Source organism: Ambystoma mexicanum, chromosome 1p (assembly GCF_040938575.1).
Source record: "Ambystoma mexicanum isolate Mex_15411 chromosome 1p, UKY_AmexF1_1, whole genome shotgun sequence".
Taxonomy (NCBI): Eukaryota; Metazoa; Chordata; class Amphibia; order Caudata; family Ambystomatidae; genus Ambystoma; species Ambystoma mexicanum.
In genome coordinates this window covers 524462645-525039360 of record NC_090921.1, presented here as the reverse complement: position 1 = coordinate 525039360, position 576716 = coordinate 524462645, and the positions used below count along the sequence as shown (strand labels likewise).

Here is a 576716-nt window from a genome sequence, read left to right as displayed (position 1 = left end):
TCCACAGTCCAGGACCAATTTGCCACGTTGAGGAATGAGATGAAGCAGGTGGTACAAGAGCTGAAAGTAGATGTGGCCAAGCTGGAGGAAAGGACTGACACCGTGGAGAGAATCGTACAAAATATAGAGGATGAAGCAAAACAGAACAGAGAAACACAGGAACACCTGCTCGGACTCACCCATAATCTCGAAATACAAAGCGAGGATCTGGAGAACCGCTCCCACAGATCCAACATCCGCATCAAGTTTGTGCCCCAAATCGGTGACGGACAAAGATCTCAAGAGCGCGATACAAGAGGTGTTTAGGGATATAATTGAGGCGAAAGAAACAGACAACATTGGGATTGACAGAGTCCATAGGGTGGGCACGAAAAGAACAGGCACCCCAGGGGAGAGACCGAGGGACGTACTAGTGGCACTCACATCCTACCCACAAAAGGAACTGATACTAAGAAAAGTGAAACAGTTGGACCACATTAGGATGAACGGAGTGGAAATACAATTGTACCAGGATCTGGCCTCAGCGACACTCCTAAAAAGGAGGGAGATGGCCCCACTGGTAAGGGAGTTGGTGGCGAAAGAAATCAGATACAAATGGACGTTCCCATTTGGTCTACTATTCGAGTGGGATGGCAAGCAGAGGAGAGTGACCACCTGTGAGGAAGGCCTCCATATAATGGACATGCAAATGGAAGAGACGGATGCGAGAAATGCCAGGTCGAAAGGGGACCCGCACAAGAGGCCAAGAGGATGGGAAGTAGTACGACAAAAGAAGAAACCAAATGGATGGGGGAAAGCTGCGAAGCTATTAGGGGACCAATAGAGAAATGCAACCAGGTCTGAGGGCCCATCCACCTGAGGGAAAGGGCGGAAGAAGAATAAACAAAACCTCGGAATACCATGTAATAAGAGGCCGGCGAGGGACCGGGAGGAACACCGCTTAGGTCTGAGGATGACGCAAGGTTTAGGGAACACAACTTGCGGGAATGAAGGCTGAAGCAATAGATTAGACGGGATGGGAATGCTTAGAATCTACTCACAAAATGTAAGGGGGCTGAATTCGCCGGTGAAAAGGAAAAAAATGGAGGCTCTGGTAAGAAGGGAAAAGGCGGACATTCTGCTCCTCCAGGAGACGCATATTAAGGCCCAGGACAAAAAAAAAGTACACCTCAGAGGGTACACGATATGGGCGCAGGCGAATGCAGGGGAAAAAAGAGCAGGGGTGATGATAGCAGCAAAAGGGGGTATGGTGGCAAACCTCATAGACACTCGAGTTGACAGGGAAGGGAGGTTCGCATTTGCCAATATATCAATAGAAGGGTACAGGCTCACCCTAGCAGCAATTTACTCGCCGAACTCGGGGCAGGACGGATTCCTCAGAGACACCCTGGGGAAACTAGAGGAATTTGCAAAGGGTGAGATAATATTGGGTAGAGGCTTGAACTTGGCCTGGCAACCCAGTCTGGATAGGAGTGCGGGGGGAACGCAGGCGTACGGGTCCCCATCCAAACAACTCAGACAAAGGATGGAGCAGATGGCACTACGTGATGCCTGGAAAGAACTGAAGGGGCAAGATAGCGGATTCACATACTACTCGCACATGCATAACACGATGTCAAGGATTGACTATTTCTGGGTGTCGGGGGGATAAGTGGGGAGGATCCTGGATATCAAAAAGGGATCGATAGCTCTATCGGATCATGCCCCGCTATGGCTCGATATACAGACCCCTGGAAGGGGGGGGAGGCCTCTGGAGATGGAGATTACCGTCCGACATTCTAACGGATCAGGTGCTGGGAGAGGAACTAAGGGACAAAATCAAAGACTTCTTTGATCTAAATGACAATGGTGAAGTCCCACTGGGGTCAGTATGGGAAGCCTTCAAGGCAGTAACTGGGGGGCATATAATAGCGCTAAAAGCCGCCAAAGACAAACAACATCAGGAATGGGAAAGATCGCTCGAGAAGAAATTAACAGAAATACAAGGGGAGCTAACGATCCACCCCACAAAAAGCCTCAAGAAAGCAATGAAACATGTGCAGGGACAACTAGAGATGCTTCGCAACAAAAGAGCAGAGAAATCCCTCCTCTACCTAAAACAACGGTACTACATTAGGGCCAACAAGGCGGACAAATATCTAGCAAGACAACTCAGGGAAAAACAGAAATCGATGACGATACTGAACATCAAAGACGCACTGGGACAGCCGCACACGAACACTTGGGAAATAGGGGATGCCTTTAAAGCTTTCTACCAAGAGCTATATGCAACAGAGCATCCGGATGAAGAGAAACAAAACAAGTTCCTACAATCTATTCCCATTCCGACTATAGCAGAAGAGGACAAACAGGCCTTGGAATCTAGGATCACAGAAGAAGAGGTACTCAAGGCAATAAAGAGCCTTCCAATCTCAAAGGCACCTGGCCCGGATGGATTTACGGCCCCGTTTTATAAAAAATATGCAGATATGTTAGTTCCGGTCCTGACAAGGCTAGTCAATACAGTCAGGACAGTGGGAACATAACCCCATCCATGAACGAAGCGAAAGTCCTCGTGGTCCATAAAACGGATAAAGACCCCACACTCCCAGGCTCATACCGCCCAATAGCCCTAATAAATTTGGACGCAAAAATATATACTAGGGTACTGGCAGCCAGGCTATCACCCCTCCTCCCATCCCTGGTAAACACAGATCAATCAGGCTTCATCCCAGGCAGGCAAACACATGACAACTTAAGAAGAGTAACCCATCTGATAGAAAAAATAGGCATAACCCACACACCTGCTATACTACTTTCATTAGACGCCGAAAAGGCATTTGACCGTGTAGAATGGTCCATCCTTTTCAAAACAATGAAGCGCATGGGATTCGGGGAACATTTTATAAACATTGTCAAAGCCAATTACAACTCCCCATCGATTAGAATAGCAATGAATGGAGAAGTCACGGACAGGGTGGAGATATCAAGGGGTACGAAACAGGAATGCCCCCTCTCACCCCTGCTATACGCTATATTTTTGGAGCCCCTTCTAATTAAGATAAGGGAATCGGAGGGGGTAAGAGGGATAGAGATGGCGGGCAGGCAACATAAGGTTATAGCATATGCCGACGACATGCTCCTAGCCCTTGAAGAACCTGGGAATTCTCTACCGAGAATCATAGAAACACTGGAGGAATTCGGGGGGATCTCGGGCCTGAAGATAAATAGGGAAAAATCAGAGATGATGCTCCTAGTGGGAAACAAGGAGTCATTAGAAACAGTGGCAGACCTGCTAAGTCTAAAAACAGTAGAGGAGGGCATCAAATACCTAGGGGTGACACTCACGCACAGGGTGGACAAGATCTATAAATGCAATTACACATATCTCTTGAATAGAGTTAAAAAGGATCTAGAAAGATGGTGCCCGCTTAGGATCTCATGGTGGGGAAGAATCCAATCAGTAAAAATGAACAGTCTCCCCAGGGTGCTCTACTATTTCCATGCCCTCCCAGTATCAGTCCCCGACTCCTTCTTCAAAGCTCTCTCCAAAGCCATATCACAATTCGTGTGGAACAGGAAACCCCTGAGGGTCACCAGAGCCATTCTTACGGCACCAATAAAGGCAGGCGGAATGTCCCTACCACACTTCAGAAAATATTATCAGGCAGCCCAACTCTGGGTCCTGAAGGAATGGTTGGGGGAGGACCAACAGACGATCTGGGTAACACAAGACAGGGCGGTCGCCAGGACCCCCATGGAGGACCTATTGTGGAAACATAAACAACACAGACACCAGAATCTCCGAGTAAGTGAGGTCATGAGAACCACCCTCAATGCCTGGGATGACCAAACCAGAAAGGGAATCATGACTACCCCAATGGCCCCCTTCACGCCTATTTGCAGGAACCCCCAGTTCCCACCAGATCTGGAAACCGGTGGCTTTGAGAAATGGGAATCAGCAGGATGCAGGAAAATCAGGGAAATGGTCCAAGACAAAGAAATTCGAACTTTTGCGGAATGTAAAAATATGTGGAAACTAACGGAAGCGGATAGATACAAATATGAGCAGATAAAACATTGGCTGAATACACCAGAGGTCTTCCAGGTGGCCACAAGAGACCTCACACCATTTTAGACGTATATAATAACCAACACAGGGTGACAAAAAATTGGTGTCGACATTATATCATTTCATGAACACACAAGAAGAAGAAATCAAATGGACATACATGAGGAGATGGGAGGCCTTACTGGCAGAAGACATTTCCAGGCAGCAATGGGAGGAACTGTGGGCAGGCATTCCCAAACTCACTAGGGTCGTTCAAACCAGAGAAATGTGGCTGAAAATAATCACACAATGGCACTACACCCCAGAAAGGCTCAAATCGATGTATCTGGATATGTCAGATCGCTGTTGGAGGGGGTGTCCGGACGCAGGAACGTGGAGGCATATCTGGTGGGACTGTCAAGGAGTGAAGGGCTTCTGGAAAGAAGTGCAAAGGGAAATGTCAAGAATATTCCCAGAGGTGGTCCAAATGGGTGTGAGGGTGTGGTTGTGCGGATTTAAAGACCCACATGCCAAAAGACTCCACATAGCACAATGGAGGAGCTTTATGGTCCTAGTCATCGCGGCATGGGCAACGATAGCTCAAAGCTGGAAGAAACGAGACCCGCCACTGGTATTTACCTGTCTGCAAAAGGTGTGGTCCCAGATGACCATGGAAAAAATCACGAATCAACTTCAGGGCCAAAACAACTCTTTCATGAAGGAATGGGGATCAGTGCTGGAATACTTGAAATCAGACTATATGGAACAATGGTGCCCACACAACGTCAAAATATCGGACATTTACAGCACATAAAGGTTCCCGAAGAGAAAACCAACGAGGACCCGAACTCTTCCGGGGAGGTGGGTAGGGAGCGGGGTAAGTTGGGGAGAGTAAGGGTGTTGATGTTAATCACGTGTAAAACAATAAAAACATGTTTAAAAAAAAAAGTACCGCTTTTCCACTTCGCCGCGACACCGCGGCAAGCGGCCCCCCTCTTCGTGGTTTGTTTAAATACTCCTGTGACGCTCACTAGCTATTTTGGAGGTAATTGCTTGTTTTTTATCATTTGCACATGGTGTTTGTAGCCTACTCACTTAAAACGAATATGCCGGATAATATTGAGTCAGCATGACTACCATGTGTCACGCCGAAAATGTTTCCGTCCCAACTTCCCCCATTTACTCTTACACCAATTAATACATGTGCTCTTCACAGAAATACGACATCCTCTGTAACATCTGTCATAACTCGGATTGACACAGGCTCACGAACGCTGTCAACAGCAGGGGCGGTGAGGGTCCAGTTTGAGTCAGTTATCACTCCCTTAAACTCTGAACATGCTAAGCAAAGTCAATCCGTGTCTATTGCACATAACAAATACACGGTTTCTGATCAAACCATATTAGATTCTTTAAAATCTAAAGGTGTAAAAAGCACATTTACTATCTTTACATTACCAGCAGTGTCACCCATTTCATGTTTAAACTCTAGTGGAGATAGCACTGGCTTATTAATTTATGCAAGCCAGTGCGAATCTCCGATTTCGTTGCGTGATGAAAGGGAAACAAGCTCCATAGAGGATGTGGCACCTGTTTCAATCTCGTCCCAGTCGCCCTCATCATTGCTGTCTTTTGTTCAGCCAACTCCTCGGGAACAGAGGCAAACACCTCATGAAAGCCCGGTCGCGAATTCTAACATGGTTGAAATGGCACTCACTGCCATCAATACATTGATTTTAAGTTTATATAAACTTTTTGAAGTTGTGAATGACAAAATTAGTAAACAAGCAGTGCAGCTCGAGGAGGTAGTGCAATGGACCCATATATATGGACAATCCCTTTTAGATCATAATCCCACTCATTCTGGATAAAGACACTCACTGGAGGATTCAGTCATCATTTGTGGAAATAACAGTGCCCAAGCTTCCATTCGTGATGTAATACCTCCAATAACCGTCACACCAGAAATAATTCCACAATTACCACTGTTTGTGGACATCATCCGCCCAGTTGAAGAGACAATGGGCAATGATGTTCCGCATGCAGTCGGGGCGAGCGTGGACACTGCTGGGCCGACTACCCTACAGTCGAACGACAATGTTCACGCCATCACAGGGCGCTCTGAATTGGGAACAGGGGGAAAAGGACCTTGTGACAACATCCAAAAAGGTATCTGTCCTCCTTGAAAAAATCCAAGAATATGATGGGTCGAAGAGGTGTAAAAAAACACTCTTAATGCCTTTTTTAAAGCAATTGGAGGCTCTGCCCCACTGGAACAGTTACAAAAAACACAAACTCCAGTTCAGGTAACTGTGGCAGATGTAGCGACAAACAAACATACAGAGACACACCCTATCATTGATCTTGATAACACCCTGCTTCATCACAAGCAGCACAGCATTAGATACTTGAATATTTGCCCCTAAATCACCTTGCAGAGTCAATTGAACAAGCAGAGTCTTTGCAGATTGAACCTCAGAGCAGTGTCACTCGCGAGGAAGGCGTTGCCTTTAAACTTACTGAACCACTTCCGTGCTCTCTGCCTAGAGAGCAGAGTCAAGTGGCGCTATCACAATTAAAACAAGCGGTAGATGCCTATCTATTGGAACGCCTTCCTCGTTTGAATGAACAGACAACAAAACCCTCGCAACAGGTAAATGTTAAAGGTGTGGATGACATGCATTTCAATTCTGACTCTTGTTTGTTCCACTACAAAAAAAACTGGAAGCCCATACGAATGAAGGCCTGTGCAGTAAACTCAGCAGATACCTATGGGCAAGCCACGCCTTAATAGTTTCAGTAGTGAACACACATCTAACATTATGCAGAAACATCCGCAGATGATAAACTCTTCTTTCTTCTCCCTCATTTTAACATTTAGGGAAGGGAACTTTCCAGCTTACCATCTCAATAGAAGCCCATACGAATGAAGGGCCTGGGCAGTATACTCAGCAGATGCCTATAGGTAGTAGTGTATTAAACATCTTTAGTGAGGTGGCTGAACTACAAGATGTGACATCGAGAGATATAGATCAGATAGAGTCTGTCTCGGATGTGTCTCGCTCAATTGTTAGACTCTGGATTCCGTCAGGGGTTGTTGCGAATCTCATTTGGCAGGTGAAAATGTCTCTGTTTGAGATGGGTTTTTTCTTGGCCAAGGACCCGAAATGCAGTTCAAACCAACCCAACTCCCAAACCAAATATATACCAAAGCTCACAGTCAAGAACTGTGGGAAGCACTGGAGCCCAATATGCTACGAGAAATGAACCATTAATGGCAGAATGCCAGCAGGTTTTAAATATAGCAAGTTGGACCACGAGAGGGCACTCACATCTTCAAACATCCATCAAGAATCTACCATTCCCATATCACATCCTGGCTCTGCAGGAAACATGGTTGACGATTCCACCGATATGGGACGGCTACAACACCATTTTATTACCAGCGCTGTTAACTAGAGGCAGACCCTCATAAGCGCTTCTGGTTGCTGTCAATCTAAAAATGGGGCTTGCCATCACCCATTGGGCATCAGAAAATGTTCATCTCCAATTGGTTAAAGTCATGATTGCAGATCAGACACTTGCTTTGGTGAATCTTTATAGAAATCCAATTGCTTTGGTGGATGAAGCATTCTACACGGGGTTAATCAGATTGTTAGATTTGATCAATACATCTGAGAACATTTCCCATACTATTATCATGGGAGATATGAATTTAGACTGTTGCAGTATGAAGCATGAAACACAAGAAGTACTCACATGGAAGAGCTTTATGTCAGAAAGACACTTTCAGATGGGGCAGTAACAGGAGATGTACCAGCACAAACAACGTGGTATTGTAATAATAGTGGCAGTATCATTGACTATATATATATGTTGATTCAAATCTTTTTCGGCAGGTACAGAAATTGGACATCACTGCACAGACTCAGAGTTATCATAACCTGCTCTCACTCTCAATTGTATGGGATCTGCCCAAGCCTGGGCAACAAAGTGCTAATAGTGACTTTGTGGTTAATGCCTCAAGAACAAGATTAAGGGGGTAATTCACAGAATTCAGCGCACAAGTGGTGCACACGGCTGGCGCTCAGAGTGCGCGTGCGGCAGTCTGCGCCAGCAAAACCCATTTTGGCGCACAGCGTATTCATGGATTTATACATCCATAAGCAGCAGTGGCGCAGAGTGGCGCAGCGACCCTGCATCAGCGCCAGTTAAGCCCCCAAACCCGCCCCGTGCGCCAAAAACATTGCACAAATCCAGTACGCAAAGGCCAGTGGACCAGCATACAGCCCCCCAACCACGAAAACGCATGTAAAACTCCTGCGCACCCCTCTGAATACATGTCCCTGCTCGCAACCAGCGAAATCGTGTGTAAAACTCCCCGTGCACACCCCTCAGAATACACGTACCCCGCTCGTGCCAGTGAAATCATGTGTAAAACTTCCCGCGCACCCCTCTGAATACACGTACCCCGCTCGTGCTAGGCCAATCGCGTGTGAAACTCCACACGCACCCCCAGAATATACGTACCCCGCTCGGGCCAGGCCAATCGCGTGTAAAACTCCCCTCACGCCCCTCTGAATACATGTACCCCGCTCGCGACAGGTAAAATGCGTGGAAAAAGTCCCCCCTGTAGTGTGGGCTGCCTGTGGGGCATGGGGAGGGTGGATGGGCTGCCTGCGGGGCATGAGGAAGGTGGATGGGCTGCCTGCGGGTCATGGCCATGGTGGATCGGCGGCCTGCGGGGCATGGGGAGGGTGGATGGGCTGCCTGTGGGTCATGGACTGGAGTGATGGGCTGCCTGCGGGTCATGTACTGGGGTGATGGGCTGCCTGCGGGTCATGGTCATGGTGAATGGGCTGCCTGCGGGGCATGGCTAGGGGTGTGGGGTGGTCCCCTGTGGTGTGGGCTGCGGGGTATGGGGGGCACACCCAGGAGGCACACACTGCCAAAACGCGTGTGAAATTCCCCCGTGCCCCTAGAATACACGTAGCCCGCTCGCGCCAGGTCAATCACATGTGAAACTCCACGTGCTGCCAGAATACGCGCAGGAAGCCCATCCACCATGACCATGACCCGCAGGCAGCCCATCACCCCAGTCCATGACCCGCAGGCAGCCCATCACCCCATACCATGCCCTGCAGGCAGGCCACATGGTACCATGCACTTGGGAGTCCCGACTCATGTCCCCCACCCCACCCAACCACCATTAAAGGGCACCTGCCAGCAGGCCCCGACTCATGTCCCCCACCCCACCCATTGAAGGGCACCTGCCAGCAGGCCCTGAGACATGAAAAAAAATATTAATAAAAGGATGTCTGAAAGAAAGTAAAAAATAATAATGGTGAAATCACTTAAATCCAAAGAAAAATGCCTCCAAAGTGCCTGTCCATAAAACAAAAATCCAAGTTAAAAAAAAGACTAAACCAAAAAAATGGTAAAATCTGGTCCATAACTATATACAAAGTAAAATTCAAGGGTCCATGAGCCCAACAATTCAAAGGAAAACTACGAAAAAACCTACCTAATAAATAACTATGTACAAAAAGGCGGGGCATAGTCCATGTGCCCCAAAGGAAATAAATAATTAAATGAAACCTACAACTAAATAACGATTTACAAAGGCGGCGGGGAAGTCCTACGGCTCACTTTTTGATGTTCTGGGCCAAGGCATCATCGAACTCCAATTCGATGTTCCAGAGGAGGGCCAGTTCCCTGGCCTTGAGATCTCGCAGGGATGCAGCCATTGAATCCCTCAACTCCCTGCGAGTTTCCTCAAGGCACTCAGCCCGCCTCAATGCCTGGTGCATGGAGTTTCCCACCCTGATCATCAAGCAGCAGATGGCTCCTGGGAGTTGGCTCGGGGTTTCTGGGGGGCAGGAAAATGGCCTTCGGGGCAGGAGTGTGGTCTTCCGTGTGTTGTCGCGTGGCCAGCTTGATACAGAGTGATTTGGCACGTGAAAAACTGCACGTCAGCGTGTAATTCAAGGAAAGGCCCTTAGCACGTAAGTGCATCTGTGACGTAACACACGCGGGCGTTTCCCTCGGCCTGTGAACCGTGCCTCCTTCGCCCGCCGCCGCTCCGCATCTATCTGCTGGCCCAACCGCTGCCACATGGAAGACACTTCAAATCCAGGGTCCTCCTGCCCTCCGGCCGATGCCTGCCCCTGTGATGTTGATTGCCCCGAGCCATCATCGCTCCCACCCTGAGCCTGCTGCTGCCGTGCATGTGCCCTGCCTGTCGATGCCTGCACGTCCTCCTCTTGCTGGGGTCCAGTTGGTGTGGTGGTCACCCCTGCTGGACCTCCGACTCCCGACTGTGGCAGGGATGTGTCCTCCACCAGCCTGGCCGCTGGCTCAGGGGCAGCTACATAGGGTGCCCAGGTGAGACTTGGGCAGGAAGATGGCACGGAGGATGACTGGCACATAGGGGGTTCAGTTGAGGAGGGGGTCGGTAGAAGATCCAACATACGGAGGAACACAGACCTGGTGACCTGTTTTAGTAGGCTGACGTGGTCAAAGAGGTATTCAAAATGACGTGCACTGTCCAGACGAGAACCCTGCACATCATCCTGAATACCACGTTGACGCAACGCCATCCCAACTAGGACAGACTCAACACGGTTCTGGATTGCCATGTCCGCAGGGAGAGGAAGGCCAGTTGTTGTATGTGCATCCGCTCCCTGAAAACGGGTCTGGAGGAAGGCATCCCTGCTGGTGCAGGATGACGCAGTCACAGGATCGGGGACAGGATTACACAAAGGCACCTCCACAGCGGCCTGTGCTGCCTCCTGTCCCTGCCCCTGGACTGCACCACTAGCACCAGTGGAATCGCCCCCTCCAGGCCCCATGCATGGGCCTTCCACGACCTCCTCCTCAACCAAACCCCCCACCAACCTAGATGAATCCGTGCCATCTTCCTCCATAGGCCCCTGTGTGGGCTTAGCTGCCCCTACTACTGCTGGACACGGCACCAGACTCCTCACTCCCGGAAGAGATGACCACGTGGGAGGAGATCTGGGCCTTGCGTCTCCGGCTGGCGGTGTGATCCCTGCCGCTGTGCTCCACAGCACCGTCTCCGCCCTTTTCATCAGTCGGCGCTGCAGACAGGGAGAGACAGAACACAGGCATCAGGGCACTGTACAATGGTCGGATACACACATGACAGTTGCACATGAGTGTCAGTCTCAAACTTCACAGATGGCATCACACTCCCCAACACTCATATCATTTGAACCCACACACATGCACAAATCAACAGGAATCGTGCAGCAAGCAGCATCATCCATACACACAACAGCAGGAACATCTGAAGATTGGCATGACGTTACAAGCAACGTGGGGAGTGCTTAACACATGCACACACGGCAACAGAAAGACTACATATCCACCACCTGTCACAGTGCAATCATCAGCAACTATGTCACATCTGCCAATTGGGTTCCTACATGTCTGTGTCACATGCATCCATGGCGTTTCACAGTCGCTCACATGTCAAACACACACACGCACATGTATGCTGTGCACGTACATGAAGGAGGAACCAGCATCCATGTGTCACACCCCAACCATGCCATAGTACATAAACAGAAATGCCAACATGTGTCCATCTCCACATGCAGTTGTGCATCATGCTTCCAAACACATACACCATTGATGTGCATCACACATGACAGGACTCACAGGCAGCCCGGTCATGTCCCTGCACATACACATCCATACATGGGCTGCACACTCCTGGCACACCTCAACATGCACTGCGTCCAATAGGTATGCATGGACACTTACCACTCGACTCCGGACTGCTCTGCCTCTCTAGGATCTGGCGGTGAAGCGCTGGCTTAATGCATTCCAGGACCCTCATCTGCTGCGTGGTAAACTGGGCCCGGCGCCCCCCCACTGCATCCGCTGCCTCCAAGAGGCACCAGGCCTTCTTGAGGGTCCTGGACCTGAAGTCCTTCCAGCGCTTCCGGACGTGTTGTATGTCGCAGACTGCCACCTCCTCCACATTGTTGGCAGCCACGATGTCCTTCCAGATCCTCTCACATCCACCCTTGTCGGCGCGTCTTCTTCTGTAGAGGGCATCATAATGCACCAGGACTTGCTCCACCAGGATACCAACTTCCTTATCATTGAAGCTGGTAGCCCTCTGCCTCTCTGGCTGGGGATCGCCAATGGTCTCGGATGGTGTTTGCCCCGACATGGCAACCCCCGAGGCAGGTGTGGGTGGGCAACTGGGTCCTGGTGCTGGGCTGTGGAGTGATGGAACTTCAGTCGGGAGTCTTCTGTTCCAGCAGGGTTGTCAAAGCAACTGGACCCCTGCAGATGGCTGATGTGCAGGCACCAAATAGCAGGGCACCTGGCCAGCAGGCAGGCAGGCAGCAGCAGATGGCTCGTGGGAGTTGGCTTGGGGTTCTGGGGGGCAGGAAAATGGCCTTCTGGGCAGGAGCGTGGTCTTCCGGGTGTTGTCCCGGGGCCAGCTTGATACAGAGTGATTTGGCACATGAAAAAACTGCACGTCAGCGTTTAATTCGAGGAAAGGCCCTTAGCGCGTAAGCGTGTCTGTGACGTGACACGCACAGGCGTTCCCCTCATCACGGGTGCATAGTGATTCAGCACGTGAAAATACAGCACGTCCGCATGTTAATGCATGTAATTCGAGGAAAGGGCCTAAGCGCATAAGTGACGTGACGCGCGCAATCGTTTCCCTTAGCACGGGTTAAAGGTGAGCGGGGCCAGCAGTTCGCTGTACGTGCCTTTCGTGGAGACCGACGTGTGTTGCTACTTCTGTTTGTTTCACGCGCCATCACAACTTCACAGTGGATCAAGGACGTATCTCTTCTTTTGGCGGGGGTATTGGCTACGCGTGTTTTTCATTATCACGCTAGATAGACGATGAGTCACGCATGCTATTTTTCCCACTGCGGGTGCTCCTGTGTATCGCGTACCCGTTTTTGAGGTCATACTAGCCTGCATGTCCCACGTGTACATGTTTTTCGTGTTTTACTGCAGTTTTGGGGTGTCTGAGCGTTGTGTGACCTGTCACTTTATCACCTGGGTCACATACAGCCTTGCAGGTGCACAGGGGTGCTGGTAACATCATGTATCCCACCCCCTTCACCCCAATTGCCCAGGACAATTGTCGTGTACACCTCCCATTGGCGCTACTCCATCTGTGCTGGCACTACTCCATCTGTGCCATGGTTGGGAGGCCACGAAAGGTGAGGGGTGCCTCAGCTGGGCGTACTCCACGTGGCGGGCGTGGTGAGGGACGTGGCTGGGATGACCAGGGGGTAGGGGGACTCCAGGGTGGCCAGGATGGCTGCAGAGGGGGAAGAGGCAGGGTTGCGCCAGTTGGGCACGATGTTGTGCCACATGTTGGTGCAGTCATGCCACCACCCCCTGTGGTTACGGGAGATTCAGCTCTTGCATCTGGCACTGGCGCCCATGTGACCTGGCAGTCCGTTTCATCGACTGCCACGGGCCCAAATGTAGTGGTAGTTGCAGGTGCAGCTGTGGACACCACCACCCAGGCTCAGGGTCGGCCAGTGCATGCTGCGTTGGCACCTGAAGAGTCCCTGGATGATTTCCAGGAGTTCAGGAGGCACAGGGTAAGTGCACGCAGACCCCGGCTGTGATTCTACCATCCATGACAGTCCCGGTCAATGACCTTGGCACAGCAGATGTTGCTGCGCAGGGTCAAGTCAAGGGCACCCAGCAGCCACTGTCGCAAGTCAGGGCTCCCATCCTTGTTCCACCTGCCGCTCCCTCGGTTCAATCCACCAGTGCCACTGCCCCTACTGATCGGGACGGCATTTGCCAGTCAGGGTCCGGACCACTGACCAAGAGCAGGAAGGTTGCACCTGCAGTAGAGGCTGGGACCCCAGACACAGCTCCGGCCTCTGGCACATTGAGGAAGAAGCCGTTCTGTGTGCAGGAACTGGACTTCCTTGTGGACTACGTGCGGGAACACAACCGTGATATGCTAGCGGGGCCGAGTTGTCACATTACGGCTGCCCAGCGTATGTCCCACTGGAAGCATGTTGCGGATTGTGTGAGTACATTCGGACATGAGGTGCGCACAGCTCAAGAGTGCAAAAAGCGTTGGGATGACCTCCGACGCTGTGCTAAGGCGAAGCGTGCCTCCAGAGCAAGACCTCACTTCGCACGAGTCAGTCGCTGCAGAGTTCATACCGGCAGAATTGTACAAAGGAGTGGGAGAGATGCTGGACTTTGATGCCCGGTCCAGTGAGTGTTGTCGTGTGTTTGTCCAGACCATGTGTGGTTTTCTTGTGTGATGTGTTGTGCTTGACTGCCACTACATGTTATGTGTACATGGTTCTCATGTGCGAGTCATGCAATGCTTCACTGATGCGTGCCTGCTGTGCAGCATGCTGGACATGTAGAGCAGACGGGGACTGTCCTCATCACCACACTTGCACCCTACTCACATGCTAGTCACCCGGCTGCCCCTCCGGTCCATGTTCCAACTCACTGTAGCCTGGGGTGTCTTTCCACTCAGCACTGGGACTATGTCATCGCATGACTGACGTGCATGTGTGTTCCGCCTGCATGTGGGTACTCCACGTAGGCATGCTCCCTTGCCCCTCCACATCCCTGCACCCCAATTTCACCATGGCACTGGTGGGTATCATGTTGGAGTACTGCAATGACCTGTTCAAAGCTCATGTGTCCATGCACACTTCCCCCTGCCAACCTGCCAGACACATACAGTGGGGTACATCCTTTGTCCTTGATGCAGGGTGTCTCACTCGGACTGTGGAGATGTCAGATGCTCCGCAGGGACATGAGTGCCCATTCATGCTCCATGTGCATTCCATACATGCCCCTATGTGTCCTTGCCCGGATGATCATTGTAGTACGTGTCCAGGATGACATACATTTAATGGCATTTGATCATCCATACAGCCGGTCAAGTGGCACAGCCAGTAGAGCGCTCGCTTTGACATCCGTGCAGAGCCTGCTAACACAGGTTCGAATCGTGGTGGGGCCAAACTCAGCCTTTCATCGTTCCGAGGTCGATAAATGAGCACCACACACCGTGGGTAATAATAAGCAGCGCTCAGATACCCGAGGGTTTGTAGTGCTATATAAATGCCAAATTATTATTATTATTATTTTATTATTCCATGCCCACTCTGGCTCAGTCCTGCATGCATCACGCACATGTTTAGGGTGTCACAGTCTGTGTGAGGCACAGGCCTTCCCCTGTTTCAGACCCCATGACTCTGTTCAACTGGTGTAGTGGCTTCTGCACACATGGGTGTATTACTGAGGGTTCATCATGTGTCCTGCTTACTATCCCATTCTCATCTGCTGTGTTGTCAGTTGACTCAGATGATGCAATTGACGCTAGTCAAAACTGTCTGCCAATACACAGGTCTCTGGTCACCCTTTCGCTGCCTGAACTTACCCTTACACTGCCTTCATGTTTATTGATAGACATCATAATGTACTTGTTCATGTAGATAGTGGGTAACATACACATGTTCTGCACTGCATCAACCCACTTCTGAGCCGCGTTAAACCGTTCTACATGCCTACTCACTGCTGCAACGTCAAAGTGACCTGGCATGTATGGTCAGATTTTCATCATTTCTCTGTCATGAATGCCACGGGCACAGGTGCATCCTGTGACACATGTACTCAGTATTGGAACTCCCTAGTGGTTGTTTAGCAAAGTTGATTGGTCAATCTGCGGCCTATACCAACCAACTGGCATAGGGCGCAGATTGAATGTAGCCTGCCAATCGGGTTGTAATGACTGGGGAGCTGCCTTCACGTGTGTATGTGTGCAGTTTCACATACGTCAAAGCAAACAGCGTTGTAGCTGCTTGCTTTGCTGTATTGGATGCTGTTCATGTTCACAATAAAGGTGTATGGGGAAAGGGGTGTTTTTGAACGCTTTCACATGTACATATGCAAGCAGCTTCAACATTGGGTAGTACAACATTGCGGCTACTCACTTATGTGTGTGTGTGTGTGTTCTTTTACACATGTGTCTTCCGCAGATTTTTAGTTGACTGACTAATATGTAGTTGATTGACGTTAATGCTGGGGAGATTTCAGCATTGCGCACGTTATGTTCAACTGGCATAATCCTGAAGGTGCACTGTTGTGCAGTATGTGTACGCCCAGGGCCACTTAGCTAATATGGTGGGGCCTGGCCGTGAAGATTTTACACAAGGAATGATGGAATAGGGCACATTCATAGCACAATGTGCTCAATCAGGCCCTGAGGGTTTCAGGTAATATTTTCGCCACCAAAAATATCGCCGTACATATGGTCGTCAGGAACGGCCATAGGCGATATTTTTGGTGTCGAAAATATTAGGTGCGGGGGATTCGGGGGTGTCCCCGCACATAAAAAAATGATGCGGGGGTTGCGGGGGTGTCCCCCGCAGGGTCCATGTGTTATTTTCGCCGCAAAAATATGGCAATATTTTTGCATCGCATTATTTTTGCGGAGAAAATATCACATGGAACAGCCCTGAGGGGTGTTGTGGAGGCTTCATGTCCTGCAGCTTGGACCGTACTGGGCGTTATGGTCCCTCATGCCTGGTTGCAGGCCCTTGCTTTGCTTGGGACATATTCACTATATCTACATGGCCCATGACACCCGGTACGGGCCGAGCTGCAGATGGATGAAGCTATATTGATGATGATGGTTTAGTGATGCATGTGTACATGCATATTACGTGTGTCATTGTGTGTTTGGATTCATTTGCAGCAGTGGTCAATTTGCAGTTCATACATGCTTATGGTATGTGCCATCTCTGTGTTGCCATCTGTCTTTTCCGCCTGTGACATGTGCCTGACCGAGGTGGTGTCTGATGGAGGTGATACACTACATTTTGTGCTTGTGTAGGCTTTGCTATTTAGACACATCCATTTCTGCTTTTGGGATGTGTTTGCATATCAATGCCACTGGATGCATGCCAGGTTCTCATTTGTGTGTGACATGTCTGCTTCATGTGTTGGCTGTCGATGTGATGTCTATGTGTGTGTGGGTTATGTGCTTCTGACATGTGTACTCCTGTTAGTTTTTTTCCCCTTTTCAGATGATGACGCAATGGAGCCAGAGGATGGTGTTGTCATGCCAGGCACAGGGTTGCTATCACACCAGCAACCGGCACAAGTGGGGGTCGTGGGGTGGTAGACCACGAGAACCCACTTGTGTTCCAGACCATTGTGTCTAGGGCTGGCAATGAGTCTAGCCCGGATGATCACTCGGATGACAATGTTGAGTTGGATGCGCGTCATGTCCATTTGTCAATGGTAAATGATTCTGATGTGGACGTTCCTCTGTCGGCGACACCTGCACTGAGGAGTCAGGTGGTGGTGGGACCTCCGCCTGTGGTGGATCGGGACGCACAGTCACACTCCACACCAGTTGCTGATGTGCCTGGGGCATCATGTCAATGGAGGAATGTAGTCCTGCAGCTGCGGGCGGTGCCAACCCAACAAGGACTGCGGCTCCTTGGGCCACCGCGGGTTTCAAGCCCAGCAACGCGGTGGCCGTGCGCCGCCGGGGTATACTGAGTGGGAGCAAGCCATGGTTGCCAATACCGAACAACAGGGGGCAGCAATTGATAATATCGCTCGGAGCATGGAACGTGTGGCCCAATCCGTGCTCCCCATGCTAGGCAGGTGGATCTCCAGCAGAGCGTGGCACAGTCCATGGCCCGCTCACTCCGGCTGGGCATGGCGGCCTCAGACAGGGCACGCCGGGCTGAAATGGTGTCTATGCATCAAGCAATTGCTGCTCATGCAGAGGCGCACATGGAGGCCCTGAGGGATGGCCATCAATCCCTCCGATCTACTCTGGGTGTGCTCTTGATGACCCAGAGGAAGCAGACAGAGGAGAGGTTGGAGCAGCTTGAGAATACCATCTTGGCTAAGCTACGTGCTTGCCGGGAGGTGTTCCAGATGTCCTGCCAGGCCATGCAGGAAGAACTCCTTGTTACACGTGCTACCTTGCAAGAGGAAGCACGCGTATCACGCGAGGTTCTTCATGCTGACCTACGTGTCATTGCCACACAGAACCAGGCTCACCGGTCCTGCAGACTTGCTGCCGACGAGGCGCAAGCTGCCCATAGGCGTGGTCAGGGTACTGTGCCACATCAACCTTTTGAGTCAGAGGGTGAGGAGGACAACAACTTATCTCCTACACAGGTCGGGCTGTGCAGGCGTTGAGCCCATGAAGGTTTTTTTTTATCTCAAAATCATCGCACGTGGGTGTTGAGATGCACCCTGTACCTCCCCCCTCCTGGATGCCTCACCTCCCCCCCGGGTCGTATGTGGCCATTTTTGATTTTTATAGTTAGTTTAATTAGTTAATATAGTTTAAAATTGCTTGTCTATTGTGCATTCATGTGACGATATGGTGCTTTGTGGCTTTTGAAAGCATCCACTGTATGTTCCAGCTGGGCCCTTCAAGCTTGTCTTGTGTATGTGTTTGCAGCTTGGGGTCCTGACTCACATATGCCACTCTTGCTTCCCCTATCCATGGGCTCGCAAGGATGGTTCGGTGTTACAACCATTTATACAAGGGCATAGGACTTTTGTCATATCTGTGGCCTGTCTGCTGCTGTACTACTTGTGTTAACACCACTAGTGGGGATAATGTATGTTTTCTCCACGGCATGTCTGCAATCAATTTTGGTGAGTACATCATTGATATGTCCATTTATTGATGTTGATTGTGATGTATGTTCTTTTCTTGCCTATATATGTGCTTGATGCACTTCATTCTGTAGACAGTAGCCTGCACCCTTTGGCTGTCAAAGTCACACTGATGGTGGCAGGAGGTCGGATGTAGGTCTCAGACATTGCCCAGTGACAACCAGCATGAAGACACACACACAGGAAACTTGCCAGCCTTATTAAAAGCTTTTATGCCCTTTCTGCAGGAAAATTAACCCACAGACTACCTTTCCCAGCAGACACAGGCCCAAGAACTACAGAAACCTGGCCACTTTGGGTGGTGCCCACGTGCGCATGTGTGCGCAAGCAGAAGCACAGGGCTTGTGCTCAGAAGTCTGGCAGAAGCAGACATGTTTCCAGGAGCTTCAAGCAAGGTGAGCAGCACGAGGAGCCACACCCCAGCTGACCTTCCTCCAGGCCCCTTGCACATGCATGCTAAGTAGCGCCAGTGCTGGGGAGCTTGGCCAGGCATTGGGGAAGAAGCGCACAGTACAGCTCAGCCACGTTGAGGAACAAATGGCAAGTAGCTTTACAAGTTGTCAGGGGCACACGCAGGGGGCGTCGCCCATATCCTGAAGTCCCCCCTGCTCCATAGAGGCTGAGTTATTACTGCAGTAGCGTTCCTAGCCAGAAACTAATAAAGTGCACGGGGGCACCCAGCGACTCGAGTGCAGTGCATATAATTTGCATATGCAAATTGCCACGTGTGCTACCTATTGAAATCTGCGGCTGGCAGAACACGACTTGTACTGAAGTCGCACCTCACCACATGCATCTAGCAGCTCACCCAAGGACCATTCTATCATGTGTGATTCTTAACACATTGTCTTTCATTTACCACGGTGCCACGTGCGGCTGCCTTACCGCATTGACAGTGTATGAACCATCACGGGGGCAAGCAAAAGTATACGAACAAAGCAGCAGACAAGAGTGTTTGTTTGGTGAGAAGTCACTTAGTTTGAGGCATGAATGGTGTTGTGTGTGTGGTGAAAACACACACAGAATAGTAACTCACGCTCTCTTTGCAGCATTGAACTGCTCCTGTTACTGGACCTGAGAGTGCGCAGGCAGGAGGCCAGCACTCACCCCAGAGATAAGTCTCTCTTTGGCTTGCATTTGTCCCATTTTGTACAATGTGCATGAAGAACGTGGTTTCTCTGATTGAGTATGTGTTATTGTCAATAGTTGTATTTTGTATTTTGCCTACTTTCCCTTGCCCATCCACCTCCCCTCTCCTGCCCCTCTTTCCGGTTATCCTGAATATCGATGCCTATCCAAACAATGGATCCCTAACCCTCTTTCCCCACCGGGGTCTCTGAGGCCTGTGTAAGCTTTACCTTTCAGGCGCCCAGACCGCGGAGGGGGTGGTGGTTCGTGCCACTCCTGCACCTGCAGACCGGAGTTGTGATACTACCCATCAGTTGTTGCATTCCTCATTGATTATTGTGTACTGAAAATGCTACCCATCCTGTTGAACCATTGTTGAACTGTGCTACCTTGGTTGTTCTATGGTTCTGCTTGGACATGTTCTTGGCCATTTTCAGCAACTTCAAGTCATCTACTGGAGACTCTTCCAGGGTTTTTTGGTGGCTACAGGCTTTTCCCCTGGTTTGGGGGTTTGGCTCCTTGGGGTTCTCTGCGATTTGGTATTTTTACCAGTCAAGGTGGCCTCTGAGGGGGCTGGACCCTATTTACATGCAAGGTAGAACATGGAAACCAAGGGGTGGAGGGATCCTGAAGCCAGGTAGACTAGAAGGAAGAAGGCTACAGACCCCAGACACAGTTCTTCAGAAGGTCATGGTGATGTGTAAATGAGGGAGGGCCTTTTGTTGTCGGACAGTACGCTTGGGCTACAGTGTTTGGGCACTCTCTGACATTGTCATTGTGGGCTACAATGTACATGATGTGTTCTGCTGGTCAATGGCTGTTCCTGTGTTGTTTACTTTTCAGGTGTCAGGGGACTGTTGTGGTTTGACATGCTGGGGTGTACACATGGGCAATGTTCACATGTAATGTGTACAGGACACTGAGGGTCACTTGATTTCACATGCATGTATTGAGTGCATGTCCTTACTGACACACACACTTACACAATGCTCCACCACACATACAGCCACCCTTCCATGCCCACACGTGCACACAGATTGCCTTCTCTGGCATGCTGTGTCCCTTCAGCGCTTGATCACTTACCATTTCGGGATTGTGTACATGCGTCAATAGGTTATTTTTGTTGTTTGTCCTTTTTATGTGATGCTCAAGGTGTATCCCCAACACAATATGTGCTGAGCAGTGTGTTGCAGGAGACACACACAGCACACGGGTTAGGGATTCGCGGATTTGGCTTGGCCAATGTGCATGAGAACAGGCATGAGAACAGGCATTCAGTCTTTTGTTGATGGTAACACTGGTGGCATGCATTTGTGTATGACTTTGAATGTGTGGGAGGTTATTGGTCAGTCATTTCATCTGATTCCATATCAGGTGTGATTGTCTCGAGCCTCTTTCCATTTATCACATGACACTTCGTATCTAATTGTTCATGTGTTGGGCTTTTGCTGTTGCATGCCATGTCATGGTGTGGCAGACAAGGGTGATGGGGGTTGGGAGGGTTTAGGTGACATACCAGTGATTGTCATGGCCTGTTTTGCAGGGGGGTGGTGTGATACACACCTTGCATGTGTTCCTTTTGCTCACACAAGATTGGTTTTGTTTAAGTAGCTAGGGATGCACACAATGTAGCACTTTCGTGGCAACATTCTCAGGGTGGTAAGGTTGTGACAGTTGACTGTCTCTTTGTCATCATCTATTGTCACCTGATATGTGCCAGGCCTGTGTGCACTCCGCAGGGGTGGGAGTTTAGGTGAAAAATGTGGCCACAAGCTGGGTCCGGGCTGCCTCGCCATGTGCCCTTTCCCCTCCCATGGGCAGCACCTGTGCCTGTGGTTGGGGATGTGGGGGCACCACCATGTTCACCGGTACGTCCCGCCGTGTTGCACCATTGTGCAGGACACATGCTGCCACAATGACCCTGCACACTACTGGGGGTGCATATAGTAGTTGGCCACCAGAGCGATCAAGGGAGCGGAAGCGTGACTTGCGCACTCCGAATGTGCACTCCACTATGCCCCTGGTTGCAATATGGGCAGCGTTGTATCTTACCTCGGGTGGTGTGGTGGGGTTCTGTATTGGCGTCATCATGTGGTTGCTCAGAGGGTAGGCACTGTCCCCTGGGGAGGTTAGGATGATTGTCATTAGTTGGGTTTGTGTATGTGTCTGTGTGTGGGCTATGTAAGTGGGTACTTGCTATTTTTTGTTGACGGGGGTTCAGATCTGTTAGAAGGGAGAGTCTACGAAGAGAAAAAAAGTACATAACAGACGGACTACCCCTCTCTAGAGGTCCTGTGTGGACACAGGTTTAGGTACTGAGAGACTGCTTACGTATTTAGCAAACTAAACACCTCCTGGGAAAATTTATTTCAACTAAATGCAATTTAGCAAAAACATAAATCTCTTTAAAGATGATTCATAAAAACATCTTAAAACACATTATTGACTTCTACTCAAACCAGTCATACCTTTCATTCCACTCATACTTTTTACAAAAACGGGGTTCTAAAACTTGTATTTTCTTTCAGCATAGTACTTATTCTTGTTATGCATGACATAGGAAAAAAAAATTTAGTTTTCCTTTTAGGTCGACATATGTTTCGGCCCTTGATGGTGTACCACCGTTGTCTGCGGTGGTCAATAAAACAAGTGTTGGGCCATCTTCAGGACATTCATTTTTTCTTAGAAGGTTAATTTCGTTCCCCATTCACATAAAGTGCCAGATCTAAAACATAAATGATACATGTATTACAATGTGAAAAAGTGTTTCCCAATTTGGTTGTTTAAAAGTGACGGCTAGTTTGTTCTAGACCAATGCACTGTACCCACCTGTGATTCGCACCTTGTTATTAGGACCACTGAGCTGGGACTGCTGGGTGTATGATTTATCATCCAGTGTCCAGAACCCTTCGTGAAAGGGAACAGAAACCGATAAGGACCTAGTGAGTTGCCTGTTCATTATTTTTATAGAAAAGTTTCCTAATAGCTAAGGAATTTACAGAGGACACCCGTGCATAGGTGTGTCTTTGATGCCACGTTTGATTTAGTAAAGGTGGATGGTGGACAGCTTCCCTAATCAAAGCAACAATCCACTGCTGGTATCTGTGATGATGCCTATTGAAAAGCGGCAAGAATATCACTATTACCTTGGGCATTTCGATGAACTTTTATGTAACACTCAATGCTTGTTTTGGCATGATATACCCCAATCGCCCTGTGGGGTATCTAACAGCCTGTTACCGTGCAGTGTTTCTGTGAAACTGTTCTAGCTAGTAACTTTGCCCCAGCATATTTGAGGGCTATGTGTTATTATATGCAATTGTAATTTTCAAACAAAACCATAGGCTTTTTTAACCTTATGGCGGACAGCTAGACATGCATCGCATAGCTTAGTTGTCAAACAGTGCGAGTTCTAGTAACTACACAGTTTTTTTTACGCATATAGCCATGTTATTTTGCAGCATTCACTTTAAGTCCAACGCGTGTGTGAGGTCTTACCTGTTTCAGAGATCTGAACTCGCTTGCATCTTGCAAAACGGCTGTGGTGTCTTCCGTATACGCAACAGATTATTTATGGCAAAGGGATCCTTTTAAAGGTCACCTGATTACAGGTGTAGTAACGTGAAAAATCACGTGACAATATGTGCAGCACCTCAAAGCGTGATTCAGTGTATTCACTAATGCTCATCTGCTTGTATGCGTGTCTAACAGACGACGGCTTATGCTCTGTATTACCCTTTATGCAATTAAGTGTGGCAAAAAGTAATTGACACGTGCTTTATCCACATAGGTACCATGTTTGTAGTGGTGATCCTTTCAATGAGTGAAAATACAAGGAAAAGGAACAAAATCCTTATACATATTCACAAATTGTGTGTCTAAGGGTAAAGATGAACGCCCACCTGGTAATATGTGTGTCACTGGTCACTTTAGACTCATCAATGGCTAGTGGAAAACCATTGCATATTGAGGCATAGGTAATGGTAAGAACGCTTAGATAGCAGAGCTTTACCCGAACGAGTTGGAACACCTGTTGGATACAGGGGTGTTCAAAAGTCCAAATATCATGGTGCAACAGAGGGTAACCTTACCAGATATAATCAAAGGAATGCACTCCACTCCACGGCGATATTTAACCCGTGTTTCACTGTATTTATAAATCCATTTTGCTCGCTTCTGGTGAGACTCAAATCTCTATTCCCCCTTCTTGGGGATGGTTTGATAACCTGGATAACGCACCATATCAAATCAGTGCATTCGTGTTGTCTCATGGTGAAGTGAGCAACCAGAGGTTTGTTCTCGATTTTATTGCGAATGCATGACTTATGCTCACAAATTATTTGGCGTATTTGCCGTTTGGTTTTTCCAATGTACACCAAATCGCATTGGGCATTTGATGGCGTACACAACCCATTGAGTTAGGCAATTAGTGAAGTCTTTTAGTTGAACTACCGTATTACATAGTTTGATGTTCTTCATCGTGGCGGTTTGTGCACAAACTGAGCTTTTGCCACAGCGATGGTGACCTTCCACAGGGGGTAATCCCCAAATAGATGTTTGTAATGTACTCCCTGTCCGGGTGTTTGGGTATGTATGTACTAAGGTGTCTTTAATGTTTCGCTGTCTTTTAAATACAAAACGGGGGACTGAAGGATTAAAATCCTCCGTTTGGATCATTTTCCAATGTTTACAAATGATCTTTCTCAGATTACTACTGATGGGACTGTATGTGCTAACACACGTTATTTTTTCCTCAGTATGCCGGTCAACCGGTTCCAGGCTGGTTACTCTGTTGGTATGTAATGCTCTTTTATACGCCCTTTGTACTGTGGTTTTGGGGTATCCTCTGTCTTTTAGTCTGAATTTGAGGTTTTTGCCATATTGTTTGTACATTTCCACTTGTGTGCAATTTCATGCGAATTCACAGAAATTGGCCATATGGTAGGCCTTCTTTGAGACTTTGCAGATGAAAACTGTGGTAGTTAAGGAGAGTGTTTTTATCTGTAGGTTTTCTGTATAACACAGTTTCTATATTACCTCTAGCTGTTTTTTGTATCTCAAGGTCTAGGAAAGGTATCTTATTCAAGTCCATGTGTATTGTAAATTGAATGTGAGGGTTCTGAAGATTTATCCACTTGTGGAACAGTGATAGTTGGTCAGATGTACCGCTCCAAATCAAACAAATATCATTGATGTATCGTAACCTGTTTTTGATGAAGATGGAAAATGGATTAATAGGGCTAAAGATAAATTGTTGCTCAAGATCGTCCATGTACAGGTTTGCAAGGTCGGGAGCGAATGTCGCTCCCATACTTGTCCCTTGTAGTTGGTTGTAGAAATGTTCATTAAACAAAAAGACATTTTCTGTTAATGCTAATCTTATACATTCCAAAATGAATGCAGTTGGGTCTTGGTTGAGAGTCGTGGTGCGTTTGTTCAGATATTTAGCCATCATCTTTAAACAGTCGTCTTGAGGAATGCTGGTATAGAGACTAACCACATCCAGGGTTTACAAGATGTCAGATGGATTTAATTGAATAGTCTCTAATATTTTTAACATGCTAGTAGTATCTTTCACGTGTTGGCATCATCATGTAGGTGCTCAGAGGGTAGGCATTGTCCACTGGGGAGGCGATAATGGTTGTCATTAGTTGGGTTTGTTTATTTGTCTGTGTGTGACATGCATGTATGTGCGCAGATATTGTACTCACCAATGAGCCATGTGTTGCCATGCTTCCCAGCTTCCAGGTCCCGGCTCAGGGCAGACATTCTGTAAATGAAACTGTCATGGGTAGATCCAGGATAGTTTGCATAGACAGAGGTGATGATTCCATGGGCATTACATACAACCTGCACGTTGATGGTATGCCAGTGCTTGCGGTTTCGATAGATGTGCTCAGTGGCCCTAGGTGGACGTAGGGCCACATGGGAGCAATCTATGGCACCGAGCACTTTGGGGACGTGTGCCACCATGTAAAAGACCCGGACCACGGCCTGCCTTTCTGCAGGTGTTCTGGGTGTGTATATGTGGCTGCGGACTGAGGGGCGGACAGTCATAATTGCCAACACCTTGTGTAGGCAGCGTGACTGGGTGGCCTGTGAGACACCCCCGACTATGGCAGTTGTCTGCTGAAATGACCCAGTGGCCAAAAAATGCAGGACATTGAGCACCTTCTCCAAGGGGCTCAATGCTTGGGAGCACAGGGTGGGTGATGTAAGGTCATCTTCCCACTCCCTGACCAGGTCTAGGATGATACGAGGTGGAAACCTATACCTGCCATAGACCTGGTCATCAGGCATCCCAAAAAGGCTGGTCCGGGGCAAAAAAATGCAGGGCCTGGCTATTCTCCTCCTCCTGCGGTGTCCCACGATCAGTGCTGCGACAAATGGGGCATTCATCGTAGCTGTATATACATGTTTGTTGTTTGCGCGCACTTTTATACTGCGCGCAGGGACGCGTCCGCCTTCCTTCGTGTGGCAGACATGTTGACGCCTGTGCGTGTCTTTTGGCATGCGCGGGTTTCCCGTATTCAATTCCATGAATACGTGTTGTTCGCGTGCGTGTGGGTGTTCCGTGTATTTACCTGCAGTACTTCCCCAGTTACGCCTTCTTTTTCACACGCTGTTCCCCATTCCGCGTATTCCGCCCCCTTTTTGGTGTGTGCGCTAATGTTGTGTGCTTTCGCTGTGCGTGTCGTGCACGGCGTTCAGGATGTTGCAGTGACATGTGTGCCTGTGTGCGCCACCTGCGGATTTGGCGTACATCCCGGAGAAAACACGTGCAGGCCCTTCCATGAATCGCATGCGTGCACTTGCTTTTTCACGCTTGCGCCAGCTTGCGCCACAATGTTCCATGAATCGGCCCTTAAGGTGGAACGATAGCAAAGTCTTGGCGTTTGAGTGCTCTGTGCAAGCGCATACTGCAGACATTGGGGTACAATATACAGAGCCATTAAAGCCTATTGCCAACACGATCATGATCCCTGCCAAGACTCACATAAAACACAGACACGTTTTTGATCATGAAATACAAGGCAAACGTACATAATTTAGGCAGAAAAAGAGAGCGATTCTAGTTGCTCGCATTATTGCCTGTTGGCAGGAATTAAAATAAGCTAAAACTCAGCATAAAAATTGGCTACAGAGTAAAAAATCTATTCTGTTCCAAAGAGATAGTGAACACATGGCAATCACATTGATCTGTCGGGGTGATCTCCAAGGGCAGGGCCTTCCATGGACCTCCAGGGTTTGGGAGGCCCCAACTCCTCCTGCAATCCCAAATGAGTATGAGACACACGCAAGAGCAAGGCGTTACTGCTGTTTTATTAGAAAACAGCAGGGACAGGTTCTGGGATCCTAGGTCATCCGGGAACACGTCTCACAAGAGTGGGCTTCGCAGGCCCTTTTTCATCATTTGTGACGCCTCATCGTGCGTCACCTGGGAAACGTCCCCCAAAACCTAACGCCACCTCGGGTTGGCTCCCCGAGTAATAGGGTTTGTATAGGAACATATAGGTGAGTAAGTGGTTGGCAGAGAAGAGGTCAGGTGGTACACTTGGGTCATCCCTAGAAATGGTTACACCAAAAATGATACATGAGAAAGGTTAGTGATTGGCTAGGTTATGATGCTGTCAGTAGTTAGCCCCCGGTGTCCTGATTGGTTCATCCGCGAGCCCCCAAGCCTGGGACCATCATTGTTCCCAGCTCGCAGTGTACCTGATGTTAGAAACAATGTGTGACTACATGTCAGTGGAGGACAATGGACAGGTCTGCCATTTGCTGTAGGAGTGCCTCTTTGTCACTGCTGCCGGAGTCTAGTTTGTCACTTGATTGTTGCAGTCTGTGTCCCAAGCGTGAGACCCCAGAGCTTCCCTGGTCCGTGGTACTTGACACTGCATCAGCTCGGCTTGGTCACATGTGGTGAGACGATGGCTGGAGCAAAATTATGAGCATTTGATTTGTATTTCGGCTCTGTGGGGAGGTTAGTCGCAGCAGGTGTAACCTTGGTTCCAAGCGTGCGGTCTGTAAGTTGCAACGTCGTGGCCTTGGCTGTGCGGCTCTCATCAGGGTTTTTTCTGCATGATCAGCACCTTGCATCTCTGTCCGAGCTGCTCAGGACCTGCGGCTTCTGAGTTTACGGCCTACTGTGGTGCTGAGGCCTACGTGGCCTGATCCATGACAGGCGGCATATGGTTCGCATCACAGGGGTCGCGGTGAGCGGCAGGGTCCTTGTACATAAGTGCCTTATTTTCTCATGGTAATTATAGTAGCGATGAAGCATTTGCAAGCATGTACATGAGCTCTTCTTGCGTCTTGAGTTTCTACAGTGCTGTAGTTTAGCCTATATGAAAAATAACAACGATGCATCTGTGTGTGCAACGGTCCATTACGTTGTGGCAGTAGGTATGTTCTTCGTGTGGAATTTGTGTGGGTCTGACCAGCCGTGCATGGTGGCACGTGTGTTACTGTCCGCCGGCTATGTCGTCATGGCATCTCTAACGATGGTGGCTTTGATTGTTGCTGTGTTAGTCGAGTTGATCCATATGGTCTATGTCAGTTTTGCCAGAGGTCCCAGCATGTGGCTTGACTGACGGGCAGTTTCCCTGGCTGTGTGGGGCGTGGCCACAGTAGATGTTGACGTCTAGGGCATCTGTGAGCGGGTCGAATTCCTCTTGTGGTGGGTGCTTAGGCCGTGATGATCTAGGCCATGGTCTGGCTGAGAATCGGGGCAAGGGAGCGTCCCATTTTCCCTCTTCAGTCCCCCCTCTGGTCGACTTGTCGACCACCAAATTATCCACTCTCTTGTCTCCTCTTACTCGCCATACCTTCGTTATCCCTGCCAGGTGTCCGTGTCGGTCCACATGATCTTCAAAAGACCAGTAGATATAGACACATCCACCACCGGGCTTGCAGTAAACCCACTTCTCAACGTAGCTCTTCGGGTTTCTTGGATTTTCAACCTTGATTGACGGTGGGTACAAGTCTGCTTCTACTATTTGTTGGCGCAGTCACTCACGTTCCTTGATGATAATGTCTGCATTCTTGTCGTCCTTAGCTGGCATTAAGACGTGCATACCTATCATTTCTTCAGCAGTGTGTTTAGATCTTGTCTTTCATATCTTCATCCACATTATAGCAGCCATTCCTAAAATCACACATCCTGCTATTACTTTGAGGCCGTCTGATAACCAAGATGGCATCCACGACCAGAGGTATGAAAACCAGCTACCATCCTTCTTCACTCCTTTTGCCTCATCTTCCATTTTCGCGTGCATCTTGGCAAGCTGTGATACTGCCTCTGATATTGTACCATTGTCTTCATCATTAGCAGGGTTAAATGTGCAACATGAACTTCCAGTTTTTGATCAAACCCCTCCTTCCATTGCTGTCAGGACGTCCAATACATATCTATTTTGCAGGGCTACCATTCGTATTGCTCTTAATTCTTCTTTTATTGCGTTGAATCCGTTCACAGTGGAGTTTATTGTCAGCATGAGCTCCCACCTGGTTATCTGCAACCACTTAGCATTGGCGTATGCTTGTCCTCCGGGATGCATGATGGAGGAGAAGTACATGGCTGCTCTGCTGAATAATATGTGTGCTGGTGGGATGTCACTCAGGGCTGTCTCCGATTTTCCCCATAGGTAGTTTCCTGTCAGTGGTTCTCCTTGCCTCTTCATTCTGAAAAGGCATACTGTGTCGTTCGCTTGTTTCCCTCCTACCATCCTCAGTGATATTTTCCTTCTTTTATTTCCTTCATCCATTTTCGGGAACTTTTCCAAGTTAACATGCTTCTGTGGTTCCACTAGTGATGGTACGTTGATATGTACCATAGTACATACTCCATCCCACATTGGTGGCAGGCTGTTGTATACCCTTGCACCACATGCCCAGTTGTGATCCAGTAGTACAGCTGTTCCTGCACCCCCCTAAGGAAGCTTCACTATTCTCTTACAACCTTCATTTGCTCCAATGTCTATTTTTCCGTTATGCTGGTAACACAGTGTCAGTGTGTCTTGATATGGGCAAAATCTTCCTCGGGGCCAGCCCTTTGAGAGCAAAAATACCCAATTCAGCCCAAAATACAGGTTCTATTGTGCTGAGCAGTGATCTCATGCTAGTGACAAATGACACCCTCAAAGTTTTAGCATATTTATTCTAAGCAGTGAATTTCATATACATTTGGTGTTCAAGTTAGAGAATATTACAAAGCATAAAACAAAGAGCAATGCAAAATATAGTGAAACATGGAACTTAGATAAACATAGAGAAACATAGAGGAATATAGAGAAACATAGAGAAACACAGTCTTACGTCCCTTTAATCAGCACTGGGAGACCTGGCTTTTCATAAGCTAGCTGTAAAACAAGCCCCGCTCATAGAAAAACAATGCTGGAGGACACCGTGAGAGCCAATTCCGGGCACCTGTTTCTGCACGAATCAAGTCCACAGGACGATCTCCCCCCGAGTCATGTGTGCATGGATATTTTATAATCTCTTGCTGTCAGTCACCATGACGCACAGTTCCAGAACTTTCCCTGTGCAACTGGCTCATGGAAAAAACCCAACTCTCTCTGAGAGGCACCCTGCTCGCTCCTACCCCTCCCTGGTTCCCATCTGCGCTGGCTGAGGAATGTCTTATCAGTACCTTCCCAGAGAAAAGCAAGATTAGCTTGGAGCCAGGGCTACCGTTAGTGAGGCTGAATATTCTAAGGGAAGCAGGGATGTATTAACCCCATCTGCAAGCTCTAAAAGGCATGCACTCATAGCTTAGTGTTTATAGCGCTTAAGACTGGCTATCTAAGCGCTATATAGGTGCCATAATGTTCCAAACACTCCAAAAATACCTATTAGGTACAGAGCTAGGGGCCCTCCCTGCCTGTCTATCAACAATGCTTAATGTGACCTATTTCATACTAGGCCTGCATATTCCTTGTAGCTCACTACTGCATAATGGAAGTGCTACAACAGACTACTGTCAGCATTTTTAGCACATACTTTGAATACACTATTGGCTTTCAGCGGCTAATGCTGTCATCTAAAGCCCTGATTGGCAAGGTTGCAATTTCGTGTATCACTACATTCCACCCCTATTCAACGTGTGTGCGACAAAATGCTGACTAATACCTATCAATATAGTATTTAGTGCAGTGATAAAGACCTTGGGGCTTTGCAAGAGGTTTAAGCAAACTATCTTCTAGCGGTTAGTTAGCGTGGCATGCAAGGTAAAACACTACCTAAACAAAAATGTACACAAAGTGAACAGTGACATATACCCTTGCCAAAACCTGGCCTACACCAAGTGAACATGGACATTTACTCTAGCCAAAACATGGCCTACACAAAAATACCTAAATCAATTTTGTATAACTGATTGTCAGTTAAAAAGCAGCATGCAGTTAAAATGTCAAGGCAATCCAGTGTAGTCTAATCTACAATGCACTATTGCATTTATGTATGGTTACCAATTCTAAAACCTGGCAGCCTTTCACTCTAAGGGCCTACCCTCCCCCTGATCCCAGGGCATTCAAGCGTGACTATGGGCTGTGTGACTAGACACTTCCCCCATGTATGTGGAACCCAACCAGAAACCATCTAATTTCGTGAACAAGGTGAACCCATGGGCACCAGGTTATCTAAATAAAAACAATTCTACTAATTTACATCAAAGCATGGCATGTGTTATTCATGCAATCAAAAAACAAGCAATTCAATCCATATGTATGCTGGTAACTGTAGCTCTGCGTGCCAGTGTGTGGAGGATGGTTGCCCCCACCCAGTAAAAAGCCAACACCTGCTGATTTAACAATGTTTGCCATACAATGCATTGTGTGTATTTAGCAGTCTTGTTGACCTGCCCTATGGCAGACAAAAATGTCTTCATGTCTAAAATTCTGTCATCTTCAGTTGGCTGTCAATACTTGTAGCAGTGTTGGGCGTATCAATGGGCCCCACCAGGCCAGAAGTTCTATAGCAGAGCTGGCATCAGAACCCATAGTGGCTAGCTTATTGTGCACAGTTTCTATGTCACAAGCATATAAAGCACCTGCAATTAATGAATCTAGCTCCCTAGCTACGCGCACTCTAGTGATGGGCCATAGAAATGGACTCCATTTGTAGCAGCTTGGTAGTACTAAGGAAACATTGCCTCATGGTAAATCTATGTCTAAGTGTATCACTGTAATTATGGATGTGTGCATTACCAGCCTGCAATTGTGACTTGGAAAATCTAACAGGTTCACAGTGTCTACCTTCTGTGACTTGGAGAATACCCTTCTTCAAGTGGGATATCTACCATATACAATAATAACTTTAGCCACAAACACCATACTACTATCCGGCAGTGGCTGTTTCATCACACCATGGTAAAATGCATTTAGTCAAGTTATAATCCATAAAATCTTGGCGAGAACACTCGCTGCAGTTCTTGATCAGAAAAACATCACATTAGACAAATTAAACAAATGGTATCCATTCAGTGACAAAAGATGCCCGACAATGTGCCAGGCCAGTACACTAGCAATTCCATGTGGATACTCATTTGTAGTGCTTTTCCAAAGAATTATTCCAAATGTCTACAATCAAAAGGTGACTCTTTGCATTAGTGTGCTGGAGACAGCTGTCCCCACAAAAACATGAAACTGGTTGGTTTAACAAAAACTGTGTCACACTCTGTGTCATAAAATCAAACATCAAGTCAGTCATGGTTTCATTTACCTGCCTTAAGCTGGCTGTAAAAGTATCCAGTGTTTCAAAGATTACCATTTCAAATTATAGCTCACACACTTGGCAGCATTACTTCAATTAAGAATCTTAACCTACGCACAGGTGACTTTGATGTGCGCACTCATCTTATCTCAAAATAAATTACGCTCCTGCTTGCATAATTCTGCTGCCCCAACAATTCATAAATCATTCTCCTGCCTACGTGTAACGTAGAAGTTTTTTTTTCAAAGCAAAAAGCAAAACATCTCTGGTTAAAGCAATTCAGTTGGAAGAGTAAAACCATTTCGTTTTTTCAGATTCATCTCAACAGTGCATTTAAAAACCATTTTTCAATGTGTTAGCATTCAATTGCTGTGTCACACAGCTGTTTGTGGTGCCTGATGTTACAGTCCACAATTCATTGTCCATAGTCCTTTAAACAAGAAAGGGCAAACCATGTCATTTAAGTTATTTCCAGCAACTGAGTCATTTGAATGTGTAGCATCAAATACTTGATAATTAGCCAAGTCTGCACCGTGCCAGTTCAGCAAGAGTTATTACTCTGTTGGACACTTCTCACAGGTTACAGCATTGAGTGCGGTGCAGGGCACGTTAAAGTTGAAATAGCATGTCGCAGTGGCTCGCTTTCTCTGAGAATGCGTCTGACCCTTCTTTGATCAGTGTCACCCACAAACTGCACACATCTATTTCTGATATTGTGAAATGCCTTGTCTTTTTTGCCTAGGCAAAATACAAACAGAAATGTTAGGATTTCATCAAAAGTTCAATATCATTATTCTTCATGTTAGGATGTCATCAAAACTTCAATATCAGCGTTATCCACCCCTTCCCATAATACCACCCCCATCTTCAAAAAGGTCTCATCAGGTAACTACACACTTTATCATTGCTACTGCAATTATTTATCACCCTTCTGCATGTTTCTGGGGGCTTATTTACACTCAACCATACGGGGTGTAACTGCCTAATCACAAACTCATTTGTGCAATGCGATCATAGTTGGTCAATGGTACCTCAGACTGATCTGTGCTTTTACAAAGCCATATAGTAAGTACCCAGGTCGCACAATGCTTTTCTTTTTCACCAAAGCGATCACAAATGCCAGGCGCCAACTTGCTTCCAGTGTCTCATGATCTTGATTTAGTTTGCCCTGCTGGCATCACTCCATTTTTCAAAGGTAAAGTCTTTCAGTCCAATACCGCTTACAGTTGTACAAGCAGCAGCTTTGTTTATTCTTCATACAGGCAGTGTTTTTCAGGCCTCTGGTTTTTTCACTTGTCATTTTTTCCAAAGGGTGTTTGCTGTTTCCTGAACCACCCCTTTGAGTGCGATAGTCTAAGTCAGTTTCTTTTGTTGCTTCAACAAATCATTCATTCTTGCACTAAGCCGTATGGCTTCTGGATCATGGCTAATGTGCAGTGTTCATGTTATACTTCAAAGCCCCGCTCTGCATGTTGTCTCTTGCAAAACGGCTAAGCACTTTTGTCAGTTTTGCTTCCATCTGGAATGCCATAATGTCTCTGTCAGTTACTCCATCCCTGGCAATGTAGCTTGCAGTTTGCCAGATGTGTATTTTCTCTTCTCAAAGCGCCTAGTGGTTTCTTCTCCAGTGCACAGCGCTTTACTTCAGTTCACATCACATGGAGCATTGGAATGCAGCTTGCACAGCAATAGCGTTTCACTTCACTTCACATCACATCACATGGGAATGCGGTTTGCACAGTAATGTCTGTTGGAATGGGCAGCTGTCTTTTCTTGGCCCATTCACAGATGCATAGGTAAATGTTCAGATGTGATGTGCCCGTCTGCCATCCTGCATGAAGCCTTTGCTCCGTACCACAGTTTACTGGGCAAATTCTTTACTTCTGAACAGCTCTCTCTTTTTGCTCCCCCTTCCTCAGGAATGCAGGCATTGTTTATCTTTCGTGTGCACCTGGCAGCGCCATGAGCACGCAGCTTATCTCTTTTGCCTATAACTCTTATACTGTGGCGGCTTCAATGGGAAGCACTCGTTCAAGACAGTTCATCCAGATTAACTCTTTCTTGTACTGTTTCTGCTTTTGTTTGCCTTCACGCACCTCGCCCAAGACAGCTTCAAGGCACAAGCTCTGCACACACAGCAAGACTCTTGTTTTCAAAAGCGGCACTTTTCTTGTCATCAGATTCTACTCCATGTAATTTTGCAAAATGTCAAAGCGTCTTTTTTTTCTTGTAATGTGCGATCTTTCAAGAGAACTCACAACCCATTAAATCTTTGTGCTATCTTATCACACACAGATGTTTCATTCTGTTGTACCATTGCCAAACTATAACCACTCAGTTCAGTGCATTTAAAAAATAAAAATGCCATATTTAGTGCAGCTCCCTGCACGTTTTCCTGCAAGAGCAAGAACAACCCACACTCTATTGCTTGTGGGCTGTTTAATGTGTCAACAACATTTTTCCCCATGTATCACAGTCAACAGGACACTATTTCCAAATCATGCATCACTTGTAAGGCAACAGCACAAATCCATGGCATAGCATGGGAACAAAAATACTCCAGGGGCAATTTAGAAAAATATAAATTGTTTTTCCCCCAAACCATTGCAAACTGATTCTGCAAATTCAAATCAATACACAAAATCGAAAATCCAAATAACATTCACTCACTTTCTTTTTTAAGTGAGTCTCTCACCCAATATAAGCATGGCACAGCCTAAAATGCAATATAGTCATTTTAGTGTGTTTCCTTTAAACAGAATTTGCCACCATTAGCACATGGAATTTTACAGTTGCCAAAAGAAAGAAAAAACTCTTTAGGCTCTCAGCACAGATGTTACTCATTCTCCTAAGCATGGCTCATTCCCCTCATTATTCAGGAATGCCAACATTCAAAAGCATACATCAAAAAAGCGAACCTTCGCCTCCGAACATTACAGCCCCCACTCGCTAGCACACTGGGGCTGAGTCAATGGTTAAATCACTATTCATAATTTGCATGTCAAATTCTTGCAATTATTTTTTTTTTTCCTGCCCTCATGACAGAATAGAGATGAGAACTCCGTCTCACTATGCATTCCAAATTACAACTTTAAACTGGGGAAACCGCATGATAAAATTCTTTTCTAATTGAGCATACATCTTTCTTAACCATTCATCGGAGTGCTTTAAACAAAGCCATTTCCCGCTCGTTTATCGCCTTGTACTCCCTGGCACCAGTCCCATGCAATAAGTCAGTCACGACTGATTTACTGAAGGGAGTCTTAACCACACAAGCTATCGGCCACGGTAAACCGACACAACATTGCTGCCTTTTGAAGTCTCAGAGCTGCAGTGAGACCATCAAGGAAATGCGACAGCCTGCTCCCCACTCTACACTGTGTTCTCTCACACCATTTGTCATGTCAGCATGGCACTGCTCTTCACAAATCCCACAAAGCTGCCACCAAATGTCTTGATATGGGCAAAATCTTCCTCGGGGCCAGCCCTTTGAGAGCAAAAATACCCAATTCAGCCCAAAATACAGGTTCTATTGTGCTGAGCAGTGATCTCATGCTAGTGACAAATGACACCCTCAAAGTTTTAGCATATTTATTCTAAGCAGTGAATTTCATATACATTTGGTGTTCAAGTTAGAGAATATTACAAAGCATAAAACAAAGAGCAATGCAAAATATAGTGAAACATGGAACTTAGATAAACATAGAGAAACATAGAGGAATATAGAGAAACATAGAGAAACACAGTCTTACGTCCCTTTAATCAGCACTGGGAGACCTGGCTTTTCATAAGCTAGCTGTAAAACAAGCCCCGCTCATAGAAAAACAATGCTGGAGGACACCGTGAGAGCCAATTCCGGGCACCTGTTTCTGCACGAATCAAGTCCAAAGGACGATCTCCCCCCGAGTCATGTGTGCATGGATATTTTATAATCTCTTGCTGTCAGTCACCATGACGCACAGTTCCAGAACTTTCCCTGTGCAACTGGCTCATGGAAAAAACCCAACTCTCTCTGAGAGGCACCCTGCTCGCTCCTACCCCTCCCTGGTTCCCATCTGCGCTGGCTGAGGAATGTCTTATCAGTACCTTCCCAGAGAAAAGCAAGATTAGCTTGGAGCCAGGGCTACCGTTAGTGAGGCTGAATATTCTAAGGGAAGCAGGGATGTATTAACCCCATCTGCAAGCTCTAAAAGGCATGCACTCATAGCTTAGTGTTTATAGCGCTTAAGACTGGCTATCTAAGCGCTATATAGGTGCCATAATGTTCCAAACACTCCAAAAATACCTATTAGGTACAGAGCTAGGGGCCCTCCCTGCCTGTCTATCAACAATGCTTAATGTGACCTATTTCATACTAGGCCTGCATATTCCTTGTAGCTCACTACTGCATAATGGAAGTGCTACAACAGACTACTGTCAGCATTTTTAGCACATACTTTGAATACACTATTGGCTTTCAGCGGCTAATGCTGTCATCTAAAGCCCTGATTGGCAAGGTTGCAATTTCGTGTATCACTACACAGTGTTGTCAGTGGAAATATTGTTATTGGCTCCTCTTCTTTATCTAGCCACGTTACCAGTGCAGCACTCTTCGTCCATTCCTTATAGCACTTGTCATTTTCTTCTTGTACCTTCATCACAGGTGACTTGGCCAATGTCAGCATCTTGCTTCCTACAACTCCGTCCACCCATCCATCCTTTGTGAACACTTTTCCACATATCAGTATCAGTGGTCTTTCCCAGCATCCTGGTTCACCGGCAACCTCTTTTGCATCCCACTCGCATGGCAGGTAATCCAGCGCCACCTCTTGTGTTTCCCCTTTTTCTGGTCCCTCTGCTATGTACTTGAGTCCTTTAGTCTGTTGCCAGGAATCATCATACATAGGGAGTGTTTTGATGAAGTTGTTTTCGTATGGGTATGTTGATCTTGATTTCCACCGGAGTGTCGCCCTTTTCCCTTGGAACCTTCCTCTTGTTTGAAATAATGCTAAATATAGCAAGCATTCAGCAGTGCTTGCAAGCATTTCTGTGGCAACAAATGTTCTCGAAGCGCTCATAGCGTAGGGAATCAATGAGCACACATAGCAGTTGTCCTCTGTCGTATCCTTACCAATTTTCAACATGTGTTTATACCACATGTTGTTAGAGACGAGTGCAGATTCTGTGAGATATGTGTCAACCCCATTTACATCACTTGATATGCTACGTTTGTTCCTTTTAATGTTTTGTCCCGTGCTAGTTGTACCACTTGACACAGTGCTCCTTGCGTGCGTTTGGGGGGAAATGTTAGTAGTGGAAACTGCAGCCACATAAAAACCATAGTATGCCTGTCAGACAATGGCAGTAATCAGGCAAGTGGTTAGAATTATTGTCATTATTTTAATTACAGTTGCTAATACCACTGGCATTTCCACTCTTACCTTTGCTGCGGTCCAGCAGCTACTTTAGATGATATCGGTGCCCGCTGTAAAATATTCTGAAAATATGCGTGGTTAGTATTGTTTAGTCAAGCCCTGCGTATTAGATAATCGCTCAATGCCCAGGTGAAAAGCTCTTTCCACGCTTTCCTTACCGTCCTATCTCGTAGGTCTGGTAATGCTTTGTGGAGGTGTGTAAATGATTGAGTAATTATCATAAGAAATGTATTATAGTATACACAAATCCTTCTTCTTTTTAAGTATTTTGGTCTTTTTATAACATTTACAAATTGATATGTGATAGTGCCTCTGGAGTATTGTCATCCGCGGGCAGCATTTACCCCTGGGTAATGACTCTGTTTCTATTTTATATATATACTTTTGCTTTTATTGCAACCACAATAACAATATGCGGTTCCTGCATGTGCAAGACAAAAAAGAAGAGAGCAGGCGTGTTTACACAGTGTGGTGGATATTACGGATACTTTTGTCAGTGTCCTTTAATGATGGTGGCTAGTGAGTGTTTACTTAATGCTAAGTCGATTTGTTTTGTTGGGACCTTGTAATCATGGGGTGGCCTACAGGGCGTTGGTCGTTAGTGTCTTTTGTGGCGTTTGGGTCTTGGGCTGCTGCTGTTTCCGGTGTTGTTGCTGAAGCGTTGGCCCTTCTGCTGAGGAGAGGGGGGTCTGTGCTTTGTAGGGCTTGATGTTGTGTAAATTAGTCCACACTTCTCTGCCCCTGAGCTTCACCACCCTGGGGGCTACTTTTTCGACTATATAGGGGCCTATGAAATGTAGACTGCTCCACGTCCGCCAAAAGTTCTTGAGTAACACTATATCTCCTTCTTTCACTGTCCACTGTGTTGTCTGTTCTTGTTCCTCATCGGTTGCTTCTCCTTGTTGATCGTTCTTCCACTCGCCCTGTGTCCGTTTAAGCTGTTGAGAGATAAAAGCGGCACCAGTACCCAGAGAAGAGACATATCCGTGCATTTCATCACCAAAAACAGTACTGGTTGCATGGCAGTCAATTATGGCCCTTGATGGTGGTGTGAGTGGGAGATGCATTTGGTGACCAGTTACCACCTCGTGGGGAGTGAGGTGGTGGTCTGACCCTGGTCTATTCCTCAATTCAAGCAAGGCCAAAGGTAGGCAGTACAGCCAACTCTTCTTGGTTGTTTGCTTAATTCTTGCTATTTCTTCTTTTAGGAGGCCATTGAGGCGTTCGCATACGCCATTAGCTTGAGGGTGGTACACACATGCAAACTTATGCCTAATCCCTAGGAGAGTGGTTATATGTTGGAACAGTTCGTTAGCGAAATGGGGGCCATTGTCTGACCTTAGCATTTCGCATACCCCCCACCTTGGGAAAACCTCCCTCACCAGGAACTTTGCTGCTCCGAACGCATCAGCATGAGAGCATGGACCGACCTCAATCCATCGTGAAAATGGGCACACCACTACAATCAGGTATCTGTAGCCTTGACATACATTGATCATGTCAACGTAGTCAATGTGGAGGTGCAGGAAGGGTCCTTCAGGACGGGGTATTGTATCTTTGATCACTTGCAGCGTGTGACCAACCGTGAATTGCTGGCAGGTATGGCAGTTACTGGTGAAATTAGTGACATGTGAGTTTAACTCAGGACAGAACCAGTCTTCCTTTATTCGTGCTACAATTACCTCTTTCCCTGTGTGTGTGGGATGGTGCAATTGTGTCAGAGCTATTTTTAACAGTGCTAGTGGCATCACTACTTTCCCTGTGTTATTCTGGTGCCATAGAGCATCTGTGGGAGACAAGGTACACCCTATTTTCACCCACAGTTCTTTTTGTACAATTAGTGCTGCTGCCTGTAGCTCCATGACCTGTGTCTCTGGGATGTGTCTATACCCATCCTTCATCAGCAATGTCTTACCCCCCTATTCTTTTTGTTTTTCTGCGAGTGTCCATATTTCACCAAAATATGCAGCATGCTTAGCATGTGCATCAGCTGCCTCGTTACCTCTTGATATGGGGTCGTCACCATTTGTGTGGGCCTGACACTTCACCAGTGCTACCTCTTCCAGGTAGTTAATTACTTCAATTAGCTTGGCCAGTAGTAGAGCATGTTGTATTGGAGTACCATCAGCCCTCCTAAATCCTCTCCTTTCCCATTTTATTAATCCTGAGTGTACTGTTGATGTTACATATGCACTATCTGAGTATATTGTTATTCTTTTGTCATATCCTCCTCTAGGGCCAGGATAAGCGCTACCAACTCTGCTGCTTGTGCTGAGTAGTGTTGGGTTTTACACATTTAACTGGAACGAAGGCCCAGTCTTCTCTGAGCCGTACTACCGCTGCTCCTGTTCGTCTTACTCCATCACTTTGGTCAATAGTTGATGACCCATCTATGTACATAATCTCACCTCCCTCTAGTACATTTTCCTCCACTTTCCTAGCTCCTGAATAATTCTCAATAGCTTCCGGGCAATCATGTGAGTATTTTCCATTTACTGCTTCCTCTGCTATAAATCATGCTGGGTTTACATCTCACTATTGTCAGTTCTGGTCTGGATAAAATAATCTCATACCCTGATGCTCTTTGTGTTGTCAATGTTGATTTTGGTCTTGTCAATATTGCAAAGAGGGCATGTTCCACATACAAAATAGTTTGGCATCCCATGGTAATGGAAGATGATTTCTCTATTGCGAATGCTGCGGCCGCTAGGCTTTGTTTGCAGGGGAAATGTCCCATCATTACAGGGTCTAAATGGCCACTGTAAAAGGCCACTGGCTTGTGTCCCATACTAATCTTTTGGGTCAGTACTACTTTCATTACTGCTTAGTCACAATGTGAAAATATGTAGAATTAGTTTTGATAGTTGGGGGTAGCTAGTACTGGTGCAGTTGAAATAGCATTTTTCAATTCATTGAACGCATCTGACATTTCTCGTGTCTATTCCAATTTCCTTTGCCCCCTCTGCACCTCTCTGAGTGCCTCAAGGAGTGGTCCTATGTATGAGCTGTAATCAAAGACCCATGCCCTGCAGTAGTTGCATAGGCCAAGGAACTGCTGCAGTTCTCTCACTGTTTGCGGCTGTGGTGTGTTCTGTATTGCTAATGCCCTTTGTGGCACAATATTCCTTCCTTTTTGTGAAATAATCTGTCCAATGTAAAGTACTTGCTCTTGGCAGTACTGCAGCTTCTCCTTGTCTACCTTGTATCCTTTCTCAGCTAGTACTGTGAGCATTTTAACTGAGTCTCTCCTACACTTTTCCTCAGTAGTGCTGCATATTATAATATCATCTACATATTGCAGTACCGTGCTTTCCATCTCTATGTTGCCCAAATCCATTTGTATTACTCTGTTAAAGATCGATGGTGACTCACAGTACCCCTGTGGCAACCTAGTGTGTTTCCACTTTGTGTTGCGGTATGTGAAACTTGTTAGATCTTGCGAGTCAGGGTGCGATGGGATGGAGAAGAAGGCGTTCTTGAGGTCGATCATGGTGAACCGTGACGCCTCTGCTGGAATTCCACACAGTGGGCCTCATTACACGGATGGCGGTAAGGATTTACCAGTACCGGCAAAATACTGGTACCGGTAAATCCTTACCGCCTTACTACGAGGTCCCTTTGCGGGTTGGGGGATTTAACGCCTGCTTTTTGCAATTTGCGGTACCGTAATTAGCGCCTTCCCCATTCCCATTGAGCCCGATGGGGCAAAAATGGGAATGGGAAGGGCAATGGTGGAAGGGGAAATTACCGCCCCGCCAACCTTGGAATGGGGCAGTAATTCCCCTTTCCGCCAAGGCGGTGCCGGTATTGTACCAGCATGAACCATGGCGCTAATAGCCATGGTTCATGCTGGTTCATCTCCGCCATCCGTGTAATGAGGCCCAGTATCATTGCTGGGTTAGCTGCAACAGGGTATTCTTCTTCCACAATGTGGTTAAGAGACCTTATATCTTGGATAAAATGCATGATCCCCCTTTTGCCTTACGCACTGGGTACACTGCTTTGTTACATGGTGACTCTGAGGATGATACTAGTATTCCTCTCTCTATTAGGGCGGATATTGTCTCATATATCCCCTCATCAGATTCTTTCAATAGTGGGTACTGTTTCACCCTGGGCAGCATTGCCCCTTTCTTCAGCTTTATTTTCACTCCTCCAATGCTCTTGATGCAACCCACGTCATAGGGATTAGTTGTCCATAAGTATGCAGGTGCCGCCATTGTTTGAGCTACGTCCTTGATTGTTACCTTCAGCCAAATGTAAACACTCATGTCAAACACCATTTCCCCATCTCCTTTGTCATCAGAGAGCAGTTACTCATCTGATACCTGTGTAAGCCTGCATCCTTCAGCTAGTGCTATCACTGCTCTCCAATCCTTTCCTTCCCCATCCTGGGCATGCACTGCAATGTAGTCTGGTTTTGTAACAATACTCTCCACATCCACTGATATTACTGCCCCTTCCTTTTCGTCAGTGGCTGTCTCTGGCCTGAAGAGGTATGTTGCAGGTCTCCTCCATATCCTGCCCTCTATACCCGGTAGCCACGCTATTGCCATGTCTGTCCCGTATTGGAAGAGGTCCCCGTCCACTGGCTCTGCCCTTATCACCTTCTTCTCACAATAAGCCTGTAGTATGTGTCGGGCCATGAGCATGTTTATGCCTGGTGTGGAGCACACTATTCCCGTGTCAGTAAAAGAGATAGTCATGTTCAATCTGCTCATGATGTCTCTTCCAAGAATGTTTACCGGTGACTGTTTTGAATACAACAATGGTAGAGATAAGTTATGCTCCCCAACAGGTAAGGAGATGTTATCAGTAAATGGAACCGGCCCTTTAGCCCTAGAGAATCCTTGAGTGTGCATGGCATCACCTGACAAGTTAAACTTCCCTTCCATTATGCAAGACCTAGTTGCACCTGTGTCTACTAGAAAGGAAAATGTTTTGTCACCTATCGCCACCTTTATGTGTGGTTCCTCCGCAGGGTTATGTGTTACTGACAGGATGGGACACAGCAAGGACGTTGTGGCCCAATATTGTCACCTTCCCCAAATGTGTTTGCTGCATTTGTTCCTCTGCGTGTTGTATGTTACTGTCCTGTATCTGTGTTAGTTGTTGCACCGTCTGGACGTGTTGTTGTTGTGCCGTTGTCATTTGTTGTTGTGCTTGTTGCTGTGCCGGTTGGATTTGTGGCGGCATTGGGTGTTGTTGTATTTGACCTTGTACCATCTGTTGTTGTGGTATCTGTTGGTAGTATGGTTGTTCCCTATTATATCCTTGTTGTCCTTGCTCTCCCCATCCAGCCTGTGCCGTTCTTGCCCTGCATGTACGTGACATGTGCCCTACCACACCGCACGTCCAGCATGTCGGAGGCTCTCACGCTTTCTATGTGTATCCACCAGTGCTGTCTGAGTACCCTTGATGTCCATATGTGTTGTACCCTTGGAACCCTCCCCTTGTTGTTGTTGTGCAGGTGGCCCAAATCCCTGCCCTCTTGCTGTCCCACCTCTTCTTCTATAGCTGGTTATCTGACCGTCTCCCATTTGATTGTGTCCACCCCCCACCTGAAGACCATAGGAGTGTGGTGCAGTATATGGTGGTGGCAGTGGCATTTGTTGTGTAGTTACCTGTGCTTGTTTTAATTGTTGTGCTACTATGTTGTGTTGTGTCGCGTCTGGTGCTTGAACTGCTTGTGTGGCCCTGTTATTAGTGCACCCTCCATTGCATATTTTGACAATTTCTTTTGTACAAATTTCGCCTCTTCTGCTTTCCTATCCTCTTCCTTCTGCTTCATGTTCTCCTGCCACAACCTACAATGGTGCACTATTGTTAGCTGAATTGCTGGCCATGCCTTTGCTTCCATTCCCACTAATTTCTTTAATAGTCTTTGTACTGGCTCAGGGAGGCTTTGTATCAGTATGTGGTAAAAAATTGCTAGTGTTTTGTCCCATGGTTCCCACGTTTCCAAGCACCACTTTTCTTGGATGTAATTGACAGGATCCGCATTCTCACGCATCTTACGTGACGTTATTGCTCCTATGTCTGACGTGTCTGGGTATTGTACTCTTAGTGCTTGCCATAATGCGTGTCTGCAGTTTGCGAATGGTGCCCCGTCATGTGATGTGTCATTAATGGTTACCCCTGGGAATCCTGCCCTTTTCCAGATGTCATCTGCTGTGTCACCCAGTATAGAATTTAATAGCCCCTTTACATCACCCACTGCTAACTTTAGCCCTGCAGTTTGCTTCTCCATTTCGTATATCCATTTCCCAGCCCCTCCACTCAATAATGGCAACCTACATTTAATGTTCTCTTTATCTGCGTGCTTCCATGGGACATACTACAGTCTTGCTCCCCCCTCTCTCTAGCAATGGCATTTGTGTGTATTCTCTCACTTCCCCTGGCGTGTGTCTGCGGGGAGATATATGTGCGTATTCACTATCCTCTTCCATGTCAGAAAGCTCTTCTATGAAGCCAGTAATGTGTTGTGTAAGCCTACTTTCTCCTCCTGCCCCAAGCCCCTTCCTCTTACCTACCTTGTCCTTGTTATGCGGTGTTGTCACTTCCTCCATCCTTCGTCCTGGGAGGTCCCTAAGCCTATTAACATATGGCGTGTGTTGTGCTGGTGGTGTGAGTGGTTGCTGTGCCCTTCCTCCTTGTTGTCTTTTGCTCACTCTTTCTCCTTCTCCCCCTTCCTGTGTCTTGCATTCCCATGATGACCCACAATCGTGTTATGTATAGTTTACTCAGCCCTTCTCCGCTCCCCTCGCAAGACCCTTCTCTTTCCTCACTACAAAACCCATCTGAGAAAGCTAACCGTGTAGTTGTGTTTTCCCCTCCCAGTGCTACTGTGTCTAAATCTATATCAGTGTACTTATCTTCCTTCCCCGTGTCGCCCTGTGTTTGTGCCATTGGCACTACCTCTGTGTTACTCGCATGCATCTTATTCCTGTGAGTCTTGTTTGACCCTCCCAATCCCTTGTTCCCTTGCCTGCTCCCCTCACCCTTTACCTCTGCTCTTGCCCTCTTAAGTTTGTTCATTATTGCGTCACTTACCTGCTTGAGTGCCTGGAAGTCCCTGTCCTTTTCATACCATACCATGTCCTTCTTTCCCAATAGGCTCTCTAATATCCTCCCTTCCCCATACTTACGTGCGCTCTCTGCTATGATCTTACTTTTCCATAGCGTCATCTCCCTGTCGTTCTCTTCTCGTTCCTCTTCTTTCCTTCTAAGTTCCCGCTGCTTCATGCGTGCTACCCTTTCTGCAATTCCTCTTAAGTGGTCCGCCTCCTTCTTCTTCTTTTCTGCCTCCTACTGGTTTAACTCCGCTCTACCACTGTTACCTCATGTCCTTTTCCCCTGTTTCTCTTGTTCCTCCTGCTCCAGTTGTCTGATCAGTACACTCTGCGCCTCCCTCGGTTCTGCCAGCTTTCCTTCCAGGATCACCTCCTCTGCCTTTGTCAACCTCCCCTCTTATATTTTACCTACCTCGCATCTTCTGTGTGCTCCTTCGCCCTCCTCCTTTTCTACCCTTATAATTACCTCTTCCTCCTCTTCTGTTGGTTTTCCCCACAGTTTCAGCAACACTTGGGCAGCTATCCATTCGTCTGGTCCTACATTAGCAAAGTCTATATGCGTCTTTGGGGTGCTTCCCAAGTTCACTTGTGCGTGCACAGCTATGGCGCTCCCCACACCCCTCCCCTTTTGGTAACTGTCTGTTGGTGTGTATGGCGGCGGGCTGAATGTGGGGTTTGAATACCCTTCTGCAGCTGACAACTGTGACTGCGCCGTCTCTCTAAGTTCTGTTACTGGGTACAGCCCTTCCAGGTTCCTTCTTTACCTGCTTAGTTATGGGCGTCTCACCTTTCTCTTCCTGTTTAACCTCTGCTACTGGGTATGACCCCTCCAATTCTTCCACACTTTCCTCCGCACCATGAGCTTCCGGAGGCGTGCTACACCCTCCCTCTTCTTTCACCTTCTCCTCCTTCACCCCCCGCATTGTCAACATCCCCGTTACCCCAGGTATGCACCCCTGGAACAGCTTCCACAGATCGAGAACTTCTAGATGGTTTGCTAGCTTCTTTCTTTTATATGTGTTGTGTAGCTATGCTAGAAGAGAGTGTTGAGTGTACATATCAAAGCTGCCGTTAGGCGGCCATGGTATCTGTATCTTGTTATATGTTCCTTGTGTCCACTCAATACTATACTTTACTATTTTATCTCTGTCTGGAGGTAGCGTAGCACATATGTGTTGGAATGGTGTTGTTAGCGGGTTCCTGTACCCTGTCCCTATTCTATTGTAAACAGACATTCTTAAAACCGCTTATTTTCCAGTACCACCGTTACCTGGCCCCGTAAACTGGGGTCTTCCGATTCGCCACTGCTAGGAAAACAATGGTGTTACAATACTTTTGCACTGGGCGTCACCACCCCCTTTTCTTGCGCTACAATTTTGCTTTTCTGATATTCCTTTCCCTAGTGTTAGGGTCCCCTTCGACCCATGGTACACGAAGCCCCCTGCGACTTCGCGTCCCGCGGTTCGTGCGTTTGAAGCCACCCCGCCTTCCTCGCACCACCGCTAACCAGCGTGCCTTCAGTCTCTACCTCTGCTCCTCCCACTTTTTCCCTTCTCGTTTCGTTCCCCCACCAGCAGTTCCTCTGTTTTCCTGTTTTCCCTCCCATCGTTTCTGTTCCACTACCTCCCGTATCCGCCCCTGAATCGAGGCAGCCCGGCCTTCTCCATGCGCAGCTGCCTCTCCCCTTTCACCCCACCTTTCACCGCAACTCAGAACGCTCCGCGTAATCCTATGCAACTCCATGGGTGACGTCACCAGGCCTAGGACAGTTGGATGCAGGTACGTACAAATACACACGAAAATAATATGTGCGCTTTTTTTACGTTATTCCCCTCAATCCCCACAGCTGTCTTCCCACCATGACGGGAGTGGAGTATACATCAATCACTTCGCTATTATAGTAAGCTGCACCTGCTGCATCGTCTCGCGTGTAATACGCTCCCGCCCTGGGGAACTTAACCAGCCCACTATCTTCTGCGCCAAGAAACAATCAAGCTACCTCAGCCAGGAATACATCATCTATTCATCGAGCTAAAACACTCAACCAATAGGAATCCTCATCTACTCATCGATCAAAAATGTCAACTCGTAGGAATGCCACACCCCCTTGTTTATAGGTGCCCAGGATCAAACCCAATCAGCCCGATTCACCGCTTGCATGTGGGTGCCTGAAGCCCCACCCTTCGCACTCTATAATACTATACGAGACGGCCCTCGTGCCTGCCTGGCAACACTTTTCACGTCAGTCGGCGCTCATTTGTCAAATCTTTCTGAACACCATTTAGATCCACCCACCACCCTTGTTACAATTCCTCCCGCCATTCACACAACTATGTGTTGCTGGTTGCGTGTGTCATAATCACATCGGCTTTCACCTGCTGGTGTCGCTCGGCTGTGGTGTACTCCTCCCAATCTGCTCGTCACCTCCCCTTGTCTGGACCATGTCTGGACACTTGCCAACCGCGGGCAGGATACTTCTCAAGTCGGCTCCCGACGGCCACTCTCCGGATTGCGCTGTCCGGTCCTCTCGAAGTTCCGCGATGGTCCTGTAGTCCTCCAAAGGGGGCAATGGCGGAGGGGGCCGCTGTGCCGGGCCACCTTGGCACAGGCTGCGTCTCCCTCTTGCCTCACCGTCAGCGCTAGGTCTCAACAGATCTCAGCAGTGCCTCCAACTTGTCTGGGTGATCTCCCGGGGGTCGGCAGGGCCGTTCGCGGACCTCCGGGGTTTGGGAGGCCCCAACGCCTCCCGCAATCCCCAATGAGTATGAGACACACGCAAGAGCAAGGCGTTACTGCTGTTTTATTAGAAAACGGCAGGGACAGGTTCTGGGATCCTAGGTCATCCAGGAACACATCTCACAAGAGTGGGCTCGCAGGCCCTTTTTCATCATGTGTGACGCCTCATTGTGCGTCACCTGGGAAACTTCCCCCAAAACCTAGCGCCACCTCAGGTTGGCTCCCAGAGTAATAGGGTTAGTATAGGAGCATATAGGTGAGTTAGTGGTTGGCGGAGAAGAGGTCAGGTGGTACGCTTGGGTCGACCCTAGAAATGGTTACACCAAAAATGATACATGAGAAAGGTTCGTGATTGGCTAGGTTATGATGCCGTCAGTAGTTAGCCCCCGTGTACTCATTGGTTCATCCGCAAGCCCCTAAGCCTGGGACCATCGTCGTTCCCAGCTCGCAGTGTACCTGGTGTTAGAAATAATGTGTGACTATGTGTCAATGGAGGACAATGGACAGGTCTGCCATTTGCTGTAGGAGCGCCTCTTTCTCACCGCTGCCGGAGTCTAGTGTGTCCCAAGTGTGAGACCCCAGAGCTTCCCTGGTCCGTGGTACTTTCAACCGCCTCAGGTCGGCTTGGTCACATGTGGTGAGACCATGGCTGGAGCAGAATTATGAGCATTTGATTTGTATTTCGGCTCTGAGGGGCGGTTAGCCGCAGCAGGTGTAACCTTGGTTCCAAACATGCGGCGTGTAAGTTGCAACGTTGTGGCCTTGGCTGTGGGGCTCTCGTCAGGGTTTGCTCTGCATGATCAGCACCTTGCATCTCTGTCTGAGTTGCTCGGAGCCTGCGGCTTCTGAGTTTACGGCCTACTGTGGTTCTGAGGCCTATGTGGCCTGATCCATGACAGGCGGCATATGGTTCACATCGCAGGGGTAACAGGGGTCGCGGTGAGCGGCAGGGGTCCTTGCATATAAGTGCCTTATTTTCTCGTGGTAATTATAGTAGCGATGAAGCATTTGCAAGCATTTACATGAGCTCTGCTTGCGTCTTGCGTTTCTGCAGTGCTGTAGTTTAACCTATATGAAAAATAACAACGATGCATCAGTGTGTGTAACGATCCATTACGTCATGGCAGTGAGTATGTTCTTCGTGTGGAATTTGTGTGGGTCTGACCAGCCGTGCTTGGTGGCACGTGTGTTACTGTCCGTCGGCTATGTCATCATGGCATCTCTAACGATGGTGGCTTTGATTGCTGCTGTGTTAGTTGAGTTGATCCATATGCTCTATGTCAGTTTCGCCAGAGGTCCCAGCATGTGGCTTGACTGACGGGGAGTTTCCCTGGCCTAGTGGGGCGTGGCCACGGTAGATTTTGACGTCTGGGGCATCTGTAAGCGGGTTGAATTCCTCTTGTGGTGGGTGCCTAGGCCGTGATGGTCTAGGCCATGGTCTGGCTGAGAATCAGGGGAAGGGAGCGTCCCATTTTCCCTCTTCAGGTCTCTAAAAACTCAGCTGGGATGTGGCATTTACTTGGCAATCAGTTAATCAATAGGCAGGTGGATGCTCAGTTAAATGCAGTAAATGAACAACATTGGGTTGCATACTATACTGATTTATATGTTGACCGTAAATTTGTTAGGATGAAAAATGGGCAAATTGACAAGTGGTTTCTCGATTTTACACCAGCAAGCATCGAAGAGATCATCAAAAAGGCGAGTTCGTCTAGGGCTGCTGGCCCTGATGGTGTCACAAATATAATGCTTAAAACTAATGCAGTTGAGTGGTCACGAATTTTAGATCTCATTTTTCAGACGGTGGTGAGCTCACGCATGGTCCATCCATCATGGCAGTGCTCAGTAATAATCCCAATCTTTAAAAAGGGGGATAGAAGTCTTGTGCAAAATTATCGACCCATTGCGTTGCTAGATTCGCCAGGCAAGATCTTTTCGAAACTAGTATTGCGTGTTTTCAATGAGTGGACATTGGCAAATGACTTACGAGATCCCCAGCACACAGGGTTTGTTTCAGGGATGGGCACACACATTAATTTGATATGCTTAAATACAATCAAAGACCAATGTCAGGCCACCAAGCAGGCATTATATCTCGCCTTCGTCTATTTGCACTCCCTGTTTGACTCTGTCTCATGGGTGCTTCTCTTCAACAAATTGATTAGAGATCACTGTCCAAGGACCCTTTTTGAGATCATCCTTGCCTTGCATTCAGACACCTCAAGCCGTGTTCGCCTGCCTCTGGATGGGGTGTTATCATCATCCATTCCGACAGCTTGTGGGCTGAAGCAAGGATGCCTATTAGAATCCTCGATGTTCAACTATTTTATTCATGACATTAGATACATCTTTCACAAAGTGATTTCGGATTCTCATAAACTCAATAATCATCAAATTAAAACACTGATGTATGCAGACAATCTGGTACTTATCTCAAAAACTCAGCGGGGTCTATAAAACCTTTTGTCGGCCATTGATGATTACATTGTCTGTAATTAATTAAAGGTCAATAGTCAATACAAATAAAACACAAATTGTCCTTTACTCACCAAAAAGAACTGGCCATAGTAAGTTCTTACGATCCATTAGCCAGACACAGTTGAAGATAGTACCACAATTTGGGTATGATTTTGAGGGTACAATGCAGCCAAAAGCACAGCTTGAGCAAATGGAGAGGAAATTAGGCACAGCAATTTCACAGAACAGGTTAATTATGCATAGATATGGGAAATGTTCCATCAGACACGCATGGAACTACTGGAATCAGAAAGCAATTCTGTGCCTATTGTATGGCCTGGAAACATTACCAATAAATTTGAAATTTACATTTGATAAATAGGAGACCAGATTTTGGAAAAAAGTTTTATTCCTACCGTTTTCCCTTCCTTGCTCCTGGCTTCGTTATGAGCTAGGTCTAATTTCCCTCCAAGCTCTATGTAACTGGCGCTTAGGTTCCTTGTTTAGGAAATGCTTAATATCAACAGATAAAAATGTCATTCTAAAAATATTATCTGCATATATCTTCACAACTCAACATAAGTTCACGCTGTTATGGACTACAACAGTTTATAAGATTTTGGCTAATGGAGATGTTACTATTGAGATTGTGATTAATAATCCAGATAAGGCAAAAGGCCAAATTTACAACAAGGAGTGGATAAAGATGTGTGAAATGTGCTTACTTTATGTAGATGGGGATTTACATCGTTTTCAGCCAAAGAAAATGCGTCTACTTCCAGCTTATCTTATTAGAACTCCCTCAATAAAATACCGATCTGCAATTTTACGTTTACGCTTTAATATTTGGCCAACCAAAGTCCTACAAACGAAGCGTAAGCTACTTGCAGTACAACATAATATCTGTCGCTTTTGTCAAAACCCGACAATGGAAGAAACTCTAGACCATCTCATTACTCAATGTCCTGAGTTGGGGGTTTCTAGAAGAACACATTTCACAAGACATTGAAAACATTTGGGCAGTTTGGAATTGGATCAATGTTGGTCAGTGATATTGAATAGCTCTTTTCTTCCAATTCAAATAGCAACAATACATTTTTTGGAAAGTCTTCATTTAGGAAACAAGAACGATGTGTCTGTATTAGATAAGTAATGATGTCTAAACTATAGCATTGTGATCACAGATAATTTCGCTACAAGTGATATAAAATGATGTTTATTTTCTTTTGTCCTTTTATGTTACTTTGTAAGTTTTTATTTGGTGAATATTGTAAGTTATTTCTTAAACTGTAATTGTTGAAAGGTTGATTCAATTCAACCAAAACAATAAAAAAAGCCTTTATGTTCACACTGTGGGCAGGAGGCAGGTGGAGCGGGGTCCTTTGTGTCTGTGATGGGGTTCGGGAGGAGGCATGCGTATTAGACATCATGAGAATACTTGTGTTTGCGCTTAGCCTTCAGTAGGAGGAAAGACGCAAAACAAACTCCAAAATCACTAAGGCTGGTTTGACGGCTCCAGGTTCTGAAGTGATAAAGAGCATTCAGTCCAAGGAGCTGGAAAGGGCTGGGGGTCTCATCTGCAGGATTGGACACTAATAAGGCACCATCAGAGACATCCCTGCTTCTCCTGGTCTTGGGACTTAACAACTAGCAGTCTTCTGAACTCTCATTTAAAAAGAAAAATCCTGTATATCACCAACAGAACAGGCCACCCCACAAAACGTTTCACTGCCACATGCAATCCACGTGCAATATCCATCGTGCAATGTAGAACTGGCCTAAAACACCACAGATGTGCATTTTAGCACAATTTTTATCTGCACATTGCAGGATAGTTGGACAGTTAGGCCCTTGGCTCTTGATCTCAGTCTATGGCTCCTCTCTCTAGTTTTACTTAAAAAATTATTATGGGCCTCATTACACGGTAGGCGGTGGACCAAGGTGCTATTAGCACCTTGGTACATTCTGGTAAAGTACCGGCACCGCCTTGGAGGAAAGGGGAATTACCGCCCTATTCCAAGGTTGGCGGGGCGGTAATTCCCCCTTCCCCCATTGCCCTTCCCCATTCCCATTTTTGCCCCATAGGGCATAATGGGAATGGGGAAGGTGCTAATTACGGTACCGCAAATTAGCACCCTGGTCCCTTTGCGGGTTGGTTTTTAACGCCTGCTAAAAAGAAGGCGTTAAAGTACCAACCCGCAAAAGGACCTCGTAATCAGGCGGTAAGGGTTAACGGTCACCGGTACCATTACCGGTGACCGTTAACCCTTACCACCTTCCTTGTAATGAGGCCCTATGTCTTCAAATAGTTGCATGGAAATTCCCTCCCTATATTATATGTGACCCCACAGGCGGGTATTGATATCAGACAATATTCAAAAAAGCAAACAAAATTATGAAGAGCAATGTGTCTTTTGGCTTCGTTTTGCAGCAACGGGTTTTCGGGAGAAAATGTTGATATATTCTCTTCTGGAACCGTTCTCCTTTCTCCTTTCCTGCACCCCATCCTTCCCTTTCTCCTGTAACATTACTGAAATCTTAAAGTCACTCTCCTTTTCTTCTAAATGTCCGTTGCCGAGCGGACTTCTCACCACCACCCCCACACCCCCCCGCCGCCCTCTTCGGTGCTCATCCTTTCTCCCTCTTTATTTCTGTTCATCCTCCTTCTCCACTCAAGCCCTCTCTCTGCCCCTCTTTCCACTGTCAGCTTCAGCCTTGAGCGCCACCAACCCTTATTTCTCCTTCTCTCCGTTTCTCTGTTCTTGTTGCCTCTCTCGGCTCCACCCCCGCAACTTTCGGCTGCCCACCCTCCATTTTGAGCTACCTCGTTCTTCCTCTCGCGCAGGGGCTACTTGCTACATTCCTCCTCTCATTCAGCGCACTCCCTTTTCTATTTCTCCTAATTGTTTTCCCCCTTTCTATGACAAATGTTTTCCCTTCTGCGCAGGATTGTGGTGCACTATGAGCTAAGCACAAAAACATGACTTTAGGGCTATGTATTATAGATGTAAAAATGGGTTGTAAAATGCACCGTTTTGCCGTATTTTTCTTTTCAAACTATTGGAGAGAGAGAGAACCCCTTTGTCTCCATAGGCAGTGGGGCTTGCTCTGCTCGGTGTAATATGGGGTTGGTTTCATAACAGGCTTGGACTGGCCTATAAGGCAATAGGGGAAAAAGTTGTTTATCTTCATAGTGGCCAGTTTGTCACTAAAGGAACGTATTGCCACTTGTGACTCTGGGCAATTTTATCATTGGAGCCAATTTCGTGCCCCAGCCCAGCACTGTTTGACAGCATTTTTTAGGGCTGCCTTTGGCCCTCTTTGGGGTCCCCATCCGTGTGCTGTTCATAAAATGATGCTGGTATTTGCCCTCCAGGCACTAGACCAGTGGTCTTCAAACTTTTTATGCCAAGGCCCCCCTGAGCAAACAATAAATAGTTTGGGTCTCCCATGCCCCGCCCCTCTGTGTTGGTGTTAATTTTTTTTATAGAGATAGCTGGGAAATGTGTGATGTCCATACACGTGCACACTGGATATTTTTCTATATGAAACTCTGATGAGCATGCCAATCGAAGAAGTTGCCTCACATTGTAAATCCACTAGGCCAGTGGTCTTCGAAAATGTTTGGCCTGGGCCCCCCTGAGCAAAATTTGGACAGGCCGGGACCCCAAAGAAATTCCAATTGGACAGTATGTATTGCACACCGTCACTGCACCCTACTCCCAGTATAGTCCCTGGGCTCACCCACCTGCTCTCATCACAGTGGCTGGGCTCCCTTAACCCAACACTGTCAGGACTACAGGCAGGCAGAAACATGGACAGGCTGGGCGCAGGAGAGTTGTGGGCGCTGTTGTGGGCACTCTTGTGGGGAAACCAGCTTTTCATGAAAGGTTGCAACCATATAGAAGGCTGCTTTGCCCCATGTGCATGAAACAGAAGCTAAAGACTGCATTACCCAGCAGCCGGCGCCAAAGGACTACAATCCCCAGCATGCCAAGGGCCAATTCGGGCCAATCAGGGACCAGGAGGGGCGCGGCGGCCCCATCGCACATGCGCAGAGCCCCAAGCACGGGGCTTGCGCTTGAGACTCCATTCCGGAAGGACGTGCGGACCGGAGCTCCAGGAGAATCATACGCGAGGGGCCCAGCCCCACCCGAGCAGCAGCCCGGCCCCTCGCCTACACGAGATAAGTACCTCTTCATGCTAAGCGCCCAAGGGGATCGAGGGGGAAGTGCAGGGGGCGACCACTTGCCCATCCAGAGCCCCTGCACCGATGCAAAAAGCTAAGTGGGCATAACTTTGGCACCCTACGCGCCGGCGGCACATTCTTTGGGGAATATTAACCCGTACGGGGGTGCATTGTCATTGGGGTGTTTCTGCGTCCTGGAGACCACTTGAGGCCCGCGAGGCGAAAACACTGCACCGAAGAAATCTCGCTACGTTTAAACTTTTAAAAGCACGATCGAGCACGAGGGTCTGCAGGAAGACCGCTCGTGAATAGTTGGCTACGGCAAAAACCACGTTCGCAGGGGTCTGCAGGAAGACCGCTTCTGTAGCATTTTGCATAGAACAATCCAGGCCCTAAGGGGGGCACTTTAACATGTGTGTGCGGATGTCACATGAGGGGAATGCTGACAAATTCAGAGGGCACGTTTTAATGCTTGTCATTTTCTTTTAGCTTGAATCTTGAAGACTCCACTTCAGACGTGCTCAAGGACACGACCGCCCTTCACAGACAGGACTCAGAAGACCAGAGCTAAGTTTGCATGCCAATTCATTGTACTGGTCTGTTGACTTAGCGATAGTAAGGGCGTTCTTATGTGCAAATTGGTGCTTATCTAAGACTAGCAAGTAAGGTCTGAGGACACCTGAACAAAAGTGCGCAGCAATCAATCTACCCTAAGTGTTCCCCCATTCCTACCCATAACCTCTACCTTACCCTCAATCCGGTTTACCTAACTTCCCCCCACCTATCCAACCATCGAGACCCTAACCCTCTTTCCCTGCTCTGGTCCAGGAAACCTGTGTAAACTCTGACTTGCGGGCTCCGCGACCAAAGTGGGGGTGGTTGGTACTGCGTCAGTCCTGCGCCTTGGAGTTTGGCCTTCGTGACAGAAGCGCAAGCCCACATATTATTCAGGCGCCCGAGCGGTGTAACCAGCCCCCATCGAAGCTATGGAAGAAATAGCCAAAGCTCTGCAGGACTTACAAGGTGAATTGGCAGCGTCTACACAGGATTATGCCACCCTGTCCGCACAGGTACGCAGTTTAGCAGCTCAAACAGCTCCCTTACCTGGTCAACCATCTACCCCGGTGCAGGTACATGTAAGTCCGGAGCCCATAGTTCCGTTGGTGCCCCAGAGCGATATGCTGGAGACCCACAAACGTTTTCCACCTTTATTACTCAGTGTCGTCTCCATTTCCTGACCAAGACTGCAGCCTTTAGGTCCGTTCAGTCCCGAACAGCGTTTGTAATATCGTACCTCACGGGGGACACCGCAGCATGGGCAAACCCGTTAGTCCAAAAGGATCATGCCATTCTCTATGACTGGGATGACTTCCTGGCTGAGTTCGGGAATTGTTAAGCCTCAAGCAGGGGTCCAAGGAACTGGTGACTTACGTCACACATTTCAACCGTCTGGTAGCCGAAGCCGACTGGCCCCATGATAAGAGGATGTTCCTCTTTTATCAAGGATTGAGGGATGACATCAAAGATCTTATAGCCCAGGTTGACCCACAACCAAGGGAGTGCTCGGAAATGATTGATCTGGCCTTACGGCTCGATCATCGTATGACGGAAAGGCAGGGCGATAGGCGAAAGGGAGATTCACGACCTGTACCTCGACTAGATCTGTATAAGGGATCCCGGGGGGTGGTGGCCAAATCTGGGGGGGACGAACCAATGCAGATAGGTTCTGTCCGAGGTCCCCTAACTAAAGAGGAGAAGGAACAAAGGAGGAAGGACGGCCTCTGCATGTATTGCGGCAAGCCCGGTCATTTTGTCCGTGAATGGCCAACCAAGCCCAAAACCCAGGGAAACGTTTCGGCTCGTCAGTAGTGGGGGTCACCCGATCGAGCCTGTGGAATAGCAGGGCCCCAATGGCTGGCATTTCAAACTATGCCACGCATGTCACCTTGACAGGTTGTTTGGAGTTCCAAACACATAGAAAACAGGTTACAATGTTTGAAGACTCGGGAGCGACGGGGAATTTCATTGATGCCCAGTACGTGGTTACCTTAGGTATCCCAGTACAACAGAAATCAAGGCCGGAACCTGTATGTGCCGTGGACGGCACTCCCCTCTGCTCTGGGCCTATAACACATAACACCTGTTTGGTGGCCTTACAGTGCGGAGCTTGGCATAGAGAAAGTATTGCCTTTGATATCATTGCTGGCCCGCAATTCGGGCTGATTTTGGGATTACCATGGCTAAAGAAGCATAACCCCCAAATACATTGGTCCACAGGATTAATCAGCTTGGACTCACCGCAATGTCAAGAAAAATGCCGGCAAGGAATTTCACCTTCTGTGAGCGCTATCAGCGTCTCGAATAAGCAAATGGAAGTGTGCCCCGAAAATCTACCCCAAGAATACGCAGATTTCGTGGACGTGTTTAATAAACAAGCTGCAGAATCTTTACCCCCACATCGGCCCTTTGACTGCCAAATAGATCTGGAGCCAGGGGCTACTCTACCTTGTAGCCGTATATATGCCCTGACGGAGGCTGAAAATAATCACCTCCAAGAGTACATAGCCGCGAATTTAAAGAATGGTTTTATCCGACACTCAAATTCACCAATGTCGTCACCTTTGTTTTTCGTACCGAAGAAGTCTGGAGAGCCCCGGACTTGCATTGATTACCGCGGAGTGAACCGGATAACCATTAAGAACCGTTATCCGCTTCCTCTTATCCCAGTTCTTCTCGATCAAGTCAGGGATGCGGCTATCTATACCAAGTTGGACCTTCGAGGCGCATACCATCTTGTGAGGGTGCGCGAGGGAGATAAATGGAAAACCGCCTTCCGAACCAAGTTCTGATTGTACGAATATCAGGTTATGCCATTCGGTCTCTGTAACGCCCCCGCAGCCTTCCAACACTTCCTGGATGAGGTCCTTAGAGAATATTTAGATGTGTGTGCCGTAGTGTACATAGATGACATCCTCATATATTCTCACAACCTCCAGGAACATGTCCAACATGTACACGCGGTTTTGCAAAAGCTGCGAGAACACCACCTTTATGCAAAGCTGGAGAAGTGCAAATTCCATTGTTCCACCGTGGAATTTTTAGGCAACTTCCTGACCCCGACTGGCGTACAAATGGACAAAAAAAAGGTGCAGGCAATCTTGGATTGGGCTCCCCCTACCATGTGAAAGAGATACAGTCTTTCCTGGGGTTTGCGAATTTCTACAGACGCTTCGTAAAGAACTTTTCAGAATTGGTTACTCCAATCACAAAGCTTCTTCGTAAGGGCTGCCCATTCGTGTGGGACACATCGGCCAACCAGGGGTTTCAACAGCTCAAAAAGGCCTTCACCGATGCGCCGGTACTGAAACATCCAGATTTGTCCAGACCGTTCGTGGTAGAGACGGACGTGTCTAGTTACGCTCTGGGTGCCATCCTGTCCCAGCGGGACCCTCACACAGGCCTACTACATCCCGTGGCTTACTTCTCAAGGAAATTACTCCCTGCTGAACAGAACTATATCATTGCCGATCGGGAATTGTTGGCGATAAAGGCAGCTCTTGGTGAGTGGCGACACTACCTGATGGGGGCACGTCATACCATCACGGTAATAACGGAACATCGTAACCTCCAGTTCATAAGAACCACCAAGACGCTAAGCCCGTGCCAGTTGCGATGGGCTCAATACTTTGCTGAGTTTGATTTTATCATAACATATAGACCCGGTGCCAACAACCGAAAGGCAGATATATTGTCACGATATCCTGAGTCAGCAGAGCGAGAGGCTGGTATCACACCTCAGCCTATTATTCCTTCAACCCGTATCGTTGGGGCCACTTCGGATTTCTTTGAGGCCGTATTAAAGGATCTCACTATGCAAGAAATTCATCAGTGGTGCAAGCAAGATCCTCAAAATACACTTATTGAGGGACTCCCCTACCATGGGTCAGCCTTATACTTGCCCACCAAGCAACTACAGGAAAAGGCCATATCATGGTGCCACGATTCGTCATTAGCGGGACACCCGGGAAAGTCAAAAACCCAGGAGTTGGTAGCCAGACATTTTTGGTGGCCCAAGAGGCGATAAGACATCCTTCAATATGTCTCGAAATGCGAGGTGTGTGCTCGAAACAAAGCTAGTCACCAAAAACCTGCTGGGCTCCTCCGTCCCTTACCAACTCCTACGATACCATGGCATACGATCACCATGGACCTTATTGTGGATCTTCCCGAGGTTCAGGAGTACATTTCAGTACTAGTGATAGTAGATACCTTTTCGAAAATGGCCCACTTCATCCCTTGTAAGGGAGTTCCGACTGCTGGTGCAATCGCCAAACTAGTTCTGCAAAATGTAGTTCGCCTCCATGGCCTCCCCTATTGTGTGGTTACAGATAGAGGCCCGCAGTTCACCTCTCGCTTTTGGCGTGAGTTTTGTAGGATTCTAGGAATGGAAGTCCGCTTGTCGTCTGGGTACCATCCCGAAACAGACGGCCAGACAGAACGTGTAAATCAATGCTTGGATTAGTACTTACGTTGTTTTGCCACGAGTAGGGAGACAACCTGGGTTCAGCATACTTGGTTAGCAGAGTTGGCATATAACAACGCCACACATGTCTCTACCAAAAGGACTCCGTTCTACTGTCTGTTTGGACGACACCCACGGATACTCTCAATGGCTATTCCGGCTTCAGAATTAGAATTGCCTACGTTGGCTGGACAACGGATTGGCATAGAGCAGGTCTGGAAGGAGGTGCAAGGAAATCTCACAAAAGCCAAGGACACATATAAACGCTATGCGGACAAGCGTCGTCGACCTAACCCACCGTATTGTGTGGGAGACAAAGTGTGGCTATCCACCCTCAACCTTCGCATGGATGGGCCCAGAAAATTACAACCCCGATATTTGGGTCCATTCCCAATAGCGAAAATTGTTAACCCAGTTGCAATGCAATTGACCTTACCTCCCCAAATGAAAATCCATCCCACTTTCCACACTTCCCTCCTGAAACCTGCCCCACATGGGACGATTACTAAAAGACCACCTCCCATCCTAGTGCAAGGAGAACCCGAGTACGAGGTTCAAGCAATATTGAATTCTAAGCGGGATAAAAAGGGGCAAGTGTTTTATCTCATTGACTGGGTGGGGTACGGCGCTGAAGAACGCACTTGGGAACCCTCACAGCATATACACGCCCCCAGATTGCTGCGCGCTTTTCATAGGAATTACCCTAGCAAACCTGGGACAGCTACCTTCTGTGGGAGGGGGAGTTCTGTCAGGACTACAAGCAGGCAGAAACATGGACAGGCTGGGCACAGGAGAGTTGTGGGCGCAGTTGTGGGCACTCTTGTGGGGAAACCAGCTTTTCATGAAAGGTTGCAAACATATAGAAGGCTGCTTTGCCCCATGTGCAGGAAACAGAAGCTAAAGACTGATTTACCCAGCAGCCGGCGCCAAAGGACTACAATCCCCAGCATGCCAAGGGCCAATTCGGGCCAATCAGGGACCAGGAGGGGCGCGGCGGCCCCATCGCACATGCGCAGAGCCCCAAGCACGGGGCTTGCGCTTGAGACTCCATGCCGGAAGGACGTGCGGACCGGAGCTCCAGGAGAATCATACGCGTGGGGCCCAGCCCCACCCGAGCAGCAGCCCGGCCCCTCGCCTACACGAGATAAGTACCTCTTCATGCTAAGCGCCCAAGGGGATCGAGGGGGAAGTGCAGGGGGGGACCACTTGCCCATCCAGAGCCCCTGCACCGATGCAAAAAGCTAAGTGGGCATAACTTTGGCGCCCTACGCGCCGGTGGCACATTCTTTGGGGAATATTATCCCGTACGGGGGTGCATTGTCATTGGGGTGTTTCCGCCTCCTGGAGACCACTGGAGGCCCGCAAGGCGAAAACACTGCACCGAAGAAATCTCACTACGTTTAAACTTTTAAAAGCACGATCGAGCACGAGGGTCTGCAGGAAGACCGCTAGTGAATAGTTGGCTACGGCAAAAACCACGTTCGCAGGGGTCTGCAGGAAGACCGCTTCTGTAGCATTTTGCATAGAACAATCCAGGCCCTAAGGGGGGCACTTTAACATGTGTGTGTGTGTGCGGATGTCGCATGAGGTGAATGCTGACAAATTCAGAGGGCACATTTTAATGCTTGTCATTTTCTTTTAGCTTGAATCTTGAAGACTACACTTCAGACGTGCTCAAGGACACGACCGCCCTTCACGGACAGGACTCAGAAGACCAGAGCTAAGTTTGCATGCCAATTCTTTGTACTGGTCTGTTGACTTAGGGATAGTAAGGGAGTTCTTATGTGCAAATTGGTGCTTATGTAAGACTGGCAAGTAAGGGCTGAGGACACCTGAACAAAAGTGCGCAGCAATCAATCTACCCTAAGTGTTCCCCCATTCCTACCCATAACCTCTACCTTACCCTCAATCCAGTTTACCTAACTTCCCCCCACCTATCCAACCATCGAGACCCTAACCCTCCTTCCCTGCTCTGGTCCAGGAAACCTGTGTAAACTCTGACTTGCGGGCTCCGCGACCAAAGTGGGGGTGGTTGGTACTGCGTCACCCCTGCGTCTTGGAGTTTGGCCTTCGTGACAAACAAGTCCGAGAGCCAGTGACGGTTTGTGATTTTTTTAAGTGGAGTGGCATAACTATTTCCGTGCAAAAATGCCATAGCGACCGAGTGCAGTGAAGGAGTCCGAACCAATGAAGGGGGGTCACAGGGTTTCCCCCCTTGAATTTTTAAATAAAATAATGGGTTAACATGTTGCACTGTAGAGCATTCTTTAAAAAATAAAAAGGTTAAATATCCAAACTGTTTGCAAATGCTGCTGGGGGGGTCAGGCGGCAGGCAGGACATGTTTTACTGGACATCTATGATAGATGTCCAGCAAAAATATACCATCCCTGTCCCCTGGGCCCCACTAGGCCTAACACAATCAACATGGTTATGTGTGTATGCAAGGCGCTGGGGTGCCAAGGGGGAAAGCATGGTATTTTTGACTGGACTTCTATGATAGAAATCCAGTAAAAAAAATACCATCCATGTCCCCTGGGCTCCACTGCACCTCAGAAGGAGAGCTGATTTTGGCAGGTGGGTAGGGGGATTGTGCAACAAAGGCATTTGTTTGACTGACTTGGACCATTTTTTTTTGTGGTTTAAATTTTTATTTTCACAGTAACAAACAAGAACAGTAGTATTCCATTAAATCCGTACATATTCAACCAAGTCAAAGCAAAGTAATCAATTTGTCACAACCAATTCAAAATATCATATATACATTAAAAATAGAACAAGATGGAAGAAAGGAAAAAAGAAAAAGAAAAAGAAAAGGAAGAAAGGAAAAAAGAGAGCAAATGTAGGAGACGGACCAAGAATTTCAATTGCAGGATACTATACATCAGATAGAAAAGTATTACAAAACCATCACACAAATTATAGGTACCATACATAACATTAGCGTTCAAAGGTATGTTTATATTATCCTAGATCAAAGTCCAGACTTATCCATAGGCATCAAGAAAGCAGCTCCAAATGTCCCAAAACTTGGACCATTTTGTTTTACTATGATGGTCAAGACCACTCCCATTATAGAATTCGGGCCAGATAGGAAGTCTCCAACCCCAGTCAAACTTAATAAAGGTGTTGAAACGTTTACCTTTTGTGTCTGTGTCCTTACTTCTGATACCATGCCTGCCTCACAACACTCGGCTAGTTCTTTAACTTTCTGGAGATTACGAACTTGATACGACAAATATGGAGCATATCTACACCCAGATTGAGGCCTGGATGAATCTTAATTGAATGTGCCTGAACGGGAAGACTGAACTGCTGATCTTTGGCTCATCTCAGGCTAGGACTAAACTTGAACCTAGATACCAGTCTTTTTCTACCCCTGACTGTAGTATCCTGGCTTATAAGAAGGTCAAAACTAGGCTTCCATCTTGAGCCTTCACTTGGCTCTGAAGCCTATGTTAATCAGACTGTTAAAAACTGCTCGTATTATCTCTGTTTGCTGATGAACTTCAATCCTTTCCTGTCGTAGTCCAACTGTATCTAACACCAAGCCAAAGGGGCATGATGGCGTGCCAACCACCCTAAGTCCACTGCTCCTCTGAACCCCACCACTGATCAGCCTACTTTGATCATACTCGCTCCCCTCACTAGCATACCGGGCACACCCTGCCCATCAATCATGCACCCCCCGCTTTTCCCATTAACCCCCACCATCATCCCCCCACGACCACACCCCTTCCCCTCCCTAAAAACTGCACGCCTAGCCCTAGCAAGAACTGAAGCCTCATCCCTCTCCCCCTCTGACCCCCCTACCCTATCACACACACCAATCACAACAAAGACACTAAAGAGGAAACGTACCTGGTCCCCCTCAATCTCTCAGCACTCATCGCCTTCCCTGTCTCGAACCACCACCTCATCCCCCAATCACCTTCCTCCACCCACGCCTCACCCTGCCTGAAACCCCTCGCCCTCAATTTCTCACCAACCGCACCTGAACCCTCTAGCCCCCCACACCCCACCTTCAAATCCCCTGTGCCAAACCCAATCACCCTAACACACGTGTCCATCCATTCCCACCCGAAACCTGCCAATTTTTCTGCTCGCTCACTTTTTCCATCGATCATCAACTACCCCACCCCTCTCCAGTTTCCACCCTCTCCTCCCTCCCCCCATCGCTGCAGCTCCGACACCAACCTCACCTACCGAAGTGAATCGCATCCTATTTAATGCCCGATCCGTAGCAAAAAACAGACACAGCATCTTTGACCTCTTTGCCTCTGACAAACCAGACCTGGTCTTCATCACTGAAACCTGGTTCTCTGACAACTTCGCCCCTATCGCCAACGAAGCCTCCCCCCCGACTACTCCCTCATCCCACTGAACTGTACCGCTAGAGGAGGAGGAATAGCATTGGTCTTCAAGTCTCACTTCCACGCCTCAATCATCGACAACCAACCTTCCATTGCTTCCTGCGAATCACTCCTCGTTAAACTATCCCTTTCCCCTTAGTTCTAACACAGCTTTCTAATAATCTACAGACCTCCTGGCTACGATAGACTATCCTCAAGCAACCTCTGCAACTCTGTTGCCACCCTTCAACTAAACCATCCCGACCTCACCCTTCTAGGAGATTTCAACATATGGCTGGATATTCCCACCAACCCTATGACATACTCTCTGGTTGACGGCCTAGACGCAATTAACTTCCAACCCCACATAAACGGCCCGACTCACTATAAAGGACACACTCTTGATGCCATCTTCAGCTCCCACAACCTGATATATCTAACCCCCCCCCACCTCTATCATCTGGTTCGATCACTTCATTGTTTCTTTGCCATTCACTCACCCAACCCGCTTCCTGTAACCGAACCTGAACCTCCGAATCTACGCAAATGCTGGAAAAAACTAATAATCCTTCCTGACCTAGCCGATGCACTCCTGCAGTCTCCTCCACCTACCTGCCAACCCAATAATCAACAAACCCCCGAAGCCTTTGACTCATGGCTCAACACCCCACTAATGCGGCTCACACCCTCGTGCAAACCATCAGCCCGCCGTGGCCTGTTCCCTAGATGGTTCACACCTAAATTGAAGACCACTAAACAACTGTATAAATACCTAGAACGCAAATGGCGGAAAGACAAAACCCCCCTGAGCAGATCCTCCTTAGCCCAGCACCTTTGTCAGTACAAGGCTGAAATCCGGAAAGCAAAAAAAGCCCATTACAACTCCCGAATCCTAAACTGTAAAAACCCCAGCAAAGAACTTCACAAAATCATAACTGAATTCCCCAAACCATCATGCACTACCACTGTCTCGACCCCCTCATAATCACTGTGCGACTCACTCTCTCTCCACTTTTACACCACAGCACTCGAAAGAACAAACGCTCTAACCAACAAACTAGCTCTTTTACACCCACCAGGCCATCCACCCCCCATACCGGCAAACCCACCACCTCCAACCAATACCCAACCAACGTTCGACTCCTTTAGTCCAATATCCCCTGACCTACTTCTCAAACTTCTCTCTCCCCGCAAACTATCCGGCTCTCCGCTAGACCCTTGCCTGCCCACAACCCTCAAAGAAATTTTTGCTTCTACCTGTGCAGGACAACACGCAAGATCCATCATAAATGACACCCTTTCCTCAGGAATTTTTCCTGACGCAATCCAAACTGTTCATGTCAAACCTCTAATTAAAAAACCTTCCCTCGACCCTCTCGAGCCCAAAAACTACCGCCCCATCTCAAACACCAGGTTCCTTGCCAAACTCATCGACCGAACCGCCTACTCCCAACTAAATGCCTTCGTAGAAGCAAACAATCTCCTAGACCCCGCACAATCAGGTTTCAGAGCCCAACACAGAACTGAAACCACCCTAACCTCAATCTGGGATGTCCTTAAAAACACAGCAGACTCCGCGGGATGCACTGCATTAACCCTTCTTGACCTATCCGCCACCTTCGACACAATCAATCACTCAATCCTCCTTGACCGCCTCCACTCCCTAGGAATTCGTGGAACGGCTCTCAAATGGATAGCTTCGTTCCTCAAAGATAGGTAACAAATAACGCTACTCTCCACCTATTCCTCCCAAGCCCGACCAGTCGACACGTCAGCCCCACAAGAAGCATGCCTATCAGCCCTCCTGTTCAATCTCTACATGGCCACCCTGCCACGAATAACTCGTTCACACATCATCCTGTGCTACAACTACGCTGACGACACTCAGCTAATTCTAAAAATCCTGAACTCATAACCCAACTGCCAACCTGACCTCGCTGCCTGCCTCCTTGACAGAGAGCTCTGGATGACCACAAACCACCTCTTGCTAAACCCCTCCAAAACCGGCATCATGGTACGTGGCAACTCCGAACTTCTTCCACACCCACTACCCTGGCCACCTGCCATGGGCAACTCACCGACTCCCTCTAATTCAGTAAAAAACCTTGGATGCACTCTAGACTCTGACCTAACACTCTCGTGCCAAGTCAACAACGTCTCAAAGTCCTGCCACTACCACCTTAAAACTCTTAGGCGCATCTTTCCATACCTCTAATTTCCCAACAGACTCTCTGCGGTCCAATCAATTGTTATATCAAGACTGGACTAAGCTAACCCCCTCTACCTTGCAGTCCACGCATACCAACTGAATAAACTACAAAGAGCACTAAACGCTGCAGCCAAACTGCTGACCACATCTCCCCAGCCCTCAAAACTCTGTACTGGCTTCCGGTTGCCCGAAGGGTGACCTTCAAAACCTTATGCATTTCTCACCAAGCACTGCATAAAACTGGACCTCAATATATTCAAGACAAACTAAAACCCTATCACCCTCCACATACTCTAAGATCAAGCTCAGCCGGCCTCCTAGTCAAACCTAAAACAAACTCAGTCAGGTTAGGCGGATCATCATTCCCAGCCTTGGCCCCATGGTGTGGAACACACTCCAACCCCACATCCGCCTCACTGAAGACCTCATGTCTTTCCGAAAATTACTGAAAACTAGGCTCTTCCCCTAAAACCGACCCTGTACTCAAACCAACTCAATCTGAATAACAGCATCTCAATGGAAGCATATAAAAAAAAACATTTTTTAAAAAAACTGCTAGATCTTAATAATAAAACAAATAACAATACAACATCAAAATCCAAGTAAGAAATCGACAAGATAACCGCTAACGTAAACTAAAAGGACAAACAGAATAGAATGAGTAAAGTAGATCAAAGCAGTGAAGTGGATAAAAAGAATAAATCATACGAAATCAGTAATGTGGTTGAAATTAATGAAATGGATGTAATGATTGCAATGGACGAAAGGAACAAAATGGACGAAATGAATAAAGAGAACCGGATAAAAGATGAATACAGGAGACTGATGAGTACACAGATGGCTGGAATGTATGAGTGCATGGCATAAATGGAAAGTACAGAATAAACGATTTGAGTACATAAGACGGGTGTAGTGAATGAGACAGATGGAGAGCACGGAACAGATGTAGTGCGTACGACAAGTGATATGGGCTGAACCGATAATGCAGGATAAATGAACGAAGTGAGTGGAGCGGATAAAGTCGGTAGACTGGATGAAGCGCATAGAGCGGATGAGTGCGCTGAGCGGATGAGTGTGTAGAGCTGATCAGTGTGTAGAGCGGATAAGTGTGTAGAGCGGATGAGTGTGTAGACCGGATGAGTGTATAGGACGGATGTGTGAGTAGAGTGGATGCGTGAGTAGAACGGATGCGTGTTTGGAGCAGACGAGTGCGTGGAGCGGACGAGCAGGTGGAGCGGATGAGTGAGTGGAGAGGACGAGTGAGTGGAGCGGACGAGAGAGTGGAGCGGACGAGTGCATAGAGAGGATGAGTGCGTAGAGCGGATGAGAACGCAAAATGAATGAGGTCAGGGAGTGGACGAGAGCGTGCAACAGATAAGAGCATGGTGCAGATGTAGGTTGTGGTGAGAAGGTACGTTGTGTAAGTGGTTAATAGAGTGAAGCGGATGTATGCTGTCGAACAGATTTAGAGTGTTGAAAGGATGTAGGACGTGATGGTCTCGAACAGACGTAGGGCGTTCAGCGGATGTAGTGTGCGGTGGTGCTCAGCCATTGTAGAGTGGTGAGCGGACGTAGAGTATGGTGTGGGTGCGTGAGCGGGTGTAGAGTGCGTGAGCGGGTGTAGAGTGCGTGAGCGGGTGTAGAGTGCGGAGCGGGGAGCGGATGCTGAGTGCGGAGCGGGTGGCGAGTGTGGAGAGGGTGTCGAGCATGGAGCAAACGGGTGATGTATGTGGATGAACGGGTGAAGTGGTTGGAAGGAGTGATATAATAAAGGTAGGAAACGGGCAGCGGGTGGCAGGAACGGAGGATGGATCTGGAAGAATGGACGATGTATATAGATGAGACGGGTAAAGTATGAGGAAGGAACGGGTGAAGTGTGTAGACAAATTGCGTCAAATATATTGAATAGAACGATTGAAGTATGTCGAGGCAACGGGTGAAGTTGATAAATTAAACGAAAAATATAATTAGAACAAAGGAAGTATGGAAGTATGGGGTTGGAACAAGTGTAGTATGTGAGTGGAACGAATAAACTGGGTGGAACCGATGAACCGAGTGAAATGGGTGACCCAGGAGAAACGAGAACGAATGGAATACATGGAACTATCGGAGTGTGCCCGATCTCAAACATTTAATGTAAACCACCATATCACATCTCCACGCCTACTCTCTTCTTTACACCACCACTCAACTAGAACACAGCGATACTATGACACTATTCGGTATAGCTGTTCTCAGACCATCTTCTGCCTCATACTCCCCATCACTCTAACTAAACACTGCTGGTTACAAACCCTCCATCTTAGGCGTTCTCTTCAGGCCTAACGCAGCCAGAATCGGTCTGGATAAAAACCTGCCAGAACAAACACATACTCCTGATCTCTCAACCACCACACCTACCGCTAAGAAGCAGCTATCACACGAATACCACACCAGCGGCACACATATCCGGTGCTCACATGCACCTTTGACTCTCTCTACTCTCTCTACTCTCTCTACTGACTTGAACTTCGGTTCCCGGGGGCGTTCAACCTACCAGCGCCTTGAGACCATACCAATGGTACATAAATGCAAAGTAACATAACATAACATAACATTTAGGCATTTTTAAAATGCCTTTGTTGTACAACCCTTCTTTCCACCTCTATCCACCACTTGCCAAATCAGCTCAACGGACCAAAACAAACTAACACACACACACACACATTCATAGAGCAATCACTATCATTCACACAAGCATCCATCACCATACACTCACACATAACACAAGCATTCATGCATCCATACACATCCATACACAGGATTCAATAAAATAAATGAACATAAACATACCTTCTGCATTGGCCTGCATGTGGGTTCTGAAATGTCCTGTTCCAGGCTGCTCTGTCCGTATGTGCGAGGAGGTGCAGGAGTTCCCCCTCACACATACAGACATGCAGTGCCCCAGCCAGCATTTCCAATGAGCTATGCAATGCTGGCAAAGCAAAACGCCCCAGCCTTGCATGCCTCAGTGAGCATGTGCGGCTGGGGAATTAACTGAACTTTCAAAGGGAAATAGGGTTTCCCTTTGACAGTTCAGCCAGCCCAGGAGCACTCCCTCAGCTGGAAAAAGCAGCTGAGGGAGTGCATATTGTTTTACTGGGCTGGCTCCTTAAATCCTCCATAATGGGTGAGGGGCCCACTGGGTGGGCGCCCCTTCGCCATTATGGATGAGCCGCCAGGCTCGGAATGGCCTATAGGGTAATGCCTGTACCAAAAATACGAAATGCTAATGTGGGCCAGTCAAAATGAGCCACCTTTTTGGCCTATGTGGGCCATTTTGATGAGTTACTTCACTATGCAGTTAGTAATTTTGACCATTGTTGCTGAATAAATATTCTGTAAATATCACAATGTACTTACATTTTAACACAAAGCACTGAAGGTACTATTCAAACAGTCTGTTAATGAATATCCATTTACAACTGCAGGCCACTTTTTCATTGGTGCCTGAGACAGTGCCATGCTTCAACCCGACCATGTGAGCCGCCCCTGCCCATTTATTCCAATCTAAAAAAAAATTTCTTTTTTTTACACATTTCATGCTGGGCTCTCGCGGCCCCACAGGGATGAGGCTGATGTCCCCCACGGGGCCGCGCCCCACAGTTTGAATACCGCTGCACTAGACTAAGGCGAACGAGGTTCTGCCCAGTCACTGCAAATACCTGCTCTTAATGTTGTCTGGCTTTTACTATTTTTGATGGTGCACTAAACCTCCATGTGTGTCCTAAGGAACTATAGACTCAAAAAGCTGACTTCATCACACCAAGTCATCTTATTTAAAGTTCACCAATGTTCCCAGAGTAGAACAAAACTAAAGGTCAAACATTGCTGTTATCCAGTATTCCAGCATTGCCAACAGTTAATACATGACAAAATGCGGCATCATTACATTATGAGTGCCTGAGAGGCTTGCATAACCCACACTAGAACACAAAGGGACTACACAAGCACCCACCCACCCATCCGTTCACCCACTAACCCAATCATCTACACACAAACGCAACATACACTTTCGCACAAACTCGCCCTCTTTCCATCCATCTATCCATGTATCCATCCACTAACCCACCCAGCCAGTTATTCACATCCACTCAACCACACATAAATACATAAACCCACTAAATAACCCATCCACACAACTACACAAACTCACCCACCTGTTCACCCAAAACCCAGCACAGTAAGAACACATACCCCTACATGTCCTCGTGCATTCACAGCCCAAATACATGCAACACTTTTACCTATACAAAAGCCAGACCTATTGCCTTTCACAGTGTTTGGCAAGTATTTCTTAAAGTGAGCAACAGTGTGAGTGGCGGGTTCAGAAGTAGATCACTGACCTCTGTGGGATGGATGGGTTACAGGTCTGTACTGGTACCTGTTCCCAGATGTAGGGCTCTCCCATCAGGTATAAGTTGCAGGGTCTGGTGTGAAGGGATACCAGAGAGGAGCCATCTCCATCCTTCGTCACTTGGTTACGGCCAGTTTGGTCTTCAGTCAAACAAATGAGCCAAGAGTAAAAGAGGGTGGATGACGGAAGACATCATTGCTTTCAAATGTTCTCTGCAATGCATACTACAGGAACTTTGCTCACACCCTTAACTTCCAACAGTTTTTGGCAAAGACTTGAATCCTACATGGTAGCCATCAAAATTAAGTTAGTTGAAGCACAGGCGCCTTTCGTCAGCCCTTGTGGCAGCCTCTACGCATATGTTTTCAAGCTTTGAGAAAGCAAAAAGTAGAGCAGCACATGAGTTGTAGATGGAGTAGGTAAGGCTTAGGCGTATGTGGCAGTAGAAAGGAGGCCGTTTGAGGAGGTAGATAAGGAGTGTGTGTGACGTCATAAGGGAAGGTGGTCACAGATATGGTGCCACATTGGCCACCTAACAGACCCAGAAGACCTTGGTCAAGCGGCAGAGGAGGTCCGCGGAGTGACAGAAGACTACAGGAGTCTTCTCGCTGGAGCCAGGAATATGAGGCCAAGTCGGGTTCTAAGCGACGTACTGTGGCTGTTTTCTGGATTTCTCCCTAGGCTCAATGGCAGAGGCTCAATACTGTTCCCAACCGAGCCAAACGGTGCTCTTTCCACTGTCCTCTGCTCAATACTGTTCCCAACCGAGCCAAACGGGGCTCTTTCTGCTGTCCTCCGCTCAATACTGTTCCCAACCGAGCCAAACAGGGCTCGTTCCGCTGTCTTCCGCTCGATACTGTTCCCAACCAAGCCAAACAGGGCTCATTCCGCTGTCCTCTGCTCGATACTGTTCCCAACCGAGCCAAACAGGGCTCTTTCTGCTGTCCTCTGCTCGATACTGTTCCCAACCGAACCAAACAGGGCTCTTTCCACTGTCCTCTGCTCGATACTGTTCCCAACCGAGCCAAACAGGGCTCTCCCACTGTCCTCTGCTCAATACCGAGCCAAACAGGGCTCTTTCCACTGTCCTCTGCTCGATACTGTTCACAACTGAATCAAACAGGGCTCTTTCCACTGTCCTCTGCTCACCTATTGATAGTCACGCTCTAGCAGTCGTGCCTATCTTTCAGGAGTAGAGTCGAGTGGTCCAAGATCCAGAGTAACATGTTATCAAAGTACATCAAATGATGTCCAGACCGGAGTAGGTTTAGAATAATTTGGGGAAGTTACGTGCACCGAGCAGGAGAGACTGTAGGTGTTGGGTAGTCGGCGGAGACCCACTGTGGCAGCTTGGCTGTATGACCTAATGAACCTGGCAACCCTGGCATGGAGGCAGACTGTAAGAGAAGGGAAGCTTGCAAGATATGGGAAGATGTGGTCCGACTTCTTGAAGGTATATGCAGCTAACCCAGTCGGACTCCATGAGACTAGCACATTGCTATTTTGTCTTTCGATTTTCCTGTATCCTAGTTTGTTTTCCACCTCTCTGTGTTACCCTGTTCCCATTGGTCGAGTGTTTATGGTGCTTGTACCCTCCAACCCCCATCTCTTTGGGGGGTTTATTGTGCGATCTATACTATACATATTTTGGGATTCTGATCGTGGTACAGTTGATTGCCCATCATCAGCTTTGGGTAAAAGAACTTAGAGCGGTTGAGTGCAGGGAAAGGTAACCCTCCATGCCTCTGGCAATCAGGAGTTACTAACCTCGCGTTGCATGGTTTACAGTCCAGCGACAGTGCTGGTCTAGCTCAGGAACCAAGTGGACAGACATGCTAAGACTGATAGGTCTAGCAGGAGGAGGTCTTCAGGCTGAACATGGTGATGAAAGGCATCCATAGCTAAGTATTTGTTGGCGGGTTTTGGCACTAGAGGGCTTCTAAGGAGTCTATTTTATTTATTTATTTTATTTTTCACATTTCTATAGCGCGCAAACAGCCCTTGGGCATCGAGGCGCTGTTACATGCGGGGCACTTAGTTACAGGGGCAGGTACAGGTTGATTATACATATTACAATAATGTTACATTTATACAGTTACTGTCGGGTTACAGGATTTTGCATTCATACAGTTAGGTACTGAATAAATATACATGTCATCGGGAGGATGAGCTGGTGAGAGGCCAAAGACACAATCCAAGATGCTAGTGGATGGTTTGAGTACTGCTGATGCATGATGGTAGTACCAGGTAAGGAGATTCTTTGGGTTCAGTGGAGGAAATGCACCACACCCTGGTTTCATCGTAAGTGCGGCCACGAGTAGGCTTTAAATAGGAAGACCTCTGCCTCTCTCAGCTGCGTGCTATCTGGGTTTCCACAGGTTCGCTCTAGTCAGCTGTTGTCTTCAACTGGGGCTGGATAACAGCGAATGTTGAGGCTATTGAGACTTCGTCCGGTCTGGTCCTGTTGAGACAAGGAAGATGAGCATGAGTCCTGGGAAGAGCCTGGACTGTAGGAAGTCCAGTTTCCACAGGATACGGAGCAAAGCTTTGCTGTCAGGAGGTCTCAGCAAGTCTTAAAAGTGCATTGGCAGGGATTCTTCACTCCATCATTGGGTGCCTGTTTTCTTCCATGCATCAGCATAACAATGGAGCAGGCCTGTTACCTTCTTGGGGTGTGACTGGGATGGTGTTAGGATACCAAGCCCTGATCGCAGAGTTGCAGCCATTTAGACTGGTAGGGGGGTCAGCCAATCAGTGGTGGTTGCTACATGCAATTTAAGCGAGCTCCACCACAAAGCTCACAATGTGGATTCAATGCAGACATCCGTGTCACAGTGGCCCTAACTAGTCCTGGCTCACCATGCATTCTAGAAATTCTAGGAAGGCAAGTCCTGGCCATGAATAGTCATATCCATAACACACACCCTTGTGGGAAGAATGTCCCACTGCTCGGGATTTTCAAAATGCAGGAGGTGTGTATGTGCTCCCACGCATGTTCCCCCAACACCTAGGCCATCACATCACCCCTAGCGCCACCTGACTCGCTAGACGCCGCCCACCCCTCTCCTCACCACCAACAGGTACAGCCGTACCCCTCCTCTGTGCCCCTCTGTATCCAGTGGCGTAACACAAAACGTGGGGGCCCTCCTGCGAGCCATGCTGAGGGGACCCCAACTCGGCAACAAATCACGGGTCACGCCACATTCTGGGCCGGCCTAGATTGTCGTGCTTGCGCAATATGCATGAACGTGCTGCTGAAGGGGTATGCCGCACACTGCATTAGGAGAAAGATATAAATATGTGTTTTAATGCAATATACAGCACACTTTCTGAAATAAATTGAATATAAAGCCAGAGTGTTTGCAATTGTTTGTAGGGTAACACAATCCAATACATGCAAGTCACCAACAGTGCACAGGAACATTAATGCTTTGCTATTAAAAATGCCATGCCACAATGAAAACATGTCCAACTGGCTGCACAATGTAGACCAGTGTAAACATGTAATAACATTATAGTAAAGCATGCCAGGCCACATTTATACATACCTAGACTGGTTGCACCAAAATGCCAGTCGAAGCAATAACACTCATCAAGAAGAAAGCACACATTAAAGCGTGTGTCTCCGCGGCCTCTAACAACACGGCCAAACTCTTTAAAATATGCAAGGAAATGGTCAATCCTGTTGTGGTCTATACCTCTCCTGTTCCCCCCAGGCCCTCTGTACAGCTCTGGCCTCTCACTTCTCTGCTAAATCTCAGGACATTCTGTCCTCTATCTCCTCTTCCTTTCTCGGCCCCCTCTGGCCATCTCTACCTCTCCTCCTCCTTTTTCCTCTTTCTCTCTGACAACACCTGACAAGGTTTCTAGACAAGTCCGATCTATGAAAGTGTTGTCCAAACAGGTGCTCCTCTGCTCCTCCAGAATCATCAAACACCATATTGACACCCTCGCTCCAGCCTTGGCTGATTTCTGTAATCACTCTTTTGCCACTGCAACGTTCCCCTCTCCCTTTAAGCACTGCCTTGTGCACCCACTCCGCAAGAAGCTGTCTGCTGATCCTACCTTCCCGGAAAACTATCGCTGAATCTCCATCACCCCTTTCTTGAGCAAACTCTTTGAAAAGCTTGCCATCGCCCAGCTTACTCTCCACACTGAATTTGTTGGTTGTTTCCATGACCATCAGTCTGGCTCCAGAGCTGCCAGAGGCACGGAAACTGCTCTCCTTAACACCCGTGAAGATCTGCTCTCTAACCTTAATTCCAGCATTCCTTCTGTTCTCATCCTTCATCTTTCCTCTGCTTTCAACAGGGTCAACGTCACCATCCTGATCAATCGACTCTTGGCAACACGGATCAGACCCTAGAGTGACTGACCTCCTTCCACTTGGACCGCCCCTCCGCTCCCAGGTCCATCTTGGTCCCATTCTCTCCGCCACCTCTCTCTACCTGTGGCCTTCCCTTTCGCTCTATCCTCTCACCCTGGTTTTTCATCCTCTACTTGGCCACTTTGGCCTCCCTGATCTCTACCTTCTCCTCTAACTTTTAGTGTTATGCAGATAACTCAGCTTTTCTTCAGGCTCCCCTCAGCCTCCTCTCCTCTCTTGCTCATTCCTGACTGTTTATCCACGATTCAGGATTGTTGCGCTTCCAACGATCTCTGCCTTAATGCCAGTTAGATCCTTCTCATTGTGACCCTTGCCTCTGCGCTTCCTCTCTCACTACAGCAGACCGCTTTGGGCCCTCTTCCTTTGCCTTCCTGCGAGGCAAAAACTATGTTGTCATCTTCAACACCACACTCTCTTTCTCTCCTCATATCTCGGACATTGCCAAGACGCCCCACTACCAGCTGCTCCTCCTCAAAGGGACTGTTCCCTTTCTCACTTTCCACCAGAAGCTCACTGTCTCCAGAGCCCTGGCTCTCTCTAGGCTGGACTACTGCAACAGCCACTTTCTCAATCTGCCTTCCTCTAGTCTCCGTCATCTGCAACTAATCCAGAACAGGACTGCAAGACTTACCCTTGGCCTCAAGCCCTGGGATCGTATTTCTCCAGCCCTGAAATGTCTCCACTGGCTCTTGGTGGCTGCAAGGATCAAGTTCAAGAACCTTTGCATTGTCCACATGGCTTTCTGGGGCCGGGGCCCACTCTAAATCCAATGCTCTCTTCCAAAATACCTTCTTCTATAGCCCTTCACTCAGCCACCTCCAACTATCTAAGGCTTAGACGTGTCTCCAGGCAGAGAGTGGGGGTAGACCTCTCTCCTCTGCTGGTGCCTCCCTCTGGAATGGCCTCCCTGCCCCTCTCAAACTTGAGCCGGACAACATGAAGTTTCAGAAGCAGCTCAAAACGTTCCTCTTCTCCACTGCTTTCTCTCTCTCTCCCTCCCCTGCTGACCTCCCTGTCTTCTGTACCGACTGGCTGATTGGCTACCCTCAGAGTCTCTCTGAGTCCAGGCTCTTTCTTGATTGGTCACCCTTGCACTGCCTCCAAGCCTACCATGCACTTAGGGGCTGTAACTGTAACCCTGCAGTCCCTTGTTCTCCTTGCACAACCAATAGCTGCTCTGCACTGGCTGCACTTACTCAGAGCATTGCTGGCCTGTTTTCTCCCCCCCTCTCACTTGCACTTCCCCCCCACCCTTTCCCCTTGTACTTCTCATTCTCGCAATGACACACGGCCTAGTTCAATCGTTTGTCTTGTCCTCCCTCTATCTTCCCTCCCTTGTGTACACTTGTGCACAGGCGCGTTATAAATGACTTGTATCATACCATATCATATCATTTTATCACAGATGCCCAGAAAAATATACAATGCCGCAGTAAGAAATTGCCAGACTGGCAGCACCCAAATGCCAATCTAGCCAGGTAATTAAAGTTAGCAGGACTGCTTTATCAGAAATGTCCAGTTAAAAGAAAGTCATACCAAACTGAGGAATGACTAGACTGGCTGCACCAAAATGCCTCTCTAGCCACTAATACCACATATCATGCCTGCTTAGCCTGGACATGGAAAACCATTATGATTTATCACACAATCCTGTCCCCCCCACTCATCCCCTCTCCCTCCCACCCACTACCTCAACCTCCACAATCAGCTCCTTCGTCCAGAATTACCTCCACGTCCCTCTTCCTTGTCCCAGAGCTTACGTATGAGGCTCTTTGTCTCATAGGTAAGTACTGGGATGAGGAACAGTGGCACTAGGAATGATGAAGATTACAGGTAGCTAAATCAGGCATTACCTCCATGTACCTCTACCTCTTCCCAGTACTTGTGTATGAGGCATAGTGCTTCACACACAAGTACTGCCTCATACACAAGTACTGGGACGAGGAAGAATAGGGCTAGGAGTAAGCAAGGCATTAAACACAAGTAGTGGCGCAACACCATTGAGTTGACTGGGCTTCAGCACTACCCCCCTGAAATTTTGGGCTATATTGACTCAACCTGGCTAACCTTTAGAGCAGTTGCCGGACCGAACAGGACACAGATGTTCAACGGCACCTGGTTTTTGCTGTTAACAAGAACTCAGCAATTACCAACGTAAAGCATTTCACTGTTAGTACCTGCGTTCAAATGCCACATTGTATAGGCAATTGAAATTGTGATGTGGGTTTAGTACTTGCATGCCAGGGGAGTGACTGGAAGGGTAGAAAGGGAACAGGTGACTTAAAGGAGAGAGTTAACTGCTTGTAACATTGAATTTGCACTAGAATAGTCTAATGCGTAAATAAGTTGGATGCCCCCACACAAATAAGTTTCCCCCTCCCCACCGCCTGTGAAGTTACTGCCTCTCCCAACATTTGAAGGGTTAGCCCCCCCGCAATGAAGGTTTTGTTGTACCCCTGTACACAAGCACACACACCATTCACCATATACACACCCAGCCATCCATACATTTAAGTGTGCACCCTTTCACCATACAGGCACACTCAGGCAGCCACCCGTACATTTAAGTGTGCACCCTTTCACCATACACTCACACAGGCAGCCACCTATACATGTAAGTGTGCACCCTTTCACCATACACACATAGGCAGCCACCTATACATTTGAGTGTGCACCCTTTCAGCATACACACACAGGCAGCCACCTATACATTTGAGTGTGCACCCTTTCACCATAGACTCACACACACACACATCATGGAGTTGAGGGGAGACCTATTACTTCAAAAAGAAATTGGGGCTCATTACGGGTCCAGCGGTAACCGTGCCAGTGCTACCGGTGGGTTGCCGCCGGACCCGTAAAAAATTACTAGCGCCTGACTTCCCGGTGCCACCATGCTATTTCAAGTCCGGCGGCCGGGAAATCAGGCGCTGGTAATGTCGTTAATCCCCAGACTCCACGGGAATGGCGACACGGAAGCACCGGCACCGCTGTTAATAGTGCCGGGGCTTCCGTGATGGGTATGCCTACCGTGGCTGCTGTGCCTGGCAGGGTCAGACCTGTCGGGCACGGCAGCCCCAGCAGGCAGACCTGTAATATGCCGGTCCGGAAACAACAGGGCCTGTAAGCTTACCAGCACCGTTTTTTCCAGACCGGCATGGTCAGAATGAGCCCCATTGTTTCTTTTTTAAGTCAATATAACTTAATTGAGAAATTATTTCAGTTAAGGACCGAACCATAACCAAAATAATTTCTTTATGAAGGCTGAGTGACTTCAAAAACAAACTATTTCTTTTTGAAGTCATAGGGCGCCTCCCCGCCCCATGACATGGAGGCCTCCAGCCTAGGGTCTTCCATGTCATGGGGTGTGGGACCCTCGGACTTCAAAAAGAAAGGTTCTTTTTGTAGTCACTCTGCCTTCATAAAGAAATTATTTCTGTTACTGAAATGCTCTTTATGAATGCAGAGTGAATTTCAAAAGAAACCTTTTTTTAAAGAAAAAAATCTTTTCATTCTTTTTTTTTTAAGTGAGGCTCCCTCCCAGGACATGTGCTTTGGGGGCCCCTGTTACTCCAGTGTCTGTATCCCACCGCTGCTGTATATCTGTTCTGTTGTTACCTCTGAAAAGCGCCTCATTATGCATCTGTACTGTTGTATACCTCTGTAAAGCGCTCCATTGTGTATCTGTACTGTTATATACCTCTGTAAAGCGCTCCATTGTGTATCTGTATTGTTGTAACCTCTGTAAAGTGCTCTGTTGCTATACTCAAAGATAGGTCTGCACTCAATAAATACAATAATAATAATAATGAGACCGCCAGGGGGCGCGGAGCATGCTGGACGTGTGAGAACAGCGCTCCTCCACCACCACAGGGCCTAGCACTCTGAGCCAATCCCCGGCCGGGAGTTTGGAGTAACCCCAACGGGAACGTGCGTCCCCGTGGCAGCGGCCCAACGAATCGAGCGCTCCTCCGAAAGTGGACACAGCCTGGCCCCGATTTGAGGCCCCACTCGCTGAGCAACAGAGAGGACACCTTTTCCGACGCCGTGCAGCGGAGCCACCGGGGGCGTCACATCTCGCAGTGCCCCAGGCCTCGGCCGGACCTGCCGCGGAGCCGCAGGTCATCGCCCCCGCGGCTGCGGCCTGCCCATAACATCGAGAGGAGGACGCCGGAGCACGCCCCCCACCGTGCGCAGACGCCGAGCGGGCCCTGGAACTCTGCCCGGGTGGTGTGTGGACATCGTGCGGGGCCCGGGGGTGAGTGGAGCGTCCTGGTGGGATCCCCCCACCACCAAGAACCGCTCCTGTGCGGGGCCTCCCCGGAAATCACCACCAGCAGCAAATCAGGACTCCGGGAGCTTCCCGACCCATCCCCCGCGCACGCAGGCCTACCCGAAAAGGGGCCTCCAGTGAAGGGGTCCGAGCCCACAATGGACATGTGGTGGCCCCTGACGGCCCGAGGAGGGTGAGGAGCGCAGGGGGGAGAACTGATACCTGAGACTCGGAGGACTGTGTTTGGCCCCCCCTGCGGCGCCCTCCGGGCACGGACCAGCGCAACTCATCCCGTAAAAGCTGGCACGGCCTTCCCCCCTGGAGTACAGGGATCCCCCTGGAACATTTTAGCCGTGACGCATCTGGGGAAACAGGCCCCAATTACAATCTCAGCCAACCTTGTGAGGACCTGAGCCATCGCCGGGGTCCCCCCCTACATGCGAGCTTGCCACCGCGGAAGTGGGGAGGGCCCAATACGACCAGAGAAAACGTCAAGGCATTAAGGCAGGGTGAGAGGCGCCCCCGCCCTCACCCATACTCAAAAAGTGCACCCAGAGACCGGAGCCCTGGAACCGACCCAGCCACGCGCGCAATCCGCTCCCTCCAACGCTTCCGCCGGTCCAACGCACCCCTCGGCAAACCACACAGAATCACCATGCCTTCAAGTGCCGACACCCCCCCCCTGCAGTGCTAACGAAGGACGGCCTCAAGGACATCCTCCAGGAGATAAAAGCGATTCGAACGGACATACAAGCCTCTATAGTTGATCTCAGGGGGAGAGTGGAGACGCTCGAGGAAAAAATGGAGGGAATGAAAAACAACCACCTCCAAATGGACCTGTTAGACATGAAATATGAAGCGTGGCTAACGGACCTAGAAATCAGAGAGGAGGACATAGCCCTGAAAATTGACGACCTAGAGAACAGAGAACGCCGAAACAACCTGTGCATTATGGGTGTGACTCAACAGAGAGGCGAGACTGCCACAGACATGGGGAGAAAGGTTCAGGGCCTCATCAACCAACTCTTCACACTCGAGGGGGGCAAGGAAGTCCAACTGGAAAGAGCCCACCGAGGAGGAGGTGGAACGAGGGGCGGTGTCATGATGCCTGCCCCCGGAAGACCAGACCAGGCCCAGCAGCCCCTGAAGCAGGCATCATGCTACTTGGAGCATGCCCAAAAGCCCCAGTTAGGGGTTGTTTGGGTGCAGTCCTGGCGCCTATGGCGCCAGGCTCATAAAGATAAAGTCAGTCCTGGCGCCATGGGCGCCAGGCTCATTATTGATAACTTACCTGAAGCAGACCATGCTGCATACTCACCTGAGGCAGACCATGCTGCATGAAGACTCTAGCCAAATGAGGCTTAGGAGGGACTATTTTACTGCAGGCACTATTTCGTTACTTGGGTGGGGCTGTGGAAGAATACTTACCTGGATCTTCTTCCAAGGCTATTTAAACCACGCCCGGACAGCCACACATGCTTCGCGTTATTCTGCTTGCTGCAGCGTAACGCTCACCGTGTTTTCAGCAGCTCCAGTCTTGTATTGATTGGCGAGAGAAGAGACTAACCTTCCCAGAATGTGCTCACACCTGCTACCGAAGGAAAACTGAAAACTCAGTCCTGGCCCCAGTAATTCCAGTAGCCATGCAATTACCTGTTGAATACCAAGACTTTCAGGATGTCTTCCAAAAGGAACAGGCAAACACCTTACCACCTCACAGATCGTATGATTGTCAAATAGATCTTGTACCTGGAGCACAACCACCTTGCAGCAGAATCTATGCCCTTACAGAACCCGAAAATCTTCATTTGCGCCAGTACCTAGACCAGTACCTTGCTAATGGCTTCATTCGCCCGTGCAAATCCCCTGCATCTTCAGCTTTGTTCTTCGTACCGAAAAAGGAAGGCGACCTTAGAACATGTATAGACTACCGCGCACTGAATCAGATAACCATCAAGAATCGATACCCGCTGCCTTTGATCCCAGAACTACTAGACCAGGTGAAGGACGCTTGCATTTACACGAAACTAGACCTTCGGGGGGCATATCATCTGGTACATGTCAAAGAGGGTGACGAATGGAAGACTGCTTTTCGCACCAAGTACGGACTATTTGAGTACCAGGTGATGCCCTTCGGACTATGCAATGCACCAGCAGCCTTCCAGTTCTTCATGAACGATGTCCTCCGAGAGCTTATCGACGTTTGTGTGGTCGTTTACATCGACGACATCTTAGTATACTCTTTATCAGAATCTGAGCATGTAAAACACGTCCGAGCAGTCCTAGAGAAGTTACGCCAGCATAAATTATATGCTAAACTGGAAAAATGCATCTTCCACACTACGGAAGTGGAATTCCTTGGATTTATTCTGACCCCGAGAGGAATCCGGATGGATACACGAAAAGTGGATGCCATTCTTAATTGGCCTTCGCCAAGTTCAATCAAAGGAGTTCAAAACATGCTTGGCTTTGCCAATTTCTACCGCAGGTTTATCCCGGACTTCTCGCACATTGTACATCCCATCACAACGCTATTGCGAAAAACAAACGCTTTGTGTGGACAGAGGAAGCCGAGAACGCCTTCCAGGAGTTAAAAGCTAAATTCACATCTGCTCCCATATTAAGACACCCGCGCCCCGAGCTTCCCTACATAGTGGAAACAGATGCATCCAGTTCAGCCATGGGAGCAGTCCTTTCCCAAAAGGATCCCGAAACTAACCAGCTTCACCCAGTGGCGTTTTGGTCAAGAAAATGTTCAGCCCCCAAATTAAACTATGCCATAACCGACAAGGAGCTGCTGGCCATCAAGTCCGCCTTCAAGGCTTGGCGGCACTATCTACTGGGTGCCAGACATACCATCACGGTCATCACCGATCACCGCAACTTACAATACCTAAAGACAGCCAAAGCCCAATCTTCGCGCCAACTCCGTTGGGCATTGTTCTCCGCTGAGTTTGATTTTGTAATAACCTATCGACCAGGTTGTAAGAATGGTAAAGCAGACGCCTTGTCCCGGATTGGAATGGGAGAAGCAGAAATAACTTTAGAACCCGTACCCATAATTCCGGAACAGAGAATCCTTGGCCTGACATCCAAACAGACACTGGAGGACATTCAAAACAAGATCCACCAACTCTTTGATTCCGTTGCCCTACAGGACTGGGCAAAGAAAGGTCCTGAGTACTCTGTCATCGATGATTTACCTTATTACCAAGGCCGGCTATTTTTACCGCAAAAGGAACTACAGGAACTTGTCATTTCCCTTTGCCATGACACCTTAATAGAAGGGCATCCGGGTATTGCAAAAACCGAAGCTAAAATTAGGAAGCAATTTTGGTGGCCCACCTGGCGAAAGGATGTCAAGTCATTTGTCATGTCTTTTGGCATTTGCGCACAAAATAAAGGGCAAAAGAAAAAACCTGCTGGATTATTGCAACCATTAGACATACCACCTACCCCTTGGCATACCTTGTCATTAGACTTCATCACGGATTTACCCCCGTACCAAGGTTACAATACCATTCTAGTTATTGTAGATCTTTTTTCTAAAATGGCCCACTTCATTCCTTTAAAAGGGATACCTTCAGCTTCAACCCTGGCCAAGGAATTCCTTGAAAATGTTGTCCGCCTGCATGGCTTTCCTACAGTGTTAATTTCAGATCGGGGCAGTCAATTCATTTCACATTTTTGGAGGAAATGCTGCCAACTGGCACAAATTGATGTTAGGCTTTCGACCAGTCACCACCCTCAGACCGACGGTCAAATGGAGAGGACCAACCAGACTCTTGAACAGTACCTCCGTTGTATGCTACATCAGTCTGAGGGGAATTGGAAAGACATTCTGTGGATCGCAGAGTATGCGTACAATAATTCCGTACACTCAGGAACTGGAAAAAGTCCTTTTTTTTTACCATTTATGGGCACCATCCTCGAACCTCGGATTTGGACTCACCCCAGCATTTAGAGATGCCCGCAGTGGACCATCTCCACGCTGTTATTACACAAGCCTTTAAAGAAGCAACCATCCATTTGCAAAAGGCTAAGGAAAAGTACAAAAAGGATGCGGATCAGCACAGAAGTGAAGCTCCTCAATAACAAATAGGGGACCAAGTATGGTTATCCACTAAGCACTTACCACTCAAGGGGACTCAGACCTTTAACCCCAGGTATTTGGGACCTTTTTCTGTCAAGGCAATTATTAACCCAGTGGCCGTCAAGTTGGACCTACCTGCTCATATGCAAATCCATCCCGTCTTCCACGTGTCTCTTTTGAAGCCAGTGCAACCAGGAACTAGGCTAACCACCCCACCTGAACCTATCCTCATAGACGGGGAGCCCGAGTTCGAAGTCAAGAATATTTTGGACTCAAAAAGAGTGAGATTAAAACTCTTTTACCTAATTGACTGGAAAGGTTATGGTCCGCAGGAAAGGTCTTGGGAACCTAGTGACCACGTGCATGCACCTCGTTTAGTGAAGAGGTTCCATCGGGAATTTCCAGACAAACCATGGCCAAGGGGGAGAACGACTTTAGGAGGGGCCTTGAGGGGGAGTGCTGTCATGATGCCTGCCCCCGGAAGACCAGACCAGGCCCAGCAGCCCCGGAAGCAGGCATCATGCCACTTGGAGCATGCCCAAAAGCCCCAGTTAGGGGCTGTTTGGGTGCAGTCCTGGCGCCTATGGCGCCAGGCTCATAAAGATAAAGTCAGTCCTGGCGCCATGGGCGCCAGGCTCATTATTGATAACTTACCTGAAGCAGACCATGCTGCATACTCACCTGAGGCAGACCGTGCTGCATGAAGACTCTAGCCAAATAATGGCTTAGGAGGGACTATTTTACTGAAGGGACTATTTTGTTACTTGGGTGGGGCTGTGGAAGAATACTTACCTAGATCTTCTTCCAAGGCTATTTAAACCACGCCCGGACAGCCACACGTGCTTCGTGTTATTCTGCTTGCTGCAGCGTAACGCTCACCGTGTTTTCAGCAGCTCCAGTCTTCAGCCACGCCCGCTTCAGTCCTGGGACTCCTGAAACAAGAAGACAAAAAGGATAAAGGTTAGAACAGGAGTTTTAACTTAAATCCTTACCTGAATCCTGATCCATTTCACCAAGGAACTGAAAGACAGAAGTCTTTGAAGCATCGCTTCGCATTTCTACGGCGCCGCGCTGAACTCACCTGCTTGGCGGTACTTCAGCATTCCATCACGCTCTCTCCATCTCGCGGCCGCCCTCCGACACCTAAGAAGACAAAGACAGCAAGGTGTGCAAGGGGACTCTCTAAGACCATACAAGCTACCCCCAAGGACTTACCTGATTTACCACGGGAGGTTCTCACCTCATCTCGGGTCGGCACAGTCAACTCTGCTTCATCGCCGTACCCCGGCACCTAAGGGGAAAAACACAATAGACTTACCTGAATCTTACCGAGTGCCATTTGGAAATCTTCGAGTGGATTAATCGCAACCTGCAAGGAATCGGACAGAGTGAAGAGCAGACATTTGAACTCTTATGAACAATTGGACTTTAGTGTCAATACTGGAACTCACCAATTCCTCTACGCCAGTGAAGTAACTGGTCATCAACGCGCCCCTGCGGTCGACGCAGGATGGAGAGCTCATCCTTCCAAACCATCAGGTGAGACTAAGGAGGGGACATCAAGAGTGATCAGTGGGAAGACAACGGGAGTGGGGAAGGTGGGTTGTCACTCAATTCCACGGGTGGTTAATTCCTCTTCTCCTTTGCAGAAGAATATTCTTGCGAGCCAGACAAACTAGGCTGAGCGGGCCAGTCCAGTCAGTCATCTCGGCGCTACACGTCACGCTGGTGGAAATAACAGCGGCCCAGTTCCGGTCGACGCCCCCGTGGGAACCAGGTGAGCGTAACAGGCGGCCCAAGGTCCATAGTTGTGCGCTTCCTCCGCTACAGAGGAAAAATGGAGGTCCTCGAGAAAGCGAGAAAGCTGGAGAGTTTCTTGTTCGAAGGAGACACAGTGAAGATTTTCCAGGACCTTTCGGCTTTCACTCTTACCCGCAGAAGAGAGTGCCGGCCACTCACCCAGTGGCTCACCAGTCAGGACATAAGATACAGGTGGTCCTTCCCATTCGCCTTGTCTTTTGAGCGCTCAGGAGTGGACTATAGAGTGACCAGCGGCAGGGAGGCATCCTAAGTGCTGCAGGTACTCAAAGGGGATACCCCAGAGGAAGGAAACGAGATGGAGGTGCAGGAGCCTCGGAGCGCCAGGAGGGAGCCAGAAGGCCCCTGTTCCACAAAGAAGAAGATAACGGGCTGAAGGAAATTCAAGAAACTAAACACCCCCACAACGGAAGCCGAAGGGGACTAAGTGGTCAGAGGCTCGCTATTAGAGAAACCTCCGATTGAATCAAACAGCCCCGGCCGGGGACAGTGAGCTTAACAAGGGGACTGCGGTGGATGGACTTGCATTCACCCTGGTGACTTGCCCGTTGGCAGGCATCGTGATAAAGAAGGGAAGGGGGGAGGAGGGAAGGGAGGGAGTTGGGGTTGGGGTTTTGGGGGACCCACACAGTCTCAAAACCACATTGGAAGGCGGCAGCAAGCACAGATCCGGGAAGACAATACACACAAGACAAGGACCCAATGGCAGACAATGAGAATAGGGGCCGGGCTGAGTCACTGAGAATTGGTTCACTCAATGTAAAGGGTCTGAACTCCCCAGCAAAGCGCTCCCTCTTGGGGAGGGAAATGAAGAATGCTAAAATAGATGTCCTCTTCATCCAGGAAACTAGAACGGTCACGGGAGAGGAGAGGGCCATCCCGGGAGCGCATGTGGGTCAGACCTTCTGGGCATCCGCTCCCACGAAACGGAGTGGAGTCGGGATCATCCTGCAGAGAAACCAACGACTCACAGAGGTAACCAGGTGGGGGAGGGAGGACGGTAGAGCCATGATTATATCAGGTGACTTGCACAAATCCAGGGTCTCCCTAGCAGCTATCTATTGTCCTAATGTGGGCCAGGTTGAATTTCTCAAAGAGGCAATGGGAGAGATAATGGCCAGGGCAGAGGGGCTCCTTATACTGGGGGGGAGACTTTAACATGTGGGCAAATCGGGAATTAAATCATAGGGGAGGGGCCCTCCCGCTAGGCAGCCGAGGGGGTAGACCCCAGGGGAAATTCCGGGAGCTGATGTGGGGCTATGGGCTCATGGACACATGAGGGAATTGCATCCGGAGGGAAAGGGATACACCTTTTACTCAGCGGTCCATGGCACCAGAGCGAGAATAGATTACCTTTTCATGGGGCACCAGAACATGAGACGAGTGGAGTCCTGCATCATCCGCCCGGTTCGCTGGTCGGACCACGATATGGTCTGGGCAGATATTAGTGTATCGGGTCTGAAGCCCAGAGAATCCCTGTGGAAATACAATGACCTCCTACTAAGGGATGTGGTTTTCAAGGAGGAGATGGAGAAGGCGATCAATGAATATCTCGAACTGAACAACACGGGCGAAGTCAACATAGAGACAGTTTGGGAGGCAGCAAAGGCGACCTGGAGGGGTGTTCTGATTAGAGAGGGGGCTTCCAAAAAAAGGACCAGGACCCTCCTGGCTCTTAGGCTACGGGCAGAGATAATAGCATTGGAGGGATCTGAAGGGAAGAGTGATGAGGAGAGGGCCAGGGACTTGGGGGATGCAAGAGAGAAAAGGCAAGAGCTGAGAGCATTGAAATGGGGAAAATTGTAGCGGGCCTCCAACACCTGCGTCAAAGGTATTATGAAAAAGGAGATAAGGCCGACGCCATGCTGGCGGCCAAACTCCGGGGCCAATGGAGAGATAGATGGGTGTCAAGAATCTCAAGCAGGGATGAGGGGGCAAAAACGGATCCCGAGGGAATGGTGGAGGAATTTGCGGGGTTTTCTGAGACTCTCTACAGGAGGGAAGTAGAAGTGGAGGCGGAGGCACTGGGAGCATACCTCGGAGGAGTAACACTACCTGTGATGGACCCCCCAGAGGAATTAGTTTTAGACACCCCAATAACGAGCGAGGAGGTACTCAAGGCAATATCGGGTGTTAAACTGGGCAGGGACCCCGGGGAGGACGGATTCACCGCAGGCTTCTATAAGGCCTTTGGAGGCCTACTAGCGGCATTCTTGGTGGGCCTATTCACGAATATCATGAGGACCGGGATTGCACCCCTGTCTTTTGGCAAAGCACTGATAACAGTGATGCCGAAGGAGGGCAAAGATCCAGCAAACTGCCGGTCATATAGACCAATTTCCCCCCTGAATGTGGACGCTAAACTGTTCACCAGGATCATAGCCACGAGACTAGACAGCCGTATGCCGGTACTCATCCATTCCGACCAGGTGGGCTTCATGCAGGGGATACAGGGGGCGGACACCCTCCGAAAAACCCTGCACCTCATGAGGGAAGCGGCCCCCGAAGGGAGACAACCCTGTCCTGGTGGCCATCGACGCTGAAAAGGCTTTCAACAGGGTGGATTGGGAGTTTCTACACAGAGTCCTTGTCAAACTGGGCTTTGGCGAGGGAATCTGGCGAGCCATTAAGGCCCTATACACAGACCCCTCTGCTAGAGTCACGGTAAATGGTCGCCTGTCACGAACATTTAGCCTTCAAAGGGGGACGAGGCAGGGCTGCCCCCTCTCCCCAATCCTGTTCGCCATGACCATGGAAATACTCACGGAGTACATCAGATGTGCCCCGATGGTCTGCGGTATTGACGTTGGAGGTCGGACCTTCAAGCTCGGCCTCTATGCAGATGACATACTGCTCCACCTGAGGGAACCTACTAGTTCTGTCCCGGCTGCCGTCCGGGTTATTGAACGGTTTGGCCAATTCTCAGGCTTCAGGATAAACATAGGGAAGTCTATGATCTTCCTCTTTGCCCCAGATGCAGACAGGGACCTGACGGAACTGTCCCCCCTGGGTTTTCAAATTTGTACCGAAGGGATCAAATACCTGGGGATCAACATCGCACGGCCCCACGAAGACCCAAGCCAGGCCAATTACCCCCCGCTGTTCGACAACTTATTCAAAGATATGGAGACATGGGGTAGGGGGCAAATCTTGTGGATGGGAAGGATAAACGCTGTAAAGATGAACCTCCTCCCCAGGGTCCTGTACGTTTTTCAGATGCTCCCTTTAGAAGCCCCAGAAGCACTCCTTAAAGACGCCAAAAAACGCATAACCAAATTCGTATGGCAAGGCCAGAAACCCAGAATAGGTTATGAAACACTCACCCTCCCCAAGGATAGAGTGGGGGTCAGCCTCCCAGACTTACGAACTTACCACAGAGCAGCCCAGCTCAGAACCCTGACCCCCCACCTCAGAGTGGACCCCAAAAAACAATGGGTCTTTCATGAAAACTCCCTCCTGAGCCCCGTCACAGTGGGTGAGTGGTTATGGGTCCTGATGAAAAAGCTCCCAAGGAGAATTAGGGAACACCCAATATTAGTAACAATGTGGAAGGCGCTGGAGGGTAAGGGACACGGTGAGAAGGTGACCACTTGGCCCTCCCCCATGAGTCACATCTGGTCCACACCAGTTCTAGAGGAAATCCCAGGTCATGAACACTATCAGCCCTGGTTTGACGCGGACCTATGCAGAGTTGGTCAGTTGGTCAGGGAGGAGTCCTTTATAAGTATGCAAGAGCTTGAAGAATCCTTGGGAATAGGCAGGCTCTCCCCACTCCTCTACCTGAGACTTAAGGGAATCCTAATGAAACCAAAACTAAAGCCCAAATTACAAAGAAAACTCACCCCGGTTGAAAAAATCTTAGACACCCATGTAGTAATGAAAGGCCTCATCTCACTCCTTTACTCTGCCCTTTTAACCCCCCGGGAGGGAACCACCAAAAGCCTCAGAGGGAAATGGGAAAGAGACTTGGGTCGTAGGATCGCAGACGGTCTCTGGGGGCGACTCTGTAGTAGATCATTCAAGACCTCGATTTCCTGCCAATACAAAACCCATGCTGTTAAACTCTTGCACAGATGGCGGTATGACCCGATCACACTTTCTAGGATGTTCCCAGATGTAATCCCCCTTTGCTGGCACGGGTGTGTGGAAAGGGCAAACTACTGGCACATGTGGTGGACATGCGGGAAGGTCCAAACCTATTGGGCCGAAGTCCTCAGCTGGCTGAAATAGGCGGGAGAAGGTGTGCTCCCACTGGACCCGATGTTGATACTGTTTGGCCTGCAGCATAGGGATGACCACTGGGAAAAATTACCGGACCTCTCACACTCCCTACTGTTGGCAGCCAGAGTGGCTCGCGCTAGAACATGGAAGAGGGCCGCCCTCCCCACGAAGAAAGAATGGGTGATGATAGCCAAAGACATATTCCTTATGGAAAGACTTATAGCGGCCTTACATGGTTCAAGCACCCAAATAGAGACAGACTGGCTGCAATTTCAAGAGGTGTTTGGCAATACAGAGGCCACGTCCTGAGACCCTCAAGGGTCCTTGGCCCAGCCCAAAAACAAGCCCTGATATGGAACGAATGGCCCTAGAACTTGGAAAGCCGGTTGACCACTGGCGGAGAAAACCCGGATCGACGCTGCCCTATGCCGCATCACTTCTATAAGCAGACTGCACCTCTTGAGATACTGTATTGGGTGGGTGGGAGGGGTTGCGGGGGGGTGATAAACGCAGGGAATAATGGCCTATAGTTTGATTTTTTGAGGGCGATTGCCCAAATCTTGTGATTTGTGTATCTATGCTGTTGTTTTCTAAAAATTAATAAAAATTGAATTTAAAAAAAAATAATAATAATAACAGTCGGCCCGACAAGGGTACTCACCAAAGGAGCATAGGGGTACACAGTGTGACCCCTGCCTGCCATTTTGTAGGGACCCCAAGAGGCACATCAGGATAGGTGTTCCTGTCGAAGTCTAGGGCCAGTTCTTTTGGGCAGCATCTGTGGAGAGGGCTATGGGGTTGCAGATAAATAAAGCTTATAAATAATCGCCTGTGTCTTGGGCTGTCATATCGGTCATATAAAGGGTTTACCTGTGCTTTCTGCAGCAGGTGGGTGCAGAGCGATACGAGTTTCCGTTTCCATCTGAGCTGCTGTTAACCCCAATAGTCTGCATTTCTGATGAAATGATGGAAAGAAGGATGTTCGAAATCTTCTCTGTAATCTGGGATAAACCCTTGTATTACAAGAGGCTCTCGGCGACTCGAGCACCCCCCAGGGCAGCAAGCTTGTCGGCGAAGGGCCTGCCAAGCTTTGCTGGCAGAAGCCATTGCGGGGAGGTGGGCATGGGCAGGAATACAGGCAGAAACACAGCGTTGAGGGCAGACGGAATGACTTACCGACCCAGAAAAGAGAGCATACAGGGTAATGGGGACATGGCAAAGATACAGGGGTGGCCAAATTCTCCCAATTTTTTTTCGCACAAGTGAGCAGATGGGGTCGCTAAAAAAACAAGAGGCAGCCCAATTCTAAGATGCGCTCGTTCAGATGACCTTCTTTCCCCTTTGCGCGTTTGCGCAAATAAGGGGGTGTTTCTGGGCATTTTAAAGTGCATGCCGAATTCTCAAATGGTATTTTCTGTGAAATGCCTGGAAACGAGGATCTTCCCCCTGCGCCTGTTCAGAACACGCTCTATGACCCTGCCATGATATGTTTTTAAAGAGTGACAGCCGCAGGATGGACCGTGGCTTTCACACTAGCATTTCCATCCCCCAATGCGCCATATCGCAGACTTAGGTCCTTTAACAGCCTGTCTCTCTGTGATATGTGATCCCAGCAACCACGTGGCTGCTGCAAGCCTGTCATACATTACACTAATATAGGCAAAGGGCCGGACAGCGCATCTTTATGCCACTGTCCAGCCCCTCCTGAAATGCACAGGTCACTTTGACAGTAAGGCGTTCAGCTGTTTTTTGAGATATCAGCCCCAAAGTTTGCCTCACTCCATTCCCATAATTTCAATAAGATCATTATTATTTTTGGAAGAGAATTAGTGCTTTAAATGGGCCGGTCCTACCCGACCCTCAGTACCTGCACTTCTTATTTTTGAGAATATGAGTAACTTCACAAAAAGAGAGTAACTCAGCTATGTTGTGACATGACTTGATGAATGAAAGCATGAAAGCATTACTTTTAACTGTATCACAATGAAGGCTTACCCTCCTGCAGCCTTTTCTGTGGAAAGCAGCGCTCTCTCCCTTCTCCTCTCTCCCCCACTCGCAGCGCCACAATGCCTCTTTAGGGCCCACCCTGCAGAACAAAAGTAGAGCCAAGCATGCCGCCTCAGAGCTGGCCCCCTGAGAGTTTGCATATGGCGCACGCATTGATTTAGAAACGCCTGAGCCATTCCTTTTTAACACGTTTGTTTGTTATTAGCAGTACCTTTTCTTTTTTTTTTTAAACTTTTATTTTTGCTGGCAGAGGCAAACAGCATACACACACATCTGAGGCATAAGGACACATTTGTAGCATATACATGCGCATACAGAGCATATTGGCAGAGATACGACGACAGCAGTCAAGGAACAACATATTGCAGAGAACCAAAATACCAAGCTGTTGACTGAGGGGCTAGAAGGACTCATCCATCGAAGAAGTGTCATTTAAGTTAATCAAGTAGCTGTTGAAAGCCGACCATATGTTTTGAGGTCGAGACTGCACTGGGAGCATACCCAGGAACTCCTCCTCGCAGTTTCGGGACCACATAAGTAGATTTAACCATTTCTGGAATGTAGGGGGAGTAGGGCTCTTCCAGCTTTGTAAAACACATTTCTTGGCTACGACACAGCTCACATTCAAGAACCTAACAACGTCCCTAGCCCCCCCATTCTGCCACACCCCAAACAGAACCCCCATCGGATCGGGATCAACAACAGTATCAGTGATTGCGGACAATGTCTCTATGATTTTACTCCAGAATGTGGCCAGTTCCGGGCAGTCCCAAAACACAGCGGGGGCACAGTCGAGGATCAGAGCGAGCAAACTTCGAGATTCTACATGGAGTGTAATACAGCCTGTTGAGTAATTTGTATTGTATGGTGCGGTAGCGGAAGTTTAGGGACACCCTGCTAGTATGGGAACACATCTTCTCCCACTGTTGATCAGTGAGATCCAGTTCCAGCTCAGAGGCCCAGCCATCACGAGCCCTGGATGGAGGGGGAGAGGCAGCGGTCAGGAGGAGCTTGTACAATGAAGAAACTACCCCATGGGCGCCACCCGAGTTAGCAATGTAAGCAATCCCAGGAGAGTCCTGGGGCTCAATGGGGAAGACAGGCCAGGCATTTCGGAAGGCAGCGCGGAGTCTGTAGAACTGCAGAAGCTCCAGAACCGAACCCGAGTGCCCCGGCCTCCACGTTTACGGTGTTATAAACTGTCCCTCCGGATAGAAATCAGTAAGGGCACGGTAACCCAGTGCCTCCCAGTGTCGCGCCAGGGCGGTATCGTGTGTGGGTTGCAACCAGGATAGCGCCAGGCGGGGAGCCATTTGTAGTACGGATATTGTTCGTCGCAAGTTTTGAATATCTGGCCCCAAGCCTGCACCGTAGTCCGGACCGGGTCAATGGGCGAGTCTGGCACATACTGCCGGCTTAGAATCAAGGACATTACATCAGTGCCTGCTGCTGCCAGAACCTCGAGTTTGACGTGGGGACGGGGCCCAGGGTACCAGTAAGATGCGAACTGCGCCTGTGAGGCAGTCCAATATCGCAGCAGGTCCGGGGCTGTGAAGCCCCCTCTGTCGTAGGGTAATGACATATCCGACCACTTTTTTGGGGAGCAATATCATTTTTACCAGCGAGAGTCTTCCGGCCAATGATAGTGGAAGGGCACGCCAGCGTGTGATTTTGGCCTCGGCCTGCTCTGCAACAGCCCGGTAATTGTCTGCTAGTAGCAAGTCTTTGGAGAGGGACACCTGAACTCCCAAGTACTTGATCCCATCCGGGGACCAGCGGAGCGGGTACTCGGTGGTGGGCTGTATCGTGGAGCTAGTGAGGGGGAAAATCTCAGATTTAGTATAATTTATAGTGAACCCAGAGAATGTACCTATGTGGGTGATGTCATGTAAAATTGGGTCCAGATGAACAGCTGGGTCTCTTATGAAGAGCAATACATCGTCCGCATAAAGCGAAATAATCTCAGGGGAGTCTTTCAGCCGCACCCCTTTGCGCGCATGCCGCTCCCTGATATAATCGGCCATCGGCTCTATAGCCAAGGCAAATAGGATTGGGGAGAACGGGCAACCTTTTCGAGTGCCTCTGAAAAGAGGGAATAGACCGGACGTCTGGGAGTTAACTCGCACCCTGGCCACCGGGGAAGTGTACAGTAACCGAATATATGCTATCATGTTAGGCCCTATACCCATGTTTTCCAAAACCAACCAAATATATTTCCAAGACACCATGTCGAACGCCTTCTGGGCATCCAGTGTGACCGCAACCGCACTCACCCCCTGGTCAATGCGTGACATGACATTAAGCAGCCTTCTAATGTTGTGTGATGTTGATCTCCCGGGTACAAAGCCTGACTGATCATCGTGGACCATGTACGACATGACCGGGAGGAAGCGGCTAGCAATCACCTTGGCGAAGATTCTGGTGCCCAAGTTCATTAGCGAGAGGGGCCTGTATGATCCGCACTCATTAGTGGGTTTACCGGGTTTGAGCAGGACAGTGATGACGGCCTCACGCAACGATGGGGGAAGGGCACCCAGCCGGAGTGACTCGTTCCAAACTTCAAGTAGTTTGGGGGCCAAAATGGCCACGTGCTCCTGATAAAACTCAGCTGTCAGCCCGTCCGGACCAGGTGCTTTTCCTTTAGGGAATTTAGATATAGCCTCAACTATTTCATCCAGCAGGATGGGGGAATCCAATTGGTCTCTGGTTTCGGGCGAGACAATAGTCGTGGGGATCTGCTCAAGGAGGTTGCGCATTTGGACCTCACTGTGCTCGGGGGGTTGAGTGTACAGCTCTGAATAGAAGTCCGTGAAGACCTCCAAAATATGTTGGTCAGACCACCGTTCCGACCCCAGGCGGTCCTTGACACAAGAGATCTGTGCTTGGCCCCACTCACCCCTAGCCAATGCCGCCAGCATCCTGACAGGCCTGTCTCCCTCTCCATATTTACGGGCAGCCTGCAGACGACTAAAGTAGTGGACTTCCCTAGTGGCCTGTTTGTTAAAGAAGTGGAGTTCCTCACTGATCCGGGACAGGATAGCAGGGTCAACGGATGTAGGATGGGCACTCTCGAGCTCACGTAATTTGGCTTCAGAGTGGGCAAGGGCAGCCCTAATGGACTTGAGGACTCCCGCCTCCCTAGATATGGACATTCCCCTGATGAAGACTTTGAAAGCCTCCCACCGGACCCCCATAGAGGTAGACTGGGGCGTATTCAGTTCAAAATAAGACTGGATGTCGGACAAAATGTCAGCCCTAAAGACTATGTCCTGTAAAGCCAAGGACTCGAAGCGCCATGTGTTAATTGTGGGGGCGGGCCCAGTCCCAGAGATAATCGGATTGGTGAATGGTCCGATAGGGTACGCGCCATTATTTGAGTTTCCACCACCCTCCCCAGCAAGGTACCGGACAGGAAGAACATGTCAATTCTGGAGGAGCTGTCATGCACAGAGGAATAATGAGTATATTCACGCGTCTGCGGGTGCATTACCCGCCATGGGTCTCGAATGTCAAGGGTAGTGCTATGTGCAAGGAGCTTGCGCGCCGCATTGGAAAGGAGTCTGGGGGCTGTGCCTGTTCTATCCAGTGTGGTGTCTAATATGAAATTCATGCCCCCCCCTAAATGATTTGTATCTCAGCAATATGGAGGCCACCTGGTCAATAAAGTCGGGAGAGTCCACATTTGAGCCATACGTGTTAACTAGCAAATATTCCCTGTTAGCTATTGCGCAGTGTAGGATGAGATACCTCCCCTCCGGGTCGATGTAGCTCTTATGGGGCACAAACTTGAGTGACCTATGGATCATTGTCAATACCCCTCTGGCGCGGGTCGAGTAAGCAGTACTATATCTATGGGGACCCCACAATGGTGCCATGCACCTAGCCAACCGGCCTTTACAGTGTGTTTCCTGCAAAAGCAGTATCTTACAGCCATGCCTGTTGGCATAGGCCATGATTTTGCGCGTCTTGGTGTAGTTACTTAAACCCCGGACATTCCAGGACATCACTGTTGTGGACATTTAAGACGCCTAAGGTACATCCCACAGTCGCTGTCGGAACCTACACAATGAATGAAGAGAGCCCCCACAAGGGTGCCCCTCCCACCACTGTCGTCGCAGTTCAGATGTGAAACTAAGCCATCTCGGATGCAGATGACCCGATGTGACGCGGTCTGTCAGTCCGCCTCTGCCTTTTCCTATAACATTTCTCCAAACCCCAACAGTGCCAACCCCCTCCCTCACTGCCCACCCCCAACTTGCAGTGTAAGTCCCCCACCCCCCGGTGTAGGCATCACCAATAAACCCGACTCTCCCCAAGAGGTAGAAGTCGGAGGGCGAAATCCAACCAGAATACGCCCCATTCAGAGCCCAACAGGGGCAAGTAAACAGTGACAACCAACAAAACATGAACATTGCAGTCGCAATTAGGTGTGCTGTTGCCGTGTGGGCAGCTCTGAGAATAACATGTAGGACAGCAAGTGCTGTCGAAGGTAAGTTCTGCTACGGGAGGATCTCAAGATAGGTCTCCATAACTAGCTGATCGTTGCGGGCGAGACAAGACCAAAGAAGTATCTAGGGCACATGGCCGGTACAGCGCCTCATGGGGCAAGGAGAGCACTGTCAATCACAGTCGGGTCTAGTCTCAGCCCGATCAGACGCCAGAGGAGCTTGGTTCGTTGAGTGTACAGTACGTCGTTGCCATATACACGTTCCGAGTCTCGGATTCACTGGATTGATAAGTGGCTTCCGGGTAGTGGCACGCTGGATCACCCGTCATTGGCAAGGGCCCCTGCTGGATTGGGAAGTGGCAGGTGTGCCTCAATGAATTTCACCGCCTCTTCCGGAACAGTGAAGAAATATAGTTTGCCATTATGGGTAATCTTGAGGCGTGCCGGGAAAAGGATGGCATAAGGAACATTTCGCTCTCTAAGAAGCTTCTTGACTCCGATGAACTGGCGCCGCTCCTGCTGTACTGCTATTGAGAAATCTGGAAAGATCCTTATAGTGTGTGAGTCAAGGCGCAGGTCTCCCTTCTCCCGCGACAGGCGGAGGATAAGGTCTCTGTCCCGATAGTTGAGAATTCTGGCTATAATGGGCCTAGGGATGTCGCCCGGTTTGGGCCTTGGTGATAGAGCACGATGAGCAAGCTCAACAGTGAAGTACGGTGACAGGGCCGGGTTACCCAGCAGATCCTTGAGTAGGGTTTCCACAGCATCTTCCATGCGCCCCTTGAGGGCATTTTCAGGAACTCCGATGATTCGTAGATTATTTCTGCGAGAGCGCGATTCAAGGTCATCGCACTTCGCTCTCACACTACGCATGTCACGCGACAGGGAGGCAACAGTGTTCTGTAGAACATGTATTTCATCCTCATTTGCAGATATCCGATTCTCAGCGTCAGTAATTCTGGTCCCCGCCTGATCCACCCGCGTTTTTAAAGAGGCGACATTGGGGTTGATGTCGTCCAATTTCTCGTGGAAAGAGGCAAAGTTTTTGGCCATCGAATCCATGAGTGTAGTCAGATCAGGGGGTGAGACAGTGGGATGGCGGTCCACTTCCTGTTCCTCCTGTACGAGCTAGTCATGATCCTCGCCTCCCCTCGGGACAACCCTGGCGAATCTATCCATGGCTCCCCCCTTGGAAGTCCCCTTGGTCTTGTTAGGCATTGTTGGTTCAGTTTCAGGAGTGACGCAGAACGAAGATGTGGTCACCGAGGGAGAAAGCGTGGTCCCTAGGCCAATGGGGCAGGGTAGAGATGTCGGTATATCCCCAGCAGTGAGGGAGGCAAGTTCCAGTAGGGATGAGGGCTGCCGCAGGGGTTGCGCTATAGGGGGGGCACCCAGTACAGGTGAAAGGGCAAAGCTGGACCCAACAGCAGCCGCCCCACAAGTAGCCCAGTCACTGTGCAATGATCTCAAAGCGGGGGCCAGGCGCCCAGCATACAGTATGTTATGTAGCAGAGAAAGAAGAAATGTGCGCCACCGACTGTGCACACGCCATAGGGGACACAGGCTTGGTATGTTTCCTCATGATGCGTACTCCAGGAGGCGCGGGGCAGGTCCCACGGGGTAAATCTGGGGAGTGTAATAGCCCCCGGGGTCTCTGGAGAGCAGCAGGCCAGCAGCGTGGGAAAAAGCATGTGGGTGCCACAGCCGCCCAGAGCGGGGCTCCCCCCCTCACCTCACCTCGATGTAGCAGCAATCAGCCCAGCCGCGGCACGACCATTCCACACGGCCAGCGGCGGGGGCCCACAGCCGGATGGAGAATGTGGGCTGGGGCGCGCTCCGGCGACGGCCCCAGCAGAAAGTTGCAGATGAGGTGATTCACCCAGGGGGGGCAGCCGCAGCAAGCCGCACAGCCACACGGCCCCGATCAGGCCAAAGACAGTCCAGCAGGGCACCCGGAAGGGTGAGTGGGGCACTCAGGAGTTGTCTCCCCCCGCCTCGGCGGCAATCAGCACCCGCCCAGGGCCCGCCGCACCAGCTCGGCCACGGCACATCCACTCCACACGGGCCGGCGGTGGGGGCCCACAGCTGGATGGAGAATGGGGGCCAGGGCGTGCTCCGGCGACAGCCCCAGCAGCAGGTCGCCGACGGAATGTTTCGCCCAGGGGGGCAGCCACAGCCCGCCTCACAGCCTCACGGCCCCGATCGGGCAGCAGTCAGCCCAGCGGGGCACACAGAGAAACGAGCGGGGCACACAGGGTTTGCGCCTCGTCCCGCGCCGCCACACAGCACGGCGGGCCGCCAAGGGGAGGGGACAGGAGTCAGGCTGACGCCGACGCCGCGGCTTCCGTGAGGCGGCGGGCCGCAGTAGCAGGGAGCCCGTCCGGAGGCTTCCCGACTCGGAAACAAGCCGGAATTTCTCAGGCTGCAGCACGGCAATGATGGGGAGCAGCCCAGCCGAGATTCAGACAAGTCATACACCGTTGGCCGCAGATGAAAGCAGATGTCCGCCAATCCCACACGGAGCTCAAAGGCTAAGCAGCCATCTTGGGCTGCTCCACAGCGCCACCTAGGAGTACATTTTCTAATGTGTATATGTTTAAGTAATAGGAAGTGCGATGGAAAGTTTCAGACTGAAAACCCACACACAGCTTCAGTTATCTACCGAATTCCTTATTATCAGACAATGGGCCTCATTAGGAGTTTGGCGATATGGAATTAACGTGCCGGTAATTCTCTTTACGGACACATTTCCGGACTGGCAAACGTCAAGTTTGCTGGTAGGGTGGCCGAAATTACCTCCAGGCAAGAGCTGGAGGTAATTCTGCCAAGCCAACAGCAAAAAATGCTGGTAGTACCAGCGACTCCCCCTGGAATGGGGAGTAACCGCCCTTACTGGCACGCGGAATCTACCAGTAATTTCGGCTGACCGAGTGCTGGTAATGGTAAATCCATTTGATGGTATCCTGCTGGATTTACCAGCGGGATACCACCAGGGACGTCATTTCACTATAACGCCAAGGATAGCGGAAGTGACATCACAGGGGTTGTGTTATTTGATCCCACCCCAAAGTGACATCACGGGAAGCAATGGAACACAACCTTTCACCCCTTGACAAAACAATAAGTGACATCACATAGAATTGTTCCTAAGTCATCTACAATAAATGTGGTTAAGATATCACTTTAATGTGATATACATTTTCATACAAGAATGGATCACCATATTCGCTAATATCAGTGTTTATAGGCCCATATTACCAAATTACTTTGAATGCAAGCAGATGTCCAAGGCCAAATGAGTATGATGTGTTATTATATAGCACTTGTGTGTAGTGATACACGAAATTGCAACCTTGCCAATCAGGGCTTTAGATGACAGCATTAGCCGCTGAAAGCCAATAGTGTATTCAAAGTATGTGCTAAAAATGCTGACAGTAGTCTGTTGTAGCACTTCCATTATGCAGTAGTGAGCTACAAGGAATATGCAGGCCTAGTATGAAATAGGTCAAATTAAGCATTGTTGATAGACAGGCAGGGAGGGCCCCCAGCTATGTAGCTAATAGGTTTTTGGAGTGTTTGGAACATCATGGCACCTATATAGCGCTTAGATAGCCAGTCTTAAGCGCTATAAACACTAAGCTATGAGTGCATGCCTTTTAGAGCTTGCAGATGGGGTTAATACATCCCTGCTTCCCTTAGAATATTCAGCCTCACTAACGGTAGCCCTGGCTCCAAGCTAATCTTCCTTTTCTCTGGGAAGGTACTGATAAGACATTCCTCAGCCAGCGCAGATGGGAACAAGGGAGGGGGTAGGAGCGAGCAGGGAGCATCTCAGAGAGAGCTGGGTTTTTTCCATGAGCCAGTTGCACAGGGAAAGTTCTGGAACTGTGCGTCATGGTGACTGACAGCAAGAGATTATAAAATATCCATGCACACATGGATCAGGGGGAGATCGCCTGTGGACTTGATTCGTGTACAGTCAGGTGCCCGGAATTGGCTCTCACGGTGTCCTCCAGCCTTGTTTTTCTATGAGAAACCCAGGTCTCCCAGGGCTGAGATTAAGGGACGTAAGACTGTGTTTCTCTATGTTTCTCTATATTTCTCTATGTTTCTCTATGTTTATCTAAGTTCCATGTTTCACTATATTTTGCATTGCTCTTTGTTTTATGCTTTGTAATATTCTCTAACTTGAATCCCAAATGTATATGAAATTCACTGCTTAGAATAAATATGCTAACACTTTGAGGGTGTCATTTGTCACTAGCATGAGATCACTGCTCAGCACAATAGAACCTGTATTTTGGGCTGAATTGGGTATTTTTGCTCTCAAAGGGCTGGCCCCGAGGAAGATTTTGCCCAATATCAAGACATTTGGTGGCAGCTTTGTGGGATTTGTGAAGAGCAGTGCCATGCTGACATGACAAATGGTGTGAGAGAACACAGTGTAGAGTGGGGAGCAGGCTGTCGCATTTCCTTGATGGTCTCACTGCAGCTCTGAGACTTCAAAAGGCAGCAATGTTGTGTCGGTTTGCCGTGGCCGATAGCTTGTGTGGTTAAGACTCCCTTCAGTAAATCAGTCGTGACTGACTTATTGCATGGGATTGGTGCCAGGGAGTACAAGGCAATAAACGAGCGGGAAATGGCTTTGTTTAAAGCACTCCGATGAATGGTTAAGAAAGATGTATGCTCAATTAGAAAAAGAATTTTATCATGTGGTTTCCCAAGTTTAAAGTTGTAATTTGGAATGCATAATGAGACGGAGTTCTCATCTCTATTCTGTCATGAGGGCAGGAAAAAAAAAATAATTGCAGGGATTTGACATGCAAATTGTGAATAGTGATTTAACCATTGACTCAGCCCCAGTGTGCTAGCGAGTGGGGGCTGTAATGTTCGGAGGCGAAGGTTCGTCTTTTTTGATATATGCTTTTGAAGGGTTGGCATTCCTGAATAATGAGGAAGGGGAATGAGCCATGCTTAGGAGAATGAGTAACATCTGTGCTGAGAGCCTAAAGAGTTTTTTCTTTCTTTTGGCAACTGTAAAATTCCATGTGCTAATGGTGGCAAATTCTGTTTAAAGGAAACACACTAAAATGGTTATATTGCATTTTAGGCTGTGCCATGCTTATATTGGGTGAGAGACTCACTTAAAAGGAAAGTGAGTGAATGTTATTTGGATTTTCGATTTTTGTGTACTGATTTGAAATTGCAGAATCAGTTTGCAATGGTTGGGGGGAAAAACAATTTATATTTTTCTAAATTGCCCCTGGAGTATTTTTGACTGTCCCCATGCTATGCCATGGATTTGTGCTGTTGCCTTATAAGTGATGTATGCTTTGGAAATAGTGACCTGTTGACTGTGATACATGGGGAAAAATGTTGTTGACACATTAAACAGCCCACAAGCAATAGAGTGTGGGTTGTTCTTGCAGAAAAAAAAACGTGCAGGGAGCTGCACTAAACATTGGCATTTTTATTTTTAAATGCACTGAACTGAGTGGTTATAGTTTGGCAATGGTACAACAGAATGAAACATCTGTGTGTGATAAGATAGCACAAAGATTTAATGGGTTGTGAGTTCTCTTGAAAGATCGCACATTACAAGAAAAAAAAGACGCTTTGACATTTTGCAAAATTACATGGAGTAGAAAAATGACAAGAAAAGTGCCGCTTTTGAAAAACAAGAGTCTTGCTGTGTGTGCAGAGCTTGTGCCTTGAAGCTGTCTTGGGCGAGGTGCGTGAAGGCAAACAAAAGCAGAAACAGTACAAGAAAGAGTTAATCTGGATGAATTGTCTGAAACGAGTGAAGCCGCCACAGTATAAGAGTTATAGGCAAAAGAGATAAGCTGCGTGCTCATGGCGCTGCCAGGTGCACACGAAAGATAAACATGCCTGCATTCCTGAGGAAGGGGGAGCAAAAACAGAGAGGTGTTCAAAAAGTAAAGAATTTGCCCAGTAAACTGTGGTACGGAGCAAAGGCTTCATGCAGGATGGCAGACGGGCACATCACATCTGAACATTTACCTATGCATCTGTGAATGGGCCAAGAAAAGACAGCTGCCCATTCCAACAGACATTACTGTGCAAACCGCATTCCCATGTGATGTGATGTGAAGTGAAGTAAAGCGCTATTGCTGTGCAAGCTGCATTCCAATGCTCCATGTGATGTGAACTGAAGTAAAGCGCTGTGCACTGGAGAAGAAACCTCTAGGCGCTTTGAGAAGAGAAAATACACATCTGGCAAACTGCAAGCTACATTGCCAGGGGATGGAGTAACTGACAAAGACATTATGGCATTCCAGATGGAAGCAAAACTGACAAAAGTGCTTAGCCGGTTTGCAAGAGACAACATGCAGAGCGGGGCTTTGAAGTACAACATGAACACTGCACATTAGCCATGATCCAGAAGCCACACGGCTTAGTGCAAGAATGAATGATTTGTTGAAGCAACAAAAGAAACTGGCTTAGACTATCGCACTCAAAGGGGTGGTTCAAAAACAGCAAACGCCCTTTGAAAAAATGACAAGTGAAAAAACCAGAGGCTTGAAAAGACACTGCTAAGAAAAGAAAGATAAATAAACAAAGCTGCTCGTACAACTGCAAGCGGTATTGGACTGAAAGACTTTACCTTTGAAAAATGGAGTGATGCCAGCAGGGCAACCTAAACCAAGATCATGGGACACTGGAAGCAAGTTGGCGCCTGGCATTTGTGATCGCTTTGGTGAAAAAGAAAAGCATTGTGCGACCTGGGTACTTACTATATGGCTTTGTAAAAGCACAGATCAGTCTGAGGTACCATTGACCAGCTATGATTGCATTGCACAAATGAGTTTGTGATTAGGCAGTTACACCCCGTATGGTTGAGTGTAAATAAGCCCCCAGAAACATGCAGAAGGGTGATAAATAATTGCAGTAGCAATGACAAAGTGTGTAGTTACCTGATGAGACTTTTTGAAGATGGGGGTGGTATTATGGGAAGGGGTGGATAACGCTGATATTGAACTTTTGATGAAATCCTAACATTTCTGTTTGTATTTTGCCTAGGCAAAGCACGACAAGACATTTCATAATATCAGAAATTCATATGCAGTTTGTGGGTGACACTGATCAAAGAAGGGTCAGACGCATTCTCAGAGAAAGCGAGCCACTGCGACATGCTATTTCAACTTTAACGTGCCCTGCACCGCACTCAATGCTGTAACCTGCGAATAGTGTCCAACAGAGTAATAACTTTTGCTGAACTGGCACGATGCAGACTTGGCTAATTATCAAGTATTTGATGCTACACATTTAAATGACATGTTTTGCCCTTTCTTGTTTAAAGGACTATGGACAATGAATTGTGGACTGTAACATCAGGCACCACATACAGCTGTGTGACACAGCAATTGAATGCTAACACATTGAAAAATGGTTTTTAAATGCACTGTTGAGATGAATCTGAAAAAACCAAATGGTTTTACTCTTCCAACTGAATGGCTTTAACCAGAGATGTTTTGTTTTTTTTTTGAAGAAAAAAAAATATTCTACATTGCACGTAGGCAGGAGAATGATTTATGAACTGTTGGGGCAGCAGAATTATGCAAGCAGGAGCGTAATTTATTTTGAGATAAGATGAGTGCGCACATCAAAGTCACCTGTGCGTAGGTTAAGATTCTTAATTGAAGTAATGCTGCCAAGTGTATGAGCTATAATTTGAAATGGTAATCTTTGAAACACTGGATACTTTTACAGCCAGCTTAAGGCAGGTAAATGAAACCATGACTGACTTGATGTTTGATTTTATGACACAGAGTGTGACACGGTTTTTGTTAAACCAACCAGTTTCATGTTTTTGTGGGGACAGCTGTCTCCAGCACACTAATGCAAAGAGTCACCTTTTGATTGTAGACATTTGGAATAATTCTTTGGAAAAGCGCTACAAATGAGTATCCACATGGAATTGCTAGTGTACTGGCCTGGCACATTGTCGGGCATCTTTTGTCACTGAATGGATACCATTTGTTTAATTTGTCTAATGTGATGTTTTTTTCTGACCAAAAACTGCAGCGAGTGCTCTCGCCAAGATTTTGTGGACTATAACTTGACTAAATGAATTTGTTTAATGTAATGAAACAGCCACTGCCGGATAGTAGTATGGTGTTTGTGGCTAAAGTTATTATTGTATATGGTAGATATCCCACTTGAAGAAGGGTATTCTCCAAGTCACAGAAGGTAGACACTGTGAACCTGTTAGATTTTCCAGTAGTAAGACAACATGTAAATTGTAGGCTGGTAATGCACACCTTCATTATTACAGTGATACACTTAGACATAGATTTACCATGAGGCAATGTTTCCTTAGTACTACCAAGCTGCTACAAATGGAGTCCATTTCTATGGCCCATCACTAGAGTGCGCGTAGCTAGGGAGCTAGATTCATTCATTGCAGGAGCTTTATATGCTTGTGACATAGAAACTGTGCACAATAAGCTAGCCACTATGGGTTCTGATGCCAGCTCTGCTATAGAACTTCTGGCCTAGTGGGGCCCATTGATATGCCCAGCACTGCTACAAGTATTGACAGCCAATTGAAGATGACAGAATTTTAGACATGAAGACATTTTTGTCTGCCATAGGGCAGGTCAACAAGACTGCTAAATACACACAATGCATTGTATGGCAAACATTGTTAAATCAGCAGGTGTTGGCTTTTTACTGGGTGGGGGCAACCATCCTCCACACACTGGCACGCAGAGCTACAGTTACCAGCATACATATGGATTGAATTGCTTGCTTTTTGATTGCATGAATAACACATGCCATGCTTTGATGTAAATTAGTAGAATTGTTTTTTATTTAGACAACCTGGTGCCCATGGGTTCACCTTGTTCACGAAATTAGATGGTTTCTGGTTGGGTTCCACCTACCTGGGGGAAGTGTCTAGTCACACAGCCCATAGTCACGCTTGAATGCCCTGGGATCAGGGGGAGGGTAGGCCCTTAGGGTGAAAGGCTGCCAGGTTTTAGAATTGGTAACCATACATAAATGCAATAGTGCATTATAGATTAGACTACACTGGATTGCCTTGACATTTTAACTGCATGCTGCTTTTTAACTGACAATCAGTTATACAAAATTGATTTAGGTATTTTTGTGTAGGCCAGGTTTTGGCTAGAGTAAATGTCCATGTTCACTTTGTGTAGGTATTTTTGTGTAGGCCAGGTTTTGGCAAGGGTATATGTCACTGTTCACTTTGTGTACATTTTTGTTTAGGTAGTGTTTTACCTTGCATGCCACGCTAACTAACCGCTATAAGATAGTTTGCTTAAACCTCTTGCAAAGCCCCAAGGTCTTTATCACTGCACTAAATACTATGTTGATAGGTATTAGTCAGCATTTGTCGCACAAACGTTGAATAGGGGTGGAATGTAGTGATACACGAAATTGCAACCTTGCCAATCAGGGCTTTAGATGACAGCATTAGCCGCTGAAAGCCAATAGTGTATTCAAAGTATGTGCTAAAAATGCTGACAGTAGTCTGTTGTAGCACTTCCATTATGCAGTAGTGAGCTACAAGGAATATGCAGGCCTAGTATGAAATAGGTCAAATTAAGCATTGTTGATAGACAGGCAGGGAGGGCCCCCAGCTATGTAGCTAATAGGTTTTTGGAGTGTTTGGAACATCATGGCACCTATATAGCGCTTAGATAGCCAGTCTTAAGCGCTATAAACACTAAGCTATGAGTGCATGCCTTTTAGAGCTTGCAGATGGGGTTAATACATCCCTGCTTCCCTTAGAATATTCAGCCTCACTAACGGTAGCCCTGGCTCCAAGCTAATCTTCCTTTTCTCTGGGAAGGTACTGATAAGACATTCCTCAGCCAGCGCAGATGGGAACAAGGGAGGGGGTAGGAGCGAGCAGGGAGCATCTCAGAGAGAGCTGGGTTTTTTCCATGAGCCAGTTGCACAGGGAAAGTTCTGGAACTGTGCGTCATGGTGACTGACAGCAAGAGATTATAAAATATCCATGCACACATGGATCAGGGGGAGATCGCCTGTGGACTTGATTCGTGTACAGTCAGGTGCCCGGAATTGGCTCTCACGGTGTCCTCCAGCCTTGTTTTTCTATGAGAAACCCAGGTCTCCCAGGGCTGAGATTAAGGGACGTAAGACTGTGTTTCTCTATGTTTCTCTATATTTCTCTATGTTTCTCTATGTTTATCTAAGTTCCATGTTTCACTATATTTTGCATTGCTCTTTGTTTTATGCTTTGTAATATTCTCTAACTTGAATCCCAAATGTATATGAAATTCACTGCTTAGAATAAATATGCTAACACTTTGAGGGTGTCATTTGTCACTAGCATGAGATCACTGCTCAGCACAATAGAACCTGTATTTTGGGCTGAATTGGGTATTTTTGCTCTCAAAGGGCTGGCCCCGAGGAAGATTTTGCCCAATATCAAGACATTGTGCTTATGTGCTTTATAAAGAACAAATATACATACAATATCACCCAACCTGTGTTGGTACTCATTTATCAACCTCACAAGGGTGAAAGGCTGAGTTGGGACTTGAGTGGATGAAGAGTGGATCCACTCCAGCTTCTCCTGTCCATCTCCAGTTGAGCAGAGGGTGTAGGGAGAGACGGGATATGAAAAGTGGATCCACTCCAGCTCCTCCTGTCCATCTCCAGATAAGAACAAAGGTCATAGGGAGGGACGGGTTATGAAGAGTGAACCCACTCCAGCTCCTCCTGTCCGTCTCAAGGTAAGAGACGAGGGCGTAGGGAGGGACGAGGTATGAAGAGCGTATCCACTCCAGCTCCTCCAGTCCGTCTCTTTAAGATAAGAGGGCGTAGGGAGAGACGGAGTATGAAGAGTGGATTCTCTCCAGCTCCTCCTGTCTGTCTCAAGTTAAGAGACAAGGGTATAGGAGGGAAGACGATTGTGACGTTGAAGATACAGACTGAGAGTAATGAAGATTACCATCAGTGCAAATAAAGTTCATTTAATCACAAACATGGTTACTTATACAGTAGCTGCCATCAGAATTATTATTATTATTATTATTATTATTATTATTAGAACCTCAGAACAGAGTGCCCGAAAGGAGGACTCTGTCTCCACATAGAGCTTGGAGTGCAGTATAAAACTAAACAGGATGCCCAAGTGGCAGCCCTTCAAATGGCAGGAATAGGCACGCCTTTCCTTTCCAGCGAGGAGGCCGCAACCCCTCTATTCGATCTTTCCTTCACACCAGATGGAGCACGGGCGTTTTCCAATTCATATCCCACCATGATCACCTATTTCATCCCTCTAGGTAGCGCTGCAGTGGATGGTTTTAGGCTTGATGGCCTAGACCCAAAGTTATAAATAGCATGGCCCCTTTGATGAAGGTAGCTTGGTGAGACAGGTATGTTTTAAAAGTGTTACCCACTTCTAAGTGGTGGATGTCTTCCTGTTTGGTAACAGTGGAGGTTGGAGGAGAAGCACCAGCATGATCCCTCCCTGGGGAAGAGAAGATAAGGAAAAGATCATAGTAGGGTTCTTATTGACGTCCGGGGGAAGTTATAGGTACTCCAACAGCGCCTTAATGGTCAGCCTTTTCAGGGTACTATCTTTCTTTTGTACAAAGGGAACCTTTTGTAGTACATTTGAGGCTCATGGAAGATACGAAGATACCAGGGATGGCGTGACACCATTTGAGTAAGTGAGGATAGACACCCATATGCATACGACTGTAATGTTGCTTGTGGATTCTCTAAAAGCTCTTACCACAGCTAGTTGCACTCAAAGCGTCAAGCCGTTCAACCCCAGAAAGAATCCACATTAAATACTTCAAGTACCTTAAACAGGTCCCCTCAAAGAGGGGGGAGACCGGTCCAAGGCACCAAGTTGAGAATAACCCACTATGTCTATCATGTCAAGCATCCAATGTCCATCATGATTGCTCAGGGTGGAAGGCGACCCCGATTGTTGGAGTGCAAGGGCTACTTCAGAAGATAATCCCATTAGCATTACTATGTTCCTTTCAGCAGCCAGGCAGAGAGTTTGGGTCTCTGAAGGGTCACCACATTCAGTAGTGGCCACCTCACTGGGCAAGGACATGTCGGAAGGATCATGGCTCCTGCACCACCAGCTGCAGCAGCACTAGACACCAATCCTTCTGTTTCCAGTATGGTGCCATCAGAATAAGGTCTGGCCAGTCCCGGCACATATTTAACAGGGCTCTGGGTATGACTGTAACTGGAGGAAAGGTATACAGAAAACCTTCCAGCATTCCAATACTCCACAGTAAATACCTCCACCACATAAACCTGTTTTCTTTTATTTACCAATGATGAAAGTCTGTGATGTGTCTAAATTGCTGACATGAAAACAGTGTGTTAACCAAGCAGGAGTTCTTGCACATTTTATTCACAAGATGCTTGTCAGAAACAATGACGTATGTGTTGTGAAGACATAAAGGCAGTAGTCAGAGATGTATGCTGGTCTTGAAGAATATTTCAAGCATAAGGATGTGTAGTTGTTTTACTGGCTCCTTAATTTAGGAAATAAGGGGTTGTTTAAGAAAATGCAGATGAACATGCCACTGTAAAAACATATTCATGCTGGCTGTGTCAAAATTAAGGCAAAACAGAAAGGTGATGGCTGGAAGGTTTTGAATTAATCCTAACCACGGGCAACACTCAGGGCAACCCTCCAGACCATAGTTTTTCAGCCTACCAAGTCATTACAGAAGGGGAAAAACCATATGCAAATCAGGCTTGGTCCTACCCCAAAAGGGGAAGGCCAGCCCAAACTGCTAGATCACATCCCTTCTGCACAAGACCACAAGTATCCCCAGACATGTTTCAGCCTTGTTGGGTGTCATCAGTGAGGAGTAGCTTGGATCTCTAGGCCCGGCAGACTCGAGACCCAGGTCTGGGAATACCCATCCCACTTGGGGTGACTTTAGCAAAACAGAAAGGTGATGGCTGGAAAGTTTTGAATTAATCATAACCACGGGCAACACTCAGGGCAACCCTCCAGACCATTGTTTTTCAGCCTGCCAAGCCATTACAGAAGGGGAAAAACCATATGCAAATCAGACTTGGTCCTACCCCAAAAGGGGCAGTCCAGCCCGAACTGCTAGGTCACATCCCTTCTGCACAAGACCACAAGCATCCACAGACATGTTTCAGCCTTGTTGGGCTTCATCAGTGAGGAGTAGCTTGGGTCTCTAGGCCCAGCAGACTCAGGACCCACATCTGGGCATACCCATCCCGCTCGGGGTGACTTTAGCAAAACAGAAAGGTGATGGCTGGAAGGTTTTGAATTAATCATAACCACGGGCGCAGCTCTGGGCAACCCTCCAGACCATCGTTTTTCAGCCTGCCAAGCCATTACAGAAGGGGAAAAACCATATGAAAATCAGGCTTGGTCCTACCCCAAAAGGGGCATTCCAGCCCGAACTGCTAGGTCACATCCCTTCTGCACAAGACCACAAGCACCCCGAGACATGTTTCAGCCTTGTCGGGCATCATCAGTGAGGAGTAGCTTGGGTCTCTAAGCCCGGCAGACTTGGGACCCACGTCTGGGCTTACCCGTCCCACTAGGGGTGACTTTAGCAAAACAGAAAGGTGATGGCTGGAAGGTTCTGAAATAACCATAACCACGGGCGCAGCTCTGGCCAACCCTCCAGACCATCGTTTTTCAGCCTGCCAAGCCATTACAGAAGGGGAAAAACCATATGCAAATCAGGCTTCGTCCTACCCTAAAACCTACCCTAAAAGGGGCAGTCCAGCCCGAACTGCTAGGTCCCATCCCTTCTGCACAAGACCGCAAGCATCCCCAGACATGTTTCAGCCTTGTTAGGCGTCATCAGTGAGGAGTAGCTTGGGTCTCTAGGCCCGACAGACTCGGGACCCATGTCTGGGCATACCCGTCCCATTTGGGGTGACTTTAGCACAACTGGAGAGGGAGGGCAATTGTCAGAAATCAATGTACAAGTTAGCAGGGGAGGAAATGGTGTGTATCAGATCACCCAGTCTAAGGTATGGTGGGGAGTGGATAGAATAGAATAGGTTATTAGACTGTGTTCATTCTCAATCGTATTGAAAGTGCTTTCCCTGAAGGAGTTCAAGCTCTGCAGACACTAGGATAACTTTGTGTTGCCATCTCAGAAGGGAATTCTGTCTAAGGGAAAGTTCTGTCTGGACATTTTCTGGCCTGCTACGTCCTAGAACTCTACAGTCATTTCATGTATTCCTCATTCCTCCATGAATACATCATGCTTGCATTCACCCACATCTACTGCTCTTGCATTTGGGCTCTAGAAAACCCTTGTTCCTCACTGATCACTTTGACTCTCACAACCTCCCACTTGTGTCTATGTAGGTTACGGAGAGGTGGATCAGCCCTCAAAACTGTGCTACCCTGCAGCCTTGCCCAATGACTCTGCTACCTTCTCTGCATCCGCTGCTCCTTCCAAAGAGAACGTGGGTTGGACCTAATGATAAACAAGACTCAACCGTCTAGACTCATTCTGCCTTCTGACTTTCCACCACTCTGCTTTGAGTTCACGGCTACCCAATGTCTCTGCACCACCTCTCTCACTATCCTCCTGATTTATAAGCTCAGAGGCATTCTGAACTCTCTCTCTGATCTGGACAACCTGCATGTCTCAATTCCCAAAGATGCCACAGTAGAACTCATGGGGGAAATGTTCCCATCCACCAATTTGAACTTGATTCCATCCTCTCTGACCACTCCTTTACCTCACGTCAACTCTTGACCTGATATTCCTTTCCTCCTCTCTTTCCTCATCTGATCTTGCCATTTAACCCCTTCCCTTCTGGCCGCTGTATCCTACACTTCAGAGTTATTGCCCCCAATTACTTCCCCTTCTCACATCCTTCCTCTCGAAATGATCATTCATACAGCACTCCGTTAGCAACTTATCTCACTACAAAAAATGTGTGACACCCTCACAACCTTTATCTCCCTCTGCCACCTGACTTCTTTATCTGCCCACCCATCTCCACCACGTCACACCTATGCTCCTTTGTCTCAACCTCGCCCCTTGAATCGGCACCCATTCTGAGAATTGAAGTACCTCCCGTTCCCCCGCTGAAGAGAGTGTCACTCAGACAGTCAAGGAACTTGCATCTCTAAGGTGCTTATACCTCTCCTCCCACTGCTCCCTCTTCAACTTCTCTCTTTCCTTTTAGATCTTTCCTGCCTGCTTCAAACTAGCAACTGTCCTAACACACCTTAAGAGAACTTTGACTGACCCCAATATATCTGACAACTATCGACCAGAATCTCTCCTCCCTCATTAGTCTTTGTTTAAACAAACAATATTTGCCAACATCTCCAACTACCTACTCACTAAACACCTCAGCAAACCTCTCAAATATGGATTCTGCAGCCATCATGCTATGGAAGCAACTTTCAGACCCCTTTTCTCCAACTATCGGACCTCTGCTCACCATCATAAACTATTCTCTACCCGAACCCCCCCCTTAAACTCTCAACTACCTTTGTCACAATGGACTGCTCCTCTCTTCTTCGGACCCTTGTGACTTTGGAATCAAGGACAGCACTCTTAACTGGGTTGCCTCCTACCTCTCTCATGGGTCCTACTCCATCTCATGAAACAGGTCCAGCTCTGATCCTACCTCCAGGTTCCCCAATGCTTCATCTTTGGCCCCTTACCTTTAACCCTCTCTACACCTCCTCCCTCAGGCCACTGATCTCCTCCTGTGGATTCTTTACAGAGGATGCAAAAATCTTCTTCTCCTTCCCTACTCTTACTTGTGATCTCATTGCAGGCATTTCTGTTTGCCACTCAGCAATGAATCACTGGATGACACTGGACAAAACCTAACCCCTAAAACGTAACTTCTCCGAGACTGAAGTAATCTACTTGCCCGCCTCCACTGCCCATCCCCTCCTTCTATAACACGTCTCATTTCCATGAGACTTGCTCTTCCCCTCTCTTAACGTGCAACCGTGGAGTCTTTTTTGAGAGCGATACTGTACCTGGAACTTAGTGGTCTTGACTACTGTGTCAGCCTCTATATTGCCTCCCCTTCTACTTGTTCTCCATGCTTTGCAAAGTATTATCTTTGCCATCCATACCTCTACTATCCTCCTCACTCAGCATCCACCTTCAAACACTACCTTCATGCTGGTTGACTTTCCATGACAAAGAGGTCCATCTTCATAGTCCAACTGCTTGTTTTCAAATGTATGCATGTGCTTTCACCTAACCCCCTTCGATAGCACTATCTGCAACCTCCACTATAGAACCCTGCCCAATCTCTCCATTCCGCCGACTAACCTGTGCTTCATCTGGCTTTTGCTCCTTCTCACCCTGCTCTACTGCAGCTCGCTTCCTCCGCATTTTAAAAACACCTCTACCATCTAGTCCTTTACATTTGCACTAAAGCTCTGCCTTTTCAACCTAGAAAGAGCACCCTTGACTTACTTTCACATTACACATCTGTCCTGACAACCTGGTACCTAACTCAATTGTATATATCACTGTACCATTATATATATATCACATACTAAGCTACAATGTTTATCCAGCCTTAGTTTCTGTACCGTGTGCTCCCCACCAACTACTACTGGTCACTTGCTCACTACCTTTCCCTCTTCTGAATGGCATCTGATTCGGGATTTCCCCAGTCACTACTGGTTTGCTTCCATAGGTGTGCCAGGGTGAACCACTGTGCTCTCAACAACAAGTACAAATACAAAAACAAATAGAAAAGATGAGGAACCCTTTAGTTGGTACCAACAGATGGACCCAAGCACCCTTTGTTTTTGATGGTTCAAACTCGCTGCGTGTCGCATGTATATGAAACGTGAAACGGCGAAAGTAGGTTCCTCTACTGCGTTTATGTAAAATAGTACTGTGTTGTTTCATATGTTCATGCGCCCAAAAAAAAAAAATTATTACAAGTGTCACACCGTATTGAACATGAAGTACACTCCAAATTTTATTGGATGGTCTATAAATAAATAAAAATTGGAGTGTGCTTTATGTTCAATACGGTGCGACACTTGTAATCATTTTTTTGGCGCATGAACACATGAAACAACACAATAAATACACATACAAAATTGTTATTGCATAAGGACTTTGTTGAAATAATATCTACTTCAATCGAGCACTATATGCAGGAGCACAAGGATTCTGCATCGGCCATCACAGCTTAAGATGTTCTAGAGGCCTACCTGTGGGGACAAACCATGCCATTCAACTTTTTGTCACGTTAAAATGAACAGATCTAAAATAGAGTTAGCATGAGGTGAAATCAGCAGCTGTGACTGCATAAACTGGCTTACTCACATCTAAAGTTATAGAAAATATACAAAATGCAAATATTTGACGGGAGTGAAAGAGGATGCAGGCCCATAGCATCACGATTTGGTAACTGAACAAAAAAAAGACGCCCATTCACATTGTTAGGTTACAGAAAGGTGTGATGGCCTTTGTGACACCATGTCACAGGAGCATAGACTTGTAAAGGCTGATAGGGGCTGACGGCTGACATGTCATCATTGTTGTATAACCCTTTGCCAAACGGGCCCGAAGTTCCTGGCCTGGCATGATGCACAGGAGTCTGTGACACCATGTTAAACAGCTTTCATGGCTTTGGTAAAGATCTGAGACAGACATCTGCCTTTTGTACCATTTAGTTTGCTAAATGCTGATTTTTCGCGTTCCTACAATTCCAGAACAATCCGACCAACCATCCAATCACATTCACGCATTTTGAAAACATGGAAACAGAAAAAAGTATGATTCACCAAGCCTTGGACACGCTTAACACACTAACACACCACAAACACCTAAACCCTCCCTCTTTCTTTAGCACACCACAAACAGAAAAGATCACAGACTCTCCCGAAGATGCGGTCACATATCAGAAAATATGGGCTCCAAATAAAGACTCCCACTGATATAGACATTGGTAAGTCCATTAAAATATAAAACCAAAAATATAAATTTGAATCTAAAATTAACACATTGGGCCTCCGTCCGGTCTGGAAAGAAAAAGCGCAAAGTTTCATTTTTCACCCGTGCTTCCTAAAGGAAACTACGGGACAGCCGACTTGTCATGGCCCCACAACACTGAGCTATAAGGCAAGATTTTTCCTCTCTTCTTTCTGCTCTTTAAGCTTGGTTAGGCTCCACTACTAAAAGCTGAATCTCTTTTCATCTTTTCCAATATTGGAGCCCATATGTTTACACAAATACTTTTTTGTATTTTTTCCACACTAAACTATCTGGGGCACAAGCTTGTATCCAGACAGCTTATTAACATACCCATCAGGGACCCTCTGTAACTGACTCAAGTAACTAGACATATTAATCCGGGTGAGTCACCTTTTATTATGTACCTCTTGAAAAGAAAGTGATGTATAACTATTCTTGCATTGACAAACTATGATACAACATTCTTTCAAGTGTATGATATCTCAATAATCAATCAAGGATTTTGCAATATTATATCAAGCAAGTATTTACATCAATCAACTTAGATTTATTTCAGTCTTTATTTTTTCTTTTTAGAAAACCTTTCTCTCCTGATGAACCATTTTAAATGTACATGGGGAAACACATGTTAAAAGACTTTAACCAATGAAAATCACTAGATAAACAACATTGCTTGCTGTATGAACTACCTTTTGAAAATAGGTGTGAAGTAACACCTTAAAAATAAAACCTTGAGACATTCAAACGGAAACAAAACCTTGTGTCATCATTTCTATTGAACTTTGACCCACCACAGTTAACTCTGTATTAAATGGTTGGCGCATTAGGGGAACACCCTCACTTTGACCTAATAAAAATATTAGTCTGTATCTTGTTTGATGAGTAAAAACATTGAAAAGCAATAGAAGTTGTGAAGTAATTGAAACACTTGAGGAGCAATAGTGATTAGACATAGCAAAGTGATTGGTGCCAATCAAAAGATTGAGATAGCTAATCAAGAAATTAGAGGTTTGAGCAGCTATTGATGGTGCATGCTCATATTTGTTGTTTTCTAGGTGTTGTAAAAGTGGTGATTTAAGCAAAAGTACAAAGGCTATTTCAGAAGTCTGGTAAGTATTGACAGTCAATTGAGACTTGTCATTATGGGAGATACTCCTCTGATGCACTTATGTAAAACATTACCAATGCATATGCCCAAGCTCAAACAGTATAGTGTGGAATGGGTGAAAGGCACGGCAGATAAAATATTCATGCCATGGCCAGAAGGGGGATCATTGTCAAAAGCGGTATTGCAACACATGACCACATACTTGCACGCTGTGTACAAGGGGAAGAAATTAGAGAAAATATTAGCAATTTTAGAGCTCTGGAATATGTACCAGGAAGAAAGGGAAGACCCTCCACCTGAGGAGTGGATGCTTAGTCAGCGAAAGGAGGAAGGTGTTGAGCCTTCAGCTCCCCTTACCTCACCTGAAGTGAAAGGTGCTAGCACAGAATAAATATGGTTGAACCCTTTAAAGGAGTGGAAAGCGGCGACAGGGTATAGTAATATGACATACGAACCCCCAGTTTACAATAATGACAATAGTCTAGAGGAGAATAAGAGAAAAGAAGCGATCTATAAGATCATACAAGACAAAGACGAAAGGAGTGAGCAGTCAAAATTGTAGACATAAATAGACAGGGAAATTAAGAGATGGAAAGGAAAGAAGGATAAAGCTGACGAGATAGCGCTTGTGCAGAATGAATAGATGGGAGGACAGATATTACTTAAAATAGATGAGAAGAGTATCAAGGAAGTTAGGCAAAAGAGAAGACAAGTGCAAACAAGAAAGAAAGGATAAAGAACGGGAGAAGAGACTGCAAGAAGATGAGCAAAAAAGGAAGAGCAGAGAGCGACGAGAACAGATATACCAGCAGGAGCAAGAGAGATAAGAAGAACGGGCAGAAGAACAAAGAAAGTATGACAATAGACAGAGAGTGCTAGAAGAAAGAGATAGACAGGAAAGGAAGAAAGAAGAGGAGGAAGTGCAAAGATTAAGGGACAAAAGATTACAGAGATGAAGGGAAGAGAAGGAAAGAAGGAAAGGAATAAGGAGAGGAGAACAACGAAGGCAAGAGGATGAAAGAATTAGAAGGGATGCGATAAAGCGAACAGAGATAGACGAAGAAGTGGAACAAAAGAGGAGGCAACAAGGTCTTGATACCAGTCTCACCAGTAAAGAACCAGCAGGGCCAAACCCAGAAATACGATGGGATAGAATAGAAGAGTTCCTTCCGATAAAGGAAGCAATGTCAGGGGCATCTAGAAAAAGGTTTGATGCAGAAAACATCGGAGAAAGGATCGATAAGGTCTATCAACAGTTGAGACAAAAAGGTGAGTATGAAATTCAAGGGAATGATGATCAATCCCTAATTCCTCAATCACAAAGAGAGGTGGGAAGATAGTTCAGTGATGAACGCCGAGCACTGTCTTTAAGTAGATTTAATCTGGATAAGGGTGAAGGGGATGATAGTCACACAAGTTGGGGACATGACATGTCAGATGAGGAAAGATAGTCTATCCTCGAGGTTGGAGGAGGGAGCGCGTGTGCCCCTAAAGAAAGCTTGTGAATGGACAAAGAAGTGAGATGGTCTGATCTGAAACAACCTAAGGATAGGACACCAGATCCCATAGCATATCCTGAGCATCCCTGAGGTCGATTGTACAGTGAGAAGGGAGTGTCGCCACCATATGTGAGCATGTTAAGGTCGTGACCTACAAGGAGGCAGACAGGGATAATCGTCCTTGCCAGGGATAGACTAATAGTAGGATCCGACCGTGGGGCAGGGTTTACGCTGTTTCCCTTATTGGAAAAAGTGGGAGTAAGGCCTCTGTATGGCTGCAGATGAACAAGGGTAATTTAAGGTATAAGCTCCCAAGTTTGATTTGCTGGAAAATGGATATACGAATTCGAAAAAATGACAGGAGGAAATATGTTGGCCATAGGGGACGTAAAAGTGGGGAGAAAGCTGACGACATATGGAGAAGAGCGGGGTATTCAATGTGACTGCACAGAATACAGCGCATGATGGGCGCCATTTAATAATTGTAGAGCAGATGTTTAGAGAGTATTGTGACACATCAGATATGGGTGCAATTATGACACGCAAGATGAAGGAAGATGAAGTCCCTATTGCTTACATTTAGAATATTCAGGAGAAATGGCAACTTGAAACTCACGAGCAGTGGGAAAAGACAGTGGCCTTAGGTTACCAAATTTGATGTCCGGGGTTGCTTGATCCAGTACAGAGACAGATGAAGAAACAAGTGGGGATGGATGCGAAGCCTTGGGCTGAGATACAGTTGACAATAATAAACCATTGTCAGTTATTACAAGAGAAAAATAATAAAAAAGATGAGAATAGGAAAATTGAGGAAGTCAAGTTAGTTCCAAAAAAATAGTCAAAATTTGCCATAGAATAGGCGGTTTTGACAAGCGGTGAAGGATTGGGAATGCAGGAAGCAGTGGGTACATCACAGGTGAGTAACTTGTGCCCGATGGACCAAGGTGGATATGGGTTTGTGCCACGAGGCAGAGGTATAGGCTATGGAGGAAGAGGAGGTTTTCAAAATAATCAAGGTTGTTTTCAGGGTACACAGAATGGGAACCAGAGTACTCAAGGAGGGCTTGTCAGAAGGGCACCCCCAGTATGTTGGACTTGTGGGATGACAGGGCGCATTGCACGCATATGTGGGAGCCAAGGGAATGTACAGAATGGCCAATTTTCAAGAGGGGGACAGCTTATCCGCGACCATATAGTACACAGACTAGAGAAGAGTACGATCAAGATCAGACATTGTATCAGACACAAGTGCCGTGAGTGCAGCAGGTGCAACAGCAAGAACAAGTGAAAATGAATCCACCACAAGGGCAGTCGCAACAAGCCCCCATGCAGACACAGCAGTATAGCAAACACAGTGCTAACACCCATAATAGGAGATACCATCTGTGACACCAGACCCCAATAGGAACCAATGGTCGATGTGACGATAGGAGGAAAATCTTTTTCTTTTCTAGTAGACACTGGAGCTAATTGTTCATGTATACGAGAGGGAAAATATCCAATGTTGGGAATTGCCATGAATCCTCAAGGGTTCTCTGGAGCTATGAGTTGAGTTCCTTTTACTAGTGAATTATCAGTCTCTATAGGAGAGTGTGACATGTCTATTCCTTTGTTATATTCACAACAAACACAGGTTAACATTTTGGGAAGAGATTTAATGACATGGAATACACCATTTAAACATGGGAGAATGTATACTGGCGTTTATGATGATATACCCTTCGTGAAGGAGAATGCTTTAGCAGGAGTGGAGATTCTCTTTATTGATGGTTCTTCAAAAATTGATCAGACAATTGGGGAAAGCATTCAGGGGCAGCAGTAGTGAGACATAGATTCAATGGAGAATTTGAAGTTGTAGCAAGTGCAAGGCTACCCTCTCACTTTTCAGCATAAGCAGCAGAATTGGTCGCGCTCATTGTTGCACTCGAGAAACAATAAGGACAGGAAGTGACAGTGTACAGAGACTCTGCCTATGTGACATCAACCATATACGCAGGGTTAGCATGTTGGAAAAGGAGGGGTTACCTCCACGCAGACGGCACTTCAGTGCAGCATGCATCTTTATTGGATAGGCTTATCAAGGCGCTGCAGCTCCCAGTAGCCATAGCGGTCAATAAATGTGCAGCACACACTAAGCAAACAGATTTTATCTCTTGTGGGAACAAAGCCGCAGATGAAGAAGCCAAGTGGGTTGCATATTCACCAGATATTTTGAGTTTTGATACTGAGAATGTTAAACAAAAAGTAGTTACAACCATGTTAGTGCAAGAGGGGTTTAAAAAATTATCAATAACCCAACTAATAGAGATTCAAGGAAGTGCACCGCAGGAAGAGCAGGAATACTGGAAGTGAAGGGGTTGTTCTTTATCCCCCACAGAAGCATTATGGAGACAAGATAGCACTGGAAAGCTGGTAATGCCAGTAGCGTTATCGAAGGTCACACTTGAACAGCTGCATTTCCCTGAGCATGTAACTAGGGAAAGTCTTGCTGCTACGATTGCGGAACACTGGTTCATTCTGAATTTGTTGGAACACGTTGCATTATTTATGGTAAACTGCATCAAGTGTCAACAGGTTACTGCTGGGCATACACTGAGGATGATTAGAGGGGTGATACCTCGAACGAATGGGCTGTTTCAGCATTTACATATTGATTATGTCGATATGCTGCAGTTGTGTAATGGATATAGGTATCCATTAATGGTGTACCTTTTCCAGGTGGATCGAGGCAGGTCCATGTACACACCATGATGCCACTTGTGCAGCGAAGATTTTAGTGCACAAAGTCTTCCCGAGATGTTGTGTGTGTGAAGTGCTAAGATCTGACAATAGGCCACATTTTGTTAATGAGCTAGTTGAACAGATAGGGCGTCTATTGAACATTAAACATACGTTTTTGTCTAAAATACACAAAAGGTAGCAGGCGCCCCTCTCTCGAAAGAACAAGGCATGATAACCTGTTCAGTGGTTATTAACCACATTGAGAGTTCGCAGCCATTGCTTTTTGCTCACTGTACCTTCACAGATGGGAAATATCCATTTGCATATCAGTCTTTGTCCCGCCCACAAGGGCAGTCCAGCACCGAAATGCTATGGCAATTCCTCTCTGAACAAGAGTACCATCAGCAACCCCATACACGTGTTTCAGCCTTGTTGGGCATCATCAGTGAGGTGAAGCTGAGCCTCTCTAAGCACAGTGAGCAGGGAGTCCACGTCTGGTTGCCCCCAGGTAACCTAGGGTGACCAACCCCAAGTTCCTTTCAAAAATACACAAAAGGTAGCAGGCGCCCCTCTCTCGAAAGAACAAGGCATGATAACCTGTTCAGTGGTTATTAACCACATTGAGAGTTCGCAGCCATTGCTTTTTGCTCACTGTACCTTCACAGATGGGAAATATCCATTTGCATATCAGTCTTTGTCCCGCCCACAAGGGCAGTCCAGCACCGAAATGCTATGGCAATTCCTCTCTGAACAAGAGTACCATCAGCAACCCCATACACGTGTTTCAGCCTTGTTGGGCATCATCAGTGAGGTGAAGCTGAGCCTCTCTAAGCACAGTGAGCAGGGAGTCCACGTCTGGTTGCCCCCAGGTAACCTAGGGTGACCAACCCCAAGTTCCTTTCAAAAATACACAAAAGGTAGCAGGCGCCCCTCTCTCGAAAGAACAAGGCATGATAACCTGTTCAGTGGTTATTAACCACATTGAGAGTTCGCAGCCATTGCTTTTTGCTCACTGTACCTTCACAGATGGGAAATATCCATTTGCATATCAGTCTTTGTCCCGCCCACAAGGGCAGTCCAGCACCGAAATGCTATGGCAATTCCTCTCTGAACAAGAGTACCATCAGCAACCCCATACACGTGTTTCAGCCTTGTTGGGCATCATCAGTGAGGTGAAGCTGAGCCTCTCTAAGCACAGTGAGCAGGGAGTCCACGTCTGGTTGCCCCCAGGTAACCTAGGGTGACCAACCCCAAGTTCCTTTCAAAAATACACAAAAGGTAGCAGGCGCCCCTCTCTCGAAAGAACAAGGCATGATAACCTGTTCAGTGGTTATTAACCACATTGAGAGTTCGCAGCCATTGCTTTTTGCTCACTGTACCTTCACAGATGGGAAATATCCATTTGCATATCAGTCTTTGTCCCGCCCACAAGGGCAGTCCAGCACCGAAATGCTATGGCAATTCCTCTCGCAGTGGCTGCGAACTCTCAAGTGGTTAATAACCACTGAACAGGTTATCATGTCTGTTCTTGCGAGAGAGGGGCGCCCGCTACCTTTGTAAAACTATACGTTTTTGTCTGCTTATCACCCGCAAGCAAATGGAATGTGTGAGAGACTCAACGGCCCCCTTAAAGAAAGAATTGCCAAGATTAAAATTACTTTGAAGAAGGGATGGCTATATTGCCTACCTTTACCCTTGTATGCCCTTAAGAATCAGCCATGATCAGACCATCACCTCACCCCTTATGAACTAGTGACAGGGCGGCATATAAAGTGATGCCCAGAGTGAAGCTAAAACTTTGGTTGATGAAATGCATGATTATTTGACATATATGACCTCTAGTATCTCTCTCATTTCAGATCAAGTCAAGCGCAAAGGGGGTTGGTCTCAGAACACAGAAGAAGACAATTTAGTAACCAACCCAAGTCAATTATTATCGGCACCTAAGTTATATGTTGGAGACCTAGTCCTAATCAAGAATTTTACTTGAAGGTGGCATAAGCCATGTTTTAATGGTCCCATTTGCATTGAGAATATAACTCCTTCAGCTGTGAAAGTCCAAGGGAGACGAGCTTGGCTTCACTTAGGGGATGTAAAGGCCTACAAAGGTGAGACCCGCCATCCCACCATTGCTGATTCAGAAGCAAGACAAGAAGAAGAATTTCAGCATATGCAGACCCGATCAAGGATGAAGAAGAAGGACGATAAAGCAACTACCAGCGGATAATACAGATTTGTCTTGGACTGAAATTCAAATGGACACTCCTTATATATATTTTAGTAGTGAGTGAAAAGACTTGCAGCAAATTTCACTAGGGCGAAAAGGAACTTTAGAAATACACATTGAAATGTCAGTGTCATGCCCAAACGTCAGTTTTTGATTAGAAATTGGAAGCAAGATCAGTATCCAGATTTATTTCCTGGAGAATATCTGTTCTAAACAGTTAATCATATGGTGCTTACCGACAGTGATGCTCATCGACTTCTGCTTGCTGTCTTTATGTTTATACTCCAAGCTTACCCTGCTCTTGTGAGAAGAAACATTGATGTTCGCACTTTCTTACAGAATCCTAAAAATGGCCCATTGATAAGTAGGCACCTTGTTGCCATTATCGAGCAGATTTTGCAGTTACAAGTATAAAACCATTTTGATGAAATTGTGTTAAAAATGATTAAAGAGGAAAGTGGCACGGTTCAAGACGAAAAACAAGTGCAGTGAGTAGCAGGAGGGTGCGAAAGATAGATGCCAATGTTCTTATGAATAATATATGCTTGCATGATTGTTCTCTGTGTCTTTCTCTTCCTCATCTTCCACACTCTTTATCATGTTGGTACGTCTGTTGAGCGAGAGGTCCCTATGGCTCTCCCCACTATGATATCTACTTTTGATTTACTTCATGAGTGTTACACAACCTTTGGGAGACACAGGAGAAATGCAGAGGAAGATAGTGAGGGGATAAATACATATTTAGATAATGCAGCACATTTGGGGAATAACATGTGTTATCAGCACATTTGAGAGGTGGGAGAGAGAACATCTAAGGAGAGTTGGTACGTCTGCTCTCTCATAATCTATGCCATGAATACAGGGCAAACCTTCATTGCCAGAGAAATTCCAGAACACAATGCTAGGTGCTTCAGCCATCCTGCAGCATGTATGACCATAGGACAATTTCAAGGCAGTTGGGCCACCTTGCGATGGAGATCGAAAGGGTTGTTCCCATACCAGGATGACTACATCAAGACCACACAGATGGAAAAGGAACCTGGATGGAAGAGCAAGATGCTTGTGTATCCTGCAACAGGACACAATGAGGTGGTCATTGAAGAGATGAAGAGAATGAATTGCCCTGATGTGACAGAAATAGCTGGATCACCTGGATGTTGGGAGCGAACTCAAGTCTCAGTCTGGACGAGTGAAATCCAAGAAGTGATGGGAAGAAGGGCTGACGTCCTGTGCAGCTCATCTACTGAAGCCAGAGTATGTACAGGAGGTACAGAGAGTAAATGATGGGTGTTTGAAATCATGGGCTAAGCATGCAAAATTACTGACATGGGTAGAAGATGAATCGGGTACCATGACTGTGATCCAGTTGGCTAATGCGACATTGTGCTTTTGAAGATATGGAAAGAAGCATGTGGGAGACAAGAAGGACTGCAAAACTACAGTTGACATTTCTAGGATGGGAGCAGGGACAGCCATCCTGATGGATCGATATTGGGCCTGTGGGTTTAGGGCCTACATGAAGCTGTGCAAGGATTGGGGAGGAACGTGCTCCTTGGTGCTTATTCATGTTCCAGCATTAGTGATTCCTCAGAGCAACCTGCACATTGGAGAATTTCCAAAAGCAGGTGCCCATTTGAGAAAGAGAAGATCGTTTGAGTTTCTCAATCAGACCAAGAGAGAGAATTACTTCTCAGCCAAATCAATAGAAGCATTTGATGCCATTCCTTATGAACACAGGTTGTTCAGCAAGACTGCTTCAATCTTCACGACTATCTTCATGCCTGGGATCCAAACGATGACCAACACCATGTGGTTGCAGATCACAAGATGGGCACTTCTGTAGACGATCAATACCACCATAAAGGGATTCAATGCTATCAAGGAAGAGCTAAGGACCATACGACTAATGACCCTGCAGAACAGATATGTCCTTGACATGATCACAGCGATGGAAGGAGGAGTTTGCGCCAAAATCAGGCCTTCATATTGCACATTCATACCTTCTCATGATGACGAGAATGGGACCTTGTCAGAGGCCATAACGTTGTTAACAAATCTGCATAACAAGATGGAAGACAAGACTAAGGACAATTGCGGATGACAGTTGGTTTGCCTCCATATTCTCATGGATTCCGCTTTGGTTATCAAACATATTTAAGATCCTTGTAGCGATATTAGTCATGGTGAGGTTTGGATTCTGTGTGATCAGGATGATAATTGCACAATGTAAGAAGACAGCAAAGAAGGCAGTAGGAATGAAGATCATGATCGATGTCGAATCAGGGTTTGGACCCAAAGAATTGACAGATAAAGATATCAGAAAATACTAAGAGGCTAACATTGTAGCACTTGAGGGAACAAAGTTCCTGTATCCCAAGAGTCACAAGAATTAAGTGGGACGATGGGTCTATTAAAATCCAAATGGACAGTGCAACTACATGACCTAGGGTGTGGATGAACATGTTAAATCAGCTGGCACCCTGAGGGGGGTGATGAAGATCTGGACTCTGAAGAAGCACTTCTTCAAAAGAAAATATCAAGATGTAGAAACCATCGAAGGTGTGGGTGATGACTTGACTAGAAGGTGGAATGTAGAGGAGCAGCTGCATGTCTCTGCAGCAAATCCTGCCCCCCTGCCTCCTATATGTTGGAAGTCGGAGACTGCACCATGTTTGACACCAGCAGTTGTGCCAATTCCGCAGTGAGTGTTTGAGAAAAGGTATCCACTGAGAAAACCCTATCGAATGTATCTCCGAAGAGACGACAATCTGAGGGAGGAACTCCCTGAAGGAATATGAAAAAGAGTGTAAGAGAAGCCAGTGACATCACAAGACATGAGCCTGACACACTGAGAATACTGGCTGAAGAGAATGTATGGGTCTTGCGGAAACCGATGACGAAGTTTAGAATTGAGTAAACTTTAATATGCAGAAAAGAAGATTGTACGCATGTAAAGTGCTATAGAAATGCGCCCGTTCAATGACTGTACAGACGCTGAAAGGCAAATAGACTACGTGATCATAGAAGCTGGTTATACATAGTGAATAGACTGCAGGCGAACCCACCATTGTATAGAAGATGGACATCAGTGTCATGAATTTTAGTAAGCAGAAACCTTAACAAAGAAAGGCTGAGAATTGTGTCACAGCACGAATAAGCTGAAATCCTGGAAGAGCCTGGCACAGCTGTCTGGCCAGGCATCAGAACAAAAGTAGCCAAGGTCGGTTATCTATTCTCAAAAGCAATAAACGTTAGAAGGATGAATCATCCCATATCAAGGGGCAGAGAAAGAACACCAAGAGTGCCAAGTTTTATTAATTTAAGATATTTAAATACTGCAGAATAGACCAGAATCATGGTCTCTTGTCATGTGAGCTGAGGATGGAAATAGAGTTCAAAGACAATATGCATGGCAGAAGGCATGGGTGATTAGAGATGTTGGGCTAATTGGGTGGGAAGGTAAAGTCAAGTTCACCTCCTGGCACCTGAATATGAGCTTACGTGCTGCTAAGTGAATCGAATGTTCCAGATATGGCACGAGCATACCAACCAATTGTAGAAGTGTGTATAACGAAGGGCCTTATAGTTTGAGAGCCAATGATATACCGTGTACTTAACAGTGTTGAAGATCACATGTTTTAGAGGTAGGCATAAGTTGTCCATCTGACAGTAGATAGCCAATCACAATCCCAGCCCTTATAGAAAGTATACTTAGATGTTCCTCTTGAACGTATCACAATCCCTCATAGGTTTTTCTTATTTGCCACGTAGTATGACGTATAAGGATGTTTCTATGTGAAATTTGTCGAGAAATGAACGAACATCTGTTGATGTCTGTTGCAACCTCCCTGTTTTAGATAATTGTTAATAAAACAGCAACCTTTGCCATCTTCCTGAGTTGGTTTGATTATTTGGACTCAGAGTTATTCTGCGAACCACATCCATTGCATGCACGATACTAACGAACCATAAGTTCAGCCCGGTGGCACAGGTAAGACAGGCGGCGGACGCGTAATGAGGCCCATTGGCTTTTAACTCACTTTCACTGCTGTACACATAGCACAAAGAAAATGTGAAATTGTATCAGTGGTAAAATAGAACTAAGTTTACATAAATTATTGTAACATACATAAGTGCAACTAGAAAACACTGAATTCTTGTTCTTGTAATGGTGGAATAAAAACAATGTGCATTGAAAGATGATACTCACTCATTGTAGCAGTATAAATAGGACAATACAGAACATTGTTACTCGGCCAGGGGGGTTTAGAGGCCTGCCAGCTATTGGGAGGCGTTCATCTTCCCTGACCGGGAATCAGCTAAGTGTGATCTCCCCGACATTCCCTTCCCTTCGCCCTTCGCCCCACCCACACCCACTTCTCCACATATCCAATCCCCCCGACCTCTGCCCCACTTCCCTTGCGCTTCCTTGTGCCTCGCCGGCCACAGGAAAAGTACTGCTCCCGGTGAGTCTCTGTCTCGAGAAGGTGAGTCTCTGTCTCGCGAACGGCCGCCATTGAAAGGGAGACAGGCCTACGTGTAGTTCCCTTCTCCCCGATCCATGCAGCCATCTTTTTTTGTAGTTTCTTTCTCGAGTTGAGAAACGGTCAGAGGCATTGCTGGGTTGGGGTTCAGGGGGCTATAGCCTTGGGTATTTTGGTTGTAGCCATATATAGGGGCTACAACCAAAAGGCTGGCTAGCACTGAGTCCCGACAGTCCCGACATTAGCATGGCCCCTTATATTTTCCAGACCAAGCAACACCCCTGGTAATGGTTAATACACTGTTTCTGAACTTGAGAAAAATACAATATTAATACCCTAGTACAAGGTGTCGGGGGACTTATAGCAATGTAACCCTTGCAGGGGAACATTACTAGTCAGGTAATGCCCCGGGGCTCACGTTAATACCCTGGCTTCGCTCAGGCTTGTAACTGTTAAAGCCCTGGCTTCGCGCAGGCTTGTCACTGATGCCCCTGACCATTACCAGAGCCCCCTGCTCGAGTTATGTTGCTTAAATATGAACTGGTGACTTACTCAAATTAACGATTTGCACTACTACACAGAGCAGAAGCCATACAGCATCATATAAAATCAACAGCAAATCAACTTGGATGTAGAAAGGAAAGCATGTAAAAAATAAATACATCTTTCTCTTAAAACAAAAAGAAAGCTAGTGAATGTCATTTTTTTAAAGTTAAGGTTACTATCTAAAAGAGTATAAGATCTGCAAAAGTTGGGAATGTAAGCGTTAAATGACTCGCATTTGTTGTGCTCCAGTGATGTTAATTGCACAGGGCATTAATGCACATGGTGGTGATAAATTGCACCCATTGACTTGTTCGACTGTTTATGTGTGATTTTTCTGTTGTTCATTTTAAAAATGTGTGGTTAATGTGAGCACACACTGAAAACGCGAAAACGAGCAAACAGTCAAACACATAGGATAAGAGGAGCACGTCACCTGGTGAAATTTACCACCCCCATGTGTAATGTTAACGTGTGTAATTCAGCACCATCAGAGTCAAACACAGCAAAAGTGCAGTTTACCACAGCAATCTTAATTTTTGCCGGCTAGTACAGTTTATACAAGTCCATCCCCATGTCTATAGAGAGTGCGGCAATACATGTGCGTACCCTTCTCAAATTCCCTCCCCCATTAGACTTTGCAGACGCCTGGAAGTGTGCAGAAAATGCAGTTAAAAAAAATAAATGTGTGCCTTTTCCTCAATATGCACAAAAGTGTTTACTCGTGCAACACTACTACTGAATCCCTTTTATTTTGGCTGTTTGATGGCGCCACTACTATTGACCAACTGTTAGTGCATCTAGAGGATTGGGTGAGTAACTGGACTAAGTACTGAATTCCTACATTCCACAATATTGCCTGCTTTATTTTTCTTTTCATATGGCATCACACAAAGTAGTATGTTACGTCTGCTGCCTACAACTATGTAGAGGATCCACACAGAACGCACCACTGTGGTATGCAGTTTGAGTCCTGGGTCCCCATGCTAGTTTCCTACTGAAAAAAGTGGGAGAGAGACACTCGGCCTCATTACGAGTTTGGATTTAGCCATGCCACCATCAAACTCGTGTCTGAATTACCGGGCCATTTCCGACTTTTGAGGGCCCAATAATTCCCATTTTCGGGACCCGGACCCGGTACATCCCCATTCCTATTTCAGCCCCCATAGGGCTCCATGGGAATGGGGAGGATGCTAACAACGGACCCATTAATGAAGGGTCCGTTGTTAGCATCCTGGTCTGCTCGCGGGTGCCGGTATGCATGTCTGGCCAGACCAGACGTGCATACCGCCACCCACGAGCAAACTCCTAATGTGGTGGCCCAGTAGGAACGGTGGCGGTACCTTATTGGCACTGTTCATACCGCGCCCGCCAGGGTCGTAATGAGGCCCACTGTCCTAGTGTTAGTGCCAAATGGGCTTAAAATAATCGGGTGTCTCTGATGCCTCCCTTAAACTAACTAAGCAGGTCAACACAATAGCCTCATCCTCAGACTACACCACAAAATGAATTAATGTCAGAAGACGATTCCTGTCCACTGAGAGCCTCACATTAGCCAGAGCCCTTATCCTGTCAAGCGGGTTTGGTGCACTATACAAATACACAAATAAATAAAAAGAAACAAAGAAATAGCGCTAACTGGGCACCATGAAATAAGCACGTGCATTGTTGTGATAATATAATTAGAGTTTGATGTAAAAATGAGGACTAATGGAATGTGGCCTTGCTAGCCTCCATAGGCATAGCTGAAAGTGAGCTTGCTGTGCTTCTTGGGCAAAATGACAACATGCCTTGCTGTGCACACTGGACATAATGGAATAAGGCCTTGCACTGCTGTCATAAGGTAATCAGAGTTTGATGTGCAAATTATGACTAATGGAAACTGGCCTTGCTAGGTTAATTGGGCATTGCAGAATCTGACCATTCTGATCTAAGTGGGGGCTTGCTTTGCTAATTGGGCTTAATAGAATGTGTTCTTGCTGGGCTCACTGGGCCTAATTGAATAAGGCTGTGGTGTGCTAGCTTGCCTCCCTGAGCATAGCTCAATGTGGGCTTGCTGTGCTACTTGGGTAAAAGAAGCACTGCAAAAAGGCCTTGCGGTGCATAAAGGGCATGATGGAAAGAGATCCTGGTGTGTCAAAATGGTGTAGTTAATTGTGGAGAACCTAACATTCTCTATTATTGGGCCCTTCGGTATATCGGCATGCTAGCTAACTAGCTCTAATGCAATCTAACAGTTTTCTTCTTCTTGGCTATGCCCGCCCTCTATAAAAACTCAATTCAAATGCAAAATCTCTGCTAACTGGTCATAATGGAATTTGGTTCTGCAATGATGTGCTTATGGAGCATAATGTAATGAGGAGTTGCTATGCTAGCTTGGCACAGAAGAGTCTGGCCATTCTGTGCTGTCTGCCTGCATGGTCACAGCAGGAACATGGTCATTTCTAGACAGAAAGGGAATGAAACAAATTGGTTGGGCACTCTAAATGAAGCTCACTTTCATTAAAGTGGGGCTTAAACTGGCAGGGTCTACGTTTGTTTTTAAAGTTGGTAATAAGGTTATTGACAGGTTCTACATGCATACTTTAGGGTGCTGGGTGTTCACGCAATGTATGTATCACTCTCAGCCTATCACAGAAGTAATGACGGTCCTTAAACATTCAATGCTGAAGTTAAATCAACTATAACTTTACGTTTAAAGTCATTGGGCTATAGGATTATTTTGGAGAGCTAGAGTGGGAAACGGTCATTTGCAGATGGCAAATGAGTGTGAAACGATGGTCAGGATCTCTTGGAAGCAGTACATATGTATGTGTTTAGGTTTGTTAAATCCAGGCTTCCCCACCTCTCCCATCATACACTGTGCTGACCTATACTCCAGTTACGAGTGCCATACTCAGTAATTCTCTCCTTTGGGTGCCCTCCTTTTCTAAAGCTGGCGACCCATCTGGAGTCTAGGCCTACCGGCCTTGGATTAGGAGGGTGTCAAAGCATGTGCCTTAGAAGCATGGGTTGGGTGACCGGCCATGACTGCTTATGTGCTTGTCTGTCCAGAAGCCCTAAGGAGCGTGAAATTGTTGGTGCCTCAGCTCCCCGTCCCTCTCACTCACTGTAGCTCTGGACTCTTCGCAGAAATGTGTCCATCAGGGAGAGAGCCAGGGAATGGGAAGACTGAAGTGGGGTGATAGAGCGAACTGCATGCATGTGGCCTCCAAGCAAGCTCTTGTGAGATTCTGCTTGTTCACCAATATATAGACTACCGGTTAGGGCCAAAAAGAACAACATCCAAAATAGAGGTTTTGTACCTGATTTACAGAAAAACTTGCAAAGTGCCTGCAAACGTTCCAGCGTGTGCACTAGGATTGTGTGGCGCACATGCATCACGCGAGGAGGCGATTTATAGAAATAAGTGCAAGCAGGGACCTACAGTACAAAGAAAATAGGTTTGCACCTGACATGTCCCCCAGTGCAAACCAAGGACCCACTGAAATCGACCGTTTTGCGCACAATGTGAACTGTGTCACCAGATGCAGAGAAAAAATTACAAATTGCATGCTGATTACTCACAAGTAATCACCATTACTTAGACCCGTACAAACCATTAACATTCCCAGGAGTGCCACACATCTGCGCCCCCCAGATGCAGAGTGCACCTACACCCACTATTCCTAAACCCGTTACACCCACCAATCTGAGCCCCCAAATGAAAAGTGCACCTACACCCACTAATTCTACTCTCTGTACACCCACCAACCTGAGCCCCCCACATTCAAAGTGCACATACACCCATTGAGCCTACTCCCTGTATACCCACCAAGCTGAGCCCCCCACGTGCAAAGATCACCTACACCCACTAATCCTACTCTCTGTACAACCACCAAACACCACACCACACACATAACCCCACACCCATGCATCCCCCTCAAAGGACTAGCACACACAAGGAGCACCCCAAATCCTCACAACCCTGAACCGATGTATCCGGCTGGAATAAAAAAATTGGGCATATGGTTGACTCATAGATTTGTCTCTGGCTTGCCTCCATCAGCACCCACTCTGTGGGGGCACAATGGTGGATGAGAACTGTCCACCACAGGTAGAGGTTATGTGGTCCAGCTGGTGGATAACCCCCTGTGCCTGTGCGTTTGCAACAGGAAGGCAGCAAGCCAACCACCACAAGGCTGGCCTGGGTGCCCCCAGTGCAAGAGTCGCCCAATTGCCCTCAGGCCAGAGTGATGCTGAAGTGAGACTGGAAGCTGTGGGCCATGTGGGACCCTGCCCCTGGCAGGGGCCCCAAGGGAAGAGCTGGCTGGGCACTGTGAGGTGAACCATGACACACTGGGTGATCAGTCCTGACCACTGGGCACCCACCAAAGCTGAACCAAATGGCCAGAGTGGAATGTGAGTCCCAACAAAGCCCTGCAGCTGGATGTACAGGCGTGGAGAAGGCAGTGAGGGTGGGACCTGTTGCCTGGACAGGGCTACATGAGGCAGGCAGGGGACTCCTGGGTCTGCACCTCACAAGAACGCATTCCTGTTCCCAAATTACCAAACCTCTGCATGTAAGTACTAAGCCCAATAACCCATCAAAATCCACTAGAAGTGTCAACGCCTCCAGTGGGTAGCCACAACACTCTACTGTATCTTATGGAGAGGCATTGTGTACACATCATTCAAACTACAACCTGTGGGTGGCATGTACAAAATCAGTGACAACAATTGTTGATGAAACCTGGATTGGGCACTTCCTTCATTACCAACAGTGAGACCATACTGTGTAGCTACTGGTTCACCATTACATCCCTCCTGAGGAAAATGTACTTCACATGGCCTACCACACCAAATATGGCAGAGGAATACCACCTGAGTGCACCTGTTTACCCACATGAATGTGTTGTCTCACCATCTCTAAACGTGTGAGGTTTGAGTGGCCCATCACATCCCCACTCACCCTTGTACACCGGTCGTTTACACTCTAATCCTACACAGATGTGTCTCGCATGATGTACGCCATGGAGTAATCAATGACTACATTCATTGGAGGCACCTTTGGTGCTGGTGCCATGCATCCACCTGATGCACACGCACAACTACAAACACCCTTAGGCACACATTCATAGGCCCTACAGATGTCGGAGTGATGTTTGGTGTGTAACACATGCACTTGCAGTCACGGTGTGTGAAATGAACGCAGCACAGACATTCACATTACTTATACTGAGCATGACAGTGACCATCACTGGGATTACCAAAATCACAGAGCAACAAACACTATCACTGGCAACATCACCACACCCAACACACCTTTGACACACACAAGACATCGAAAAGGCCTTTTGCGATAGAAATCTCACACATAAAAGCACACCTACATCCACGACACAATCACAACCTTGCACGAGTAGTGGGGTCATCTACACCAACCAGATCATAAGTAGGTACAGTGCAATGTCCATGCGTACTGCAAGGTACAGTCATCATTGTCCTCCATAGGTAATCATAGATCTGTACAGCCAACATACATGGCTACATGACCATCTGTGCAAGGAATGCAATGTAGGACAACTTGACTACCACAATGACGAACCATAATAATACACACCACCTTTACATGCATACATCCAGAGATGCACAAGACAGTCTTCACACAACCCAAATAGAGCGGCCAATCCCATGCACATGCATCAGCTACATGTATGGACAGAAAAGGACACAAAAATGACATTTACGCATGCTGATCCATAAGTGCATTGCTGTGAGCCTGACACCTGCATACAGCAAACATTGTGCTTGTTGGCAATGTGCACATGTAACATAGAATCACCCCTGCACTGTGAGCAGATGCATGGACAAATGCTACAAAGAATCTTGTCAGCTCAAAACAATGAGATGCTGAGTGAGGACTAAAATCCCAACAAGCATGCCACAAATCCGAGTGATTTGCCCACGGCTGAAATTACCGCAGGCATATCGTTCGCATGAGAAAGGTACAAACTACCAAAAGTTTGCACCTTTCTCATGCGAACACACTTACATACTACGGGGGCTGCAGGGGTTTCCACCGCAAACCCCGCTCACTATACAGTAACGTATAGTGAGCGGGGTGTTGCGGGGGACACCCCTGCAGCCCCTGTTTTTCTTTTTTTTGCGGTTGTGTTGCGGGGATGCCCCCCGCAACACCCTGCTCACTATACCACACAGTGTAGTGAGCGGGGTGTTGCGGAGGGACACCCCCACAGTCCCTGCAGTCTTTTTTTTATTTATACTTACCTATAATGCTACCACCAAAGGTTCAAACTTTTGGTGTTCGAACCTTTGGTGGTAGCATTTTTAGGACCTTTTGACCATGCAAACTTTTGCATGCTGTCAAAACGTCCTAAACCCATACCACATGAGTATGCTGCATGCAACCATCAAAATAGCCCAGTGTGACATGCATACCAAAAGATGAATGCACACAGACATGAGCGTCGGAGAAAGTGAATTACACAGGGAAAAAAAATAACCACATGAATTCAATAGATCCAAAGACACAACTGTATTACAATGCAAACAGACACAACATGAACCATGAAAACAATAGCACAAAACAAAATCACAGGCATCCTCCTTCAAAAAATGTAATGATGTAAATCAATAAAAGAAAAACTATGTACAGTCACTGCTGCAGTCAAATGTCTCACAATGCCTGACCCAATGCAGTGATAACCCAGAGGGTCTGCAGGGTCTCTCTAGTGGTCAGTTCTATCTTCTGTGCAGCCCTCATACTCCCCTGCAGAATAGTAGCACTTAACTCCTCCATACTCCATACTCCATACTGCAGCCCTGGCCCTGGCAGCAGCCTCTTCCATTGCCTGCAGCCTATGTTCCTGCTGCTGCCTCATGGGTCATAGCTGGCATGTGGTTGCTACACGTATTCTGTGCCTTGCCACCTGCATCTGCTGCCAGACATTGAATGCCTGCTGCACACTAAGTCTCTGGTGTGCCTGACTCTGCTGCCTTGAATGCCTGGCAGCACACCCATGGCACTGAGACTCCCTCCGGCGAGGTGAACGACTCCTGGAGGGGAGTACTGCACCACCACCCGCCTCCAGTGTCATGTCAACCTGGAATGCTTGTTTCCCTGTAAAGGCCATTCCAGACCGTGTGACCACCTGTACGGCCTCCATGGCCACTAGCACCCCCGCTGAGTGTGAAGCAGGCAGCAGACTTTCTGACAGGGGCAGAGGAGCCTGAGGTGGTGGTCAGCATGGAGGCCACACCTGTGGGTGCCTGGGGCACAGTTGCTGAGGAGGAGGTGGGTGGCATTTGTGTTGCCTGTACCAATTGTACCATGCACAGCAGTGCACTTGCCATTTGCGACATAATGGGTCACACCTGCCCCTGATGTCTCACACGCTGGCCATGGATTATGTCCAGGGCCTCAAGATCAGCCACCTACTGACCATGGCCTGACAAGAGCAGGGGCAACACTGCATCACGTATGGCCTCATCGGCCCTAACTGCAGGGCTTGACTGTGTGGTGGCATCAACGAAGGTGTGTTGCCCTGCAACCGATGGCTCTGGGACAGTAAGAAGAGCTGACTCCACCAGTGTCCTGCACAACCTCCTGTCCCAGGTCCTGGTCTGCAGCCTGCACATCAACATTGTACCCCCACCAGATACCATGAACAGGCCCGCAATGGCACACTCCCCCTCCACCACACCTGTCCCTGACACCCCAGATGGAACCTCTGTGCCAACCGGCTTGTCTGTGTAGATGGCAGAATGTCCCTGCCTCTGAGGACTCACCCTTCATGACCATGGAAACGTCCTGCACCTCATCACCAATGCCCTCTGATGATGTCCCCTCGCCACCCACATGTGTCTCAGATGAGATTTACGATGACAGTCATGGGCATGGCTCAGGGTTGGACTGGGACAAGAAATAGGCCCGGACAACAAAAAAAAAGTGGCCCACCCCTCGCCTCAAAAAAGTGGCCCACCCCTCGCCTCAAAAAAAGTGGCCCTCAAACCATCATCCGTGAATCGCGTCAATTCATGACTTTTACAGAAAATGCTACATATTGAGGTCCACAGCTCCGAGGCGCAGGAGTGGCATGAACCAACCACCCCCACTGCGGTTTTGGGACCTGCTGCAAGTCAATGCTTATACAGGGCTCCGCAACCCCAGTAGGGAAAGAGGGTGGGGGTGACGATGGTTGGATAGGAGGGGAGAGGGGTAGGGAAACCGGAATGAGGTTTAGGGAGAGGTCAGAAAATGCTACGTATGGAGGGTTCATGTGTCTGTTACATTACAACACAACACATAAAATAACATTACTTTGCATACAGTTCTGTGGGTTTGTATGAATTTGTTGCCCTGGTGTAATGATTGTGCCACTGGTTTTTGCCCTTGGCACCCTATTTTAATTGTGTGCCCCAACACTTCACGTCCAATTACACTCTTCGAAGAACAACTACTGCACCTCACAGAGTAACATCAGACCCCTCCCTCCAGACAGTGCCTCTACAGCCAATTTACACATCACCGCCTGTCCCTGGCCCCTTTCGGGATACCAATGCCCCTATGCCCTCGACAAAGACACTGTGGGGTGCTTCCGAACTGCACACAGTCAGCAACAAAGGCTAGCTATCATCCAGGGTCAGACTGGGCCATGCAATCGTCTCAGGCACCAAAGAAAAAGTGGCCCGGCACTTGCAAATGGCTTTTCATTCCTTTTGTGATACTGTTTGAATAATACCCAGGGGGAGCTTTTTGATAAAGTGACATGCAAATTGTATATTTTAGAGAATATTTATTCAGCAACACTGGTCAAAACTACTAGTCGCAGTGTGAATTAACTCATCAAACGAGCCAATAAGGGTCCCACTTTGGCCAAAAAAAACGGTCCCACACCAGCATTTTGTGTTTTGGGTTGGCCCTGGGCCTATTGTCCTACAGGCCAGTCCGAAGCTGCTCCCAGCTCAACTGACTTTTCAGTACTGACACTTTTCCCTCATCTTTTCCCCCAGTTGCAACCCCTCCCCACAGAAAAAAAGTAATGTTTTACCATGGGCAGGGCCACAATCCATCTCTATCAAGGAGAGCAATGTAGCAGCATGCAATACTCTTTACCTAACTATTCATGCCAATGAACAGGTACAGCCAGCTTCCAAAACGGATACGGTTACATTTCGCTCATGCCCACATTGCCCAGTAACAAATACAACCAGCTCTGATGCCCAAGAGGCCGTAAAGCATAACTGGTACAGCCTGCTCCCAGCTATGGTAAAGCCAGCTCAAACACAATCGGCTCCTGATCATTCTCTGTGAACGTTGCTGCACCCATTTAGTAACAGGTAGAGGAGCGAATTCCCACATATGTCAGGCAATAGATAGCGCAAGGTAACACCATTTCCAGTAACAGGGACAGCGAGCTACTGCTCACGTCCAGTAGCTTTTACAACCCAAACTCCTCGCACTCATCACCGAAACTGGTACAGCTATAGCCTTCAACATGCCCAGCCCCACCCAACCCCCCTTAGCTCACAATGTCCATACTATAGGCTCCGTTTCGAAAGGCATGTAACACTGGAAACTGAATGCGGAAAGGTAGGGAGACTAAGCATGAAAGCATGGCAGTAGGGCAATACATTGGCCCATGGCTGTGCCACCTAATTCTGACTGCTGCCCTCACCAAGAACAGCTGAGCTCAGTCTTGCAATAGACCAGTGAAAAAATTATGACATACTTGTCGGATGGTGGAAAAATAAAGCTCGTAACTGGATCAGCCCCAGACAGGTCCTCAGAGGCATAGGCCCCTCTGGAGTGTTCCCAAGTTCCTTATGGGCCAGTCTGCCACTGTCGGCCTCACTATAAGTATGGTGGTAACAGGTGGCATTCCAGAGTAGCGCCTATCTTGCCGAAACACATGATAATGGCCTTTGCAGCCCATGCATATGCTGCCTGCTTGTTGCCTCATCTTCAATGGAGGTCTTGCCCCATGCAGTATTACCACATGTCCCCAATGCAGTTTAATTGGCCTCAAAAGCGGGCAATAACTTATACTTGGCACCAACCCTAAATCAGTTGTAGTATTATCGTAGCCGCATGCAGTAAGAGGAATTCAGTTGAGCGGTATTACCATAGTTGATACCGCCAAACTTACAATGTGGTGCAGAATTACATAAACAGCTTGTCACATGATGGAAACAGAGTGTAAACATAGCGGAGTCCATGCTGGACACACACAAACATACACAGCATTTGAGGTGCACAGAGATGGAGCCTGGGGCACGAGAGAGACCAACAAGGGCAGGAACACAGAGGGAGCCTGGGGAGGTGGGCTGGAGCAAGAGAGGCCAACAAGGGCAGGGACAGAGATGGAGCCTGTGGAGGTGGGCTGGGGCACGAGAGACCAACAAGGGCAGGAGGAGAGATGGAGCCTGGGAGGTGGGCTGGAGCAAGAGAGGCCAACAAGGGCAGCAAGAGAGATGGAGCCTGGGGAGGTGGGCTGGGGCACGAGGGACCAACCAGGGCAGGAGGAGAGATGGAGCCTGGGGAGGTGGGCTGGGGCACGAGAGACCAACCAGGGAAGCAAGAGAGATGGAGCCTGGGGAGGTGGGCTGGGGCAAGGCAGGCCAATAAGGGCAGAACCTGAGATGCAGCCTGGGGAGGAAGGCAAGTTCTAGAGGGGCAAACAAGTGCAGAAAGAGCGATTGATGGGCCTGGTGGGGGCTGGGGAGGAACACAGGTATGCTTTTGGTACTCAGGCAGGAGGCAAAAAGAGAGTGGGTGCATGCAGGCAGAGGAAGTGTACGGTAAGGGTGGGGTCTAAAGAAAAATAAGTTTGGACTATGGAGTCGGGATATACACAATGAAAGGAAAATGAAATCAGAAACAAACACTTGGTGACTTAGCAGGGTAGGAAAATAGTTTGAAATTGATAAATATTAACACAAAAGAGAAGGTAAAAGTAGAAAAATAAACGGAAACAGAAGTTTGCAAGATAGGTTAAGGACAAAAAAAGGTAAGTCTGAAGAGAGAGAAATTAAAAGACGATGGAAACTATAAACGGCAGGTGTGCAGAGGAAACTGAGTAACATTTGATGAGAGAAAAGGAAGAATATTGAACATTTTAAAACAAATGGACAGAAAGCCTTCGGTCAAAGAATAAGGAAAGATGGAAAGACTTGAGCTGGAATTGGGACCAGGACTGGGGAATTACCAGACTCGGGAAGATTCGACTCGTTTTTTCGGTGAGAGGGTAATAGAGAGAGAGGGGGAAGGGAACAAGGAGGAAAGGGGGGCTCCGGTGTCGAGGAGAGGTACCACCCCGTGTCAGGCTGCAGGGATCTACTGTCTACAGAAGGTATACACACGTGAAGCGAGGGAAGGAAAGGGTTTGAGAAAGGGGGGGCTCAGAGTATGGGGCGAGACCAAGCGTCTGGGGGAGCCCCATCCGGCACTTCAAGGTAACGTCGTGCGCCATTGAAAGGAATGTGCTGCTTACGCCTACACATATAATGGAATGGTGACTAAAGGTTTGTGAATCCCATGCTAAATATTAAGCTATAGATCTGGGCGTTATGCGTTGCAATGTGTTTGAAAAATAAGTTGGAGCTGGCGCCCAGCAAGCAGATGCAGCCGCAGAACACACCACACTGGGGCAGTACGAGCTGCTCAAGCGGGGGTGCATCACATCATTCCTGCATTTGGGATTCATAATTCAATCAGAAACCCGTGTTATGTCTTGTTCTACAGAGTTAATGGGATCCATGTGATCGCATGATAACGTTTGCCTTTGGTGCCACAGAGAGGTTAGCTGCCTTTCTGCAGAGGGCTTCACTGCCTGTCATAACGCACATCAGTATCTAATAATTATTAAACGGCGTAGATGCACATCTTTTAGGGAGTGCTAGCGGCCTATAGCAGCTGTGGTAGAGTGCCATTTTGCCAGGGATTGGCAACTGACCATTGACCAACATGTTGGAAGTCATGAATTGGTTCTCCAATTGCTTTGATTCTCTGTCCAAACCGGAGGCCGCTATTATGCATTAATCCCCGTGGCACGAGGGTAATGAGGGATGGGCTGAATGGGATGTGCGAGTGCGTGTGCGCATCACTGGCACAGCAGACCTGTATGGTAAGCCAAGGATCAGAGGATCAGAGGCAGCAGAAGTGGGCAGCAGCAGTGCCTCTGCACCCCCACCCCAGGCACACTCACATGGCATGGGGCACATTTACAGTGCCCATTGAACACCCCTTTGGCGTGCGGCAACACAGCGCCCAGAGGCTCAGAAAATGAGAAAGGAGCCAATGAGTTCCGTGGGACCGTGGCACGGGCCGGTATCATGAAGATCATTGTGTTGGAGCTCGCGTACATCCAAAGGGGGGGTTCGGGAGGCGAGGGGGGTCTCAGCATCAACCCCCCAAATAAGCAGCCGATTCTTCCCCCTCCACTTTCCTATGCCTTGACTAGCAATCCGCAAGAACCAAACCTGGAGGCCCCCCCGCCCCGACCCTCCCTCCCACTTGCCCCCTCATCCCCTAAAAAAATCTGCAATCTTTGACAGCAGAAAGGGGGGTGCAGGATGCCCGGGTCTCCCTTCCCGATCGCTACCTCTCTCTGCTCTGGGAACGACGGTCTCCCCTCCTTCGCAAGCTACCTCGCTCTCGCTCCCTCAATTCCTCGCTACCCCTCCCTCCAGAAAGAACGAGGGAAAAAAAGAGAAGCAGGCAGGTACTCCCTCCAGCCCCCTCCTTTATTTCCCCGGCAGAAGGTGCGAAAATACAAAAGCTCCCCTCTTCCCCCCTTTTCTGCAGCAGCCTGGAACTACCCTCGCCGCTTGCAAAGTGCATTAATAATTCAACCCCCACCCCCTTTCTGCTCAGAAACTCGAACCCTGCTTCTTCGCTGCAGCCTCGCGCCAATGGAGCCCCCTACTCATTTTCTCTGTCCCGGGTTTGGCCCCCACCCTCTAATTACATAAAAAATAACATTGGGTGAAAATACCACCGCAGGAAATCGGAAAAAAAAATCAATGCATCATTTTCAAAGAAAAAGGCACCAACCCATGGGTAGGTGCCAATCGACCCCCGCCCCCTGCCCACCCCCAGGAAAAATAAACAGCGAAATGAATGCAGATGTGCCAGGAAGAGCTCGGGTGGGGCTGGGGGTGGGGGTAGTATTCATCCCCTGCTCCGTTTGTATTGCTCCAAGTGAGGGCTGTGCGGCGGGTGGGGGGTGAGGGGGCATTTCACGCTCTTCCTTTTTGGTGACAGTGCAATTTCAGTTTGGCATGTGCGCCACACATCACTGCAAGGACACGGTATGCTATAGCTGGCAACTCGGACTCACGAGGGTAATAAGGGATGGGTCTGAGCGGGATGTGCCGTGCGAGTGCGTGTGCGCATCACTGGCACAGCAGACCTGCACGGTAAACCCAGGATCAGAGGTCAGAGGCAGCAAGAGGGCAGCAGCAGTGCCTCTCACCATAACAGTTACTCAGTGCAGCCAGCAGCGTGTGCGCTGCGCACTGTGCATCACTGGCACTGTGGCACACAGCTGCAGACCTGCACCCCCACCCCAGGCACACACACATTGCATGGGGCACATTTACAGAGCCCAGTGAACACCCCTTTGGCGTGCGGCAACATAGCGCCCAGAGGCTCAGAAAATGAGAAAGGAGCAAATGAGTTCCGTGGCACGAGGGTAATGAGGGATGGGTCTGAGCGGGATGTGCGAGTGCGTGCGCGCATCACTGGCACTGTGGGCACAGCAGACCTGCATGCACCCCCTCCCCAGGCACACTCACATGGCATGGCAGGGAAAGCCCCTGAAAAGGGACGGTGTGGCTGAGACACAGGCACTTGTTATGCATGTTTTTCCTCAGGCTCTGCCCTAATGTTTACGTTGCTCACAGTAGTCCCACTCCACTCCTTACCTCAGTGACTGGCTGGCTGTTGGCTGGGCTGCTGTCTGTGGGCTGTGTGGCCGGCACTGGCACTGGGCACTCCACTGTCTGCTGGCCGCCTCAGTGCTGTCTTGTGGTCCTCCTGTCCTGTGTGGGCTGTGGGCACTGGCACTGTCGGTCTCGAGGTCCACTGCAGACGGTGTGTGCTTGGGTGGGGGTCATATAGCAGCAGCAAGCAGGATAATGTATGCATTGGCAATTTGGCGGCAAATTGGGTGGGCAGGCACTGCCTGCCCAGCTGAATTTTCATTGGGTCCGGTTATTCAACTTATGCGTCCACGGCGCCAGCGGCCCCGGGGCCCTGCCCAGCCCACAGGCACAAGTTGAAGACAGTTGCTTTCAACTTTGCAAAGAAGTGTTACTTACTTCCTGCAGCAAAGTTGAAAGCAAGTGTGAAATGTGTCACTGTGTTCTTACAGTGCCGGCCCAAGCTCAGCGGAGCCCTCAGTCAGCCCTGCAGGCAGGCTGCAGCCTCCACCACCCAGGGTCAGGAGGACTCGGAGGGCAGGGAGGCAGGTGTTACAATTGCTTTGGTGTGTGTTTGCAATTGCTTCAGCCTGCCTCCCTCCCACAGATTAAACAAGTCGTTCTCTCTGGCCGCCGCAGCCGCAGGCCAGAGGCTCGTGAGCTGGCGAGCACACACACGGCAGGCGAACCGGCCCCCTGCAGTGGTACTGGCAGGCGGCGGCACGGCCGCCGGCCTGGTGGTGGCCCAGGCCCACCGACGCGCCGACGTGAATGAATTATGCACATGCATCTGCATCTGCATGCATCATAAATTACGATGCATACATGATGCAGATGTATTCATCAAAGCAAGGTAACATCTAGTGACTAGTGTTACCTTGCTATAATGATTGTACAGACTCTTACTCAGATAGTGTGCCGCCGGCATGCGGCGCCTCCCCCTCCTGGCTCCTGCCTCCATGCCCTACCTCACTGACTGGCTGGCTCGCCCAGCCCAGGTGGCTCACTCACCCCCCCATCCCCATCTGACTTGGCCGCGGCCCGCGAATACTCACAACGCGGCTCGGCACACTGCAGCGCACACACACACACTAGGCCGGGCCCGGAGCTGCTGGCCCGGCCTGCCAATAAAAAAAAAAGACATTTCTTTTTTTTTTTTAAAACCGCCCCAGAGGTGGCTGCCGGAAAACCGGCCCCAGGGGACCCCAAAGTCGTTCGGCCACGGACCGAAAGACCGAAAGGGCCAGTCTGACCCTGGCGCGGCTGGCTGAGCCTCCTGAAAGAACTTGACCTGGAAACCTGCTCCTCCTCAGTGCAAGTCTCTCCATCTGCATCCGACACTGAATGAAAAGGGAGAGAGGAGAGGAAGTTCAGCATATGTCTGTACACATGTGCATGTCTGAAGATTGGCAAAGTAGCATGCCGCCATCTCACATACAAATGCCACGGTCTCATCACATCACGACTTCAATGAATCATCCTGAACACACAGAGATGTAAGCTCCTAATACATGATGACATCCCCATCAATTGCATGCATGGATTTGCATAGAATGAGCAGACACCACTCCATGGGCACAACAGTTACCAGGGCCAACTGGGCAAATTGATGGGGCATAAATGAAGACTGTAGCATGTTGGATGTCCGGTAGACAGGCACATGAGCACAACATCATAGTGCAGTGGTAGTGCATGGCCATGAAGGGCATAGGGGTCCACAGAACCTGATGTGATGAAATGGCATGGGCACACCCCTTTTAGTGCAACCAATGTTGTATGTGTCAAACAAATGTATACACGATCCTGCAACTATGTCCCCCAGTTACAAACAATCCCACACATGTTTGCATGTAAACAGTGGATCATTTGCCTCATCCACCCACTCAATGGCACAGCACAGTAATGTCACAGCTTGCATCTGGAACATCTGACAATGGCTACATACCCACTTACAACAAAACAGTGTAACGAGTACACTCCACTAATTGACAGTCACACATCGTTTGTCTCTCTGACATCAGCACACCCTCCATTAACAACATAATCTCACATACACTCACAATCTGTACTAGAGAATGCCTTACTCTGGAAATTCAACCCTCCCATTACCCACACATTTTGCAAGCATTGGCCGCAGCCGTCACAAGACATCAATGACGTGCATCCATTGGACAAGGTAAGAAGCATATGCTGTGAGGATGTGGGACATTCCAGTGACTGTACCAGAGTGGTTCATATGTGTGAGGACCAAATCTTGAATGGGACGTCTGTGAGACCTTTGTAGGCTACAGCAAAAAGATTGCAGACGCAATTCCAAGGGTGTGTGTTGTGGACTGTGTTTGTGAGGAGTGATCCCCAGGAGATGAGACAGATCAGGTACTATGACCCTGATTGGCTGCTGGCCAGGAAGTCAGAATCATGATGAACGTGGACACACTCCACCTGAAGCACCCAGTATCAGACCCACACATACCACAAGCCACGCCCCATATACAATCTACATTTCCCCTGAACTGATCTTCACACTCCCTCCTCGGCCACTAATATTGGCAGGACATGCAGCCATCACTATTGCACTATCAACAGCACTATTCCTCACCCCTCACTGACCAAGGACCCTCCTCCCACTTTCCACCATGAAACATAGTCAGAGGAACACTGGACCTGGCAGACTCCCTGCTCTCCTCCATAGACACCCACAGCCTCCAGGCAAGTAATCTATCTATCACCCATCTCAATCAATGCCTATCCAGGCCTCCCAAGCCCCTCACACATATCACATCAGCCACCAATGACAAGACCCCTGCACCAGATGTGTCACCCCAGCACTCGAACCCCCCAAAAGTAAACACGCATTCTTTGACACAGATGGTGACATGGGCCGTCACCACTGAATTGGACTACATATGTCCCTCAGTCAAAAGACAACTGTGTAGTGATCCAGAAGAATAAATATCCCTTGACCTGTAACTGATGACCCAACACCATTAACACCTTCATGTAACTCCTCAAGGCCATGGTGGAATACGTGGACCCTCTTTGCACATCCTCCTCAGGCACTCCCACCCCTAGGACCAACACAGTGTCGAGCCTTGCATGCCCCATGGACACAGCATTTAGAAGCCGTGTCAATTGCGCCAGTAGAAACTACATTGCTGTATACATCAGCCAGCGTCCTCACAACATGCATCCTCTTCACATGGCATTCCCATTCAGCCCCATCGCACTGACTGTGTTAAATTACCTGTAGCTTGGATCTGGGCCTGCAGTTCGAGGACCTGGGCGAGGAACGCTGTGTTCACCCTCTGCAGGATCCGGACACAAAGAGCTGAAATTCGATGGCGCTCACCAGAGTGCACCTCTACAGTGGGTCCTGCCTCAATGGCTGCCCTCGCCTTCGTCTGGCTCTGTGCTACCCCCAGTAGTTGCCCCCTCCATATGTGCTGCCACCAGCTCCCACCTTCTTGGATGCAGCCAGAGAACCACTAGTTTCCCTTTTGCAATTCCCCCACATATCTGTACTGAGGAGCAGAGATGAAGTATTGGTGTCCCGATGAGGTAGTGGCAGTGTTTAGCAAAGAGTCCCAGGATTGCACACTGGAGGAATAGCAGGAGTGTGAGGGCAAGCAGAGCTGGATCAGGAACAGGATGCAGGAAGCAGGAAGAGGAATGTGGCAGCTAGAAGCAGCATCACCATGTGGCAGCATCACCTAGTAAAGCAAGTAAGGCCTGTATCACGTGAGTTATGTGCGTTGTGCCAAGCAAACTGTGCGGCTTACTACGAATAGGGGGCGCATGCGCAGAATGCCTCTGCGCTGCATAATCCTAACGGACGAAGGACGAAGGATGCCGAGCACATTGGAATTCGGCTTGACAAGCCGGTACATTACACGGCGCAAGTGCAAACTAGCAAGATTTGCTGTGAATCCTCTGCATCACCCCTATCAGGGATGGGGGGGGGACTGGCAGGGCCCAGAGACCAGTGAAGACGATGGGACCACCACCAAGACATCTCAGGGAGACAACAGCACCACCACATTCTGGGAATGCACCACTGGCACAGACAGGCAGCAGCGCTGTAGATGAACTAGCCACTAAAGAAGGGGGAGAGCCAGAAGAAGAAATTCACTGAGTAGGGGTTGCAAATCCTCACAGACTATGTGGATGAGCACCAATCGGAGCAATACCCATGGGCTGGCAGCACCCTATCAGTAGTCCAGCAGCAGCAAAAGTGGCAGGAGGTCACTGATTTAATTCATGCCTGTTGGGTGGAGAAGCGCACAGCAGGTAAAGTGCATAAGAGGATGGACGAGCTCATCAGGCATACCAAAGAGAAGCTTAGGGCAAATCTGTCCTCTGCAAGGCTACTGGTAGTGGGTCACTACCTGTTGGGGAGCTCACTCATTTTGAAGAAGTATCCTCTGGACTCAACACAAGTAAAATGAATGTTGGCATGGGAGGCTACGATACATATGGACATGCAGCAGGTGAGTGACGTGTGTGACTGATACATGTGATCATGACACCACTGTGCATGATAATGTATGAGTGTATTGATGTTGCCCAGGGGGATTCACATCAGGGCATTTCCATTTGAGATGTAAAACTCCATACACATGATATGCAGTGGGGCCGTTGGATACGTAATGGTCATTTCACTGCACCTTATAGGTACATTTGTGAACGGCATTGGCTATGTGCCAATATTTCCCCTTTCAGCATGACACATGCCACTACACTCAGTATCAGTGTCATGCCTGTGTAGAGTGTATTCCGAAGGTTGGGTGCACTCACATGGCTCCCCTACTAGCAATGGGTCATGCATGTGTGAATCATTCACTGCCCCAGTCAGACAGTGACCTAGGAAGGGGTGAAATGCCAGTGAAATGTACGGGGGTGACATCCACTGCAGCTCCCATGCTGCCAACAGACAGCATAGTCAGTTCTTCTCATTTTGCAGGTGCATTTTGAGTGTCCATACTCTTTTGTCCATGAAAGTGCATACAGGTGACATACATGTCAGGATTTGGCCAGATATGCCTGTGATGCATGTGTGCATTTGGCCTTGATACACCCTTGACTGTTACCTTTTCAGGGAATCTGCCTGTGACCTAGGCATTGCCAATAGGGGTAATATGGGTATTTTACTGGCCATTGACTGACTGGACATACCCACATCCACACACATAGGCTTGCCTTTGGGTTGGACGGTTTACACGGATTGTAATCAACATGGCCAGTCTCTTGCCACCTTTGCCCACAGATCTTGCATTTGCAACAATGCCCCTATGACTCCATTCCCTACTCCTACCTGCATCATTTACCTACTTGCATGTTCCATTGTCTATGACATTTCACATTGTCAAAAAAGACCTCACCTACTATATGATGCCCTGCCTTTTGCCTCTACAGCCGCAAAATCCATGTGTTACTTCCTCTGGCAGTGTACATGATGCTGCTCACATGTGTGAATACTGATGCCAACACATACATGCACATTCTGCCAACGGCATCCAGTCTTGCTGGCAATGACATGACTGCTAAGACATTTTAGACAAACTGATGTCTGCTTGAATGGGACATTGCACTTGCTTCACCAGAATATGTAACACTGGTATCTGCAGGCCACTGTCAGTGTGCTCCATGTACGTCCTGATGACTTTAGTGACATGTCCAAGTTGCATGGATACCTCTTTCCTTACTCATCAGGTTTACACTGCCATCATTTATGTCCGATTCGGGGTGTCTGCTTGGGTTAGCATGGATTAGAGCAAGACTAAATGGCCAGTTTGTGAGTCTGATGCATGTATAGATAGTCGATATGTTCTGCATGCATTTCATGTGAGGCCTACATGTATATCCAGAAGACCCCCTGACTTCTGTTGTCTGCCTTTTTGTAGGTGATGACACAGCAAAGGGGGGAGCGGGTGGCAGAAGAGTTGCCAGGGGATGCGCAACCAGGCACCAGCAGTGTCTGGGCTGCTGTGTGTGGTGAGCACCTGCTGCTGTTGCAGACCATCCTCTGCATGCCTTCACAGGCATTATCGGATGAGGATGACGAAGCAGATGTTGAAGCCATATTGAGGCAGACGGTAGAACAACCACCACTCAGCAGCTTCGATCCCATGTTTCTACTTGGGATTTTGGGGGATACAGAGCCTGAGGGGGACAGGAGGCTGTGCCTCTGCCAGTGGTGACCCATGCTTCTTCTGACAGCACTGTGCCTGCAACGTCACCCACAGCCATCCTGGAGGCAGCAGAGGTGTGTACTGGAAGTGGGATGCATGTAGACACGCAGCCCATGCCAGTGCGCTCACTCAGACAGGGACGCACTGCCTCATCAGGGTTCTGTTGGCCATGCAAAAGTAGGGGACGTATGCCTGCTTCCCACTTTGACTGGGACGCAGAGGTGATTCACGAAATTGTGCAACAGGGCAAGATCATGCAGGAGATCAGCAGGGACATTCATCGTCCTGAAGACAATATCATCACATCTAATGCCACAATGTGTATGGAATGCCAACTATTGCATGCCAAGATCTCTGCCTTGATGCAATGGCTCCATGAGGAGATGGACCAGCGCAGGCAGGAGATGACAGACTTGGTGTACTCCTGAATGAGCAGATAGAGACCTCAAGGGCGCGTCACCGTCTGGCGTTGACCTCCCTGAGGGACACTCTCAACATCCAGATGGAAGCAACAGGGGTTGCCGGGCAGGCGTACATGAATGAGACGCGCAAGGTCAGTCATCAGGACCTGGTTGCTATTGGCGGACTGTTGCATGCTTTGGTGTCAGGTGTGGCAGCCGCACAAGAGGACCAGGCAATGGCCTTGCGTTGCCAGGGTCCCCATCCCAGGATGATCAACAGGGCAGTTCTTAACAAGGATTTTCACAAGTGATGCCATTTTGAACTTTCTTGCACACCATTCTTATGTTGCTTCTCACCTTGCCACGCCCCTACTTCATGCCCCACCGGTGACTATGAGTACAGTGACAGATTTCTTGTTGATATGTTGTTTTTGCTGTCCAAGGTGGATGCCTTTTCTTTGTTCTACAGGCATTGCCATGATGCACCATGTGCAGTTGGTTCACTATTTTTATTTGCTAAAATCACTGGATACCCATACTGACATGTTCAGTGAGGATAACTGACATGCTGATTTACCGAGAGACTTGATCGGAAATTCAGGTAAACATTATGTAGACCCATGATGGGCATTATAAGTGGAGTATGTGAGACAGGGTCCTTGCACTCTACTGAACATGTATCTGTTGTAATTTCAGGTCACTTTGCACAGTCAGCTCACACCCGCCCTGTGAATGCACCCACATCCCTCTCCTTCTATCCAATTCCCCATACCCTCTGCTGGACACTGGCCCTCCTGACACAAATGAGGAGGCACAATGTTAGGTGTAGGTGGTGAGGTGTACACATCACAACAGTAGTGACACAAGGTATGGGAGTAGACAGTCACGCATTTGCATGTTTGTTGACCTATGCATTCCAGTACTGTCTTGATGTGGCACAAGTAGGGTTGTACATGAAGGTGTCAATCTGGTGATATGTGGGTGATTGCCACAGTCTACGTATATGGGAGTGGTAAAATGTCCATTATTGTGGACGTTGTTTTGACCTCTGAAGCATGCTGGCCGCAGTCTGTCCACTGAAAGTGCTTATGTGCATGTGTTCCTGGTGATGGGCCATACACTGACTTCTTTGTTGCTAGGTTATTAGCTGTCATGTCCTGTGAGCCTTGCATGCCATGTCCTGCCATGATTGTTGTCAAGTAGCCACTGCAGCATCGGTGAGTCTCACCTTCCATGTTAGGGGAGGTTTTAGGTTAGCAGCAGTATTTTGACTTTTCACATGTTTGTATGTTCGGGATGTGTGAGTTATGTTGTATTTTGATGGATGAGTGCTGATGTAGTGGACAATGGCCTCATTACGACCCATGCGGCCACGGAATGAACGGTGCCGGTAGTTCATTCCGGGCCGCCCTATTACGAGGTCTGCAGCTAGCAGACCAGGATGCTGGGCCCGTCATTAACGGGCCCGTTGTAAGCATCCTCTCCATTTCCATTGAGCCCTATGGGGGCTCAAATGGGAATGAGGATGTACCGGGTCCGGGTTCCAGGAAAGGGAATTACCGGGCCCTCCAAGGTCGGAATGGTCCGATAAGTCCCGTTTTGTGGAGACCTGGACCTGGTACCCGGTATGGGGGTAAACATGACGCTTTTAGCGGCATGGCTACTTACATACTCGTAATGAGGCCCAATGTGTGTCTTTTGCAATGTGCACTGTGACAGCAGTGTCGTTTTTTGTGGCAACTTAATTTCTCAAGGTGTGTTCTTGTGTCAGATTGATATATTTTGATGTTCAATGTGTGTCTACATTGCTTACTGGGAGCTATGGAGTACATCATGATCAGAGGGAGTTGTACATGTTTAGGGTACGAAACACACACATGAGGGGAGATGTTACAGGGGAGGGGTGGGTGGTGTATTCTCATCAAGGTATGCACTGGCAACCAGGGGATGTGTCTGAGGGAAGCAGCTCAAACTGTTCAGGTAGGGTTATGAGTGGAAGGTGTATGGAGTCTGGGGTCATGTGTAATATCTAGCCCGCAGGTGTGGCTCAATTGCTGTACAGATTGTGACCATGACTGTAGAGTGTCTTGTTGGGTGAACGACAGAAACAGACAATGAGACATGGCCAGGCAAGGTATGTCTGCTTCCTTCCACATAGATGTTCCAGCATAGTTGTATTCTGCTGATATTGTGTAATTCTGGCCTGTAATGTGCTTACTGACATGCAGTGTATCTAGTGGATCCGCCAGTGTGACTGCAGACGGACTTCTGTGTGGGAAATGCTGCTGGATTGCAAATAGTGTACAAGCTTTCAATGGCTGAGGGTGCAGGGCCATGGTGGTGATCTTCAGGAACCCTATTTTGGTGAATCCAGTAATGGATGGTGCATCGGCGTGTGTCACACATTTCACTTTATTTTACCTTGACTCCCCCTTCACATCCTTATCCTACTCTGATACTATTTAATTCAGCAGGCGGAATGTGTCCACAAATGTACCTTTCAATATATTTTCCTTCTGCTTTGCCAATATGTGCCATGTGTGCCATGTGAGTATACATGATGGATTGGTGATGGGGGCCGGGTGAGCCCACGCATCCCCTACCAAGGTACTTCCAGGAGTAAGCACCCCACATCCTTGCACCCTTACTGAGCCTACTCCCAGTGCTGCTGCTGCTACGCGAGGCTGACTCAGACCTGCTACACCTGCTCCCGCTGGGTATTATTGTGCCCTGCACCTAGGGGTCCCCAGATCCCTTATGCTGTCCTGTCCCAATTGGGACTGGTTCACTGTGTATTGCCAGGCCAGGTCCACCCTTTGTGCTAATTCCCTGTCCCATGCCATGCGGACCACCTACTGTGGCAATGAGCTCTGGCCATGCAGCCCACTGCCTTGATAGGGTATAGCCCACCGACACCCTGGCCCTAGGCCACGGATGCCCTATGAGCAGCCCCTGAGAGGGTGCTGTGGAGGCATCTATAGTCACGTGACCCTGCCGATGAACCCCCGGGCTACCCAGTATGATGCGGAGCTGAGCCACCCCCACCAAGTCCTGTGCTGCGCATGCATTGTTGTGCTGGAGCGGCCTCCATGCTGCCCCCAGCCAGTCTTGGGCAGCTGTCTGCAGCTGCCAGTTCTCCCACTGTCCTGGCACCTCCCGCCCTGTCCAACCCTGTGGCCCTTATTCAAGGGGATGGGGTCCGCTTTCAGTGTCATTTAAATGGTACATGCTTATTATCAGGGAGACAATCAGTCAATTACAATGTACGTATTGAGGGTTCATGCGTCGGTAACGGGTAATGGATGTGGCTCAATATAGGATGGTGTGCCATGCTCTTTGTTTAACATTGGTCAATGGGTCATTTCCATGTTACTTTATTGGTTGATCTGTGTAGCCAAGTGACCCTGTTATATGTATTTGTATGCTTGGGCGAGTGACATGGGGAATGCAATGCGCAATACTAAGGAGTCTTCCCATGTTTTCAGGTTTTTATGTGAAGGATATAGATGGAGGATATGTGTGATTTCTTGAGAATGAGGAACACACCACATGCCATTCTCAGGTTATTGTTTATGGCGCAACTGTACTTGCCATGTTTCATCATCGAGGGCCATCCGGGATGTTGCTATGGTGTGACTTTCACACTGGATGTTATTCATGTGATGTATGTCTGGATGAGCTGATTGCATATGTGCTGGCCCCTCACTATTTGGCCTGCTAATAGTTTGGGCAGATAACAAGGGGGGTCCTGAGAGACTCTCTGCCAGACATGAGTCCTGGTTACAAGAGCCTTACACAGAGTCTTTAGCTCACTATCTTTCACAGAGAAGAAATATCCCAAACATATCAGTCTTTGTCCTGCCCTGGGGCAGTCCAGCACCGAAATGCTAGGCAATTCTCCTTTGAACAAGAGTATCAACAGCAACCCCAGACACGTGTTTCGGTCTGGTTGAACCTCATCAGTAGGGTGTAGCTGTGCCTCTCTAAGAGTAGTGAGCAAGGAGTCCACGTCTGGAATCCCCTAGTAACTTAGGGTGTGACCCAAAGTTACTTTAAATATGCAGATAAGAAGGGGGTCCTGGGAGACTCTCTGCCAGACATGAGTCCTGGTTACAAGAGCCTTACCCAGAGTCTTTAGCTCACTATCTTTCACAGAGAAGAAATATCCCAAACATATCAGTCTTTGTCCTGCCCTGGGGCAGTCCAGCACCGAAATGCTAGGCAATTCTCCTCTGAACAAGAGTACCAACAGCAACCCCAGACACGTGTTTCGGTCTGGTTGAACCTCATCAGTAGGGTGTAGCTGTGCCTCTCTAAGAGTAGTGAGCAAGGGGTCCACGTCTGGATTCCCCTAGTAACTTAGGGTGTGACCCAAAGTTACTTTAAATATGCAGATAACAAGGGGGGTCCTGGGAGACTCTCTGCCAGACATGAGTCCTGGTTACAAGAGCCTTACCCAGAGTCTTTAGCTCACTATCTTTCACAGAGAAGAAATATCCCTAACATATCAGTCTTTGTCCTGCCCTGGGGCAGTCCAGCACTGAAATGATAGGCAATTCTCCTCTGAACAAGAGTACCAACAGCAACCCAGACACGTGTTTCGGTCTGGTTGAACCTCATCAGTAGGGTGTAGCTGTGCCTCTCTAAGAGTAGTGAGCAAGGGGTCCACGTCTGGATTCCCCTAGTAATTTAGGGTGTGACCCAAAGTTACTTTAAATATGCAGATAACAAGGGGGGTCCTGGGAGACTCTCTGCCAGACATGAGTCCTGGTTACAAGAGCCTTACCCAGAGTCTTTAGCTCACTATCTTTCACAGAGAAGAAATATCCCAAACATATCAGTCTTTGTCCTGCCCTGGGGCAGTCCAGCACCGAAATGCTGGGCAATTCTCCTCTGAGCAAGAGTACCAACAGCAACCCCAGACACGTGTTTCGGTCTGGTTGAACCTCATCAGTAGGGTGTAGCTCTGCCTCTCTAAGAGTAGTGAGCAAGGGGTCCACGTCTGGATTCCCCTAGTAATTTAGGGTGTGACCCAAAGTTACTTTAAATATGCAGATAACAAGGGGGTCCTGGGAGACTCTCTGCCAGACATGAGTCCTGTTTACAAGAGCCTTACCCAGAGTCTGGGCTAATGGTTTGGGTACTGACTGTGGCTGCAGCCACATCCCCTCATGCACCTCTATTATGCAAAATGCAACATACTGATATGATTTTACATGTAACAGCTGCTGCATACAACAATACTCCACCTGAATGGTCCAGGCAGTGGAACTGTGATTTCAGCACACCAATGTGTGCTCGACTATGCCTCTGGTGGAAATGTGGGCAGCATTGTAGTGGGCCTTCGCTAGTGTGGTGGGATTCTGGATAGGTGTCATAAGGAATGGTGTTAGTGGGTAACCACTGTCCCCTTTAAATGACCAAATTCACATTTTGTTATGCTATGTGTGGTCTGTATTGGATGTGACCCCCAATCAGTGTGCTTTGTTGTATGCGCTGGCTTATACTCACCAATGAGCCACTTGATGCCAAACATTCCTGATGCCAGTGTCTGGTGGATGGGGGAATGGCGTTATATGTAGCTGTCATGGGTGCATTCAGGGTAGTTTGTATTCACATGCATGATGTGACCCTTTGCATCACAGATGACCTGCATGTTCAGCGAATGCCAATTTTTGCGATTCCGATATATATATTCTGTGGCTCGTGGGGGTTGTAGTGTAACATGTGTGCAATCAATGGCCCCAAGTACCCATGGGAACTGGGCAACTGCATAGAATTCCTGAGCCACTCTTTGCCTTGCCTGCACATTACATGGCATGGCTATGTGGCTGTGCACACATGCTATGGTGCAGCTTAGGACCTGTTTGAGGCAGTGTGATTGTGAAGGCTGTTAAATACCACCGACAATGGCTGTGGCATTTAGGACTTTCACCAGAGGTGGTATTGGCTGTGAGCACATGGTTGGGGACACCAGGTCAATCTCCCACTCCCAGATCAATTCAATGATATGTGGGGGGAAGCGGTATGTGCCATACACTTTTTCATCAGGTATGCCGAATATCGTTGTGCATGTATGGTAAATTCTGGCCCTTCTCCTCCTTCCACAAAGCAGTAGGTATGCAGATACGGTCATGGTCAAAATGTTTCTCTACGATTGCACGGCGATTGTTAAACCTGGGATTACATAGCGCAATCTCACTTTGCGGCTAGTCACAAACGGTGGTAAAATGTGAATCCTTTTTGGTTTGCGTAGATGCACGAGTGAATCTGTAAATACAAGTTTGTTTGCACTTCATGGGTTGTATTTGTACGTTTGAACGGTACCTCCCTCCCCACGCCCATGTTATCCCTCATTTCTGTACTTTAATGAGGTTTTTTTGCATATTCCCCACCCCTTCTTGATCTTTGCACTGGCCACTGGTCTTTGCATTCCCTCAGGCGGCGCGCAGGGCACACGGACATGGCGCATGTTGCTGGGTACCTGCGCAGAAGCCGATCTGTAAATCAGTGGATATAATTTTACGCACTGCATTATGGGCTTTTTGGTACAAAGTGATTTTGCGCCACGCAACATTTTCTGTAAACCAGGCCCAAAGTACTCTTCTGAGACTTTGCACTTTCCCAATTCGCCCGGACGCAGGCCAGACGAGAATGTTCGGTCCGAGCCACTGTCAGGGTCAGTCTCATCAAAAGCCACGAATGCAGGAATACAAGTAGAGTAAAAGAGTAGTAGAGTAAAAGAGTAGTACAGTTCGAGGTAAATGAAAAGAAAAAGACGGAGTGGGGGAGGGCGGAGAAGGCGACTAAAAGCAAGGCACGGAAACAAGAGCATGAGGGGCTGCAGACTGAGAGGGTTAGGGGCCATGTGCAGGGAGCAAGATGGCTGAAGGAACATTCTGGGGGTTTCCCCAGAGAAAAGAGGAAGCAGGGTCGGGTATGGGGAAGACACACAAGGGGCTAGCAACAGGTAAACTGGTTCTGAATAGCATACATGAGCCCTTACACACACAGGGATGACGGCAGAGCGCAAGATCAGCATTTAGCAGAGCAGGATTCCAGCTCATGAACAAGGGACACTTTCCCTTCACAGTCCCCTTCTCATTGCACCTCATAACTTCACTAAATAACTCACTGTCAGATCCTCTTTCATTTCACTGTAATCAACCTGAATTCTCCAAGGCATATATGTCGGCATTCCACATTCGGGAGTTGCTAGCCCTGTCCTGGTTTTAACTTTGCACTCTGGGACTTGTAGTACCGGATTTCCTCATTTCAAAATTGCGACTACAAATCCCAGAATGCAAAGTTAAAGCCAGGACTGGACTAGAATCTGCTAAAAGGTATGGGGCATGTTGGCGTGTATGCTAATGGGATGCTGCTATTTATCTGCTAATTGACCTTAGTAAAATATGGTCAAGCTAACAAAATGTCCCTACAAGAATCGGGTCATTCTTTGCTAACTAACCATAATGGAACCTGGCCTTGCTGTGCTAAAAAGTTGCAATGGAATCCGATTTTGCTGTGCTAAATGGGCATAATGGAATGTGCCCCTTCTGTAATGATGGGTACAGTGGGATCTGGATATTCTGTGCTAACTGGGCCTCATGGAACCCAGCCTTACTTCAGAAATCAGACATAGGGCCTCATTACACGGATGGCGGTAATGGTTAACGGTGACCGTTAATGGTAACGGTGACCGTTAACCATTACCGCCTTACTACGAGGTCCCTTAGCGGGTTGGTGCTTTAACGCCTGCTTTTTGCAGGCGTTAAAAACCAACCCGCTAAGGGACCTTGGTGCTAATTACGGCACCGCAAAATTGCGGTGCCGTAATTAGCGCCTTCCCCATTCCCATAGAGCCCTATGGGGCGGAAATGGGAATGGGGAAGGGCAATGGTGGAAGGGGGATTTACCGCCCCTCCAACCTTGGAATGGGGCGGTAAATCCCCTTTCCACCAAGGCAGTGCCGGTATTTTACCGGCATGAGCCATGGCGCTAATAGCGCCATTGCTCACCACCTACCGTGTAATGAGGCCCATAGACATGTTAAGTGGGCATAATTGAATCAGCTTTTTCTGTGATTCCTCTGCCCAATGGAATCAATCTTTGTTTGGCAAGTCGCTTGCCTTATTGTGCTCATTCGGCCTAGTGTAAACCACTCCTGCTGTTCTGAATGGAATCTGGTGTTGATGTGCCCAACTGGTCACGACATGAAAAGAAAGCCAAACGCCGGTTATTATACGGAGTTAGTTAGCTAAGTCCGCCTTCATGTTTGCTTGATCAACTTTTAATCACTTCTCGCTATTACTGTTATTGATATGTTTTAATTGGCTTGCAACAATTTGTTTAATGTGGTAATGTGTGTTGAAAGTTTGTAAATGTTATCTGTTCAGTGTCTACAACCGGTTTTGACAAAATTTTTTGTCCTTCTCAAATAATAAAACAAACATTCATGACAGAATCCGTCAGTGCTGCTTAACTAAGCCCATTCATTGCAAAACAGCTATGATGTGCTCGCTGGCTATTGTACACCAACAACATTGCGCTAACTCTGCCTAATTGGACCTTCACACATTGGATATATAGGGTCTCATCATGAGTTGAGCTGGATCCGGGCGCTAACTGCGCCGGGATATCTCCCAACGCTATTAGCGTTACTGCTAATCGGTCTGGCACAATTTGTGCTGGATCTCGAGTTGCAGTGGGGAGGTAAATCCCCATTCCTATTGGGTCCATTAATAGCTAACAGCACCAAAAACAGGCGGAAAGGGGCAGAGCAGTAAATGCAGGGGTAATAACGTTACCACTGCATTTTCTTGCTCCACCCAACTCGTGATATAGTCTGGCCATGCAATACTCACTTGGCATAATGGAATCTGGCAATGATGTACGAACCGGTAATGGAATCTGAAAATGATGTGATGACTGGGCCTTGTAGATTCTGCCATGGTGCACTAACTTACAATCCTAACTGACATGAGGCCACAATGTACTGGCAGTGTTTACGATCAAATTACCATGCTGTTCCTGATAATTATACCTGCGTGTGAGTACCTTACATATGATGACAATAATGGCATATGGAAATGGTTTGAGTAACTGGAGATTTGATGGCATGACCTGACAATGGTGTGAGTACTGTTTTTGCCCTTGGGAGCGGGGCCATGGAGTGTGGAAGGACAGAGCACTGCTCTGTGAGCAATGGGGCAGAGGGCCCAAAAAGGACCCAAAAAGGAGACAGATTCTGACTTCCTGGGCTCTAGTAGCCCCTCTTCTTCCTCCTCGCATCCCTCATGTTCCCGGTCCATGCCTACCACTTAAGATCGTTCTCGTTCTATCTCTTAAGGGGGATCAGTACCATTTCACTCTACAACAAGTACCTCGTTTTTAACAGTAACACCTGGAATGATGGGAAAACCGCAGGCTTTGATGACAACACCTGCCAATGGTGTAGGTATGGAGAGAAGGAGACAAGTACCCCACCCTCAACCACTTTGCCTATATTGCCTATATGTTAGGAACCAGTGTTTGAGACATGTGCGGTACAAGTGAAAATGCGGATGTAGAAGCCAGGTTCCCATTGAAAAAAGTGATACCTGCATAGAAGACAGTATGATGGCTATTTGAATGAAATCCCGGAAGAAGCAGGACCAATGAATGAAAGGGAAGCATGGTGACGTCACATGAAGCTAAGCTGATGTACATGGAAGAGATGCAGAGACAAGAGAATGCAGATATCCTATAAGGCACCAAGAAAGTATCAAAGATAAGTGACATCTTGGGATCAAGATGAAGAAACTTATGCCGCAGAAACGATGAAGATATCAAGTTATTTTACACGATACAGATGCAAAGAAACGCAGATGAAGTCTTCTTGAGGCTAGCTTTATAGTGAATAGATTGCGGCATGCGCCAACATATACATATACCTATTTATTTTGAAGTGAGTAAAGAATGGATGTTTCCACTACATATTATAGTAGAGCTAGATCAGAGAAGGACGGCCACGTTTTCAGTGTGTTATCGTTAAAAAAGCAATTGAATTACAGAAGCAGATCTCAGAATTGCAATGCTGGAGAAGTACCAAGAAGCCAAGGTCTTTTCAGGTTGGGGTGAGCAGACATTGGATACAAATCGTGTGAAAGAACGAAACTCTTGTTCAGAAGGCATGGACAAAAACAAGGAGACGTCAGAGGTCTATTAGAAAATAGTATTTTTAATGCTCTGAGGCTCGATTTTGTGGTCTTCAGTCACGTGGAAGGATGTAGTTGGACGAACAAGATGGTCACACCTACGCATGAGGGCAGAGTGTACCTTCACTCCCCTGAATTCTCCAGAGCAAAAGAACACTCCCAAGGACAAGTTTAAAGCTCTAATTGACAGCAGACCTCTGAGGTGATGAAAGATGAATATGCTAATTGGTGGGAAGCTATGGTTAAGACTAGCTCACCAACACCTGGAAGACCAGCCTGCGTGCTGGTAAACGTAGTTGGAAAAGTACTGACAGAGCTTAGATGCCAGCCAAGTGTAAGGGGCCGCGTGATTAAAGATCCTATAGTTTGTGTAAACAATGGGACGTTGTGTATTTAGTGACGTTCATAATGACCTGTTTGAAGGGAGGGATTAGTTGCCCCACCTGATGTTAAGAAACCTATCACTTTTCTTCACTCTCTTAGACTAGTATGGATCATATATTTGGAGGTTCCTTAAGAACCTATTACAATTGCAACTAGGTTTTTGTAGTTTGTCACGTGGGATGATGTTAGAAATACGTAGCTTAACGTCATCAATGATGATTTTTTACTATAGAAGAATGCTTATTTTTAAGATGCATTGGGAGATCTTACGCTGAGACATCCGCTGATGTCCGTTGGACTCACTGTTTTAGATAATTGATATTAAAACAGTTACCTTTTTGCCAACTAACTGAGTCGTTTTGATTATTGATGTTTGAGTAACTTCTGCATTCCCATCCATCTCAAGGGTATTGCTACCTCGTCTTAAAGGGCTGGAGTCCACCAGTTCACGTGGTAGCGGAGAGGATGGTTTAAAATCCATCGACCTAGTAGGCTTTGGGATACCAAAAATATCACACAACCTCTGCCATTTGGCTGAAAGGATGTGAAGCTCCCTGTAGATAGCGGATATCAGTGTAAAGAAAGTCTTGCAAGCCAGTTCAGATGGGTCCCTTGTTTTCAGTCAGAAACCCTTCCCGGCGTCTACAGGAAGCTGAACAAACAAAAAGTTAAAACAGGTGTTAAAGAGGTGCACGATCCAGAGAGTCGGAAGTTGAAAAGCAAATGGTGAGTAAAACTGAGTGAGGTGCACAATTGTGAATGGGCAGTGGGAGAAGAAAATGATAAGGGAAAAACGAGTAACGGAGGGAGATTGGGGTAAGTAACTTGAGAAATGTTGAGCATTGAAATATTAAGGTCCATGACTCGAGGAGAGGCCAAGCAATAAAAAAGTATTGTGTGTGCAAGGTGCCACGGTAAAGAATACGCCAAGTTTCCTGCATTTTAAAGAACGCAGCAGAAGGAATCGCTCATAGAGCCCTATATACGGGTGACATAGACTACAAACTCGGTTAAAGACGAGTTTAAAGAGGACGATTTACATCCCAATCGTGGTATTCTTTTAGGGGTAGGTAAAGGTTGGTCTTTAGGAGAGGTCTGAAATATATGTTGCCGAGTATGTCCGTTTTTCTGTTTGTTTTATTTGACTGAATATGGTAAAAAAACAATAGAGGAATTGATAGATGTGAAAAGAAAACCTGAGGTTTGAGAATTACTTATTTATTTAGTGGTAATTGAATTGATGGTGTTTAGTGAAAAAGTAGATTAAAGTACAAAATGTGAGGTAAAGGGTTTGGAACCTACGATGATTGGTGCTCATATTGTGTTGTTTTTCTGAAACGTATTTTTGAAATGTGCAAAGTGTAAAGGTGAGTATTGACAGTCAAGTGTGATGACTCAGAATGGAGGATATTACTCCACTTATGTACCTTTGCAAACAGTTGCCGAAACACGCATCGAAGCTTAGACAGTATAGTGCGGAGTGGGTTAAAGGGTCGGCACACAAAATGTTCGTGCCATGGCCACAAGGAGGACCTTTATCAACGGCAGTTTTGCAGCATATGATGACATATTTGCATGTAGTATATACGGGAAAAAGTTAGATAAACGATTAGCGAACTTAGAGCTCTGGAAAATGTACCAGGAGGAGAGAGAAGAGACACCTCCTGAATACTGGATATTGAATATATGCCAAGAGGGGGTGAGGAGCCCTCTGTTCCCCCATCCGTGCCTGAAGCAGACAGCGATAGTAAGAAAGATGATGGGTTATGCCCATCAAGAAAGCTAAAGGCAGCAATGGGGTACAGTAACCAAGCATATGAGTCGCCTGCACAAAGCAGCGATGAGGTACCAGAGAAAATACCCGAGAGAGATGTAATCTCTAAGTTCCTGAGGGACAAGGAGAGACGCAACAAGGAAAGAAGTGATCGACCAAGTACATCTTTAGATATAGGACGAGAAATAAAGAGATGGAACGGAGAGAAAGATAAGGCTGATGAGTTAGCACTCATACAGAACCAATGGATGGGTGGTCAGATTTTGCTCAAACTCGATGGTAAGAGCATCGAGGACGTAAGGCAAAGGGAAGATCGAGACGAACAGGACAAAAGGATAGAGAAAGAGAGAGGAGATTGAAACAAGACAGCAAAAAGGAAGGATAGACAAAGACAGGAACAGTTGTATCAAGAGGAGCAACTGAGAAAGCAGGAAAGAGCAGAAGAACAGAGAAAGTATGACAATAGACAGAGGGCAATCGAAGAATGAGAAAGACAAGAAAGAAAGAGAGGAAGAGGAGGAACAGAAATTAAGGGATAAAAGAATACAAAGACGAAAAGACGAGTATATACGAAGGGCAAATGAGAGGAGAGATATGAAAAGAAAAGAGGAAACAAGAGTAAGAGAAGAAGCAAGGAAGCGAAGAGAGTTTGATGATGAACTAGAAAGAAAGAGGAGGCAGAGAGCATGTGATGTTGAACACGTGGAAGAGGAATTAATAGATCCTAATCCAGTAGTGGCATGGGAAAACATAGAAGCGTTCTTCCCAGCACACAAGCAAATAGCAGGTCCGTCTAGAGCAAATCTAGAGGATGAGTTTGACTCTAGAAGCATTGGGAACGCAATTGATAAAGTCTATCATGATATGAGGACTAAGAAAGTACTGGAGGGAAAGGGTAAAAATGATCAACTCGAGAGTACACGATTGTACAACAAAGAAGGAGCCTCATGCAGTTTTGAGCCAAAGGAGCTGTCTTTAGATAGACTGACTCTGAATATAGATGAATAGGAGAGTCACATAAATTGGGGGCAGGATATGTCAGAAGAGGATAGGGAAACCTTCCATGGGGAGGAGGAAGGCATGCATGTGGCCCTGAAGGATGCTTTTCAATGGATAAAGAAGTGAAATGGTTGGATCTAGACCTATCCAAATCTCAGGCGTCAGAATCATTGACGTGGCTAGATGGCGATCCCATGGTGAGAGGGGGGACTTGTGACCTTATGTGAGCATGTTAAGGTCGCTGGTAGGTAGAAGGCAGAGCAGAACCATTGTCCCGGTTATGGATAGACAGACGATGGGAGATGAAGGTGAGTTTGGGATCTCGCAGTTTCCTTTGTTAGAAAAGAGAGGAGCCAGGCCACAGTATATACCTTGGCCACAAATGGATAAAGATAATATAAGGTGTAAACTCCTGAGTTTAACTTCTGGTGCTGGGAAATGGATACATGAGTTAGAGAAAATGACAGGAGGAAACACGTTAGCTATAGGGGACATTAAAGCTCTCCTGATTGCCATCTTTGGGGAAAGGGCTGATGACATATGGTCAAGAGCAGGGTATTCTAGTGTTACCACGGTAAACACTGCTCATGATGGAGCACCGTTCAATAATTGTAAGGTGGTGGTCTGGTAAGCGCTTAGAGTACTGTATCTGGACACGTCCGACATGGGAGCTATAACAGCAAAAAAGATGCAAGAATGGGAGGATCCTTAGAATTTAGAAAAGCAGTGGGCTTTGGAGACACGTGAGGCTTAGGGGATTTCATACCTGTATTTGATCATATATTGTGTCAAGGGCTGCCCGAAACAATACAAAAGCAGCTCAAGAAATTAGTGGGCATGGAAGCAAAGCCACGGGCAGAGATTCAGCTGACCATTGCGCATTATTGCAAGAAAAGAATCGAAAGAAAGCCGATGCTAGGAAAGGTGAAGAGGCGAAGTTAGTGCAGAAAACATTATCAAAGTATGCCATTGAAGGGGCGATGTTGACTAGTGGAGATGGATCGGGTTTGCAGCAAGCAGCAAGCATGCTGCAGGTGAATAACCAAAGACAGTCGATCAAGGTAATGATGGATTTGCACCACGGGACAGGGGATGCTTTCGAGGTAGAGGCTTCCAGAATAATCAGGGAAACTTCCAGAGAAATCAAAGTGGGTTTCAAAACATGCAGAACGATAGTCAAGGCATGCAGGATGCGCAAGTGAGGAGACCTCCTCCTCCTGTATGTTGGACATGTAGTATGGCAGGCCATTATGCTCGCACATGTAGAAGTCAAGGATTCATGCAGAATGGGCAATTCTCAAGAGGGGGGACAGTTAACCCGCCTGCATATTTGCAGCAGAATGGGGATGGGTTTGCTCAGAATCAGACAGTGCAGCAAACACAAGTGCTGAGAATGCAACAAGATTTTCAAACACAGCAGGCAATAATGAATCCGCCACAAGGGCAGTCACAACAGTCACCTATGCAGATACAGCAGAGCATGAGCATGGGTCAGTTAATGACTCCTAGAATAGGGGGTGTCACTGTCGAAGGAGGAAATCCTTTCACAGGTACGGGGATGAAACTGTATCCACAATAGGGCAGCTCACTGGGAGACTTGATGTGTTCAATACTATCAGTGACGCCAAATCCTCCAGAGGAACCTAGGGTTGACGTCAATATAGGAGGCTAATCTTTTTCTTTTTTAGTAGACACAGGTGCAACACCCTCATGTATACGAGAGGGAACATTTTCGATGTCTGGAAATGCCATGAATACTCAAGAGTTCACAGTACCTACAAGTAAAGTTCCTTTTACTGAAGAATTGCCAGTCTCTATAGGAGGGTGTGACATGTCTGTGCCGTTGTTATATTCAAGGCAGACACCTGTCAATATATTAGGTCGTGATTTAATGACCAAGTTGAACATGACGATTTTGTTCACTGATAAAGGCATAGCGTTTTCACCACCAGGTATGCATTATTTAAACGTGAGTGAATTTATTATGGCATTTGCAGGACAGATGGCTATGCGAGGAGTACCGTTAGAACCAGACGTTTTTCACTATGGGGTACGCAATCTGTTGGCTGCCAGGTTTAGTGGGCAGAACAATGAGAATACCTGATGAATTCTTATTCAGGCCAAAGATATATATGGATGAAGAGGAAGGGCGAATCTTTCCCTTAGAATTACAAGCAGCTATAGTGCGAGGAGAAATGGCTTTGCTTGATGGGAATGATTAGGAAGGCAGACCACGGTGCACAGTGATTTCCATTGGGGAAGGTTTCAGATTGAATGACGTCACTGATGAGGATATGTTTGGAGACCATCCATCAGATGACAAAGTAGTATTTGAGATGAGCATTACTTATTGGGTAAGAGCAATTAAACATGAGGTTCCTCAGAAAATGATGTTAGCACAGAAACGCCCCAAGTATTTTGATGAAGACATGGCTAAAGTGCCAGTTTCATTATGGACAACAGGCCCCTATGATGTAGGCCTATTGAAGGGAGTTGGAGAAGTGAAGATTACATTGAAACCAGGAGCAATTTTACCTCGAGCATGACAGTATCCTATGTCTCGAGAGGCAGATGAAGGTATTTTTAAGACAATGGGCCTCATTACGACCCTGGCGCTAAGGGGTCGGCGCCAGCGTTAGCTGCGCCGACCCCTTACCGCCAACTACGAGTTCCCGGAGCGCCATGGTCATTTTTCCGCCCGCTTTTTGCGGGCGGAAAAATCCATGGCGCTCTGGGACCTTGGTGTTAATTACGCCACCGTAATTTACGGTGGCGTAATTAACTCCTTCCCCACTCCCATTATACCCTATGGGGCCGAAATGGGAATGAGGAAGGGTAAATGGGTCAATGGGGACTTACCGCCCCGCCGACCTCGGAATGGGGCGGTAAGTCCGCCATCCGCCATGGCGTAAAGGGACTTTGCGCCATGGCGGAAAAGTCCGCCGATGGCGGAAAAAATCCGCCAGGGTCGTAATGAGGGCCAATATCTGCTATGATGGAACCGGGCATCCTAGTGATGTCAGAGTCACTGTGTAATACAGCAATTTATCCTGTGAAGAAAGGGAAAGGGGGGTTGTGGCGTTTAATTCAGGATTTACACCCGATTAATCAGATTGTAGTTCCCTCTAGTTCCTAATCCTCCAACGATCTTATGTAATATCCCTGTTGAAGCACAACATTTTACTGTGATTGACTTGTGTTCTCAATCCAATTGCATGAAGACTCGCAAGATCTGGCGTCATTTACATTCAGACAAACTCGTCTGAAAAGTACTCGCCTACTTCAGGGATACTGTGAGTCTCCGTTGATTTTTAATAGAGTCCTGCAGATGGATTTAAGAAATATTGATTTGAAAATTGTTGTGTTGGACATGTTACGTGGATGACATATTGGTCTGTAGCACCTCAGAGGAAGTGTGCAGACGCGATTCAGTTTCAATGACGATTATTCTTGCAGATAAAGGATATAAAGTAGACAAGGAGAAATTGAAGTATTGTCAAATGCAAGTACTATACATAGGTCAGTTAATTTTGCATGAGGGAAAGTTACTCCTGAGAGGGCTGAGGCTATTTTGAAAACAGTAAAGCCACTCATGATAAAGCACATGCAGAGATTTTTTGGACTGTGTAACTATGTAAGAGCATGTGTCTTTGATGACATAAGGCACTTGTTGCAAGTTCTGAAGAAAGCACAGGCAACTCAGGAGAAAATAGTTTGGACTGAGGAAATGGAGGAAGGGTTTGATGAGTTGAAAAAGGCAATTTACACATCTCCAGTTTTAGGGATTCCCAATTATGCTGAGGAATTCTTTTTGTTCTCACACACAAATGTTATGACAGCTGTACTTACGCAGAGAACCACATTGGGGTGCAAGCCCCTTGCATATTGCAGTGGGATTCTAGACCCAGTAATGAGGGGTTACTTTCCATGCAAACAGTCTTTGGCTGCCGCCATTTTTTGCCATTTTGGAAAAACCTAAAGGTACATTGACTTCTCAAAGGGCTTCTGCCTACGAGGTAGTCATATCAAATCCGGCGATTAAAATAGTCTGATGTAAAATTGTGAATCCTGCCATGTCTGTAGCAGAACCACTGGCTGATGACGAGCATGCACATGATTGCTCGAATTATGAGGAAATCTATGATGAACTCCCGAGGGTGAAGGCAAATGCGTTGGCAGCTGGGGAGATTCTTTTTATTGACGGTTCTCCTAGAATTAATCAAAATGATGGACAAAGATATACAGGTGCCGCTGTGGTAAAGCACATGGCCAACGGCGAGTTTGAAGTACTGATAAGTGCACGACTACCGTCTCACTTTTCGGCACAGGCTGCAGAATTAGTGGTGCTGATTATTGCGCTTGAGAGACAAGCAGACCAGAAAGTAACCATGTACAGTGACTCCACCTATGTGATATCGGCAGTACAAGCAGGATTAGCACATTGGAAAAGTAGTGGCTACCTCCGAGCGGACAGCACTCCAGTGCAGCAGGCAGCCTTATTGGACAGGCTTATTAGAGCACTACAACTCCCAGTAGCCATCGCAGTAGTTTAATGCGCAGTGCACACTAAGAGAGCAGACTTTATCTCACGCGGAAATCAAAAAGCAGATGATGAAGCAAATCGAGTTGCATGTACAGATATAATTATGTTGTTTGATACGCCAGATGTGAATGAAAGCATGGTGGTGATGATGAGTGTGTCTGAATGTGATTAAAACTTGTCTAGGACTCAATTGGCAGCTATTCAAGGAGAAGCACCTCAAGATGAAAAAGACTTGTGGACGCGATGAGGGTGTTCTTTAAACCCCTCTGAAGCATTGTGGCAACAAGACAGCACTGGTAAACTGGTGATGCCTGTAGCCTTGTTAAGGGTGGCATTAGAGAAGCTGTACTTTCCTGCGTACGTTACTAGAGAGAGGCTCGCCGCAGCTATTGCAGAGGATTATATTTTTCCAAATATAGTAGCACATGTTGCATTTTATGTAGTAAATTGTATCGTATGTCAAAGGTTTACTGCTGGGCACACACTGCGCACAATTAGAGGAGTTATGTCAAGACATAATGGACCCTTTCAGCATTTGCATATCGACTATGTCGACATGCTGTAAGTATGTAATAGATGCAGATATATGATTGTAGTGGTATGTCCCTTTTCGAGGTGGATTGAAGCTGGACCATGTACACACCCAGACTTCACATGTGCAACAAAATGTTTATTATGAGAAGTATTTCTTAGATGGGGAATATGTGATCAGATAATGGCCGTCATTTTGTTAATGAAGTATTTGAACAAATAAGCTTGTTGCTCATCATAAAGCACAAGTTTTCATCGGTCTATCACCCACAAGCGAACAGAATCTTTGAGAGGCTCAACCACTTGCTAAATAGCTAAATTGTAGCTTACCCTGAAGAAAGGATGGTTGCATTGTCTACCACTGGCATTGTATGCATTGAGAAATCAGCCAGGTTCTTACGCCCCATGAAATAGTGACAGGGAGGCGAATGAGGACACCTCTCACACCTCCGTCTAGAACTAGAAGTGATGCTCAGACAACAGCAGAATTGTTAGGAAAGGAGTTACGTGATTACTTAACATGCATGACCTCAAGTATCTCTGTCATTTCAGATCAGCTCAAGCGGAAGGGGTGTGGGGCAGCTCAGAACACAGAAGGATATCCTACAACAACTGGAGTTGAAAAGTTATGTCTTCCCAAACTTTTTCCTGGTAATTTGGTCTTGATCAGCAATTTCACCAGGAGGTGGCACGAGCCCTGTTTCAATGGTCCCTTCATAATGGAAGACGTGACACCATCTGCAGTCAAAGTGCAGGCAGATGCGCCTGGATATTTCTTGGAGATGTGAAAATCTATGCTGGAGAAATCCCTTAACCCCCACCCTGTCGGAAGCAAGCATTGGGGAAGAACCACAGCACGTGCAGACTAGGTCTATAATGAGGAAGAAGGACACAGAAGCTGTTCAATAAAGATAAAGGGTACATTGGACTGTGGCTTATTTTGGGACACTCTTTTCAGTCACTAAAAAAGGAATTAAGGGAAGCTATTTGTTCTTGAGCCACCGGAATTTGTTGACATTGGATTGACACATGTTTTAGTCTTGATAATGAAGGAGGGCATGCCAGATTTGGAGTTCCTTTTCGATGACTGGAAGAGGGAACAGTTCCCTGATTCCTTTCTCAATGAATTTCTTTTTGGAGGTGCCCATGGGGGTGCCCAATGACAACGTTTCACGGATCATTCTTGCAGTTTTTCTGTTCATTTTGCATGCATACCCTGCGCTTGTGGGGAGAACTACTAGCGTTCATCTGTTCCTGCAAGATCCTAAGAATGGTCCAATCATGAAGAGATTGCTTGCAGCTATCATTGAGCAAATCCTTCAGCTTCCTGCGTACAGTGGGGAAAACGTAAATGCCCCTATCAGCAGATAATACACCCGTCAGTTTGGTATTTTATTATTTGATTGAGGAATGCCCCCATCTCGTTGGGAGACAAACTGATGTCCGAATGTTCCTGACGGATCCGAGGAATAATACTGCACTTAATGAGATACTAAGAGACATCATCGCGCAGGTGAACCTTTACTCTGAAAGAACACTGAGAACTGAATGAGACTTTCGAGGGAAGAGATCCAAGAGTCTACTGGTCAAAGTACTTTGTTTCATGCTGAAGGAGAATCATCATGTCTTCTGGTAACAGGCCAATTCGTGGCAATCACTGGGAACTTTTGTTCATCATCGCATACTCAGCCAGCCCAAGCTGATCGAAGGAATTTATGGAGCAGACTCAGCAGCTCCAGTATATTGCATAATGTTGCCCGATTAAAGTTTATTTTTTCCTTCCACAAATTTTTTAAAAAATTGGCAGCATTAATAGTAATATTATTATGGCAGACCCTGAGAGACGTCCACGATATGCAAGAAGTATTGTTGTAAATGGGCTTATCTGTACGTAATTTACTCCTGCATTCTATTCATAGCGATACTGCTCTCACTTACAGTATGTACAGCTTATTATATAGACGTAAGTGGAGCAAAGACTCCTGTACATCTTCCTGTACAGAAGGAGAGTACTGATGTGGCAACTACAAGGCAGCCGAGACCTTATGTGATAGTTCCTACTCTAGAGATACACACGAGGGCACCTGGTCCTGTGATGCATAAGCCTGGGTTACCTTTTGGAGGCAGGTCACATGCAGAGTTTATAGCAGACTCCTTATGGCTGGCCTTATCTGCTGCTAAACTGAGGTTTCAGGATAGGAAAAAAGGTGTAGATCTTTCTCCCACACAGATAGTACATGTAAAAACACCCAGTCCACTGACAAATGTTTCTATGGTTGGACCAGTAAAGAGAAACTATGCTGACATATTAAATGAGATGGTTAGAGAAGCTTGTGAGAAAAGAATGAGACCTAAAAGAAATGCTAGGGAGGATGATCATGAGCTGAATAATTACCTGCACAGTACAGCACACTTGGGGAATAACATATTGTAAGAATTTCAATCACTAACCTGATGGTGCAGCAATCAACGAGGCACTTGGGGAGCCACCTGGGGCCACTGACACCTCCCCTCTCCTAGAAAGGGAAAAAGGGGTTGTGTGAGGGATCCCAGGGAAACCCTCCTGGGGGAGAAAACCCTGCCGGGACGAAGATGTAGAAGGATAGATCCAGTCGTCCTCGGTATGCCGCTCTTCAATGCAGGATGGATTCTATTCACGGGACTCTGACTGCTTCTGTACTCTAATTAAACAAACAGGGTATGAGCTGTATGATAGTCATTCGGAAAAATCAGACAGAAGTGAAAAGGAGCAGTACCGAGCGTGTAGGAAGGGAGTGACTAACGAAGAGTCTTGAGGAGTCTCGGATGTCGGAAGTCAGAGGCTGGATAAGGACACAAGTCTGGAGGTAGGTAGAGAGAGAAGGTAAGTAAGTAAGTAAGTTTAAAGGCGAGGATGTAGGTAACATGCACCCTAGCTGCGAACTTACGGAGCGTCTGGGGAGAGAAGCGACGCGCTATGCTTTGGTACCGCTGCACCATATCCGGGATCCCTGGAGCAGCGTGGTGATGTCAGAGGACGTCTGACTGAAGACGGAAACACTGCACCGCTACCCATAGAAACAGGAGCCATGCTGGGAGAGGGCAACAAAGACATAGTCCGCAATCTCCAGCGCCGCCAAAGGGAGCCACTGCACCATGGAGACATGACACATATGGTATCAGCATATGAAAGAGTTAGGAAGGTGGGCCTCAAAGGAGGAATGCTTTGTATGTGCGCTCCTGCCCTATAGCATGGGGAAGCCCAAGATCTTCATAGCTATTGAAATAGATGTCCAGACAGCACATTGTCTATTACACATCGCACTCTGTCATACAAGAGGCCATTTCATGGGCTTAGATGCCTATCTCAAATGGTCAACTGAATGGACAGATCCAAATGAAGATGATTATATCCAAGACACAAAGACAAGTAATGGAAAGTATACAAAGAATGTTGTGATCAGATACAAAAAACCTGGAGTAAAGGGTGCTGAAATCAGACTGGAAGTAAACAGAAGACTTGAGAGTCCAGGAAAATCTGCAGAAGAAGTTTGTAGATGGAAGAACAGAGGCCAAATGCACATCTGGGGATCAGTGCTTTCATCAGATGAATGGGAAGAAGGAGTGGTGATCTGCAGAGCCTGGGTGGTCATTGCTTGTTATCAACCAACCATTGACATAGTGCAGAATGGCTGCAAGCCACTATGGCCAAGACTTGCTAAGCTACTGACCTTGGTCAAAGATAGAGAAGGACCCTTGCAGATAGTGCCTGTGGAGAGTGCAAATCTGTGCTTCAGAAATAATGACACAAGAAAAGTTGGAGAGAACCAGAACTGTGGTTGAATCTTTGATGTACCAGGAATGAAACTTGGAACAGCAGTGATCATGGATCACTATTGGGCTTGTGGATCCATAGCATACATGAGGCTATCCAAGGATTGGGGAGAATGATGCTCACTAGTGAATGTTCATGTTCCAGCGTTGGTGATTCCTAAAAGTGACTGAAGTCTTGACAGTTTCCCAAAAGCAGATGCTCACCTGAGCAAGAGGAGATCTTTGGAGCTGATTAATCGAATAAAGAGGGAGAACTATTTTTCTTCCAAATCAATAGAAGCTTTTGACTCCATCCCGTATGAGCACAGACTGTTCAGCCAGACTTTGTCAGTATTCAAACTGATCTTAATGCCGAGAATCCAGGTTGGAGAAAATACCAAATGACTGCAGATTACCAGATGGGAATTGCTACAGACAATCAACACTACCATACAGGGATTCAATGCTATCAGAGAAGAGATGAGAGCCATATGACTGATGACTATTCAGAATAGATACGTCCTGGACATAATTTACAGCTATGGATGGAGGTGTTTGTGCATAAATTGTAGAATCATGCTCCACATTCATACCTTCTCATGACGACGAGAATGGCACCTTGACAGAGGCCATAGAGATGCTAATGAAGCTACACGTCCAGATGATAGACAAAGTAGAAAACATTGCTGATGACAGCTGGTTTGGATCACTCTTTTCTTGGGTTCCACAATGGAAGGCAGACATGATCAAGTTCCTTGGAGCCCTGATTGTGTTGGTATTGGTTGGATTTTGTGTGATCAAGATAATAATCACACAAAAACCATAGGGATAAAAATCATGATTGATGCTGAATCAGGATGGAAGGTCAGATACTTGACAGACGGACAAATCAGAGACTTTGTGATGGCCAGTATCCATGCACCTAAGGGAATAAAGTTGCTGTAGCCAAAGAATCCTAAGAAGTATGCGGGAAAGTGGATCTATTTCAGTCCAAGTGGCCAGTGCATGCCTATGACTTGGAACAAGGATGAGCATGTGAAATCAGCTGGATGCCTGAAGGGAGTGATAAAAATATGGATCCCAAAGAAGCATTTCTTCAGACCAGGGTGTCCATATATAAAGGATGGTGGGAGAGTGGTCGATGAATCACCCAGAGGGGGTAGTGTAGAGAAGGAGCCAAGTACCCCCATCTCAACCACGTCACCTACATTGTATATATGTTGGGAACCAGAATGTGAGAGACGTGCGGTACCAGTGAAAATACCGATATCGAAAGTATCCTGGAAGCAAGGTTCCCATTGAGAAAGCCATACCTGCAAACGAAACAGTATAATGGCCATTTGAATGAAATCCCAGAAGAAGTAGGACCAATGAATGAACGGGAAGAATGGTGACGTCACATGAAGCTAAGCTGACGTACATGGAAGAGATGCAGAGACAAAAGAATGCAGATATTCTATAATGCACCAAGAAAGTATCAAAGATAAGTGACATCTTGGGATCAAGATGAAGAAACTTATGCTGCAGAAACGATGAAGATATCAAGTTATTTTACACGTGTACAGATGCAAAGAAACGCAAGCAGACAAATTATTCCTGAGGCTTGCTTTATAGTGAATAGAGTGCGGCATGCGCCAATATATATATATATATATATATATATATATATATATATATATATATATTGAAGTGAGTAAAGAATGGATGTTTCCACTACGTATTATAGCAGCGCTGGATCAGAGAAGGAAGGCTTCGTTTCCAGTGTGTCGCAGTTAAAAAAATCAATTGAATTACAGAAGCAGATCTCAGAATTGTAAGGCTGGACGAGCCCCAAGAAGCCGTGGTCTTATCAGGTTGAGGTGAGCAGACATTGGATACAAATCATGATCATCAATGATGATTTTTTGCTATAAAAGAATGATTGCTTTTAACATGCATTGAGAGATCTTACGCTGAGACGTCGCTGATGTCCGTTGTACTCACTGTTTTAGATAATTGATATTAAAACAGTTACCTTTTTGCCAACTACCTGAGTCATTTTGATTATTGATGTTTGAGTAACTTCTGCATGCCCATCCATCTCAAGGGTATTGCTACCTCGTCTTAAAGGGCTGGAGTCCACCAGTTCAGGTATTTGGGCCTTTGATGGAAATGCCTGTCATAGGAAACCCATACTTGCTATTTCATTCGAACTCCAGAGCATCTCATATTAGTACAGCTGACCCAAGGATTCAGTGATTTAAATGCCTCTAACCCACGCTGGATGTTACGTATCTTGGTGATAAAATACTCATTAGTTGTCGGTGAGTAACACAAAATATTACCAAGTGCTACACTCAAAATATCACAGGAGACTTGCCCTCCATAGTTCAGCTTTCAACAGACACTTAGCATGTTTAATGGACATACTCATTCATAAAATCCATTTATCCACAAGTGTCCACCCTTTTCTTGTGTGTGTTATTCTATGGTTGCTGACTGTTACACAACAGTGTTCCAGTGTTGTAAAGTAGCACTTTTACTGTGACACAGTACTTCAAACGACAGCAGGACATCTATATATATACCCACAAATCTCAAAATGTTCCTGTGTATTGTACAATCCAACCAACTCTACAGAGTTAACAAACATTTTAAATTACCCAAAATGCATAACCTAAAGTGCACCTACAAAGTTAATATTGTGCTGGAACACCCTATCAATTGCTCAATTTCACTCTTGGAGTGTTGGGTATTTTGAACAATTTCACAAACAGCAAAGATGTAAATGCTATGTGCAACTTCATTTGATATCAAAGGTGCCTGCATTGTGCAGCTGGGAGGTATACTGGATCTTCCCACACATGAATGTTCAGGGTCGCCCTTATCCTTTACTCCACCGTGAGAATGCACAGCCAAAGATTCCAGGAACCTTCTCTAACTTTCATTACTCGACTGGTGTTTATGCCCAGGCAGCGTTCACAAACTTCACTTGTGATTTTGCCATATTTTAATGGTGTTCAAGCCCAGGGGATTGGGGGTACATCAGCTGCAGCAGGTAACATGCCTTATTTCCATTTTGCCCCCTGCTAGCACTAGAGCTGTAACCATGAGAAGGGGGTTCAGTTCTTTTTATTCAACATTTTAGTAAAATGTGCCTATACCACTTGCATATATTTCATATGTAAACTTTACCATTTGACAAGACCGGAAGTAGACATTTTGTTATGTTGCATTAATATTACCAACCAGTCTAGGTGCTTTTCATAGAGAGACAGGGACAATTTGTGAGAGAAACCAGATATTGGCATTGAAACCAAAATTCCTTGTTCCAACTTTCTCTCAATTGTGTCCAGTTGGCAGACAGCTTATGTTCTTATCGCTTCCTCTAAGTGATTGTTTTGGGTCTAACCGAAAGTAGACAATTAGCTGTAACAATGACTTCTAGTGCACTCAACTGTAGAGCACACTGCCTTCTCCGAATCTCGGGCAGCAGAATTCAGCTAACATAACATAGAAGATGGCAGGCTTGAATTAATGGAGAGGAAGCAATAACTTTCTAATCCCTGCAACCTAAAAAAGTACATTTTATGTTATGGAGCCAAAATGGAGGATGAAATGGGGGTAAAGGAGTGTAGTTTGGTCAATGGGGCAGAGTTTATGGAAGGAGCAGAATTTGGTGATGCTACAGAGTCTGGCAGAGTTAGAGTAAAGTTGGTGGGGGGGGAGCGCATGCAATTATTTGGGCCTGGGCAGCAGAAAACCTAGCCAGGAGAGGCACCGACCGAGTGGATGGTATTCACTGTAGCGGCATTTCATTGGAAGTCAGATCAGAGTGGCGAAAAGTCAAAAGAATTCATTAACAGCGGAGCGCTCAGTTGTAGAGTGTCTAGATAATCGCATTAAGTGGGATTTAAGGCACACAAACAGACCCGCCATCCACTGTGGCCCCTTAAGTGACAGAGAAATTAAGATATTGAGAACTAATGGGCTACGGTCAGTTTGATTACCAACAACAACTAGCGGGCAGCTGTATAGATCATGTGACCTGGATGAACAGGTGAAGGGACATTACTATGTAAATCCACTGAACTGATATACAGATACAAGAAAATAAAGGCCTCTGAACGGCTAAAGATCTTGTACGTTTAGTCTAAGATACCTACTCAGTGTTTCTGCCTAGATGAAAGAAGAAAGGGTTTGGATCAGTTGATCATCCCTCAACGAATTCGCAAAGACAAGAATACTGTGTACATTACAAATTGGTGTGGTACTGACCCCTGATGAATTTCCTATCTAACTGTTTAAAAATATAAGGAAAGAAACATGTTGGGTGTATTGTGAATGTTGAATGAGAAGAGTGAATGAGTGACGGATGCATGAAGTATGAGAAGGTTTAGGGATTTGTGTAAGATACCACCATTATAGATGGTGTTACACAATAGATCTAAAATCAAAACTCATTCTATGCATTAAATATGAATCAATGAATTGAAGTACCAGATAATTGTGTTGATGTACTGCAGGACTTTGTAGAAATTATAGTTTTTTTAGAATTTTGTTGAACTAAAGGATATAAGAAATTTGATATCTATTTTTTGTATTGTGTTTTATAAAATAAGAAATACATTTTTGATAAAAATGTGTAAATGTATGTTATAATATAATAGAAATACATATATACAAGTTTGGCAGACACGAATGGGTTTGGGGAAGCAAGTGGCCCTTTAAATAATCTATATTGTATTATTGCTATGTTGAGAGGGCTGTTTTAAGGTGGTGCATATAAAAATTACCTCTAGTCTCTCTGAGCTGTTTGGGCAGCAGAAAACCTAGAAATGCCACTGCCCATCCCCGACACAAGGCAAGACAATCACAAACTGTGCCGGACGCTCCAAAGTAGGGAAACATAAATCTTCTTTATTTACATTTTTAAAAGAGAGAAATAACCAAAGGGTTTTCGTGAGGCAGCAGCCGCACATCTTCGCGGTAACAATCGAAGTGAACAGACCTGTTCCATTAAAAGGAGGGCATACGCACCTGTCTCTTTAGAGGTATCACAGACAATACTAAAATGGCACACTAATAGGTAGAAATATTATATGTCAAATGGTTGTATGAAGACAAATGAATGCCAATGGAGTCAAAATGAAGTGAAATGGTACCACTTTTGGGAAATGTTGGGGGTGTTAGGAAAGCATTGAGAACACCTGGCAGGATATTCCGTAGGGTTGTCATAATGTCACAATGCAGAACACGAATGGGTTTGGGGAAGCAAGTGGCCCTTTAAATAATCTATATTGTATTATTGCTATGTTGAGAGGGCTGTTTTAAGGTGGTGCATATAAAAATTACCTCTAGTCTCTCTGAGCTGTTTGGGCAGCAGAAAACCTAGAAATGCCACTGCCCATCCCCGACACAAGGCAAGACAATCACAAACTGTGCCGGACGCTCCAAAGTAGGGAAACATAAATCTTCTTTATTTACATTTTTAAAAGAGAGAAATAACCAAAGGGTTTTCGTGAGGCAGCAGCCGCACATCTTTGCGGTAACAATCGAAGTGAACAGACCTGTTCCATTAAAAGGAGCGCATACGCACCTGTCTCTTTAGAGGTATCACAGACAATACTAAAATGGCACACTAATAGGTAGAAATATTATATGTCAAATGGTTGTATGAAGACAAATGAATGCCAATGGAGTCAAAATGAAGTGAAATGGTACCACTTTTGGGAAATGTTGGGGGTGTTAGGAAAGCATTGAGAACACCTGGCAGGATATTCCGTAGGGTTGTCATAATGTCACAATGCAGAACATCATTAGAGTATTTCTGTAAACCAGAGAGAAATGACACGACAGTAAATCCTGCACTTTAGAGATCAGTATTCCCCCAGGGGTAACTCACTCCTTCATTCTTTGAATGTCAAACCACTAAGTGTACAATATATAATGCAGCTTTTTATATTCAAAATTATGTTTTAATTCATATTTGAATTGGGGTCACATACAAACGTTTCAGAAATCAGCAAGCCTTTTAATCACATCACCATTGCAGACCCAGAGACACCCTAAACTGAAGCCGCAGCAGTAAACACGTTTCCATATCTTTTTGTGTGGGAGAGCAGCATTGAAGCTTTGGAAAATACAATCAAGCTGCCAGAGCGGATATTGAACATAAGCACTCGGCACGCGCGGCGCAACGGGAATACTGCATGGTGATTGGCTCATTTGCGAGCCATACCATACGGTATTCCCTATTACACCGTGCGTGCCGGCTACTCTGTTCCCAGCAAGGGGCGTGGCAGCCCCTCAGCCAATGAGGAGGCTCGAAATGGGGCAATCCCCGCTCCGAGCTTCCTCATGGCTGGAGGCTCCCTTCATCCCCGGAGGGACTCAGGTAAGAATGTTTTTTTTTTCCCTGCCTCCTCCCACCCGACCCGACTTACCTTCTATCCTGCGATCTCCGGCGGGGGACGATGGAAACCTCCAGCCGTGTGGAGACTCGGAGCGGGGCCATCCCCGCTCCAACCCGCCATACGGCTGGAGGCTTCCATCGTCCCCCGCCGGAGACCGCAGTAATTTATTTATTTATTTCCTTCCCCGTCCCCCTCCCTTCCGCCCTCCCAACCCCACTTACCTTCTTTTTTCTTCAAGTCTTGGGAGCAAACCTGCTGGGAACACTTGTGTTCCCAGCGCGTCTGCTCCCGATGGCCGTCATGGAAAGGGAAAACGGACTATGTTTTCCCTTTCCTGGCGGCCATTTTTTTTCCTTATTTTTTTTTTTTGTTTCGAAACAAGCGAAACAGAAAAAAAATGCCATTAGCACCCCGGTCTAACGGGCCGGGGTGCTAATGGCAATAAGACCCTCGGTGGTGGGCCCATACCGCCCACGGTAATGCCCCAGGGGCATTACCTGGTGCGGTATTAGCCCGCCGCCTCGGATCTTATTGCCACAGTGCAACCATATTGAGGAGCAGAGTACACTGCATTTAAACTAAGGATCCTTTTAATATGAATATACTCTAAAGGTATCACACACAAAGTAGTGATTTGGTAGATTTGTTGACAAATGTAATATTTTAACAAGCTCCTGAAGGGACACTATAATTTGGTATTTTCCAAAGGGAACCTACAGCCTGAGAGAAGCAATAAAAGGTAGCGTTATTACTTATCCGAGCTGTTGGATTACACAGCAAAGTGAACCTTTACAAAAAGTTTTTTCCCACGTCTGTAGCCCATTAGATTTCAACAAATCAATGTACTGTGATTTATTTATTTGAATTTGTAAAGCGCCCACTGCCCTTGGGCATCGTGGCGCTGTTAAGAAGGCTTCCTTGGCTACATAAGTGCATTTGAAGCAGACAAAAATGTTGCTTCATACAAGATTATAAAGTGCATGACACATATTACATGGTTGAGTGAGCAAACTGGTGCAAGCACATATTGCAAGGCATACATAGAGTTTACGTGGTCAAATACAGTGAGCACAGCATGGTGCCTGCCCTTTCTTAATAAGGTGGCAGCTAAAAGCAGTTAGGTGGACATAGGTAGAGAACATATACGAGGTGTCAGCCACTTGTTGCATGGCGGCAGCGACTCATGTATGTAAGGTCTTAGTAAATGGGTAGGTATGTGGTGCCAGGCATAATAGTACAAAGGAGGCATACAGAGCATGGATGAGGGTAGAGATCAACGTAGAATAGCATGGGGCCGTCCGGGTGATGCGGGGGGCAAGTGCATACTATTAAGATCTACTGGCAGTAGTGTGCTAGATGTCTCAAGTATTACATGCAGCTACACACACTTACAGGGTGGGGCAAGGTGGAGATAGGGGGATAGGCTATATGCAGGGTGTAACGGGGGTGGGGGATTGGATTACATACTGGGTGCAGCGGGGGTGGGGAGTGCTGGCATACATGGGTGCTGCGGGGGGCTGGCATACATACTGGGCACAGCAGGGAGTGGGGAGGGCTGGCATACATACTGGGTGAAGCGGTGGGCTGGCATACATACTGGGTACAGCGGGGGGCTGGCATACATACTGGGTACAGCGGGGGGTGGGGAGGGCTGACATACATGGGTGCAGTGGGGGGCTGGCATACATACTGGGTCCAGCAATGAGTGGGGAGGGCTGGCATACATACTGGGTGAAGCGGGGGCTGGCATACATACTGGGTACAGCGGGGGGTGGGGAGGGCTGGCATACATACTGGGTGCAGCGGGGGGCTGGCATACATACTGGGTACAGCGGGGGGTGGGGAGGGCTGGCATACATACTGGGTGCAGCGGAGGGGGTAAGACTTGCATACATACTGGGTGCAGCGGGGGATTGGGAGGGCTGGCATACATACTGGGTGCAGCGGGGGGTGGGGAGTGCTGGCATACATACTGGGTGCAGCGGGGGGAGGGCTGGCATACATACTGGGTGCAGCGGGGGTGGGGAGGGCAGGCATTCATACTGGGTGCATCGGGGATGGGGAAGACTTGCATACATACTGGGTGCAGCGGGGGGTGGCGATGGCTGGCATACATACTGGGTGCAGGGGGGGTGGGGAGGGCTGGCATACATACTGGGTGCAGCAGAGGGTGGGGAGGGCTGGAATACATACTGGGTGCATCGGAGGGGATGGGGAAGACTTGCATACATACTGGGTGTAGCAGGGGGGGTGAGGGCTGGCATACATACTGGGTGCAGCGGGGGTGGGGACGGCTGGCATACATACTGGGTGCATTGGGGGTGGGGAGTGCTGGCATACATACTGGGTGCAGCGGGGTGGGCGAGGAGGGCTGGCATACATACTGGGTGCAGCGGAGGGGGTATGGGCGAGGGCACTCACTGGTAAACGAACAGGGAAACAAACAGGACCTTCGAAGGCGGGCCTTGGGGAGGAGGGCCGGCCTCCACCTGCCGGCGTCGGATTGGACCTTAAGTTTAACACAAAGGCCAATCACACTGAAGCAGGAGCTGTGGTCGGTAGGGACAGCAGAAAGTAGCCACCATCTTGGAAGGTGGATTCTAACACATGGCTCCAATGAAGCTGAGCACTGCAAACACTCAGACAAAGCAAATAATGTGTAGCACACTCACCAGGCTGGGTGTAATGAGCCAGAAGGAGCGATAAGTGCGCACATTGATATTTAGAATTTTCATGAGTCTCGTGTGCATAAGACTCCTTGTGTAAGGGAGAGAGAGATATAGGATAACCCCTGCCACACACCTGCCTTTCTCATCTACTGATTACGTCAACCCAGCCGTTGAAGCGATAAGCAAAACAAACAATCTGCTGTAGAGGCTAAGATGTCTCTTTCTACTAGAGAAATAGCATAGGCAGCCAAGGCAGCTGATCACCAAGACCATCAGCAGTTGCAGATGCCTCCTTTATCCTCGCCTCAGGCTGGCACATTGACACAGTGCCCAATAATCAAGGTAAGCCCCGATGAGCTATGGCCACATGATGCGGAGCACCAGCTCCATAAAAGTTTGCAGCCCCTGTACCCTGCTGAGCTGCATTAAATGCGAGACACGGTGCCGGAGCTCCATTTAATAATGGCTGCCTCCATTTCAGATTCTTCCCGACCTCGAAACGGCTTGCACCCTGTATCTAAGGAGCAGGCTGCAGATTGGCCGCACTCGACCTTACATGCACCCATCCAGTGGAGCCAGCAGGCGAAGTGGGTCCCCTCTAAAGGCCCAACCTCAAGGCTGATACCTGTCTGGCCATGCGAGGCATGAAAGTAACATTATCATGGTATGTTGTAATCATCGCTCTGTATAACGCTTTCAATGTGCAATCCATCCTGGTTCACGCAGTGATTCCACCTCCCCCATCCTCCCACACTGTATGTTCCCTCTGAGCATTATTGCAACCCAGATTGCAGACAAGGCCTCCTCTGATCTAGTTTCTTCCCCTTTGGTAAAATGTGCATTACAGTACCCCTCAATGCCGTGCCTGAGAAGCCTAAGGCTGGCACGTCTTTCCATGCATCCATTCCAACCCCTGGCTGCCCAGACCTGCCGCTACAAACCTCACTCTCCACTGAAACGCAGGTGCTTACTCCGCTTGCTCTGGGTTTACCCATGATCCTCGCGCTCTGAGGGCCATGAGCTCCAAGCCCTCACCGGCACCACACATCATTCCAACTGCCACCAAAAGAAACAGAACCATCACTGCTCCAGCGGCATTGAGCAAGATTGATCATTCACTCATACGATGTAACGCTCACCTGGTATCCACAGGGACGCCACCCAATCTGGCTGGACTGCTTCCGGCCTGGACCCACTCCCTCCGGTTCTTGTTCTGCCAAGGACCTAGTCTTGGTTTTTGATATGGTGCGCTCTCCGTCCTGCTGTTCTGTGCAGGGGTGCATCGTGGATGGGCGCATCGCAACCGAGTTGCTTCACTGGTGCAGGCCGTGTGAGTCCAGACCTGCTGTGACTCAGTTCTTCAGGTAAATCTGTTGTTTTGACAGCTTTCTTAGGTGCGGAAGGAGTTCTGAAGATGCTGTGCTGGCTGGGACTGTGCTCGAGATGGTAAGTGAAAACGCAGAGCGCGACGGCGCTATGTGCTTTTCTTGCGGTGTGCTAACCTGTGTTGTCCCTCTCTTGCAGGCCGCCGCGATGTTCCAGGTGATAAGCTGCCGAGAGGATGCGGAGCGGTGAGTAGATGTTGTTTGAATCACCGTCGAGTAATTATGCGTGTTAATCAGCCTTGCCTTTTCTCTTGCAGGTTGTCGGAAGGCCGGAATCGGCATGAACCAACAGCAAGTTCAACTCAGGTAAGCGTGAGCCTTCCGAATGTTGTTTAAATGTGAAGAATAAACGCTTACTAATACTGCTTTTCTATTTTCCCAGGTTGCGGCTTCCAGGAGAGAGAGCGAGCGTTCGCCAAGATGCTGGATGTTCGGGACACTGGAGAGGATGACAGGAGCTTGGCTTGTTAACGGGTAAAGAGTAACTAATGGTGTTCTTCTTCTTCTTGCAGGTGTCAGCCCGGAATACTGAGGAAGATCCGACAAACCGTGGTGAATGTCACACTGCGAGAGCAGAACAATGCGAAGCGTGTTCTCCAGCTTGGGCGTGGCTTATATAGCCTGCAGGTATCCCAGGAGCCTTCAGGCCCGACCACACCCTAAATGCTAGACCGCATGGTTCAGTTCTGGAACTGAACCATGTGGGGGCATCCATGTTGTGACACTGCCATTAGGAGCTCCAGCTCTCCCTTCTGCCATATGAGCCTGGTGCCAAAGGCGCCAGGACTGACTCCAAAAGAGTCTTGGGGTACATGATTGGGCCCTTGGGGCTATGAAGGGACACTGAGGTGTGGCTCAGGGGCCCCGACTGTCAGGGCCAGGGGCAGTGGCCATGACATACAAGTACATTGCACCCAACCTACAGCTGCTTGCCCACTCACTTCAGCACTGTGAAATAATGCTCTCACATGAACATGCTCCTCCACAGAAGGTGTGCCACTTTCTTAGCTCACACTATACACCTCTCATGCCCACTACTAAGGCTTTCCCCAAATGCCTCATACAGGATGCTTCTAATACAATGGATTGCCTTGCTGATACCAGTCTTCCTCCCATTACCACTGCTGCTGCCTCTTATCTAGACAAACTTCCCTTACTCTCTTGCAGCCCACCCTCAGCACACAGCCACCCCTCAACTGACACCACCATGACTGCTGACAATTGCGACCCTATCCACCATCACCCACGCACCACGGCAGAATCGTACAAACCCATCTCCAAACCTGCGCCATCTCCACTAAAGGCAGCTCTAGTTAATGCTAGGTCTATCCCTGCCCATGCACCCGACCTTGTGGACCTCATCACTAACAACCTTGATATCTTAGCCATTTCTGAAACATGGCTTCAAGCTGCCGCAGGCCCATATTTGTGCATCGATATGCCACTGAAATATGCCATTCATCAGGAGGGCAAACTGGACTTCAGAGGCAGTGGCGTTGTCCTCATAGCTAGGGACTCACTACCCGTCAGAGGAATATGCAATACTCTGTACTCTGCGGATGAACTCTTGACAATGAAATTGAGCCTCTCCCACACTGCCACGATAACTCTACATGTGGTCTGTCGTGCTCCCGGCCCTCTCCTCTCATTTGAAGAGGACATCCTACACCTCTTAGCTAACATCAAACCCACCTCTAAAGCCATACTACTAGGTGACTTTTACCTGGGCCGCAATAACGAATCAGATCTTAATGCCTTATCCATAGCGAACTCCTTTAACATGCTAGGCTTTGCCCAACGGATCCTTAGTGCCACACATTCCAAAGGCCGAACCCTAGATAGGCTAGCTGACTTTAACAGCAACATCTCCATCATATTCAACCAGCCATGTGAAGAATAAGCGCTTACTAATACTGCTTTTCTATTTTCTCAGGTTGCGGCTTCCAGTAGAGAGAGAGAGCTTTCGCCGAGATGCTGTATGGTCAGAACACTGGAGCGGATGACAGGAGCTGGGCTCGTTAACAGGTACTGAACCGTTCACAATATCATCCTATTCACTAGCCCAGTTGTAGAGGAGCAGCCAAATGCCTCTACAGGAAGTCCCAACCCCCATGCTACCTGTATGCTGGAAACCAGAAGTTGCGACATGCACAACACCAGGGACTGTGACTGTTCCGAGAAGGGTCTTCAAGACAACGGGCCTAATTACAACAAGGGCGGCCGCGGTATGAACTGTGCCGGTAAGGGACTGGCACTGTTCATACTGGGCCGCCACATTCCGAGTTCTGCAGCGGGTCCCGCTCTGTACGCTTGGCCAGACCAGACGTGCAGAGCGGGACCTGCTAGCAGTACAGGATGCTAACAATGTGCCCGTTATCAACAGGCCTGTTGTTAGCAACCTCCCCATTCCCATTGAGCCCTATCGGGGCTCAAATGGGAATGGGGACGTACCGGGTCCGGGTCCCGTGAAAGGGAATTACCGGGCCCTCCAAGGTTGGAATGGCTTGGTAAGTCCCCTTTTGCGGCTCGGTAAATCCCCTTTTGCAGGGACCGGACGCGAGTTTGGGGGTAGCCAATGCCGCAAAAAACGGCATGGCTACCTCCAAACTCGTAATGCGGCCCACGGTATCCATTAAGAAACCCTATCTAATGTATCCTTGGAGAACTGACAATCTCCTGGGAGATCCCTGAAGGAATATAAAATGAGAGAAAGAGCTGGTGACATCACAAGAAATGAGTATGACGCACTGAGAAGACTGGTTGAAGAAGAGAATGCATAGACCTTATAGAATCTGATGACAAAGTAAAGAATCGAAAAGACTTTCAGATGCGGATTGAAGATTGCACGTGTGAAGAAGCACTGCAGAAAATACAATCCGTTTTATAACTGTACAAATGCAGAAACGCAAGTAGACTAAAGTAATCATAAGGCTGGCTATACGTAGTGAATAGACTGCAGGCGGTGCCGCCATTACATAGAATCTGGATATCCGATGTCACAATTTCAGTAAGCTCAAACCCATGGAGAAAGGAGGATTGATAGCTATGCATGTGTTGCAGCAGAGAAATAAGCTGAAGCTCGAAGACAGACCAAGAAAGACTGTTTGGCCTGGTGCCAAAGGCTGAAGCAGCCAAAACTGGTTACCAGTCCTTGAAGAACAGTGAATGTGAGACGCTGAGGCATCCCTTGTTAAGTTTCAAAGAAAGAACATGATGAGTGGCAAGTTTCTTTATTCAAGACAATAAAATGTTTGCTGTAAAATGAGCCGATTCATGGTCTCCTGTCACGTGAGCTAAGGATGAAAATAAGAGTGGATGTGCAGACCTGAGCTACGATAAGGATGTGCCTATACTTCCTTATATTCACAGAGAAGAGAAGCTACTACAATGCCGAGTTCAAAGGCAAATTGTATGGAAGAAGGCATGGGTGTTGAAAGATATGGGGCTAATTGGGTGGGGAGACACAGTCAAGTTCACCCACCAGCACCTGGGGTACGGGCTTTCGTGCTGCTAGTGAATCGAATGTTCCAGAAGGGTACACGCTTGCCAACCAATTGTAGAGGGCCACATAACGAAGAGCCTTAATTGTAGAAGATGACTTGCAATTAGGGTGGGCATAAGTTGTCCATCTGACTTTAGAGACCCAATCACAACCCGTCCCTATATAGAAAGTATACTTAGATGTTCCCCTTGAGCCAACCACAATCCCACGTAGGTTTTCTTAGTTTGCCTCGTAGTATGACGTCACGTATGATAAGTTTTTGCCATATAAGAATACTTTATTATGAAATGCTTTGAGACTATGCTGTGCGACGTCCGTTGATGTACATTGTAACTCCCTGTTTTAGACAATTGAACATAGCACAGTCGAGAGAGACATTTTGCCAACTTACTGAGTCGGTCTTGTTATTTCTCGTACGATGTGTTACCTCAATTAAAGGACTGTAAGGGTTCACAGCGTCCAATCCTCAACCCGTGGCTGCCCCACCACTACTGCCCACTGCCACATGGAATAACAGAAATATCACCAAAGACTGCATCCTGCCACTGCTGGATGTGCTACTCCACACGCAGAGTCCTGTCAACAACCTGGACATACTGGTAGACCAGTATAACCTAACACCTACGCAGGCTATCAATATGGTGGCTCCCCTCAGACAGCAGAAAGCTAAATCTTCGGCACACTGCAACTCCTGGTTTTCCCCTGAACTTAAAGCCTTCCACCTTATGAAATGCAAGGCGGAAACAAAGTGGAATAAAAACCCTTCTAAACCCAATGAATCATGCTTCATCCTAGCAGCCAAGGAATACAAAAAGGCCATTATCCCTGAAAAGAGCTCTACCCATGATACCAGAATTGCTAAGTCTTGCTCTAGCACCAGAGAGCTTTTCACTATACTGCGTGAGCTTGAAGCCCCTGTGCCCGCTCCCAACAACTGCACTCAGGGCAGCACATGGTGCGCCAAAATACAAAATGTTGTTCTGCACAAAATCGACACACTCCGAAAACAATCACAAAAAAAAACCTTGTTGGCCATCCCTAGTGCTGTGCCCCAGTCACCCTTACATAATTCACGCCCCTTTGACTTCGAACCAGTCTCGGAACCTGAGGGCATGCAGATCATCCAAGGGCTGAAACCCTTGCACTTCCAAGGAGACATTTGCCCTGCAACTGTCCTTAAGGACTGTGCCGTTGCACTCATTCCTTTTATGACCACCTTTATCAATGCCTTCTTCGCGTCATGTTTCGCACCCAATAGTCTTCGATCTGGGAAAAGGCCCTTGCATCCTAACACCCCTTTGTCATATTGGACGAAGATCCCTACGCCATTACACGCCTGTCCAATCCCAGAACAAGAGCAATCCATCTCTCCTGTACATTTCAGGAAAAAGAAGACTCCTCCATAATACAACTCCTATAAAACGGCACTCCCAGAATAAGACTCCTTTATCATTGCACGCCTGTATATTTGAGCCTGGCCATTCACACATGGGTTGCTCAAAGGTTATCCTCCCATGTAGGCAGAAAACATACATAGATGCTGCAAGAATGTGTTCAACGATCCCCTTCTTCCAGCCACACCTTCTCTGCCGTACAGGCAAGTGACCAACACACAGGTATGCTCTAACATGTTTGTACCTACAGCATAATGAGATAATGGGGGTCATTACGACACAGGCGTTAAGGGGTTAACGGCGCCGTAAAAGGTTGCAGCGCCGTTAACCCCTTAGCGCCTTACTACGAGGTCCCTTTGCGGGTCCCGACCTTAACGGAAGGTAGGGACCCGCAAAGGGACCTTGAAGGTAATTAGGGTACCGCAATTTGCGGTACTGTAATTGCCGCCTTCCCCATTCCCAATGAGCCCTATGGGGCAAAAATGGGGAAGGGCCAATGGTAAATGGGGAATTACCGCCCCGCCAACCTTGGAATGGGGTGGTAATTCCCCATTTACCATTGGCGGAATCGGTAAAATACTGGCGGCAACCATGGCGCAACTAGCGCCATGGTTACCGCCTGGGTCGTAATGACCCCCAATGAGTGATGGTAATCAATTAAAGGCATCCGGCTGTACCATTACACAGCTATGAGGAAAACACAGGGAAAGAGATCACCATGCATCATTAAGCCTCTCCTTTGTCCCTGTGCATCAACCAGTGAAAGAGAACCACACCGACCAGTACATTTTCTCTATGTTCTTTGAAAGTGATCATTAAAAGATATTGCAGCAGTACTATTATGCCTTCTGGAAATCTAATGAAGGTGATTGCCATATCCATTAATGAAACCTGATCAGTCTCCTTTGCATATTTCAATGAGAAGAATAGACGCAGTCACAAGATGCAATCTTGGAGCATTCAATTGACATGATTCATGGAGCAGAACCAGCAGTCTCTGCACACATTCTGAGTGTTCCTTGAAGGCAAAAAAGCAAGAGCTTCTTCTGTCTCAGCTTGTCTCTTTCATTGAATAAAGCTGGTGAGTAATGGAAGAGATTGCCTGTACATGACACCTTCTGAACATTCAGATAGGCTCTTCAATGAAAGAGATTTACCCGTACCGTTATATCTTTTTCAAGTTCAACGACAGAGATCTATGTAACATCCCATTGGCCTCTGGCTATCTGCAAATTCCTTGAAGATGATGAGGGTCAGACGTCCTTCATTCTCAGGACACCCTCTGAGTATTCCTTCGGGGTGAATGATACAAAATTATTTTTAAAAAGTCAATTAGTACAATTTTGCATCCTGCAGGCCTTTCAGCTCCTTCACCAGTTTCTCCTTCAGTTTTTTGAATGACGGTCGTTTCCCCGGATCCACATCCCAGCAACTCCCCATCAGTGTGTAAACAGCTGGAGGGCACTCCTCAGGGGCAGCCATGCGGTATCCCTTCTCCACTCCTTCCGAAACCTCCTTGAGAGACTGCGAGGAGAATGAGAAGGCTGATTAGAAGTTCACCTTTGCCATCACTCTGAAATCATCTAACCAGTAGGACATGAAGAGTGGTAATTGCAGTTAGATATTGAGTAGGGTGCTACAAAGTCTGTCAGCTCAAAGGAAAGTGCTAAATCGCAATGTCGATGTGCATGGAAGCAAAGGCTTAAGGGGTGAAGCTAGTGGCGGGGGTAGTTTTAAGAACCTAGACTGAATAGCAAAATTAATAGTCTTTATTAAACTCTTATCACCCTTTTCTCAGCTATCCAGAATCACGCTTCTGTAGGACAGAAAACCTGAATCACATCTCACAAATGGCCACCTTATTATATGACAACAGTCAAGGTACTACTATACTTAACTGCCCCAAATAGTCATTACATATGTCTACCCCGTGCCCCATCATAAACTCTAAGTAAACCACTGACTAAATGAAATGGAAGTACATATGTAAAAACCCTACTGTACTATTAGAAAAGTATTGCTCTTCGATTCCTAGATAATCCTAATATGGGACTAAGAGGTTGACCTGAGAAAGCAGCCCACTCAAACAAAGTCGAACACAGCAAAAGGCCTGCCTTGCAAAGTCTACTTTAGAATTTCCTGCCCAGCAAATTATAATCTAAAAACATTGCACACGCAGTCAAACTTCTCAGTTAGTATTGCCTTGGCCAGTGTAGCCTGTCCTGACTGATCCATAGGGAGGATGATCAGAAGTCATGAGAGAGAAGATGAATTCTGTGATGGGTTAAGTTCCCTGCGTCTTGTAGCCAGACGCAGAGTGCACTCAAATATGCCCATACTTCTGTATGCCACTTCTCTATCGGTTTATAGTGAAAAGACTGAAAAAAAATATCGAAAAAAAGGTCGAACCAAAAAATCTCGAAAAAAAAATCACATTTTTTTCAATTCGTTTTTTTTCGAAATGGGGGGGTTCCACCCCCAACCCCCCTTTTTTCATTTTTTTTATTTTACCCCTTTTTCTTTACTTACCTGACCCCAAAAATACATATAAATAAATAAATAAAAAATTCGATTTTTTTTTTTCGAGATTTGTTTTCGATATTTTTATCATTCGATATTTTTTTTTCGGCCTTTTGACTGACCACCTTTTCTATCCACACCCTAGTCATAAAAAATGAATACACCTATTCTCTATAAATTATTTTAATTTATGACATGATAACATTTATGCTGGCATCTAATCTTTGAAAATCATGAGTTAGAATAAGGAGTGTTATATCTGTTCCAACATCCCTGAAGAAACAGCAAGAGAAGCATGTTATTGTAGAAGATCTTATGGGGCACCTCCCCATATCATCAGCAGAAATGTTTAACCAACAATAATGGGGGGTGGATATGTGCCACTCTAAACCCTGACCACTCACTCCTGTACATAGACATTCAAATCCTGCATTTTCATTGATTGTTCAGTAATGCTCGGATGAAACTTAAAAAGAACGTGGTGCCAAAGGGTTTCGATTAAACAATATCCCAAATTGCCACTCTGTGCTCTCTCGTGCATCTGTAACACTAGTGTCCCGGACCCCAATAATTACATACACAAAAATATTTATTGTCACATTTTAAAATGTTATCTTCATTATTAAAATCACAGTGGCAATGCATCCAGGCGCCATATGATTTGTGACTCAAACAGATTCAATTTTCAACATTGGTAAGAATCTTTTCATTGTACTTAGGAACTAGTTACTGCCACAGACTCAAGAATGCCGGAGCGTTCAGGTGGTGGTAATCTGGGGTATTGTGTACTTCCATAGTTACAAAGAAACAGGACACGTTACGAGAACAGCATTAGTCCACTTGGCTGTGCATCTTCAAAATGTCAAACCTGGATGACACAACTACATTAAAGAAGGCTCTGAAAGAGAGTTCCATTGGGGCTTAGAGAGAACTAGGGACTATCCACTCTACAGCATTGCCCATGGAAGACTATGCCAGAGTCAAAGAAAGAGAGCTTATTGTAATTACTCATCATAGACGGCAGCAGAACAACCACAGTCGAAAACTGTCCTAGCAATGAAACTAGAGACAGACAGAGACACGCAATTGTAAGACATGGTACCTGGACCTTACAGAGCACCATTTGACATAGATTATGCAGCAATATGTAGAAAGTAGCTCACCATTTTAGGATATGGTGCTCGGCCATATGAAAACACCTCCCAGAGCAGGATCCCATAACTCCAGACATCGGACTTGGTAGAGAACTTCTGCAACAATCAGAAACGCAAGAGGAGTTTTTAATGATCCACCGAAGCTGATGGCCCACTAGTGTATGTCAAGCACCGTCCCTTAGGTACCCACTGCTTCACAACTACTGTGTGTCATCAGCTGCTCCTAAGTGACATCCTGTCACCCCAGGCATTCCAACCGTAGCATGCCATCTGTGGCATCATAACCGCGTGACGCACCACAGGATGCCCCTGACAGACTGCCAGGAACACTCACCTTTTATTCTACACAGGTAGCAGACCTTCCAACTAGATGTTCCACCACCGCTCAGTCTTTTAATTGATTCTAAATGTATACAATGGATTATGCAGGATAACTCTGAACGTGGTCTCCTATTCCCGGCTCATTTGAGGAATTTCAGGGAGGGACTGATGCCCTCACTAGGGCAGGGAAAGGACTGAGTCTCCCTGTCACAGGTGGACTTACATTCTGTGGAATTGGCTTTGCAAAAATCCTAGACCTTTGGAATACTGTGCTGGTATATGAGAAAGGAACTTCAATGTAAAGCATGCCGACATCTCAGTGTATAGAAGTAGGCCTGCAGGAAGGCCATCCCCAAATATAAGGAATTAGGTATATCATGCAGACAGTAGTAAGTCTTTATTTCTCTGAAACAAATACTTTTTGGCATAGAAACACTACCCACAAAGCCCTACAACCATAAGTGGTTGGCCTGCAAATTCTGATGGACTGACACTGTTTTCAAAGCAGATATTTAGACTACCTCTGTACTGGGCAGAACTATAGGCAATTGTAGAGTTCGGGTGAATCGTCCAACTGTTTGTTGAATGTGATATGAGTGTGGGAGATGAGTGCCACTTGATGTTGTCATTTCTCCCTATAGAAGATTTCCAATATAAATGTGATGTATTAATTGCATGTCTCTATTTTACTTTGTTTGACTGTAAAATTTGAGCACAGAAATATATTTTTATGCAGCTAAAAAAGGCTTCCACTGAGGATCAGAAAATAATTATGAATTCCATGTTGTACTTAATGATTTGTTTAGGGACCGATAGGGAGCCTGCAGAAAAATTAGCATTAGGATCTTCTCTCATGCACCCTAAAGAATGTCCTTGTTTGCTAAATACACACGCCGATTCCTTAAGCGTTAATATAATTAGGGCACATGACCTATCTTTTTGAGCCTAATGATCAAAGTTAGGCACCGGTAACATCATAGCCAAAGTGCCACCGGTAGTATTATAATCACAATATGAAACATGCCACATCATACCCAAAGTATGATACCAAATGCACCACAACTACATTCTGCCACCTGATACATCACATATGCCACCTGCCAGATAATGACAAGCCTGCTACTCACTGCATTCCAATCCCTTTCTGCCCCTTGATGCATGCTAACCCATCTGCTGTATCATGACAGTGTTCCACCTGCAGCAGAGCGTCAACAGTTGCCTAGCTGCAGCATCCGACCCATAGCATGCTACATGCAGCGTCATAACCACAGCATGCTACCGAAAGCACTGTAACCATATACTGCGGTTGCTTCATCACAATCTCTGTCTGCTGCCTGCTGCATCATAACAGTGCTCTCAACAGCTGCATTACAGCCACATTCTCCTACATCTGCCTTCCAACCCATCTGCCACCTGCCATGCCTTGCACAAGTCTGTCACCTGCTGTATCCTAATGACAGTCTGCCACATGCACCTTCCAAACTAGAGTGAGAGTGTACAACCTGTAGCATCCCCTGCACAGTTTGCTACCCGCAGCAGCTGGGGTGCTGGGTTCTACGTGCAGCATCATAACCACATTATAATCGGAGTATGCTACTGGATGCATCCTAACCACATTCTGACACCTGCTGCTCTGCAATTCCTGTCTGCTACCTGCTGCACTATAACAATGCTCATAAACCATTCTTTCACCTTCTACATTCCAACCCACCTGCCACCTGCTGTGTCTTAAAAACACTCTGCCACCTGCTATACCTAACAACAGTCTACCACCTGCAGTGTGCAACCTGTTGAATCTCATTCACAGTTTGTCAACAGCAGCAACCCAGGTGCTGTCTTCTACTGGCAGCATCATAACCACAGTCCGCCACAGCAGCATTATAACCACAGAATGCTAGATCATGCATCACAATCAAACTATGATGCTTAAAGCACCAAACCTACATTCTGCTACCTGCTGCATTGTGATGGTTGTCTTCTACCTACTGCATTATACCAATGTTTTCTAAAAGCATGTGGCTGCCTTGTGCTTGCTTCAAAGCTGTGCGTATAATATCTATATAGTTTTAGACAAATCCATTTCATTGTCCATATTCTTTTTTCATCAATTGAATTTATTTTGTTTTCATTTTGTAGAAAGGCGTTTTATTCAGTTATGATCAATGATCATGTTACTGTCTTGGGATATGTTACAGCCAACATGTGATTTACTGTTTTACTACAGCTTCTTCGGGGGAATCAATTAGGTATTAATTATGTGTTTCCTTTATCCAATTCTTCTATTGAAAGAATATTCTAAAAAAAAGTGTTTTAAAAACTGATTTTAGATTTTGTTGTGATGTATATCCTACATTTGATCTGCTTACTTTTATGAGAAATCTGCTTGCCTGTTTGTTTACTATGGATTGCTGTTCTAACATTCTCTCCGAGTTTCTTCCTTATATTCGTTAAGTGTAATGTTCTCTGCGAATATCAGACTATAATACATCTATGTTGATTATAGGTTTCTATTCTTAACTGCTCAAACTATCCATACATTAGTCCTTTCAATGTCTGGTCTACAGATTTTCTTAAATTTCAACTTTCTTTCATACATGTGTTTTGTGTGTTTCTTATTAAATTGAGTTTACCTTTTAAAAATCATTGGCAGCTTTTTCTCAACTGGCCACATACTATTTGTGTGGTATAGCCAAATGCCATGTTTGATATACATATCCATTTATAGTGGAGCTTCATTGTTAAACACTATGTCTGCCATTATCAAGCCGGTGACACCAGACCTGCTTGGTATCAGGTCTCCCTCCTGCGGAAAGTCAAGCCCTTCCACCCTCCGGACAGCTTTAGAGCCACTGCTCAAGCACTGGTCCTATCCCACCTGGATTGGGGCAACACACACCTCGAAGGCCTCCTGTCATCCTCCCTTGTGCCCCTGAGAAGTGCCCTACACGCAGCCACACGCCTCATCAAGAGTCTACGCAGATAGGACCAGATCACCCCAGCCCTCATCGACCTTCGCTAGCTCCCACTGAACGTACGAATCACCTTCAAGTTTTGCTGCATCATCTATAAGGCAGTCACCCTCAAGTCACCCAGCTATCTTGCGGAGAAACTCAGCATCCCCGGCGGACAGCGCACCACCAGAAGCCAGGACACATGCAGACCTTTGGTACTGGTATTGGTAATGTTTATTTGTTAAGCACCTATACACTAGGCAAGTGTTTCAAAACGACTTGAAATCCGCCACTGCAAAAAGCAAAGGACCAGAAAACAAGCCTTCTCTGTCTATGCCCCAAGACTATGGAATCTCCTCCCGTCAGCATCAGACTCACGGCCATGCTCATACAATTCAGAAAAGAACTCAAGACCCACCTCTTCCAGGAGTCTCTCCTGCTCAACACCTAAGCCAATACGTCGACCCTCGTGCCACCTGACTCACTATATGCCGCGTGCCCCTATCCTCCCCACCACCCATAGAGCTGTCCCACCCCGGCTGTATTTCTGTTCTGTTGTTACCTCTGTAAAGCACGTCGATATGTATCTGTATAGTTGTATACTTCTGTAAAGTGTTCTGTTGCTTTTTGAAGCTAGTCATTAAATACCATAATAATAATAACCAGACGTTGACATGGTGACACTGGCATCCCTGCTGATGTGTTAGCGCGGGTGCCGTTTTGTTGCCTGTTTTTCCATGATTTTTAGGTGTTTGGTCTATATTTATTTTGTCAATGGAAATAATATTTTTAAAAAGATTTTTGAGATCTATTATATTAATTGAAAAGTTCAATGCTTAAGTAACAGCTATGATTTGTTAATGAGTGACCATTATGTAAAATATATATGAAGACCATATACTGCTAAGTATCCTGACTATAGTTCTGAAAAAAACAATAAAGCATGGTACAATAGCTTCATGACAACATCAAAAAAAACAAATAAACTAAAATGTAAAATTAGATACCATGCTGGCACTTCTAGTCTCCAATATAGTTATGATTTTTGTGAAATGTTCTATACAGTTTTTTAGATTGATTCGATTTTGCAGTACATATACACAATGGGCCTCATTACACGGTAGGCGGTGAACCATGGCGCAATTAGCGCCATGGTTCATGCCGGTAAAATACCGGCACTGCCTTAGTGGAAAGGGGAATTACCGCCCCATTCCAAGGTTGGAGGGGCGGTAATTCCCCCTTCCACCATTGCCCTTCCCCATTCCCATTTTTGCCCCATAGGGCATGATGGGAATGGGGAAGGTGCTAATTACGGCACCGCAAATTGCGGTACCGTAATTAGCTCCCTTGGTCCCTTTGCGGGTTGGTTTTTAACGCCTGCAAAAAGCAGGCGTTAAAATCCCCAACCCGCAAAGGGACCTCGTAGTAAGGCGGTAAGGATTTACCGGTACCGGTAAAATACTGTTACCGGTAAACCCTTACCGCCTACTGTGTAATGAGGCCCAATGATTCAAGAAATACATAAAGTTCATGATCCAGTTTGAGCTCAGAATGGCAACACTCCATTGTGTAGATCCATTTTGCTTCTTTTCTGCTAAATATGTTTTCTCTGTTTCCTCATGTAGGTTGTACCTTTGATTGTTTTAGGTCCATGCATTATAGGTCCTATAAATTGTCACTTTGGTGGATTCCTAGCCAGTATATCACTCGAGGATATGTTGGGTCTTTATTTTGTATGGCTCTTATGTGTTCCTGGGTGCAGTTTCAATTTCTTACTGTGCTTCCTACATGTTTTGGAACATACAAATTCTATCATATATACTAAATAAATAGTATTACAACTAACATGAGATTTTATCTGATATTTTGATTTGCCATATATTTGTACTTATTTTGTTTTGTCGACCACAAAGCCACATATGTTGCATGAACCACATTTAAAATGTCCTATTATTCTTACAGGCAACCATTTTAATCGTATACTGCTTTCTTTATCAATTAGTTCATCTGGTTTAAGCCAGCTGGGGCCTGTCCTACTTCTATTGGTTCGCGCATCCCAGTAACAAGTACTTGGTTTGTTTCTTGCATACTTTTTAAAGTCTTTACCTGATTCTAAGACATTCCAATGTTATTGAAGTATATTTAATAGTATTTCATCTTGTGAGGTACTGTTTGAAGATGGAATATGAAATTAATTCATTTAAAACATAAAAATCATATACACAACTTTAAAGGAAGCGCAAGGCAGGCAAATATATTTTCATGACCATGTATTCAAGCTAAGCAGAATAGCTATCATTTGACGCAAGCAGCCTACCTTCCAATGAATATCATTCATCTGGTCTTCAGTGCAAACAAGGCTTTTATATTCTTCTGCAAATATTTCAATGGGCCTCATTATAGGTTTGCTGGTGCAGGAAAATTGCAGGTAAAATTGCCAGTAATTCCAGCACCAGCACTTTTCCCACACCAGCAAAACACCGTTTTGCTGCTGGGGGTCAGTGATATACCTCCAGCCCAGGGCTGGGGGTAATACAGGCCCCTGCTGGAAAATAAATGGCGGAATTCCGGGATATCAGACGGCAGAAATGGTAGGGCAGTTTGCCAGTTTCCATCTGGAATTACCACAGGATACCGGCAAACCTATAATGAGAGCCAATATCTGGATTATGGCAATGTTCTCCCATGCGGCATTCCAACCACATTCTTCCACCTGCTGTATTCCCACCCATGTGCATGCTGCTGTATCCAACCACATTCTTCCACCTGCTGTATTCCCACCCATCTGCATGCTGCTGTATCCAACCACATTCTTCCACCTGCTGTATTCCCACTTCTGCATTCCAACCCATCTTCCAGGTGGCAGGTGCTTTATCCTAATAATAGTGTGCCATCTGCAGCACCCCATGAAAAGTATCCCACCCGTAACAGCCCAACTAGAGAGTGTGCAACCAGTAGCATCTCATTGTCAGTCTGCCACCTGCAGCATGCCAGCCACAGTCTGACATCGGAGACATCCCAACCATAGTCTGCTGCCACCTGCAAGAGCACAAGCACAGTGCAATGTGCATCATACATCAACCCATTCGCAATCTAAATATCTCTTCCTAACTGCCCATAAACATGGCACCTCTTCCTTATTGCTCCTTACGTTATGTTTCAGGGCCTCAGGCGCTGTCCACTTGATGGGCAGCACCGCTGAATCCTGCTGCTTCGGGTCCACCTTGGCCATTCCAAAATCACTAACTTTCGCAATATTGTCCGCTGAGATGAGTATGTTGCGTGCTGCCAGATCCCTGTGGACCAGCTTCTTGGACTCTAGATAGTCCATTCCTTCTGCGATGTTTCTTCAGGCAAAGACACAAACCAAGGGAGAGGCCGAACCAGAGGCAAACGCGGGGAAGACAATGAAAGGAGACGTATCACTGACCAGGCAAGTACACAACAGAGTAAGATACATAACAGCAAAGTGGCAGACACTAGAGAGAGACAGCAACAGAGAGAAGCAAACATGATTTGCAATGAGCCCTTGGAATGACCTATGTTATGTTATGTTATGTTAAATGTATTATTATAGCGCACCGTCACCAACAGAATTGGTCCCCAGGCACTCTGGCGGATCTGTAAACAAGAAGGAGGGAGGGTGGCTTAGTTGGGTAGAGAGGGAGTAGGAGAGTGGGAGAAGTGGTGTGGTGTTGGCGGCTTCAATTCGGTATACACCGTGCGCTGAGCTTTGGTACAAGTATCGGACCGGGTGAGACCTCGTGTGCTGTTGGGGCTGTTGTGTTGTTTGTATCTTGTTGGTGCTGTGGAAGGACCTATAAGGGCAGGAGGGGCAGTAGGCAATAAGTAGCATTCTGGGCAGTTTAACAGATAGAGAGTTAGTTTGATAAGAGTGCAGCGCAAGGAAGATGATGTTGTGATATTAGGTAGGGATTCGCATATTGGGGTGGGAGCGCATTGCTTTTCCTACACAAAGCACAACAAAGTCACTTTCAGAGTAACTAATACCAGCAGTCATTTATACCATTATCGTGACAGTATACTATGGCATGTGCACATTTCATCCCGGCCTAGATAGCCTGAAATCCTTCTGCATAGGACCCTCAAGTTTTATCGTCCCTGGTATCTTAAGCGCTCAGTAGGTACATTCAGAAATGCTTGAGTTCCTCCACCTTGCACCTCTTAGGAAAAACAGGGCAACCCTTTGCATAACACTAGCCACAAAGAGGCAAAGAGAATCAGCCAGTTAATGCGCTTTCGCTATACTCTCATAGTGCATAAGCAATCCTCCCGCACTTGCAGCATAAGCGAGCATCACATATTGGATACATTACATTGGAACATCTCATTATTAGCACAGCGGCAAAGGAAACCCGTCCTGAGTTCTCCATACTGGGAATTACCAGCTCTTTTTTTGAGGCATTCAGTTGCAGTAAAGGTTCTCTCTTACATTAGTTCCCTGGAGAAGCGATTAGCATTTTCAAGCAAGATTTCCCTCTGATTACAGGATTACGAGAACTCTCTAAAGCAGTATGTAATTTATTAACTAGAGAATCTTAAGTAATCGACTTCTCACAAAGAACATGTGTAATGGTCTACATTCAGTTATGGGGGTTTCACCTGAGGATCTCGCTCATACAACACCAATACACACCTGACTTCCCTCACTGGAATTTGGATTTTAGAAGCTCCTGCACGACTGCAGCCAGTATCATCTTGGGCACTGTTTTCCACAAATGACAGGAATCCCAGATGGTACAGGGCCTTCCAAGTAGAATTCATGGGCCCAGAAGACTTTGCTTCTTGTTCTGTCCTCGTTAAACCAGTGCCATATTGCAGTGTATGGAGGACAGATGAGAAACCATATGGCAGCATCCAATTCTTTTAGAGTTTCACAGTTAAAATGGACTTCAGGTGAACAGGCAAAGGTTCCATGCCATCATGCTACCTGCCATACAGACACCCATCTTTTATCGCTCAAGACAAGACTTGCACGATCCAACGCATCACTTCCGATTAGTAGAGCATCATTTCATATGGGGAGAACACTGAACACACTATGAATGACTTTGCAAACGCAGAACTAAGCAGTAGAAGAAGAAGACACTCTTTCCAGGCGAATTGATGAATACTCACAGCGCAAACTCCAACAGCTGCCTGGTCTCAATCACAGAACGTCCGCGAGTCCGCAGGAAATTCACCAGGTCCCCCTGTGACCACAGACAAATGAAAGGGCGCTTAAGAGCCACACAGGGGCGTGGAAAAGCATCAGGTAGGGGGTAGGTGGAGGTGACTTCCGAGGCATGTGTGCGAGAGCTCCTTCCATGTGTGGAAAGTTCATGTTAAGAGTAATGATTATATGTGTAAGATGAAGGTAATTACACTATTCTTACACTCATCATATGGGCCACATCAGGGAGATTTCGAGTACTGTTTCAAATTCAGGGAGATTTGGAGGTGATTTGTATCCCTTTTAGGGACATCTGGGATTAATAGTAAGATCTGCAACACTTCTAATTGATCAGGTGGACACATTCAAGATATGGACATTGGACATGTTAGTATTGTTTTACTTAATTCTGCTCTCACACGCATGTCGCTCATGATCCTCTACAGTCGACCACAACCAACTTGTCCATGCTCCCTCCCACACCTTCAAAATTGGCAAACTGCAAAATTCTCTCGTTCTCTCTCGCCCCACCCCTCTATTCGTCTCTCTTGCCCATTTCTGTTAGCATCTCTATTTTGTAAGGAAACATCTTATGCCCGAGGTGCCCAGTTCCACTAAAATTTCTCTTACACTTTTGTAAATGTACCTATACCAAAGCCTTTCTCCCCTCCTACCATCGATCTCCGCCCACTGGTCTCACCTTGCTCATAAACTCCATCACTATGTACAATCCGTCCTGCAAGATAACGCCCAGTAGTCGCACAAGGTTTTTGTGCTGCATTGTCCTGCAGGGGAAGAACCAAGGTAAGATAAGAACATTATTCCAATAGAAGACTGTGTTCCTTCTGCACAGGAGGATAGCACTGTGGTGTGAGGTCCTGGTGCTGCATTAGCTCCTGGCATTCCTAGCAGACAGGTGGCTGTGCAGAAAAAGTACCAAAAATCACAAATGGGGCCTCACTTAACCAGTATCCAAGAAAACCTGATATTAGTTGGGGTTTGTCCAGGTCTTGCAATGCAAGATCACACATTTACAGGCCATATTAGCCAGTATTGCTCTGAAATCCTGTATGGCCCAGATATTGCCAATGCTGGGATGCCCCATCAGTGCCCTCGGTGTGAGTGCCCTTCCGTCAGGGTTCTCAATGCAGTGCTCCCTCTGATCATGGGAGTGCCGCACTGAGAAGACCTGCTGCCAGCACTGCGCCCCTCCTCCCTTGGGCCACACCTCACAGATACAGCCGGGGCAGACAAATCACATCTCCTCCACTGGCTCCTTACCTTACTGAGGTGGGGGCAGTTGGCTAAACCCACTTGCTGGATAAAATCTTTTTTTTAACTTTTTTTTATTGTGTGCACGGTTATCAATTAACCTTGCACAAAAAGTTAGGCAAAATATCAACATTTTCAAATTAGTCACACAACATTAAAAAACTAAACTTCATACAAAGCGTAAATATTAACATTTAAATTCCATTTAGAATACGAATGTTCACATTACTATAATCACCAATTCCACTTAATAATTACAATCTTCTGTAAAAACCTCAATAATGCTAATATTAGCACTACCAACTCTTTAATATAAAAGCGTTCCCACCGCACTTCACTAAAAATAGAAGTTGATGAATATACCAAGCGACTAAAACAAAGTTATCCTTTCTTCATTAAGGCACACACATTCCAACAGCAAATGGTGTAAGGACTCAATTTCGTTGGAACAGAAGACACAGAAGGGGGGGAGACCACGTCATGTCTTCTCCCACAACGATAGATATAGTTTTGTTTCCAATAAATTAAATCTTCAACGCATATATTTATTTCTAAGTATTGGTGACAGGAAGCACTGCAAATATGTGAGCACGGGGCCTATACATTTATGCACTAAACGCAGATCTCCAAATTGTTTATGGTTCAGCATATTCCCCGTGTTTCACTCCAATCGCAATGATATCATTTTGTTTTTAATTTCTGCATATTTGCCAAACCTTCTTCTGCCCCAGAACCCTGAGGGCTTTCTGTATTAAAACGGTATACTCATCAAAAATCATACTTGATATAGAAAAGTTCTCCTGGAGGCAAAAAATTATTACCCATTCATTAAGCATGATACCTACATTAATATTGTTCATCAAATGCTTAAAACCAAGAGTTCCAATTAAACCGTACTAGTAGTCTGGCCTTGGGTAGGAGGATGTAGAGACCCCTTTACCCAAACAACCTGGTAGCCATGACCAGTCCAAAAACTCCTGTCTGGTACCATCCAAGACACCCTATGGCAACCTTCCCTCCCTTGTTTGCAGGTAACTCGTACATGTGCAACCTGCAAATTCAGTCGGTAATTAGATTTTTCTGCCGTCAAATAGTTTACAGAAAATGCCTGATCCTCGGGTCGGAAATTAAACCCGTGCATCCTAAATCATTGACTGCTGTTAAAATAAATGACAAAACAATTGAACTGGGGTGTCCAACCCAGCCCTTTAAGACAAGATAGCAATACTTTGAGATGGAGGGAGATGCAGAATATACTCAAACATCAGTAATCAAACTAACTCAGGAAGTTGGCAAAGTGTAACTGTTTTAATATCAATTTTCTAAAACAGGGAGTTACAACTAACATCAACAAATTTGCTTGATGTTTACACTCAATGCATTTCATGAAAAAAGCAACTTTTATACCAAAAACTCGTCATCATTGACGTCAACCTACATTGCAAACTACAAACACCTACTTGGGAAAGTCATAGGATTACAGGGAACATCTAGATATATGTTGCATACTTGTTTGGAAGATGATTGGGTCTCTAACATCAGGTGGGGCAACTAAGCCCTCCCTTAGTGCAGGTCACTACGAACGTCATAAAATACACAATGTCCCATTGGTAACACAAACTATAGGGCTCTCTATTACGTGGCCAGGTGCTGGTGGGCTGGTCATAACCATAGCTTCCCACCAATTAGCCTGTTCATTCATCATCACCCTTGCAGTCTGCCAGTCAATTAAGCTTTGAACTTAGCCTTGAAAATGTTCTCTGATGTCGAGAATATGAGGGAGTATAGGCATACTCTGTCTTCTTGGTTTCGATACAGCTCGTCCCACGGTGTATTTTTATCCAACCACGTGACTGCAGACCATGTTTTTGATTCTTTCTGCATTTAAAATACTATTAAATGATAAACCTGTGACATCTTCAAAGTTCTCACTCCTCCTCTAAGACAGGAGTTTTGTTCTTTCACACGTTCTGTAACTACTGTGTGGACATTCAGGCCCAAGGTGGCCTTGACGTCTTGGTATTGAGCCAGCCAAGCCCTTCCTTTCCAATTTCTAACTTTTTGCTGGATCAAGCTCTGCTAAGGTGTGTTGTGGAATCATCCATAATTCATAAGTTTCCTATCCATATACGTTGGTGCATCGCCACAATCTATTCACTACATAGCTAGCCTTTAAGAATACTGAGTCTACTTGCATGACTGCTTCTGTACAATTGTAAAATGACTTGATATCTTCATCATTATTTCCGTTAGAATGAGCATCTTCATCTGGAACCCGAAATGTTGATCATCTTTGACATCACCTCTTCAGAGTGCCTATACAATGTGTATGTTCTCACATCTCTTCTGGGTGTGTCAGCTCTATTTTCTATGATGTCACCAATCTTCTCTTTTGCTCAGTTTTCACACTTCTTCCTGGATTTCATTCAAATGGCCATCATGTTGTGTATGCATGTGTGGCTTTCTCAATGGAAATCTCACTTCCAGGATTCTCTTAGGTATTGGTACTCTCACTGGTAGTGTGTGTGTCTCACACTCTGGCTCCCAACATATAGGCAACATGGGGGAGGAGCTTTGGGTGGGGGAAATTGGCTCCAACTCAACACCACCCCCCCTGGGCGATTCATCGACCACTCTTTCATCAGTCTTCACATTTAGACATCCTTATTTGAAGAAATGCTTCCTCGGGAACCATATCTTATTGACTCCTTTCATGCATCCCGCTGATTTCACATGCTCATCGGTAGTCCAAGACATAAGCATGCATTGTCCACTTGGACTGCAATAGATCCATTTCCCCACGTACTTCTTATGATTCTTTGGGTACAGGAACTTCGTTTCAACAGGTGCGTGAATGTTGGCTTTCACGTAGCCTCTAATTTCTTCAGCTGTCAGCTCCTTAGTTTTCCATCCTGATTCGACATCATTCATAATCTTCATTCCTGCAGCTTTCTTTGCAGTCTTCCTGAATTGTGAGATTATTATCCTGATCACACAAAATCCAAGCAAGAATCAGTATCAGGGCTCCAAGGAACTTGAACATATCTGCCATCCATTGTGGGACCCACGAGAATATTGATCCAAACCAACTATCATCAGCAATGTCTTCCCCTTAGTCTATCATCTGGATGTGTAACTTCGTCAGCATCGATATGGCCTCTGTCAAGGTGCCATTCTCATCATCATCAGAAGGTATGAACGTGCAACATGATTCTCCAATTTTGGCAAATCCATCAAGAAACTTAGTAGTAGTTCTTTATCGCCTCTTCAAATCATAAATACATCGTCGATGTACCTCATCCAGCAAATTAGTTTAGTACTCCATCTCGGTTTTGTGATGATATGTTCAATTTCTAGATGATACATAAATAGGTTGGCATAAGCAGGAGCCATTGCCAAACCCATTGAGGTACCAGATGCTTGCAAGTAGAATTGATTGTTAAATCTGAAATAGTTGTCACAAACCCGAGATGGAGTACTAAACTAATTTGCTGGATGAGGTACATCGACGATGTATTTATGATTTGAAGAGGCGATAAAAAACTACTACTAAGTTTCATAATGGATTTATGCAGCACCATAACTAAAGTAAGTTTGTCATGCACTAGCTTTAATCTGTTGATCGCGAGTTTGTGGGTGATGGTCAGACACCTCGCTGATTTCTTAAGCGCTAATGGTTAACACTACTTAAAGCCATGCCTAGGAGGCGCCACAATGCACCATTACTAGTTCTAGTTAAACTATCTCTACTAAGAATCAACACAACGGCACTCTCTAGAAAGGTTATGCTCACAGAGTGTTGGTACCATCAGCAACAATTACAGGAATTACACCGCTTTATATTTGGTTAGACACTCCGCTCATCTCTTTTGCGCTAACATTTGCAACTACATTAAGCCATACCTAGTGGGCGCTGCGATTCACCATTACTGGCCCTTTTCAAACTATCCCCTACTAGGAAATAACACAATGGCACTCTCTAGAAAGGTTATGTTCACAGGGTGACTGTACCACTAGTAACAATCACAGGCATTACGCCTCTTTATATTTAAATTCTATTCGATTTTCGAAACAACACTGTAGTTTAAACCTTTGTACTGTAACCAACTCACATCTTACACAGATGTAAACTAGGTCTCTACTTTATTCTGTTTCATCCATATAGTCTTCTAACGTCAATCTTGACACAACCTCCAGTGTTGATTACATTACTGGGGATTCCCGGAACATTCCATAAAGTGATCGATGACAACAAACAAACCTTGGCACTGAAACCTGAAACGCTAAGCACACACGATAAAGTTTCCTGCAGGGAGGTAAGCCCTATTTGGTGTTCAATCCATAGGTAAGGAGCTCTTAGTATACAGTACTCCATGCTAAGTTATACCATGTTTTCGTTTCAGTTAATAGTTGTGGGGCTAAAACCCCCATTTTGTACACCTGACAGTCGGTGTCAAGAACTACGAGCATTCACAGGAGATCCTACAGCTAATCCACCTTATACCCTGGAACCAAATTCTTTATCGGAATTAGGTCCCCTTTCCTCGCGTGTTACTTACTGGTAGAGAGAAGGGACTTGTTGAAACCTCGAGTACATTTACTTATGTAATTTTGGAAATTCACAGGTAATCATTCCAGTTAAAAAAATTGGATCCTTACCCAGCATAAAGACAGGCAGAATCGCAGTGGTGCACCTATGCCAGGTATTGTCCCCTTTAGCTAATTCATCTAACTGAAGATTTGCAAATGCATCAGCTTCATATATGTAAACTAAGAGGTTATTATTTGTTTTATAGACTGCAGATATCAGAAATTTGGATTACAGAATGTTTTGAATGTACCCACAAGTAACCACTCCCGATGAAGGAAATTGTTTTTCCGAAACGCGTTGCGTTTTTAATGCGAATCACCTCTGAAGACATTGTATCAATATGAAAGTAATATTGTAACTCTGTTGTTACAGTTGGAATTCTTTTCGCTCCACTCTTTTGAGTCAAATTAAATTTAATGTTTCAATCGCGAACTCATGTCAAATCAAGTTGGCTTATAATATTTCCTGTCAATAATTAACCTTATAACCAATTGGGTTTACTTAGAATTACTTTATTTGAATGATTTAAAATCTGTGTCCCTTAACAATCTTTCTCCATAAGATGTTACATAACTTGAAAGGACAGTTTGCTTATTTACTAATTTCTAATTGAATTAAACATATAAATTGTTTGTTACCATACAATCTCTCGAGTGTGCAGGGGACGCGAGTGATCCACAGACCATGGACAATTTCCATTTTTTCTTAAATAATCATTTAAGTCATGATCATCTTCCCTTGTACTTCTCTTAGGTCTCCTTCTTGCCTCATGAGCTCTTATAATCATGTCATGAAGTATGTCTGCATAATTCCTTTTCACTGGGAGAATCATAGAGACCTTTGTCAGTATAATCAGTGTCTTTACATGTGCTACTGGTGTAGGACTAGCCACATAAGGTCTCTTCCTATTGGCATAATACAGAGGTAACAAAGAATCATGAAAACCTGCAATGCTGACCTCCCCCAAAGGGAAGCTTAGACCTATCTGTCACTGGATTAGGCACTTTCATCTTCATTCCTGGAGTAGGAATAATCTCATAAGGCCTTGGAGGTCTTACTGTGAGTCTAGAAATTACCCTCCCATAGCATAGGCGATGTATTTTGTTGGCTGAAAACCAACCACATCATGTGTTCAGCATCGTGAGTACAGACTCATGAGCATGACCAGACAGCGTCCATTTTGTAGGAATAGAATTCGCCATTTTGATTAATTTTCGCTGCTTGCTTTCTGTTCAAACTGCTTTGCTGTTTTAGCATATTCTATTCCGTTGTTGCTCATGCATAGAGCAAGGCCACAAGATGCATGTTGAAACACAATGCAGGCAACCCAGACAGCAATGTCCAGTCTCCTCCCTCACAAGTCCTTGGAAGTAAGCAACAAGGCAATTAATCACTATGCAGGTGTCAGATAGTCTCGCTGATGTGGTAGAAATGGTAGGAACGAACAATTAATGGCTTGAATTATGCTCTCTTTTACGGCCCCCCCTTCACTGAGCCCTGTAGAGCGAGTTGACCCCTAGCACTCAAATAGAAACTGGAAGATAGTGAGGCCTGGAATGTGTCTCTCCCCTGCACGCAGCTTGCTTGTAAGAACAAGGGCAGTATGTTCCCTAAAACAAAGAATCGTGTCTGTAAGCCCGCAAATTGCAAACTGTTGCTAAATGAATGTCTGAAGGTGTCATATTCGTCACAATTGTCGATCTTCAAATCTATTTCAAAGGATGTACATTATGGGCGGTATTGAATATGTCATTTCTGATAATAAGATGTTTGTTTTGTATATATGTAACTGTTGTAGAATGCTCGCTCTCTTGAGTCCCTCGGGGTCTGGAAAAACACGTTGCGGGACGTGAGACCCAGTTGGCCAACTGAGACTATTTGCTTTGCAATAAACCCTAGATTTTGGGAATTGAACCTCGTGTCTGGCGTATCAGTTCATGTGTGGTGATTGTGCCTTGTTTCCATACGTGAGGCTCCCCTAGGGGCCCCATCAAAATGGCGCCGAATAGGGACCCTCCCCCACTTGTTCCATCGTAAAGAAGGCGAGAGGAGGAAACGAAGCGAGGACGAGACGGTCGAGCCGGGATCAAGAGGTGTTCGGGGTGCCCCTGTGAAAGTGATGAGAGACTCCTTTGCAGATCTGTACACAGCTGATCCCTGATCGACGTGTCTGGCCACAGAACAAGGAGGCGAGGCTCCCGAAATGAGGCAGAGTGAGCCAAGATACGCATACACAATGATTTTTGGTTCCGTCAGTATACAGACGAATTGCATCTTGAAAGACGATTTGGTTAATCAGGTGAGTCGTGCCCCGATTCTAAATAACCCTGATATTGGTTGAGAGTTGGTTTTGCAAAATCAAACGCCCAGGGTAAGGTTAATTAACCAAGGGTAAGGTTAAAACATGTCTGGTGTATTGTCTTCCTGCCTCGTGCGATTTTTCCACTGCAGTAGACAATCTTTGGAAACTGGCCAGGTCGCGCCGTGGGGTCGCCGGCATATGAGATGTATGTGAAGTATGGTGTAGGGGCGATAATGTTTTGTGAAATTTGGCATAGGCAAACCAGACACGAAGAAGATTTACAATGGCCAAAACACAGGAGTTATGAGATTGCGAGGATAGATTATTTGGAAAAAGTATTGCTGCATAAAAAAGCACACCCTGCGGCATTTGACGTCATTAGAGACTGGAGAGGAAGGAAGCTATGCTTTGTTGGAAAAGTAGGGAGAAAAATGCATGCAGGCAAAAGTCAAGAACAGAGAGAGTGAAGGAGCAGGAAGAAAAGGAGTGGGATGATAATTTAAGAAAGTCAGAGAGATGTGGTCAGTTGGGAGTAGACAAAATATATCCTCAACAAGAATTGCATTCATCAGATCAGCTAATAAATAAAATATTAACTGAGAAGAGACAAGAGCGCCCAAAAAGAGAGGCTAATGGAATTGCACCAGTGCCCATTGCTCAACCCCCTTCAGTTGCCCAGCCCATCCCTGCTGCGCAGATCCCAGTGCAGCCACAGATCATACAGCCAGCAACGCCACGGCCCGCAACTCCAGCGCCGCAGCAGCCACTCCCTGTTCCCGTTGTCCCATCCGCCTACGCCCATTGAACTTGAATTAACTGTAATAGGAGAAGCCGATACAGGGAGAAAGGGGACGGCACAAAGTGAGTGCACAAGAGTAACCCGTAGTGCGTTCAGCAAGGAGAGAAAACGGGATTGAAAGAACAGGCGGAGATGTATATAGATGGAAATGATGAGACATCAACGCTGGATTCGATGTATGATTTCAGAAAGACTGGTGAAAAACAGGTACTGTTGGAATGCATGGGAGAATATTTAATGGAGAGATGGAAGCAGTTAATTTGAATGGTACCGCCGCAGAAGTTGCAGGATTTGAATGCGTTGGCAAGATGCAGAGAGAGAGATGTAGAAATAAAGGAACATGTGGACAGGCTTTTTGAATTTAAAAATGAACTTGATGATGCATATGCTGAAATGTTTGCCATGACAGGGTATAGTAAAAAAGATATAAGAAGGGATACGAAAGAGGCGGTACCATATGTGCAGCAGCGATTTCTTCCGCCGTCAAGAGAGGTTAGTGAAAAAATGAAAATATGTACATGAGAGGCGCTAAAATGGATTACAGATCCTAGTGTTCCCACGATGGAAGTGCACAAAATATTTGATCAATATACATTGCCAATGAAGAGAAAAGCACTGCAGGTGATGGTTGAATATTTTCAGGATAGAGATATAGAAAATAAACAAGCTAGCCCCCCCCAAATTGATGGCAATATATAAGAGAGCTATTGAACGAGGAACAGGAGAAACAGCCTGATCACTTGATTTGGCAATAGTGTTGCATATGAGGGAGGGAGGGGGAAAAGTAAGTGCGGTATTTCCGATGAGGGAAGTCCCACCTACTTTTGTGCCAAAAGTAGAAATTCCTGCAACAGCCGATCAACCAGCACGGGTAACGGAAGGACATTATACAGCACAGTATGTACATGTCCCGTTCTCCAGACAAGAAGTGAATAATATAAAACAAATGATTTCTGATTTGAGGAAGAATCCGGCGGGATTCTATAAGGAAATAGAGTCCTATTTGAGATCTTCCATTTTTACTATGAATGATATAGACTTAATATTCCCAGTAATTGTGCCAGCAGACATATGGAAGCAAATAAGGAGAGTAAATGATGAGGATGCCTATGGTGCCACATGGGAAAATCTAGCAGTAGAGGATAAGAATAGAAAAGCAGGCGAGAAACCATCGCCAAATATGGCAGCGCTACCAGGACGAATAATACAAAAACTGAAGGAAATAGTTCCAGAAAAAAGAATTATATGGGACAAATTGACTGCATGTGTTCTAAACAAAGATGAGTTATCCACAGATTATTTAAATAGATTTGAGGAAGTGTTTACAGATTTTAGTGGACAGGATGTAAGCACGGAGGCAGGTAAAAGACTATTTGTTGATAAGTATGTGAGAGGATTAATACCTCCAATTCAAAACTTAATAATGACATCGGAAAGTGCATGGCAAGCAAAATCATTGAGTGAAGCATTGCATATGGCCCAGTATTATGAAAATAGGGTGAATACAGAGAAAGAGAAAGACGCGAAGGATAGGGTAAAACGAGGGTGTTACTTCAGCAGGTAGCGGGACATAAAAGAGGCAGAGGAAATACACAAGGGAGGAGTAATTCTAACATGCATGGAGGGCCTCTGGGATTAAATCAGTGTGCATATTGTAGAGAAGAGGGTCATTGGCGAGCGCAATGTCCACACTTGCAAAATAGGAATGGGTATGGTCAGAGAAGACTGCACAGGGGAGACCCGGGAACAAATGGACAGAGTAGAAATAATAACATGCAGCAACACCAGAATAATCAAGGAAATGGCACTCAGAATCAGAGCCAAGATCAGAGTCAGATTCCTTATAACTAAAATCAAAGTGAGTGAAATAAAGGCAGGAGCAGAAACATTTTTGACACACAACCCAATACATATTATTGTGGCAATTATACATCAGATGATGTGTTGTTTCCCCAATAGGACAGCCCAAGACAGAGGTCAGAACCAGTGTCTATTCCCGTGCATCAAAAAGGACCCTACGTAGAAATGAAAGTCAGAATAGAGAGCACAGCTTTCTCGTAGACAGAGGTGCGCAGAAGTGCTCAATAGACCACCACTTAGTTCCGGAAATACCGCTGTCAGGGCAAAGAAGTATTTCAGTAGGGTTCGCAGGTACGCCAGTAATCAACCCAGTGTCCCAATCAGTACCAGTAACTTTAGGTCCATTTACTGACTACTGTCCATTTCTCTTAACAGAAAATTGTGGGGAAAATCTTTCAGGATTTAACTTGTTGAAGAAACTGAGTGCAGTTATCCATTGCATTCCTGATGGAGTGTTCTTGACAATATCGCCACAGAATTTACCAGTATCTGAGTTCCTGTCCAAACCTTTGCCGGGGGAGTTGAGTGAAGTACCAGCTTGTATATGGGCGATGAATGACAATGATGTGGGATGCTTGAAGATAGAACCAGTAAAAATTGTTTTAAAGGAGGGAGTAACATTGCCACGTATTCCTCAATACAAGATTTGAATGGCGGGAGAGAAAGCATTGAAAAGTATTGTTTCAGATTTGGTAAAATTGAAGGTATTGAAGAAATTACAGGTAGCACATGTAACAGCCCCATTCACCCAGTGTATAAGAAAGGAGGGAATGATATACCATATCGTTTCATAATTGATCTGCGCGCATTGAACAAAGTGGTTGATCCTCAATTCCCATTGGTCCCAGATGTCACCACGATTTTGACAATGATACCCGCCTCGGAAGAATATTTTACCGTGATAGACCTTAGAAATGCATTTTTCAGCATCCCGGTACACAAGGATATCAAATACTTGTTTGCTTTCACATTAGGTTGGCGGTCATTTACATTCACGCGCATTCCACAAGGCTATACAGAGAGTCCGAGTATGTATAGCAGGGCATTGAAAGAACAGTTAGATATGTTAGAACTACCGGCAGGTTGTGTATTGTTAGAATATATCGATGATTTATTAATTGCTGCTGATACAGAGGAGATTTGTAAAAAGAGTACTGTTTTGTTGTTGTCACACTTAGCAGAGCATGGCAATAAAGGAAGTTTGAAGAAATTCCAATATTGTCAAAAGGAGGTGGCTTATTTGGGCTACCTACTTTCGAGAGAGGGGAGAAGACTGACAACAGAAAGGATAGAAAGTATCTATGGTATGCCTATTCCAAAAACGCAGAAAGGAGTAGGAGCCATAATAGGCATGGTATCCTATTGCCGGCAGTGGATAGTAAACTTCACGATGATTGTGAAACCAATTGTGGCATTGACAAAAAAAGATGCTGTGATGCCTTTGCAATGGAATGAAGAATGCCAGAAAGCCTTTGATCTGCTCAAAACTGCATTGTGCTCCGCCCCAGTTTTGGGCACATCAAACTATGAAAAAAATTTCAGATTATTTGTGCATGAGAATGAAGGCTGCGCGTTGGCTGTTTTGACACTGGAACAAGGTGGAAGAAATAGACCATGCGGCTATTTTTCTTCCGCACTGGACCCTGTCGCTTGCGCGTTACCACGTTGTTTGCGAGCTGTTGCAGCAGGTGCTGCGTCAGTGAAACAAATTGAAGGAATGGTTCTGGGGCACACTTTAATTTTAATGGTGCCACATGCCACAGACGTTCTATTAAATAGAACGCAGATGCAACACCTCACGTCCCCTAGATTGACTAGATACGAAATTGTCCTATTTGCACCACACATTCAAATTATGAGGTGTAGCGCTTTCAATCCTGCAGAATTAATGCCACTGCCCAATGAAGAATTAGGTGAGAATGAATCACCTCCCCATGATTGTTTAATGGTTACTGAGGACGAAACGAAAGGAAGAGTTGATTTAACAGACAACCCACAGAAAAAGACAGATGGAGAACTGTTTTGTGACGGCTCCTGTTTCAAATTACCTGATGGCACATCAACTGCTGCCTATGCTATTACGACACAAAGAATTATTGTAGAAAGTAAAAGAATCCCCTACAACTCCGCAGAAGCCGCGGAGATAATAGCATTAACCAGAGCATGTGAAATTTCTGGAAATTTGAGTGTAAACATATATACTGACAGCCAACACGCCTTTGGGGGTGGTACATAACTTTGGCCGACTCTGGGCTGAGAGGGGTTTCTTGACATCACATGGAACCAGGATACAACATGGCCCTATGATTGTACGATTGCTGTCTGCACTTATGTGTCCAATGCGCATAGCAATAGTGAAATGCGAGGTGCATAAGAAAGTAACATGTAAAGTGGGAGAGGGAAACTCATTTGCAGACAGGATTGCGAAACAAACTGCCACTGATTTGAGTACCAAGATGTTAACAGTGCAATCAGAAGAAGTGCCTTGTATGATAGAGAGTGGAATTGCCACTGTCAAAGAGATGCAGACAGAACCAACTGCTGAGGAAATACAAGAATGGGATGAGGGCTCTGCAGAACTAGATCTAGAAGGTTGCTATGTGGACAAGAAAAGTAGAAATTGGATGCTGCCCAACTCCTATGTAACCGCAATGGTCACAATGGCCCACAGTCCCACGCACATTTGTGCAAAGAAAATAGTTCAGCACTTAGCTACAGTATGGCAGAACACACACATAAAGAAAATGCAGAAAGACTGGTACATAATTGCATAACGTGTCTGCAACACAATGTTGGAAAAGGAACAGCTACTCCAACAGGTAGCTTTGCCCCCCCCCACTGCGCCATTTGAAGTGATCCATTTTGATTTTATAGAGATGGAAAGGTGTCATAACTTAAAAAACGTCCTAGTGGTTGAGTGTGCATTCAGTAAGTGGGTAGAAGCATATCCATTGAAGGACTGTACTGCCATGAGCACTGCAAAAGTGATGTTAAAGGAGTACTTTACACGGTTTGGCTTTACCCGGGTCATATGGTCAGACAATGGCCCGCATTTTGTGGGCGCAGTGGTATTACAGATTTGCGCAGGTCTCCAGATTGACAAACGATTCCATTGCGCCAGCCATCCCATGAGTGCCGGGCTTATTGAGCGCCAAAACAGCATATTGAAAGCCAAAATTAGCAGAATCTGTGCGGGGAATAAGTTACATTGGACGGATGCATTGCCCCTAGCGTTATTGTGAATGCGCACATCTGTGCAGGCAAGGACTGGGCTCTCCCCGTATGAGATTGTGATGGGGAGACCTGCAAATGTTTGGTGTGCGCAGCAGCCAAGGCGATTAAATGAAATCGAGTACCCTGTGCTTAGTACGTACTATAACCTGTTAATGCAGAAATTGTGTTTGATTCATCAGCAGGTGCAGGAGGCTCTTCCCATCAGATACACTAGTCCAGGGCATTCTCTGCAACCAGGCGATTGGATATTAGTGAAGAACTTTGAGAGAAAATCATCGCTTGCACCCAGATGGCGTGTACCCTACCAGGTACTTTTGGCAACACAAACAGCAGTCCATGTGGCCGGTAGGAAGGTATGGATACATGCCACGCATACAAAGAAAGTCCCACCGTCCTTGAAAGAACTGCCTGATCCAGACGACCAGAGAGAGGCAGCTGCTTCTGAAACAAAGGAAATTGTTGCCAGTCCTTTGTCGCAAAATTTGTCTGATTCTGAAACAAAGCCTGGAAAGATTGCTATAAAGGAGAAAGGGCTAAGAGTGCCCCAACGTTGCCCAGCAGAATCTGCATCACTGCTGGCTGACACGAAGCCTGCATTGACACTTTGGCACCCACCACTTATCATTGCGCCGCAGGCTGACTGAGTCTGGAAGTGCACCCGCACTATTCTTTGATCACAGGGTACCAGGAACAAGGCGGTATAATTTACGGCCTCGAAACAAGGAGTAATCAAATCTTTGTTTTATGGATCTTTGTTGCCTCTGTTTCCCATCACGGATGAAGTGGGAACCGGAGGCCTACGGGAGAGAGGCGAGGGAGTTGTGCAAATCCGACAACTCAGGAACGTGGCTCCCCGGTGCTATCTTTGAAAATCCATGTGTAGATCACCCCTCACGGACAAGAGGGGCTCATATGGTACGAAGGCAATTGATGACTGCTATGGAGTTCTTTGAGCAATGTGCAGAAGCACGATAATCTTGCCCAACGTATAGCAATCCAGGCTGCTGAGAACTGGCAAAACACTTTGTTGACATTCCTGAACTTATTAACGTTCGAACAAGTGCAACGGTAAGAGATATTCACGACGAACATTGTTGGCGAAGAAGGACCACGAGAGAAAAAATGCCTGCACCAGCTTTTGCCCCCTCCTGCACCGCTGTTGATAATGAGTTAGCTGTAGAGACTGTAAGGTTGCAGAAAAAACATTGCCGAAAAAATTGTATGCTGATCCTAACAATAGTCATGTGTGTTATGAGTATATTAGCACCTATAATGACAGTACTGGTATTATGGTATTTAGAAGAAATACACCCATTAGAAGTGTCCTTACCTATTAGAAATATTTCTGCCACTGAAAGCCCGGTCCACGTAATTTCCTATACTTTGTCTCCAATGCAAGAGAGACACAGGGAAGGATATGGAAATAACACATTACTCTTGATAATGAATATGACACACTCAATTCTGAGAAAAAACAATTGTTGGGTGTGTGTTCACGAACCACAGCATGGTGGTAAGGGAATAGGTTGGTATGTGCAGCCATAGCCTTTGAAACGGGTCAATTAGATAAAACAAATATGGATGACTTCGAGGAGGTGGTAATGAAATCTGTAGGTTGCTCTATATGTAGCAAAGCAAGATTAATAAGACCAGCAGTTACACCACAAGATTGATAATATGTGCCATATATATCATCTGTAATCACGTTTCATATGAACCTAGAAGGAAATATAGATACAGTGCCCCCACCTATGCAGTAAATTACAGTCCATGCTCTGTCCTATTTTGCTTAAAGAAAAAAGGCTCCTATTCAGTAGGGACATACACCAGGTGTATGAAGATTGCAATCCTTGAGAGAGAGGAAGAACCAGTGTATATAGATGACCCTGTCTATTTCATATGTGGAGAAAAAGCTTATCCCTGGTTGCCTAGAAATTGGGAGGTACTTGTTACTTTGGGATTCTGTTTCCAGGGGTGTTTCTTTCAAAAACAGCAGACATAGCCAAACTATCTAGATCAAGACCACGACAAGACGAGGAAGGAGGATTAATTGCAGAGGACATAGCAAAATCATTTATACCATTTTGGGGCCAAGCAATAAACTCCTATAATATAAGACAACTGTCCAGAATATTAGAGAAAACGATAAATGGGACAAAGGACATATTATACAAGATGACGTTGGAGGAAAAAGGGATTAGATTGATGACACTCCAAAATAGGATGGCTCTTGACATAATTTTGGCTGATCGTGGGGGAGTTTGCAAAATTGGGGGCTCATCGTGTTGCGTATTTGTAAGTGACTCATCGCCTATGATTTTTGAAGCGATAAAAAAGTTGCACGTTTTGAGCTCCAACCTCCATCCCCCAGAAGGTAGTTGGAAATTAAACACAAGCTCCTGGTTCTGGGAAATATTACGCTCATGGGGATGGAAACTAGTTGCAATCCTAGTAGCAGTGCTAGGAATATTTATGACATGTTGTTGTTGCATACACTGTTTACCAATAATTTGCACTGAAATAAGTGAGGAGTGCGTACATATAGTAACACAAAAAAAAACTCCTCGGTTGGATATTCAAATGAATCATGAAATGAAGACAGTGAAAGAATTCATGTCAATCAATATTGATGACAATGATGGCGATTATAGTAGTATGCAAAGTTCAGAATCAGATACTTGGTCAGAAGAGGATGCAATGTTTGGATGATGCGCTTGGCTTACGGCCAAGAGGATGGTATGTGAGTCTAGAAATTACCCTCCGATAGCATAGGCGATGTAATTTGTTGGCCGAAAACCAACCACATCATGTGTTCAGCATCATTAGTACAGACTCATGAGCATGACCAGACAGCGTCCATTTTGTAAGAATAGAATTTGCCATTTTGATTAATTTTCGCTTCTTGCTTTCTGTTCAAACTGCTTTGCTGTAAGCGTACTCTATTCCGTTGTTGCTCATGCATAGAGCAAGGCCACAAGATGCATGTTGAAACACAACGCAGGCAACCCAGACAGCAATGCCAGGTCTCCTCCCTCACAAGTCCTTGGAAGTAAGCAACAAGGCATTTAATCACTACGCAGGTGCCAGCTAGTCTCGCTGATGCGGTAGAAAATGTAGGAATGAACAATTAATGGCTTGTATTATGCTCTTTTTTACAGCCCCCCCTTCACTGAGCACTGTAGAGCGTGTTGACCCCTAGCACATGAATAGAAACTGGAAGATAGTGAGGCCTGGAATGTGTCTCTCCCCTGCACGCAGCTTGCTTGTAAGAACAAGGGCAGTATGTTCCCTAAAACAAACAATTGTGTCTGTAAGTCCGCAAATTGCAAACTGTTGCTAAATGAATGTCTGAAGGTGTCATATTTGTCACAATTGTCAATCATCAAATCTATTTCAAAGGAAGTACATTATGGGCGGCATTTAACATGTCATTTCTGATAATAAGATGTTCATTTTGTATATATGTAACTGTTGTAGAATGCTCGCTCTCTTGCGTCCCTCGGGGTCTGGAGACACATGTTGCAGGACGTGAGACCCAGTTGGCCAACTGAGACTATTTGCTTTGCAATAAACCCTAGATTTTGGGAATTGAACCTCGTGCCTGGCGTATCAGTTCGTGTGTGGTGATTGTGCTTGTTTCCATACGCGAGGAATCACCTATGGGCCCCATCATTACAATTGCCATATCTGTACACTCCTGCTTCATAGGAAGATGCACAGGAACTACTGCTTTGTTTGGATTTACATAATAGACAGTACGCACTGTGAGTGAAAATAGAATAATAATAAACATGATTGCTGTATAGATTATGTACCAATATGTCTACCCTAAACAACAATAGCCTCTTGCACGTTGTGATGCTCTCTCGTTGTTTGCCACATTGTTATGGCTATCAATGTTGCCCATATATGCTTACTTTTAAGGAAGGAATTACCAAACTTTAATCAGGCAATCTCATAAAATGTTCTGGCAATAACTGGATCTGCTCCACAAGCTCCACGAACTGCTGGCTGTATGCAGGAGGATTGTTAGAGTTCCGGATAAAGACAAACAAGTTGTCTTCTCGCCAAATCAAATGAGACTGTACTTCCAGTGAATAGTGAAATACCAGCATTAGTAGATTATGAATGTCTTCACTTGACAAGTCCATTCATGCATTCATGATGTCTCAGGCAATAAATAGATCTGCCTGCGAATTTCATGTATCAGCCAATGTATCATAGGTCGATTCCTAGGGTCTCTTGGGAATACACGAGTATTAGTTTGTCGACCAACAAGATGAGGACGCTCTTCAATCAGGAAATAAGAGACCATTCCAAGCAGTTTGTGTGTGTCTTCGTCAGACAGGACCACCTGTGCTTCCTGTACTGTACTCAGGCAGTTGGAGGATTTGCTCAATTATGGCTGTGAACAGTCTCCTCACGATTGGACCATTTTTAGGATCTTGCAAGAATACACGAACATCAGTAGTTCTCCCAACCAATGATGGATACGCACGAAGAATGAAAAGAAAAAGAGCAAGAATGATTCGATGAATGTTGCCATTAGGCACCACCATGGGCACCTCCAAAGCGAAACTCAGTGAGAAAGGAATCGGGGGAACTGTTCCCTCTTCCAATCGTTAAAGAGGAAGAAGTCTAGCATTACTTTCCCATTCAAGACTTCAATATGCCTCAGTCCAATATTCAGCAAACTCCTGTGGATCAAGCACAACAGCGTGTTCACTGCTTGCTTAGCAGCTACAAAGAGTGTCTCAAACGAACCACAGTCCAATTAACTCTTTATCTATCATTACTGGACAGTCTCTGTGTCCTTCTTACTCATCATAAATCTAGTCTGCAAATGCTGAACTTCTTCTCTGTGGCTTGCTTCCGAATCGGGGCGGTGGGGGTGGAGCGGTCTCGCCAGCATAGACTCGAAGTATAACTCCTCTGACTGTTGGCAATGTGTTTTCAATGTGTGCCCAGCAGTAAACTCTTGACTTTTGACATACGATGCAATTTACTACATAACAATTTGAACAAATTTGGTACAAACCTTTCCTCCGCAATAGTTGCTGTGAGGCTTTCCCTAGTGACATGCGGAGAGTAGTGTAGATGTTCCAACGCCACCTTAATAAGGCTACAGGATCACTGGTTTACCAGTGCTTTCTTGTCGCCACAGTGCCTGTAAAGAACACCCCCTCCGTGTCCACAAATATTTCTCATCTTGTGCTGCTCCACCTTGAACTTCCATTAATTGTGTCTTCGATAAATTATTGAAACTTTCATTTAAAATCTTCATCACCACCATTTTTTCATTCACATCAGGCGTATCAAAGCTCATAATATCTGCTAAATTTGCTACTCATTTTACTTCGTTGTCTGCAGCTTGGTTTTCGCCTGAGATAAAGTCTGCTTTCTTAGTGTGCGCTGCGCACTTAACAATCGCAATGGCTACTGGGAGTTGTAGTGCTTTAATAAGTCTGTCCAATAGAGCAGCATGTTGCACTGAAGTGTCATCTGCTCACAGGTAGCCCCTCCTTTTCCAATGTGCTAGCCCTGCATGTACTGTCAATGTCACATAAGCAGAGTTCCTGTACACTGTCACTTCCTGGGTCTGCACTGTTCTCGAGCACGACAATCAGCACCACTAATTCTGCTGCCGGTGTTGAAAAGTGGGATGGTTGTCATGTACTTGTCATTACTTCAAATTCCACGTTAGCCATGTGCTTAATTACAGCGGCACCTAAATATCTTTGCCCATCAGTTTGATCAATTTTTGAAGAACCATCAATAAAAAGAATCTCCCCAGATGTCAAAGCATTTTCTTTCACTCCTGGGATCTCATCAGAGAACTCCTCATAGTTTGAGTAATCATGTGTGCCTGCTCGTCCTGTGCCATTGGCTCAGCTACAAATGTGGCAGGGTTCACTGTCTTACATCGGACTATGCAAACACAATCGCTGCCTCGGGAGAACGTAGGTACAGAGACGACTGATAGATCACGTATCTTTGGCGATACTCCACTCTGAGAATCCATTCTGGAAGAGTTCAGGAGGTTAGCTCGGGTGGTGGAAGAACAGCCAGAGGCATTAAGTGAGGTCCTGCTCACACATGGAGAAGACCCAGCAGCAATTCTGGAAGGTGCAGAATCAACCTGGATTGTGGCTAGCAATCAAAACTACAGGAGGAGCAGAAAAACGAAAAAGAATGATGAATCAAAAAAGAGATCGAAAAAATGCCCTCCTGCAGTCAACAAAGAAAAAATTAAAAAATTAAAAAACCAAAAAAATAAAAAAGTCAATAAGTCAAACATACTGGAACACAAAGCCTCTTGGAAAACATCACATTACCCACCTTCAAACGTGCAAATTGAGACAACTCAGGAAGAAAAACAGAACCATACATTCCCGGAGCGACAGCTGGGCTATGGCTCACAGGAAAATAAGCCATCAAGCCCTGGTCAATGCCAGGGAAGAGCAAAGTAAAATCAACAGAAAATCACTCAAGATCATCCAAAGATTGTGAGTGTGAGCGTGGGCCTCCAGATGGAACTACAAGAGAAAGTATCCAAAACCTCTAAAGGCAGTATGGTTAAGCTAAAGTTGAGAGAGGTGGAGTCAATATCTGCCGGTTATTCTGGTAAAGGTCCAAGCGTACCCCCAAGCACCGCTGGCCACTCAGGTCAAAACCTGAAATTGGCACCAATATTTATGCAGAAGAAACCACCTCCAATAACGTCAAGTGCATTGGTTAATAATACAGACAGCCATTTGCAAGGAGCACACAAAATTGGCACCAATATTCCTTACCACAAGAAGAAGAGAAATGGAATCACCAGTGACCGAGCAGCCAATCGCTCCATCTCTAGTGTCCATGAAACTGGGTGAAGGCAAACATCAAACTATTCCGGGCATCTGGAATGGCTCAGGAAAATCGAGGGTGGTCGATCATGTTCAAGACCAGAACCCACATCCTCAAGATGATCCCCGAGAGACACTGAGCAATAAAGATGAGGACACTACCGGCTTTCACGTGCTGAGAGTCTGTTTAAAATCCACACTAAAGACCAACCAACCAGACCAAGCAGATCTGCGATCCTTTCTATGTTTAAGAAATTTAGACGTCTCTTCCTATTTTCATTTACGGACGTAAAATATGTGAAATTTCCATACCGCAAAAATTCATTTATTGTGGAGATAGGGTTAAGCTAAAAACATGTCCAACTATTAATTCCTAAGGCTGCTAGTGCATTAGAATACAAGGTTTAAAAGTGGCTAGAGAACCATTAAGAGCAATCTCAACTGGCCCTTATCAGGGCCTCGAACTCTCAAGGGACTGTATCCAGAGACAAGTATTTACGAAAGAACGAGAAAGTACAGTCCAGGAAAAAGAGAAAGCTGCTCTGCTTGAGATATTATCCCAAGTCCTTACGAACATGGAGTTGGGTCCACAACAACTTTAGTCAGAAAGGCCTTTATGTGGCGAGTTGGAATACGCGGGGTTCCGGTACATTTAGATCAAAATTATTCAAAGATGAATTGGGAATCTTGGCCTGCAAAATACATCTAAACTTTGATATCCTCAACCCAGTTGTGGTAGTAACAGACATTTACTGGAATCCAGCCTCTTCCGAACTCCAAACATTTCTAGCCATTCTAGCAACTCTATTGACAAAAGTTAAATTAGAAATGGGAGGAGTCAATATCATAGTGGCCAGGGACTTCAACTTTGAGTGCGTTCAGTTAAGGAAAGGGATGGAGAAAGAAGTAACAAGAAAAATATCTAGAAGAGGACAACAATGGTTGGACTTTATGAGCTCATGGGATTTAAAAATGTTACATGGTAGCTCTGGGGGTGAAAATGGTCCTAGTATGACATGGCAACTAGGTAACTCGAAATCTACTCGAGACTACATTTTCGTCAGCCCGGGCCTTTTTTCTCGTGCATCCACTGTGGAGGTGAAACACGATGGAGGCAGCAATCATTTTTTCGACTCAAGCTGTCCTTTGTAGACTTATCTGCAGCCTCCCAGGTGATACACAAGCAGAAATTGACTGGAGACAAGGGAAGACTCATATGGGCATGGAGGGATAGAGCTAAACAGAGAACTAAACAAAGTCCCATATTCATTACTGCAAGAACACTGTCAGCCAGACAAATTTGTTAACTTCATTTGGTTTACGGTTCCCCCTAAAATGCCAAATATGGGTACTACGCAAAAACATATGCACGATTTCGATGAAGATACGTGGATAGAAAAACAGGAAGTAAGAAGAAACATAGACAGGTTAAAATTATTAGACCTAATTTATGAGGCATACAAAAAAGAAGTCAAGGGAATAAGGAGCAACTACAGGTACTGGTCAAGAAATCACAAGATGCTACTCGAGAAGTTTTTGGTCAGTTATGGGCCAACTAGACTCGCAGTCAAATAGTTCTTTGTGTAACTTAGTCCCTGAAGAGAAATGGGTAGAACACCTTACCGGCATCTTCAAGAAGCCAATAGGAGACCAAAAAGAAAGACCATTAATTAATGTATGGAAACTGACTTCCAAGGAGGAGGAGATAGCGGAAACAATCACCAAATCCTCTTCATCTAAAGCCACCAGCCACCAACGGCCTCATGTATAAAGTACTTAAAAATGATCTGCAACTCTGCACTGACTTGGGGGTCGAAGCTCTTGAAGCAACTATATGAGGAGATCCTAAGGGTAAAGCAATTTCCTCCCTCATGGAAAACAGCTGTGGTTATTCCTTTCTTCAAGAGGGGCGATAGGACAAATCTGGCAAATTCTCGGCCTGTCACCCTCCTTGATATTGAGAGTAAAATCTTCATGAAGCTGTTATTAAAAGACCTCCAAATCTGGGTAGAACAGTAAGAAGTCATCTCTCACTTCCAAACAGGCTTTAGGCGAGGACTTTCAACCTCATTAAATGGTCTGACCCTGAACCTGGCAATTGAATTTGCTGTGGGAAAGGGGTTTGACCAGACTGACAGTTCCAAGCTGTGGGCTAAGCTTAGGACCAAGGGGATACCAGAGCTGTGGGCTAAGCTTAGGACCAAGGGGATACCAGACACATTGCTCTCAATGCTGATGGAGCTGCATAGAAGTACCTCGTGAGGGTCTGCCTAGATGATCTAGGCCATCCCTCCGAATCTGTGCAGGTAGAAAGAGGAGTAAAGCAAGGGTGCCTTTGGGCACCTCTGCTCTTCAATCTATTCTTAGCAGATTTGGGGGACCACCTAGAATCGTCCCCATTGGCTGGCCCAGAATTAAACAGGAGAAAGATCTTCTGGCTGGCCTATGTGGACGATATTGTTCTATTGGACAGGACGGCCATAGGGCTGCAAAGATTGCCTACCAAACTGGTAGAATTTGCCACCTTGAATGGGTTGGTCATAAATCCCACAAAATCAAAGATCCTGGTCTTTAAGAACCCAAGGAAAACAATTAGATTTAAAAACTGGTCTTGAATGGCCAGGTCATTCCACAGGTGGAGGATCTAATATACCTAGGCTATAAAATCTACGCAAGTCCAGCAGTATTCAAATCGGAGCTTGATATTTTAAGTAAAGTCCAGAAACTGGTACCCTGTATGAAAAAAATCAATACCAAGTATTGCAAATTCTCTATCCTGCCTATGATAAAATATTACATCGCCAAAGTAGTTCCAGTATCACTGTATGGCATATAGGCTAAATCACAACTTTGCAGCCTAAATCGGTCTAAAATTGAAGGCAGAATATGGAAAGAGGCCCTGAATCTACCATCGAGCACCCCTGGCTGGAACTTGTGGTTTGAACTAGGTCTAAAATCGCTAGGGTGCTGAGCCGAGTGGAATCTAATCTCACTGTATAGAGAGATCTTAAGCCCCAGGCCAAGTTCACTGTCTGAGGATATCAAAAAGCAGCTCATTGACTCGAAATCCAGAATCCCAGGGGGTCGGGGGGGGTTAGAAGAAAAAGTGAAAACTATTCTAGCCAAACGGTATTAGATCTAGAGACCCTAATCGCCAACCCCTAAAATAGGTCACCTTCCTCATTATCTGGTAAAATATCCTGATCATAGTATCAGAAACTATTTCTTAAGGATACGATTGAACTTATGGCGCACGGGCGAGATCTTAGAGGTACGTCATCGAGGTGTGAAAGCAGTCAAGCTCTGTAATATTTGTGCTACCCCATCGAACCAGTCCCCCCGTCATCTATTAATGGAATGCAAAGGGACTTGGAATCTGAGACAGGACAAATTAAGAAGATTCATCACAAGGGAGGAAAGAATTACATCAGATCACCTCTGGGATAGAACGATATCAGGGCACGAAACGCACCTTACATCAGCAGTGGTAGAAATACTGAGGGGCCCTGAATCTCCTAAACTAGATCAACTAAGAAGAGGGCATCAGTTGGGGTGAGTGCAGGACGAATAAGTAAGAAAATCGCAAATCATTTAAGGCAGAGAGAATCCAGGAGTTTGTAGGACGCTAATGGGGAAAAGGACAAGAAAAGAAGTAGATATTTGTTTATGTATTTGTTTTTAAGTACAATCTGAAGTTTTCTTTCGTTTTTAAAGGACTAAATTGTGGAATTTTAAAGGTTTTTGTAAAAGTTTAAAATCTTGCTGTATTAAACCAAATACAAATTTTAAAAAAAAGAATCTCACCAGCTGTCAAAGCAGTTCGTTCACTCTTGGGATCTCATCAACTCCTTATAGTTTCAGCAATCATGTGCCTGTTCGTCCTCTGCCAGTTGCTCAGCTACAAATGTGGAAGGATTCACTGTGTTACATCTGACTATTTTAATCGCTGGATTCGATATAACCACCTCATAAGCAGAAGCTCTTTGAGACGTCAATGTACCCTTAGGTTTTTCCAAAACAGCAAAGAGTGCATGCTCTACAAACAACGTCATGGAACGCCCCATTACGATTCTGACAGACTTCTCAATAGCGAATGCGGCGGCTACCAAAGATTGTTCACAAGGGAAGTGACCCCTCAATTACTGGATCCAAAATCCCATTGTAATATGCTAAAGGCTTGTACCCCAACACAATTCTCTGCGTGAGTACTGCCGTCATGACTGTTCTATTCGTGTGTGAAAATAAATAGAATTCCTCAGCATAATTAGGAATCCTTAGGACTGGAGCTGTACAAATTGCCTTGTTTAACTTATGAAACCCTCCCTACATTTCCTCAGTCCATACAATCTTTTCCTGATTCGCTTGAACCTTTTTCATGGCCTGCAACAATGGCCTTGTGTATGAACTATAATCAAATACCCATGCTCTTACATAATTACATAGCCCCAGAAATTGCTCCATGTGCTTTATCGTGTACGGTTTTGCTGTTTTCAAAATTGTCTAAGCCCCTTCAGGTGTAGCTTTCTTTCCTTCAAGCCAGATTAACTGGCCTAGCTATAGCACCTCTTCTTGACAATACTGCAATTTCACTTTGTCCACCGTAAATCCTTTCTTGGCTAGAACAATCAGCTGAATTGAGTCTTGTCTGCATTCTTCTTCTGACATGCTGAAGACCAAAATATCATCTACATATTGCAACACAACACTTAGCAAATCGATATTGCTTAACTCCATCTGAAGGACTCTATTGAAAATCGATGGAGACTCACAATAACCCCTGGGGTAACCTTGTGCTTTTTAACTTAGTCTGTATGAACGTAAATGGCATCACATCCTGATAATCTTTATGCAATAGGATGGAGAAAAATGCATTTTTGAAGTCAATCACAGTGAAATATTGCACCCAGGGATAGTACATAAAATTGTCATTGGATTAGGATCTAGAGCAAACACAGCCTCTACAATCTGGTTAATCTGGCGCATATCCTGAATTAAATGCCACAACCCCCACTTCGATTTCTTGACAGGATACACTGCGGTATTGCATGGCGACTCTGACGTTGTTAAAATGCCTTGATCCATCATGGCAGGTATTGGGCCTCATTACAAGTTTGCCGGTCTGGTAACTAAGGTACCGCTAAGCTTGCCAGTACCATAGTTACCGGACCAGCAAACTTGAGTTCTGCTCGCGGGTGCCTTTTCTCCTGCCCGGTCTGACCTGGCACCCGCGAGCAGAGCATGTCAGATGCACCGGCACCATTCTGAATGATGCCGGTGCATCCAACCTCCCCATTCCCATTGAGCCCTATAGGGCTCAATGGGAATGACGTGCATTAAATTCCGGTGCCCGCTACCGCCAAACTTATAATGAGGCCCATTGTCTTAAAAATACCCTCATCTGCCTCTGGAGACATGGGATACTGTTATGCTCAAGGTAAAATTGCTCCTGGTTTCAGTTTAATCTTAACTTCTCCAACCCCTTTAACAGGCCTATGTCATAAGGGCCTGTGGTCTATAATGAAACTGGCACTTTCGTCATGTCTTTATCAACAAATGCAGGATGCTGTCTCACTATCATCATTCTCTGTGGGACTGTGCGTCTTTCTGTCCTAACCCAATATGTAATGCTCATCTCGAACACTACTTCGTTATCAGATGGGCCATATTTAAATATATCCTCATTTGTGACATCAGTTAATCTGCAACCTTCTCCAATAGCAATCACTGTGCTCCATGATCTGCCTTTATCATAAAATCCTATGAGCATAGCCAAGACCCCTCGTACCACAGCTGTTTGTAGCTCTAAGGGAAAAATCCATCCCCCCTCTTTGTCCATGGGAATCTCTGCTCCAAACAGAAATTCATCAGGTATTCTCATATTTTCCCTACTGAACCAGGCAACCATGTTAACAGAATGCGTACCCTATAATGAAATACTTCTGGTTCCCCTTGTGTGGCTATTTGCCCTGTAAATGCCATAATGAATTTGCTCACATTTAAATAATGTATTCCTGGCATTGAACAAACTATCGGCCTCATTACGAGTCACCCGGTCTGGAAATAATGGTGGCGGTAAACCCGCCGCCACCATTGTTTCCGGACCGGGTGATCTTGAGTTCTGCAGGCGGGAGGTGTCATTCCCGCCAGGTCTGACCTGGCTGGTTTAACGCAACCCGCCTGCAGGCAGACGTGGAAACACCGGCACCATCACGACATGGTGCCGGTGTTTCCACTTCCCCATTCCCAGTACATTAACTGGCGTCTGTTTTGAATACAGCAATCGGACAGACATATTGCATTCTCCTATTGAGACTGGCAATTCTTCAGTAAAAGGAACTCTACTTGTAGCTCCTGTGAAACCTGGAGCATTCATGGCATTACCTGATAGTAAAAACGTTCCCTCTCGTATACATGAGCGAGTTGCGCCCGTGTCTCATGAGCGAGTTGCGCCCGTGTCTGCTAAGAAAGAAAGGGATCTGCCTCCTATCGTGATGTCAACTCTCGGTTCCTCTTGAGGATTTGGCATTACTGATAGTACTGAACACATCAAGTCACCCAGTGAGCTGTTTCATTGTGGGTACATGCTTATCCCTCTGCCTGTGAAAGGATTTCCACCCTCGATAGTGGCACCCCCTATCCTAGGAGTCAATAACTTACCTGTGTTTATGCTCTGTTGTATTTGCATGGGTGCATGCTGTGATTGCCCTTGTGGTGGATTCGATGGTGCTTGCTGTGGTTGCAAAGCCTGTTGTATTCTTGGAGCTTGTGCTTGTTACACTGTTTGATCTTGGGCAAACCCATCCCTATATTGTGAGCTATATGCAGGCGGTAAAATGGTCACCCCTCTTGAGGACTGTCCATTCTGCACATACCCCTGACTTCCACATGTTTGTGCTAAATATCCTGTCATTCCACATGTCCAACATACAGTAGGGAGTCTCCTAATATGCCCTCCCTGCATGCCTTGATTATTATTCTGCATAGGCTGAAATCCATCTAGGTTACTCTGGAAATTCCTTTAATTATTCTGAAAACCTCCTCTTCCTCAGAAGTTTCCTCTACCTCGTGGTACAAATCCATTCCTTCCTTGATCGAACTGCGGTTGGTTATTCAGCTGTGGCATACCTGCTGCTTGCTGCGATCCTGACCCTTTTCCACTGGTTAACATTGCCCCTTCTATAGCATACTTCGATAGCTTTTGCTGTACCAACTTAGCCTCTTCAAGCTTTCTACCATCTTCTTTCTTTTTATTTATCTCTTGCAACAACCGGCAAGGATGCGCCATAGTCAATTGTATTTATGGCCATGGTTTTGCCTCCATACCCACCAGCTCCTTAAACTGTATCTGTACTTTGTCTGGTAACCCTTAACATAATGAATGATAGAATACAGGTATAGATTTTTCCCACAGCTCGCGCGTTTCCAAGCTCCACTGCTCTTGGAAATTATGCATGTAGATAAGCATATCCTCCCCTTCCTGCATCTTACGTGCCATTATAGCTCCCATATCCGACGTATCCGGATACTGCACTCAGAGCGCTTTCCAGACTGCCGCTCTACAATTATTAAACAGTGCTCCATCATGAGCTGTGTTCTGGGCAGTGACACCTGCATATCCTGCTCTCAACCAAATGTCATCGGCTCTCTCCCCAAGTGTAGCTGCTAGAAACCTTTAATGTCCCCTATAGCCAACGTATTTCCTCCTGTCATTGGGCCTCATTCCGAGTATGGTGGTAGTCATGGTGCTATTTGCGCCATGACTACCTCCCATACCGGTACCGACTCCAGTTTGGTACAATGGGGACTTCCCGGTCCATTCCGACCTTGGAGGGACCGGTAAGTCCCCATTTACCAAACCATTCCCCATTCCCATTTGAGCCCCGATAGGGCTCAATGGGAATGGGGAGGGCGCAAATAACGGGCTGGCGTATGCCAAGCCTGTTATTTGTGCCCAGGTCCCTTAACGGGTCCCGTCCTTAACACCTGGTCAGACCAGGCGTTAAGGAAGGGACCCGCTAAGGGACCTCATAGTAGGGTGGTAAGGGATTACCAGCACTGGTCTCCTTAACGGTGCCCGGTATCCCTTACCGCCCTACTCGTAATGAGGCCCATTGTCTCTAATTCATAGATCCATTTTCCAGCACCCAACGTTAAACTCGGGAGTTTACACCTTAAATTATCCTTATCCATTTGTAACCACGGTATCTACTGTGGTCTGACCTCTCCTTTTTCTAACAACGGAAATGTGAGACTCTGAAATCACATTCATCCCCCATCGTCTGCCTGTCCATAGCAGGGACAATGGTTCCACACCTTCTTCTTCGGTAATGACCTTATCCTGCTCACATAAGGTAGCGAGTCCCCCCTCACACTATGAGATCGCCCTTTAGGTCTATCTGGCTGCGCCAGAGGCTCTGGCGTCCTCTGTTTAAATGGATCCGAATCTGACCACATCACTTCTCTGTCTGTTGGAGAACATCCCTCAGGACCACATGCGCTAGTGCCCTCTTCCCCTCAGAAGTTTTCTCTATCTTCATCTGACATATCTTGTGCCCAACTGGCATGACTTCCCCCTTTCTCATCTCTATTCAGAGTCAGCTTGTCCAAAGTAAAGGGTTTATGCTCAAGGCTAAACAAAGGGCTCTCTTTGCCTTGCGACTCTGCACCTTCAAATCGATCATTTTTTCCTTTATTTTTTTATTCACTTTTGGTCCTCATCTCATGATAAACCTTATCAATTTTCTTTTCAATGCTTCCTATATCAAAATTGTCCTTTAGATCTGCTCTAGACGGCCCTGGCATTGGTTCATGCATTGGGAAGAATTCTTCTATTCCTCCCATGCTACTACTGGATTAGGTTCTATTGACTCTTTTTCTATGCAATCGATTTTGCATGCCCTTTGCCTCCTCTTGAGTTCCAATTCCTCATCAAACTCTCTTTGTTTCCTTGCCTCCTCCCTTCTCCTTTCCTCTTCCTGTTTTTTCATCTCTCTTCTCTCATTTGCTCTACGCACTTCTTCATCTTTGCATGTTTGAATTCTTTTATATCTTAATTTCTGTTTTTCTTCTTCCTCTCTTCTCTTTTCTAGCCTGTCTCGTTCTTCAATTGCTCTTTATCTGTCATATTTCCTTTGCTCCTCTGCTCTTTCCTGTTTTCTCAATTCTTCATCTTGATACACGTATTCCCGTCTTTGTCTGCTTTTTCTTTTGGCTTTGTCTTCTTTCAATTGTTTCTCTTGTTCCCTGTCTTTCTTATCTTGCTCGTCCTGATCTTCCTTTTGCCTTATTTCCTCAATGCTCTTCCCATCAAGTTTGAGCAATATCTGACCACCCATTCATTTGTTCTGTATGAGCGCAACCTCGTCAGCTTTTTCTTTCTCTCCTTTCCATCTTTTTATTTATCTCTCTATGTCTAGGGATATAGCTGGACGATCACTTCTATCCTTATCTCGTGGGAGTTTAGGAATCACATCTCTTTCTGGAGTGTTTTCGGGACTCTCGTCAATGCTACATGCAGGTGACTTATACATCGGGTTACTAAACCCTGTTGCTGCCTTAAGCTCTATTAAAGGATATAATCCTTCATCTTTGTACTATCGCCATTTACTTCAGGTGTGGTAAGGGGAGCATAAGGCTCTTCACCCCCCTCTTTGCACTAGTTAAGCATCCAGTCTTCAGGAGGCGGGTCTTCCTGTTCCTCCTGGTAGATCTTCCAAATCTCTAAGCTTGCTAACTTCTTTTCTAACTTCTTTCCTGTATACGCTGCATGCAAATATGTCGTCATATGTTGCAAAACTGCTCTAGACAGTGATCCCCCTTGAGGCTATGGCATGAACCTTTTATCTGCCGTACCCTTAACCCACTCTGTACTGTATTGCTTAAGCTTGGGTGTGTGTTTTGGCAACTGTTTGCACAGGTGCATGAGCAGAGTAACATCCTACATCACAACTCAGTCACAATTGACTGTTGTAAACGAGGACCTAATGACCTCTGACGGGCCCATGGGATCAGGACTGGCCCTCGAATACCTTAAGACAAAGTAGCTGCACCTCAAGGAGGTTGGGGTGCAGGGTTCACATACTCCAACACAATTCAATAAGGACCACCAAATGGATCAGCACAGAGACTGTTTAAGTTCATAAGGGTTTATTCACCATCGCTGACACAGCACAGCCCTAACAACTGTGCCCACATTCCCTGCCTCCAAGAGAACCCCCTCTCAGCATTACACAGACACATTTATAGCAAAATGGAGTGAGCAAAATGCCCCCACCTCTCCCTGCACAGTCTTAAGCAACTACTTTGTTACATTAGCTCATTGTCCAATTAATTTTAATTGGACTAAACCCTTCAAAAATGAAATACACTCTGACATGCATTCCTAACTCTGCTTCGGTGCTCGGTTCAACTTATAATTGTGCAGCTGGATTCTTTCAGATAAGGCTTCAGACACAGCCTCATTAAAAGTCTAAGTTTTGTCCATTAGTCAAGTTTCTGAAGGCATGATTGTCACTGAACGTCTCAACTTTTAAAATGATCTCATCATTGCATACTTTGAGCTCCTCAGTCTTCTTGTTCAAGCCACATTTTGGTTACATGCATTTTCATTTAAAGGCATTTTTAGCCTTCATGATTTCCTATCTGTGTATATAATATCTCATTGTCCATTCTGTGCTTTGCCACCTTACTACAACATGGTAATGCCATTTTCAACTTTATAAACACAATGCCTTAGAATAATAGTATGCTGTAACATTATAAAACCCATTTTCGCATAATTCAACACCACATAAGTCCCTTTGACTTTCTCAGGTTAGGTTTAAGTGGGGGGGGGCTCCACTTCATTCAGCTGTTGATTCAATACACATATATATAGGTTGGGACCTCTATTACACTCCTCTGTCTTTAAAGTTCAGTTGTTTGTAAACCAACAACTTTAAACTATATTCTATTTCCATTCACCTTACCATTTATCTAAACATTTCTTAACACGATCTTATAATTTGGCATATACTAACGCATTGTCATACTAAAACAAACATGTGTGTCTACTTCCTGTAATTGTGTGCCTTTAATCTAACTGTATGCCTTGGACTATTAATAGCCATTGTGAGACTCAAGAGGTTTGGTCAAGCTTTGAGGTAACCCATTAGCCCATTGTCTCTCTGTATGTCACACCTTGTCTGCAACTCCCACCCCATCAAGGTACAGTCTTTCCTTGAGCATCTTCTCCTGCCCATGAATATCATTTCACTTCGTCCTTTCCTCTTGTCCACACTCTTTCCTTTTCTGTATCTTCCATTGTAGTTGTCATGAGTTTGGCGTTAGTGGACCGTCTCTGTCCTGTCGCCTTTTCCATTCCATTGTGCTGTTTTCACAGTTGGTCTCCCAGGGTCCTTTGATACCTAGATCAGAAGTCCATTGTTTTTTCCATATCACATGAGGTTCAGTGTTTTTTCAAGAGTGTCTCTTTTTCAAAAGTGTTCATTGTTCAATAGGTCCATAAGAGGGGACAGTTCAGCATGGGGATGCAGGGTTGGGGGAGTCTCTTTGCAGACATAATTCAGTGTTGGGCTTTCACTGGGTTCCTCTATGACCTTCCTCTCTCCTCACGTGGTTCAACGTCAATTTCCCAAGGCATACAGGTTCCTAAACGTATACCTGTAATATAAAACAGAAAGAGTTTCTTTTGTAAAACAAACGTGTCTCTACTTATCTAACACATTTCTTACCAACCCATTTCCTTAAAACCTCTTTTCGCATTGGCTATTTTTCCACATTCCCTAAAATTGAAACATTTCCTCTTATTTGACACCCCTGCCTCCTAGACAAGCTACACAACATTTCCTTTTAAACATTTCCCTTTTGTGGGTCATTTTTACACCATAACTAAAATACCCCCCATTCCTAGCACTGTGTCAGCTGGCTTAAACAATGATATATTGTAGCAATACACAACCTGTTGGTAGCTCTAGCATATCTAGTTGTTCCTTCAATGCCCTGCTGTATATACTCGGACTTTCCGTGTATCCTTGTGAAATGCGCATGAATGTGAATGACCATCCTCCTAAAGTGAATGCGAACAAATATCTACTGCCCTTGCTCACTGGAATGCTAAAGAAAGCATTATTTAAGTCAATCACGCTAAAGTATTCTGCTGATGCAGGTATCAGTGTCAAAATAGTGGTGACGTCTGGCACCAAGGGAAATTGAGGGTTGACTACCTTGTTTAACACGCGCAGATTAATTATGAAACGATAGGGTATCTTGTTATCTCCTTTCTTGTATACCAGAAGAATGGGACTGTTGCATGTACTACCTGCAATTTCCTCAATTACCCCTAATTTCACCAAATACTGAAACAATCCTTTTCAATCCTTGCTCTCCGTTAGCTGAAATTCTGTACTGTGGAATACGCGGCAGCGTGACCACTTCTTTCAAAATCACTTTTACTGGCTCTATCTTTAAGCATCCCACATCATTGTCATTTATTGCCCATATATACAGATTGGCACCTTACTCAACTCTCCTGGCAAGGGTCTAGACAAAAATTCAGACACCTGTGCATCTTGTGGCCAAATTATTAAAAACACACCATCGGGAGTGCAATGAATAACTGCACCTAGTTTTTTCAATAAATTCAATCCCAAAAGGTTTTCTCAACAATTATCTGTTAAGAGAAATGGACAATGCTCAGTGAATGGACCTATTGTTACTGGGACTGATTGGGACACTGGGTTAATTACTGGTGTACCTGCGAACCCTACAGAAATATTCTTTTGCCCTGACAGTGGTATATCTGGAACCAAGTGATGATCTATTGAACACTTCTGCGCTCCCGTATCTACAAGAAAACGGTGCTCTGTATCCCCGACTCTCATCTCTACATAGGGTCCTTTCTGATTCACGGGAATAGACACTTGTTACGACCCCTGTCTTGGGCTGTCCTATTGTGGGAATAGCACATCGTCCGATGTGTAATCACTGCTATTGCTGTAATACGCATTTTGTTGTGTATCGAAAATGTTCCCATCCCTTCCTCTAGCTCCCCCATTCTGGTTATTCCCATGTTGTTGATTACTCTGGCCCTGACTCTGGTTGGTAGTGTTCTGATGCTGAGCTTGATTCTGACCTCCATGGTTACTTTGGTGCTGCTGCATTTATTTCTATTTCGGTCCTTTTGCTCCTGGGTGCCCCGGTGCTGTCTTCTCTGACCACCCCCAGTTCTATTTTGCAAATGTGGGCATTGCGCTCTCCAGTGCCCTTCCTCTTTGCAGTATGTACACTGATTCTGCCCCAACGGTCCTCCATACATATTTGAATTACTCCTTCCTTGTGCGTTCCCCCTCCCTCTGTTGTGTCCCGCTACTTGCTGAAGTAGCACTCTCGTCTTCAATAAGCATGCTCTCAAATCCTCCACCACCTCTTTTAACAATAATAACTCATCAACAATCGCCTTTTGCGTCCCCCCTTTCCCAGCGTCCTTGCTTCTATACCCAGGTGGGGTAAACATTTCAGCATATTCATTATCAAGTTCATTTTTAAGCTAAAAAAGTCCATATACATGTTCCCCGCTTCCTCTCCTTGCTGATCGCACTGCAGGTCACTCTTGCGCATCCACTTTGTACAGTCCCATCTCTTGCCTCCGTAGTTTCAAGTTCAACCGCGGGTGGGACGGACGGGACTGTGTCTGTTTCTAGGGCGGGAGGTGCGGATGGGATAACAGGAACAGGAAGTGACTGTTGTGGTACTGGCTGGCTAATGGGAGGTGCTATGTGCGCAGTCTGTGGCTGTGCTAGGATTTGAACAATTGGTTCCTGATGCGTTTGTTTTACTTTCTGGTCTTGGACCCCGCTTTGTATCGGTCAACATTTTTTCTATTAAATCATCTGCTATATGCAATTCTCGTTGTGGGTATATTCTTTCTATGTTCAACTGTTCGCGTCTACCTGTCCTTCACAGACTCTCAGTCCACTCCTCCTCCTCCTTTTCTTCCGCTTTCTCAGTTTTTGATTTATGCCTGCGCGCATGTTTCTCTCTGCTTTTCCAACGAAGCATAGCTTCCCTTCTCCAGACCCTAAGGATATCGAATGCTGCGGGACATGCTTTCTTTCTTATCAACACCTTCTCCAAGTTATCTATTCTCTGAGTCTCAAAACTCCCATTAATCAGCCACTGAACATCTTCTTGGTTTCTGGTTTGCTTATGCCAAATCTCACAAAACATTATCGCACCCACACCATGCTTTACATACATCTCATACGCTAGCGTTCCTCCAGGTGGTGCAACTTGGCCATCTTCCAAAGATTGTCTACTGCAACGGAAAAAACCCTGCTGGGGTGGACAATACCCCAGGCATGTTTTAACCTTACCCTCGGCTAATCAACCTTACACTGGGCGTTTGATTTTGCAAAGTCAACTCTCAACCAATATCAGGGCTATTTCGAATCGGGGTACGACTCACCTGATAAGTCAATTTGTCTTCCAAGACACAATTTGTCCGTATACTGATGCAACCAATGACGTCTTGTCTGCGTCTCTTGGCTCAGCATCGTTTCGGGACCCTCGCCTCCTTGTTCTCTGGCTGGGTACGTCGATCAGGGATCAGATGTGTGCAGATCTGCATAAGAGTCTCATCACTTACACAGGGACACCCCGAACACCTCTTGATCCCGGCTCAATCGTCCCGTCCTCACCGTTCTCTCCGCCTTTCTTATCTTACAACGTACACGATGGAACAAGTGGGGGAGGGTCCCTGTTCGGGTACCATCTTGAAGGGGCCCCTAGGGTACCCTCGCGTAGTGTAAACAAGGCAAATCACCACACACAAACTGACATGTCAGACACGAGGTTGTATTCCCAAAAGCTAGGGTTTATTGCAAAGCAAAGAGTCTCAGTTAGCCTACTCAGTCTCACGCCACGCAAAGTGTGTCTCCAGACCTCGAGGGATGCAAGAGAGCAAATAACGTACATCAGTTACATATATACAAAATGGACATCCTGCAATCAGTCATGACATGTTCATTACGCCCATTGTACAGTTTCTTTGAACTGGGTCTGATGATTGACAATTTCGACGAATATGACACCTTCAAACATCTATTTTAGCAACAATATGCAACATTGTGAGTCTAGAGACATATTTCTTTGTTGAACAGAACACAGTGCTTCTGTTCTTTCAGGCAAGCTGCGTACGGGGGAAGAGTCGCATTCCAGGCCTTGCTATCTCCTATTTGCTATTCGTGCCCTGGGAGTCAGCTCGCTCTGCTGGGCTTAGGAAAGGGGGGCCATAAGAAAAGCATAATTCTTTAGCTGTTTCTTTCTAGCATTTCTACCATATTAACGAGACTGGCTGGCATCAGTGAAATGATTAAATGCCGTGTTGCTCTCCTCCAAGGCTGTATGCGGGAGGGGATTGGGCATTCCTCTCTGGGGCTGCCTACATTATGTTTCAAATAATAACTCGCGGCCTTGCTCTTTCGCTTTGAACAACAAAGTAATCAGTGAAGCAGAATAAGCAGAATAAGCTTTCGGCTAAGCAGTTTTGAGCAAAAAGCAATGAGCAAACGTTAGTGAACAAAATGGCGATTCTAGCTACATCAAAATGGCTGCACACTGGTCATGTATTTCTGACGTTTAGTGCATGAGACGGTTGGTCGTCGGCCAATATGATACATTGCCATTGGTCGTGAGAGGTGTCTATTTTTCTAGACTGACAGAGAGCATCATAGCGTTTTTCTAACTTTTTGTTTGTATGTGTGGCATGCAAGTTAGTTGCCATGCGTGGTAAAATGGCTTCAGATTAAGGCTCAATTTGTGGCCGCGGCATAACATCTTGTGGGCGGTACCTTTAACCCACTCCTCCAATTGGAGCAATGTTTTCCGGGCTTAACTCTGTTTCTATTGATATCCTTATGTGAGTCCAAAATTCCCATTACTGTGAGCATGCATCAAATAAGCAAGCTCCAATCCAGTCCCTTCCCGCAAATTATTTTTTACCGCCAATTTACTCAATATCATCAATCTATGTGCGATTCCTTCTCAACTGCAGAATCATATTGCTTTTTACCTGATTTCAACCAACAAGGAGACAAAATTCCTTACATTTGACATACAACAGGACATGAATAACAGACACTTGACAGACTAGACAAACACCAGCTGGACACACATACCTGCCTTCTAATGAATACCCCGACATGGGGTTTAAATGAACCCCATTTGTGCCGTCTTTAATCGTCACCGTAGCCTATCGTCCCCAATTATGTGGGCTCTGGGTTCACGTTTCTTCTGACCACTCTTTAAAGCGCAGGAACAAGGCAAATCTTACAGTTTTCTCTCGGGTGCCCCACCGGTATTCCTTACGTTTTCTCTCGGGTGCCCCCCGGTATTCCTTACGTTTTGTTTCAGGTGCCCCCCTGATTTACGTTTTTACTTCAGGTGCCCCCATGATTTACGTTTTTATCTCAGGTGTCCCCCCGGAATTCTTACGTTAACCACTACTGTCCTTCATGATTCTTATTTCATTCTGTTCGCTCTTTTATTTATTTACCATATTTCCCTATTTTATGGCTGCCTTTATTTTCCTGGAGGCCATCTGTTTCTACCTCGTGTCTGCAAATGTTCATAATTCGCAGTCTGCGCCTGCATTTTTCAGAATATGTCATTCTTCCTCCGCCAGGTCATACCGCTGGCTATATTCATTATGTTGCAAAAATACTAAATATCTTTTACTTCTCACTCACCCAATCTCATTGGCCTTCTGCCCTGTTCATGCCTTCAAAATTGCTTGTTTTTAACTAAGGCATGCCCTAAATAATCATCCTTTCCTTGGTAACCACAATACTGTCATCATGCTTTCACGCTTTGTTATTCAAGTATTTCTTCATTCATCAATTCCTATGGTTCCAGAATCTCAACCGCTCACGTCTCAACCCGAAGGTTTTTCCCTATTTAATAAAAAATGTTCTCCACTCCGGCTGACAAGGCCTCAAAATTGTAACCTACCACCCCTGGTATGACACCATGCAGACTATCCTACCAGTGACGATGGAGTTCCTAGAAAAGCCTTTAGGGAGCACCCAAAAATCCCCTTTACTACATGTGTGCTATCCCCAAGATTTCCCAAAAGCAGGTCGCAGATGATCCAGTAACCTCCTTTAATTTCAGGGGAATTTTTAAAAAATGATAGAACGCATGAATGGCAATGGACCATTCAGCTACAGGGCAGTGCCTGTTCCTGCCTGCACGTTGAGTTAAACACCCCATGTAAAATCACTCGCTCCTCATCTCATGAGGTTTATCACTACCTCTTTTAATTCTAACACTACTTTTGTAGCTGTACAATAACCCTTACTCATGCCATACCAGGTTACATGCTACACTCTGTTTGTCGCATTTTATCGTTAGAGTGCCAATGCAGGGACGTCATTTGGGGGTCACCAGGGGTCGTGGCTGCACCCCCCCGACCCCTGGGGGTGTCCCTTGTTTCCTCCCTTTGCTACCCTAAGAATTTAAAAAAACTGTTTCAAATGTTTCTATTGTGGTATCATCAGAGGTAAAGGGTCATTGAGATGTCACTTCCGCTACCTCTTATCCTTTTGGTGGGACGACGTCCCTGTGTCATTACTTCCCTTTCAATATTATGTACGCTAATGCCTCCGGCCTTTTCCTTTCCCTGCCATACTTAAAGAACACCCTGCTCATTAATTTTGCATGTCCTTATCAGTGTTAAATTGTATTACTACACCGCCATCCTTGCAGGCATCTCACAAAAATCCTCACAGGCTCTAAAAGTGCAGGGTGCCGCAGTATGCAACTCTCAGTATTCTGTGAAAGAATACACCTGACTTTGTGCCAGATGAGCTGCTCACTGGCCAACTACGGAGGAAAGGCTACTCTTTAAAGTCACAAATTTAAGTTTTACACAGCGCTGGTACATTTAACTGGTGCTGCTGCTAGGGTCCGTTCAGCCCAGTGGCGGCTGGTGACTTGGAAGTTGGTGGGGCGTACATGTCTTGGCGGGAATTTGGGAGTGAGCTAGGCCACCTCACACCACTCAGTGTGCCGCTGGCTTCTCCCTCTGCAAGGCATTTTGGAAAAAATGGTTTCCAAGATGTGCAATCTACTGTCCCAGTCCAGAGACATATGGCATCTCAAATCCTGGTCTAATTATGAGTCTAAACTGCATGGAATCCACTGAAATGTCTGCAATGGTTTTTTCCCAGCTCACGTACGCCTGGTCTGGACTAATGTGAGGGCATTAACACATAATGCACACGAATATAATTTTCTAAAATAAAGCACGTATCAACAACCTCAAAGGCAGTTCAGAAAAACTGGGAACACTGCGCCTCTGCCATACAACGCACACACACACTAAACTTAACTAAAAGGTCCACATATCAGAAATACACAGCAACATCTGAGTCAAGGTGTCTGCAATCAAAGGGTACGAAAGCCACGTGTCCAAACAGTGTAGACTGGAAATTATATTGTGCCTCCTATTTGATAAATATACGTGTATTGGCCTGCGCAAGGTCTTGACCTCAGAGTTTAATGTAAGCTGCCATTTTAGGTCTATCCGCCATTTTAGGTTCTCTCTGTAAAGTCACCCTGTGTCTAAAATGGTGGACAGTGTCATTCCGAGTGTAACATGGACATGTTGACCTCCGTGTACAAACTAATGTGTAACTTGCCCGCAGGCCACATGTTAGGGTCATAAACTGAGACCTTGTCCTTCGCTGACCTGTGTGTAGAGGATTAAGCGTGCCAATGACGCTAATCCGCGAGCATATGTCAAACACAATGTATCCAAATGCTGAACTGTGGACACTTGTTTGACTACATCGTATAAAACCGTTTGAGAAGGCTCTGCGAGAAAATACACTGTTGCCATTGAGGCTTGTTGGCGAATGTATTAAAGGCAAACCCTAAATGTACAGATGCGTGAACTCGGCGCGAACCCTAGATCTGTAATGCATTAACCAATATTAACTCGCAGTAGGGTTGAACATCCTGTTTTCAAAGGTATATAAAGCGAGACTATTCTAATGTACAGTCCCGCTCACTGAACACACCGAACCACGCTGGAGTTCGCTGTGTTGTACTGAGGGCCTGTTAGCTTATCGGTTACATTGTCCTTTGAAACTGGTCAGTATAAAATAAAGATCTTTGTATGTTCCCTTGTAACCTGCGTTCGGTGTATTTCCTTTTGGGGTATTCAGCCTCGATATCTTTTCCTTGTTTTTACAACAGCACCCCATTGAGTGACATGTATGAGGCTGGTGGCATTCAAAGATATGCACAGGCACAGACTCTGCCCTTTACAGGATCTCTGCTAGCCCAGAAGGGGGTTGAGAGCGAGGAGACAGCTAAATTAGGCTATGACCTCCATTCTCTGGCTCCTTCAGAGCCACGCATGCTATAGAAAGCGACATTCATACACTGACTGCCATATTCCCTTTGCCTAAGTTGCTGGCAGTCCTGAATGTATGTGCCACTGTGACTGCTGGCGCAATGACCCAGCCAATATTTTCTGCGATGCTTCGCCCGGATTGGCTACCTGCACCAGGCTGCTTGCCACCCCACAATATAAAGGAATAGAAATGGAGCTAAGACCTGTTTCATTGTCATCGCTGGTTCCTCCATTGGGTATGCAGGATGGTCATACACAGCTTTGAATCTCTCCCTCTCATGCGAGGATAAAAATAATTTAATTTAATAATTCAGTCATGCGCGCTCACCCTGCAACATTAGTGTTAAAAATCACCACTACTGCTGACATTCTGTTTCCATACAGCACTTAATACATAAACACATAGACACATGTCACTGCAGGGCCTACCTAGGTGAGAAGCTTTTCCGATATGCAATGCGAGAAGCAAGCATTTCTTAAATCCTGCGCTACTCCCCAGTGCTCTTGCTCACAGACTCCTTGTTACCCACTGCTGTCCTTCTTCACCAAAAGGGCTAATGCCACAGGGCTAAGCTCCCCCATCTTGTCCCCAGATCATGGAATGCTTTTCTAGTGGATTTGGCGCAGAACCATCCCTTCTTATTTCTCACAAAATTGTCAACCCTGCTTTGGTTACCTACCTCTATCTTTTCTCCCAGCAGTGTCTGCACTCATTCCCCTTTTGCTAAATTAACCATTATGCTGTGCCCTATGCACATACTCCTCCCAGTGTGAGCCCAACATGCAGCCCATTCATAATAACCACAACATACATCTATTTGTCCAACAACCACAGGCAATGCTTCATCACGCAGCCCCTAGTGTATGTATTTTGCTGTACTTCTGCAAGCCCCTTTTTCAATAGCACCACAATGCCTACGGGCTTCTGAATGCTCCGTGCTACTAGGAATCGCTCATTCCTTGCCACACGACAGTGGACCCCAGAGACGTTTTTATTGGAGGGCTCATGGGGTGGTTGTCTAGGGCCCCCACAATGCTGCCTGGTCTAAAGCAATATTCCAGTTTATATTGGGCTAAAATAGCTCATGCTAGGAAAATTTGACTGCATGCTGCTGAGGCTTCAAACCCATTGCCTGGCGGTTTTGACAAGTACATTCTGCCTTGATTAATTAAAACGTGCACTTCCTTTCGTTTTCATTGTGGAATATATAGTTTGGGTAACACGATCTTTGTAGCGTTACTTTCCCCCTGTGGGAATGTTGCTGCTTGTGTGCACTAGCCAAAGTTGAAATCCATATTCATCCACGGGGGTTCAGAAGTTGTCTTAGTGTGTCAAGCACTTATTGTAGGGATACGTGTTCATGTGAAAGATCAGAAGGGCACATCCCAGTGAGGCGGCTGAACCATTTTTAAATCTGAAGTTCACAGATACACCTGCACAATTACTGGGGTTTGCAGCACAAGCGTCGCGTTTAGCAGTACTGTTCCTGCACCAGATAGGGGTTAGAATTACCTTGCTCAGCTGGGCATTTCTTAAAACCTAAGCAATCCCTTGGAAGATGTGCATAGAATATATGTCCAAGTGGCAAACAAGTATGCAAATTCGAGACTGTGCCGCAACTGTGTTAATGCTTGTATCTTGGCTATGCCAGCAGAAGGTACTGTGATCCTGGTCAACACATATAGGATCCCTTGCATTCCTGTGATATTTTCTGCAAGGTTTTACCTACTTGCATGCGGGAAATCGTTTGATAATGGAGAACTGATGCTAACTTCATTCCCACGTTGTGTAACACCCTTCTGTAATTTTTTAGGTTTTTAAGTTGTCAGGTTTGGAAATGCGGGTTGCATACTTTTGCAAGTCATTTTATAACATTAGATTGTCTTAGTTCGTGTTAAGAGCTGGAAGAGAAGAGCTCAACTGCAGAAATTGCAATATTGGCACAAATCTCAGCTTCACCCCTTAAGCACTGTGTGGTCCTGGACTTCTCATTTAATCTTTTATTGCCTAATATTTCTTAATTGCCAGTCTCTTAACCTCTCAAAATCGTCATTCCTTCAGGGTAATTTTCTTCTTAGCGTATGTTTTTCATCGTGGCACTCTTCATGGTTTTACTGGCTATGTGGTTGTTCCCAATGTGATAGTGAGCGTTGACATGTTGCATATTACAGGCACTTGTCCCCTCGTTCTCTAATGGCGACACAATTTGTAAACCATGTCCCATTCCTACTCTCAGTCTGCCTGGATAAAGATACCTTCCTGGCAGCTTCTAATCTGCCTATTCAGAGTTGCATGTATCTTTTCACAAATAGTCCTACATTAATACTGCAGGCTGCAGCGCAAGAATGGAGAGGGTAGGGGCCTCAAAAGGGCGGAAACATGCTTAACTTGAATGCTGAACAGCAGCATGGTATGTCTCATAGAGAGTACTGTCGCTAGGTAATACTGAATATTCCCATACAGATGCCTCTCATGAGAGAAGCGCACAAGTTATTAGTAAGAATTAATTTCTTGTTACCTCATTGGCAGCGTGCAACAGATGTCTTTTCGTCCGCGCTCATTCATCCTTATCGGAATCTTAGCTTCAATCATCCAGCTTTCAAGAGCTGGGATGTCCCCTTACCAGTACTAAAATGAAAGAATCTTGCAGTGTTTTCCACAACAGGCCGGATGCATTAACATGCAATCAAGCCCTTTTTCTACAATTGCTGGGCTGCTCTGCCACGGGGCACATTCAATCTTCATGTAATGCACTCTGTTTTATAATTAAAATACAATGTATAACACACATGCACTCAAACATTTTATAGATCACTGAAATAACCTCACAATTACATCGGCTATTGGCATGTCTACCACGAGTTAAGAACAACAAAAATGTGATGACCCAGCCAGATCTGAGCCCTGTGTTTCCCAGCCATTCCACAGAAATATTTAGCTGTTGTTTTCATTAATAAATATCCCCTTAGCGCTTGGTTAATACATGTAACTGCACTAGTGTATTTCCCCTATCTTTAAATGTGTGCCTTTTATTCCATCATTCACAACATACAGCTTTGCAAAGCAGGATCGTTTGCCAGTCAGTGTCTTATCTCAAACTGTCTTTGCACATTCCTCCCTTGACAGATCCCTGCTCATTTTCGTGGGCCATAACGCAAGCATGTTTTTGTTTCTCTTGCCGCGCTCTTAACACATGAGACCAGCGCTCCCCTAAATCATTTACAACACAGCCATTTCAAATGCGAAAATCCATCATTCTCAGCATGATCTATCAGTTATCTTGCTACAAGGAAATACAACTTTAACTCCATAGCTGCTGGTTTGAAACAAAATGTGTTAGCTGAAAGTACCAGCATTTTTACACTTCCGACAGGTTGTCTAAATCTGTTTGGGCTGCAATCACCACGAATTTGTGTGCTTTAAAACTACAATATCTGACCACTTCTGTTGATGCAATTTTTGAAATTTCAAAACCTTGGATTGATGTCAATTTTCTTTAGCTTAAAATATAATTTTTTGTACTAGTTCCAATGTATTAACTGCGCACGCATGAAGCGAGCCTCGTGAACAGCCACAATATACAACTTTAGACACATAGCGTGACATGTAACAGAGTTAGACACAGACCCCGACCACCTGCATGCATGCCCCTCATTAATATTTTACTCCTGTTATTAATTTTGAAATGCAGTTAACGTATTTGTTTTGTTCCTACTCTCTATTTGCTATGGCAGCTTTTCACTCACCTTCTGTTCTCCCGACCCTCTCTTGATCACCGCCTTCTTCAGGTTATCATCTGGTTCGCTGGTCCCTTCAGGCCCCGCCGGCAGTCATTGTCTATGGGGTGCTTCACAGTCCACTCAGCCCGAAATGGCGAAGGACTCGAGATATTGCCGAAGACCTAGAGTTACTTTGTCAATGGCCATTAGATGGCATTTTTTTTAATCACAATTGATGGTCAGAAACCGTCCTCTTGCTACCAAATGTAAACAAGGACCTAATGACCTCTGACGGGCCCATGGGATCAGGGCTGGCCCTCGAATACCTTAAGACAAAGTAGCTGCACCTCAAGGAGGTTGGGGTGCATGGTTCACATACTCCAACACAATTCAATAAGGACCACTCAAATGGATCAGCACAGAGACTGTTTAAGTTCATAAGGGTTTATTCACCATCGCTGACACAGCGCAGCCCTAACAACTGTGCCCACGTTCCCTGCCTCCAAGAGAACCCCCTCTCAGCATTACACGGACACATTTATAGCAAAATGGAGGGAGCAACATGCCCCCACCTCTCCCTGCACAGTCTTAAGCAACTACTTTGTTACATTAGCTCATTGTCCAATTAATTTTAATTGGACTAAACCCTTCAAAAATGAAATACACTAGCATGGATTCCTAACTCTGCATCGGTGCCCGGTTCAACTTATAATTGTGCAGCTGGATTCTTTCAGATAAGGCTTCAGACACAGCCTCATTAAAAGTCTAAGTTTTGTCCACTAGTCAAGTTTCTGAAGGCATGACTGTTCCTGAACGTCTCAACTTTTAAAATGATATCATCATTGCATATTTTGAGCTCCTCAGTCTTCTTGTTCAAGACACATTTTGGTTACATGCATTTTCATTTAAAGGCATTTTTAGCCTGAATGATTTCCTGTCCGTGTATAGAATATCTCATTGTCAGATGGGGAACAGGTGCAAGTGGATCTAGGTCACCTGGCCTAAGCCCCGCCCACCTGGTGCCTTCCTGCCTGCCGCTCTTTTTCACCACTTAGAAAGCCCCGCCCAACTGGTGCCTTCCTGCCTGCCGCTCTTTTTCACCACTTAGCAAGCCCCGCCCAACTGGTGCTTTCCTGCTTCCCACTCTTTTTCACCACTTAGCAAACCACACCCACCTGGTGCCTTCCTGCTTGCCGCTCTATTTCACTACTTAAGGAGCCCTCCAGCTTCTTTTCCTTTGCAAATGGGGAGCAGGTGCAAGTGGTTCTAGGTCACCTGGCCTATGCCCCGCCCACCTGTTACCTTCCCACCTGCAGCTCTTTTTCACCACTTAGCAAGCCCCGCCCACCTGGTGCCTTCCTTCACCATCACTGTCTTGTGGCCAATGCTGGATTTGACTTTTATGGACTTCATTCATTCACGGTGCATTACTCTTTCACAACTCTCATGCTGGACTTCCTTTGCATCTTGTACTCATGGTGGGCCTGGATCATGCTGTTCCCAACTTCATCTTGTATCCTGGCTTGCAACATTATGTTTTAATACTGACTTCTGCAATTGTATTCGCTCTCCACTCTTGCTTCTCCACTCTTTTTGACTGCTTACTCTCTTTTCTCTCCTCCTTTCCCTTCTCCCTTTTCCTATCTCCTCCCCTTACTTTCTTCTATGCACTTACTCTATCAGAATTGTCCCTGGACCTAATATGATAGCAACCTTGTCTGTTTCCTCCACCCTCCCATTACTGTTTTTTTCCTCCCCACCATCCCTCCAGCACTATCTGAAATGTCGTCAGGCCTAGTATGATAGTCGCTTGTTTTGTTCCTCCCCTCCCTTTCTGCACCCCTCTCCCTCACCTTTTGTTTTTCTCCGGCTCTACCAGAAATTTTGTCAGGCCTAGTACTGTAGTCGCCTGTCTGTTTCCATTTCCTTTCCACTCTCCCCCGCCCTTCCTTATCTATGTCTTAGCTCTTGCACTATCTGAAATGTGGTCAGGCCGAGTACGATAGTTAATTTCACATCCTTACTGTTCATGGCCTGTAAGAATGTGGTTGTATTTTCCCTTGTTCCCTCCCTTGCCTTGAAGCGCTTTGAAACACATTGTGTATAGGCGCTATATAAATAAACGATCATATATCATATATCATATTGTCCATTCTGTGCTTTGCCACCTTACTACAACATGGTAATGCTATTTTCGACTTTATAAACACAATGCCTTAGAATACTAGTATGTTGTAACATTATAAAACCCATTTTCGCATAATTCAACACCAAATAAGTCCCTTTGACTTTCTCAGGTTAGGTTTAAGTGGGGGGGGGAGGCTCCACTTCATTCAGCTGTTGATTCAATACACATATATATAGGTTGGGACCTCCATTACACTGTCACAGTTTTATTTCATTTCACACAAATAAATGCTTTCCAAAAAAGAATACAATATGAGTGTGACCAATCGTTGCAGCTCCTAACCTCTATATCACGTTTACTTCAATCTACTTATTCACTAAACATTATCAGTCGATTATATAAATAAATAATAACTTAAAAATCTCAATGTTTCCACCACAGTCTATTTCTTCCTTGTTTTCAATATTTCATTTCTTTGCCACATACACCATATACAAAATATAGACAAATTGAGTGATTGACAGAATGGCCAGCCCACATACACTTTCATCAGCACTCCTCATGACTATCTCTGTCCCTAATAATGACTCCAATGGAGTATGAGCTGTCCCCTTTAACAATACCTTGATCATTTGTAGCCTATATTCGTCCACTTGGACTCTGGGACAAGCTCTTTCTAAACGTCCTTGACGTGGGATTCCGGGCTTATCATATAGATCGCTCCTCATCTATATACCTTAAACTGTGACACACTATGACGCTCTTCGTCTTGATGCAAAAATAAAATAAAATACTCCATTCAACCAACCCTCCGTTACTCTATCCCTGTTATCACTCTTCCCCACTCAGTGCTCATTCAGTTTGCCACCTCACTCAGTCTACTCACCATTCGCGTTTTCAACTTCCGACCCTCAGGATCATCTCCTCCTCATCCAGCCGCTTCAACGTTCGGTTCGCTCAGCTTCTCGTAAAAGTCAAGAGGGGATTTTGCTTGAAAACGAGGGACCCGTCCCACCTGTACATGCTTTCTACAAGGAGCTTCACGTTCCTCCAGTTAAATGGCGGAGGACATCCGATATTTCTGTGACTAGAAAGCTTACTAGGTAGAGGGATTCTTAACCATCCTCGCTCTGCTACCATGTGAACTGGGGTGTCTTACCCAGCCCTTTAAGACGAGGTAGCAATACTTTGAGATGGATGGAGATGCAGAATATACTCAAACATCAATAATCAAACTAACTCAGGAAGTTGGCAAAGTGTAACTGTTTTAATATCAATTATCTAAAACAGGGAGTTACAACGAACATCAACAAATTCGCTCGATCTTCACACTCAATGCATTTCATGAAAAAAGCAACTTTTATGCTAAAAACTCGTCATCATTGACGTCAAATTATGTTACAAACTACAAAAACCTACGTGAGAAAGTGATAGGATTACAGGGAACATGTAAGTATACATTCCATACTTGTTGGGAAGGTGATTGGGTCTCTAACATCAGGTGGGACAACTAAGCCCTCCCTTAGAGCAGGTCACTACGAACGTCATCAAATACACGACATCCCATTGATTATACAAAATATAGGGCTCTCTATCACGTGGCCCTCTATAATTGGTTGGCACCCTTGTGCCCCTCTGTAGTATTCCACCTAAGCAAGCAGCACGCAGGCTAACATCCAGGTGCTGGTGGGCTGGACATAACCATTGCTTCCCACCAATTAGCCTGTTCATCCATCATCACCCATGCAGTGTGCCGGTCAATTAACTTTGAACTTAGCCTTGAAAATGTTCTCTGAGCACAAGAATCTTCTTGGTTTTGATACAGCTCGTCCCAGTGTCTATTTTCATCCAACCACGTGACTTCAGACCATGTTTCCGAGTCTTTCTGCATTTAAAATACTATTAAATGATGAACCTCTGACGTCTTCAATGTTCTTACTCCTCATCTAAGGCAGGAGTTTTGTTCTTTCACACGTTCTGTAACTACTGTGCAGACAATCAGGCCCAAGGTGGCCTTGGCTTCTTGGTGTTGATCCAGTCAAGTCCTTCCTTGGTTCACCTCCATGGTTGAGTTTCCGATTTCTAACTGTGACACACTGAAACCCTTTCTTTTTGCTGGATCTAGCTCTGCTAAAATGCGTTGTGGAATCATCCATAGTTCATAAATTTCCTATGCATATACTTTGGCGCATCGCCGCAATCTATTTATACTACATAGCTAGCCTTTAAGAATACTTTGTCTACTTGCGTTACTGCTTCTGTACAATTGTAAAATGACTTGATATCTTCATTATTATTTCTGTTAGCATGAGCATCTTCATCTCGAGCCCGAAATTTTGCTCATCTTTGACATCTCCTCTTCAGAGTACCTATAGAATGTTCATGTTCTCTCATCTCTGCATCTCTTCTGGGTGCATCAGCTCTATTCTTTATGATGTCACCAATCTTCTCTTTTGCTCATTTTACAAACTTCTTCCAGGATTTCATTCAATTGACCATCATATTGTCATGTATGCATGTATGGCTTTCTCAATGGGAATATTACTTTCAGGATTCTCTTCGGTATTGGTACTCTTACTGGTATTGCACGTGTCTCACACTCTGGCTCCCAACATATAGGCAACATGGGGGAGGAGCTTTGGGTGGGAGTACTAGGCTCCACCTCTACACAATGATTGATGGAATGTTCAGTTTCACAATATCAAGGTGTGCTGAGTCTATAAAAGTAACAAGTGCAATGTCTTTCGTAGATATCTGCCGTAAAAGTGACAATACTGCCTGGCAATTTAATACAATTTTATCTTCATTCCTGAACACAGCCTCTAGAATAAAACTCAAAGCTGTGCTTAAATGGGTGGCAGGGCTCGAGCCCGGCCCTAAAGCGACTTGAGCTTCCGAGTTAAGAGCAATAGTAGACTCTATGATATTAGGATAGACGTTTGTCAGATTTGGACCAGAAATGGAAGTCTCAGTAGGAATTTCTCTTTTGTCCACACCAGGACCACACTTTGAAATTGCTTGCTCAATCAAGGAATTGGGAATTTTAACCTCTGCCCTAGAGATCATCGGAATTGGCAGATTTTTCCCCACTCTTTGGTCCACAGCAATGCTAGTACGCAAAGTCTAATTAGAGCCAGATCCCAAAAATCTTTGAGCATTGATGTTATAATACATGTTACCATGATTTTGATTTGATTTTGAAAACTTATATAGCGCATTCCCCACAGGGACCCGGCAGAAGCCTGCATCTGGGCGCAGATGATAATAAAACCGAGATCATACAGAAATTGAGGAACTTACGGAAACAGTGTTTTTACAGGAACAAATAGGTCTTCAATTGTTTCCTTAACATACTCAGGGATTGAAGTTGTCGTAAATATTCTGAGAGCAAGTTCCAGGGCCTATAGAGGAGAAATGCCTGTCACCCCATAGATAGGTTCTAGAGGAAGGAACCACCAACAATCCTTGTCCAGCAGATCGTAGCATGCAGTTAGGGCGATAGGTGGTAATCTTAGATGACAAAAAAGCTGGGGCCAAATCATGGACACACTTAAAAACCATACACAAGATCTTGAACACAATCCTTTGTTGCACCAGAAGCCAATGAAGGCTCCTTCGAAAAGGAGGAATTATGGTTTTCCTGGGTAAATTGAAGATCAGTCAGACTGCCGAATTTTGAGCTAACTGCAGTCTCTGAAGATGATATTTAGGAATGCCTGGCAAAAGGGAATTACAGTAATCTATCCTGGCATTAATTGATGTTCTGACCACTGTCGGTCGATCTTTCTGCAAGATAAGACGTTGCAATGGTTTTAGTAGTTTGAGCTGAAAATAAACTGACTTCACAATCTGATTAACATGAAGATTGCAACTCAGACTAGACTGACAAATGCAGCCTAGGCTTTTGACTTTTAAGTGTATTTAGTTGGAGCCCCAAATAAGGTTGGGCAGGGGACAGTTTTTAGAACATTTACCATTTTAATCTTGAGCCAAAACCAATGATCTCTGTTTTTAGCGGATTTAGTTGGAGTTTGTTCTCCAACATCCAATTTTGGATTTTATCAGCACAAGACAAAATGTGTTCCAGTGCCTCCAGTGGATGTTTTAGCCTAACATAGATCTGCCTATCATCAGCGTAATAATGATAGCAAAGATTGAATTGGGAGAAGATTTCAAGCAATGGGCGAATGTACACGTTAAATAACAGTGGCGACAGAGAAGAGCCCTGAGGAACTCCACAAGTAACAGGTAACGGGTCAGACAGAAGTAAACCAATTTAATCCCTCATCTGATATTCATGCCACTGATGACAATCTAGATCTCAGGACATTAAAATCAACTGTATAGGTCCAGTATGACAAGCATGCTGATAACCACGATAGCGGTACACCCCAGAGCACCAGTGTGACGATTAACTTGGGATTTGTTACATCCCTATAGGAGTGCAGAAGTGGGTCTCCTGTTAGCAATTAACAGGTTTTGTTTTCCCGGATTCTTCTTCTCAGTCTTAGGTGGCCCTGAGACTGGCTGACCCATTTGCACCTGAAATGATCAACTGATTGTATCTACATTTAAAGACTGAATTTGTACTTCTGGTACAACAAATAACATATTTATCGATCACGTTGTGCCCACCTACCCCCATTATCTCTCTTTACAAGCATGCTGATAACACCATCATCGGCAGTGTCGAGTATATCATCCCAGACGGCAGTTAATGCCGTCTCGGTGCCATGGCCTGAATCCTGACTGATAAGGATCAAGACTATTAATCTCCTCAAGAAACTTTAGAAGTTGTACAGTCACAACTTTTTCCAAAATGTTGTCAGGCCACAAAAGACCAGTAATAGGTTGATAGTTGGACAGTATTATGTAATCCATAGTTTACTTTTTTAGCAAAGGGGTAAGATAAAATCTCTTTAATTCTGTTGGTATACAGCCTTGGATCAGTGAAGCATTCATCAAAACCTGAACATTCTCACTGCATGTTGCTTTGTAAGATAGGCAGTGACCGGATCATATGTATAGTTGGTAGGTTTCATCCACTCTTGGGCAGGTTGAGGTTATCAGTACATTTTCCAAAAACTGAAGGCCTGTTGTATTTGCCTCTTCACTCGAGCTACTTCCATCAGGCTTTAATATTGGAATGGCCAAATTCAGACAGGGTGCAGTTTGCGATGCCATCTCTGCGCTTGTGGGCGTGCATTGATTCGCTTAGGCTGTAGAGTTTATTTCCTTTAATTCTAGCATCTTTTTATTCGGCTTATTTTGTGAGACATGTTGTGCAATAGTTTCATCTTCCAACGCCGTGTTAACATTTGATTCAAAAATCGGATGTACTGCTGTTTCACTTTCACCACAAGCCTTATCTGATAGAAAAACATTTCAGGATGATATTATTTTCTGCTTTTTCCATAATTTAATTTTTTGATTTCTTCATTTTCCATGGCTGTTTTGTTTTGGCCCGTTGTGAATCCAGTAACATAACGTCTGAATTGGGACTTTTAACTTGTGAGGTGATGTCTATTACGTTTGCTTAGTTGCAAGGGACATCTGCACTCAGCCTTTCAAATTCCTTCATAATCATCACAGATGGAAGAGAATCTAGACTCAATCGATTTGGAGAAGGACTGAGAAGAAGTCTGTCTTGAATAACAAGGCGATGAGAAATTAGGAATTGGCTGCCGAGGTCCATGTTCACGAAGCAAAGTTACACATTCAGGGCCATCATTTCAACAAAATACCAGGGGTAGCTGAAGTGACATCACACAACCCTTGACCACTGAGGACATCACAGGAAGTGATGTCATTTGACCCCACCCTGAAGTGACATCACAGGGAGCAATTGAACACAACCTTTCACCCCTTGACAAAACAGGAAGTGGCATGTTCCTAAGTACACAATGAAAAATATGGTTACGATGTCACTATAATGTGATATACATTTCATACAAGAATGGATCACCATATGTATCATTAACATCAGTGTGTATAGGGACATATCACCAAATGACTGTGAATGCAAGCAGACGTCCAAGGCAAACTGATAATGATGAGTTATTTATATAGAACAAATATACAAACAATATCACCCAACCTGTGTTGGTACTCATTTATGAATCTCAGAAGGATTAAAGAGTTGAGTTGGGCTTGCCGGGATATGAACCTGCAACCTGCAGATCACATGCACAAATCGCAGCAGCGAGTGCTCAACTCACTGAGCTATCTTACCGGATATAGCCATCTTAGCGGCTATAGTAAAATGTGCTATTACATTTCTGAATGTTCTCAAAGTCAGAAAGCAAATTACACTCTATAGTGAATACCATTAAACTGGTAACTGAGATTTAACAGCAGGTCAGTTCATCTGCAGGTCTGGTGCAAAGTTGGCTGCATGCTAAGCCTGCGTGGAGCTACATTTCAGGCTTTAGAGATTGACAAAATACATACCATTGGGAGGGTTCATAACTATGTGTTAGGGAAAGCAGCGCAATCACGTGGCATCCTATACTTCTGACACTTGTTTCCTCATACATGCAAACAAACACCCTGAACAGCATGCCATGGAGATGGGAAAGATAGACACATTACAACAAAGCATTAATTGTGGCACAATGAAATCAAGGGCCAATTTATGTGCCATGGTCAAACATTTCTACACTGTACACAAGCTTTTAGGCACAAGGATTTTGTCAAGTGACCGAGGACACTAAAATGGAATGTCTTATGATGATCATAACATAGACAACCGCAGAAATAAACATGCTATAACTGCAACTTGTGAAAAGCAAAATACCTAGTCCTATTCTACATAGTGCGTATTCTACTCTAAATGCTTTTTGGAAGTTTTTGTTTGCATAGTGTATTTGAGGTGCTTAATAACAGACTAAATCAGTTTCTCACCCCCTGAAGTTTGCCTTGACATAAACCTTTTATGAGTCTAGCAATTATTGTATAGAATTCTAGAAAGACAAAGTATTTGTTATTCCTATTGTTTCTTATTTAGGGTCACTGCTCAAAGTGTTACATTTGTGGTACTCCCTGTTTTTTTTAAGAGGCCTGAACAAGAAACCCAGCCACTCCAGAAACAAAGAGCCACATGGCACTGGCCGCAGCCTAGGAAGTTTCTTTTTAAGGGATAGCAAGGGAGACGACAGGGGTAGCAAGGGAGCCCTCAGGGGTCGTACCTGCAACCCCTGGCAGCACCCAAATGGCATCCCTGTACACATTTAGCCAGCTTCAGATGAAGCCCCACCAATTACATAGAGTGATCCTTTACTTCATCCTTGAGTAGCTCAAAATCCTTGACTAATGAGCTTCAGGGATGGAGCGGAAACAGTTTGAGGGCCATTAAAACAAACGTGGGGATAATTTTTAGGAGTGCTTACTGAAGCACTAAATAGAGCCGGTGTGGCAGAGAGAGGAGGTGACTCGTTCTCTTCAATACAAGGTTCTCCAACTGGAGCCACTACCATACCTGAGCTAGGCTGACGGCTCACACCTGATTCCACATTCTCATTTATCAACCCCACTTGCAAATTCTGTGAGAAACAATAAAAAAAATAAGTTGCAAACTCTTTAGGAATACCCCCTAAGCTTGCACTCCTTCCACGAAAAAGTGTGTTTTCTTTTAAAAATATTCGGCAACGTAAATGTGTACCCATTTAAGGGAGACCACGGGACCGTTCTATGTGTACAGGAGGGCCCAACCTGATTAATACTAGAGGTCCCTTTTTGTAGTAAGATACTTTTCTTGGGGGAATTAGTGGTCATAACCGGCTCCAAACCCTCCACAGATTTACTTAGCAGGGGGTATGTTAGAAAAAGGAGTAAAATAGGGACTCTTACCCTAATAGAAACAATATCGTCTTTTGGAATAAGTTCAACTGCAACCGACAAACCACTGCACTCCGCAGAGTGCAATAGACTGCCCACTCTTCTCTAATCACACTGCTATCAGACTATCCAGTTTATAGGCCGGCAACTTGGAACACATGGAGCACAGGCTCAATCAGCCGTGACACACTGAACCACCCAATTGTCCTCAGTGAGACCGGGGGGAGCTAGGGGGCCCCACTGCCTCCCCAGACCACCGCCAATGCCCCCTACCACAGCCTTATCTTTCAGCGAGATGTAGAATGCACTCACCACCGATAGCGTAGGTGAGGAAGAGAGTTTAACTAGGGCTCCTAACTTTGGGTTCCAGCACCAGGACTCTCAAGTCTCGGCTCCCAGTACTCAGAAGTTTGCATCAAGTGTGAGGCTAGAAGCGCCCCCTACACGGTTGATCATCTACTTCCCCTTACTCACTACAAGATTGCGTCAGCTCTGGCACTCCTTCTCCACAGCAGGCGGTCTGTTCATGGAATTTGCACTAGAGGAAATAACCACAAGACGTCATCAAGCCACACTGCTCTACGAACACGTCCGCCACTTCCGACAACCGTTCACCACCTGCTCGATAAAATCTTCTCTGTGTCCGCCTGAGTGGTAGCGGTGCATGGTATAAATCAGCATAACATAACATCTAGTAGACACAGCCCGGCTTCATCCCCATGACCATCATCATCACGCCAATACTTTGCTGAGCCACACCCAGCAGAGGTGGCCGGGCTTGTATGTAATCCCTGCCCCTCCCACCTCATCACGTTGTCTAACAGCCAGTTCCCAGCAACCACTCTATGCACATTAACCTTTTTTTACCACCTTCCTAGACCCGCCATTGGCCCATAGCTGGATTTTCTGGGCCTGTAAACCTCTAAAAGAGCCCTTGCAGTGCTTGGGCCTTTTACTCGGTCTTCAGGGCTCATGACTGCCGGTACAGCCCTCAGGCTAGGTCTATAAAGTGTATGAAATCCATGGTCTAGGCACCTGTCATAGGTCCTCGGTCAGTCTCCAGCTACCCAATCAATGTGGAGTAGTGAATACTGGCCCTCATCATTGGGCCCTTTACCTAAACCAGTTTCTTTAGTTATGATCCTAGGAGTGAAGATCGCCTCATCTCTAGTTGTAGCTCTGGTCATTTTAAGTTAACGGTGTTGAGGGAAATCTGTCCATATACCCCGGCCAACTTGCAGAGTCTGGTAGTTTACGCTACTATCTCAGGGACGCTACACTACAGCAATTCCACACTGCTTTCCCAACCAAAATGTCTGATTCAACATCTCCAAGTACTACAAACTTTTGCAGCCCGTTTGGCTGTGGGCATTCCTAAATTTGCCCATACATCGTCTGTGTACGGAGCCATCACTGGCTCCCAGTCGAGGCCAGAATTAAATGTAAGTCCCTTTACCCAGCCTATACACATCAGTGAATCAAACAAATGAGATATCTTTAAAGCTACAGTGATTTCAAACACTTACATTCGGGACATGAACTGACTTGCTCAAGTGACTTGATTCATGAGCTGGGAAAATCACAGTTTCTCTGCAGGGATTTCATGTAATTTCTTTAGGACTCAGGCCAAGTAGAAGGCACTGTTGATCACTTGCTCTCACAATGAAAACAGCCTATTTACTTTGGCTTAACTGTGCACATTCCAGGAAGGGTAATATTTAGATGTCCATGGATATTAGGCTGCAAGAGAAATTAGAAGGGAAGCAATGGAACCAAGCTGCAATTTGCCAATTGATTTTATTCCCTACACAACTAGAGCTCCCTTTTAGTAGCCAAGCCTCTCTCTCTTTCAATCTCCTAATGTATATATACAATGCACAGTGGTATCAAAGACTTACATTTAAGACATTAGACTAGGTCTCACTCAGGAGCTGCATGGGCTGAAATAATGGCTGTTTATCTCGCAATATTAATTTCTTTAAGACACAGGCGGGTGTAGAATGACAGAGTCATCCTCCAAGAAGTCAGCATTGCACCTGAGCTCTGAAAGTCTACAGTAGTGCCACTGCCATTTCTCTTTGCCACTGTCTCACAGACCTATCTTGCCTGTTAAGGTCATCTCCTGGAGAACACTATGCAGCCCACTCCCTGGTTCTGATCGTGCCACCCTTCATCCAATGACCCCTCCAATGGCCAGCTGGCAACTTGGTGCCTAGCTCGCCTGGAGCTGCAGGGTTTTATGTCTTGACCTTCTGAGGGTCTCCTAGACCTAGCACATTGCAGGTATTGGTGCGCAACCTGCATTGATACTCCAGCCTGCTCTGCATTTCCCACGCGCGGGTTGCTCGGGAGCCATCATTGATTAACGAATAATGCTTCAGACCATGTCGGTGTGTGTTCCCCAGCACTCCACATCCCGGTTGCCCGAGATCCTGTGTTTTGACCTGAATCATATTTTACTGGCCTGCGAAGGACGCCATTTGGGTGGCCCTGATCCCCCACATTTTTGCTGATACTTGTCTTGGACCCTGACTGCTTTTCACTCTCAGTGCTGTGGTACCACTGGAAGTGGGTCCAGCTTTATTGCTCAGAGCGGTGCCTGCTGCTGGTGGGGTAGGTGATTTGGGGTAGTTACTCAATGCCCTCATATTCTGGGTCAAGCACACTGCCCTTCACAACTCGTATCTGTCCCACAGCTCTATTGTTGCTGAAACTGTTGGCTGAGCACACTTCATTCTTTGTGCTCCATGGGCATCCGTCCTCCCTCTGTCCATGACTGTGTCGTTTGTACACCGAGTTAGGCGCCAGGCTGTGGACGGGGAGTCTGCCCAATATTCTTCCCTGCTTACCTTTTGCCCAAGCTGACAAGCTGACACACTCCTTGGACTGCGTGGTTAGTGAAGGCAAGGTATGCCTGAATTTCTTAAGGACATGGTCAATAGATCCCACCAGGAGAGTCAGATCAACGACACTCCTGCTCAACAGCCTGTTAGTGATCATGGGCGTATTTGTCCATGATTATATTATATATAAATCAGCGTACATACCATTTCATGGAGTGAACAGTCTGGCAAGACATTAATTTTCCCCTAAGAATTCATAATGTAGGACTCTAAATCAATTGCATTCATGTTCATTTACTCCATAGCAAAAGTGTTCTCTCTGAACAGATGTTACATTCAGTGATTTCAGACACTGCAATATCAAGCCGCTTATCACAGACACAGAACTGAGGATTTAAGGGTGTTGCAATCCACGTGGGCACAGATAAAGAAAACATTTTAAGAAGGGACGCTTTATTAATTTGTGCTATTTAAATGCAGACTACAGGGAGACAACAACTTGTTTGCAAACAGTGGTATTGTTTTGATAATACAGAAGCGGTATGTAGAAATCTGAAGGTCGTTCGAAGCCTCGCAGAGAAGTGAGAGCAAAGGCACTTTGAATTAATCCAGGCAATTACATTTTATGCCCATCATAATACAAGATGGAAATCTGCGTTTGCGTGTCACGTCACTTCCAAAAGCTGGAAATGCAAATATTCCCAATTCATGCTTGTTTTCTGTTTAAACACTGTATGTGATAGCATTTCAGACCAGCCGAGGTCAAAGTGAATTAATCTAACAAGATAAGCTGAGCCAACCCCTCTTTAGACTAAAAGAGATAGCGCCGGTGTTGCTTAGTGCCACAGCGCCAACCCTACTTAGATTTGTACAGTTAATTTATAGAGTGCCACACTGTCTCCATCAGGCAGGTAGAGGACTGTAACACCTTAACAGTCATAATAAATGTCAAGAAACTTGATTATCTCCCCACAGTAGTGGGCTCAGTGTATGATGTTTCTCAATAAAGCAAACAACTATGTTTCATCAATTAAACTTTTTTAATTGAATTAGTACTTTTAGGAATATTAATTCATATTCAATTTAGCAAATGGAACCTAATAAAGTTTTGACCTATTTGGTACTTTCAACCTAATGAATTAGCCAACAACAACCATTTGGCGCAAGTGCCTCTTGTTTTGCCGATCCTATGGCTTCCTCTAGGCTATGCAATGAATACCCAGTCTGTAACAGATCATTGAACACAATACTGGTACATTCTTAGTCTGTATCTGTTTACATTAGACATTGTTAGCAAACCACTGTATTCAAACAAATATTTCCTTTTACCAATCCTAAAACCCTGTGTGTATGTTTTGATCTAATCCTGATCTGAAATCAGCTTATCGCACATGCTTTTTACACACAAACATGATTTCCTGAAAATGTTTCCAATATTGTTTGGATTTCCATCTGTGAAAAAGAGTGGAAAAAGTAAGATTCAGATGTGTGAGTTGAAGAAATGAACAACTTGTCATTCTGTGCACATTGCAAAATTGAACAGACGGTGTACTTACCTTTTTAGTAAACCAATTTGTATTGATAATATAACTTGTCCTTGCTCTATCTTTCCCACTTCTTAGAATCAGATATATAAGTTGGGTGTAATCATCTACAACCGCCAGTACTCATAGTCCCTCTCGAATCTCATGATGGCCCACCCACATGGTCGATTCATTTCTACATTATGCATGCTGATCTCATGTGTGATGTCCCCTAAACCAGTTGAGCAGACAATACATATAGCATTTAAGTTCCTGTTTTTCTTCTGGTAATAATTGTCCTCTGTGGTTCTGTTTTTGCTGATAATAAGATCTCAAACTCTTCCTGTAGGCCAAATTGATATTTACCAATAATTCCATTCCTGCAAGATAAATGATTGAAAGTGATCATCACTAACACCCGCATTTATCCATAGGGGCTCAAATCTATGTTCACTATGGATAGCAGTTACAAATGTTGATGTGTTCAAGTTCTCAACCCAGTGTGTTGAGAATCTCTTCCTCATTCATCCCGGGTGCTTTTCAATTGTTCATTGCGGTAGGTCACCTTTGAACTATATATGTCCTACTATAACTTCTCTTAGGGCAAAATAAATTGTGTGATCTATTCTTAGCTCCTTGGATATTTACCTATATTTCCTTGTGTTGTGTTCAATAGATTATGTTCCCACCATGGAATTGTTCAATTCCTTAATAAGTTGTGTCTACACCCACTTCTTAATTCTTTCATATACATTTGACATGGTGCTTGGGGTGGAAAACCTGTAATTGCACGTTTTGTTACAACTAGTTTAAGGTATAAGGGAAAGGTTCAGATCTCTTACGCGGGTTATCTCTTACCTTCAATTATTAGGCCCTCAGGTTTCTTTCAAGAGGATGGCAGAATTCTGCATTTGGGTACCGCTGACATCTTAAAAGAGCCTTTTATGGCTGGATCACGTCACGTTTGCGTGACATCGCGTCACTTTTGGTGACAATATTGCGCCTCCATCTTAGTACATATTGGTCTTGTAAGATGTGGTCCGTGATCATTACTATTGTATTTGTAACTGTCTTTCAATCAAATCTACCCTTGTCAGCTCTCACATCAAGGGAACTCATGGCATGTGTACTCTGACATTCGAATTCTGTAGGCACAATTATAATGCTGCGAGAAACATGAGTACTCCAGGCTGATTTATGAATCAACTTCCTATTAGTAGTGGATTCCAACTAGCACTCCCATTGTTGATATGTCCGAATTCTCAACCCTGTATATTTGAAAAGCCCCTTCCTCATTCAGTCAGGTTGCTTAGTCGAAGATTCATTGTAGCATTTCACTGGTGCATTATAAATGTCCCATTATAAATTCTCTTGGGGCCAATGTATTGTGTAATCTATTCTTAGTTCCTTTGATAATTACCTATATGTCCTTGCGTTGAATTCAACCGATTGTGTTCCCGCCATGGAATTGTTCAATGCCTCGGCCAATTAAGACTGCAACCACTTCTCCATTCTTTTATATACATTTTGATTAGTCCTTTTGGTGGATTACCTGTTATACATATTTAATTGCAACTTGTCTATGTTGTGAGGTAAGGGCTCAGGTCTCTACTTGACCTTGAAAGTATAGGTTGAAACAAACCAGTGTCGACATTGGGCCTCATTACGACCCTGACGGTCCAGGATCTATGGTACCGGTAATAATGCTACTGCCATAGTACGAGTTGTGCCCATGGGTGCCTGACAACCCGCCAAGTCTGACCTGTCGGGCTGTGCGGCACCCGCGAGCAGAAGTCATGGATGCAACGGCACTGTTATGAACAGTGCTGGTGCATCCATGCTCCCCAACCCCATGCAGCCCTATGTGGCAGAATGTGGATGGGGAGTGCGGCATTACCGGCACCCACGAATGGTCAATTACCAGGCCACAACACTCGTAATGGCCCAGTAATTGCCCATTCGTGGGTGCCGGTCCCGGAGGTGAGTTTGGCAGAAGCCGTGCCTGTAATACAGGCACGGCTTCTGCCAAACTCATAATGAGGCCCATTGTGTTGTTCTAAAATTATACTGCATAACTAATTCAATGTGGTCTGAGACGAAAAACACAGAGGCCATCACCATATTGGGTTTTTGGGTGTGTGCCACCAAGGTTTGGCTAAATAAATTATTCAGGTGACTCTGTGTTATTTGAATGGCCAAATAATTTATGAGTACAAAGGCTAACTACAGTTGAGGCCAATGCTTTGTTCTATAAGTGAAACTTTGCTAAAGAATGACTTAGAGAAATAAGAATCTAATAGTAGCTCCTCACTTACTAACCCCACCACCTAGCTTCTGTTTAATTATTCAATTCCATTGCAAGAGGTGTGTCTACACCGATTCTAGAGTTGTACATTTCTATGTGTATTTTTAATGGTCTTATCTATGAATAAAATGTATATATTTTTGTATGAAAGGCTAGTCTGTGCCTGAATACATGGTACATTGAGATTGAAATTTATTTGAGTGGTGACAGAGAGATAGAGGCCGCACTGAAAACGAAGTGTCTCCTTTAGGTGCTATGCCATTTGGGTAAGATGTTGCACCTTATTTGACAGTGGGTTTCGGCACACTCGGATAACCATTTGTAGTATTTTTTTGGAGATACATACTTTAAGTACCTGACAAGTGAACTTTTACATGTAAGGTCTAAACAATGATGTGATTATTTTGTCTAACTTTTTGACATACAATTTTCTTAATTAAGCATAATTATGTATTTAATTTACAACTCATATGTTAACATCTAAGCATGCATTGATAATGCAACAGGACAGGGATTGATGTTATAAATATCATGAGGGTTCCCCAGAAAAGAATTGCATGTTTTAGAGATTATATTATGTTAAAGGGATCTATTATTTATCAGTCACCAGCATAGCATCCTATTATTCTTGGCATGGTGCCAACTCTAATAATGCTTAAGCAAGGGTGATGATTTTAGTCTCTTACGAAATTAGAACTGTACCATTCACTCCTAGGTGCCAGGTAGGAAGGGATTACGCTATAGAAAACTAGGTTGTGCCAACATTAGAAACGGAAGGACTCTCTATAAGCTAGGATTCACCAGATCACAGGGGTTTCTATCGCAATAATGTTAAACTTGATACTCTGCAGGCCAGAATAGAAGAGGAGAGTGGGAGGATCACAGAGATAGAGAGCAGGACTCGCAGACCAGAGAGGAGGGATACAGTCGTAACTGGAAGCCAGTTAAAACCTATAAATCAAGACATTGAAGCCTCACATAGGAATAACATATGGGTCCTGGGCCTGCCAGAACCGACTCCCATAAAAACAATGCAGACTTGTGTGCTCACCCCACCCCATCCAAGCTGAGAAAGTAAGCAAGTAAAGGTGGTTTTGTATAGCAACCTTCTGCCATTTTTTGGCATAACTGCATCTGGCAAAGAAAAGGGATGATTAAAGGGGTAGTGTGAGGGACAGACGCAAAACCTATTGTTGAGTATAGGTCAGAAGTGCAAGGTCCTGTGTTCCGGTATATTTCTATGTGTTTGGTGGGGACACCTGGGTGTATGCTGTGTGAATGGGAGAACCTAGGATCTAGGCTAAAGTGCTATGGGTATGGATTCACACTTTTGTGCAGTTGTGTGATAGAACTATAGAGCATAGCACTATTAATGTTCAAGTGTCAAAATCCAGGCCCGTGGTGGATGTCTGTGGGTGGAGCAGTTGTGTAGTAAATGGTAGTAGCTTTTAGAGGGGAGAAGGTTAGTAGGGTAGGGGAGAGAAGGTTAGCAGGGTAGGGGAGAGAAGGTTAGCAGGGTAGGGGAGGAGTGGACTAGGCAAGACGGTACTAGTGGGGGAGAGGTGAAGAAGATGGATGCCCACCAAGTGTGAGGGGTATATACCAACAGGTGAGGTGAAGAGTGATTGCTATGTTCTTATGGTAGAATTGTATTTATTGTAGTTTGCAATGGTTGGCATAACCTCATCTGTCAGTTAGCTCATCAATCTTGACAGCACTACTGTGAGTTTATTTTAAGGTTTTGCTGTGCCATATTGTAGGTGTCTATACACATTGTTGATTGTTTGTAGGCTTTAGATTCATAGAAGTGCATAGAAGAATAATAGGATGCTAAGACTATATTGAACTACATTACTACTTATGTTGGGGACTACATTTTGTTTGTTTAGACTATTTTTAATGCACACATATCTCTACAAGAGTATAAATACAAATAAATGCCAAATAAAATAGAATAGAGAGTGCATTCTCTGCATGTTTTTATTTTTGAGTACCAGGTTGCACTATATTGCACGTATAAAGCTTGCAATTTTGGTGATAAAACTGTGCCGGGAAGTATTGATGGCCTCTAATGTTCATCATTTCCATAAGGGTAATAAGAATTGGTTTAGAGATATTCTGGGGTAGAAACGTGACAATATTGTTGTCCAGTAGTACACCTGTCAGGTGCTCAGGGGACATGCTTTCTCTTGCACTAAGCAGACAAATCCAACTCTCTCCAGAGCCTTGTGTCAGTTATAACACTACGTTCTGCCACAAACCCTGCGGCAGCCTCAGGTGGGCATTTCAAACAGATATGAAGTGGAGGCTAGGCTCTGGCAAGCAGGGAATGATGAAAATCATGATAGGTTCTCTCTTTTTTCTGCTCCCACTTTCTTCATCGTTGGAACTGTAGCGGTTTTCATGCCTATATGCTCTTTCCTCAACGTATCGATTTGGTGGATTAACCGGCCAATTCATAGAAGTCAGCGCAGAAGTAGTGCAAGCACCTAGCACAAAGAGGACGTGTGCACAACGCGTGCGCCAGGCACAGCACAAAACAGCATTTTGGCGCACCGTGTATTCATGGATTTCCCTAGCCATTTGCAGCCACGGCACAGCGAAAATCCAGCAGCACCAGTTACGCCCCCAAGAACACCCCCTTGCGCTATAAAAAGCCATAGAAATTCCCAATACCCGCAAAGGGCCGCGCTAATCCTGGACCAGCATACAGCCCCCTACACAGTAATGGCATGAAGATCTGCGTGTACCCGGCTCACGGCAGCCAAATCGTGTGAAAAGGGCCTTGCAAAACCCAGTGAAATTTCATTCGAGGCTCACACCAGCAACAGTGCGTGAAAATCTTCTTGCGCACCCCCTTGAATACGCGTACCCCACTCGTGCCAGCCAAAACGCATGAAAATCTACTTGCACACCCCCTTGAATACACGTACCCCGTTCACGCCATTCAAATCGCATGAAAAAGGCCTACCGTAACCCTGCGAATACACGTATCCCACTCGTGCCAGCCAAATCCCGTGAAAAGGGCCTACCGTAACCCCGCAAATACACGTACCCCACTCACGCCAACCAAATCAGGTGAAAATCTCCTGGCGCACCCCCATGAACTTGCGTACCCCCTCGCACCTGCCGTATCGCGTGAAAAATGCTGCGTGTGCCGGCAGCACCCACGAACACACCACAAAGGACCCTCCCATCACCTGTGACCATGCCCGCAGGCAGCCCAGACCACAAGGGACCCCCCCATCACCCGTGACCATACCCGCAGACAGCCCACACCAAAAGAGACCCCCCCATCACCCGTGACCATACCCGCAGACAGCCCACACCAAAAGAGACCCCCATCACCTGTGACCATGCCCGTGGGCAGACATCACAAGGGACCCCCATCACCCGTGACCATGCCTGCAGGCAGCCCACACCACAAGGGATCCCCCCATCACCCATGGCCATGCCCGTAGGCAGCCCACACCACAGGGGACCCCCTCATCACCTGTGACCATACCCGCAGGCAGCCACACACCACAAGGGACCCCCACCTCACCCGTGACCATGCCTGCAGGCAGCCCACACCACAAGGGACCCCCCATCCCCTGTGACTATGCCCGTGGGTAGCCCACACCACAAGGGACCCCCATCACCTGTGACCATGTCCGCAGGCAGCCGACATGGCGCCATACACTGCATGCATGTCCCGATTTATGTCCTCTCACCCCACCAGTGACGGGAACCTGCAAGCAGGCCCTGACTCATGTCCCCCACCAGTGACGGGAACCTGCAAGCAGGTCCCGACTCATGTCCCCCACCAGTGATGGCAACCTGCAAGCAGGCCCCGACTCATGTCCCTCACCAGTGACAGGAACTTGCAAGCAGGCCCCGACTCATGTCCCCCACCAGTGACGGCAACCTGCAAGCATGCCCCGACTCATGTCCCCCCAACAAACACATTGTCACAACATACAATCATGTAGCAAATGTCCACCCAAATGCCACACAATGCTGCCCCCCCACCGTGCAACTCCACACTCATCCATTGTCCCCACTTCCCAGTACAGGCCCTGTGGCATGTCATTCACAAAAGCACACATGCATGCACCCAAAGACATGCCACACAGCAGTGACACATGACTGAGCCAATGACGACTGACACATGAACCAAACAATGAGAGCAGACAACACTAATATACGACGGCATGGAAATGTATTAAACAATTTTAAATTGACCAAATGAAAATCAAACATAACAATGAAAAAGAAATGAATGTAAATCGAAATGAAATGCAAATTCCAAAGGAACATGAAATCCAAAAATATTGAAAATCCTGAAAATGGTCCTTGTCCCAAGTCATTTTTGCACATCCAAATGTAACCCAAAAAATACCATTACTCCATGTGTAAAAAAAAAAAGCCTAAAAATCCACAATAGTCCAAGGAAAGTTTGAAGGGTCCATGATCTCAAAACCAGATTAATCCTCCAAAAAAGCCCTATAAAAAAACAACTATATACAAAAAGTGAAGCAATGTCCAAAAGAAAGAGAAAAAAGAAAAAGAAAGGAAACCTAACACTAAAGAACTATTTACAATGGCGGCGGGCTAGTCCTACGTTGTTACCAAGAGTTTTGGCCAGGGCATCATCGAACTCCGTGTCTATAGCCCAGAGGCTAGACTGTGCTCTATCCTCGAGGGCTCGCAGGGACACCGCCATGCTCTCCACCAACTCCCTGCGAGTCTCCTCAAGGAACTCTGCCCGCCTCAATGCCCGCCGCATAGAGTTCTCTGCCCTGACCATAGTGAGCCGTGCCATCTCTGCCCGCCGCCGCTCTGCACCTATTTGCCGGCCCATCCGCTGCCACACGGAAGACACACTTTGTCCAGGGTCCTCCTGCCCTTTGGCCGATGCCTGCCCCCGTGATGTAGTTGGCCCAGAGTCCTGACACCTCCTACGTCGAGCCTGCTGCTGCCTTGATGCCATCTGCCTGTGCCACCATGACTGCCTCTGTGACGATGCCAACCCCCAGGGCCGTCGTGCACGCGCCCTGCTCGAAGGTGCCTTCACAACCTCCATTGCCAGGGGTCCTGTTGCTGGGGTGACCACCTCTGCGGAACCTCCGACTCCCGACTGTGGCAGGGATGGGATCTCCACCAGCCTGGCCGCGGTTGATGGGGCTGGTCCACAGGGGGCCCTTGTGGCATCTGGGCCGGAAGATGGCATGGAGGACGACTGGCGCATAGTGGGTGAAGAGGAGGAGGGTGTAGCACGAGCGCCCAGCACATGGAGGAAACCAGCGACAAGGAGCCGTTCTAACCAGTTCAGGATGGCACACACCGGTTCGTGATGATGTGCGTTGTCCCGCTGGGATCACGCACATCATCACCAACTAGGATGGGTCAACCCTGTCATGGATTGCCTCATCCGCAGGTAGAGGAAGGTCAGTTGACGTGGACTCATCCTCTACCTGCGGACATGCCTGGACTGAGGCATGCACACCGGTGCACAGTGATGCAGTCTCAGTACCAGGGCAGGATTAGGCACAGGCCCCTCCGTGGCGACCTGTGCTACCTCCTGCTCCTGGACTGCACCATTTGCAACGGTGGAATCACCCCCTCCAGGCTCCATGTGCAGGTCTGATGCGGCCTCTTCCTCCACCTCAACCACCTCCGACCTGGATGCCTCTGCACCGTCTTCCACACTGGATTGCCCCTGTGAGGGCTCACCTGCCCCTTCCGCTGCGGCCGTGGATGCGGCACCAATCCCCTCGCTCCCGGAACATGATATAACCTGGGAGGGTGACTGGGCCTTGCGTCTCTGCCTGTTGGAGGCATCCCCGCCGCTTTGCAGCACAGCGCCGTCTTCGCCCTCTTCCTCAATTGCCGCTGTAGATAGGGAGAGATTGAACACAAGCATCAGGGTACTGAACAATAGTCTGCTAGACACAAAACGATTGCATATGAGTGGCACTGTCAAACGTCACTACCATCATCGCCCTGCACAACACACGGGTCAGTGCAAGCAACACACATGCACAAACAAGCATGACACGTGCAACAGACATTTACATCCATGTCCTAGGCACTGTTTGAACATCAGAAGGGGGGCTGGACGTCACATGCATCATGGGACATGCCGATCACATTCACACACAAACCACCGGACAGTCATGCATCTGGCCATATCTGCCTCCTGTTACAGAGCTCACATTGGAATCTGTGCCGCATCAGTCAATCAGGCATTGAGATGGCCATTTGTCATGCATCCAATGCATTTCCCAGTCACACACTCACTACTCAGACACACATACATGTACACCGTTAATGTCCATGAAGGTGACATAAGCCTCCATTTCTCACACCCCAAACATTGGTGAGTACAGACACAGGCATGCAAACATGTGTGCGTCGTCACATGCTGGTGCACATCATGTATTGCAACACATACACCATTATGTGGAACACGCTTGACTGGACTCACATGCAGCACCGTCATGGCCCTGCACACAGACATTCATGCATGGGGCATACCAGACATACGGCCGAGGTGCCCACTCCAGCCACACCTCAACATGCACTATGCTGGACAAGAACACATGAACACTTACCACTCGACTCCAGGCGGGTCTACAACTCGAGGATCTGGTGGTGAAGCGCTGGACGTATGTGCTCCAGGACTCTCATCTGGATGTTGCTCAACTGGTCCACAGCGCCCCACTTCTCCACCAGCCGCAACGAGGCACCGGGCCTTGCTGAGGGTCCTGGACCTGAAGTTCTCCCAGCGCTTCCAGATGCCTTGGTAGTCACGAGATGCCACCCCCTCCGCTTTGATGGCATCCACGATGTCCAACCAGATCCCCCTCGTTCTTCCTTGTTGAGGCGCGATGTCGAGAAGAGGGCATCATAATGCCCCAGGACTTGCTCCACCAGGATGCCAACTTCATTGGCAGTGAAGCTGGCAGCCCTCTGCCTCTCTGATTGGGGATTGCCACTAGCCCCAGATGTTGCTTGGTCTGACATGGCAACCCCCGAGGCAGGTGTGGGTGGGCAACTGGGTCCTGGGGCTGGGCTGTGGAGCTTTGGTACAGCCGTCGGGGTCTTCTGTTCCAGCAGAGGTGGTCGCAGCAACAGGACCTCTGGCAGTGTCTTCTGTGCAGGCACCAAATTGCAGCGCACGTTGGCAGCAGGCTGCCTGGCAGCAGCAGATGGCTCGTAGGAGGCTGCTTGGGGCTTTGGGGGGGCAGGTAAATGGCCTTCTGGGCAGGAGTGTGGTCTTCTGTGTGTTGTCGCGTGGCCAGCTTGATGCAGAATGACTCTGCACATGAAAAAACAGCACGTTAGCATGAAATTTGAGGAAAGGTCCTTAGCACAAAAGCGCGTAAATGACATGATGCACATGGGCATTGCCTTCGGCACGTGTTAAAGGATGTGGGACAGCAGTTAGCTGTACCTGCTTTTCGTGGAGACTGACGCGTGTGTTTCTTCTTCTTGTGGGTTCACACGTGATATCTTCACTATGGTTAGAGTTCATACTTCTTGTTTTGGCGGGGAAGTTGCCTACGTGCACAAGCGCATGGGTTTTTCTTTTCCACGCAAGGCAGATGGTGAGTCGCGCATGCTTATTTTTCCCACTGTGGTTCGCCCTGTGTGTCGCGTACCCCATTTTCGAGGTCAGAGTAGCCTGCGTGTTCCACACGTATGCATTTTTTGTGTCCCTGGGTGCCATGGCGTACTGCTGGAGGTTTATTCCACGCATGTGGGCTACCGGGGCGTTGCATGCACATTTTATTTTGTTTTTGTGGGGTGCCTGAGCATTGCATGACTCGTCATTTTGCCCCAGGGGTCACAGACAGCCTTGCAGGAGCATAGGGGTGCGTCTACAATCATGTACCCTGCCCCATTCACCCCAATTACCCAGGACAATTGTTGTGTGCACCTCCCATTGGCAAAAGACCATCTGTGCCATGGTTGGGAGGCCACCAAAAGGTAAGGGTGGCAAGGCTGGGTGACCTCCCAGGGCTGGGCGTGTTGGGGCACATGGCCAGGGTTGCCAGGGAGTCCAAGGAGGCCAAGGTGGACGCAGGGGGGACGTGGCCAGGGTGTTCCACAGGGGCAGGATGTCCTGCCACATGCTGGGACAGCCATGCCACCACCCCCAGCGGCTCAGGGAGGTGCTTCTGCTGCAGGCATCCCAGCGCACATCTGACTCCACAGCCAATGTCATCTACTGGCACGGGCCACCATGCAGTGGAAGCTGCAGACTCCCAGGCAGATTTTCAGGTTAGGAAGACCAAACCACGTGTGTGTAAGGTTGCTGTGACCAAGGCACATGTATCTGGGGCAGCCAGCCAGGTGGTGGGAGCTGCATGGGCAGATGCAGCCAACACCACCCCGGCTGTGAGTCTGCCAGCCAGGACTGTGTCGGTCACAGCCCTTGGCAGTGAGGCAGTTGTGCCGCTGGGTCCTGGCAACAGCACCCAGCAGCTAATGACTCAAGTCAGGCCTTCCGTCCTCATGCCATTGATTACTGCCATTGGCCAGTCCACCAGCGCCACTGCCCCTAGTGACCAGGGTGGCATTAGCCACTCAGGGTCCACACAACCCGCCAAGAGGAGGAAGCGTGTTTCTGCGCAAGAGCTGGGACCCCAGACACGGCTCCAGCCTCCGGCACCTCAAGGAAGAAGCCTTTCAATAAAGAGGAACTGGACTTCCTTGTGGGCTACGAGTCGGCACACAACCGCAATATGCTGGTGGGCCCTGGGTGCCAAACTACGCCTACCCAGCGTCAGGTCCACTGGCAGTGCATTGCGGAAAGTGTCAGTGCCATGGGATTTGAGAGGCGCACAGCTCATGATTGCTACAAGCGTTGCACTAACCTCTGACGCACAAAAGCGAGCCTCTATTTACGCCTTGACTCTGGTGACTGGCAGTGGGCCACCACCAAGGATGTACACACTACGCACGAGGAAATCGCTGCAGAATTCATCGATGAGGGACAAATCCAGGGAGTGGGAGAGATGCCGGATCATGATGCAACATCTGGTGACTGTTGATGCGTGCGTGTCCAGCCCATGTGTATTTTGCTTGTGTGATTTGTTGTGATTGACTGCCAGTTCAGGGAACGTATTCATGAGTGCCATGTGTGACACATGCAATGCTTGACAGATGAGTGCTTGTTGTGATGCAGTCTGCATGCAGGCCATGTGCTACACATAGGAGCAGTCCACATCACCACACATGCACCCTACTCACATGCAAGTCTCTCGGCAACCTCTCCTGTCCGTGTTCAAGCTCACTGACATGTTTGCATATAGCCTGTGGTGTTGTTCTACTCAACACTCGGCCTATGTCGTCACATGACTGACGGCTATGTGAGGTCACCCTGCAAGCGGCTCCTCCTCACGGGCATGCTTCCTTGCCTCTCCACCACCCTGCAGCTCACTGCCTCGATGGTACTGGTGATTTCCATGTTGGACTACTGCAATGGCCTGTTCCCCATTCCTGTGTACATGCACGGTTCCATCTGCAACCCTGCCAAACCTGTACTGTGGGGTACATCCTTTGTCCTTGATGCAGGGTGTCTCACTTGGACCGTGCAGATGGCACAGGCTCAGTGGACATGAGTGTTCATTCATGGACCATGTGCATTCCCTGCAAGCCCCTATGGGTCCGTGGCAGGCTACTCATTGTACTACATCACTGGTATTTTATCCGACTCATGGTATTTGGTCATCCATTTCATGCTCACTCAAGGTCACTTCGTCATTACGCACATGTTTAGGGTGTCCTTGTCTGTGTTGAGCACAGGCCTCCCTCTGTTACAGTCACCTTGCCTCTAGGCAACTGGTGTTGTGGCTTCTGTGTGTATTGGTGTACTTCTGATGGTTCCTCATGTGTCCTGCTTTCTGTCCCCCCTCTCATCTGCTGTAGTCTCAGATGACTAAGATGATGCAATTGACACCAGCCAACACTTTCTGCAACTACACAGTACTCTGTTCAACCATTCAGAGCCATGTACTGCCTCCCTGCTGTTCCCGGGAAGGGGGGAGAGGGAGGTTTACTGTATCCCTACAACCCAGTGTCAACACTTTGCACATGATGACTGCACTTGACCTTACACTGCCGTCATGTCACGAGATTGACATCACTACATTTTTGTTTATGTTGATAGTTGAGTCCGTATACATGTACTGCACTGCACCCAGGCACTTCTGAGCCATAGTTCACCCTTCAACATGCCTATTCACTTGTGTTGTGTAGTTTGCGGGGTGTTGCGGGTAACACCTCTGCAGCACCCCCATTTTCTTTTCTTTTTTGGGATTCCCTGAAATGCATGCCACCAAAGGTTCAAGCATTTGGTGCTCACACCTTTGGTGGCATGCATTTATGTCCTTTTAGTGTAGGTTGGATATGTTTGCTCACTCTTTTCTTCAGAGTCAGTGTCTGAGGGGATTGTCTGTGGCCTGTCTCCATTTGTGATGGTGCACTTTGTGACAGTTGTGTCATGTGTGTTGATTTTTTATTGAAGTGTTCACATTGCATGCCATGGCATGGTGTGTGGGGTGGGTGACATGGGGTTGGGAGAGGTTTATGTGACATGCCAGCATTTGGATGTGATAATTTGCACGGGGGTGTAATCTGTAGCCTGCATGTGTGCCTTTTGGTCACACGGGATTGTATTTGTTTAAGTGGCTAGGGATGCGCACAATGCTGCAATTCCAAGGACACAGTCTCAGGGTGTTACGGTTGTGACAGTTGACTGTCCCTTTGTCACCATCGATTGTCACCTGGAATGTGCCAGGCTTGTGTGCACTCTGTAGGGGGTGGGGGGATTTAGGTGAAAAATGTAGCCACAAGCCTTGGTACGGGCTGCCTCGCAAAGGTGCCCTTTCCCCTCCCCATGCGCAGCGCGCATGCATGTGGTTGGGGATGTGGGGGCACCACCATGTCCACCGGTACACCCCGTCGAGTTGCAATGTTGTGCAGGACACATGCTGCCACATTTATCCTGCACACTACTGGGGACGCATATAGTAGCTGCCCACCAGATCAGTCAAGGGAGCGGAAACGTGATTTGAGCACTGTGAATGTGCGCTCCTCTATGTCCCTGGTTGCAATATGGGCTGAGTTGTAACTTACCTTGGGTGGTGTGGTGGGGTTCCGTATTGGCGTCATCATGTAGGTGCTCAGAGGGTCCCCTGGAGAGGCGATAATGGTTGTCATTAGTTGGGTTTGTTTATTTGTCTGTGTGTGACATGCATGCATGTGCACAGGCATTAGTACTCACCAATGAGCCATGTGTTGCCATGCCTCCCAGGTTCCAGGGCCCAGTTTAGGGCTGACATTCTGAATATGAAACCATCATGGGTGGACCCGGGATAGTTTGCATATACAGAGGTGATGATCCCCTTGGCATCGCATACAACCTGCACGTTGATGGAATGCCAGTGCTTGCGTTTGCGATGGATGTGCTCAGTGGCCCTAGGTGGACGTAGGGCCACATGGGTGCAATCAATGGCACCAAGCACCTTGGGGAAGTGTGCCACCCTGTGAAAGTCCTGGACCGTGGCCTGCCTTTCTGCGGGTGTTCTGGGCATGTATATGTGCCTGAGAACTGATGGGTGTGCAGTCATGATTGCCAACACCTGGTGTAGGCAGCGTGACTGCGTGGCCTGTGAGACGCCCCCAACTATGGCAGTTGTCCGCCAAAATTACCCAGTAGCCAAAAAATGTAGGAGATTGAGCACCTTTTCCAAGCGGCTCAGTGCTTGGGAGCACAAGGTGGGTGATGTGAGGTCATCCTCCCACTCATTGACCAGGTCTAGGATGATATGAGGTGGAAACCTATACCTGCCATAGACCTGGTCATCAGGCATCCCAAAAAGGATGATCCTGGGTAAAGAAATGCGGGGCCTGCCTATCCTCCTCCTCCTGCGGTGTCCCACGATCACTGCTGCATAAAATGGTACATCGTAGCTGTATATGCTTGTATGTTGTTTGCGCGCACTTTATGCTGAGCGGGGGCGCTTCATGCCTGCTTTCGCGTGGCGGACGTGTTTCCGGCTTTGCGCCTCTTTTGGCATGCGCAGGTTTGCCCTGTTAAATTCCATGAATACGTGTTGTTAGCGCGTGTGGGCGTTGTGAGGATTTTGCTGCTGAACTTCCCTCGTTACGCCCACATTTTCGTGTGGTGTTCCCCATTCCACATGTTCTGCCCTCTTTTTAGGTGTGTGCGCTGGACGTTGTGCACCTTCACTGGGCGACTCGCACACAGCATTCGGGATGTCGCAGTAACATGTGGGCCACGTGCGGATTCGGCGCAGATCCCAGGTAAGCCACGCGCAGTGCCTTCCATGAATCGGAAATGTGCGCTTGCGTGCGTTTCGCATGCGTGTGCTGCGTTTTTCACGCTTGCGCCACACATTTCGGGCAACAATGATTCCATGAATCACCCCGTATATTGTGTCATTTTCATTTGTTTCCATCACAGGTTTAATACACCTTGAAATGCAATTCTTGCTCATGGATTTGCTTGTGCTGTGATCAAAACAACTTTTTAAAACACAGGCATGTAAAGGATACACCGTTGTGGATATCTTTCAAAAACGAAAGCACAATTTATTTTTGCTTTGCTTTGTACAATCCAGTGAAAAGCCGATTCTTAGACAAATATCAACATCAGATTATATGGGGGAAAGGTAGGGTGGCTGAGATTAGATTGCCCCAGGATGATGTAAGAAAAGAGGACATAGAGCCACATTTGGATTTGTCGATTGATTGTATTTCCTCAATGGCAAGTGCTCCCTTTCAGTCAAACGGGCTCCCCTATACAAGTCAATCCATATGATGGAATGCTAACAAGATAGGGAATCTGAATCTGAATACTCAGCTCTGCTGAATTAGTAAAAACATAAATTGCATGGGCCTGAGCATTTTGTGATGTTGTATATCACACATCACGGCGATTGCTGCTGGTCTAGAGGCCTGGGGTACCAGTCTCTACCTTTCATTCTGGCTTGCAATCATGGTACTAGCTTATACTATTTTCAGGCTTTACTTAGGAGTAAATGATCCCCATGATATAAGTGAATTAAAATCAGTATGGCTGAATAAATTCAGCAGGTGAATATAGACACATTCAGCAGAATCAATCAACCATGGAGGCGCCTGCTGAGGAGAGAGATAACCCTTCAAACCTCTGCTTGGAGAACCTGCTCACTCGCAGGAGGTTGAAGGTAGATGAGCTGAAAGCTCGAAAAGGAACAGTATTTAGGAAGGCACCGTTGAAGGTAAGTAGGCCCCATTCCCCGGAAAGCCTTGTAGACAATGCAGAGGGTCTTGAATTTGATCCTTGCAGCCACGGGGAGCTAGTGGAGGGATTTCAGTGCTGGAGAGATGCGGTCCCTGGGCTTGAGGCCAAGAATAAGTCTTGCGGTTCTGTTCTGGATGAGTTGCAGAGGGCACAGGGCAGAAGCAGGGAGTTTGAGGAAGAGGATGTTGCAATAGTCCAGCCTAGAGAGAACCAGCGCTCTGGAGACAGTGAGCCACTGGGGGAAAGTGAGAAAAGGTAGTGTGCCTCTGAGGAGGTGTAGTTGGTAGTTAGATTTTTTTGAGATGTCAGAAATATGAGAGGAGAAGGAGAGAGTGGAGTCGAAGATGACCCTAAGGTTTTTGGCCTCACAGGTGGGCGTGGGTGTGGGGACAATGGGGGCATGCCAGAGTGAGAGGGGAGAAATGTGAGCAGGGGTCCCAGTGCGAACAATCTCAGTTTTACTGGCATTGAGACAGAGGCCATTTGCAGTACACCATGACTGAATAGCGGGCAGACAGTCAGGTATGAGTGAGGAGGAGGCGGCTGAGGGTAGCCTGAAGGATAGTTGCGTGTCATCTGCGTAACACTGGAAATTAGAGATGAAAGTGGAAATCACACGTGCCAGGGTGGCCATGTAGACGTTGAAGAACCAGGGGGATAAGTTAGAACCCTGGGGAACGCGACAGGTTGAGAGGGTGATAGTCGAGAGAAAGGCACCGAGTTTGACCTGGGATGGCCGATTGGAGAGAAAGGAGGTTAACCAAGCCAGAGCCTGAACCGTGATTCCCAGGGTGTCATGAAGCCGGGAGATCAGGATGTTATGGTTAACCATATCAAAGGCGGAGAAGAGATCAAGGCGAGTGAAGACAGAGGGAGTGTTAGTGTCAAGATTTGAGAGGAGGTCTTCACAAATTCGAAGCACTTTGGCCCTGTCCGTTCTCCAAAATAGATAAGAATTTTAAGTGAATTGTAATCCTGACAGGTAGGGGTTTGAGCATTTTCCAAAAAGAACTTAAATTAGCCCAAATATTCCTCAAATACCCCATTTCAGAATGAAATTGTACTTGTAGCAGCATTTAAATGATTCCCAAATCACCAGGAAGTATCCCTAAAACATTGTTCAACATACCAAAAATGTTCATGAAGCACTCCACATATAAATATGAAATAATCCCTGAAAATGTAACTTTTCACAGATAATCATCATTAGATTTACAGAGAAAACATTTTATCACAGAACGTGAGCATCAACGGCCTCCTGCCAAAAGCATGATATGGCCCAGAACACCAACATTTCTCTGCACCTCTAACTCAATCCTTTGCTGTCTTAGCCCATATCTCACCCTCCTCTCCATACCTTAGCCTGTTTCGACCCAGTTTCTTATGTCGACCTTCTTCTCTATCTCCCACATATCATTTTCATGCTCAGTAAGTCTCATTCTCCCTGCAGGCCCCGGCCTACTTGTACTCTTTAGGTCAAGTTTCTACAACAATCACAAGCATTTGAGACTCCACTTGGGGATATTTGGAGGGATTATAAGGATATTACCTTTTCTCCCAAAGACGTGCCCTTTGTAATTGTAATTGGTTATTTATTACGTGCTTAATACCCAGAGGTTTCTAAGCATAGACCGGGGGATCGAACCTGGGTTGCTCCGCGTTGTTTTGCTTCCAAGGCGAGCACGTTGACCCTGAGCTATCCTCCCGAGTTCCTCCTCATGAGCTATCCTCCCGAGGCACCCCATTGGTATTTGGGAGTAAAAAAGTTAAACAATCTGAAATGTGTGAACATACTTTAGTTAAAGTCTGTCAGTAATTGTGAGACCAAAGAGGTTTTTGCCATGCACCTCTATGCACAGAGAAATGCAGAGTGCAGCATAATTTGATTTTCTCAGGTTGGAATGTCCATGCAACTGGTAGGTACACTTCAAATGATAAGGTGCAATGTTTAAACTGTTGCATTTTCCAAATACATGCAAAATGATCTACGAATATTTAAGCGATTTATTTCACTATACTTTACTTTGTATCCTTTGTAGTGGATTACAGGACATGCACCTTTCTGGATGCCCGCCTCATCTGCAGACAGTAAAATTGCTGGTCGTATTTTGATTGCATGTATGTGCCAACAAATCGCATCAAATCAGGTGTTCGAGAAGGGGATTTCCGGAACAGGGACCTCTAAAGTTACACCACCTGGGAGCTTGGAAGTCACGTGCATGCCCCTGACGCGCTAAGAGTGCAAACGACCTGGGGCGATGGACAGGAAATAGATGATTTAAAAAGTCCCCTGAATGGGATTTCAATGAAATACCATTACTTTGCTTTAGATTTTTACAAACTAAAGTATCATAGTTACCGAAAGAAAATCATAGAGATGTAATGGAGTGTTAGAAAAAGCTGTAGTAACCATACAAGCAATAATACAAGTTAAAATGTACACAGGGAACACCGCACACGTGTTTTTAGCCATCAAATGACACATTTATCACCCTTGGAAAACTGACAGGCTGAGGCAGCTCTGAAGGGTGATAAGACCTGTGCAGTCACTATGGGTCCTCAGCAACCAGGGTCGGACTGGGACAAAAAATAGGCCCGGTCACCCAAAAAAAAGTGGCCCACCGCTCGCCTCAAAAAAGTGCCCCACCCCTTGCCTCACGACCCTTGACCCCAGATGACATCACTGGAAGTGATGTCATTTGACCTCCACCCCTAAGTTACATCCCGGGAAGCGATGAAACACGACCTTTCACCCCTTGACAAAACAGGAAGTGGCATCAAACAGCATTGGTCCCAAGTACACTAAATAACTGTGAATCCAAGCAGACGTTCAAGACCAAATGATAATATGTTATTGTATTGCACTTACGCTTAAGCTCTTTTTTATAGAACAAATATGCATACAATGTCACCCAACCTGTGTTGGTACTCATTCATCAACCTAAGAAGTATGAAAGGCTTTTCTTCCAAACAGGCCCAGGTATGGCCAGAAACCGGCCCCCACTCTCCAGGAACGATTTCGGCCCGGCCATGGGCCGAAAGGCAAAGAGGCCAATCCTGGCCCCGACCCTATCAGCAGCTCACTGATCTCCGATTCCCTGCATTACACCGATGTAGAGATAGTTGATGCTGTACCCCAGGCACTTCCTGTGAGGGAGCGGTTTAGCATCTGCCCATGAGCTCGCTCCAACGATGCTTCTTCATGGTCGAGGGATGCCAAGGAGTGGTAGAAAATTGTAGGCTTGGCAACAAATAACAAGTCTTGCTGCGGTTCAATATGGCCAGAGGCCCTTTCACAGACTTCACTGGCACAAATTAGGCACTGCTTAACTGGTCAGCCTGTAGGTTGAGTTTACCACGACAGCGCTAGCAGATTCTCAATGCTTTGGAAACAGGCCTTAATTGAAATAAGCCTGCCCCCATTTTAAGAAGACTGTAGACAGTTTACTGGTAATTGTCTGTCATTCCCCAGTGTTTATGAAAGTGTTCCAAAGGGGAGAACCTCTACAGACTGGTTCCTTGGAAAGCAGAATTATCCCTTATGTACTGTAAAAGACATCTTGTATGAAGCATCCCTGCCATTTTGATGGCCTCAATGTGCTTGGATCAGCAAAAAGGGGAGGTTTTGAAGTATTGGGGGAATAGAGATAGAGGCGGGTGCAAAATCTAAGGTGTCGATGCTTGCAGGCGGGAAGAACCCTGAATCCTGGGTGCCAATACGTTTCAGGTGGTGACCCTTCGATGTGTTTTTTTTTAATCCGGGGTGGGGTCAGAGAACAACGCATTGAAAGCTTGCACTGCGAGACCGGGTTAGCTGCTGACCTGGGGGGGGGGTGAGTGGGGGGCAGTTGATAGTGCTAAAGATGTGAGCAGTGGCATTGCGCTGTGAAGGTCAATGCGGTATTGTGGGCAGCTCACTGCGATGTGCGCGGGAACGGGCTATGGCGCGGACGTTGATAAGGGATGGAGAGGCGAGTCGGTTAGTTGTGGGTAAGAGGGGACATTGGGATTAGTGAAGTCTAGACGGAACAGTTTGATTTCAGTCTATTGTTGGTCATTTGGGGTCATGTGGTCATGCTGCTGCCCGCCCAGATACAGAGCATTTAATTAATGTTCGATCCCCCTCTTATACAGTACCTACAGGATGAAGCAATGGAAAGAAAAGCTGTTGCTCTGGTGGCACAGTTCATACACGAACATGCGTCAGAAAGACAAGCTATCCCTTCGGCTGCACAAGCCCTGCTAACTAATGCCCTGAATAATGCCTTAGAAGTCAGCACTGCTCCTCACCATAGACTCAAGCAGTACACTTACAACATAGTCACTGGAGAATGCACCGAGGAGGAAGAACATAAAGTGGTTTTGTGCAGAATGAAAAGGAGCTCAACTTTTTATTACAAACCATTGTACCATTGTGGAACGGTTAAGTGCGTGGAGTGGATGAATGCATAGAGAGGATGAGTCCGTAGAGGAGGTGAGTCCGTAGAGGAGGTGAGTCCGTAGAGGGGGTGAGTCCGTAGAGGGGATGAGTGCGTAGAGGGCGTGAGTGCGTAGAGGGCGTGAGTGCGTAGAGGGGGTGTGTGCATAGAGGGGGTGTGTGCATAGAGGGGGTGCATGCGTAGAGGGGTGAGTGCGTATATGGAACAAATTACTTACCTGTAACTGTTGTTCTCCAGCATGGGTCTGGCATGGATTCACATGCTCATGAATATTCCCCGTCGTCAGGCTGGGAATCCTCGGTAAAGAAAAAAATCAGTATCAGTTTCGTTTCTGATCTGTCTTTCGTAGTAGTAACCAATCACTGATCTCTGCGTCATACTGACCACAGCCAATGACTGCCCTCTACCTAAGCCCCGCCTCAGGCAGCCATCTTCAGATTTGGTAGCACGTGAAGTGGCAGTATGACCAAGTGAAGAGCCGCAGAGGGGTAGGCGGGAGGGTTCGCATGTGAATCCATGCCAGACCCATGCTGGAGAACAACAGTTACAGGTAAGTAACTTGTTCCTTCTCCAGCATGGGGTCTGGCATGGATTCACATGCTCACGAATAAAGAATACATAACAGTACACACATGCACAACCACGGGAGGTGGCAAAGGCTCAACATTAAGCATTACATCAAACTCAACATTCAGCAATTCTTACCTCCTCACCAGACTCACCTTAGGCGAACAGGTTGCGCAGCACTGCTTGGCCGACCCTGGAATCCTCCCTGGAATCCCGGTCGACGCAGTAGAATTTCGTGAAGGTGTGCGTCGACCTTCACGTAGCAGCCCTGCAGATGTCCAGCAAGGGCACACCAGATAGGAACGCCGTGGTAGCCGCGATCGCTCTGGTGGAATGGGCTCTCGGACGGCCAGGCAGCGGTCGGTTTGCCAACCGATGACAGTACATGATACAGCCGGAGAGCCATCTAGAAATGGAGGCCTTTGAGAGAGCCTTCCCCTGATTGACAGGTCCAAAGTTCACAAAAAGTTGTGACGTCTTCCGAAAACCCTTCGTGCGGTCCACGTAGAACTTCAGCGCTCTAGCCACATCCAGCGAGTGCAAAGTCCTTTCGGCCGGCGACGAAGGCGACAGGAAGAAAACAGGCACCACCAAGGGTTTGTTGAGGTGGAAGTCCGACGGCACCTTGGGCATGAAGGAGGGGTGCGTCCTGAGCACCACCCTCGTGTCGTGAAAAGTCAAGTACGGTGGCTTGCAGGAAAGGGCCTGGATCTCTCCCACTTGTCGTGCGGAGGTGATGGCCACAAGGAACGCTGTTTTCCACGACAAGAACTTCAACGGAGCCGAGTGCAGAGGCTCGAACGGAGGTCCCATGAGCTTGGTCAGCACCACGTTGAGCTCCCACGCCGGGGCCGGAGCCTTCACCAGCGGGAACAATCTGAACAGTCCCTTTAGGAATTCTTTCACCAGACGATGAGACCACAAAGACGTCCGCTCCGTGGTTCTGGTGTATCGGGAGATCGCAGCCAGATGAATCTTGATGGACGCGTGAGCCAGCCCAGCCTTGGCCAGCGTCAGAAGGTACGGCAGTACTTGGGGGGCCGTAATCCGTAGAGGGTTAATCTTCTGTGCGTGGCACCAGACAGAGAACCTCTTCCATTTGTGTCCATAGCATTTAAGAGTTGAGGACGCCCTGGCCTTTGCAAGAAACTCTCTGCAGTCGGCCGGTATGTCGTATCCTCCAAACTCTAACGCTGCAGGAGCCAGGCCTGCAAGTTCAGCGACTTCGGGTCGTGATGGAGGATGGCACCTCCTTCCCTGGAGAGAAGATCCGCGTCCACTGGCAGCTTCATTGACGGGGACGCTGACAAGTCCAGAAGGTCCGGGAACCATATCTGCCTCGGCCACGCAGGTGCGACGAGGATCATCCTGCACCGTGACCTCTTGAGCTGGTTGATGAGCCGGATCAGCAATGGCAATGGAGGGAACGCGTATAGAAACAGGCCCTCCCAGGGGAACGAGAAAGCATCACCCATGCTCCTTGGCTGGGGAAACCTGCTGGCGAACCTCCGGCACTTAGAGTTCGTCGCCGTCGCAAACAGATCGATTTGGGGAGTGCCCCACCGTCGGAAGAGGCGGTCCACTAGATCCTGTCGTAGTTCCCACTCGTGGCACGAGCGCAGCTCTCTGCTGAGCGAGTCAGCGATGGTGTTTTTTATTCCTGCCAGATGCAACGGCACCAGAAACATCCCTTGGGCGACGGCCCAATGCCACAGATCCTGCGCCTCCCTGGACAGGGCTGGGGATCTGGTACCGCCCTGCTTCCTGATGTAGAACATGGTGGTAGTGTTGTTGGTGAAGATCCTCACCACCTTGCCCTTGAGGGACGGAAGGAAGGACCTGAGGGCCAAAAACACTGCACGGAGCTCCAGGACGTTGATATGGAGGGACTTCTCCTTCGGGAGCCAAAGGCCTCTCGCGTGCAGATTTTCAGTGTGCGCTCCCCACCCTTCCAGGGAGGCATCCGTAGTCACTGTCTCTTGGTGGTCGGGGGTCTGGAAGTCCACACCCGCCGTCAGATGCGTGCGGGTGCCTCACCATCGGATTGCTCGTCGAAAACTTTTGTCGAGTGTGATCCTCTCCTCGAAGCTGCCTGTCCTCTGGATCCAACGCGCATCCAGGAACTCCTGTAACGGGCGCATCCGAAGCCTGCACAGGCGGACGAGATAAATGCAAGAAGACATCATTCCGAGGAGGGATTAGATGGACCTCACCCTGGCCGCGTCCGCAACCAGCATCCGCCGTACCTTGACCAAGATGGCCCTCGTCCTTTCCTCCGATGGAGAGGCCAGAAGCGACACTGTGTCGAGCTTAGCTCCCAAAAACAGTGCGACTTGCGAGGGCACCAGGTGGGACTTGGCGTAGTTTATGGAGAATCCCAGGTCCGTGAGTAGTTGGACGGTCCTTGCCGTGTGCTCCACGGCGAGCTCCTTCGTCTTTGCGCGGATGAGCCAGTCGTCCAGGTAGGGGTAGACGTGGATCCCCTCTCGGCGCAGCTGCGCCGCCACCGGTGCGAGGCACTTGGTGAACACCCTGGGTGCCGACCTCAAACCGAAGGGAAGGGCTTTGAACTGGTAGGGACGCCCTTGGACCACGAACCTGAGAAACTTTCGGTGCCCCTTTAGGATGGGGATATGGAAGTAGGCATCCTCCAAATCCAACGACGACAGGAAATCGCCCTCCTCCAGCTGACCCAGGACGTGTTGGAGGGTGACCATCCGGAACTTCTGTGCCTTGATGAATTTGTTCAGTCGTCGTAGGTCCAGGATGGGACGCCATCCCCCTGTCTTCTTCTTCACGAGGAAGTATCTTGAGTAAACTCCGTAGCCCGGAAGCCTCTTTGGGACGAGCTCGATGGCGCCCTTCTTGAGCATCGCCTTTACCTCCAAGAGAAGTTGAGGGACGTGATGTTCCTTCCTGGCCACAGGGGGAACGCGCGGGCACTTCTTTAGAAACTCGAGCGTGTGACCCTGAGCTAGGGCGTCCAGCACCCAACGGTCGGTGGAGATGGACTCCCACACGCTGACGAAGCTCGCCAGCCGGCCTCCCACCGGGGTGCTTCGGTGGAGGCCCGACCCCGTGGCCGGTTCAGTCCTGCTTCGACGAGGCTTTGCCGCCTTGCCCTTCCTGGTGACGACGACGGGGTCCGCCTGACCTGCCTCGTCCCCTGTAAGCTTCCTGAGACGACGAGCGGGCCGCTTGACGGTAGGTGGAAAATCCGACGCTGGAACCTTTGGAGGCACGCTGTTTGCCTCCGCCGCTCCGAAAGGGCGGCCGCCGTTGCTGGAGAACCCCCAGAGCCCAGGCCGTCTCCGTGTCCGCCTTGATGGCTTGAAGGGAATCGTCCACTGTTTTACCAAACAGGTTGTTTCCGTCGAACGGCATGTCCAAGACTCTGGTCTGCACGTCCTGATGGAAGTCCGTAGCCCTGAGCCATCCACGCCGCCTAAGGCACACACCATTGCCCAAATGGCGGAATCCAGTGTCCGCGATGTCCGTCGCAATCGTAATGGCGTGGTCCGACGCCACCTCTCCTTCCTGCAAGATCTCTAGGGCTTCCGCCCTCTTGTCGTCCGGTAGGAAGTCCAACAGGGGGGCCAGTTTGTACCACAACTCCCTGTCGTAGCGGGCTACGATAGCCAAGGCGTTGGCCGCCTTAATTGTCGTCGCTGCCGACGAGATGACTCTGCGTCCCATCGTGTCCAATTTCTTACCCTCGCCGTCCCGCGGGGTGGTCGACGTAGAGGCCGCGCCCCCCCCCGCTTTCTTCCTGGCCGCCGCAGAGACGACCGAGTCCGGGGTCGGCTGTGCCCGAAGGCACAAGGGGGCCGCGTCAGGGACCCTGTACTTCTTCTCGTACCGATCCCTTCTAGCCGGCGTTGTGGATGGGTTCTTGAGGAGGGCGAGGCCCTCATCCCAAATATCGTCCAGTAGAGGTATAGCGAGGACCGTCTTCCTCTTGGCCTCGCGACGTTGATAAAGGAAACCTTCCTTCTTTTTCTCTTCCGGGCAGAGCTGGAAAAGCTCGGATGCCCTGGCGATCATGGAGTGAAACGATCCAATCTCGTCGGGCGGGGAAGCCTGGGTGGGAGGTGACGACGGGAGATCCTCGTCGTAAACCTCGTCGTCTGTACCTGTCGCGGCCGTGTCAGTCCCCGTATCATCCCCACGTGTCGTGGACGGGGAGGAGGGCTGAACAGGGCGCGATGGCTGAAAAGGAGGTGGAGGATGAATCCTTCTTCTCTTAGGGGGAGGGCTCCCAGAAGGGCCTGGTTCCGGGTCCCCCATCGGGAGCGGTTCCTCCGTCGGTGGTAACGGCAGTCTCGTCCTTATCTCACAGCATAAGGACTGTATAGCCAACAAAATGGCCGCCGAGTTGTCTTGCGGCACTGGTAGAGGGGAGTCCGACGGGCGGTCAGGAGCCCCGTCGGCACCCTCGACGTTCTCGTCGTCTCCTATGTCGGGGTCCCTCCCGACGGGCTGGTCTTCTTCCACGCCAACGCCGTGGCTTAAGACTTCGATCAGCTCCTCCTCAGAGGTTGAGGCCGAATCCACCACGACCTCCTGCCCCCTCTTTTTCTTCTCCGTCGGAGGTTTCACGGGGGTCCTGTCGATGGGCAAGAAAGAGGACTCCCTCCGCGGTGGCAGGGAGACTCTGGGCCCCGAGGTTGCCACCACTGGTGTAGCCTCCACAGGCTGAGCCAGGGCCGCCACGACTGTCTCGATAGAGCCCTTGGCCGGATGGATTAAGGCTTTCACCACCCTAGGTGCGCTCACCGCCTTCTCCTTGGGGGGAGGGTCACAGCCTCGCTCCCCCTCCGATGGGGCCTTCGAGCTCGACCGGGGTCTCTCCAGAAGCTTCGCCGGGTGCTCGGCCTTCCTCTTACCCGAGCCAGAGCGTTGGCTCGTGGTTGATGGCGCCGGGGAGGATGCGCCCTGCCTGGCGCCCGTAGCGCCCGACCGTTCGGCACTCCCGGTGCCAGCGGACTCGCGGTGCGGGGCGCCCTCAAAGGTCTTAGAAGACCGCTCGGATTTCTTCTTCCTCTTCTCACCTGACAGGCTCTTTCCTTCCAGCCAGTTGGCGAGACGTTGATGGCGGCCCTTCATGGTCCGCTCCGACATATTGCCGCAAAACGCACAGTCCTTCTCCACGTGCGTCTTGTCCTCATGTAGGCAGTAAAGGCAAAGGGAGTGTTCGTCCTCCTTAAAGACATTCTGAAGCTGGCATCCAGGGCAGACCCTGAACAGCTTTCCGGGCGTCGAGCTTCCCTTCTCCTGGGCCATGTCCGAGATGGGCCTGAGAAACTTCTGGAATCCTCCAAAAGCGTGGCTCGACGAAATCTTCACCCTTGAGGGGCGTAGACGAATCCAACACGGGTCCCCGTTAATCGGATGAAGAGACGGTGGAGCTTGAGGCTCTTTGACCGAAAAAAGAGAAATTTTTCTGAGAAAAAACGTGGAAAAAAAGCACTAACGCTCGAGAGCAATAGCACGAGGATCCCAAAACTTGAACGTGCGGTAAAAATCTGAAGATGGCTGCCTGAGGCATGGCTTAGGTAGAGGGCAGTCATTGGCTGTGGTCAGTATGACGCAGAGATCAGTGATTGGTTACTACTACGAAAGACAGATCAGAAACAAAACTGATACTGATTTTTTTCTTTACCGAGGATTCCAGCCTGACGACGGGGAATATTCATGAGCATGTGAATCCATGCCAGACCCCATGCTGGAGAAAGTATGGGTTAGAATGCAAAGAACGTTTGAAAGAGCATATAACTCATCGTATCACACCGCTTTGCTTACTCTCTCCTTTACATCACCACTCAACTAGAACACAGAGGTACTATGACACCATTCGGTATATCTGTTCTCATACCAACATCCGCCGCTCACTCCACATCATTCTAAGTTGACACTGCTGGTCTAACACCCACCCAACCAGGCGTTCTCCTCCGGTCTAACGCAGCCGCAGCCGTTCTGGATAAAACCTGCCTGAACTAACACATTCTCCTGACCTCTCAACCACCACACCTACCGCTAAGAAGCAGCTTCTACACGGATATCGCACGAGCTGCACACATACCCGGTGCACACATGCACCTTTGACTCTCTCTACTCTCTCTACTGATCTGAACTTCGTTTTCAAGGGAGTTCAACCTACCAGCGCCTTCAGACCATACCAATGGTATATAAGGCGCTATATAAATGCGAAATAACATAACATAACATAACATAAAAGAAGCAAACAGAATCAGCACGGGATAAGCAGTAATTCAGGTAAAATGTGTATTGGGGCACCCACAGAGCTGCACACAGACTACCTCATTGTTAGTATTGTGATAACGGTAAACAAGGTGGTCATTAAATACCACATAGTTTTAAAATACCACTTAATTGAATTTTGGATTGCATGGGATATTTACTGCATGTGGTACCTAGATATTCCCTCATCAGGTAAATTATCCATATTTACAGAATGGGTAAATAACCAATTATTATCCAGTGCAGTACATTCTATGCACGTAAATTTCTCATAGGACTAACATGAAAGAGAATCTCGTTGTGGGAATAATTGAGATAAAAATTGATGGGGTTTTGAGATGTACTAATTAATTGAATTGTGTCTTTTTATGATACACACATTGTTTGTGGTTATCTAAGTGTTTAAAAGGAATAAGTTGATGTGAAATAATTAAGGATGGAATTAAATTATTAAAAGTTTGTAATAAACTGAAAAATAAAAATAAATTAAAATAAATCTCATGCATTCCATAATTCGGTGGTATGTTGAAAACAAGTGTTATTTATTATAGCATGTTGTGCCATTGCCACCATGCTCATAATGAGGCCCAGAGAGTGACATGCAACCACAAACAGTGCTACTACACAGGAGTCACGAGATGGGGGACCGACCGAGTGATGGTTGCGGGCTCACTTACGTCATGACAGCGGTCTCGGCGAGGAAGGCTTGCGCCGTAACATCACACTTTATGTTCTTCACAGCCACTTTCTGCCCCATGTACTCTCCCCGAAACACGGCTGCAGAAAGAGAAGCAAGAGAACGCCTCATTCCAAAACATGTCTCATAGCACAACCGCCGCATGCTGCCAATGGAGTTCACCACAAAGAACACAAGGAGGACCTCAAAGATCTAGTGGGCCTAGAAGGAGCTTGAACGCAACACTAAAAACGTTAACTTTTTTAAATACCAATTGTTTTTAATATACCACATAACTATGAGTTTGGGATTGCCTGGGCGATTTACTGCTTGTAGCACATAGAAAGTCCTGCAAGTGGGACATTTGGATCATTAACCCCGTGCTTGATTTTCTATATATTTCAAGAAGTAACTATGTCATGCGATACCAGCTCAGGTACTTTAAAATAGCAAGTATTTAGCAATACCACATTGGACAATTAGGCAATGCCGGAAAAGCCAGCACAACATGCTAGTGTGGGACAGTTTGTGTGGGCCAAAAAGGGCTAGTTTGACGAGTTACAGCACTCTGCAGCTGGTAGTCTCGACTACGGTTGCTGAACAAGTGTGCTTCAACATGCACTATATGGAACACATTTTAATAACACAAAAAACTAAAATAGTACCCAGTTTCTCACGAAAAGTAACCACCTGCCGTTTGAGATGGTAGGCCATTTTTTTGGTTGGCGCCGAGGCCTGTTTTGGGTCACAGTCCACCCTCGCCGAGTGTGCTCACTACACGAAAGCACAGGGTGCAAGTCAACATTTTCCGTTCTTAGTTGCTGAGCCTGTTTTCTCTTATGCTGCACTTTCTATTGGCCCGGCATTTCGGACCCTACAAACACACACTAACACACGCACATACACTAAAACGCATAGCCCATTTGTTTCTAGGAAATGGCAAGAACGGAATTTGTTTCACTAATTTATATACTTGGGAAGGCTCATCCAGATTTCAAAAGCACATCCACGTGACTTGTGTAAATTGACACCTGCACTCGTCCCCAGCAGAGACTGAACGTCGTTGAGAGTCGTCGGTTATACCATTTCTCAAGTTAAAAAGCGTGTTTTTGCTTGTTTATCGAGAAGGGTGAGCCCCTGAATTCCTCTTCCTCGACCGCGCCACCCCCTTCCTCGACCGCCTTTATTTCCCCTGCCCTTACCCTGTTTGCTGCACCTTACCCATTCCCCATACCGTCCTCCCTGTTGAAAGTTCGGCCTATGCCTCTCCTTTTTTTCTGAACTCCTCCAACGCCCTCATACGTGAAGACAGACTCAAAATTGAAGCCACGATGAGCGCCCAATACTCAATACCGAGCCAACCCCCACCCCGGGTGCCACATACCCACTACCAATTGTGCCTTTTTGCTTAAAAATACACAGGTTTACATCAATTTGCATAGTCTGGCTTTGGAAACCGTCGGTATACATCTGCTCTCTCTTCTACAAACTCACCTAAGGAACAAAAGTGAAGTATAGGGTCAGTGTTTATAAGTTATTTTGTTGGAATTTCCAGAAGACACCTTACTGTGGGATGAGAAGTAACAGGCCAAGAGTTGCAGACAAACATAAGAGGGTATTTTATTGGAAACTGTGTAGTGGGATGCAGGTCACACATGGATCTCTGCAGTAGGTGCATTAACACATTGGGTGGTCTGATCGGGTATCAACCCTGTTACTTGCAAGCTATGCTATGCAATACTGCTCTCCCACAGAGAAAATAGTCTGAATATTTTCTTGTGTTCTTTGTCCTGCACTTACATTTGATAAAGAGATTGGCAGGAATATTGTCAGGGGTGAAACACTGTCAACTGTGTGAACATTGAGGTGGGGGTAGAGGTGGGGGTAGGGGTGTGGTGAGTGTCCATCCCTTCTGAGATGACCGAGCCATAGAGGACTGGGTGGGTCCAGCCACTAGCCAATGTGCTTCCTGGAGGGTATGGGCAGGGATTTCCTGGGCCTGGCCTCCCCTCAGTGACGTGATATTCCATTATTTCATTTGGAGATAACATATCCTAAAAGAATGACAGCATACTCTAACAAGGTAGAATTAAATCCCCAATGTGTAAAGAACTCCAACCACACAGGTGAATTTAAGCGCACAATTCTAGAAAACTTAAGTTGTGGAGGAAAGTGAACTAAATGGAGTCAATCAGCAAACACACAACGAAAGCACTGTACTCACAGGTCCGAGGCAAAGAAACAGTCCGTAGCGCTTGTGGTTAGGTGGGGATGCAGGCGCTACTTTCTAGGAGAACCGAGGCTGCTCCAGAACACCACATAGCAGCGCACGCACTTCTTCTTCTTCTTCCTAATTATCGGAAGCGTGGGCGGACCCACGCAGGCGCTTCCCCATCCTATAGGATGATGTGCACCGTACCCACTAATTATTATGTGGCTCTATTTAAGCTCACAACTCCTCCCACCGCCCCGTCTGTCTCACAAAATCCAACATCACACTACTCCTCCTCATGCCTCTCTCCCCATCACCTCCCAGTATAATCCTCTCACTCAGCTCAGCCACTTCCAACGCATTCAACCGAACCCTCATCAATTCTCTCTCTGTAACATGTCTTTCACACCTAATCAAAAAATGTCCCACCGTTTCAGGTACCCCACACACTGCACAGTCCCTTGATTCACGCTTCCCTATTCGAAATAGACAGTCGTTCCGCCCCACATGACCTATCCTCAACCGATTCAGCATCACCTCCTCCCCCCTCCTCCATTTTAAACTCCCTGCATCCACCTTCACCGACACTTTCCCACGAACACCGAACATCCACCTGCCCTTCACCCCATTCACCAACCTCTCCTGCCATTCATCCAGGACCCGTCTCATCATCACAGCCTTCACCTCATCCACACTCAAAGGCAACCTCACATCAATCGCTCCCCTCCTCATACCATCACCCGCCGCCAGATCCACCAACTCATTTCCCAAAATGCCACTGTGACTGGGAACCCACGCCAACTCCAAATCCATACCCCCACGCACACACCGATCAATCTTCATCCTAATGTCCAAAATCACATCCTTCCTATCACCATCCCCTGCCACAATCGCCTGTAACCCACTCAATGAATCAGAGAACACCACCACTTTCTCATACCTCAACTAGCGCACGCACTCATCTGTGCTTCCAAGACTGCGCTGATTGGCTGGCCCATCCTTAATGCCATGGAGCTGACCATTCAGCCGCATGCATGCCAATTCAATCCAGGCCAATACCAGAAGGTGCATACTAATGAGGTAACCTCTCAAACAAAACATCACAGGTAGGGAAGTCAATCAAGAAATCAAAGCAAAGCTGTTCAATGTAAAGACCAATCCCAAGGCTGCTTACAAAGCCAAAGAGGAAGCAGAAGCGCTATCGCAAAGCTGGCCTATGGCAGGACATGAGTATATGATGCCACGGTCTGGAAAGCGTCACGAGTACCTGCGTATATGATGGCGGTATCTACCTATACCTGTCACGTGATGTAAGCATATCCGCAAATTCTCGAAATACCTAGAACATTGTGTGAGTTGCTGACATATGATGGCAAAAGCTGGCAGCTGGTGTGAGTATCTGGCAAGGGTGCGTGTATGTTGCCGTGTGATGGTAGCGCTTTTCATAAGGTGTGTCGATGTGAACACATGCAAAATTAAGGTAACCTAATTAGGCAATGGCAACAATGGGCAAATCATATGGGTCCATGTGTATGTGGTATTAATACTTAGCAACAAGGAAAACATTTTTAATATGCACAAGACAAAACTGTTGCCTTTAACCATGCGTACATGTTTTTCACGGTAAAGAGTACACCCACAAAGTAAATTGTGCCCAGACTCCTACAACACCAAACAAGGACAGCAATCACCCTAAGCACAATCCAGTCAGACTTCCTAGCTGCTCTATCCCATTACCCTGCCACCTCCTGGGCTCTCTGCCCAAGACCTGAACAGTAGCAACAATATATGTGTAGTGTACATATATTGCTTTTTTCCATCCTTTCACAAACAAGTCACTTCATTCTTCTGGCTCCCAGGTAACAGCATAGGGTATCAATGACAAAATATCACCAGGAGGTTCATTGAACAACGCAATCCATTCTGGATGTTGTAGTGCCTGTTGGCTTTAACTAGATTCATGTACTAGAAAATAATACTTGTTGAGAGAAACCCACATTTTGACATTTTTGGGGTCATTACGAGTGGGGCGGTAAGGGATACCGGGCACCGGTAAGGAGACCGGTGCCAGTAATCCCTTACCGCCCTACGACAAGGTCCCTTAGCGGGTCTCTCCAGTAACGCCTGGTCTGACCAGGCATTATGGACGGGACCCGTTAGGGGACTAGGGCGCAAATAACGTACTTGACGTATGCTAGCCCATTATTTGCGCCCTCCGAATTCCCATTGAGCTAATGGGTATGGGGAACGGCATTTTCAATGGGGACTTACCGGTCCCGCAAAGGTCGGACTACACAGGTAAGTCCCCATTGAACTAGACCGGTGCCAGACCCGTTATTGGTGGCAGTCATGGCGCAAATAGCACCATGACTACCACCAATCTCGGAATGAGGCCCTTTGTGTCACAAAGACATGGAATCACTCTTCAGATCACCCTAATAGAGCAGACACAATAGACAATTAGTCTCGTTATCTGCTACAAGACCTATATTAATGCAAACGTGACTCTTCCTCTTATTATGTATTGCTTTGGCCCATCGCCTGCATACTCTACCCATGTTCCCTAGCCCTCTTCTTCTCCATGCAGCCTCGGACCCCTTTGTTTAAGCCAGTAACAAATAACAAGAGGCAGCATATTTTGGTTAAGACATTCCATAATATTCTCCTGCTTCCCTGCATCCCTCCCTCAACTCACCATCTGGATTTAGTAGCCCGTCCTTCTCTTCTTCCATTCATTTTTGTTGCCATTATTTTCCTTCCTCTATCTGCTCTCACTTCCATTTGTAGCCCTACGACACTCCATTCTGCCTGGCCAGTGTCTCAAGTGACGATTCCCACCCTTTGTGCAAGGTGGTGAGGATTTTGTGTCTCATTTAGAGATGATAATATTAGGGAGGTGTGAACCATCTACCTATGCTGGACAGAGCAGTTAAGAAGGCATTGGCTGCATCACTGGGAGCATACTGATATGGGCACGGCAGGCTACTCTCTTTTCTACCAAAAGATGGGTGTCCTGACCATATTGCGCTGCATCAACTCGCCACTAGTGAATCAGTAGATGATAAATCATTTCTCAGTTCCGTATTTATTAGAATACAGCTTGACAACAGCCAACACGTGTTTTGACCTGTCCAATATCCTCTTCAGGGAAATCTACATTATCCAACATTTAAACTAGTAATACTGTGGTACTTAGAAAAATCGAAAACTGTGAACATTCAAGGACTAAATTCTCAGCTGTTATTTGGTTCCAAGAGTTATCTCGAAGAAAGATCACAATGTATTTCTAACCTGGGTAAGAATTAGACCCAGCACCCCAATGGGCTACATCATTGTATTCCGCGTATGTTGTATACGTGAATGTTGACAGTGTATCCTGCCAGGTTTCGATTGTTCTTTGTAAAATAAGTACCTCAGCATTAATAGTTTAAAGTTTAGATAATGTAGATCGCCTGAAGAGGACCATGGATAGGTCGAAACACGTGTTGGCTGTTGCACCAATCAAGCTGTATTCTAATAAATAAGGAACTGAGAAATTGTTTATTATCTACTGATTCACTAGTGGTTAGCTGATGGAGCGCAAAATGATCAGGACACCAACCCTTTGATTGAAGTTTCTGTGACTTTGGGCTTAACCACACTTGTGCCCAGACAGTGCTGGCCATCCCATTATTGATATCAGTCAGATGTGTTGCACTGGTTAGCTCGACCGTTAGAAAGCCCGCTCTTTGCTTTTAGTTACTCTCTTTTCTACCATGTTTGGTGCTGCTATCTGGAAATGGCTGTTTAAACACTTTCTGCTTGAGGCCATGGCTGACTTTTCCACTGCATCCCCCTCCTGGAAACTCCATCGTACACCCCCTTCCCCTAGACTCACTACCCCGGATGTTTCCTCTTGTATTGGCAGCCCCCCTCAAACGCCATGTTTTTTCCCTGTTTCACCCGAACACCCAGCCCCATTCGTCCCCACCATGAGCCTACGGTACGTCTGTGACTTGAAAGAGGCCTGTGCACAATTGTGTGACTCATGTGCAGCTAACAGACTGCAGCTTACTACAAATGTTTAGGGTAAGAAAGTGTGAAGAGGCCATTGAAGATCAAAACACATCTATGGTTTGAAATGTGTATATATTCTCTGTGGGAATGCAAATACTCCGACCAGGGGTTCATGCCAAAGAAACAGACGCGCACCGAGGGAAGCACTAGGAAGCACCACTTTGCACCTCCCGCTACTCAACCGCTGTTGGAACTACGAACTATTTCCACAAACTCAGAACGGTATTTGGCTGTCCCATCGTGTACTGTAACACTCCACTCAATCTCTACATGTAAATATGTATCTTACATATTATTTCCCTTCCTTGTAGAGATCTGAGAAGGTTAAATTGACTCTAATACAGAGCGTTACTGTGTGCTCTTTAATTAAGCCACACCCACAGGAGGGCAAAGCTACAAGAACTGCCTCTCGCGCGCACCAGCGCGCGCGCACCAAGGGAAGCACCAGGAAGCACCTCTTTGCCTCTTCGCCGAGGAGGCGAGGCGGCGAGAGAGGTTTTGTAGCTTACGTGCACCCCGAGTTAAGGACTGAAATCGGATTTACAATGTTATCAATATTGGCTGAGAAAAACATCGCAAAAATGTGGACTTTATTAAATCAAGCAAATAACAACCATCAGATAGACTCAAAAATAACGGTAGTTCCTGTACATCAGTGGGTGGCACACTTTGAACAACTCTACGCACTACCCATAAATTCCACGACTATGGCCTCTTCTGAGTGAAATAAGGCAATTAATTATGACCTCAAGTAATTCGCGGGCTGTGGGCCCTGATGGGATCCCAAATTTTGTAATGAAAAAACATCTCAAAATTTGGAGTTCCATCCTGTTTAAAATATTCTCTGCTATAAATCATCATCAGAAATTGCCCAAGTCTTGGACTGAAGCAATTACATTTCCTATTTATAAAAAGGGCAATCGTCAACTACCGATTAGCTACCGTCCAATTTCATTACTGGATGCTCCGGGTAAAATATTCTGTAAAATTCTACTTAAGGAACTCAATAGGTGGGTGGATGAAAGCCGGTTAAAAGACCCATTATAGTCTGGATTCGTGAAGGGCATGGGCACGATCCCAAACATCTTGGCCCTGTCAATGATTCAGTCTGAACAAGTTGATGGTGTACTCCCGTTATACTTGGGTTTTATTGATTTTAAATCCACCTTTGACTCTATAGATAGATCTATGCTCTTAGCTAAACTTAGGCAACATCAGTGCCCCCTGTCACTAGTAAATTTGGTGATGTTATTACATTCAAATACATCGATGCGAGTGAAATTGAATTTGGAAGGTAAATTGTCACCACCAATTCTTACACACAGAGGGGTAAAGCAGGGCTGTGCACTTGCATCATTTTTGTTTAATTTCTTCATTCTAGATCTGGGCCCTGTGTTAATGAACTGCATTGTGGATGCACCTCGCATTGGTCGCCAAAAGGTTTCTTACTTACTATATGCAGACGATTTACTTCTGCTGTCATGTACACCCATTGGCTTACAAAACATGTTGGAACAACTAGGAACCTATGCATTGGCAAATAATTTGATTATTAGCACCTCTAAATCACAAATATTAGTCTGCAATAATAATGTATCCAAAAAATATAATCCAAGATGGCTTTTTCAAAAATGTGAACTTTCTGTGATCTTGAAATATAAGTATCCTGGAGTGTACAATGAACACAAGAAAACTTTAAGCACAATGACTTGCGAAATCAAATCAAAGCTCAGTGCTTTGATATCACAATCAAAGATTTCGCTGAGAAAATTTGGAAAATTCTCATTGAAACACATTGGCCCTCATTACGACCCTGGCGGAGTGGGTTTACGCCAGCGGTATTCGTGGCGGACCCGTCCGCCCTACTACGAGTTCCCGTAGCGCCATGGAGCCTTTCTCCGCCTGGTTTTACCGGGCGGAGATATCCATGGCGCTACGGGACCTTGTTGTTAATTACGCCACCGTACTTTACGGTGGCGTAATCAACGCCTTCCCCACTCCCATTATACCCTATGGGGCAAAAATGGGAATGGGGAAGGGTAAAATGGGGATTGGGGATTTACCGCCCCGCCAAGGTCGGAATGGGGCGGAAAATCCGCCAACCCCCATGGCGGTATCGGCAGCTTTCCGCCGTGCTCCGAGGTGCATTTAGCACCGCGATTTCCGCTAGGGTCGTAATGAGGGCCATTGTGTCTTTTTATAAGTCAAAGGTAATACCTATTCTCCTGTATGGAGCAGAGGCATTGGTACCACAGGATCGAAAGTTTTGGGACAATTTAGAAGCAAAATATTGGAAGGCAGTCCTATCACTTTCGCCTGGAACACCTTTGGCGATTCTGCGATTAGAATTGGGTCTGATATCCTTGTATGCTCAATTGTTATGGAAACAGTGTGCAGTACTGTGAAAATTGCTGGAAGAATTAGAGAAACCGACCTTTCAGAATGTATTAGCTCAAAATTTGCTTACATCGAAAAATGGCATTTCGAGAAAGTGGCGAAATCACATCTTAAATGCTGCATCCAATGCCTCTGTTTCAATTGAGCTTCTTCTAGCTAACCCTGATCGAGCGAAAAGTAAAATCTATCAATACGATTGGGTTGGAAACATGACACTATGTTCAAAACTCAAGGACTTCAACCCTGTTGCATTCGGCACCAAAAGGAATGGCGTTACATCGGATTATCTGCTGAAATTTCCATCACATGTATGTCGACAGAAATTCTTAAGATTCAGACTAAATCAGTATGAAACAAATGAAATCTTGTTTAGGAGGAAGCTAATTTCGAAGGAACAGAATTACTGTCGATTTTATTCAAAGAAGGATCAAAAGAGAAACTTTACAACACCTTGTAGTTGAGTGTACGGCGTTGGATGAACCAAGGATAAAATGCTTTGGGAGAAAATTGATTGTTCAGAGTTATCTAGATAATGATCAAATATGGAATATGCTTACCTCCAACCCGAGATTAACTGTACAGATTGCAATTGTGCAATTTTTAAACATAATATTTCCTGGAATTTTAAATTGATGAGTGTGACAGAGATCATGATATGAAAACTAATAATGTATCATTGATATGTGTTTTCTTGTGATAATTGCTGAATTGTTAAATATGGGTTTATTATGCTTATGTTTTCAAAATTGCATTGAATAAGAATGTATTTTGTGAAAACTTAACAATGAATATATTTTATGGAAATCTAAAATGAAATATTTGAAAAGTTGGTTCACCAACTATAACAAATAAATAATAAAAAATAAATAAAAAAAAGACATGTTGAGCAGGGTAATGTGTCAGCAGGAGAGGACCAAGTACCTTTAACTCAGCACATTGACCGTGGACCTGAGATAGCAGGGACCGATACAGCTGCATTATAAGGGATGTGTCTTGGATTCCCTTGGAGGCCCATCGCCAACTAAGGCACCACCTACACTTAGCACTCCAATATTTCTTCATGGCACCTGTCTAGTCTTTGGATTACCTTCATTTTAGAAATCCCTGTGTCGTATTGCTGTTTATGAACAAATGATTGTTATGAGGTTGAGAAAAGTTGAAACTAATCATTGCCTTTGTTTACATATTGCAGCTCATTATGATTGGTACTTCTCCATCCACAATGATAATTGTTGAGCAGAGCAGAGAGGTAGCAACTGCGACCCTCCAATCTGGCGCCTTCAGTGGCTTCTTACCAGTGGCTTCTCTGGCGTCTTCAGTGGCTTCTTACCAGTGGCTTCTCTGGCGTCTTCAGTGGCTTCTTACCAGTGGCTTCACTGGCGTCTTCACTGGCTTCTTACCAGTGGCTTCTCTGGCGTCTTCAGTGGTTTCTCTGGCGTCTTCAGTGGTTTCTTACCAGTGGCTTCTCTGGCGTCTTCAGTGGCTTCTTCTTGAGTTCGTGCCAATGATTTTACAAGCTCAGGACACTACATACCTCTTTCCCTTACAAAGTCAACAGTTGAATGTTTACACAGTTACATTCATAATCGTTGTGCCTTTCTTGCAATCTTCACGTGTGTAGCAGTCTCTTGCTCACTGTTCACCGCTCAGGTAACTTTTGCCTTCTTCTGGTTTTTCACATATGACTTCTTGTTGAGAAACTTCAAAATTGAGGTTGCCTGTGACTTCTTCTCTAGGTTCGTCAAGTCTATGCAGGTTGTTTTCTTGTTTGGATGAGTCTGATGTTCATGTGTCTTTCTTCCTTTTGTCATGCAACTGGCTTCTTGTTCCAGATTCCATGGGCCTCATTACACGGTAGGCGGTAAAGCATGGCGCTATTAGCACCATGGTTGCCGCCGGTACCATACCGGTACCACCATGGAGGAAAGGGGAATTACCACACCATTCCAAGGATGGCGGGGCGGTAATTCCCCTTTTCTCCATGGCCCTTCCCCATTCCCATTTTTGCCCCATAGGGCATAATGGGAATGGGGAAGGAGCTAATTACGGTACACAAATTGCAGTACTGTAAGTAGCACCAAGGTCCCTTTGCGGGTCCCAACTTTAACGGCTGGTCTACACCAGCTGTTAAGGTCGGGTCCCGCCGCAAAGGGACCTCGTAGCAAGGCGGTAAGGGTTAACGGTCACCAGTACCCTTACCGGTGACCATCAACCCTTACCGCCTTCCATGTAATGAGGCCCCATGTCTTTCCATGTTCTGTCCGGACATGACTCTTCCACAGTGGTATAACTTGCAGGATTTGTCAGTACTTGGAACTGGTTACAGTGTCCTCAGAGGACAAACTAATCTTCACTGATCATTTAAACTCACGTTGTGTGACTTTGCTGCTTCGTCCCAGTCCTGTCAGTCTTTCCGCTTGTGTTGGGTTTAAATGTCCATATTATTTCCTCGCTGTTTGGCAGAAATGTCTTATCTTATAACGTGGATTAAGTGAAGAACATGCCTTCTTTCCCTTCACGACCTAATAACAAGAGACTACAGTTGCTATATTGGGTGTGAGACAATGGTCTGACACAAACGAGTCTATGGTTAACTGTATGCTTCCTTTGTTGAATCGGTTTGCTCCTTCCACTAGCCCATTGACCTGGGGGTGGTACAGCGCAGATTTTCACTGCTGGATGCTGTTGGTCTCTAGAAATCCTTTCATCTTGTGAGAGGTACGTTGAATCTGGCTGTCAATCACTGACTGCTTGGGCATACCTTCTCTGTAGAAGATCTCTTTATGGATTGATATCCCTGCGAGGAACATAAAGTAATTCTGTAGATTTGGACAGGGAGTTCACCATTAATACACTGCATCTGCGTTCTGGGTCTAATGATTCTAACTTTTCCCAAGGTACCTTTGGGGCTTCAACGTTGATTCAATATGCTTGTCGTAGATGTAGCGGTCATCACCAGTTTGGTGGTAAACCTTAAATGCAGCGGTAACGCTATTACCAACACAATTAAGGGTCAGCCAAATCACGGGTTTCACAGGATTTACCCCCAGCGCTGTGCTGGGGGTAAATCCGCTGTGAATTTGCTGATTTTTGGCAAAATTACCACGCGGTTATACCACCAATGGTAGTCATGCTGAAAATTCCCCATTGGGCCCAATGGGGAATTGGGAATTCCTGAATGGGCCCAATGGGGAATGGGGAATTCCTGTTCCCCCAAACCCGTGATCAGCGCTTATAGCGCAGGACCGGTTGCCGGTAGCGCTATTAGCACGGACGGTATCCCGGCAGGAATACCGCCAGGATACCGCCCAACTCATGATGAGGCCCATAGTTTTTTGTCACTCGCGGCACAATAATGGCAATGGTGTATTGCACTATCACTTTGTAAGTCCATTTGGTGCCACCACTAACATTCCCATATTATTCTTCTGGTAAGGCTCATAACTAGTTGTCCCAGATGTGTTTTCTGTATGATTATTTGTCACATAGGATAACCTGGGACGTAATTTCCAAAATGTTTGCTGTGAACTAGGTAATATTCTTGCATGTGGCCACCCTTCTTTCACACATTTTTCAATTATTTGCATTGCTTCTTCAAAGCCACTTTACAATCTTCTTTAGATATGATGTATTTGTCTTTCTCCACTGATTTCTTCTAACATGGTCACCACACATTCACCTCTCAGGATGGTGGTGTCTGTCATGCACCGGTTCCATGCACGGCGGCGACAGCGTCTGGACACACCTCATTCCATCTGGAGGTTGCCCTGGCGCCTTTGTCAACGTCGCAGGCTCCGCGGTCCTACTCGGACTACGCCTCCCAACACGCCTCGCCAGTAGCACGTCTTAGGTACAACAGTCACGTGAGGTACGTACAACGTGGTTTCTGCGTCCTTACACGTTTCGACTGTTTGTAGTCACTTGAACCGCGGCTCGGGTGCTCCTTAACTGTGTTTTGTGCCAGTTTTCGAGTGCACGTGATTCTGTTATTTGTGCAACGTGACTCCGACTTTTTTGACCCTGCCTGCCACTACGGATTACTGCCTTTTGGATTGTCCATTGATCTTCGAAGCCCGGCTCCCTCTGATTGATCCCTCGGTTACAGACGATGGTTTTGCATACATGGACTGTCTTGTTCTGCCTCGCCCCGTAGTAACAGTACTTGGATTCCGGTTTTATTTCATGTGCCCGTGCTTATTCGTTAAGCAGTTTCCACGTCCTTAACAGCCACTATCTGTACACTTTACACTTACCTGTTTTAACTTCTTTACAGCATTTCTTGTCACACACAAAGTTCCTAACACTCCCTTTCCTGTCACTTCTTATGAGGTTTCCTTTTGTTTTCTTTTGGTAACATCTTGGACGCTTTGCTGAATTATTAAGGACCCCTATCCTGGAAAACAGGTGACCTTTTGGACGCTCTCCTGACATCACCACTGGTCACCCATCTATTGCTTATCTGTGGACGCTCTGCTGAATTCCAGAGGATTACTTTTGGGACTTTCTTTTTAGCTTGCGCCCTCGTGCCGCCCGGGTTAGGTGAATCAGCACTGACTCTTTGGGATTGTGGACTGTCAAACACTTACCTTTTGGATTTCTGAACTCTCAAGCACCATACCGGTTCTTGTGCCACCAAGTAGGTTTCTGGTCTCTTCTTTCACGGAGCAGGTAAGAGTGGGAAGGTGAGGGTGGTTGTTACCAAGGTTGGCATATTTGACTGCTGTGCTGAACTATTGTTATTGTTCTTTCTTCTAGCTCTGTTGTTGCTGCTCCTGCCTATTCACTCAAGCCCCTGGCCTGTCAGGTGATTTATATTCCTGCAGGCTGCGCTCTTGTGGGGAAAGTCTATTATTCATCGGTTTCCAGACTTTCGAGTGCAGTTTGATACCCATAACTGTTTAAGGTTGTGACAGATTAAGGAGCCTATAAACACCTGTCAGACATGGATCCAGGAGCGGATCCAAAGGCGGTGCTCATGCAGGCTTTTTCTGCTCTGCGCACCGACATGGCATCTGCCCATGCGACCTTACATCAGCGTATGGATGTGTCACATAGCTTTGTACAGCCATTACCTCCCGATGAGGAATTCGGTGAGGCTGCAGCAGCCGTAAACCCTCCAGTACCCCAGGGCCAACCACCTGCTCTGACCCCTGTTGTTTTGCCCGGGCCTTTTCCTTTAGCTCCACCGGAATGCTTTTCTTTGTCGTCCGTTAGCGTTTCCGGATGCCACGACTAAGGCGGCTTTTGTTCTGTCCCATTTGGGTGGGACTGCAGTAGCCTGGGCTAATCCTCTGTTAGAAGCAAACGACCCGGCTCTGTATGATTTCGATGCTCTAATCCAAGCCATGAACGCTGTTTTTGATATGCGACATAAGGCACATTTCTTGCCATTACTCAGGGCAAGGCTGATCTCTTAACTTATCTCGCTCGCTTTAACCAGCTAGCGGCTGAGACTACGTGGCCAGAACAGAAGAAAGCGGCCGTCTTTTACAGAGGACTCTCTGATGAACTAAAGGACGCCTTATCAGTGGTACCAGCAGTATCATCAGGCTTTCCAGAGTTATTGGACCTGGTCTTGCAGGTTGATGCCCAGTTTCGGCAGAGACGTGGTGAACGCCGGATCCTTGATCTCCGCACCTCATCCAAGTCTGGGCAAGCACTCCTGCCTTGTCAGAAGTGGAATCTATGCAAATAGGGGCAACCAGGGGCCCGCTAACCAAGGCGGAACGGGAGAGGTGCATGGACAACAATCTATGCTTCTGTTGTGGCCAAGCAGGTCACTTCATTCGGATATGCCCTAAGAGACCAGTTAAAACGGTGGGAAACGCCAAGACTCGTCCTTAACCGGGCCTGCAGGACGAGTCAGTTAACAGACGGGTCGGGGAAGCACCATTTCGCCTCTCATATGTTCCTTTCTATGTGCTTCACAGCCCCAGGATCTGTGTCCTTTTCTAGCCCAGTCATGATTGATTCAGGTGCCAGAGGTAACTACATGGACGTACAGTTGGCCAACAGCCATGGGTTACCTATATCTACTAAGGAGAGACCTGAGGAAGTACATGCGGTAGATGGCTCTCGTCTAATTTCAGGACAAGTGACAGAACAGACAGGGCCCCTTCGGATGTCTACTCCAGAAGGCCATTCTAAATATATTGTGTTCAATTTCATCTCTGCCCCTCAGTTTGGGATCATACTTGGTCTATCTTGGCTGCAGACCCATAACCCTGCTATTGACTGGATCCAACAGACCGTGCATTTCTCTTCTGCATATTGTAGCCAGCGGTGTCTTTGCCTCCAAGATGTGCCGATTCTGTCACCTCGCTTGGCAATGGTCGCTAACGTTCCTTCAGTTAGCGCCATATTTCAAAATCTTCCCTCAGAACCCCCTTCGGTGTATAGAGAATATACCAAAGTTTTTGACAAAGGGCTTTCCGAAAAACTCCCTCCACACTGGAGTTACGACTGCCCCATTGATCTGGTACCCAGAGCAGTCATCCCGCATTGTGTCTATTCTTTGACACAAAAAGAGGAAGACCATCTGCGAGAATACTTGGAAAAAGCTTTACGTTTGGGACACATACGGCCGTCTCGGTCCCCTGCGGCTTCCCCGATTTTCTTTGTACCTAAGAAAGAGGGGGACCTGTGACCTTGCATGAACTATAGGGCCCTCAATAAGATTACGGTTAAAAATCAATATCCACTGCCTCTCATATCAGAACTGCTTGACAAATTGACCTCGTCCACCATTTTTACTAAGCTCGTTTTAAGCGGGGCTTACAATCTGGTGAGAATGCGAAGCAGGGACAAGTGGAAAACTGTGTTCACGACTAAGTTTGGCCTTTATGAATACTGCATTATGCCCTTTGGGCTTTGTAATGCCCCAGCCACTTTCCAACACTTTGTTATGATATATTCAGAGACATGTTAGACTGCTATGTAGTGATATATCTGGACGATATATTGGTTTTTTCAAACTCTCTACACCAGCATGTCCGGCATGTCTGCTCTGTTCTACAATGCCTCTGGGAGCACTCCTTATACGCAAAACTGGAGAAATGCATCTTCCACGCATCCTCGGTTGAGTTTTTGGGGTTTCAAATATCCGCAAAATGGGTGCACATGTGTGCTTCCAAAGTCTTGGCGGTATTGGACTGGGCTGTCCTGACCTCAGTGAAAGCACTGCAGTCTTTTTTGGGCTTTTCAAACTTTTACAGGAGATTCATAGTCTCGTTTTCCGAAATTGTGGCCCCACTCACTCGCCTTACCAGCCCTAACGTTCCGTTCCTTTGGGATTCCAATGCGCAATCTTCTTTCCAGGACCTGAAAGGAGCCTTTACTACCGCCCCTGTTCTGCAGCATCCCAACCCATCTCTTCCGTTTATTGTGGAAGCCGATGCCTCTGCTATTGCAGTGGGGGCTATCCTTTCACAAATCTGTCCCTCTACGCAGCAGCTGCATCCAGTAGCATACTACTTCCGGAAGCAGTCCCCAGCGGAGCGCAATTATACTATAATGGACAGAGAACTCTTGGCCATTCGAGCCATGTTTAAGGAGTGGAGGCATCACCTTTTGGGGGTTAGACACCCGGTAACAGTATATACCGATCATCAGAATCTTCAAGCCCTGTCCCATGCAAAATGCACCAATGCCCGGCAAATACGTTGGCACCTATTCTTCACATTGTTTGACTTCACAGTTACCTACCGCCCTGGCCCTTTGCACGGGAAGGCTGACGCCCTATCCAGTATAGGTACCGATTGTCACACCCAGAAACCAATAACGCAGATTGTAGCCTCTGGTTCAGTGGTTTGTGTATGTTCGGCTTCTCCGTCTCTCTTGGACATGGGACGGCAATGGGCCAGGGATCATGCTTCATCTCTTGATGGGTTGGGCGCTACGCTTGTTTCGGGTCTTCCTTATGTCCATGGACTATATATACGGACAATAGGATCAGGAGAATGGCTCTCGGATGGTCACATGACTCCAAGCAGGTAGCACATCCAGGTCGGACTAAAACGTATGAACTGTTACACCGATGGTGTTGGTGGACTGGAATGAAAAAAGAAACCAAGCTATACGTCTCCATGTGTGCGATTTGTACTCAATGCAAGCGTCAACCAGCTAAACCCGTGGGCCTTCTGATGAACATGCCCATACCTCTGCACCCTTGGAATATGGTTACTCTTGACTTTGTGGTGGATCTTCCCGTAGTCAGGGGGATGTCGGCCATACGTGTGGTAGTTGACGGGTTTACCAAAATGGCACCGTTTATACCATGTCCTGGTATTCCGACGGCCCCCCTGTTGGCCTCCCTGTTTTTAGATCATGTGGTCTGGTTTTTTGGACTTCCCACAGTGATGATATCTGACCGTGGCTCACAGTTTACATCACGCTTTTGGCGCTCCCTAACCAATGCATTAGGCATCGACGCTCGACTGTCCTCTGCTTATCATCCGCAGGCGGATGGACAAACCGAGTGTACTAATGCGACTATGGAACTGTACCTCCGTTGCCTATGCCTACAACATCAGTCAAAATGGTTATCTGTTTTGGGAACTGCTGAATTATCGTTTCCAGACACTCGTCGGTGGGTTGTCCCCCGTTCTATGCCCTATACGGTTTACATCCGAGGGTCCTTCCACCGGTCCACCCTTCCTTGGACCAAATTCCTTCTGCTAAGACTGCAAGGGATTGCCTTCTTGCCATACGTAACTCAGTTCTTTGCCATCTTCAGGTTGCACAGTCTCGGACAAAGGAACAGGCGGACAAACATCGCTCACCGGCTCCTTTGTATGCCCGAGGGACTTGGCTTTCTACGAAACACCTCGCCAAACGGGGTAAGCGGAAGCTATTGCCCTGTTATGTGGGTCCTTATAAGGTTTTACACTGTCTCAATCCCGCTGCTGTTCATTTAAATATTCCATCTCATTGGCGAGTGCACCCTGTTTTCCATGTCTCCCTGCTTTGTCCTTTTGTACCTGGCACCAGGCTTCCTGTTACCCCGGCTCCGCTCTCAGTGCAAGGGGAGGACGAGTATGAGGTACGTACTATTCTGGACACCCGACTGCAATGGGGGGTGCGTTCTTGTTTGACTGATTGGAAGAGCTATGGCCCTGAGGACAGGACCTGGGAACCAGCCTCCAACTTCCATGCTCCTCGGCTCCTATGCGCCTTCTGGCTGGAACTCCTGCGGGGTGCCAGGGGGTGGTACCCTTTGCGGGGGGGATACTGTCATGCCCAGGTTCCATGCGCGGCGGCGACAGTGTCTGGACACACCTCGCTCCATCTGGAGGTTGCCCTGGCACCTCTGTCAACGTCACAGGCTCCGCGGTCCTACTCAGACTACACCTCCCAACACGCCTCGCCAGTAGCACGTCTTAGGCACAACAGTCACGTGAGGTACGTGCAACGTGGTTTCTGCGTCCTTACGCGTATCCACTATTTGGAGTCACCCAAACCGTGGCTCGGGTGCTCCTTAACTGTGTTTTGTGCCAGTTTTTGAATGCGCATGATTCTGTTATTTGTGCAACGTGGCTCTGGCTTTTTTGACCCTGCCTGCCACTACGGATTACTGCCTTTTGGATTGCCCCTTGATCTTCGATGCCCGGCTCCCTCTGATTGATCCCTCGGTTACCGGACGCTGGTTTTGCATACATGGACTGTCTTGTTTTGCCTCGCCCCGTAGTAACAGTACTTGGATTCCGGTTTTGTTTCATGTGCCCGTGCTTATTCTTTAAGCAGTTTCCACGTCCTTAACAGCCACTATCTGTACACTTTACACTTACCTGTTTTTACTTCTTTCCAGCATTTCTTGTCACACAAGAATTTCCTAACACTCCCTTTTCTATTACTTCTTGTGAGGTTACCTTTTGTTTTCTTTTGGTAACATCTTGGACACTTTGCTGAATTATTAAGGACCCCTATCCTGGGAAACAGGTGACCTTTTGGACGCTCTCCTGACATCACAACTGGTCACCCACCTATTACTTATCTGTGGACGCTCTGCTGAATTCCAGAGGATTACTTTTGGGACATTCTTTTTAGCTTGCACCCTCGTGCCGCCCGGGTTAGGTGAATCAGCACTGACTCTTTGGGATTGTGGACTGTCAAACACTTACCTTTTGGATTTCTGAACTCTCAAACACCTTACCGGTTCTTTGGGCACCAAGTAGGTTTCTGGTCTCTTCTTTCACGGAGCAGGTAAGTGTGGGAAGGTGAGGGTGGTTGTTACCAAGGTTGGCATATTTGACTGCTGTGCTGAACTATTGGTATTGTTCTTTCCTCTGGCTCTGTTGTTGCTGCTCCTGCCTTTTCACTCAAGCCCCTGGCCTGTCAGGTGATTTATATTCCTGCAGGCCGCGCTCTTGTGGGGAAAGTCTATTATTCATCGGTTTCCAGACTTTCGAGTGAAGTTTGATACCCATAACTGCTTAAGGTTGTGACAGTGTCTTTGTGTGGTCTAAAGGGTAGCCGTGACATTCAGTCAGCATTGTTATTTCTCCATCCAAGCATATGCAGTAACTGACAAGTATGCTCCCGGCGTTTAGTCTTGCCAGGCGAGGCCTAGCATTCTTTGTCCCCACAGGGCCCAGCAGATGCTGCACCAATGGCTTATGGTGTGTTACTAATTAAAATGTGGTTCCCCACTCATATGTACAAAAATGCTCTGTGCTCGAGGCACGTCACAGAATAGTTATTTACGGCTGCCGAGAGTACCTTGTCGCAAAGGCCACTATGTTGTCAATGTCCCTGTGTTTTTGCGACATTATGGCTCCTGTCACATATACCCTGCCATCTACAGTCATGTATGTACCCACTGAAGATTGAATGGTTGTAGACATATTGCATTTGTTATTAAAGACTTGTTTCCATAAACTTTCGTTTGTTGTGTGTTGGTGCATTTGCATTCATCATTCTTCAGTAATATCAGTGCTGGTGTTGGTTCTGAAAAGGATGGTTCACATTTTGCATAGTATTCAAATAATCCTAAAAATGATTTAAATTCTTATTTGTTTTGAGGTTTCAGAACATTTTTGATGGCCTTAAAAAGGTCTAAGTTTGGTTTAATGCCTCCCTTGGTGATGGTGTATCCTAAATATTTTACTTAGCCTCCCTGGTATACTCACCTGCCCTTGCATAATGTCACTCCTGCACTTTGTCGTCTCATAAGGACATCTCTCAGGGTTTCCTGGTGGTTAACAATTTCCTTTACATAGATGAAATTATTGTTGTGAAAGTATGAAACATTTCTTACGTCTTGTAGCATTGAATCCATTAAACCTTTAAAAAGCGATGCAGCGTATGACAAGCAGAATGGCATAGGGATGTATTGAAATGTTCCTTATGGGGTTACGAAAGCAGTGAGCTGTTTCGATGATTCGGGCTGTTTATTTGGTCATATGCATCTCGAGCTTCAAGATTATGGCAGCATACTTTAGCACCAGAATCAGTTCAGTGATGGGTTTATTGCCAGTGAGAATCTCTTGGTTAACACTTCAAAGTTATATACATCCGGTAAGAATGTTGAACAACCGTTTCTTTATATGTGCCACAGAACTTAGCCCTTTGAGGATTTATGTGTTCGATAAGTCCTCCCTTCTGAAGTTTGTGGAGCTGATCTTTCAAAGCTTGCCTGGACATTGTGGGTACTGACCAAACTTTGTGCTTCACTGGTATGGCGTTTGACTTTATTGTTATTATTTACGCGTATCCTTTTATGCATCCTAGGTCTTCAGAGAATAGGTTTTGTATTTATTGACAATCCTCCCTTTACAATCATCTTCTCGAGGGACTGACACGACTTGGACTTCACCTACTGAACTCAGGATAATGTTTAATTTCGCTTGGTCGTTCCCCATATCATTGCAAGTCAGTGCCTGGCAAAATAGACCTTGATACTCATGGTGCCACCTCTGGGATTCATTTGGCATTTCCTCCAAACGTGGCGGGTTCAACGTTTGCTTTCTTTGCTTGAACCGTCTCTGTCTTGATCACTTGCTTGGTGGTGTCCATGGGAATTATGGTAAGATCCGAACCAAAGTCATCCATCAATTTAGTTCCCCATCCTTCAATCTCTACCTTGCAATGGTGTTTTGGTCTCCTTCTTCATTTGAACTCTACCGACAGTGCTGTTAGATTTTCTTCTTCCAAAAAGGACGTTTCCTCTTGCTTCATAAATGTGGTCACAAAGCATGTTCTTCAAACTTTCTGTTTGCATACTTTTGCAAAATAACCTTTTTCTAAGGCCCTTATGCCTAGCAGGGCAAACAAGACTGTTTTCTAAGTGCCTGTTGCTTCCACATTTCTAACATCTTAAAACTTCCGTAGGTCTGAATGCTTGTCTTCCCATTGTCTCAGGGTAGTTTCTTGCCCATTATATTCTGGCCTGGATGGCATGTACTTCATTCTTAGTACATTGGTTTATTTGCACTTTGTTTTGGTGGGCTGTTGCTTCCATTGCTCTGGCTTTATATGGCTTTGCCTAGCATAAGTTTCTACTTCGATGTATTTGCCTCGTGCTTTCTTACTGTTAGCATGAACTGTCAGCCTATGGGGGTCATTACGAGGTTGGAGATAGCCATGGCGCTGTTAGCGCCATGGCTACCCCCTTACCGCATACCGGGTCCGGGTTCCCTGAATGGGGAATTACCGGGCCATTCCAACCTTTGAGGATCCGGTATTTCCCCATTCAGGGAACCCACCCCCATTCCCATTGGAGCCCCCATAGGGCTCAATAGGAATGGGGGCCATGCTAACAACTTTAATAACATTAATAACGGGCCTGTTGTTAGCATGCTGGTCCTTTAGAGGCTCCCACTAAGGGTGCCTGGTAAAACCAGCCGCCCTTAGCGGGACCCGCTAAAGGCCCTCGTAATGTGGCAGTAAAGGGTTAACGCCATAGGCACCTTTTCCGGCGCCGTTAAGCCCTTAGCTCCAACCTCATAAATGACCCCCTATGTCTGACCAGCCTATGTCTGACCATATTCTCTGCTGTACCGCCAAAGGTTCCATGTGTTAATATCCCCGCAAAAATATCGCCATACAAAAATATTGCCATATTTGTGCGGCAATATTAAGGCATAGAACCTGCGAGGGACTCCCCAGCAACCCCTGCATTATTTTTAAAGGAGCAGGGGACACCCCCGCAACTGCCGCTCCCAAAAACCCCAAAAATCGTTCCAAACGATCATATAAACGGCAATATTGTTGGTGGGGATAATATGTAGTGATACCCCGCCAAAGACACGTAAGGCTGCCACCGCTCTCAAGTAAATGACGAAATCAACTACTGCTGTTACTTGATTCTGTCATCTAGTGAAGAAATGCATTCAGCGTGGTACACCATTACCTTTATTTTCAAATCTTGAAGCTAACCTCTTGGACCCCCTCCACTGGTACTCCCTACCTCTCCCTATCCGCTCCACCCCCACCTACGCATCTTTCCGCTCCTCCCTGATAGCCCTTCTTCTCCACTCTCCCACCAACTCTCCTTCCCTACCTCTCCCCACCAAACACCTCCCCCTTCACCACCATCCTTCCCCCTCCTCCCGATGCCCTTATATTCGATGTTGTAACCACCCATGGGTGTCAAGACCATCTGGGAACACCCCCCCTACTTTTGAGTAAATTGTTCTATGTACTGTACCATTGGTTTGTTTCAAGTTTGTAAATATGCTTCTTTCTCTTGTATTGTTTTTGTTATACTGTAAAGCGCTTTGGTGTAAAGCGCGATATAAACTCAATAAACATAAACATAACCTGAAGTGCCTCTGCATAAATCTCATCCTTTTCAACCCGGAAGGATAGCTCAGGGGCAACACTCTGGTCTTGTAAACAAGGCTAAACTGAGCAGTACGGGTTCGGTTTTTAGAGGCTAGAGTCTGGCATGAAGTGCAATGGGAGGATAGCATAGGGGCAACACGCTCGCCTTGGAAGCAAGATGACGCGGAGCAGCACAGGTTCAATCCCTGGGTCCGTACTTAGAAACCTCTGGGTATTAAGTGCGTTATAAATAACCAATTATTATACAAGAAACAGATAGATTTGTATTGTTTTCTTCTTCTGAGCCTACTGGGGATGGTGCTCGCTTCATTCCTTCAAATTCACTCCGGCCATCTACACCCAACGCAATTAAGAGCATGGCTTTCTTTCTTGCCGCAGTGCAGGCTGTACCTCCTATGTCTTCTATGTACACGTATCGAGTAGGGGCAGCCATTGCGGGCCATTGTATTAAGGGATTGGTTGAAATTGGTAGAAACAGTGGTGTTGGTGTAGTTCCTTGATACCGTCCATCGTTGCCAGTGTGGTATCGCCGGTTATGTTCGCTGTGAAGTTAAGACCATTTATCGACTCTGTTTACATGGTGGTAATTGAAGAGCGGGGTGGTAGTTGCTTTCTCTCTCTGATCCCATGCCTTCAGTGCCTTTTCGCTCTCCTCTCTGAGATATGCACATTTCACTCTACCCGAGCATGCGAGAGCCGCTCCTTGCGAACTCAGAACACCACACGTTGAAATGGTATAGTTAATCCAGTTGGTTCAACTAAAATAAGCTAATATTGTAACTCCCAAACTACACTGATATTAAATGAAAGCCCACGACAGAAAGCCAAGTATCTCTCGTGACATGTAATTATCTGGTTGCTCCCACCTATAGGGAAACGGTTTTCATTCAGGGTTTCCAGCTATCCCAATTAGGCCGGACTGGCTGTATTTCTAGTGTTTTGTCAGGTTTGTCGGATTTAGTCTAGTTTTTATCCCCTGTATATTGAAGGCAGACAGAAATCTAGGATCTTTGAGATAACCAGCTCTGCTTTCTGTCAGTTGAGACACAAACACACACTCTGATTTGTGTATGTTGTTTGCTGCCACTTCATATGTAATTCCTTCTCAACCTCCATCTGTGTAGCACCAGCACTACAGAGAGAGAGGGGCAAAAAAACAGGAGATCGTGACAAAAATTAAGAAGTCATCATGAATTTACAAAAGGGCTTATTTGGTGGCTTGCTGAACAAAACAGGTATTTACAAGGGAGAACAAATACATATTTTCTCAGGCTTTAAATGTGCTATTTTTAAAATACTCTCTAATTCTGAGGACAGTGGCTTGACAATGAAGGAGATGGTCGCTTAACAGTACTGCTACCGCCCGTAATTGCTTTACCCTAGGTCTACATCTCTTTTATCTAACTTTTATTAGCTAAATTCCAGGCCACTGCTTTGATTAAGGGCTTTGCTTGCTTTATATTTCAAAATATGTGCTCTTCACTGGGGCGCTGTGGGAGTCTCGTACACTCGGTTCTCTGTGACGATGAACCGGCTGTCAGCAGCCGCCTGACGTGAGGAGAGGCGGGGACACTGAATCCAATCTATATCGCTGTTCTGACAGAGTTGGGCCTTCGCAAAAACTACACTGCCATCTCATGGTCAAAGAAGAATACACAGGCAGTTTCTCGTTGCGGTTACTATCGATAATCTGGTCGTTTTTGCTGCCTCATTAAGAACCCTTTGTCTCTGCTATTCTAACACTTTTATCTCCGAGTGTGCTACCTCGAATTTGTGAGTCTTGGTCTCCATTGGTCTCGGGGTGAGGTGTGCCATTTGTCTCCAACATAGCCTCGTGGGAGCTGTTCCTATTATGGCTTCTGGTAAAGGTGGGCAAAAACGCCCTAAGGGCACTAACGACACACTAATGCCCACTCCCTCAACCACACCCAAAAGGCTGAAGAGCGACTCCCCCATGCCACTTCCCCCTCAGGACTCAAATATGGACGTACTGTTACAGGAGATCAGGGCTCTTAAACCTTTTATTGAAATTACCAACCAAAAGCTTCAACCACTCGATGATAGATGGGATGTCATTTGAGAGTAGAATGTCTGAAGTGGAGACAAGAGTCAGTCATATTGACGATACTGTGCCCAGAATCCTTCATCTTGAAAATGCAGTAAAAGAATTACAGAAACACAACAAAGAATGAAAAATAGAGGAAGACCCAATAACCTTCACTTTTTCCAGGTCTTTCTGAGGTATGTGAGGGGAACAACGCTATCTCTTTCCTACAAAAATTGCTGCCTGCATTACTCCATTTTTCTTCGTAGACAGTTTTTAATATCCAACGAGCACAACATATTGGTCACCTGAGAAGCTCTCAACCTTTACCATCAAGACCAGGCACTGTTATTTTCCTTTTGCTAGAATATAGCTGCAATACATCATATGTAAAGCTGAGGTAAAAAACACATTGTTTTGGCACGGCACTCACATCTATATTTCTCAAGATGTAGCTAAAAAGACAGCTTAGCGTAGAAAGGAATTTTTATCTTTTCAACCAGCATTAAAACAACTGAATTCCATATATGGCCTATATCACCGGCCTATATAACCCTTGTTCATTTAAGGTTTCCCTCAATGGGAAAACATCGGTCTTTGATTATCCTGCAGACCTTAAATCTTTTATTAAATTTGTCATATCTGAAAGTACGCATATGTCAACTCCGGCTCAAGCTTCATCCACAGGAACATGAACATTATTTTAGCCCAGTTGCTGCTTTCCTCTTCTTTCAAGGCGTTGTATATTGCTGTAGTTTATTGAAGACATTTCTTCTTTTTTTGGAGCGGGTGTGCTCTTCAGCAGCCCATCTTCATAAAGGATCTGGTACAGATCCTACCAAGTGTCACCTAACCTCTATTCTCTTTTCATATTGTGACTGTTTAAATTTAACTATTTCAGACCATTGCAGCTTTTTTTCTTTCCTTTGTTGTCTTTTTCCATCCGTACAGTAATCACCTTGGTTTCTTTTCCCCTGCTCACCTATATTGTCAAGTGTTTACACCTTTCCCTCTCCTTATAAGTACTTCCATAATGTGTCATGCTTTACCTGTAAAGGTCTATTCCCCATTGTGGTGTGATATCTTTATCTGGTACAATTGCAATGTTATCCATGCATTTTGAAAACAGCTATGCTGACACATATAAATATGTATTACCATATATGCTCATTGATCTTCCATAATGGTGTTTAAATGCATATCCTGAAACATTAAGGGGGTTAACAATCCTATTAAAAGACATACAATTATTTCTCATTTTAAGAAGTTTATTCCGTCCATTGAGTGCATTCAAGAAACCCACCTATCAATGACCGAATCCATGAAACTCAAATCATACTGGGTGCGGGAGGTTATTTCTCGTCCTACTATTGGTAGGAAAAATGAGATAGCTATATTGATTGAAAAAAGTCTACACTATGCAATTGTATGTCAATCCTCAGATGATGAAGGCAGATGGGTTTGGGTGTAACTGCAGATTGGAAACATAGTTGTAACCATCTTTAATATGTATGGCCCAACTAAACCTGGACTAGTGTAAAGCTAAATATTTTACAATCCAATCTCACCAATCTTATTCTTTGTAGGGACTGTTTGACCCTTTTTTAGATAGAAAATCTAAATTCATTTTTAAAAACTCCAATTCTCATAAAGCTTTTACCCACTGTATCTTTAAAGTAGGCCTGGTGGATACGTGGATGCTTTCCAATCCTCAAAACTTAGATTTTACTTTTCATTCCCTTCCACATGACTCTATCACGACTGGATTACATTTTTGCAGTGAAATCGCTGTCACTCTCCAATGTGGACTCCTCAATTGCTAACATAGTTATTTCGGATCATGCCCCTGTTGTTACATTATTTGACTTTTATGATTTATTAGCTCAACCGGCTCGCTGGAGATTTAATAATATCTTGCTACAGAATGCCGTATATCTTCAATCCTTTTTTGATTTCCTCTCTAATTATCTCGATTGTGACACCTCCAAAGTTAATAACTGGGATTCCAATAAGTCTACTCTAAGAGGACATGTTGTTGCATATATGAGTAAGCGTAAGAACGAGTATAAAAAGGAGTTGGAGGCTCTCTTCCTCCAGCTTACCAAAGCTGAAAAACGTTATTAGCAAGGCACCCTCTGAATTAGGACACCACAATGTTCTTGCTTTACGCTTTCAAAGTAGCGTAAAGGCTTAATGAACTAGCATCTAGTACCATTTTGAAATACAAATCTAAAATCTATCAAACCTCTAATAAAGCAAGTAAGGCCTTAGCTTCCTATCTTCGGATAAAACTGAGAAAACATTTATTTCCCACATCAAAAATTATCCTGGCACCATTGTAACTAGCACCTCTCATATATTGGATGTTTTTTAAATCTTTCTATTCCAATCTCTATACTCCTGAAAATACTGTCAGGGTAATTCATAGAATTTCGCAGAAAAGTGTCGCAAGCGGCTGGCGCAGAGTGTCCGCGTGCGATTGTCTGCGCCAGGCACGTGCGCTAAAACCGATTTCCGCGCACAGTGTATTCATGGATTTCAGGCTCCCAAACCAGCCGTGGTGCAGAGAATCGCAGCGACCCTGCAGCAGCGCCAGTAACGCCCCCAAGAACGCCCTCGCGCAAGGAAAAGCCATCCAAATCGCTAAATCATCGCAAAGGGCTGCGCTAACCCTGGACCAGTTCACCGGGCTGGCAAACAGCAAACGCCAAGCGGGGAACGTGTATTTCTGGGGTGCGTGGGAAGTTCCACACGCGTTTGGCCCCGTGCAAGCAGGGTACGTGTATTCCATGGGTGCGGGGGAAGTTCCCCACGGGATTTCAGCAGGGTACGTGTATTCCAGGGGTGCGCGGGAAGTTCCACACGCGATTACAGCAGGGTACGTGTATTTGAGGGGTGCGCGGGAAGTTCCACACGCGATTGGGCCAGTGCGAGCAGGGTACGTGTATTCCATGGGTGCGCGGGAAGTACCACACGCGATTTCAGCGGGGTACGTGTATTCCAGGGGTGCGCGGGAAGTTCCACACGCGATTCCAGCAGGGTACGTGTATTTCAGGGGTGCGCGGGAAGTTCCACACGCGATTGGCCCAGTGCGAACAGGGTACGTGTATTCCATGGGTGCGCGGGAAGTTCCACGCGCGATTTCAGCAGGGTACGTGTATTCCAGGGGTGCGCGGGAAGTTCCACACGCGATTTAAGCAGGGTATGTGTATTTCAGGGGTGCGCGGGAAGTTTGACACGCGATTGGGCCATTGCGAGCAGGGTACGTGTATTCCATGGGTGCGCGGGAAGTACCACACGCGATTTCAGCAGGGTACGTGTATTCCAGGGGTGCGCGGGAAGTTCCACACGCGATTCCAGCAGGGTACGTGTATTTCAGGGGTGCGTGGGAAGTTCCACACGCGATTTCAGCAGGGTACGTGTATTTCAGGGGTGCGCGGGAAGTTCCACACGCGATTGGCCCAGCGCGAGCAGGGTACGTGTATTCCATGGGTGCGCGGGAAGTTCCACACGCAATTTCAGCAGGGTACGTGTATTTCAGGGGTGCGCGGGAAGTTCCACACGCGATTTCAGCAGGGTATGTGTATTTCAGGGGTTCTGGGGAGTACTACACGTGAAATGGCCGTGTGGGTCCTCCCAGGTGTACGCTCCACAACCTCCACGGCCCCTGCAGGCAGCCCACACCACGGGGGACTACCCTGCACCCCTGCTCATGTCCCGCAGGCAGCCCATCCACCATGGGCATGCCCCCCAGCCAACCCACATGTCACCTTGCACTACTGATCAACAATGCATGTCTCCCACCACCCCGCCCCCCAGCAGTGCAGGGGCAGCCTCCACCAGGCCCCCACTCATGTCTCCCACCACCCCCACCACCCAGCCACCAGGGGCACCCTCCACCAGGCCCCCACTCATGTCTCCCACCACCCCCACCCCCCAGCAGTGCAGGGGCACCCTCCACCAGGCCCACACTCATGTCTCCCACCACCCCCACCACCCAGCCACCAGGGGCACCCTCCACCAGGCCCCCACTCATGTCTCCCACCACCCCCACCCCCAGCTACCAGGGGCAGCCTCCACCAGGCCCCCACTCATGTCTCCCACCAACCCCCCCACCCAGCCACCAGGGGCAGCCTCCACCAGGCCCCCACTCATGTCTCCCACCACCCCCACCACCCAGCCACCAGGGGCACCCTCCACCAGGCCCCCACCCATGGCCCTTATCACCCCCACCCCCCAGCCACCAGGGGCACCCTCCACCAGGCCCCTACTCATGTCCCCCTGCACCCCCACCCCCCAGCCACAAGGGGCACCCTCCACCAGGCCCCCACCCATGTCCCCTATCACCCCACCCCCCAGCAGTGCAGGGGCACCCTCCACCAGGCCCCCACTCATGTCTCCCACCACCCCCCACCCCCCAGCAGTGCAGGGGCACCCTCCACCAGGCCCCCACCCATGTCTCCCACCACCCCCACCCCCCAGCCACCAGGGGCAGCCTCCACCAGGCCCCCACTCATGTCTCCCACCACCCCCACCCCCCAGCCACCAGGGGCACCCTCCACCAGGCCCCCACTCATGTCTCCCACCACCCCCACCCCCCAGCCACCAGGGGCACCCTCCACCAGGCCCCCACTCATGTCTCCCACCACCCCCACCCCCCAGCCACCAGGGGCACCCTCCACCAGGCCCCCACTCATGTCTCCCACCACCCCCACCCCCCAGCAGTGCAGGGGCACCCTCCACCAGGCCCCCACTCATGTCTCCCACCACCCCCACCCCCCAGCAGTGCAGGGGCACCCTCCACCAGGCCCCCACTCATGTCTCCCACCACCCCCACCCCCCCAGCAGTGCAGGGGCACCCTTCACCAGGCCCCCACTCATGTCTCCCACCACCCCCACCCCCCAGCAGTGCAGGGGCACCCTCCACCAGGCCCACACTCATGTCTCCCACCACCCCCACCACCCAGCCACCAAGGGCACCCTCCACCAGGCCCCCATTCATGTCTCCCACCACCCCCACCCCCCAGCCACCAGGGGCAGCCTCCACCAGGCCCCCACTCATGTCTCCCACTACCCCCATCACCCAGCATCCAGGGGCACCCTCCACCAGGCCCCCACCCATGGCCCCTATCACCCCCACCCCCCAGCCACCAGGGGCACCCTCCACCAGGCCCCCACTCATGTCCCCCTGCACCTCCACCCCCCAGCCACCAGGGGCACCCTCCACCAGGCCCCCACTCATGTCTCCCACCACCCCCACCCCCCAGCCACCAGGGGCACCCTCCACCAGGCCCCCACTCATGTCTCCCACCACCCCCACCCCCCAGCAGTGCAGGGGCAGCCTCCACCCGGCCCCCACTCATGTCCTTCTGCACCCCCACCCCCCAGCATCCAGGGGCACCCTCCACCAGGCCCCCACTCATGGCCCCTATCACCCCCACCCCCCAGCCACCAGGGGCACCCTCCACCAGGCCCCCACCCATGTCTCCCACCACTCCCACCCCCCAGCAGTGCAGGGGCAGCCTCCACCAGGCCCCCACTCATGTCTCCCACCACCCCCACCCCCCAGCCACCAGGGGCACCCTCCACCAGGCCCCCACCCATGTCTCCCACCACCCCCACCCCCCAGCCACCAGGGGCACCCTCCACCAGGCCCCCACTCATGTCCCCCTGCACCCCCACCCCCCAGCCACCATGGGCAGCCTCCACCAGGTCCTCACAATCCCCAATCATGTGCGTTATGGTCAGCCTCCACAGCCAAAAAGCCCTACCAAGTAACCCATTCACCCACATGGAAATGGAAATTACATGTTACACCCCCAATGTTCATAAAGCTAATGAACCCATGTCCGTCACACACAATGGTTGCAATTGAATGGGAAAACACCCAACATGACATGCATGAAACCAATGAGATGATACCACACAGTGAAGTATGAAAACAAAATTGTATTAAAAAAAATAAGAATGCAAAAGAAGTGAAACAAACTACAATGGCAATGAAAAAAAGATAAACTGCATGTCCGTTTAAAAAAATAAAAACACCAAATCCTAATCCAAAAAAATGTTGTCCAAAGTCAAATGAAAAATAAAATCAATCCAATGAAGAACTATGTACAAAACTTCCAAGGGTCCATGAGCCCAACTGAACAAAGGAAACCTACAAAAAACCCTAACTAAAATGCAACTATATACAAAAAGTGGAGCAGTGTCCGTCGACTCCAAATCATAAGAACAAACAAAGGAAACCTAAAACTAAAGAACTATATACAAAGGCGGCGGGCAAGTCCAGCGGCTCACTCCGTGGTGTTCCGGGCCATTGCATCATCGAACTCCTGTTCGATGTCCCGGAGGCGGTCCTGTTCCATGGCCCCGAGGGTCCGCAGGGACGACGCCGTGTCCTCCTCCAACCCCCTGCGGATTGCCTCGAGGCACTCGGCCCGCCTCAGGGCCCTCCGCATGGAGTTCTCCGCCCTGACCATTGTGAGCCGCGCCTCTTCCGCCTGCCGCCGCTCCGCATCTATGGCGTGGCCCAACCGCTGCCACACGGAAGACACTCTCTGTCCTGGGTCCTCCTGCCCTCCGGCCGATGCCTGCCCCTCCGATGTCGAAGGCCCCGAGCCTTCATGGCTCCCACCATGTTGCTGCTGCTGCTCTGCCTCTGCCCGTGCACTGCCTCCTGCTGCCTGCACATCCTCCGCCGGCTGGGGTGCAGTCGTAGATGTGGCCACCCCTGCTGGATGTCCGACTCCCGACTGTGGCAGTGATGCCTCCTCCACCAGCCTGGCCGCACCGTCAGAGGCAGCTCCACAGGGCACCCAGGTGACTGATGGGTGGGAAGATGGCACAGAGGACGACTGGGGCGTAGGGGGTCCAGTTGAGGAGGGGGTCGGAGCAAGCCCCACCAGACGGAGGAATCCGGCCTGGGTGACCTGTCCCAGCAGGCTGACGTGGTCAACGAGCCATTCGAGATGATGTGCAGTCTCTCCATGAAAAGACTGCAGGTCACCTCGCATGGCCCGTTGACGCAACGCCACACCAGCCAGGACAGGCTCAACCCGGACCTGGATAGCCACGTCCGCAGGCAGAGGAAGGCCAGTTGACGTCAGCTCATCCCCTGCCTGAAAACGGGTCTGGACGTAGGCATCCCTGCTGGTGCAAGATGATGCAGGGACAGGATCGGGGACAGGATTGCACACAGGCACCTCCGCGGCGGCCTGTGCTGCCTCCTGTCCCTGGTCCTGCACTGCACCACTAGCACCAGTGGGATCCCCACCTCCAGACCCCGTCTCTGGTGCTTGCACGGCCTCCTCCTCCACCAAACCCCCCACCAACCTGGATGACTCCGTGCCATCTTCCCCTGTTGGGCCCTGTGGGGTCCCAGCTGCCCCTTCTGCTGCCGAGGAGTCCAACTCCAACCTCCGCCTCTTGGACCTCCCCCCGGCAGCTGCGGCCTGGGACGCGGCACCGGACTCCTCACTCCCCGACGAGATGACAACACGTGAGGGGAGCCGGGCCTTGCATCTCCGGCTGGCGGTGGGATCCCCGCCGCTGTGCTCCACAGCACCTTCTCCGCCCTCTCCGTTGACGCTGCAGACAGGGAGAAACAAAACACAGGCATCAGGGCACTGTACAATGGACACATACACACATGACAGTTGCACATGAGTGGCATTGGCAAACCTCAGACATGTCATCACAATCCCCAACACACATGTCATTACAACTCGCACACATGAGCCATACCACAGCCATATCGCAACTGCCACCACCATCCCTACACATACAACAGCATGAGCAGCCAAAGGTGAGCCCGACATCACATGCAACACAGGAAGTGCACCACACATGTACACACACCACCACACTTGCATGCATGTGTACACCTATGCCAAGTGTCGCACTGTTCAGACGGGCATCCATGTCACATCTGCCAATCAGGCTTCCACATACCGCTGTCACATGCATCCATGTTGCATCACTGTTGCCCCCTTGTCAAATACACACACATGCACATGTACACAGTGCTGATACATGCAGCTGAAAACAACATACATGCGTGACATCATAGACATGTCTACTTACATACACATTCATCCAAACATGTGTGCCCACACAACTGCATTTGGCATGCAAGCCTACACACACAAGCACCATCCATGTCTCACACATTACAGCCCTCGCATGTGTCAGCCCCACGGCCCTGTACACCCCCAGCCATACTCGACCCCATACAAACAGATGTGCAACCTGCACACTACCGAATAATCACCACACGCACTGCTCACAATCAGGATGCATGTACACTCACCGCTCGACTCCAGACGGGTCTGCTTCTCTAGGACCTGGACGTGGAGCGCTGGGGATATGCGTTCCAGGACCCTCATCTGTTCTTCCGACAAGTGGCCCCGGCGCCCCTTGGCATCCGCTGCCTTCAAGAGGTGCCGGGCCTTGTTCAGGGTCCTGGACCTGAAGTCCTCCCAGCGCTTCCTGACATGTTGTAAGTCGCAGACTGCCACCCCCTCAGCGTTGATGGCAGTCACGATGTCAGTCCAGATCCGAGTCCGTCCTTCCTTGTCGGCGCGGGAACTTCCGAAGAGGGCATCATACTGCCCCAGGACTTGCTCCACCAGGACACCAACTTCGGTGGCACTGAAGCTGGTGTCCCTCTGCCTCTCTGGCCGGGGGTTGTCAGTGGTCACAGATGGTGTTTGCCCCGACATGACAACCCCCAGAGGCAGGAGTGGGTGGGCAACTGGGTCCTGGGGCTGGGCTGTGGAGCGATGGAATCCCAGTCGGGAGTCTTCGGTTCCAGCAGGGGTGGTCACAGCAACAGCACCCCTGGCTGATGTGTAGGCAGCAAATGGCAGTGCACGTGGGCAGCAGGCAGTCAGGCAGCAGCAGATGACAGGTGGGAGCGTGCTCGGGGCTCTGGGGGGCAGTAGTTTGGCCTTCTGGGCAGGAGCGTGGTCTTCCGTGTGCATACGCGTGGCCAGCTTGATACGGAGTGATTTGGCACGTGAAAAATCTGCACGTCAGTGTGTAATTCGAGGAAAGGCCCTTAGCGCGTAAGCGCGTCTGCACGCATACGCATTTTCATTGGACAGAAGGCACCTCAAGCGCAAGAGCCCCTGTGACGTGACGCGTACAGACGTGCATGCGCATTTCATCGCGCGTGAAAAACTGCACGTCCGCGTGTAATACGAGGAAAGGGCCATGCGCGTATGCACGGCAGCACGCATATGCGATGTCATTGGACCAAAGGCCCTTAGCGCGTAAAGGCGTCACCAGCGTATGCGCGGCTATGAAGTCACGTGCACGTTGAATTGGGCACACGTTTGAAAATGTTGCGTGTTAAAAAAATGAAAGACACGTCCGAGTGTCAAAGCGTGTAATTGGTGGGAATGGGCCTAGCGCGTACACGCGGCAGTGACAAAGCGTGTAATTGGTGGAAATGGCCCTAGCGCGTACACGGCGCGTAAGTCACGCTGGACGTGTGGGCCTGTATAAATGGTACGTGTAGAACACCATTTCCTTGTACGTGCTTTTCGTGGAGAGCGAGTGGGTGAATTCTGTACTTCTTGTTGTTTCACACGCGATTTACTTCACGGCGTTTCAAGTTCGTATTCCCTGTTACCTCTGACAGCTTTTTCTCTTTTTTCTCTTTTACTGGTTTACCTGGGCCTGTTCCCTCAAACAGTGTTCCCTTCTACTGTTGTCCTGTCTCCTCAGACAGCGTACAAATCTTCTTTTGGCGGGGGTGTTGCCAACCAAACGCGCTCCTTTTTCACGCTCTTTTACCTGGCAGACGGTGAGTCACGCACATATCTAACATCTGTGCTTGCCCCGTGTATAGCATACCCCTTCAGAGGTCATTCTAGGCTGCGTGTGACACGCATACGTTCATTCTTGTGTTACTGGGTGCCACAGCGTAGTGCAGGTTTTTCTTTCTGCACACGTGGTCTAGGAGGGGTTGCGTGCACGTCATCTCCCTTTTTTGGGGCTCCTGTGCGTAGCGTGACCCGTCATCTTTCCCCAGGGGTTACATTCAGCCTTGCTAGAGCACTAGGGTACAATTACCATCTGGTACCCAACCCCTTTGACCCCCAATTGCCCAGGACAATAGTTTACAGCCACTCCCATATGCACATTAACATCAGTGCCATGGCTGGGAGGCGAGGATTCCGTAAGGGTGGAAAAGGTGGAAGAGCCACAAGTGGTGGCCATGGTGGATCCGGTAGGGGACGTGGTCGTTACTTGCAGGGTGAGCCTGTCCCCCCATGTGTGGAGGACCAGTCAAGGGCACCCATAATCCCCCCCCCTCCCGTTGAGGCTGATGTGGCTGACACCATCCATGCTCAACCCTTGTTGGACCAGCCCATTGTGGCACCAGACCTGGCTGACTCCATGGCTGACTTCCAGGTCAGCAGGCCTATGACACGTGCGCTGGTGCACGTTGATGTCATCATGCCACGTGCATCTGGGGCAGCAAGGTCATCTGCTGCCCCAAGTAGGCAGGGCGGAGAGGCTTCAGGGGCAGCTGCGGCTCCATCCACCCCAGCTCTCACACACCCAGCCAGGACAGTGTCGGTCCTAGTCCATCCTGCTGACATTCCCCCTGACACCATTACACTTGAGCCAATGCCTGCACCAACTTCCATGCTGAGTGTGCAATCCCACACTCCTGATACAGAGTCCACCAGGGCTCCTGCCCCTAGTGTCCAGAGCGGCGCAGGACACTCAGGATCACCACCACCTTCCAAGCGGAAGAGGAAGAGTGCTCGTCCGGCACAGGCTGATGCCCCAGACACGGCTACACAGTCCGGCCCGTCGAGGAAGCCCAGCTTCACGGATGACGAACTGAATGCACTTGTCCAGTATGTGTCCGCACATGATAACGAGATGGTCATTGTTGCAGGATCCAAGACCACACCTGCACAACGCCAGGCACACTGGCAGACCGTTGCGGACATCGTAAGTGCCCTTGGAATCGTGAGGCGCACAGCCAATGATTGCTATAAGCGCTGGAATGACCTAAAGCGCAGGGCAAAGAGTAAGCTGGCCTCAAGTCATGCCGCAACTCTAGTGACTGGAGGTGGGTCTCCAGTAGTAGACATGGAACTCACTCCACATGAGTCAGTCGCTGGGACCTACGTCACGGAGGAACAGATCCAAGGCGTGGGAGATCTGCCTGATTACGAGGCATTGTCCGGTGAGTGCACATGCATGTGTGTGTCATCCATGTGCATGGTGTGTGTGTGAGGGCTTTTGTTTGTGTGCCAGGTGAGAGTGTGTGCGCCTGAGTCGTATGGGTCAGCCATGTGCTTCATGCAATACATCCTGCGCAGCTGCATTTGGCCATAGCAGTATCCCTTCTGCCAACAGTAGACATCTAGCCCAACTGCACGCCAGTTGCCCTTGAAGTGTCACCTTGCCACAACATTGTTGCTTATTTTTCACTGTTCATTCAGTCAGATTGTTTGCATTCCACCACTTTTACTAGGCATTTCGCAGTCCTCTAGTCACATGTCTGACATGGCTATGGTAAAGTGGAGTGACTTTGTTACCTGGATATCATTTGTTCACACATGTCCCTGTGCAATTGGACCATTTTGGACTGGCAGCTCCAGGTGAAAAATCTGACCTGTTTGAATTAGAAAAGCTATTACATGCGGGAACTGGACTGAATGAATAGGTGCTGCCCTCCTCTCCATCTTCACTCAATAGCAATGGTACATGCCATCTGTGTGATGGCATGTGTGTTTCACCTGGCAATCACAGGCCAATGTGTGATGCTACTGCCAGGCAGCATGCAGAAAATGTGTTCATCTTCCATCTTGGTGTCATCAATGTGTGCCATTTGCCTCCCCTTCATACGCAGTGAGGGTGCATGCATGGGAGGGTTTTAGTCATGTGGGACATGTGTCAATCAAGTACTGGTTCTCTTGCTTCTCAGCCCTCATTGTGTGCCATGGTGCTAATGCCTGTTTCCATTTCTTTGTTTTTATGTCTTTGCAGGGGAAGACGTACCTGATACTGCTGGGGTTGTGGAGATGGTGCAGACCCAGGAGGGGTCCGAGGGCTGACCAACCACCAGTGAGGGACGTGGTGTGGTGGTGGGTGAGAACCCACAAGTGCTGCAGGTCGTGCTCTCAAGGGGTGTCTCTGGCTGCACCTCCCCCGAGCTGTACTCAGGTGTTGATTCGGATGATGAGACCTACGTGCCGTCGCAGGTGAGTGTTCCAGGGAGGGATTCTGTTCTGTTCCACCCACCTGCACCAGGGTCAGAACCCTCAATGGGGATGTCAGTGTTGGCAGCTACGCCTTTGGTGGTTACGGATGCAGGGTCACACTCCGCGACATCTGATCCTGTTCCTGGGCCAGCAGATCAGAGGGGGAATGCAGTCCTGCAGCCTCAGGCAGTGCCGGTACAGCAAGGCGCAGTTCGCCTTGCCCCAGACAGGTGTGGTGCCCGCCGTCGTGGTGGCCGTACGCCACATGGCAATACCGCATGGGAGCAATCCATTTACGGTATGGCAACCCAACAGGCAGCATCATCCGAGATGATGGCTCAGGCCATGGATAGGGTGGCCACTTCCATTGTTCCCCCTGAAAGGCTGATGGAGCGACTACAGCAGGCAACCGACTCCATCTGCCAGTCACACAGGGAGGACATGTTGGCGTCCAACAGGGACAGGCGGGCGGCACTGGCGACTCTGCAGGAGGCTATCTCCATAGAGTCCCAGGGCCACAGGGAAGCCCTGAGGCAGGAGCTCCTTCACCTCAGGACGACTCTTGTTGAGCTTCAGGCTTCAACAGACCAAAGGACAGAACAGCAGCTGGAGCGTCTCACCCGTACGCTCTCAGCTGAGATGCAGGCAACAAGGGCGGAGGTCCGGGCATCCCGTGAGTTGTTGCATGGGGACCTCCGCACACTCATCCTCCAGAACGAGACCTACCACACCCGCATGCTTGCAGCCATGGAAGAGCAGACTAGGGCCTTGCGTGGGCTGCCTCCCATAGTGCAACCACCTCCGGATGCAGCTGCACAGGGTGATAATAGCGACAGCAGTGATACTCCCACAATAGGGTAGCCGTGTGGGCCATGAGCCCATGGAGGTGTTTTTTTTTTCCCAGGATCCACACAGGTGGGTTTTGGTGTGCACCCTGTCCTCGGACCTCCTGGGTGGCCTCCCCAACCCCCCCGGGCCCATCAATGGCCATTTTTTATTTTTTTTTATTTTTATTTTTATTTTTTTTTATTTTTATTTTTAATTCTTTTTTTCACAATTTTTTTGGGACAATTTGTTGCCTTCCGTAGTTCCTGTGGGCATACGCTGCATTGTGGCTGGGCACATGCAGGCTTGTCATGTATTTGGTTCAGATGCTTGGGTTTGAGTCACACACACCCCTCCTGCTTCCCGTTTCCATGGGCTTGCAAAGGGTGTGCCCAAGTGACATTGACGTACATGGTGACATTGGACTCCCACTACATGTGTGGGTAGTCTAGTCAATACTGTGTATACATTCCTAGTGCATATTGCTGTTGTGTTGTACACTGCATGTTGCATTGATGTGTAACTCATCATCTGTGTCTACCTCCCAATTTGCAGGTCCCTTCCTCATGTCTACACAAGGCCCTCTAGTTTGGAGATGGGGTCCATGTTGGCAGCAGTGCACCTACAACTCTACATGGCGCCAACACTGCACAGTTGGTAGTGGTGGGAGTGCAGGCATTTCCAGGTGGTGAGACTACTAATTTATTACATTTGTGATGTCATGTTAATGGTAGTACCTGCTCAAGTTTGTTGTTGGTCCTGCATTACTGTGAGCATTTCAGGTGTTGCAAGTTTCAATTAGGGACACTGTACATTGTGACACTAGTGTCATGTTGTGGGGATTACTTTGTTTACCTACAAATAGCATGACACGGCACGGTGTGTCGTGTGGCGGTGCTGGGGATGGGTTGGCTGACATGGCACTGTCCTCTTGTTGCATTTTGCAAGTGGGTATTCATTTTAGCTGCTTGAATGTGTTTCTTCACAAAACTGCATTGGTGTTGTCTGTGTGGGTAGGGATGCACACATTGTAACACTTCCAGGTGAACAATCTCAGGCTGATATGGTTTTCACGGTTGATTCTCCAGACATTCAGGATCAGTGTCAGGTTGAGTCATCATTGATTGTCAGATGGAATGTGCCAGGGCAGTGTGCACTCCACAGGGGTGTGATTTCTATGTGAAGTAATTAGCCACTAGCTGTGTACGGGCTGCCTTTCCCCGTGCCCTTTCCCCTCCCATGCGCAGCGGCTGTGCATGTGGTTGGGGACGTGGGGCCACCACCATGTCCACAGCCAGGCCCCGGCGTGTTGCAACGTTGTGCAGGACACATGCTGCCACTATGATCCTGCACACTACTGGGGGAGCGTACAACAGCTGCCCGCCAGAACGGTCAAGGGAGCGAAAGCGTGACTTTCGCACTCCGAATGTGCGCTATGCCCCGGGTTGTAATGTGGGCTGTGTTATATCTTACCTGGGGTGGCATGGTGGGGTTCCGAATTGGCGTCATCATGTGGGGGCTGAGAGGGTAGGCACTGTCCCCTGTGGAGGTGGTGATTGGTATCATTGGTGGGGTTGTGACCTTGCTCAGTATCTGACATGCATGCATGTGCAGTGGCATTCATACTCACCAAGCAGCCATGTATCGCCATGCCGCCCAGCTTCTAGGTCCCGTCTTAGGGTGGACATTCGGTAAATGAAGCTGTCGTGGGTGGACCCGGGATAGTTGGCATATACTGAGGTGATGATTCCCTTGGCATTACATACTACCTGCATGTTGATGGAATGCCAGTGCTTGCGGTTCCTAGAGATGTGCTCTGATGCCCTGGGGGGACGTAGAGCCACATGGGTGCAGTCGATGGCACCTAGCACTTTGGGGAATCGTGCCACACCGTAAAAATCCAGGGTGGCAGCATGCCTTTCTGCTGGTGTTCTGGGCAGGTATATGTGCCTGCGGACTGATGGGCGTGCAGTGATGATGTTCAAGACCTGGTGTAGGCAGCGTGACTGGGTGGCCTGTGATACCCCACCCACTATGGCACTTGTCCGCTGAAATTATCCAGTCGCTAAGAAGTGCAGTACATTGAGGACCTTCTCCAGGGGGCTGAGTGCTTGTGAGCGCAGGGTGGGTGATGTGAGGTCATCCTCCCACTCACTCACCAGGTCCAGTATTATGTGTGGTGGAAACCTGTACCTCCCATACACCTGGTCATCAGGCATCCCGAAAAGGCTGGTTCTGGGTGTGAATATTCTGGCCCTGACTATCCTCCTCCTCCTCCTTTGGTAGCCCACGCCCACTGCTGCTAGGAACGGTATGTTCATCCTGGGTCTGAGCTTGTTATTTTGTTAGCGCGCAAATATATGCGTTGCGCGTGTTGTAGGCGAGCGTGTGACCCGCGCACCCCTGAAATCCAGTACCCAGTCCAATAGCGTGTGGAAATTCCCGCGCACCCCGGGATACAGGTGCGCTGACGTACTTGCGTGTGTAAGTGCCCGCGCACCCCTGTTATACACGTACATAGGCCAATCGCGTGTACGTGCACTTTTGTCCAATTACACGCAATGACACTCTGACGTGCAGTCTTTCCACGTGTGCTCTGTCATCACGTGCTGTGTGGGAAACACCCGTGCGGGTCACGTCACAGACGCGCTTACGCGCTGAGGGCCTTTGGTCCAATAGAATCGCGTATGCGTGCTGACGCGCTTACGCGCTAAGGGCCTTTCCTCGAATGTCACGCTGACGTGCAGGATTTTCACGTGCCAAATCACTCCGTATCAAGCTGGCCACGCGAAAACACACAGAAGACCACGCCGAATTACTGCCCCCCAGTGCCCCGAGCAGCCTCCCACGTGCCATCTGCTGCTGCCTGCCTGCTGCCACCGTGCCCTGCCATTTGGTGCCTGCACATCAGCCATCTGCAGGGGTCCAGTTGCTGTGTCCACCCCTGCTGGAATTGAAGACTCCCGACTGGGATTACATCGCTTCACAGCCCAGCCCCAGGACCCAGTTGCCCACCCACACCTGCCTCTGGGGTTACCATGTCGGGCACTTCCACATCTGGCACCAGTGGCAACCCCAGGCCAGAGGGGCAGAGGGGCACCAGCTTCACTGCCACCGAAGTTGGTGTCCTGGTGGAGCATGTCCTGGGGCAGTATGATGCCCTCTTTGGATCGTCCCGCGCCAGCAAGGAAGGACGGGAGAGGATCTGGGCTGACTGTGTGGTTGCCATCAACGCGGAGGGGGTGGCATCCCGCAACGTCCAGAAGATCAAGAAGCGCTGGGAGGACTTGAGGTCCAGGACCCTCGTGAAGGCCCGGCGCCTCGTGGAGGGGGGCCGGGGCTGCATGAGTTCCATCCAGATGAGGGTCCTGGAACGCGTACGCCCAGCGCTCCACGCCCAGATCCTTGAGAGGGAGACCCGTCTGGAGTTGAGCGGTAAGTGTCCAAGCATTGCTGTGTGAGACAGGGCATGTTGCGGTGTGCTGGTTCTCTGATACTTGCCTGTATGTGTGACATAGGCCATGTATGCATGTATGTGTGCAGGGACATCATGGTAATGCATGTGCGACCAGTGATGTGTGAACCACATGGTTGTTGCATGTGTTTAAATGCCACATGGGGAGCCCTATGCAGATTTTAGACATGAGAGCATGCCAAGTCTCTGTTCCTGGACATGGGTGGGGGTGAGGGATGGGTGCTGATGGCAGGTACATATATGGTAGCCATGTCTGTGTGCCTGACCTGCGTGTCTGTGTCTTGTGCATGCCATGGATGCATGACACATGTGTGTGACAATGCACAGATTCACTGATGCAGCCTAGTTACCCTTGTATCCGCTGTGTTTGGGGTGTATGGGGCCAGATGGATGTGACTGAGGTGAAGTGTGTGCATGTGATAGGCATGACCCATGATGCATGTGAGTTCCATATCATTGTATGTTTCAAGAGTCCATTGGACATGTATGGAAATGTCCATGGCATGCACCATGCCTGTTACTGTGTGTGTTTTGCCTGGACTGACCCATGTGTTGTGGAGGGACATGATGGAAGTGTACTTTGACAGTGGTACTCATCTGCTATTGCTTCCTGTCTAGGGGACCATTGTACAGTACCCTGATGCTTGTGTTCTTTGTCTCCCTCTACGCAGCGGCTAGTGAAGAAGAGGGCGGAGACGGCGCTGTGGAGCAAGGCGGCGGGGATGCCCCCACGGCTGCAGCGGAAGGGGTGGGTGAGCCCCCACAGGGGCCTGCTACGGTGGAAGACGGTGAGGAGCCATCCAGGTTGGTGGTTTCCACAGAGGAGGAGGAGGCCGCCACAGGGGCACACATGGGGCCTGGTGGGGGCATCCCTGCTGGTGCAAGTGGTGCAGTCCAGGGCCAGGGGCAGGAGGCAGCACAGGTCACCGTGGAGGGGCCTGTGCATGTCGCTGTCCCTGACCCTGTGAGTGCACCACCATGCACCAGCAGGGTTGCCCCGTCCCAGGCCCGTCCGCAGGTAGAGGGGATGTCCATGTCACCTGACTCCCCTCCACCTGCGGACGAGGGGACCCGTGTCCGTATGGAGAAGGTCCTGATTGGGGTTGCGATGCGCGCGGGTGCAATTTGTGATGACGTGCGTGCTTCCCGGGAGGAGCACGCACATCATCACGAAGAGCACCGTGCCGACGTGGCCCAATTGGGATCTTCCATGTTCGGGGGTTTCCTGCATGTGTCGGCCAATCTGGCGGCCCTCTCCTCCTCTGTGGAGGCTATACGCCAGTCGTTCTCCTTGCCGTCTTCCGGCCCAGATGCCACCAGAGCCCCCTGTGGACCTGCCCTGACCTATGCAGCCAGCTCGGTGGGGATCCCATCCCTGCCACAGTCGGGAGTCGGAGGTCAAGCAGGGGTGGACACCACAGCAACTGTACCCCAGCAGATGGAGGATGTGCCGGCATCATCAGGCAGGGCATGTGCACGACGGCGTCGGTGGATTCCATCAGCCTGGATGCCGTCGTGCTGGCAGAGGCAGTTGCGTCGGAGGCAGCAGCAGAGTCAACGTGGGAGGCATCATGGCTCGGGGCCATCAACATCGGAGGGGCAGGCATCGGCCGGAGGGCAGGAGGACCCAGGACAGGAAGTGTCTTCCGTGTGGCTGCGGTTGGGCCAGCAGATAGGTGCGGAGCGGCGGCGGGCGGAAGAGGAGCGGCTCACGATGGTCAGGGCGGAGAACTCCATGCGGAGGGCCCTGATGCGGGCCGAGTGCCTCGAGGCTATCCGCAGGGGGTTGGAGGAGCAGATGGCGTCGTCCCTGCGGACCCTCGGGGCCATGGAACAGGACCGCCTCCGGGATATAGACGAGGAGTTTGATGATGCCCTGGCCCGGAACACTACGGAGTGAGCCGCTGGACTTGCCCGCCGCCTTTGTATATAGTTCTTTAGTTTTAGGTTTCATTTGTTTATTCTTTTGATTTGGAGTCGACGGACACAGCTCCACTTTTTGTATATAGTTGCTTTTTTGTTAGGGTTTTTAGTAGGTTTCCTTTGTTCAGTTGGGCTCATGGACCCTTGGATATTTTGTACATAGTTCTTCATTGGATTGTTTTATTTTTTAATTTTATTTTTTCTTCTCCATGGAGCAATGGTGTTTGGATTTTATTTTTTTTCTGTCGGATTGATTTCATTTTTAATGTGACTTTGAAGTACATTTTTTTGGGATTTGGTGTTTTTCATTTTTTGGGACGGACATGCACCTTTTCTTTTTTTCATTGGCATTGTAGTTTGTTTCATTTCATTTGCATTCATATTTTTTTAATACATTTTTGTTTTCATACTTCACTGTGTGGTATCATCTCATTGGTTTCATGCATGTCATGTTGGGTGTTTTCAAATTCATTTGCAACCATTGTGTGTGACAGACATGGGTTCATTTGCTTTATGTACGTTGGGGGTGTAACATGTAATTTTCATTTCCATGTGGGTGAATGGGTTACTTGGTAGGGCCTTTTGGCTGTGGAGGCTGACCATTACGCACATGGTTAGTGATTGTGAGGACCTGGGTGCAGGGGGACATGAGTGGGGGCCTGGTGGTGGCTGCCCATGGTGGCTGGGGGGTGGGGGTGGGTGGGAGACATGAGTGGGGGCCTGGTGGGGGCTGCCCATGGTGGCTGGGTGGTGGGGGTGGGTGGGAGACATGAGTGGGGGCCTGGTGGGGGCTGCCCATGGTGGCTGGGGGGTGGGGGTGGTGGTAGACATGAGTGGGGGCCTGGTGGAGGCTGTCCCTGCACTGCTGGGGGGTGGGGGTGGTGGAAGACATGAGTGGGGGCCTGGTGGAGAGTGCCCCTGGTGGCTGGGGGGTGGGGGTGGTGGTAGACATGAGTGGGGGCCTGGTGGAGGGTGCCCCTGGATGCTGGGGGGTGGGGGTGCAGGGGGACATGAGTGGGGGCCTGGTGGAGGGTGCCCCTGCACTGCTGGGGGGTGGGGGTGGTGGGAGACATGAGTGGGGGCCTGGCGGGGGATGCCCATGGTGGCTGGGGGGTGGGGGTGGGTGGGAGACATGAGTGGGGGCCTGGTGGGGGCTGCCCATGGTGGCTGGGGGGTGGGGGTGGTGGGAGACATGAGTGGGGGCCTGGTGGAGGGTGCCCCTGGTGGCTGGGGGGTGGGGGTGATAGGGGACATGAGTGGGGGCCTGGTGGGGGCTGCCCCTGGTGGCTGGGGGGTGGGGGTGGTGGTAGACATGAGTGGGGGCCTGGTGGAGGCTGTCCCTGCACTGCTGGGGGGTGGGGGTGGTGGGAGACATGAGTGGGGGCCTGGTGGATGCTGTCCCTGCACTGCTGGGGGGTGGGGGTAGTGGGAGACATGAGTGGGGGCCTAGTGGGGGCTGCCCATGGTGGCTGGGGGGTGGGGGTGGTGGGAGACATGAGTGGGGGCCTGGTGGGGGCTGCCCATGGTGGCTGGGGGGTGGTGGTGGGTGGGAGGCTGCCCCTGGTGGCGGGGGGCTGGGGGTGATAGGGGCCATGAGTGGGGGCCTGGTGGAGGGTTCCCGTGGTGGCTGGGGGGTGGGGGTGATAGGGGACATGAGTGGGGGCCTGGTGGGGGCTGCCCCTGGTGGCTGGGGGGTGGGGGTGGTGGTAGACATGAGTGGGGGCCTGGTGGAGGCTGTCCCTGCACTGCTGGGGGGTGGGGGTGGTGGGAGACATGAGTGGGGGCCTGGTGGAGGGTGCCCCTGGTGGCTGGGGGGTGGGGGTGGTGGTAGACATGAGTGGGGGCCTGGTGGAGGCTGCCCCTGCACTGCTGGGGGGTGGGGGTGGTGGGAGACATGAGTGGGGGCCTGGTGGAGGGTGCCCCTGCACTGCTGGGGGGTGGGGGTGGTGAGAGACATGAGTGGGGGCCTGGTGGAGGCTGCCCCTGGTGGCGGGGGGGTGGGGGTGATAGGGGCCATGAGTGGGGGCCTGGTGGAGGGTGCCCCTGGATGCTGGGGGGTGGGGGTGCAGGGGGACATGAGTGGGGGCTTGGTGGAGGGTGCCCCTGCACTGCTGGGGGGTGGGGGTGATAGGGGACATGAGTGGGGGCCTGGTGGCTGGGTGGTGGGGGTGGGTGGGAGACATGAGTGGGGGCCTGGTGGGGGCTGCCCATGGTGGCTGGGGGGTGGGGGTGGTGGGAGACATGGGTGGGGGCCTGGTGGAGGCTGCCCCTGGTGGCGGGGGGTGGGGTTGATAGGGGCCATGAGTGGGGGCCTGGTGGAGGGTGCCCCTGGATGCTGGGGGGTGGGGGTGATGGCGGCCATGAGTGTGGGCCTGGCGGAGGGTGCCCCTGGATGCTGGGGGGTGATGGTGCAGGGGTACATAAGTGGGGGCCTGGTGAGGCTGCCCCTGCACTGCTGGGGGGTGGGGGTGGTGGGAGACATGGGTGGGGGCCTGGTGGAGGGTGCCCCTGGTGGCTGGGTGGTGGGGGTGGTGGGAGACATGAGTGGGGGCCTGGTGGAGGCTGCCCCTGGTGGCTGGGGGGTGGGGGTGGTGGGAGACATGAGTGGGGGCCTGGTGGGGGCTGCCCATGGTTGCTGGGGGGTGGGGGTGGTGGGAGACATGAGTGTGGGCCTGGTGGAGGGTGCCCCTGCACTGCTGGGGGGTGGGGGTGGTGGGAGACATGAGTGGGGGCCTGGTGGAGGGTGCCCCTACACTGCTGGGGGGTGGGGGTGGTGGGAGACATGAGTGGGGGCCTGGTGGAGGGTGCCCCTGGATGCTGGGGGGTGGGGGTGCAGGGGGACATGAGTGGGGGCCTGGTGGAGGGTGCCCCTGCACTGCTGGGGGGTGGGGGTGGTGGGAGACATGAGTGGGGGCTTGGTGGAGGGTGCCCCTGGTGGCTGGGGGGGTAGGGGTGGTGGGAGACATGAGTGGGGGCCTGGTGGAGGGTGCCCCTGGTGGCTGGGGGTGGGGGTGATAGGGGACATGAGTGGGGGCCTGGTGGGGGCTGCCCATGGTGGCTGGGGGGTGGGTGGGAGACATGAGTGGGGGCCTGGTGGAGGCTGCCCCTGGTGGCGGGGGGGTGGGGGTGATAGGGGCCATGAGTGGGGGCCTGGTGGAGGGTGCCCCTGGATGCTGGGGGGTGGGGGTGCAGGGGGACATGAGTGGGGGCCTGGTGGAGGGTGCCCCTGGATGCTGGGGGTTGGGGGTGCTGGGTGACATGAGCAGGTGTGCAGGGTAGTCCCCTGTGGTGTGTGCTGCCTGCAGGGGCCGTGGAGGGTGTACAGGGAATACCTGGGAGCACACAGCCAAATCGCGTGTAGAATTTCCCGCGCACAACTGAAATCCACGTACCCTGACAAATAGCGTGTGGAACTTCCCGCACACACCTGAAATCCACTTACCCGGCCAAATCGCGTGTGGGACTTCCCGCGCACCCTTGAAATCCACGTACACGGCCAAATCGCGTGTGGAACTTCCCACGCACCCCTGAAATCCACGTACCCTGACAAATCGCGTGTGGAACTTCCCGCGCACCCCTGAAATCCACGTACCCGGCCAAATCGCGTGTGGTACTTCCCGCGCACCCCTGAAATCCACGTACACGGCCAAATCGCGTGTGGAACTTCCCGCGCATCCCTGAAATCCACGTACCCGGCCAAATCGCATGTGGAACTTCCCGCGCACCCCTGGAATCCACGTACACGGCCAACTCGCGTGTGGAACTTCCCGCGCACCCCTGTAATCCATGTACCCTGACAAATTGCATGTGGAACTTCCCGCAAACCCATGGAATTCACATGCCCTGCCAATTCGCGTGTGAGACTTCCCGCGCACCCCGGTATACACGCACACGTATTTCTTGTCAGCGGGTGTCCGTGTTTGTGGGTACCCCTTTGCACGTCATTTGTCCTGGAGGGCCACAGTATGGGACATTCATCATGGCAGTATATAGGTGCTATTTTTTGCCGCACCTTTTGGCGCACATTTCTTACAGGCGCAGAGACGCTACCGCCTGCTTTCTTGTGGCGGTCGTGTTTGTGCCTGTGCGCTGGTTTCAGCGTGTGCTTTTTTGCCCTATTCTATTCCATGAATACGTGTTGTAGGCGAGCGTGTGGGCGTTCCGCGCACTTGTACCCTGTACTTCCCCCGTGACGCCCACATTTTGGCAAGTTGTTCCCCATTCCGAGTGTTACGCCCCGTGTTCCGCCTACTTTTGTTGCGTGCGCCGCGCTATGTGCGATTTTCGCTGTGGCCTGTGCGATTTTCGCTGTGACCTGGCGCACACAGTTAGATGGCCTGTGCGCTAACGTGCGCCGCGCACTTTATTATCGCACATCCGATGGTTTTCTCGCACACGGCCTTCCATGAATCGATGTGCGCTGCTTTTTGTGCGATTTTCGCACTTGCACTGCGATTTTCGCTATTCCACTGCGATTCGCACGTTTTTGGCCACTTGCGCCGCGCTAATTATTCCATGAATCGGCCTGTGTGTCTTTACACAATCTTAAATTATTCTTTAATAATATTAGCAGAGATTCTTACCACGCAGCAGACCTTAGTAGTTTAGATGAAAATATTAAAACTGGTGAAATCGATTGTGCTATCAGGGTATCCTTCTGAAGTCTATTCACTTGCAGAACTTTTCTTTCATGGTCCATGCAGAGAACGCACAGTCAAAACACTAATATACTTCCCAACAGGATCAAAACGTCTTTGTAAAAATCTAAATAGATTAAATACAAATAAATAAAAAATAAAAATAAAAAAGAGTTGTGCTATTAAAGATCTAAGTAAAGTAAAAGCCCCTAGCCCTGATGGTCTTTATAGTGAATTTTTCAGTCACTTCTAAAACATACTGGCCCCCAAAATTAAGGAGCTTTTTGCCTACTTTTTAAGTACAGGGTCCTCATCTGGCACATTTGCTGATGGGTTACTAATTCTTTTTCCTAAGCCTAAAAAAATGCTCTTCTCTCACAAAACTACAGGCCCATCCCCCTCATTAATGTGGAGTGCAAAACCTTTACCACTGTATTAGCTAATAGAATTGATACATACCTACCCAAACTTATCAAACCTGATTAAGCAGGCTATGTTAAAAGGAGGAATTTCTCCTCAAATACAAGACTTTTATTTAATGGTCTACATCTAATTTCTAAAGATAAAAAGGATACACATAGTTAGGCTGCTTTAGCCTTGGATGCCGAAAAGGGTTTTGACCGTGTTAATTGGGACTACCTCTTTCCTGCCCTACTGTGGCATGAATGTAAGGAGGGTTTTATCTCCTTAGTCAAACTCCTTTTTTACAGACCCCAAATTATCAATCTTCATTAATGGACAACCTTCGATTGTTTTTCTCTTAAAAGAGGTACTAGACAAGGGTGTCTCATATTCCCTATTCTATATATTTTGTCCCTAGAACCTTCATTAGAATCTATCAGAAAGAAATACACTTATTCCTGGCGTCTGATGTGGTGAACATGAAACTAAAATTGCAGCGTAGGTAGACGATATTCTTATTTTTCTTAAAATTCACAAGAAACATCTACTCAATCGTGCTTCATATCTTCTCGATGGTGTCGGGGTACAGACTTAACAAGGACAAATCAGAGATTCTACCTCTTAATTAATTTTGCTTAAAACATGATATTGAGGCTTTTGGTTGTAAATGGTGTCATAGTTTGTTTAAATATTTGGGTCTACACTTCACCTCCTCGGTAAATAGCACCATCAAACTTAACATGAAAACCCTATTGAACAGACTTTCAAAGTTATCCTCTGTCTGGACCCCTCTATATGTATCATGGTGGGGGCGACTTGAAAACATTACGATGATACTTTCTCCTATTGTTTTGTACTACTTTCAACTATTGCCGATTCCTCTACCTACCACGTTTTTTACATCTGTTAATCGTATCCTAACAAATTGTCTTTGGGGTAAGGGTAAATGTAAGAGAATTGCAATTGCTAAACTTATGGCCCAATTCGAATGTGGTGGTGTTCGTTTCCCTAATTTTAGGCGGTATCACAATGCTTTTCATGTCAAACAATATCGTATATGGTTTGCTTCGTCTGTGGATTAAGATTTCCCTACTTGATTGGTGGTCCTTAGAAAAACAACTTGCCTCCCCTATTAGGTTGTGTGATTTGATATATATTTTTGGCCCTCTATTGTCTAAATTGTCCAATCCCATTAAAGCCTCCATGTTTGTACTAAGAGTTTTCCTATTCTTAGCTTCCCCCCCCCCCAGAGTTTCTCGCTGCACTTATGGCATAATAAACATATTACCCACAATGATAGAGTTCTATGCAGAAAACAAGGGGATAAGATGTATTCATCAAATATTTCAAGATTCTAGTTTTATCTCTTTCGACTATCTCAAACATGCTTTCTCTCTTCCCTTATCTGTATTTAACTTTAGTAACAATATGTTTAATGCATGCCTTGATAAATTTGATATGTTTGTGGAAAATTAACTTGTGGTGGATCCTACTAGAATATTCACAGTAATCTTTCCATTAGACGTCAAAGCAGCCCTTATATATAAAATACTCACTGCTCTTAAAGTGCCCCCAATTAAATGGCCAACACAGTGCCAATGGGAGAAGGATTGTGATATTGGTTTAGACGATAAAACATGGTCATTGTTATGGGCTAAAGTAAAACATATTTCCACGTCTGCTAACATCACACAGAAAATTCTCTACTTCCTCCACAGAGCATTTTCCACCCCAAAGAAGCTACACAAGACTGGCCATGCTTCAGATGCATGCTGCTGCTCCTGCAGAAATACTCTTGGATCCTTCAAACATATGTTTTTTGACTGTCCCCTGAAATTCTGGCATGATATTTGGTCAGTCCTCAAAACTGTTTTCAAAGTCAACCCTGCTTTATCTTTTGCCAATATTGTGTTAGGTAGCATTGTTCTACCTATGCAATTGTATGTTCATTCATGTGTATTATTTGACTTATGCATTGCCATAGCTTTTAAGCTTATTACTGCTAACTGGAAACAATTTCAGAATCTTTCTGCTGCAGGTTGGTGGAACAATGTATGTAAGATTAAAAAACTGGAGCGATGTATGGCTGTATGCCTCAATAGGACATCTAAATGTGATGCCAAATCGGCTTATGTCAACAATTATCTGGAATTTCACAGTATGTGTACTCATGGTTCTTGAAACAGCCTTTTCATGATGAGCTTCTTAATTATCATTATGCAATTTCTGTAATTTCAAGTGGTTTCTACACCAATCTTCCTTGGAGATAGCACACATTTATTTGCTCTACCCCTCCCTATTTCTTTTCCTTTATTGTAATGTGTTAGTCCTTTGTCTTCACCAGTATGTCCTCTTTGGTTTCCTTACTAGCCGTAGTTATTAGTTACTGCTGAATTCGATAGCTATATTTCTGGTTGTTCCACTATTTATAATTGATAATCTTCCATTATTTTCTTCATGTAGCTAGCTTCACTTGTTTGCGCTGTATTCATTGGGCCTCATTACGACCCAGGCGCTGGACCATGGTGCTATTAGCACCATGGTCCATGCCGGTCTCCGGCATGGTGGATGGCTGAATCACCGCCCCCATCACAAGGTTGGCGGGGGCGGTAATTCCCCATTCACCATTTGCCCTTCCCCATTCCCATTTTGCCCCATAGGGCATAATGGGGATGGGGAAGGCGCTAATTACGGCACCGTAAATTACGGTTGCCGTAATTAGTTCCAAGTCCCTTAGCGGGTTGGATTTTAACACCTGCAAAAAGCAGGCGTTAAAGCCTCCAACCCGCTAAGGGACCTTGTAATCAGGCGCTAATGGTTTAACGGCACCAACGCTCTTTACGGCGCCGTTAAACCATTAGCACCAGGGTCGTAATGAGGCCCATTATCTTTTTGCGAACTACTGCTATTTCACTTATGTATATGCATATATATTAATACTTTAATAAAAATGTATTAAACTAAAATACGCTAATCCTTCTTTATGCAGTTAATGCACCTTATTGAATGGGGAGAAGAGCTAGTTTCATAGACAAGTGGATGTGTTTTTGTCAAGTAAATGTTTTTGTCAAGTAAACGTGTCTACTGTTGTTATGATTGAATGCACTTTCTGTGCCTAGTGACTTTCAGACAACTCTTTCAAAGAACACTGACTGTATCTAATGTCACCTGTTACTGAAGTGCATGCATACATGGTGATATTTATGCTATTGACAATTTCTAATTCAGTTGCTGCTGGCATACTCCTAGCTACTTTGTTTTGCAGCTGGGACAATGTGGAGTATGTGTTCACCCTTATTTAGTTTTTCGGTTTTGGAGAATTTCTGTGGCGCTTGCACCAGAAAATTACCAGAACCATTGTTACAGGAGAGAGAGAGAGGGATGGGAGTTCTGAACTGAGAATATCTGGCTGGCATGGCAACGGGCAATGCCATGGTATCAAACTGCCAAATCACTAAAATGTCTTTTTCCAAACTCCTCTGGCTTACTCCCCATTGAGAAGTTCCCTCACAATATTTTCTTCAATCAGCAGCGTTGTAAGAAGCAAGTCGTGTGTTGGGCTTTCGATTTCCCAGCTTGACAGTGATTTCATACAGGGCTATTTTGGGCTACGTTTGACGGTTGGTCTGTTTTTGTCCTCATGAAGCTGCCTTTGTGCACCCACCCACTCAACGCCCACTCTCTCTATATCCCATGCTCTCTTCCCCTACCCATACCACTCCCATTCTCTATACCCACCCCACCCCCATTACATGGGGGTGGTTGGGTTTTATTTGGGCTATTTTGGGCTTCTTTTGACAAGCCCTCCGGACGCTGTTTTGTTCTTCATGTTTTTTGCCCCCAACCAACTACCATCACCCACCCCACCCCCCACTCTCTAACCCAACCCACTCCCTCTACCCTCTCTCTCTCTACTGCCATCCACCCACCCTAACCCCACACTGTCAACCACCACCCATCAACCCTACCCCCCTCTCTACCCTCACAAACCCATTGTACCTCCACTCACTCTCCCCAACCCACACACCATACCCCTGCTCTCTCTACCCCACCCACCCTACACCCACTCACTCTACATCCACCCACCCTACCTTCACCCTCTGTACCCCACCCACCAAGTCACCATCCTCTCTACCCCACCCAGCCACCCTATGTCCACTCCCACTACAGCAACCCACCCACACTACCGCCACCCTCTCTAAGCCTCCCACCCACCCTATCCCCACTCCCTCTACTGCAACCCACCCACCATTCCCCCACTCTCTCTACTCCCACCCACACTACCTCCACTCTCTCTACCCACACCCATGCACCCTTGCCCCACTCTCTTTACCATGACCCACCCGCCCGACTCCCAACCTTATTACTCCCACTCGTCTGCTGCAACGCACCCACCCTACCCCCACTCTCTCTACTCCCACTCACCCACATTGCCCACACTCTCTCTACCCACACCCACAAACCCTACCCCACTCTCTCTGTACCCCCACCCACCCAACCACCCTCTCTCCACCACCACCCACCCAGCCCTACCTCACTCTCTCCACCCCAACCATCCTCCCATACTCTCTCTAACACCACCCACCCTACCTCTACTCTCTCTAGACCCACCCACCATACCTCCACTCTCCCTACCCCCATCCTGCCTCCACTCTCTCTACCTCCACCTACCCTAACTCCACTCTCTGTACCACCACCCACCCTACCCCCACTCTCTCTACCCCCCACCCTGCCTCCACTCTCTCTACCGCCACCTACCCTAACTCCAATGTCTGTACCCCCACCCACCTTACCTCCACTCTCTCTACCAATACCCACCCGTCCTACCTGACTCTGTCTACAACCATCCACCCTACCAGTACTCTCTCTACCTCCACTCTCTCTACTCCCACTCTCTCTACCTCCATCCACTCTCTCTATCCCAACCCACTCCCACTACCCTCTCTACCCCAAACTACCCACCCTAACTCTACACTGTCTACCACCGATCACGCACCCTACCCCCTCTCTACCCTCACCAACCCACCATACCTCCACTCTCTCTCCCCAACATACCCACCCTACCCCCGCTCTCTCTACCCCACAAACCCTACCCTCACCCTCAGTACCCCATCCACCAACTCCCCAACCTCTCTACCCCACCCACCCAATCTCCACTCCCTCTAGTGCAACCCGCCCACACTACCACTCTCTCTACCAACACCCATGCACCGTACCCACTTTCTCTACCCCCGCCCACCTACCCATCTCCCAATCTCACTACTCCCACTCTGTCTGCTGCAACCCACCCACACTACCCCCACTCTCTCTACCCACACCCACAAAGCCTACCCCACTCTCTCTACCCACCCCCACCCACCCAAACCAACCCCACTCTCTCCACCACCACCCACCCAACCCTACCTCACTCTCTCCATCTCCACCCAGTCTACCCCCACTCTCTCTATCATTCCCCCACTCTCTCTACCAAGAACAACCCATCCTACCCCACTCTCTCTACAACCACCCACCCACCAACAATCTCTCTACCCCTCCCACTCAACTTCCACTCTTTCTAACCCCATCCACCCTACCCCCACTCTAACATCCACCCACCATACCTCCAGTCTCTCTACTCGCACCCACCCACCCACCATACCTCCACTCTCTTTACCCGCACCCACCCACCCTATCCTGATTCTCTCTATGTCACCCACACACCCGACCGCCACTGTCTTTACCCCCACCTACCCACCCCACTACCGCTATCTCTATGGCCACCCACCCACCCCACTGCCACTGTCTCTACCCCCACCCACCCTACCTACACTCTCTCTACATAACACCCACGCTACCTCTACTCTCTCTACCACACCCATCCACCCTAAATACACTCTCTGCCTCTACCCACCGACCCTACCCCATTCTCTCTACCCCATCCACCCACCCCCACTCTCTCTACTAACACCCACCCACCATACCTCTACTCTCTCTACCCGCACCCACCCACCATACCTCCACTCTCTCTGCCCACAACCACCCACCCTATCCTGATTCTCTCTAACCACACGCACCTCCACTCTCTCTACACCCACCCATCCAAACGCCACTGTCTCTACCCTCACCCACCCTACCTCCAGTCTCTCTACCTAACACCCACCCTACCTCTGCTCTCTCTATCCCACCCATCCACCCTACCTACACTCTCTGCCCCCACCCACCTACTCTACCTCCACTCTCTCTAAAGCCACCCGTCCACCCTACTGCCCTCTCTCTACCCCGCACCCCAACTCGCTTTTCCCCCACCCGCCCTACCACCAAAGACTCTACCTCCACCTACCCACCCTACCCCTACTCTCTCTACCTCCACCCTACCCCCACTCTCTCTACCCCACTCACCTCTCTGTACCCCACCCAGCTTACCCCCACTCTCTGTGCCACCCACCCACTCTACCCCCCAAACTCTCGTTCTTTTTGTATTAATTGTTTATTGGCTAAATCGACGTTTGACCTTAACAATATTTCATTCATGATCTTCTTCTTAGCTTTTGCTTTACAATATTTTAAACTACAATAAATAAATGAATTATTAATGTATATCAACATTCAAATACATAAATATATGTCAGATAGCCCACATCATTGTGTGGGCGGGCCGCCTTTGTGGCCCCAGGACATGACGTTCCGGACGTGACATCAGGGGAAGGGGAGGGTCGGGGATAGTTGCGGCAGTGGCTGCCTGAACGTGAATAAAGCATGTTGTGCATACGCCTTGCTCCAGCGTATCATTCAGTGCAAGCGCTTCCTGGTGCCCGTGAGCCCCTAGAGGGGAACATAACAATGGCGACGAGCGGGTACGTGTCCCACTAACACCGTGCCGAGGTCTGCAGCTGAGCAGTGTAGCGTGTCGGCACGCCTCGGACACGGCATCAGCGGAAACAACGTGGTGCCACCCCTCGAGAGACGGCGGACCCAGAAAAGAGCCCAGGCGACCCGCGCCCGACGCTCCATACAGTTTGATGAGGCGCCCGCACGCCCAGTGAAGGCAGTGTGGAAGCACGGGGCCCAAAGCGAGGAGCGTTGGAGAAACCCGCCCACAACACGAGGTGAGGTGCGCTCATCCCCGGCGCGATGTGGAGTTGTGCAAGCCGCGAGGCGAGAGGGGCCACACAGCAAGGCAGTGCTAGCATATGCACCACCCCTGCTCGGTGCTCAGTCGGGGCACCAGAATCACGAGCGTGTACCGTTTCTATGCAGCTGGCATTCCGCCCCACGTGCGGATCGAAGCAACAGATAAACCTCAATAGGCATCCCACTCCATTCGTGGGCTGAGATAAATACGAATCTCAAGCAATGGGGGCCTCAATCCACGCCCCTAAGGAACATGACTCCAACATCAACACCAATTATCTACGCATAGAACCTTTACATACCTTCCGACATGTTGGACTCAGCGAGCACCACAGCCTCATCCTCAGGAGGGGCGGGAACGGCGGCAACAACGTCACCAGGAGGAACAAATGCAGCACAGGACAACACCCAACACACGCCAAATGAAGGGGGTGCATCCCAAGTCATGCACATGCCAAACCCTGTTGAAATACGGGATACCTCGAATCTAGGTCCCCGCTGGTCCATTTGGCTCCGGGATTTCAAGTTCTACACCGGTGCCATAGGTCTAACAGATGACACAAGACTGAAAAATACACTATTCATGGCAGTAGGACCGGAAGTAAGAGATATCGCGGGGGAATTACTCAACGTAGACACTGTCACATATGGAGAACTGCATGCCAAACTATCAGACTATTTTGCACCACATACCAACGTGGATTATGAACGCCACATGTTTCATACGACCAGACAGGAGAAGGGTGAGTCAATAGACAATTTTGTAATGCGCCTCCGCATCAAACTGAAACATTGCGAATTCCACAAATACTCCAACGAAGAGGCGCTCAGGTCGCAAGTCATCGCAGGATGCCTCTCACAACCATTTCGTAAGCAACTTCTACAGAAACAGAGGTCCCTGGAAGAAATCCTAGCACTGGCCCATATGGAAGCGGCAGTGGACTCACAACTGGACAATCTAGGAAAAGTGTCACTAAAACAGCACAGTGATAAAGTTGAATCAATCAACAAATTATACTCCAACCCCACTCAAGGAAACAAACGTCCAGAAGCCACGTGTTACAAATGTGGATACAAATACCCCCACACGGGGGAATGCCCCGCCATAGGGCAACAATGTGCCGCATGCGGAGGAATGGATCATTACCGGGCCATGTGCAAAAATGCACCGACACACACGCCGAACAAACACCGGAATCAAGACAGGCGACGATACACCCGCCCAGAGCCAGGGGGGATAGTGACAGAAAACCCTAGAGGGGAACATAACAATATACATCCTTATTCACAGAGACATTTAAAATTATTTTATAAAGAAAGAAAGCTGTAATAGCAGTTCATTCAGGATCGTCCTGCAAATCCAGAAAAATTAACAAAGCCCACAACTGCAATGGCTAATGATACGGGAACCCTCTCAGGCAATCCTTCCAGAAGGAATCCTTATCAAACGATTGTTTAGTACCCCTACATTTTACAAAATGCACTTCTCGATTGTGATTCAACTTCGGACAATGCCTAATCAGATGTTCCACTGTCTCGATTGTTCCTTTCCTACTACAAAAGCGACAGGCAATATCATCAGAGTCAATCAGTTTGCACCTTCCCAATATTTCTCTGGTCTTAAAGGCGTGGTCTACTAAAAAATTTTATTTAAAAATTAGATAGGGAACATAAAAAAAAATACGAGCATTCTCTTTTTTAAAACTTCCTATGTAAAATTTTGAGCGATTTAAGCTCAAAATTCGCAAAAGCAAGCACATGGGCGCATCCATTTTGTGAAATGGAGGCCCCCCTGTGCTGGCTTTTGCTTTTGCGGCACTAATGAAGGAAAAGCCAGCCAGCTGTAGTAAACAAAAGCTACCGCTGGGTGGCTTTCCCTTCATTAGTGCTGTACGCGGAGGACGGGGACCGGAGACCAGAGCAGGAAAGCTGCAGCTGAATCTCGGTAAGTGCTATTTATTTAAAAAAAAGAATAAGCACTAGCTGCGTTTTTTTTTCTAAGTTTTGGGGGCTGGAGGAGCTCGGAAAACTTTGAAATAAAACCGCAGCTTTAAAAACGTTGTGGCAGAAACACAACGCGGTTATGTTTACATGCCGCGTAGTGTTTCTACCTACAGATGATTTCCCATTTGGGGCTCTCGGGCTCCCCCTGGAGCCCTGGGGAGCCCGAGAGCCCCAAATGGGAAAGCAGATTCAGGCAGAAACAACGCGGTTGTTTTCCACAATGCCGCGTTGTTTCTGCCTGAATCTGCTTTCCTATTTGGGGCTCTCGGGCTTCCGAGCCCGCGAGCCCCAAATGGGAAAGCAGATTCAGGCAGAAACAACGCGGTTGTGTTGGAAAACGCTGCGGTTTTTCTTTCTGAGTTTCTCAGGCTCCTCCGGGCCGGAGGAGCCTGAGAAACTCGGAAAGAAAAACCGCAGCGTTTTCCAACACAATAACGTTGTATTTATGTTTGCGGTCGCTTCAAAAGCGACCGCAAACATAAATACAACGTTTTTAAAGCTGCGGTTTTATTTCTAAGTTTTCCGGGCTCCTCCAGCCCGGAAAACTTAGAAAGAAAAATGCAGCTAGTGCTTATTTTTAAAAAAAAATAAATAGCACTTACTGAGATTCAGCAGCATCTTTCCTGCTCTGGTCTCCGGTCCCCGTCCTCCGCGTACAGCACTAATGAAGGGAAAGACACCCAGCGGTAGCTTTTGTTTACTACAGCTGGCTAAGCTTTTCCTTCATTAGTGCCGCAAAAGCAAAAGCCAGCACAAGAGGGCCTCCATTTCACTTGCTTTTGCGAATTTTAAGCTTGAATAGCTCAAAATTTGACATAGGAAGTTTTAAAAAAGAGAATGCTAGTATTTTTTTTTATGTTGCCTATCTATTTTTTAAATAAAATGTTTTACTAGACCATGCCTTTAATTAGATTCCAAGGGAAGCTAGCAAATTCCCATCTGGTCTTTTGACAGGGAAACGAATCCCAATGTTGTGCCATTTTTCCCAGTTGCTTTTGCTCATGTGCTAGATGCAACATGCTCTTCTGTTTGTGCAAACTATCTGTCAAAATACACCAGTCATAGAGTTCTATTGTTTTCTTTACTTTATTCGGAAAGCTAACCAAATCCTGTCTGGTAAGGCAGACTTCCTCCAGAAAAGAGTCACATAACTTTCCAAAGTCCCTCAAGATTCTTTCCTCACCATCTTCCAGAAGTCTGAGTAAAGAGAATTTCGGCTTGGAGACAACAATTTCTGAGAGAAAGTTAGTTGTTTCCATTTTACGGTGGCCTTGATTCTGCACAGGCCCAGATCCAACAAAATCACCACAGTTAGGACAGAGTTAGTTTTTCCCAGCACCCTTCTCCAGAGTCTACTTTCTATTTTAACCAAGAAATCAGAGACCCAACTTGGATATATCTCTATTCCGTACGTTATTTTCGGGGGTAAGTTGCTGATGCAGTACTTTACAAGAGATATAATCAGAGGCGTAGCCAGGTTTGTCTAGCAAATGGGGCCTGATGCTAATATAGTTGGGCCCACTGCACTGACAAGAATATCTGTAAATACCCACACAGCGCTGCTGAGTGGGCATTTACAGATTTTGGGTGGGCCATGCCCCTCAGGCCCTACCCTGTCCACGCCTCTGGATATAATTGTAAACCTACTGTACCTGCTTTTAATAAACACCATTTGAGAAATCTATGAGTCCATTTTAGCTCTAAAATAACTCATGATTTTCCCTATATTTGGGTAGCTTGTGATGTTGAAACCCAAATATATAATATCAGGTACTTTTTCCAGCTGAGTTCCATTCAACACCCATTTTCCTTTTGTAGACTTCATGGTGGATGATATGTTAAATACCTTCGTTTTTGCAGCGTTGATTTTTAAGAAATCCAACGCAGCATAGTCTGCAAAGGCAATGAACAAATGCTGCAAACCCACCGGGGTACAATCTAACAAAAGGAAATTGTCTGCACGGGTCAACCGCGAGATTCGTAGGTGGCCTATTTTTGGTGAAACGAATGCTGAATGTTCAATTGCGTCTCCCACATCTGAAACGTATAGAATAAATAGACAAGGGGCAAGGATGCACTGATGTCTTAATCCTTTCTTGACTGGAATTTATTTCGTTAATTGCCCAGATTTATTTAATATGACATATACAGCTATAGATGGGTGTAGCTTGAATAATGCTGATGGCTCACGCATTCAATCACCTTCATAAGAGATTTCTGCCTACCAAATCGAATACGGAGATATGGTCTCTAGTCGCTACACAAATGGATTTGTAACTCCCTTGCAGTACTAATACCTGACAGTGCTTGAGAATATACCTATTCAAAGGCTATTTTTTGGCAGTAGCTGATAGCCTTGCCCCCCACTTAAGAGGTCAAGACCATCGGCATGGCCTACGCAGCCATGGTTCTCCGAGGAGCACTGGGCTATGTGCCAGAAACGTTGCAAACTCAGCGCCAGTGGAGACTCTCCTTTGCCCCGGCAGCCAAACTTGCGCAGACTCAGGCCACTCAGCAATATCATCGTGCCACTTTTAATGCCAAGCAGCTGACTGAGGCTTCTCTCAACGAGCCTAAAGAACTTTTCAAGGTTGTACATGGCCTCTCCTTTACGGCTCCCTTGAAGGAACTCTGCGACTTACTGTCTTAGTTCTTCATCATGAAAATAAAATATCAGTGGCGGGCTACCTCATTAAGCTGCCCTGCCACCACTCTCTGTAGGGCTGCCTGCGACTGCATCCTGCTCTGTTGTCTCCTCTTTCTCTTCCACCGAGATCCCAGCTGCTATCTGTCGACTTAAGTCATCCCTGCCCCAAAATCTGATCCCACTTGGCATCATTAAAACCATTGTCGCCCATCTTATTATCCACCTTTTAACTATGCCAGTGAACACCTCAATATCGACTGGGGTGATTACAGCCCCTGTCAAACATGCTACAGTTATTCCATTATTCAATCAAATCAAAGTCATTCCATGACCCTTCCTGAACCCCAGTTGCAATTTACTAAGACACCCAAGAGTGACGGTCGAGTGCCCTAGATTCCCTTCCCCTCTGAGAGTGTCAAAAACACTCTGCGGTGAGAAATCGATGTTATAAGAATCACCGTCCTTATACTCCAATGGGTTTAAGTTACATTTTTTAATCAAATCTTCACAACACAGGGATTTAAAATGAGTAATCCATGCACTCTCTGTCACTGCGTTTAGTTGAACACTCTTTTTGATATTCCTTGCAGAGTTCACCAGGGACCAAAAGTGAACTACATGATTGCCTTTAAGGCACCTCAGCATCTGCACAGAGTCCAAATAACATAACCGGGCTCTTTGACCTTTTGCCCAGTTTTAAAATGTAAAAGTAAATTTTGATATCCTTCTCAATTTTTCTGCAGCTGAAAAACTGGCTCTTCTAACTGTCCCTTAGGTCTACCCTCAGTTCCTGCTTGTTTGATGCTATACTTGAATCATAAACATGTGATGTCCCACGACCAGTGTTTGAAGGACTATCTTTAATCTAACTGGTAACCAGATTTGAGGATATTACTTGTTCAAAACAGTCAATTGTGAACAACCCCATTCTGTGTTGTAAATTGGTGAAATCCAATAGGTGCTTGAAGTGACCTCTATCATCAGTTAAGTCAGACATCAGGTAATGATGGGGCAGGAGACGTAGGGTACAAAAGGCAAAAGTATAAAGAGGGAAACAGGAGAGCAGTGGGTTAACATCCATTCTAGTTGGCTCCCATCCTGCAAGTCCCTTTAACTGTCCCTTGGGGAACCCTGCACGTCACTAGGTTCCATTACACCTCTGACATTCCACCCATGAGACCACAGGGACAGTCATTGTATTAAATGATGTGCGTACTGAATACTACAGTGTTCCATCCTATTATTGACTTTTTTGATGACTCCCCTATTCCATACCACTCAATTTCCCCCCAAATTGGCCGCACTTCATGTTCAAACGTACTCAATGAAGACTCAGGCGGAATATTCATTACACAACTCAGAATACAATGGTCACTCCATTGGGTGGCCTCTATACCTAGTTCTAAACAGTTATTAAAAAGCAATTAATCCATGAAGATGTAATCTAAGGTTCTCTTTTCATTCCCCCTAAACCAGGTGGATTTTTCCAGCACATAGGGTCCCGTTTCCAATCTTTTTAGATCCACAGTCTCCAAGGACTTCAATTTTGTTGTGCTTATTGGAATGATTGTACGAGTTACAGGTACCCCAGAACCCTCACATGTTATCAGCCCTCCACCAACGTTTTCAATTTGTAACAGAACTTATCCAACTGGCCCACTTTCTCATGCCAGTAAATATTAATTAGAAGTATCTATTCTAGTCCATCATTGGCACTGATTCTAAATTCTACTGCTTGAGGACCCGTCTGAAGAGACAACTCATTAATTACCAAAATTCCAGAGCCAGATTTTATCAATGTTATAAGAAAACAGGTGGAATACCCATCAACACTCAGGAGTTGAGTTAACCAATGCTCTTGAATGCATACTATGTTATGTTCTCTCAATATATTAATAATCTGAGAATTCTTTGTTAATTTGGTATGTCCCCTAAGGTTCCAAGTCATTATCCTAAAGGGGAATATTGGGGCTAGAGAGAGTGATTTACTATTTCATCTTTCTTGTTACTGGTGAGGGCACCCGATAACCAGGACCATCCCTGTGCATCCCGCTCCCACCTTCCCTTGCTTCCAAAAAGTTTACCATTCTATTGTCCCCTTGCAAATGTTACCCTGAATTTGTTGTGTTTTAAACCCTGTTTCCGAACAATATAATTCATTCACGCTCTGGGACCTGTTTAAAACCAATTCACTCACTATAACGCCTGGAGAGCGAAGGTGCGGTATCTCGTGAAGTATTACCGCCACATTAAGAGTAAGAATATTAGTATGCGCTATATGGTTAAATTCAACACGTTCAATATGCATGGTGCTAATTCTGTACAAATTCGGAATCTCTGAGAACACTGTTAGGATTGCGTTTCCATTTAGGATTAAGTTTGAATCATCCTTAGTGACGCTTTCAATTGTAAACATGCATTTTCGAAGAAACGAAAACCCCACATTCAGTGTCAGGCCTGGGCTGTTCAGATCGCAGACCATTGTTCTTGTCCCAGTGGTTTGTCTCTTCTAAGTTATTTGGTCTTCCAGTAGCTCCCCTTAAGATACTGAAGGGAAGACATTTGAATTCTTCATGTGGGCTGCACTTCTGTGGTCTACTTCTTTTGGGGGGTTTAAAGCACACAGTTTGGCATGCAAGTTTTCCGCAAACTCTCCACCTGCCGAAATCATGTTTGACTGTGCAATTGGAGCATAGAACGCTTCGTTCTTATTTTCTGTGGCCCCCACTTTATGATCATATGTAGGCAGCCCCCGCTCCCCTCAATGTTCCATGGGAGGTCAAACCATGGTTGAATATGAACATCCTACCATTGTATCAATGCATCGACGGTCATCATGGGAGACCTGAATCTATGGCGAGGTAATGAGAAGGACAAAGGAGCCATTGCTCTGGAAAAAGCACTGAATAACCTAGATTTTAATGTACTTAACAAGGATCCCACCACCCCTCAGGGTAACCAGTTAGATTGGTTGTGTGGATATAACGTATCCTTGCAAGACTGCAGAACCACACCATGTATCTGGAGTGATCATTTCCTGATATCGGCTCACTTAAAATTGCCTTCATACGCACATAAGCATAACCCGCATACTAAAATAGCTACTAGAAATTTTAAAAAGCTAAATAAGCCACAATTAAAGACATGCATTGATAAAATTCTGAGTTCCTTTCAGGATCACGACACATGTGATATTCTTTTAGACAAATATAATAAGCATCTCCTCAAGCTGGTGGAGTCTGAAGCACCCCTCACTACAAGGTTTGTTAGGAAAAACAACAACAGCCAAATTTGGTTTACTTCAGAGCTCCACTCTCTGAAGAAGGAAAAGCGGTCCTTGGAAAGAAAATGGTTCATAGATAAATCTGAGGTTAGCAAAAATAAATGGAAAAGCAAAGATAAGGAATATAGGGACAAAATCAAAACAGCTAAGGCTGAATTCTTCAACTCTGAAATAGAGCATGCAGACAACAAGACCAGCAAACTCTTCAATATTTTGAAGAGTATTGAAAAACCTGCATCCATCACTCCTCCTTTTATGCCCACAGAGGCCGATTGCAATACGGTCCTAAATGCATTTCAAGCCAAAACGGATAAAGCCAGACAAAATATTATTAAAGCTAGATCCACCGCTAAACAGGATTTGCCACCCACACAAATGAGGGCAACTGTCAGAAAACAGTTTTTCAAATTTGACCCCATTTCGGAGGCAGATATGCTTGAGTTGCTGAATAATATGAACCCTACTACTTGTGCAGAAAACATCCTACCTCCTAGCATCATTCTCCAACATAATGATATTTTTGCTCCGGTCTTTCAGAGAATAGTGAATGCTTCTTTCCAAGAGGGCACAGTTCCCAGAGACCTCAAGAAAGTCACTATTACACCACTTATAAAGAAAGTTGGCTTGGATCCCAAGGATCCAGCTAACCTTCGTCCGATAACTAACTCGAACTTTATTCTTAAACTCCTAGACAAGGTCGCAACACAGCAACTCCAACATTTTGTAGAGAACCAGGGAGTTCTGCACCAGCAACAGTCAGGCTTCAGGGCGTCTCATAGTACAGAGACAGCCATGCTGGACCTGCAGAATCGGATGCTGAGTTTGCTCGATAAGAACAAGTTAGGGTTATTAATGCTCCTTGATCTAAGTGCCGCTTTCGATCTAGTGGACCATCATCTACTCATCAAGGCACTTAGAGAAAATGTGGGGTGCTCTGAAAGAGCCCTGGACTGGCTTCTGTCATTTCTATCTAATCGCCAAGCTAGAGTCCACTGGGGCAACAGTTTTTCTGATCCCTGTGATATCCTTTTTGGAGTTCCCCAAGGTGCTAGTTTATCTCCTATGTTATTTAATATATATATGCTTACTCTGTGTAGCTTACTGGTGGAAGCAGGTGTGTCGTTCACGAATTACGCGGACGATACCCAACTCATACTGGAACTGGGGGGCAGACACCACGCTAAGGACAGTGAACTGATCGCCAGGATTTACATGACAATAGACGATTGGATGCAGGCAAACTGGATGTGCCTGAATGATTCAAAAACGGAATTGATGCTGTTCGGCTCCAGCCGCCAGCTGGCAAATTTGGGACCTCAGTACAATTCTTTTCTAATCAAAAATGCCACCATTCAGGTGGCTTCTACAGTGAAAACACTGGGTATGATGGTCAATTCTGCGGTCGACTCCCATGCCCAGACCAGTTACCTGCATAAGAACACAGCGTATTACCTGAGATTAATGAAAGCTATCAAGCCGTTCCTTAATGAAGGTAATATGGCCACGATAGCTAGAGCCATTATTCTATCACGGCTTGATTATGGTAACGCTTTGCTGTTGGGGGCCTCTTCCAAGGACTTAGCTAGCTGCCAAGTGATCCAGAATAACGCGGTCAGGCTTGTCAAGAACTTAAAGAAGAAAGATCACACCACAGCAGATAGAATATCACTGCACTGGCTCAGGGTAGAAGAGCGTATCAAGTTCAAGGCCCTCTGCTTGGTGCACAAGTGTTTCTATGGCTCTGCGCCGGTCTATTTGAAAAAGAGCCTAGTGCCCTATATACCGAGGAGAAGTCTACGCTCGGAGGGAAAATGTCTGCTGTCAGTCCCCAATTTCAAGCTGAAATCTGGTTTGGGCAGATCATTCTTGGTGATGGCCCCCAAATTATGGAACAGTTTGCCCGAAGGGTTGAGGTCAGAGATAAACCACCTTACCTTCAGGAAGCACCTGAAGACATACCTCTTCAGATGAAGAGCCTGGGGAAAGTATTATTTCGGGGTCTCGGACAGGCCCAGTGTCTGTTATTTTATGTCTGTCTGGTGTTGTTGTTGTATTGTAAGTGCAAGCGCCCTGATGCCTACGGGCTACCGGCGCTATACAAACTAAAATACATACATACATACATACGTATGCTGTAACCCCGTGCAGACTCTATTTTCCAAAATTGGTATTGGGGTCACGCCAGCTCATTTTGATCCATTTGCACAGACACAGTTTCCCAATGCACCTGGGTGTTTTCCCCTGTCACCATAACCGATTGAGGTGGCACCCGTGGTTCTTCACACAGAGTAGTAGTGGGCAAGGTTTTCTTATCTGGTCTCAAGGTTTTCTTATCAGTATCACACCTGACCTGATGTGTAATTTCCCGTCGATAAGTCTCTTGTGCAGCACACTCAGAGAGTTCTCCTCCTTCCGAGAAACTATCCATTATCACTCTCAGGGCATTATTCCCCTCCTCGTACTAGTATTTGAGGCAAATTGACTTGGAATTTGCAAAAGCATCTGCCATGGTCAGATTCCTGAGAAATGTTCTCGAAGATTGTTAATTGTTATTTTGGGCCTTGCAATTTTTAGACTTTTTCCCTGTTTGGATAATGTTTTTTCTCTTTTGCATGGCCATTCTATAGAGGGGCTCCTTAACCGTATTTACTCCAATTTCGGGTGCCCTTTCAAGGGAGACAGGGATCCGAGTTAAAGAAGCAACATTTTTGTCTTTCGATTGTTCAACCTCCACTTACGAGCCACGCTCCGGGCGTTGCAACATAGACATTGCTTGTGAAAGGTCTGATGCTCCTTTCGGTTGTGAAGCGTCCTTCTGGAGGAAATGTGCCTTGAGCTCTGCTTCGTTAGAAGATGTGTCCAATTTCCTTTGAATTTATTCAAGAGCGATTGAGTGGTGCTGCAGCTCGGACTTGATTCCTTCCCATTAGGAGACAAATGAAGACAGCCCGTACTTTAGAGCAATTCTTGCTTTCTGAGCACTGGGATTGCTATCAGCGGAAATATTTGTTGTAAATGGGGCAGGACTGCCGTGTTGCTTACGTCGAGGAGTAGATGCCTTGGAGGTGGGTAAAGAGTCTGATACATTTTTTCACATCCTTCAATTCCGAATAGAATGAAGGGGAGCGCAGATTGTTACCGTGTACAAAAACACCCTGATTGTCCATCAAATTTGCCAATTCCTCCCTAGCTTCTAAGCTGTTTGTAACATCTGCATTCAAAACCCTGCCTTTCATAACCATCTCCCCACATTCCGGCCCGAGGGCTTGATCCACTGCTACACCCGGCATTTCAGAAACTATTGCGTGTGAGGTGGCTTCCTTATTACCGGGAGACGTAGGGAGAGGCATGTTACGGGCCATTTCAAGCATTTGGTCCGCAATTGTAAAGTCAGTGGGCCTCATTACAACCTAGGAGGTAACCATGCCGCTATTAGCGGCATGGTTACCCCCTTACCGCATACCGGGTCCGCCATTCCAACCTTGGAGGGCCCGGTATTTCCCCATTCAGGGAACCCGAACCCGGTACATCCCCATAATGGGGAGGGAGCTAACAACGGGCCTGTTAATAACGGGCTTGTTGTTAGCTACCTGGTCTCCTCGAGGGACCCGCTAAGGACGCCTGGTTTTACCAGGCGGCCTTTGCGGGTCTCGCGAGGAGACCTCGTAATAGGGTGGTAAGGGGTTAACGGCGCCGGCACCATTACCGGCGCCGTTAACCCCTTACCGCCCACCTCGTAATGAGGCCCAGTATGTCTAGACAGCTACGGAGTGAATTCATATTAAATCAAGTAAGAATAAAAGATGAAAAACATTTGAATTCTACCTGCCCTCCGCCGTCTGCTATCTGCTGAACTGCAGAACTACAAAAACACTTTTGCTCACACTTTTGCGCTGATAGCCATGTTTAGTAGTCAGCTGCAGCTAGTCTGCAGATTGCCGAGCTCTGCGCCCAGGCAGAGCAAGTCGCTGGTGAGTTCCAAGACAAAGCCTACTTCAGAATTGCAAAAACACTTTTGCTCACACTTTCGCGAGTTCAAATTCGTTTGTCCAGCATCTATCAGTTTGCAGAAGGGCAGTTGCACAGCAAAAATAGCCTTCGCGTTATTAGTTGTATGATGTGGATTGTAAGATATTTGATACAGGAAGAGACAAAGAGATCAAGCGCGCAATGAATATAAGTAATGCAGCTCACGTACAAGCAGGGAATCAGAGCTGTGCACCTTAGCATAGTCTAGTCCTTCTCAAATAGTCACTCAGATGGACACTCGGTATATATGCTTCCTGATACTATGAGCATTCCACTCTTGAAACACCACCACTTCACCACTCTTTCACTGAACCACCCACGCTACCCCCACTCTATCTATGCCACCCGCCCTACCCTCACTCTCTCTACCCCCACCCACCCTAACCCCATTCTCTCTACCCCCATTCTCAATACTCTCACCCATCCTCCCTCCACTCACTCTTCCCCACTCATCCACCCTACCTACACTCTCTCTTCCCCTACCCACCAAACCACATTCTCTACCACAACCAGAAGCCCTACCTCCACTCTCTCCACCCCATCTACCTACCCTACCCCCACTCTCTCAACCCTCAACCAACCTACCCCACTGTCACTACGCCGATCCATCAACCCTGTCGCCACTCTCGCTACCCCTACCAACCCACACTACCCCCATGCTCTCTACCGCATCCACCAGTGCCCCAACATGACCACCCCCACCCACCCATCCAACCCCCTCTCTTTTTCCCCGCACAAACACTGAACTACAAAGTGTCTGCCCCACCAACCCACCCTACCCCCACTCTCTCCTTCCCCACCCAGCCACCCTACCACTACCCTCTCTACCCAAACCACCCACCTTGCCTCTGCTCTTTCTACCCCCACCCACCACACCCGCACTTTCCCTTTCCCCACCCGCCCTACCCCCACTCTCTGTACCACCAACCAGCTGTAATAGAATGATTACGATGTGCACAGGTGCATAACCTGCTGAGCTAACAACACTGTGCATAAGGGCACAACTTGCCAAGGCATATGGAGGAATAGCTAATAGAGGAAAGTATTGAGTATAATAGCATTAAAGTGCCTAGGTGGTCAGTCTTGCAATAATATGTCACTAACTAGCAGAGTACAGGGCCTGTAGACCTTGCTCACTAGGGGTAAATTGCAATGCTTGCGTTTAGCTTTTACTAAGACACTCTGCTTTTGCAAACGACTCCACCGTTTATTGTAAACAGACATGCAGTTCAACAGAAAACTCAGAGTTGAATTTCCAAGCTGACCCATGTGCTGATAACATGCATTGCTTGAGAGGCACATTCTTAGTCACAGAGATGCAAGGGGGAAAGAGCAGTTTGGACTGGTGAAAAGATGTAATTTTCCACCAGAAAGCATATTTTGCACTGAAGGTTCGAAAAAAGGTTACATGACCTTGAGTGACAGGCCCATTTGATAAAAGGTTTGCACCAATGATGGGCAGGAGAGACTCTTCTGTGGATCTTGCACTGTGCACGTGTGATGCCCAGAGTTCACAGCATACTCCTGTGCAGAGGTTCTTAACGTGCCATATCTCATCTAAGCACTGACCAGGCAGAGGGAGAAAGGCCAGTCCAGTGCTGCCCAGAGAGAGAAGGTGGTCAGTCTCTAGGCTGAACGGGTTCTTGATGTGACAGTCGATTGTCTAGGAACATAAGATTTGTGCTTTATGTGATGTGTGACTTATAACTTGCAATCTTCCCATTCTTGCTAAATTAATGCTCGTTTATGTTATCTACTAATTGTTAAATAAATGAAAGTGTATTACATTTTTGTTGTTGATTTTTCCAGAGTGAGTTCACTGTGTGTCACATAAAATTCGAACTTGCCAGGGAGAGGGGTTTTTATTTGTGTTTGGGCTGGTCCCAGGAACAAGAATACACGATCCTGGGTACACCACCCACCCTAACTGCACTCTCTCTACCCCATCCACCTACCCTAACTGCACTCTCTCTACCCCATCCACCTACCCTACTCCCACTCTCTCTACCCCATCCACCTATCCTACTGCCACTATCTCTACCCCATCCACCTACCCTAACTGCACTCTCTCTACCCCATCCACCTACCCTAACTGCACTCTCTCTACCCCATCCACCTACCCTACTGCCACTCTCTCTACCCCATCCACCTACCCTACTGCCACTCTCTCTACCCCATCCACCTACCCTACTGCCACTCTCTCTACCCCATCCACCTACCCTACTGCCACTCTCTTCCCCATCCACCTACCCTACCATCACTATCTCTACCCCACCCACCCTATCCCCACCATCACTACCCCCACACACCCTACTGCCATTGTCTCTAACTCCATGCTCTCTACCCTGCCTAAACCTCTCCCACTCTCTCTACCAACCCAACCACCCGATCCCCACTCTCTCTATCTCCACTCACCTTACTCTTCCCAAACCCATGCTACCACCACTCTCCCTAGCCCAAACCAGCTAACTCTCTCTACAATCCACCCACCACCTACGCATTCTCATCCTTTCTCTCCCATTCTCTTGTCGCTTTATTTCTTATCCTCTCACACTCAACCTGTCTCGCTCATATTTCCTCTTGCTTACCATCAAGGGCAGTCTCTCTCAATCTTTTCCTCCCTTGCTCTATTCTCCATCCTTCTCATGCTCCTGCACACCCGCGCCCCTTATCCCATCCTCCTTTGAAACTTTACACTCCGCTACTTGTACCCTGGTGCCTATAAATGCAATATGCAAAGAACGACAGCAAATACCAAAAATATTGGTTTTGCCAATGCTTGTGTATTTAAGCAGTAGAGGCATGTCAAGAGCTTTAAGGGCCAGGACTGTTTCATTCTGAGGCCACGATAAATATTTCTTGAGTTCCAAAGACCTCCCTCTTAAAGGTATACTGCTAAGTGCTAGACTTTAAAATTGTAGGTTCTATTTGGGTCTCTAGCTAATTAGAAGTCATAGGCAGATTGCTGAAGCAAAATTAGCGAAACACACATTCATAGACAGTGCTCCCAAGTTCCTCTGCCTCTGCATGAATATGTAATTCAGTCCTAGTTTTATTCTTTGCATTCTGAGACTTGAAGGTTCCCATTTGCTGTGTTAAATTCAGAGCACACCCTAGAACTGGATGCTCCACTTACACATGTCATGGGGAAGCTTGAGAGCTCTGTTCATAGATGACTGAATGAGGTGTTTTATGGTCAATTGTTAGCGAGATCCCCTAGAGAATTACTCTAAAACCTGAGTACAAATTTGACTTTGCTTCAATTATATTGTTTTATTCCTAATTTAAGTAGTACATTTGTCCCAATCGCATGATACAACTTCCTCAATTTTCTGAGCCATTTCCAGGTCTCCTAATTAGTGGGACCAGGCCTGGTGGTTTTAGCCCATCCAGTGCTGTTTCTATTCCTTTGCATACTGGATGTTCAAGTTTCGCATTTATAACAGAATTGCAAAATTAAACTAAAAGCCATACAATGAATACAAAGCATAATTACGTGACATGGGTCCCGTCCTATCATTACGTAAGAAGAGGTATATGGCATGGGGAAGGAGCCATTACATATGTTGGCACAGCGTCTAGTCCAATAGGTGATGTCCTTCTGCGACCAACCCAGCACTGCTGAGATATGTCCTGCATGAGCAAAGGACTCTGCAAATGCAACCACATTACTCAAATCCTCATAAGACTGCACTGGCTCTGTCTGCAAGCATGTGTTCCCTTCAAATCCTGCTGCATCATACACAAGGCCGTTGCACTCAAGCCCCAAGCTACGTCGCTGACAAGCTCTGCATCACAGGAAGCTTACGCTCCACCAGAATTAAGGACACGTGCAGACATGAAATCCTGCAGGAAGGAAAGAACCAGAAGACAAGCCTTCTCTATCTATTCCCACAGAATCTGGAACCTCCCACCTCCTGCATCAACAGGGACACACCCTATCGCTTCTGAATTTCAAAAGGTGCTCAAGACCCATTTCATTAAGGAATGGCTCCTCCCGAAAAACCTACGCTCACACACTCCACACCTAAGCTGAGACTGGGCAATCTGTACACACTCCAAGAGACGTCTTTATGGGAGGGCAAAAGGGGCACCAGCCCCAGGCCCCCACCTTGGAGGCGGGGCCCAGAAGGCTGTCTGATCAAAAGAAGTCGATTCTCATTGTTCACCGAACTTAAATAGCCAATGTCAGGATATTATGTGACATGCTGCTAAGGCTTTAAACCTATTGCCTGTCAGCAGTTGACAAGTACATTCTGCTATCATCAATTTATCCTGCAGTGGTTTCTGTGTTCCCTGTGGCATACAGAGTTTGTGCGTCCTCTACGCCTGTAACAACCTCACCTTTCTGTGGGGATTATATGGATCATGTGGAATAGCAAACGTTGAAATGCTTATTGAAACATTTGTGTGCCACAATGGTGCAGAAGATAGCTCAGCGTGTTAAGCACCCATTGCAGAGATTTTTGTTCATATGCAAGATTACAATCCCAAATTCCAGCAAGGCCGACTCAACCTTTCCTATGTCTGAAGTTGATAAACCTGCAAGTATATTTACTTTGTTTTGTACCAGATAGCAGTTTCTATAGAGAATAACATAGCATCAGTACAGCGATGGTCTAGAAATTGGTTTGTTCAGATGGGGAGTTGTAAAACCCAGACATCCACCTCCAATCATGAGCATAAAGTGTTAGTCCGGAGAGGTGATTAGGTATTCAAATTCAAGTCTGGGGAACCAAAGCATTCATGTTTGTTTCCTGGCTTTGCCAGCAGACAATATAGTGACGCTGGACAACTCATCTTATATCACTGACAGTACTTTGCTGTCTCTGTGAAAAGCTCTGCCTTCTTAACTTCAACATGCAAAAGAGAAACCCAGATTAAATATTTTAAAATCACATCAGTTAGTATGCTGGCACTTAAATACTTACCTTGATGATGGAGACAATGAAGATGGAATCATTCCTATTTTGCATGATATGGTTCTAGAACGTTTTGTTTTTAGAAATTGTCATTTGGGGTTATGTGGTTTGTGTACTTTCCAAGTCTGTTATAAAAAATGGGATTATTTTAGTTCATGTAAAGAACTGGAAGAGAAAGTGGTAAGTGCAAACATTGCAGAGTGGGAGCGAATCCCAGCTTCACCTCTTAACCAATGTGTGATCCTGAGCATCTCATTTAATCTCGTATTGCCTAATCTGTCAAATTTGCTAGTGTTTAGACCTTTTCAAAATTGTCAGCCTTTTCATAGTGATTTCGTTCATAGGGTATGATCGTCAAAAAAGCATCACTCATGATTTCACTGCGTATAGTGTTGCCTTCTTTACAATAATAGTGAGCATTGATATATTTATATGTTGCACAGCACAGCCATGTGTGTCTTTGCTCTCTAATGGCAACACTACTTGAAAACCATGTCCCTCTTCTAATCTGTCTGTATATGAACACCTTCCTGGTAGCTTCTGATCTTCAGCCTATATGTATGCCATGGTATGTGTAGCTTTCTTCTTGTTTCCAATTGGTCTCCTGTATTCATGCTTGAACACTTTTGCATTCAGCGAGGCAGCTAATTTGAGTGCTATGGGCCTCATTACATGGACGGCGGTAACCATGGCGCTAATAGCGCCATGGTTGCCGCCGGTATTTTACCGATTCCACCTTGGTGAATGGGGGAATTACTGCCCCATTCCAAGGTTGGCGGGGCGGTAATTCCCTATTCACCAAGGCCCTTCCCCATTCCCATTTCAGCCCCCATAGGGCTCAAATGGGAATGGGGAAGGAGCAAATAACGGTACCACTATTAGCGGTACCGTTATTTGCCCTGAAGTCCCTCAGCGGGTCCCTTCCTTAATGTGTGGTCTGGCCACACGTTAAGAACGGGACCCACTGAGGGACCTCGTAGTATGGCGCTAAGGGATTACCGGCACCGGTGCCCTTACCGGTGCCGATAATCCCTTATCACCATCCGTGTAATGAGGCCCTATGTCTTTTCTGGATTGTGTGCACCTTTTTCATACAATCAGTTCCCTGCATTCATACTACAAACAATATACCTTCCTTATGGCAGTTATAATGAGAGGTTTCCTGTACCTATGCTAGAACACAAGTACCCTCGGCATGAACTCCTAATATTGCTCTTGAAATGCTACATGTTTATAATTCTGATTACAGCAAGAATGAAGAGGGTAAGGGAACTAAAAATGAGTCAGCCATGCTTATTTTGTTGACTGTGATGCAGCATATCAAGCTGTGGGTTATGATCGTGACAAGCGGGGCACAGTCAGATATTCTGAATCCTTCAATTCCTTTTGTTCGGTGGAGGGGGCCCCAAAGATGTCCATGCTTGGGCCCCAAAAGTGCTAAGCTAATGCCCTGCACACCCCCAATGTTTTCCCCCATATTTGCTTGATGATCCCTTGCTGTCAAATTGACCACCCGCCCACCCTGTTCCCTGTTGTTATCTCGCCCTCCATTCCTCTGCTTCCCTCACTGTGTAATTCCTGCATGACGTGTAAAGCGCTGAGATGCTTCCGGAAGCTAGGTCCAAGATACCCTAACAATATCAATAATAATAGTCTGGTTTTTGCAAAGATGTTAGTCCCATTTTCATTTGGTTACTCTGGCTACAGGTAACTTGGTGTCTCAGATGCAAGATCCATGTGCTCCAGGCCCACCGTCGTGTACAGCAGAACACCACGTCCAGGAGGGAGCAGAAAAAGTGAACAGGGACTGCTAAAGATGTGAATGTTTAATTAAAAGCCAGATTTTATATATTTTGTTTCGGGGGATTTGTTTGTGCACCGCTACCCCACCCTAGCCCCCTAAGTAAGGAGAAGCAGGAAGCAACCAGCTAAGGTAATAATAACAATAATCTGTTGGTGTCGTCTTGTTTTGCTGCCCTTCTTCCCCTACTTAAGCATCCTACAGCCTCTTTTCCTTTGCAGTTGGTGTGCAAGTTAGTGTAAGTGGATCTAGGTCACGTGACCTACGCCCCACCTACCTGTCAATCACTGCTAATCTGTTGGTGCCTTCTTGTTTTGTCAATCTTTTTCCCTACTTAAGCAGCCCTCCAGCCTCTTTTCCTTTGCAATTGGTAAGCAGGTGCAAGTGGGTCTAGGTCACATGACCTAAGTCCCACCCACCTACTTAGCTCTGCCTCTTCCTTTCTGTTTGGAACTCTTAGATTAAGGGCGACTCTTGCCCGGGTGTCTGGAGTGAAAAGCAGATGAAGACAAGGGCAATTCCTGTTTGGGCCTGTTCAGACCAGCAGGACCCAGGACCAGAACCCTGCCGCTCTTAACCTCAGCTAGGTTCCTTGAATATGTGTTTCACCCCTCTATCCAAACAGCCCTCTCTACCATCACCACTTATCACCAACCATGCCCCTCACCAGCAACATCATGGACATCTCATCGCAGCAATCTCACCCAGGTCACCATATACCCCATCACCACTCCAGGATCCACCACTAAACAAAAAAGAAATTCTTGTCAAAGTCCGCTCAGCAATCAACATCACTGACCTCATCACCACACATGACTTGGATGCCATCTTCATTACTGAGACCTGGATGACATTCACCTCCACCCACATCATAGATTTCCTCACCCAAAATGGCTACAGAATTCTACAACAAAACTGTCCAAACAAGATTGTGGCATCCTCGCCATCATTCACAAGGAATTATGGCCATGCACCAAACTAGACGTCGCCACCATTGGCTCTTTCTAAAACCTATCCTGCCACTTCCCACCTTCCCCAATGGACACAGTCACTTTTCCTCATCTACAGACCACCCAAGCCCAACGCCTCCTTCATCGAAGACTTCACAGACTTGGTCACCACCATGTCTCTCAAACATGCCAATAACATCTTCCTGTGTGACTTGAACATCCCTGCCAATCCAGCAACCAAGTCAACACATTCCAGCTCGCAAAAAACTACGACTACCTGGACAACTTTCAAGACACTAACTATGGAAGGCCTCACTGTCACCTTAGCATCCCTCATGGCCACATCGTATGCAGATGACATCCTCCCTGGCTCTGTACTCAAGACACTTCTGACTGAAACACTCCTCTCTTAACTGACAATCATCAACAGCTCCCTAACTCAAGGCACCTCCCCCTCAACCCTCAAGACTAGACCAATCTTCTGTGGCTTAAGAAACCAAAACTGGATCCTGATGATCTCAGCAACTAATGCCCCATCACCCATCTTCCCCTCCTAGGTAAGATCCTTGAGAAAGCAGTAGCCACGCAACTCCTCCAAAACTTTGAAGCCAATAATCTGTTTCAGTCCTACCAATCTGGCTTCAGGCCCAGATGCAGCACAGAAAGAGCTACCATCAAGGTGATTGACAATGTCCTTAAAATCCTCGATGATGGCCATCCTTGCCTCCTAGTTCTCCTTGACCTCTCAGCAGCATTTGACACAGTAGATCATTGGCCACTCACTGACCTTCTACACTGCTGCATGGGGATCAGCGAGATCATCCTCCACTAGTTCAAATCCTACCTTGATAATCACTTACAGTTCATATACAAGGATTCTTCCAGATCACCAACTCTACCCATCACCTGTGGAGACCTGCAAGGATCCATCCTGTCCCCCTCCATCTTCAATCTTTATATCGAATCGCTCAGAACCCTTCTCGCTCCACACAACAACCAGATCCACAAATACGCAGATGTCCCGCAGTTGTACCTCAAGATAGTCTCCATCGAAGACATCAACAGGCTCAAAACCTGCCTCACATTGAACCAGTCCTGGATATCCAGTGCTTACCTGAAGCTCAACCGCTTCAAGATGAATTCCAATAACACCGAATACCCTGGCATCCAGACCTGGCTCTCTATGAACCTTGAAGGCTTCACACCCCAGTCAGCCACCTGTGCCAAGTCCCTTTGGGTTCACCATTGACAAATTACTCGTGTTCAAACAGCACATAGCAAGGAATACACAAATGGCTTGGTACTAACTTCATCTCCTGTGGAAAATCAAGCCCTTCCATTCAGAAAACAGCTCCAGATCCGCTGGCCAAGTCTTGGTCCTCCTTGAATGGTGGCAATGCCCTTTCAGAAGGCCCACCTGTGACTAGCCTGGCACCCCGTAGATGTGTTCTGCATGCTGTAGCAAGACTCATTAAAGGACTCCGCAAATTCAACGACTTCACCCGACCCTCAACAAACTGCACTGGCTCCCGCTGCAAGCCCGTATCAACTTCAAATCCTGGAGCATCATCTACATGGCTGTCACCCTGAAGTCCCCAAGCTACCTCACTGAGAACCTCAGCATCTCCGAAGAAACTCAGCATCTCTGGAGGCCGGCAATCCACAAGCTTGAACTACGATGGTGCAGGAAGGAAAGAACCAGAAGGCAGACTTTCTCTGTCTATGCGCCAAGACTCTGGAACCTCCTCCCTGTCAACATCAGACTTGCCCCATCACTTCTACAGTTCAGGAAAGAGCTCAAGATCTTCCTCTTCAAGGAATGGCTCCTCCCAAACACCTAGGTCCACACACCCTGGATTTCCTACCCTACCAGCGACTCTGTGGATCTACTCCCCACTGTATTCTCCCCTCGTTCCTTTCTAGATCCCTTGTTGCCTATTGCCCACCCTCACCCTCCAGTGTTATCTCCCTGCTCTTTTTTTGTCTTTGCTTCCGTCACTGTGTTCTTCCCCCTGTGATTGTAAAGCACTCTGTTGCTTCCCAGAGCGAGGTCTGCACTTAATAAATACCCCAATAATAATAATAAAATACCACGCTTTGAAATACTGCCTTCTGATAGATATCACCCACTTCTGTGTTGTAACAATAGGTGTTATTATTTGTCAATTTAATGTTGCTCCGTTTATCAACTTCAGGAGGATGAGGTCCCAGTCGACCTGGCCAGGACTCGAGCCCTAGTCATGCAGTCTGAACAGAGATGTATGGGGCGAGCACTTCACTTGCTGATATCCCTTTGTGTCTAGAATATCCTCCTCATTTGCACGTCAGAAAAATCTCTGATACGCACATTCTCACAATGAGTAGAAATCTCCCTAGATACATACGTGCCTCACACGAACGGGCAGCCTGCACTTTGCAAATTTGAACCTGTGACAGGACCATGCAGGGTCATTAACTTGAGTCCCATTACATGAGGCAGTGATGACCCCTGTTATTACAGCACATGGAAGTAGAAGGAATTCAGCATGAAGAGCTATATAAGAACACACATTATTATTATACCTTCCACATTTATGGACATCCATTTTTATAAACCAGGGCATGGGGTATTTCAGGAACATTGTTAATATTTTTACTGCATAGGACATTATTGAAATACTGCAGGTCTGGCATGGTTTAGTGACAGTACACTCATAATGAATGTGGGTCTTTGAGGATACCCCATGTGGTATTGGAAATGGCTGCATGTAGCATTAAGGAAGAGAATACTGCAAAGGGCGGATTTAAGCCCTTGATTTACTATGTGCAATACTGACAGAAATAAATACATGTCTATTAAAAACTCAGCTATGGATGGTATCGTATGCAATGTTCAATAGGGATCCCTTGATATGTATCATTAACATATGTGCAATATATATATATATATAAATATATATTCTAAATATACTTTCGCAATCCATTTAAAAAACAGTGCCATATTTTCAGCAAAAACCTACATGGCCAGTTTCCTGACAAGACAATTCTAGGCTGCTGCCTATAGCAGCAAAGGCCGCCAGATTGGCCTCATTTCAAAGGAAGGGCACACATGTGGCACTTGAGCTGTGGTGTCATAATTTCATGCATGTGAAAGCGGAAAATGCAGACAAACAGACCACGACACATCAGAACATCGAGCTTTAGCGTTTGATGCAGGAACTGATGCTTTAAGTGAAGCCCTGAAAGGCCACATCTCTCACATGCACTCAGACCAGCTGTTTTGTAGTCAGTCTCCCTTGATCGTTCACTATTGACTATGCTGGTGTCCTTTCATGGGAGGTGCAGTCCAAAACCTCTGGAGAGCCAAAGTTTGTCAACACCTGACTTAGTTTGTTATAAGCAATGAACAGGCTCTCCATCACTTCCATGGAGTGTGGAGTGGGAGGACACAGAGCAGCAGATCATTTACACATGAAAAGTGTTGGATGTGTAAGTACCTCCAAATTCTCCTTCCCCGATGCGCTCTTCTATCGTAACCTGCTGCATGCTCAACAGCCAACCAGCTGCCAAGAAAAAGGAAACAAGCATTAGGAAAGCAGAAGATCAGATTTAGTGTTAGTGGATGCAATGGAGAATGAGGTGTGGAAGGTTGATGGGAGGGAAGGTGTGTAGCGGTAGATAGCTGGGCATACTGGTCGATGGAGAGAGTAAGTGGCAAATGATGGGGAAGGCAAGGGAAAAAGGGAGGTGAATGGGAGAAGACGGGGGATGGCTGTGATGAACGCTAGAGGGTTGAGGGTAACCATTATTGTCAGCCAGCATCTGGGTGTTTTTGGTGTGTCAGGTGGCACACAGAGCATCCTTTATGTTTCAGTGTGAGACCCATTGGTTTAAAGTATGGAGTCTAGCAAGGGCTCCGGCGCGTGCCCTCTTTAACCTGCTTCCCTAGAGGGGGGAACAAGACCTCCAGATATGTCTAGGATCTGGGCTACTCTTCCCCGGCATAGTCAAGATGCAAAGTCCAGAGGCATTTCAAATGTTGACTCTTGTGCGCCCGCTGCGATAATCACAGTGTTATTAAGTCCTCCTGAACAGGTTTTATATATGTCCTGCTGCCTTTGCATGGTCATTTTATGTTTTTAATCTCAGCCTAAAATCAGAATATAAAAAGAAGGGCAGATTGACAGTGAGAAGAACGGTTCTGCACCAATAACAGTGATATGTGGGTCAAAAGAATATAGAATGAGGCTCTGCTTCCTCAAACCCAAGTCAGAATTGGCAATCACTGGGCTTCCCTATACAAGTGGACCATACAGGAGCTGAAAGAGATGGCTTAAAGAGTTAAAACCATCAATGAACAGAGAGACTGCTAGATTCCCGAAGAAGCCCTGAAGGGGGTCAATCTAGGTTAAACATTGGGATTAACCAGCCCTTACTCCCTCCGTGAGATCTCAGGCTTGCCCGTGCACTTTCCTGCAAACACCTGAATCAAAGCTTAGCCAAACCTTTGTGTTAACATGTAAAAGTACTAATCATCTGTACGATCCACTTCCTTTTTGTACATATCCCTGTTGTCTGATAGAGAAGGCAGGTAGAGGACTACTTTCTCAATTTGCTGGAATGCCAGATTGTACAAAGGAAATTGACTTGTAATGATTCTTTAAGCTTTCTGCTAAGGCTGAAAATGGCCTAATTCTTCCAATATAGATGCTGAAGGATGGTGGTGGTGAAGGGTTGGAGATAATTCCGAGGGATAATGAGAATGTGGTAATGTTTGGTGCTGGTAAATAGTATTAGGGTAATGGGCATAGCTTGAACAATGGTGGGATAAAAATGGTTCAAAGGGGAGGGTGTATTATGGAATTGTGCGCTGGTTGGGGAGGGACCAAGGATGTTTGGTGATAGCTGTGGATGATGGTGGATGGCAGAGGAATGTGGTGGACTATTGGAGATGATGTTGTGGGATAGTAGGGAGGTTACACAGGGTACAATGATAGATGGCAGAGGTTGGCAGAATGTTGCGATGTCTGGTGCAGATGCTAGAGCTGTTTAAGGTGATGTTTAATTATGGTTTATGGTAGGAGACATGAGAGTGAGTGTGGATCATTGGAAACGTTGGCGCATGCTGACAAAGAGCAGACCAATGTGATGGACGATGGCTAATGTAGAGTATTATGTCATCTCATGTTATGTTATGGTGACTTTTAGAGCTAACTACTGGCCATTGAAGCAAAGAGCTGTGTTTTAATTTCTTTTGTAACAAAAGATGATTCTACAACCTATGATTCAGGACAAAAATGTATCTGACACCAAGGTTCTTTCGATCAGCGGGGATCTTAAAAAGCTGTCTGTTTTATGTCTGGTGAATTCCCATTAAAATATAATGCTCATACTACAGATGATAGTCTAGCACAACATCATGGATGACTCTGTGAGTAAGCATTGGGGTTTAAATGTGATCCTTAGAGGCAAAGGAGCAAATGTTTCTTGCTCAGGGATGGTGAGCTATGTTGCCGCCAGTGGATCTTAAGCATGGAGTGAGCTGCCTTGCTCTGAAGGTGCTTCAAGTGCAACAGCAGGTGCCCCCAGTGAACCCAGGTACACAATTTCTAAAACATTTAAAATAGTGAAGGGGTGCTTAGCAATCGTCACACACTCATGCTAAAATATGGGAGGGAAGTAGGGCTGGATGCATAATTTCACTGAGCATACTTTAGATACAGCATAGGTCTGATGAATTACATCATGCTTTTCATCTATCCAGACCGCCAGACTGTCCATTTGTGCTATGGAATAGTAAAGGACCAAGGCAGCGTGGGCAATAACTCAAAGACCACAATTGGCCATCTCCTCTGCAAATAACTACCTCTGATTTCCTAATCTTCCATTACAGATATGTTGCCTTCATCCACCAATGAATTGTCAACAGGCAGTGACTACCAGTGGACGGAAGGACCACCAAGATTCCATCCACAGTAAACAATATATTGGTGTCTTCAGCTGAGGAAACACCATGCATACCTAAGAGTGAAACCAGATCTGGAGGGAGATGGATGTAGTGGCTCTTCCAGTGCCTGATGTACTTAATAATAACAGAGGCATCTGAGCAGATCCATGGGGAACTCTGCAAGTAAGTGATGCACAGAGCTGTTTCGCAACTCTCTGCAGGCACTCCAAAAAGAATGATGTGAACCAATGGAGAGCAAGTTCTGGACTACCAATCTGAGATAGGCACTGGAGCATAATTGTCAATGGCTCAGATGCCACCAACAAACGGGACAGTATCAGGGCACTGGGTCTGCCAGCATCTGCTGTCCAAAGACTTTGTCTTATAGAGCCAGCAGTGACGACTCTGTACCTCGCCTTGACTGATACCCATCTTGAACATTGCCAGAAGGATGGTTGGATTCAAAATAGATCTGAAGATGTAAAACCGTTGGAATCTCTGAAAATTGGCCTGGGAAAGCTGCTTAGAAATAGGGTGGTAGTTGGCTCCATTGACAAAATTCAAAGAGGTTTTTTTTAGTTGGAAGCTAACTACTGCCATCTTAAAATCACTTGGGGCCCCTACATTTACAAGGCATTCCTTTAGAGGGTTGATAGCCAAAGAGCAAGAGATTCAAGTATCTGTTTAAGAATGTAGCACACAACTTTGTGAGAACCGCAGCCAAGGCTTTTATTAATGTCACCATGTCAGAAAAGGATAGAAATTCAAACTGGCACAGCCCCCAGACCCAACTGCTCTCATCAAAGTTACAGTGATTTTGTTAGCAGATTTATTCTCCACTCGTTTCTTTGCGATTTTTCATCAAAATAAGAGACACACGGGACGCAGAGATCTTGAGATGCTGTCATTCGAGTACGGTAAGACCCAGGTTGTACGAGTTCTTAAAGATGTGAAGTAGTTACTAAAGCGCAAACACCAATATTGTGTGTTTACCTAGTGGGGCATAAGGTGTTGGACTATTTTCATGTAGATTTGCATAGCTGCCTTTTACAGTCTGGATGTTGGAGGTGTACTAAGCAATAATTATTTTGGTTGGATGATGAAGCATCAAACACATTTTTTCGGATTCTTTTTTAACAAATATGGTTTTTTTAAATCTGCCTTTAAACCTGCCTTCTTACCCTTCATGATGAGGTACCACCCTAGCCTCTCACTTCGCCACCACACCCCTGTTAGCCTTCCCCGTTACACTCACACATCCGTCCTAGCCACTGCACTCTGAAACTCCTTACCCAAACACATCCATTCAGTTGAAGATCATCTACCCACCAGGAAGTAGCTGAAAACCTGTCTCTTCATGTAATCTCCCCAAAGGGATAACTGCCAAAACCCCCTGCCAAAACCCCCTGGACTAGATACCAACTCCCCCCATCCACGCCCGTGGAAGGCTGCGTTATAACCACAGAAACCACCAGGACCGCTCATCCACCCGCCAACGAACATATCTTAATGAAATATTCATGGGTCGAACTCTACACAGCCAAAAGGGAACCCAATGAATGCCTCCAACAAGCCGCCTTATTTGTTTCGCCCGCAGGCACATAGCATCTGGTCCAGTCCGGGAGGACATTGATGTCTATTCCTCACTCCTCACTACTCTTACCATGTCTGTCTAACTCCCAAATTAAGCAATCAGACCCTAATTCTTCACCCTTCCACCCAACAAGCCTATGCATGGCAGACCCCCAGCTTCTTACCTTTGGCCAGCTCCAGTTCTGCAGACTTAGCTCCGTGTCTCTTTTTGGCCTTCACCAGTTTGGTGCAGATCATACCTTGCTGATGGGTGTAATGCTGTGGAAACAAACACAATGCAGGTCTGTGGAGAAGGGAACAAGACAACAAATATGGCGAGCAGGAACAGTCCAATATGTAATATGTATATGTTATACAACTCCAATCTGTAATATGTTTTAACCAATTGCCCCTCTGGTATTACTGTCTAATGGTCTGAAATAAGTGGGGGTATTAACAGGTAAGCAGGACTTTGTTCAGTTTCAACCTTCTTTGTCTAACTTTAACAAAAAGAACCCCTAATTTTGCAAATGTTCTCTGGTATCATGTGTGATCACCAGTATAAAGACACGTGGTATTTTATACGAGTTCTTGTGCTATTTTATACAAGTTCTTTTACTGGGGATGTTATTGACTCTAATGGTGACACAAGGAAAAATTAATCACAGTTCAAGGGTGTTTATTGAACTTCAGTTGGGTTTGAAAAACACCTATTTAATCCGAAATGTAAAGATGGGAGCAAGCTACGACCATCAAATAATAATAACGCAGTCCTAGTAGAGTCTGTCAAAATTTGCCAATCCTTACTTCTAATTTACAAATAGTGTGGGAAACAATGTTATGCAAAAGAAGTGTTCAAGAAATCATATGTCAGAATATTCAAGCCGTTGGCTTCCTTTGCCCATGTTTGCAGCACGGGGCAAGGCAGCACACTCGAATTTAGCACACTCTCTAGCTTCTTTAGTACGAGGATGCAGTAAAAAACCTCAACATTAGGGCCTTCTGTGCCAAAGTCTCTTTGCCATTCAAAGTGTCTTATTTCAGAGGGCCTGATGCAACACGACAAACATCAAAGTTCCTTTCTTTTTAGGTTTTCACATATACAACTTCTCGGGTGACCTACTGTTCACCCCAGTCCCCGTCCGCCAGGATCAAACCCACTTTAACACAAAACCTTCAGCTGGTCTCCCTCCGCCGGGCTCGGACCAATTATATCTACTTCATCAAAATCGAAGACTTTCGACTGTGCGCAGGATTTTGCTTGACCCGTCGCAGGACCACTTCGATTCACAATACTTGTTCTCATCTTGATATAACCTTTTTCTCACTTTACTTGTGCCACTTCTCAGCTGGATACCTTACAGAGACCTTTGATTGAGCACTAACGCAGTGCCAGACCACTCTGTCAAAGGCATTGGTTCTTGCTTTTAAAGTTCAATCACTCATCAGCAGTTTAACTTTACTTGTGTCTCTTATCACACGCGTTTTTATAAGGTTCGATCCAGCGCTCGCCATACAATGTGGCTGCTTGCAACCTTGGCTTCAACATAGACCGCTCTCGTATCGGTCTCCCCAACTAACCGGTTGTGTTGATTTCAATGACACTGCTTTGTTCTTGGAGCCAAAGATATACCACAGTGGCTGGTGCTTCTCCCCGCCTTGATTATTGATGCAGGAGGGCCCCAGGTATCTACGACACACAATGCAGGATTCTTTAGCCTTGTTTCCTGGTCTTACGCTTTCTATTCTCGAGGTTCCTGGAAAGTAACGGTTCCTTGTTGAAGAGGTCAAGGGAACTTCCCTCCTTGCGATCCTCTTCTGTTTTGCCATCATTCTTCTCTCATTCAGCTGCCGTCTCGAAACTGTCTGACTAATCTACCAAATGTAACATCATTAGGGAGACCAGACGTCCCCGTTTTGCCGGGACTGGGCCAGAATTGGATGCTCTGTCACCCTTTCTCAAGTTCATTTTCCACTGGAAAATGCAGTGGTCCCGGTTTTTGGTAGTAGGTCTTCATAGCTGGCAGGCAGGAATGCACAATCTCACACAGAAGAAATGCTACGTTTTACGAATTACAGTGGTACTTTGTGATAAATTAATTATAATATGTATTTATTCCACCAGTAACACTTGGTAGTTAGTCCTACTTTTGTGTTAGTTGCCCTTTCCTGGTTGTTTACTTTTTAAATCTGGTCACCTACACATATAAACTAGCCATCTGCCAAAATGTGCCTGGGTAAAGAAGCACATATGTAGGGAGCTGAAAAAATATCCTCAGACATGCATCACTGCCGCATTGCTCCATATCAGGCATGAATAGTTAATCCAGCCCTTGGCTGGGGTTCTACTTTGCATTCTGGTAGTTGCAGCACTGCACTTATAAAATAAAACAAACTTCACTTCTCAGTATGCCTATGGAAGAAACCAAAGCTGGGCCACCTACTTAAACCTGACTTGGGACAACAGGAGAGGCATGTACAAGAATCATGAAATGTCAGGGAAAAAGAAGGGAAAGAGAGCAAGCTGACACCTGAGAAGCACACTAAACAGGGACAACACTTGCAAAGCTACTGCAATCTGCCTCAACATGCAGAGAACGAGTTCAGCACAGACAACGGCATTATCCGCTTCCCTTACTCAAAGAACAGGCACAGCATAGCCATAGGAGTATAAACTTAGCTCACACACAGGAAATGTTCTGCAAACAGCAACAGTGCAGGCACTGTCACGGACCGTGGAATCAACCAAAGGCCTTAAAACTGGTAGATGAATTGTATTTTAGATTTATTGTCATGTTATGTTGTCTTGCATTTGTATAGCGCCTATTAACATAGTTCATGGCGTCCAAGCCCAGTTTCCTGTCAGAGTGGCAAAGGAGCAGTATGAAAAAACGTTCAGTAGTGGCAGGGAGAAGCAAAATCAGGTAGATAGTTGGGATGAGAGCAATGGATATATAAGGTGCTGAGGGAGGCACGAGAAGGAAAAGGTGGAAGAGCTATTTGTACAAATGGACCAAATGTATCATGGTAATGAACTGTATTTTATGGGGCCCAGCGCCTAAAGGAGAGATGGTAATGAACTGTATTTTATGGGGTCCAGCTCCTAAAGGAGAGATAGTTGGAGAGGTGTTTGCCGCGCATAGGAGTATGTCTGGAATTTGCTCACTGCATGGTGAGCTGGGGAGTTTCGAAGACATGCCCAAGAAAACACAGCCCCTCTACCTACTTCCCTAGACCCCCAACAACATTTGGCAGGGGTTGTATGACAGAAATCCAAATTTGACCATTTCTGCAACAGCTCCCTGAAAAGCGAGCCAAAAAAACTGAAATGTTTTGGTTTCCTCATTTATTTATGTCATGATTACCAAAACCCCTGGGCTTGTGTGCAAAATGCTTAACAACAGCAAGTTCATCTATGGCTTATCCGTGATCAGGCTTCTAAGCCTTCCACAGTGTCATGGCGAGCAAAGGCATGTAGCAAACCATGCAAGGTTCTCTAGATGGGAACGCTGAAAGAAAACATGGACACATTTAAGGGTGGGCTTTCAACCACAGTTGCCCTGCGATAAGAAGCCTCATAGATAATGTAGTTCAGTGCAGGCATTTAGCAAAACATGCCACTGCGAGGCATCCCAAATAAATAATGTCATACACACAAATGCACGCACGCACTCACACACACACACACACACACGGAATCTCTCTCTCTCTCTCTTTCCCTCACACTCTCCTTTTATCTTGGGTTCAAAAGGCTCGTTGGCCCTACCAATCTGTGGGCCAAGGATAACAAGACTCTCTGCTTTTCTAGTACTTGTACTCTGGCTGTACCTGAGCTTGTGCCCCACTGATCTCCCTGTCTGCCTCTCAGCACCCCTGATATTCCTTGACATTTTTGGCTTGCCCAATTCTGTTATTCTACCTTGGATCTCCCTGTCCATTTTCCTTCCCATATGGCACTCCCCCATCGACAACCTTTCCCTGCCTCCGATGACTTCCTCCTTCCTTTCTCCACCTCTCTCCTCCAACATCCTCCTGTTTTGACTCCCCTATTTCCTTCCTCCTCAGTTCCTCATACACTCAGTCCTCTCCCTGGTATTACCTACTTCTTCCTTTCCCGCTGATCTTGCCCTCTCCCCATGATACTTCCTCCTTCTTCCTGGCTTGTTTCACAGACCTTCTCACTGTCAATGTGTCTCAAAACTCCCACCCTCAGGGCTTCCCCTTTTTATGCCTGTGTACATCCTGGATGTGTGTCTTTCTCAAATTCCCTGAACAGCTGCATTGCATCCTATTACCCCGGCTCCCCATGTGTTTCATGCCACAAGCAATACTTGGAGATATTGCAATCATGTTGGTGGCTAATCGGTAGGCCACCTTCTCTTGGAATCTCTCTTCCCAAAGATCTGTGTTGTGCTCACAGTTCAGAGTTTGCAGATTGCTCTTCGAGATTTTGCACCATTTGATTGTCTTATCCTAACCATGTCTGGCGTGTTGTAGGTGGACCAGGTTGGGAACAGGCGGGAGGCCCTGGAGGTAGCTCCATATACTGTCTCTGCGGACAACCTCCCAATGCAAGTGACTTTCCCCACCCCACAGAATCCCCCGGCCTCTCACGTGCGACTTCATCAACACAAACAGACACAAATGCAGGCATGGAGACAGATATACAGAGTAAGCAATACTCACTCACCACCCTGACCATCCCCACACACACCCACAAGTATACATATGGTTTCTAGCAAAGTGCAGTCACAAAGGCCCACCTAGAACACTTTGGGCAGAGATCGGACTCTCACTGAATGTGTTTTTCTTTTTGTATCTCTTCTTCATTGAGTCAAATTTCCTCATCAGAGTAAGACCCACTACTTGAACCCCATTCCCTGTTTAGATATCTATTGTCCCGCTCATAATAACACTAAAAGGTCTCATATGTGTTCGGTACAAGGGATTCTCTCTCTTTTCTTTATTCCATTTCTCTTCTGCATTATGGGCCCCAAATCCTTTCTGAGGGGTTCGATACTATGGTGCCTCTTCCTGTTGTTCTCCCATCTACCTAGGGGATTCTGGGTTACCCTCTTGGTCTCTTGTGTAGAAAGGGATTTTTAGAATGCCCTTTCTGCACTGCAAACCTTGTTTCTCAAGGTTAGCCATATGGGCTAAATGGTCCCTGCCTTGTATCATACATTGTAATTCTTGTTCTCTTAACTCTTTTTTATACATTTCTCCACTGATTGGATATTTGGGAGCACCCTAAATTCCTCTCCTCTCCACTCAAGTCATACTAAGTGGGCTGTTCCGGGGTGCTCCTTTCTCCCCTCACCTGAAATTGTAGATATTCTGCTGTATCTGACAGGGTACTCAGCTCATCTTGTCTCTCTAGGTGTGTATGACAAGGGGAAACTGTGTGCCTGGCAACCTCGATAGCTTGGTGAGGACCAGGTGTACTATTTCTCAGGGACATTGTCAGCAATATAGGTAGTCTCATGGACAGGGGAGTGCCTCTCCTCATTCAATAAATGTATTTTTTTAGAAACTAAGCTACTGATTCAGCACTCAACCTATTTTAATATCTTGTCTTAATATGTCATAAATATCTATTTCTTATATCATATGATGTTTACATTATACTATATGTTCCCTAGAAGCAACAAGACTCGCCTGACTAGCCTCGAAGATTTTAGGTCTTAAGGCCAGTGATTAATGTGTATTATGTAACTTCTTTTGTGAGGAATCTTTTACTTGCTGGTAAGTATGTATTTCATTCACTGGGCCTCATCACGAGTTTGGAGGTATCCCACAGTTACCGCTGTGGCATGCATCAGAATTAACGCTGTATCACAATGTATCATGAATGTGCACACCCCACAGACGGCAACAGTATTACTGCTTGGATACTTTCACCTGCATGTGAGCAGTGAGTCAATCACCAAACCAGACTGTGCCCCGCTGCTGGCTCTGCACCATTGTCCCATAAGGCCATGGCAGTGCCCTGGATGATGCAAAAAAATCCGCTCCCCCCAGGCATGTGGTGCCAGGGGGTGGGGGCACTAGATCTCATACAATCGCCCCATGCCCAGCCAAAGCTAAGGCCGGGCCTGGATGCCAGCACATGTCCATAAGAGTACTTCACAAAATGCATGTCCATTCCGAGCCACTTGCAGGCATGGGTGACCCTGCCATCTGCACCTGCATGGACAGGCCACCATGGCAGCACAAGGGCAAAAGAGCAGCTGGCCACGGGTCAGATACACTTAGCTGCGAACATACCCACCCTTCTGCGGTCACATGCAGTGGCAAATGTACAACCATACCCTTTGGACACATGGGTGGGTTGTCCATCTGATAAATAGTATGTGTGACTTGCAAGCCAATGCACAGGAACACAAGATACCTGACAACATGTAATGTGTCCCCCTACAGGCTCTCAGCCAGCTCAGGATGAAGCAGAGAAGGATGATGGTGAAGGCCCATTGATAACAGGGGCCTCCAGGGCGTCAACATCCACCACAACCAGGCAGGCGCAAGGGACACCATGTCACACCAGATCCCAGCAAAACTAGACCTGCCATTGCCAGTACAGACCCTGCACCCACCCCACGTGCCTCAGAAATGGAAACACCATCTGCACCCCAACAGCCGGCCAAAGTGCCTGTGATGAGTGACACAGCTGCTGGCAGGCATGCAGAAGCCAGTGTGGAAAAACCCATCCGACAGGCATAGTACGCCTAGCATCATCTGGCCATGACAACATGCAACCTGGCCAGCAAACCCAGTCATCATAGGGAGACTCAGACATTCCGTCCTATGGGTCGCCATGTTTCAGCCAAAGCTCTCCCCATAGCCAACAACCCATTCCCCAGCCCACACCTGACCACACCATTATGCTGAGGCTGGATGCTATGGAAAGGAACAAAGTGGAAATGGAAGCATTTGCTAATACACACTCCGTCCCCCTCCAGGCCATTTCCAGACTGTATCCAGGGTGCCACATGCTAGATTGTCCGGTGCATGGAGCACGATAGGGCACAGGCGACTACTACAACTGCCACACTGACAGTCTACGGGCATCACTTAAGGGAGCTAACAGAAGGCATCTCTGCCTTTTCTGAGGCCATGCAGCAAAACATGGAACTAACTATGCAACACATCCAGGGGCCAGGATCAGTTCCAGCTAGTTCGGCAACACCAACAGAGGGTTCCTTGCAGAGCACCCCAAGGCACCGTTCAGAGCGCATTCTGGGCCTGAAGTCGCTGGGGGAAGCCTTGAAGGGAAAGAGGCCATGCAAATGACTATGTACTAGTCGTTAGGCACAGTGGGTGTGTTGGGGTGGTGTCAAAGGGGGCGGGACAGGGGATCGTGTGTTGGGTTGGTGTTGAGAGGTGGGGGAGGAGAGATTGTGTGTTGGGGTGGTGTTGAGGGGCAGGGGAGGGTGGATAGTGTGTTGGGGTGGTGTTGAGGGGCAGGGGAGGGGGGATAGTGTGTTGGGGTGGTGTTGAGCTGTGGGGGAGGTGGGATAGTGTGTTAGGGTAGTGTTGAGGGGTGGGAGAAGGGAGATTGTGTGTCCACTATCACATTAAACCTTTGTTCATCTGAATCAATGCAGGACTTCTTCATTGTGTCCATCTGTTTAATCATTCATTTGTGAGTTCATGCAGTAGTGCATGGCATGTAAATAGTTAATTCATCAGAAAGAAATTGTCCATCAGTTCCTGGTGAACCACTCTTGCTGCTCTGACGTCATTGCAGGAAATGCTGACAGACTCCTCTGCCACAGGAAGTGTCTCCTCATCCTCAGGGGGCATCATGTCCACATCAGGGAGTATAGGGACATTCTTCTGGAGGCAGATATTGTGCAGCATGGCACACACCAGTACAATTCTCCCAACATTTTCCAGCCTATACATTAGTGTCCCTCCAGTACGGTCCAGACAGCGGAAACAGGCCTTCAGGAGGCCAAAGGTCCGCTCATTGCAGACCCGGGTGCTGCTGTGTGCGTAATTGAACGCCAACTCCTGTGGTGTCTGTGGATCCCGCACAGGTGTCATGAGCCAAGGCAGCTGCAGGTATCTGGAGTCTCCTGCAAGCAGAAAGGTCTGAGGCGTCAGTCACCGTTTATTGTGCAGGTGTTGCCATTCACTGCATCATAGCAACGGGCATCATGTGCATGCATATGGGGCTTTATTGCATGGCATGTATTAATTTCACTGCATGTCCATGTTGTATCTAGCGGTATGTGCATTGTGTTGTTTCGACATGCAACCTGTTCTCTTGCAGCAGATGCAATTTCCTAGGGCTATAGTTGTCATGGCAAGATGGCATGGTGGCTGTTCTGTGCCTGTATGTTGCTCACGTGCATGTGCCGTGATGGATGGTTACTTGGGCCTCCGTAGGTTTCTGGTGGCAGCAGCTCTTCGTTGATGGTGGAGTGTACCTAGGTACTTAGCTGTTGAACTGGCAGGATCATTGGTGTTGGATCTTTGGTGTGGGTTGTCATGTAGCACGTTGTAAAACATTAATTATGGATCTATCATGTTACATTGTGGTACCTATATTCATGTGTGTGTGTTGGTAGTCCTTACTATCCACCTCCACTGTCCTCTGTGCCTCTCCATGTATCCAGGCAGTGTACTGTTGCATAGGACCATGGCATCATGGGTGGTACCAGGGTAGCGGGCACAGCAGTGTGTGATGTACAGGTCAGGATCGCAGGTCACCTGCATGTTCAGTGAGTGTTTCCTGTTGTGGTACACTGCTTCATGTGCCTAGGGGGTCACCAATGCTACATGGGTGCAGTCCAGGGCTGCAATGACATTTGGCATGTGTGCAACGTCATGGAAACATGCCTTTTTTTTGCATTTGTAAAGCACACAACTGCCCTTGGTCATCGTGGCGCTGTTAAGAAGGCTTACTTAGTTACATAAGTGCTTGTGAGAAATCTTAGTTACAGAAGTGCTAGCAAAGACATACAGTTTGTCTGACCCTCTTTAGAAGGGCGGCATCAGCAAATAATGCAGAGCATCAATATATGCGGCACAGACATGATGCACAGCCCCATCTTGAATGGCGGCATCAGCATACAATGCAGAGATTCAATGTATGTGCCACAAACATGATACATAGCCCCATTTTGAAGGGGGGAGTGTGGGGAGCATCCGCACATACAAGCGACCGGGGGGGTTCCTGGGGGGAGCATCTGCACATACAGGCGACCGGGGGGGAGCATCCGCACATACAAGCGACCAAGGGGGGATAGGGGGAGCATCCACGCACATACATGCGACCAAGGGGGCATGGGGGAGCATCCATGCACATACAGGCCACCAGGGGGGTGTGGGGGAGCATCCACACACATATGGGTGGGCTGTGGCATACCGTGGTGGACAGGGGTAGACAGGGTCTTTGTTGTGGGCCTTGGGTGTAAGGGCCGGCTCACGCCTCCCATTTGCTGCTATTGGCCATTTCAGGGCCAGGGAAGCCAATGGGAGGAGGAGTCTGGGCTGACCAAGGAAGCACACACGATGTTAGGAGGTGCGGCCATCCTGGAAGGGCCAAGCACAATGAGGCAGGGTCGTAGAAGGCAGAATAGAACAGTAAAACCCATGAAATGGGTTTTAAACACAGAGGAAAATGCTATTTGGGCACACATCGGGCTGCAAGTGATGAAGGCACAATTTAAGGTGCACAAAGTCAAAGTCAGCGCATCAGTGCCAAATCATGCTGAGAAATTCAGTTAGGCTTACCCCAAGGCAGCACTGAGTCCAGATGAAAGAATGCAGGTGAAATGCTGCTGAAATAGCAGTACATCAAGGCTCTGTCCATGGCACAGTGAAGAAAGCAGAGGAAAAATGAATCCAGGCCTCCGTGTGGGCCTTGGCCTTCATGGCATGCACCTGTGCTGGGGTTGTGGGCAGTGAGATGTACCATGAAACATGGCCCAGAAGGGCTTCCAGAACCTGCACTAGAACAGAGCAAAATGTTGGCTGTGACATGCGGTGCAGCATGGCCACGTAGTGCTTGAAGGTGCCAGTTCCTAGGAATTGCAGGATGGACACTAGCTTTAGCAGTGCGGTGTGAGAAACCTGAAGGTACTGTCACATCTCCCGGGGGATCTCCTATTCAGATGGCCAGGGAAGGGTCATCGCTTTTGGATCCCAACCCTAGGCGTGGACAAGCGAGCGAGGATGACCTGAGTGGAGGGTCCTTGGGGGATTGGAGAGATGGTGCCCAAAGACAAGACATTGTATGCCCCTTCCCTGATATTGACCTATCCTCACCTCCCTTAGCCTTATGGGCTATTTGCAATCTCATCCTATCCTCCCCTGTAGTTTTCCTTTAAGTAATAAGAATAAGAAGAAACGATTAGGAGTAGTGCAGAGCTCCTATTATAAACAGCACTCTGGTACTAGGACAAAGAAGAGTGGTCTAGAGGGATGTAATAATAAAGATCAGGCATGGTACACTAATAGGTTTAAGCAGGGTCAGGCAATTGAGTATACCTCGTTTCACCGGCAGGCTTTTAACAGTAGAGAACAGTATAAAAGGTGGAAATCAGAATCACATGAGAAAGGGAGTTGCAGTCACAGAAGGAACAGATAACTGAGAAGCTGAAACGCTGAGACACTGAGAGTCTTGCCAAGGTGACTGTGCAAGACTGGGACCCTTGCGAGGGAAGGAATACAGCAGGCGCTGCCAGGGAGCAGAGGCATAGCCAAACACGAAGGCTGCCGTGTGCTGAGTGGAGCACTCGGCAAGCTGGCGAGTTGGTTTTCCTGCTTGGGGAGGGGCCGTCGAACAGAGATGCAGAGACTTGGTATGTGTCGGGAGACACTAAGAACTTGAAAGGTGTTATTTACAACAAGTACAACTTACAACTGCATGTACTAGGTACTGAACTATATAAAAAGTGCTAATCAAGCCTGCACAACTTAAAACTACATTTATTGAATATCAAACTAAATGAAAGGTGATATTCAAGCCTGCACAACTTAAAACAACATTTAATAAAAACTGAATCGAATGAAAGGTGTTATCCTGACAAATACAATGCAACATTACATTTTCTGAATATTGGGTGACAGAAAAGTCGTGGTTTGAGTGAAACCAAGTGAATGCTGCAGTTATGAAGAATTGAATGAAAAGAAAGTTGTTACTTGATCGGACTATGAATTACTAAAGCATGCATAATCATTCTGGGATAATTAAGTGTAACAAGTACCCCATTTCCAGAAAAACACCCTAAGAATAATGTGCAAGAATTATAATGGCATTGAAGAGTTGTGAATATTACTGAATTGGGGGAAATTATTGTTGCGTGACCTGTGATGGGTGGACCGTGGGGTCTGACAACTGCACCTAGACCAGGAAGTCTCCCAAACACTGACACTGACAATATCAAGAATCAAATTACAGACAAGGCATGTGGTTGCTGGTTGGTGACCTCTAGTGGGTGGAGCGTGTTGTCTGACAACTGCACCGACACAAGAAATCACTAAATATGGTCAAAGCAGCAAATAAGTGTGTGTCCTGAGTGAAGCTAACCAAAGGACAGGTCAAGTGGGCCATGTATTCTCCTGTAAACTTGTGAACAGAGGAAACTAGTCAACTGCTCAGTATAAGTCTTGGGGAAGGGAACCCTGAGAACAAAAGAACTGGAGAGTGTTTATCTTTGGGAAGGGAGTCCAAGACCCAATTTTGATGCGAACTGTGCTACCTTTGAATCTACAGAAGGTAACATCAGAAAATGATTAAACCTCCTTGAAATGAAGTTTCATTGGAACTGTATTGAACTTGAACACATATTTGGGTGAGAACATTTTCCCACTAGATTTTGTTGTAGTAGTGAGGACAAGCATAGGTTTTGAAACAGACAGACTTTTGATTTGGACTTGTAGACACAGACTTTCCTTAGATTTCTTTAGGCAGGGAAAATCCCACCATAGCATAGGGTTAGTTAGGCGTTACACCATCCTGATCATTAATAACGTTTTGTTTAGAAATATACATCTGTCTGTGTCATCTCTCTTGGTACCATGCCTGTGTCATATATGGTGTCAGCTCAACCAAAACAGATTGAGGGATCTGCATGTTACTCATGATATTACCTCCATTCGGGGAAAAGATTATAGTAAAGGTTAAAAACCAAGATAAAGTATTGACCCTTAAGCAAACTATTTTGGTCAAGCCAAGATCCCCGTTAGGGACCAAGATTTATTTTTCAAGTCTCCATAACTTCTTGATACACTTCCCCTCGTGACGTACCAAATACAAGAGTGGGATAGAATTATTTTGAAAATTAGAAAGACCCCAACCTGATAAATCCGAGTTCAATGGGGAATTTTTTGGTGGGAAAAGGCCTTACAGCAACTACTCTCCCTTCTTCTTCTGTTCAACCTCTAGATTTTGTTGGACTAAGCCTTGAAAACGGTTATTTGAATCCCGAAGATAGGGAAGACTCCAAATTATTTTTTCTCTGATTCCGGAAGTGAGTCTGAGAAAACCATAACTCCAGTCCTAACAATGGGCCTCATTATAAGATTGCCGGTCTGGGAACTACAGTACCGGTAAGCATGCCGGTACTGTAGATCCCGGACCACAGGGACGTCATTTCACCAAAATGCCAGGGGTAGCGGAAGCTTGACCCCTGATGACATCACAGGAAGTGATGCCATTTGACCCCACCCGAAGTGTTAGGGCGGGAAGTGACGGAACACGACCTTTCACCCTTTGACAAAACAGGAAGTGGCATCACATAGCATTGCACACTAAGAAAAATATGGTTACGATATCACTATAATGTGATGTACATTTCATACAAGAATGGATCGCCATATGTATTGTTAAAATCAGTGTACATAAGCCCATATTACCAAATTACTGTGAATACAAGCAGACGCCCATGACCAAATGATAATGATGTGTTATTAAATAGGATTTACACTTAAGCGCTTTATATAGAAAAAATATACACCCAATATCACCCAACCTGTGTTGGTACTCATTTATCAACCTCAGAAGGATGAAAGGCTGATTTGAGTCGTTTAAGAACAGACTAAATCAGTGAATCACCACCTGAAGTGTGCCTGAATTAAATCTTTCATGAGTCTAGCAATTATTGTATAGAATTCCAGAAAGACACATTATTTGGTATTCCTATTCTTTCTTTTTTAGGGTCAGTGCTGAAAGTGTTAGACTTGTGGCACTCCTGTTATTATTTTTCTTTTTCTTTTAAGGGGTCTGAACAAGGATGCTGGCCACTCCAGAAGTAAAGAGCCACACGGTGCTGGCACAGCCCAGGAGCTTGCAGTACAAAAAAAAAAAGAGCAAGAGAGACCACAGAGGTCGCAAGGGAGACCTCAGAGATCGCAGTTGAGACCTCTGGTGACCCCTAAATGACATCCCTGCCGGACCAACAAACTATGAGTTGTGCTCACGCGTGCCTTTCTGCCGCATGCCGGTGCATCCAACCTCCGCATTCCCATTCAGCCCAATGGGGCCGAATTAGAATGGGGAGCATCTTTTTTCCGGCACCCGCAAATGGGCAATTACCGGGTCCGTTTGCGGGTGCCGTAAAAAAAATTTCACATAATGAGGCCCAATGATTTCATTGAAGAAGCAATAGCTAAACTAGCAGCCCACCAAAGTCAAGCAGAAACACGATTACGGGATGGGTTGGAATGATTAATAGCGGCCCAGGAGAGATCCACTATCTCAAAGGGAGTTCTGCAACCATATAAAGAAGGGGACAACTTGTGAAATTCCGCTCTGAACTTTGAGAGGTTAGCCACCCAATTTCAATGGAGGGATGATTTGAAATGATGTTGCCTAGGTCCCCTTTTGAAAGGAGAGCTCCAAACCGCCTATCAATTATTACATCTTCTGGGTACAGCTACTTTTGCAGAGATCAAAGAGAGTCTCTTACAAAGGGTGGGACAAACTAATCATTTTTACAGACAAAAACATAGGAACATTAAATTAAATTCAGGAGAAACACCTGTAGAATTAGGAAAAAGGATCAAGAATACTATATCCTTACAGTTGGCTAAGAAAACCTTACCTGTGGTAATTGAAATATTAATCATTCAGCAGTTTGTTAATTCCTTAGCTCTTTTTCTACAAAGAGCTGTGTTACAATTGAATAAGCCTACCTAACCCAGGCCATTGAACTGCTCAATATTTTCGGGATGCCACCCGACATTTTCATTTCTTTCATCGGAACCAAGAAAAGAATGAAAACCCGAGGGCCTGCTCATCCTACTCAGTTTCAACAATATCGAATTGGAGCTTCTGTTGTTTTGTACACAAAGGGTCATAAATTGCCTTTGGTGTTTCATTATTCTTTAAGATATTTGCTTTGCACACATTTAGATCGGGAAGAAGTGATTTGACAGATCATCCCTTCGGTTTGGAGCCATGTGGCATAGATTTAGGTGACTGATTAAGTGATGTGAGGTTTCCAAGAAAATTCGATTTCAAAGGACTCAATAGGCAGGAATTGGTTGTGCATGTTAGTGTTGAGACCTAATGACCATGTTCTGGAAGTCTGGCATAATGAAGGTATGTATCAAGCTTTATAATTCTGTTTCCAGCCAACCCCACGTGGCCATGTAGTTATAATACACCTTTCTATATATATCTATATATAAGAGGCCTGCCAGGGTGCACTAAAGGGGACCCTTGGTGGGGACGTGTTTCCTGACTTCATGCAAAACCAATGGCAGGACAACAGACATCATGAACAGCTATGATGGCTGAGTGCTGTCTTCAGCAGTGAAGAGCGAGAGAACGGCCAGTACAAAAAACTAAAAACTGAAACAGGCACTCAATATCTAACATGGCTGCAGAGCAGGGGTTTAGGGTGATAATCAGCAGCATACTTGTTTCGGCTGAAGGGGCTCCCGATCAAAGCCCAGAAACCTAGACCATGGTCTTGTACTCCTGATTTGTCCAAACTTTGATTACTTGTGCTAGGGTGGCCCATGCAGTGCCCCTGACCCACTGCCACCAGCACACATTTCATTCAATCCGATGCTTCATACATTTCTCATGCCATCATGAGAAAGAGATGATGGGACCAAGCACATAACTCTGAGGCCATGGACGTGCAGCTTCTGGGCTGCATCACTTCTACATTAAAGGCCACCCACTGACTGCAGAGGACAGGGTGGGCGCTATTTGAGTACTGCGCATGAGTCATGTGGGCTACAGCAGAGGTCTCTTGCCTGCCATTAAAATGCTCCCATGCCTGGCCGCCACTAGGGGTGCCCAAGAAAAGACCCTTGATACAAGGAAGTACAGGAGGAAATGAAGTTGCCAAACTTTAAATGTTTGGATGTATGTTCTTTCCACACATTTCTTTTTCTTCCCACTCTCGTTTTGGATTTTTTTTATGGGGGGGTTCTTACCATACCCCATTGCAGGCCTCATCCTCCCCTCACCCCATTTATACATTTGCACACCCATATATCCTTTGTCCACTTCCACACAAAAAAAGGTAGGATATATATTGTTTCTGGAACAAACAGAATCAATTAAACAACATGATGTTCCCTAAATGCCGTCTTTGTTCTTCGCCTCCAAAATATAATAGTTTATCCCCCACAGTGAGCTGTGCAGCCCCTGGTCAATACATTCAGGGGAAGGCCTTGATTAATATAAATGTTTATCCCCCACAGTGAGCTATGCAGCCCCTGGCCAATACATGCAGGGGAAGCCCTTGATTAGTAATATTTGTATTTGCTCACAGCTCCAACACTGGAGCGCTGTGCCATGCCCAGGCCAGGGCAGGTGTTTGGATGGGCATCTGTATGCAGTTTAGTGGATGAGTTCTGAAATGATGGCAGCCTGACGTATGCAAACCACAGTAGACTCTGCCTGGAGGTTCTTGTAGTAGACACCCGAGTACCCAGCTACCGTAACAGCCAGTAAGACATTTTTTGGCAAGTCACAGAGGCCAATTTTGAAGTCCCCCAGAGAGTGAATGGAGGCGCTAAAGACAGACATAACAAAGTTATGCCTGCCTTAACACCTCCATGCACGCTCGGGATCTTCATTCTTTTTGAAGGCAGAGGGCGGAGTCACACCGAGAGTTACGTTTCCACCCCCCCAATTTCTCTCTACTCTACCTTCAATAAGTTGTTTATATGCCAAAATGAGATATGAGATATGTCTGCTAGCTTAAAACCAATGACTTCCTATGGCATACACCTGCTTTTTGCAACGACAAACATATTTTTGCCATTAACAGCATGTGTCCCAAAGGAGTGTTACATTTGCCTTTCTCCATTTCTAGGAGTGGTGATGTGTAATATACTGTGGTCCATTGTAAGAAGGATGATCTGTGGTATCCTCCTATGTGGGTGTTAGTCTAAACTGATGCATGGAATGTAGATGCAGGCTTTAGCCAGGCACGCTGCAAGATCTGCTTTGTGGGTGTCTCTTGTGTTGTTACTTCTACTGATCCTGTAACTGATTAAAGACGATTGTTTTACGTGCTACTGGCTCCATGATTACTGTACCTTTTTAAAAGTAACAATTGGCCGACACATTTCCTATCTGCTTTTGCCTCACAGTCAATGAGACCCCAATGCCTATCCACTAACCTCAATCATGTCCATCAGGTTGTGGAAGAAGAAGCTGTCTTCAATGCTGAGCATTCTGTCCTTGTAGATGACACGGTAGTGGATGACGTCTTGATTGAAGCTTACGCAAAGCACGTAATCTCCAGGGTAACGTATAGACTCACGCACCAGGAAGAGCCCATCTTCGGATGGCTGGAGCTGTTGCACTGCTTCCCTCCCTGAGATCTTCCCATGGAACCAGCTGCAGTACAGGGAAGATAGAGTTAAGCCAACAAGTGAAGAAGAGGAGCAAAAGTTTGGTGTCTTCCTCCTATTGCTCCTCCTCAAACCAGGACCCCCACCCACTAAACACATGTCTTACCTATCTATACCCACAAGCTCTACAAAAAGAAGACCAAAGAAAACCTTTATCACCACTTAATAATAGTGGTGTCACATAGCTCTTCTGCTCATTATCCACACCTGCTCCCAAAAACAGAATGTACAGTATGCACAGTGACAAACCCCTACTGCAAAAGCATGAAAATGTATTGCGGTGTTCAGCTTGGTTGTATACTAATTGGCCCTTTCACAATTGACCCCGGGAGAATTGACCTCGGGAGAATTTAAGGTCAATTAGGGCATATATGTGGGGAAACCCCCCACAACCCTCCACCCAATCCAAAAAAACCCACAACCCCCCACCCAATCCCTTTATATTATTTATAATCCAAAACCAACCCAATACATATATAAAATAACTAAAATAATATAAAGGTCAATTGTGCAGAAGGTCAATTAGACCCACTATAATTAGGTCAATTGTGCGAAAGGTGAATTGTAAAAGGTCAATTTGGGTAATACCATACAGCCTATCTGACATGGGAATATAGTGAGGTGTAAGGCATGTTTGACTAGGAGAAGGAATGTTGCCTCGTTATAAATACCTACCTTATTGGGTAATAGTATACATGCATAAGAACCATGTCAAACATGTATGTATAAATATCTGCAGGACTTGAAAAGGGCATTCCGGCATAAGAAACTTCCTGACTGGGCATTTTCATCTAGGCAGAAGGAAGTGCCTGACAGGGAATGGTATGCCTGTGCGGGAACATTCCTCACTGGGTAATAGCCAAACAAAGCAAATTAGCGTAGCAATGTATGGCCGTTTAAGTACAGAGGCATTAGATATGCCAGTTAATACCCAGTGAGTCTAACCAATGGGTATCTGGAAGCAGCGATTTAAGGACGCAGTGGGATACCTTAATGTACATTCAAACATTTGTCTGATTATCAAGTCAGAGAAAGCTGAAGGTCACTTACGGCATGAGGCTCAGCTTGTTGTCTACACGGATGGCTTCTCGTTCACGTAGAGCAAAGGCAGAGATAAGGCCCTCCTCCCCTGTGGTGTTGTGCTTCGCTCTGTACCAGCCTTTGTTCTGCAAAGAAAACAACACAAGAACTAGATCTGAACAGCAAATACCTCTGTTTAGGTGTTATGGTAGGATGCAGTGAAAGGGCAAGGGTAGACTTGTTCAGGTGCACAGGACAGAGGAAAAGAGCAAACATGCCTGGCTCCTCCTAACCATATCAAAATCCTCTGAGGGTAGGGAATGAGTCAGATGCAAAAATGACAACAAATGTGGCAACTCTCAACCATTAAAGATATGCAATGAAAGCATGTCAGTTCTAAATCTTATGCAGCAAAGTGTGCAGGTTTCCAACCACCTGCGCAGGAACCACGATGCCTTACCAACCTTTGGTTAGGTCCAAGGTCCTGGGGCAAGATGGACCTGAAGTATGGAACCACACTCCAGTGCCATGTCCTGGCAAATCCCACGTCCACCTGGATTCTATAGTCTTATCCAGACACTGGCTTCATATCCATATTGCCTCTGAAGTATGGTGCTATACTTCAGGAGACATGTTGACAGGAAGTATGGCAGGACAAGAACTAGAGGTAAGTTGGCCAAGAAGCGCGTGAGGTCCACATTCTACAGGAGGGTGGACAGGAAATGAGTCAGGTCAACATGCTAGATGTGAGATGTACAGGAGGTGTGTCAGGACAAACACAGGAGTGATGAACGTTCAAACTCACACCCACCTAATCCGTTTTAAGAACCTGGGTCTTCTTAGATTACTGGGGCTGAGAAGCATACAGAACCTGTTTAAGTACCTTCTGCTTGCAGAGGTCCAGAATGGTTCACCCTTTCACCTCGTAGAGGAAGCGTGAGGCTTATGTGAAAGCCTGGTAATCAAACGTTGCTGTGAAGTAATGTAGTAGTATTTGGGTAAGAGAGGTTTGGAATGGACTATAGCAAAACCAGTAATACAGCATTAATCCTTGGGTTCTGCAGGAGACACATCTGGTATTAGCTCCCCAGCTGGAGCCTGTCAGGCCAAAGCTCAGCAAGTTCCTCCACGAGAACTCCAGCCCATCACTGGTCATGTCAGTCCCAAACCCGGGATTAATAGCATTATTATCCAAGTAAACATACAAGGTCCTGAAGACTTTTTTCCTGGAAAGTAGCTTTAGGCATATGATATGGGCTGAGCTGCCATTAGAAAATGATATACCAATATGGCTGCAACATGAAATAGTGAAGGATGTTAGGGTATGAATCCCTTCACTATTTCCACGGTGACCATTGTGGTGGGCGGAAGAAACAAGATGGCATGCTGAGGGAGTGAAGGACTGTGGAGGGCAGGTAAGCTGACTAAAGTGGGTGTTGGGAGTGTGAGGAGCAGAAATCGAGCAGCAAGGGGGTGTCTGAGGAGGTGGGCAAAAAGTATGTCAGAGCCTAACTCCAGGGTCAAGGTGGGCAGGAAGCTTTCCAGAGCTAAACATCAGGGTCATGTTAGACCCAGAGTGTGTCAGGGCTAAACCTCAGGGTCAAGAAGGTTGGTCAGGAAGAATGACAGACCTAATCTCCAGGTTCATGGTGGGCCAAAAGCATGACAGAGTTAACCTCCAGGGTCAAGGTGAGCATGAAGGGTGCCAGAGCTAAACTCCAGGATCAGGGTTGTCAGACATTGTGGAAGTGTCTAACTTCAGGTTTGGGGTGGGGAGGAAAGTTATCAGAACTAAATTCAAGGGATGCAAAAGCAGTTAAAAAATGTGTCAGAGTCAAACCTCAAGGTCATGTTAGGTCAGGAGTGTGTCGTGGATAAACGTCAGGGTCAGGATGGGCACAAATTGTGCCAGAGCCAAACTTTAGGGCCAAGATGTGAAGGAAGTCTACTGGAGCTAACCACTATGTTGAAGGTGGAAGGGAAGTATGGGAGAGTTAACCTCCAGGATCAAGGTGAGCTGGAAGGGTGTCAGAGGCAAACTCCAGGATTGAGGTGGGCAGGAAGTGTGCCAGAATTATACTACAGGGTCTGGGCAGTCAGACAATCCAGAAGTGCCAGCCTGCAGGGTCAAGGTGGGTAGAAAGTGTGCCAGAAGTAAACTAAACTCAATAGTTGTGGTTAAGGCTGGCAGGGAGTGTGGCAGAGCTAAAGTCAGAGTCAGACAGAGGCACAAATTGTGACAGTGCCAAATTTCCTGATCAAGGTGGGCCCGAGGTTTCCCAGAACTACGCTGCAGGGTCAAGTTGGACAAAGGTATGGCAGAGCTAGTCTCCAGGGTCAAGGTGGGCAAGAACGGTGCCAGGGATAAACTCCAGTGTGGTCAAAGCAGGCAGGGAGTAGGGAAGAGCTAAACTCAGGGTCAAGTGGGGGCACATGCGTGACATAGCTAAATTCCACAGTCAAGGTGGGCAGAAAATGTGCCAGAGCCAAACTCCAGAGGTTGTAGTCAATGCAACTAGGAACTGTGACAAATTTAGCTCTGTCACAGTTCCTAACTGTCTTGATCACGGGTCACGTTGGGGGACAAACATGGCAGAGCTGAATTCCACAGTCAAGGTCTATAAGAAGTGTGCTAGAGAAAAACACCAGGGTCAAGATGGAGAGAAATTGAACCAATGCCAACTCTAGGGTCAGGATAGGCAGGAAGTGTTCCAGAGCTAAGCTGTAGGGTCATGGCAGACAGGAAGTGTGCCAGAGCTAAGGTCTAGTGGCGATGTTGGTCAGAGATATTGCAGAGCTAAATTCCAGGGTCAACGTACGGCAGAAGTGTGGAAAAGCTAAACTCCAGGAACAAGCTTGAGTGATATTGAACCAGTGCCAAACTCTAGGGTCAAAGTGGTCAGGAAGTGTTCCAGAATTAAGCTAAAGAGTCTGTGTAGCCAGACATTGTGGAAGTGTCAAACTCCAGGGTCATGGTGAGCAGGAAGTGTGCTAGTGCTAAACACCAGGGTCATGGTCAAGGCAGGCAGGAAGTGTGGCAGAGCTAAACTCCAGAGTCAAGATAAGGAACAAAAGAGGCAGAGCTAAATTCCAGAGTCAAGATGGGCCAGAAGCATGGTATAGCTGAGCTCCAGGGTCAGGGTGGAGATAAATTGTGCCAATGACAAACTCTAGGGTCAGGGTGGACAGGAAATGTGTCGGAGCTAAGGTCAATGTTATAAAAGTATTACAAATAGTTTGAGGTACCCGGTAAACAGCCCAGACAACCCGATACCAACGAGGAATAAACAAAAAACTATTTGTCAGGAACTAGGTCATATATGACATTTGTCACAAGTCTATCACTTTAAGTACTCTTCACTATTTTACTGTATTTCTTGCTAAATAATTTTGAGATATTACTCACACATCACATTTCATTTGACTAATCTCATTCATTGCAAATTAAGAATCATAACATTACAGGAAGACACGATAAACGATATTAATTGCATATAAGACGCTCATAACATCGGCATAACTCGATATACATGTTTAAAACTATTCATTTGTTCCATTAAAATCAAAGTACACAAAAAGAAGGGACATAATACATACAATGCACAATTACATAAACCTAAAATAACAGAGCATGGATACTTTTCACAATATCTTTAAAAATATCTTAGGAGGCCCACTCAATATTTAAACATTTGTTCAATACTTCGATAGTTTTGGATTTGATCAATAAACACACCAAACTGTTTGGTACCCCTTGCCAATGCTGATTTGTCAAACATGACAATTAAAACCAAAGTAACAGTCGACACACTTGGCCCAATTCTCAAAACTATTTGTGAGGAGATGCGCTAGCACAGATCCTCATTTTCGCTAAAAACAGCCCAGTTCTCAAAGTGCACCTGAATGAGCGCATCCTATATGCGCTCATTTCGATGCCCATCTCCCCATTGCGAATTTGGGCAAATAAGGGGGCGTTTCTGCACATTTAAAAGCGTGTCCCGAATTCACAAATGGGATGGGCTTTTAAATGTGTAGAAATGGGGTCATACCCTGCATCTGAGGCGCACATCATGGTAAGGTAATTTCTGACCCTGTCATGATTTTTTCTTTAGGTTTAACAGCTACAGTTTAAACCGCGGCTGTCACACTTGCATGTCTATCACCCAAACAGGGATGGAAATGCTTTTTTCCCCAGCATTTTACCACGACAGGCCCTTTAGCAGCCCATGTCGGTGAAATACGCTCCAAGCAACTTCATGGTTGGTGGGAACCTGTCAAACATTACAGTCGGGAGCATTCTCCTGACATTAATGTATCCAAGAGGGCTAGAGAGGGCATCTCAGCCCCTCCTGAAATGCGCAAATCACCTTTGAGAATAAGTTGGCGTGCGCATTTCTCACTCGAGCGCAAATGAAGACAGCACCTTTTTTCCATTGTGCTCGGGAATCTGTTTTGGCCATAGAGCACAGCTAGACTGTATCCTGCTCCATATGCAAGAAACTAACCTTCATAATAACACATTATTTGATGACAATCAGTTATTCCCCATGAGCTCTATCTATAAGCATTGAACTTGTTTCATGAAGACTCTCTCTGATACATCTATTGCACAACCCATCATTACCATCATTAGGTTAACTTACACGTTTTCTTTTATTATTTGGGTTACACTGCCCATCCCCAGACTGTTATCAAATGTACTCTGAAGTGCATCCAGTCTGCTTCTAGTCTGCTAAGGTGGGCTACGCAGATTGGCGCCCAGTAACCTAGTTGCTCTTCCCCACGAAGCAGCAGCGCGCAGCCATCCATGTATGTACTATCTACAAAAACGTTAATTATGATGTACATGATTTAGTGAGATATTACGTTAAATAGATCAAGATGTGGTCCATAAAGTGATGGATCTGTGACCTATATTGTATTTGATCCGGTTCCTGACGTACATTTCTTTTTTGTATTTTCCAAGGTGAAGGTTAACCAGGGGTGTGGAAGATCTAACCTCCAGGGTCAAGGAAGCTACACTACAAAGTCAAGGTGGGCAGGAACGTGCACCTTGGGAAAATCTTGCAGATCCCCCCGTAGGAGGACAATCAGGTACCTCGGATCCCTCGCTCGTGATTGATACAGCATGTAACTCTAAAGCACAGGAGGATGGGCCATGCCGCCAAATGTAATCATGAAATGGGGACCTTGTTTCGCACTAGAATGAACTAGGGATGGCAACCTCTCCCTCTTAGAACCTCTCAGAGGGTGAGTATTATAGCACTTAGATCGCCTGTGAAACATAGCACTGCTCCTTGTACATCGATGGTACCCAGGAAGTAGGCATTGCTGTGTGTACAGCTAATCCATTTCTCCTCTCGTACACCACACCTTCGCAATTTAGCACAAGACACGGTCTACTCCACACACCCTGCACTCCCAAATAACACAAACACTATTGCACATCACCTCTGTCATAAGAACCAAGCTACTTTTAACAACAAAAATTCAAACAGTAGCTTCCCACATTCTCTCTATCCCCCCCCCTTTAGTCAATAGTATACCTCTGCTGTGCCCATACACATGAGTGACTAGCAGGGTGTTGGCCACCCTCGCATAACTTTAATGGCTGAAATGCACACACGCATAATATATCACCTCCCAAATCCTCCCACTTTTTAAAAACTCTGATACCCCCGAGGGCGTTCAACCATAAGCACGTTGGGACCATAATTATGGTGAAAGGCGCTATAACAAATGACAAATTGAATGAATGAAGTGTTGCAGAGACAAACTCCAGTGTCAAGTTGGGCAGGGAGATTGCCAGAGTTAAACTCCAAGGTCAAGGCAGCCTGAAGGTGTGCCAGTTGCAAACTCCTTAGTGAACGTGCTCAAGACGTGTGTCAAAGCCAACCCCCAGCTCAAGGTGTGCAGGAAGTGTGCCGCAGCTTATGTCAAGGGACAAGGTGGGCAGAAAGTGTGGCAGTACAAGAGACTACAAGTAGGTTTGACAGAAAATGTGTCAGGAAAAGGTGCTAAAAGAAAGAGAGACAGTAAGTGAAAAGTATAGAACATTAAACATGGGAATGACGTACGGCAGGAGATGACACAAGAGGGCAAGAGGTCAGAAAAAGGGCAGGAGATGACACAAGAGGGGAAGAGGTCAGAAAAAGGGCAGGAGATGACACAAGAGGGGAAGAGGTCAGAAAAAGGGTTCGTTTCAAATTTGGGGTTTTACGTGAACACGATATGTACAAAATAACTTAGGGTAAAGATTGCCAGGAAGTGTGGCAGGTTAAGACACTGGAGGGAAGATGAACATGAGGTGGGCCAGGACGAGGCAGTCATTCGACAGTGGACAGAAGGGTATAAATGTCCACATTCCTGAGAAAAGAGGTTAAAGAAAAGTGTGGATGCAGACTCCAGAGAAAAGGTGAACGGAAAGTGTGTTTATTTCCCACGAGACATGTGAATGGGTGTGTGTATAAGAACAGAGGGTAAGGATGTGCAAGTAATATCCCTACATTTGAATCATTTTTAGTTTTTCGCATTCATTAATATTCTGTAAAGCTCGCTCTGGGTCACAATCCCGAAGTATAGTGGCATTAAAATTGTACCAACTAGACACTCGATGGGTAAACATAGACAGTACGTTTTTCTGTCAACACTTTAGAGACAAAATGGAAATTAAGTGTGTCCATTCCAGACTCCTGATGGAAATGTGAATAGGAACTGTCAGGATACCCCATCCAGAATAGACAGACAAGGGGAAGTCCTGATCCAAAACCAGCAAGACAGGAAGTCCACTTACTTCACAAGCAGCCATGATTGTGATAAGGTCTCCTTTATGAAAGGCAAGCTCATTGGCCTTTGGCTTTGTGTGATCCCTCTTGACGATGCACTGCGTCCCTGGAGCCAAGTGTTTCTGTGGAAGGAAGAAGGGCAAGGGAAACAATACACAACGTAAGTGAATGTAACTGGAGAGAAAGACAACTGCAAAAACTTTCTATTCAGGTTTTGCGAAGGCATCATGAAGCACGACACAGACAACAGATTCAAAGGTCAAACAAAAATGGTTTATTAATTTAAATATCAGGATGATTCAAGGCCTATCCTACCCCATGCCTAGGTGGGATTTCCTTACCTAAATAAACTAAGGAAAGTCTAAGTCAATTTAAAAGTGTGTCTGTGTCCTAAACCTATACTTGCCATGACAACTAAAGCTAAACAATTTGTAGGGATGGCTGTAATAAAATAAACAGTTTTCAAAACAAACTTCGGAGCTTCTTCCGGCCACAGGCTTGCTTAAACAACTCCCATTCCTCAAGTTCAAAACAACGTCACAAAGTCTCGGGGTTCCCTTCCCCAAGAAGACAACACTGTTCAAGAAAAGTCTTGGAGTTCCCTTCCCCAAGAAGACAACACTGTTCAAGAAAGGTTTTGGGGTTCCCTTCCCCAAAAAGACAACACACTTCCACAAAGTATTTGAGCTCTCTTCCTCAAGATGACAACACAGTTCCTCAGATTCGTGGGGTTGCCTTCCCCAAGAAGATAACACAGTTCGAAAAAGGTTGTGGGGTTCCCTTCCCCAAGAAGACAACACTGTTCAAGAAACGTCTTGGGGTTCCCTTCCCCAAGAAGACAACACTGTTCAAGAAAAGTCTTGTGGTTCCCTTCCCCAAGAAGACATCACACTTCCACAAAGTCTTTGGGTTCCCTTCCCCAAGAAGTCAACACAGTTCCTCAGGTTCTTGGGGTTGCCTTCCCCAAGAAGATAACACAGTTCCGAAAAGGTCTTCGGGTTCCCTTCCCCAAGAAGATAACCAAGTTCACACGGTCTCAGGTTTCCTTTCCCCCAGACATCAGTTTCCGCAGCTTGCCAAGTGGTACTTATGGTCAGTCTTTCGATATTCAGAACAGTTCCAGGTCAACTTTACATTCCTTCTAGTTCGTGACAGTTCATACAGATTCCTTTGCCCTGCTTCAATTCAGCAATCTCTTTTACGCACAGTTATTTGCTCTCTGTATCTCTGTATGTTTCTTTGGCTTTCACAGATAGGGTATTCCCAGTCTAGGCGCAGTTGTCGGACCACACGGTTCACCCATCACAGGCCACGCAACAGGTCACCCTAGGCTTGCTTGACCACACAGGCTTTTCTGTAACTACCCCTGTGCTTTTGTTCACACTCACTTGGCTTTCTCGATGCCAACCTTTTGGCTTTGCCACAGCATGATATTTTCCTTGCCAGTCTCTTCACTTTGCCACAATTAGTTTACAGTTTATTTTGTGGTGCTCTTCTCCCTTCGCCACCCTTTGCCACAATGCTCTCACACACCTCTGCAATGTTCCATATTTGCTTTACATTGCAATGCATAGCATTCGTTCTTTGCTTTCAATATATAGTATTCACTTTTGGCTTTCAATATATTGTATGTGTACTTCACACCAACTTGTCATCTGTTCGTATGATTATCAAAATCTTTCATATGCATGCCAAAAGCTTTCTTTTTTTAATTCGGTATTCAATAGCTCAAAGTTATTTTTCCTTTTGCTCATAGTTCCTCTGATTCGTAGTATTCATCATGACCCTTTATGTGGGTTTCCACGTATATTAAAAAGCCTCTTTTGGTCATTCAGCATTCACTTCTGGTACGCAACAGCCCACAGGAAGCCCCGGTTTGAGTTTTCCCTTTTTACTCAGCGGTCCCTGTCATCTGCTCCGGGTGGCTGTCTTCTCTTGCTCTGCATAAACGTTCTCGGTGGATTGCGAGCCTGCTCGCGGTTCGCTCCTCTCTGTGGGTTTGCCGGCAGTTCCGCTCCCCACGGACGCTGCGGGTGACTTTCAGCTATTGGATTTCTTCTTCAGCTCACAGCTCCAGCTGCGTGCACCACCCATCGAGGCTCCCAACACTGTGGCCCTCGCTCGGCTCCTCCAGGCCCCGGTGCCACAGTTCCTTTTGGGTTCTTGGCGGCGTCTTGATTTCCCAATAGGACCCTCCTCAGCCGCCTCGTACTCCACAGGATTTCTCCCTCTTCAGGCCTGCAACGCTCGGCCCGGCTTCTCCCCTGCTGGTCTGTCTCCTTCTGGTCTGGCCTCCTTTTATACACCTGCAACCATTTGATAGGTTGCAGGTGTGAGTCCTTAGGTGAAATTGCCTGACCACAGTTAGTAGAGTATTTGGGACATGCTTGACCCTTCCACCAGTCTGCAGGCTTCTTCCTCATGTCAGTACCAGAGTGGTAACATGGCATGTGTGCACTATTCTTGGTCGCCTTTTCGTCGACCCAGTACTATAATGGTATTAATGAGGTGAAATGAGGGAAAACGGTTTACAATAGCCTATAAAGGCACGCGGAGGTTGGCTCTCACAAGGAAACATGGGGATACCATGTCTTATCGGTGGACCCCCTCTTCTTCTCCCTCTTCTTAGGGTTTTTATATTGATAATGTTTTCTTGAGGTATTCCGGTCAGAGGGGAAAGAGTAACACTATCCCATAATAGCCGCTGGGACTGTGGCTACATCCCGGAATGGAAATGGGGGATACCGGTCTCACCCAAGCACATCCCCCTACCACTCCCCAAGTCTCCCCTACCCAGGTGATCCTCCCTCGCACCTCCACCGCCAGAGTCGGGATCCAAAAGCGATGGCCCTTCCCTGGCCAACTGAGCAGAGGATGCTGGGGAGAATGAAGTGAGGACGCCCTCAGGTTCCTCACATGTTGCATCACTTAATGTAGTTAAATCTGCCAGCTAAGATAAGTGATTGCTGCTGGCACAACCCCATCTTGGGTACAGTATCTTGGAGTCTGCGGGTTGCCTGAGGACCCAAGATCATGAACCATACTCTTGACAATGGGGAACCAATAGGGTATGCATGCTCTACACTGGCAGGTGGGGAGATAATGGAGGATGAGAATAATTATACTTTTGGATAGAAATGGGGGATGTAAAGCAGATCTACATGAGGACTGGGATTACCTATGCAGTGTTAGACGAGGGGGGATGGAACTACATGTTGAATAAACATGTATCGGGTGTAGAGTTAGAGGGGGAATGGAAAAAAAAACTAAAGTGTTGGAAGCTATGATGGGTGGCGGCACATGCAGAGTAGTACTATAAGGTACACAGGAATGGGGAGAAATGACGTGAATTGTGAGTTGCATGCAGGATTGGGAGATACACGCGCAATTGAAAATTGCATTGGGAATGTAGAAATATGCAGTATATGACCGATGGGAACATATTTGACTAGTTGTTGTGGATAAAAGACTACCAGGAGGGATTATGACATGTTTATTTATTCAATTTGAGAATTAGGCAAACATGTGAATTATGTTGTGCAGGTTCATGGGGATTTGTTCAATTGCTGTTTCAATGCCAGGCACCAGTACGTAGGGCACTGTCAGGTATATGAGATGGCAGTACATAGTGTGAGAAACCTGAGGGTACTCTCCCTAGTAGACGTCGAGAATCCCTTATTTAGGTGGCCAAGGTAGGGCTGGTGCTCTCAGATCCCAACCCTGGGGTGTACGAGCGAGGGAGGGGAGGGGTTATGCTTGGGGGAATATCCAAGGAGAGACACAGTATCATACTGGGGAAGAAGGTGAGGAGGACAAAGTCCCTATGGCTTTTATAGGCTGCTCTACAACTACCTCCCTTCTGCCCAATGAATCTCCCTTATTAGAATCCATCAAAAACCACAACTCCCTGAATACCTGCTATCCTGTCTGCTACCCGGAGATTCCCAATCATTCTTCTCCACATCCCTATGATTATTCTTTCCCAAACACCCAATCTACCCTGACAAAACCCCACCAATCCTGTCCCTCTGATTATCCTTTCCAACCTGCTCAGATAAAACAATACCATTCCCACAAACCCCCTTGTTTATTTTGTGATAATAATCTCGATCATTCTCGTTTGCTTCACAAACCCTACCAATCCCACCCTTCTGAATTTACCAACCCCGCTAGGACAAAGAATATCATTACCCATGACAAAAACCCTGCTTTTGACACAAACCCCTTTTTACCCTGTGGAAGACGGCAGACTAACCCAGGAGCTATTTACCTGACATATCTCAACCCAAGGGTCAGGCAGAGTCAGGCAATAAACCAGAATCACACACACCTGACAGTACTTTCCTTTCCCCACAGGGATAAAAGGTGGAGCACAAGATGAGGAAGACAGACCACGTGAGGAGACAGCTATCCAGATCCGGTAGTTCATGAGAAGGTGAAAGGCGGCAGGAACCGAGAGGGTGGAGAAGGAGTGAAACAACCTTGCCCTTTCCGTCCCAGACCCATGAAACCTTCATAAGAGGAAACATAAGACTGCAAACAATATTCCAAATGTGGTGCAACAGATGTCAACTGTATCCGGAGTGTGCCTATGCCGTTAAGCCGGAGTGCGGACGAATACTGCTACTGTGGTAGCAGCCTTGACTCCAAAGACAAGGAAAGCCAAGTGGTTCATCACAGTCTGTGAATCGAAGGGGAAAATGATAAGAAATTGAACTGTGTTGAATGAAACCTGCAAAGTGGCAGAATGAGAAGAGTTCCAAGAACTGTGAATAGTAAGGGAAAACCAGCTGCAGAGGGGTCCAGCACCAAGTGGGTGCTAACTCGAGAAACTCAGGTTGCTCCTGTGTTGAAAAACTACTGATACCAGAAGGCCATATGAGAGCAGCCAAGATAGGCCAAAGGGGTCATACAGGACGTCTAGCAAAATCCCTGTACAATCAAAAGTCCTTGACGGCAAACTGTTAAGAAAGCAAGGGAAGTGAATCCAGCTTGATGAATTGAGCACTTGAACAGAGGCTTGCAGAAGTGATTAAGAGTGAAACCGGCAGATGGATGCTAACGAGACAGGACAAAGTCTAAAGTCCCATATTGAACTGTTTGGTAAAAGTTGGCAAGAGTGAACCCAGCAGAGGGATGCTAACAAAAAGGGGCAAAATCCAAAGCCCCGAAGTACAGTGAACTGTTTGTAGAAGTTGGCGGAAGTGAACCCGGAAGAGAGAAGCCGACAATCAGAGACGAAGCCTGAAGTACTGTTTAAAAAGAGATTAAGACTTGTGAAAGTAAGAGGTATTGGAAGACCAGGGGAAGTGAATTGTTCCCTGTGTCAAGTGGGTCCGAGCCAGGTCGAGGGAGATCCAGGGGTGAAAAGTCATTGCCCAAAGTTCATTGAGAAAGGAACTGTTCAATTGATTGGTTGAATACGATACATAAGGGGTTGGCGCCCAGATGAGGGGGACCCAGGGGCGAAGCCATCACCCAACGTGAACTGTGGAGAATAACTTTTTGTCTGTTTGTTGGTTACATCAGGCCTCGAAGGCAAGAGACTTTTTAATGAAAAGAGACTTTAGCATCGAAGAACCTGATAGCTATAACGGAACTGTCGGCTCATGCTGAGCAAGCTCGAGTGTGTGCTGTGCTCCAAGGTCCCACCTTGCCCCATTCTGAAAATGTGCGGAAGGGAGACTTCTGGCAATCACATCCTGACTTTTTATTTGAGAACACTTCTTTCCTTATTAAATCCCTATCCCACACTCTTTCTGTAATTAGTTGTAGGGACTTGGCAATAGGTTTTTCTTAGTATAGTCCTTTTTGTTTTGATACAACACCACTAGGACGGCCTTATTTTACATTTGATAGTCAACGCTTGCTCCCATCTTAGATTTAGGTTGAGGTTAGGTGTTTTTCTACCCTGCATTCATTGTTCAATAACAATAAACACCCTTGAACTGTGATCACTTGTGTCTGTCTATACTGTTGCCACTATGAGTTCCTTACAATAGATATGAGGTTATATGGGAGATTAAGGAGAAATGTATGGTCCATGGTTGCCCAATGGGGCACATTTTGGAAGGCAGTGTCTTACCAGTTTACAGCACCCAAGCATTGCTAGATCGGTTGTGGACAAAGAGTGATGGAAAATGTGATGATATTGGTGGTAAAAGTCAAACAGCTTTTCCGAGACACACGGACGATGTAGAGATGTTTAAAGCATAGGCAGTTATCTGTGAGTTGGGTATCTGTGAGATGGGGAGATATTGACCCATCCACTGGATATGCAAATGAGCAATACATGGAGTACAAGAAGACATTTTAAAGATTGGTAGGCACATTGGAATGGAATGTCCAATATGGAGGTAAATGAAAGGGAGGATGAGAAGCAAACGTTTATTCTGCAAAAGACTAGGACGTGCCTAGCTTCTATTAAAAACGCGTTATTGGTCTGGCTGTAGCCTGACAATATATTTCCTTGCAAATAAAAGTTGTTTTAAAATAAAGCATCTCTATTAATTATGCTACTGATTGCAGTATTCTTAAGGATTGCATAGGATTTCAACCTGAATTAATTTGTAGCATTTAAAATATACTGTTCCACACCCATGCCACCTTCCTTTCCCTACAACTAAGGAACCTGTAAGACCTGGGTCTACCACTACCATATGTATAATGATCCCTCTCGACCATGTCTTCTTTTCTCTAATGCAAAAGGTTAAGTTAGCAGCATTTGCCAGATATACCATCTCACTTGCTCTACATCGCCAAAATGAAACTATCCCGCAGTGGTAGCCTAATTGCACTTATGGGAAGAAAGGTTTCAGAAGACATCTCCTTAGACAAATATAGAAAGGACAATATAGGAACAAGTAAAACCATTAGCTTCTGCTAAGAAGTACTTACGCATGCCATCATGTTTCCCTCTGGCTGAAAATAGATGGTAGTGGCAGGTTCCAGCTACTGTCACCTAGATCAGAATAGGAGACAGGTGAGAGAGATCTAATAGCATGACATGGCACACATTTTGTACTGGTCATTTTGTATACTTTGTACTGGTCATTTGCATCCTGCATTCATTAAGTTACTCGATCTTGAATACCCTACTTTTCTTTCAGTGTTTTTTGGGTCATAGAAATTGGACAATTCATTTGAATATTTCCTGAGTCCTGAAGTTCCTATTTGTCAATAAAATATGTAAATAAAATATGTCATAGCTCCTTAAAGCCCTACTGTTTCTTTGTTTCCATCCAAATTCCTAAAAGCCGTACTTTTTATCCAGTTCTTCCCTAGTTTATAAAAGCCAAACACTGGGGAAGAAAATGTGAAATAAGATCTAAAGATGCTTCTGCATGGGCATATTTACTCTTCAAAATCAGCCGACATTGAGAATGCAGATAGGAGTGAATGCAGAAAAGTAAACTATACATTTGCAGTGGTGGGCCCTTGAAGATACATCGCTGCAATTCTGACCCTAGGTTGGAAGGAACTTCCTTTACTAGTTAGGTCCCCTACGTGAGAGGGAACCTCCCACCCTTGTCAGGTCAGTGAGCCAATAAATTGTCAATTACCTGGAATTCATCTGACATCTGAACACTGCATACACATAGAGGCTTTATGTCCTGAGCCAGCCCTCCCTTACTTTGCAAATCCCCTATGTCAATCTGTGACTTGAGTTATGAAATCGGAAGCTGTTCAGGTGAGACGGGAAATTGACCGCACATCTTTGCGCCCACATATTTTTGAGAATCTTCACCAATGTATTTGGTTCTATTCCAGCTTCTAAAGCCCCTACAGTTGAATCAGTTATTTCCCAGTTGATAACGCCTTATTAACTACTCCTGGATCACCGGAGACTGGGTGATCCGATTCCCATTGTTTCCTTCCCTGGTTACTTGTAGGTCCATTGCTGACAATTGCCCTCCCTCTCGTGTTGTTAGATCCCTACTCCCTTCTTTCACTGCTCCATAACCCTGTTCTTCCCCCTATGATTGTAAAGTGCTCTGTTGCTTCCTGAAGCTAGGTTTGCGCTCAATAAATACCCTCATAAAAATAATAATAATAATAACAAAAAGGGCACTCCATGATATCTGTAGGCCTACATCTGTTTTTTCTGCCATCTCACTAGGCATACCCAGTGAAATATGTCTGATTGTTGGCAGTAGAAGGAGTGGGCTTTAGAGTGTAGGCCATAACATCAGCACATGGAAGGGGACTGCTATAGACCTAGATAAGGGAGGAATCTGGTGGGATTGTGAATAAAGGGCCATTGGCAATGGAGTAGAAGGGCGTCCAACATCCACACCTTAGGTCTGGATTGTAGGGATGCTTACCATGTGGATAATAGATTTTCTTTTGATGCACATAGGTCCAAACATAGTGAAGCCCATAGATCCACAATTGTGATCCACTTTCAGGCTTATTTCGCCTGTTTAAATATGAGGCAGTTACATCATGATTGTGTATCCTTTCCTTTCCACCCCCTGCTTTTTGGCATCGTATTTTGAGACTCGGTTACCTCTTCTGTCCAGAACCCATTTGCCCTCTATGTGTGGTTGAACATAGATTAAGCCCTTGTAACTGGGCCCAGCTACCTGCAGCTAGAAGAGATGCTCCATCTAGTTAGAATAGTTCCAAGCTTGATACCAAATGGCTTATGTTGACATGTCCCCAAAGGTGGCCCTCCCGCATTTGATACTGGCAACTGTGTTAAGAAGTATCGGCTCGTCCGGAGGCAGAGGCATGACTTTCAATATATCCGCCTTGGCGTCCAAGGGAGCAGGGAAGGTAATACCTCACATGCCTATTTCTGCCTCAGTGTGCAATGCATGGGTGCAGCAATGTGCACATGCATCCAGAGGTAGGGCGCAACTGTGTGCTTCAGTAAAAAAAGGGAATGCATCGATAATACATGTTCTTCCTCTGTTGGTCATATTGTTCTCTGCTGACTGAAAAGACGTGCATGCAAACCAAGTGAAGGATTTCATTCCAGTCATGAGTGTTTTCATGGAAACAATGATTCTGCAGGCATCAGATATCCAATAATCAAAAGTGACTTGTTTTTTAGACTAATTAAGATGAGAAGATGGGTAAAATGCAAAGTTTATTGACTTTTTCTGAGGCATTTCTGATTTTTTTGCAGCCATTTAAGGTATAAGATTTGTATTTTCACATGTCAAAAACAAGTCACATGAAACTCAACAAATGATACATAGCTGCATTAAAATCTGTACAGTCAGCGCAGGTGTGCTAATGGACAAGAGTTAACAAGCACAAGTATTCACCAAAGTAGACGAAGGATAGAGAAAGAAAAGAAAAGGGAGAAAGAAAAGAAAAGCAAAGAGAGGGGAAAAGCCTACATTCAGCGCACAGTAATTAACAATGATTACATACTAGAAACATTAGCCACATGCAGCTAGGAAAGATCCCCATATGTCTGTGAATGTATTTGTGTCTCCAGACTGCTTATAGATGGCCCTCTCATATGTGGATACGCTTAACAATTCCTCCACCCAGTCATCAATACAGAAAGAATTGGTTGATTTCCATGCCATCAGGATCATTTTGTTTAGCAAACATACAGGCCCGGAGTAGCCAGACTTTCTTACGAAATTGTATTTCATCCAACGGAGATACATCCAGGAGAACCAAGATTGATGCATTCATTGTAATAGTACAGTTCAAAACCAGGCCCAACCTTTCCTGGACTCCTTCTCAGAAGTCTCTTGTCTTTTTACAAGTCCAGATTAAATGACTCATTGAGCCATTTGCCTATGTGCACTTACAACATTCACCACTCTCCAGAAGCCATCTCTTGAACATACGCTCTGGAGTCCAGTACGTTCTAAAGAGGATTTTACTTTGAGACGCTCTTAGACCCCAGTCCATGCTGGCCAAACGAACATTGGTACAACATCTCTGCCAGCAGCCTTGATCAACTGACTCACCTAGTTCACCAGCCCAGATATTGGCAAGCTCGGGATCCCCTCTACGTCTGGATAACAATATTCCATACATTTTGGCAGCCGGATGTAATGCACGATTGCAAAGCTCAAGCGCTGACCAGGCTGTGCTCTGCAACGTTGCTTGCGTAGGATTTATTTTGGCAGCAATGATTCCCCTCAAATGCCTGTATTCTGCATAGGTGCATTCACTCAAGTCAAAATCACGAAAGAGATGGGCGAAGGGGATCCATTTCCCATTGTCAACCAGATCCTTGATGTATCTAATTCCTCCCAGGAGCCATGATGGCCAGAAGAATACCTCAACCTGGATGTCGGATTTAGCCGGATTTAACCAGATTAATGCATCTTGGAAACAAGTACAGATCACATCCTATTTGACCCGACATGCAGTGCCAGCACTCACACAGGAAGGCTGTCAGTGGGTTCTGTAAGTGGGATGGTCTCCTAATCGTCGTCAACAAGGCCTTAGGCGCCAAGTCAGGGATACTATTGCACTCCACTACGATGTCATCCAGTAGATCTTGATCAGATCTAACAGTCCTACATAGATGTCTAGCAGTAAATGCCAAATGAAAGTAAAAGAAGTTCGGCAAATTCATACCACCTTGTTTCATTGAAAGTGGCATCTTCCATAAAACTAACCTTGGCGGCTTGCCATCCTGCAGGAACTTCTGTATAACAGTGTCTAGTTCTTTGAAAATACTTTGGGGCATATTAATTGGAAGCATCGAGAGGATATAGTTTATTCTTGGCGCCATGTTAAGTTTCTGCAGTTAATTTTACCCCACAGTGATCATTTCAGAAGTGCCCATCTGTCCATGTTAGATTTTAGTTGGGTATTATTGAGTCAAAATTGATCTTTGGCAGTCTCTCACCTCTAAGTCAGTCCAGATTCCCAGGTATTTAATTTTCTCTGGACACCACTTAAAGTCAAATTGTGCACATGTGTGTTTCGTACATGTGTTATTGATAGGAAGAATCTCAGATTTGGTCCAATTCACCTTGTTACCAGACAGCTCAGAGAAGCGCCGGATATCATCCATCAGATGTGAGATACCAGAGCCAGGGTCAAGTAGGAACACCACCAAGTCATCTGCATATAGCGAAATTTAAAAGTGGTTGAATTCTGCATCTTTTTGCTGAAAGCAAAGGTTTGCTATCTTCTGAAGTGGTTCAATATACATTGCTATAAGTGAAATTCTGAATTTGTAAAAAATAAAATGATTATAATATGGATACCCGGTATTCCTATTTAAGTGATGAAAATAGGCAGAGATAAGTTGGTTTCTTGTCTGTATTATTCTGTAAAAGAAAGAAAACCGTACAGGGCCAGGTACACAAGCCTTTCTACTTAGCAAAGGTGATTGCCTCTTGAGTTATAATGAGACCCGCCCCTGCAGTCAGATAATGATGAAACAGCTCTCTCCCACTGAGTGGTTGCATGTATTCTGTAGAGGTTGTTAAAACTTTGAAAAAAATATGAAAAAAGTATGACATAAATGTTTGACAAAGAAATACCATAAAACCAGAATACTTAGTTATATGCAACGTATTTGGCATCAGTCTTAATGAACGGATATCAAGGGCCAGATAAACCACTGGGCAATTTTAGATGGATGCTTTGGGTGCCACAAGGAGCACTACAGGGTGCCAGGCAGGTGCCATTGGAGGGTAGGGTGGGTCTCATAATAGCACTCTGCCTGAGGTTGTATGAGTCCTTTACCATCCTCCAGCCCCCTTCCCCACCATGCAGTAACATGCCTACATATGACAGCATTCACACAAAAACCAGCAAATGGAGGCTGCGTCGAGGCATCAAGTTTTCCACGAGGACGTCCTTTAGGAAGCCCTTAGCAGAAGTAATTGCAATAGTCAAAATGGCTTTACAGGACTGAGTTCTTCATGAAGATGGGAAGAGAGAAGTATAAGAACAAGACCACAGTCATATGTATTTTAAGTAGAAGTTGATGATGATGAAAGTATTTTCTGTGTTAAAAGTATGTTTCTCGTGTTAAAATGATGGAAGTATTTTATTTGCTTTAATATGATATGGTTGTTTATTATTCTTGTTTTAATCTTTTTGCAATATATATGTGTAAAATTTTGAATATTGAACATAAACACAATAAAGAAAAAAAAAGAAAATAACAGGACCATTCTGTGTGTTACCTTTAAACAGAATTATCCTGGTCCCCAGAATTCTAATGGCGCATACTGAGGAGGATGTTGTCATCGGTCATCCTGTATAAAGTCCTCTCCTGTAACAATGATAGTTTCTCTGGACCGTCCAGACCCAGGTTCTGCACACATGCTGTCTCATTTGTATGAATAAATACTTGTCTTGCATTTCATAAGTGTTACCAGTTTGTGGATTAGACAACACGTTTATGCCACGGGCTATACAGATTGTACACAGGCTGATATATTAGAGGAGCTACCTCCAGGAGAGCACGGGAATACAAAGACAGAGAGAGCGAGTGAGGGAAAACGAGAGAGGGAGATAGAAGAGTAAGAGAAAGAGAGAGAGAGAGGAGAGAGAGAGAGAGAGAGAGAGAGAGAGAATGCTAGATCTGCATATTATTTGCCAGAGACAGCTAGCTTTTAATAAAAAGGTTATGCAGATAAAGGCTTAAAGAGAAAACCTATCTTTCTTATTAGATATCATAGGTCTTACAACTGCAATCACTGACAGGCTCATTCTTTCTCAGAGTACACAGACACCACATTCATTTTTTTATGTTGCTATGTTGTTTTGTGCAGCACTAACATATCGACCTGTGGCCACTTTAAATTGGTCAGGTTTAAAATGTGTGCATTTTCTTTAGGGGTTATGGTTATCAAACTGTTGAAGAGTCACAAGAAGTGATAAATAGGTTACATTTTCCGGGGCCTGGTCGCTTGGAGACGGAGGTGGCGGATTCCTGAGTTACAAGGTGAGATGAGGAAAGGCCTTATTTAATAGCATCACTTTAGGTTTCTTCTCGAAGGAATAGCGTATAGGTTCTGCCCTCAAGCTTGTTCCGGAGTCGAGGGCTGTGTACCCTGCTGATTTTGTCCCTGGGTTTCTTCATCTTAATCTGGGCTGGTGCACTGATCAGGGGTCACGATATCTGAAGTTTCACGAGAGATCGTAGTGGGGTTCCAAGGTGTTGAAGGTATCTGTGGGGCCTTCCCAAGCTGAGGTTAAACATTGCACACAAGGTCTTTGAGTTGATAGACTACTCAGCAAACAATCCTTGGAGTCATGTAGGTGCATAGGTGGCATGACCTGATTGCCTCTCATTTATGCAGTCCTGAGGTGCTTGGTTTTGGATCCCTTGGAGATTCTGCAGTCAGGCCAAAATGCAGATGGGATAGTCCCAAAGCACTAGTATTCTACTAGTATGTAAAACCACCTTGTTTTTTTCATAATGAAAGGGAGGCCTGTTCATAGAAGCATCATTAAGAAGTTTTAGACAGCTCATGTTTATCTGTGGGCTGAAAGAAATGTATGTTTCGTACTAGACACCAATGTTCTTTACATTCTGGGCTGGAGCGGGCGGGGGTAGGGGGTGCTTCCAGGATGTGGGGACACTCAAAAGGGATAAGGTATTACTATCAGCACTTCCATTTTTACACCATTAGCGCATATCCTGTTTAGAAATGAAAAGGTGTTATACGCACTTTGAGTTGTGGCGATTCCTAGGATGGATTTTAAAGTCATTATGGGCCTCATTACACGGTAAAATACCGGCACCGCCTTGGTGGAAAGGGGATTTACCGCCCCATTCCAAGGTTGGAGGGGCGGTAAATCCCCCTTCCACCATTGCCCTTCCCCATTCCCATTTCTGCCCCATAGGGCTCTATGGGAATGCGAAGGCGCTAATTACGGCACCGCAATTTTGCGGTGCCGTAATTAGCTCCGAGGTCCCTTTGCGGGTTGGATTTTAACGCCTGCAAAAAGCAGGCGTTAAATCCCCCTACCCGCAAAGGGACCTCGTAGTAAGGCGGTAATGATTTACTGGTACCGGTATTTTACCGGTAGCAGTAAATCCTTACCGCCATCCGTGTAATGAGGCCCTATATCTACAACTGCACTTCGTATTTAAGGACCGTTGGCTAAGCCGCTGGATATACATGCTGAATAGAAGAGTGGAAAACAAGGAACCCTTCGGCCACTTCCCAAGAGCTCCTCTTCACCAATAAAACGGTGTTGGCAATTATTTTCCATTATCTATTGGACGAGAAAGGGTTCATCTTGTTCAAGGCCATGGTCTGTGGGTCATCGGTCACTGCAAAATCAAGAATGACTAGAACTACAGAAGTAACTTCACTGTGGTTGGTTAGCACATTTTCTCTGATGTCTGCTACACACATTGTTGACCCCATGGCCAGCCTAAAGCCTGATCGGATGTTGTGAAGTAGCTGATTAATCTCCATAAAACCTTTCAGAATGTTTTGTAATCTAACATTAAAGGAAATAATTGGGGAACAGAAAATTAAAGATGGGGCAGTAGTCTGGCACATCTTTAGCATCCACCAATGGTTTCCTCAGGGATGGGGTAATTACAGCATGTTTGAAGAACTTTAGGATAAACCCCATTCAAATGGAGGCCTTCATTAGACCTGTGAGACACAGCAAAAGTGATGCTCTGATGATCCTTAAGGAATGTTGCCTGGAATTGGTGCTTGGGCAGATTAGATGACTCAATGATGCTTGCGACACAGAGATTCTGTGGCAAGCTAAATGTTAGTGTGAGCATGGTTTATAGACTAGTGATGGTCGTGTGATGAATCTGACAATGTCATCACTCCTTTCCCAGAGGTAGCCTCTCCTCATGAGGCCAGGGGATGGCAGTCGCTACCTGATCCTGACCGTGGGGGTGGCTATATGACTGAGAACCACATGGGGGAGGCTACCCACGGGGGGGTGGAGCGACATCACTGGGTAAGACATGGTATCCCCCATTCCCTTTTAGGGAAACCCATTCAGTACTCAGGCCCTCATGGCATACTGTGGCACTAACTCTCAATATTCTCCAAAACTTAGTCATAGAACCTTTAAACATCACGTGGTTATATCAGTAACAAAGACTGACCCGAGGAAGAGAGCAATCAGAATGAAGATTGCTCATCTAGACCGAAGTGAACGGTCTAGCTGCTGGGGAAATCCGATTAGCTCCAAACAACTCCATTCAATAACAAAGGAGTTCAATGATGGAGCAGTGGAGAAATGCAGAGGGATCTGACCGGCTAGTCACTGCCGGGGAAGCCAAGCTCTCATGTGGACATGAAAGCGGGAAGACGTGAGAGAAGCCAGGTGGCGGCAAGTGAGGCAGAGAAGCGACACTGAGTGAGAAAGGGGGAGGTGGCATCTGGACCGGGGACGTATTCCCATAGGGAAGAGAGAAGCCGAAGCAGGACATGAGGCAAAGGAGCTTCATACCAGCAAGGGAAGCCAGAGAAACACGCAGACCGCCACCAGCCGCAGAGATGCACTGCCCGAGCTGGAGAGAGAGCGGAAGCAGAAAAGGGCCTGAGCAGGGTTGGAGAAGCCAACAGAGCCATCCTAAAGCCGGTGAGCCCACACAGGTTGGGTTCCAGGAAGAAGCTGGAGAAGGCATTCCTGGTCCCTAACTGGAATGGGGGGCACATTCCCTATGGCTTATATCACAAACTGAGTTCCAGAGTCCCTGTATTTGAGGAGATACAAATACACCAGTGATAAGAGGAACTGTGGGGAAAAACATATGACTTCAGATCCTACTTTACTTTACTTTTCACTTTAAAAAATGTATATTGAGCAGGCCATAGACCCGTAGGGTTAAGGGCACAACACATACAAAACATTAAACAAAAAAAATCCAAGGTCAGGAGCAGAAAACGAATAGTATAGCTGGGGCTGTTTCCTTTAAGCAAACAGGAATGTCTTCAGTTTTCTTTTGAAGACATCCGCATAGTCAATGGGGGTCATTACAACCCTGGCGGCAGGGGGTTAACAGGGCCGGTAGAGCTGCCGGCCCAGTTAACCCCCTACCGCCTGATTACAAGGTCTGCTCGCGGGACCCGTTTGGCCGAGTATTTCCCCATTCAGGGAACCTGGACCCGGTACCCGGAATGGGGGTAGCCATACCGCAAATAGCAGCATAGCTACCTCCAGGGTCGTAATGACCCCCGATGCCTCTTAGGTCTAGAGGAAGGTCATTCCAAGCCCCAGGGGCAGCAGTGAAGAAGGCTCCCTGTGAGGCTGTCACGGTTCTACACCTAGGGATCATCAAATGGTCCTGACTACTGGACCTAAGTGATCTTTCGTGTGTTTTGTTAGATAAATGAACCTGTAGGTATACAGACATTTTTGCTGGTAATAACATGGAGTTATTACCAGCAGTCGAAAGAGGATTCTAGACTCGATAGGTAGCCAATGAAGAGCTTGTCTAGCTACAGACACATGGTCTCTCCTAGAGAGTCCCATAACTACTCTCACTGCTTCATTTTGGATGACCTGCAGCCTATTGCATATAGATTTAGTAGTGTCCACAAGTGGGCTAGAGCAATAATCCATTTTTGCTCCCACTATCGCTCTCATGATTGTCTCTGCATTTGCTTGAGAGATCAGGGGTCTCTTTAGAGGGGTTAATTTAGCGGCTCCTATATGAAAACAATCAATGCTGAGGCCAGTTTCTGTAATTTGTTGGGCGAGTCGACAACCAACAACTCAGTTTTTTCCTTATTCAATGCAAGTCTGTTGTGGACCATCCAGGTCTCGATTAAGGCATAGATTATATTAATCCGTTTCTCATCTTGGTCGTGGTTTCCAGAAAGCAGGATGACGTGCTGTGTATCATCGGCATAATTTGTAAATATCATCCCTTCATGCTCAAGCATGGCAAAAAAGGGAACTATAAAGATGTTATATAAACATGGCTAGGTACACGATCCATGTGGTACCCCAAAACTAATGTCAATGGGCATAGCTTCTGCTTCTCTAAAAAATACTCTGCTTTCCCTATTGCAGAGGAAAGATGAGATCCATCGAGATGCTATAGGTGCATGGGCGTAGGACATGGGGGGTATAGGGGGGACAAATCCCCCCCAACAATTTTAAGTGGGGGGATATAATGGCATATGTCCCCCCAGAATCTCTTGTTGTGCACAGACAGTGTACTGCCACTGTCTGTTGCTGCACATAATTCCTGGCTCAGCCAGGAATGGCTGCCAGTGCCGGGCACAGGGCCATCACGAGGGGGGTGCAGGAGGGGCAAACTGCCCCAGGCCTTGCATTTGGGGAGGTGGGTCTTGTTGCACATTCCAGGACTGACCTTCATTCCACACCTATTGATGCCCAGGGAACGCTGTCTCATGGAGCTCTGGCAATGCTGAGCGAGTTTAGCCGCTATTAGACAGTGGCCCATCTTTTGGCTTGACAGCTTTAGATCCCTGATGACTAGGGCAGTAGCAAGTCAAAGACTCAGAGAGCTCGTATACTGTGACTGAGGGGACACACAACGCACACAAACACACATACGCGCATGAACGCTACGGGAATTAGACCCACAGGATTGTGTAGATGTCACAAACCAATTACGGAACATAATTTTCAGAAAGAACAGTGACTCCTATTAAGCTTAAGAACCAGAAAAAAACGTACCTGCTGCTGGCCTCCCACACCACACTCAGAATGAGTGCTGCCCGAACTTCCAAAACTCTAACAGGGTGTACTCTTGCCAACCTTCCAAACCACACTCACTTTTAAGGCGCTTTTCTCCTCTTATAAAGCCCACTTGAAATGGGTAAAATATAAACTTTCCATCTTCGAATGCACTATAACATGGAAAAATGATATGTTCTGCATGAACCCACAATAACACAGAAGAGTGATATGTACTGCATGAAACCATTACAAATGAGCATTGATAAAGCCAACAGATTTGGCTTTTGTGTAGCAATGGGATAGGCATTTGGCATGTACTGCCTGAATGGTGATACTTTACCATGATACGACAACGGCTGCAAAATGGTGTGAACACCTGGGCAAATGATACTAGTGCTTGGCAACCGCCTATGATACCTATACACAATCCAAAACTGTTGTCTTTGAGAATGCTTGTTTCTCATATGACTTCAGTGCAAGGAAGAGATGCAAGGACACACACACATTGCTTATAAATCAAGTGGCTGAAGGCACACTTGGTTAAGACATCTTCTATTACACCAGTAGCACAATTACTGCTGCAATTATTATTTATATTTCTATTATTATAATTAGGGTATTTATTGAGCACAGGCCGTGCTTCAGCAAGCAACAAAGCGCTTTACAAATCTTAGAAGAAAGTACACACTGAGGAAAGCAGAGATTCAACGCATCGGGGAGCGAAGAATGGGGGTGGTGGAGGTTAGGCAGTTTGGCAGCAATAGATATGCAAGTAAACAGGGGAGGAAATAGGAGGGAGCAGATCCCTCAGTCTCACAATAGGTTGGGAGTTGAGCCACTAACTCTCAGAAGACTGCTTAGAAATAACACTTTAAAGCCCTCTACTGCACAAAGTTTGGTGTTACTGTTTAAAAGAGATTGCTCAAAGAGTTCTTATGAGGATATGTTTTGGTTGGGAAGATGCAGGTAGTGGGTTGGTATGGCAATAGGGATTATTAGCATGGGGTAGTCAATGGGTGAGCCAATAACCAAACAACACCCACAAGCTGTGTGCCTCTCCTGATATCCTATATCTCTCCTAGCTGTAATCCAGTGTAACAGTTTTGGCTCATAGGTGGTGCTTAGAAACCACCTAATAACCAGAACTAATAAGGGGTGCCTCCTACCACTCTGAAACAGAGGGAAGGATCCACACATTGCATTAATAACACTGATATTGAAATTAGCTATAGCCTTCCACATTTGCAGCAAATCTGTAAATGTAAGATGTGTCTACTTCAAACCTCTCAGGCATCTCATCCTGTGATCCACTCTGAGAACAATCAACATGTACTGGCCTAAGAATAAATATACTGACGGCCCAATACCTCTGAAAGACTTATAAGGCTGTTGCAGAGTCTGTCAGTGGTTATTCAGAGTCTGAAGTGAGACTGGCAGAGTCTATCTCAACCCTGCTGACCTCTCAGAGGCACAGACCCTTTGAGAAATACCTTAATGTTTCCAGCTGTGGGGGAGCCAGCTTGCCCCCACACTGGGCTCCACAGCGCAGAAAACTTCCAATGGCCATGCTAATCCCTGATTGCAATTCCCACCCAGTTCCTGCCTACCCTCACCCAAAACACCTCCTCATTGGAACTCTTTGAGCTAACTTCAAACAAGCCTTACCATCAAACTTTGCACTCAAAGTGTCTGCGAGTGGTTTCTCAAACGAGTCTTCTGAGAGTTAATGACTAATTGAAGTTGTAATCACGCTACTGCGGTAATAAAAATGTCGTGACTAGGTCTGCCTTCAGCCACCTGATTTTAAAGCACCACGTGTCTTTCACTGAAGTCCTGTTAAAAGCAAGCAATGGCAAAGCCAACAGTTTTGGCTTGTGCATAAGTATTAGGCATTTGCCAGACACTGCTATTAGATGCTCAGGTACTTAAACCATTTTGCACCTGCTACCATCAATGGCCAGTTAATACCAATACAGCATGCCTTTCCCATGCCTACACAAACACCCAAACTGTTAGCATTGCCAATGCTTGGTTTGCTTTGCCCTTGATTTACAGGACCACGCATCAAGGGTAAAGAAAATATACTACTTGGCTAAACTGAACCACATTGAATATAGGCTGGTCTAGTCAGTAATAACATTTATGGTGCATAGTCAGCCTGGACATACTTTCTTTTACTGGCTGGGAGTCCTTATGGTAATAATGGCATATATTGGTGCAGCCTGAATGGACATACATGGGAACAACCAGCACAAATATATTTTTATTTTTATATTAGCATATGTTGTGTGCAAAAACGGCATGACATGTAATGTATTAGAAAATGTTCCTATGCATGGTTGGTGACTTGCAACTATTGGGTTTTTTCATGTGCTTCCATACAAAACCAACTGCTATGGATTTCTACCCAATTTTGCAAAGAAAGTGCTGTAAAATGCATCATTTTAACCCAATGTTTCAAACATTTTCTTGGGAGTGAGTCACCCCTCAAACTCCCCTTGTTTGGTTTGGTCTCCCTGTGTTTTGTCGAGCTCGCATAATTGATGCAAACATTTAAACCTCTTCAGTTCAGAAATTCACCAGCTGCCACTTTGCATGGTCTATCTCTCACTGTTCATGATGTGTGTTTTAATGTGCACACAGGGGCAGGATGCTCCTTAATGCTGGTATGATGCACCACGCGCCGTCATACCATCCTATATATCTTTATACATATGATACAAAAGTTAGTCTTGCATGAACCTTTCTACAGTACAGAAATCTAACTTTGCAGTAGTTAATTTGCAGTTGTAATAATTACCCATATTTAGGTTCCTCCACATAAACTCAAAGGAAGATTTCTCGCGTCTCCTGTTAGCGGTGGTGCCGCCGCTGGCCCAGTGCAAAACATAGTAAGGGGGCCTCACCACACCTTGTGACAGCCCTGGCCGGGCAGTTGCTTGCAACTTCACTTGCATGCATAGATGAAAGTTCTGATTGTGGCGTGCCACGGCCCGAGCCGCACGCCTGCGCATATGACTCCAAGCACTGCCCGGGCGAGAAACCAACTGCACGTGCCCCTGCGCAGCCTCTGGAGTCCAGTCACAGTGCTGCTGACTACTATCGTCGAAGCGAGCCCAGAGCATGAGCAAGCAGGCTGACTGAGGCAGCGATGTTGCATGCTGAGTCTCAGGCTGGGCAGGGACAGTGACTTCATATTTGCTTTTGCAGCAGCGACCAGCAAAATTCAAGTGGTTGCAGTCTCACTTGCTGGTCTGTCTGCCAGCGAATAATCAATCCGATCGTGCATTTGAGAATCAATTACTCTGACTATCTGAGACCACGAGTTTGCTGCTAACCTTAAGGTAGTGTGTCTGTGTTGTGGCCCACCAACCTAGCAACAAACTTTCTACGCCATCATCACGCCTTGAATGAAATTGTTCCGTTATTTTCAGAACTTGCCTGTTTTCACCTGAGTGGGGTTCCGTCGCGTGTCAGGAATATTGTTGTTGCGTCTTAAATTAATTACCTCCTTAATTTATTTACAGGATAATTGATAGCTGGCTGCTGCCTGCTGGTGGCATGGTTTTATGTTCGATAGCCTAGATATAATGAAGATATTTGTTTAAGGGGCACAGGGTGAGTGTGGATGCTGGTTGCAACTGGGACCATGAAAGCCTTTAATAGGCATCCAGACACACATGCACCCATCACCAACCTGCACATCTGTACACTCATCCTCCCATCATCTAACAGTGCATCGTTAGATTTAAAGCCGATGTGCCTCGCCTCGTGTCTGCTTGGAAGGGTGTGGTGGGATGCCAGATGGTGTTGTGTAAGAATCACGTCTTTGCTGATATTTTCTTTTTGTACAGCGAGACCGCCCTTTCTATGTGGGGTCTCTTGCTGCATTTATCAAGCGTTTCCTCTTCATTGTGGAATGTTCAAATACATGTTCCTTCCAACATACTCAGCTGCATTTAAAAACAAATTCTGACAAGGCCAAGGGTAAGGAGAGAAGAATACATGTAAAGGACACAAGGGTACTATTGAGGGTGGACTGGTCATACATGACCGGACTGGAGGCAAAGACTTTAATTTGCGGTAATAGCTGGCAGTGTAAGATGATAGATACAAGGTGTGTCTGGACATAGAACTTTAATGCTGTGAGATTGCAGCAATCTTCTTGAGATCTCTATGATAAGGGATCTATGATTATGGGCTGTCACTCTGTGTAATGGGCCCTGAGAACCCCAGGCATAAACTTGCACAGCACTAGCAGCACTAGACGGAGAGAGCAATTCCTGGGCAGTCTCAGGTTTGGGCGTGGTGGCATGTAAGATGATCCTGAGAAATTGATTACTTTTTGGGTGGCTTATAACTTCGCTCTCCCTGGATGAATTCTCACCAAACTTTGCAAAAAAAGTATATTGCCCAATTTGTTTGCAAAGTTTAGTGAGGTTTGGTGCAGAGGGGGCAAAGATATAAGGGGGGTCCCAAAATGTATTTTTTTCCCATAGAGTGAATGGGGAAAAATCTTTGCTCACGCCTACAGCTCAAACCGCTGGACGGATTTGCACCAAATTTGCAGCCGGAACAGCGGCTTGGTCCCGAAAGCGTGCTTTTGTAAATTTGGTGGAAATCCGTCCAGTAGTTTTTTTTAAAACAACCAAAAAGTAGATTTAGAAGAATTAGTGATATCTATGTCCACTCCGCTGACACATTTCCCTGTTCACTCCCCGGACAGGACACCGATTGGCTAATCGGCTTGCGTCATGTCCACTGACATGCTGCAAGGTGTTCGCTGATTGGCTGGGGCCAAGCGTGAGGTGCGTCACATTGTTTTGATGTGCCCGCCATCTTGGATCCACGGATATCCGCAGACAGCACAGCGTCGAACGGGGGAAAAATACTATTTTGGGTAGTGTGTTGGTGTGTAAGAGTGCTTGGGGAAGGCAGGGGAGTAAGAGATGGGTCAAATGCTGTATTTGTTTAGGTGGCAGGTGCCCCTGATGTGTTTGTCATGTCCGTGGTCTTCATGGCAGTCCGCAGACATAAAAAATGCCTTACTGCCTATTTTACTTTAGTATGATATTGGTTTTGGGTTGTTAGTAGAGCATTGATTGTAATTAATATCCCGTATAAGTAGCCCGTATACCACAATTAAAATGTTTGATTCTATGGGTGTGTTATGCTGCAGTGTTTGTGGCCAGGGCCAAAAGCCTTGGGTGCATGGCTGTGGCCTTCCGCCATGCACCCAAGACTCTAGGCCCTGGCCACAATCACTGCAGCATAACACACACATAGAATCAAACATCCATCAAATATCCACAAATCAAAAGTTTGTGTACTGTTTGATTTGTAGAGTTTGTATGTGAAGTTTTGGCTAAATAATGCAATTAAGATTGCAGAGTTTGATAACAAGCAGTGCAGTATAACATACCCATGGAAGTAAACATTTTGGATTGTGGTGTATGGTTAGATGTTTGCTTGAATGGTTGTGTTATGCAGCAGTATTTGTGAGTTGAATTATTATATACTTACTGTTTGACTTTTTGTGATTGGATATATTTTTTTCATGACTTGGGTAACTGGAGCAGATATACTTTTTCAATGTCTGTGATAAAAGAAAAGATAGTTAGTGTAGGTAGTTCATAAAGAGTTATTGCATTGCATAATAGAAATGTCTGCATTATTTCGACCCTCATATTTAGTACTTTAGAAGTACTATATTTCAAACCAGTGTACTGTGCAATTTGCTCAGTTTCTGTGTTTGTTTATTAAATCATTGGGTCTGTGGGGAAAAAAATCCATGCTGGATTTAAAAAACACCTTTTTTGTTATGGTACAATATATTTCTTTCTTTGTTTTTAGTGCTTATTTGTTGTTTCTGGCTAATCTTCTATCTGTTGGCTTGTTGCAGATTTTTGGGACAGTTAGATAGCTGTTGGCATATTCTAACTGTTTATTTCTTGTTATATTTTAGTGGTATTGATTCATCTGTTTGGTTGTTGCAGAATCTTGGGGCAGTTAGATACCTGTTGGCGTATTCTAACTGTTTATAGTTTTCTAATTGGAGTTTTGTTTATGTTTATGGACAGATTAGTTATTCAATTTTGGTTTTAAGAATATTAAATAAGCGTTTATAAGATTTTCTGGTAATCTCTGCTTTAGAGTAATGGTACTATCATTACATTCGAACCAGCCACAATTCTTTTTTATATATGCAGTGTGTTGACCTGCATTGGTTGTGACTCCTGCGTGGTAGATTATACCTATTGTTGTGAAGGTTTTCTTACCAAGTGATACTTGACCATGTGTGAATCCAATCAGCTTGCAGTTGTTTTTGGTACCATCTGCATTGTAACGTAAAAGCATTAACATTACGTATTTACTATGTGTCTGTATTTGTAAGGTGGTACATAATCCGCCATGGTTTGCATTTTGTACAGGTTTCTGAAATGGAATGGATTCACAGTTAGGTATGGATACATACACAAAGCGTTCATTAGGGATTTGTACCTGTGCCACAAGGTTGCAGAGAGTGCATGTATGTTTGCACATGTATGAAATCTGAAAGATGTCATTTATAGGTATGTTTTTGTTTTCTAGTACCTGTAGTAAGTACATTAGAAATTCTTGTGGATCTTCTTGTGAGTTTATAGTGAATTTGACCATTCCAGCACAGTAGTCCAATTCTTGCCTTATTCCATGAACACTGTAGGTGTTGTCAGGATTGTTGGTTGCATTTCTATGAAGAACTAACATTTGCAAACCCAATTGGTCTGTAATGTGTAAGTAAATGTTGTCAATAATTGGTGGCAATTTACACCAGTTATATTTGAAAATTTGAATGGACCTGATAGTTTGGTGTCCAAGTCATTTTTTCGGAGTGTGTGTTGCTTCTTTGAAGAAATACTTGAGTTACTTTGAGCAGTAGATTTTTCTTTTGTTGTAGTAATTGATGAAGTATTAGCTTCTTTTACACTCTTTGGAGGATTTGCAGTGAGATCCTATATCGTTTCTGTTTGAAGTAGTTTTCTTTTACAACATTTAGCTCTTTGTGGAAGAGGATAGGTTTTTAGATGGGGGGTGTACAGTGAACGTAGTCTATTGTATTCTAGAATGCAAGGAATATTAGCATTTACTTTTCTTGCATCAAAGTTGATTAGAAATAGTCCGTCAAGTGTACGTAAGCGTGATAGTGTCATGATCACAGGACCGTTCCATAGAACTTCCCCCGAAAGGTCTTGGGCTGCTGTGTATCATTCCTGGGCTATGAGCAGGGAGAACCCAGTGGCCAATTGCAATTCAGACTATCCTGCTTTATTCAACATCGCCGCCAGGCGGCCGTCCCTGAATCCTGCTGAGCATTCCAGTAGTACAGGCTCTGCGAGTATTTAAGCCCCTCCCCTCGGTGGAGCTGCGCTTCGCATCCTCTTGCTGTTAGCAGACGCTTACCTCAGCCCGTTCCTGAATTTCTTGCCCTTAGTTTTCCCTTTTGTCATTGAAAACTCCTGTGCCTGTGTCACTCTCTGTTCACATGTGTTGTAGATTCCTAGTTCCCACTTGAATTCCGTCAGTTCACAGTTTCCGAGTGTCCGGTGAGGAGGAGCATTCTTCTGTGAGGAATTAACAGGAGAAGCTGTCGGTGTTGTTTCATCTCACCGCAAGTACAGTTTCTTGTGAAGCATTATTTTGGCATCTACTTTTCTTGTCAGCCTTTTCGTTAGTAAGCGAGCATTTTAGTATCTCGCGTCACTAGGAATTTTACTGTGGCTGTGGTATTGCACATTAATTGTTTATTCTGTAGTTGGGCAGTCTAATCACAGAAGCTCATTTGTTTAACATGGTTTGTTCACACACACGTAGGAACATACAGTATATTTAGAGTCCCATCTTGCTGGTTCCCTGAGTCCTTCTGGTGTTATAGGAGGAAAATAATTTGCTTGGTGCATTGCCTGATAGAGGTGTCTTGTTACCATTGTGTGTATGCACAACGCACTCTCGAGTAAATGTTTTTCAGTGACATTCCCTTCAGATTAGGAGTGATTTTCTCCTCATGGTCTTGGCACCTAGCGTCTCTCAGTCATTGAACCTTTTCTAGCATACAACTTACCTCCAGAGGCATTAGTACTCCCTTAGCCCTTCCATTCGAGTTGGCTCCTTTTCCCGCTCTCATTCAATCCCATCTTCAGGACTTGCGCCCCTGCACAGATGCAGGACGGATAGCTCATCAAAACATAAAAAGAGGTGAGCAGGGCGAACTCAGTGGGAAGGAGTGTTGGTTGGTGAGGAGATAATTCACAGTTATCTTAGATTCCACTTTTTGACTGGTTGTTCAATTCCACAGATTCTCAGCTCATAGAACACTAAACAGGGAAGTAGTGAGAGAACCACGCACCCCGAGAAGAGTAGTAGAGGTGCTACATAGCTCATGCCTTCTTTAAAGACTATGCTCCCAATATCTATCAATGCTTTATCTAGGGTAAGACCTTGTGATTTGTGAATGGTCACTGCGTATGCTAGAGTTAGAGAACATTGTTCTCTGCGTACATACATGTCTTTGAAAAGAAGGAATCGAGCTGTTTAGCGTCCTATTCTTTTGACTTCTGATAGTTTGTCAAAGAGAATATTGACAAACTGAATGTTGTTGTCACGTGGGTATGTTTGAAAGCCAACAACTGTTCCAAGTGCTCCATTAACTAGTCCTTGCTCCACATCAAGGTTACGTTTAAGCATTACTCTACAGTTTAAAGATTTTTTCCAAACCAGCTGTGTTGGAGATAGAGTTTTCTAAGGTATTCAGTCTTGTTGTGGCTTGTTGACACATGGGTAGTGTTATACCATGTACATCCAGTTTGTCTGTGGAGCAAATTTCAATTATTGTTTACATTTCTTTTTTCAACATTGTTTCATTGAATTTTGAACAGCTTGCAAGAATTGGTATCAAGGACATACAATTGACATTTTTGTGTGCTAATTTTTCCATGACATCAGTAGCTCATGAGTTATGGCCATAGAGTGCATGGATGTGCCAGGTTTTTAATATTGATTGTGCTTCTTAAGATAGTACACCAACGCTAATACTTTTTAAAATGTTGGCGTACGTGATGTCTGCAGACTGGCGCATGTTTTCTGTTAATTCTCTGTATTGGAAATGTTGCCAAAGGTTGACATTTCCTATGCTTCCAACAGTTTTATGGCAGAGTTTGTGCCCTAAGGTTTTAAAAATAGGTTCACCTTTCACTGGTTTCAATTGAAGAAGATCTTCAAAAACAATAATGTGTTTTCCTCCAAAGAGCTCTTCGTAGTGTGTTTTGAGTACCTCTTGTAATCTGAGGTGAATCAAAGCCAACATTAGGTTGGAGACCATGCTCACTTCTTCTATTAGTAACATTTTCATTTGTTTCAAAACTCTGCGTAGTTCCATTGCAGCTTCTGTAAAATGTTTGTAATAATCTAATTTGTTTTGGTGTTCTACTGGAAGGAGTAGTAATCGTTGTAAAGTGACACCGCCTATGTTGTAGGTAGCTAAACCTGTGGGGGCAGTTACAACAGCTGACAGTTTGTTGTTTGTCAATTGTTGAAGAAACTTGCTGATGATTTTGATTAAGAATGTTTTTCCTGAACCAGCTTGACCACTGACGTATAGCAGTATAGGTTTGTAGTTTTGGCAGGTACAGTTTTTATTTTCATTTTGTCACCATGTTCAATTTGTTTTGTTACTTCTTGGAAAATGCTACGCTGCTCATTGTTCAGTTTTGATTTCAGTACAGTGAAGTCTTCTGTATCTTGTTCATAGTAACAGATGGTGTTTTCTACTTCTGCCATAGCTAATTCTGCCTCATTTGCCATTAGTGGCTGTCCCAGTGGTTCTTGGCTTCCTGTTACATAAGGTTGACTACTATCGGAAGTGTCCTCATCTAGTTGGGCCTGGAGTTCTTCTTCGAGTTGCTGTTCATTGTGCAACATTGTTTTGTACTGTGTAAAGTTTACATCTGTTATAGTGCTTTCATTTGCTTTGAAAGCGTCTTCATAGGAGTCATAGATATCTAGTAACTCTTCTTCTTTTCTACATGGTTTAATAAGTTGTAACAGGGACATGTAATATAGTTCCTTATCTTGAGGAGATTTTAATGACAATTTGATATGATTAATTAAGCTTCATTTGGTAAGTTTCACTAAGCTACCTTCACAATTTGTCACTCTGTATCTACCTTTGTTTTCATCTGGTTTTATATTATTTGTGTATGTGAAGTTTTGGGCTATGAGGTATAAACACATGGTTTCCAAAGTGGTACTCCTGTTTGGGTACAATGTGTATAGTAAATTGTTTTTCAAAAGGTCTTGGCTGTTGGGATCATTTTTAGCTATTGGTTCTATGTCCTCATATGATTTGAGAACTCTTTTTCTAGATTTAGCAGGACCAAGACTTAGCCATACTAAATTTTCAGATTTTCCATACAAAGCTGTACCGGTTAAACAGTATGCAGCTTCGTAGCAGCCACATTCTATATGAGAGAGCATTTTTATGCCTAAGCTGTACAGTTTCTTTGAAAGTGTTTTGTCAGATGATAGGTCATCCCAGAGGTCTTGAAGCTCTGTTTTTTCTGCTTTGGTTAAGTAGGCTGTAACATATCGTGCAACTGCAGTGGAATTGTCTGCAATGTACTGCACATCTGTTTGCATTCCATAAGAGGGCAATGATTGCATTGTAATCATTGATATAGTTTGCTTCTGTTATTTTTCTGTAATATGTGTTCTTATGTGATTTACCTTTGACACTATGTCTCACTGAAGACATGAAGTTGTTTACTTGACCTGTTGTTGTGACTGGTCTAGGGAAACCAAAGCAGCATTTGGTGTAGTATTTCCTTTTGTGTGTATATTTGCGACAACAATATTTCCCACATTTGTGTCTTTGAAATTGTAAAATTTGTGCATGAATTTCACAAGTGACATATTTTTCAATAAACTGTAAAACAGTGGCATCACTGTCTTGACCAAATTTAGGAGCATCTTTAATCCATAAAGGCATGTAAATATGTGGTGCTCCTCTGGCTTGGTATTCTTTTCTCCAAAAGAAGTGTTGCACTTCTCCGAGGGGAGGAACAGTTTTATTACAAATAAAGTGTAGCATAGCAATGAAGCGATGATGGAAATATCTTGAAAGATTAACAGGATCTAGAGAGCAGAGTTCTCCAGGTGTTAGTATATCTATATTTGTTTTGTTTTTGTTAGCTATGCGTAGGAAATCATGTAAATCTTTGCATGCATATTCTGCACAACTTAATGTAACAAACCAAGTGGGTGGGCCAAGATTTCTTATCATACAACGCACATCTCAGTGACGTTGGACCCAGTATTCTTTTGTAACACGCATGTTTGCTAACAGATTTGTAATGCTTGATTGTAGAACCTCATCTTTTTCTTGCACTTTTTGTAGTAATTGCGTAGCTGACATATTTTGAAAATGGGTACCTGATTTCAATGTGTGTGTTACTCCATAGCATAGAGTTGGTGGAATATGTATTTCACATTTTGTCTAAATCTGGGATCTTCAGAATACATTAGTAAAGAACGGTATTCTAATGCTGTTATCTGAGTGGGTCTATCATCGTACTTTCCTCCTTTCCCAGTAGGAAAGAGTAGACAAAAGGCACGTGCTTCTATACTTTTTTTCCCATATGCTGATTGGTGATCCTTTGGTTTGTCGCATTTGGTACATTTCTAGTGCACCATCTATGGTGTCTTTAGAGTGTAATGGATGAATTGTATAGTGGTCTAAAATATTGGATACTGTAACAGGATCTAGAAGTTGAAATTGACCTGTTTCTGGTGACTCTTGAATTATTTCAGTGGTTTCCCTCAGGTTTTCTTCAATATTAATTTCTTTGCAGTATTCATTATTGTCTTTTAGATATTGCAAGGCTTGTTTAACTTTATTTAAGTCCACAAGTTGTTGCCAATTTTCTTTTTGTCTTTTGTAGGTACACCATTTACTAAGACAATTAAAGATTGATCTATTGGATGTTGCACATCCAGAGTGTGTACATTTTCTTTCAGATCTAATGGTAAATAAACTACTTTGCCACAAATGCCTTTCACTAATTCAGAGGGAGGTAATTTTGCTGTTTTTGGTTGAAGGCGTATTATTGCTTTAAATGGGTGCACTGTTTGAATAATGATGCTCTCATATAAATTGAGTTGTTGCAGGGGTTTTGGTAGTGGGAATAATTCCAAGTTATTTGTGATAGCATGTGAAGGAGTTTGGTTGTTTTCAAGTTTTGAGGTGCAGTAACTGCAAAGTATTTAGGGGTCAGTTATCTCGTATTTATTTTCTGCTATGAGGTAGAGAGCTAATTCAAACCATTTGGAATCTTCATTGTCTTCTATTTTGTGTGTTATGTCTACAGTTTTTGTGCTACATTTATAAAAAGTTCTGCGGCAACACACACACACACGGTTTGGTACTTCAGCGGATGTACTTTTAAATTTTAGTATTTCTTTTTTGTATGCGTGTAGTAGAAGGTTGCCATCTGTACAATCGTTGCTAATCTGTCGTAAAGCTATTGCATTTTGTAAGTGGCTTTCACTTCCAAAATATTTTCTCTGGATATGCTCTATTTCTTTGAGTAGGTCTTTGGATGTACCATGTAGAAGAGTGTTATTTAAATTGGCTAGTGCTAAAGCAGGACTTTTAGCATAGTACAGTTTATGGACTAGATTTCCTATAGTTGAATGATGTCTTGATATCATTTTGATATGATGGAAGGTGATTTTGCATATATTTCCTGAAATGCAGGCTAATGAATGTCCTTGTAGTCCTGTGTATTTGCGCACTGGACAGGTATCCATATTTTGTAGTAGTTTCATTTTGAATTTGTCTTTGCCTTTCACATACTGATTGAGGAACTGGCATAAAGATTTGAAAGATTTTTTGGCAATGTTACACATTGACGTGCACAGCCATTTGTACACTGGATGTTTTGGTTCAGTCGAATGGAGAGGTGATACTGAGTTTTCTGGGGATAGTTTTGTAAGCAGCATTTCTTGTGCCATTATGGTATTATTAAGTTTTTCATACCCTCGTCCACTGCTATGTATCGCAATTGTGTTTGTTTGCTTTTGTTTGTATGCTACTTCATTAAAATATGGTTCTGTGCTCGTTTTGTTACTCCATTCACCTCCACAGATATTTGAGAAGTTATTTTTGTTGACATTCCATTTATTGAGAAGTCTTTTTTGTAGTTTAGTAGTTAGTTTTGTTAGTGGTTTCATTCTGTTTAAAACTAAAATAAATAACTTCCTTTTGAGAAGGATTGCACTGTCTTTGAGAGCTTCTAAGATTTATTTTTTTCTACGGTAGGTTTTGAGGGTTGTTCATGATTTCTCTCCTGTTTTTATAAGATTCTGAAGGACTCTGTGGTGGAACATTTTTTGTAAAATACTTTTTTGGTATGGTTACTTGCCACTACATCAAGATTTATAGGAGCAGTGTTAGCAGTAGTGGTACCTGAATTCTTGTTAATCACTTTCTGTTTCGTTTTACATTTTGAAAGAGGAGGCAAAGTTTCTGTACTGCTTGTTTTGTTTCGCTTAATGACTGTATTAGCTGTTTTGTTTGAACTTTTTGTACAAATTCTGCTAGAGATGGATGCTTATTTTGGACACTTTTATTTTTATTTGCGTTGATTTTTGGTAGGTATTCTTTGGGGTCTGTTGGAGAAAAAAAAGAAGGGCTGTTGTGCAATGTATGTATGCTGTGTACATGAGTGTCTGAGCATGATGGTAAGGATGTAAGTGGAGGTGTGTAATTGTGCAATTGCCAGCTAGAACAAGTTAAGAAGGCTATTCTTGTATTTGTGTGTTACTACACTGGGATTCAGATGACAATACAAAGTAAGCTAGTGGTGAGGAGAAGCACTAATACTAAATCTAATGGTATAGAATTAAACCAGTTCTTTGTTGGGCAATACTAACATTCTAGGGGCTAATTCATGGAATTTGTGCCCTGAAAAACAGGGATTTGGGTGCTTTTCTGCCCGCAAATCCCTGTTTAACAAATGGGGATTTGTGGGCAGAATGGCGCACAAATTCCCATTTTTCGGCGCACAAATTCCATGAATCATCCCCACAGTGTGTTTGAGTAACAGTAAGAACATTATGGTAGTATTGTACTTACTTATTTTGTATGGAAAGAGTAGGTTTCTTCTGAGTTGTTGTTTGTACTTCAGATGCTGCTGCTTTTCAGGAGAGTGGTCTTCACTGCAATTGTAAAAGAAATAAGTTAGCAATTTTGTGTGTTTATAGCACTGTTGTTAATTTAGACGTTGATTTTTATGTTTTTATAATAGTAGTGTTTTTGATAACTGAAAATAGTGTGTGCATGCAGTTTCCTTTGCCTATGTGCAGCCTGTATATTTTACTTAGAATCTGTTAGTTGAACATGCTTTGCAAATGAGTATAATGCTAAGCATATGAAACTCACTTGGCTTCTTAAGGCTGTGTTATTGGATGTTAGGAGATACTTATTTTGCTATTTTTTATAGGGTAAATAGCAGAAACTGTATAGAAAAGCATTGAATGTACGCATTTGTGAAGGTATGGGTAATAAAGCAGAAGGATGTGATGTAGAGGCAGTGGTGTTGTTTCAGCTGGGAGCTTTTCTAATGAAAGTGTCTATCTGTGTGAGTGTATAAAGATGCATGAACTCTTCCTGGCTGTGTGTAATTTTCTAATACACTACAGAGTGTTTTTCTACAATTATACTGTTGTTTCTCCCATTTTTTTTATATGAAATGACACTTTTTTAGATAGCTGCGTTTGTAAAAAAAAAGAATTTGGATAGCAGACAGGTTTGCAAGTGAATGTTGATTATAGCAGATAGGAAAAATTACAGTAAATTCATGTTGTAGTTTATACAGGTTAAGTGGCAGTTACCCTGTTTATATGCATTTATACAAGAGCTGTACATGTACTGTTAAGAAAAGATGCATACCTGTAGTTTGTATTCACGCATGTGGATATGCATGAAGCTGCAAGTAGAAATCTTGGATACTTTTACAGTAGTTCTTGTAGTAAGTGCTTTCCAATGACATGAGACTTGTACTCAGAGTGATCAACAGTGCATTTGAAGTGCTGAACTATGATGATGGGGTTAGATGTAGAGTTCTTGGATGTGATTGGTCGATGGTTGTGTGACTGCTTAGCTGTATCCAATGAGGTAATGGTACAGAGAGTGAAGTGGAAAGGGTAGAAGGGCTGCCTAAGAGTTACGCACTCCGTGGACACCGCAGCTGTCCACAGACATGGCGTGCCACATCTGGGGTTTTTCAGCAAATCCAGCATGGAAAGGGGACTGTAGGGATTAGCCAATCAGGTGTTGAGGTTGTGGATTTGTGTTGAAAGAGGCTGTGTGTAGTGAAGATGGCAGAGGAGGAGAAAGTCAGGGTGTTGGTGGTTGGAGATATGTAAGTGCATGGTTTGGAGCAGTATGCTAAAAGCAGGAATGTGGCAAACAATTTTGATGTTAAAGGAGTGGAGGTGGAGTGGAGCACTGTGCCTGATTTCAATGTGCAGGGAATTGTACACGTTTGTGAATATATGGGCATGATGAACAGTCCCCGTGTGGTAGTTTTGCACTGTGGTGAATTGCATTTGGGTTATGTCAGTGCCCCTACTTTGATGGCAGATTTGGAATACTTAGTTCAAGCAGTAATGAAAGTCCTTCCAAATGCCAAAGTTATTTTTTTCTGGTTTAGTACCTAGGGCAATATGTGGCAATAGTTCTGTTTGTCCGCAGCAAAACATTGCTAGCTGTGTAATCAATTGATTCTGCTAAGCTTATTATTTTAAAGAAGATGATATTTCTTTATCTTTTATGGGAAATGGCATGCTGTCTTGGAACATAAAGGTTGCTTTGGAGAAGCTTATGTGTAGATTTTAGGAGTAAAATAAGAAAACAAACAAAAATAATACAAAATAAAATGTGTCTCTCAAGCATCTGCAAAAAAACCCAAAAAAAACAGCTCTTTTCAGAGCCAACCTCAAAGGTGAAATGGGGCACACTATTTAAATTTACATTCATCATGCTCAGATTTTTCAATTTGTCCGCGGACAACACATATTACATACAAGGATTTTGGGTTTGAGAGGCATGCAAATGAGAATGAGCCGAGCAAGGGATTGGTCAATAAGGTTTACTGGGTGTGTTGTGTAAGGAGAGAGTTTGTCAGAAAGTCTTTTTCCTGAGAGAAGAACAGATAGCTATGGCTGTGTGTTTCAGAAAACAGATTATCTGTATTTTGGGAGACTCATGGATAAATTAGTTGGAGGTGCATGCAGAACGCTCTGGAGTGGCTGCACATCTTGGATTCCCTCATGTGGAAGTGCACTGGCATGGAGTGCGTGGAATGAAGTGGCTGGATTTGGTACCTCTCTGTGCTACTTTGGTGACACAGCGTCATCCAGACATAATTATTATTCATTGTGGAGGGAACAGTTTAGGACATGCCTCTGGAATTTCTTTGCAATTTTCAATGAAAGAAGGACTTGGTAAGGTCATGGACATGTTTCCAAATTCCCAAGTAATTTATTTCTCATATTGCGCAGAGACAAATGTGGCTGCATTCTTCTTCATTTGGTCCACAAACGGAGAAAGCGAGGTGCAATGTCAATAAGGCTGTTTGTGCCTTTTTAAGAGATGTTGGCATGTCCTCTTTTCACAATGAAAATAATATGTTTCATAGCACATACATTTTTCACAGAGATGGAGTACATCTTACTTATGCTGACAATCAGATTTTTCTGTGAAATATACAAAATGCATTGCAAACTTTTTTGTAATTACATTAATACATTTTGCAGTAGGTGTTAATCATTTGAAGTTTTTGAAACACAGAAAAACACTACCAAAGAGCACTTTTCAGAGCCACCACTTCTTCCCACAGAAAAGTGCAATGGTTCTGATGGGGCAGCACTCCCAAAAAATAAATGTCTGCGGACTTCTAAAAAATGCACAGGGCCCTGCACTATTTATTTGTCACTTCTATGTTTAAACTGTGAAAGGTGGCTCTGAAAAGAGCCTTTTTGTTTGGGTTTTTGTTGTTTTATATTTTTTTTGGTTTTTTAAACACGACACACAGGGAAAGGAAGGGAAAGGAGGGTAAGGAAGGGACACCAACCACAGGGATAAGAAAGGGCAGGTGGAGAGAGGAAGATGTAGGGTGGGCCTTATTTAGGTAGGTTGCAGACCTTCTCATGCTCCTTGACTGCAGTCTTGAAAGCACTCCAAAGGTTCTCCTCCCTGCAGAGTACTGTGTCGCAGTACATACACAATATTGTGATCCTCAAAAGTAAGGGAACCAGGCCTTCCATGACTCAGCACCACGTGGCATTGATTGCAGATGACCTTATTCGCACGCGTTTTTGGCACTCCATCAAGAGGGGTAAATAACCGCCACACCCAAGACTCACGGCGAGTCCTGGTAGTAGAGACTTCCACTACTTCATCCTCTTCATCCGTCTCCTCTGCATCCTCACGCCTGTTCCCCTCTGCAGGCCCTTGGGGAGGTGGTGGTGGTGGAGGTAGTGGGGGTGGTGATGAAGCTGAAGCAGCCATGGTCTCCATCTGGAGGACTGCAGGCAAATGTCAGCAGCAATGCAGTGAATGCAAGTCAGAAGCAATGCTCTGTCAGGTAGCCAGAAGCACAATGAGGAGCAATTCTAGGGTGTGGCCTTTTATAGGGATGCTGGTGTGCGCTTCACGGACAGCCGGGCTGTCGGTGGACCCTTCGAACACCAAAAAAAGGCTCAAAAAGTTCCAAAAAGTATGTAGATCGCCAGGGACATTGTCTGGAACATGTGCAATGGTGAACCTTTACTGTAAAATACTTTGGATTGTCCAAAAAAGTACTTTTAAAATGTTCGGGGACCCGGACAGTGGCCGCAAATAAGGACACACGCTCAGCATGGGTTTCGGTCACATGATGACATTGCGGACACGTTCGCAAATGGGACGGATGTCCACAGGACACCAAATGTGCAGGGACGGTTGTGCACATGCGCACGGGTGTTCTACGGACAGTGTTCGGGTCCTCTAACTAATTAAAAGTGCGACACACGTGCGATGGACAGTTACGGACAGGCGCGATGTTTGTGGGACCTCTGGGTGTGGAGCACATGTGCGTAGATGTTCTACAGACAATATGGACACTCCCATTTTAATTACAAACAGTACAAACAGGTATTGTGTCCTTAGGACACCTCCATTTTGGTTAATTACGGACATCCCGGACAAAGGGTGTGTTCTAAGAACAGTTCCATCTTGATTGCGGACAGTATGGACAGGTATAGTGTTCTTAGGACACCTCCACTTTGGTTAATTGCGAACATCCCAGACATCGGGTGTATTCTAAGAACAGTTGCATTTTGATTGCGGACAGTACGGACATCGGGTGTGTTCTAAGAACAGGTTCATCTTGATTGCGGACAGTACGGACAGGTATAGTGTTCTTAGGACACCCCCATTTTGGTTAAGTGCGGACATCCCAGACATCGAATGTGTTCTAAGAACAGTTCCATTTTGATTGCGGACAGTACGGACACGTATAGTGTTCTTAGGACACCCCCATTTTGGTTAATTGCGGACATCCCAGACATCGAGTGTGTTCTAAGAACAGTTCCATTTTGATTGCAGACAGTATGGACAGGCATAGTGTTCTTAGGACACCTCCACTTTGGTTGATTATGGACATTCCGGACACCCGCGCTGTCCGCGGACATCTTAACTGCCTGTTTAAAAAAAATAAGACACAGAGGAATAAAGTAACAACACACATAGGGGCCGATTCATGGAACAAACGTGCGCCGAAAATCTACGTGCAAGCAGGCGCAAGCAGGCGCAAGCAGGCGCAAGCGGAAAAAAAAAGGCGCACGCGCGTGCGATTCATGGAAGTCCCTGCGCGTGTCTTCCTCGGGATGTGCGCCAAACCCGTGCATGGCGCACACGTCACTGCAACATCCCGAAAGACGTGCGCGACGCGCACAGTGAAAGCGCACAACCTCTGTGCATACACTAGAAAGTGGGCGGAACACGGGGCGTAACGCGCGGAATGGGGAACAACTCGCGAAAACAAGGGCGTAACTGGGGATGTACTGCAGGGAAGCAGACGGAACGCCCACACGCACCCGAACCACACGTATTCATGGAATCGACTAGGCAAAGCCACGCACAGCGAAAGACACGCACAAGCCCAAACACGTCCGCCACACGAAGGCAGGCGGTAGCGTCCGTGCGCATTACAAAAGTGGCAGCATACAGCAATAGTGCCTGTGCGAGCAGGGTACGCGAATCTCAGGGGTGCGCGGGAAGTTCCACATGCGATTCCATCAGGGTACGTGTATTTCGGGGTGCGCATGAAGTTCCACACGCGATTCCATCAGGGTACGTGTATTTCGGGGTGCGTGTGAAGTTCCACACGCGATTCCAGCAGGGTACGTGTATTTCAGGGGTGCGCGGGAATTTCCACACGCGATTGGGCCCGTGCGAGCAGGGTACGCGTATCTCAGGGGTGCGCGGGAAGTTCCACACGCGATTCCATCAGGGTACGTGTATTTCGGGGTGCGCGTGAAGTTCCACACGCGATATCAGCAGGGTACGTGTATTTCAGGGTGCAGGGGAAGTTACACACGCGAAATCAGCAGGGTACGTGTATTCCAGGGGTGCGCGGGAAGTTCCACACGCGATTCCATCAGGGTACGTGTATTTCAGGGTGCAGGTGGAGTTACACATGCGATTTCATCATGGTACGTGTATTTCAGGGGTGCGCGGGAATTTCCACATGCGATTGGGCCCGTGCGAGCAGGGTACGCGTATCACAAGGGTGCGCGGGAAGTTCCACACGCGATTCCATTAGGGTACGTGTATTTCGGGGTGCGCGTGAAGTTCCGCACGCAATTCCATCAGGGTACGTGTATTTCGGGGTGCGCGTGAAGTTCCACACGCGATATCAGCAGGGTACGTGTATTTCAGGGTGCAGGGGAAGTTACACACGCGAAATCAGCAGGGTACGTGTATTCCAGGGGTGCGCGGGAAGTTCCACACGCGATTCCATCAGGGTACGTGTATTTTGGGGTGCGGGGGAAGTTACACACGCGAAATCAGCAGGGTACGTGTATTCCAGGGGTGCGCGGGAAGTTCCACACGCGATTCCATCAGGGTACGTGTATTTCGGGGTGCGGGGGAAGTTCGACACGTGATTCCATCAGGGTACGTGTATTACAGGGGTGCGTGGGGAGCACCACACGTGAATTGCACGTGTGGGCCCTCCCAGGTGTTCCCTCTACACCCTCCGCAACACCTGCAGGTGGCTCACACCACAGGGGCCTACCCTGCACATGTCCTGCAGGCACCCCATCCACCATGGCTTTGCCCCCCAGCCAACCCACATGTCAACTTGCACTACTGCCCACCAACGCATGTCCCCCTGCACCCCCAGCCACCAGGGGCACCCTCCACAGGCCCCCACCCATGTCTCCCACCACCCCCACCCCCCAGCCACCAGGGGCAGCCTCCACCAGGCCCCCACCTATGTCTCCCAGGACCCACACCGCCCAGCACTGTGGGGCACCTGCCAGCAGGCCCCCACCCATGTCCAACTCATGTTCCCCACCACCCCCACCCCCCAGCACTGGGGCACCTGCCAGCAGGCCCCCACCCATGTCCAACTCATGTCCCCACCCCCACCACCCCCCAGCACTGTGGGGCACCTGCCAGCAGGCCCCCACCCATGTCAAACTCATGTTCCCCACCCCCCCACCTCCCAGCACTGTGGGGCACCCACCACCAGGCCCCCACCCATGTCTCCCAGCACCCCCACCCCCCAGGGGCACCCTCCACCAGGCCCCCACCCATGTCTCCCACCACCCCCACCCCCCAGCAGTGCAGGGGCACCCACCACCAGGCCCCCACCCATGTCTCCCACCACCCCCACCCCCCAGCCACCAGGGGCAGCCTCCACCAGGCCCCCACCCATGTCTCTCAGCACCCACACCCCCCAGCACTGTGGGGCACCTGCCAGCAGGCCCCCACCCATGTGCAACTCATGTACCCCTGCACCCCCACCCCCCAGCACTGTGGGGCACCTGCCAGCAGGCCCCCACCCATGTCTCCCACCACCCCCACCCCCCCAGTCACCAGGGGCAGCCTCCACCAGGCCCCCACCCATGTCTCCCACCACCCCCACCCCCCAGCAGTGCAGGGGCACCCACCACCAGGCCCCCACCATGTCTCCCAGCACCCCCACCCCCCAACCACCAGGGGCACCAACCACCAGGCCCTCACCCATGTCTCCCACCACCCCCACCACCCCAGTCACCAGGGGCAGCCTCCACCAGGCCCCCACCCATGTCTCCCACCACCCCCAACCCCCCAGTCACCAGGGGCAGCCTCCACCAGGTCCCCACCCATGTCTCCCACCACCCCCACCCCCCAGCAGTGCAGGGGCACCCACCACCAGGCCCCCACCCATGTCTCCCAGCACCCCCACCCCCCAGCCACCAGGGGCACCAACCACCAGGCCCCCACCCATGTCTCCCACCACCCCCACCCCCCCAGTCACCAGGGGCAGCCTCCAACAGGCCCCCACCCATGTCTCCCACCACCCCCACCCCCCCAGTCACCAGGGGCAGCCTCCACCAGGCCCCCACCCATGTCTCCCACCACCCCCACCCCCCAGCAGTGCAGGGGCACCCACCACCAGGCCCCCACCCATGTCTCCCAGCACCCCCACCCCCCAGCCACCAGGGGCACCAACCACCAGGCCCCCACCCATGTCTCCCACCACCCCCACCACCCCAGTCACCAGGGGCAGCCTCCACCAGGCCCCCACCCATGTCTCCCACCACCCCCACCCCCCAGTCACCAGGGGCAGCCTCCACCAGGCCCCCACCCATGTCTCCCACCACCCCCACCCCCCAGCAGTGCAGGGGCACCCACCACCAGGCCCCCACCCATGTCTCCCAGCACCCCCACCCCCCAGCCACCAGGGGCACCAACCACCAGGCCCCACCCATGTCTCCCACCACCCCCACCCCCCCAGTCACCAGGGGCAGCCTCCACCAGGCCCCCACCCATGTCTCCCACCACCCCCACCCCCCCAGTCACCAGGGGCAGCCTCCACCAGGCCCCCACCCATGTCTCCCACCACCCCCACCCCCCAGCAGTGCAGGGGCACCCACCACCAGGCCCCCACCCATGTCTCCCAGCACCCCCACCCCCCAGCACTGTGGGGCACCTGCCAGCAGGCCCCCACCCATGTGCAACTCATGTACCCCTGCACCCCCACCCCCCAGCACTGTGGGGCACCTGCCAGCAGGCCCCCACCCATGTCTCCCACCACCCCCACCCCCCCAGTCACCAGGGGCAGCCTCCACCAGGCCCCCACCCATGTCTCCCACCACCCCCACCCCCCAGCAGTGCAGGGGCACCCACCACCAGGCCCCCACCCATGTCTCCCAGCACCCCCACCCCCCAGCCACCAGGGGCACCAACCACCAGGCCCTCACCCATGTCTCCCACCACCCCCACCCCCCCCAGTCACCAGGGGCAGCCTCCACCAGGCCCCCACCCATGTCTCCCACCACCCCCACCCCCCCAGTCACCAGGGGCAGCCTCCACCAGGCCCCCACCCATGTCTCCCACCACCCCCACCCCCCAGCAGTGCAGGGGCACCCACCACCAGGCCCCCACCCATGTCTCCCAGCACCCCCACCCCCCAGCCACCAGGGGCACCAACCACCAGGCCCCCACCCATGTCTCCCACCACCCCCACCCCCCCCAGTCACCAGGGGCAGCCTCCACCAGGCCCCCACCCATGTCTCCCACCACCCCCACCCCCCAGCAGTGCAGGGGCACCCACCACCAGGCCCCCACCCATGTCTCCCAGCACCCCCACCCCACAGCCACCAGGGGCACCAACCACCAGGCCCCCACCCATGTCTCCCACCACCCCCACCCCCCAGTCACCAGGGGCAGCCTCCACCAGGCCCCCACCCATGTCTCCCACCACCCCCACCCCCCCAGTTACCAGGGGCAGCCTCCACCAGGCTCCCACCCATGTCTCCCACCACCCCCACCCCCCCAGCAGTGCAAGGGCACCCACCACCAGGCCCCCACCCATGTCTCCCAGCACCCCCACCCCCCAGTCACCAGGGGCAGCCTCCACCAGGCCCCCACCCATGTCTCCCACCCCCCTCACCCCCCCAGTTACCAGGGGCAGCCTCCACCAGGCCCCCACCCATGTCTCCCACCACCCCCACCCCCCAGCAGTGCAGGGGCACCCACCACCAGGCCCCCACCCATGCCTCCCAGCACCCCCACCCCCCAGCCACCAGGGGCACCCTCCACCAGGCCCCCACCCATGTCTCCCACCACCCCCACCCCCCCAGTCACCATGGGCAGCCTCCACCAGGTCCTCACAATCCCCAATCATGTGCGTTATGGTCAGCCTCCACAGCCAAAAAGCCCTACCAAGTAACCCATTCATCACATGGAAATGGAAATTACATGTTACACCCCCAATGTTCATAAACAAATTAACCCATGTCCGTCACACACAATGGTTGCAATTGAATGGGAAAACACCCAACATGACATGCATGAAACCAATGAGATGATACCACACAGTGAAGTATGAAAACAAAATTGCATTAAAAAAATAAAGAATACAAAAGAAATGAAACAAACTACAATGGCAATGAAAAAAAGATAAGCTGCATGTCCGTTTTAAAAAATAAAAACACCAAATCCTAATCCAAAAAAATGTTGTCCAAAGTCAAATGAAAAATAAAATCAATCCAATGAAGAACTATGTACAAAACATCCAAGGGTCCATGAGCCCAACTGAACAAAGGAAACCTACAAAAAACCCTAACTAAAATGCAACTATATACAAAAGGTGGAGCAGTGTCCGTCGACTCCAAATCATAAGAACAAACAAAGGAAACCTAAAACTAAAGAACTATATACAATGGCGGCGGGCAAGTCCAGCGGCTCACTCCGTGGTGTTCCGGGCCAGGGCATCATCGAACTCCTGTTTGATGTCCCGGAGGCGGTCCTGTTCCATGGCCCCGAGGGTCCGCAGGGACGACGCCGTGTCCTCCTCCAACCCCCTGCGGATTGCCTCTAGGCACTCGGCCCGCCTCAGGGCCCTCCGCATGGAGTTCTCCGCCCTGACCATTGTGAGCCGCGCCTCTTCCGCCCGCCGCCGCTCCGCATCTATCTGCTGGCCCAACCGCTGCCACACAGAAGACACACTCCGTCCTGGGTCAACCTGCCCTCCGGCCGATGCCTGCCCCTCCGATGTTGAAGGCCCCGAGCCTTCATGGCTCCCACCACGTTGCTGCTGCTGCTGTGCCTCTGCCCGTGCACTGCCTCCTGCTGCCTGCACATCCTCCGCCGGCTGGGGTGCAGTTGTTGATGTGGCCACCCCTGCTGGACGTCTGACTCCCGACTGTGGCAGGGATGCCTCCTCCACCAGCCTGGCCGCACCGTCAGAGGCAGATCCACAGGGCACCCAGGTGACTGATGGGTGGGAAGATGGCACAGAGGACGACTGGCACGTAGGGGGTCCAGTTGAGGAGGGGGTCGGAGCAAGCCCCATCAGACGGAGGAATCCGGCCTGGGTGACCTGTCCCAGCAGGCTGACGTGGTCAACGAGCCATTCGAGATGACGTGCAGTCTCTCCATGAAAAGACTGCAGGTCACCTCGCATGGCCCGTTGACGCAACGCCACACCAGCCAGGACAGGCTCAACCCGGACCTGGATAGCCACGTCCGCAGGCAGAGGAAGGCCAGTTGACGTCAGCTCATCCCCTGCCTGAAAACGGGTCTGGACGTAGGCATCCCTGCTGGTGCAAGATGATGCAGGGACAGGATCGGGGACATGATTGCACACAGGCACCTCCGCGGCGGCCTGTGCTGCCTCCTGTCCCTGGTCCTGCACTGCACCACTAGCACCAGTGGGATCCCCACCTCCAGACCCCGTCTCTGGTGCTTGCACGGCCTCCTCCTCCACCAAACCCCCCACCAACCTGGATGACTCCGTGCCATCTTCCCCTGTTGGGCCCTGTGGGGTCCCAGCTGCCCCTTCTGCTGCCGAGGAGTCCAACTCCAACCTACGCCTCTTGGACCTCCCCCCGGCAGCTGCGGCCTGGGACGCGGCACCGGACTCCTCACTCCCCGACGAGATGACAACACGGGAGGGGAGCCGGGCCTTGCGTCTCCGGCTGGCGGTGGGATCCCCGCCACTGTGCTCCACAGCACCTTCTCCGCCCTCTTCATCAGTTGACGCTGCAGACAGGGAGAAACAAAACACAGGCATCAGGGCACTGTACAATGGACACATACACACATGACAGTTGCACATGAGTGGCATTGGCAAACCTCAGACATGTCATCACAATCCCCAACACACATGTCATTACAACTCGCACACATGAGCCATACCACAGCCATATCGCAACTGCCACCACCATCCATACACATACAACAGCATGAGTAGCCAAAGGTGAGCCAGACATCACATGCAACACAGGAAGTGCACCACACATGTACACACACCACCACACTTGCATGCATGTGTACACCTCTGCCAAGTGTCGCACTGTTCAGACGGGCATCCATGTCACATCTGCCAATCAGGCTTCCACATACCGCTGTCACATGCATCCATGTTGCATCACTGTTGCACCCTTGTCAAATACACACACATGCACATGTACACGGTGCTGATACATGCAGCCGAAAACTACATACATGCGTGACATCACGGACATGTCTACTTACATACATATTCATCCAAACATGTGTGCCCACACAATTGCATTTGGCATGCAAGCCTACACACACAAGCACCATCCATGTCTCACACATTACAGCCCTCGCATGTGTCAGCCCCACGGCCCTGTACACCCCCACCCATACTCGACCCCATACAAACAGATGTGCAACCTGCACACTACTGAATAATCACCACACGCACTGCTCACAATCAGGATGCATGTACACTCACCGCTCGACTCCAGACGGGTCTGCTTCTCTAGGACCTGGACGTGGAGCGTTGGGGATATGCGTTCCAGGACCCTCATCTGTTCTTCCGACAAGTGGCCCCGGCGCCCCTTGGCATCCGCTGCCTTCAAGAGGTGCCGGGCCTTGTTCAGGGTCCTGGAACGGAAGTCCTCCCAGCGCTTCCTGACATGTTGTAAGTCGCGGACTGCCACCCCCTCCACGTTGATGGCAGTCACGATGTCAGTCCAGATCCGAGTCCGTCCTTCCTTGTCGGCGCGGGAACTTCCGAAGAGGGAATCATACTGCCCCAGGACTTGCTCCACCAGGACACCAACTTTGGTGGCACTGAAGCTGGTGCCCCTCTGCCTCTCTGGCCGGGGGTTGTCAGTGGTCCCAGATGGTGTTTGCCCCGACATGACAACCCCAGAGGCAGGAGTGGGTGGGCAACTGGGTCCTGGGGCTGGGCTGTGGAGCGATGGAATCCCAGTCGGGAGTCTTCGGTTCCAGCAGGGGTGGTCACAGCAACAGCACCCCTGGCTGATGTGCAGGCAGAAAATGGCAGTGCACGTGGGCAGCAGGCAGTCAGGCAGCAGCAGATGGCAGGTGGGAGCGTGCTCGGGGCTCTGGGGGGCAGTAGTTCAGCCTTCTGGGCAGGAGCATGGTCTTCCGTGTGCTTACGCGTGGCCAGCTTGATACGGAGTGATTTGGCACGTGAAAAATCTGCACGTCAGCGTGTAATTCGAGGAAAGGCCATTAGCGCGTAAGCGCGTCTGCACGCATACGCATTTTCATTGGACAGAAGGCCCCTCAAGCGCAAGCGCCCCTGTGACGTGACGCGTACAGACGCGCATGGCCCTTTCCACGTATTACACGCGGACGTGCAGTTTCCACACGCGCTTACGCGCATGGGCCCTTTCCTCGTATTACACGCGGACGTGCAGTTTTTCACGCGCGCTGAAATGCCCATGCACGTCTGTACGCGTCACGTCACAGGGGCGCTTGCGCTTGAGGGGCCTTCTGTCCAATGAAAATGCATATGCGTGCAGACGCGCTTACGCGCTAAGGGCCTTTCCTCGAATTACACACTGACGTGCAGATTTTTCATGTGCCAAATCATTCCGTATCAAGCTGGCCACGCGTAAGCACACGTAAGACCACGCTCCTGTCCAGAAGGCCGAACTACTGCCCCCCAGAGCGCCGAGCACGCTCCCACCTGCCATCTGCTGCTGCCTAACTGCCTGCTGCCCACGTGCACTGCCATTTGCTGCCTGCACATCAGCCAGGGGTGCTGTTGCTGTGACCACCCCTGCTGGAACCGAAGACTCCCGACTGGGATTCCATCGCTCCACAGCCCAGCCCCAGGACCCAGTTGCCCACCCACTCCTGCCTCTGTGGTTGTCATGTCGAGGCAAACACCATCTGTGGCCACTGACAACCCCCGGCCAGAGAGGCAGAGGGACACCAGCTTCAGTGCCACCGAAGTTGGTGTCCTGGTGGAGCAAGTCCTGGGGCAGTATGATGCCCTCTTCGGAAGTTCCCGCGCCGACAAGGAAGGACGGACTCGGATCTGGACTGACATAGTGACTGCCATCAACGTGGAGGGGGTGGCAGTCCGCGACTTACAACATGTCAGGAAGCGCTGGGAGGACTTCAGGTCCAGGACCCTGAACAAGGCCCGGCGCCTCTTGAAGGCAGCGGATGCCAAGGGGCGCCGGGGCCACTTGTCGGAAGAACAGATGAGGGTCCTGGAACGCATATCCCCAGCGCTCCACGTCCAGGTCCTAGAGAAGCAGACCCGTCTGGAGTCGAGCGGTGAGTATACATGCATCCTGATTGTGAGCAGTGCGTGTGGTGATTATTCAGTAGTGTGCAGGTTGCACATCTGTTTGTATGGGGTCGAGTATGGGTGGGGGTGTACAGGGCCGTGGGGCTGACACATGCGAGGGCTGTAATGTGTGAGACATGGATGGTGCTTGTGTGTGTAGGCTTGCATGCCAAATGCAGTTGTGTGGGCACACATGTTTGGATGAATGTGTATGTAAGTAGACATGTCCGTGATGTCACGCATGTATGTAGTTTTCGGCTGCATGTATCAGCACTGTGTACATGTGCATGTGTGTGTATTTGACAAGGGTGCAACAGTGATGCAACATGGATGCATGTGACAGCGGTATGTGGAAGCCTGATTGGCAGATGTGACATGGATGCCCGTCTGAACAGTGCGACACTTGGCAGAGGTGTACACATGCATGCAAGTGTGGTGGTGTGTGTACATGTGTGGTGCACTTCCTGTGTTGCATGTGATGTCTGGCTCACCTTTGGCTGCTCATGCTGTTGTATGTGTATGGATGGTGGTGGCAGTTGCGATATGGCTGTGGTATGGCTCATGTGTGCGAGTTGTAATGACATGTGTGTTGGGGATTGTGATGACATGTCTGAGGTTTGCCAATGCCACTCATGTGCAATTGTCATGTGTGTATGTGTCCATTGTACAGTGCCCTGATGCCTGTGTTTTGTTTCTCCGTCTGCAGCGTCAACTGATGAAGAGGGCGGAGAAGGTGCTGTGGAGCACAGCGGCGGGGATCCCACCGCCAGCCGGAGACGCAAGGCCCGGCTCCCCTCCCGTGTTTTCATCTCGTCGGGGAGTGAGGAGTCCGGTGCCACGTCCAAAGCCGCAGCTGCCGGGGGGAGGTCCAAGAGGCGGAGGTTGGAGTTGGACTCCTCGGCAGCAGAAGGGGCAGCTGGGACCCCACAGGGCCCAACAGGGGAAGATGGCACGGAGTCATCCAGGTTGGTGGGGGGTTTGGTGGAGGAGGAGGCCGTGCAAGCACCAGAGACGGGGTCTGGAGGTGGGGATCCCACTGGTGCTAGTGGTGCAGTGCAGGACCAGGGACAAGAGGCAGCACAGGCCGCCGCGGAGGTGCCTGTGTGCAATCCTGTCCCCGATCCTGTCCCTGCATCATCTTGCACCAGCAGGGATGCCTACGTCCAGACCCGTTTTCAGGCAGGGGATGAGCTGACGTCAACTGGCCTTCCTCTGCCTGCGGACGTGGCTATCCAGGTCCGGGTTGAGCCTGTCCTGGCGGGTGTGGCGTTGCGTCAACGGGCCATGCGAGGTGACCTGCAGTCTTTTCATGGAGAGACTGCACGTCATCTCGAATGGCTCGTTGACCACGTCAGCCTGCTGGGACAGGTCACCCAGGCCGGATTCCTCCGTCTGATGGGGCTTGCTCCGACCCCCTCCTCAACTGGACCCCCTACGCGCCAGTCGTCTTCTGTGCCATCTTCCCACCCATCAGTCACCTGGGTGCCCTGTGGAGCTGCCTCTGACGGTGCGGCCAGGCTGGTGGAGGAGGCATCCCTGCCACAGTCGGGAGTCGGACGTCCAGCAGGGGTGGCCACATCAACAACTGCACCCCAGCCGGCGGAGGATGTGCAGGCAGCAGGAGGCAGTGCACGGGCAGAGGCACAGCAGCAACATGGTGGGAGCCATGAAGGCTCGGGGCCTTCAACATCGGAGGGGCAGGCATCGGCCGGAGGGCAGGTTGACCCAGGACGGGGTGTGTCTTCTGTGTGGCAGCGGTTGGGCCAGCAGATAGGTGCGGAGCGGCAGCGGGCGGAAGAGGCGCGGCTCACAATGGTCAGGGCGGAGAACTCCATGCAGAGGGCCCTGAGGCGGGCCGAGTGCCTCGAGGCAATCCGCAGGGGGTTGGAGGAGGACACGGCGTCGTCCCTGCGGACCCTCTGGGCCATGGAACAGGACCGCCTCCGGGACATCGAACAGGAGTTCGATGATGCCCTGGCCCAGAACACCACGGAGTGAGCCGCTGGACTTGCCCGCCGCCTTTGTATATAGTTCTTTAGTTTTAGGTTTCCTTTGTTTGTTCTTATGATTTGGAGTCGACGGACACCGCTCCACTTTTTGTATATAGTTGCATTTTAGTTAGGGTTTTTTGTAGGTTTCATTTGTTCAGTTGGGCTCATGGACCCTTGGATGTTTTGTATATAGTTCTTGATTGGATTGATTTTATTTTTCATTTGACTTTGGACAACATTTTTTTGGATTAGGATTTGGTGTTTTTATTTTTTTACACGGACTTGCAGCTTATCTTTTTTTCATTGCCATTGTAGTTTGTTTCATTTCTTTTGCATTCTTTTTTTTTAATACAATTTTGTTTTCATACTTCACTGTGTGGTATCATCTCATTGGTTTCATGCATGTCATGTTGGGTGTTTTCCCATTCAATTGCAACCATTGTGTGTGACGGACATGGGTTCATTTGCTTTATGAACATTGGGGGTGTAACATGTAATTTCCATTTCCATGTGGGTGAATGGGTTACTTGGTAGGGCTTTTTGGCTGTGGAGGCTGACCATAACGCACATGATTGGGGATTGTGAGGACCTGGTGGAGGCTGCCCATGGTGGCTGGGGGGTGGGGGTGATAGGGGACATGAGTGGGGGCCTGGTGGGGGCTGGCCATGGTGGCTGGGGTGTGGGGGTGGTGGGAGACATGGGTGGGGGCCTGGTGGAGGCTGCCCCTGCACTGCTGGGGGGTGGGGGTGGTGGGAGACATGGGTGGGGCCTGCTGGCAGGTGCCCCACAGTGCTGGGGGGTGGGGGTGGTGGAGAACATGAGTTGGACATGGGTGGGGGCCTGCTGGCAGGTGCCCCACAGTGCTGGGGGGTGGGGGTGGTGGGGAACATGAGTTGGACATGGGTGGGGGCCTGCTGGCAGGTGCCCCACAGTGCTGGGGGTGGGGGTGCAAGGGTACATGAGTTGCACATGGGTGGGGGCCTGCTGGCAGGTGCCCCACAGTGCCTGGGGGTGGGGGTGGTGGGAGACATGGGTGGGGGCCTGGTGGAGAGTGCCCCTGGGGGGTGGGGGTGCTGGGAGACATGGGTGGGGGCCTGGTGGAGGCTGCCCCTGGTGGCTGGGGGGTGGGGGTGGTGGGAGACATGGATGGGGCCTGCTGGCAGGTGCCCCACAGTGCTGGGGGGTGGGGGTGGTGGGGAACATGAGTTGGACATGGGTGGGGGCCTGCTGGCAGGTGCCCCACAGAGCTGGGGGGTGGGGGTGCAGGGGTACATGAGTTGCACATGGGTGGGGGCCTGCTGGCAGGTGCCCCACAGTGCTTATGGGGGTGGGGGTGGTGGGGAACATGAGTTGGACATGGTTGGGGGCCTGCTGGCAGGTGCCCCACAGTGCTGGGGGGTGGGGGTGCAGGGGTACATGAGTTGCACATGGGTGGGGGCCTGCTGGCAGGTGCCCCACAGTGCTGGGGGGTGGGGGTGCTGGGAGACATGGGTGGGGGCCTGGTGGAGGCTGCCCCTGGTGGCTGGGGGGTGGGGGTGGTGGGAGACATGGGTGGGGGCCTGGTGGTTGGTGCCCCTGGTGGCTGGGGGGTGGGGGTGCTGGGAGACATGGGTGGGGGCCTGGTGGTGGGTGCCCCTGCACTGCTGGGGGGTGTGGGTGCTGGGAGACATGGGTGGGGGCCTGGTGGAGGCTGCCCCTGGTGGCTGGGGGGTGGGGGAGTGGGAGACATGGGTGGGGCCTGCTGGAAGGTGCCCCACAGTGCTGGGGGTGGGGGTGGTGGGGAACATGAGTTAGACCTGGGTGGGGGCCTGCTGGCAGGTGCCCCACAGTGCTGGGGGGTGAGGGTGGTGGGAGACATGGGTGGGGGCCTGGTGGAGGCTGCCCCTGGTGGCTGGGGGGTGGGGGTGGTGGGAGACATGGGTGGGGGCCTGGTGGAGGCTGCCCCTGGTGACTGGGGGGGTGGGGGTGGTGGGAGACATGGGTGGGGGCCTGGTGGTTGGTGCCCCTGGTGGCTGGGGGGTGGGGGTGGTGGGAGACATGGGTGGGGGCCTGGTGGTGGGTGCCCCTGCACTGCTGGGGGGTGGGGTGGTGGGAGACATGGGTGGGGGCCTGGTGGAGGCCGCCCCTGGTGACTGGGGGGGTGGGGGTGGTGGGAGACATGGGTGGGGGCCTGGTGGTTGGTGCCCCTGGTGGCTGGGGGGTGGGGGTGCTGGGAGACATGGGTGGGGGCCTGGTGGTGGGTGCCCCTGCACTGCTGGGGGGTGGGGATGGTGGGAGACATGGGTGGGGGCCTGGTGGAGGCTGCCCCTGGTGACTGGGGGGGTGGGGGTGGTGGGAGACATGGGTGGAGGCCTGGTGGAGGCTGGCCCTGGGGAGTGGGGGGTGGGGGTGGTGGGAGACATGGGTGGGGGCCTGGTGGAGGCTGCCCCTGCACTGCTGGGGGGTGGGGGTGGTGGGAGACATGGGTGGGACCTGCTGGCAGGTGCCCCACAGTGCTGGGGGGTGGGGGTGCAGGGGTACATGAGTTGCACATGGGTGGGGGCCTGCTGGCAGGTGCCCCACAGTGCTGGGGGGTGGTGGTGCTGATAGACATGGGTGGGGGCCTGGTGGAGGCTGCCCCTGGTGGCTGGGGGTGGGGGTGCTGGGAGACATGGGTGGGGGCCTGGTGGTTGGTGCCCCTGGTGGCTGGGGGTGCAGGGGGACATGCGTTGGTGGGCAGTAGTGCAAGTTGACATGTGGGTTGGCTGGGGGGTATGGCCATGGTGGATGGGGTGCCTGCAGGACATGTGCAGGGTAGGCCCCTGTGGTGTGAGCCACCTGCAGGTGCCGTGGAGGGTGTAGAGGGAACACCTGGGAGGGCCCACACGTGCAATTCACATGTGGTGCTCCCCGCGCACCCCTGTAATACACGTACCCTGATGGAATCACGTGTCGAACTTCCCCCGCACCCCGAAATACACGTACCCTGATGGAATCGCGTGTGGAACTTCCCGCGCATCCCTGGAATACACGTACCCTGCTGATTTCGCATGTGTAACTTCCCCTGCACCCTGAAATACACGTACCCTGCTGATATCGCGTGTGGAACTTCACGCGCACCCCTGAAATACACGTACCATGCTGAAATCGCGTCTGGAACTTCCCCTGCACCCTGAAATACACGTTCCCTGATGGAATCGCGTGTGGAACTTCCCGCGCACCCCAGGAATACACGTACCCTGCTGAAATCGCGTGTGGAACTTCCCCTGCACCCTGAAATACATGTACCCTGCTGATATCGCGTGTGTAACTTCACGCGCACCCCTGAAATACACGTACCCTGCTGAAATCGCGTGTGAAACTTCCCCTGCACCCTGAAATACACGTACCCTGATGGAATCGCGTGTGGAACTTCCTGCGCACCCTTGGAATACACGTACCCTGCTGAAATCGCGTGTGGAACTTCCCCTGCACCCTGAAATACACGTACCCTGATGGAATCGCGTGTGGAACTTCCCGCGCACCCCTGGAATACACGTACCCTGCTGAAATCGCGTGTGCAACTTCCCCTGCACACTGAAATACACGTACCCTGATGGAATCGCGTGTGGAACTTCCCGCGCACCCCTGAGATACGCGTACCCTGCTCGCATGGGCCCAACCGCGTGTGGAAATTCCCGCGCACCCCTGAAATACACGTACCATGATGAAATCGCGTGTGTAACTCCACCTGCACCCTGAAATACACGTACCCTGATGGAATCGCGTGTGGTACTTCCCGCGCACCCCTGGAATACACGTACCCTGCTGATATCGCGTGTGGAACTTCACGCGCACCCTGAAATACACGTACCCTGATGGAATTGCGTGTGGAACTTCACGCGCACCCCGAAATACACGTACCCTGAAGGAATCGCGTGTGGAACTTCCCGCGCACCCCTGAGATACGCGTACCCTGCTCGCACGGGCCCAATCGCGTGTGGAAATTCCTGCGCACCCGTGAAATACACGTACCCTGCTGGAATCGCGTGTGTAACTTCCCCTGCACCCTGTAATACACGTACCCTGCTGATATCGCGTGTGGAACTTCACGCGCACCCCGAAATACACATACCCTGATGGAATCGCGTGTGGAACTTCACGCACACCCCGAAATACACGTACCCTGATGGAATCGCGTGTGGAACTTCCCGCGCACCCCTGAGATACGCGTACCCTGCTCGCACGGGCCCAATCGTATGTGGAAATTCCCACGCACCCCTGAAATACGCATACCCTGCTCGCACGGGGCCAATCGCGTGAGGTACTTCCCGCGCACCCCAGTGATACACGTAGCCCGCTTGCTGTGCTGGTACAGGGGTAGCGCAGCCCTTTGCGCTGGATTGGGTATATTGATAGCTTTTCCCTGCGCGAGAGGCGTTCTTGGGGGCGTAACTGGCGCTGCTGCAGGGTCGCTGCGCCACTGTGCGCCACGGCTGGTTTTGGTGGCTGGAATCCATGAATACGCTGTGCACGGAAATGGATTCTTGCGCACGCGGCTGGCGCAGGGATTCGCACGCGCACACTGTGCGCCAGCCGCGTGCGCCACTTGTGCGCTGAATTCTATGAATTACCCCCTTAATCTTTTATTATTATATACAAATATAAAATGTATGAAAGAGAGGGGGAAGCAGAAACTCACACAAATACAGGGGAATTAGGGGTTTGGAGATGATGGATGGGAGGGGATGAAGGGATGGAAGTCTCATCATAATGTTTTTCTTGGTGGTGAGGGCTTGGGGATAGTTGACTGGGACATGGAGAGGGGGAACAGGTACATGTGGACAATGATATTTAATGTTTTCTCTTATGTGGTCCTCCACAAAGGGCCCGATTCATGGAACATTTTCCTAAGGGATTGCGCCATTATAAAACACTTCCATGAATCAGGCCCAAAATTTTTAAAAGATTGACATTTTTCATTAGCATATCCATTTTTTGTTCCATTCGCTGCAGAGCATTTCCTAATGTCTCTTTTGGTATATTATTTTCACTGTTTGTATGGTCTGTTAAAAAAATGTGTTAAGTACACATAAAGTAATGGTTATTAATTGGCTTATATAGAGAAGTGTCTATCATCAGTATCACTGTCTTCACTCATTTCATCACGTGGGAAATTTTCTTCAAGCCATTCCAAAGTACTGGACTTTTCTGTATAAAAAGAAATATATTACTTTCAGTGTACCTAATACACAAAGTTTAGAAATATATAAGAAAAATGAAGTTTACTTACTAGTCTCTGGTAAGTTTTGTTGTTACTGTTGTGTAGGTCTGCTTTTGCTTTTTGCTCTTCAGTTTCTGTGAGGTAATTATGTTGGAGACATATCTTTTTTGTTTTGGTATATTCCATTCTAGTACATATGCTATTTAAATGGACGGTTGATGTCTAACATATATAGGTTCCACTTCTAATTTATTATTACATGTAATTACATATAATTACATATAATGTGTTCATGTGCTGTTTTTGAACTTGTTCAGTGTTTATATTGCATGATTCAAAAATCTGAGATACCCCCTGAGTTTTTGGGTAGTGTTGATGTTGACCGTGTCTGTCTGCGGACATATGCACAGTCTGCGGACATCAAAATTATTAGCTGGGGGTTCAGTATATTCTATGTTACATGTGTATAAAGTAAGGGAATCCTAGTAAACACCTATCAAATTCACACTATGTATATCTATATTCAGTAAAAAAACTTTGTTAAAGGGAGGTTATGGTTAAGATGTGCTACTAAAAACCTATGAAATTCAGTGAAAAAAAACTTTGTTACAGGGATGTTATGGTTCCAAGTAAAACCGAAAAAACCCTGAAATTCACCAGTTATGGTAAACTAAGCTACCATAATTCGCGCCACCACCGTGCACTGCTAAAACCAACACCCAGGACATCAAAGGTGACATCACATCGAATCCTCACCAAATATATATGGGCCATATACATTTTATGCAAAGTTTGGTGAGGATTTGTCCAGGGGGAGCGAAGTTATAAACCACCCAAAAAGTGCTCTTCCTATGGGTTTAGCAACTTAACCATAACTACATGGCCACTACCGCAGGCCGTGTTATATATATATATATATATATATAAGGGCTGTACCAAATAGCATATTTAGTATACCGAATAGTTTGTTAACTATTCGGCCGAAGCCGAATATGTAGCGGAATAGTTGCTTTATTTAATAAATCATGTTCCAAACTTCAAAAAACACACTTATTAAAAAAACAAATAAAGCACCATTTTAAATGCATTCAAAACTTTTTATTTCTCTGAGTTGTAATTAATGTAGCATCTTTATTTAAAGCATAAAAGCCAGAAATAAAGCAGATTTAACCAAAATGAAGGGACCAAATGTACAGAAGATTGTTGCATATTCAGTGCCAGTTAAAGTAGGAGGCTTCACAAATGCAAAAGGACTGCCTTTGTGAACCAGATGCATTGCATTCCCTATCCAGTTGTAAAGTCGATGTGGTCGAGTTTTGAAACTTCTTTGCAGCTCACATAGAAATGTATAAAATGGTTCATGTCGGCACAAGCAGGACACAAGTCAAGAGGAAATCTGAAATGCGTGAACTCCATCTCACAGCTATTCACCTCACCCAAACAAATGCTGCTCACTTTTCACTTATCCTAGCCAATCCTTCTCGCCAATACAGAAATATATGCAACTAATCATTCCTGATAAAATATCAGATAATGTTAAACTCAGGACTCAAGTCCTTAAAAAAAGAAAAGAGGAGACTATGACGTACGCAATGGGAAGTGACATGACAGGAACTAAAAGTATCTATGCACATTTCTTTCAGTTTCTTTTCCAACTGAGAAAAGTGCACTTTGCATATAAACATTTGCCAAAGGAAAAGACTTTGCTGTATTGTTGCAGGCTAAGTAAAAAAAGATGAGCACCTTTTATGTCTAAGAATCTGCAACAAAACATGCCCTAAAGAGCAGATTACAATATAAGATATTTTTTGGCTTTGTGATAGCAATCTGTCTGGTCTAATTCTATTCAGTTTTGCAAACTGAAGTCCAAATTTGCCTTTCTGAGTTCATGTTGCATTGTATTCAAATGAGAATGTCAAAGTATTCGGTAAGAGCCGAATAGCAAGAAACTATTTGGCCGAAGCTGAATAGTTTTTTTTCAGCCGGAATTCAGCCGAATACTTACTCGAAGCCGAAGTTTGGTATGGTGATGAGCGTGAAGTGCGTCAGATTGTTTTCGATGCGCCTGCCATCTTGGATCCGTGTTTGGTGTCCGTAGACATCGCGGTAAAAACATATTAAAAAACACAACATTGCACTTGTTAAACTTATCAAATAATCTCTGGGGAGGTGAGGGGTGATGAGGATGCGATGGTATATGGCTGCAAGAAGCAAAAAATAAATGGGTGTTTTATTGTCGCGAAAGACACACGGTACATTTGGAGGTGTTCCACAATATGTGCCTAAAGTACAGGTGAAAGAGATTGCATAATCATGGAATTGTGGACTTGTAAACATAGATTGTTGCTTCTGCAGTCTGCAACCCCATCCTTACCTTGTGGTATTACAGAGTAATACTACATTCTGAATGCCCGTTCCTCTATATTGTTTATATTGGTTGCCCAATATTTATTAATATTAAATAGAAGCAATTTCAGGTTATTTTACACTCTTACTTAAAACGGTTGATGTTTATAAATTAATGTGCTGGTGCTACACCCAGGGTGTGGCAAATAAAGGGCTAATGCGTCTGTGTTAAAATATAATTAAAATAATAATGGAGTCAGACTGGCGCCTCCTAGAGCCTGGCCACTCAGGCAGCCATCTACAGTGCCTGATGAACGTGGATCAAAATAACAGTTCTCATGGATGCGGTGAGGCAAGTTGTTGCAAAGTAAGAATGTATTTTGATTGTGAGTGAAGGTCACCAGATTTGAATTTTTGCTTGCGAGCTAGGGAAGCCCACGCATCGGACACACAGTATAAGGTTCAATTGTTTTTTGACCTTGAGAGAAAGGGACCATTCCGAAAAGGAATTGAATGAAAGGGGGTTTGTAATAATGAAGATATGAAAATGTTATGCATTCCAAAAGTGGGTAAGGAACATGTAAATTCAATTTATGAAGAATCGTTGGTGCGTACGCAGTGAGCGTTACAGTCTGAGTTACACCAAGAGAATGAAATGGTGAATATAAAGTAAGTTTTATTTTCAACAATTGTATACCGGAACGACCATTAACTTATTATTATCTGAACATTATTTCTGGGTTATATTCCATTTGTTTGTTCTGTGTGGCTTATTGCAATGAAACGCAAGTACAACCTTTGTGTGTAGTGGTCTTTTTAACGTGCTTATGGGGAGTCCAGCATCGAGGTGCATGTAGACCACCACTCGGTTCCCCCAGGTTCAACGCTAATATTTAATTAAAATGTCAGGTATGACCATCTCGAATTGTGTACCACTTTCCACATTGTTTTCTCTCTGTTGAGATTGTTTCATGTCTGTGCTAATTGTTAGTTTAAACTCTATGCCGAATTAATAAGACAATAGATAAATTGTAATAAAGATCGGGTAGTGAGACACATTTCTGCTATGTTTTCGAAACAGATACATTCTGCCATTCTACGATTGTCATAGATTCCAGATGCCAACTGATGTGTTTCTCATCCGGCAGCTGAACATAGTTGTGAACAACTGGATCACAGTGACTCTTTTTTGGGACGATCGCCAAGAGCCCATATTCCCTTACGCTGTACTAGCGATTAGGAGCAACATAACATCCTTTACGGTGGTCTAGCCCCAAGTGCAGAAGCACTAGAATTCACTGTGCGACCCAAGCACTTCTTTTACCGAAAACAAACACCTTGTGTATGCAAAAAGAACAACGCGTGCCTCATGATAAACATTTTGGATCGCGAGCAAAGAAACAAATTTGCAATTTGATTGAATATGGCAATAGTCGGATGTTCTCGGAGCGTTTATTGTGAAATAAAAGTACTTTTCAAATTGTACAGTGTTGTTGTTTTCTTTTAAAGTAAGGTTTAATATTCCGAATTGTGACGTGCTGTGTTGTGAGTCGATGTGTGTTGATTTTCGGGTTCTGCGTCATGTCACGTAGGTGATTATGGGCGCGTTTGGCTACAAAACCTGCATAAGGCGCATTGGCATGGAACTACAAGCATGGTTTTGCAAATGTGGCAGTGTTTTCTTATTTCACAAGTGTCATAATGTAGTTAAAAAAATAGCGGTATAGCTTTAGTGACTGAGGGGTAGCCTGTGGCCATGGGCAGTGGCTAGAATGTCCGGGTCATGGAATAAGGTCATGATCCGGACAATCTGGCCACTGGCCACGACCAGAAGGGACAAAACATAGGATTAAAGTGGCCATGTGCACCTGGGACTGGCTTTGTGCTAAAGTTATTCGAAATAAGGATAGATTTGAAAGGGAAGAAAAATGTGCTCGTGGTAATATGGTCATAGGGTTTTATTTTTGCCTTCTGCAGGCTGCCATGGAAAGCGAAGAGGGGCCCTGTATGGAACCCCCGCCTTCCCTTTCCATGGTGGCCATCTTGGAAAAGAATGATCCTTCCTAAACCGGGATGCCACTGGGACGAAAAAATCCTCTTTTTTAGTACCACGGGTTCCCGCTTTGGGAACCTAGGCTGCTAATGGCCTTCATCCCCCATTTCAGGGGCTGGAATGGGGGGATAATGGTCCAGAGACCTCGTTATCCACCCTTGCTTCGCTTGGGCTGATAACTTGGGCTGCTGGGCCAGTATCCACCGTTCCAGTCCCTGGAACGGAGGATGAACGCCCCAATATTGCCATTAGTATAACACAAAATGCAAATGGAAATGTTGGAACATTTTATTGAGTCTATGTACTTAACTGAGAAATATAAAGTAGATGGAGTCTATGCGGTTTTTTTTTTAGTTCTATTTTTTAACGGTGAAAGGTGGTTCGTAAAGGAACATTTATTTTCTTTTTGGATGGATTTTTTTTGACAGGAGAGCTTAGAACGAAAGGTGGAGAGGGAAATGATGGAAGAGGCACCGAACACTAATATGGAGGGGCAGGTGGACAGAGGAAAATGTTGCGCGTGTGTTATTTCTAAGGTAGGGGGCAGTGTTTCTCATGCTCCTTGATTACAGCAGTGGTGGTGTCTCTTGGGGAGGAGGGATGGCCTTAGCTGATGCCATTTTAAGATAAATAGCTATTTTGCTAAAAGTATGTACTGTGTACTAGATTGTTAATGGATGAGTAGGAATAGGTGTTGGAGCTGTATAAAGGAAATTTTGAAGTTGAAAGTTCCTAGATCAGCAGAAAATGCAGTTCCAAACTCTCCGCAAACCACAGATCTTATTGTGAAGTGTGTACGGGTTCTCGGACATGTCATCATGGTGCGCGCCAGCATATGGTCATGTTGCACTCTCCGGAAGGTCTGCAATGAAGTCAAATGTTCACAGACATTATGGTTAAGTTGCACTAATAAAAACCCATGAAATTCAATGAAAAAACATTGTTAAGGGGATGTTATGGTTAAGTTGCGCTACTAAAAACCTATGAAATTCAGTGAAAAAACGTTGTTAAATGGACGTTATGATTCCAAGTAAAACCGAAAAACCCCTGAAATTCGCCAGTTATGGTAAGCTAAGCAACCATAACTCGCGCCACCACCATGCACTGCTAAGACTAACACCTAGGACATCAAAGATGACATCACAAATGTCATTGATGACATCACTGATGACATCACATGTGCATTTACTTTTCATGAAAAGTCTGTACAAGGGATTCTTATTATAATGTTGACAAAAAAAGTGTCAAGGATCATTGGAATAAATATCATGAGCTACTTAGTGCATTAAGCAATGCATTGATATAAATAGCATTGTATTATGAAGTTCTATCTAGTATACTAAGCTACTCATGTAGAAACATAGGCATTGTGTGCAGCATACCTGATGGGGGTGCAATATTTATAATCTTGCCATGTTGAATAGTGAAATGATAACTGCTTTCTTATTAGAGTTTTGCGTACTGTGAAACATGTAATAAGTGGCTAATAAAACCCACTTACTACATAATTGCATTATTACAGACAAAACACAAAGAGACAACAACACATACAAATATGAGTATATACAAGGAAAGTGAAGTAAACAAAAAAGCAGCAGTAGTAGCAGAAAGTGTTCATAACCTCACTGAATATCTTTATGCAGAGAAATGATTGCTCTGTTTCAAAGCTGCAATTTACCCTATGTATATGTATCACATGATGTGAATGGACCCTAATGAAAGTAGTGTGAGTACAATGTATACAAATATGAGCATATACAGGGAAAGTACAGTAATAAAAAAACAACAGAACTATCAGAAAGTGCTGATAACCCTACTGATTATCTTCATGCACAGAAAGGATTGCTGTCTTTCAAGCCTGTGTCTTCCCCTATGTATATGTTTCATATGATGTGACTGGACCCTAAGGGAATTACTGTAAGAACATACTTGAAGGATAAGTCTACAAATATAGTACCTTTTCCATTTTTAGTTCCTGGCTGTTACTTAAGAAAACCATGTGGCCTAGATATGTCAGTAAAGGAAAAAAACACACTGCTGTTGCAAACTTGATTAACCTTTGGCACTCGAAACACTTGTGTTTCTGCTGTGGGTATTATCATGTTAAAACTCTCACTGGTCTGTCTTTTGTATCGCTTGCATCTGAAATTGCAGATGAGCTGGGTGTCTGTCTTGAGCAACCTCGCCAATATTCACATTACACATTAGACTCAATCATGTTTGTGTGTGCAATATACACACATATATAATGGATATGGTTGCCATGCAAACATTAGCAACAGAATGCTTCATGCGGGCAGAGCTCGCAAAGAAATTGTGTTTTTTTTAACAACTGTGCATGATCACTCACTACAAATAAATTGACAGATCATTTTAATCTGTGGTTTGTGTATGTAGCAAAGTCCCCAATGTGTCCACTGTCCCGCACCCAGATTTTATGTGTCTCCTACGCCCGTGTATAGGTGAGAAATTAGCTACCTCCCCCAACCTGGTGACCATGATCGAGTGGTCCACCAGGTGGAAGGCTGCCGACAGATCCAACAGCATAAGCATAGAGGCTTAATTTTTATCCATACGGTGCATGACCCTAGATTTTAGTTCCATAAGAGCCGTTTCTGTTCCGAAGCCACCTATAAATCTCGAATGATGGTAATTCAGAATAGGAAAATTTTTTAGGCGAACAGCAAATTGCCTAAACACCACCTGATCCAAAATGTTCAAAAGAGAAGGGGTACTTGTAATTGGCCTAAAATTGTTTGGAACATCAGGTGGAAGACCAGCCTTTTTCATGATATGCACTTTTCAAGTCCTGGGGAACAACCCCTGTTTCAAAAGACAGATTAACAAACTTGCATATAGCTGCAAACAAAGTTGGTGGCCAGGTTTTTATAATAATAGCCGTGGAGGGGTAATTTTTGCATTTAGTAGCTTTTAGCTGCTGGGTAATGGAGGCCATTTCCACTATTGGGATGGGAGTAAAGTCAAATAGCGGAATGACGGTGGACCTACTAAATACCCAACCAGGGTTTCCAGCTTCCAACAGCTTCTTTTTTCTCGGCGATATCAACCCTAATGTTCTTTAACTTATCCTGCATGGCATTCTGAATAACTCCGCACCAGGCACTATCCTTTACCAACAAGTAAGGGACAATTTAATTGGTAGATTATTGCTCTTTAAGAATCTTGAAAAGTTCCTTGGGGTCTGATTGAGCATTCTTGATCCTGTTATTAAAAAAAAATGTTTGGCCTCAATTATCGCTATTCTATAGTTTTTGGCAGCAACCCTATAGGCTGCCAAAGCTGGCTGGGTCGGATGAAGTTTCCAGTAATAAAAAAGTTTGAGGGTTGATGTTTTTAGGATCTTCAACTCCGGGGAAAACCATAAAATATTTCTATTGCCTTCCTTGATCATTTTTTTCTTTTGTGGTTCAAGCGTATTTGTCACTGTATCCAAGTGAAGACGGATAGACTTTGATAACTCCTCAGGGGAACATAATCTGACAGGTTTGCCAAGGGAGAGAGAAAGGGTTCTATTTTTTCTACTGTGGTGTTCTTAAAAAGTTTCTGGATGTTACCCCCAACATTGCTCCATCGTTCACTTTCCTAGAAAAATCCACAAGCACAGTAAACTCCAAAAAGAAATGATCAGACCATGGACATCTTGATACCAGAACATCCTTTGTCCTTACCGTGTGGCAGGCCATCCAATCAAGTATATGACCCATGCAATGTGTGGGTACATGAATCAGTTGGTCAAAGTCTAACTCTGTCAATACTGACTATAATTCTTTCGCAGCAGCATCATCTTTGTGCTCCAGCCATTGATTGATATCACCCGTAACAAGAAAACTAGTGTCAGGTTTCACCAAGGGGAGAAGATAGCTAGTGAGGCCAGCTATAAAATCCTCAGACATAGAGGGAGGCTGATAAATCTTAAGTGTAGCTTCTGCGTTAAGACCAATCTTGACACAAAGGGATTCAATTCCATCCATAATATAGCCTTTGGTTTCCCAGATAGAGAGAGAGAGTCTGAAAATTAAGGCAACCCCACTTTCTTGAAAGTGAATGAACATATTACAGAACCTTTCAGGAGAGTGTACCCAGTGTTTTGCTAGTCTGGGACACGCACCCAAATTGTATTAAGGAACATTTGAGAAACCTGGCAGGCGGGTATACCAGGACAAGGATCAATGAACTATATGAGAGATTCTGAATTACATTGATTTTGGAAACGACCTGGGGAAGGGAGACATTCCCCTGGAGTGAATTACAACACCAAGAGGAGGGGGTTATCTTTTGTTTTGGTGGAGAGAAACCTGAGCAAGGGAGTCATTCCTAGAAATGTGAACATTATCCATTTGGAACTTTTGTTGGATTTATACCTTTCATTTGACCTTCAACATTTGTACACTTTTCTAGCCAAAGACAATACCCTTAACGCCTTAGAGTTACTTTTAGAATGAGAGGGCTAGGATAGGATTTCAGACACATAAATATTTTTCTTTGGACCTCTTAACACAGGACAGACCCTTAGTTTTTGGTTGAGATAGGGAAATACCTCCTATATTAGGGACAGTGAGGCAATTTCCAACCCCTTTATTATGTAATAAAGTTTATACCAATCACCATGAGTCCTCTGTGTATGTGTCTCATTCATGGTTCCCCACAGGGGAAAGGACAATCTCTCCCCATTATCCCAGATGATGCTACAAATTCTTAAAACTCTGCTTAAAAAAAAATAGCAGATCTCTTAGCAATGTTGTGATTGTGAGAAAGGTATTCGAGGGAAATGTTGAAGAACTAAAATAAAGGACTAATCATTGCATAGTATGTCTAAGAGGTTTAGGGCCCACAATTGTGGATAGAAGAAAGTAATGTGCAGTAAAGAGAAAAACTGCAATTTTCAGAGCTCACCTGAAAAAGTCTGTATGATTTAACGAACTTCAAAAACAACCACAAGTTTTTGCAGTACAAAGTCATTAATTAACTTTGTCTATCTCCTCTGGCCTCTTCTTTGGGTGTGTAATTATATTCCTTTTTATCAATAGCATTTTCTTATTTAAACTGAAATTGGCATTTTGTAAAAGACAAAGGGCCTCATTATAAGTATTGCGGAATGGGTTAACAGCTGCCGCTAATGGTGGTGGCGGACCCGTTAAACCCATTCCGCAATATTACGAGGTTCCCTCGCGGGACCCGATGTGGATGTCTGGTTTTACCAGACGTCCTTACCGGGACCCGCGAGGGGACCAGGGAGCTAACAATGGGCTGGTCGTAAGGTCCGGGCCCGGGTTCTCTGAAGGAGGAATTACCGGGCCCTCCAAACTCGGAATGGCCCGGTAATTCCCCATTCAGGGAACCCGGACACGGTTTTGGAGGCAGCCATGCCCTTATTAAGGGCAAGGCTGCCTCCAAAGTCGTAATGAGGCCCAAAATATTTTGACAGGCAAATGAAATACATTAGAAAAATAAATATAGATGTTTTCGGGTAGTTCACCGCGATGGCTACTTAACCATTTTGAGGTGAAGGCATTTTGTTCCTTTCTACGTCCCAACAATAAGCAGGTTTGTGGGTTCTGCAGTGCTCCCTGTCTTCCACTGATTTAAGCACCTCCCCCATTGTCTCTTAAGCTACAGCAATTTATCTTCAATGGAGGTGAAATTAGCATTGAACCATTTGTTTTGTCTTTGCCAACTTCACTGTCTTCATCAAAATTAATAGTGGCATCATGCCATGGAGAAACCGTGTTCCAGGTATTCCTGGTGCAGGGTCTCCATTCAGGTTTCAGGGAAGGAGTAAGGGAAATCTTCAGATCTCTGGAAGACACAGGTTCATGGGATTGTAAGACCCTCAGGTTGGTGATGGTGGATAAACTCTGCTGAGATCAAGTGGTGGTTTGACCATGGTAGTGATCACAGGATTAGCTCTTTCAAGGTCAAATTCTGGGTGAATGTATGCTCTAGCAGCTGTTCAGATTAAGGGGTGGTGGAATTGTGGAGCTGGCAGAGTCCCACATTTAGGAGTTAATCAGATATAACCATCACATAGTTACATCAGTAACAAAGACTGACACATTGAAGAGAGCAACCAGAATGAAGATTGCTCAACTAGACCGAAGTGAGCAGTCTAGCTGGTGGAGAAATCCGATTGTCTCTAAACGGCTCTGTTCAATAATACGGGACTAGCTTCTGTTTGTGTTATTAAACCCGGAGATTGAATGCACCCACCAACAGAGTCTTGCTGTTTATGTTCTGATGAAAGATGGTGAGACGGCAGATTGTGAGAAACCTGAGGCTGTTCTCCCAAGTAGAGCCCAGGACTCCCCTATTCAGGTGGCCAGGACACAGCCGTCACTGTAGGGTCCTGTTCCTGGGGGTGGACCAGTGGGGGAGGATCACCTCGATGGGGGAGCCCAGGGTTATGCTCAGGGAATCGGCCCAGGTGAGACATGGTATGGTGCCAGAGAAGGGGAGAAGGATGAGATAACTGTGTCCTTTCTTGTTCACCTCACGTCATGCGGCACTTTCAAATAAAAAGGCAGTCTATATTTGGATTTGTTGAATTAAAGGGTAGGGGTATTGTTAGCCGCGCAGCATGCTTATTTGATGACAAGTGGAGTTTGGTGTCCTTTCTGGTCCACCCTCAGAAGCTCAGCCGCAGCATTGTTAATTATAACTAGATGCTTTCGGACATGTGGGCCACCGCATTCAAGCCCCTGGCACATGCACAGGTGTGGGCGAGATTTGGTCCGGGCCGGATGGTGATGCAGGAACAACAAGTTATGACGTGGTGCACGTGGTAGCTGGCTTGCGCCACCATTTTTATGAATTTAATGTGTGTCGGGGCAGTCCTCATATAAGGCTTGTACTTGTAGTCACGCCTAGGGTCGGGTTTAAAGGATGATTTGCGCATGTGGCGGGCATTGCACTTGGAGTTTAATGGGGTGCTATTATGGAGAAGCCCATGGCAGAACAGTGGTGAATTACCGTTATACTCAGATGCTTCAGGGAGTGAAGACTTTGGGGTAATATAGGGCAGGAATGGTGTGCCCAAAAATGGCCGGCCCAGTGGCAAAAGAAGGGCAGGACAAACAACATCATGGCACTGGAACTCTTTCCTATTGTTTTAGCACTCATACTGTGGCCCAAGGAACTGGGGAACAAGAGGGTGCGCTTCTGATGTGATAACAAGGCAGTGGTTCAGTGCTATAAACATGTAGTCAGCTTCATGCCCGACGGTGCTGAGCCTTTTAAGGAGATTGGTGGAGGTATGCTTGCGAGGGAATATCGAGTTCAGGGCACAACATGTATAGGGTGTGGTGAATGTTGCCGCTGACGCTCTTTCTCGTTTTCAGTGGCGTAGGTTTCGGGAGGCCCATTCAACTGCAAGGAAGGAAGGTCTTTGTTCAGGAGCGAGTGGTGGCAGCTGGTGTCGTGGACATGTGGGATATTTTGACCCATTCCAGTGTGCCCCACTGCATCACTTTACAAATGGTGAAAGAAACAGCCCAAAATGGATGTGCTGGCTCCTGTGCGAGCCAAAATCTGCAAAACTGCATTTGGGTCACAACCACAAAAAGCCACACACAGTCACGGGGGATTACAAACAGAGTTCTCACTGCAGGAGCATGCCAGTGGGCTATGCCACATTCAACATGGAGCAAAGCAGCAGAATTGTGCTGAAAACCGAAAATGCCTTTTAAAATGTTAGCTTTGCAACCTTCAAAAGTGCTGTTTTTGGTGCTAGATTCATTTATGTCCATTTAATCATTGAGATTAAAAGGGGTACTCAGATGTCAGGATCATCCAGTGTGGCTCAGAGGAACCAGGCCTCATTGACAGCAGCTATAAAATGTATCTAAGGAAAAAGCAGGCCAGGAACATTGGTTTTCATTTCCACGGGAAAAACTTGGCTAAAATTGCAACATGTAACAGAATCAGCTGTGCAGACAGAAACTCCAAACAAAGGCTGAATACATGTATCCAGACTGCAAACAATCCCAGCACTCAAGGGAAGAACTGGTGCTGAATCAAATGTGTATGTGCTGCATAGGAAAATCTGATTTAAAAGAACTCAGTTTAATGTGTTTTTCCATGAAGAAAGTGCAAAATTGCCCGTTTTGAAAGTATGTTTTTGTTGAAAGTCCTAATTGTTTAAGAAATGTCAAAGGATTGCTAATGTAAAGATCCACCTATAGACTGTGTTCATTTTATATGTTTAAGGGAAGATTTAGGGAAACTTAAAGTTAAATCCCAGTCTTGAGTAATTAACTATTTTTAAAAAAACAATTCTGCCTTGACAATCCTTAGCCTGGGAAAGATTGACACTTCAGTGCTGGCAGGAAAGGACTAATTGCTGCTGGAAGTCCTCACATACTCATGACAAAGGACTCATTAGACATTTGTTTGTGGCCCAGGCAAAGACAATAGAAAGCTTGGACACTCATCCCTCCAGGGGACGGGCAGAATGCTGGGAGAGGCTTCTCAGTGAACTTCAAAGGACTGGCCATTTGCTCACATTTGGGAAGTAAGAAAAAATGACCTGTGATTTTGAATTTAAATTGCCTATTTTGCCATAGAACTTCATGACATTTAACTTGGCAGCAACAATAAGTAAAGGAATGAAAAGTAGCTACATTGAAATCTGAATTTATGACAGGCATGAGAAGACTTAGTAGGATTTCTTACTGCATATGGAACGGAAGTTATGAAAAATTATTAATTGCACAGAAACTATAAATGCTGCAAATCTAATATTGTGTACCCCTGTCCTAGGGGTGATTGCACATATATGTACTGAAGTAGGAAATGTTAGGACAAACCTTTATGATTCAAATTGCCAATATTCCACAGAAAAACAAGACCAGGTCCCACCGACTTGGGAGTTGGATGTAAATGTAACCCACGAAATATGTAATTTATGTATCTGATTTTCTTAGAGGGCATAATTATATAAATATGTACTTGTGGGAAAGTTACATTTTGGTCCTAATAACTATGGGAGGTTCTCAAGTCACATCATAAAATATGACAACCCTTGCTGTCATCCAACCAGCAAAAAGCAAGGCGGAAACTGCGCCTTTGACCAATCATAGCCTTGTGGGTGTGGGTTGTAAGTCTGCCCCTACCATAAACTTAGTGATGTCATTTGGCAGGATAAATAAGGGAACCTCACAACACACAGACCGACACTGATTCCTTACTCCATCCTGATTTCCGTGTGGTGCCCTGTTCTTGAATTCTCCAACTTGTTCCTGATTCCAGATTTCTTTACAAAGCCAAGGACTCAGCATTCCTGAACTCTTTTTCAGCTAGGCCCAAATTCTGAAACCATCCCTAAACTTAAGGGAAATTATTCTGATCCAGTTTGGCTTACTACCATTCATGCTTGCCTGCTGAAACTCGCCATCCCGCCATCCCACCATCCGGCTGATCTACAGTGTCCAGTAACCAGAAGGGCCAATCCAATCCAGTGCAGTCTGAGGTGCCAGTCCAATTAACCAGAACCGCCCAGCTGACCTATCCCACCAGAAGTGCCCTGCTGGTCTGTAGACCCGATCCGTGATGATCAGAACCTGACGGTCCAAAACCTTAAAATAAAGTAGACTGTAAGTATCAATAGGAATCATAGTAAACCATAGCATATATTGCCTTGTCCCACCCCAACCTATAACCTATCCCATCTTTAACTTAGGAACCATAATATTGTCAGAACCATTCTTGCAACTCTTGTCTGTAATTCTTAGTGTTAGCACCAACCTTATCTCATTTTTCTTTTACCAGACCATAAGCCATTAGTGATTTTGAATAACTAAAGTAATTCCCATAAAGAATGTGGTATCCGCCACGTGAATCATTACAAGCGGCCGTGCGTAACTGTGGAGATTCATGGGTGGCATTCTCTTTTTCTTAGCCATTAATCCAGTTTCAGTAAAATCACCTGTCATTTTAAAACCGAATTTCTGTTTTTCTCTGTTCTATTTTTCTAAAAATGCCTCTCATTCAAACGTGCATAACTTCCTCAATTTAATAGCTAGAGACTTAATTTCAACTTTGACTTAAACCTAAGACTTTTAGCTACATCCCCACACCGCATACAATACAGTGTATTTGACCAGTTTTTCTTAAAAATCGCATGGGGAATTTAGGCAGGAATTTGCATTTTGCAAACATTTTACACATGTAAATTCCCATTCAAACTATTTCCAAACTTCCAATCTGATTCAAAGTGTGTACTGTTGTTCATATTCATTTGCTCAGCCATTTTCTATATTCCTGAATACCTGCTGCTTACTTACATCTGTGTAGAATTGGTTCTTTGTGAGTTGAGAAATTTGCCGGGGGAAACCTTAACCTTAGCGCTATCTTTTCAAACAAGTCAAAACTGTTCTTTTCCTTGTGTTTTATATTCTGTGTGCTAAAAAGTGAATTCAAGTAGTAAGTGCCTTACTACTTTCTGATTTGTATTGTGACCACATTGGTGATTGCTGCCCCATATATTAAAACATATGTTTGATTTGAATTTTATATTACCTTTACCAACCAGCCTGATTCCTGGTCCATTGTGACCTGGGAGTATTTTGAGAAGGGGTGTGATATGAGTGGTATATCACTCATTATATTGAACCTATAGACACAATAAATAAATATTTCATTTGTGCATTGTATGCTAGGCTGAGTCGGGTGTATTGCCTGATTGAAATTCTTAACAGAAAAGGCACTGTGGAATTTGGGGGAGCGATTGCTCACACCAGTCGTCAGATCCAGGTACCAGCAAGGCTACGGTAAGTTTTTGAGTGTGGCAGAAACACTGCAAATAACAGGCTGTTCAATGGAGGAGCAGGTACGTGCATTTGTGGTGTGGGCGCATGGCAATGGTAAGAGCAGCAGCTGGGCGATGGGGCATTGACGGCCCCATCTTTTTTCTTGGCGATATCAACCCTAATGTTCTTTAACTTATCCTGCATGGCATTCTGAATAACTCCGCACCAGGCACTATCCTTTACCACCAAGTAAGGGACAATTTAATTGGTAGATTCTTGCTCTTTAAGAATCTTGAAAAGTTCCTTGGGGTCTGATTGAGCATTCTTGATCCTGTTATTAAAAAAAAAAATGTTTGGCCTCGATTATCGCTATTCTATAGTTTTTGGCAGCAACCCTACAGGCTGCCAAAGCTGGCTGGGTCGGATGAAGTTTCCAGTAATAAAAAAGTTTGAGAGTTAATGTTTTTAGGATCTTCAACTCTGGGGAAAACCATAAATTATTTCTATTGCCTTCCTTTATCATTTTTTTTTTTTTGTGGTTCAAGCGTATTTGTCACTGTATCCAAGTGAAGACGGATAGACTTTGACAACTCCTCAGGGGAACATAATCTGACAGGTTTGCTAAGGGAGAGAGAAAGGGTTCTATTTTTTCTACTGTGGTGTTCTTAAAAAGTTTCTGGATGTTACTCCCAACATTGCTCTATCGTTCACTTTCCTAGGAAAATCCGCAAGCACAGTAAACTCCACAAAGAAATGATCAGACCATGGACATCTTGATACCAGAACATCCTTTGTCCTTACCGTGTGGCAGGCCATCCAATCAAGTATATGACCCATGCAAATTAAGGGGGTTCCATTGCAAATTAAGGTGGTTGAGTGACCCAACAAAAGAGTTATTGGTACGCATGGCATTGAAGGGATGGGGCCTGGCTAAGGGACCCAAGCGGGGGGACGGTCGGAAACCCATCGACTTTTAGCTGTTGCAGAAACTGTTAGGCGCCTTACCCGGGGTATGCTTGAATAGATGTGAGGTGGCACTATTCAGGGCAACATTTTCACTTGCATTTTTTGGGGCTTTCCGGGTCAGTGAATTGGTGGCAACAGGTAAAGAGGACCTTTCCGGTAGGGATCTGGCCTTGAGGGATGTGCAGTTCAGTTCAAAGGCCAACAAGGAGGTATTGAGCATAAAGTTGTGCCAGTACAAGACTGATCAAGGGGGCAAGGGGAAGTGGGTTGTGCTTCAAAAGTCCACCTGCAGCGACAGTTGTCCAGTTGCATTGTTAAGGGCTTTCTTGGCTTTGAGGCCCCAGCCGCCTGGCGCCCTCATGATGCATTCTAGTGGAGCCCCACTTACCAACTACCATTTTAAAAGGATTCTTTCATAAACGCTGTATGCAGTGGGAGTGCATGGCAATGGATGGTCCTCCCACAGTTTCTGTATAAGTGCTGCCACAGCAGCCTTTTTACAGGGCATGCCGGCTCCAGCAATTCAGAAAATAGGCAGATGGCAGTCAAACCACTTTCAGCTGTATGTTAGACCACAGGGCATGCCTGTGTCCGGTGCAGGGACTGAGTAGGGGGCATCTCTGCATGTTACAGACGGAATTGATGGTTATTGCGGATTATGATTTTTCAAAATGTTTCTCAACCATGAACTTTCTATCAACAGGTGACGCAGTATGGATTGTGGCCAATTCATTTATTACTCTGGCTGAGAGCACGCTCGCCGATGGCCCCTGGCTCCTAATCTGGGATTAAAAACAAACAGGGTGGTTTGAATTGGGGCACCAGGTATGAGGTGGCACTCCTTGTTGCCAGCAGTGCACAGGCAGCTGCAGTGGAGGGCCGCGCCCAGGGTGCTAGTGGTACATTTAGGTGGTAACAACCTCGCCGTACAGGGGAGGGACTGATTATGGGCCCAGATTCAAGTGGGCTGCGCACACTTGCGCAAGAATTACCTGGCACTGACATCATGTCGTCCGAGGTGGTCTCCAGAGTATAATGGCGCCGGACAGCGTCTCACATAGGCATGGAGAAGTCCAGGCGCAGACTAAACAGAGGAATTTAGAAATTTGCAAAGGCTGAGGGCATCGGATTTATTAGACATGCTTGCCTAAATTTGCCCCCTTCCCACTTTGTGGCAGATGAGGTGCATTTATCAGACAAAGGGAATGATCTGTTCCTCACAGCAATTCTGGGGCCCTCATGAAGGGTGGTTGCAGCTAGAGCATTGGTAAGTAGGAGTGGTTGTGTGGGGGGATTGGGTGCAGCAGGGGGGCTACCCCCAAAGCATGGCGCAGTTCGGGCCATTTCTAGCCGGGTAGGAGTTTGATGCTGCAGTTTCGACCGTGGGCGGTCTCCCGATGACCACACTCGAGCCAAATTCGGATGATGGGCACTGAGTACCTTAGGGACAGTTGAGACCCCTCATCAACAAGATTCAGTGGTCCCGAGGAAGAGGTAATGCTTGCCAGAGACATTAAGAAGCGTATGTCCGCGACCCTGCTAAGCCAGAGGTGACAAGTGTCCCCCGGAACATTCAGACTATGACATTGCCCTGCTTATGGGCCCCCTTAGAAGTCTATGGTTTTTGAACTATGAAGTTGTTTAGGGCTGGGACTGCCCCCGTATTGTTGTATGCTCCAATAAATGAATAAATGTGATCTTGTGTTTCCAAATGTAACAGTTGTCTGCATTTTATTATAAGGGTAACAATTGTTATGTTCTTTGTCTTGATCCACCCCCCAGCCTCCCTTCCCCTCCGGAAAGGGGGTGGGGGGCATTGAGGGATAGCACCACTATGAAGTTCAATAAACACCCTTGAACTGTGTTCACTTGTGTCTGTCTTCACTGTTTGATACAATGACTTCCTTACAATCCCCAGTCTATATACTGCCCATCTCTCCATCTCCCCCACTTCACCTACTCACACAAAACACTTGGCCCAGCATAACACGGCTACCATAATTCATGTGAGTGCTTGAGCTCGTCATGCAACAGCGCTGGCCTCACAAGTAATCTTTCCGAGTACAAGGGGGGTCCCGGGGGGAACGTGAAGCATTTCCCCCCGGGGAGTTTTTGGCGCTGCACACGGCCAGCGAGTGGCCGTGGGAGGCAGAGCGCCTCCCGGGGTATTTAAGGGGCTCAGGGAAGGTTCGGGAGTCAGGCGACGGTTAGGACTTGAAGATTGTCGTCGGTCCTGTCGCCTGCTCCCGAGCCTTCCCTGAGTTAGCTGGGCCTTCGTGGGGCAGGATAGAGTTAGGTGAGAGGATTAGAGTAAGGTTGTGGGGGAGTTTTATTAGTGGTTAGTTATTTACATTTGGGCAGTAATTTGTTTTTGAGTAGACGGGGGTACCGTAGATAAGGTACCCCCCCCTTACTGTTTTTCAGGTATCACTCATGTCGTATCCGGGGTCGAGTGTAGAGTCTCCGTCGGTCACGTCATTGTGACTATACATTTGTAGTGTTGTAGGGCGGGGGAGAAAGAGGTTTTACGGCTCACGGGTTGCTTTTTAGGTGCGGCGGGGCTTATTCGCCACCGGGGGGCAGTGTAAATAGTTGTATCTCGGCCCCATTTTACCTGTGTTCTTGTTTTTGAGGCTTTCTTTTTCTCTGGGCACGTTTGTTGCCTGGCTTGGGGTTTTTTTAAGGGTTTGGGCATTATTTAGGGGGTAATTTTAGAAATATTATAAAAAAAAAAAAATAATAATAATTTTATAGGAATTTTTGGAGAGCTTCTGGGTATTTTAATACGCTTGTGGGGTTGTTTTAAGTCATTAGCTAGGTTTCTGTTAGTAGTTTTTCAATTTGTTCAGGTCCACGGGTAGAATTTGGCTCGGGAGTTAGGATAGCTAGTGAACATTCAAGAGGTATCATATATATTTGAGTGCACAACCAGATTATTGTGCACGATGGTGGGCCAAGGAGCCAGCAAGAGGGGTTGGGTTGATGCTAAGGCTCTTAGGGAGGCTCTGGAGATAATTAGTAGGGCATCTAGGGCCCAATTGGAAGGGGCAGTTGGGGAGGTCACTGGTGGAGGGTTACAGGGGAGGGGGAGATAAGTCGTGGGAGGCCGCAGCGTAGAGCAGCGGCAGATGGGGCTCTTGCGGCAGTGGTGGCTTGCACCCCCGCGGCGGGGAGAGGGGAGGTATGGGAATCCAGGGGAAGGAGGCTGAGAAGGGAGATAGACAGGAGAGCGTCTGAGGGTGAGATGATTTCGGGTGGGGAGCCACTGAGGGAAGGAGTGAGTAATAGCCCTAAGGATGATAGGAGTACGCAGATGGAGAGGGCTCTTGGGAACCTGAGTGAGGGGGTAAAGAGGGGGGTGGCAGGGCAGAGGGGATGAGGGGGTAAATACTTGCAGAAGAGTGTAGGAGGGAGAAGGAGGGAGAGGTCCCCATCATTTGAGGAAGTTAGAGTGGGGTGCGGAACGGCCCCCATGGGTAGGAGGATGGAGGTTGGAGGGCGCTGCGCAGCCCCCACCGGTCAGAGTGAGGTTGAGGGTTTTAGTACGGCCCCGCCTCAATCAGCACAAGGAGAGCCTAGAGGGTGCAGCACGGCCCCTAGCAATGAGGATTACAGGGTGGAGGATGGAACGCCTCGCCCGAGAGAAGGGGACCAGGCAGGGGTCCCCCCGGCCCCGCCGAGAAGACGTCAAAGGAGTGACGGGGCGTACGCCTCGGGCTCGCAAGAAGAAGATCGCCTCACCTTGAGCAGGAGCTCGCATCAGCAGTGGTATATAAGGGATGATGAAGTTGGATTGGAGGACTATGTGGGGCAATGGGAATCAGAAGGTTATAGATCGGCAAGGGAAAGGGGGGAGGAGAAAAGAAGTTTGTTGTGGGATATGGATAGGCAGGGGGGTAGGGGGGCAAGGGGTTGGGGAAATTATTGGCTGGGTGAGTGTGTTGACATGTTTTGTCTCCGCAGTAGGAGCCCTCTAAGAAAGGAGATGAGGAGCATCGGGGTGGACGCCAGACCACAGACGGCAGGTGTGGAAAGAGATGAGCAGGAACGGGAATGGTCATCTGCATGGCAGAGAGGGGTCTCAAGAAGGGTGACGGGGTTTGAAGGGACACATTTGCATGGGGTAAGAAAAGAAGCAGGTGTGCAGGCCATTGGAGCCTTGGGGGTTGAACAGAGCATGTGCTCAGTGGAGGTCCAAACGGACAAGGCGATGGAGCCATTGGTGCTTGAAGTGCAAGCTGATAATAAAAAAGAGAATGAAGTGAAAGGAAAGGAGAAAAAATTGCCGTACATGGGGATAACAAAACCATTGGGGGCACACTTGATGGCAACGACAAGGGAGAAGATTCAGGCAGGGGAATTTGTAGATGTGTTCAAATTGCTGCATAGGGAAGTGAGAGCAAAAGAGGGGTCTAAAGAGGAAGAAAGGGAACTGGCGTCGCGCCCAAGGGTCCCGGTGACTATTGAGAATTGGACGTCGGCATTTATCATTTATGCCAGTGTTTATTGTGAAAAATTTCCAGAGCGTTGCGTGGCTCTGCTCAAATATATGGATGTTATTAGGAAGGCTTTCACGAGTTTTGGGGGTTTTGCATGGGTAAGGTATGATGAGGAATTTAGAGCGAGATTGGCGGAGGACAGTCAGGTGGTTTGGGGGGAGATAGACATGGATCTCTGGTTGCAATGGATGGCTCCAACGAGGCCTGCCCCGACGCTGCACGCGGTGAGCGGGCTGCCCGTACCTTACCGGCCCTTTCTTGGTCACCCCGCCCATGAAGGGGCGGGGGGAGGAGGTAGGGGGCAGTCATCAGCAGCGTGCTGGGGGTATAATAAGGACGGCTGCGCAAGGACCCTGTGTAGGTTCAGGCACGAGTGTAGCAAGTGTGGTGGAAAACACCCTCTCACGCAGTGTTTCCAACAGGGGGACAGGGGGAGGGGGAGAGGGGCAGGTAGAGGGGTTGTGGGAAAAAGCTTTTACTCCAATTAAGGTAAGGGTGCTCGAAAGATGGTTGCAATTTTATCCGGTCAGAGAGGGATTATTGTGCAGATTTGAAGTCTGCAAGAGAAAATGTTGACGTGGTGAGACTTAAATTGACCAAGGAAATAGCGGCAGGAAGGATAGTGGGCCCATTTGACGACCTGCCGGGTGATTTAGTAATATCCCCATTGGGGGTGGTGCCGAAGAAAGCTCAGGGGGAGTTCAGACTGATACATCATTTGTCATGGCCCGAGGGTATGTCAGTTAATGATTTTATTGCCCCGGAAGAGTGTGGAGTTGTATATGCCAGTGTTGACCAGGCGATGGAATTGATAAGGAAGGAAGGGCGAGGGGCCTCATGGCCAAGTGTGATATCAAGGCGGCTTTCAGGTTACTGCCGGTGCACCCGGAGGATTTTTGGTTGTTGGGTTTGCAGTTTGAGGAAGGCATATACATAGACAAAGCCTTGCCAATGGGGTGTGCAATTTCCTGTGCTTTGTTTGAGCGGTTCAGCTCTTTCTTACAGTGGGTCTTCTCATTTAGTTCAGGTTGGGAGAGTGTGCTGCACTATTTGGATGATTTTCTTTTCATTAGCGGGGCGGAAAAAGTGGAGGATTGTAAAAAAAATGCTACAGTGGTTTCAGGAGCTGATGGAGGAGCTGGGGGTGCCCTTAGCGGAAGACAAAACAGAGGGGCCGGCGGTGGTATTGACATTTCTAGGAATTGAGTTGGATTCAGTGGCCATGACCTCACGCTTGCCGCACGACAAGGTGAGCAAATTGGTGGTTTTGTTGGAAAAAGCGGTGGTGGCCAAGAAAATGATGCTGGTTGAAATGCAGAGTTTGGTGGGGCATCTGAATTTTGCATGCAAGGTGGTGGCCCCAGGGCGAACATTTTGCAGGAACATGGCAAGCGCTATGGCGGGAGCGAAGTGCCCACATCATCGAATAAGAGTGTCAGGGACAGTGAGGGAGGATTGCAGAATTTGGTTGCGTTTTTTCAACGGAGTGACAATGTGGTTGCAGGGAGATCCGGTGACTTGGGAAGTACAGATATTTTCTGATGCAGCAGGTGCGGGAGGTTTCGGAGTTTTCTGGGGTGGAAAGTGGTGTGCGGAGAAATGGCCATTGCGGTGGTTGAAGGAAGGAAGGAGTATAGCATTTCTTGAATTTTATCCACTGCTAGTTGCATTGCAGTTGTGGGGGAAGGATTTTCAAAAAAGGAAGGTGAATTTTAATGTTGACAATGAATGCGTAGTTCATGTGGTGAACAAGCAGTCAGCTAAGGATCAGAGGGTGGTGAGACTGATGAGAGAGGTTGTTTTGCGCTGCATGGAATGGAATGTGGTGTTTAAGGCAACACATGTGCCGGGGAAGGATAATGGCATCGATGATGCATTATCTCGTTTTCAATGGCAGAAATTCCGTGGATTGGCTCCAGATGCAGAGCAGGAAGGGCAACAGATTCCGGAGGAGCTGTGGAAGATAGGAAACTGAGAGCGCTTTCACTGGTGGAGGGTTCATTGGCCGCGGCATCCAAGGAGGCTTATAGGAGGGCCTGGGAGGATTTTATTAGAGGGGGAGCTTGTAGTTGGAAGGGTAGATGGGACGCGGAAGAGAGGAGGAGAGATGATGTTATGAATTTTCTCCTGAGGTGTATGGACAGGGGGTGGTCAAAGGCAACGATTGCGGGGAAGTTAGCAGGGATTGCTTTCTATGGGAAATGGTTTTGGGGTTTTCAACCAAGTGGGGGAGAAATGGCAAATAGGATGTTGGAAGGATGGGCAAGGGAGAATAAGAGGGACAAGGATAAGAGGAGGCTGATATCGGCAGAGTTGTTGCAGAGGCTGATCGGGGTGGTGGGGGGAGTTTGCTGGTCGGTATGGGAGGGGGAATTGTTTGTGACTTGTTTTACTTGGTTGTTTTTTGGGGTTTTCAGGGTTTCTGAGTTGGTAGGGGGAAAAGGGGGGGGGGTAGGAGGACTGCAATGGGAAGATGTCCGAATTACAAAAGAAGGTCTGGACATCAAGATCAGAAATTCCAAACTGACCAGAAGGGGAGGGGTTCTTGGGTTCTACTGGGTAGAGGGAGTAAGGATTTATGCCCAGTACAGGTAGGATTGGTGTGGAAGGAGCGTTGTAGGGGTAGGACGGGTTTGGTGTTTCAGCACGAGGATGGGTCGCCGGTGGCAGCGGCACATGTGCTGGGGGTATTGAGGAAGGCGTTGGAGGCAGTGGGTGAAAAGGCAGAGGATTTTGGGACTCATTCTTTTAGGATGGGCGCAGCATCTGAAGGTAGTAGGTTGGGATTTTCCGAAGACAAAGTGAAAAGCTTGGGGCGTTGGAGGTCTGGGAAATACAAGGGGTACGTTAGGGATTTTGATAAGGGGAATGTGTGAAGGTAGGATGGAAAGGATTTTGGGACGACTGCTTTTATTGTAATGTTTTTGACTTGTCAGTGATTGTTAATTTCTTTTTCAGATGCTGCGGGAAAGGAAGGGGAGTTGGCGCAAGTGTGGATTGTTGGCCATTCAATTGTTAAGTGGGCTGGGAAAGAGGCGGAGAGAAGGGTGTTTGGGAGGCAGCTGGGATGCAGCTATAAGGAGGTGTTAGTGAGATGGCATGGTTTGGGGGGTCTGCGCTGGGATCAGCTGCTCCCTATATTAGCAGGGATGAGGGAATGCTATGGGGTTCCAGAGGTGGTGATTATTCACGCGGGTGAGAATGACCTAGTGAAGGATACGGGGGTCTCTCTGCGAAGGAAAATGAAGAGGGATTTAGTTTGGATGAGGGAAATGTGGCCTCAAGCAAAGGTGGTTTGGACCAAGTTGTTGCCGCAGAGAGTTTGGAGGGGGGCGAGAAATGAGGGAGCAATAGAGAGTACTAGGAAAGGGATAAACAGGGAAATGGTTAAGTTTTGTGCCTCGGTGGCGGTAGATGTGATGGACCACAAAGAAATAACGTATGAAGGGCTCCTTATTTTTAGAGAGGACGGAGTACACTTGTCAATGTATGGGAATAATCATTACCTGGCGGATTTGAGTTCCTGGCTGGGAGACTGGGTAGGAAGTTGGAGGTAGGAAGGAGGGGGGGAGTGGGGGCAGAAAGAACTCCTCAGGGGAGGGTTTTTCTGGTGCCGGGGGCATGGCCCCTTTTGATGTGAGGGGAGGGAAGCACAATGAGGAATGACACAGGAAAGGATGGGGTGGCGCTGTTTGCACAAGCAGGTCACCCCGGGGGAACAGGTATTGAGCCTGGAGGGGCATGGCCCCTGGGAGAAAGCGGGACGCCTGGGAAAAGGGCAAGGAGACGGTAGGCTCCAAGGGGTAAGTAGGGAGGAGATAGATGAGTTATTTATTTAACTGTTGGGAAGATGAAAATGAGCAATGGAGAAATGTTTAATTATTTAATTGTTTGTTGTAATATTTATTTAGTTTGTTAGGCCATGGAGCCAGTTGAGCATTTTGAATTGTAAGCTTTGGCCTGTCACATTAAAGCGACCTTTTCCACTTTTAAATGAGTCTGGGTTTTTGTGCAGTAAGCCAAAAGGGGGGCACCGGGTGGGAACGCGAAGCGTTTCCCCCCGGGGGAGTTTTTGGCGCTGCACACGGCCAGCGAGTGGCCGTGGGAGGCAGAGCGCCTCCCAGGGTATTTAAGGGGCTCAGGGAAGGTTCGGGAGCCAGGCGACGGTTAGGACTTGAAGATTGTCCCGCCCTCCCACCCCTTCATTTTGAGTTTAGGTCATAGGTCTGTTTGAAGCATGGGAGTTGGTCTAGGGTGCATTTTGTGGGGGGTTTTTTACTAGAGGTAGGGGTGGTAGTTTTCTGTGACAGGTCAGGGCATTGTGAAGATGTGATGTAAATTTCAGTTGCTGATGTGGCAGATCAGGCTGGCTGCAGGTCAGAGGAAGGGGGGAGATTGGTGTAGAGGGGAGTATAATGGGGATGAAGTGTTCTGGGCGCCGGGGGCATGGCCCCTTTTGATGTGAGGGGAGGGAAGCACAATGAGGAATGACACGGGAAAGGATGGGGTGGCGCTGTTTGCACAAGCAGGTCACCCCGGGGGAACAGGTATTGAGCCTGGAGGGGCATGGCCCCTGGGAGAAAGCGGGACGCCTGGGAAAAGGGCAAGGAGACGGTAGGCTCCAAGGGGTAAGTAGGGAGGAGATAGATGAGTTATTTATTTAACTGTTGGGAAGATGAAAATGAGCAATGGAGAAATGTTTAATTATTTAATTGTTTGTTGTAATATTTATTTAGTTTGTTAGGCCATGGAGCCAGTTGAGCATTTTGAATTGTAAGCTTTGGCCTGTCACATTAAAGCGACCTTTTCCACTTTTAAATGAGTCTGGGTTTTTGTGCAGTAAGCCAAAAAGAACTTTAAAAAAACCTGCACTCCTCTCACCTTACTTGCTGCTAAACGCTTGCTCTGTGGATGGCGCACAAGTTAAGCACTCGCCTCAGACCTGCCTGTACTTTGCCAGTTAGAAGCCCACAGCATGGCAGACTCCGCTCTACATCCTTGCACGCTCAATAACTTAAAGACCATTGAGTGGGTAGTAAAAACACCTGTTATTACATAAATGATTAACACGTGTCTTCCGAACCTTTACTTTTGGGACACCATTTCTTCAAGAAATAATACAAACGCTATCCCACCTTCCTGCTTGAGTTACACACAATCAAAGCATTGTGGCCCCGCCCCGCTCCCCTCTCAGGCTCACTTCTGAAAACCCAGGTGCGCGCCCAGCACGCATTCAGACACGCCTTAAAGACGAGAGACCGCTACAGCATAAATGGCTACCTACTTATGCGCATGTGTCCTTCTCAGCATTATCCCTTAGGCAACGGTGATTGCAAACAGTTAAGTTTTAGACAGCAGTGGTGGCATCTCTCTTATGCAAGCAGATACTATGCTGTATGCACAAACACATTTTCAAGGGCTGGCAAAGCAGGCAACTAAATGAAATGTGTAAAAACGGCCTCGAAAGACGCATAGGAGGCATGGCAGCATGCACAGGGCCAGGGCACACAGGCCTGGCGACCATTATCAACAGGTCACATCTCTGTAGCTAGGAAATTCGGCATCCGGATCTTGCTGTCACTGTCACACATCAACAACCCGTTGAAATGACTCAATTGCTGCACACACGAACACCAGTAACCGCAAGTATATATAGCTATTTTTATAAATAGCTAGTCTAGCAAGCGCAGGAAGTCCTCCTGACCACACTGTCTCGCTTTTGGGTGTCAAGTGTTAAGTAAAAAATAAACCATCTAACACATGACTCTAAAATAAAATTAGAGGAAGAAGAGCAGGTCCATGCAGATCCCGGGAAAGGGAGGTAAAACTGTAAAAAGACAACTCTGCACTTAGCTCGGGCGGGTAGTGTTGGGGTACTTGCAAGGAGCGTGGCGGGCGAGGGGTGGGGGTTAGAAAAGCCCCATGTGGCCTTTTGCTGGTCATCGCCAAGGGTTCAAAGAGAGTTGGGACAGCATCACGCGTGGGAGGCCGACGTTTCTCAAAGATAGATTGCCCACGACCACAGTCAAATAATCATGTGTTCAGCGTATAGGGGCTTAAGCATCTCTGGCCTTTCCAAAACTAATTATGGATAGAGGGGTCCTCCGGAGCTTGGGAATGGTACTTTGGTGACTGCTTCAATAAAGTATGCGCAATCGCTAGAAGAAGCAGAAGTGTGTGCTCGAATCACAGAATGTGTGGAATGTACTCACCTGAGGCCAGATTACAGAAACATTGCACCGGTGCAAGTGTAAAGTTTGCACTATATTAGCACTATGGCAAACTTTGCCCTATTTGTAAACACTGGCACACATTAAACAACCATTGTACCTCGACAAGTGCAGTTTGGCATATTAAAAGCACCAAGGCAAAAGTTGCCATAGTGCCAAAAAATTGCATTTTCACAAAAATGTTGCCCCAGGGCAAAGTTTGCCCTAGTGCTAATACGGAATGGTATCAGCACTAGGGCAAACTTTGTCCTGATGAAAAAATGCATCAAAAATGTATCTTTTTAGCAGTAGGGCAATTTTAGCCCTGATGCTTTTAATAAGCCAAACTGCTCTTGTTGAAGTTTATTTGTTTGTTTAATTTATTTGTAAAGCGCTCCGGACCCAGGGGTATATGGGCGCACAAGAATATGGTTACAGAGTACAAGTTAAACATATAGTACAGTCATACAATTTACAACTACAGTTTGCCTAGGAGATATATAACGGCAATAATATATACACAAGAATGATCCAGAGGTTGGTGCCCGCAGAAAAATTGGGGTAGTGAGTGAGAGCTGGGAAGGGTAGGTGTGTGAGGTGTCCTGAGTCACCTGTAGTGGGGTGAGTTTTTATTCAATAGCCAAGTGATAACCTGGGTTCTGAATGGTTGAAAGGTGGAGATGGTTTTGATGTCCAGTGGAAGTGTATTCCATAGTTGGGCGGCAAGAACCGGGAAGCTGGTTCCTCCGGCTCCTTTTAGGGTGTATGGATCTGATAGTTCTGATATTAGGTTTCAAGGTGAATTTGTTAGTTAGATAGGGAGGTGCAAGGTGGTTCAAGGCTTTGTAGGTGAGGCATAAGGTTTTTAGATAATTTTTTTGTTCGATGGCTAGCCATTTAGATGATTTTCTGATAGCAGCGATGTGCTCTCTTCTGGGGATATTAAGCGCAGCTCGGAGTGAGTTATTTTGGAGGACCTGCAATTTATTAATGATGGATTTGTTTGCACCTGCATATAAGCCGTTTCAGTAGTCCAGTTTGGACTGTATGAGTGCTCAAAGTGCAATTTTTTTTAATGTGTCCCACTGTTTTTAAAAATAGGGCACACTTTGCCCTAGTGGTAATACCGTGCAACTTTGCATTTGCACCAGTGCAAAGTTTCTGTAATCATGGCCCCAGAAGTATTCTGAGTCACAAACAAATGAACTTTCTATGCAGGCCCTCCCTCTCACACATCAACCAAGCATTTCATGTGTTCGTTTTGTTTTCACTTCTGAATAGCTTTCGACCGGCTCCAAGTCTTGACGGTAACCTTCATCCACTCATGGCTACAAGGACAATAGCACGTTGCATGCTGGGACTTCTAGGCCCAGCCAGGTTAGAAAAACTGAAACTACAAATCCCTTCATGCAAAGCTGGCTGTAGCCTAAAAAGCCAGGCTAGTAAAAAAAGGAGACACTAAAGCTACAGGGCCGATAGGCAGCAACTCCGTTAACCACATTATGTATAGGGACCAATTCCGTTGGTGACGGTGCGCTATATAAGTACCTTTAACATAACATAACATAACATAACATAACATAACATAACATATATTTATATTTTATTAAACATGTACCCAACTGTAGTTCACACCTTGAGTGCTTAATAGGATTCTGTGTGATCATTTACAGAGTGTGGTATTGACTTTAAATATGATATGCAGTGCGGGAATAAAGCTCAGTAGAATTGGCAAAGAATGATAGAGTCTGTGCGAGAACTCGCTCGACCCGGTGTGATTTAAGCTTTTGAGCAGCATCCAAACTGAGGGACATGTGATCAATGCGCGGATCTACTGTTTATCATGGACCATTTGCACATCAGGCAGAGTTGGGCATTCCCAGACCTTACTCTGGGAGAATGTATGCCTTGTCGCGCATTCCTTTGTTAGGAAAACAATATATAAGCAGGAGCGGAGGACCCGTTTAGGAAGCCAATGGAGAAACGGGGGTCTTCAGAGCAGAATTACAGATAACATTGTTAAAGATGGCCCTTAGTGCATAGATTGAACAACCATGTAGGCAGGTGACTGTGCACATCACCAGTAAATGATGTCCCTTCAATTTGTCTGACTGGGCCTGTGACTCCCAGGCATGAATAACTACATTAAGGACCTGTATAGGGAAGTGCCCCTCAGTGAACCCCCTCAAGCATGTCTGAAGTTATGGCATTGGGTCCTAAGGACAATGTCTGCCATTTTAATGAACCTTTGGTGCTTACGGTGCCGCTGGCTACAAGAGAGAGTGCATGGGAATTCAGAAAAAGTCAGTTGTGTGAATTTTTACAGAAAGCATTAGGGATTGTCTTTGTGCAGATGGAAACTAAGTTTTGGTTTCCGGGCCACAGGGATTATTCGCCCACCCATCACCCATTTTGGTAATGATGTACCTTGAGGCTCTTGTGTGGATGTCTTTGTAAGTGGGGAAACTAGCGCTGCAGATGACGAGCCAAATGAATGGCAGCAACTGGCATGGCCTTAGGGGGCTGTGAGGAGATGGGAGCACCAGGGCTTTTCATCAGTTACCATGATGACTGCAGTGTTCTGGTCAAGTGCAGACAGGAGATTTCATGTTTTGGCTGTCTAAGGTTCTGTGACTTTGCGTTATCAGGACAAGAGTTGACGCAAGGCCCTACTTTACCTGTGCAGTCCTTTGGGAGATTATATGAGGGAAATGCTGGAGTACACAAAGGTAGTGGTGGAATCAATGAGCAATCTGCATGGAGAGAGTGATTTTTGAGTAAAAGAGTTTTGCAATGGACAGATTGTTGGATGTTTGGTGTTGATGAACAGAAGTTCTGTTTATGAACCAATATGTTTTAGACATTTTATTATTCATACAATATTTGCTGGTGGGCAGAACTGGTGGAAGTGTTCATGGTCACAGATAGTATTCGGTAGGTTTGGGTAGATGGTTATCGAAGAGCACACACAAGAGTGGAAACCCTTGCAAGATCCCACACAGGACAGATGCAGGTCAGATAAGAGGCCCAATCCCAGTGAAACACTTGTGTATAGGCGCATTATAAATATCATATCATATCATATCAGTGGCTAGTATTGGTTGTTGAGGATGGGCATGGATCACTGAAGGTGAAGGTGGCATAGATTCCAAGATTTGACCTACTTTCAAAAGACAACAGAGAAGAATTTTGATTCTCTTAGCGAGTATTTACTAAACAGCAACCAAGCAAAGTGTTTGGAGATTATGAACAATGTTCTTGTAGAGACGCAGACATGTACGTCACTGATAGAACCCGTCCCCTCACCTCCAACATACTAGAAAAAGGACAAGAAGACACTGTGCATGACACCAGGTATCATTCCAATGCCGCATCTTGTGTATGAGAGACCTTATGCACTCAGACAACAGTACCGAATGTATCCTCATACTGAAGTGGTAGCAGGAAGTTTGCAAACACCACTGAATGTCGAAGAGCTGTAAAGGAAATCTGACAGGTGCAACGTGATGTCATAAGGAGAAGACACAATGACGCAAAGAAACAATATAACAATACTTAAAGAATGAAGGTGTAATTGAAGAAACAATGTAATCAAGTATACAAGAGAATACATCATATATGCACAGAAGATAAGGAACCAGATGAGTAGTAAATGTATATACAGAGAAATGCAAGGTACATGAGTCACACAGAAGCTTGCTGCAGTAGAAAATATAGCATGTGTAAAGCAGCCATTTTGAAAAGATAGACATCGGCTCTGAATAACAGTAAGCGAAAAGCTTGAAGGAGAGAGACCAGGGCTGCAGAGCTGACAGACGTTGGAAATGGATTTGCACACCAACAAAGGATAGCTGTTGGTCAGATCTCCAGGATGCCACAGCAAGAAGAAATTGCAGGGTACAAAGGAAGTCAGAGAGGATAAGCAATGTACGCAGGACATATCTGTCTTAGATTAAGTAAATGAGCGAACATCTGTGAATGCCAAGTATTGAACAATTAAAGATGCAGTAAGAATATGTGAGATCGAGCAACCAAGTCTCCAGAGGCCGAAGGGAGTCATGACACCCAGGATAATTGAATCAAATAGCACTAAATAGAAAGATGAAATGGACAAAATCATGGTCTCTTCACATTTGGTGCAAGACCAGAAAACAAGGCTTATTCATAAGCTTCAGGTGAGGATAACAATGTATTTTAACTCCCCTTAAAGTTCCAGGAAAGAGAACATTCAACAATGTCAAGTACATAGAAGAAGCCTTGACTGAAGTCTTGACAGATGAGCGATGGTAAACTAATTGGGCAAGTGGGCAGTAGTCTGATGTTATTCTCTGCACCTGGGTTTCGTTTTGCTTACGTGCTGCAAACAAGCCGCATATCCAAGGTTGAGAGAGAATGCCAACCAATCAGAGGGTCTATGCAATGGTGAGCATAACTTGTTGCAGGGGCCAACCCGCTGCTGTTATACTGCTATAATCTGTATCATACGTAGTTAGAGGGAAGGTCAAGGCATGCATGCCAGAAGAGGGGCAGCCAATGATGTTACTAACACTAATAGAAACTATATGGAGATAGTTCCCCTAACCAATCCCTTCCATCCGATAGGTTTTATTATTTGCCACGAAGGATGATGTCATAGCTGATGTATATTGAGATATAGAGCCTTTGTGTAACTGAAATATTTCAGAGAATGTGTGGACTACGATTTGTTGTTCGCAAGGTTTCCCTACTTTGTTGAATTGATAATAAAGTAGTGTTTTGCCATATTCTTTGAGTCTGTCTGGTTATTTAGGCCTGAGATAATTTAGTATGGTAATCCCATTCTGCGCATAAGACCATACAAAGGTGCTACTGCACATTTTCGAAGTGGTGCCGATGGTTCAGATCCAGACCCTCAGAAGCTCAACATCTTCCACCATTAGCCGGAAAACCTCCTGTGGAGAGTTGTAGTACAACACGTTTGACCTGAAACGGTTGGCAGGTGCCCCTTTGAAGACATTTCTGTCCGGTCCCCACAGGCACCCTGTGGACTGAAGGCGAAGTGGCCGCTTGGGGAAGAGTCAATACCGAAGGGTTCGAACTGAGTAACGGATGAAAGTAGAAGCATTGAAAAGTGGCAAATAAAAGGGGAATCGTATTGCATGTATAAATATATAAAGGGGGAACGTAACAGCACTTATTAGAGAAAAGGAGAATACCTCGCTACTTGTCCTTAAGGAGGGAGAACGGAACCACACCAAACTCCAGAATAGAGTATTTTTTAAGGGATTCCTGCAGCTACAGCCAAAGAAGGATACTCCAAAATGGAGTAAAATACAGATGAGATATGTCCATCAGGAGAATAAGACAAGACGATTGTATAAAAAGTGTGCACACGTGTTTGGAGTTTTTAAAAAATATATCAGTGTAAAAAATATATTGACATGTTTTGTATTAGTGGTGATAAAATAGGTTGAAAGCTTCAAAACTGCATGAACAATAGCAATACAATTTGACAAAAGTTATTCGACCCTAGAAAACCAAACGTCTGGTGCCAATCAAACCTAGGAGGACAGTATTTGAGAAAAAATAGAATAAAATAAGATTCTTCAAATTATCAAAAATAGTAACAGTATAGTACATATTGATAACGATCATAAATGAAGAGATAAAATGGATATTGTTGTATAGGCTTGGAAATTGTTGGGAGAAATAGCTTTTTTGGAAATGGGCGGCGATTGATGTTGCTGACCTGAAGTGATTGTTGTAGTGTGATTGAATAAATAACAAACGAAAAACCCGGTAAGTATTGACAGTTAAAAATTACTTGTCATTATGGAGAACACTCCTCTTTTACATCTATGCAGGACATTACCAAGATACATGCCCAAGATTTGAAAGTACCACACAGAGTGGGTAAGGCACGACTAACAGCCACTTATGCTGTGGCCTCAAGAAGGTTTGGTATCAAAAACAACATCGCAACACGTGACAACACACTCACATGCTACATATACAGGGAAGAAGCTACAGAAAAGGTTAGCTGTTTTAGAACTATGAAAGATGTATCAGAGTGAGAGGGAAGACCCGCCTGAGAAGGAGTGGATACTCAATCAGCATAAAGAGGAGGACGTAATGCCCTCAGCTCCTCTTCCTCCTCCTAAAAATGTTGCACAACAAAAGACAAACAGGGAATCTATACCCTAAAGGAATTAAAAGCAGCAGTGGGGTATGTTAATCCAACATACGTACCTTCTGCTTATAATAGTGAAGACGGCTACAAAGTTTGAAATGGTGGTGAGCATTGCATACAGACTTTAATTATCTGTTGCATTGCAAGCTCGATCTACACAATTTTATTTTTGTGTCTATTCATTATTAATGAACTGTTTATTCCAGATTAGTAGACTGGAAATTATTTGCACACAGCACTTTTATATTTCCAATGTTGGTTTGCAATTTTTTATTCAGAACTCATTGGAGTCTTTCATGTACATCAAGATTTGATGGTTTGATTGTATATTTACCAGCATAACAGGATGATTAATGGTACTCATCTAGGTACTTACCTTAATTGGAACCATTTTCCTTTTTTGGTGAACAGCAGTAAGGTTTTTTTCTATGCTGTTCTTGCCCTTAACTGCATTGGGGGTGTTTTTTTTTCGAGGCTCGAGGCATGCACTTTATTCTTGTGTATCTAAATGAGTTGGGAATGTAGATGTAGTTTTATTATGTATTGTGTGCTGTTTTTGATATGTGATTAATAAAATACATTATTTGTATATACCTTTTACCTGGCCTATCCCCTCCTTGGCCCTACCATTGATGTCTAAATTACTTGCTTGATTGATTCAGCTAGCTTTTCCGTGTGACCCACTCTTTTTCCTCTGCTTACTTGGTATAATAGTGATGACAGCATGACAGAAAGTAAAAGTAAGAGTAAAGACTGTGAATATATGCCCACAAGCCATAAACATAAAGAGTATGATGAGAGAAGGAACAGACAAATAGAGCATTGATGATGTTAAAGAGAGAGAAGAAAAAGAGAAAAGAGAAAAGAAGGAAACAGAACGAGAAAGTGCATATAAGGAAGAGAAAGAAAGAGATAGGAAATGAAAGGAAGAACAAAGAAGTTATGAAGAACAGGAAAAAGAAAGAGACTAGAAGAAAAGAAACATGAAGAAAGAAAAGCCCAAAGATTGAAAGAATGCAGGTTGCAAAGAAGAAAGAAGAGTACAGAAAGAAGAGAAGAAGAAATGAGAGGAGTAGGGGACAAAAAGATGATGAAATAGATCATATTGCTAATACAATGCATATTGCATATTGAAGCACAAGAGCAATGGGAAGAAGAGAGAGGATTGCAACAGCCCTGCAGGGAGCTGCAAGGGATGCCAAGAATACAGACATGGGCCGATGAGCATGAAGCAGAAGGCATAGGGAAAAGGATTGGGGATTTATATAGACAGATGAGAGAGAAGAGTGGTTACAAGGCTATTTGGAGCATCACAGGATCTCCACACAAGGAAACAGGAGAGACGGAGGATAGTGCATTGATGGACGAGCATAGAACGCTGGCCCTAAGTAGACTAGATCTTGATGATGAGGAAAGAATTATAGCCATACCAGTTGGGGTATAATGATGTCAGATGAAGAAAGGGAGGCAAATGAGAAAGCACGGAGAGAAGACGCATGCAGTTTTTCAATAGATCTGTATGTACAGAGAGGGGTAAAGTGGTCAGATTTAGAAGACCTGCAAGAAAAAACCTGAAAGAAAAAACACCAGACCCTACACCATCTTTTGAACTACCACCGGCACAGTTGCATAGTGCAGGGGAGATGTCCCTGCCTTATGTACGCAGGCTAAGATCACTGCCAGGAAGAAGACGAATAGGCAAAACTGAAAGACGCAAAGTGTAGGGGGATATGATTTTGGACCAGGATTTACACAATTCCCATTATTAGAGAATGGGGAACGACGACCACAATATATTCCGTGGCCACAAATTGACAAAGAAAATTTGAAATGTAAATTGCCCATTTTGACTGCGGGAGCAGGAACATGGATTTATGAGTTTGAAAGAATGACAGCGGGAATGACGCTAGCAGTGGGTGGCATAAAAGGCCTTCCGGCAGCTATTCTAGGGGAGAGAGCTGACAACATTTGGAGACATTTGGAGACGAGCAGGATATGTGAGTGTAACAGCACAGAACACGGCACATGATGGAGCGCCATTTAATAATTGCAGAGCAGACATATTGAGGGCGCTTAGAGTACAGTATCTTGACACATAAGTTATGGGTGGGATTATGACTAGGAAAATGGGAGAGGACCAAGACCATACCATGTTGCTTTTATTCAAGAGATTAAGGAAAGTTGGTGTCTAAAGACGAGAGAATCGTGTGATATTGTTTTAGCAAATGTTAAATCAGGGACTGCCTGAGTCAGTGCAATGGCAAATGAAGAAACAGGTAGAGATGGAAGCAAAGCCATTGCCAGAATTAAATACAGTTGACTATCATGTATCAGTGTCGATTTTTAGAAGAGAAAAATAAGAAGAAAGCAATGAATAGAAAGGCGGAAGAAGCAAAGTTAGTTCTGATTTGTTTTTCTCAAAGTTTGCTACAGAAGGAGCAATTTTGACGAGTAGTGAAGATATGGCCACACAAGAAGTACAGTCGGTGCACAAAAATAATGTAGTGCACTGTATGGATCAACGTGGGTACAACTTTTGTCCACAAGGTAGAGGGAATGGACCTAGAGGACGAGGTGGATTTCAAAACCCTCAAGGGGGGAATACCACAACAATGCCTGAAATGTGGCAGAACAGGACATAAACCCTGAACATGTAGAAGTAGAGGAGGCGGCAAGCAACAAAAGTGGCAAGCTCCAAGGGGGCTAGGGGTTGGTATATTCTCTGCAGTACAATACAGAACCACAGAAATATTATGCCCAAGATCACACGCAATTTCAGACAGGCATGCCACAAAGGCAGCAAGCTCAGCAGATACCACAGAAAACACAGTTACCAAAAGGGCAACCACAGCAAGCACCCATGCAGGCACAACAAGTAAAGACACAGCAACCACAGTGCAAACCAGTGTAACAAGCAACAGTGTCACAATGGAAGGCGAATACAGAAGCTCCACAGGCGTCCACACTCAGGATAGCAAGTGTGACAGTAGGGGGAGGGAATCCTCTTACGGCCACAGAGATGATTTTATATCCACAACAGGAAAGCCCACAGACCAACTTGATGTGTTCAGTACTATCTGTGACACCAGACCCACAAGAGGAAGCAAGGGTCAGGGTAACGATATGAGGAAAGACATTTTTTTCGTTCCTCATGATACAGGAGCAACTTGTTCCTGTGTTAGGGAGGGAAAATACACAATGGGCCTCATTACACGGATGGCGGTAAGGGTTTACCGGTACCGGTATTTTACCGGTACCGGTACCGGTAAATCCTTACCGCCTTACTACGAGGTCCCTTTGCGGGTTGGGGAATTTAACGCCTGCTTTTTGCAGGCGTTAAAAACCAACCCGCAAAGGGACCAGTGGAGCTAATTACGGTACCGCAATTTGCGGTACCATAATTAGCGCCTTCCCTATTCCCATAGAGCCCTATGGGGCAAAAATAGGAATGGGGAAGGGCAATGGTGGAAGGGGGAATTACCGCCCTGCCAACCTTGGCATAGGGCCGTAATTCCCCTTTCCACCAAGGCGGTGCCGGTATTTTACCGGCATGAACCATGGCGCTAATAGCGCCATGTTTCACCGCCATCCGTGTAATGAGGCCCATTGTCTGTGATCACCATGAATGCACAGGAATTCTCTGGGGCCACATGTTTGGTTCCTCTTACTGACAAATGACCACTTTCTATAGGGGAACATGAAGTGTCAATGCCACTATTGTACTCTCGGCAGACACTGGTTACTGTATTAGGACGTGACTTTATGACAAATTAAACATGATGGGCCTCATTACACGGTAGGCGGAAAAAATCGGAATTTTACGGCATGGCGCCATTAGCGCGTCCGCCCTCGCAAGAGGCCGCTAATAGCGTCCCATCACGAGTACGCGGACACGAGCATAGCGCCATGCCGTAAATGACCGTTCCGCCCTGCCGCTAAATACCCCAAAAAGCCCCTTAGCGGCGCCCGCAAAACCGCCGATAGCGCCTCCGCCCTCCCGCTACCCGTAAATAGCGGACACCGCCATTACCGCACACCGTTAAAAAGCGGAACCGGAAATTACGTCGTCGCACAGGAACGGGAAAGAGCACAGCGGCCATCTTCAAAAAACACAATCCATTGCCATCCTCTGCATCCAGGACATATATCCAGGCAACTCCGACCAGGAACCATACCGGGTAGCTCGAGGATGCCGAAGGCGCTTAAAAAAACTGCTGATCGCCAGCGCAAAGAAAAGTTCACTAATGAGGAACTAATGATGCTGACCACCACACTTGCTGCAAATGCAGGAGTAGTATTTGTTAACGATATGCGGCGGGAGGCCCTCCTTAAGAAGAAGGCCATCTGGGCCGAAGTCGCGCTAAAAGTCAGTGCGGTGGGCACCACCACCCGGAGTGTCAGGGAATGCCGCAAAAGGTGGGACGACCTCCGGGTGCGTGTGCGCAACATTTTATCTGTGAACCGCAACATGGCAATGGCCACAGGAGGTGGCGCAGAGTCCCCCTTGAAGATGAAGGAGTGGGAGGAGATATGTGCCTCCAAAATAAAAGTCGAGTCGATAGAGGGGGTCAGCGATATGGAGCATGGCGTGGCCGTTTCATCGGATGGAGGTGAGTGTATGCACCCAAAAATGCGCAGTGAAGGGTGAGGGGTCCCACAATCATGTGTCCATATGAATGCCGTGGATCCAGCCACAAACAGACATGCATGCATCATCACATACCCACCAACACAGGGCCAATCATGCATGAGCCAGTCAACATCCCCATTCCATGCCTCCACAATGATGACCCCAAAATGCATCAAACTGCATGACGTATACATCTGCCATAATGCAGGTAGACCCATAGATGATGATTTACCCTTCTTATCACCCCTGCAGGATCACACACAGAAAATGAGGAGCCACGCACGTCAGCACCCACTCCCACACCCATGAAAAAAGCCAGGAGGGATGCCACCGGGGACCACGCAACATCCTCTAGGGGACCCAAGAGTAGTGACCGGGACAAAGGCAGCAGGAGCAGCAGTGCCACGCAGCAGAGGCCATGCCTGCCGCTGTTGTGGTAACCACAGGAGTGTGTCTCCCATCAATTGAAGGCAGCATGGAGGGAGTGCACTCTGCTGCCACCAGCTCTACGGGTGAGGCAGCAGCCACTGGGCCACTTTACGATGCGGAGGAAGCACCGGTGAATGAGGATCTGAGTCAGAGCCCCATCCCCACACGCCACTTACTCGCATCCCCAATGTTTTCACCAGGTCCGTTCAGCCAAGGCGGATCGCCCGCCCACACACATGATGTGTCATGGAGCCCCCTGGAACCTACGCCTGATGCCAGTGCTATTGATCCAGGCGCATCAGCCATTCCACCGGCAGACAACGAGGAACTTGACCTATCAGCCATCTACCAGAGGCAGACCGAAATGGCTGGTCTGGTAGGTCAACATGTGGCAGAGACAGGGCACCTGAGGGAGGACATTGGTGCATTCGCACGCCAGACGAGGGAGGCCATGGAGGCATGCACCAACCGCATATGCAATGAGATGGGGCAACTCAGGCAGGCCATGATCCGCATTGCGGAGGCGATTGAGGGCAGATGTCCACTCCCTACCCAGGAGGAAACAGGCCCAGCCTCCTCTGAGAGTTCGCGGCAGACAAGCCCCCTACGCCGCTCTATGCGCAACCTCAGGCGCACACCATCGCAAACGCCCGAAGAAGGAGCCAACAAATAGGGCCAACAAGGAATATCGGCCACATTTGGGGAAGGACATGTTCACGCCTTGGAACTCACGTGGGAGTGTTGTGGGGGGAGGAAGGGAGGGTGTATTCGGGGGTTTTGTGGGGGGAGGGGGAGAGGGTGTATTCGGGGGTGTTGTGGGGGGAGGGGGGTAGGGTGTTTGCACAGTTGGGGTTATGCACTTTCTGTACACGTTATGTTCAAAATACACTCTTCTGCAGTTGAAAAACAGGCATGGTCTCCATCATTGTGTATGTGTGATTTTCTTTGGGAGAGGGCCCTTTGTGGGCCTCAAGACGGCCACAAGGGCAACAATGCACGTCTCTCCATGCATGATATTCCACCTTTGTTCCTGATGCTATTCCTGATTCCGATGCTGACGCGGATCCTGTCCCGCCATGCCATCGCCTCTTGCATGTCCGGGCTGGGCATTTCGACAATACTCATCCACATCCACATCATGCTCATCTGGTGTTTGCATGGTGCCATGGGCACATTCTATCAGATGCACATTTTGTTGTGCCTTACACATACCATGGTCATCTTCGCCTTGATTCCGGGGGTTTGTTGGCTGCCCTTGTGGTGTTTCTTGGTGCCCCGGTGGTGCTTGCTGCGCAGGTCTCGGCCTCCTCCTCCTACTCCTACGTCTCTTCGGTGCTGCCTGTTGTTGTTGGTGCTGCACTGCAGTCATGTACGCAGGCCTATGTCATGCTGCTGGTGTTGGGACCATCTTGCTGTGGGAAGGGGTGTGGGAAGGGGTGTGGTGTGCTCTTTAGTGCTGGCTGTCTCCATTGACTCCACCTGTGCTGGTTGTGTCCACCTGGGGCAGATGGGCAGATGGGAACACTGCTCAGGACTCTTAACGTGTGGTTTTCGATGCTGTTATTAGCGCCATGCTTTTTGGGTCTTTGGGATGCCGGTATTGCTGTGTACGCATGGGTTGTGATTGCGTGCTATTTGCGCCATGGCGCTGTTTACGGTGTGGAGGTCGCGCGCAAGCCGCCACGCCGCTATTGGTGGCGCCGTACTTTACGGGTCCACTAATAGCGGTGGGTCCGGGTCGTGATCGGCTTGGGAAAATACCGTTACCGGTATTTCGTTACCGGTAACGGTATTCCCTTACCGCCTACCGTGTAATGAGGCCCGATATCTTTTACTGACAAAGAGATAGTATGTTCAATGCCAAGGGTACATTATATGAATGCGAGAGAGTCTATAATTACTTTTACAGACCAAAAAGCATTACGAGGGGTCCCTTTGGATCCAGAAATATGTTTCGAGCAAATATTTTGTTGTCATGGCTTTCTGGACTGACATGGAAAATATTGAGAAAACTAGATGAATTTTTGTTCAGACCAGAAAAACCCATGGCTGATGAGGAGGGAAAGGTCATTCCCATAGAGCTAGAGGCATAAGCGGTAAATCAAGAAAGGATGGTTGTTCATGGGACAGAAGATGAGGGAAGAGCATGGAGAACAGTAATAGCCTTTAAGGAAGGATACAGACTGATAGATCAAAGACTTGTTCAGAGTTGAATATTCGGACCATTAATTGGTATTTTTTATAAGTCTTACATATTGGATGGAAATTGAGAATGGAAAAATACCACAGAGAATGGCATTGATAAAAAAGAAACTGTCATTTTTTCAGGAAGAAGAAAAGGTGCCAAGCATCTTATGGAACAATTGTCCATATGATGTGGGTCTATTGTGTGGAGCAGTAGCAGTTTAAATCAAGCTTAAATCAGGAGCAATTTTGCCACGTGCAAAACAGTACCCTATTTCCAGAGAAGCAGATGAAGGTATATTTGAGACTGTTTCCTGCTTTAATAAAGCAAGGAATATTAGTGCAGTGAAAGTCCCCATGTAAAATGGCTGCGTACCCAGTGAAGAAATCAACTGGGGGGGTCGTGGAGATTTATTCACAATCTCCACCCCTTAAACAATATTGTTGAAGAAGAGTTTAATTTGGTTCCGAACCCTGCTACAATATTATGTAACATCTCAGCTAAAGCCAAATATTTTACAGTAATAGATTTAAAGAATCCCCTTCATGAACACTCACAGGATTTGACTGCCTATAGATATCAGCATCTAAAACATAAAAGGCTGCCTCAGGGGAACTGCGAGTCCCCATCAATCTTTAATAGAGTCCTTCTGATGGAACTAGGTAATGTACAGCTGGAGAGCACAACAATTCAGTACATAGATGATAGATTAGTGTGCAGTGAGAGTGAGGAAAGATCCAGAGAAGACTCAGTTCGACTAATGACAATACTAACAGAAAAGAGATACAAAGTAGACAAAGAGAAGCTACAATATTGTCAGGAAGAGGTCCTGTACAAAGGACAGTGTATCTCTCAAGAGGGGAGAAAAGTCACACCTGAAAGAGCAGTAGCAATCATGAAAACTCCAAAACCTGAGACAGTAAGAGTAATGCGCCAGTTCTTCGGCCTATGTAATTATTGTATGGCCTGTGTTTTTGATTACAGTACATATGTGTGACCACTTTTAAAAGGTCTGAAGGAAGAACAGATAGGCAAAAGTAAGATAATATGGGCAAATGACATGACTGAAGAATTCAAAGAGTTGAAAAGGGTGATTTACACAGCCCCGGTGTTAGGAATATCACACTATAATGAAGAGTTTTACTTATTCTCGCATTCAAATGGAGAAGTGTTGAGAGCAGTACTTACACAGAAGACGACATTAGGATATGGACACAAACCACTAGCCTATTAAAGTGGGATTCTAGACCCAGTAATGAAAGGACACGATCCTTGCAAACAAGTGTTAGCTGCTGCAGCTTTCATGATTGAGAATGCTACCAGTATTACAATGGGATGCTCAATAACATTATTTGTCGAGCATTGCCTATTTGCCATTTTGGAAAAACCTAAAAGTACATTGACTACGCAAAGAGTGCCTGGATAATAGGGGATTATTTCAAATCTGACAATTAAAATTGTTAGTTGTTGAATAGTGAAGCCATCTAAATTTATAGCAGAACCTGTAGGGAAGGAGGACTATGCACCCAATGGCACAACATATACCAAATTCTGTGATGATATTCCCCATGTTAGAGAGAATGCTCTTGGATGGGGAGGTTATCTATATTGATGGTTCTTCAAAAATGTACCAAACAACTGATGAGAAGCATAGTGGGAAGGCAGTAGTGAAGTTAAAAAAGACGGGTGAATTCATAGTAGTGGCAAGTGCAAGAATGGCTTCACATTGTACAGTGCAAGCTGCAGAAGTGACAGTGTACTCTGACTCCACCTACATGACAACAACCATACACGCAGGGTTGTCACATTGGAAAAGGAGGGGTTTCCTCCACACAGACGGCACTGCAGTGCAACATGCGTCCCTATTGGGCAAGCTCATTAAAGTTCTAAAGCTCCCATTGGCTATCGCTGTGGTGAAATATGCACCCCATACTAAAGAGGAAGACATATTTCTGGCGGTAACAACGGTGCAGATCTAGAGGCCAAAACAGCAGCGTATTTTTCGAATATTTTTGGTTTTGAATTCGAAGATGTTAAGCAAGGGTCAGAATGATGCATGTTAATGCAGGAAGAATTTAATATGTTATTCATTGTACGGTTAATTGAGCTGCAAAGTCAAGCTCTACAGGAAGTGCTGTATTTATGGAAGAGACGGGGGTGTTCTTTATCCCCCACTGAGGCTATATGGAGACAGGACAGCACTGGAAAGCCAGTTATGCCTCAAGCATTATTGAAGGTAGCGCTGGAGCGCTTCACTACCCTGTGCACACCACCAATGAGATTCTTGCTGCAATGATCACAGAAAATTGGTTCACACCAAATTTATTAGAACATGTTGCACTTTTTATTGTAAATTGCATTGTGTGCCAGAAATGTACAGCAGGGCGCCCCTTGCGAACAGTGTGAGGGGCAATCCCTAGACCCAATGGTCCATTTCAGCATCTGCATATAGATTATGTGAATATGTTACAAGTATGCAACGGTTACAGGTACATGCTAGCAGTAGTCCCTTTTCCAGATGGATCAAGGCAGGTTCATGCACGCACCCCGATACCACATGCACTGCCAAGTTTCTTATGCATGAGATGTTTCCTAGATGGGGGTGTACGAAGACCTGCGGTCTGATAATGGACCGCATTTTGTAAATGAGTTGTTTGAACAGATAGTTCTTCTATTAAGCATAAACCACACATTTTCCTCCACCTATCATCCACAGGCGAATGGTGTCTGTGAGAGGCTAAACAGGCTTCTCAAGGAAAGGATAGGAAAGATTAAAATTACTCTGACGAAGGGATGGCTGCACTGCCTACGCCTTGATTTATTTGCCTTGAGAAACCAGCCTGGTTCAGATCACCAACTAACTACTCATGAGTTGGTGACTGGACACTTCATGAGAGTACCACTTGCTCCTCCCACTTGAATAAAAACGGATGCCCATAGTGTAGCAAAAATGTAAGGTGATGAGATGCATGATTATTTAACAAATATTACTTCTAGTGTTTCTTTTATTTCTCAACAGATCAAAAATCAGAGGGAGGGATCGAAGAAGATTGATGAAGATGGACAAACAACAGATTTTATTGATTTGCTTAAGCAGCCTAGTGTGTACCCACTGGACCAAGTAGTTGTAAAGAGTTCTGTCCATACTTGGAATAAGCCCCATTTTGAGGGACCGTACCTGGTAGAGACGGTCACCCCCACTGCTGTGAAGCTTCAAGGGAGAAAAGCCTGGCTGCATCTGAATGATGTAAAGCTCTACAAAGGAGACCCATTGACAGTGAAGCGAGAATAAAAGTTCTGTGCATGCAGACCAGATAAGCTACCAAGGGCAAGGACAAAGAAACAATGGACTAAAAACATTCCGGAACAAATTGACATTTCCTAAGATTAATATGAAACGAATGGACTTGCTGCAGTTCCAGAACTTCTTCAGTTGAACTAAAAACAGACTATACATTGAAAATAAGAGCTGAAGATTGCACAGCACATTTAATGCTGCCTGAAACGTTGCACACATTTCTGTATGCTATTTTTGTATACATACTCCAAATATATCCAGCTCTAGTGTGACAGAACCTGGGAATTATTGTATTTTTGGTAAATCCAAAAAAAAGGTCCTATCATTCGCAGACTTTTTATTGTAATTATAATTCAGTTTGATTATAACAAATTGCAAATTTTGTAAAGTGATTGAATGTGAACAAATTGAAATTAAAAATTGGAATATTCCATTATACAAAACACACATTGTTAACAAGAAGACCTGCTACTCAAAAAGAGATAATGTGGCATCTGAATACTATGGCAATACTTGTAACTACATTTTGCTTTATCTGCTGTCTTTATTTTCTAATGCTCCTCACATTTTGTGATATATTGTTTTATAATCCATTTGAAGTGTCTGACATTGAAACATCCATTCTTTTCCCCAACAAAAGCATGAGTGATATTTTTACAGATATTTCCAAACAAATGGTCGGACTTAAAAGGGATGCCAGGGAAGATAATGAAGGTATACATTCATATCTTGATAATTCGGCCCAATTAAAGAATAACATGTGGTATCAACACATGAAGAAAGTGGGGAGAAGACCATCAGATGAAAGCTGTTACGTATGTTCCCTTTTTCCCTATGGGAACATCTAAAATATTCATAGCAACATAAGTACAAGTAAAAAAGGCACACTGCCTGATGCAACTTGCACTTGGCCTAACCAGAGGACAATTTCAGCATCATTAGTATTGATGAGTAATGCGACATCTCAAAGGGAAGATAATTATGTATAAGAGATGGAGTTGAGAGCAAAGCAAGAAACAATGAACTGAATAATAAAATATGAGCAGCCTGGAATACATGGAGCAGGAATCAGATTTGAGGAAAATCGGATGTTACAATGCAAGGATAAAAAAGGGAAAGAAGTACCAGAATGCTAGGAAAGAGGTCAACTACGAATCAAAAGAACAGTCCCTGAGGGATGGGCAGATGGACTGATTGTGTGCAAGGCAATGGCATTGTAAGGACAATGGGAAGCAGTTGTGGTAAATGCAGTAAAAGAATGCAAGGACCAATGTCCTAAAATCACAAGGATATTAACATGGATGAAGATGAAGGGGGCCCATTGCAGATATTACCCCTGAAGAATGCGTCCCTATGCTTCAGAAATGCTGGCATGATATATGGAAGCTCTTTTTCTCTTCGAATGGTATCTCAATTTGTATTGCAGTGGTAAATTTCCTTGAAGCTGTATTTGCACCTTATCAGGTGAAAAACTAGGAAATTCATGAAAAGTAACTGTTTAATATTAATTTTATCTGTTCTTTTCCTTTTGTTATATATTTTGTATTTTGATTAGTCTTCTGCTCCTCTATTGGTGTGTCTACCTAAGTCAGAAGTGTATATTTTGTTTTAGCGTGTGATTTATTTTTGTATGAATTAATAGTATAAAGTTGTGTAAACAGCTAATTCAATTAAAAATAAAAGATTGAAAAAAATAATGGCATGATCAAAGTTTGAGAAAACCTCAAGTGTGGTTATGTTTTTGACATACCAGGCATGAAGGGAGGAACAGCAGTCCTGATGGACCACTACTGGGCATGTGGATCAAAGGCATATATGAAGTTGCCACCAGAATGGGAGGGGGAGTTTGTTAATTGGTACCGATGAATATACCAGCCCTAGGAGTTCCACAAAGCGACCTGCAGATCACAGACTTTCGTAAAATGGATACACCACACCAGAGGAAGAAAAGATTGCTTAACCTAATTCAACAAAAGAAGGAGAATTATTTCTCAACAAAATCAATAGAAGCCTATCATGACATTCCAAACAAGAATAAATTGTTCAGAACGTCAGTGAAATTTACAGCAAAATGCATGCCAGAAATTCAAGCTGCAGCGAATGTCAAGTGGTTACAAATCACTACGTAGGATCTGCTAAACATGATCAATATAGCAATAACAGGATTTAACATGATCAAAGAAGAATTGAGGGACATCAGGCTTATGGCCCCCCAGAACAAGTGTGTCCTAAACTTGATCACAGCAATGAAAGGAGGCATGTGCGCCAAGATTGGGCCTTCTTGCTGTACATTTACACCTACCCATGATGAAGGAAATGGAATCCTGACAGAAGCAATATCTATGCTGTCAACCCTACATATTTAGATGGCGGAAGAAGTAGACGAGACCGAGGATGAAGATTAGTTTTTGTCCCTGTTTTCATGGGTTCCAACCTAGTTGGCAAATGCCTTCAAACTACTTGGAGCAATAGTAGTGTTAGTGTTGCTTATGAAAATAATCACAGGACAGAGCAAGAAAACAGAAAAGAAAGCAATTGGGATGAAGATAATCAAAGTGAATGCTATGGCTGATGTGACAGATGAGACTGAAAACATCACCCATGAGTACCTGAGAGAAAATCCTCTGGTACCCCAGGAACAAAGTTTAATTATCCTAAGGATCATAGGAACTATGCAGGGCATTGGGTGTTCTATCAACCAACTGGGGAGCGCTGCCATATGACCTGTAGTGTGGATGAGCATATAAAGAATGCAGGTGACCTGAGGGGGGTGACTAAGATGTGGATCCCAAAGAAGTCAGTCTGTGGAAAAGTTAAGAAAATTGAGGAGGAGGTATTTGAGGACTCAACCAGAGGGGGGAATGTAGAGACGCAAATGTGTACGTCATTGATAGAACCCGCCCCTTTACCTTCAACATACTGGATGAAGTTCAAGAAGACACTGTGCATGACTCCAGGTATCATTCCAATACCGCATCTGTTGTATGAGAGATGTTATGCACTTAGACAACCGTACAGAATGTACCCTCGAACTGAAGTGGTAGCAGAAGATTTGCAGACACCACTGAATATCGAAGAGCTATAAAGGAAATCTGACAGGTGAAAAGTGATGTCATATGGAGAAAACACAAAGACGCACAGAAATGATATAAGAATACAATACTTAAAGAATGAAGATGTAATTGAAGGAATAAAGTAAACATGTACGTGAGTGAGAGGAAACCATATATGGACAGAAGATAGGTAACCAGATGAGTAGCAAATGTATATATGCAGAAATGCAAGGTAGATGAGTCCCATAAAAGCTTGCTGCAGTAGAAAATATAACACAGGTAATGCAGCCATTTTGAAAAGATGGAAGTCGACTCTGAATAATAGCAAACAATTTAATGTTCAGAGGTGGCAGAGGTGGCTGTTGCAGAGAGCTACATGAAGTGCAGTGGGCATTGACATGTTATGAGGTCCTTTCCTCTAGCTGTGGCGAGACAAGAAGGGAGAGTGAAACAAAACAGAGCAGCTCCTGTGTCCTGCATCCCGAGTACGGGTGCTGGGTGTCGAGTGCTTGTTGGATGCCTGCCATGACAGCGCTGCATGATGTGCTAAAGGCTAAAAGCTAGAGGCAGGTGAGAATCTTTGTCTTTAACTGCAGCTGGCTCAAATTTACGGTAAAGTGACCCACTGTGTGATTCGCCGTTCAGCTGGTGCCCGTAGGTAGGTTTCGAGACCCAGGACAGTGGCAGTCTGTGCTTTTAGTACACCAACTGGGGATTTAGGGGTCCTCTTGGGTGCTCCTGGCTCTATGAATGAGCTCTATTTGACCAATCTGTCTCTAAGAGGAAGGATTGAGTTAAAAGTGAAAGAAGCGGAACAAGAAGCGGGGTGAAGCAGTGTTGCCATGTTTGTTTGTTTGTTTGTTTGTTTGTTTGTTTGTTTGTTTGTTTATTCATTTATAATGTGCGCAAGACCCGAGGGTATCAGGGTGCAACAGTACAGAATATGTGAGGCTTAGATTACAGGGTTACATACTATGCAAAGCAGAGGTGTATATACATGGCAATAGTAGGTCAAATAAGTAGATACATATAGGAAAGTGTAAATGATAGACAAATGGATACATGTATATATACAAGCAAGGTGAAACAGGGAATCTTGTGTGCGCTAGTGTAGAACTAAATATCCAAAGACTTCAGCCAATTTATATAGTTATATCTGAATTTAATTTGATTGAATTGAATTTGTTTCGCCTTTTCTGGCAAGGAAGCAGACCTTCGGTGCTGTAAAACTACTGCCTGGAACCCCTGCGACATGTTGTCAGCGCCAGGCACAAGGACTCGCCAGCAGGTGAGACTGCTTGGGATCCCCCATAGTAATGAGAACAATGTGTCTGTTAACAATGCACCCACCATAGTAATGGAAGGTGAGGGCATGGGAAACCCTATCATTGACATCAAGAAGGGGGAAATGACAGGAGAGACAGGTTGGCGGGGGACATAGAGAAGTGGAGTTGAAATGTCAACCAGAAATTGCATTCCTGATGCCACCCTCCACAATTCACACTAAGGTGGATGGAGCAAGAAACAAAGGTGGTGGTGGTCAGTCAGAGAAACCAAAAAAATCTGTCCTTGCGGAAGTATTGAGTAAAGAGACTGTCAGCCAGGAAAAGAGGGGTCTACCTCTCCTTGCAGGGACCTCTTGTGAATCCAGCTGGAGCCAAAATGACTTTCGTGCTCTGGAAAATCTCATATCTTTCCCCCTCACTTTGGAAAGTACTTGTCCTGATGAATCATGGCTCGCTGAAGGTGAAGACCCAGTGTTCAATATACCGAAATATAGCGAGCTGAAAAAGTCTGAGTTCCCAGCTCGCTTGTCAAAGGATATTTTGGATATTACAACAAAAATGTCTTCACAGAAGCAGTTAAGCTTATATTTTTTTAATGAGAAAATGGGGAAGAGCATTAGCAAGAGCTTGCCCTGTGAACATGGCCCTTTGGAAAAGGATGTCTCCATTATGCTGAACAGCAGACATGGGAAATAAAACCCCTCACAATTTGGTGAGAGCTGATGTACCTGGTGATGAAGGTTTTCCTTGAGGGCCAGACGGAAAATATATTTCCATCACCAGATAGAAGGAGGGAGTTGTCTGACAGTAGTATGACTACAAGCCCAAGCTTGGGGGATCCTTAAGAGGAGACTCAGTGTCCCAAATCGATGAGCTGATTTGTGTAGGGGCTTGTCAACAGAGGCAATAACCCACTTGCAACATACTATGATGTAGGTTCTTACAATTTCATTGGCCCCTTTCCGTAAGCTATATGAAGCCCTGAATGACTCAGTGAAAGATCAGGCAACATTAATTGCAATTCCTTGGCCATAGCGAACAAACTCCTCTTAGATCTGACAAAAATGAACAGCTCATTGAATGCCAAATCAACATCAAATAACATTGATCCGAATAGTGGACTGACCATCATTGAAACCCGTTCCATGGCAAATGAGCTGGAGGTTAACGTACGACCAAGTAGCAAATGGCCAAGGGGTCTTAGAAAAAGAAGACGAATGGCTTCCAGTGCATCTCCCCCCATACCATGCTCCCAAAATAGAAACCAACGGAACGGAATTTCTCTGTCACAAACCTCTCCAGCGACACCTAGAGGTTACACAAAAACCATTACAAGGCTGCCTATATCTTCATGTAATGAGGAGCTGTCTGACTTTTCATCTTTGGACGAATCGCTGAATGCCTCTCCTATTAGACATCAGCTTCCCAAAGGGAAATCATCCAACTACAGAAAATCCGCCTCCCAAACATTGAAAGATCTCAAGCTGCAAAATATGGTGAAAGAAGCCTTAAATGATCTTAGACCGTTTGTTCTGTCCTCACTGACCATACCTGTGGCTCCAATGCTCAAACTGTATGAGCAATTGATTGACAATGTCAAAGATCTAACTACACTTGCAGCATTGACAAACTTTAAACTTGCAACAGCAGAATTATCGCATAATGGAGGAAATACCAAAATACAGGATTTTATCCAAAGATTTGAAACCTCAAACATTGATGAGAAACGCCTAATGTCTGAAATAACATTGGAAGCGTTAAGCCTGCTGAAACAGGCTCAACCACCAAGGAGAATGTACGACGAGTCCCAACCAGCTTCTTGGGAGTCTGAGTCGGCTCCACTAATGGCATACACCTTATCAACTGTGCGGGAAGGCTGTGTCCTTCGCAAAAATGATCCAGGACAGTCATTGAGGACATGTGTTCCATTCTCAACAATGAATGGACGAGAGGAGGCAAATACCTCTAGGCCTCAAATAACGCAGCTGAATGTGAGTATTCCCCAGAGGGTTCCCCTGGGTGATGAAAGATCTACGAGCGAGGGAGCCAATCCCCCGGATGTGTCTCACTCAGATTCGTCACAGAAGCTACCACCGACTATTCGGGTTGCTGATGTCGCTATTCGTCTGCCAGACGTAAACATCATATCATCTCATATCGAGCAATCAGAAACCCCAATGAAATCCCCTTCAGGTATTCCATTTACTCAACCTGAAAACAACCTGTTGGATGTAAGTATTCCTGTGCCATCTACGTCTGCTAATACTGAAGGAATTACTGGACTTTCAGAACATGAAGCAAGCCGCTGTTCTGACACAAAAGATAAAACCTATGAAATATTCCAGAAAGCGCATATTGACGATGTAAGCAAACTGCAGGAAAAAAAAACAAAGAATCAAAAATGTAAACGAAAAGGCAATAACATGGGATCAAGGAAATTTCTAAGAAATCTAAAATCAGTCAATGTATTTGTTAATACAGAAAAAGCAAACAAATCATCTAAAAAGACCAATATAGAGGTCCTGCAAAAGTGCCCGGACGATTCTGAACCAACAATTGTGATAGATGAAAGTGACGAAACTGTTGAGCAAGAGCTCTTAAATTTATCAGTCTATGAAGATGTGACAAATGCCAAAATAGACGATGAGGAGTCAGCACACAAAATCACAAGTCCTGAGGCCTTGGCAAAAATTGACCGGTCAAACTCTTCGAATGGGGCACCCCGAGCCAGCAACGGGCGAGTTTGCGAACTAATACTCCCGCCAACAGAAGCGATCCCGTTGGCCCCCACTGAAAACTCTAACAAATTCGAAACTATGGCAGAAAAAAGAAGACGCCTGGGTGCTCGGAAAGAAGCCCTAAAATCTGGAACTGAAAATAGCTTAGCTTGCTGGAATGATCATAGCAAAACGCAGACTGAAGAAATTGATAAACCAAAACTTAACATGACAGATATGGCTAGTACAATTCAGCCTATCCTGCAGGATTCCAAAATAACCACAACATCAAATGTGGCTAACAAAAACCAACGAAGTTCGCAACAAAACCTTTTCGAAAACAAAGACAAACTGGCAAAAACTGCGAAGTATCTGCTAATACTGGAAAGAATATTGGACACTAAAGATGGCCTAACTTTGAATCAAAACAATGTCCTTAGACTTTTACATCATGTTCCTGGACTCCGGTCAATTGAGTCCAATGACATTCAAACAGTGGCCTTCATCAACGATCATCAGAATGACAAAGTTGTACTGCATATAAATTCCAGACTTGTCTGTCATTCACTCCTAAATGCAGTCTCGTTCCTGCTATCTTTAGGCTATGACATCCATGAGGTCTTCCAAAATAATACTGCAGACCCTTGTTCCACAAAGGCAACGGTAGCATTAGATAACAATTCGTCCTCAACCCACAAGGTTACCTTTGGAAACAATGCTAATCTAAATCCTCCCACTAAAGCTGTCATTAAGACACCGAACAATAAGCCAGAAATCAACAAGGAACTAAACAGCCTCCCACAAGAAGAAACATTTTGTAACTTGGGAGAAAACATCAAAATTACAATTTTTGGAACAAATTCTGCAGTTGTAAGCGAGCAAAACATCGAATCACAAATTTTGGATGATAATAACACGACAAAAAATTGGAATTGGTTAGCTAGCGTTCTGGGAGGGCAATCTAGCTAATGCCACCAGGGACACTGTAGTCCCCACACGAATGTCCTCTCATGGTACACCCGAGGATTCATGCATTTATTTAATTAATCCAAAAAAAATCCATTGAATCAAACAGTGATTTGTCTGCAGGAAACGTGGATGACTCTGTGCCCATTATCAGATGAGTATGAAATAGTTATGAACCCAGCAAGAAAAAAAGGTCGCCCATCTGCTGGTTTAATAACAATGGTGAAAAAAACTCGGGTTGGACAGTGAAAAGTGCCTGTAATTACACTCCTTACATCCAATATACAATTGCAGAGGCTACTTCAATGAATCCCGGGAAAAAAATCCAGCTCAACATAATCAATTTATACTGGCATCATAAAGAAGCTGGTACATACAAATGTATGAATACAGTATTGGATCTAATTGACGCGATTAATAGCGAGCAACAAGTACCCAACGTAATTTGCTGTGGTGATTTCAACCTATCATGCTTGAGGAACGTGCAAGATTCTGCAGCATCAACCACAACGCAAAAGTTGGCAGCAAAATGGTACTCGGCCCTACAAGAAAGAAACATAACAATGGCAAATGGGAACACTAGTGGAGACATTCCAGCACAAACAACATGGAAAAGTGGAAAGGCATCCTCCACTATAGACTATTTCTTTATTTCTGACAATCTGAGCCAACGAGCTGTGGAACTAACGATACTAGAAGATCCAAACAGTGACCACAGTAAGTTAACACTCACTCTGCTTTCTCCGAGCGTAGTGAAACCAAACAGCTGGAGGAATCAGGTTGAAGTAGAATCTAACTAACTAATCTAATTCAGCCGACTTTTGGAATCTGATCAACAACATGAACTGTCAACAAAGCGCAATTCAGATAAATATGGTCCCACAAGCGGAATGGGTTATTCATTTCGATTCGGTTTATAGAAAAAACAGCTCAACAATTGAACCTAAATTTCCGAAGCTCACCAAGTGGGATTTAAGGTTCGACAAGGAGAGCATAGCACAGAGCATCCTACCAGCTTCCTCCTCAAGAGCACCGGGTCCCGATGGACTTACCAACCATCTAATAAAACAAAACCCAGAGGATTGGTCTGAGTTCCTCATGCTACTGTTCACACAGATCACGGAAGAAGCCACTATACCATCCAGCTGGAAATCAGCAATTATAATTCCCATCTTCAAGAATGGAAACAGAGCAGATCCGAAAAACTATAGGCCCATAGCATTACTAGATGTCCTAGGAAAAATCTTTGCTACCCAACTACAAAATCAACTAATGAAATGGATTGAATCTACAAAACATCTAGACCTCCGTCAAACTGGTTTTGTCCGAGGTGTTGGCTGCGGCCTAAATCTGCTACTGTTGAACATTTTGAAAATGGATGCTATAAGAGCAAACTAAAAAATCTATCTTGCATTCGTGGACTTATCCCAGGCATTTGACAGCATTGACCGGGAATTATCATGGAAGAAAATGGCGACCTGGAACTGTCCTCTCAGTCTACTCTTGGCTATTAGAGCACTTCACACCGACACAGTGATAAGGGTGAGACTGAATCAACAAGGACTCCTCTCCGAGCCAATAAATACTTATAGAGGAGTTAAACAGGGCTGCCCACTTGCTGCCATAATATTCAATCTGTTCATCTCAGACCTGGGGGCTGCCTTTGAAAATATCAATGCCTTTGCTCCAAAAATAAACGTAAACGAAGTAAATTGGCTCCTGTATGTGGACGACCTGTCCTATTGGATTTAACACCAATAGGACTGCAACGGAAATTGCAGATTCTTGATCAATATGTCACGCAAAACGGATTAGTTGTGGACTCTAAAAAATCTGTAATCCTAACTCTGCAAGATCTTCAAAAAAACAAAAAGAGAGAGGGCCTGAAAAAATTTAAATGGAGAATTGGGAAGGAGGCCTTACAACGCGTTGACCAGACCATGTATCTTGGCATGTGCATTAGCTCAAGTATCAACGAGTCTCCTTGGGTTGCGAAAACAAAGGATAAATGTAAACAACTAACAGCACAGGCCTGTATACTTAATAAGAAGTTTGGTAAACATTCATTAAAACCTGTCATGGACTTCTATAAAATGAAATTCATTCCGGCAATTACACATGGAGCCAATAGTGCTCTGGGATGTCCAGACACACTATGGTCATCGCTTGAACATCACTTCTGGTCCAAAGTTGTGCGCCTTCCAATGGGTGTACCAACAGCTTGCATAAGATACAAGCTAAGTCTCTTGTCAATCAATGCAATAGTAACGTGGACCACTCTAAATGAATTTAGAAAAATAACCTCTGATTCAACTGCTCCTCAATACCAGATTCTAACCAGTGCAGACACAGGACCGACAAACTGTATTCTGTCCCAATGGATAACACGCTGTGACACCATCCTCAGTGATCTATGCACTAATAGAGAGTTACTCCATATGAATCCTGTCAAAGTAAAATCACTATTATGGCAGCAAGATTGGATTGACACAGGGGACATAAGAGGAACTCATAGAATCATGAAAATATGTCCAGCCGAAGCAAGAAAATTAAATGATCCTCAATCCTACTTGCTTAAGTTCCCAGATACTGCCCGTAGACTCCTTTATATGAAATTTCGCTTGTACCAATTCCCAACAAGAGAAATGTTGGCAATTCGACAAAAAGATGGAGCTCCAATATTGACCTGTCGCTTATGCGGGGAGGAAAATGAAACACTGAAACATCTTATTTTGTTTTGCACACAATTGCGACAGGAACGATCTATTCATTTGAGAAAATATATTGTGGCAAGACCAACCCTGTCTGCTGAGGATTGGTGGGATATGATGCATCAAGACGTGGAAAGCAGCCTAACAATCAAACTGACTTTCCTTCTTGAAAAGATGATCGAAAAGCTAGAAAAACATGAAAACGACATCAAAGTTGCCGTAATCTCTGCTTGAACATTGGCAATCTAAGAGTGTTTTGGACTGCAAACGCTCCCTACCTAGTCTTATGCCTCTCCCTCTTGCCTTCCTCCAGTCTATCTGTCTATCTTTGCCCTTATATTCCGATTGGAGCTCCTTCTGTAAATCTTTCTTCTTCAAGAATGAATTTTCTAATGTTTTCTGAGATTTTCTTTTCTTTTTTTTTTTTCTCTATTTTTTAAAGGTTTGTAACAAACCAATAAAAAAAAATACTAATTGCAATAGTGAATGCAAAAATGACTTGCCTTGAAGGTTTTGTGAGTAAAGTACAAGACCAACTAGACAGGGAAGCTGAATTGTCTCTTAACTGGCAAAATAGACTGTGCGATCTAGCAAGAAGAGATGCGATAGATAAAACCCAGCTACTGGAAGCAGTTCTGGAGGATTGCAAGTGGATAGGAAGCCAGTATAAAAAAGTCTATGATAAGGTCCCGGAACAAAAGGAGATCCGGCAACTGGGAACTGTGGAAAGGAGGGAGAGAGGGAGAGGGAAGCAGGGTAGGCCCTCTAAGGAAATGTCCACAGTGGAAAAAGGGAATCTTGATCCCAAAAAAGAGCTGCTCTGGGAACCCCAACGCAGGTTGAGCTGCCTTTGGAGGAGGGAAATGTTTCAAGTTCATTATCCACGGAAATAATAACTCAACGGCAAGGTGAACCAATTATTACAATCAATGGAGGTGGCCAGATAGCAGCCCAAGAGGAGAATATGTTCTCAATTTCTCAATCTGCAAAAGGCTCAGTGGGAGAGAATAAGGGTCGGACCAAATGTGGCCAACCGGCAAGAAGTGACAAGAAAACTAAAAATATGAAACAGGGTCTGAAATGCAAGTCAAATGGGGCGAGAGCCTTCTTGAGAAATTTGAGGACCCCTCCAGCTCCAGACCTCTCCCAGATACCAAAACGTCCAAGGAAAGAAACTGTTGAATGTGCTGAAAAATCTGGGCTTTCTAAAGAGATAAAAGGGGCTGCTAAAGAAACTGAGCTATGCACCAGTGATACAAAGCTGATCTCGGAGGTTTGCCTGAGCGATCTGATTGAAACAATGTCCAGGGAAGAGGATTACAAGTGAGTGGCTTTCTGCAACTTTAAAAACATTCTCTGGTGATTTGAGGAAAGATAACAGAGTCTGTCTAGAAAGACTATTGCCAGTAAGGGATAACTTGATTTTGAACCGGCGAAATGTGCTGAATTTGTTTCAGCACATCCCAAAGATGAGATATATAACATCAAAGATATCAGTGAAGTCCAATTTGTTAATGAGGAACCCAAGGACTGGGTAATCTTCATCTGGGTTCAGAGCTCAGCTTACCTTGCTAGAATTGAGTGAACAACTTCTACCTCTGGGCTACAAACTGAGTGATTACCCAGAGACCTCTGATAAAACACTGGGGAAAGTTGGGCAGAGGGAGGAACCAGCAAATTCTGTGGATGCACAAAGTCAGGTTAAAAAGGTTAATATGAAGGAAAACAGGAGCCTGATGACGACCTGAAAAGAAGGCCGAATGAAGAAGCGGGTGTCAGTGGAAGGAAATAACTACAACCCTCTATCAATTACGATTAACAACTTAATGTCAAACAATCAAAACTTAACAAATGCCCACGAGTTCCAGGGGGGGAAGCCTCAATGCTAATCATGGCTGGCAGAGGCTTTGGTGGAACCTCTTCCAGCCCTAGAGCCAGAATGACATCCCGATGGAGGCTCTTCACATAGGCTCTTCGAACAAAAGGGGCTTTGTGGAACTTTTCTCAAATGGAAATTTGGTACTGGAGCAATTTGACATGATCTTCTTACAAGAGACCTGGCTCTGTTTGAAGCCTATGTGTGAGGGATACAAGGTGTTTCTAAACCCAGCGTTAAAAGGTCTGCAAGGGAGGCCTTACTCTGGGCTCATCCGACTGATTAAAATAGATAGAGGGTTTGCTGTGGAAAGGGTGTTTCAGCCAAATCCCTTTGTCTAGATGATGAAGTTGGGGCCTAAGAGTTTGTCTGGTAGGGAGAAGATGACAATTCTCCTGATGAATTTGTATTGGCGTGAGAATATGTGCCTGCAATGTGATTTTATTGATTTGGTTAGGGGGCTGTTGGATGAATCACTCATTGCAGTTGAAAACCACCATAGTGTTTTATGTGGAGATTTACATATGCATCTTTTGAATACAGAGGGATTTGTGTTAAGCGATTCATTGATGGACCAAAAGGCTCTGACCTGGGTAAATGGGACAATAGCTTGGGATCTGAAAATGCTAAATGGCCAGGCAAGGGTGTGTATCCTTGGTGCCTGCACCTGGCACAGGGGGGTGCAGCAGGCTTGTCTGGACTGCTGCTTTGTGTCAGCAAATGTCTCAGATGCAGTTGCAAAATTTGAAATCCTTGAGAAGTCTATGAGTGATCATAACCTCCTAGCCATAAAATGGATAGTAAGACAGCAGGTGAGGAATATGGTCCAATTAGCCCGGTAGAAGTATCAGGAGGAAAAATAGGATAAGAATAAAACCAGTCGATATTCCACAGTCTTCTGCTCAACTTGAGCAATTCATAGCAGGAAACCCTAGCAACTCAAAGTATGCCTGGATTTTCAAAGCATATAGGGAAGTGGGTGAGCAGAGTAGTAAAGTCAAATTTAAACCAGTCCACTCATATAACCATGATATAGTGCAAGCTAGGAAATTACTGCACTTGGAAAAAAAGATACTTAAAAGATGCAGAGAGAATTCAAATAACACAAAAATAAGAAAAAGGAAGCAGACATAGAGCAACTGGCTCCTAGCATCTAAAGCGAAAAGGCTGCAGCAAGATGTGGAGCTTATGTTGAGGGTGGTCTGCCAAAACCATACATGGAACCTGGGGGAACTCATTAATAATGGGGGTTCTTTCCAATCTGCGCTGACAATTAGCCAAGTGTCAGAGGAAAATTGGGCGAATCACTACACTGAACTATTTGCACATGTTGCAGAGGTGAGGGAGAGGACTAGGCAGAATAAGGGGACCAAATGGTTATTTGCATTGGATAAAGACAAAATTGTAGGGATGATTGCAAGGTTGAGCTCATCCAGAGCAGCTGGCCCTGATGGTATAGCGAACTATGTGCTCAAAGGAAATCCAGATGCATGGGCAGATTTTGTGGTCATGCTTTTCGACCACATTATGAAGACAAAACAGATACCTTCAACTTGGAGGAAGGCGGTCGTGGTGCCAATTTTCAAGAAGGGCGACCGAAGCGAGTCGAAAAAATATCGCCCAATCGCCCTTCTCGATACTTTGGGCAAGCTCTTTGCTTCAATCTTATTAAGAGATCTTTATGCATGGGCAGTGGCTTCAGGACGGCTTGACCCCCACCAGATGGGCTCTGTTAAGGGAGTGGGTACCTCACTTATACTCTTCCTGCTGAACACCTTGAAGCTGAGGTCCATATAATCCAGAGCAAACACCTTCCTGGCTTTCATGGACCTGGAGCAAGATTTGATGGAGTCAGCAGGGAGCAGTTTTGGAAGAAACTAGCGGACTGGATATGCCCCCTGCCTTGAATGAGGTGATGCAAGCATTATGTACGGCTACATCAATTGAGGTGCGATTAACATCAAATGGAGCACTCGCTAGGAAAATTCCCACCCATTGGAGGCTGAAGCATGTCACAATCTCATCCCCACCGAGGGCTCACGGGGCCCTGAAGACCTTATTCGGTCCCCCTCGGATTCCTTGGAGCCAGTCCTGGCGCTGTTGGCATCGGAGACGCATGCTGGGACGGGGTTTCAATGGGCAATGGACAAGCATGGCCGTCCCGATGTGGAATACTGGGAAACTGCATTCAGCGGTCTAGCACCCAGGGCGGGGCCCGCCCCGAAGGAACTTGGGATACCACCTGGCTATTTAAACCACGTCCGATCAGAGGCACGCGCTTCGCGTTATTCTGCTTTAGCAGCGTGATGTTCACCGGGTCCTGCTCTGCATCCTGGCCTACCGGGGCGAGAAGAGGCAAGAACCCTCACCATCCTTACCTGCTCTGCAGCATCTTCTGGCAATCGAAGTTGTCCAAGGCAAGAACCCTGACCATCCTTACCTACTCTGCAGCATCCTCCGGCAATCGAAGTCGTCCAACGCTCGTTGTCCTCCTCCACCACCTTCAAGACATCTTTTGTCACCTTGGATTCCTGGGGACCATTCATCTTCAGATCTTTTCGACCTGCAAGACAAACAATAGCGTAGGTTAGCCATTTGCAAGGACGCTCTCAGCACCGCTTGGCATTCCATCTTACCTTCTCGAACCCGGCTCGGGCTTCCACTGCAGCTTCCAACACCTGCAAGAAGAAGCGAGAAGGTTACGTGCAAATCCAAATAAAGACATTGCTTTCACCAATAAAGACTTACCTGAAAAGAAGGAGTTGCAGCCAGTCTGGACTCCGGCCCTCGCCAGTAAAAACACTTGGCAATACGGTGCTATTAACGACACGCCCCTGCCCAGCGCGGCAGGACAGAGAGCGCATCCTTATAGAACGCAAGGTGAGAGACGACTCCTGGGGGGAACTGCAAAGGGAACTCGGGAGGTGGGTTGCAACGGAAGGAACAGCAGTTAAACTTCACCTCCTATCTTGCAGAGCCGATCCTCGACAGCCTGAACTCCTGGAAAGGTGAGAGGTCGCGAAGAGCTTACCGGATTATCGTGAGGCGTCCCTGTGGGAACAAGGTGCGCGTTACAAGCAGGGTTGCTCCCTGGCCCTGATTGTATTGAATCTTTATATGTCTGATTTAAGGGACTCGCAGGTAAAGATTTGGGCCTTCCGACCCAAAATAAATGCCTCTGATATTCCTTGGGTGTCGTATGGCGATGACTTGGTCTTTATTGACCAAACTCTGATTGGGCTGCACCGCAGGCTAAACACCTTCATGCTATACTTGAAGGAGAATGACCTGAGGGTAAATGGGGAAAAATCTAAAGTCCTGGTCATGTCATCGGCTCGCAAGAAGAATAAAGGAATATATTCATGGAGGGTGAATGGGAAAAGCCTTGTGACAGTGAAATCCATGACCTACTTGAGAGTAACAGTTAATACAAATTTGGATGAGTGCACGCAACTTGCTTTGTTCAGAATGAAAATCAGTCAATTAGCATCCCAAAGAGCTGTGCTACATAGGAGGTATTGGACATACTCAGCTAGTCCTCTCCTCACATTCTACAAACAAAAGGTGGGACAAATTATAACTTATGGAGCGGAATCCATGCTGAACTTATCATGAAAAGTATGGGGAAGGCTAGAGGGGCTCTTTTGGAGGAAGGTTCTCAAACTTCCAAATTCACTATCAATAGCTTCCATTCGATTTGAGCAGGGGCTACAATCATTAGAATCAATAGCTGCATGGAAAACTACATCCCTCTATTGGAAATATATTGGCCTAGACAGTCCTCTTCCATTTAATATCCTTGGTGAGCATAGTGAGGTAAAGCGCCCAGAGAAGGTATTGATGACATGGAAGGACAAATGTGAAGACTATCTGAGATTGTGTGATATTCCAACTGACCTCCTCATTGCAAAACCAGTAAAGGTAAAAAAAAAGAATTGCAGTACCTAGACTGGATCTCTACTGTGGAGGCGAGAAGCAAGAACAGACTGACATTATTATCAGTGGGTGAATTTAGGGGTTTAAACCAAATCCCTATATACTTACAAAATTTCCCATCAGCCCATTAAAGAGATCTGTCTATGTGCTGCTGCCTAAACATTCTGCCTACTAGAGAGGTGCAACTAGTGAGGAAACATATCTTGGGGCGGGGGGTTGATTTGCATTGCAGATATTGTGGGGATGCTACTTCTATGGAATCCTTGTTTCATTTAGTAATCACCTGCATATCATTGACCGAAATGAGAACATGCTATCTTGAGGGGCACTTAGAACAGACTCTCTTATTAAGAGCACTTGAATGGTGGGAAAGATTTTTAATTGGTGAAAAATAAGCCTGATTTTAGCAGTAATGAAATTTGTGGAACACATTTTAAAGGAGGGTGAATAATCTGTGTATACGGATATGACATTTTATATGCGGGATGTGAGGTATGTTATTTTGTAACGTGGAGAAGAGAATGTGGATGTATGATCAAATATGTAAACGGTTTTAATCTGTTGACCATAAACATAATTCAAAAAATAAAATAAAACAATAGTAAACGAAAAGCTTGAAGGAGAGAGAGCAGGGCTGTAGAGCTGACAGACGTTAGAAATGGATTTTCACACCAACAAAGGATAGCTGTTGGCCAGAGGTCAAGGATGCCACAGTAAGAAACGATTGCAGGGTAAAAATGGATGTATAAATAGGTTGTACCTTGTGGCTTTTTCATTTACGAGGGGTAAGTGGTATATAAGGTACTTGTGTTGAGAAGGCAAAGTGAGCCAAAAACTTCCTCCTGCTCCTGTTACTTTTATGACTACTACTTATCAAATCCATACACAACACCAGAGGAGTCACTAACTATTTAGGCTCCCATAGACCACTTTACTATAGCATATTTTATTCATTATATCATCATTTCCTATGTTGCCTGTACACAAAATATCAAAATATCATACATATAAAACATTTCCTACATATAGAAAGAAGAAAATACATCACACATCATTTCATTCAATCTGGGTTAGTTCACATTTGGAGTACAATGTTCTGCCATAGAGTGTTCATACTCTTGTGTCCATTTTGATGAAAGTTCCACTCAATATTGGGACTTCCTATTCAGAGCAGTGTCTTACAAAACAGTATACCAAGGACAAAAAACTAGTGTAGTCAAGTCAAGGAATTTTTTGTTATTCGTAGTGATACACATATCCCACATGTATATTGATTTGGAATATCCTTTTTAAGGTTCCCTGTTGCTATTTTCCTTGAAATACCTAGAACTGTTTCTGAAGGTGCTCGTTGGTTGTCACCTTACTTTCAGTCTAAATGGAATAATGGCTAAACATAGGTGTTGTCGACGCGCTGCGTTTCGGCCTATTAAGAAAGATAGTCCACATCCATGCAGTGGTCTTCTCTACTGGTAAAGCAAGGCCTTCGTCTGGACATAAAAAAGGTATTTGTTGCAGAAAGTTAATCTTCTAACCTCATATTTCACACTCTAGAATTAAAAAGAGAGAAAGCAATATTGTAAAAAATGGTCTATATACTATGTGTTACTCAAGATACTTGATGTCTATAAGGATATAGGGTTGATGACCTGATTCAGTGAGCCGGACAGGGACAGGTTTCCAACTTTAAGGCGCGTAATACATACGCGTTGTGTGTTATTATCTGTGGGTATAAATCACAGGGGAATGTAGATTCAGTGATAACCTAAACAAGGAAGGTCCGCATCAACTACATAGCTGTGACATCTATCACTTCATTTAACAGTTAGAATTGAAATTGTGCCTACCTCAAAAGGGGTAAGTCAAAGGCGCCTTCGTGGGCCGGAGATTGATGGAGAGGGTCTCCGTGTGCCTACAAAATGTTGAGATGCACCCACAGTGTACTTTTTTGGGGCTCGAGGCTGGCCTGCTTCGTCTGTATCTATGGGCAAAAAAACAATGTAACCCAGAGTCTGATCAAAGCTAATTAATCTAGCCACTCCTCTGGGACCTGTAATAGCATTAATTAGTCCACATTGGTGACACAAAACTATGGCCAAACGGCCGCCTTCACGCCGCTTCATGCACAACATGTTTGTGTTTACACTCCTCAGAGGTGCCACCGGCACTGTTGCCAGATTGCACCCTGTCAAAGTCGCTGGGGATACAGAGAACAAGGTGCTCTCACCTTTCATTAGTGATCCGCTGTTCTTCTCGGCCAGCATTACTAAAGTCCTGTGTAGTGAATCCTCTTTGGGACCGGTGCCGGCCGTGTAAATGTAACACCCTTGGACCGTGCACTATTCTACATGGGCATAGAAATGGGACTAAGAAATGAGGTCCTCATTTTACTGCAGCGTGGCTACTTAGGCATAGAAATATGACTAAGAAATGAAGTCCTCATTCGACTCCAGAGTAGCTGGTTAGGCATAAACATAAGACTGAATCCCAACTAGTGTTGATCATCTGGTCCATGTCATCAGGGAAAAACGACATGGATAGTCCATCCTCCGTATTCTGTTAGTTTATCTGCGATGGAGACAATGAGAATTGTAATTGGTGTGGTAATATCAACATCGTATTTTTTTGTAAAGGGGACATACCAAATGCCCTCCATGCTTGAAAGCTCATCCTGCAACAAAGTGACAAACTATGCTATTAAGAAGCAAGTACACAATACCAGAGTATTCTATGCCTAAGTAGCCACGCTGCAGTCGAATGAGGACGAATGAGGAATAAGGAATAAGCTTAGCAAAGTCGCCTGCGACCTCCAGGGCCTTATTATTCACCCCATCCGAAGGGCCTGGGGGTCATCAGAGGATTTCCTCTTTCGGGCCTGAATACTCCCCTTTGAACTTGATCATGAGGGTCCAGTGGGCGTGCTGTCCGTCCTTATGGTGCTCTCCTTAGGCTCAATAAGCATCGCTTCTAAGGTTTCAAGCCTTTCTTGAAGGGGCCTCAACCCTTGAGCCACGGCATCTACTAGCGAGCTTCCCAGCACCTCCTTGAAGCTGGAAGCTAGATCTGCTGGCTGCTCCTCTTCTTTGTTTTTTTTTTTGTTATGCTTAATGCTCGCCTCCAGTCTTGCAATAGAATTACTAGATGAGTTTAGACATGAAGTAGTCTTTGTATAGAGGAAACAGAGCTTGGTGCCATTCAATGGCGAGGGTACCATAATGTTGGATTTATGTGCACAACATGGTTCAAACAAGGCTAAACCTACAATTCAGGCAGGGAGGTCCCTGTCTGGTAGAGCCATGAGTTACGCCCTATGCTCCGTTCTTATGGTGTCCTGAATCTGCTAAAGAAAAGTGGAGATATTCTAAAAGAAATAAAACATAGGGATCCAGAATAGAAAATGGATAGAGGTTGAAGACTTTCGCTGGACTGGGTATGAGATAGGCAGAGCAAAACAAATAATTTAGCACATAAACAACAGGGTAGTGTGGTGGTTCCACATGAATTCGCTCCGTGCTCCAAGCATTTCGATTGAAGGTGCACATATTTGATACCAAACTCTGCTCTACTCGTTGTTCTGTGTAAACATGTGAAATAAGTTTGGTGATCTCAGATGCGCTTCTTGTGGGTGTGTTATACACTTGTTTGTGGATTAACTATCTGTGTTCCTGGCCCTTCTTTTTCTACATCCCTACTTCTACTGAGACCCCAAAATGACAAGGGTAAAAAATTGTTTTTGGGTTTGGCATATAATTCCTCCTAAAAAATAAAATAATTCAATAGGAGAACAATAAGGTCATAGGGTAGTAGGGGTAAACAAAGCAAGGGCACTTTGTAGGCTGTGGTATATATGTCCTTAGGACACGCAAGTGTTAATTTGATCACAATCAATCTGCCATCAGGGCACATCTAGATAATGAAATGGCTTGTGTGTCAATGGACCCCCCCCTTTCCTCAGCCAACGAAGCAAGGAAGGTGGGACAAAAGTGTGTGTGCTAGAGGAGGTAAAGGGCCCCTTTGTTTCTTGCCACTGCAATGTAGTAAAAATATGCATACATTGTTGAGGGGAGTGTAGTTGTTGCCAGTCCCCACTATCATGTTCCGTCCCACTAGAAACATAAGAATACTAGACCTGAGGCATTGCGTTTTTCCTTCGCTGTGCTTTGTAGAGGTGAGCCACGAACCTGAGATTTGTAGGAGAGTGGCGTTGAGAGACTGGACCTAGGGGGTAATTTTGAGTTTTCTCTTCTATGTAAAAGCTCCTCCCCATTCAATTTGAATAATTTCTAACACGTAATGTACAGAAAAACTTTTTTTCCACTACATTTTGGGGGAAAAAAGTGTGAATGCCTCCTGCAAAGCAACACGAAAATCCACCAGCTCGGAATTGTTTTTTAACACAATGGGCCTCATACCGAGTTGGGCGGTAAGGATGCTGGTGCCGGTAAACCCTTACCGCCCAATTCCGAGTTCCCTTAGCAGGACCCGCGAAGGACGTGCGGGTCCCGCTAAGGGACCCGGGCGCTAATAAGGGGCCCGCTATTTGCAGGCCCGTAATTAGCACCTTCCCCATTCCCATTGAGCCGTATGGGGGCTCAAATGGGAATGGGGAATGGTCTACAGAATGGGGACTTACCGGGTCCTCCAAGGTCAGAATGACCAAGTTAGTCCCCATTCTGTCAGACCGGACCCGGACCCGGGTTTGGAGGCAGTCATGGCGCTATTACCGCCATGGCTACCTCCAAACTCGTAATGACCCCAATGATTTGGAAAATGCCCCCCTTAGCGTTCGCTTTAGGTGTTTTGGAGGACTATGCATAGTTTCTCCGGGGGTATTCTCCAGCGTGCAGAAGTTGCGTCCTACACCTGCTGCACCCCATCTCAGTTCGTTTGTCCTTCTCACTCGGCTTCTTTCTTTATCTTCTTAAGTTCATACCGAGGATCCAGACTGTGGATCTCACTGACGATCTCAAGTTTCCTTGACTGATAAGTGCATCAGGTGATACGCTGACTTTCCCTTGGACAATTCTTTTTTCATTATTACACTTTCTTTTAACAAAGAAATGTATTTTGTATGTTGGAGTCAGTGAAGAAAGAGCTTGAATAGGGCAAACCAACATTATAACCCTCTTGGGCCCCTGTACCCTGCAAATGAATCGAAAACAAGTTACAGGTCCCTTCACAGAGCCAAGCTCCCACCCAGAGCTTCAGTTAGTTTTGGGATTAAAGGCAAAAAATATAACTCCTAAATTTGTAAATGATTTATCTTTTTTAGATCTCAAAGTGCTTCTATTACTGAATGACTGTGAGTTATCAAATGAATTACAAAAAATGGAAGTTAATAGTTTATTAAAAAAGCCAAGTCGCATCCTGTCGCCTTTCGGCTCAGAGAACAAAAAAGCACACAGATGCAATGTCTGATTTCTAGAAATACCTATGCAGGAAACAGAAGTAGATGGCAGATTTGAAAAAACTGGCCATCTGGAAGGGGGCGTTTTGAGCTCCACAACGGGAAGTCATGTCTTAAATAGAGTTCAACCAGAAGTAGTATGTGATTCCCAGGCAAGTCCCAGGCAAGTCTGGAAATGGCGTGTCATCGTGGCATGTAGGCATCTGGCCCTTCTATAGGTGAAAAGCAGCCCACCCACCCCCTTGAAACTCGGCCCTTTGACATCTACATAGTTTATCGTGCATGCCAGGCTTGCTGAGTCACCCCTTGCTGCCCTTTAGTAATTGTCATCCGGTATGCCAACTTCCCACTTTTTGAGACATACTATGTGCCTTAGCAGTAACCCGTTAAATCGGCAGTAATGGAATTAGCGTGGCAAATACTGCGCCACAGAATCATGAGCCAGAGCAAATCCCAGCGACTGCAAAAGCAGCCGGTGCAATTACACCCTGCACTATTACAGCTGGCGTTATTACAGCAGGACACACGAGGCGCAAACACAGCCGCATCACAAGTCCACATTTGGCGCAATTATTGCGGAAAACCAACACTAGTACCGCTGAAAACATGGCGCAGTTACCTTCAGCTTCTAGCTGGCGGTAAATGAACACAGGTGCCTGAACCCAATCCACCCCAGAGGGCTACATAAGGCACACCCCCACCCCAAAGTTTCCAGCACCATGCTTTAATAGCCACTGTGAGCAGGGACAGCCAGCTGCTCATGCTGCGCCTGGAGGTAGAGAGGCAGGACAGCCAGGCCAGGGCACAGGGAGTACAGCGGGGGGAGGAGAAGAGCCCAAGCAAGGTGTACACCAATCCCCAGGTATTGGCCCTCACCCTGGATCCCCACAGACAGCCAGTAGGTCACCCTGTACCGCCTCAGCAGGGAGGCCATAACAAAGCTGCTCACCACAATACAGGACGACATAGGGAGCAGGATAAACATCCAGATAGCTGTACCCTCACTGCTGAAGCTAGTGTCTGTCCTACAATTTCTCCGAACTGTCACATTCCAGCACTGTGTGGTCATGATACAAGCATTGGAACACCTCACATTTTGAGAAGTGTTTACCAAGCAGCTTGAAGCCCTCCTGCGGCAAGTGCAACGCCACATCTCACTGCCTAGAAGGCACAGTCCTATGCCATTGCCCACATGCCAAATGTGATCGCTGTCCTGGACTGTACCAATGTTGCGCTGGTGGCCCCCCAGGCCCATGAAGCAGTGTACTGAAAATGCAAGCACTGCCGCTCCCTGAATGTGCAGGTGACCTGCGACCCCAAACTGTACATCACCCACCTCTGTGCCTGCTACCCAGGTTCCACCCACGATGCCATGGTTCTAAGGAACAGCACACTGCCAAGATACATGGAGAGGCACAGACGACAACGCGCCTGGATACTGAGTGAGTAGAAAAGCCACCACACATGAGCAGCAAAGCACATGCCCAAATGGGGGTGGGGGAGGGGTTTGAATGACTACACAAAGGATAGCATGATAAGTGAATGCGAAATCTGTACTTCACCTCCTCCAGTACCATCGACACAGTACAGTCCAGGGAGCATGCACATATCAGACTTACCTGTGTAGAGAAGCAGTAGTTCACATACAATAGCAACCATTTACACCAAAATGACTACAGGTACCACAATGCAACATGCACTTACCAAATTAATGCTGACAAATGGCCACATTGCCTCACACAACAACCCTGCCAGTACCACAACCATCCACCCATGTGGGGTCAGCCCACAATGCCCACCCGTTGGCACCAGATGCCCAGAGAGTGACCATGGGTAACCCAGCATGCCACATGCACTGTGTAAACATACTGCCACATGAAAGTCACCATGTCCTCTGCACATCTCACCAAAAGACACCTTACGCAAAATATGCAGCAAGGGAACAGGGTGCATCTGAAGCACCAACAATGCATGACATGAGTGACACTGCATGCACAGATATACAATAGTCACATGCCGTGAAATGAAGGTCCATGTGCATGCACAAGTAGTCCATTGACCTGATATTGTGTAAGGCCACCCCCACACCTTACACCATGTCTAATGCCTGTACCTCCCCCATGTAGGTGACTCCGGATACCCACAGCTGCCCTGGCTAATGATCAATGTGTGTGATCCACAAACACTGCAGGATATTGCCTACAACCACGCTCATAGCAGGACCCATGTGTGGATCGAGCATACCTTTGGCCTCCTGAAGGCACGTTTCCGCTGCCTCAACCATAATGGTGGAGCCCTGAAGTACGCTCCAGAGAAAGTGGGTAAAATTGTCTTGGTGCGTGCCATGCTGCACAATATCTGCCTGAGGAGAAATGTGCCACTATCCCCCTGACGTGAACATGCCACCCCCAGAGGATGAGGAAGCAGAGCCTGTGGCAAATGCATGCGTTGCCAGAGATGATGAGAGGGATGGGAGAATGGCACACCAGGGACTGATAGACCATTTCTTTTGACACTTTCACATGGCACAAGCCATGCACGACTGTGTGGCACCACCACAATCAATAAACACGACAATGACACAATCAGGAATGTCCTTGCATTGATGAAGTTCAACGGTTTTATGTAATGAAGTGCCCCAACTATCCACCCTCTCCCCTCTCACCACCAACACCATCACACTATCCCCCTCCCACCACCAACTCCCCATCACAATATCCCCCCTCCCACTACCAACTCCCCATCACACTATCCCTCTTGCCCCCACCAACTATCCAGCATGGCCACTCGTGGAAATCAGTGCCTTAGAGTCCTTCACAACATTGGCCTCTTTTCCGCCCCCCCAGCAAGGCTGCACTGTGGTGCACAGTGATTGACAGGCTGGGCACATGTCGTGTGGCTTGCCCGCCATGCCAACAGGGGGTAAGCCAACTGGGCCCGCAAATTGCAGGTGTGACTGCTGCATGGTGTTGTAGTCGCTCGCACACCTCAATCCTGCTGGCACAGGGTGCGCCAGTAGGGGTGTGGTGTACATGGGATTTGTTTGGTTCACTTGCCACTCTTTCCCGCTGCTGTGATGCTCAGGGGTGCCCTTTGTGCCCTGCCCCGTCACTGCTTTGGAGGGTGGCTTATGTACCACCCTGTCACTCTGCCCTGTTGCTATGAACAGCTTCTGGGTCTACTGACATGTGTCCCTGTCCACTGGGAGCTCTTATGCTGGGCTGTTTTTTGTGCATGAACTTGTGTTGGGGTAGCGGGTGTTGACTCACCTCCTGGCTGATGCCCTGCACCGTACTGCATTCCTCCTGCCCAGCAGTTAGCACCACTGGATCCACAGTGCTTTTTCCAGTCGCCATTACTCCTGGCGCTGTTGTGAAAGCAGTCCACGTACCATGACCCTCAGGTCGTTCCACCTCTGGCGGCAGTCCTCTCCATCCCAGGGTAAACTTGCCACTGTTGTCACCTTCTGGCAGATGGCATTCCAGATGGCTGTCCTGCGATACCCAGTGGTGTTCTGCTGCTGACTGCCATAAAGTACCTCACAGTGGGCAATTACGTCATCTGTGAGGACCACCAGCTCCCCATCACTAAATTTGGGTTTGCGCAGGTGATGTTCTGCAACCTTGCTTCTTATGCTCTCCAGGGACATTCTTGCTTCTTTACAGGACTGGATGGCTGCAGGCAATGGAATGTGTTTTTCAAAATGGCCACAGCAAGCTTCCCATTACGGCAATCTCCGCCGGTGCTAATAGCGCTGGGATAGCCGGCAGTAGCGCTTTCAGCCTTTACAGGGGTGCGGCCCTCGTGCTACTTTGGGAGGCACACGTGCCAAAATCTGCCCTTTACACCACCTTGCCCAAATGCCATGGCAGTGTGGGGATTAGCCAACCAGGTAGTGTGGGTGTGGTTAACAGGAAGGGGAGGTGAAACTGTTGTACATTATACACTGCGTACTGAGGGTGGCTGACATGGCGAAAAGCATTGTGTTGACCGTAGGTGATCCTTTTGCCATAGATCTGCACAACTATGCCCTGCAAAGACATTTTGACTGCAATTTTGGTTTGGAAGGAGTGGTCGCATTGTGAAACGCTGTGTATGAGTGCAATTTCACTAATATGCATGCACTTTGCAAAGACCTTGCCAGTTTTCCAGTAGTAGATGTTATCGTCATCCATTATGGCAGCATGCATATGGGTTACCTGGCTTGCTTAGATTTGTTCCGTATACTGAGGAGATTGCTGGATGTCGTGAGGACGGTTTTTCCCACCGCCAAGGTGCTTTTCTCAACCATAAGAGTATGGCCCACTGCTCATGGATGTTGTTCCGAGCCAGACGCAGGAAGGTGTCTTATCAACAGAAGCATGTATACTTTTTTGTCCGCTTGTGTAATGTTCTTCTGCAACAATTACCTCATTAGTTGTGGAAATGCAGAGTTTTTCCAAGAAAATGTTATTTTGTTGTCACCCGTTGGCAATGCAGTTTTGATTGCTCGTTTACAGGATGCGGTGAAGAGTTTACTGTACTAATGTGATCACAAGAAAACACAAAAGCTAATAAAAACCAAAAAAGCGTTTCTGTAGAAGCATCTAAACAAAACAAAAAACAACAGGTTCTTTTAACAGTCGCCCCTTACCACAAACTCCCCCTACCCTCGTTGCAACCTATTCCCCCACACCTGCATGCAGCACAAAAGCCACATCCGGGGATTTTGCGGGTGGCGGCCACGAAAATGGAACTGTGGGGATTGTCCAATCTGATGCTTAGGGTGTGCGGCAATAGGAAGAGGGACTCCCGCTTCACCCGGGCCCGGCCCTCGACGTACTTGGGGACACGCCATGCCACATTCATCGCTTCTCACCATGCTGCCCCATGGAAATGGGACTGTAGCGATTGTCCTATCAGGTGGTGCTCAGGGTGTGCGTCACAGGAAAGCACACCAATAGGAAGAAGGACTCTGTGCTCAGCATGCTGGCCAATGGAAATGGGACTATGGCCTTTGGCCAATCAGGTGCTCAGGGTGTACGTCACAGGAAAGAGCATCAATAGGGAGAGAGAGTCCTCCTGCTTCACCGGTGGCGCAGGCCTCGCGGTCATTTGGGAAAGGCACATGGCACATTTTGTGCTTCTTACCATGGTGGCCAATGGGAATGGGACTATGCCTTTGGCCAATCAGGTGCTCTGGGTGTGCATCACAGGAAAGGGCAGCATTCACCTTTTCCATTACATTGTGTACTGCGGCTGGCAAGCATGGCAAGACGCACAACTTCATCGTGGGTTATGGCTTTGTGGAAGATCTGGGCGTGTATGCCCTCCGAGAAGACTTGTCTGGCAATTTCGGTTTGGAGGGAGTGGACGCTTTGTGGTGTAGTGTCAAATCATGCTGTTTCGGTGGACTGCTTGTGGAATATCAACGCGTGGCCTCTTCGGCAACTGTACATTTTGTGATCATGCACTTTGGAGCCTTCTTTTTGGGTTACATGCCTTGTTCCCGTGTGTTCCGCCAACTGAATATTAAGAAGAAAGCAGTTCAGTGCATTTTTCCTACTGCCAAGGTGCTTTTCTCATGTATACCCACGAGAATGGTGTGGAAGTATTCCAAAGATTCCTGACGCCAGCCAGAGGTCGGAAGGGGTCTCATCAACAGAAGCATGTGTGACTTCTTGATTTCTGCTTGGATGTTCTGTGAAAATAAGAGCATTGGTCCGCGATACATACACCTTTTCAATGCAAATAGCATGTCTTTGTCGCACAGTGGCAATGAAATGTTGTTTCGCAATCTACAAACTGCACTGAAGACCCTATTGTAAGAATGTGAGCTGACGTTGAAAACACACATTTATGTATGAAAACCGTAGAAAAAAGTGTTTCTAGGGAAGCACCTTTACAAAAAAGGGGAAAAAAAAGAAAAGCCCCCCAAAGGCTCTTTTAAGAGCCACAACAACTAACGACGTCCGCTCCCCAGGTTGAAAGTTATTCCCCCACACATGTGTGCGCACAGCATGGAAAGTCTGTGAATATCGCGATAGTTGCAGGGTGGCACGTGTCACATACGCCCCTTTTTTAAGATGACAGCCATAGAAATGGGCCTGCAGAGGCTACGAGATTGGGCAATAAAGTTTATGAGTGTGGTGTGTACGGACAGACTGTGATACATGGTGTATTTGTCGACAGAGGGTGCAGTGATGGCTGTGTGTTTCACAAGGCACAGCGTGCGATTTTAAGGGGATTCTGACATACATTGACTGAAAGTGAATGGAAAACACTGTGCAGTGGCTACTCATTTTGCAATCTATACTGTGCATGTGTAGTGCTATGGAGTAGCTACAATGAAGTGCCAAATTTTGGTTTCTCTGTGTGACACTTTGGTGACACGCAATCATGCCGATATTATTGTTGTTCATTGTAGAGGGAAAATTGCACAAAATGTTACACAAGTTTCAGTGCCGTTTGTGATGAAGGAGGCACTTGCCCAGTTCATGTGTTTGTTTCTGAGATATTGCATAACTTTCTATCGCATTATGCAGCCACTGATGTGGCAGCGTCATTTTTTATTTGGTCCGTGAATGCAGACTGCGCGGTACATTGCAAAGAAGTATATTTGTGCCTTTGTTTGACATGTGCATATGGCATACTTCACCCATGGCAATATGACGTTTCACAGCATAAATACTTTTCCACAGCTATAACGTTGATCTCACTATGCCAGCTATCCCGATTTCTGCATACCCCATCTAAATTGGCTTGGTGCCCTTCTTGAAAGCAGTGATATTTATTTGTGATACGTGCTGCGCACCGACTCTCTTGAAAATGCTCTGCAACACATAAAGAAACCTCTTTCTAACTGATTGAACTGCAATGTTTACCAGACGGCCACGCCTCCCGCCCTGCATGCCTGCATTAGCAATTCAGTTGTTGATCTGTGAAAGGTGCTTTCTTTATTTACCTTTTTTCCTTTCCCAGTTCATTTTCATTTATTATGGTGTTCTCACACATGCCACAGAAGGAACGGCAGGAAAGGTCAGGTACAGAAGGGGCAGCACATGTATGGATACCAAATGGGATGTGCCGGGAGATGGAATTATTGGGTGGCCCTCACCTACGTAGGTGGCAGTCATTGTAATGCTCCCGTAAGGACCGTTCCCACGCACTTCTAAGTACCTTCCCTCTGCAAAGTAACGTGTTGCAGTATATGCACAATACAATGCCCTTTGCCGGGTAAGGGTATGTAGCGCAGCATATCGTTTGCAAAGGTTGTTTCGCAGCTCCGCTGCCCTACAGGAGTGCCCCTCTTGTTGTCCGCAGCAGATGCGGCAAATGCTGTACAGGAAAGTACCCTACATAATTGTTGGAAGGGCGGTAGCCTGCCCACTGGTCCCTTGTGCTTTAATTTTAGTTGTCGCGACATGCAGTACAAACAGTTTAGGCTACACCATTAGTGTAAGGGGTAGCATTCATGGATATACATACATTGTGGAATACAAGAATGTTTACAACAACGCGAAACAGAGCTTCATTACATGCAGCAGGAAGCCATTTATTGTGTGCGACCCATGCAGCAACAGCGCTTTTCTAACCACACTAAGATTGTTTGCGCTCTGCATATTCTGCTTGCCTTTACATGCACTAGTATGTGCGTGAGGAAGGTGAACCAGCTTTGCCATTTTACAGACTTACTACAAACTCTCCCACCTGCAGTTACATGTCTTCATCAACTGTACGACCGGCAGGCGACTTCTTGATACTTTCCGTCACACTGCTGAGTGCAGACAAAATTTATCTGTTTCACGGGTCATGGAACGACAAGCAGCAGATAAATCAAAGTAATGTGACATTTAACACACCCACGTGACACCGCAGGTTGCTGTTCCTTGTTTAGCAGAGCCTGTTATACAGGTAGTAGTGCTTTAGCCACACATAGGTAAGTTTGCAGAGCCACCCTGAAGTCAGCAGCAGTTCTTTAAAAGCGGTTGCCTACTGTCAGGTTCCTGGGTATTAAGGTTCTATTTATGCAATTTTAGTTGGAGTGTAGGTTGTATTCATAATTATTTCACAATTATCTCATTGACCTTCATGTTAGCCAGCTGTCATAATCCCAGTTCAAGATGGTGATCAACCATAATTGGCTGGAACTATGCAGTTTGGAACCTCAGGAAAGGTTCTAAACTGCCTTTCTTTCAAGACCAGCTTTGGAGAGGTCACAGTGCTTAAGAGCTCCATAGAAAACAAAAGAAAACATGTTTGAAAACCACTCAACTATGAAGATAATCCAGCAGAAAGAGTCTGAGACTGAAATCCAGATAAGTGCCCTTTTTAGGAATTTGTTTAACAACTTGCCAATAGAATTTTGCATGAGTATCAATAAAGGGTGATCTGTAAATAGAAGGTCAGAAGAAGAGAGTCTACAAGTTCACGGACTATTTGTAAAGTTGGAAACTGTAAATAAGTAATTGAGAAACTGTACGATTTTAGTGTGCATGTTGCAGCCGGTGCTCGTGTAAAAAATGGTTTCCCCAGAGCACGCGTGTGAATTACTGCGAGCATTGCAATGCTTAGTCCTCACGCCGTGAAATGACAAGGATGCATTAAAAGAAACTTCCCAACGGTGTGAGGAGAGCGTCGGTTGCATATTAAATCAGAAACAACAGAAAAAAGGACAACAGAGTCACTGTTGTTAGCTAATTAAGTGATATCACAGGAGGCTTAATACAGAATAACTTAATGTGTAGTAACAGATGGCAAATACATTTCTACTGTCGACACAAGTAGGGTTTCAGGCTCGGATTAAGTAGTGCAACCAACGAAAGTCATTTAGTAGTAAAATGGCCTTTAGGAGCTCTGAGCTTTCCTCAGGAAAGTGCGAGGGTGGATCTAAAAATTGCAAGAGAGAGTTAGGAAGTGTGACGGTCCTTAATTGAGTTCAGGACAGAGAAAAAGGGGGAACCTCACCTTATCAACAAGATGGGGGCGTCCTAGAAATAAGAGTTGATTTCAACTGTCTTACGTACAGTCTCTGCAGTTTCTAATGTAAAATGGCTACAAGAAATAGAGGTATGCAAACTCATTAAAAGTACATATTACAAATTGTAGGTACTAAATTGTGGTAAACCAATAGTGATAATTATTTACCTGAGCACAATGTGGAAGACACGTATCAAAACGTATTCATCTTTTATCATAATTCTTAGTCTCAGCAAGGTTGCTGGAAAAATGCGAGGCTCAACGGTGAAGGCAGGTGCATTCTTCAAAGGACGTTTCTAATTCGTCCTGAAAAAGCACAAAATGTGCAAGCTATCAATACACGAAGCTACTATTGATACGATTTCTGCAAATACACTATGAGCAAAGCAGAAAAGGTACGGCGACAGATTGCAACATCAGAAGGATTACCTTAGTGTGTTGAAAATGACACGTGCAGAAAAACGAGTATTCTTCGCTTTCTCAGCAGGCCGCTGAGAAAATGAAGCGGCCAAGGGGCGGGTATATTCTTCGGTGGACGCTCTTAAATCGTCCTACAAAGGAGCACAGAATTGTGCAATATATAAAAATGACGGTAAAATGTCTTGTATTGCATTAGAAAAACCTAATTGAGGCAATCAGGAAGAAGCAAAAGCATTGCCGGATTACTCTAAAAAGGTAAACCAAAGCGTGCAAGCTTAAATGTGCAGTAGCGTGTAGTAATTATTACACTGCAACGTGCTAATATAGAAATCAACAATTAAGAGCATATTAGTTATGTAATAGCATTTGATCATTTACACTCTGAGGTTAATCAGGTTGTAGTAAACGCTTGGAAAGTCATGCGTCTACTGTGTTAGCAAAACAGTCCACGTTTGTCAAAAGGGTTTGCATCCAAGAATTGGTGATAGCTAGGAATAGCGTGCGTCTACTCTGCATCTGTTAAGTGCCCAGGGGCCCGTGTTTATGAATTAGTGCTTGCATCAGGGGGTGCGATGATCGGTAATTCGTGAGCAGGTTAGTAATGTGAAAAACGTTGGGTCAAGGTGCTTACCTTTGCTACGATCGGGCAGAGGAAATCATTCCAAGGTAGTGTCTTGGCTCTCGTGCATCTCTAGTTGCAAGGAGAGCCGGTACTTACAAACCACTGAAACTTTATAGGTTGCAATGCCGAGGCAAACAGACAAAGCAGAGCGACAGAGCTCGTAGTTTAGTTCACAATAAAATATGAAGTCCTGAAAGCCGTTTCTTGGAGAGAATCATTATTGCTTGGCCATACAGTGGTCGAATGTGGACTAATTATGCTCATATGGTCTAATAAACAGAGGGCATTTAGTAGATGGCAAGAACATGGTCTTATAATTTAGAAAAACAGAGTGTAGTTTGAAACATATTCTAATACATTTTTTTAAACAGATAAACAGAAACAATGAAAAAGGCTGTGGACATTTTTATAATTTTTCTTTTTCCTTTCTCTCATTGCTCAGTCACTGTTTGCCTAATACAAAATGGATGACAAATAGGTGGGTCAAAGCCAAATGGAGGATAAATCAACAGGAGATTTACATTTTTCATCATAGTAAAAAACAGATTCTTATTGTTAGAAACCAAAACAAAATAGTGGTCCCGACTCTTGTTGACAAATGTTATGTAAAACCACATGGTGAGATTTCATCAAAATGGCTTGTAAAACATGGGGCCTCATTACGACCCTGGCGGTAAGGGGTTTACGCCAGCGTTAGCTGCGCCGACCCCTTACCGCCAATTACGAGGTCCCTTAGCGCCATGGAGGTTTTAACACCCGTTTTTAGCGGGTGTTAAAATCCATGGCGCTAAGGGACCATGGAGTTAATTACGCCACCGTAATTTACGGTGGCGTAATTAACGCCTTCCCCACTCCCATTATGCCCTATGGGGCAAAAATGGGAATGGGGAAGGGTAAATGGGGATTGGGGACTTACCGCCCCGCCAAGGTCGGAATGGGGCGGTAAGTCCGCCAACCACCATGGCGTAAACGTAGTTTACGCCATGGTGGTAAAGTCACGGCCCAGGCGGTAACTTACCGCCTGGGTCGTAATGAGGCCCATAGTCATTGTTTACCAAATGTCAAATATACAAGATGGATGACGAATCGCAATAAATCAGAGAGATAAGTTAATTGTTGAACAACTTAAGTTGACAAAAGATTAATGTGTCAGGGCCATTTGATACATCAAAAGGAATTTACGCTTTTTTCTTTTCATGGTGCAAAAGGAACCAAAGAAATGACTAAGGTTATATATACTTATTGGTGATTTGCATCAATTAGCTTTTTAGAGACAAGGTCATTATTTGCCAAATATACCAGTATACGATCCAGGTTGAATACATCAGTACTTTTGGGAAATATGTCTGTTATTACATATCTCTGTAATCAAAAGGTTGTGCCAGGAACACATAAACAGTGTTTCTCACAGGATTTCTAGTCAGTGCAGAAAGAGTGTCAGGTTGTTTGTTAAAAAACAGATTCCACTCTATTGAAACACTCAGGCCTTTGTTGACGGTATCTAAACGATATATCCATTTTTGTTCAAGGCGACGTAGCATCATATCACAGTCGCCTCCTCTTTAGGGATTTTATTACTGTTTCAATGATAAACCAAAATACGTCTCTGTGGAGATGTTTTTTAACTTTTAAAAGGAGCAACCTTTGGCTTGTCCTCTACTTCATTTTTTAGAAATGATCTATGTTCATAAATTCGCTGTTAAATGTCTCTTTTACATTTACCAATGTAAATTAAGCCGCATGGACATTTTATGCCATAGACCGACCATTTAGTTCTACAATTGGTGAATTAATTTAATTTCCAGGTGATGCCATTTAGTTCGATTTCTTTAAGGTCTTTTGTGAATGCACAGGCAGTTCATGTACCACATCTATGATGGCCGGTGACTGGTGGTAGATTCCACAGTGTTCTTTGGTTGGAAATATTAAGTTTAGGTTATTCCTAAGTATGCACAAGGCGGTCCTTGAGGTTCTTACTGCGTTTAAGGCACCAGGTCCAGTCAGTGTAGAAGGTTCGGGTGAGGGATATGAGGTTCACGATATTTAAGATTCCCGGGTGGTTTGAGGAAAGTTACAGTATTTAAAAGACTGGAAGTGATATGGACCTGAAGAAAGATCTTGGGTTGCCAAGTGGGATGTTCATTCTCCACAGTTGATTAAGAAATTTCATTCACGGTATCCTATGAAACCAGGCCTTGGGGCAGGGCTTTGAGGAGGGGGGTAATGTTAGGTTCATGGGTATTAAGATTCTATTTCTGCAGTGTTAGTTGGAGTGTAGGTTGAATTCATTATTATTTCATAATTATCTCCTTGACCTTCATGTAAGCCAGCTGGCATTATCCCAGTTCAAGATGGTGTACTTCCTGATCAACCATAATTGACTGGAACTATTATGATGCAGTTTGGAACCTCAGGAGTGGTTCTAAACTGCCTTTCTTTCAAGACCAGCTTTGGAGAGGTCTCAGTGCTTAAGAGCGCCATAGAAAACAAAACAACAAAAGTTTCAAAACCACTCAACTAAGAAGATAATCCAGCAGGAAGAGTCTGAGACTGAAATCCAGATAAGTGCACGTCTAAAAAGGTTTTCCCCAACGCGCTTGTGAATTACCGCGAGCATTGCAATGCTTTTAGTCCTCGCATCGTGAAATGACACGGATGCATTAGAAGAAAGTACCTAACGGTGTGAGCATAGCGTTGGTTGCATACACAGAATCAGCTGAATTACAGTTATAACAGTTATCTGAGGAAAACGAATTAGCTGAAGGACGCGGAACTTGTGTTGCATCGCAATCCAATGAAGGTGCAAGTGCGGCTTGTCAGCAGTTTGTGTATGCGCGATTGACTAAGATTTCCAGTCAGCAGAGGAAACGAGTTACCTGACGAGTGCGGAACGTGTGTTGCATCGTGATCAAATGTAAGTGTTTGCGCAGCTTGTCTGCTGTTCGCGTGCGCGCCATTGACATCAATTTCAAAAATGTGTGGCAAGTCAGTGAAAGCAGTAGTTTTAGGAGTTTCATTTTCTAAGATGTTGTAACAATTGTGAAACAGCAGACTGAAGCGGCAAGGAAGTTATGAATTGAAGTAGTGATGTCATAAATGAGATTTGTGATGGCATCTTTGATGTCATGGGTGTTAGTCCTTGCAGTGCACACTGGTGGCAAGAGTTATGGTTGCTTAGCTTACCATAACTGTCGAATTTCGGGAGGGTTTCGGTTTTACCTGTAACCATAACGTCCCTGTAACAACGTTTTCCATTGAATTTCATAGGTTTTTGCTAGTGCAACTTAACCATAACGTCCATTTAACAATGTTTTTGTTAGTGAATATGTGAATCTATATCTATATCTATATCTATATCTATATCTAGATATAGATAGATAGATCCATTCGGCTGTGAGTTTAACATTTGTTGGAGGAGCACTCCTCAATCCAAAAAGGAAATCAGGATCAGGAAACCATGTACAAAAAATGTTCCACTTTATTTATAATTCCATAAAATCATCGCACATTCTCATAGCAAAGAATCATCAAAAACCATGCACATTGTGGTTCACCCAAGGTGACTGGTGCATACTAGATGGAGTTTACGCATTTTGCGGTCTTCCGCCCGCTTGTTCACAACACATATATATATATATTCAGTCAGTGAAAAAACCTACTATGTTAAAGGGATGTTATGGTTGCAAGTATCACCGAAACCCCCCCCACCCAGAAATTATCCAGTTATAGTAAGCTAAGAAACCTTAACTCATGCCACCACCGTGCACTGCTAAGACTAACATCCAGGACACCAGGACTTAGCTTACCATAAATGGTGAATTTCTGGGGTTTTTCAGTTTTACTTGTAACAATAACGTCCCTTCAACAAAATTAGTCAGTGAATTTCATAGGTTTTTATTAGAGCAACTTAACCATAAGGTCAGTTTAACAAAGCTTTTTCACTGAATTTCATGTGTTTATATTAGTGCAATTTAACCATAACATCCATTTAACAAAGTTTTTTCTGGGAATGTCATAGGTTCTTATGAGTGAAAATGTTTCATGATGTTACATCACTGTATATATGTTATTAATAATTCCTCTTTTAATATATATGAAAGAACTGTAAACCTCCTTTAAGAAATATATTTTTTTTGCATCGCATGCTGATGTGTGTCGTTATCAGCAGTGCATGCTGGGGATGCAAGTCATGGTTGAATTGCCTATGGCATGAGGCTCGACTACGACCCCAGCCCCACAAAACAACCCACGTTATCCACTGCACCTACCCTGTATCCTAGTTCAGTTTCCACTATACCCTAATAATGTGACTAATGCTCAGTGCTCATGGCTTGCAGCAATGGCCAGTCACCACAATCCATGGTGCATGAGGCTTCGGACATGCTGCATAGCCCAATAGGCAAATCAGAGTAGACATTTGCCCTTGCCGAGGGCCATGCTCACTGTCCTTGCACCAAAATTATATCACTATTTTTTGTACTTGCATTTTGACACTTCAGAAAAAATAAAACACAGGACAGATTTGCAAAACTATGCTTTGAGGTCTTTGCTGATGCTCCTGGCGAATGTTTGCTCCAATCCTGTCCAGCACTTTGGGCTGTTGCCACAAGCAGGATTCTTTTTACCATTCAAACCTACCCCGATTTCAAAAAACTGTACCACATAGCCGGTCCCTGTTGGCCATGTCCATTTTACCCCCACTGCCAGGCCCTCGTGGTCATGGGCAGTAGCCAGATGGTCCGGGTCCTGACTTTTGGCCATGACCCAGATAATCTGGCCACTGTCCATGGCCACAGGCTATACCTCAGTACCCAAAGGTATATCACTATTTTCTGCACCTACATTATGACACTTGTAAAAAAAAAAACACAGACACATTTGCAAAACCATTCTTTCGGGTCCTTGCCAATGCTCCTTGCATGAGTTTGTTGCAAATCCGTCCATGTTTTATTTTTTGAAACGTGTAAAAATATACATACAAAAAATTGTTGTACAACTTATCCCCCACTTGACAAAATCCATTCAGCCAAACAATGAAGGTTGGGTCTATAATCTTTCTGAACATTTTGCGCAGATTTGTCAAACAGCAACAAAGTTATAAGCCATCGAAAAATGTTGAGACCCCGCTTCTAATTTTTCCCCCTCTAGACAAAATCCTGCACCAAACTTTGCAGAAACATTCAAATCAGGGTCTTAAATCCATTTGCCAACCTTTGTGCAGCATCTTCAAACAGCACCAAATTCATGAGCCTTTCAAATATGTTGAGACTTCCCCTCTTGGCGAAACAGCACCAAGCTCTGCAGAACCATTCAGGGTCAGGTCTAAAATGATATTGCAAGATTTCATGCAGTTTCATTGAGTGGCGCCAACGTTATAAGCCATCCAAAAACTGCTTTCCCCTTACCCTGTAATGCAGGAATATGCATGGATGCTCCCGAACATCTGAGATGTTTGGAACATCACAGGACTGCCCCGAACATCTGAGATGTTCGAAGACTTCGTAAAAGAAAAGAGCTGGAGATTTTTGGCTTTTTATGGCCATATCGCATCCCATCCTCAGCACTCCTCATCTACCCAGAGATTGTTTCATTTGTTTGACAAGTGCAATGTTGTGTTTTTTAATATGTTTTTACCACAATGTCCACGGACTACGGATGCTGTTTGGGGATTCAACATGGCTTCCTTTTCAAAAGTTTTGATTCACCTCACATTTTTAATGGACCAATCAGCGTGCACCTACAATGTCAGCGGACATCACTCCGGACCCTGATTGGTCCAGAGGCGTCTGCGGACCCTGAATCAGGAAATTAGTCAGCGGATCGGACCCAGATACCACTCATTTATTTTACCTACTTTTTGGCCATTTTTAAAAACACTACAAGATGGATTTACACAAAATTTACAAAAGCACGCTTTTGGGACCAAGCCGCCGATCCTAGCGCAAATTTGGTAAAAATCCCTCCAGCGGTGTAGGCTATAGGTGCATGCAAACATGTTTTTCCATTGTGCCCAAACAAACCGTCCAATGTACAAATGGACATGCAGCTCAATGTGTAACATATGTCAGCAATCCTATAAATCTTTACGACAATTCCTCAATCACTATGTGAAACTAAAAGACAAAAGTAAAATTAAAACTTTACAAACCATTGACTCTTGACCAGTGCGCAGCCACACTGGACTTTGAGGACATTCATTAGCCTGCATTTTAGGAACTGCTTGCAAAAGCACCCTCCGCCACATCAAAAAGTTAGCAACACACCATTCCAGTATACGGATTATTGTGCATAGACTATACTATGCAAATAGTCCTGCTCTAGAACTGCAACATTTAAATAACATCCTCCTAGATGGAACACCCAAACAACTCCTTTGAGAAATAGAGCACATCCAAAGTTAATATTTTGTACTGAAGTTGCCTTAGAAGATTTAGTAACTTCAGAAAACATTAACAAAAACCTCACAAACACCAACCTCCTAACGAACACCCACAAAAAATAAATTGCTACGTTTCAGAACGCATCTGCTGAAATACCAGACCAAGTTTGTGTCTGTTGTCACAGAATTTTGTATAAAACAACTCGAAAATAGTAGATATGGCCTAACAAATAGAGGACAATGAGGAATCCCAATGGTTCCAATTAGCTTTATATCTAACAGCAGAAAATAAATACAAAATAACTGGCCCCTCAAGAGTTTGTACGTACTGCAACACAAAGCTTGACAAACCAAATGCCATCACATGCTCTCACTAATAACATCCCACTTCCAAAGGCTCTCCTACAACTTAACCTGTATGAGAGCATTATAATCCAAACAGTACACCCATTTCAAGCTATAATAGGCCTTCAACCGGAAACAGCCAAATTGCCTGCATCTGAGTTACTAAAGGATATCTCTGGTAAAGTAGTATATTTGCCATTAGATCTTAAAGAAAATGTTGAAACTCTAGGTGTACAGCGGCCAATAGATCAATCTTTGATTGCACTAGTTAATGGATTACCAACAAAAGACAAAATATTTTGGCAACAACTACTCGACCTAAACAAAGTTCGACAAGCCTTACAATATCTGAAAACAATGAATAATACAAAGATATAAACATAGAGGAAACTTAAAAGAAACCATCCAAATAATTCAAGATTGACCAGCAATTTGAACGTGTAGATCCTATTATTGCAGCCAACACTTTAGACCAGTATACAATTCACCCATTGTACTCCAAAGACACCATTGAAGATGCATTAGAAACATATCAAATCTGTCAAGCCAAAGGATCCCCAATGGGCATATGGGAAAAAAGTGGAGAAGCATGTTCTTTTCCTCTACTTTTTCCCACAGGAAAAGGGGGAAGATATAATGAAAGGTCCACACAAATGAGTGCATTAGAATATCGCTCTTTACGGATGTATTCTGAAGACCCCAAGATAAAATGTAGAATACATTTTCCACCTCCTGTTTGAAAGTGAACTAGCAATACAGCGCATACACATTAAAAACAGGCTCAATTCTCTTGGCAAACATGGGTGGTACAAAAGAATACTGGTTCCGACATCACGCTGATGTACACTTTATGCTAAAGAACCTAGGCCCACCCACATGGGTTGTTACTTTAAATTGTGCAGAGTACGCATTGGATGACATGCACGAATCCTTACGCAATGCAACCCAAAATAAAGATGGAATAGATATTAAAACACCAGGAGAACTCTGTTCTCGTAGCCCTGTAAATGAATCCAGTTACTTTCACCATCGCTTAATTGCCATGCTAAACTTCATCTGCAATAAAACTACCCGTCCGCTAGGAGAAGTGCAATACTTCTTTCGGAGAAAAGAATATCAATACACATCCACATGCATTTGTGAATAAAAGATCCCAAATGTGGCCATGATAGGGATGGCGCTGTTTTACAGTTTATTTAAAAATACATTACTTGCAACATCCCTTCAGAAACCACACATAGTGACCTATGTACACAAATCTTATGCTTCCAAAAACATAAGTGTGGCAAATACTGCCAGTGTACATATAAAAACAAAGTTAAATACTAAACCAAATGTCGCTTTCGTGTCCCTAGACCAGTTTCCAAAAAAGGACAATAAATAGCTTGATGTCTTCTGTTAGACGCAGTGCAAAAGACAAATCCCCTAAAAACACATACAACAATAAAAGGGATGAAGCATCCAAGTACATCAATGATTACAATGCAATCATTACCCTCTTGTGGAATGCAAACATAGACATACAATACATTGCACACATTTCCACTGTAGTTGCAAGATATGTCACAACAAAGCTGAGAAAACAGAGTTAAACTTCTCATGAATGACATATCATCTGACAAAACACTATCACAAAATGTGTACAGCTTCTGTGTAAAAATGCTGTCCCATAGAGAATGCGGGTGCTACGAAGCTGCAGACCATTTAACAGGTACAGCCTTATATGGCAAGTCTGAACACATTGTCTGGCTAAACCTTCGTCCACCTTCATCCCGAAAAAGAGTACTAAAATCCTACCAAGAGATTGAAACAAAAGCCACAAATGATGCCAACTGCCAGGAAATTTTAAAAAACATTGGAGGTCATTCTGAGTTGGGCGGTAAGGGATACCGGGCACCGGTAAGGAGACCGGTGCTGGTAAACCCTTACTGCCCAATTCCAAGGTCCCTTAGCAGGAGCCGCAAAGAACGTGTGGTCTGACCACACGTCCTTTACGGGTCCCGCTAAGGGACCAGGGTGCAAATAATGGGCCTGCTATTCGCGGGCCCGTTATTAGCACCTTCCCCATTCCCATTGAGCCCTATAGGGGCTCAAAGGGGAATGGAGAATGGTTGGTTGAATGGGGACTTACCGGGTCCTCCAGGGTCGGAATGACCCGGTAAGTCCCCATTCAACCAGACCGGACCCGGACCCGGTATTGGAGGCAGCCATGGCCCTAATAGCGCAATTGCTGCCTACATTCTCGGAATGAGGCCCATTGTATTTGACACATACTACCCAAACAGAAGTACTGCATTGTAAAACGTGCCTGTACGACATAGCCCAAAACTACTCCTATAAAAACAATGTCATACCAGATGAGACAACTGTCAAATAGTCAGTCTCAACTTGTGAAGTAAGCCTAGTGAAACTTACCAAACACAGCCTAATTAATCATACAAAGTTATCATTTAAATCCCTCCAACATAGACAACATTATTACATGGCCCTACTGCAACCTTTTAAACCTTGGAGAAAAGAATAAGAATTATTAGGTGGCTATGACTAATTTAAAGCTGCATTCAAATCAAATGAAAGCAGTATAACACATGTCAATATCTGACAATAAAAATAAACGTTGACCAATGAATGCCAACGAAAGGAAGAAATTCAAGCTCAACTAAATAAAGACACTCCGAGGGCAGCCAACCTTCCCTTACAGGAAGCCAAGAACCACTTGGAGAACTACTAATTTTAAATGAAGCAGAAATAGCCATGACTGAGGTAGAATATACCATGTATCAGTCTAAATAATCTGAAGGTGACTTCTCAGTGCTTAAATCACAGCTAAATGATGAACAACTCAGCATTTATATAGCAGTCACTGAAGAAATTGAACATGGTTGTAAAGATGAAACTAAAACTTGTAGCTGTAAAAATTATAAACCTCTGCTCATGTAAGTAGCTGGTGAAGCTAGTTCTGTTAAAATGTTCTTCACTAAAATAATCACCACATTTCTACAAAACATAACAAATAACAACCTTGCGGCTGTTGTAACAGCCCCCACAGGTTTAGCTGCCCACAACATATGAGGTGTAACTTTACACCACCTACTGCTCCATCCAGTAGAACACCATAACAAATTAGAATACTAAAAATGATCAGCAGAAGGTGCTACTGAAGTTCGCAGAATTCCAAAACAAATGTAAGTGCTCCTAATAGATGAAGTAAGCATGGTTTCTAACCTCATGTCAGATTTAATTCACCTCAGAATGCAGGAAACCCTAAAAACCGACTACAAAGAACTGTTTGGAGGAAGGTGTGTTATTGTTTTTGGAGACCTCCCACAGCTAACACCAGTAAAAGGTCAACCTATGTTCAGAACATTAGGACACAAACAAGGCCGCAACACACTCAGCAGCATTGGAAATGTAAATCTCTGGCAATATTTTGACTACAGAGAACTAACTCAAAACATGTGTCAGTCTGCAGACCTCACTCATGCTAACATTTTAAAAAGCGTTAGAACTGGTCTGCTTGATAAAGATGCAAAATTCATCTTAAATAGTAGACTAATCCATTAGCTATATGGTCAAAACACATCTGCTGCTCAAGTCATGGAAAAATTAACTCAACAAAATATGAAATGCATGTCCTTAATGCCAACCCTTGCAAGCTGTAGTCAATTCAATGAAGAAATGTTAAAAAAAAAGAAATGCCACCCATACTGCATTTAAGCTTCACAGACAAACTCGAAGTGCACGGCATGACACTCCCTATTTGTCAACAAGCAACTGCACGATTAAATAGTTAGAAAAATGTATCTCCAACACAGCTGGATTGTAAAAAATATTAACTTTGTGTTTACATTGCAGAACAATTCTAAAATGCAACCTTGACACAGAACAAGGTTTAGTCAATGGAGCAATAGGTACAGTTGTAAGCTTCCAAACATCTCCACATGACAACAACATTCAGTTTGTCAACATCCACTTGGACAAACCTGCAGAAGTTAAAAGAAATAAGCAGCACAATAGCACGTTTCCCTCTTTTTAAAGACATGTATGTACGCAGAGAACAATTCTCTCTGTCTCATGCATATGCTGTCACTATTCACAACCCGCAAAGTCTAACGCTAGATCATGCATTGATTGACATTGTCAGCACAGTCTTTAAAGAAGGTATGAGTAATGTAGCACGTCTCCATACACTCAATGGTCTATTCCTAGTTAACTTAGATTCACACAAAGTCAATGCTGACATTCATTGCATCTTAGAATACAACAGGCTATGTGCACTGTACACAGCATCTAGATATGTACCCTGTACAGGGACGTCATTTCACCAAAATGCCAGGGTTATCGGAAGTGACATCACACAACCCTTGTCCCCCTGATGACATCACAGGAAGTGATGTCATTTGACCCTACCCCGAAGTGATATCGCGGGAAGCGATGGAACACAACCTTTCACCCGTTGGCAAAACAGGAAGTGGCATCACATAGCATTGTACACTACAAACAATATGGTTACGATATACTATAACGTGATGTACATTTCATACAAGAATGGATTGCCATTTGTATTGTTAAGATCAGTGTGTATAGGCCAATATTACCAAATTAATTTCAATGCAAGCAGACGTCCATGACCAAATGATAATGATGTGTTATTATATAGCACTTACGCTTAAGCCCTTTATATAGAAAAAATATACACCCAATATCACCCAACCTGTGTTGGTACTCATTTATCGACCTCAGATAGATGAAAGACTGAGTTGAGGCGTTTAAGAACAGACTAAATCAGTGACTCACCCCCTGAAGTGTGCCTGAAATAAACCTTCAATGAGTCTAGCAATTATTGTATAGAATTCCAGAAAGAAACATTATTTGGTATTCCTATCCTTTCTTATTTAGGGTCAGTGCTCAAAGTGTTAGACTTGTGGCACTCCTGTTCTTATTTTTCATATTTTTTAAGGGGCCTGAACAAGAAAGCCAGCCACTCCAGAAGTAAAAAGCCACATGGTGCTGGCCACAGCCCACGAGCTTGCATTACAAAAAAAAAATATATATTTTTTTTTCTTTTTTTAGAGGTCACAAGGAAGACCACAGAGGTTGCAAGGGAGAACTCAGAGGTCGCAGTTGCGTCCTCTGGCGACCCCTAAATGACGTCCCTGACCCTGTACCTCAAAAAAGAAAACCTTTAAAAAGAAAATGAATACAAAAAGAACCTATGACATATCTCGGAACAATACCAATACAGAAACAACAACCAACTCCCCCATCAAACAATACAACCATAAAACTATCTACTACAAACTCAACAGCACGTCCATCAGAAGACAAAGAGACAAACATCTCTTCTCCCAAAAAGTCTGCAGGCCCATCAAACAATGCAGAGTGACAACTCTCAGGCCCATTTAAATTCAGCAACACAAGTGGAGTAAATTGCTATGCAAATGTAACAATCAATCTTCTCTTCCAATTGCCACCAATTGGTGTGGTGGCGCATGAACATGATCCCGTAGGAGTACTGCCCAGGTTGTCCGTGACAAGGTGCACTCAGTGTATTTCACCTTGGTAGCCATAGACTTCAGTACACCTCCAACGGTGGTAAAGAACCGCCACACCAATGATTCTATCTGGGTGCTGGAGGTAGGCATTTCCTCTATCTCATCTTCCTGGTCCTATTGGTTCTTTTCTGCATCATTCTTCTTTTTCCATTGTGTAGGCGCTCCAGCTGGTTGTGGTTGTAGTGTTGGTGGCTCCTGGGGAGGATGGATGGCCATGCCTGATGCCATTTTTGAAGTTAAATAGCAGTTGTGCTAATATTCTTTCAGCATGTGCTCTCTCCTTGTTTGCATATGGAAAATCAGTAAGAATAGGTCTGGGAGCTGTGCAAGGGTACATTTTCAGCTTGATACTTCCTAGATGAGCTGAAAAGGCAGTTTCTAACTGTTCACGAATCACAGACCCATTTGTGAAGTGTGGAATTGTTTGCAAAAACGTCATCGCGCTGTGCTTGTGCATGGTCACGTGACACTGTCCGGAAAGTCAGCAATGACATCAGACGTTCACGAATGTCAGCGAACAAAAAACGGTGCAGAAAGTGCATAGAAGTATTACAAATTTTGCTAGAAGGTGGGGAATGGCACAGTTTTAAGGTGAAACTTTCCGGATCAGCCAAAGATTCTGCTATATTGGGAGGGATGTATAATATTAGTAAGTTGTATCAAATTAGGGTGCACTGGTAAAAACCCATGAAGTTCAGTGAAAAAACATTGCTAAAGGGACATTATAGTTAAGTTGCAGTAATAAAAACCTATGAAATTCACTGAAAAAACTTTGATAAAGAGACGTTATGGGTACAAGTAAAACCGAAAACCCCCAGAAATTCGCCAACAATAAGCAACCATAAGCTAAGCAACCATAACTCGCACCACCACTATGCACCACTAACACCCAGGACATCAAAGATGACATTACAAATGTCATTGATCACATCCCTGATGATATCACATATTTATTTATTTATTTATTACATTTATATAGCGCGCAGACAGCCCGGGGGCATTGTGGCACTGTTACTTGTAAGGAAAACTTAGTTACAATGGGTACAGGTTGTGCCTTGGGTTAACAGTGAGGCAGTGACCTGTGATCAGATATAGGTGGTGTCATACCACGTAATGCATCATACATGAACATTCATGAAGGCTAGGCATATGTTTGTTAGGTGAACAGGGTCGTTTTCAAGGCTTTCCGAAAGGCGGCCAGTGAGGGTTCAGAGCGCAAGGAGCTAGGGAGGGTGTTCCAGTGTACGGAAGCCAGGTACGGGAAGCTAGAGACCCTGCTCTGGCCCTTTTTACCCTGGGTACTGAGAGCATGCTGGCATAGGGTGACCTGGTGGGTCTTGCGGAGGAGACCGGGAGGATCCTCTGGGAAAGGTACATTGGGGCGACAAGATGAACGCATTTGTGGGTGATGCTTAGAGCTTTGAATAAGATCCTTTCCTTTATGGGGAGCCAGTGGGATGCTTTTCTGGCAGCGGTGATGTGCTCTCTCTTGGCAATGCCTTGTGCAGCACGCAGGGCATTGTTCTGTATTACTTGGAGCTTTTCAAGGTTTTTGTTGGAGGTCCCTAGGAAGAGACTATTGCAATAATCAAGCTGTGAGCCAGTAATGGCCCTGGCTATGTTAGTGCATGTTTCTTTTGACAGATAAGGTCTGATTGCGTTAAGGAGTTTTGCATGGTAAGCAGCAGAGGACGCAATGGCGTTTACTTGTCTGGTCATGGATAGGTCGGAGTCTAAGTAGACGCCTAGTGTTTTTACTGTGTCTAGTACTGGGATCCTGATTGAGTCAATAGTGAAGTGACTAAACTGTGCGTCAAGTTTTTTGATGGTGTCAGGGGAGCCTACGAGTAGGAGCTCAGTTTTGTCGGAGTTAAGGCAGAGGCCGTTGATAGCCATCCACATTTGGATTGTGTTGTAGATGTTGTTAAGGGTGGCAGAGTCCGTGTCATAGTCTCCTGTCAGGGTGAGAAGGATCTGTGTATCGTCGGCGTAGTTGGTATAAGAGATGCCCATGGCGTCAAGGATGAGGAAGAGGGGGCGGGTGAAGATGTTATAGAGGATGCGGGAGAGGCAGGAGCCTTGGGGGACCCCACATAGCATGATGGAGGGTGATGCCGTGGCTAGGTCAGAGAAGACCTGCATGGTCCTGTCTTGGAGGAAGGAGGTGATCCATGTGGTGGCTTCTTGAGAGAAGTTGGCTGTGGAGGAGAGGTGGTGGTAGAGGATGTCGTGGGATACAAGATCAAAGGCTGCCGACAGGTCCAGGAGAAGGAGCAAGACAAGTTTGCCTTGGTCCCTTGCGTCGTCCATTTGGTTTTTAAGGTCGAGTAGGGCAGTCTCTGTCCCGTGTCTGGGGCGAAAGCCGGATTGTCTCAGTCCAAGGAGGTTCTGTTTTTCAAGGAATTGCTGGACCTGCAGGTAGGCTGCTTTGTCTAGGATCTTGAGGAGGAAAGGGACAGTGGTGATGGGGCGGTAGTTATTAGGGGAGGTGGGGTCAAGTGTGGGTTTCTTTATGAGGGGTCGGACCCATGCTTCCTTGAGGCAAGTGGGGACTTTCCCTGTGGTGAAGGAGGCGTTGACGAAGGCTGTTAGGAAGGGCGCTAGGGTGTCTGCACAGTCTTTGATGATGGAGGCAGGACAGGGGTCGCCTTTGCAATTGGAGGGTTTTATGTTTTTCATGATGTTGATCATGTCTTTTTCTTGGATGGTTTTAAAAGAGAAGGTGGGTGGGGCCTCTGTGGGTGAGGGGGGCGGTGGTGGCGGGGAGGGTGTAATGTGGGTTGAAAGTGATAGTTTAGTGTTCACGATTTTGGCTTGGAGGGTGCTGATCTTATTGCGCATGGCTGTTTGGATGTTGTCACACCATTCTTTATCCTTGGTGAAGTTTTGGGGGGTGGGTGTGGGGGTTTCATGTTCCCTGAATATGGCGAACATTTCCTTGGTGTTCGATTTGGCTTCCGTGATTCTATCTTCGAAAGATTTAGCTTTGGCTTTAATGATGGCATTCTTATACTTATTTGCAAGGGATTTGAAGTTGAGTTTGTCTTTATCATCCCGGGAAGTTTGCCAAAGAGCTAGTGCTGCTCGTTTGTCGATGCGTAGTTTTAGAAGGTCTTGGGTGAACCACGCATTAGCGTGTCTAGTGGGTTTAGTTTTGCGTGGTTTAAGTGGGGCGATGGTATTGATTGCTGCCGTGATGGCAGTATCGTAGTTTTTGGCCAGGGTTTCTGGGTCGTTAGGAAACGTTAGGAAATATCTGGGCCACTTGTTTTTGTTGACTGACCTGTTGGGGGTTTTTGGTTTTACTTTTAACCATAAAGTCCCTTTAACAAAGTTTTTTCACTGAATATATATATATATATATATATATATATATATATATATATATATACATACATATATATATATATAATATATATATATGTATATATATATATATATATATATATATATATATATATATATATATATATATATATATATATGTAATTCACTGAATAAAAACATTGTTAAAAGGGACATTATGGTTAAGTTGCACTAGTAAAAACATATGCAATTCCATGAACAAACGTTGTTACAGGGACATCATGGTTACAGGTAAAACCGAAAACCCCCAGAAATTTGCAAGTTATGGTCAGCTAAGTAACCATAACTCGCGATACCCCTGTGCACTGCAAGGACTAACACCCATGACATCAAAGATGACATTACAAATGTCATTCATGACATGACTGATGACATCACATGTGTGGCTCCCTCCAACATAGTGCAACTGCTGGCACCATGTTAATGCAGACAGCAGTCGCGGACTATGCGTCTGTTTGCGGAGATAGTGTACATCCAACCTGCTGAGGAAGGCAAGTGCTCTCTTACATAGTGGTACCAATCACCAAAAGCAAAGAACATAGACAAACAGCACCAAGAATTGCCAGGGAAAATAGAGTATGTTTGCAAATTGTGAACTTATGAAGCAAACAGGACAAAGGCATAGTGAGTGCACCATAACGGAATGCATTAACAACAGAAGTGACGTCTGCCTTCACCAATCTTACCGCGCTGCTACTGTAAAGGGGAACAAAGAACGAAAGGCCAGAGTAACGACTGGAAAGTGCTAAAACCTGAACGTCACTACAATGTAGTATGTAAAATGTACAATGTACAATGTAGACCCTAAATTTTGTCTAATAATTGCACAGGTGCTGCAGTATGCAATAATACAGAAGCATAATGTGTCTTTTTGTAACGCAGCAATGGCAAGCACCTTAGAGTGGCAGGATGAAAATTTCCCTCTTTCGATAGTAACCCCATTGGCACACACAGTGCTGGGAACCGTAAATTATGTATTATATATTGCTTCATGTACACCAAACACATTCTCTTTTCGATAAGAGAACATATTGGAAAGGAAAGCAAGGCAGAATAAGCAGCAGGCCTTCCACAGCAGCATACAGGCATAGGAAAGGAAAGAAACTCTGCATAGGGAAATGGACTGTGTGGAAGTCAAAGTGGAGAAATTGGTGAACATTTGTGCCTCTTTAAAGGTTGCGTAGAAGGATATATTTTGGACAGAAATTAAACAGCACTGGCACACCTGCATGTGTACTCCTTCCCATGTCGGGGCCCGCAATTCCCTCAAAAACCGTTTCATGGGAGACGTTACGGTAATACATCAATCTCTTCCGCCCCTCACAACCAAGTTGTGCAAATCCCCATTTCCCCACAATAAGTATCCACTTCTGCTACCCCTTCTCTTTCCAAATGGTGTGTATGCATGTGTACAAGTATACAGTAATAATGAGAATGTTGCTGAGTGTTTGTGTGCTGTACTTTTTTACCTGAAATGGGGTTTTGGCTCAGCGGCACACAGTCCTCGTTGCATTGACTGCATGTAAGAAAAAGATAGGTGTCCTACGGACACCGCAGCTGTCTGGCCTATCCACGATGACAATGGAGGCATCCGTACACTGCCAGCAGGCTCTGCATGTCCACATGTTGTCCACCACCTATCAATGCGTGTGGGAGCGGATGTTTGTGCATAGTGCAAGTACTCGCATGTGTATCTGTGCCTCTGTGCTCTGGTAACATCGCCTCTGTACAGCATATGCAAAGGAACGATAATTAGGCTTGGGCGTCCACCCACGCACTACAGGTATTTATACACATAAACATCCCACCTGCTGTACCTGCTGGACTATAAAAAGCCACCGTCTCCCAAAATGGTCGTCGCATGTGTGGCACACTTTTAGTCAGTAGAGAAGACTCAACAGTGTGCATAGGACACCCATTTCACCCAAAACGTGTGCAGCAGACAGCCGTCCCAAAGGAGCACATTGGCGACATCACCATGCGATGGCACCCCCACTGTGCAAGGGTCCTTATTTTGGGGACAGGAGCCGGACCCTCGAACTGGATGAAAGTGCAGGGTTGTTCAATATACGGAGTGTTTTCCGGAAAGTACACGCTTACAAACACATCACAATGTGCCATTGCAAATGTATCTATGTTTTGGAACAATGTAGGCCTGCTTTCCCGGTGAAAGTTGTCTACAGCAACCATACAAAAGAGCACACCGTAGAGGTGCTGTTCAATCTGTTTGCAGCTTTTTATAACAGAATAGTAGGCCACATAGGTTTGCCCGGTAAGTAATTGTGCACCAAATCTGCTGTGCTAAAGTGCGTCTGCAACGAATAGCAACCATGTCAGTCCGGCTGAGTACAGTCAGTAATGGAGAAAATTATGAACAGGCCTTGCTGTGACCCACACCCGCAGCTGCGATAGTCCCCGTTGTCCCAATCTCATTGGGTAGCTTGCGGCAAAGGGGAGATCTCATGGGTAGCTTGCGGCAAAGGGGAGTATGCGCATGTGCGTTTCCCCAAGGACGGCGAGGGCCGTATCCCAATGAAGAAGAACCATTCCTTCTTCCCTTTCTAATGTCTTCTTTGCAGCATGCCGTCATTACGTACTGTTAAAAAGTTCCACTTGCTTCCACCAATGACATTGAAGGGCTCCCCATGTAACAGTATCAGTTCTGCAAAACAGTCCTCTGCGTCCACACAACGCCCAGAAACTTTGTTGCGCAATCACTGTGGCTCCACAGTCCCATTTCCATGAGCGCCATCCTGAAAATCCCTGATGTGGCTTTCGTGCTGTGTGCGAGCGTGGGGGAATAACTTGCAACCAGGGGGAGTTTGTTGTAAGGGCAGATCTGTAAAGAGCTTTTTTATTTTTTTTATTTTTTAGATGCTTCTAGAAAAACACCTTTTTTCACTTTTTATTTGATTTTGTGTTTTCTTGTGCGTACATTGTTACAGTAAACTTTTCACCGCAGCTTTGTAGACAGGCAAACAAAACGGCATTACCAATGGGGGCGAAAAAGAAATGCCATTTGCTTGGAAAAATGTCTACATTTCCACAACTAATGAGGTCATTGTTGCAGAAGAACATCCCAGCAGTGGACAAAAAAGTATACATGCTTCTGTTGATGAGACACCTTCCTGCCTCTGGCTAGGAACAATTTCCACGAGCAATGTCCTATACTCTGCATGGTGTTATGGATGAGAAAAGCACTTTGGCAGTGGGAAAAAGCCTGTTCACTAGATTTAGCAACCTCTTCAGTCGATGGAACTAGCCTAAACAAGTCACGTAATCCATATGCTTGCCGCCGTGGTGTATGACGATAACATCGGCTCTAGCAAAAGTGGCCAGGTTATAAGTGCCTCTGCGCACGGTATCTGCCACTGAATGGCCATTACGTTCTTTAAAAGCATACTGTTTTTTTTCCCATCCCCTGCCATCCCCTACCATGAAGTGGCACTTGAGTGATATGTGCTTGCAACATTCATATTTAGCAATATCATACAGTGTTATATCGAAACAGGAACTCTCTGCTTTTCTTCCGACAATGCTACAAAATGTTTTCCCCACTAAACCACCTCCTATATAAATTGTAAAGAAATGCCACCAATAGCAGCATTGAATGTATGGTACCAACTGAAAGCAACTTTCAAAAATATCACTATTTGCACAGCTGTACTTCTGTCTACGCTGCACTATTGCAACAGGCTACTTTTTAAATCTGCCTCCTTCTACTCTCCGCCCTCTGGAACACATCCAGAAGAGGAGTGTTCCGATTTGGGATGGTATCTCTCCTGCACTGAAATGTTGCCAATAGCTCCCAGTGGCTGCAAGGAATAAAGTGATAAGACTCTGCATTATGCCTCAGGGTCAGGCACTTCTGCAAAAAAAACAGTTGGTGGTACTTGTGCTTTTTCGCCTGCGGCCTCCCTCTGCAACAGCCTCCCTGACTCCCTGACACTTGAGGGGAACCATCGCCGATTCCAGAAGCACCTCAAAGCCTTTCTCTTAGCGTCTGCTGTTTCTGCTCCTTTCTCCAGCTAACTGCCTGATGTAAACTGATTCTGCACTACCTACCTGGCGACTCTGTGATGTCGGGCCCATGTCAGCTCCCCGCCAGGCAAACCCCTGCACTGGCTTTCTAGCAAACCCCACACTTGAGGACTGTTTTCTGTATGCCTAACAGTGCATCCACCTGTTGTGTGCACTTATCCGTGCACTTGGCACAATTGGCCCTTATTTTTACTTATTGTCATTTGTTCTTCTTCCCATGTACTGTACCTTCCCCTCCCTCCACCCATGCACTTGGACAAACAAAGTGACACCTGGTCTAGTAGGGTCGTTGTCTCTGTCTCCCCCGTTTCCCCTCCCTTGCCCCGTTGCGCTTTAGGTAGACGTGTGTGTAGGCGCATTACGAATGCCATAGCATACAATTGCACATCATATGATATCATACACACAATGCATGTACCACAGTAGGATGCCTGCCACTTACAGTGTACACTGCAAAGTTGTTTTTTGTTTTCCGCAGTACCACACTTTCTGCACACTTTTAAAAAGATATTTCATACATGCAACACAGCTTGCATGTTACTAACTGCAAATAAATACATACAGTTCATGCATACACCCAGGATGTCTGCCCATTACCTTGCACACTTCCACCATACCCTTCTACACTTCTTTGTGCAAAGAGACCTTCTGGCACAGTGTGTGCGTACACACCAGACCCACCAACCTTATAGAGCAGTGTCTTTTGCTCCACAATTTCCTTTCCATAGCTCCCATCCAGAAAATGGCTGGCACGTGGAAGCATGAAAGTACAGCGTAATCCGCTGAGTTTTTGATCTAGGGAGGGAGGGTCACTGGGAGGAAGGGAGTGGGAGGGTAAACGTAAAACAGGGTATGGGTTTGGGTCTGTAGTACTGTCTCAGAAAACAAAAGGGTATTTTCTATTTAATTTTTTTTGTCCTGTTTTTGTTATGTACATGCTTGAATACAATTTTTTTTAATCTCTTTCGCTTCTCCTCCTCACATTTGTATGAACTGAACGTCAACGCTTCTCTTACAGTTCTAAAGGATTGTCTGCAACGCTGTGTACAGAGTGGCAAACAAAACAAAATTGCCAATGGAGGTAAAAAAAATGCCATTTCCTTGGAAGCACTGCAAATCTTGCTCATTAATTCTGTCTGTCATAGTTGGTGCAGAACATCCCAGCACTGCACATAAAGTCAAACATACTTCTGTTTATGAAACACCTCCCAACATCTGGCTGTTGGCATATTACACTGCCATGGTCCCATGCACCTCTTGGTGGTATGGAGGAGAAAATAACATTGGCAGTGGGAACAATCTGCATCACTGCTGTCATCAACTTCTTGAGGTGACGGAGCAAACGTGAGCACGACATGTACCCCAAATGTGGTGCTCCATAATGCATGACCACAACCTCTACACTGCCGACAGAGGCCACACATGTATAAAGGAGAACCATGGCACCGAAACCCCACTCATACACTGTCCCCCAAAAAGCCTCCACTCCTTCCAACTGAAAGTTAGTATCAAAGCCTCTTTCCACGGCATACCGGTGCAGATCTTGCACAAAGGTATCACCCACAATGAGCACTCTGTGTGTCCATCTCTGTCAATGTCAGTGATCGAGGTTTGGGGAAATATATCACCACCCCTTCCTGTGACCCACACCCTCGACATTGGATAATCCCCACAGTTCCATTTGCAAAGGCACCATGGCTCAAAAGGGCAGATTGGAGCATGTGCGCCTTCCCAGCTACAGTGAGGGCCACACCCCAGTAAAGCACAGGCACTCCTTATTCCGTTTCCACTATTGTATATGCAACACTCCCACATAAAGTAGCATGCAATAGTCACATATGCATGTAGCATTCACATCCAAGACCTCTGCATCGAACACTATTTTTTTTTATTTTTTTTTTTATTTATGTGTATTTGGTTTATTTCAAACCTTTCACATCAGTAAAACATTGCATTTCATGAAGAGATCTGTCGTAATGAAATCACATCAAACTCGACAAAGCAACGGTCCAAGGAATAAGTAAAAGGTAAGAGGTAGCAAAATATAACTAAAAATTAACTCAAGAATAACTAGAAAAAACAGAGAAGCTAAACTAATTTAAAACCCCCATTCGGATTCGAGTGGAGTACTTAAAATAGATTTCGATTGCCAACAATATTAATTAAGATAAAATTATTAGATCAATGATTTGGAGTAACAAGTGAATATCTAACATTAACTCAACACATCACTTCAGTCGTTCAAATTCATTGTTTACGATGTGTTTCCCTCATCGGTATGGTCTAGCCTTTTTAGGGTATTTTCTAAGAATTTGACCGTTGCAAAGTTTATTTTTGGGGATTGGCAACTGTAGATTAGACTCCACCATTTCTCTGCATCTAGATCGCATAAGTCAGAGATGTTGCTTGCTAAAAACAAGTTTCGCAGATCTCTTAATCCTGTGCAAAATAGCACTAAATGAATTAGAGATTCTTCGCTTCATTTGCACAGTCTGCATTTTGTACATATTTCCTCTTTCGTATATCTTGCTTTTGTTGTCTTGTTTTGTAGAATATTCAGTCTGAAACGTAATAACAGATCTCTTTGTTTCGAATTTGGGAACTTTTTCAAATAGTCTGGTAAAATAGACATCACACCACAATTGGATTTCAGAAGTGTATGTGTTTTTGACAAAGCTCGTTTCATTTCAGTATTCGACCAGTCCTCAGCCCAAAGCGCTCTTTTTACAGCTGTTGGTTTCTCCACTAGTGTTTGAGTTTTAATGCCAAAATCTGTCAGGGTTTGTTCGTTTCCATTTTTCCAATCTTCTACTACTTTTTCTTCATAGTTGTTGGATTTGCTCAGTATTTCAAATTGGGGAGGTGTCAAATTAATCATTGTTTTTCTATACAGCATCAATTGATTGTACCGGATGTGTGTATATATTGATGTTAGGCCTAGTTCATGGCGAATTACCGAGATTGGGATCGCTTTTGGTATCGGGAGGACGGTTTTCCAAAAAAGACTTTCTAGAGTGGTCCAGAATTTCTCTGGGATATTTCTACCAGTTTCTGCTCCATATATTAATGTAGGAATTACTTTGAGCTTATAGAATGTTATTACTGGACAGAGAGAGAATTTTCCGTATCTTTTGTTGATGATGATTGCTTGGGCTGTTAGCTGTTTAATTTTTGTCTTTAGCATCTTTTTCCAGGGCTCTTCATTTTTTATTCCGCTTATTTGTAAACCCAAGTATCTCATTTCATCACATGGTTTTATCCAGATTTCGTTCACTTTCCATTCTTCATTTTTGGTCTTTTTCCATCTTTTATCACCGATTATTAGTATTTCGGTTTTATCTGCATTTATTTCTAGGTCATTATTTTCTATGTATTTTTCAACCTGATTTAATGCACGTTGCAGACCAATTTGTGTATGGTCTAAGATTATCAGGTCGTCAGCATAGAGCAGATGGTTGACTGATTTACAGTTTAATCTCGGTGGAAAAGTCCTGATGTTTTCAAAGCATTGTTGCAGATCTTCGATATAGAAGCAGAATAAAGTGGCTGCTAGCGGGCATCCTTGTTTAATGCCTTTTGCTGTTTTTATATCCTCAGATAAGTTTCCGCCTTGATCTAATTTAATTCTTATTGAAGTTTCGGCGTACAGTTCTTTGATCGCTTTCAAGAGATCAGAGGGGCACCCTTTGGAGGCCAGTTTTTCCCAGAGCCGACTTCTGTTCACACTATCGAAGGCTTGTCGAAGATCTATACTGGCTATATACAGTTTTTGTTTATTTGTGTAGGCCCTTCTTTTCATCAGACCTAGGATCAGGAGATTTAAATTGCACCCCACATTTTCGACAAAGCCTGATTGTCTTTTGTCATAGGTATTCGAGGCCTTTATCCAGGTCTTTAGTTGTTTTAGCAAAATAGTGGCAAAAATGTTCCCAACACAATCTAACAGGGCGATTGGTCGGTAATTTTTAGGATCCATTCTATTACCTTTTTTAAAAATATGGACGATGATAGCCAACTTCCATGATCTTGGTATTTGGCCTTGCTTCACAATTCTCTTAAAGAGTCTTTCGCAGAAAGTTGCCCATTTTTCTGGATCTTCTTTTAGCACTGCATTTGACAAGCCATCTGGACCTGGAGCTCTTGAAGAGCTTGCTCTCAAAATCAAGGACTTTATCTCTTCCTTATCGAATTCAATTTCCCAAGGACATGGTGGTTCTTCTTTAATATTGTCCTTATCCGGAGTTTCTGTCTCGTTGAATAGTTTTGTGAAATGTTCTGACCAAACATTTTCTGGTATTGGATTCGTGAGCGCTGCCATTGATTGTTTCTCATTTAGCAGGTCCCATAATGATCTACTATTTGCCTTAGATATTGCTTTCTGCATGGCTTCAGCATCTTGTTGGAGCAGTTGTGATTTGTGGGCTTTCTGCCAGTTTTTGTATTTTTGTTTTCTTTTTTGGATCCGTTCTTTCAGGTCTTTGTTTTTTTCATTTTTTAATGCACATATGTCTTTCCTTAGAAGTTTCTTTTGTATCACTACTTTTGGGTCATATACATGTAACTTTCTGACTCTTGGTTTTATTTTTTTTCCAAGGCTTTGTTTAAATATCTGTAATGATGTCTCATATTCTACGGACATTTTTTCTTTAGATTGCCACTTTTCTAGGTTCTTTAGTGCAACATCAAAGTCGCTTTTTTCAGCCTTAGACGTTTTAGGCCATGTTCTAACTCTATTTTCGTATCCCATATTTTATTTGTTCGAGTTTCCCAGTGTAAGAATTCAGCAATGATTGGTTCATGATCACTGTAGTTCGAAGGTGATATCCTAAAGCTTTGTGCCTTTGCTAGTAATCGTTCGCACACAAACATATAGTCAAGTATATTACTCACATAGCCATTTGACCAAGTCTTTGCAGGTGGGATATCGCCCTTCATATTACCATTAAGTCTGTGCAATCTTCTTGCTTCCATTTCTTCATTCCATATTTTCCCACGTTTACGTTTATAGTCGTTTTTGTTTGTGTCAGTTTGGGGAGCTTTGTTTTCTTCGAAGCAATTCGCATTCAGATCGCCACAGATGATAATATTTAGGTCTTTGTGTGCTTCTGTTTTTCCATCTAGGCATTCCATTATTTGGTCTATAAAGTGTTCATCTTCATTTTTTGAGGGGTTCCAATAGACGTTTAGTATTAACATTTTTTGGTTGGCTTTTGGGGCTTCTAGCTGAAATTGTATGACTGTTGCTTGTGTATGCGAATTAACATTTTTAGATTCAATCAGCTGTATTCCTGACCCATTTTTAATTAGGGTTAAGAGACCTGCAGATGGTCCTCCAATCGAGCTTCCTTTAGCGGGATTGCATAACACAGTGAATCCTTCCTTAAAAGGGGCTATTTTTAGCCAGGATTCCTGTATGCATATAATATCTAGCTCGTTTAGAAGAGGATTGAAATCATTAAAAAGATGTCGGAAACCTCTGGTGTTCCAGCTTCCTATTTTCCATTGGTTCCATTGAGTGGCTACAGTTTTGGTTTGGTGACGAGAGAGCCTGCTAACCAATTCCAATATTTTGGATCTTCTTTTGTCATTTGTTGCATATTTATTAATTCGCTTGTTTTTTCATTTCTTCTTATTGTTATTTTTATTTATTTAAATGCTCTTTTTCACGCATTTGTATTTGTTCTTTATTTCCATTTTCCATCATTGTACTGTATGGTGGTTCTATAGTCAATCCTGATTTGTTTTTATTTTCACTCATGTTACTCTGGTCATGTTGATAATTCTCTCTTTGATTTACCTTCCTATTTTCGATTCTCGAATTGATAAGGTGCGAGCCTTCATCTCCAGAGAATGTTCTCTCAAAGTGTACGGTTTTCTTTTTTTTTCACTGGTTCCAGGCTCTTCATATGTAGTTTGAGCATCAGCTAGTTTTGAGATCGTAAATCCCAATGCTCTGAAATTCTCGTAGGCCTCTAGCATAATCGAAGCAAGTATCGCTGAGTTTGTCACAATTTCTACCAAGTCAACACGCGCTTCGTCCGGAAAGCTTACTGACAATAGTTCTTCTGATTTTATTGTTTTTAATTGAGGGATGTATTGAAGAAGTCTCATAATTGCTGATCGGTTTAATGTCAGTCCATCCGAATTTTTTACCGTTTTTTCAATTATTACAACCATGTTTTTCGGTGGTTTTGGTTTTTGCTTCATCCATTTGGAATTCAGGCCAGTGTTTCTGAAATGTCCTTATTATCTCATCAAAATAACTTAATGCGCCCCTTTGGGCGGAACAAATCCTGATTTGCATATGGATTTCCCACTTCTGTAAGGACACAGCAGGCTGAAAAAAAATGATTTGAAAGGTTGCCCAGAGGAAATCCATTGATTATAATTGATTCAAAACCTTCCATCCATTGGTGAAGAAATTGCCTTGTATGGTGCGAGTACGTCAGACACGGTCTGAGCTTGTTTTCTCTTAAGCCCCGAGCTTCTTCTCCCTAATGATGCAAATAAGGCAAAAATATTTCTTGGGTTCTTGAGTCTAATGCAGGAGGGGTGTGGTCCATCAGTTTGGGCTTGACTGCCCTTTTTGGGGATGGGACCAAGCCTGATTTGCATTGTTTATTTCCCCTTTTGTAGTGGAATAGCGGACTGAAAAGATATTGCCTGTAAGGTTGCCTACAGCAATGGTAGCGGTTATGATTGATTCAAAACCTTACAGCCATCATACTTCTGCTTTTCTAGGGCAAAGTCAACAAGACATTTGGAGGACAAGGGGGTGAGCAGCTCAGGTACCCAGTCAACACCTATGACTCTTAACAGGAGGAAGCATCTGGGGCAGAGCAGCTTGAGTCTATCTACTAGGTTGGTTTACATCTTGTTAGTCATGACTTATTTTTGGTGTTTGATCCTGGTGGCATCACTGGTACCAACAAACTCTGGAAGAAAACTAGTCAGCTTACTTAAGCCCAGAAGTCACCTTTAAGATCAATCGGGCATGTTCTTCTTTTGGAGGAAACCTCATGGTATGTCTTGTCATGAAGCTGAGATAGATAAACAACAGGCAGACACAAAAGAATCTAATTAAAATAAGATTTACTAGGGATATTTAGAGGGCTGGGCCAAAGTAATAATAGGTGAGGAAGGATAGCTCTGGGGCAATGCGTTTGTCTTGGAGTAAAGGCAACGCAGCGCAACACAGGTTTGAATCCCAATCTCGTGCTTAGAAACCACTCGCTGGTATTAAGCGTGTTATCCAAGAATAATTATAATTATAATAATGAAAGATAACCTAAGACAATGCACATCAATAATGAATGGATGACCTGGGGTCTGGGGTGCAGGCACCCTACATTCAGTGTTCCCCGGCATGCAGAGTGACGGCGAGGCGAGGAGGTTTCCCTGACGCTGCCACGCACCATCTTGCACACCCGGGGCATGGAAAACATCAACGTGCCGCATATCAATTGGTCCGGGAATTGCCACACTCTGGGCAGAGTGCATTAACAGCATAGGAAGCACCAGTGAAGTGTCGCCTTGGCAGGAGTGGGACGGCGCCCTCACCCTTCCAGGCACGGGGACGCTGCACTCTGTGGCTAAACACAGCCTAATAGCTCAGGCCCCCCCCCCAAAATAAAAAGAAAGAGAACTGAGCATCTACAGATCCCCAATGAACAGGCTCCTCTGCAGCGTAGCAGGTGAAATTAGACTCTAGACCCACGGGTGAATACTGGCAAAACACATGCAACCCTTCTGAGCTATGCATTAGGCAAGTGAGCAGCCCCTACTGTCATAAAGTGCCATCAAATGGATTTTGACACCATAACAACTGAACAAACTGACCCACGGTGGACACACAGGCATTAACCCCTACCTATCCACTCATCTATGCAGACATCTACAGTCTGGAGTGACTGCCAGTAAACAAGACAGAAATTAGAGAGCTGTGAGACCCGGATCCAACTGGCCCCAGGGCACCGTAAGCAAACAAACTCTGCAACCACATTGCTGCTGTTGCGTTGCGGATACCAGTGTGCCACAACCAAGCGCTATCCACACTTGCCGTATCTCGACACCCGCTGTAGTGTCCACCTGCTGCATATAAAGGAGACGGCACCCGCACGGGCCAGCGTCATGCGAATACATGAAGGACAAAACAAGAAAGACAGTCACCCAAAGCAGAATTGACCAATACACTACAACACCGGCGACCCCCTCCGCAGACCAAGACCAGCTGCACAATATGACCGAGGCTGAGAGCACCCTATCTCTGAAAGATATTATGGCAGCAATCGCCGATTCGAGGGCATCCATGGAGCAAAAAATGGATGGTATCAGCATGGACGTCTCCCTCCTCCGACACGACCTGCAAAAACTGACCTCACGCACAGGAGAAGCCGAACAGCGCATACCTGGGACGGAAGATGGATTACGCAGCATGGAACAACACATCACCCGACCCATTACACATGACTTAAAACATTAAGGAGAGAGTCAACGAGGGAGAGAGAAGATCGAGGCACAACAACATCTGCATACTGGGCCTGCCAGAGAAAACAGAAGGTCCGTGCATGGAATTATTCTTAGAACAATGGTTATCCGACCTCTTTGAACCCAAATCATTCTCCAAATTTGTCTCCATTGAACGGGCCCACCGCATGCCATCTATGCCACCGAAACCGGGCGCACCGCCGCGCACAGTGATTACGAAATTACTGAACTACAGAGATCGGGATGCGCTACTTCACATGGCCCGCACTAAGCGAACAATCACACACTATGGATCCCGCATTGCCTTTTTTCCGGATTACACTAAGGAGGTCCAGAGGGCCAGACAGTCTTTTGGCCAACTCAAGAAACACCCCCAAACCTTGAATGTCAAATACGGCCTTCTCTTCCCAGCACAGCTCAAAATTTATCACCAGGGCGCTACAGTGCATTTTACAGACCCGAAAGAGACATGGAGATTGGCAGAACAACACATTGAGGGTGACTGGGCCGTAGGGAGCGCTGCAAACAACAGGAGACCCAGACCAGTACCCGGTCACAGATTGCCTGTCCCACTACCAATAGAGCAAGAGCCTGACTCACCACCATGGTTGATGGACGATCGCTGAGAGTCCCAAGAGGAACCAATCTAACCCGCCGGAAACTGGCCTACAATAATTAGTTGGCTCAGCAGAAACACAATACACAAATACGATCACCACGCATAGACTTAATATTGAGTGGCCCCGGGAGATAGAGAAACCCCGTTTCCCCCCACCCCCGGTATCCGGACGCCCCAGTCTGCAACTGCCTATGTAAGTTGGAGCGAATGAACCACTGAGTGTGGAACTGTTGGTTTAACTGTTTTGTTCACCACAGCAGGTGTTAGAAACACACCAGCACAAAGTTATAGTATATGTAAGCCGTATACTTAACGCCCACTGTTTGATGTTCGGGCGACCAATGCTCCGGGTTGGGTGGAGTGTATGGCAGGGAGTGCAACAGGGTTTTGTTAGTTTTGTTAATAAGGGGTAAGATAGGCATGGAGCCCCACAAGGACTTAGATCAGGACACATTGACAACACAGAACACAGCATCGGCAATGGCAACATCCCAGATAATCACCTCCCCTGCCTCCTTACATCCACACAGAAAGCCATGGAAATTGGAAAACACGAGCTACTCTAGAAGATACACTCACGTACGTGATACACCAACTCTAGATCACCATGGTACCACAAAATAATATCACCAGAACCCTTAGATTCATGACATGGAATGTCAATGGACTGGGTAGCTGTATTAAAAGACGGCTGGTAACGCAATTTCTAAATAGACACAAACCAGATGTAGTCTTCCTGACAGAAACAAACCTTACAGGCACAGTATCTAACTTCTTCAGGCGCACTAACTATCGAACAGCAATACACGCAGGATTCACCATGGGTTTGTGTGGGGTACTTATACTAATTCACAAGACACTCCCTCTTCATTCGTCACCCAAGACACGAGTGGCAGATATGTGTGTATAACGGGAACATTATGGAAACAAACAATCACAATGCTATCAATCTATGCGCCCCCGGCCTTGTTAGCCCCACTACTCACAGACATCTCACCCCTGATTACTAACGACACAGCAGACATCACTATCATAGGAGGCGACTTCAAAGAAGTCATGGACATAGAGATGTACCTCCAGGAGGCCCAGCCCCCCCCCCTACCAGATGGCAGCTTAACAACTACTACCTGGGTTTCCCGGAACTAGAGGAACGCATCCAAACTGCCACGAAGACATACTTTGAAATAAACGCAGGGACAGTCGACAGTCCGGGGACACTATGGGAAGCGTACAAGACAGTGTTGAGGGACGAAATCATTTCCTGGACCACTGCTCATAAAACGGAACACCTCTCCACGATGCATGAAGCCGAAAGGCAGGTGCGGAATGCGGAGGAAGCCCACCTTACTCGAGACCAACCAGAAACACAACGCGCCCTGCTGCTCGCACAGAAGCGCCTCCAAAATGTAGCCCGGAACAATGCTAAACAAGCGCACAGGACGATGTGAATCAGAGTGTATGAAACCGGAGATAAGGCCAGCAAAATATTAGCCTGGCTAGAACGAAGAGACGAGGGGCACAGACAAGTCAGACAACTCCACCCAAGGGACTCTGACCCCCTGGTGACGGATCAGGAAATAGCTGAGGGCTTTGCTGCATACTATGCAGATCTATACAAGGCGCCAGACTCCCCCACTAATATCTCTATCCTAGAAGAGATAACTCTCCCCACCCTAAACGCTAACTATCAAGACCTTCTTGAAAAAGAGATCACTGAAGAAGAGGTAGTAGCAGCCACGTCAGGTCTTCAATCAGGGAAAACACTGGGACCAAATGGTCTCCCCGTGGAACTGTGGAAGAAGATAGGTGCAGAGAGCTAGCCCCGCATATGTTGCGCATGTTCCAAAATGCCCGTGACCAAGGCCTCCTACCACCCGACTTAAGAGAAGCCACTATAGTGGTAATACCCAAACCAGGCAAACCCCCTGACCAATGCGGCTCTTACAGGCCCATCTCCCTCATAAACAGTGAAACTAAGATTCTGGCGAAAGTGCAAGCTGACCGTTTACAACAGGTCATTCCGTCCCTCATCCATCCAGACCAGTGTGGCTTTATGCCACAGAGGTCAAACCGCATGAATATATACAGACTCCATTCAGCCCTGGAAACAGCTGACGACCTCCGAAGCCCTAATGCATTATTGGCCGTCGATTTTGAAAAGACATTTGGGAGATAATGCAGCCCATGGGCTTTGGTCCCTGTTGTGTGGTGGTCTAGTGTTCGTTCTGGCGTGAGCGTCATGACTCTGTCACCTAATAAAAGGGTCTCTGCTGGCGCTGTGAGGGCAGAGCAGCAGAGCCCCAGGAAGTGGAAACTCGTGTCTGTGTTATTTGTGCTGTGGGCCTGCCACGTGGTCGTGGCATTGTGTGCAGCGCGGCCCGAGTGCCCTCGGAGCCGCGGCTGCTGGAGACTGGGGGTGACACCCCTATGTCGTGAGACCTGCGCCCGGTGACACCGGGTGCCGTAGGGTGCTCCCCTACCACAGGTTTGCCGACTGCCCCCCCCCGGAGCACCTATCTTGTCGGGTGATCCCGACAACATCTGTGGGCTGCCCCGTGGACGGGAGGCAGCCCACAACACTGGCGACGAAGGTCGCGCCCGCCGTCTGGTGCTCGCGGCGGGCGGATGAAGGAACCCGCGCACACGGCTGCGTGGGAAGGAGCACTCGGGACCGAGTGACATGGCTGGTGCCGGCAGTGAGGGGAGCCGGTGGAGGCAGCGGAGGGCTTTTTCTATAGGGCGCGGCTGTGGCCCCGCCACTCTCCGCATCTCTGCGGTTCCCCTCCTCCCTCATTGTCGTTGATACCGGAGTGGCCCATGAAGGGGGCGTGGTTGCCTGGCGCGCCCCGGACAAAGGAAGGGGGCGGAGCCTGTGTGGGTCCGTGCTTGCGGGGTGTGGCCATGGGCACCTGGAGCGGCGGCCGCTGCCGCAGACCCTTGCGATCCGGTTTGCCCAGCTGGAGCGAAGGTGACAACGGCCCATGAACACCCGGGCTGCTGGGTGAAGAACAGATGACCAGCGTTCCCGCTGGGCCTCGCCCGCGGTGCGGCCGGCAGGGGGCGTGCCCACTAATCCATCAGTGGGCCAACAAGGAGAAGGGGGCGTGTCCTATCTCCCCGGGCTGCGGCAGTGATTTTGCTGGCTCACGGACTGTTGCCGGAAGAAGAGCAACACACCAGCTACAAGGGAACACAGTAAACCCCTGGGTTTTCTTGCTCCGTGCTGTGGGAGAAGGGGTAGCGGCTCCATCTGGAGTGCTCGTGCGCCCCGGGGAAGGAGATGCGAGACAGCACTGCTAAGGCCACCAATGGGATGCGTTTGTGTCCCTGACCAGTGAACATGCCCACAGGGATACCCCATGCTGACACTCCAGCCATAAGCACCGAGAGGCAGCGGCTGCCCCGGAGCAGGCGGACGCCTCCAAAGAATATCCTCATAGGGGTCAAGCTACCCACAGTCCAGCAACGGCAGACATCCATCAACACCAGTGACTGCATTCGGCATCCCCAACGGCATTCAGCATGTCGGACGACGAGGGGACATGTCGGGGTCAGCTGGCACCAATACCCCATTTCGATGTCATGGGTGCGCCTGCAAGTCTGGGGGCCAGGTGGGTGGCCTGGGTGGAGGACCTCGAGTTGTACTTCGAGACAGAGGAAATTAAGGACGCAGCCAAATGCCTGACGCTCCTGTACTCTGCCAGGATGGCTGTTTAGAGGCTGTTCAAGACTTTAGCACCCAGAGATCATTACAGCCCTGAACAAGTACTTTCGTCCCATGGTCAACAGGGACTACGAAAGATTCCGGATGAGGTGTGTAAGGCACGAGGAAGGGGAGAGCCTTGATGCGTTCCATGGGAAGCTGCGTGGCATTGCACTATCTTGCGACTTGAGACACTTCGAGGGGGATGAGCTCCGAGCGCAGATCATTTACGGATGCAGCTCCTCGAAGCTACGCAAGCAAGTCCTGAGGGACCTGACGCTCACCCTCGATCGAATATTGGAGCTTGGCCGGGCCCAGGAACTGGCGAAGGTGCGGGCCTCAGTCATGGACTCCTCTAGACACCACCTCAAGATGGAGGTCCCCATGCAGCGAGTGAAGGTGGAGGAGGTGGCCGCTGTCGGCAGGTGGCCAGGAGGAAGAGTGATGAAGAGGGGAGACTGGCCGAAGAGAGACCCCAATGCCACAATATGCCATCAGTGTGGGTGGGATCTTCCGCACCCGCAGGACTGCCCGGCGATAGGTCAGATCTGTGGAAGGTGCGGGAAAGGAGATCACTTTGCACTGGTGTGCCTCGCCCCAGCACCAGCCAGCATGGTGGGGACATCGGGGGGAATGCAGAAAAGGGGAGAAGGAACCCCAAGGTGGCAGCAGTCCAGGTGGCGGAAAGGCCCCGAGAAGTACTGCATGACATGGGGGGGGGAGTATGAAGAGAATATATTCTTCTTGTCCTGCAGCGGCGCTGGTGGCCAGTTTGACCCAGGAATCTTCTGAGTCGGAGGAGCCCGTCGTCGGGCCACGAGGTGTGCAGACTGGAACACACCTGTTTGTTTTGCAGCATCATAATGTTTGAGTTTCAAGTAGCTCTTAGGTGGTACGCGGACTGGAATGCACCCAATGTTTGCTGTGATGACATAGGGGCACACTTGGTGCGTGGACTAGAAGGCACCAAATGGAACCCAGTAGAGTGTTTGATGTTTGCGGTGGGTTTTTTTAATTTTGTTTGCTTATAATAAAGGAGGGGTGTTGTGTGGTGGTCTAGTGTTCGTTCTCGCGTGAGCGTCATGACTGTGTCATGACGCTCACCTAATAAAAGGGGCTCTGCTGGCGTTGCAAGGGCAGAGCAGCAGAGCCCCAGGAAGTGGCAACTCGTGTCTGTGTTGTTTGTGCTGTGGGCCTGCCACGTGGTCGAGGCATTCTGTGCAGCGCGGCCCGAGTGCCCTCGGAGCCGCGGCCGCTGGAGAATGGGGGTGACACCCCCACGTCATGAGACCTGCGCCCGGTGACACCGGGCGCCTTAGGGTGATCCCCTATCACAGGTTCGCCGGCTGCCCCCCCGGCGCACCTATCTTGTCGGGTGATCCCGACAACATCTGTGGGCTGCCCCGTAGACCGGAGGCAGCCCACAACAGTCCCCAATTAATGAGATGAGTCAGACTCCTCTACAGACTCCCAACGGCAGTGACGAGGGTGAACGGATGGCATTCAGACTCCTTTGCACTAGGAAAGGGAACAAGGCAGGGCTGTCCCTGTTCGGCCATGATCTTTGCCATAGCGACTGAACCCCTGGCAATAACGCTGCGAGACATTGAAGCCTGGAGTGGCTTCCGCTGGGCGGACAACTGGGAGGACAAGGTCTCATTGTATGCAGACAACCTGCTAATATACCTCAAGGACCCAATCAACTCCTGCCCAGTTGTAACACATCTGCTAGCGGGGTACAGGGCATTCAGTGGCCTATGAGTCAATTGGACCAAGTCCATACTCTTTCCAATGGGTAAACCAAACAAAACAATACAAATAAACTGTCCATACCACATAGAACTGAAACAATTCAGGTACCTTGGCATACAAATCACGAAAGACCTTAAAAACTACACACCCATAAACCTGCACCCGATCACGGCACGGTTCACGGAGGACGTGCAACACTGGGCCTCCCTACCACTCACTCTACTTGGCAGAGCAGTCCTCTTCAAGATGATGGCTCTCCCGCACTTCTTATATATACTGCAGAACGCTCCGCTACATATTCCAGGCCGCGAATTCCATAAAATTGATCGCATCGTCCGGAAGCTACTATGGAGCGGGGGTCACCCACGAATTGCACTCGCAACACTCAAAAGGTCGATTTGGGAAGGAGTCATCGGCCTTCCCAGGCTACAAACATATTATTGGGCCAGCCAAATGGCAGTCGTAAATGACTGGCTACATGGAGACATATCACTACCACATATCAGTGCGATTGCCTTGGGCGTCCCTTCAAAATCCGCCATGGAACACTTATACCGTAAGCCGAGCCATGCGCCCCCCCCATCCATGATATTGCACATGTCACGAATATGGGCGGAAACGCACAAACACATGGGATGGGAGGATAAACTAACGCCTATACAGCCGTTATGAAACAACAGGAATTTACCAGAAATAAACAAACTTCCCAGATGGCCTAATTGGACAATGAAGGGGATAACACAAATCAAGGATGTAATACAGGAGGGCAGCATGGTCCAACTTCAGGTGTTAGCAACCCGCTTCACTCTTCCCCCCACGGAACGATACCACTACACCCAACTAAGTCATGCTTTGCAGATCCTCCTCCATGTGGTGAGTAATATGCCTGAATATACCCCTATAGAACGCAACCTAATCCCCCAAAAAATCGAACATAAAGTCCCCTCAGTGATGTATAGCGCTATCAACTCCTTTGCCACACCCGAACTGGCGAGCCTGAAAGCTAAATGGGAGCGGGATGTGGGAATGATTCAGCCTGAAGAGTGGACGATCGCTCTGATGTACCCGCGTGATATAGCCATCTCATCCAGACTTAGACTTATTCAACTTAAAATCCTTCATAGAATATATTACCCAAGGGTGGCTCTCTTCCACTGGGGTAGGGCACCGGACCCACACTTCCTGCGCTGCAAATGCGAAGAAGGTACCTTCTTTCACATACTCTGGGAATGCAACAGGATTCAACAATACTGGCAAGCATGCTGTGACAAACTGTCTAGAACCTTAGGTAAAACAGTTCCCATGGAACCAAAGTTACTATTGCTGGGGGTGGAAGACGAGATTGAACTATCACAGTATGAAAAACTATTTCTTACCTGACCATCCCAGGATAATGGCTCTGATCCCCAAAACACCAACTTCTTTTACCTACTTGGTGATTCATGACAATCATGTTCTTAAAGGGGGGGGTCCTTCTACCTCATTTCTTCACCTCTATGCTTTCATGTCCTTTCCACTTTACATTCCTGACCAACGCTAGGTCTCTATGCTATCTTAACTTTCATTCATATCTTTCATGATCCAGGGTCCTGGTTCAATCTCACAGAACTCTGCCCTCTTCTTCCATCTCTCCTGTCTCAGCTTTTCTACCTCTTTCCTCTTCTCCAGCCTTTAGGGGACACTCCTCTGAACTTCCACTTTGTGGTTTTCTTCAGTTTCTAAGAGTCTCCTTCAATGTGCTTCTTTCCTCTTTTCTCTAGTATTCAACCATACTACCTCTTTGCTTGTTTGCTTGCCTACTTTCTCACAACATTTGCTATCCACCTCCTCCCACCTCCAAACAATACCCTCTCTTGCACACTCCCAATGACCTTTCTGGTAACTTCTCCCAACCACTTCCTCGCAACTCTTGTTCCACCTTCCCCTTTCATAGATTATCTCTAATACCCTCCTTGTAGCTTCTCTCACCCTCCTCTTTACAACTCCCGAACAACTCCCCACCAATGTGCTGCCACCACCTTCTTGGTAGCTTCTCCCATGCTCCTATTTACACCTACTGTCCACCTCCTCTCCAATGTTGTCACTGCCAAACTCTGTGTAGCTTCACAGAGTCTCCACCTTACAACTCCTTCTATAGCTCTCCCTGTTGTCCCCTCAAACCTTTCCTCTGGTGTTCTCTACCCCCCTCCTTCTCTCCTACTCCAATCCAGCTTCTTCGTCCAGTCTTTCCTCCTCCTTACTTGTCTCCATCACAGTCTTTTCTCTCCTAATCTATGTGTCTCACTCGTTAACTCCCAACTCCCACACTGAAGCTGTGGGGTCTTTGGCTCTTAGGATGCCCTTTCACCACCCCATGCATTGTGCTAACCACCTGTATGAAATAAGCGCTTTGGGGAAGTGATTGGTTTATTGGTCTCTTTTGTTTTAACACACCGATTAGTAAAGTGGCAGCGCGGGCCTGCACCCGGGACATGGACCGAGCTCGCAGGAACAGGCATGTACATACAGGAAACTACGTGGCAGATGGGCCTCATGCTGCATGCCAACAGACTGCTGCTATGTTGTCTGTTCCAAACTGTACAGCACCACACCAGCTACTAGAAGCCTTACAAATACAGTGAGTCTCCTGACACTTCTATTCTACGTGGACAGAAATGAAAAATGTCCCCACCCTGTTGCCCTGTGGGTGCTTTGAAACAGTTTTGCTAATTGTATAAACGCCTAACAAGTGACCAATAAATAAATAGACGGCCACACCATACATCATCCACAGGGACAGGCAGGGGACTTCATCACAGTGTCTAGCATTACCTTTGCTTATGAAGAGTTATGAATTGTTGACTTACACACAGACAAAATCCTTTTGTAGCCCACGTCATTTTCCTTTTAAACAAACTATAAGTGCTGCGCTTGATTTCATTTTCCCATGAGTGTTACCATTGGTGTACAATCTGCAATGGGAACTGATGATGGAAACATTTGGACATCAATGGTTGGTATCTCTGCCCCGGCTCAAACTTCTCCTACCCAAAGTAAGCACTGCTTTACTTTACTATAGGCCCAATTCCTTCTCTGCCAACACCGGTCCTTTCTGTCCTTGCGACTTACTTATTAACTGCAGGAAGAAAAAGAATCTCGAAGAGGGCAATATTTGTTGGACGTCGGAAACATTTTGAGTACAGGTTTTGTTTTAAGACAATGCTATTACGATTAAAATAAACAGCAACCTTTTAAAACACATGCCCCAAAAAGTCTACAACTTTCAAATGTTCTAGTTGTTTGGCACACACCTATTCAGATCGTTGGGCCAGAGAGAGAAGCCCTTTCCTGAGACTCAGAGGACAGCACCATGGAACACTCTTGGCATGTTTTTTTCTGCTGTCAAAAGACTGGCTTGTGTTGCTTTTACCTTTGATTTTGGTTGCAACCATTTAAACTGAAATTGTGTACAAATGATTTCCTCACAGGCAACGTTGAGATGGCCCAACTGGAAGTTACAGGCATGGGCTCATTAAAGGCTATGCACCTATGGGCATGAGGGAGCTGACAAACAACAAAGGGCCAGAAAGGACAATTCAGGCTAATAGCAGATGAGAAAGAACTAATAGGGAAAAGTTTGCAGATAGAAAATTAGGCAAACAGCAATGTTTTAAGCATTCTCTTGAAAGGTTCAAGCTTTTCTTGGAATCGGAGGTCATGCAGGAGGTCATTCCACGCCTTAGTAGCGGCAAGACAGAAAGCTCCCTACATCGTTCTTTGTCTTTACGTTAGCAAAGCAATGAGAGAGTGACCCCTTTTCAGTGAATTCCAAGCTAGTTATTAGCCGCAGGTGGCTCATGTCTTCATCATTCAGATTACCCATAAGATTAGCCAAAATTTGTGTAAATGTTTTCCTGTTCTCGCCGTGCTCCATAAGAGCTCAGTTGTCAAACTCTGTGTCTGAACCCAGTAAGCCAAGTTCCATTCACAGAAGCAAGATAGACCTAAAATCTTCTTGCAAATGTCCCGGCTGGTTTGTTCCATATCTTCGGCGGACATGCCTGAGGATCACAAAGAGTTACTTTAGATGAGTAGAGAAGGAGTAAGGAAACCTTATCCATATTTTGTGTCATGTACTATGATTGCTTTCGAGGAACACCGAGCCCGTTTTCATTCTTGTTTGAGCTTGGAAGATAATGACCCCATCCCTAAGGCATCCATCCTCATGCATGTAATCATCCTGTACGTTTATATCCCCCAATGACAACCAAATGATAGTGGTATTGGGGATGGTTGAGATGCAGATGTTGGTGTATCTCAATACTCAATCTAAGATGCAACAAGTAACCACTAACGACTCCAGCCTGGGAGGGAAATGTGGTCTCACATACAGATTTTGCGAATTGCCATCTTGTAATCATAATGCAGGCTAAAGGCAGCAATTCGGCACATTCTGCAGTAAAGTTTATGGCTAAAGAAGGTTACATCTACCGCTATGTCTATGTGGTGTGCAGGATTCAGTGCCCTGTCTGGAGAGGTGTCCCTCAGGATGAATTATTCGGGGAAACAGACAAATATTTGTTTTTTGTCTGCATGTTCCATAAATAAAATAAATAAATTGGCATTTATATAGCGCTACGAACCCTCAGGTATGTGGTGCTCATTTATCGACCTCGGAAGGATGAAAGGCTGAGTTTGGCCCTGCCGGGATTCGAACCTGCGTTAGCAGGCTCTGCACGGATGTCAAAGCGGGCGTTCTACTCGCTGTGCTATTGGACCGGTTGCATGTTTATGATGTATGTTTGTATGTATGTAATGTGTGTGTGAATAAATGAGTGTATGATGTATGGGTCGCAGGGTGCATGTGTGAATGAGCGAGTGCATGGGTGCACATGTGCAATTAAATGTTGTGTGAGTGTGTGTGCGCTTGTGTTTGTTCTGGGCAGAGGAGCTGATTTTGGCATGTGGGTGTGGTACTGCCTACTTTGGTCTTTGTAATGGGCATCTATGACAAAGTAAGCCTGATAAGTGCTATTACATGGCTAGACTGGAATTTTTGAGCAGCCAGTCTAGCCATTTCTGACTGCAGCATGACATGTTTTTAATGGGCATTTATAAGAAAGCAAGCATAGGTGTTTTTTTTATCATCTTCATCATCAAGCTATATTTATTTCGGAACCAATGATCCCTAAAAACACAACAACAAAATATATAAAAAATACAACATATTTTCCTAAAATAGATCTTTGCATTTACAAGGTTACATACAAAGAAGAATCATACTTTTCAGGTAAAGCCAGACAGTCACATTGAAAGAGGCCTGTGCAAAACCAGGCACTAGGTGCAATACTAAAATGGCCATAGTCATTACAAGAAAAAAATAAAAATAAAGAATAAGCTATTAAAAGAGGACCAGTATTTTGTAAAATTCATAAAATTCAAAATGTGCTCCTTAGAAAAGAACTACCCCAGGGTCAACTTTATCATTGCTATTTTCCAAGTGCAAAGTGAGAGTATTCATCGCCCCCTGATGCAGAGCCAGATTGAGTAACGCTGAGCTTGACTTTCCACATTGTCTAAAATACTTATAGCAACACAATAAAAAGGCTGAATTGTGTGTCACTAATTAAACTTCAAATAGGAACTTTCTTCTAGACAGCGTCTGCTGTAAATGCTGCAATCCACTCCTGCTCGTCTTTGGCGTGTCAGCTCATCTTTATATATAAAGCTGAATGTATGTATGTATGTATGTTTGTCCGGCTATACAAATCCACACTGTTGAACCCACGTCTACCAAATTTTGCATGGATTCCTCTTTTGTCTTGGGCAAGATAGTAGTCTATGTATGGATAGAAAAATCTTATATGCAAACATTTGGGATGTGTGTGTGTATGTTTGTTCGGCTAAAAGTCACACCGTTAAACCTAGTGCTACCAGATTGTGCATGGATTCCTCATTTGTCTGAGGCAAGATTGTAGTCTGTGTTTGGATGCAAAAAAATGCACTCCGTAGACACCCTCATTTACTGATGCTCACCCTGATTCACTACAGTAGGTGCTAGAAAGAAGCATTCAATGTGTTGGTTATTCCTTTGAAACGTATTACTTCTGTATATAGTTCGAAAGTGTTTCTTAAAGCTTTTTTAAAGGGAATTAAAAAACATAAAATTTTATTTTGATCACGCCACTCCAAATATGGGAAATGGCAAGGTTACCGTTTACTTAAGTTAATTCACGAGAAGAGAGCAGAATCAATCAATCTTTTTTGGACATTTTCTCAAACGTGTTGAAGCCATTGAGTGACTGAAACATGCCGCACAAAAAACAAACATCCTCCAGGACACATGAGACACCCCTCAATCAGGACACGGGCAATGACGAGGACCCAAGCTAGTAGTAGATACAGCAAAGTTGGCCAACATTGTGTAAATTGGCCCTCTTTTAGTATGGGTATCAGGATTCAGGGCTCTAATTCTATTATATTCTCGGAAAAACAGCATAACATGCAAAAGGTCCTCTTCTGCTACATGGCAGAAGGGGCAATATTTCCCTTCACTGTTTCTTTTTACCGGTGTGACGTGACTGCGCTCAAAGGACAGTCACATATCGCCTTGGTTATAAGTGCTCTTTCAGTCAGCATAGAGGTCAATATAACATGTCTTCGGGTTGTGACCTTTTGCATTTCACTTCATTCCTGTGCTTCCTTTACGGCCAATAGTAACTGTTTTTGTAAGCAATATTGGAAGGGTCAGATGAGACTGTTCATTAACTTTTGGCAATTGTGGTTAATATGCAACAGCCAAGGAATTTCGATGCACCTGTTTTACCTGTAATGTATGTCATAAGGGATTGTGTCATGGCTGCCTTGTTGTTGCTCCAGATTCTCTGCCAGTGTAATGTGGTTTCAGATATTATGTCACCTGGCAAAAATGGCATGCCCAACTCAAAATGGGTGCCATAATTTGGAGCTGACTGTGGAAAACATAGAATGTTTTGTTTTAAAAAATCCCAGTCATCTGGATGTCATGGGTGTTCCCGGAGCCCCATCACGAGGCTAGGTGTTTGGCCACTGCTCCCGCTTTACTGCTGAACACTTTTATAATTCGGTTCAAGGGTTTCACTTTTGACATACTCATGAATCTTCTCACCCCACCTAAACCTTGTTTGAACCGGATTGCCTGTTTCAGAGTTGCAGCGTGCAGGGTTGGTTTCAGAGAGGGGCTAGCGCGTATCCCAAGATGATCAAATTCATGAACTCTCTGAATGATCACGTCTTTACTATGCATTTCAGGCATCTTGGGGTTGTTGTTTTATTAAGATGGCAGACCATCACTGCAGACTTGCTTGCATTGCTTTTAAGGACTAGATTGATCATATATTCTGAGTATGCCGTGATTAGGTGCTGCAAAGCTTGTGGCATATGAACAATCAGCACTGTGTGGCAAACACCGGCAGTGACCTGTCCCCAGCTTTGGGACAGCCAAGCCAATCTGCACCAAGGCATTATGCAGCCTGTTAATATACAGTGAAAATAATAACAGGGCCAATACGCATCCTTGACGGGCTCCTGCATTAACTTGGAAATACGCAGTGCAGTGTCATTTGGTTCCGCTCCTTACACTGGTTTATGGGTTATTAACTGGCTAGATTGGCATTTAGGTGCAGGCAATCTAGCAATTTCTTACAATGGAATGGCATTTATACTGGTTATCTATGATAAAGCTAGCATGATATGTGATATATAACATGGCCAGGCTGGCATTTTAATTCAGACATTCTAGCTATGTCTTACTGTGCCATGGCATTTTCTTATGGGAACCTACGGTAAAGTAAACATGATTAGTATTATAATCTGGCGTAGACTGGTATTTTGGTTCAGCCAGTCTAGCTAATTCTTACATTGGCATGACGTTATATTCTGGGCTTTCAGGATAAAGTAAGCAGGACAAGACAAGCGTTATTACGTTGTTAGACTAACATTTTGGTGCAGCCAGCTTAGATATTTCTTAGTATGGCATGGCATTTTGTTCTGGGCATCTATGATAAAGTAAGCATGATAAGTGGTATTACATGTATTTTATGGGCCTACATTTTTCAGCCAGTTTGGACATGTTTTCTGGCTGTGGTATGGCATTTTCAACAGCAAAGCAACGGGAGTATGTTGGGGATACTGCCATATATTGGCAGAGCCAGCGTGGCCGTGTTTTCTTAAAGTATCATTACTGTCATTATGTGCAATGCTATAATGTGTATGTTTTTATATGGGAATACTGACATATATTAGTGTTCAAATGTACGGGCACAGCCAGTGTGAACATGTTTTTATACTGGCAAAATTTGTAAGCAAAGGCATCATGAAACTACATTGGGAAATGCTTCTGTGCACTGTTGGTGACATGCATCTGTTGAATTATTGGATTGGAGTTACCCTACAAAACCAATTGCAAACTGTCTGGCTTTCTACCCAATGTTTCACAGAATGTGTGCATTATGATGCACCATTTTAACACACTATTCAAATATTTGTCTCTGGGTGTCTATGTTTGGTTGAGGCTATGATCGGTTGCTGTGTCCTATTTGTGAGTAATATTTACGTCCCTTCAATTTCAAATAAAGACATGTACCAGCTACCACTGGGTTAATGACTGGGTATGAATGTGTGCATGCAAGATTGGGGCCAAGGTAAGGGGCATTGAAGCACATACTTATTTTACTGCCAAAAACAATGTGATGCATGTTCGTACATGGAGGAGGGTTTCTGTTAGGGGTTTATAGCACAGTGGGGAAGGCAGACTGGACATTTTCTTTCTGTGGCATGGCATGTTTTACTCACACAAAGGGCAAGGCACATAACGATGTGTGTTCTAACTTGGGGAAGGTGAGGGCACTTGTGCAGTTAGCAATTAAGTGTTTCCTTACTGTGGCATTGCATGTTTTACTGGTGTTAAGGGCAAAGTCAACATGATGGTGGGTGGAGGCATTTGTGCAGCCAAACAAGGAAATGTTTCCTTTCTGTAGCATGGCATGTGTTGCTGGTATCTTTTCTCCCTGTGGCAGGATTTTTTACTGGCAGTAAGTATAAATCAAACAAGAGTATGTTCGTATATGGGAAAACCGCCATATACTGGCAAAGCCAGCATAAACATGTGTTCTTATGGTAACATTAAGGTGTATGATACTACTGGCACCTGGCTGGTACATTTGGGTGCCAAGAGGCAGGTACACCCCCCTTGTTTTGTTTTTACGCTAGGTGAAAGATTTAAGGTTTGAGTAAAACCCATACTTACATCTTTTCCCTAGTCCAGTGCGCTGCGTGCCACTGCAGCAACATGATCATCAGGCGCATTACCCATGCATGGGGGTCCAGGCCGACCCAGAGGGTGGGTTGCCTCAGCTGTGTTGACAAGCAAGGGTGATGGACCTCAGCATGGCTCACAGGGGGCCCCCCACATTTGGTGTCACGCCATTGGACCTAATGTAGAAGCAGTATGTACTAGTTTGGCTAATTTTAAGTGGTCTTTATAGGACTCAATTGTTTCCCATTTTTCCTGGGCCATGTTGTCGAACTGACCATTTCCCCTACATATCTTTAATCAGAAAGGGTATCCATATTGGCACTTCCTCAGAAAAAACGATTGCATCAGGTCTTTTATCAATTAATTGCCTATTTAATTGAAAAACATAATTACTTTTTTATCGGTTCAATCTGTATTCCGATTTATATTGGTGAGTGCAACGAGTCTCTGCGTCTGAGCAAAATACATTTTAGCGACCAGTATTTACCTATTAACAGTAAGGAAACTCTTTGATAATACCTGAATCACACACAGACTTGCTGGCAAAGGCAAAGCACTAGCAATGATGGCTAAAGATGATTACAGCATAGAACGCAAAAAAGTGAGGTACACACTTGAGGAAGAAGCCATGTTGAAATGTAAGAGTATGATCAATAAAAGCATGAAAAGGTGCTGAGGAAAATGTTTGGGATCCCAACCTACTAAACACTTCTTGATCACAAACTTCCAATAATCGCAATGTTTTATAACTTAGTAAAGACAACAGATTTTTATTTACTCTGGATGTATGACGTTTATATACTTCAAATCTATATGAAGCAGGTCTTTAATCAGTGGAACAGACTATTCCAAATAAATATCAATATAAATATTTCCCAGTTGGCAATAAAGAATTTGTAATTAAATTAAGGTATTAAGGTAATTAAGGTATTTAGCCCCTGTTTTCTGGCACCAGCCTGCGCCAAGGACAGCACTTTCATTGCCACAGATCAAGGACAGTCCCCATGGGAACCACCACCTCCTCCCCTCCACTTTCTCAATGTTCACAATCATTGGGACTTCTGGAGGTCTGTCGCACTGGAACCCTAGCACCGACTGCAGGAAAAACTATAATCAACTTAGACAGAGAGCAGTTCAGGGCGGGGGTCACCTTTTTCTACAAGCTCCTACCTTCTTCTGGATGGATGAGTCCACTGCACCAACACACATTGGACAAGTATGCAGCCCCTTCTACCCAGGCACTATTTGGCCTACAGGCTACAAGTATACTACAATGTTTTCCAATACACAAATGAATATTTCCTACAAATTTCTGGTATGGCAATGGGTCCATGAAAAGAGCCACTTCATCTGTGACTAGGGAGGTGAGCCCGCCACACGATAACATCCCAAGGGGTCAAGGCAAGTGGGATACACTGGGGGCAACCCCCCCGTCTGGGGACAAGGAATGGCCAAGTAAGGGTTTCATTCCATGGTGAGAAACCTGAGGGCTTTCTCACTTATGGACCCCAGGGATACTTTGTTCAGGTGGCCAGGACATGGCCATCGCCTTTGGAACCAGTCCCTGGGGGTGGACCATTGCGGGAGGATCACCTAAGCAGGGGGTCCTTAGGATAGTTGGAGGAATGCCCTTGGGAGAGTCGTAGTATTCCCCCCTTTCTGACAAACCCCTACCCGACACTTCCTTCACCTTTATAGGTTGTTATGAATCCTGTCCCATTGCCCCTCCCCAATTCCAACAGGTACTAACATTAAAGGGAGGCGTAGGAGAAGAAAAATATCCCTATCCGACATCCCCAAAGTTACTATGGAACATTATCATCTAAAACCCATTCACCTACAACCACACATCTGCCCCCTTCACCCTGACAAACACTACTACAACTTCCATACTTCTTCCCCATTGCCGTCTGTAAAAACCACTGGGACGAAGAAGAAGAGGACCTGAGCTATGAAGATTGCCCATAGGAACCAATGTACCATGGATTTCTATGGGCAGCCTCCATCTTATCCCATTAACGAGGACAGGCAGAATCAGGACTCCCTTTTCAGCCACTCACAACTGACTCCAATAAACACTCCCTGTCAGTATAAAAGGTGGAGCACTGAGACACAGTTTGAGCGAGCTGGGGATGCAGTGTGGACCAGAGGAGCAGAGGAGTGTTGAAAGAACCGTGGAGAGCCTAGAAGGGAGCTGAGGGCCAAGATGCTGATCCTGTGTTGCATAAGGACTGCAGCAGGGCTAAAGAGCTGTGCCTTCCAAGGCAATGTATCTAATTGGATTCAATGGCCATGACCTCACGCTTGCCGGACGACAAGGTGAGCAAGTTGGTACAGTTGTGGGAGAGGGCGGTAGAGGTACGTAAGATGACGCTAGTGGACATGCAGAGGCTGGTGGGGCATCTCAATTTTGCCCGTTTTGTAGGAATATGGCCAGTTCTATGGTGTGGGCAAAGCATCTGCATCACAGGGTGAGGGGGGCCTGGGGCTATCATGGAGGATTGCAGGGAGTGGTTGAGGTTTCAAGAGGACTTAAATGGCGTGCCATGTGGCTGCTGGGGGACCCGGTCACTTGGAAGGTGCAGATTTTGTCTGATGCATCAGGTTCTGGAGGTTTTGGCGTGTACTGGATGGGCAGAAAGTGTGCTAGAGCATTGGATTAAGGGGGGGAGAAGCATAGCTTTCTTGGAATTCTTTCCTTTACTAGTGGCCTTGGGCTTGTGGGACAGAGAGTTGCAGAGGGTGGATTTCAACATGGATAATGAGGCGGTGGTTAACACTGTGAACAGGAAATCTGCCAAGGATCAGAGGGTGCCCAGGCTTTTGACGTGGTGTGTGTTGAGATGCCTGAAATGGAATGTGGTGTTTAGGGTGATGCACGTGCCAGGAAAGGATAACGGCATCGCTGATGCATTATCTCGTTTTCAGTGGCAGAGATTCTGTGTGCTTGCACCGCAAGCAGAGGTGGAAGGGCACCGGATCCCAGAGGAGCTTTGGGAGCTAGGAGATTGAGAACGCTGCAGTTAGTGAAGAGTTCACTGGCTCCAAGATCACGGGCAACATACAGAAGAGCATGGTTGGAGTCTTTGAGGGGGGCGCGGAGTTAGAGAGGGAGAGGTGATGGAGAGGAGAGAAGGAGGGAGAATGTGATAAACTTCATATTGGGCTGTGTTGAGAATGGGTGGGCCAGGGCGACGATAGCAGGGAAGCTGGTGGGTATCGCGTTTTATGGGAAGTGGTTCTGGGGCCTCCAGCCCAGCGGGGGCGAAATAGCAAGCAGGCTGGTGGAAGGGTGGGCAATGGAGATGGAAAAGGTAAGGGATAAGAGGAGGCCAGTGTTTGCGGAGCTGCTGGGTATGTTGTGCAATGTTGTTGGGGGCATATGTTGGTCTCCATGGGAGAGGGACATGTTTGCGGCATGTTTCATGTGGTTGTTTTTTGGGGCCTTTCGGGGGTCGGAGTTGGTTCTGCAGATGGAGGGTGGATGAGGTCTGATGTGGAAGGATATCTGTCTGTCGGAATAGTCTGGATATCAAAATAAGAAAATCAAAGACGGACCAGTTGAGAAGAGAGCTGTGGATGCATTTGGAAAGGGGGAAATAGGGAGTTGTGTCCGTTGAGAGCACAGCTGGAGAGGTATGGCGGAAGAGATGTACAGGGAGGGAGGGTTTGGTTTTTTCAGCATGAGAGCAGTGATGGAGTGACCTCTGTGCAGGTTTTGGGGTGGTGAGGAGGGCTCTGGTATCTTTAGGTGAAAAGGCACAGGAGTTTGGGACTCATTCTTTTAAGATAGGGGCAGCATCGGAGGGGAGCATGCTAGGTTTGCCCGAGGAAGGGTTGAAGAGTTTAGGGTGCTGTAAATCAGCAAAGTACAAGGCGTACATCAGAGAGCTGGGCGAGGGGAGATCTTAGGGAATGTGGGGGGCAGGAGGGTGGTGGGGGCTTTCAGCTGGGAAGCTCATTCTATTTTCTCCTTCAGATATGGCTCAGAGGAGCGGCGAGGTGCCTTAGACATGTATATGCTGCCACTTCATGGTGAAAAGGGCAAGGAGAGCTGCATCAAAAATAATTGTGGGTACTCAGTTGGGGTGTAGCTATGAGGTGGCTTTGTTGAGATGGTCAAGGGTGGGAGAGATCAGGTGGGATCAGTTTCTGCCAATGCTGGCAGGTATGGGGGAACTCCATGGGATGCCGACGGCACTGGTGTTACATGCCGGGAGAAAGATTTGGTTAAGGAGCCAGGAGTGGCGCTGTTAAAGCAAATGAAGAGGGACCTGAGCTGGTTGAGGGAGATTTAGCTGGCGGTTGCTTTGTTCTGGACTAAGTTGATGGGGGAAGCAAAAAGGGTAGTAGGGCAGTAAAGGGGGGGGGGGGGGGTAGCGCTGTTTGCATGGACAGGCTAGCCCGGGGGTACAATAAAGGGGAAGAGGTATGGAAGAAGGAGGGGCGTGTGCTTTCTCACGATACTGATTAGATGTGAGCCTGTGTTTTGATGTGTCAAAAAATACTTGTTTTTAGACACATGTCGTTATGAATTTGCAAATGCAGATGTCATATGTCGCTCCAGAAGACATGCATTTGCATGGTTAAGTTACCCTTAACTGCATTATGTATATATGTTCATAAATGTTATTGTAATTTTAAATTGTAATTTAAACTGCAATTGTACTGCCATGCCTGCCTATTATGTTGTAACCAAAATACACGGCCGGATGCCTTCGGACCTGGGGCGCTCTATAAATAAAATAAATATAAATACAAATACAAATAAAGAAATGTTAGGCTCTTACATTTCCGGCCTATAGGATTCCAAAAAAAGCTTTGACGGCTGGGCTAAGTGGAGTCGCGATTCCACAATGACTTGCTGGGCCGGACCGCGGCTATCATGGAGTTAGGTCTGCAACGGTAGGAGTGCCAACTACAGAACAGGACATGTTCCTCGATATAGAAAGCCTTCATACAGTGCTTTAAGCATGACAGACGTGTTGCCTGGTGTGAATTACTTTCCAAATATATAATGACAAGTGGCCATCAGTGAGTATGGTTTTGATTAAAAAGTCTCATGAAAACAGGATCACATATTCCCAATAGAGGGAGAAAACACACGAAAAGCGGTCCCTTTTCCCTCCTGCAGGCTGTATGCCCACACCCTGAGAAAAGGAAACGCACTGCCAATCAAGGACGACGCATACCCGCCCTAAGCACTTGAGGGGTTAATATAACAGCGAGGTTGTGAAATTCTGGCCATTCTTTGCTGGCACAGGTAGTAACAGAACGCCATTGGAAGAGGAAATTGCAAGCAAGACCCATGACAAGGAGCTAATTGTCAATGCAAGTATGTGGAAAAGTTAAAGGTGCACACTTTTATTTTTTTAAAAAAACCTAAATGAAGCGCAGGCAACAGAGTCTCCGAAAAGTAACAATGGAAGTCGAGTTGTTTTAGAATGATTGGGATACTGGTGTGTGGCGTGAATGTCCTTCTGTGCGTGATGTGCTGCTCTTGGCAATGAAATGCTGTTTGCGCTCGTGAAAGAAGGGGTTTCCTAATACTCTATAATGCCTACATTGTTGGTTGCGGAACCGTGGGTCCCGAGTTCTACTCTCGACTTCCACATGTGACCACATCGGGACTTGTCTGCCAGGTGTGGGTGCCATCAGAAACAGGCTCTCCACCCACCCCACACGAAGCACTATTAAAAGTGTTACTCTGGTATTGAGACTTGTATGTTCTCAACTCCAAACAGTGCTGTCTATCCTTCAGAAGTCGCTGCTCTCCTGTGAAACAGGCTGACATCAAACATCAATTCTACATTCGCATTCAGGCTGCTGCTGCACGTGGCTTTCCAGATGTTTTGGACTACACTCCCATGACCTGTCGTCGATAACTATGATGGCTAGCGACGAGGGGAGGTGTAGTCAGTAGTATATATTACTATACATCAAATTACCTGGGGAACCAAAGTGTGCTGACCCCTGCATTAAGGTCAAAACCGCCCCCTTAGAAGGGCTACTAAACGGCGTCCTGTCCAGAGCTGCCCCTTTTCGCCAAAGGCATTTTGCATTTGTATGCTGGAAGTTACAGAAATATCGACAAAATAAGCACCTATAAGTCCTGGAATGATTATTATCGATGGCTCAGAAAACAACGTATAGTACTAGCTGGCGGTGGGAGTCATTGCCAGTTGCTATTATTATTTTATAGCCAGTTGGATTTTATACCGCTTTGCTGGTTCCACGTCTAAAGCGTGGCTTTCTGCTTTGTGTTTGCCTATTGCTAGTCTGCCGAAAGTTCCCCTCCAAAAGCCTAACTTCTGTTTTAAATAGAAATATCCTGATTGTCGGCCCTTTGTCTATGTTGATGTTTTATGTTTTTTTTGTGTACTGCCTAAGTCTCTCCCCTCCCCCCTTTTCCTGGCTGACGTGTGCCTTTACGCCAATCCTCTAACCCTATTACACCAACCTTTAACACCTCCACTGTAACTCTAGCCGCAACCCCTAAACCTTAAACCCAGTCACTAACCACCAACCTATAACCCCAACCTTCAACCTCTAAACAGTAAACCCCAACTTTTAGCACCTGCCCTTTAACTCCTATCCTCGGTGCCAGCCTCTAAACTCAATCCCTTTCTTCTAAACCCAACCTTTGACTCCTAACCTGTAATCCCCAAACCTAAACCATGCGTTCGATCCCAGCTATTGTAATGGTGGATGTTTGGCCTTTCGGATCACTTTGGTACATCGGCTGGTAGGATGGTTGAGTTATTTATAGCAGTCTCTTAGGAAGTTAGGAGGTAATCTCACGTTTGGAAGTCAACCTTTGCACCTGGCTCTCTCGGTATTTTTCTCACTCTTATCTCCTTCCTCTCCCTCTGGTTGCTGATGGAATCTGACCTCTTTAGTTCATAAACTATTCTTATTCGCGGCTGTGGCCTGCGCAACCCGCCCCTGTCACAGTTTCACCATCCCATCCCTTTAAACACTACTGCCATTTAATGTGATACAAACTCCCCAGATTCAGAAAGTGCTGATAAGTTAGCGATACCGCACTCTGCGGCACTACTTCTGCCTACTCCAAAAGCCCGAAAGGCTCGTCAGCAGGCGGGTTACCCTACTGAGCTATCACCCCTTACCGTATTCTTGTGAGTCCTCACTTTCGGAGGCAAATCGGGGATCTCTGAAATAAGCCACAGTGTCAAAGAGGAAAAGCATGTTGGTAAAGCGGTCACTCTTTCCTTCTCTGTAAGGGTGGGCGCACCTCCACCCTCCATGTGGTCCTTACCTGCTCCCAGACGCCTCCAGGCTCTGGGACTTTGAATCTGGCCGTGGGATGTGCAGGTGGGCAGCTAGGAGTTTGTCCAAGGAACACAGGGCATCCAGGCCCCTGCGCTGAAAATAGGAGTGTGAGCGCGAACAGCAGTGCATTGCTATTACAGCAATTCACCGCTTCCCCATTACTCGACGGGGCTGCTAAGTGCCCGCACACACACACACACAGCTCGTGCAAGGCTTCCGCCTGGTCCTAGTGCCGCCTGGCTGTGCAGTCACATCATCCAGAACCCATTGAAGGACGTTGGCACAGCAGAGCAGGGGCGTTTGCAGAAATGATTTGGAGTATAGAGGGGACCCGTACGAAACTCCAAAACCGAGGAGGTTATTTTCGCTTAAAAAGTTGCGGACATTAATATGCACTATTTTTAACACTACGAAAAAGCGTCGACCAGGGAACGTTTCTATGCATTTTAAAGCACAGTCGTTTTTTAAAATGGGATGTGATTTACAGTAATGTGCAATGGATTGCGGCCACGTCTTTGAAGGGTTGCATTTCTACCCCCAAACACGGATAGACACGTTTATTTTACTTTTTTTGGCATTTCACAGTGACGTGTGTTTTAAGGGGTCTGTCAAAGTGAAATGTGCTCCCAGCAGGCACAGAGGTGCTGGCAGCTCTTCAAACATTATGCAAGAGGGAAGTTCAGCCCATCGTTTGCGCTTGAACACCCCCCAAACTGAGGTGCGTAGGTCACCTTTGAGACCCACGCATTTCCAAAAATGCTCCAAGTAAAACAAGTTTAAAAAAGAGCATCTTCTGCATTTGATAATCTACCTCATGTGCTTGTGTGTAGACGTGCATACTCCGAGCTGTCAACTGAACTGACCAGCAACTCGCAGGTTGGCCCGCAAATCCTCGAGGCCTCATTACAAGTATGCCGGTAAGTAATCACAGTTTCCGTCATGCTGGTGCCACCGTTTCCGGCAACCCGTGATGCCGAAATCACCAGATGATTACGTGTTGTCGGGCACGCACATTCCGGCATGTCGTCCTCGGTGTCGCTGCCTCCGAAGTCCGGCAACACGATTTCGGACCCACCGTCACCGGTAACAGCGGTCCCACAATTACCGTGACCGGAAATAAAGTTTATCGTCGGAACAGGAAATCGGCCGGCAGTCATTAAAAAACCCAATCTATTGCAATCCTCAAAGCACAGGTGACATCCACCCCTCCTGACCAGACAAACTCCACTGTCAGCATGACATCTAGAGTCTGTGAGACCCGCAAGCGGAAGCCAAGCTTCTCTGAGCCCGAGATGAACATGCTAGGGGACACCATTGTCCACCATGCCGCAGAGCTCTTCAGCAACGACCAGCGCAGGCAGACCCAGCTGCGCAAGAAGAGCATCTCAGAGAAGGTGGCCCAGAATGTGTCGGCAGTTGGCAGAACCCCCTGTACAGTGTGAGACTGCCAAAAGCGATAGGACGACCTGCACCTGAGGGTACGCAACCCCCTCTTGGCCCAGCAGAGACAGGGCATGGCCACAGGTGGTGGGAGCGCATCCCCAATATGCCTTATGCCCTGGGAGGAGACGGGCAGCAGTGTGCTGCACCCAGAGTCCATTGAAGGGATCGGTGCTGCATAGGCCGGAGAAGGGACACCTGAAGACGCTGGTGAGTACACGTAACCCCAATGTAATGTCAACCTCCTTGTCCACCCTGCACCCACCACTGTACCAACATATCACAATTGCATCGTCCACAACACCAACAAAAAAAGCCTGCATGCGGTGCACAAACGGACATACACCCTGGCCACCAAAATATGACCCATACCAGCAATACATGTAGAACCCAGTGCAGGCAAGGCACCCTGTGCTGCCAACTGAACATGCATCTGCTCCCACACAGACACAACTCACCCTACCACAGCGTACTACATGTGTGCCCACCATGCTTCCCCTGGCACAAAGTCACAGCAGTGCTAAGCCCCATCTCCACCCACAAATTACCACGTTACACACAAAGGCAACATGTGACCCCCTCGTCCCAGCCAGCCCGAGCCCTGAGCATAAATGCACAACTTAGGGGCCTAAATTAAGGCGGTGTGCTGGGCCCAGTATTGTATAATTTTTATACAGCTGACATAGAAAATGAACTGCAGAGTGCCCGTAATTTCCCGCCAAAAATAAACCGTAACCATATAAGTTGTCTGTCCTATGCAGACGATTTAATATTATATGATTGTACCCCAATTGGCCTTCAGCGCACGCTAACTGCGCTGAAAAATCTTGCAAAGAAAAATCTCATGACAATAAATATTGCTAAAACTAAGACAATGGGCCTCATTACGACCCTGGCGCTAAGTGAAAAACGATGGCGGTAAATGGTTACCGTCATCGTTTTCCGCTAGGTCCGATCATGACCCGTGACCGTTAACTACGATGCCATTAGCGGCATCGTAGTTAACGCTGCCGCTAACTGCGCCAATGGCGCGCGCACGCGACCTCCCACACCGTACTTAGCGCCATGGCGTAAAGGTACGCGAATGCCGACCCAAGCGGACATGCACCTAACGCCATCACCCAGCCCGTTAAGTACCTTACCGCCATGGTGCTAATTACGCCATCGCGAACCAACCGTAAAGGGCCTTGTGCAGTGAATCCAGCTGCCACAGGCGCACAGAATCAGCACAGGTGGAGGCAATACAGAAAAAAGAGCACACCCAACCCCTTCCCAGACCCAGTCACACTCCACAATGATTCCAATAGGACTAGCAATGTTGGGGCTGGAGGACCTGATAGCAATGCAAGTGCTACAACTTCAACTACAACAACAACAACAATAGGCTGCACAGAGGAGACGCAGGAGAAGAAGGAGGGCAAGGCAGGGCCAGCAAGCCCCACCAGCACAGCCAGTGGCACCACGCAGGCAGCCCACAATCCCACACATCAGAGCCAGTCCATTCAACCTCACCGCTGAGCAGATCCACACCCTGTACCGTTTGGACCGGGACACCATCAACACCATCGTATACATGATACACAAACAGCATGATAGAAACACCAACCGCCATCCCACCCCTACTGAATACCCCACCTGGCTGTGAGTAGCAGAGACAACGGAGCCAGATCATACCCTAAAGCAGCACAAACCTCAGCTGACACCACTAAACCTAATGCCCGATGTATGCAGCCCCACCACGTGAATGAAGGTGTGCCCCAACATTGACACAACCATCTGCAAGTGCATTGTACCACTTCACACCACATTGACCTCAACGAAATGCACCTACATGCACGTCACCAGACACCATCCACTGAAAGGCCTGTCCCCATAACTGCGCACGAATGAGGCACATGACGGACAGAAACATCAACACACCATCACACAGACAGCAAGGCCCACAAAATGTCCCTATCAACATCAGTATTGCTCACTGGGGTCATGATGATGCTGACAGCAATGTTGCAATGATGTGAGCGTTGACCTCACAGGACACGTGCCAGGCCACCAAAACAAACGGTATGAACGAACACAGTGGATGGACACTCACAAGGCACTTGACCCCCCTGCATACATTGGTTGATGGCATGCACCACATTCCATAGGAGCCATGAGCATATACTGGTCGCATAGTGTGAATCAATTAGTGCATTCAAAAGAGGTCCGAAGTAACAGTTGGATGCAAGCCATGGTGGCACGTCATGTTTTGAAATAGACGTCATGACTGACACATACATTCTCGCCCACATACAGGTGATGCAGGCTATCCCCTGAAGAGGTGGCTACTTACACCAGTCCGGAACCCACAGAACCAGCACGAGGAGGACTCCAACCGTGCACATACACGTACCCGTGCGGTGATTGAGCAGGCTTTTGGCCTATTGAAGGCACTGTTTCGCTGCCTCAGCAGGTCTGGTGGGGCACTCCTGTACCACCATGAGAAGATGGCAAAGATCGTCATGGCATGTGTCATGCTACACAATATGTGCGTCAGACGCAATGTGCCCCTGCCCCCTGATGCTGAACTGCAACCACCTGTCGATGAGGATGATGAAGGTGGGGATTCGGCAGCACCTCATGGAGGCGGCGATGCACAGGAGGGGCGTGAAATGCGTAGTACTCTGATCAACCAATTATTCTAGCACACGCGAATGGGGGGTGTCACCTGGAGATGACGATTGTGGCACTGTGTGCGTCTGTTATATGGACACTGGGGACTGTTTACCAATACATCACACATACGCAATGAGCAATGTCCACACATCTGATTTGTGCAAATATGAAAAGTGTATTGTGAAAGTGATTTTGTTGAACACACCCACTCCCCCCTCCCCCCTGAAGTCCCCAACACACCCACTCCCCCCTCCCCCTGAACTCCCCAACACACCCACTCCCCCCTCCCCCCTGAACTCCCCAACACACCCACTCCCCCCTCCCCCTGAACTCCCCAACACACCCACTCCCCCCTCCACCCTCCCCCCTGGAATCCCTACAAAGGTGTGAGTAAGTCTGTGCAGCAGTGTCTGATGCAGGATTTCTCCACTGTCCGGCCACTATTGGCAGCCCCCTCCCCTGGTCCTGCGCAGGTTCCTCCCCGATCGGCGGATGGGGCTGCTTGGTGTCGAGCTGGCAGCCGAGGAGGTTCCTGCCTGCTCATTTGGACGCATGTCCCGAATTGTCTGCACAAGTTCAGTGATGACGTGCCGCACAGCGGCGAGTTCTGCGCAGATGTCCTTTGTGGAGGACTCTATAGCAGCCTTCACTGTCTCCGCACATTTCTCCATTGCTGCCGTTGACCCCCCACATTCTGCAACATGCTCATTGAGGAGCGAGGATAGTTGCTGCTGCCGGGTGATGATCTCCTCCAGGCTTAGTTGTTCTTTCTGGGCCATGGCTAATGGCAGTGGTATTCCCATTGGGCTGCTCACCTCCTGCAGCGGGGATGGAGAGCCTGGCCAATCGTCATCCTCTGACTGCCCCTGTGTAGCACCCGCATGCGGGCTGCTTAGGGACAGGTAGGGGGAATGAGGGTGGGCAGTGGGGCTTCCGACATCAAACACCTCAATGATCCCTCCTTCGCTATCGGAGGAGGCTGCGATGGCAGCAGTTTCCCCAATAGTGCTGCTTTCAGCAGAGCCTGTCCCTTCTGTGGGCACGATTTGGGCAATGGCTGCTGCTGCTTCTGTGCTGCCTGCTGGGGTGGCTGTCAGTGCCCTGTCCTGTTTTCCTGCCATGGATTTTGGCTGCTGTGGGGTTTTCCTCGGGACGGCAGAGGTGGAGGGTTGTGGTGTTGGCACAGTTGTCCTGGCCCTCTTGGTGGGTGTGGAGGCAGTGGTGTCCTCATCCTCAAGGTCGGAATTTGAGCCTGTGGTGGAGCAAAGGAGGGAAAGTGTTATTGATGGGTCTGTGGACATTGGGCGGGCATTGTGACGACTGACATCTTATCAGTTAGTACATGCGGCACATTTGAGGCAGGGGAAAACAGGTTGTCTCCCTTTTGTGTGGAAGTAGCATGGAGGTATGTGGGTGCCTGCAGTTAGGGTGTGCATACTGCATGTGTACAGGGTGGAGATCGGATGTATCTGTGGGCAGTCTCCTGCTGATGTGTTGCATTTACACTATGGGGCAACATTGTACTTCACATGAATGGACTTTGGTGAATTTTGCATGGCTTGATTTGAGCCACCTACCTGCATCGCCTGATGTCGGGGCTCCTCTCTCCATTCCTCCTACTCCTTCTATGCTCTCCATTCCGATGGTGAAGGCACAGATTTCCTCCCATGGCTGCAATTTGATAGGGGACTCCGATCCTCCCCCGGTTGCCGTGGCCAGGTTTCTGTTTGCCGATAGTATGCTCCTGACTCTGAGCCGGAGATCGTCCCACCGCTTGCGGCACTGTCTCACATTGCGGGGTGTTGTTCCCACGGCACTAACCCGCTGAGCTACCAGTGCCCATATGGCCTTCTTCTTGGCTATGGCCGGTCTGGTCATTTGGTTGGAGAATACCACTGCGGCGTTCTCCTGGAGGGTCTCCGCAAGCATGGTGAGCTCCTCTCTGGTGAAGCGGTCTTGCCGCTGGCGGTCACAGGCTTTCTTAACCACTTTAGGCATTTTCTTGCAGGAAGTAGGTTGATGATGGTATTTGCCGGGTCCCAGGCTCGGATGTCCAGTGGTTGCGGAGGATGGCAATGGATTGTGTTTTTAAAGATGGCCGCAGTGCTCTTTCCCGTTCCGCCGCGGTGACGCTACTTCCGGTTCCGCTTATCTACGGTCACCGCTAATTGCGGTGACCGCTAACTACGGTCACCGCTATGAACGGTGGTCGGGGTGGCGGTGGTGCACCTTGCGCGGCATACGATGCCGGTAGGTGCCGTTTTGGGGGCATTAACGCCATGGCGCAGTTTACATTACCGCCATGGCATAATGCTTGTGCGCGATGGGTCGTAATATGGCGCTCTTATCGCCATCGGACCATGGCGTTAACGCTCATTACGCCATGGCGGTAATTTCGATTACTTAGCGTCTGGGTCGTAATGAGGGCCAATGTGCCTAAGTAAGGGTAGTTATGAAAACTATCAATTTCTCTGGTACTTAGATGGAATGGGGCTACAAAGCACAAGAGAATTTGTTTTACCAGGGATTTCCCGTAAAAATTAGGGCATCCCCGTCTTATTATGAAGCTTGGACCAAGGAAAAAATATGGAAGAAATGGCTTGTACTAAAAAAAATTACATAGAGCGTTGAGGAGGCCAAAACACTGAAGGCTCCTTCGAAGTCTATCGTTAAAGCATGATCCTAACTATTCTCTATGCGCTCGTATCGATACCTAGCACACGCGTTCAATGGTTGGATAAGCTTGAAGACAAACTGTTACAAACCATTATTAATCTTCCCAAATCTGTCCCGGTCGAAGCACTAAGATTGGAGTATGGTCTCTGCTCATTAAAATCATTATGGTTGGTTTAGACATACTTTGTTATATGCAAAGGTTTGGAGATCCGATTCTAACTCTAATGAGTAGTAAAAGTTATTGGGTGAAGGCATGGTACTTGATCTCATAAACGCCTTTATTGAAGACTTAAAAACAGCAGCCAAAAAACATCTTGTGGCATTGGATATCCGGCCAGATATCTTTGAAACTACACAGAATTTTGAGAAAATAATAAAAGCAAAGACTAAACTGTGGGACAGGACTTTGAACATTGACACCTTGCATAAAAAAAACAATATAAGGAATTCTCTTATCAGAGTTTTATCAGAGTTTCGCTTACTATAAGCATTGCAGCTATCTCACCAAGATTTGTTCCATTGAACTGAAACAGTTTATTCTGTACCTGAGATTAAACCTCCTCCCTACAAGTGAATGTACAGGAACGTGGCGGAGTAAAAAATCTCTAGGGGAATTTGATAATTCTTGTAGATTATTTTTTTTTCTCTTCTCATTTGTTATACACCCAAAACCGGGGGTATCACGACGTAGGATACAGAATGCTTAAATCTCTGGTAACAAAGAGAAAGTAGTTACAAGTCATACAATAGACAGCATAGGCAATGCATAACATAGGTTACTTAAAAAGATTCTCTGGTTATAGAGGAGAATCAGAATCGTAATTAGAGTTGGTACAGCTTTGTTCACAATGTAAGCATAAGACACAGTTACAATACCAGAATTGCTTAGGCGGAGCCCTATTCTGGAGTTAGTATTTGTTAAAAAGCCAGGTTTTTAACATCTTCTTGAACCTCTGGTGGGAGAGTTCATTTCTGGTATTCGAAGGGAGGGAGTTCGATATTTTGGGGACCTCCTCCGAGATGTTCTTCTTGCATAGCTGGGTCTGCCTGCGCTGGTCATTGCTGAAGAGCTTGGCGGCATGGTGGATAATGGTGTCCGCTAGCATGTTCAACTCGGGCTCAGAGAAGCTTGGCTTCCGCTTGCGGGTCTCACAGACTCTAGATGTCATCCTGACAGTGGAGTTTGTCTAGTCAGGAGGGGTGGATGTCACCTGTGCTTTGAGGATTGCAATAGATCGGGTTTTTCAATGGCTGCCGGCCAATTTCCTGTTCCGACGATCACTTTATTTCCGGTCACGGTAATTGCGGGACCGCTGTTACCGGTGACGGTGGGTCTGGGACCCTATTGCTGGATTCAGAAGCACCGGCACCGAGGATGACATGCCGGAATGTGCGTGCCCGACAACACGTAATCATCTGGTGAAAGCTGCCCCCGCCTTTGTGAGCTGGAAATGTGGGACAAAAAGTTGAGTGCTGTTGATAGATGTCAGAGATCTTGTGATCTTATTACGGGCAATGGCGTTATTGAGGTAGATGGGAGCTGTTTTGGTGAGGCATTTATGGGTAACGCAGAGTGTTTTAAAGATCATTCTGGCTTTAACTAAATAAAATTAAAAAAATTAAAATAAAAAAACTGGGAGCCAGTGAGCTTCCCTTCTAATCTTTAAAATGTCATCAGATTTTTTTATGCCAAGGTCTGCTTGCAGTGCTTTATTTTATAGAAGTTGGTGTTTGGCCAGGTTTGTGTTTGAGGCGCCTAACAGTAGTACATTACAATAGTCTACTTTAGACAGAATGAGGGCCCGGACAAGAGTGTTTTGTGGGGTCAGGAATAGGCGACTTAGCGCAATAAGTTTAGAGGTATAGTACATGGCTGATGAGAGTGCATTATCATGTTTGGTCATTGTTAGGTTGGTATCTAGTTGGACGCCTAGCGTTTTAACCTGTTTGAGTATCGGAACGGGTGTACCTTCGATTGTAATGGTGGAGTAGTCCGAGTGGAGAGATTTGATTTTGGCGTGTGAACCCACAATGAGAATCTCAGTCTTTTCATAGTTGAGACAAAGACTATTATTAGCCATCCAGTTTTGAATGATGGCATAGATCTTATTAACCTCAATTGTGTCTTGCTCATGGTTGCCATTGATGGGGATGAGTATCTGGGTGTTATCTGCAAAGTTAGTATAGATGACACCCATTGCATCTAAGGCTGCAAATAATAGCTTTGTATTCGCATTATAGAGGGTGGGCGAGAGACAAGAACCTTGTGGCACCCCTATAGGGACTAGTATGG

The 576716-nt window shown here is 46.6% G+C and overlaps 1 protein-coding gene across 1 annotated transcript; it reads right to left on the bottom strand.

Annotated features, from left to right (window-relative positions):
- Positions 1-184438: 184438 nt before the first annotated feature.
- On the bottom strand, positions 184439-567815 carry MATK (megakaryocyte-associated tyrosine kinase). The gene is made up of 13 exons (XM_069649416.1): positions 567639-567815; positions 395603-395666; positions 388714-388827; positions 381951-382066; positions 380667-380886; positions 364253-364346; positions 360046-360111; positions 281839-281938; positions 196620-196704; positions 195886-195959; positions 193898-194093; positions 187484-187570; positions 184439-185324 (listed from the first exon to the last, which is right to left on the bottom strand). Exons 2-13 carry the CDS (start codon positions 395612-395614, stop codon positions 185133-185135), a joined length of 1356 nt encoding a protein of 451 aa, XP_069505517.1. The 5' UTR covers positions 395615-395666; positions 567639-567815; the 3' UTR covers positions 184439-185132.
- Between the last annotated feature and the right edge of the window lie 8901 nt (positions 567816-576716).

Coding starts and splice junctions, on each gene's coding strand:
- MATK (XM_069649416.1), bottom strand. Junction 380,887..381,950: donor AACAAGCTGAGCCTCATGCC/GTAAGTGACCTT, acceptor CCTGTACTGCAG/CTGGTTCCATGGGAAGATCT. Junction 360,112..364,252: donor AGAACTGGAGCTGGCCAAAG/GTAAGAAGCTGG, acceptor TTTTCTTGGCAG/CTGGTTGGCTGTTGAGCATG.